The sequence below is a fragment of the Periophthalmus magnuspinnatus genome, chromosome 19 (assembly GCF_009829125.3).
Source record: "Periophthalmus magnuspinnatus isolate fPerMag1 chromosome 19, fPerMag1.2.pri, whole genome shotgun sequence".
Taxonomy (NCBI): Eukaryota; Metazoa; Chordata; class Actinopteri; order Gobiiformes; family Gobiidae; genus Periophthalmus; species Periophthalmus magnuspinnatus.
In genome coordinates, this window is record NC_047144.1 from 8,716,509 (window position 1) to 9,226,655 (window position 510,147).

The 510,147-nt window shown below is 38.2% G+C and overlaps 24 protein-coding genes across 34 annotated transcripts; 10 read left to right on the plus strand and 14 right to left on the minus strand.

Moving 5' to 3' along the window:
- Positions 1-81,525: 81,525 nt before the first annotated feature.
- gfra1b (gdnf family receptor alpha 1b) lies at positions 81,526-100,509 on the plus strand. Its single transcript, XM_033984890.2, has 10 exons — positions 81,526-81,990; positions 82,166-82,468; positions 82,947-83,030; positions 91,572-91,750; positions 91,896-92,068; positions 93,376-93,485; positions 95,456-95,590; positions 96,312-96,505; positions 98,974-99,021; positions 99,102-100,509. Exons 1-10 carry the CDS (start codon positions 81,951-81,953, stop codon positions 99,249-99,251), a joined length of 1,416 nt encoding a protein of 471 aa, XP_033840781.1. The 5' UTR covers positions 81,526-81,950; the 3' UTR covers positions 99,252-100,509.
- A 13,076-nt stretch (positions 100,510-113,585) lies between these two features.
- atrnl1b (attractin-like 1b) lies at positions 113,586-180,490 on the minus strand. Its single transcript, XM_033984203.2, has 29 exons — positions 179,399-180,490; positions 177,608-177,691; positions 176,008-176,121; positions 175,782-175,910; positions 174,170-174,378; positions 171,927-172,101; positions 171,333-171,420; positions 170,290-170,551; positions 169,001-169,184; positions 168,379-168,533; positions 167,915-167,999; positions 167,583-167,797; positions 166,868-166,986; positions 166,596-166,728; positions 165,445-165,632; positions 162,590-162,803; positions 162,193-162,384; positions 158,706-158,939; positions 157,449-157,586; positions 153,375-153,468; positions 145,400-145,452; positions 143,095-143,189; positions 142,932-143,010; positions 139,443-139,600; positions 136,194-136,255; positions 127,714-127,792; positions 121,175-121,282; positions 116,160-116,274; positions 113,586-115,458 (listed from the first exon to the last, which is right to left on the minus strand). Exons 1-29 carry the CDS (start codon positions 179,647-179,649, stop codon positions 115,334-115,336), a joined length of 4,137 nt encoding a protein of 1,378 aa, XP_033840094.1. The 5' UTR covers positions 179,650-180,490; the 3' UTR covers positions 113,586-115,333.
- A 4,361-nt stretch (positions 180,491-184,851) lies between these two features.
- Positions 184,852-227,054, plus strand: afap1l2 (actin filament associated protein 1-like 2). Its single transcript, XM_033984751.2, has 19 exons — positions 184,852-185,168; positions 195,569-195,697; positions 199,726-199,779; positions 201,207-201,298; positions 208,478-208,586; positions 211,882-212,093; positions 212,626-212,805; positions 212,890-212,976; positions 213,906-213,990; positions 214,063-214,155; positions 214,859-215,070; positions 216,669-216,814; positions 216,901-217,012; positions 217,279-217,515; positions 218,154-218,433; positions 224,629-224,802; positions 225,150-225,325; positions 226,142-226,327; positions 226,416-227,054. Exons 1-19 carry the CDS (start codon positions 185,153-185,155, stop codon positions 226,440-226,442), a joined length of 2,607 nt encoding a protein of 868 aa, XP_033840642.1. The 5' UTR covers positions 184,852-185,152; the 3' UTR covers positions 226,443-227,054.
- LOC117387283 (kelch repeat and BTB domain-containing protein 13) lies at positions 202,959-204,655 on the minus strand. Its single transcript, XM_033984752.2, has one exon. It carries the CDS (start codon positions 204,528-204,530, stop codon positions 203,013-203,015), a length of 1,518 nt encoding a protein of 505 aa, XP_033840643.1. The 5' UTR covers positions 204,531-204,655; the 3' UTR covers positions 202,959-203,012.
- A 449-nt stretch (positions 227,055-227,503) lies between the features above and the next one.
- vwa2 (von Willebrand factor A domain containing 2) lies at positions 227,504-235,744 on the minus strand. Its single transcript, XM_055229785.1, has 13 exons — positions 235,689-235,744; positions 233,447-233,521; positions 232,934-233,067; positions 232,752-232,861; positions 231,852-232,049; positions 231,355-231,488; positions 230,454-230,583; positions 230,215-230,270; positions 230,024-230,131; positions 229,286-229,867; positions 228,353-228,904; positions 227,770-227,895; positions 227,504-227,670 (listed from the first exon to the last, which is right to left on the minus strand). The coding sequence occupies exons 1-13, from the start codon at positions 235,735-235,737 to the stop codon at positions 227,534-227,536; spliced, it is 2,391 nt and encodes a 796-aa protein (XP_055085760.1). The 5' UTR covers positions 235,738-235,744; the 3' UTR covers positions 227,504-227,533.
- Positions 235,745-240,364: 4,620 nt separating this feature from the next.
- Positions 240,365-246,643, minus strand: tdrd1 (tudor domain containing 1). Its single transcript, XM_055229828.1, has 24 exons — positions 246,621-246,643; positions 246,172-246,363; positions 246,058-246,098; positions 245,929-245,986; positions 245,738-245,852; positions 245,607-245,667; positions 245,444-245,521; positions 245,196-245,375; positions 244,970-245,113; positions 244,714-244,879; positions 244,553-244,636; positions 244,293-244,469; positions 244,118-244,225; positions 243,872-244,042; positions 243,551-243,808; positions 243,352-243,483; positions 243,145-243,252; positions 242,895-243,062; positions 242,312-242,635; positions 242,125-242,241; positions 241,926-242,054; positions 241,010-241,177; positions 240,550-240,936; positions 240,365-240,474 (listed from the first exon to the last, which is right to left on the minus strand). The coding sequence occupies exons 2-24, from the start codon at positions 246,332-246,334 to the stop codon at positions 240,365-240,367; spliced, it is 3,447 nt and encodes a 1,148-aa protein (XP_055085803.1). The 5' UTR covers positions 246,335-246,363; positions 246,621-246,643.
- A 360-nt stretch (positions 246,644-247,003) lies between these two features.
- ccdc186 (coiled-coil domain-containing protein 186) lies at positions 247,004-272,924 on the plus strand. Its single transcript, XM_055229829.1, is given in 19 exon segments — positions 247,004-247,146; positions 248,027-248,970; positions 249,207-249,333; positions 250,515-250,643; positions 251,559-251,771; positions 252,854-252,973; positions 253,344-253,448; positions 254,218-254,316; positions 255,323-255,404; positions 255,478-255,624; positions 257,008-257,282; positions 258,725-258,766; positions 258,769-258,810; positions 258,812-258,895; positions 258,897-258,918; positions 261,007-261,105; positions 261,222-261,435; positions 266,358-266,577; positions 269,360-272,924. Coding segments are annotated over 18 exon segments (2,988 nt in total). The 5' UTR covers positions 247,004-247,146; positions 248,027-248,086; the 3' UTR covers positions 269,444-272,924.
- Positions 272,925-281,345: 8,421 nt separating this feature from the next.
- On the minus strand, positions 281,346-283,730 carry adrb1 (adrenoceptor beta 1). Its single transcript, XM_033985407.2, has one exon. It carries the CDS (start codon positions 283,640-283,642, stop codon positions 282,443-282,445), a length of 1,200 nt encoding a protein of 399 aa, XP_033841298.1. The 5' UTR covers positions 283,643-283,730; the 3' UTR covers positions 281,346-282,442.
- Positions 283,731-290,166: 6,436 nt separating this feature from the next.
- nhlrc2 (NHL repeat containing 2) lies at positions 290,167-305,894 on the minus strand. Its single transcript, XM_033985051.2, has 12 exons — positions 305,709-305,894; positions 304,751-304,903; positions 300,277-300,326; positions 299,416-299,818; positions 298,345-298,466; positions 297,965-298,094; positions 296,477-296,570; positions 296,149-296,380; positions 295,611-295,733; positions 294,998-295,207; positions 294,398-294,611; positions 290,167-292,135 (listed from the first exon to the last, which is right to left on the minus strand). Exons 1-12 carry the CDS (start codon positions 305,869-305,871, stop codon positions 291,867-291,869), a joined length of 2,163 nt encoding a protein of 720 aa, XP_033840942.1. The 5' UTR covers positions 305,872-305,894; the 3' UTR covers positions 290,167-291,866.
- Positions 305,895-306,109: 215 nt separating this feature from the next.
- dclre1a (DNA cross-link repair 1A (PSO2 homolog, S. cerevisiae)) lies at positions 306,110-313,161 on the plus strand. The gene is made up of 9 exons (XM_033985027.2): positions 306,110-306,830; positions 307,160-308,470; positions 309,158-309,291; positions 310,034-310,152; positions 310,277-310,420; positions 310,565-310,710; positions 311,341-311,495; positions 311,791-311,932; positions 312,565-313,161. Exons 1-9 carry the CDS (start codon positions 306,395-306,397, stop codon positions 312,732-312,734), a joined length of 2,757 nt encoding a protein of 918 aa, XP_033840918.1. The 5' UTR covers positions 306,110-306,394; the 3' UTR covers positions 312,735-313,161.
- On the minus strand, positions 310,546-319,963 carry LOC117387679 (pleckstrin homology domain-containing family S member 1-like). 5 transcript variants are annotated; one of them, XM_055229592.1, is made up of 18 exons: positions 319,881-319,960; positions 319,278-319,315; positions 319,043-319,140; positions 318,842-318,960; positions 318,634-318,768; positions 318,020-318,095; positions 317,915-317,944; positions 317,758-317,817; positions 317,488-317,559; positions 317,291-317,377; positions 317,138-317,169; positions 317,007-317,057; positions 316,813-316,932; positions 315,420-315,716; positions 314,617-314,712; positions 314,263-314,392; positions 314,078-314,178; positions 310,546-311,956 (listed from the first exon to the last, which is right to left on the minus strand). In XM_055229592.1, the coding sequence occupies exons 2-18, from the start codon at positions 319,300-319,302 to the stop codon at positions 311,938-311,940; spliced, it is 1,548 nt and encodes a 515-aa protein (XP_055085567.1). In that variant the 5' UTR covers positions 319,303-319,315; positions 319,881-319,960; the 3' UTR covers positions 310,546-311,937. The 5 variants fall into 5 exon arrangements, with proteins under 5 accessions (XP_055085567.1, XP_055085568.1, XP_055085569.1 ...); XM_055229593.1 differs by lacking the exon at positions 317,915-317,944 and having other exon boundaries at positions 311,878-311,956; positions 319,881-319,931; XM_055229594.1 differs by lacking the exon at positions 317,488-317,559 and having other exon boundaries at positions 311,878-311,956; positions 319,881-319,931.
- Positions 319,964-321,510: 1,547 nt separating this feature from the next.
- casp7 (caspase 7, apoptosis-related cysteine peptidase) lies at positions 321,511-328,245 on the minus strand. Its single transcript, XM_033984830.2, has 7 exons — positions 328,171-328,245; positions 327,128-327,231; positions 325,358-325,509; positions 325,146-325,274; positions 323,623-323,798; positions 323,243-323,381; positions 321,511-323,168 (listed from the first exon to the last, which is right to left on the minus strand). Exons 2-7 carry the CDS (start codon positions 327,229-327,231, stop codon positions 322,942-322,944), a joined length of 927 nt encoding a protein of 308 aa, XP_033840721.1. The 5' UTR covers positions 328,171-328,245; the 3' UTR covers positions 321,511-322,941.
- Positions 328,246-329,025: 780 nt separating this feature from the next.
- Positions 329,026-344,369, plus strand: nrap (nebulin-related anchoring protein). The gene is made up of 42 exons (XM_055229876.1): positions 329,026-329,272; positions 329,659-329,753; positions 329,851-329,938; positions 331,457-331,567; positions 331,654-331,761; positions 331,834-331,938; positions 332,033-332,140; positions 332,223-332,330; positions 332,416-332,523; positions 333,001-333,117; positions 333,604-333,708; positions 333,805-333,915; positions 333,993-334,088; positions 334,166-334,264; positions 334,344-334,448; positions 334,575-334,682; positions 334,790-334,897; positions 335,095-335,292; positions 335,368-335,472; positions 335,833-335,931; positions 336,017-336,121; positions 336,216-336,323; positions 336,396-336,553; positions 337,032-337,185; positions 337,276-337,380; positions 338,116-338,214; positions 338,304-338,408; positions 338,494-338,601; positions 338,708-338,821; positions 338,940-339,137; positions 339,365-339,469; positions 339,557-339,655; positions 339,712-339,816; positions 339,923-340,030; positions 340,353-340,664; positions 341,106-341,210; positions 341,679-341,777; positions 341,878-341,982; positions 342,072-342,179; positions 342,875-343,186; positions 343,483-343,638; positions 343,955-344,369. Exons 1-42 carry the CDS (start codon positions 329,207-329,209, stop codon positions 344,237-344,239), a joined length of 5,301 nt encoding a protein of 1,766 aa, XP_055085851.1. The 5' UTR covers positions 329,026-329,206; the 3' UTR covers positions 344,240-344,369.
- Positions 344,370-344,937: 568 nt separating this feature from the next.
- Positions 344,938-348,814, minus strand: LOC129457211 (hyaluronan-binding protein 2-like). The gene is made up of 12 exons (XM_055229878.1): positions 348,677-348,814; positions 348,385-348,471; positions 347,910-348,020; positions 347,716-347,835; positions 347,383-347,499; positions 346,889-347,060; positions 346,629-346,720; positions 346,225-346,462; positions 345,991-346,133; positions 345,552-345,689; positions 345,337-345,479; positions 344,938-345,262 (listed from the first exon to the last, which is right to left on the minus strand). The coding sequence occupies exons 1-12, from the start codon at positions 348,741-348,743 to the stop codon at positions 345,107-345,109; spliced, it is 1,584 nt and encodes a 527-aa protein (XP_055085853.1). The 5' UTR covers positions 348,744-348,814; the 3' UTR covers positions 344,938-345,106.
- Positions 348,815-349,198: 384 nt separating this feature from the next.
- Positions 349,199-353,224, minus strand: LOC117387680 (hyaluronan-binding protein 2-like). The gene is made up of 12 exons (XM_033985217.2): positions 353,159-353,224; positions 352,956-353,073; positions 352,770-352,880; positions 352,576-352,692; positions 352,342-352,458; positions 352,106-352,277; positions 351,910-352,001; positions 351,564-351,840; positions 351,024-351,166; positions 350,814-350,951; positions 349,790-349,935; positions 349,199-349,357 (listed from the first exon to the last, which is right to left on the minus strand). Exons 1-12 carry the CDS (start codon positions 353,222-353,224, stop codon positions 349,199-349,201), a joined length of 1,656 nt encoding a protein of 551 aa, XP_033841108.2.
- A 4,687-nt stretch (positions 353,225-357,911) lies between these two features.
- Positions 357,912-391,967, minus strand: dnmbp (dynamin binding protein). Of its 4 annotated transcripts, none has more exons than XM_033985340.2 (17): positions 391,600-391,905; positions 384,155-384,309; positions 383,505-383,627; positions 379,952-382,093; positions 364,747-364,961; positions 364,230-364,329; positions 363,970-364,117; positions 363,052-363,069; positions 362,090-362,289; positions 361,632-361,762; positions 361,453-361,557; positions 361,187-361,315; positions 360,753-361,085; positions 360,199-360,384; positions 359,928-360,126; positions 358,841-359,478; positions 357,921-358,564 (listed from the first exon to the last, which is right to left on the minus strand). In XM_033985340.2, the coding sequence occupies exons 2-17, from the start codon at positions 384,297-384,299 to the stop codon at positions 358,379-358,381; spliced, it is 4,998 nt and encodes a 1,665-aa protein (XP_033841231.1). In that variant the 5' UTR covers positions 384,300-384,309; positions 391,600-391,905; the 3' UTR covers positions 357,921-358,378. The 4 variants fall into 4 exon arrangements, with proteins under 4 accessions (XP_055085852.1, XP_033841231.1, XP_033841230.1 ...); XM_033985339.2 differs by having other exon boundaries at positions 359,928-360,129; XM_055229877.1 differs by lacking the exon at positions 363,052-363,069 and having other exon boundaries at positions 357,912-358,564; positions 359,928-360,129; positions 391,600-391,967.
- A 3,840-nt stretch (positions 391,968-395,807) lies between these two features.
- On the minus strand, positions 395,808-406,080 carry cpn1 (carboxypeptidase N, polypeptide 1). The gene is made up of 9 exons (XM_033985000.2): positions 405,701-406,080; positions 404,292-404,488; positions 403,194-403,349; positions 400,355-400,531; positions 400,152-400,263; positions 397,180-397,319; positions 396,592-396,691; positions 396,383-396,501; positions 395,808-396,211 (listed from the first exon to the last, which is right to left on the minus strand). The coding sequence occupies exons 1-9, from the start codon at positions 405,933-405,935 to the stop codon at positions 396,107-396,109; spliced, it is 1,341 nt and encodes a 446-aa protein (XP_033840891.1). The 5' UTR covers positions 405,936-406,080; the 3' UTR covers positions 395,808-396,106.
- Positions 406,081-409,838: 3,758 nt separating this feature from the next.
- LOC117387542 (integrin beta-3-like) lies at positions 409,839-424,466 on the plus strand. Its single transcript, XM_033985064.2, has 15 exons — positions 409,839-410,040; positions 410,264-410,349; positions 410,792-410,996; positions 411,428-411,680; positions 412,975-413,137; positions 413,994-414,155; positions 414,243-414,338; positions 415,027-415,116; positions 416,146-416,280; positions 417,397-417,841; positions 420,920-421,142; positions 421,270-421,370; positions 421,447-421,566; positions 423,601-423,767; positions 424,230-424,466. Exons 1-15 carry the CDS (start codon positions 409,968-409,970, stop codon positions 424,296-424,298), a joined length of 2,388 nt encoding a protein of 795 aa, XP_033840955.1. The 5' UTR covers positions 409,839-409,967; the 3' UTR covers positions 424,299-424,466.
- A 552-nt stretch (positions 424,467-425,018) lies between these two features.
- On the plus strand, positions 425,019-431,660 carry LOC117387076 (serine/threonine-protein kinase tousled-like 2). 2 transcript variants are annotated; one of them, XM_033984470.2, is made up of 21 exons: positions 425,019-425,527; positions 426,178-426,272; positions 426,852-426,923; positions 426,998-427,070; positions 427,174-427,211; positions 427,370-427,462; positions 427,585-427,692; positions 427,974-428,066; positions 428,147-428,257; positions 428,325-428,461; positions 428,541-428,693; positions 429,027-429,093; positions 429,177-429,274; positions 429,354-429,435; positions 429,516-429,607; positions 429,693-429,782; positions 429,869-430,038; positions 430,115-430,253; positions 430,338-430,449; positions 430,527-430,634; positions 430,806-431,660. In XM_033984470.2, the coding sequence occupies exons 2-21, from the start codon at positions 426,180-426,182 to the stop codon at positions 431,001-431,003; spliced, it is 2,127 nt and encodes a 708-aa protein (XP_033840361.1). In that variant the 5' UTR covers positions 425,019-425,527; positions 426,178-426,179; the 3' UTR covers positions 431,004-431,660. The 2 variants fall into 2 exon arrangements, with proteins under 2 accessions (XP_033840361.1, XP_033840362.1); XM_033984471.2 differs by lacking the exon at positions 427,370-427,462.
- becn1 (beclin 1, autophagy related) lies at positions 431,648-435,144 on the minus strand. 2 transcript variants are annotated; one of them, XM_033984628.2, is made up of 12 exons: positions 434,994-435,144; positions 434,710-434,843; positions 434,560-434,627; positions 434,383-434,441; positions 434,216-434,306; positions 434,003-434,139; positions 433,726-433,920; positions 433,513-433,659; positions 433,172-433,321; positions 433,006-433,066; positions 432,770-432,912; positions 431,648-432,227 (listed from the first exon to the last, which is right to left on the minus strand). In XM_033984628.2, exons 2-12 carry the CDS (start codon positions 434,834-434,836, stop codon positions 432,059-432,061), a joined length of 1,347 nt encoding a protein of 448 aa, XP_033840519.1. In that variant the 5' UTR covers positions 434,837-434,843; positions 434,994-435,144; the 3' UTR covers positions 431,648-432,058. The 2 variants fall into 2 exon arrangements, with proteins under 2 accessions (XP_033840519.1, XP_055085376.1); XM_055229401.1 differs by having other exon boundaries at positions 431,879-432,227; positions 434,383-434,438; positions 434,994-435,130.
- A 224-nt stretch (positions 435,145-435,368) lies between these two features.
- On the plus strand, positions 435,369-455,409 carry LOC117387681 (breast cancer type 1 susceptibility protein homolog). 2 transcript variants are annotated; one of them, XM_055229663.1, is made up of 21 exons: positions 435,369-435,470; positions 435,954-436,045; positions 436,130-436,183; positions 436,261-436,341; positions 436,419-436,507; positions 436,594-436,630; positions 436,696-436,811; positions 436,899-439,484; positions 439,569-439,645; positions 440,897-441,008; positions 441,376-441,433; positions 442,443-442,546; positions 442,664-442,830; positions 442,931-443,018; positions 444,815-444,892; positions 445,016-445,056; positions 445,627-445,710; positions 447,083-447,140; positions 448,815-448,888; positions 450,198-450,258; positions 455,189-455,409. In XM_055229663.1, the coding sequence occupies exons 2-21, from the start codon at positions 435,963-435,965 to the stop codon at positions 455,281-455,283; spliced, it is 4,143 nt and encodes a 1,380-aa protein (XP_055085638.1). In that variant the 5' UTR covers positions 435,369-435,470; positions 435,954-435,962; the 3' UTR covers positions 455,284-455,409. The 2 variants fall into 2 exon arrangements, with proteins under 2 accessions (XP_055085638.1, XP_055085639.1); XM_055229664.1 differs by having other exon boundaries at positions 439,572-439,645.
- A 6,683-nt stretch (positions 455,410-462,092) lies between these two features.
- On the minus strand, positions 462,093-488,101 carry LOC117387258 (rho-related GTP-binding protein RhoN-like). The gene is made up of 6 exons (XM_055229534.1): positions 488,037-488,101; positions 487,802-487,967; positions 486,906-486,993; positions 467,094-467,203; positions 464,762-464,896; positions 462,093-462,770 (listed from the first exon to the last, which is right to left on the minus strand). Exons 2-6 carry the CDS (start codon positions 487,904-487,906, stop codon positions 462,510-462,512), a joined length of 699 nt encoding a protein of 232 aa, XP_055085509.1. The 5' UTR covers positions 487,907-487,967; positions 488,037-488,101; the 3' UTR covers positions 462,093-462,509.
- Positions 488,102-489,956: 1,855 nt separating this feature from the next.
- On the plus strand, positions 489,957-502,289 carry LOC117387256 (synaptic vesicle membrane protein VAT-1 homolog). Its single transcript, XM_055229533.1, has 6 exons — positions 489,957-490,504; positions 496,199-496,406; positions 499,113-499,283; positions 499,364-499,453; positions 499,549-499,787; positions 500,891-502,289. Exons 1-6 carry the CDS (start codon positions 490,139-490,141, stop codon positions 501,074-501,076), a joined length of 1,260 nt encoding a protein of 419 aa, XP_055085508.1. The 5' UTR covers positions 489,957-490,138; the 3' UTR covers positions 501,077-502,289.
- Positions 502,290-504,198: 1,909 nt separating this feature from the next.
- On the plus strand, positions 504,199-506,518 carry LOC117387452 (probable phosphatase phospho1). Its single transcript, XM_033984964.2, has 2 exons — positions 504,199-504,305; positions 505,672-506,518. Exon 2 carries the CDS (start codon positions 505,699-505,701, stop codon positions 506,470-506,472), a length of 774 nt encoding a protein of 257 aa, XP_033840855.1. The 5' UTR covers positions 504,199-504,305; positions 505,672-505,698; the 3' UTR covers positions 506,473-506,518.
- Positions 506,519-510,147: the final 3,629 nt, after the last annotated feature.

Consider the following 510,147-nt stretch of genomic DNA (forward strand, 5'->3'; position numbering starts at 1 on the left):
TTTTATGTTGTTTCCTCATCACAAACAGACCTGGAGTTGTGTTTTGTTTCATTCACACATGTTTAATACTCAAATCCTGCATATTTAGCCTGAGTTCTTCTACCAAACAGAAAACCTTCACTAGAACAACTCGGACATCACAAAGAGGAAAAGAGCATTTTGAGCTTTGGAGATGTAGATGGACTAATAACTCAAACATGTGTGAATGAAAAAAACACATGTCAGGTATGTTTTTGACACAGTTTAAAGCTCACACGAGTCAATTTTGGATAATATAGGACCTTTAAATATAACGGAGGGTGTTCTCATTGGCTGCTGGTACCTCGGTATTGGATACATATTGGAACAAATTGAAGATAATTAATAAAACGTTTAGTTCTGATGTTCTAGTCTTGGTTTAGTCATTGTTCTAATCCAGGTTTAGTTCCAGGCTAAATTTAATCCCAAATTGATGGATGGATATTGATCGACTGACACTGACAAGATATCCAAAAGTGCATTTTAATTAGAAAACACAATCAAAATAAAAGCACTATTGCCCCTCACTATTAAACGTGACCAAATACACCTCTAAATAAAAGACAGCAATACCTCGGGTAATACTGTGATGCATTTTGTGGACCACAACAAACACGATATTTTCTAATTTGTATTTCTACTCCATTAAAATCAGCATACAAATAACTACAGCCCTGACAGCTAAAACTAATAAACTGTGCACAACATTGTACCAAAAGTCTTTTTCATTTTCATCTCAAATCCCTCCGTTTTCTCGAAGCAAAATGTAAAAAATCGAACAATTTTACACCTGAGAAATAATTGTAATTCTCTACTCGTTTGGTGTCAGTGGGGCTGTTTTGTCACCGCTCTTAATTGCAGCCTTTCAGTCCTCCTGTTATGTGTTAATAATAAAGCGGCATATCTGAGGACGGCTGCAGTTGCCTGGTGACACTAGTTCATTTAAATTTATGCAGCAATGAAAAGCCATCGCCGTTTGACATCCAAAAAGGTGTCATATCAACAGATTCCACTCCACGCTCTCTCCTCCTGCAAAATAAGCGTTTATACTGGATACTTACCGAATTACAAAGTGTTCTAGTCAGTAAACAAGTTTCCCAGACAGAAATGTAGCAGAGGTGGAGTACAGTCATAGAGTGAATTTGAGCTAAAATTGAAGCCTCCATCTTTGTAATATGGGTTTTCTGGTCAAACTATGCTGTTCTGATGTACCCTGTGTCTATGTCTTGGTAATGAGCTACTTCTGCAGGTTTAGAGTGATGGAAGTGAGGCTGCCAATCTGCCCCATTGGCCCCCCTGACAGACACCAACACTGATGCACACACCACTTTCATACCAGGCAATGGGGCTCAAGTGTCTTGCCTAAGGACACAATGACCTCAGTGGTCTCCCATCCAAGTACTAACCAGGCCAAGGCTTGCTTAGCTTCTGAGATTTATGAGACCAGGCATTGGCAATCAGCTATGTGTGTCCCTTGTGCCCATACTTTATTTTTGTCATGAAATTCGCTGATTGTTGGTTTGGACTAACCAGATGTGAACTGGCCGGTTCTCATTTCATTTAACTCAAATTGTACTCTTGAATAATTTAACTCATCTTACAGAGACTAGTGCTGTGAACAGAAGGCCAGTTTAAAACGTCCTCTTAAACCACTGGACAACTTTTAAGCTGGGAGTCAAATCAACTTTCACTCTAGTTGTTTCGTAGACACACTGCTGATTGCTGATGATTATAAACCAGTTAGGACACACAATTTGTGCTGCATTGAGGCCAAAACAATGGGCTGCTCTCAGTATCATGTCTGCAAGTGGCAAACAGCTGCGAAGCAATTATTCCCAACTAATGCAGCGCTGAGTCACGGCACTGACTCTGATCATAAGATCAATGTTTGGAGATGCAAAACAATAATTACTGCAAGTCACTCCTCCAAATGTGTCACATGTGGCATTATTTGGCAGAGAGAAAAGACTTTTTATTGGCTGAGCAAGAGACAGTTTGTACAGCTGTTGCATTGATCACATACCATCACACAATACAGACACATACAGAGGTTTTCTGTTACATAGTGTAGAAGGACACAGAAACAAAAACAATAAAAGGTTTTATCCAGTGTCTCTATTGAGAGGCTCATATTGAGTTCAGAATGAAAGGTTTCAGGGAGCACATTTTTTGCTCTTGTCTCCCATTAGGGATTGAACCCCCTCCTGCACAGATGAACCCATTTATGTTTTACCTCAGTAAAAAAGACACTATTTTGTTTCAGTTGCACAAAATATGTTAATTAGATTTGCAAATTTGCATTCGACTAAAAGCTGAATACAGATGGCTACTACAGTACTACATGTGCTTCCTGTGGTTATCCTCAGGTATGTCTTGTACTAATGCTGTGTTCCACTAGTCTTGGGAGATCAGAACTCACATCTCAAGCCTCTAAGAGTTTCTGTGCTCCAGTTGTCAAGTGAAGGAAAAAAAAGTGCGAAACATGAGCAGTGAAAACTCATACAAGTAATACAAACTAAAGGGCCTAAATCTGCCAGAATGTACAGGTAGATAAAGTTATGTTAATTATGTTTATTAACCTACACATTTTTGTTACATTTGAAGTTCATAACGATACTTTTGACAGTGAGTTTTACTTTTGTTGACATTAACTCCACAGAAACATTAGATTTGCATAACAGAGCATCGTATCGCCTTGATAACTGCAGTGTTGGATATCCTTACTGATGCTGAAATCCTTTTTGTGTTTCCAAACCGGAAGTCGGAGATGGAAGGGTGTTTGTAGTCTTATCTTAGGAAACCCATCCTCCAAGGACAACTGGAATGCACCATAATTCTCTCTTCTAGCGGTAATTCATAGTGACTTTAGGTGGTGCTCATGTGGGCTACTTGTATTTCTCAGTTAATTGTTAATTCTGTCATATTAATGTTTTCAGAGCTTGATCTAAATAATAATAATACATTGAGTAAACATTTAGCCACATAACTGTACTTTTACTTGAGTACAGACTTTCAGGACTCTTCACCACATTGTTACTGCATGAAATATCGCACAGGCCTATATTCAAGTGGAATCTAAAATAGAAACCATTTAGGGCTTACAGAAGCACTTTGATAACAACTGTTTAGGTCCCTCCCATTGTGATTGCCTCTTACTTACCCAGAATGCATCTAATACAACTCACGCTGAGGGGCACTGCTGGAGTCAAGCCTCGCCTCCAATTAGGTCACTTGAACCGTGAAGAGGCAGCATTTGATCCGGACCGCGTGAGCCTGACTTGATTTAGCCTGGATTTTTCAAGGTTTGCTCTGGAGGAAGCAGGAGCACAGTCTCACCATAAATCCTGCGTTTAATTAATAACTTTATCAGTGCAAGGAGAGCAAAGAGCCCGTGGGCGCCAACGGATGTCCCAGACAGCTCAGTGGAAGCACCTTTGATTAAAACGAAGGAGACACCATTATGGTCTCGCCACTGTAAAGCAAAAGATGATGGGAAATGTAACTGAAGTGCTTTGATTCATAGATTGTTCTTCATTATTAAAAAACAATAAGCCAACAAGACATAAATCATAACATGTACACATTATGGCATGTATTTTTAGCAACATCTGTACCTGTACATGTGACGGGAAGAAGGGAAGATAGATGTGTTGATGGGGAACGTTCACAACAAAGTAATTACATCTCCACGGACTCAAGAAGGTGGCAGATTTCCCACCGTTAATGAACTGGCTCTGTGCACAATAGCACCCGGCAACCTCACTGCTACTGTTGCTACTTCCTGTCAAATTGTATCTCTGTGAGTTTTTTGCAGAGTCACGTTAAAATGATTAAATATTTAAAGATCAGGCAGTGGACATGGAGCTGGAGGTGGATGTCACTGACAACATGATAAACCCTGCATAATAAAATGAATACTTCACTGGAAGACACTTCTGAGGTTAGAAAGAGACATGCTAATATCGAGGTATAATAAATATGAAAATAACTCCCCAAACTGAAGTATTCTACATGAAAAAACAATGGGGTAGTCTTTATTTTCATTCATTAGAGTTTTAATAGATTTAATAGACCTCTAACTCTGCCCTCAGTTCACTTTACATTGAAAAATAGTCGCCCCTCTCTCTGTAACTGCTGCAATGAGCCTCGTCATTTTGGTCTTAAAATGTTCGTATTAAAAGACTCTACATGATCCCAGTATTTTTATTTCGCTATTATGTCCATAAATCAAGATATGAACATTAATGAAAGACAAATCAGGCTCCTTCTTTCCTCCGAGGTCACTCCTTCTATTGTTAGCAACAGGTTTGATTGAGAGCGTTAAGCGTCTGCTCCCTGCTAAATCAGTGGTGCGGGCGGGAAGAGGTGTTACCTTCAACAGCCTCACTTCAGATTGGCTCTTTGGTTGCTATGATACTCTTGGTCAGAATTTAGCTCTAAATTGGCCCCTATAACCTCTAGCCTCGATGAGTTTCATTTGACATGAGTCTGTGTTTGTTTATCTAACATGCTTCTGTGAACAGAGTCTCTTGGTTTTGGCTATAAGAATCACCAGAATTTTGCAGATCAATTCAAAAAGCATTTACCCCTCACCTAAAGTTATTATTCAATTCTATAGTAATTGTGACTTGTAATTCTTAAAATCAGTCTAAACGCCAAATCAAGAATCTATTTATTGTTTATTCTGCGCTGTACTCCAAACCTTTTCCACTCCAGAGCAGACTGTGAGACGATTACATGCTTTTATTCCCTCCTCGCAGCCTCAAATGGGAATGAAATGATCCCTGGTGCTGATGGATGAGAGAATCATTACACTATGCCTGCTGGGTGGCTGCGTTCTCTTTTTATCTCTCCTCTCAAAAATGTGTCCCCGGTAACAGAGCAGGGTGCAACAAATAACATTCAATTTACCATGTGGTATTTATAGGCCAAAGGGTTACCTACTTACCTAAAAAGAGAAAATATTTATATTTCATACATACTTGCTACTCATGTGTATATACACTCACATACACATATACACACTGTCCTTAAGTAAGAGCGACATTACCTAAAAGTATTGCAATCACTATATTCAGGTCACACATATACTGATTTTGCAGACTTGGCATTTTCCATTTTAAGTCAGATGCCTATCCTGATATAACCTTCACTTTGTCCAGACAGACTCTCTTCACCCTCTTCATCATCATAATTAACATCATTATCTTCATCACCACCTTAAACAATCTTTTCTCCTCCTTTTGGTTAGTCCTTTGTCTGGCAAATCCAGAATGATATCCCTTTTTTATTTTTTATACAGATTGATATGAGTCTGGTCTCCACGTCCTCTGTTACGTCTCAGGTCTGGTGAAACGTGATCGTGCTATTTTTTTTTTTTTTTTTTTTTTTTTTCAGTGAAACATGTGAAACAAAGCAGCTGATTGGTCACCTATGATTTACAAATAAAATCTAATTTCTCTCACCTCAGATTAACACAGTTCAATGCTTCGCTCATTGATTCTGCAGAAATCCGCAATGTTTTTCAGCCCCCTGTGATTTTTTTTTTCCTTTATTTTTTCCAATGCAGACATGTCTCCAATTGGCACAGTACACTCACATTTTCATAAAGTATTGAAGTGTGTATTCTTGTATGTGGTGATGGTGTTTTCCTTTGCAGTTTAGCTCTAGTTTAGCCCTAGTATAAATCTGGTTGATCACTACGCAATTTTTACAAGCTTCAGATACTATGTTCACTATGTATTTCTGTTTTAGAAACTGGCCATAACTGTGTGCATTAAGTATTGTAAATGTATAAAAAAAAAAAATTAATAATGGCATTAAGCTAAAATACCTTTTATGTTATATATTTTCATTGACCCAAATTTTCTTTTAAACCAGGCACATCAGCCCTGGCCCAGTGTCATTATCCCAGGTCTGTGTAAAGTAGTGCATTAGCCCGTAACTGTCGAGAAGCTAATTCAAGTTTCAAGTGTGAAAGCGCTCCATAGAGTTAAAGTCCTTAGACAGCAGAATATGTAACAGGCACATTTAGAGCTTTAATATTCACAGCCGTATTCACCGTTACTGTGTGTTATTGAAGAAGTGAACGAAATGATGACTTAAGTAATGCTGTCTGCTTGTATAAAGAGTGATCGTTTGCTAATGTTTCACACTAATCATATCTGGTTTGTCATTTACGAGAAGACACAATATTCATCTAAAAACAATAGACTGTGTAAAGACGTGGACTGAGTGAGTGTGACGTCACCCGCAGCGTTCAACTCCAGACAAATGAAGCTCATCGAGACTAGAGCAGTTATAGTGGCCAATTTGGAGCCAAGATCCATATTTGGAATTCCGACCACGAGTATCATAGCAACCAAAGAGCCAATCTGGTTTTAGCAGGGGGGCGGGCGCTAAGCAAAGCTGTCTGTCAAATCTGTTGGTAATGGTCATGGGAAATATAGCTGATTTGTTTTTTATTTATGTTCACATCTTGATTTACGGACTCAACAGCAAACTCAAAATACCAGGATCATGAAGAGAGAATATGATCATTTTAAGACCAAAATAATGAGCGTGACAGCAGCAGTTTCAGAGAGAGGGGCGACAGTTTTCTAATGTAAAGTGAATTGGAGCAGAGTTGATGGACCCGGAAGTGCACCCATGATCACTTCCTATTTGAAACGTAGCAGCTAGCAGGTTAGCTATGTCCATTTATATATACAGTCTATGTCTAAAACAACCAGGACACATAGAAACATGTTTCAGTGACTTCTTCAAAACTACAGAAGTGATTCTCCCACTGACGTCTTTTGAATAGAAAAATGTTAATTACATTTTTTTATAAGTCTTTGCTTTGCCATAAAAACCTGGATATTAATCAAATAAATGATCTATAATGCTCTCCCACATTTAGAAACTGTTGATAACTGAATGCTGAGTGAAACAGGCAGCAGAAAATATCTGTCTGACTCATCTCAAGTACTTATGACAATAATTCTCCCGTGCATACAGGCTCAAGTGAAGTCAAATTAACTTTGTAATGGATTAAACAATGGCTGTTCTGTTTTATCTGTATCTGACCAACATTTCATAGTTTCAGTGTTTATTACATTTTCATTTTAGACCGGGCTAAACTATGAATTGTGTTGTTTTAAAGCTGGAATAACTGATCTTCATATTGTGAAAAAGTTGCTATATACCTCTGTCTAACTAGTTCCTAGCTCTCACCAGCCCTTTGCTAGTATTCGCATGCATTATTTTTAGCTTTAGCTTTAGAACAGCTTTTTCAGACAGAAAAGTGAAACAGGGTTGCACAGCCAATCAGCTCTCATCCCACAGCTTCATTAAGTGAATCACACGGCTCTTTCTTACAAATTTGCAATAGATAAGACGTTTTAAGACAGAGTACAGTGTTCTGATTGTCTCATAGTCTTACTTTTTTGTTTTGTGTTTCCATTGGATGTGGTGTTGACTACAGTGGAGTTTAAGAAAACGGCGATGGTGCTGTAAAAAGTCCGTCCCTGCATAAACCTGGCTGAATGAGACAGTGCACAGCAGAGCAGACAAATGTACTCAGAGCTGCAGAGCATTTGTCATTATGAGCTATGCCACAGCAAACAGCCAAAGCCCAGCCTGCACCGGAGAGCAGCGCTAATGCTAACTGTCACTGCATTACACTGACTGGAACAACCTTGGGATTTCAATGCTACGACTGCAACGTTTATCTCAGCATTTTCACTGGGGCCATACTGCTCCACTCTATCATCTTTAATTCTTTTCCGAGGCTGAAATATAGTTAACTCTTGCTGTAATGAGAGCAATTCTTGTGCATACAGATTGGGTATCATAAAAGCAAAATGTCGACTGCTGAAAACCAAATAGAAATACTAAATACATTATAGGGGTAACGCAGATGGATCACTTGTTTTTGTAACGGTGGCAAAAGGCCGGGCCAGTTGTTATGCAGGAGTTGTTGTGTTTTTTTTAGATATGAACAGCTCAGAAGAACATATTTATTGACTTATAATAGTGTGAGTAGCAATAAACAATTTTGTAAAGTGACTGTTTTTGGGTTCTACAAAAATACATTGAATTAAACGTTGAGCTTGTTTTGGTCAGGACCACCTAACTGGAGGATTTTATGTGTCTACATTTATTACTACACAATAAGCATAGGCATATAACATACATTTTATATTGTTCAGCCATAGAAGTGGACAATGGTGTAACTTTTCTGGTCAAGGGTCTGTCACCTGCTTATCCATAATGTATTATTTGTAATTAGAGGGATTCTTCTTGCCAAAAAACCCCCCAAAAAAACAGTTGCCTTGGCAGACTTAGACCTAATCTCTATTGCAAGTTGTGTGCCATTTTGTGGAACATTACCTGTAAAAGAAAACCATCTCTGTGGCGTATACAAGGTTTTGGACTCCTATAAACTGACTTAGTGCCCCTTTAAGTTTTTAAGTGGTAAATGGTTACATTTTTATATACCTTCGAGGAACTCCAAGCATTTTATCAAGGAACCACTCACACATTCGGGAGCAAGACAAAGTACGCAGGATTTGAACCGCCAGCCTGTGGATCAGTGGACAAACACTCTACCAACTGAGCCACCGTCTGGCGCCTGTCTTCTTTGAATTGAATTTAACCTGTCATGAATCCATTTGCCAAACCAACAGCCTTTCCCCTGCTGGAATACACAGACAGATTAGAATTTCATGCCCTTACGGAGGATCTACCCCCCCGAGTTCGGCCGTGTCTGGGGGGCTTTGAGCTGGGAGACTGCGGTGGCGGATCTCACCTTAGGGCGGCCGAACAGCGCTTCAAACCCGGGAGCGCGAGGGGAGGGCAGGCCTGATGCCACTGAAGCGGTGGGCATCAGAGTCCTGAAGGAATGAAATCTACAGAAAAGGCAACAAAAGGCAACGGAAGCGCCGCGAGGACAGATGTGCTCACGGCTGCGCTCTCTGTCTGGGGATTAGCTCTGTTTTCTTTACATAAGCATGTGTTTCTTATGTGGGAGGTGGTGGAAGACACATACAGTGATCTCTAGTTACGTTCTAAAAATAACCCGCAATGGGCGAAATCCGCGAAGTAGTCAGCTTTATTTTTTACAATTATTCTATATGTTTTACCCCTGTAAAACCCCTCACCACACACTTTATACACTTTTCTCACACAGGCATTAACATTTTCTCACATTTCTCTCTTGTTTAAACCTTCGTCGGTGCCTTTGTCGGTGCAGAAAGTTTCATCGACATTGTAGGTTTTGTCTGGAAGAAAACTTGCAAACATACAGCACTTCAGAGTCACACTGCAATACAACATTTATGTAAATTTGGCTGAACACATTCTGTACTGTACAGGAGACACGGCACGGGGGAGACTGATGGACAATGGTCTATGGTCCCTCAGCCAATCAGGACGCAGAACAGAATGCGCATTCTTACGTTGTAAAAAAAACCATGCAAAATTTCACAAGAAAAATCTCAGAAACAGCAAGACCGCAAAAGGTGAACAGCGTTATACTGAGGGACAACTGTACTGTAATGTTCATAATGTGACTTTTGAGTAACAGAAAAACTAAAATGCGGAAAGTGCTGTAGGGCGAAACTTAAACAGATAATATGTTGCGTGTCCAGAATTTCTCTGTATGTTTTATACAGAGGGATATCAGTCTGATCCCCACTCCCTCTAATGAACCTCGAGCCAGATTCAGACGATCGCATTTGTTTATTTCAGTGACTCATGTGAAACAGAGAAACTCAGTGGTCACCCATCAATTACAACTAAATCAAATTTCTGTCTTCTTTGCTCAATGGAGTTTCCAAAGTTTTCCAGTCCCCTGTTTTTTTTCTTCTTTTTTTCTCGTAAGCAGCCGTATTAGTCCTGATACAGACGTGCCATGCGTGTCCCTTATCAATCACACCCATCTGAACTAAACGATATAGTATCATAATTATATTTAAGTAAAAAAAATAGGGGCAGAACATATATAGCTACGTTTGAATTATTAATTTATTTGTGTATTTAATGCCATGGTTCTGAAAATCCCTCCCGTCTTATAACCATGTTCTAATATAAAACCATAATTGGACAGTCACATTTTATACCTACTCTACGATAAGATTTTCATACTTCTAATGCAAATAGTCTGAATCTTCAAGAACCTTTTATTTCCTGTCATTACTATAAAAAGGATAAGACATGAAGGTATGCGGCGTATATTCCTCCGTCTCCAGTTGCCATGGAAACGTAACATATTTTATGAGCTTTTAAATGAAAGATAAATGCACTTTCACAATGGAATGAATCCTAGAAACTGGAAAGTCAATTCCAGTTCAAGTCATATGGTATTTGGAAACTTTTAGGGGGAAAAATAAATACAGATTATTTTAATTCAAGGGTAAAGTCTTTCTATAATGATATGAAGGATGTTTAGGTTAGCTCTAAGCACAATGGCACAAAAAACAATTAAAAATAACCTAGAAATTGACATTGTATGTGTGTGTTTTGTTTTTTTAAATTTCACTTATAGTTGGTATACTTTGACTTAACCATAGAGTTTGGTTTACTCCATCCTCAAATATTTTCAAAGTTTTCAAAATCCCATGCATGGCAAATGCAGTGCTTTATTCGTCTTCAAACAGTGATAAACATATGGCTGTGAGATAGGAGCCTTGTGACGATTATTAATTCCTTTAATTTATTCAAGCTAAAGCTGTAATGAAAACAAATATATGCACTCGTCTTTGCCAAGAAGACACTAATAGCTGACTGCTTTGGCTGGCGGCCCGTTTTAGTCCAGGTGTGCAAAATGAAGTTTGGGTATGATTTGCTGAGTTTTGCACACCATTCATCAACATTTCATAACGCCCATAGGTTATCAGAGTTTGTCTGTATCTCCCGTTGCCATGGAGACGTAGATAGGTGGCTATAGATCCCTTAAAATGTTATGTCACCAAAATATTCAAAATTCCAGAGGCGGTCTCTGTAACAAAAAATAAGCATTATTTCAGTTTTTTAGGGTAGATAAATAACCTGTAAATCATGATTTTGCCTTCTTCCAAAACTTCTAGTAGTCTTTCATAATGTCTTGTAACGTAAAAACAGTGGGATTTAGAATTAGCATTCCCAAAGAAAGAGTCTATACAGCTAGTGGTTTTGTGTTTGCACCCACTCGTCTCTACATACACCTTCACAGCTTTCCCAAATAGATAAATATGTACACTCCAGTAAAACCAAAGTATATAGAATAGTATATCACCTCTTGTCTCTATTTCCAAAAGTAGAAGTGTTATCTGGTTAAAAAGTTCATTCGAGGTCCACAAGTTGCCGTAGCACTTTAGGGAGTGAGAAGGGTTTTAATATAAAGCATGTAATTTCAGAGCTATTCAGTTCCTCTTATCAGCAGTCTCCACCTTTTCTCCGCACTTGAACAAAGTGAAAAGCCACGGCACCCTTCTCCTTTAAACTGACTGAAATTATTAGCGGTTATGAAGTTACGCATTCTTCATATCCACATGGGGAGCTGGTTAAGTGGTCTGAAAGATAGTCAAACATTATTTTATTTAAGGGGGGATCAGCCGTATTTATCTCCTTAATATGAAATAACACCAGTCGTACATCGTCATCTATTGTACTGCATGATATACGACGCACGGGGAGGTATGTCTGTGGATTTCAATTACAACCAGAAAAACCTTTATTTGGACTAGACAATGGATCATCTGAAGCTAGTTCCCCCCCCCCCCCCCCCCCCCCCCCCCAAACCATAGACGGTACAAAAAGTGGACTAAGAGACTGTGACGTTACCCATAGTCCTAGGCATTAAGCTCTTTTCATTTGTGAGCGTCTGCCTGTTATGTTTAGTGTGTAACTGAATCTGTCCCCTGTCCCTCATGAAATCCTGTCTGTGGGTGTCCTCGCTGGTGATTGGAGGATTGTTTTCCCACCTGGTCAATCCTGTGGCTCACCAGCAGCCGCCTCCCCTCCTCAGGCCCAGCCCGGAGTAGGTGTTCTGACTGTGGGCTGTGTGTCTCATGTAGTTCGTTTTTCACTTGTTTGTACCAGTGTCTAAGTGTGAGACACTAGTATAGTTTTGTTTTTGTGTCCTTTTGTTTTGTCACTCGATTCTGTTTGTAGATTATGTGACTCCTGTGGTTCTTGTGGGTATCTGTGGGTTCCTGTGGTTTTTGTGGGTTCCTGTGGTTTTTGTGGGTTCCTGTGGTTCTTGTGGGTTCTTGTGGGTATCTGTGGGTTCCTGTGGTTCTTGTGGGTATCTGTGGGTTCCTGTGCTTCGTTTGGGTATCTGTGGGTTCCTGTGGTTCTTGTGGGTTCCTGTGGTTCTTGTGGGTATCTGTGGTTCTTGTGGGTATCTGTGGTTCTTGTGGGTATCTGTGGGTTCCTGTGGTTCCTGTGGGTATCTGTGTTTTTTGTGGGTTCCTGTGTTTTTTGTGGGTTCCTGTGTTTCTTGTGGGTTCCTGTGGTTCTTGTGGGTATCTGTGGGTTCATGTGTTTCTTGTGGGTTCCTGTGGTTCTTGTGGGTATCTGTGAGTTCCTGTGGGTATCTGTGGGTTCCTGTGGGTTCATGTGTTTCTTGTGGGTATCTGTGAGTTCCTGTGGGTATCTGTGGGTTCCTGTGGTTCTTGTGGGTATCTGTGAGTTCCTGTGGGTATCTGTGGGTTCATGTGTTTCTTGTGGGTGCCTGTGGTTCTTGTGGGTATCTGTGGGTTCTTTTGACTCTTTTGGGAGTTTGGGACACCTGTGGTTTTGTATTTTTTTGTGTTATGTTCCCTTAGTTTGTCACTCATTTTTAAAATTCCTACATGACCAGTTTTTCGAGACACATAAATTGTTTTTTGTTAGACGTGTTATTATTGTTTTCTTTATATTATTATATTATTATATATTATATTATTATATATTATTATTATATTATTGTTTGCTTTATATATTTACATAATTATTTTAGTCCACATTTGTTGCTTTACCATTTACAACTCTGTACATTCAATTACTTCTTTATTTCACCATTTTTCCATCTGTTTTTTGTTACTTCCCTGACCCTAGACCAGCTGGGACGTAACAGAGCCAGTCCAGAGTGAGGCTTTTGAACCACAAAACTGGTTTAGCAGGAAAAGGACAATTCGCAACACTGTCAGCGGGTTAATACAAACATTTTAAGACCGAAGTGATGAGCCTGACAGCAGCAGTTATGGAGAGAGGAGCAACAGATTGTCAATAGAAAGTGAATTGGAGCCAGAGTCAATGGAGTTCACTACTTATTTAGAGCACTTTAGGTTAGCTATATCCATTTATATATACAGTCTATGCCCCAAACCAGTTATTTTCCCATGTTTGAACACAATTGTTTCCTGTAATTATTTTAAAACTGTGCATCAAAAAATAACCCATGAAGGTGCCAACTGTCGTCCTCAACTGGAGCTTTGTCCCCTGAAGTTAAATAGACTGAGGTGTGCTGGTGAATCATCAAGAAATGAACAAGTCTGACAAAAAAAACAACCCTGAATTTAACCAAGATGGCTGTTCTTTTTTCTCCTTTACCTTTCAGTGGTCTGCTGATGTTAGCTATTCAAACTGTTTCAACTACAACCAATCACCATATAAATCCCCTCCTTCACGCAGCCATTTTAGCTTGATCTCCAACACAGCAGCAGAATATGAGCTGCTCTTTCACCTTCTTTTCACCGCAGTTTCTATTCATGGGTTTCACATTCCAGTTATTGGTGTTTTTCAGATACTACAAATGCAATGATGTCATACTCCCAGATGCGGGACAAGAGCCAGATTGTGTTTCCCTGTGAAATATTTGAATAATATTGTTATTAAATGTGAATTAATCCAATGTTTAGAGAACTTTTCCTCAAACATTCTGAAACTCGTGAATCTGCTGCCTCGTCCTTCCTTGTTACTGTAAATGCAGTTTGTCCAAGAGCTGTGACGTATCCCCACGTGATGGACCTCTACTGACGCTTGCTCAAATGTCCTCCATGCTCCTCTGCTCTTAGTTTAGTCTTAAACAAATGAGTTCTTGACTGATGACCAGAGGCAGTCGAAACATTGAACTGAAAACTCGCAGTTGTCCTTTTCACTGCACATCTGGCCAAGCCTCTGTCCAGATGCTGTGCTCCATAAATCACTGCTTAAAAGTCCAGACTTAGCATTTTGATCCTTAACAGTGGCCACTTCATTTTTTACACTCCAATGTATTCGGTGTCTAACTGTCAGTGGGAACCTCAGCTGAACTTCGCTTCATGGATTGCTTTTGCTAATGGTCCCTCAGCAAGATAAAGTTGGGTTACAGCTTTGCTATTACTGCCAAATGGATTGAACACAGTTTGAAAAAATAAATACTGGTAAATAATAAAGTAAAAATAAATACTAAAATAAAAAAAAAATAAAATAAATAAATTAAATTAAATATAAAATGAAATGAAAAATAAAATAAAAAATAAAACAAATAATAAAATAAATTCAAAATAAAATAAAAATAGTTATCTTGTGAAATCAATTGAAAAGAAGAGACCCAACACCCAGAGACATGAACACTCAAGACGTTATGATGTTCATGATGTGTTATGATGTTCATTCCAGTCTGTGTAGTCTGGTTATGCTTCCATTGTAGGGAGCATTATACCTCTAATGACGTAGGCCAAGGTAACGAGGACTGAGCTGGCAGTGAGGGGTGTGCACAGCACAGAAATGCAATGTCTCTACCATTTTCCAACCTAGTTCAGGAAAATAATAATAATAATAATAATGGCTTACACTTGTAATATGCTTTTCAAATCCTCTCAAAGCGCTACACTACAGTCATTATTCATTAATTTCCACACTTGGTGATGGTAAGATACTATTTTAGCTGGGGCAGACTGATGGAAGCGAGGCTGCCAATCTGCGCCATCGGCCCCTCCGACCACCACCTATCATTCACGCACACACCACTTTCATACTAGGCAATGTGGGTGAGACAACGACAGAACTTGTTTAGTTTGTAAGAAGAAAAAAATGTGGCAAATTTGAGAGAATTCAAATGTAAATTTTGGAGTTTGCAAATTAACGCTGTAGCCAAATAACCAAATCTGGGTCTCGGTTTGCAGCTGTTTCCATATTAAATACAATACAAGTTTTAGTAAGTTACAGTCTTCAGGATGTATTAATCATGAAATACAGTTTAATGTTACCATGTCGTTACCATAATTACACTGATAGCATCTACTGTACATGTCCATCTCCCCTGATGAGACCATTTTAAATCTCCATATACACAAACTCATCAGACACTTTCAGACGGCCAACAAATCAATAGCATTCACTCCAGCCCTGTCTAATTTCATAATGTAATTTGATACAACAAGACACACTTCTCAGCCCATATTCTGCTAATCTAATGTTTTGTGATGGTTGCATGCTGTCTATTTTATCACCGAGAAGCAGAACGAACTGAAATATAGTTGTAATTATAGGGGAAAGTAAAGTCTGTGTGAAGAATGTGGTGGCAGTAATTTGCAGGGCCAGGAGGACAGACTGATAGCCAAAAGGTTCTCAGCTTTAATTGTTATCAAGGGGCTTAATAAGGTTAGCCTCGGGCGGAGAAGATTAGCAAAAAGAACAGCAAAGTAATAAGTGAGTCCAAACCATCAGGCGGAAAAGTTACAAAGAAAGAAGTGTAATTGACTCTTGCAATGAGGAAATGGTTTCATTTGGGTTGACTGCTGAAGTCATAAAAGACTTCATTGTCCTACAGTAGAGATAATTCATAATTTTTTAAAACCAAACACATTTTAACCACATGTGTCATCCAGTGAGTGGTTATGGATTAAAGGTGGCCTATTTAACTTTTTACTTGTCTCCATGGAGATGTTACTCTGCGCTCAGACTGCATGCAGTGGCCGTGAGTATTTCACATAATTACAAGTAACCAGAGGAGCTCAGAACATGTGCCATAAGACGTGCTGGCGGAGGTGCCACGGCGCTCCTGATTCATTCTACTGGATTCTATTTTTGCCGGCCTCAGGAGCTGACCCTTTCCCTTTAATAAATAAATAGTTATCACGTGAACACGTGGTCTCGCTCATGCAGCTTGAAAGGCTGTGACCACAACAGCACAGCAGAGCCTCTGGTTCTCATGTGTCACACAACAACTAAACCACTCTGACACCAGAGTCACAGATGGACCAGGTGCAATCTGCACGAGGTATATTTGCCTGAAATGTTCCATAGTAGGGCATTAAACATATCCATGGAGACAAGCAGATGATGCTAAAGCCATACTGTGGAACCTTCAGACAACCAGGTGGCGAACTCCCCTTAGAACTTTGCTTTCTTGGCAAAGATGAAACTCCAGCTTTACTAATTATCATACTGATGACTGATAATCACACTAAGTAATGATGTATGTGGAATAATTCAAAAATACTATTAAAATAATATATTTGTATGTATTTTTATGTTCTGCAGACTGGATCTTCATGAACCATGCTTTGCACTGTGTTACAACCATTTTCTGAATGTGTTTGTAGGGCTATTTTCAGAGTGACTCATCCTCACTTGACTCCTGCTATTCCCAGACAAAGTGTGCATATGTTTAAAGGAATAATCTTACAGAATGCAGAAAGGCACTATCACTCAAGGTCGATGAGCAAACTGGTGAGAATAGGCCCGGCTATAATCTGCTCCACAATAATAAATACCCATTGTATTGTCAACTTGTCCTTGAAGAGGTAGTGCGTTTCAATTATGCTTTTGACGCTCCACTGTAAGAGGGGTTTTTGGACACAAGTGTTATTATGTGTTGGGAGTGAATAGTGTTTGGACGTTGGGGGCTGTGATCTTTAAAACGGTTCTGTGTTGTGCCTCATTAGCCACCTGTCACATCACGGATAGCATAATCCGTACAAAACCGTGGAAGTGTGAAGTGCTCACATCAGGTATCGCAGTATGACACCTGTGATATTGGTGATTATGACGTAATAACACAGATATAAAGGACAAAGAATGTGTGGGGTAGAAGTAAGAAAAAATGACATCAATGAGGATTTGAAAACTTTCTGTAGACACATTTCATAATGCCTACACTTTAATTAGCCTAATGAATCCTGAGCAAAGCCTTGAAAGATCCAGGCTCAGAAACTGCACTTAATTAATCCCATAACAGCTTAAGTAGTTATTACGTCTGAATTCTTAATAAACTATGTGTTCATTATGAATTAAGTCTTTGTTCATGCTTTATTAAGGCTATTAGTGGAATGTAACAAAGTAAAAATAGTAAAGTACACATTTTAGGTATCTGTATTCTACTTAAGCACATTTTTAAGTGGATTCTTTTTACTTTTACTTCACTACATTTGAGAGCAGGTATCTGTACTTTCTACTCCACCGTATTTTTGAACAGGACTCAAAAGTAAACACATTTTCATTATTGTTTGAGGTCTGCAGAAAAGGCCGAGAGTTTATTTTTAACACGTTCATAATTTGAGCAAACAGAAATATACTAATAAAAACATTTTGTACATCTCCAATATTAAAGTTTGCAATCCACTGTGGTCACTTTTAATCAAACGAAGAAGAAAGGAAGTGTTGATGGACTTTTGAAAACTCTGCAAAGTGGATTTCTTATAAAAGGGAGGCTGGCTGTTGTTGTGTTCAGTCAACCCGATGGTGAAAGGGTTGATTACCAGTGCATATGTTTATCGGTAGCATCAGAGGTTGGTGGCTTTATTTTTGCGTGTTTTTTTATAGTGCTAGCTGACAGGTGGTACGCATGACCTAAAACTTTAAAGTACGTATTATTACAGATGGTACGCTGCGTCTCTGAGACTTAAAGCTAAACTGAGGTTGCTTTACCTTTTAAGAGAAGGGAAGAACAGATTGTCTCAAAGAATCCATTCTGCTATAGTTAGCCACTTCAAAACTGTATTCGCATTCACAAATCCTCCTTTGAATGACGAGAACACATATTTACTCACACGGGAAAGCGCAAATCCCCAAGGTCACAGGAATCCAGCACTGAAAAGAGGAAAACGACCAGCGACTAAGTAAGCAACATGGCGGCGTGTCCTCCCAGCCTCATCAATGTCTGTGTATATTTGCACTCCCCATTTAGCCAATAACACAACCATGAGTGCCATCTATTAGTCCCTGCAATGTGTCGCTAATGCAGTCTTCAAAATGGCCGCCACTCATTAGCGTCCGCTGACCCTTGCAGATTGCCGTGATTGCAGCGGTATTCCATCTTTCACCTTTGCTCGGATCGGGCTCCTCGGACAAATTGGATGACATAATGTGCCGGTCGTTTGCAAGTTCATGCTCAGATGCACACTAGAGGGCGATGTTAAGTTTACAGTGCTGCCAACATTTACAAAAGCAGAAATAATGACAAGTGCTTCATTTTTAAGAGAACCTTTGAATTCAGATTACTTTAAAATAAATTCAAGACCAGCTCATGATTCCAAATAAACCTGAACTAAAGTTATTTTCTTGGCAAATGTGAAAGGACTTAATTGGACATTTTGAAAGCTTATGCGTGCTTTTCATCTGTGACTGCAGTTGTCTAAAATTAGACACAGCTGATATGATTTTTTCCTACGCTCCCTAGCCCATGTGTACGAACACGGAACACAGCTAAACACACCAGTGATAGGAGTTCTGATTAAAGAGCATTTTATATTATCAACAACTCTTTCATTCTTCAGTTTGTTCTTTGAATCTCTTCCACGAAAAATAGCAAAATCAAAAAGTTTTAAACCACTTGGCATCACTTTGTAATAACTACACCTTAATTAGCCTTAATAAAGCATGAACAAAGACTTAACTCGCAATAAACAAGCTGTTTATTAAGAATTGTTCAATCTTTATTAATTAGGAGATCAGGGTATAACTGTATAAAGACGTGGACTGTGGAACTGAGTGTGACGTCCACCGTAGCGTTCAGCTCCAGTCAAATGAAACTCATCGAGGCGAGCGGTTATAGAGGCGAATTTGGAGCCAAGTTGCATATTAGGAATTCCAACCACGAGTATCATAGCAACCAAAGAGCCAATCAGGAGCGAGGCTGTTGAAGGTAACGCCCCTTTCCACCGACACCTCTGGTTTAGCAATGCTGTCAATCAAAACTGTTGCTTACGCTAACGGGAGCAATCCCAGGAAAGAAGGCGCTCATATCTTATAGAGACACGATAGCGAAATAAAAAGGATCATGTAGAGCGGGTTAATACGAACAATACGAAGACCTAAATGACGAGACTAACCTTAAAGTAAAGTGAATTGGAGTCAGAGTCTTTGGAGCCGGAAGTGCGCACATGAGCACTTCCTGTTTGGTACGTGGAAGCTAGCAGGTTAGCTATGTCCATTTATATATACAGTCTATGGATTAGGATATGAATGAACTAAACCTGAATCGTTCCAAAACTACATCATTACGACGCCTTCATGATTTATTAAGACGACTGGAATTCTTTTTATTATTAGATCCATTACGGTTTCAAATTACTCTAAGCACTCCTGCAAGTCCAATGCTACTTTTGCGAATAAATCATGATGAAAAACCCATACTACACACATGACTAAATCAGAACATGCCTGAGGAGTTATCCCGTTGTAGTAATGAGCCATTCTCCAAAATGGCTCACAGTCAAAATCAAAGACCTCCTTCACAATCAGACTCTGGTACTTCTACCCCAGACGCTGAATGAGGATTTTGTGAAAGATATTTTGGACAGAATGACGGTAATTACAGGCTGGAGATGAATTATGCTCGAGAAGGCTCCTTGACAACAGGTAAAAACAGAACACATTTAGATTTCATTGAAAGCCGCTTCTTGTGTTTTCCAAAAATATCCCTTGTCTACTCTTATGTTAGTGTCGTAATGACTGAACCGAAAACCCTTAAGTAAACGCAGACAAGTAGTGCGAAAATGTTACAGCTTTTATTGTATCCAGGAGAAGGAAAAGTTGAAGGTCCAGGGAACAGGGCAGTGGAGGCGGCTGAGCTGGGATCTGCGTCTGGAGTGGAGATCTGTGGAGAGGAGAGGTAGGTAGTAGCAGGTAAATTACCGTGTTTTCCGGAGTATAAGTCGCACTTTTTTCATAATTTGACCAGGGGTGCGACTTATACTCAGATGCGACTTATATGTGATGTGTTGTTTCCTTCATTATTATGCATTTTTTGGCTGGAGCGACTTATACTCCAATGTGACTTATACTCCAGTGCGACTTATACTCCGGTGCGACTTATACTCCGGTGCGACTTATACTCCCGTGCGACTTATACTCCCGAAAATACGCTAATCATAAAAACTGGTTTAGCAAAAAGTGAGCTGTTTCAATGCACCAAAGGTTAATACCGTGTAAAGTTAACTAACAATCTGACAAAGAGTGGAGGAAGAGACCAGATTTTCATACTCATATCCATGACTGGATTGGCCCAATGAGCTCCAGGAAGTGCAGACTCCGCAGACTCCATTTCCACGCAGACTGACCTTCAAATGTAGCCCACGAAGGATGTAGCGGCTAAGGACAGACACGGACAAGAGGGAGGGCACAAAACACTGTATGCAGGGCTTTATACAAATGCGCTAAATATGTCTGGGCGTGCGTAGTAAATGATCACATGCAGAACATAGTATTTTAGTAATGAAAATTATATAGGGTGAGATTATCATGAATATTCTTACAGGAGTGATCTCTGAAACACACACAAAATCCAGGCTTGTAGTTTAACGGGGGGTTTTTCAATATCGATTATTGTGAGCGGAGAGATGACGATGAAACTATTGTTATTATAATGAACACCAGAGCCAAACAAAGACTGGATCATTCTTTTGTCTTTCATGGTCTAATAGATGCCCATTCCTCCAGCTTTGTGAACTCAAACCTTCTGAATAATAAAGTAAACTAAATCACATAAGCAGCTCAAAAGAAATACTTTGCCTATGTTTACAGTTTGTAGTATAAAATGAATTGAAATCATCATCATTATATCTTGAGTAACACATTTTATTACTCCAGATGTTAATTATATGCTGAATTAATGCAGAACAAAAAGCTATTTTGAGTGGCTGCTACAGATATGTTTAAAAAATGAGAAATTCCACTCTGATAAAGCATCTTCAACTGAGCCAGTGTGTAACATTTACATTTGTACTCCATTTTGTTTGTATTTCACAATAGGTTTTACCAAATTTAAGATGCCTAATGCCTTGGTCGAGTTCTTGGCTCTTTCTGGTGGGCTCCAGATATGATTTTCCTCATTTGATGCATTTAAGTACTCATTTAGATCTGACACCACGTTTTTGTTCGACGTGTTTATCGACACTTCATTGTATACCACTCTCTCATGACCATCGGTAATATTCTCAGAGATTACATTATCATGCATTACCCTACAGAGCGAGTTCATGAACGTCCTCTTCCTTGAGTAAGACGGAGATTGGATGTGAATTGTTGCCCATTAAGTGTGGAAATAGCCGACACATTTCTTGTGTGTGTAAATGCTACAGGCAGACACACGGCTGCAGTCAAGGTAAAGGTTACTTCCATCTGACGAAAAGCAATACAAACCACTCCGGTATTGGGCAAATGACATCTTTCCAATACTTTTATGTCAGTTTTTTTCAGTCTGCTCACTGCACTTCAGTCTGCACACTGCACCCAAGGTTGAGTTTAAAAATTTAATAAGACATAAAATAAAAAGAATTAAATGACTGAATATTTTAAAGAAGACCTATCGTGGTTGGGTCTGCTATATAGTTATAATCTATGACACGTGTGGATCATGATGTTATAATCTGCACATTTTAAATCGCAATATTCATCTAAAATGAAACAAGTCTGCCACGTTAGCTCCCACAGGGCTCCACTCCATTTTCTCACGTCCCCATAAATGGCATCACAACAAAGACTTGGCACCTCTGACGGATAGCTGCAGATTACGCGAACGATCAGCAGATTTTTTTTTTTTCATTTGTACCAAAATGACTGTGATGCTGCCGAATCCTGCGTGTATCATCAATTAAGATCATAAAATTGGACAGTGAAGCAAATACAGAGCAGTGGGCGACAGTGCAGGTGAAAACGGGGGTTGATCGGCAATAGTGTCTTGAAAATATAACAATATAACATGCAAGAATCACTCCAAATATAACTTTGAGAGGGTAAATGTGATGGAAAAACAACTGTAACATTTGTTGTATCGTGATTTTCTGTAAAGCACTTTGAATTACTTTGTGTATGAATTGTTGTATACATATAAACTTGCTTTGCCTTGCCATGGTTAAAAGTTTTGAAAAGGTGATTTTGCAGAATAGGTCTGTTTAAACTGTAATATATAAGTTTCTATATGTAGCACATCACCTGCATAATTCCATAGTAAAATAAAGTTAAAACCACACAGAACATTGCCCATGGAGATAAGACATAGATTATAGCCAAAGGAACAACATTACCATGGAAACAAGCAGGAGAAGGCCCTCCTCTAGAAAAAAAAAAAAAAGAGCCAGATTTGTGGACAAGCAAGCACGTACACGTTTTTACAAGTTTTTCTGTGCAATACACACAACCAAAATGTAAAAAAACGCGCTTTTATTTAAGTAATTTATTTGATTCCACCTTCATGACACTTGGCAGTCTCATAATAACAGCTAAATAATGAGGAGCGCAATCTTTTCATTCTTATTTAAGCTGTTTACGCCAAGCTGATGGGAAAACATGGAATTGGATCCGATTACAGGGAACACAAGGGTGATTCAAGGTAAAAGGACATTGTTGCATTTCTGGAACACACCCGGTTTGTACTGTTTTCAAATTTCTGTTTGCATTTTTCCAGGTAATGAGCGTTGTTTTTGAAGCAGAAAAAGGTTATGAAAAGAGTCGGAGGAGGTTACACTTAAAATGTGCTATTTACACCTCCGTAAATCCTGATTGGAGTTCTCACCTTACGGTTGAGTTTCAAAACGTCTCTCCGAAGCAGCACCATTCTCACATTCGTAGCTTTTGTTGATCTCATTTCATATTTTCAGGTTCATTGTAATCTCAGGTGTGATGTAGCCTGCCCCTGTAATACAGATTTACCTTTAGTTTTCTTAATCCCCATTTCGCACACATTTTATTGAACCGACAAGAGAGCCATCTTCTTATCGTAGTATCACCAGGTTATCTGCATGGCCTGGTCACTTGAGCGCGTGCGGATAATCTCAAATCTAAGAAGAATGCGTGTTTTCTGCTGTCAGACAGAGCTAATCCATCTGGGGCACTGGGGGGGGATTATATGTGCTGACTTTGAACATTTCAGCACAATAACGTGGCCGTGTTTTTATATCAAATAGATACCGAGTCAAGATGGAGACGTCGTTTGTAGATTGCTATGTAAAAGGTGTAATAGCGAGGACGTAGCCAAAGTGTTGCAATGATTTTGACCATTAGCTTAGCATCGTCCCGGTTCAATTTAAAAGCAATATACAGTGATGTTTACCCAATGGAGTACAATTTGTGTACAGCATTTAGCTAATAAACAGAAATGGACATGTAATAGGTGTTCCAGCAGTTAGCTCGTAACTCTTCAGCTTTGCATAATGACAAATACAGTGAGAAAAATGTGTCCTTTCATAGTAACGACACGCTTTTTAAAAAATAATTTAAGCGTCTGAATGCCTTTCGGACTTTAAAGGAGCGAAATCAAAATCTCTTATTGTTTTTAGCGCTCACAAACACTTTGGTACACTGTGAAAGTTGCGTATTGGAGCTTTACTCACACTGTAATATTTCTGTTAGGAGGTTCATAGAGACAAACGGGTTGATTTGACTTGAATGATCCACAGTCTGACATTAAACATACGCATCTCACATTGTCTCCATGGATACAGAAAAAAACAACAACTTTACCTTGTGGACTTTTACGCTTGAAGTTGAAGGTTTTTTTAAACTTCTGTTGACTACTGGCCCAAATTAGAGTGAGACATGAATACGTTATAATAAACTACACCTTAGTTAATGTAAAAAACAAACAAAAAAAAAGATTTAAGACTCAGGTTTAGTAGCAACTTAATTAATATCCTGACTCCCTACACCTTAAAGCAGATCTATTATGCAAAATCACCTTTTCAGAGCTTTTTACCGTGTTGTTTCCCCTCATCATTTCCCCTCCCGAAGTTGTTTCTTTAATCACTTATTTTCAAGACGCCATTTTGTCAATCAATCCTCGTTTTCACCGCTAACACCACACGCCCACTGCTGCGTACTTACTTCTATCTTCAGCTTTATTTTCTTAATCACTGGTCCGCGTAGGATTCGGCAGCGTCGCGTAGTCATTTCGGTACAAAATGAAAAAAATCCGCACCTCGTTAGTGTGATCTGCAGCTATCTATAGGGGGGCCGGCAGCTACACGGCTCTTTGTTGTGATGACATTTGCGGCGACGTCAGCTCCCATTGGGCATCGCGGTGTTCTAACAAGGGAGTCGGCAAACTTGTTTCTTTTATTAGGTCTTTTTGGATAAATATTGCAATTTAAAAAGTGCAGATAGATTGCAACTACATAGCAGACACAAGCACAATAGGACTTCTTTAATTAAGTAGTTATTAAGCCTTTCATGCATAATTAGGTCCATAAACAGTGTAGTTATTATGAAGTGTTAGCGTACCTTCCGTGCATTCTCCCATTGTGATTACCTTTAGCCGTGCTGTTGTTTCCCGTGTCTCACTACTGCGTCCAGCTCATTAGCATATGTGCATACAAACACCATGCTAATCTCCTCTAGTGTTTTACATTTATCATTTGTTCGTCACACCATATGTTCACATAGACTTGCATTTAACTCTCTCTTTTCTCTCGTAAGCGCCGGACCCGTTTCCCCTCCCTCGGCTCGTGCGTTACATTACATGACAGGACTTGATAATGCCTCTGATTCAGTGATAGCATCCACATCAAAGTGAAAATGGAATGAGCTGGGTGTTCATTAGCACCACTGTAAATGGCTTGATTGCACCCATGGGTGTCAGCGTGACGGCCCACTAATCCACAAATCTGCCTCCCCGAGTTGATGATGATTCACATGTTTTTTAGGCTTTGTCACATGTGAGACTGAGGAAGAGCAGTGAAGTATGAGTAATAACACAGAACATACAAAGGAATCGGTGCAAGAGATTTGTCATTATCACATGTTTAGGCTTTGTCATTGTTATATTTTTATACGACAGGACATTTTAATAAGCAAAAATGTATAATGGTCAGCTCAGTCACACGGCAGGAGCTCGGAGTAGAGTCACTGCTCCTCCATTTCGAGAAGAGCCAGCTGAGGTGGCTCCTGGACGCCTCCCTGGGGAGATGTTCTGGGCATGTCGAACCGGGAGAGGCCCCAGGGAAGACCCGGGACACGCTGGAGGGACTGTGTCTCTTGGCTGGCCTGGGAACACCTTAGGGACCCACCAAAGGAGCAGGAGAAAGTGTCTGGTGGTGGAGAAGTCTGGGAGTCTATGCTAAGAACGCTGCCCCTGCGGATCAGCCCCAAATAAGTGGAAGAAAAAAGATCAATGGAAAAATGTAATGGTGGTACTGGTGAGAAAACAGTATCTAATCAAACGTGAAACTTCATTGGAATAAAATATCTGATGAATGACACTGCCAGCCCAACACTCCCAGCTCAGCCGTACATTTATTTTCTGTATAGCAAAGGTAGAATAGATTTAATATATTAACAGGTAATATATTTATCTGATAACCCCTGATTTATACTACTATACTATTAGAACCAAAAAACAAACCTACATATATCATTCTGAAAACATGTTTATAGACACACCTCTATGGAACAGTTTTAATACTATTTGGTGTTGTGGTTATAGTAGCAGACTACCAGTAGTAGTATTTACCAGAATAGTCCCATTAAGATTTGAAAATTTCAAGAAATTCATGATCATCATTGGAAAATCCTCTCAGAAGAAACTTACACCTAAACACAGAGGAAACATGCAAACTCTAGAAAGGTCCCACCCTGGATATTTTGGAAAAGGCCTGGGACAAACTTGATGCTCTTTGCGTAACTATTCTAATTTGTCTACTGCCTTTGAGCCTAAATCTTTGACAGTCATATTCAAAGACATGAATCCCACTTGATTTTGTTGTTAAATTATGTAAAATCGAAACTCCAACAGATGTTTGAAGTAAGTTGAAACGGCTGAAATAGCATCTGAACATGGCTAATGTGAGTTTGGGACTACAAAAGCTTTTCACTGGGTTGATGTTTAATGACATTTGGGGATCTGATAAGTGAATTGATTAAATGCTGCACAAAGCCATCCCACTGAAACCAGACCTCAATATTTCTCTCTCAAACTGATTGGCTTTTTCATCTCACAAACTAGTTATTGTCAGCGTGATGCATCGCCGTGGCCGCGCGATGTTTACTTTCTTGTGCTAAAAATGACGTGATGTATTGCCCCTGTTTAAAAGTTCTACTAAAAGTCATGTGCGTAAGGCAAACAAGTTTTTCTTACCAGTAAATGCAGTGAAATGGAACAAAATGCAGCTCAAGGGTTAGACTTGATTAAGTTCATCTAAAGCACTTCATTAAGCATAACTTTGGAAGTTTTAGAATCGAGCAATGATAAAATATTTGACCTACTGTCATAGCCAGAAGTAGTAGTGCTGGTAGTGGTAGTAGTGCTGGTAGTGGTAGTAGTGCTGGTAGTGGTAGTGGTAAGTAGTAGTAGGCCTAATAGTTGATGTAGTGGTGAGTAGTAGTGCCAGATTTAACTTTTTTTTTTCAATCACTTTGGCTCATTTTCAATTATTTATTTATTTTTTTTAAATAGATCTGGCAACTCTTTTACCCATTTGGCAAAACTATTCACACAATACACAAAACCATGTGTGAAAAAGTCAAATTTGTGAACAAAACATACAACACTTTTAAAAATGACTCTTTAAAATATAAACACAATCATCAGATTTATAATCTAACCATCACCCAGACACTGAATGTTACTGCACTTAGACTGTAGTGTGAGAGGGTCAGACCTGGTGACCAGCGTCACACTGTTTCTGATTATTTGAGAGTGAGGCACACGCTGTAAATATCTAAACTGTGTCTGACTTGGACCTTAAACCTTTATATTGTGATTACTGTGTTCAGTTTTGACCTTTGTGTCTTTTATCTATGGACTTTGGTGAGATTGTGCAGTATTTAGGTACACAGACTATAGTATATGCAGAGAGACTGTTGCAGTTGCAATCTGTGTTTACGTGGCTGATCATTGTTTTTAAGGTTCTGCAAAAAGTGTTTTGTAGTTTTGATTTGAGGATTAAGGCTTGGAAATGAAGATTAGGTTGTGCCAACATGAAGTGAGTGTCAAGTTTTGGAATTTTGTGCCAAAATGTAGACTTCATAAATCTTTATCCTTTGTATTGTAGTAGCAGTAGAAGTAGTAGCAGTAACAGTAGAAGTAGTAGTAGCAGTAGCAGCAGCAGCAGCAGCAGCAGCAGCAGAAGCAGCAGCAGCAGAAGCAGCAGCAGTAGTAGAAGATTTGAACAACATTACTACTTTATCCATATTTAATAAAACACAGTTACATTTTCACATAAATACATTTGGCTACATCCCACCAAGAATATGCTGTGAATCTAACACAAACTAGACATCTATAGCGTAAACCTTATCAAAGTTTTAAATCCTCAACACAGGGAGACACATTTGCGATTTACCTGGGGAAAAGGCAAGAGACAGAAAACTCTACGGAAATAAAAACACAAAGTTACAAACCATGATGCAAACTCGCTCACAGCTGCCTGCAGAACTGAGTCTTGATAAAAAACACTTGTCTACAGCTGCCTCCCGCTACAGGCCGGCAGCTCCAACTGAGCCAACAACTCAACTCTCCCAACCCTGTCTGTCATTAAATCATTCTCACACGCTGCTGTTATTTCACTCATTACGGACTCCACACTGTCTTCAAAGAACTTTTATTTGATTTAATTATATATATTTTGACACATATCGCAGGTTAATCAAGGACAGAGAGGAGAGAGAACCTGTTCCAGCAGTAGCACATTAGTTTGTAACGCACACTGTTAATGATTTATGACATGTTTTTGGAAGTTTCAAACAAACCAAACCAATTTTTATCAGCTCCTTTTGCAGCACTTTTTATTATAAACGATAAAACGAGAAACTTGAGATTCAAATTTAACTTGTTTTTAGAAGTTCTGTGTTATGCAAAATTTACTCTTTTAAGCTTTAAGTTGTGTTACAATGCAAAGACAGACCTGGAGTTGTGTTTTATTTCATTCACACGTTTGAGTAACCCTTTATTATTAGTCCGTCTACATCTCAAAAGCTCAAAACGCTCTGTTCCACCTTGTGATGTCATGGAGTTTCAACACACAGTGGAGCATTTCCTGTATTACCACATGACATCACAAGGTGGAACAGAGCGTTTTAGTTTGAGAGAAGCTTAAATATGCAGGATTTGTGTGTTAAACATGTGTGAATGAAACAAAACACAACTGTAGGTGTGTTTGTGATGAGGAAACAACATTATAACATAGATCAGAAATGGTATAATATGGGCCCTTTAAACAATATTAACAGTATTGATATTTTGATAAACCTACTTCTTCATTTGACTCCACGCTGTCTTTATTTCATTATATATTTTTACACATGTCACAGGTTAATCAAGGACAGAGGAGAGACAGAGTTCACTTGTTCCAGTAGTGGCACATTAGCTTGTAGCGCACAGTGCTAAGGATTTATGGCAAATGTAACTAATTGCCAAACAGTTCCCTTGTCTCGCGGCGCATCTTTATGACTTCATGCTTTATTATTAATGCGACCACTTTATCACGTCGAGATGAACTACGGCTACAGATTTAGCATTATTAAATCAAGTAAACGACTCCGGACCCTTATTGATCAAGTGAATGCAAGTTTATGGCAACCTCCCAAAGCATCCCGCTGGATCCCAGAAATAGTCCACTCCCATTCCTGTAAATATGATTTGGGGTGATGGCTTCTACTAGTGCTGGTCAGTGTGTTTTCTTAAGTATAAAGTCAATACAGTAGTTAAGACAGGATTATCTTATTGGAGAGTCAGTGGTGGATTGTAAAGATGAAAACTAGAAATAATAGAGCAACTATCTTAAAGCAGACCTGTTATGCAAAATGGGCTTTTCAGAGCTTTTTACCGTGTTGTAGTTTTTCCTCTCGCAGTTGTTTTTGGAGTGATTCGTGCATGTTTAATCGCTTATTTTCAAGATGCCATGTTGCCGATCAATCCACATTTTCTGCTCTGTACTTACTTCGTCTTCAATTTTATTTTCTTAATCAATGATGAATCCGCTATGTGTGATCTACAGCTGTCCATAGGAGGGGCCGACAGCTCCACGGACGGCTCTTTGTTGTGATGACGTTTACGCCGGCGTCAGCTCCCATTGGGCACTGCAGTTTTCTAACGCAGAAGTTGGCAGATTTGATTCTTTTATTAAGTGGTTTTAGATGAATATTTCGATTTTAAATGTGCAAAATATGACATAATAAAGCTAGAACACAGACTTGATGCATAATGAACAAATAGTTTATTAAGAATGATTTAATAACTATTAGTAACTCTTAGGGAATGGATTAGGCGTTATGGTTATGGTGTTAGATAGTTGTAGTAATAATAATAATAATAATACATTTTATTTATAGGGCGCCTTGTAACCTGCATGTGGTTTGTGCGATTGGAGGTGATAAAACATTCTCATTTGTTCTTGAAACCATAGAATCATGTGAAAAATGTATTTAAGTAAAAGTATTAAAGTGCCTGTTTTAAAATAGGTAAAAAGAGTAAAAAGTAAAAGTATTTAACGCAGATTTTGAGGTCTAATAAAGCTTGAAATGTGTTGATTTTGATACAGATTTGTGCTGAATTTTGTTCAATAGAAACAACTGAATCAATGTTTTTTTTTTCAAGCTGTTTTTATCTCTGTATTTTTGTTCGCTCAAACTATGAACATGTTAAAAATAAACCCCTCAGCCTTTTCAGTCCTGTTGAAAATGTAGTGGAGTCGAAAGTACAGATGCCTTCTCTCAAAAGTAATCCAATAAATCAATGTATTCAGGCGCGAGAACCTGCTTCATTTTGTACATTATTTTCTAACAAGTCGGTGATGAGAAGCTGCCCTGGGGTAGACTTAAAGAAGCAGCTGTACAGAAACAAGCAGGGTGACGTGTGTTGCCCAAGGACACAATCAGGGTATCTATTCAGTTACCACATCACAGTATCACAGGTTTTGTTACGCCCTTTAGTCGCATGCACTTGTGTGTCCTCACAGTGAAAGAATAATAATTACCATGGCGACCGCTCCAAGTTGATATTTACCCAAGACTCATTTTGGAAGGTGTTTATTTTCACCTCCACATGCCCTGCCCCCTGTGCCCTTCCATCTGTCCTCCTACTTCCTGTCTGACTCGCTCCACACTCTGTAATGTGATTTTCATAATATTCATAACAGAGCTGGTCCGAAATTGATTTTTTGAGCCTAAACTTAGCTTACTGCTGTGGCCCGTAACTGATTATTGCCTATACAAATATTTAGCATTTAAAGGGCCCATATTACGCTATTTTCTGAGCTGTTATAATGTTGTTTCCTCCTCAAAGACACACCTGGAGTTGTGTTTTGTTTCATTCACACATGTTTAACACACAAATCCTGCATTTTAGGTTCTTCTCTCTGACAGAAAACAGTTCTGTTCCACCTTGTGATGTCATGTGGTAGTACAGGAAGTGCTCCACTGTGCTTTTAAACTCCACACAACTTTGCGAGAATCATTTGGATGAGTTCAGTCCTGGAATTGCCAATCTCTACTGAGCTAAAGATAAAAGGTAGATGTTAGCTTGAAAATTACCACTAATAGTGATGTGGCTCTTTTGAACGGTTCCTTAATGCAAACAATTGGAAACGGATCTCATATTTGAAAAGAACCAAGTGTTTTTCTTTCTATTTTCTTTATTTTTAGACTGATTAATGCTGAACCAACACAAGAACCAGCACAGAAGCAGAACAGGCAACACAAGCGAGAGATTTGTGCACAAAAAACACATTTGGCATCATAATAATAGTCCTGATCCCAAATATGTAGTGCAACGTCTTATTTAGATTATGCATAACTCCAGAGGGTAAACACTCTCCCACTCTCAGTTTGAACCATTTTAAATTCTTTGTTTAGTTTGTAGATAAAATTTGTTCTCACATTGGCTTCTGTCATATAAATAAATATAAAAAGAGCCAGTCTTTTGTACGGCTCTTTTATATGAACGGATCCAAAAGATTCCCATAAAAGAGCTGAAAATCCGATGACACTACATGACATCACAAGGTGGAACAAGGCACTAATAATAAAGTGTTACTCAAACATGTCTAAATGGAACAAAACACAACTCTAGGTCTGTTTTTGCAGAGATAAGAGCATTATAACTTAAAGCTCACAGGAGTCCATTGTACGTATATACGAAATCCATAGCAAGGTCCACAAATTGATGTTTCACTTTTGGAAAAATAACAACAAAATGCATTTTCTGAAATATAAAATAATTAGTTGCAGGATTGTGTAAACATACAGCCATTTTTGTTTAGCCTATTTACTCTTCTGTTTCCATTTTCACTCATTGGTCTGGTCAAAACGACACATCTGAGTGGGAAGGATACATGGGCACACAGAGACTGGGACAGCCAAATATCGGCACCAAAACTCCTCCGATATTGGCCGATGTGGATATTGGAACCGGTAAATTGCTTGCCCTCCTTTCAATATCACACTTAGTCAAATACAAAACTAAAACCTCACATAATGCACTCTCCACGCCACCACCGCCAGCACACCTTTACAGAATGACCTACATACACTCCATGAAAGCATGTTAGCCTCATCGCTTCTAGTCATTATTCTCCTGCGTGAATATTTTTGAATTGAAAATTACAGGAGGCTATTCTTAATGCATTGCAAACACGCACAACAAGCACATGGACTTAACCTTATACAGTGAGTGCTTTTGCGTCTACTTGAATGGGATGACAATTTCCGCTCCTGTTTTTCCCCCTGGTGCAGTCGCCCGGGGAAGAAAATCCAACTTAACAAGCATATTGTATTTTGTTTGTGTATAATTTTAATATCTTGAATATGCAAACCCAACATGCTAAGAATAAGCTATAAGGCTTTAATGAGTGGAGCGGGCAGAGCAAAAACAGTGGAGGGAAATCTGTCCGCACAGCCCTAGCCACTTGACATATGCAAGATTGATATTCATAATGTTTCAAATTCAACCAAATATTCCTCCAACACATGGTCAGGGCTCATTAGGGGACTAGTTTTTGCCAGATGAGAAGGAAAGAGGAAGGATAAACATATGCATAGATGTAAACTACGCTTACGACAAGAGATAGGGGAGATAGTTTGATCTGTCGGGGCAGTAAAGTGTACTTTTGAAAACTACATTTATCAGTCAGTCCTTAAATAGCACACATAGATCACTATTTTACATTTTGTTTATTGTAATCCCAAATATTGATCTAAAACAGCTCATTAGTAGAAGCAGTTCAAGTGGGCGGAGAGAGGGGGTAGGTGAAAATGCAAACCTCAGATGAAGGAGAATCCATGCATGAATCAATCAAAATGCAACTCTTTATAATGTGGCTAGTTCAAAGTTTAAAGTCTGTTTTACATAATATGTCACTTTTAATTAGTCAGTATCTTCAAGTAACATGTGTTGTCCTAGTTTTTTGTTAACTTAATATTTTTGTTGATGAAAGAGAATAAAAAGTCAGACTGTGATGACTAAAACTATGACTAAAAGCACAGACATTTAACTGAACAAAATGAGGGAGGCAAGTGGAAACTAGATCCAAGCTGTATCCTCGATTTATTTACATTTTATTTGTTCATTTACAAGCAGGTTATACAATGAACTTTTATAAATGTTTTGTACAAAGTGATGTCCTCTGACTAAACCACAGACTGTATAAAGAAGTGGACTAAGTGAGTGTGACGTCCCCCGTAGTGATCGGCTCCAGTCAAATGAAGCTCATCGAGGCTAATGGTTTTAGGGACAAATTTGGAGCTGAGTCCAGACCACGAGTAGTATTCCAGAGCCGGGCTGTTGAAGGTAACACCTCCCTGCACCTGGAAGCTTAGCAACGCTGTCAATGAAACCTGTTGCTAATGCTAGCAGGAGCAACATCAGACAAAGAAGTCGCCTGATTTGTCTGTTATTAATGGAAGTGAATAGTGGTAGTGTAATAGTGAAACACCAGGTTCATGTAGAGTGGGTTAATACGAATATTTTAAGACCAAAATGATGAAGCTCACTGCAGCAGTTATACAGAGACGGGTGACCATTTTTCAGTGCAAAGCGAATTAAAGCCAGAGTCGATAGAGCAGAAGTGCGCCCATGATCACTTTGTATTTGGACCGCGGGGGCTTGCAGGTTACCTACGTCCATTTGTATATACAGTCTATGGACTAAACTGAAACAAAAAAATTATAATTTCACAAAAACGTGAAACATAAAAATCCTAACTATACAACTACACAAACATGTTGTCAAATAACACAGTGAACCCTGTACACAGACTGACAAAAACACTAATACAATCAGCTTGATTTCAGTGTGGCTCATGGCAATGGTAATGAACATGAATTATAATGTGTTTACTAATTAGATATGATTTTCAACCAAGTAAAATGCCCACAGTGAATTGATTTCAAAATAGAGATAATAAGATTAAGAAGCTTGTTTATTTTATTACAAGAAAAACACAGAGACTGACTTGTCTCATTAGATTCATATAAAATAAGTAGTATTTCATTTAAACTTTGAATATAATGAGCATCTTCTGTTCTGGCCCCCTGTTATTGGTATTCCATGTCTCACTTTGTAGCACCTTATCTTGTGTGGATTTTCTGCGAATATGTATCTCCAGATTTGCTGTCAGCACCTGCAGCAAAGTCTGTTCCTTTTTTAAAATGACTTTTGGCAGCTGAGTTTGTTCCATAGAAAACACCAGGCCTGCATGAACAAACTGTGCCTTCTCTATCATTAGCCATCTGTCTTACAAGAACAACACACAGTTTGTACAAGGTCCGGTACTGTGCAGTATTGTGCTCAATCTACGCTGATTAATGTGGCTGTGGCGGCTTTTATTGGAGAAAAGTTCACAATTCACTCGTTCTCCCAAAATTACTGAGCAGTATCTCTACATGTTCAAAGCGAGACTAAACATGAAAATGAAATCCAAAACAAAAAAAACATAGGAAATGAAAAACAAAACTCAAACCTTTCAACTCTCTAGTAGTTTGATACTTCACACTAAGTCCTTACATGTGAAGTTGTAAATAGTTTGTGCAATTTTAATACCCATTTTCAACTGTAACAACCTTCAAAACACAAAATGTATCCTTGTAGCTCAGTGTCCTGCAGTAGTCTGCTCTTTGTTGCTTCCACCGCTACTGATGCAGAGAAAAGAGAGGTCACATCAAAGGAAATCATTGTCTCATCCGGGTCAAATTCGACGATCCTTGAGGGGAGGAAACTCAATCCACCTTCGAATAGGAATGGAGCGCTTAGACGTCATTTATCTCCTGTTTGTGTGTAATGTGCTTAAAGTGTATTGTCATAGAAATAAAACCCTAACGTTTTTAGGGTGAATGATGTGCAGTGTACGTGAACAAGCCCGATCCAAAAGTAAAGTAAACAGAAGTAAGTCTCAGATAGATATAGGGCAATGTATCTGACCAGAACTCTTCACGCTAGAAGAATAATTTTTTTCTTTTTCTATCGCACAGACAATATTAATGGAAGCACTTAGACACTCACTTAGACACACTATTTGGTGCATTCAGTCTGAAAACGTGATTCAAATTTGGGTACTCATCAAATCTAGACATATTTTGAAGCACGTGTCTCAAAATCTGTAGAATATAAATGTCTTCAAGCATTTTTATTTAATCATCCTACCTCTATAGATGCATAAAGGACACTGTATATTCAAAGGCCTTTTTTCTCAGAATGCATTTTTTCCATACACCAAACTTTCCAATCTTTTACTTAACAAGATTTGGATGATTTATACAGCCGGGTTTGTTGATGTCTTATTCAAGTTTTAACTCTGAATTTTTAGCACCAATTTTCAGTAATATCTACCCATTTTTCAAATTCGGCTGTAACAAATATGTGCATTTTCGGCCATGATGAAAAACTTTTAACACATTTTTATTCAATTTATTTTGGTAAATTACATATCTTTCAACTTCATGTCTCGAAAAGTGAGATTTTCTTCTGTTCACCTGCAGTGTCTTCTCTTTTCGCGTTACATTTTGCAGCAGAGAGACATTTATGGCAGGGAATGTTCAGCTTTTTAACTCTGATAGTAGAGTCAGAAAGTCTGATCATTATAAGTCCACAGGAGCATGATTTCTCCCACACAGAAATGGTCTGCTGACACTGGAGGTTAGCACATCTCCGGACACCATTAGACACTGGACCGAAGAACATGGGTGCTGCTGGCTGCGTCACCCATCTGACACCCACCATGTGCCCTTTACAGACAAAAAAAAGACCCCTGGACAAGTTTGTGTGTGTTTTTTGTGCTTTTTTTCGTCAACATGCTGTACTGGGGTATGGTCAAAAAGCATTGCCCAAACAAGAAGTCACTACATTAGGAAGTAGTACGTCTCTACCAAGGCACTCACCGTACATGTTGCAATGGAAAATGGTCAACCGCACTGCCAACCTGTGGGTCAGTGGATCTCACTACTCTACCGGTGATGTTTATGTCGAGAGCGGGATTCGAACCGCCAACCTTCCGATCAATGGATACTCAACCAACTGAGCTACTGCTACATTTTCTGGTTCAGGGGTTATTTAGTTGTCAAAATGGTACTAACTGATCCTAACTAGCATCTAAACTATACTCTGAAGTTTGAAGATAGAGAGAGATTTTTTTTCATTGTGCCTGTATAATCTTTTTAGTCGTTTATACTGATCATACTGCAGACAACAGACTGCAAGAGCTACTACAGCGAGAATGAATACAAGAAGCACTGATGCATTGAAATAAGTACAAGTAACTGATCAGTGAGTGAGTAGTGTCTGAGATGAATTGTCCGTCATCTATTGTCACTGCGTTTACAAATGCCGAATAGTACAAAGAGGCCGGCCGCGAGACAGCGAACGCAGACCTTGGCCTTTTAATTCTGCACAGAACAGCGCTGTTAGAAGAATAGGGCAGGGCATAGGCCATTATTTTATTCACCCGCACAGAACTGCCCATAATAAATGTAACGTCATGTTGATTCATAGCTGCTATTATGAAACAAATGACCAAAGCTTAAATGCAATTACACACAGATGAACATTTCAATTTGAGCTAACACAATCGAGGTGCTACTGTAGAGGCCTCTTTTGCTTTTTCCGAATACAGAACAGCATTGTGTTCACTTGTTACTTGTTGATAACATTGTTTTTGCAATAGTAAAAGAATTGAATTGTTTTTTGAGTAACTAAAATAGAGTTAATGGAGCTCAGCAGCCCCACACACACTGAAGCTGGCTGTGGTTCTGGAAGTCCCTTTCTCATTCATTTTCCCCCAAAACTCTAGTGCACAACACATTGTATTAATTCACTATTTTTTGTTATGTATTTATTTTATTTTATGTTATGATATATTATATTATGTTATTATTTTATTATTTTATGTATTTATTTATTTATGTATTTATTTATTTATTTTTATTTTATTTTAACGTTATTTTTATTTTTTTTATTTTTTTTTGGCCATTTTCAGAAATAAAATGCTGATAGCACCAACCCGTGTTTTGTTTTTTGTTTCTGTTTTTTTTTTTTGTTGTTGTTGAAAAGCCTTTGGGAAAAATAAAAAGGACTTCTGCAACTCACGAAGTGGGTTGAACTGTTACAAACCGGGTAAAAGCACAAGCTAATAAAAAGTATTTGTCCCCAGCATAGACTGTATAAAGAAGTGGACTAAGGGAGTGTGACGGCGTTCAGCTCCAGGCAAATGAAGCTCAACGAGGCTATCGGATACAGGGGCGAATTTAGAGCAGAGTTTCATATTTGTATTTCCGACTGCGGGTGTCATAGCAACCAAAGAGCCAATCTGGAGCCAGGCTGTTGAATGCAACGCAGGGAGCAACGCTGTCAATCAAACCTGTTGCTCACCACCACCAGTTTGCAGACATCACGGTGATATATTTTGCTGAATAAATCTTTCCTTCACTGCATTTCCGACACCCCCACCAGGACCAAAGTTTATCCATTCAGTACGCATCTAATCGCACCTCATTTGTCTGTGCCTGTTTACGAATTCGACTAATGTGTGGTTATAAATTGCTTTCATTTTGTACTATTTTCCCTCATATTTGTATCACTGGGACCCCACAACCTTGGTCACTTTGGCAGATGCTCCAGCAGATTTTAATAATACAGAACTGTGGAGCGCCGCCAGGATTCCTCTGCATAAAACTGTAACCTACTTAAGATCCTCTCCACTGTCATATAGGTCAGAATGCATGGATTTTCTTTTTCTTCAGTTCGTGTCCATCCCAAATGAGGGGGAAAATAACACTCTAACTAATGAGGGCTTGTTCAACGGTAGCTTGCCTTGAACAGTAAATGACAGTGGGACAAGTGCATCATAGTATAACCCAAAATCTCTATACGCAGTCTCTTTTGACAACTCACCAAAGCTAATTTACATGATTCATTCCTTTGGGGATGTGTCTACGCCCAGTAACCTATTTAAACTTGCGATGTTTGAGCCCTGCGTGTCTTGTATCTTGTCTTTTTGAGCACAGAATTCGTTTCAAATTCTCCTCGTAGTATCCCGGTGGAGGCTGCGGTTTCAGGGAAAAAAAAGTTGAACTCGTACAGCCACAGTGAGGGAGGGCCTGGCACTGCTACAGATGCCGTGCAGAGAGTACGCAAATGCTTATACAATATTAACTCATTGGCTCACATTGTTCCATACGCAAAGAAATGTAGCACATGTTCCAGTTGCATTTGATTTGCTAACCATTTATTTGTAATTTATAGTCAGCTATGTTTTGTTTGCTAATTTTATGAAGTAGATATATATAGGCCATTATAAAGCTTTGCACTTCACTGAAAGCCCTTCTCAAATCAATAACACTATTCAGTACAGGCAAGCCAAGTCAAGGCCGGTTTATTGTATAGCACAATACTACACATAGTCATTCAAAGTGCTTTACAGAATAAGAAAGACATTAAAATCACAATACAAACAAATCAAAACATAAATAATCACCATAAAATCAGCTTTAAAAGAGAAGAGTGCAGGGTAAAAACCTTTCAGTCATCTGCACAGCTAAACAGGGCCATTTTGAGCTTGGATTATCACAGTAGAGCCTTGTCTTCGGGAGGACTATTCCAGCTGGAGGCCTGTCCCTGAAGTCCTCAAAGTGTGAGATGGTTCATATGGCACTAACATGTGGGAGATGTACTTTGGCACCAGGCCATGCAGAGACTTGTTCACAAAAAGAGCTGCTTGAAAGTCTATTCTCTGAGCCACGAGGGCCACCGCAGAGACCTGAGCACAGGACTTATGTGCTCGTACTTCCTGGTTCTCATCAGGTCCTGAGCAGCAGTATTCTGGATGTACTGCAGCTGTTTTATGGCTCGTTTGGAGCGGCCAGTGAGCAGGATGTTACAGTAGTCTAACCTACTGGAGACAAAACCATGGATAAGCCTCTCTAAGTCTAAGTTTTGACAGTATACATTAGATTTTTGCAGTGTTTTTTATAGTAATACAAGCCTAAATTACACCTGGTTTAGATCCATTTATATTTTTAGCTTCCATATTAGCATTTTAAAGTTCAATGTAGAAGATGCATCAGTGCAGCGGTGCCTGTTGTTTTTGGGATGTAACTTATTTATAGTAAGGCATAAAAAAGGTGATACCAGCAGGCCAAATTGCAAGTCAGATCTCTGGACTGGCAAGCCCACGCACATAAGGCATTTTACTATTTTTACTGTAACGGAAAACACATCTGTAAAAATGCATTATCTAAGTAAATACTGCAGAACATTTGTAGCAGGAAAGCAGACACATTTAACATAAGGAATTTGAGCATCAATGGACACAACATTGCAGTTTGTGACCCAGTCAAGTCTAGGAACTACAACCAAAACAGGACTTTCATTTACTCGCCATTTTCTACAGCATTACCTCTACATAATATCACACATTGTTTTATAGTTATATTTAGAAACTGTCCTCTCAAGAATTATGATGTAACAAGCCTGTTATCATTTGTTTTGCTTTGGCCCCGTGAAAGTGTTTTGAGGCTCTCCCTTAGATTTGCAGCTTAAAAATTCATCTCAGGGAAACTTCTTTTAGTGGAGTGTTATCTCGTCCATATTTAGACTCAGTAAACAAAGCTCACAGAGTTATCAGAGAGTATCCACTGTAGCCCCCTGACAGCCTGTCACGTACTCATGCTAACTCCATTAGCACTTCACACTCATTATTCAAGGGCTGTTTTGTTCTGCGTCTTTATCTACATCTAAATCTAGCCATCTAAAGTGACGAGGGAATGCTCACTAAATATTTGAACAAATGCAAATTTCACACTGATTTTTGAGAATAAGATATTAGGTCTTTGAGCGTGTGTTTACATGTAGTTTATTTGTAAACGTCATTGCTTGATTATGTAAAACTCCTGTACCACCAAATACACCAGACGTGCATCGCTTCATTCAGTGAAATTCATTCCTTATTAAGAACACAGAACATGTACTAAAAAGTAACTTACTTCACCTTTCCACTGCATTTGACCCATTCATATGGTACTGACCAGGACCCCTTCTCCAGGGTCTTGGTCAGAAGGAGTTGTTTGTTTGGAGGATCAGTTTGGTGTGAGACAGCACTCACCATTACACCATTTCATTTGATTAAATGTGTGCTTTTACTGCTGTTACAATCATGTGTGTGCTAGTGTGACTTAGAGATTGCAGTCCTCATATATACCCCACAGACACGAGTTTAAGGCAGCAGTCATAAGCACATACGTGTGTCGGTCCCTCCTCTGTCGTGAAACAAAGTCCCTCTCAGCACATGCCTCACCTCTGTCCTCATTCACTCATATACATTAGTATTCCTTCATCATGATTGGCCTATTGTGCGCAATTGCTGAGCAAATTGCTCAATCAGTGGGCTGCAGATTGAATTTGCTGGTGGCAGAGTGTGGAGTAAATATCCCGCTGCTACATTTCCCTCACAGCAAACCTACACACAGCACACACAGGCTGTATACTTAGAGCACGGGAATCTGAGCGGCTTTGAAGCGGCTATAGCAGGGCACTAATTACCACTAAAATTCACATGAATTTATAATGGGATCAAATGATGAAGCGTGACATTTCGGATTCCAAAGGTCAACAGGATATCTGCCAAGAGACAATTTCTTTGGCACAATAACCAACACTTGATGTCCTCCATTCTATGAAAGCAGGGCAGCCGGACGTGTCCTGCAGCTCTGCCTTGAATGGTCAGCAGAATCTGTAAATACAGTCACCTCCCTCCACAGAGAAACCAGAGATTTAACAATACTACCGGATACAATTAGAGGAAAATAGCCAGCCAATAGACAGCCAGGAGACTGTTTGCACAGTACGTCTCTAATGCCTCCTGGAGGGACGTGAATTCAAGACCATTAGGTTATGTTACTTGTTACACAAGTTTTATCTGGAATGTCAGTGTTGTTGGCTTGTGTGTTTTTTGTCACAGTGATTTGTAATTATGATCTATAATGAAAATAATCAAGAGTAGTTAAAGCTCCACTGTGTAACTGTTAAGCCAAAAATAGACTACCGTAAATTTCGGATTATAAGCCGCTACTTTTTTTCCACGCTTTGAACCCTGCGGCTTTTACAGCAGTGCGGCTTATATATGGAATTTTACTGGATAACGGACCCTGGGGGGCGCTCTCTAGCTGTAAACGTAAAAGTGAGACAGACGTGGGGAAAGATTCTGCTCTGAAGAATTCACTAGTTTTGATTTTGAACGATCATTTTGCGCATCATGAAATGGATATGATGCAGTTTTTAAGATAAAGAAACAGAAAGGAAACAGAGCAGGGGTCGACCTTTAACACGCAAAGAGCCATTTGGACCCACTTTCCACATAAAATAAAACACTGGGAGCCGCAAATACTTTTTGACATCTAAAATGAAGATAACACTGTATAATAACAATAATGTAACGGAATAATGTAGGTTTTACTTTCACGGACAAGCCTTCTACACGTGGCAGATAAATATGGCAAAAACAACTTAAGTGCATAAAAAAATACAACTCACCAAACCGCTGCATCATGCATCGCGCTGATTATGTGATTATGTCTACTCTACTCCGCAGTTTCTTTAAAAAAACAACAACAAAAAAACTCGTAGCGTATCGTTTAATCCCAGGTGCTTATTCTCCATGTGCCAAAGCAGTTTTGAAGGTTTCATTGCCTTATTTGCTTTTCCCGTATGTTACGCAGAGCGGACTCTGTGCGCGTGAGTCACCTGTAGCGACAAACCCAGATTTTAAGTAGGCATTGTCTGTTAAATTTATCTTTCTTTTTCTTGGAGGTCGTAGTCTCCTCTTCTGGCTCCTCAGTTGTCCTTTTCCCCTTTGTTAAAAAGATCTCCAAAGACTTTTGTTTTGGCTCATTTTCACTCGCTTGTGGCTCTACTTTTGTGCGTCGTGTCTGATGTGTTATACGTGATACGTCACCGCGGAGACAAGAGCAGATAATATACTTGCTACTACATCAAATAGATTTCTGTGGCGATTTCCAGCAGGATTTTCATGATACATCTACGGACGAGCTTATTAGTGTGTCATTAGGGACGGGCCAAAGTTGCTCCTGACCCCTGTGCGCACAACGTCTGAAAATCAGGGCTCTTTACGCAGGACTGTGAGCTGTGTCTGTTAGTTCCCAAGCCACGCAGAGCCGCAGTATGAGGCTGAAAGAGGCGCATACGGCTCCGGAGCCGCGAGTTGCCGACCCCTGAAATAGAGCCACTGCACGTAAGCTCGACATCAATGAATCCAACTTGGTCAATGTAAAAAGACGACAAAAGTTTTCAGAGGAAATAATAGCAGATTTTCCGTGTTGGTGCAGCTTTATTTTCTAAACCTGCAGATGTGTTCATCCCGTGTTGTTGTCGTGTTGGTGCCAATTTTCAGGCACAGTTTAAAAAAAAGCGTGTCGGTGCACCGTCTTTCTGTGTAAATATCTCATGTTACAATATGAAAACCTGCGGCTTTTATTCAGGTGCGGCTTATATATGTACAAAATTGATTTTCTCTTCAAATTTAGCTGGTGCGGCTTATATCAAGGTGCGCTCTGTAGTCCGAAATTTACGGTAGTAAAAATGTTATTCTTTTGGCTACATTGCACAGTCGGTCATAAAACTCTTTTTTAAATCTCCAGGTTCTGTAGTTTAAACTGTATTGTATTTCTCTATTTTCATGGAGTCATGCAGGTGATGTCACACTTCCAGAAAGTTACACAGTGTCACTTTAAAGGTGCACTATGAAACTATTCTGATGGAGAGTTTACCACCTGCTAGTTTTAAACTCACAGATCTTGCAATTAATCAATAACAAGTGTTTTACTGGAGAAGAGAAAAAAAAAGTGAATACATGCATTTTTACTGTACATGGGCTCGCCTCTCTACAGATCTGACTTGTAACTTTGCCTGGTGAAGTTGGCTGCTTGTATTTCATGTTGATGTCATACAATGGAACATTTGAGGCTAAGCAATCAGGTCACCATGGAAACAAGCAGGTTGCAGATACTCCACTAGAAAAGTTACATAGGGCACCTTTAAATCTATTGACAGATCCAGACCCACCAGTAGCTTTCAGGTTATAAAAATGTTATAAGAGACTGTCCCTTGAGTTTTAAAATATACCATTAATGTTACTTCTCCTTATATACTATGGTAGCGCTGAGATTTATTTTATTAGTACAACCCAAGCACATGATTTAGTATTTGAAGTAACTCAGCCATCCATCACTATCCCAGGAGTACCACACATAGTTTTTTGCAGTGCACTTCCTTTTTTTTTCCGCTTCACTGAAGTACACTACAAGTACACACAGGAAACCCCAGCAGAGCCCTCTCATCCTCTCACGCCTCCTCCAACTACTACAAAAAATTCACCACCAAGAAGACCCCCTATGGCTCGCTGTTGTCTAACACAGTGGGTACAGATTCCTTTGCGCAGATAAAATGGCTTCTTATCGACTTCTTCAACGATTATTTCATATGAGTGTGAATTTAGACAGAGAAATAGTGTCAGTTGGTTATAGTCTGGGGTAGAGAGTGGAGAAAAGGGAGGAGAGGGAGTGAGCAGGCTGTCACAGTGCACTTTGGACAGGTACAAGGTGTTATTTGAACGGGTGGAGGTTGTCTGAGGGCAACAGAAAAGTGCCCTACAATGTGGGCTTTTGTACTCGCCAGTTTAGGGGACGTGAAAGATCAGCTGTAATTATTATGAAGTCAAAGCTACAGTATAATTTTCTACAGGTGGTGACTATAGACCAGACATGGGCAAACTACGGCCCGGGGGCCACACACAGCTCTTTGGCCTTATTAATCTGGCCCGCCGAAGAAGACCAAATTATATTAAAATAGGTAAGGGTTAACCGTATTTTAACTGCTGTGTTTATTTAACTGAAATTTCATAAATTAATTATTCATTTAATCAATGCATTTGGAAAACAGTTTGCACAATGAGCCTTGCATATTCATGCTTTGCTACAAGTTACTGGCCAAATTTCTAATGTAATATACATTGATCGCAAGTATCATAGCAACCAAAGAACGAATCCGGAGCGAGGTTGTTTGAGATAACGCCCCTTCCCACCTGCACTGCTGGTTTAGCAGGGAGTGGGCGCTTAGCAACACTGTCAATCGAACCTGTTGCTAATGCTAGAGGGAGTGTCCTCGGGGGAAAGAAGGCGCCTGATTTGTTTATTATGTTCATATCTTGAGTTACAGACACAATAGCTAAATAAAAATACCAGGATCATGTAGAGTGGGTTAATACAAACATTTTAAGACCCAAATAATGAGCCTGACAGCTGCAGTTACAGAGAGAGGAGCAACAGTTTTCTAATGTAAAGTGAATTGGAGCCAGTCAATGGAACTGGAGGTGCGCCCATGGTCACTTCATATTTGGACCGCGGCTATGTCCATTTATATATACAGTCTATGGCGGCACATCTCTTGCATGATTCCATGGAAATAGACAGTTAAAAACATACTTCAAAACATTCAGCATGGGGATAGATACATTATATTCAAACGAACAACATTTCCATGGAAACAAGCAGAAGGAGACTCTTCCAAGCCAAATAAGAGTCAGGTTTGGGGAGACGCAAGCCTGCTCAGAGGAAAGATGGAAGTTTTTCAATGCAATAAATACAACAAAATAATAATTTTAAAAAATGCTTTAAGTTAATGCTGAAAGTTACATACTGTAGCTTTAAGCAATGAAATTATAGTAGAAAAAGTGTAATTGGAACACTATAAATATTAAACCAATAATACAATGATGATGTAATCCCTCATTCATCAAGAGTGCAGCAAAGCAAAGGTTTAAAAATGAATCATTGGTTAGGACGTCTCACCTCTTAATCAACAGGTCAATTCGTGGAATGAATTGTAATTTTATGCAGTTGGAAGAGTGAGAATGGGAAGAAAAAAGGCTACATTTTAATGTTCTTTTTCATTTAAATTATCCCAGGTTAATCTCAGTAAAATGTGTTGAATTCTGCCTGGCCTGAACATTACATCCACAGTTCTTGTATTGTTTTATAATAGTTCTGGATGAGACTAGTAATGGCTGTTCTAATTCTTTAAACTGGTTTTTCACCATTGAAATCTTTGCGTTGTTTCTCCTTCCCCCACCACTGTTTATTTTATATATTTTATTTTATTCTACTTGTACAAATTTTGCCAACATTTGGAAACAATTTGTTTATGAAATGTGCTATATAAATAAAGTGGATTGGATTGGATTGAACATTTGTGTTTGCTCCTCTTGAAGTCTTTTTCACCATTTTTCTCCTTAATTTTGGGGAATTTTATTATATTCATGTTTTGCTTTTTGTCATTATGCACTCAACGCTCAAGCATGCAGTTTAATGACAGATTTAAATACAGCATCAGCGTAAAGGAAGTAAATGCACAGTTCGTTCTTGATAAAAAGCCGTATATTTCACGTTAATAGATCAGCTGGACTGGTGCATCCAAACACACAGCGTCACATTCAATATTAAGAAAGACTGAAAAACATTCATCAGAAGTTAAAGTTATTTAGAACGAAATATGGTTCCAACAAGCCACGCCCACATGTTTTGGAACAACCTCTCCCAGTTGACAGGCGCTAACATTAAAACCGTAACACTGGTTAGCGACTCATCCATTTTCTTCTTTTTTTTTCTTGTCCGGGGCCAGGTCTCGGGGGCAGCAGTCTAAGCACGGACTCTCAGACGTCCCACACCCCAGACGCTTCCTCTCCAGCTTCTCTGGTGAGACCCCAAGGCATTCCCAGGCCAGCTGAGAGACATAGCGTTTACATCACAAGCAAACCGAACTGGAGTCCGCACCAAATCAAACTGGGCTTCCACACCAACCCCAAACGAACTGAACTTGCAAGTATTCCAAACTCGAGTCCGCTTAAAACTGACCAAATATTCTAGGTGTGAAGACCTTCTTAGAATAAACAAGGTTATTCTGCACTAACCTTGTTTTGGTTCAGTATTGTACGAGCATGATGCAGTACGGGTACTTGGCAACTGTACTTGACCTACATTCAAGGAAAAACTCCATAGCGAGCCATTATAAAGGTATCACAGCGGTCTCCTCAGGCACAGACATATGTATTTCCTTTAGCTATGAACTTAATATTGCATTAAGCTGATAACATTTGCGCGTCTATATGTTGAGTGGTATCTGTGACATGCAGTAGTGCAGAGCTGAGTGGATACAGGATGAGAAAGTGCAGTAATCCACACAGACTAAACAGTTCAGCAGCCCTCCAGTGATAAGGCCTTTATCAATTCACAGGCTGAGAGATTTATGCCGGAGACGTTTCACCACCTTTGCCCATTACACTGAATTCTCAACCGTATTAACCACCATCTCCTGCCCGACGTGCTCCCCACTGCGCTCTCGTATAAGAGGGGCAATAAACCAGAAATCATTGTTATCGTATTGTCGTACACTGCCACTAATCTACTTCTTATACTCGTGATGCTGCCGTGAAAATGTTATTCGTTTTTTGCCATGAACTATCCAAATGCTTAGTTCAGTGCGAATGGCTAGACTAGAGTATTGCTCCCATTGGCATACATTCAAATTTCGTAAAGCTTTTTTTTTTTTCTTTTTTTTTTACTGCAAAGATTAGAAAAACTTGTAATTAAAATTCTGTATGATGAACCAAACCCAAGGACATTTTGAGATGGAAAGAACGAAACAAAAATCGTGGCATTTCTAACTAAATATTTTTTTTCTTCGTTTGTTTTGTTTGTATTGGCGAAACAGCGAGCCTTTTTTTTTGCAACCCAAGTAATTATTAAGAATGTTTTGTTTGCTGTAAGACCTTATGGGCTATGGGGATAAGTACGTATAAAGTCTATTAAAAAATGCAGAGGATATACAGTATCTATCACTGTTTGTTCTAAAGGCCGCTTTGCCTTCATAGATCATTATAAGACTGGCTCAGGAGAAGTCGGCTCCGCATCTCCTTCGTGACGCCCTCCCCGCCGGGCACCCATAGGTGAAGGGGCTCTAAACGACAAATTATTGTTACCATTTAACCGTAATACTCTGCCACTAATCTGAACCAGCTGCTTTATATAGCTCCTCTACTGCGGGCCCAATTCCCAGCGAGAACCTTATTAAGTGTTTTTGCCCACAAGACTGATGGCGTTAGATGCAATATTACTTCTATGCCTTCTTTCGTCTGTATACTCTAGATATTTCTCCAACCACTTTTGCACTGCTGTGTTTGCACTACTAAACAATGTGGATCATACAAGAGGCCCACGCTGTAACACGGAGGATATGCATATAAAGTGGAAGTAAACAGGAGGTCTCTTGGCAATACTATACAAACCGATCTTATTGTATATTTTGTTGTGTTTTTGATACATTTGTTTTTCCTAACTGAGAAAGAAAAGGGGAGGTGGCTCTGTCTTGGTTGACCAGGCTGTAGTTTCACACCGGGTCACTCGCTGTCTGCTTCGGTCTTGCGTGGGCTTCAAAGAGTCGGTAACTTCAGCTCTATCTGCCTACAAAAGTCAAAACAAATACTCAAAAGAAAAGATGAGTTTCTAGTGTGCAGGCGGCATGCAGTACTGATGATACCCAAGTGGAACTGTGAAGGAAGGAAACGGTACTTGTTGTGTCTCTGTTTGAATCTGCAAGTTATATGGATGGAGTGTTATAAGAGTGTCAGCAAGAATAACAAGGTAATGTGTGAGATGTGGCTATTTTTAATGTTTTTTTTCATATTGTATGCACCAATCCTCATCAGAATATTGTACTTAAGGTAGAGGATTCCAGTTGCATGTTATTAAGTTAGTCCAGTGAGGTTCATCTGGTCTTCCGTTCTATTTTTCCAACCAAGGTTTAGTTTGTTTCACACTTGACATTTTGGACTGCTCACTCACGGTCTTCCTCAGAGTGGTCACATGATGTTGTAATGTGACGTGTCCAGTCAGCGCCATCATCAGTCCGACTTCTTCAGGACCATATCCCAGGTGTGCAAGAGTGAAAAGGCTCCCTCGTCCCGGTTAAAGGTCCTATATTATACAAATATGACACTTGTGAGCTTTTAGTCATGTTATAATGCAGTTACTTCCTCAAAAACATACCTGGAGCTGTGGTTTGTACATCTCCAAAGCTCAAAATACTCTGTTTCACCTTGCGATATCATGAAGTGATAATTTTCAAGTTAACAGCTACCTTTTATCTTTTGCCTACCTTTATTATTTTATTTCTTCAGTACAGTTTTTACACATTACGCACAACATGGCAGTGAATTTGAGAGAAGAACTCAGCCTAAATATGCAGGGATTGTGCGTAAAACATGTGCGAATGAAACAAAACACAACTGCAGGTTTGTGATGAGGAAGCCACATTATAACATTGATCAGAAAATAGCGTAATATTTTGCCCTTTAAGTAATATTATGAAGTTATTATGCAGTGCGTAACATTCCACTTAAAGCTATATTCTGTAACTGTGTTTATTTATTTTATTTCTTTATATTTTTTTCTTTTCTTTATTTATTTTATTTATTTTTTTTTTTTTTAACAGTAGATGACAGATGTGAAAGCTCTAACATTTAGCGGTGTCATGTGAGAATATAGCAGGGGCAAGTCCGAGAATCTAATCATAAATGGTAGCTTTAATGTAGTAGGTATGTGGTAAATTTGTATCTAGATTAACACAAAAACTTCATTTAAGGTCTCAAAACAACGTCTTCCAGAAAGTAAAGAGTTTTAACATCCACAAATGGAGCTGCTTTGCAAAACTGAACAGTGAGATTTGGGGATTTGGAGAAATACACACTCACACAGTAGTAGGTGTAAATAAGTGAATGCAAGGTACAGAGGTAAATGGTGGCAGATGAGTTAGTTCGGTGTCCTCAGAAATCCAGAAGCTTAAGACAGGAAACATGTAATACAACTTCAAAGTCTATGTACTGTCTATGTACTGTAAAAAAGAGGGCATAGCTCTTTGCGTATACGAGGAGCCCCTCTCTCCAGAAGGATATGATTAGGATGCATGTATCCGATAGCACTACAAACAGTTTTTGAATCTTAAGCAGTGCTCATTGTGGAGAGGCGTGTTTGATGTGCGGAGGGCATAGCAGCGGGATCGGAGCAGTTGTCAAAAGCCCTGAACATCTTGACAAACAGACCGGAGTTACGGCATAGGGAGATCGTATCGTCAGCCTTTGAAATGCTAACCTTTAACTGAAAAGCCACATTTTTTTAGATTTCATTTGCAACGATTTGGATAAAAGTTTTTTTTTCTTCTTTTTCAGGTCCATATAAAGAGCAGGAACTTAAAGACTGCTGGTACATCAAATTAGCGTCAAAGGATCCGTGCTCATTTTGTATGTGCCAATAGTTCACTGAGTGGCAGATCATAAAGCAGGATTCAGATGTGCAAATGCAAATTACACCGTTTTACATAAAATCCTGATGCGTTTGAATGCTTTCTAGTAGGGTTTGCATTAGTCAAATAATCGTGACAAGGTGACCATTAAAATCATATATTTTTAATCATCATTATTTTTATCTGGACTGTACAGACTCTAGTCCAAACACACGTCAACCACATTTTATAACAAAGACTGCGGCATTATTAAATCAAAATGTCAAAATAGACGAAACAAATTCTCATTTTTATCCGTAGTGCACATTCTTTGTAAATATTCTCTATCTAGAAACCTCCAGTCAACACTTTTCAATCTTTATTTGTTTGAAAATACATTTAAAATAATTGTGAACTTATTGAAAAAACAAAACACTGAATCATCAATTATTAAAATAAAACAGACCTATTCTGCAAAAACGACTTTTCAGAGCATTTAATCATGTTATAGCTGTTCCCCCTTCTCATTTACCCTCTCAAAGTTGTATTTGGAGTGATTTGTGCATCTTTCAGCGATCTTTAATCACCTGGTTTTCACGCCAATCAATCTCCATTTTTACCACCACCGGTACGCACCAACTGCTCGCTACTTACTTTGTTCTTCAATTTTATTTTCTTAACCAATGATACGCGTAGGATTTTGGTACAAATGCAAAAAAAAAACCCAAAAAAAACAAAAACGTACTTGCTAGTGTGATCTGCAGCTATTCACACGAGGGTCTGACAGCTACATGGCGTTTTATTGTGGCGACGTTTATGGCGACGTCAGCTCTCATTGGACGTCGCAGTTTTCTAACACAAAAGTCAGCGGACGTATTTCTTTTATTAAGTCGTTTTAGATTAATATTGCGATTTAAAATGTGTAAATTCTAACATAATGATCCACGGATGTCATAGATTATAACTATAGAGCAGACACAAGCACAGTCGGTCTTCTTTAATAGATTCTTCTGCACAAAATCGTACTGTGTTGTTTGTATAATTACAGAATCATTCAAATATAGATATACTGTAGGTAAAATGAAGGGGTAGATATCAGCAGTGGCTCCATAGAGTGTTTGCCCATGAATGGAAAAATCAGAGGTTTGATCTCAGCTTGGGCCATGCAATACATAACGATCAGTGTGTCTTTGGTTCCATCAGTACTCGGAGTGAATGAATAATGCACACACTTGTATCACTACTTTCTATTATTGCATGAGGGTTAAGGCGCCTATTTCTCAACCCAAAAACCCTTTGTTGAATAGGATGAATGACAAGCTTGACATATTTGATCCTGTGTACACGAAGAAGTCAAATTTTCACATTGTAGCCAATCAAGGTACTACAGTGAACTTTTGCTTTTATGCTGGATGCCTCTCCTGTTGAGGTCAATCATATCCTTTGTAACAGAGTGGGCGCTGTGATTGAAATGCTCGCCCAGGGATACTACAAATCAGAACTGTAAGGCTAAAACAATTAAAGCAACATACACGTTCTCTTATAAACAACATAACTGGGGGCATGAGTAGCTCGTGTCTATATCAGCAGTCTGACACTATTGAGCCTGTCGCCGTAGCAGCAGCGTGTATCTGTATGGAAATGCCATGTTGTTCCTCAGGGCACGTGACATTTGTTCACATTTGACAAGACCATCACAGGAGACTTCTAAACTGCCTTTCCATGTCAGGCTTTGATCATGTGCTTTTGTGTTTTTGTGTTGTAACTGCTGTTGACTCACACAATCAGAAAGGCTTTCAGTGCCAGCCCACCCCGAACCATTGACTGTATAAAGAACTGGACTAAGTGAGTGCAGCGTCACCCATAGCGTTCCCTGCACCACTGGCGTGCGCTTAGCAACGCTGTCAATCAAAACTGTTACTAATGCAAGCCGGAGTGACCTCGGGGAAAGAAGGCAGCTGATTGGCCTAATATTAATGTTCATATTGTGAGTTACAGACACAATTGCAATTACCAGACCGTTCAGTTCTAGATGTTCACTCATTTCCAGTTTTCTATTAATTTAACTTGCGCAGTGACAACCCTCCCCGTTGAAGGATGGCATATGTGAGCCATTTCATGTGTGCATTCTCTTAGTGCTGTGTGAATCTAACTGGGAGAGTGTTAGACAGATCTGCTGAAGCCAACGTCCCCGGGGAGAGAGACTGCAGGCTGGGTACTGACAATGATCGGTGTAGGCATGTGGAGATACTGCAGTGCTCACGTTCAGTTAGATCATATAGTGTCAGCTGAGCATTTTTAAATATGTAGCTTATGTTGAAAATGCTAAAATTGCTTTTCTAAATTTGTCTATAGAAAAAATAAATTGGCCTGTAGCCTTGGAGAACACGACATTAGTCATATGTTCTGCTGGGAAAGTGAATTATATACATTTAAAGTTTTTACAGTTGTTTTTGACAACTACAAAGTTCTTGGCAAAAGTGTTGCTAGGGGAGACTACAGGGACAAAGAAAGGTGGAAACAGGAATGAAAACAAATCACAACCTGCACACCAATCTTCGCCTCAGTGTTTTCAAAAAAATAGCAGTATCTTACAGCATTGGATATTAAAATACATGCTGACCAAAAAAAATCTGTAACATTTTGTCCTTGGCTAACTGACAACTTCTTGTGTAAGAGGCAAATCTGGAAACATTAAAAGTCAGTATTTAATGAGCGCTCTTACTTAACATTTTTCGCACCTTAGAAACAACTTTGCATAGTGATATAGCAAGTGAATGCAAATGAGAGATTAGCCTTTTTAAGTTATCTGATATCCTGTGTTGGAACAGAACGAAGTAAAAGTAGTAGAGTAAAAATTTTAAGGTATCTGTACATTTTTCAGTAGATGCTTTTTACTTTTACTTCACTTAAATGCAAAGTAAGTGTATTTTTTAGTATTGTTTGAGACCTGCTGAAAAGGCTGAGGGTTTAGTTTTAACACATTCATAATTTGAGCAAACTAAGTAAAATATATCAATAAAAACAGCAAAACAAACCCACACACACAATTCAGAACAAATCTATTGAAATCACTACATGTAAAGCCTTATAAGACCTCAAAATCTGTGTGAAATACTTGTACTTTCTACTATTTATGTACATTTTTAAACAGGTACTTTTATTCAGCCTATTTTTATGTGATACTTTTATTTTTACTTTTTAAAATGTATTATTATTATTATTATTATTATTATTATTATTATTATTATTATTATTATTTTGTATTATTATTATTTTGTATTATTATTATTATTATTATTTTGTATTATTATTATTATTATTATTATTATTTTGATTTATTTTTTAATTTTTTTATAGTATATATATATTTTTTTTGCTCTGGTAACACAATTGAGTACTTCCATCATTATTATTATTTTGTATTATTATTATTATTATTATTATTATTATTATTATTTTGTATTATTATTATTATTATTATTATTTTGTATTATTATTATTATTTTGATTTATTTTTTTATTTTTTTTATAGTATATATATATATTTTTTGCTCTGGTAACACAATTGAGTACTTCCATCACTTCATATCCAAACTGACCAAATGTACCACCCGGATGCGCAGCTGTGTTCAAACCATTATGTTTTGTTGGCGAAGATTCATGTTTCAAAGTGATTAGTATAATTTAAAAGACTTACAAATATATAAACCCATTTTAAATGCTACATTTACCCACTGCCAAGATCTGTGCATTTTTACTGCTTGCAAATAGACTGGTCTTTTAATGACCATCAGCTCTCTTTCAACAACTGCCAATACAGGAAGAAGAGATTTTCCCACTAGATCAACACCGGCAGCTGGGTATTGGAATAAAACGAGTAAATTCTCAGTGTTTTGTGCCAAATTTCAGAGCAGTTGTTGAAGTGATCTTTGGGAGTGGTATATATGCATAGGATAGAAAGGAAATAGCTTTTGGAGATGTAGTTGAAGAGAGCAAATTGTAAGGGTCTGGATTTGTACATAGGAGAAATGGAGAAGATGGAAGATTTATAGATGGATGCTGAGATTCGTTTTGGGCAGAAAGGAGATTTTTGGATGAAGTTGGTTGTAGCGAGTGGAAAGGAGGCAGAGATTACAGGTGGGACATTTTCAAAATAAGGTGACAAGCAGCCATATAACAAAAATCTTTTCAAAATACCATACTCACTCACAGATTCATTTGAACCAGCATGCTTTTGAACAATGATGATTTCAGATCGTTTTTCTGTTTTTTTAAGTAACTGAGTTTAGTAAGTAAGCCCATACCAAAAACCCTATGTCACTGGTGTTATAGTCACTAGTGTTACAGCTCGATGTTAAATAAATAGAAGCTTCCTAATGTAGAGCCAGTGGTGTAACGCTGTTGTCATTGGTGTTACTAAACATGGGGAATCAGCATTTCAGTTTTATGCAGCTAAAACCTGGAACAGTCTTCCTGAAGATGTGAGACAGGCCTCTACTTTGACAATGTTTGAATCCAGGCAAGTAAAGGTTCTGTTTAGCTGTGCATACGACTGAAAGGGTTTTGCTCTGTATTCTTCTCTTGTAATGTGAATTTTATGATGATTGTTTTGGTTTTGATGTGTTTGTATTGTGATTTGAATGTCTTTGAATTACTTTGTGTACAAATTGTGTGGTACAAATTGATAAATGTCCTATTTACCATAATTCAGATATAATTATTACAAAATTCAATAAAAAAGTTATTTTGAACAATTATGTTTACATCTATCTTTCTGGAAAAACAAAACAAAAACAAAAACATTATGACATTTAATTACATTGTTGTCCATGTGTTTGTTTCCCAAAAAGCTGTAACACCAATGACATGAAACTCAGTTCACTAAAACAACAACAATAATAATATAATAATGAAATAAAGAAGAATATTAAGGTTGTCCCTTAATAATAGTAGTGTTGTGGATGTAGAACAGAATGCATCTGGAAAAAATGCACTTTGAGGGAAATCTTTACTTGCATTGTTTACCTAATTTTTTACTTTGTCATAGCGGTGTATGCGACGGATACTGGTATGCAGACCTCTAAGTCCCAGTTTCTTAGCTCTTAGTTAACTCTGTATGTCTCACTGCAGCAGGTGAATATGGACCAGTGGATTCACTCTGTCACTGCATCCAACAGAACAGAGTGTGGATGTGAAACAACTTTCTCCTGCTAAACCCAGACAAGACTGAAGTCACAGTCTTTTGGAAACAGAAAGTGTCAGCAGTCACCTCCAGTCTCTCCCTAAAATCAGGCTAGAAATCTAGTGGTAATAATGGACTGAGACTTGAGAATAGACTTTACAGCAGCTCTGCTTGTGAACAAGTCTCTCCATGGCCTGGCACTAAAGTACATTTCTGACATGTTAGTGCCACATGAACCATCTCACACTCTGAGGACTTCAGGGACTGGCCTCCTGCTGGTGCCCAGAGTCAGGACTAAACATGGAGAATCAGCGTTACAGTTTTTTGCAGCTAAAACCTGGAACAGTCTTCCTGAAGATGTGGGACAGGTCTCTACTTTGACAATACAGGCTCTACTTTTAACTCCAGGCTCAAAACAGTTCTTTTTAGCTGTGCATATGACTGAAAGGGTTTTATTCTGCACTTTTCTCCTGTAATGTTAATTTTAGGAGGATTATTTGTGATTATTTATGTTTTATTTTGTTGTATTGTCATTTTATTCTGTAAAGCACTTTGGATTACCTTGTGTATGAATTGTGCTATACAAACAAACTTGCCTTAGTTCAGTTTCATCTTATCCATTTGACCTCGAGGTCCAGTACACATGCTCTTTTGTCCATTTGTCTGATGCACATTAGACGCCACATTAGTCTAAGTGTTCATCCTATGTCCCAAGAAGTGTTTTGGCCTTGTGCTCCTTTACCCGGTCTAAACTGTTTTTCTGGTTCGTGTAATTCTTCTGTGTGTTGTGTAAATGTGCTGTATGTGCGACACTGACACAGCTTAGGGTGAGACGTCCCTCGAGCTGGCCCAGGTAGGCTATAACCAGGTTGCGTTCACGTGACAACAGATTGCTCTTTTCAGACTCATTTTGAATTGAGCTGACAGGCAAGTGAGAATATGGTAGAAACTGATGTTGAACTGTCAAAATGTGAAGGTTTTGACATGGTTTAGGGTTCATATTTTTTCACTGCCGAGGCAAAACATGGGGGCGTTATTCAACATGAGGTGAGATCACTGTCAGTTGAAATAACTTTTAGTCACACGAGTAATCCAGTGAGTTTGTGGAGAAATCTGTAACTAAGAATATTATGCTCACTTATTTGTTGGATGGTCTGTTTGGATATTTCACTCAAATACCTCACATCACCCATAGAGTTCCCTAAACCCCTGACGTCTTTGTGGTCAGATTTCAGATGTTTTGGCACAAATTTCCATGTATTCAGTCGAACCTGATCCCTAAAAGTAAATTATATTGAAACATATTTGGATTTTCATTTTGGTATTTCTTTAAAATCGAATCACTTGTAGATGAGGTTCCGCAGGTCCATCTTGCTGAACGTAGTTAGCCAGACCTGCACATGCTTTACCTCAAGGGCGTCAAACTCATTTTTACCGAGGACCACATCAACAAAATGGTTGCTCTCAAACGGCCAGATGTAACTATAAGACAGTATAAATGTAACTAAATGTGACCAAATGTAATGTAAAATAAATGCAACTACTTTTTAATCTTGTTAATTAACCGTTTATATATTTATTACTTATTCAAATTACAAATATTGCATATGTATGTGCATAGATATGAAAAAAATGGCTGTGAAACTGTATCTCCTGATAAACTGATATTTAATTTACCTTGTCGCGGGCCACATAAATTGACGTGGCGGGCCCCATTTGGCCCACGGGCCTTAAGTTTGACATACGTGCTCTACCTGCAGTGGTGGAACGTAAACAAGTAAAAGTAGTAAAGTATTGTACCTAACTAAAAAAATCTGTACTTTACTTCATTACATTTGAGAACAGGTATCTGTACTTTCTACTCCAATACATTTTTGAACAGGACGGAAAAGTAAAAGCATTTTTTATTATTACGTGAGACCTGCGAAAATGGCTGAGGGGTTTATTTTGAACACATTCATAATTTGAGCAAACAAATATAGATAAACTAAAACAGCCAGAAAAAATGTATTAATTTGTCTCTATTTGTCTCGAGCTGTGCGTTGCAACAATGGAATTTCCCCATTGTGGGACAAATAAAAGCTGTCTTATCTTATAGAGTTACACAGGCCTCTGCCCCCCATTTCAAATTATGACATGAAATATAATGCAGAACCTAGGCCTTGTGTAACAGTGGCGAACCTCTGATAACAACAATAACTAAAAATAGACATATTCAGTGATTAACGGTTCCAAGCTAAGACCAGAAACACATTTGCGCGGCTAAAATGCACAGCTATGATTCTGAAAAACAGCGCCCCGCCTTCCCAGGAGACTCATCAACCGAAACAATAATAGGCACTCAGAATTTAATTTAGATCAAAATACAGCAAACACCTCACAGGAAAGATAATTCTGACGCTCTAATTAAAGATTTCATCCCTGGACTTGTGTGTGTGTGTGTGTGCGTGTGTGTGTACGGCGGCCATGTTCTGATTTCAAATCTTATTAGTCCTGCCAAAGATAACTGGATGGAGAACAAGGCGAGAAGATAGCGTGTTTTTTCACCCGTAGGAAGCCTTGTCAGGGAGAGAGAGGAAATATGTTAGGACAGGGAATCCCTCCTGCAATAAGGTAGAGTCAACAACTGCCTCATTCTCAAACCAGGAGAGTGTGAGATACCATCAGAGGATCACAGCCAAAACAAAAGGGCACTTTAATCTGACCTGCTCTATCCTACTGAGGGGGGAGTACAGCGAGGAGGGATGTACAAATTCTGATGGTGATTGAGAATTCAGTTGAAGTCACTGGATTATGTCCCGTTAAAAGGGGTTGCACCTGATTTACTGTCTTAAAATGTGAAAAACAGCACATTTGCAGCAGCCCGAAAGTGTTCCTCACTGTGTTAACGTATTTATAGCATCCTAATTATTCACTGCGATGAGTTTACAAGCTCATTTTACGACTTTTAGAGAGAGGTTTTGCAGCTATGTTGAAGCTAAAAACAACTTGCATGGTAAAAGTGTACAAGCGTGGGTCACAGATGATAACAACTCTACAAAAAGCCGTCTCGTTTTGACCCTAAGAGCTGCATTTACAATTTACCTGTACCGGAGCATGAAAAAGTCAGGTACAACCCCTTTAATCTTTAAGTTTCATAAAACCCTCACAACAAGAATTCTCTATTAGCCTGGTGTGATGCATTCAATTAATTTTTTTATTTACATGCTAAGTACCACAAACCTAAAACGTAAATATTTCTTACAAACCCAATTTACATATAAAGAGCTGTACTAACTCCTTTGCGCACTTTAAATGAAGGTACAATTCACCCATTCGCAGACATATTCTCACACCATTGTACTCAGACCCAGGACACATCATCAGCCTGCCCTGGTGGAGCTGGGATTGAACCACCCACCTTATAGTCCACAGGCGAGTTCTCTACCAACCGAAGTCCTGCCGCTCCATTTAATCATGTATTTACGTTATGCATTTGCTGCTATCTGATTCGAGCTGGGTCATTGGTAAGAATAGAATAGACCGTCCTCTCGGGGAGTTGGTTTGCAGCAGTTTGATAACACTTTTTCCACATTTGCACATAAGCACAGCATTTAACAAGACACTGACGTACTTAACCATCATTAGTTTCATCGGATTCTGACAGCGAGATGCGCCGCTATTCAGGAGCGATATTGCTTGTGGGCAACTGCAAAAGCAAAACAGACTTCCAACTCCCCAGACATCTCACCCATCTTGTCCGAGGGAATCCCAAGGCAGTCCCAGGCCAACTGAGTGACACGGACATGTCCCAGTTTATCTCCTCCCAGTGGGACAGCCTGGGACACTTCCCCAGGGTCAGGCATCCAGAGGACAACAGATGTGTAGGCCACCTCAGCTGACTCATATCAGTGTGAGGAGGCAGCAGCTCTACTCTGAGCTTTTTGCACTTGCCTTTTGAATGCACATACATTTAACGCTTTAAGGACTGAGCACACTATAGACCAGTACAGCTCGCCTAGACTTTTATTCTTTCTTTAGCCATAAAAATCATGAATTTACTGCATTTTTTCATACAACTACCTCTATTTTACATATCCATCCATATTTTTTCTTTGATGCATTGAATAAGTGACTGGGAAAAACACAACTCCAGACATGTTTTTGATGGTAACTACATTATAACATGACTTAAAGCGATGACTTAAAGAGTCCATTCTGTGTAATGTAGGATCTTTAATATATGTTGCTGCATATGGCACACAACCCGCAATTTTGCATGTGTTTCAAAATTATACAATGTAATGACCGATGCCGTAGCAACTGACAATTCAAAACTAAATATTATATCTTTTAAATGGTCAACGGGTCCCAACAGGAAGCAGAAACTCACGCATATTTGGGTGATGGTTAAGGGATGCTTTGTTTCCACTACAGATTTTACAGATTTTGCTGATGCTACTATCATCAACACGAAGTAATATTACGCCACGCTACGTAAAACTAGCTTAAGTAGTAATAACGGTGCGCAAATGCTTTTACCACTCTCCCGCTGTAATACTCCCACAATCTCAGATGACAAAAACTAGAACCAAATCATCTCCTTTCCAAAGCACTGACCAAACATAAAACACGACCCAACAGCCAATGTATGTCTACTTATTCTTCCTTATCTGTAGGCTACTGGCTCCACTGGCTTTTTATTAGTCCGCCCTTTGCTGTATCAGCCAGATGTAAGACTGCTTTTAGCTCCGCTCATTAGAAATCCCTGCTTGGATGTTCAGCCACCGCAGAAAATGTGAATATTTCATATGTTAATGTTCTGCTTTGCCTTTTATTTTGGTCAGTCGCCACTTTGATATGCAAGGACGAGGCAGGCCCGCTGGTACAGTAGGGCTCCTTCACACGTAGGGCTACTTCACACGTAGCTTAGTCTGACCTTGAGACCGTTTTAATTCAGTTTCATTTTTATGTAACACTGGTTCACACGATGCAATTATTAACATCAAGTATAAAATGATCATATTGTATTTAATTCTATGTGGGCAAAAATGAAAGTCTTACCTTATCATCTGACATCTCAAAAAGAATATCATGAGAGCTCCCAAATTAAACAAACTAAATGGTTAGCTAAAAATAAATGGTGCTTTTAAATCACATATTGTGCCTGCAGCTCTGTCCCTGGCAGAGGACATCAACATGTTTTTGGCACAACTTCTGGTTAGAGTTGGCAAAATGACTTTACTTCATTTGGAAAGATTTTTTTTTCTCACACAGACCTGACTTTTAGAACAGTTTTCACGTTTTAAGTTAACTTTTATTGGTTCATCTAGAATAATTCAGATTGTGCTGGTATTTTTATTTTTTTCAAACTCAATTCAAACTCCTTATTACTGTTGATTAAATGGTGTTAGGTGATTTTTGTTTATGAATTATGATTCTAGTAGGCGTTTGGTAATAACAAATGTAGTGTTTACTTATTGAAGGGACTGTGCCTGATTTTTTCAATCTTAAAACGAGAGGAGCAACTAGCATGCTAACCATACACTTCCTGATACTCTGATAATACCACTTTATAATTAGATGCAGATAATGGGAAAAAAAATGGTGCAGGGCCTTTAAAGCATATATAAATATGCACTCTAATAAGAAGTAATAAAGAGTTTATCAATGGGGAAGTGTTAGTAAATGTTTAATTAGCAGCAGAATAAGGTTATGTAAAGCAGATGTCAGTGAGGGCCGTATAAACACTTAAACATTGAATTAGCTACTTCCACATGTGCAAATTAGCATCTAGTTAGATTTTACTTAATGTACACTAAAATAAAGTGTTACGACAATAATTTCACAGTTGCAACTTGCAGATTCAACTAACCCTGATTTATTTTACATATAGAATATATGTCAAGCCTGTATTAAGAACATGACTTCTTTCTGCACCCCAACCTTTAACTGTATAAAACACAAAGACAGATTGGGGCCAAAAACATCTTAGGTCCCAATATGGAAATCTTGAGGATATTCCACGCTCCATGAGATTAATGCACAGAGCCCTTTAAAGATACCAGATTAGCGGCACAAAGCTCATTATTTGAATCTTGAATGATGAAACTGTTAAGTCGCCTTGAGCGGCTGCACTGTGTAATCAGACATCACAGAATGCTTTATACTGCCTCCAATACAGCCATAATGGTTTGTATTATTGGTGCAATGATATTGTCTATAATGAGAAGCTATCTGACAGACACTAAGGCAGGCTCTGTATCTTGATGAGCATCTAGCCTCAAAATGCATCCACACAGCGTTATCGGTGTTGTGGAAATCTATATGTGTTATTATGATGAAACACTTGCAGTCTCCATGTTTTCAGTACAGAACGCCAGCCGAATAGAGATTTTTACTTTTAAGATAAGAGTCCTTTTAGATGTACCGTATGTGACCTTAAAGCCCTAATCACTATAACCACAGAAAAATGTTGTGTTCAGGGTAATGTGTAGTTTTCTAGTTATTTCAGACCTGTCCAGGAGTATCAACATTTTAGAGAATACTGAAAAATGATCAACTAATTCAAGAAATCAATGCAGTTTGTTGACACTAAATTAATTGCTAGTCTTGTTTTGTTTTTTATGGTACCTTATACATGACTGTACTTTACCTGAGTACACATTTTCAGTACTCTCTGCACCACTGGTAATAGATAGACACTAGTATAAAGCGATATCGTAGGAGTAAGCAACAAACCAACAAGGTAATCATGTTCTCTGTGGCGATAACAACAGATACAGTGTTGGAACCTGACAGATGCAGTATTTTGTCATGTATAATGTAAAGGTTTGTGCGAAAGGCTGCGTAATCATATGTGATAAGAGCTGAGAACAGGAGACGGCGTGTGTGGGCCTGTCCAAAATGCTGAGGTCTGTTCCACTTTGGCCTTCTCTGCACTGGACTTATCAGGGGCATCAACGTCTCAGAGAGTGGGGGGCACGGTCGTCTGTCTGTGTATACAGCATGAATGATTAAGTGACCGCAGCCCTGAGCAGTAAATTGGCCTGCGGTGCACAAGAACATGCACATAGATGTTTCACTGTGTAGACTGTACCAAAGGCTCACTGGAGGTGGCGTGGGAGTAGAGATGTAGCAACGTAAAAGAAAAAAACTACTTTCTGCCGTAACATAACGCATCTCGTATTGTTATAGATGTCTAATGTTCATTTTTGCGTAGTTTTCTTTTGCAAAACCTGTTAGTTTATTTATTTTTATTTAAATATTTAGTATTTTATGTGGTTCATGTTCTGTGGCACTTTTATCAGGTGAACATTTACAAAACTATCGGCCTTATTCATGAATTTATCACGGATTCAACCATAAAGATCAAATAAGTTATATACAAACTAGCTGATTTCAATCCACAGAGAAAATGGTACATTCATCCACTAAAATTGATTACATCTTCCAATCATTTATTCCAACAGATATATTTTTAGAACGATGTTTACTTTGTTTTCATACCTGACAGTTTTTTGACTATAAACCAGAACGAGAGGGGCTTTTTTACTCTTACACACCTGGGATACTGTCTTAAAGAAGGCTGACTGCAGATGGCGCTGTCATCCTGTCTCAACCTGTAGAAAGACAGCACCAAAACCTGCGTAAATCGGCCGACCAGACACATCACGGCGACATCACATGACCACTCTCTGCAAGACTGCGCGTGAGCACTCGAAACTGTCAGGGATAAAACAAACTAAACGTTGGTCTGAAAAAAGAATCTGTTGGAATAAAAGGGAGCGTTAGTTCTCAATTTGAAATCAGTGGGATTCCTTTTAAACCGGGAATCCCAATAGAAGGGCAGGTCAGTAACAAAAAGGGGCGGATAAGATGGAAACCAATCTTGTAAAGCCATTATCATCTTGGTCAGTATATTTTAGAGGTAAGTATTGCTTCTGTAGAAATCTGTTTAGGAAATAGCATTGACGGGACCAATCGCAATTCAAAACTATTGTAATAATAGAATCATTGATGAAGCCTCCGCCACTGTTATTAGTGCATTAGTGAATTTGGTCCGCTGGGGAGAGAGGCCGAAAGAGCAGTGGTTTAAGCTATTTCAGCCACTCAACTCTGCGTGGAATAATTGAAGGAGCCTGATCTTAAGAACTCTCTGAGGCTCCCTGCCATAACAAAACCTTTTCTGGTCAAAAGTTTCACAGTGAGGATTTTCTACAGCCCTGTGTAGATATAAAATAGTCTTCACCGACCACGGGCTACAAATCTGCAGTTATTTAATGATCTATGACGTTTGCCGACATATGAAAAATGTAACAAGTGTACCTTTACTCAGAAAATATCTGATGATGCAATCAATAATTCAGACTGACGGAGGCCAATTCATGCACAGAAATCACATTCATGGTCAACACAGACATAAATCAGACGAGGCGGAGAAGAGGTTTGGAATTGTATGAAATTATTTAGCTGCAATGTGTCATTGTCTTATACTATTTTCCCTTGAACCTGCAATTGAGCTGTATAAAAGAAGGATTTTAAAGAGTGCCTTGCCTCACAGCACAACGGTTCTGGGTTTGGTCAGGGTGGGCCTTTCTAAACTACGTAAAAATACTGCTAATCACAACATAGGAAAGAAAGTAGTAATCTGAATACTGTTTTTGAAATAGAGATGTTTTTGCTTCCATCTGGTCACGTCAATCTGAAGCTAGAATTACCTTTGAAATCTTTCGACTATGGACCGTTCCTGGAAAAAATGTTCCGTGACCAGCCAGTCCCTTCTACGTTCTGGAACCAGACCAATAGAGGGTGAAAATCCTCCGTCCCAACTTGAGACGGCCCAGCCACAGTCTCTAATTTACATCACGTGTTTCGCAAATGCAGAAGACGTCTCCTCTCAAACATTTTCGTAACTTTCTGCACTGTTTCTCCATCCTTTATATTGTTGTTTTGTTTTGTTTTTTTCCTTTTGTACATAGAAACAACGGACCATACGTCTCTCTGACTGGTTAATCCGCCTGTCAGCCATGCTTTCTGAAATCGACGAGCTCCAGATCTACTCATCTTTGTAAAGTTTTGTCACAGCACTGTAGCTCTGGCTGGACACGTAAGGAAAAACTGGGGATTTCTGGTTGAATGAAGGGTTAAAGTTAGCCGTTATTGTCCCTGTAGGGAAATGTGTCGTCTGTATTTGACCCATCCTTCAACCCTTAGTCTGTCAGGAGCAGTGCCGTGCCCAGGACCCATCTCCAGATCTTCAGCTCTGATCTCGGCTTGGTCAGGACTGCCTTATAGCTGGAGGATTTTCACCTACTCTGCATATTTTGTGAGTCCCCAGAGGAAACGACCATAAGCTTAAAGGTTCCTATCACCCAAAACTCAAATAATTAGGATAACAAGACTGTACTACACGGTTCATTATCGTAGTTTCAAGCCTATGAATTCACTGATATGGACAGTTCCTAAATTTCTCCACCAGCCACCATATTTCCTCCTTTGTAGACATAAATAATTCAAAGCGGTCTTCATGAGGGAGGGGAACAGAGCAGTGACAAACCCACACAGTGAAACCAGAACGGACAGGAACAAGTGGATGAAAGGCGCGCTTATGGAAGTTTTCTCCCCATGAATAAGTTGGAGAAGAGCTGAAGCAGCAACACAAGCCGTGCGTTTGAGAGCCCCGTCATGAGCGAGCCCCTGTCTGCCGCTGTCTAAAAGCACAGAAAGTGGAACCAAATAATGTTATTCATAGTCATGGTAGCACACTTCAGGACAGAGAGAGAGAGAGTTGACTTTCTGCTGAGTTGAGAGTTTTGCGCCAATATCAAGAGTGAAATAAATACAAGCTCTCATAATAAGCCGAAACATTGTAAATCCTGTTTTTTGTGGGGCTTTGTTCAATACAACAGCACAGAGCCAGGGACACTCAGAGTCAATGCAATCTGTCAAAATGAGGTGAAAGAACGCAGACACATTTTCAGTCTGGATCAAAAACTGCTCTGCTCTTTGGTCTGTAGTAACTGTAGTACACCTGTATACAAGGTGCTGCCGCTGAAGTTATGTTTACAATGAATGTGTTTTTATGACTTGCATTGTGTTGATTAGAAAATACATTATATGAACTGTAAGGACATGTGACATTAATTTAACTTTAAAAAAATACTGATGTCATATTTATCTTTAGTAGGGAGTGCAGGTGCGTTTTGCTGAAACTTGGCACACTATAGGCTCTATGTTTTTGCACAAAAAACACTTTTGTGCGTTGCAAGGACTGCAGATGGAAATTAGCCTGAATAAGCTAGAATCTGGTACTAGCAACTTTGCACTTAAGCGTTATTTGTACAACGTCCTGTTAAGTAATTAAATTAAATGATAAACACATTGAAATCAACGTTACAAACTAAGTCTTTAGTTGATGTACTGGTTGTGGAGTCTTCATCTACCAAAATTTGTATTACTCAACTGATTATTTTACGTACATTATAAGAATCTAAATGGATTTAAATGGAGAAAAAAGAGAAGATTTGATATATTCTTTGTATTTATATATAAAAGAGTAGATTAAATCATCTGTCTCTATATAAATACTTTGCTTCCTAGTACTTTTTACTGTAAAAATAGTAGTTTTTCCCCTGAACTCCCATGCAGGTGTTGTCTTATGAGTGCAGTTTGGGTCAGATACATAGAGACACGTAATAGTTTTGTAATAGAGACACTTTTGCCACGCCCCCTTTTTAAACACACCCATTTTTAGTCAACCAAGAATTTCTCTAGTTGACTATCAGCCCTACTGCAAAGAACTTTAATGTTTGCATTCATCAGCATTACAAGAATCAATAAATACAGTAAGTTAATGATATTTTTTTCTAATATTGCGCTGCTTTCTACAAACTAACTACACAAATTTGGCAGGATGTTATAGATTCCCCTTGCCCTTTTCTTCCCCCATTGATTAGTGGCATCTCTGTCCCTGGATATAAATACCAGTGAAGTATATAGGGTCCTATTTAAAGCATGCGGCACTCAGCCCTCACTGTGTTTTGTCCACTGCTGAAGTGGCACTGCTGAATGCACCATAAGCACATCGCAGCGAGACTCGGCTGCCATTATCTCTCCTCGAAGGTCAAAGGTCACAGCCCACAGCAAGTTAGTGAATTAAATACCCCATTTAAATCTATTATGTGTTTAAAAATATAATGAACAAGAGCAAGTCTCTAATGTTCACTAAAGGTTACTCAGCGATGCAAAACAATGAGCTCAGTGGTGAAGCGGTAATTAGGGTTATAATGCAAAACACAGCACAACATACTACAGATTCAACTACGTATAAGGGTAACAATATAAGGGATCGCACATAAACATATTTGGATTACTAATGCTAATGCTACTTTTAAAAATAGGGGGAAAAAAGTCAGTATGTACGACATGAATATGCTGCTTTCTTTGATTTGCTCCTCTTAAATTGAGAACTGGTCACTCTAGATGCAGGAATGAAATCAAAACCAAAGTATCAAGCCAAATATTAAAGCTGCACTACGTAACTTTTTCTAGTCCAGGGTCAGTCACTGCGAGGTGGCCCCAGAGAAGACCGAGGACACACACTGGAGAAGCTGAAGGAAGTGTCTGGGGTGAGGGAATTTTGGGAGTTTCTTCTTAGACGGCTGTCCCTATGACTCAGATAAGACGAAGAAAATGGATGGATGGATGGTCCGTCACCAGCTTGTCTCCATGGAGATGTTACTGCTTTACCCGAGATGTTCCACAGTGTAACGTTAAACCTATCGCTCTCCATGGAGACAAGCAGGTTACAGAGGTGACTTTCCTCACAGCTTATCTTTTTCAAGTTTGCTTTTGTAATAAAACGACTGCTAAACTACTGCGAAACTAATTAAATGATACGTTTAATGTCATAATACGGAACAACAGCAGTTCCTTGGCGAAAAGCAGGTAGCGGAGCCCCATCAGAAATGCTAAATTATTATACGTTTTAAATTCTTACTCAAGTCGTTCTCGAGGTAAGCTTCAAACTCTTACTTGGGCCTTGAAGCACGACTTTGACACAACCTCAGACGACACTCCAGACTGTCTGCTCATAGTTCAGTCCCTCACCTCGCTTGCATCTGCAGTGGGAGAGAGCATTGCCATGGCACCGGTTTGTTTGACTATATGAGTTATCAGTTAGAGATTTATATAGTTCATCAAATACTTGCTGAAGGTCACGAAGTTTGAACATGTCTCCTTAATCATGGGTTTTCTGGTGTTTTCGCTTTTCTCTTCTGGTCATTAAAGTCTGTGTGGCACTTTCTTTATGTCCAAACGAACCACTTGAGACCAGTGTTTGTGGACGCTGTGGCCATTTGCCCTTGTGAGTCACATTATGGTGTGTTATCATGTCAAGGATAATTGGAAGTGTGGAGCCGAATACCAAGTGTGGATACTCAGAAACAAGTGCTGAAGAAAAACAATAGAAATTCCAGCGGATTTCACAAAAGATGACATGTTTAGGGCCGCCATCTTTTTTGCTGGAATTTACTTCGCTGGCTTTATTTGTGAGAATGTCGGCCATGTTGTGACGAAGACAGTCAATTTCAGTCACGTCTTTCCCTTTGATAGAGGTAGAGTTGTCAAAAAATCTAATAATAATGAATATTTTAACTATCAAAACTGGACAAACATTTTCCTGAATAGTTTTAGAATTGTCTCTGTGCACAATCGTAGCCAGTTAGCTCCAATCAGAGGGATAGTCGGCCTGGCAGTTTAGTGAGTAATGTGATCCCTATGAGGTTTTTGCCAAGTCGCGCTAAAATCAATAAATCCAGACAGGTCAGGCGGTGGACAGGGAGCTGTGGGTGGATGCCACTGACAATGTGTTAAATACTTTACAAATGTGAGGAAAACTTCACCAACTTCTGCTTTTAGGAAGGTACGCCTTTATATGTATGGTTTATTGATATAGCGCGACTTAGCAAAACCGTCATAGACATTACGTTACGCCGGAAATGGTCAAGGCGACTGATTGGTACTAACGGGCTACTGTACTGAGACAATTATCTTAGTCTATATTAGAACTATAAGACCACATCATAATATAACATGTGTCAAACTCAAGGCCCACGGTCCAAATGTGGCCCCCCACGTCATTTTATGTGGCCCACAACAAGATAAATTAAAAGGTATGACTGTCTTATAATGTCATTTATCAGGAGTTACGCAGTTATACAGCAATATTTTTTTTACACCTATAGAAATGCATATGCAATATTTGTAAATGTAATAAGTAATAAATACAGAAACAGTTAATGAACAAGTTAAAAATGTAGTTAAGTTTATTTTACATTACATTTGGCCCTTTGCTGATGTGGCCCTCAATGAAAATGTGTTTGACACCCCTGATATAGATACTGCCACTATTTTGTTTGAACATTACATTCTATTGTCTGAAATACAAGTGTTTTTATTGTTATTGGTGTAGAAATCAGTATCAAGTCTTATCGAAATCGTGTTTTTCTATACACTATACAGAAAAACACAAAATCAGTGCCCTAATTGGTCAAAGAGCTCATCCACTTGTGACGCTTTATATAACCACCGCAGATGAACATGTGATTTACCTCTGCTACTACTTAATATGCAGCAAAATACTTCACTGTTTCTGCTCTCACTGTTAACCTGTCCAGTATCTTGGATAAGTTTTGGTTCTAACCCAAACCAGTTTTTACCACTTATCTCTCTGCACCACTTTAAATAGACACTGACCACAGCCAACTGAGAAACGCCCAAGGTCTGCAGTTTTGCCCTTGTTAAACTCGCCTGCTGCTCATCAATACCAACGAGAGACACAGTATAAAAGACTAAAGGTTAAAATGACAAACCAGACGCGTGTAACGAATGTTGAATATTTGAGGTAATATTATTTCACACCACTTACATTTGCCTAGAGTCTCTTAATAGCCATTATGGGGCGTCTCTGTGAAGTTTGCTCTGTTTTTACCTGTGTGATTTCACTACAGATTCAAACGTGTCAATATATGTGACCCCAAGGAGCCATAAGAAACCCGGATCCTATTTGCCTCTCCTTTAGTTTAAAACCCCCAGTCCCCACCAAGACAATTACAGCACTCGCTATCTATTCTCACGTGCAATTAGGATCAGTGTTTGCCTAATCATGCAGAGATTACCACCGAAATGATCTGCATTTTAGATATTGCACTTTGGAAATTATGGCCAATCTTCTTACATAACTACATTGGAAGCGATCCAAATCAGAGTAACCCGTGGCGCTGTGGTGTAATTGCTTGACAAAAATAGAGTTAGTTCATAACAAACCTCAATATGTCTTGCTGTCTTAAACCACTGCACGGAGAGACGGCACGAGCGGCATTGGGAACGTCTTCAATATTGTGCTGCGTTATGCCGAAATATAAAAAATAAAATATAGACAGAATATAGCTGGCAACTAGTAACTGTATTACTGGGTTTGAGATGGCATCACAACGTTCTATAGGCCAATAATATTTAATAGAGATGTGGGGCAGGTAAAATGAATATTGCTAAGATACAGATTTTTTGTGGTAATCCAGCGGGTTCTTGGGTCTAGTGAATAACAAAAATGATCAGGTTCAGCATTTGTGAATTTACTAGCTCTTGCCTTTTTTCCATCTGAGAGCATGACATCCAGTGCAGTAGTTGAAAAGTGCATGTGACTTCATAGTGTTGGGTTCATCATATGTTTGTATCCATGGAGAGGTTATTGCTTTGCCTGTATTTCATTAAACTTATCGATCTCCATGGAGACAAGCAGACGACGTCCCACTCACGGTAAGAATGCATGTTTTCAAGGGGATAAAAATGCCTGAATAAATGCAAGGTAGATGACTTTAATGCCAAGCTGTGGAACATTTCAGGCACTTAACTCACGCGCACACCAACACACGCATGCTGAGTTTCCCGGAGACCGATCCCAACCCTAACCCTGCCTAAGCTTAACCTAAACTCTAACCATAACATATTTTAACCCATGTAATAAGAATAGATTTGATTTTTAGAGCACCTTTCATACAAAAAAAATAAATACATTAAAAAAATAAAAATAAAATAATTAAAATAAAATAAAATAAAATAAAATAAAATAAAATAAAATAAAATAAAATAAAATAAAATAAAATAAAATAAAATAAAATAAAATAAAATAAAATAATAATAATAATAATACACTCAATATATAAACACCCAAAGACCCTTACAAACAATAAGAAAACAGTAGAAGATAATGGTGGAAGTCATGGGGTATGCCAGATAGAAACAGTTGAATTTTTCGTAGTGATGTGAAGTGCTCCAGTCAGTCCGAGTTCCTGATGGGTTGCATGAGTGTGTTCCAGAGGACAGAGACGGTGGCAGCAAAGGATCGGCACCCCCAAGATTCGGTTCTTTGCCCTGATGAGGGGAATGAGGAGGTTGGTGTCAGTTGATCTGAGGAGGCGGGTGGGACAGTGCTGATGGAGGAGGTCAGTGAGGTGTAGAGGGGCCAGGTTATGGAGAGGGACTTGTAGGTGATGAGGAGGACCTTTTATTGGATGCAGTATTGTATGGGGAGCCTGTGGTGTTAGAAGACTCTTACAAGAAAACAATACAGTCGAGATACAACCATGTACATGAAATTCCATAGCTTTGTTTTTGAGATTTGTAGACTATCCCAAGACTTTTCACAGTCGGTTTGACCCTTTCAGCCCAAACTCCCAGATTCGCAGTTACCCTATAATGACCCTATCCCTATTAGATTTTGGCCCGAACACAAGTATTTCTGTATTGTTTTCATTTAGTTGAAGGAAGTGCCTATGCATCCCCTGTATCTGCTTGAAGACAGTTTGTGAGGCCATGTCGTCCACATAGCAGTGTAAGGACACATTGTACTCTCTGATAATCTGGCCAAGTGGAAGCACGCACAGGGAAAAAAGAAAAGGAGCGAGACGGCTGCCCTGAGGAAGGCTGTGGTGAAAAGCACGTTCTGCAGAAACATGGCTCACACTGAAGTTTCTGCCCTCAATGTAGAATTTTAACCAGTGGTGGAAGAAGTACTCCATTTTGTTACTTAAGTAAAAGTACAGATACTGGAGCAAAAAAAAAAAAAAGTAAAAGCAACTCATGGAAAAATCTACTTAAGTAAATATCTACTGTAAGTAAAGGTATTTTGTGCAGATTTTAAGGTCAAATGTATTGAGTTTGATATAGATTTGTGCTGAATTTTGTTCAACAGAAACAAAAAAAAACAAATGCGTCTACATGTTTTTATTTGTATATTTTTTTTGGTCAAACTATGAACGTGTTAAAAATAAATGCCTCAGACTTTTCAGCAGGTCTTTGACAATAATAAAGAATACTTTTACTTTTCAGTTCAGAAAGTACAGATACTGCTCTCAAATACAGTGAAGTAAGAGTAAAAAGTATCCACTTTAAAACTAACGTAAGTAAAGTACAGATACCTCATATTTGTACAGTATTTTACTGCTTGTACTACATTACATTCCACCACAGTACCACACAGACCAGTTGTATTTTACAAGTGTCTGATGAGGATGTGATGATCAAAAGCCAGGCTCATGTCAAGAAGAATTAGGATGGATTCATTAGTATTTTTACTCTGAGATCACGTGTTATTTTGGTGCTCAGTGCTGTGCTACTTCCTGAAACCCTAATGATACAATTCTTGGAGATTTTAGAGGTTATTTGTTCCAGGACATTTTTTCTAAAACTTTGCTGCGAAAAGGTGAGTCAGATATAGAGCAATGCTTTCAGATAATGTGATCTAAATTATTTTTCTTTAGCAGTGGCTAAAAGCAGCTTCAAAAGCATCAGGAACAATTCCTGCTAGAAGTGAAGAATTAATAATAGTTAAGACATCGCCTGGGCAGCTTGTGCAAACTGGTTTAAGTAAGATTCCAGGTGTGGGGTGAACACGATGTATAGTGGTCTTGCAGGAATTTTGTCCAATTTGTCCAATTGATTTAAAGTTACATAATACGCATTTAATTATTGTTTTTTTGTGTTTTGACTTTTGCACATTTTTGGACAATGTACTAACAACATTTTACTTTGCCTCAGCCTTGGGATGAAAGATAAAAGTACAGCCGGTTGTATATCTTTTGTGTAATGTCTCCGTCAAACCAAATAAGTATATATTATTCTTTATTCAACTCCACTTTTTGTCAGATGTCACTACAGTGCACGGTGAAGGGAGATTTGTTCCACCTACCTCTGAAATGGGATGACATGTTTTTACCCAACAGCAAAACTTTAGCTGAGATTTGAAGCAGCAGATTACTGGTTGGAGGGTGAATGCTTACTGAATGTGCCACCAAAAATATACAATAGAAAAAGAAAATGTATATAATTCTTTCGGTAAACAGCTGACTTTTGAATATATAAAGTCAGCAATGTCATTTATAATGAGAATCCCACATAGGCTAAGTAATACAAGAGAAAAGAAAATTGAATTATGTGAGCTGGACAAAGGTTTTTAAAAGAGAGTATAGGGTGTGTTAGTTTCAGACAGATATAAGGCAGTCACTTAACAGCACGCTGTCCTGTCAGGGTTTAATTTAACTTTTGTGATGAATTCTACCATTACTTGTGAGAAAATGCATATAAATACATGTTAAGCAATGTATGATTATAATTCCTGAGGTGTAATCGCTGAAGTCGACTAAGCAGAACATTAAAGAAACAGCATTACAACATAAATCCTCCAGGTGGCCTCACTCCAACACTTACTCACTAATGTTTGTGTATCGATTTGTACAGTTAAGACAGCCACACAATAGCTAGCTTATAGGGGATATACATTGCTTTTTTTCTGGGTGGCTCCTCCTAAGCGGGTTCGGGCTGAAAATGTTTTGAGATCTGGGTTTGATGGCCGGATTCTTGCAGAGCATTCGAGGTGACAAGACAATGGCAACACTCAGCACTATTTTAAGACAATCTCCGCACAGAGCTGTTATGAAATGCCTTTCTGTCTTCTCATCAAGGGGCTGGTCTGTTCTTCACTGTGCATCAATACTGCCCCCTACTGGAGCTCATCATTTACAACACAGGGCATTATGGTTCTTGTGCTCAATAACATGTGTGAGTCTGAATGAGAGCGTATAGATTTCCCACCGAAAAAGGGAAGGAGCTGAGGTAAAGTAATTCAATCCATGTAATCAACCTAATGATATGTGAATACATGTGGGCGATGTATAGCTTATATTAAGATTGTGAAAAGCTTATAGCCCACAGTCAATTGTCAATATATGAAATAACCATGGCTGTTCTTTTGTTCATTTCTTGTTCTGGTTTAGTCAAAAGTTAGCCATTCCGTTTGTTTGCAACTTTGTATTGATAAATAAATAAATTAATTAATTAAAAATGTGGTTTCAAGTCAGTATTTCATGAAGACATACGTGCATAAATAAAAAAATATATATACTTTTTTTTTTATGTATCAGAGGTGAATTTTATTTTATTTTATTTTTTTTTTTGGGGGGGGGGGGGTGAGGAGAGGAATATTGATTTTCTGACCTTGATTTTGTTCTCAAATTCAAATAAATATTGATTGCAATAAAAAAAAAAAATGGATTGCAAATAAATAAATAAAAGAGGTGGTTTTCTGCTGGAGCATTCACCACCTGCTAGCCTCAGTCAATATCTGATCTGTGGAAAGGCGACTCCCATCACTCTGAGAGGTATTTTTGGTAATAAAATCCCCTGTAATTGAATAAATGCAAGCTAGATTAGTTTAATGTCATACCGTGGAACATTCCAGGCAAAGCCATTACATCTCTGTGAAGACAAGCAAGTGATGTACCATCCAACAAAAAAAAGTTATAGTGCACCTTGGGTAACAAAGCCAAAATATATAATAAAAACATCCTAAAAATGCAAACTCTTAAATTGTCTGAAAAAGTTTACGAACTCCAAAATAAACAGCACCGCAGTGAGAAATCTATAACACTTTACATTTGACTTTTGAGGCTAGGAATCGATGCAGTGTGGCTGTAAATCTGCTGAATATACAACAAAATATATTCTGTGTGGAAAGTGTTTCATACAGACACAACACATTGTGCTTTCAGATCAGAGCAGAGCCTCAGGATCAGGACCTGGTTCAGACCTCAGCAGAAAAATCTCTCGTCTCTCCTCCACCGTATCTGTCTGTTCTTCCAGATGCCTTCACTTTTTGTCTCTATACACTTTTGTTTTGTTTTTAAAGTATAGGGTTCAGAGTTCATGCTTAAAATAATGTAAACAATGTATAGGGAATAAAAATAAACTTTAAATCCCCAACGTATCTGCTATGTATTACTGTATTATACTTTTCATAACTTTCAGTAGTAGGTTGCATTCGCATTTTCGAATTTTGATTTCAGAATTTGGAAGATTTACTGATTTTAGGAACTGGATCTACAACTTTGTCACATTTACGTTTTAGAGGTTCAATAATTGCACCACTTTCTGAAGCTATTGTGATAAAATAATGTCATGTGTTTATTTATTCTGACCGAACACACTGAGCTTTGTGCCAGTTTTGTTTCATGTATAGAGCCAGTAAACAAATCTGCCATCCAGCACTTTCAAAAATGCTGTGATGCCATGTGAACACAACCTATTCAGCCTTCTGTCCATGTGATGAAAAATGTGCACCGTTACCATGGCAATTAACGATTTAAAACCAAGTGTTATATCTTTGAAATGGTAAAAAATCCTCAAGATGTCGCTGATAACCAGGAAACCATTGAATACTAGCAGTAACAATGGTTTATTTTCTCCAATGCTGCTGAAAGTCTAAACAATACGACTCACTGTAATCTCATTATTAAAAGTAGTCAGTGTTTTCACCTTTTCAACTACAGAAGATCACAGAAACAGTAGCCCACAGACTGTATAAAGAAGTGGACTAAGTGAGTGTGACGTCAACCATAGCGTTCAGCTCTAGCCAAAAGAAGCTCATTGTGGCTAGCAGTTACACGGTGAATTTGGAGCCATATTTGGAGTATCATAGCAACCAAAGAGCCAATCTGGAGTGAAGCTGTGGAAGGTAACGCCCCTTCCCGCCCACACCGCTGAACCTGGTGTGAATCTAGATGAGTTGTCCAAAGCAGATTTCATCGTTTTCGGGTTCATCATCTGGCATATCAAATTCAAAGCGGTCTCCGGCCTTGGTTGCACTTTTCTTGTTTTTTCTCTAGGAGGTCTCAGGATGGCTGCCTCTAGTTTGCAGGGGGCACTTAGCAACGCTGTCAATCAAACTTGTTGCTAAGGCTAGTCTCTTTGATTTGTCTCTTATTAATGTTTATATCTTGAATTACAGATACATTAGTGAAGTAAAAATACCAAGATCACGTAGATTGAACATTTTAAGACCAAAATCACGAGCTTTTGCAGAGAGAGGGGCCACAGTTTTCTAGCCGGAAGCGCAACCCATGCTCACTTTCGATTTGGAACGTGGCGGCTAGCGGGTTAGCCATGTCCATTTATATATACAGTCTATGCGGTAGCCCAATGTCAGATATTTTGTGTCTAAAAAGCAGTAGCTGATGCATTTTGTTAAATTACTTGCCTGCTTGCATCTACTCATATGCAAATTCCAGCGGCAAGGTGCTCCCAAAATCTAATCAGTTCTTCAGGGCTTGTCTCTTTATATTGTTGCCATGATTGTGCTGAGAACAATGTGTACCCACCGGAGGAATACAGAGCAATGGTGGTCCTGTATGCCAAAATGAAATCAATTTGCTTGTGTTCAAAGTTAGCGAAGGTGACCGGGGATAGTAGAGCTGGCACCCATGGGACCGCTGCACTGTAGGTGACCCAGAGACTGATGTGGTAGGTCAGTTGTAATCAGTGGGCAAGGTTATATGCACAACAAAAACCTGATTTATGGAAGCCTAGATTAATAGAGCTAATAAAAAGTGACAAATAAATATGTAAAATGGTTAAGATTTTGATTATAAATTACATCATTATTATTGTGGAGTAATGTGGCTAACTACTGTTTGATCAATGCTTCAGTCGGTTGGTGAAAAGCAATATTTTTATAAAACACAAAAAGATTCATTTTTGTGGGGGAACTTTTAATTTATTTTTTTGCTGGTATAGGCCGACTCTAATGGGAAATGAGTTTAGACAGGTTTGTGAAAGACCAGTGTAAGAAAACCCAACTGAACACACAACTGAACTATATTTCATTGCTGCATTGACAATTATATCGTTCAACTGAGTCAACAGTAGAGTTTAATTTAGCTTGAATTAGCTGGTGATGGGGTCCTGGGGTGTATCTAGATGAGCTGCCCAAAGTAGATTTCATCATCTTCGGGTTCATCAAAGCAGCTCAAAGCAACATTCCACTTCTGCCATGATGATGTTGCCATGACAACCATGCAGTTTTCTCTTGTTTAGTTTATTATCAATAAAAAGTGAAATGCAGTAATTCTGAGAAGGGTAACAATTGTAAACTCTGTGGATTTGTTTTCTTTTTCCTAATAAATATAGTTATAATAAAACATTGATTTATTTAAATGAAAACCTAAACAAAGTGTAATTGCTTTATTCTTGGTTACCTTGTATTGTTTTATGTGCTTTGTCCCTGATGAACAAACAAATAAAATAACATAGACTAACATAAAGGACAGAATTTGGTCACTAAAATGTGACTTTGATTTAATTATACACACCTTTATACTCTGAAACAAAGTATTCTGCAGTCACACCTGATGGAGAGTTATAAACTACAGTATTCTTGCAGGCCTACAACTGCCCACAACAGCATTTAATTACAAAGTTACATAAGGATAGACTTTGAGATGGAACAGGAAGAGTAATACATAGTAATACATAAAAAATAAAACTCCACACAATTTAGATTTTTTTTTTTTTTTTTTTTTTTTTTTTTTTTTTTTTTTTTTTTGGGGGGGGGGGGGGGGGGGGGTGGGGGGGGGGGGGGAGGGGAGAGGAGGGACTGGTTTGAGCCTGGGGTGAATCTAGATGAGATGCCCGAAGTCGAGTACATCGTCATCAGATTCATCATCTGGCATATCAAACCAAAAGCGGTCTGTGGACTTGCTTATACTTTTCTTTTTTTCTGTCAGCTTGTTTCCAATTTGCTGACCTCTTGCAGGTCTCGTGATGAATTCTGGTTCGTCTGGTATTACAGCATAGAACCGAACGCTTGGTTTAGCGTCTTCTGGCTCAGATGTTGAAGGTTTTGCTGGTTCCTCCTCTGTGACCAAACTGGAGCTTGTGTTGAGAGCCTGGTGACGAATTAGGCAAGCTTGTAACCGCAAAGTTTCTTTCATTCTCCTGTTACGTTTTTTCTTTTTAGGAGTTTGTGTCTCTGCAGTGACATTTGTCCAACCTCCATCTTTGGCTGTGTTGTAAGCACCTTGTTCATTCTCAATCAGGCAGCTGGAAGGAAGCTCAGGCTCATTCTTTGGAGTTGGGACCTGGGTTGCTTGAGGTGTCTGAACACTGGGCGCTTCTATTGAGGTCTTGTGGTACCCTTCCCTCCTTGGAAGACGCCTGGGTGGCCTCTGTTCTTTTGGTGGGTCAGAAGGATACACCTCAATAACCTCAGGCTTTGCTGCCGTTCTTGGAAGACGTCTTGGTGGTCTATGTTCTTTAGGTGGTTCCGAAGGATACACCTCAATTGGCTGAGGGGGTTTCCACCAGTCCTGAACATTTATAACCTCCTCTGGAGACCTCCTTGGTGCATTTTCCTCCCATGTTTTTTCAACCCTCCTAAACCAGGCATTTTCTTTGGGTGGAGGAGCCGGCACAAACTCAGGCTTTTCTTTCTCCTGTGAATCTTGTGCTGTTTTGTTCTGTGCCTTGTTGGGTTTTGGGTCCTCCCTATCTGATCTGGTTTGATCGCCTCTCTTATTATTTTTTCTCAATTTTTTCGGAGGTTGGGATGCCTGTCTGTTGGTTTTGTTATGACTAGGTCTGCCGGCGTTGTCACTGGTTGTCCTTTCTGTTCCCTGTCCAGTGTTGAAAGGCCTTCTTTCTTCTCTTGGGATCCAGTTTTTAGGAGCTGGAGATGTGTCTGCTCCTTTGTTCTGACAACAGGGTTTCTTGGCATACCTCCGATCAGCATTGGGGTTGTTGACACCAGCCTCGTATCTCGAGTTAGGCCGGGAATACGACTGTCTCCTCACGATGCTTTCCTGGTTCTGGCTTTTAGGATTGGGCCCAGGCCCGCCCCTTTTGCTGGGGAAAGGATGACGCGCATTCCTGGGTCTTTGGTTAGATGAGGGTCCCCTGGGAGCTGGAGATGCCTGGGCTGGTTCAGTGTTCTCCAGCCTTTTCTTGTTGTGTCTCTTTTTTTGGACAGTCTCCCATCCCTCATCTTCGGCACCATCGTCCACATTTGGACCCATGTCCACAGCTTGTGAAGACTGGGTCATTCTCTCCTGATGATTGTTGTTTATTTCAGGTTGAAGAACCTGCACAGAATCTAAACTTGTTTGTAGGCCTTCACCCGTTGTTTTAGGACAATGGCCTAAAGCAGCCTCAACGAGCTGTTTAGACGTATGGTCCTCACTGATCACCATAACTCTAGATCTTTTCTGGTTGTTTCTTCTTCCCATTGTGTTAAGTTTGTTATTATCAATAATGTTGATAGTAACTTTTAAGTATCGTAGTGTTCACCAAAAAGTATTAACAGTTGGAGACTTCTGCTTCTCTGTTTGCGTCTGTCCACAAGTGTGTCAGCTATTGAATGACCAAAACCTGCTGCTGTTCCACACTTACAGAAAAACTAACTCAAAGCAACATTCACACTTTGACTGTCATAAAGACGTTGTCATGACGACGTTGCCATGACGACATTGCCATGACAACGTTGCCATGACAACGTTGCCATGACAACCATAGAATTTTCTCTCATTTTGTTTCTTATCAATAAAAAGTGAAATGCAGTAATTCTGAGAAGGGTAACAATTATAAACTAATAAATAGTTCCCAGCTTTAATAAAATAATAAATACAATAAAATAATAAAATAATAATTAAAAAATGTTGAAGTGGATATGATGAAGTGGAGCACCACTCTGCAGCCACTGCGGTCCTTCCTCCACTCCACACAATGACTGCAGCTATTCTCTTTAGGTAATTCCATATTGACCATGAGATTATTTATTTTTTTATTTTTTCTGTAATCAGTTTGGATATTATAATATATTCCTTTCATTAAAAAAGTGTAATCTGTTTTTTACTTCATTAATTTAATCTACATTGCCCTGTGTAAACAAAAAATCAACACACTGTTATTTCTTTATTCTTAAAGTAACCTGCACTTACACCTGTAAGGGATTATACATGTTTTTCATAATATTCAAGCATAATGCCTTTCGTGTTTTTTCAATAAAATATATTTTCATAAAGCACGTGACATTAAATATGTTCTAGTTGACATTTGTGAGCCGTGTGCATAGAGCTGTTTCCCACTAGATGGCATTGTTGTCCCTGCAATTCACCAGGGGCACAACTTTGCTCCTGATATTTACTTGTGCTGGCCCATGGATCTATTAATGCAGGACATACTCTTCATGGTGAAAACAAGTGTCCGGCCCATATCACTGCTCCACTGTGACTAGACTGCACTGACACACATATTACATATCCATATGTATCCCACACACTGCAGCAGGGCTTTGGCAAAGGCTCACGGGAAAGAGATGGCTAAACACAGCTTACAGTGTTCCAGGCTCACACAGGGATTTGGACACAAGCCTTTACACACGACTTACAGTATTTTCAATAGTGGGAAAGTGGATTAGGCTGACAGTAGAATACTTTTCTCAGATTCAATTAAATTTGTCTAATATATACTGCAATCATCCAAAACATTATGACCACAGGCCTAATATGCAGCTCAAATAATACAGTAAAAGAAGCACCAGTAAGTTATTTAGTTTTAGTCTTTTAGTTTAAATGTACTCTCATCTACATTCACTTATTCAAAATGCTCAAATGATATTGCTTTTATGACCAAAGTGACGAGTTTATTTACCATGTGTACTTTTTAGTTTTACTTAAGTACAGTTTTGGCAGCAGTGCTTGGACTTGTAACTGAGTAAGCTCCATTTTTTTTAACTATACCGTTTTCTTTCGTTGTTTAATGTTGCACCATGCCACATAAGCAAGTTCCTAGTTTGTGAATAATGAGCAGCTTATTTAGCACGTGTATTTTTTACTTTTACTTAAGTACAATTTTGGCAGCAGTACTTGAATTTGTAATTGAGTGTCCTAAATATTTAATTACACTCTTTTCTTTCTTTGCTTTATGTTGCACCATACCGCCAAAGCAATTTCCAAGTTTACAATAACAATGAGTACACATTTGCAGTACTTTCCACTGCTGCCAGCTCGCACAATGTTATGCTTAATTACTGAGTTCATACCATAACTTTTCATTTTCAAATTTAGCTAAACGTTTAGGTTTTTTTTTTTAACTTTGGTGTTGCTGTCAAACCCTATTGCAGAAGACACCAGTCAAAGGGGCAGTAATTGGTTAGTGGGGGCTCGCAATGGCCACAGAACAATGCTATCGATTTTACCTAATAAATTTGCTGCACGGCGAGAGCTTGGGCGTTCTTAAGGGACACATCAAATGAATGATCGCTATAAGGAAACGGATAGGGCTACAGGAGAAAGCTTTAGGAGGGTAATATATGTAGGGTGGCTTGAATCAGGGGTTCTCCAAGCAGCAGCCCCATACGTCCTATTGATGATTTGATATAGATTTTCCATTTGTTTAAGTAGAACGTATCATATGCAGGAAATACTGTACATTAGAGCCACCAACTTAACAACTGGTTTCCGCACCTCCTATATGGCTAATGGACTTTCATCAATAACAACATAATGCACCATATATCAAGCTGTTGTTATTTTGATGATAAGAGCAACTGTTTTTTTATTCTCTGTGGTTTTACTTACATAATCTTAGTTGGCATTCAGTCTGGAGTATTACAAAGAAGCATGTAGCAAATACATATTTAATGACTATTTGGCTTCGAGGGCTATCCCAATGAAATATATTGACTTATTGGTCCCGGAGCGCAAGGCTTTTAAAAGAGCCCATCCAATAAACTTAAACGCTTCATTATGGAAGATATATCACCTGAGTCTGTGCAGCTGACGGGAGGGTGCATACAGTATGAACTATTCTAAACTGTAGTGTGGAGGTGGTCGCTTTACAAGATTACCTGCTGTGTGCTGCAGTCTCTGAAGTCATTTGCTGTGGGAGCTTTTAAAATTGAGAAGTGACAGAAAGTTATCACATATATTGATTTTTAAGATGTTAACAGTGTAAAACAGAGCAGCATTAAGGCGCCTGCTTGTACCTCTGACCATAGCCAGTGGAGGAGGAAGCACTCAATTGTGTTACTTGAGTAAAAGTACAGTAAAAAAAATACTCAAGCAAAAGTAGTGAAAGAAAAAAGTAAATAGTATCTGTGCATGTCCATAAGTACAGTACTTTTACTTTTATACTTTGTTACTTTCCACTGATTGTCGTATTTTCTTCCATGTCTGTGTTTTCCGTGGAGCATCTCAGAGGAACTTTCACTCTGAAATAAGTAAAACAAAAACATCACAAATACCAAGGTATCACATGTGCATTGGTTTGAGTTTCATGATGTAGTAAATCAAGTTTTTATTATTTTATTTAGGAAATCATATTCTTTTAGCTGTTTTAGGTGTGGCTATAAGAGTCTTCTTGTATCAGTCTTCCACATCTAAACAAATTATAATAATGAACAAACAGAAATTGCACATTGTATAGGCCCATGAATTAAATAAAACATATTTTTGTTGGAGTTGCCTGGTCACGTTCAGAACATCATCACATTTTATCCTGTGAAGAGGAAGAAGTGTGCGCGCGTAATGAAGTGGGTGACCGTAAATATCCCGTGCCATTACGCAGCCAAGTCCCGTTCTGACAGATGTAACCCGTTCGCCTCTAGCCATCAATTAGTCTGACTGTTTGAGGAGCTGTGGAGGAGAGTCTCTAAAACCCTCTCCACTCATTATGGAGATTGTGCGCGCGGCGGTCATATGACGTCACGGCGCGTTTCGTCTGGAGCTTTGCAATTGTTCATCTGAAGCAGAGCACACACAAAGAACAGTCCGGTCACGGATCAAGCAGCGCTCCATCACTAAGGGAATTTATGTATCGACTTTTTGGAATGTACCGCGCCAACGTGCTTTCAGTGCACCAAGGACGCTAAAGGACAAAGTTGAATGCACAACTTCTGCGTAAAAGTGTTTTGTGAAGGTTTTGGTATGACTTGACTCACCAAAGTTTGACAGCTGCGTGACCCCCTGTGGTCTCCATTTACTCAGCGCGTTTGCACTCTCACTTTGTTCGGTCTCTGGTCCGAAGTGGCGCTGCAGGACGCACGAGGAGAGCCGATACGCACAAAGATGGATGTAATGGATGCGTTACCTGTATTTGGATCAACGTGATGTGCCAAGTTGAGAAAAGGAGAACGCTTTAACTCTTCAGCATTTTGTTTCACCTCAACCGTAAAAATCACAAAGAAACATGCTTTTAACAACTTTAGTCGTTGTCCTGTCTTTGCAAGGTAAGTGCTAACGCGATCCATGAGTAGAGTACGTGCTTTAACCGTGCGTAAAGTTTAATCGCATGTCAAGTTTGCGCGTCATATTATCACATTGTAGATGGGGCGCTTTAGCGGTATAAATTCGTGTAATTCCCCGCTGTTTTGACTTTGTTTTGCTTCTTTTTTTTGTTGTCAGACGTTGGGTTAAGTTTGAAAGGCGACGGTGCGTCCCGATCAGTGCCAATGGACTGCGTAAAGGCCAGTGAGCAGTGTCTGAGGGAGTACAGCTGCAGCACCAAGTACCGGACCATGAGGCAGTGCGTGGCGGGTAGAGAGAGTAACTTCAGCGCGGTGACTGGCCCCGAGGCTCAGGGCGAGTGTCGCAGCGCCATCGAAGCCATGAAGCAGAGCCCGCTGTACAGATGCCGATGCAGGCGAGGCATGAAGAAGGAGAAGAACTGCCTCCGGATCTTTTGGAGCATATTCCAAAGTCTACAAGGTACCAACTGTCAAGTCAGTTTAGCATGAAGACAAGAGGAAAGGTCAAGAAAAGTATTGCGTAAAGTTTCAGTGTAAAATTAGGCGAGTAACAGACTAACCAACTACTCGCCTTATGTATGTATTAATTGTAATTCAATGTATATCTTATTTATGTGTTAGATTTAATCACCTTAAACTTCAAACAGTGGAAATAGTAATGTAATCTGAGCACATTTTAGGGGAGTCTACTAGCTCGACCTCCACCAAAGAAGACCTGACCTCCACTAAGGAATTGGTCTTGTCTTTGGATTGGTGCCCAGACCTGAAAACAAAATCCTTGAAAATATCCTCAACCAGGTCACCCTGATAGAAGTTAAAAGCAATTAAAAAGAAAAACTCTTTCCAAAAATGAAACAAAAAGGAGAGAGAGACAGAGCTGTGCACCTTAAATACATAAAAGTTTAAACCTTGATGAAATTGCATATGTTTTTGTGCAGGTAATGACTTGCTGGAGTACTCCCCGTATGAACCTGTGAACAGCCGCCTCTCTGATATCTTCCGCCTGGCTCCTATTATCGCCGGTAAGGTACAATCAGCATCAGTGGCACACCAGACACTTTGCATTGTGCACTCTAAAGCTACGCAATCATTATGTTTCAGTTTCACTTTAAACTGGGCTTAAGTCAACACATCTGTCAATATTTCCTCACCGCTCCTGTCTTTTGCCGTGTTATTCTGCTTTCAACACCAATTCTCTTAACAAAAGCTCAGACCTGTCCCACAATACACTGTCATTTAGGAGATTTGTTAGCTCTCACGTGAACGCTGTTATGTGCTACTTCAAGGTGAATTGTCCCTCTTAAGCTTCAGTAAGGCTTACTGGTCAAGTAGTTGGAAAATTTGACAGAGAGGAATGGGAGAACACAACTGGTTCACATCTTTGAACAGTATTTCTGAATAAGATGGGACATGTTGTATGCGTTATAAAATAGATCGGTTTGCACACACTATGACTCATTCCTGAATTTGAGCAACAAATCTAAAGCATGTTTTGACAGGACAACTACAAGCTTGGATCAAATCTAACTGATATAAAATGCCAACATAAGTAATATCACATTGAAAATATGGAAAAACTGGTATGTGTCTTGTAATACTCGGTGCTTTTGTGCCCTTGAGCAACACACTGCACTCATATGGTCTACTTCATATTTACAGTATGTGTCTGCATGAAACAAAGATGGTATTTAGCTTAAAATCTGCTACGTTCATTGTGGTGGTGTTTGGTTTGTGAGTGAAGCACACGGGTATATTTAGAAAGGCTAATATTACACGTAAAAACAGAGAGATAAAAAAACAACAGCAATTAACCATCTGCAGGCTTTTACCAGGGCCTAGAACAAAAGCATTTTTAATATGGTTGGATTGGGGAGGTGATCTGCCGCTCAGCCAGACACAATACACAAGCCAAAAAAAATGCCATTTGACTGTCTGTAATAGAAGCCACTTAGTGCTTCACAGTGGCAGCGTGCCATGTGTGACAACATAATGGTTAATAGTATTTTTGAAAAGGCTGCTGCAGTTGGACCTAGACAAAGGGGTTATTCCATCTGATTTCTCCTCCTGTAGTGACAACGCACTTAAAGATTTAGTAGTGCAACTTCTGTTAATGGCATCCTCACTGAAAAAAGTAGCTTTTTAAATCTCAAAATACAAAAATTAGTGAAGAAATTTGTGAAGCTAAGATGAATTATAATGTTTAATTGTGAATATGTGCGTGTTTGTCTTCTTGCTAATGGACTCCTCCATCAAAGTGATGCTTTTCTTTCATTTTTATTATATTTAAGATCTGTAAGTATCATCTTTTATCATCATTAGGCCTAGCAACTTGAAAGCATTAGGAGTTATGGCTTAATAGGGATTAAGCATCAACTTTGAATATACATTTTAGGGATTAATCGGTCAGATATCCGGAAATCATTTACTGCAAGTGACCTTAATCCTGTAAACCTAAGACAGGCCTGGGGCAATGGCTCTGACATAATGCTCTGTACAATGACTAGTTATAATGTAGGACACAGCATGTATGTATAGAGTCAAATCTGTAATATGATATGTGCTTTATGGTTTTGTCTGGACTGCCTTAAAGGAGCATTCTGTAACTTTTCTTGTAGTGATAATCTGTCACTTGCCTATTGCTATAGATGTTCACAGATGAATGCAGATATATTGCCTGGAATGTTCTACTATAGGACATTAAACTTGTCTCTATGGAGATAAATAAGTCTTATGCCTTATTGTGGAATATTCTAGACAAAGCAAACATCTCCATGGAGACAAGCAGATGGTTTAAAAAGAATGTGCATTACGATATAGTTTGTGTGTTTGTTTCTTTTTAATTTGTCGCACCTCTACTTTCAAACCTGCCCTCTGTAACTTTTCTGGTAGTGGATCTGTCACCTGCCTGTTGCTATAGATGTTCGCAGATGTATGCAGATATATTACCTGGAATGTTCCTCAATATAGCATTAAACTTGTCTCTCTCGCAATTCTTACATTTCTTTAGATTCATATGGTTTAAATTTTTTTTTGAAAGACTTGCGTTCTTCCTGTGTGCAGACTTGCCTCCCCACAGATCTGAGTCTCGTGCCATACTGTAGAACATTCAAGACAAAGCAAACATCTCCATGGAGACAAGCAGATGGTGGACCCTCCAGCAGAAAGTTACATAGTGCAATATTGAGCAATCCTTGTGGTTAAAAAGTGCTCTTTATAGATTCAGCCACAGCAGGTCCATGGCAAGATTAGGTTTCAATCATTTTCGGAGTCGGGTGACCATCAACTCCAATACCCACTTTTCTTTGTCAAGCTTCCAACAGCGCCTGACAATAACCAATAATTATCTACAAAACTGAGCTGAAAACACTGATTAGACAACCCAGGGTTCCGTATAATAAAATTCTTTTGTTATGTCTCGTGGAGCAGGAGTTGATTTGGTTGTGGACAATAGTGAGATGAGATCTGGGATGACTTGGGTCTATTCATTCATTGTGTCTAAGGCCCCAGGCGGAGATTATAGTCAGTCTGGGGGAACCATTCAGCTGTTCAGTGACCACGATGATGCTACTGTTTCATATTTGTTTGGCTTCAGTTCCGTTGGACTTTTAGCTGGAACGTTTTGCAGTGACGAGTGGAAACTGTATATTGATCATTTGTCAGTGGAGTTAAGGTATTGGTTGGGTCTACGTGCCTGGAACCAAGGCCCGCGACATGTCCACTGTTTCCGTTGCAATTTACAACGCAAAACAAAATACGATATCTTTTGAATGGTGAAAAGTAATCAAAATGGCGTCTATAAACAGGAAGCTAGATTAGACTGTAGTTTAGTTAATTACCGGGTTAGCGCTTAGCGACAGCAGCTCAGTTGGTGATGTTTGTCCAGTGATTCGAAGGTTGCCGGTTCAAATCCAGCTCTCGACGTAAACATCATTGGTTGAGAGGTCAGATCTGCTGGCCCACAGGTTGGCAGTGCGATTCCAGCTCCCACACATGAATGCTATTGTTGTGCTTCCTTGGACAAGATACTTAACCCCTGTGTACATTGGTGTATGAATGGGTGAGTGTTTCCTTAAAGGTGGAAAAGTGCTGTATATATCATTTATGTAGTACTTTTAAAAGACATCCAACCTCACAAGGAATACTAGGGTGAGTGGTTCGCTCCCTTTCCTTTCACACAGGGAAGTCACTATCCATTTGGCTTTTTTTTTTTTCCAATAATCAAAGATATACATGTTTTATACAGTATATAGTTATTTGCATATAACACTGATGACGTCTTTTTACACTGAATGTCCTTTCTGAACTTCACGGCTTGAAACTGGTGCAAGATGTTTGTTATTGCCTCATTAAATTCTCATTATTTCTGGCTATTTAAGTGAGATGCTAAGTCGTGATCTGTTTTTGTAATGTACATTTACCCTCGTGCTATATAAAGTTACACCCGTGTTCTTTAACAACAGCTGCAATAAACGGCAAAATCCATTTCCCATTAGCCGGGTTGCGATGATGATCTAACCTCATGACCTCGTGGAGTGATTCAGTCAGTGGACAGGTGCACCCAGCCATGTTTTCACAGCCTCCTGAACACAGCACTCAAACTACTACAAGCTGTCCATGCACCATTAGTCACATGCCACTGATGTTGATCTCCAAACATGTCAACATCAAGTCACAAAACTGTAAACTCTTATCTGTAGGGCATCTGAGTCAAGTTTCCAACAACTTTGAGTAACTTTTTGTTGTCAGAGCATTGTTTTTAAATTGTAAAAGTTGACTGATCTCCCTCTAGTAGTACAGGAGTTAGTTTTAGTATTAGTAATGAGCCAGTATTTGGACAGCAGCACTTCAGTCGGTAGAGCGTTCATCCAGTGATCTGAAGGTTGACGGTTCGAATCCCGCTCTCGACGTAAAACATTATGAGTTGAGCGGTCACATACGCAGATCCACAGGTCGGCGGTGCGATTTCAGCTCCCACAGATGAATGCAATTGTTGTGTCCTTGGGCAAGACACTTAACCCTCCTCGCGTGTGAATGAGTGAGCGGTTCCTTCACGTAAAGCGCTTTGAGTGACTTGAACGTTTTGGAAAAGCGCTAGAAAAAAAAGTGACCAATTACTAATATGTTTTTTTTTTTAGTAGTGGGTCTGCCATCTGATTTGTCTCCTGTCAGATGTTATTGCTTAACCTGGAATGTTCCACAGTATGGCATTAACTGATCTATTACGATGGGGGGAAAGCAGGTGATCCCACTTGGCCACGTTACAGGTCAGATCTGTGTGTGTGTGTGAGGTCTCCATCGGTTACACAATCAGTTATACAATTAATTCAAAAGATAGTTTCATGTATATTTAGTTTGGTTTTAGCAGTTACCAAACAACATTAATGCATTTATCTATTTAAAGCTCATGAAACATCATACTTTCTTCACCGAGACCCGTAGCAGATGGTAACTTACAATTAAACTAATTTCAAAACATCCAAATATAGCTCTATGTCCAGACCTGCTGACAATATGATGAGGTCATTGCACCACTTTTAATTAATACCCGATGAGAAAATGCCTGATTGTGCCAACTCTGATTTAGCTAATTACAAGAGTACACTTTATAAATTCATCTTGAGTCCTGGGTAGATTTAGTGATGTTGGCAGCACGTATTTCATTTTCTACATGGCTGGGTATGCATTCAGACCACACAAACATGCAGGAAAAGATGGTGCCATAGATTTGGTGTACATTTTTACAGTCCAGTCTTGGGTACACCGCGGTAAAGGACGGCCATGTGGTGATCTCGTATGGATCAATAAGTAGATACATAGTCATAGTTCTTGGGTTACAGAAGAAGGAGTCTGATCACTGCTGGAACAGGGAGGGGCTTATGAGAAAAGTGTGACCTCAGAGTTATACTGCACAGTGCTGGGAATGGCAGCGACTCCAGTGACTAAAGGCGTAGAATACTGATGTTTATTTTATTTTATTAAAGGTTCTATGTTACACAAAATTGACTCGTGTGAGCTTTAAGCCGTGTTATGTTGTTACCTCATCAAAAACATACCTGCACACATGTTTGAGAAATCCTTTACTATCAGTCTGTCTACATCTCCGAAGTTCGAAATGCTCTGTTCCACCTTGTGATGTCATGAAGTGGTAGTTTTCAAGTTAACGGCTAACCTGTACCTTTCAGTTTGTTCAGTAGAGATTGGCAATTCCAGGGTTGAAATGATCGAAATGGTTCTAGTGAAGGTGTATGGGGTTTATAAATACAGTGGAGCACTTCCTGTATCACCACATGACATCACAAGGTGGAACAGAGCGTTTTCTCAGCCTAAATATGCAGGTTTTGTGTGTTAAACATGTGTGAATGAAACAAAAAAGAGTCCAGGTGTGTTTTTGATGAGGAAACAACTTTATAACAGATCAGAAAATGGCACAATATGGGCCCTTTAATGAATGAATAAAATTTTTGTGCAATATAGACCTCTTCGAACTAGATGTAAACCAATGTATGTAAACCATATGCATCAATATTTAAAAAAAAAACTAAAAAAAACTAAAATTACACTAAAATGAATTAAAACAATGTATAGTGACTTTCTCCTGTGGGTCTCTATGCTATGGAAATGCCCCCGTTACCATGGCAATCAAGTAATATTATATCTTTTGAATGGACAAAGGCAGTTACAAAAACTTAAAAAACCTTAAAAGTACAAAGGAATAATTTGCCGTAAACCCATGAACAGTCTCGTATTGAAAAACTCCCCGAGGACGCCATAATTGGGCTCATTCTCTTGGTGTTATTGCATTGTATTGGCGAATGGGTCAAAGGTCAGATTCCACAGTTTGCCTCAGGTGTCGTCATGTGACATGTTCCGTGGTGGCCTCGCTTTAAGGTAGAACTTAAAACCAACTAAACCTGGAGACTCATTTGTAGTGCATCACAGTTTGTCATTCGTTTAGTTCGCAGGTGCTGAAAAATATATGAATATGGAAAAGTGAAATTATTTTGACAGCGCAGTTAAAGTTTTTTGGGTTTTGTTTGTCATCGTGTTATATTATGTTTTACCTATTCAAACAGGGCCAAGGTTAAACTAAAGGTTACAGCATTTAGACCTGTATTGTTAGCATTGGACCAAATTTATGCAGGATCACCCTCCTCCCTCAAAAAAAATAAAAATAAAAAAAGTAAAAAAATTGCAGATACAGAATTAAAAAGTAAAAGTATCATATGAAAAGATCTGCTTAAGTAAAAATATTTAAATACCTGTTTAAAAATGTACTTTAAGAATATAAAGTAGCGTTAAAGTGTTAAATGTAGTAATATTGTTTTAGAAATTATATATATTTTGTTCAACAGTAGCAATACGAATCAGTTTCTTCATTTTTCTTTTGAATCTACTTTTATTTGCTCAAAGCTGAACCTTGAACTCGAAAACTTAAGTCAGGAAAAAGGTAAAAAATAACCCCTGAAAACATCTGAGAAGTACTTTTTACTTTTCAGTCCAGTTAAAGATTGAAGTAAGTAAAGTACAGATACCGGTACAGGTGCAGTACTTTACTACTTGTACTTCGTTACCTTCCACCACTGGTAGTTTGCCTTGTATCAAATCTCTACAGTTCACCTATCAGAACAAAAAAACTACAAAAAAATCCTCAAATAGCACGAAAAAAGTATCCACGATAAACATTGCCCCTGATATATTAATACTCCATTTATATATAATTAAACGATAGGTCAGTATAGTCTGTTATTTAGGACATCCCAGCTGCAGATACATGCACATGGAAGCCTGTATTGGTTCAGTACTCCATACATTCATCTTATATCCGTAATGATAGTCTATTTGAAGAGCACGCTTATGTGTTACAACCTCACCCCTCGAGTCTGAAACAGCAGGAGATCTGACGGCACTTGTCACGTGTAAGTAATGGCTTTGGTAATGTGTGATTAACCCACGGTTCAAGACTCTATTCAGATGTAATCAGTCTACAGAGCGCGGAGGCTGTACCGAGCTCCCATTCCACCTCAGAAGTCAGAATTACCGAATGCACTCTTCCATGCTAACGGCTAAGGCTACACTTGTGTTCGCGTGCACAATCAGAGCAGCAATAACAGCTTTAGAGCCCCAAAAATGAGACCTTCTGTTCAGTCTGAGCTGTGTTGCTGCGGTGTAGTAGAAGCAGAGGAGTCACCTTGAGGAGAGCGGTGCAGGATTTACAATAGATTTCTGTGTCGTGTTGTTTGTGAAACGTCAATTAATTATGGGTTTAATTGTGCAATGATAAGTTATGAGTGTTCAGTTTGAAAATACTTTTAGTTAGATTGGGATTGGATTAACTGCACCAATTTGTTTGATTGAAAAGGGAATTTAAATTAACTTGATTGATACTTTTTTTGTTTACAGTGAGGAACGTAACCAAGTAAAAGTAGTAAAGTGCTGTATGTATAAGTAAAGTACAGATACATAAAATTTCTACTTTTTACTTTTACTTCATGACATTTGAGAGCAGGTATCTGTACTTTCGTCTCATTTTTGAGCAGGACTGAAAAGTAAAAGTATTTTTCATTACTGTTTGAGACCTGCTGAAAAGACTGAGGGGTTTATTCAGCTTTTCTTTTTTTTTTTTTTTAAATCAAAATCACTATATTTGAAGCTTTATTGTAGATCAAAAACTGTAAGAAATGCTTTTACTTTTTACTCTTTAAGCACATTTTTAAACATTTTTAAACAAGCATAATATTAATATTTTTACTTTTACTTTTTTTTTTTTTTTTTTTCAGGTGATACTTCTTCCACCACTGATTATTTACTTGCTCTTTTCAATCACAAACTCTTTGCTGGTCCCAAACATAAGAAAATGGAGCTTCAGTGTATTTGCTACATTAAAAGGGAATAGTAGTACTTAAAACAAACTTTCATAGTATTCCAGAAAATACATCTATTTCTAATCATTATCTGAGCCAAAATCATTTATATTAATTAACTGTGACGACTCCAGACCTGGAGAGAAAAGTCTATTTTTTATTGTTATTGGAAACCTCATTAGCTCAGTGTTTGTTGCTAATCTTCATAACGTCAACATAACAATAGTATAATTATAAATGTTATGAATAGTACAGTTTATACACTGTACATAAAGAAAATGCAGCAGCGACAGTAGCTCAGTAAGTGTTTGTCCACAGATCCAAAGGTTGCCGGTTCGAATCCCGCTCTCGACAGAAACATAAACATCATTGGTTGAGTGGTCAGCTCTTACAGATTAATAGTGTTGTTGTGTCCTTGGGCAAGACACTTAACACCCCCAGCCCCCGGTGTCTGTGTACACTGTTGTAAGAATGTGTGGGTGAGTGGTTCCTTGATGTAAACTGCTTTGAGTGCCTTGAAGGTGAAAGATGTGACCATTTACCAGTGTAACTCTGTCATGACTCTCTCACTGTTTCTCTCTCTCGTTGCACTGTCCCGTTTGCAGTCCCAGCCTCTGCGTGTGCCTCTTCCTAAACTGGAGCTAGATGGCTGTATAATCCTACAATACAAATAACATTACATTGTATCTTCTTCTGTGTTAGCCGAGCCTCCGTCCACAAAAGAGAACAACTGCCTGAGCGCGGCCAAAGCATGCAACCTGAACGACACGTGTAAGAAGTACCGCTCCGCTTACATCAACCCGTGCACCAGCCGCGTCTCCGCCTCCGAAGTCTGCAACAAACGCAAATGCCACAAGGCCCTGCGACACTTCTTTGACAAGGTAATTGGCCAATTTGTGATTCAAACACCTCTGAGAACTATCAAAGACTTTGTGAAATAGATGTATTTTTATTTAGACTAATTTGGGTGCATTTGATGTGACTAATGCATGGCTCTCTTGTCGGTCTCTTTTGTGCGACGAACAGGTGCCCACCAAATACAGCTACGGCATGTTGTTCTGCTCGTGTCCGGCAGGGGACCAGACAGCTTGTGCAGAGCGCCGCAGGCAGACCATTGTACCTGTGTGTTCTTATGAGGACAAGGACAAGCCAAACTGTCTGTCCCTCCAGAACACCTGCAAGGCCAACTACATCTGCAGGTCTGGGCTCAAGGCAGAATGACAAGATAGGGCTGGGATTAGAAATAATTCCCACAAGATGAGACATGACACACAAAAAGACAAGAATTTGACTACATTAATGATCAAATATTTGTGTGGTTTAGTTCACAATTTAGGCATTCGTGTGCTATCAACATTCTGTGGAGTGCACTATATGTCAGTATCCAATGTGTCCTCCTGGGCCCCAGTCTCTTATTAAATGATGGAGGTGCTCGCAGCCCTACTTTTTTGGTTTATATGAGGGTTAAGGTTATATGCAATGGTGGAAGGTGACAAATTACAGAAGTAAAGTAGTAAAGTACTGTTCTTAATTAGAATCTTTAGGTATCTATACTTGACTTAAGTTACTTTTTACTTCACTACATTTGAGAGCAGTATCTGTACTTTCTACTCCACTACATTTTTAAGTTGGATTGAAAAGGAAAGTGGTTATGTTTACCATGTTCTATCTTGACTAAAGTTTTCAAGTTCAAGCTTTGGCTTTGAGCAAAACAAAAATAAATCCACAAAATTCATAAGAAAAATTAAGAAATTGATTTGTTTTGGTGCTGTCAACTAAAATATGCATCATTTTTAATCAATATCACTACATTTAACACTTTAACAAATGAACAACACTTTCAAATATTTTTACTTTTTTACACTTGAAGTAAATATTTAAACAGGTACTTAAATACTTTTACTTTAACTCACGTGATACAGTGTTGCTTTAAAGTCTCCATGGAGTCCAATGCATTTGACATCACTATATCCAATAAATATGGTGTTTAATCTCACACTGTAGAACATTCCTGTCGAATCGATAACATCTCCATGGAGACAAGCAGGTCACCAGAAAAGTTCCACATTGCACTTTCAAAATTGAAGTGGAATTCTTTGTTAGTCAATCCAGATATTTTTACTTGTATTTATAGTTACTGGGCCTATACATGTGTAACGAAAACTGGCACTAAGTAAACTTTCTTACATTTCACTATAGTACGCAGAGACTGTATATATAAATGGACATAGCTAACCTGCTAGCCTCCGCGGCAGAATGGGGCTCCGAATTGGCCCCTATAACCGCTCGCCTCGATGAGTTTCATTTGACTGGAGCTGAGGGCTGTGGGTGACGTCACACTCACTTAGTCCACGTCTTTATAGTCTATGTTAGTACATAAAAGTGTATTTAAATGTGAATCTCCTGTGGCTGATATGTCTTTCAAATATCATCCATGGCCATTGAAGTTCCATTTGAAATCTGAAGCCCTAAACTCTAGGTGACTATCTCTAACTTGTGTTTATAGGTCGAGATTAGCAGATTTCTTGAGCAACTGCCAACCTGAGCCACGTTCCATCTCCGGCTGTTTGAGAGAAAACTACGCGGACTGCCTCCTGTCCTACTCCGGCCTCATTGGTAAGCATTTATTTATTACTTCCTTATTTTCATATACATCAATTCCTCTTGCGTTTTCAGCCTTTTCACAACCCTAGCCAGCTCAAACTGTTCACAAATTTCAATCCAAGGTGCAGAAATAGCTGTCTTTTTTCATCCAGTTGCTCCCGCGCAGTGTTTTTATGGAGACAAAATTATGTCCCATTGAATTGAAATAATAAGGATTGAATGGAGGGGAGCCGCGGTGGACGTTTTAATCAGCACGCGTCATACTTGGCTTCACACAGGATACACTTGGGTGAACCTACACCTCCACCTCTCACCTGTTCAGAACACCACATAAACCAGGCTCTAAAGGTAGAAACTAGCACACGGAATTTGGCAAACCATTATTACTATTTAAAGATACTGGTCTGTGTTTAAAGTGCACTGGACAGCATCGTTTTACAGAGGCAGTTTGTGAAGAAAAGTTGAAAAATAGATGTTGAAAATTACAGTTCGAAAAAGGTCTCACTGTATGTCATCAATGCACAAAATTGCATCCAAACGCACAAGGAGACCATTTAATATCTGTGTAAATTAGACATCTTTTGGCCTTTGTTAACAGCAGTGGTGGAAGGTAAGAAAGTAAAAGTAGTACTGTACTTAAGTAGAATTTTTAGGCATCCATACTTTACTTAAAACCTTACTGTAAAATTTACAGTGGATACTTTATACTTTATACTTTTACTTCACTTTTTTAACTGGCCTAAAAAGTAAAAAGTACTTTTCATATAAGGGTTATTTGCACCATGTTTGTGATGAAGCTTTCAAGTTTAAGCTTTGGCTTTGAGCAAACAAAAATAACACACAATTCATAAGAAAAATTAAGACATTGGTTTGTATTGTTACTGTTGAACAAAATATGTATTTTTGAATCAGTATCACTACACACAAACACTTGGGTGAAATACTTTTAATTTTTACTCTTAAAGTACATTTTTAAATGTGTACTTTTCATGTGATGATTTTACTTTTTCCTGAGTAACTTTTTACCATTGTATCTGTAATTTTACTTAAGTAACAGAGTTGTATTTCATCCCCCTCTGGTTAACAGTGTGGTTGTGAGTTATTTGCTTTTGAATTACCTCTACATATGTCTCATCTGCAGCCCATGTCCATTCAGGAAGTAAAATTATAAACTTCATCAAAACTAACAAACTAGCAAAAGCTAGGCAAGATTTTAGTGCCATGTATAACCCATAATAATGCATGCATTTGATAATGATCGAGTTGCATTGGTCACATATGGCATTTTTAAGGTCACAGTTGACTTGGGACAGATTGACAGAGGCTGCTGCTCTTTGCCTAGAGACACTCTCACCACCACATCAACTAACAGTCACTCACACATGCAGTGTGGGTCAAATGTCCTGCCTAAGGACACAATGGCAATGCCAAACTGCCAAATTTTGTAAACATGTTGTCATTGGCCCCAGGGAAGACCCAGGACACGCTGGAGGGACTATGTCTCTTGGCTGGCCTGGGAGCGCCTTGAGGTCCCACCGGAGGAGCTGGAGGACGTGTCTGGGGTGAACAAAGTCTGGGAGTCCCTGCTTAGACTCCTGCCCCCGTGACCCGGCCCCGGATAAGGGAAAGAAAATGGATGGATGGATGTTGTCATTAAATTTAAAATTGATAAGATAAGAAGTCTGACAGCAGATAAAGTGTAACGACTGGGGGCCTAGGGTCTATCAAAACTGGTATGAGGAAGGACTAGTAGTTAACAATAGAATACAATGCCACATGGTCATATTCAACATACTAGAGCTAGCTAGTACAGCTAGAAATGTGTCTGCACACAGCTAACATCATCCTCCAGAGGTCAGATAAGCACGTCTAATTACAGTACATGGCATATTCTGTTTCATTTAGTTAAGACACAATGTTATTTAAATCACCATGACACAGTGACAGTGAATGTAACTTGGATGTGTTTGTGCTGTGTGCAGGTACAGTGATGACACCCAATTACGTGCGCTCGCAGGGGATCAGCCTGTCACCCTGGTGCGACTGTAGCAGCAGCGGCAACAACAAACCCGACTGCGATAGATTCAACCAGTTCTTTTCAGACAACCGCTGCCTCCGTGAGTCTGTCTTCTCAGCCTACTCGCACTGCTTTGTACAGCTTTTAGACGGGAAATAAGCTGCCTACTCTTATTATTAATGTGATGTTAAATGAGTCTAATTCATCTTACGAAACTTCTCAAATTAATTATGAATAATAGTTTCATAAAGGCAGATTGCAAAGGTTAGATTAGTCATATAAGTCTGACATATGACTGTACAATTAAGTGCACCATTACTTCCATTTTCATAATTTGCTTTAGAAAGTTACTTATGTAAGCACAAATCACACTGTTACACTCGCCCATGCATTTAGACACTAACAGACCTAAGTTTTTCAACCTCTTACCTCCTTGTTATAGGGTTACAGGCCTATGAATAATGCAGTGTGTCTTTGATTATCTTGAAAGGTGCTATATACTGTAAATCCAATGCATACTTATTATTATTCAAGTTGTGTCCTGCTTTTTAGTCTACAACTACAACTATTCTGAAAACTGTCCTTTATTACACTTAACTTATCAACCATTTCAGTGTGTTTTTTGTATTGTTTTGTATTGTCCTGTATTTTCCAATTGCACAGTGTTGATGGCAGCATGAGTGTAGGACTAGCGAGATTTATAAAATGTATAAAGTAGTAGTAAACTAGTTTCAAGTCCCTAAAATGCATTATATTGAATCGCTGAACACCTCTGAGTTGACTGATTGCTCACATCACTGGGGGACTTTGTTGCCCTGCAGGTAATGCCATCCAGGCGTTTGGCAATGGCACAGACGTGGGAGTGTGGCAGCCTCAGCCCCCCATCGAGCCCACGGAGCCAGGCCTGACCCGGACCAGGACCAGAGACCAGAACAGTAACTCTCTGGACACGTTAACGGACATGAGCAGACTCGACCTCAACTCAGACTCCGCCTTCAACACCTGTGGGATGCAGGTAAGGCTTGAGTACATGTGACAGGTTAAACAGGTCACACAATTCACTAAAACGAATTAACATCATTATATTTAAAGGTCCTATATTATGCAAAATTGACCTTTGTGAGAGACTTTTACCTTTTGTTTAGTAAAGATTGGCAATTCCAGGGCTGAAATTATCTAAATGATTCTAGTGAAGGTGTATGGAGTTTAAAAACACTTCCTGTATTGGGGCACTTCCTGTATTACCACATGACATCACCAAATATGCAGCGTCTGTGTTTTTAACATGTGTCAATGAAACAAAACACAACTCCAGGTCTGTTTGTGATGAGGAAACAACATTATAGATCTGAAAATAGCAGAATATGGGCCCTTTAAGTTTAAAATAAAGATTCGACCGTGTTTGACCTTAATTTGAACATTTTGGTTAAGTTTATCATTGTACTTCATGGTTGGACATGGGCAGCAAATGTGAGGTAATTCCTGTGGCAACCAATTGTCTGAAAGTTGTGTTCCTTGTTCATAAATTGTTTCTGTATTTTGGATAGAATTTTGTGTATTAATGACATAGATGCGATTCCATTTTAGCACTGTACATCCTGTATTTTTCAACGTTTTGTTACTTCATGTGTAAAACTACAATGAATATTTACCACAATCTTCTCACCCAATGAAGTAAACGTTCGAAAAATATGAAAACCCGTCATCGGCACTTTACTGGGTCTCGAGTTTCCTGGTTTCTTTGTGTGAGGGGGTGGAGGATGTCGAGGGGAGAAGTGGATTTGAAAGACGTGTGGCTATGACACCTTGATAGATCCTCGCTCCTGGGCAGAAAGACAAGCCCGCAGTGAGGAGAGAGACTTTCCAAATCTGTCACGTCAAAGCTAATTGTCGCTATGGTAACCTCAGCAGTGTCCCACGGTGATAATGGGGGATTTATGTGTCTGTGTTTCAGCATATTTATAAAGTTCACTAACAGAGCTGGGATTAGTAGTCAAAACTGCGTGCAAGGTAGTATTTCATCCAAACAACTTCACTTAACTTAAAAGTATACTATGTAACTTTCCACTGAGGTGTTATGGCATTTAACCCATCTACAACCATGTACACAAGAAGGTGACACTTCTAGGCCGAGTTACAGGTCAGATCTAAGGAGGGGCAAGCCTGCTCACCTTAAGAATGTACGTCTTTGAAGAGATTTTTCAGCAATAGCTACTGATTACTACAATTACTACAATAACTACTACTTGCAAATGCAAAATGGATAAGTTGAATGTCTCACTGTGAACAGGAGGCAAGGCAGTAATATCTCCATGGCAACAAATGGATGGCCAACTTCTTCTCAGTAACTTAAATCAAACCATTTTACATTTAAATGAATACTGTAGTTTTCCCTTTGCGCATAATTTGCCCGTGGCCTTCTAGTGACTTTTCCACTTCTCCAACTTTGGCTCAGACCTCCGCTTAGTTCTGATAATCCTGCAGTACACGGAGCTATATATTTTTAAATGAGATCATATCACATGGCTTACTCCCACACTCGATCATATTGGCTTTTAATAGCGATAATATGATTTATCACTGAAAAAAAGTAAAGAAAAACAGACCAGAGGGAAAAAAAAAAATCCTATAGAGCATTTAATCATTCTTCTCTTTAAAATTCTCTCCACTTAAAACACAGTACGCTCGCTGTTTATTGTGTTCCCATAGCACTTTATCATTCCCTGGAGTCGATCTCTGCATCTGGAGAAGGGCCTGGTGGTTTGGGCTCTTGTAGATATGTGAATATAATAGTGAGGAAAAGTTTTTAAATGCATTGAACTGTCACAAGCTTAAACTGCAGCCAATAGCAGCAAACAACTAACAAAGTCCCATCTGCTGCATGGGGAGTGAGGGAAGGGGGAAGGAATATCAAAAAGTTCAAACCAAACTTGGGTTATAGTGCAACTGCTTCAACATTTCAGGGCTGAAATTATCCAAATGATTGTAGTGAAAGTGTGTGGAGTTTTAACACACAGTGGAGCACTTCCTGTATTACCTCATGACATCACAAGGTGGAACAGAGCGTTTTCAGTTTGAGAGAAGAATTCAGCCTCAGTGACGAGGAAATAACATCGACATAAATCAGAATATAGTATAATATGGGCCCGTTAAAGTTAGCCAAGCAGCAATTATGATTGAAGGTGCATGGATGTTTGATTAGAATGTTCCACAATATGAAATTACAGGTGTTTATTGCTCAAAAAACTTTGAAAAACATGCAGCTTTACAATGAGCAGGACTATTTTGATCTGGTGGTAACTTGGTCTGGTGGTAGTCTGCATGGAGAAACACAGGAAAGGAAAGCAAAGTTACATAGTGCAGCATTAAGGTTAGGATCAGTCTTCAGGAAATGAAAGTAACTCAATGTCCCCCAAAAGTATAACAACATGTGTGGACTATCAAATATGGCATTCATCTGACCAAATATTTCTGATGTTGCAGGCTCAGAAACTGGTGTCTAATGTTTCCATGGACACGACCCTTTGTGTGGTAAGTTTTGTTAAGAGTAAACAATTGCGTGGAATCATTTCTTTGCCATTTTTAACATGATTTTGTGTTTTGTCGTACAGAACCACCCTCTGGATGAGTCCAGCTCAAACGCTATAGCTCGCAGTGGCTCACATGGACCTCCGAGTTCACATCCACTTACTCTTCTCCTGGCGATTCTCTTTTCTTTACCATCATCGGTCAAGTTTTACGAAGGATTCAGACTTTGGTAGAATCCAAAGACGAGAATTCCTGTTTCTCAAGAACTAAAAGAAAATATTTTGTCTTGATCGCTGGCCCTGGTTTGAGTGTGGACATGATTTCCCAGACTATAAAAAAACATGTTGACAAAATGGCCGAACAGGCTATAAACTAGACTGTGGTTACATGTTGAAAAGACTGGGTGGACTTCAATACTGTGTCATGACATTCTGGATTTAAATACATTCAAATGGAGGGCATTGTGGACTACTCTCTGCTTCTTGTGCTGTGTGTGTCCAAGCACCACTTTGGATCAAAATTATAAGTAAAACAGAAATGCTGCTCAGTGGATCATGTTAAACAAAAGTAGGTTTATTTTATTGATGTAACAACTATCAAGTCCTGAGAACGTTTGGTTCAAAATATCTTCACAGAACAAAACACCAACATAAACAAATAGGAGTACAGTACTTGTTTCAACAGTTTAGGGCCAGTTTCTATATTGTAACTGTGGACTTGACCATGTGGGGCTGTGTAAAGTTTTCCCAAAAGCTTAAAGAAGACATATTATCTCATGTTTTGAATTATTCATGTATGTTGGAGTCATCTTTATTTTCCTGCATTTGAGACACATTTCGGTACAAATGAAAAAGAATAAAGAACAAATCACTTCAAGTCATTTATGAAGTCTTTTTTAATCAATATGTATGTCAAAATGTTCAAAATATAACATTACTATACAGCAGACAAACGCATAATATGTCTTCTTTAACTCTGTGTCAAAGTCCTGACTTCTGCTTCTCAGATCAAAAGAGAACTACGCCAAGGAAGCCCAGGGTTAGGCTGCGTTCACACCTGCACATTCACCGCATCCAGCTTGGGACTAAACCAGGACTAAACCCCGACACTAAAGCAGGACTAGACTAGACAAGGACCAAACCAAGTCCGCATCCCGGGCTCTAACTTAGGACCAAACGGTGTGTCTCATTCCAGATAGATTGTCACACACATTTTGTCTGTACATAGAAATCCCAGTGAGCATACAAACATGAGGTGTGCACTCTGTAACAGTACGCTGCTGCTGTGATGAGCTTGTATCATATTGTGTGTGCTGTTTCTAGCGTCTGGTAGTGTCTATGGAGATAAGGCCTCGGAGCTGTAGCTTAAACACTACCACTTTTAATAAGACCTGACTCTAGTCTGTTCTATTTTCATCACGAGTGAATAGTGTATATTTATGGAGGATTAACTGTAACATGAAGATCTAACAAATGTATTAAATGATAAAAATGGAAATATGTTGTTACCAGTGATTTACAGAATGGGTCAAATGTGATCTTTTATAACATGGACCACTACATGAATGAGGGGTTTATTTTTCTGATTCTTAGAAGGTTATGGCATCACATTAGTCCAGTCTTCCTATTTATCAAGTTTTTTTTTTCCATTTTGGTCAATATATATTTAGAATTTCCTTTGCAAAGACGCCACAGTAAAATAAATGGAGTGATGTAAAATATAACACACATTAGGGTAAAAAACCCCCCCAAAAAACCTGATGCATTTATTCACTGATACATACAGATAACGCAATATTTCTGTCCTTTCAAAATGGCATGACTAAACCCTTTATTAGAGCAGTTTAATGCCATACTGCTGTACCTTCTATTTCTCCATGGATACAAGCAGGTAGTGCACTCTAAACCATCATAGTTACTTTCTGATCTGTGCTGTAATGTTGTTTCCTCATCAAAAACATATCTGGAGTTGTGTTTTATTCCATTAACGCACAAATCCTGCATATTTAGGAGTACTTCTCTCTGACAGAAAACACGCTGTTCCACCTTGTGATGTCATACGGTGATACAGGAAGTGCTCCACTGTGTTTTTAAACTCCATACACCTTCACTACAATCATATGGATAATTTCAGCTTGGGAATTGCCAGTTTCTAGTGAGCAATGGGTAAAATGTAGCTGTTAGCTTGAAAAATACTGCTTCATGACATCACAAGGTGGAACAGGGCATTTTGAGCTTTGGAGATGTAGACAGACTGTAATGCAGGGTTACTCAAACATGTGTGAATGAAAGAAAACACAACTCCAGGTGTGTTTTTGAGGTGGTAACAACATTATAACATGGTTAATTTTGTGTAATATAGGACCTTTGACTTTAAAAGCTGCAAAGTCTCTTTTAAATAAATGATTGTACGATGATTGATGCATTCTCCCATCCCTCTTGAAGATAAAAATCAAAAAGCAAGCAACCCAACGGCACCTACTTGAGTTCAGAGTCCCGTATCCTTCCCCTGTCCCATTAAACTAATGCATTCATACGGATATTAGGTAAACAGCTCTTAGTTTAACAGGATCGTGGACAGCAGACAGACATACATTAGCAGTCCCATCACATCTGTCCCATGGTAGAATGACACCGCAGACAAGGACACAGCCCGCGGAGGACAGAGCGGCCGACAGCCTGGTGGACAGTCGGGGGGGACACGTCTCGCTCAGAATATGCCCCCCTGCTTTGGTTCATGATGGAGTGCCTGACCTAAAGAGAACGGAGCAGATTTATTACACGTGTCATAGGAGCGGAGAAGGAGCAAAGATCCCGCCGTGTAATGCATGGAATGAAAATGACAAGTGTCTGCTCGGAGTCCTGCTAAAGAGAGCTGACTTTTTTGTTCTCGGGTATTAGCTGGAAAACTCTCAGAAAATGGGAGATAAACGTTAAAGGGCTCGTATTACACTATTTTCACATCTGTGTTATAATGTTTCCTCGTTGCAAACAGACCTGGAGTTGTGTTTTGTTTCATTCGCACAAGTTAAACACGCAAAACCTGCACATTTAGGGTTCTTTTCTCAGACTGAAAACACTGTTCCAACTTGTGATGTCATGGGGTAATACAGGAAGTGCTCCATTGTGTTTATAAACCCCATACACCTTCACTAGAATCATTTGGTCGATGCGTACACTCTGCATAGACTTCTGTATGAATGTGTGCGAACTGTACTTACGCTGTGTACATTGTGGATAAATCCTACCAAGTACTTGTATGAAATGATCATCCACTGAAGTCATAAAACGTGCAATCTTGGCGGTTAGTACCAATTAATTACAAAGTAAGTTCAGCATAATTAGTCAGTGTACAAGTGTAACAATGGTGTATTTTACAACAGAAATTACAAAGTTGTTTTTTGTTGTTGTTTTTTTGTCCAACCTTGCGACGCAGTGATTCATTAAACAGTGAATCATGAAAAAAACAAGGGTGGAAGAAAATGGCATGCTGTCAGGCTCTCCAGAATAATCACAACTTTCACCACACACCAAAACTCGAGTATCACAAGGAAATGCAAACTTACTTTAAACCCTTGTATCTGTTTTTTCCCCCTATGCATTTGTGGACAGTTGTCTTGCCCCAGTATAAGCTGCTCTTGAGGTCAAAATATGCCCGCTGCGTGCTGTCTGGATCCAACAAAACACCGCTGTGGTCTCTGAAAGTTGTGAAAAGTGCTTATAAACTTGAGGTGAATAACTAGTATCGTACAAGGTATTAAGAATTTACTCTCATTAAACCTTGTTGTGTGTACATTGACTTTTTCTCTACTATGTGTGGTCTTGCTTTACGAACTGTCACTCTGGCCCTAAAAAAAACGAACCTTCCCACATTCTCGGAATTTAGAAATCAAAATCAAACCCGCTTCCCCTTATCCTTCAGCACCACGGAGAGCTCCAACTGACAGCAGCCAATCAAAATCCAGCTCCAGATGTTCTCCATCACTGTAATGACCGGGCCACGGGAGAGCACGGTTCCTTTAAATTACTGACGACCAATCATCTGACACGACACAAACTCTGCCGAGGCTCCCCCAGACCTGAGCCAGCTGCATATTCACTTAAACACTCCTGTCTCTGAAGCCCTGCCAAAACAACACATCAACTCACATTAGGTACCAATGGATCATTACCTGTATGTTTCCTGGCACTACATGTAAGTCTATGTACGAGACAGACCCCGGGCGAGTTCTGGGTTCATTCTATGTTAGTGATGAAACATATTTATGCCCACACGCTGTCAGCCTCGTGAGCCGGGGTCCTAACATTTACCTGAAATGTGGTTATGAGCTTGTTTTCTTTGAGCGATGAGGTTGTGAGTTTGATCCTAGAACCACTGAAATAAACAAATTCAGTTTCCCAATCAGTGTTAACAGTTTCATCATAGTTTTTGTTGATGTTATATAACAATTAAACTACTACTTGTGTTGAGTGATGAAAACTAAACATAAAAAATGAAGACCATGTTTAGATCCATGTTTTGCTTTCAATCCCTGTGCTATGACCAGCTCGTGTGGGCACAGGGAAGTAACAAAAGAAAAAAACAAGATGAAAAATGGTAAATTAAGAGGCAATTTAATCAACAGGGATGTTAAGGGTAAACTAAACAAAAGGGGACTAAACTTTGCAAGGCTTAAAAAAAACAAAGGTAAAAATGAACTAAATTTCACAATAAATAACAAAATCTTATGAACAAACAAACAGAGTCAGTACTAAAAATAAAGTGTCTCAGAAACACAGAGTCACTATCCCTGCAGTGACTTGACAAAATGAGACAAACACAATGACTGGCCACACTCAGGCCAGCAGCCCTGAACAGGTGTCCCTAATTCTCTTAAGTAGGATGGTAGGCAGCGGAAGGTGGGCCCCAGGATTGGCCCCAGGATTGGCCAGGCTGGGAAACTGCCCTCCAATCATGGCCAAGGGATCCAACAGCCATGATTATGATGAAAGAAGAAGACTCAGGGACACGCAGACAAAACATAATGGACAAATACAAACAACAAAAATAACTTAGGGCCATACACGAAGTCAACATGCAAAACAAAATAACAAATGTATTTTACAGTTGATTACAGTTTGTTTTTGTTTTTTTTATTATAGATTGAGTCGCCTAATTTAGCTTGACATTTTCGTTGACTAAAAAAAAAAAAATAGTTGATTTGATTCAGTCCATTCCCAGTCTTCATTTTGATGGTTGATTGGTTCCAGTTTGTGTGAAATTAAGATCATGGTCTTAGCGATAAACATCAAAAACATTTCTGTTCTATAAATACCTTAGTAACAGTGGCATGAAGTGGTGACTGTGGCACTAGAAGTACTTGGCGTAAAGAAGGATAAGTTCAATATTTATTTATTTTCAGTGGTGGAACATAACAAAGTAAAAACACTGTACTTAAATACAAATTTTGGGTATGTGTATTTTACTTAAGTTGATTTTAAAGTGGATAAATTTTAGAGCAGGCATCTGTACTTTCTACACCACATTTTTGAACAGGACTGAAAAGTAAAATTATGTTTTATTATTGTGTGCAACCTACTGAAAAGGGTGAGGGTTTATTTTCAACATGTTCGTAGTTTCAGCAAACAAACATACACAAATAAAAACTGCTAGAAAAAAAAATCTGTTCAATTGGTTCTGTTGAACAAAATGAATCTTTAACAAAATCACTACATTTGAAGCTTTAGAAATCTGAAAATCTGTGCAAAATAACTTTACTTTTTACTTTTTTTTATTTAAGCACAAGGTACTTTAATACTTTTACTTAAGTCGATGTTTTCAGGTGATACTTTTACATTTATTGAGTGTTATTTTGCTCCAGTATCTGTACTTTTACTTAAGTAACACAACTGACTTGTTCCACCATTTTTTATTTTTTTTTTATTTTATTTTTTTGCACAAGTGATTGTTTTTTTTTAAATATCTGTGCAAACAAATACCACATTATTATCTGATCATTGTCTCCAGGATGTACTTATGTGACACAGGCTACGACCAATCACAACCACATACATACAGTCAAGTAAAAAAAAGCATTTATTTACTGCAAACCCCAACTTCACAGAGCCACGCGCGCACAAAACCCTCCAAACACTCCATTTACATCCCGTTTCAATTACGCCCGGGAGCAAACTGACGGGAGCGAAACCAGCGTCCCGTAAACGCGCACATATCGTACACAGCAGATGTCCGTCATTACACGAGTCTTAATGTGACCAATGAGCGCAGCCACGTGCAGCAGCCGTGCCAGTGTAAAGAATGAGCGCCGCGGTTTAGATGCAATTATGATATGAGCAATGGCAAAGCAAGCGTGGTATTAATCCACCGATATGAAGTGGAGGAGCAGGAGAGGAGGGAGGGCACATACTCAAGGTAGCTACGCTTTTCATGTGTGACAATAAACAGCTTTTTCAACAGGGAGGTATAAAAGCAGGTGATTACATGTACTCAAGGAAGAGCGCAGGTAAGTACTGCCTGAGAGAGGAAAGGCAGTGGGATTTCACATACACAGCGTAGAATGTGGGTTTTCCTTATTTAGAGTTTATTTTATCCAGTTTTTCTACTCCTATTATACACAGGAAATGATGTAGTCCACTTTTAGACCTGGTTTAGTCCTAAATTAGACCTGGAATAGTCCTGTTATAGACCTGGTGGTACTCGGAAAGCCAAAACTTTTCTTTAGTGGTACTTGGAGTGAAAAGTTTGAGAGCCACTGTTCTAGTACGAAGTTTATCCATGTATTTTTTTCAGGGATGGATGAAGTACTCAGTTTTGTTGCTTAAATAAAAGTGCAGATACATGAAAAAATCTACTTAAGTAAAAGTATTTCAAGTATTTAAGTACCCGTTTAAAAATGTACTTAAGAGTAACATGTAAAAGTATATGACACAAACTTGTTAAAAAGTGTTAAATGTAGTTATTTTGATTTTAAAATGAGACGTATTTTGGTCAATAGTAACAATACGAATCAATTTATTTATTTTTCTCATGAATTTTGCGTATTTATTTTTATATTTTGTCAAAACTTTAGTCGGGATGTTATCACGGACATGGTAAAAATAACCGTATGAAAAGTACTTTTTACTTTTCAGTCCGGTTCAATAATGTAGTGGAGTTTAAAGTACAGATACTGCTCTCAAATGTAGTAAAAGTAAAACGTATCCACTGTATAATGTATTTAAGTAAAGTACAGATACCTAAAAATTCTACTTACGATGCAATACTTTACTACTTGTACATCGTCACCTTCCACCACTGCATTTATTCAGTTACATTCCAGGCAAAGCAAAAACACTGCCGACAACATGAAAAGTTACACCGTACATCTTTAAGAATGGCATAGTGTTAATATTAAAGTCTGCGTAACATTTTAAAAGTACTATAACCTGAAGCATCATTAGCAGTAATAACAAAGCATTGGATTTGCTTCGTACAAGGCGCTCAGAGTGTTGCATTATTCATTCACTCCACACTTGATGGTGGGACTTGTGTCGACACAGCTGCTCCATCAGCTCCTCCAATCACCACCATTCACTCATGCACCCACCATAATCACAGTGTCTTGCTCAAGTGCACAACAACACTATGGACTGGTAGGAGCTGAGATTAATCCTCTGAGTTGAGCAGTAGTTGTCGTAACAGCAGTACTTGTAATAGTGAGGTAATACGGACAGTTGTTGGAGATACAAAGTGGTAGTACTAGTAGTGGTGGAAGAAGTACTCGATTTTGTGACTTAAGATACCAGAGTGAAAATAAATACTCAAGTAAAAGTATAAAAGTAGCTGTACTTAATGAGTAAATAAAATGTTCAAATGTAGTGATTTTGATAGAGATTTGTGCTGAATGTAAATTTGAATATTTTTTTTTCCTAATTGGTTTTATTTGTATATTTTTGTTTGCTCAGATTATGAAGCTGATAAAAATAAACCCCTCAGCCTTTTCCGCAGGTCTCAGACAGTAATAAAAAATACTCTTAATTTTCAGTTCTGTTCAAAAATGCAGTGGAGTAGAAAGTACAGATACTGCTCTGAAATGAAGTGAAGTAAAAGTAAAAAGTGTCCAGTTTAGTATAAAGTACAGATACCTAAAGTAGAAGACTTTACTACTATTACTTCATTATGTTCTGCCACTGAGTACTAGCAATAGCAGGAGTAGTAATCCTTGTATCACAGAGTCAAATGCAGAAGAAAAAGTTCCCTACGAGGTCTATAAAGTGTGCCTTACTTTACTTTAACAGTAGTAGCAGTAGCAGTGTAGGATTTTTGTGAGTGCAGTAGCAGGATAAAATTATTGTATTCAACTAGTATTTATGGCTACGGTGTTAAACCAGCCATATTCTTTTATATGTTTTGGAGTTAACACATTGGAAAGATTCACTTCTTTATCTCCGTCTGTCGAACACAGTCCATGTATCTTTCAAATTGTCTCGTGGTATTGTAAGCAGTGACAGATTAACTACTATTTACTGCGTATACTCAAAAGCACACATCCAAAGACGATATACACTTTAAAATTATATACATACAAAATATTTAGCTTGTCCAAAAATGACAGATTGTTGTTGTGTCCCTTGTGCCCATAGTCGCGTTAGTGTAAAGGACAGTTGGCAGCGGAGTCACTTTGAATATTTTGAGCAGAGCCACTCCTGCACTTAGCACTGACCCCGGCTCACTGAACTGTCACACTGAAAAATAGCTGTCACTTACACCTTGAAGCGGGCGCCAGGTTGGTCAAAATCCCCTAGACTGGATGTTTTTCGCACTCGAGGTCAATCATCATATGCCCCAAACAAACAGACTCAAAATGTGCTGTGGGATGACATGAGTACGAGAAAGTGGTCCATTTATTAAAACTAGATCTAATCGAGGATGGTAAAAATAAAGAAAGGGCATCTGATTTACAATTTATTCTAAATAATTGCTCAAGAGGTTATATGGGTGGGGCATTTGGCTGGCAGTTAGTCTTATAAAAGATAAATATTACCTTATTAATGTGCCATGAGGGGGATGTCAATCTATCACCATGACAACGCCCTTGAAAGTGCAGCACGAGCGGCAAATAATAGTTAGTTTAAAAGTCAACTAGTGAGCCTTGATACAGAGAATTTAGTATTTAAAATCATCAAATAGATGTTCTTTTTGCCTTATTTTGATTTGATAAGGCTGTCTTTGTGATAAAAACCTGCTTTTCCAGCAAATGCAGTATGTGTTACAGTTATTAAAATAATCAACAGTTATTTCAGTAGTCAATAAGTCATCATTTTTCCAATTAATGTTGACAAGGCTGTTGAAGGTAATGGCCACGCCGCTGGTTCAGGCACTTAGCAACACTGTCAATCAAACCTGTTGCTAATGCTAGGAGTGACCTCGGGGAAAGAAGACGCCTGATTTGTCTATTATTAATGTTAATTTCTTGATCCATGAACAAAATAACGAAATAAAAACACCAGGATCATGCAGAGCGGGTTAATATGAACATTTTAAGACCAAAATGATGAGGCTCACTGCAGCAGTCACAGAGAGCAGGGCCGGCCCAGCCTATAAACAGACTAAGCAGCTGTTTAGGGCTCCGAGGCCACCAGGGGGCCCCCAAGAGCCCATACATTTATATTGAAAATGGTATAATATATCAAGTTTTATTGGACACAGGGCTTGTGTGTTTACAGCAGCCTAAATATCGCTCTAAAACAATCACATTTGTTTTATTTTTATAGTAGCAAAAATATTTACTGCTGCTACATTTGTTTTTGAGTCGGGCAGAGGTGAGGGCAGCTATGTGTTTATGTGCAAGGACCATTTATAATGTAAATGTAAGCCCACTGTGACCAACTGGAACACATTAAAATCCACCAAAAATGAAAAAAAAAATGTCTAGAATTTAAAAAATCTTGAGTGAATTATGTTTGTGTTCTGTTCTTGAGAATGTGGTAGTTGTGAGATTCTGGATGTTTTCAGTCTGATGTTGGTCAGATAAACATAAATACAACTGGTCAATGTGATGAGAGCAGAGTCATAATGTTGTGAAATGTGAATCACCAATAGCTGAGCCAGGAGCCATCTGCTGTCAGGGGCCCAGAGACAAATTCAACTTAGGCCCCTGAAAGCTAGAGAACCCTGACAGAGAGAGGGATGACAATTTTTCATTGTAAAGTGAATTGGAGCCAGAGTCGATGGAGCTGGAAGTGCGCCCGTGAGTACTTCCTATTTGGAACCTAGCAGCTAGCAGGTTAGCTACATCCATTTATATTTACAGTCTATGTGTTCAACTGATCCAACTAGAAAGCACTTATCTAATATTATGAAGAAATGTGAACTAAGAAAATGTACTGGCCTAATGTCCTGACACGGATATGACAAAAACAGCTGACTCTTGTCTTTGCTGTGACGACTAGGTAAACTTGTGCAGTCTGCTGATATTGTGTGCAGAGATTTGTAAAATAAATCAGATTTTAGCCTCCCTGTGCTCTGAAATAGAACAAAGACATTTCTGATCTGAATGAGGAGTGTCAGGTTTCTCTGTGGATGTGATTTGAGCAGCCAACACTGGACCAAAATCATGCATCAGCTGCGGTGGAAGAAGTCCTCAATTCTGTTACTTAAAAGCTTAAATTAAAAGTACAGATACTGGAGCAAAAAATACTTAATCAGAAGTACATGTTTAAAAAAGCACTTAAAGAGTAAAAACTATTTCACGCAGATTTTCATAAAGCTTCAGATGTAGTGATTTTGATAAAGATTTTTGTTCAACAGAAACAATTGAATAGATTTTTTTTGTTTGTTTCCCGCTGTTTTTATTTGTGTATTTTTGTTTGCTCAAATTATGACCGTTACCTTCCACAGCTGTGCATTAGTAATTACAGTCTGTTCATTGGCCCTGATTCTTCTATCCCACTGTTTTATTTGTTAGATACTGAATATGTCTGGACAAAAATATTTTCTAGATAAACTCGAGATTTTAAATAGTAATTAATCAGCCTGAAACATTCTTAATAAACTATTTGTTCATTATGAATTAAGTCTGTTGATGCTTTAAGGCTATAGTGGTACTTACTTCTCTCCTCTTAATCCTTACTCAAATTATTTTACTAAATAAAGTTAAGGCAAAAAATAAAGAGAGAAATAGTTGTATGTATGTAAAAATGTGTAGATAAAGTGCTTTAACCTACTTTATTAAGGGGTTAGGAATTAGAGTATTGTAGTAGTATAGTACTTGCAGTAGTGCCAGTAGCAGCAGGTCTATGAGAGTGTGTTCAGTAGTGCAGCTGTCACTCATAACTAGGAGCAAAAGTAGTAGCACAATGATCTGAAAAAGCAGTACTTTCATGTATATCAAAGTTATACACTGCATACATACTTTTTATGGAGTATAGATTTTAAGTCTTCACTTCACCTTTCCCTGTAGCACGCCTCACTAAAGTACACCCTCACTAAAGTACACCCAGCGCTCAGTGTGGCAGGTACAAGCCTGGGCACATTTGCATTGGCAGAGCTGTCACTTGTGAAGATGTGAACTCGTCTGTGTAATGGGCTGAGTGAGAAAGGCTACGATCAGGTCAAAAAGATCTCTATGTGCCAGCGCTGTGATTCACTATCAGAGAGAGTCATGAAAAAGACAGGAACATTGGGTCAAATCAAGAGAAATTGAATCAAATCACAGAGAAATTGAATCAAGTTTTACTTTCAAAAAGACCCAATGACTATGTGGCATCACATGCAATACTGGCAAAAGGAAAATGTGGAAGTCAAAAGTAAAGTTTTATATGGATATAGCCAGTGGTGGAAGTAGTCAACTTTGTTAGTGAAGTAAAATTACAGATACCGGAGGGAAAAAAAAAAATTCAAATAAAAGCATCACATGAAAAAATCTACTGAAGTAAAAGCGTTTGTTTGAAAATGTACTAAAGAGTAAAAAGTATAGGTTATGAAGCTTCAAATGTAGTGATTTTGATAAAGATTTGTACTGAATTTTATTCAACAGAAACAACTGAATATTTTTTTCCAAGCTGTTTTTATTTGTGTATTTGCTGAAACTATGGACTTTTCAGTCCAGTTCAACAATGTAGTGAAGTAGAAAGTACAAATACCTGCTCTCAAATGTAGTGAAGCAAATGTAAAAAGTATCCACTTAAACATTTCTAAAGTAAAGTACAGATACCCAAAATGTGTAATTAAGTACAGCACTTTACTACTTTTACTTCGTTACAATCCACCACTGTATATTGCAATGTCAATTGAAAATCTAAAATTGTTGCCTTATAATGAAATATACGTACTATTGTGAGTAGAGCAGCATAGGACAATAGCTATATCAGCCTGCCATTAATAGTACCATTTTTAACCATTTTAGTTAACATAAAATAGTTTCTGCCATACTCTTTCCTAAAACTGCATAACATGAATGAATTCCCATAGGTTAATGTTAAAATTTACTAAAATACCCTCTCTTCCTTGGCCATTTCGTTCGACCTAAAACTGTAGACCCATACTGTGTTATCACCTTGTTCTGTTGGATTCTGTACATTTAAACTAATTTGCAATCTTGAAACCACTTTAACTAGTAATTCTAGTTGCAAAATAGTCATATTTTAAGTCTGTGTGGTAATGATTTGTACACAACTCTATAAGCTTCCAACGCCATAGCATGTCACCTCACTCCTACCATCTTCAAAGTTTGTCAGTGAATATTTGACAACTTTTGAATACCCTTTTCAACACGAATTGGAGATCACTTCAGTACACTTCACTTTGCATGTGCTAAAGATCTATCAAAAGTATGTCAGACTCTTCCTATATGCACTCAAGTAGCTTTCCTGCATATTACTAAGTACACTTGGACTGCCTGGACTAGAACAACCTTGAATGGAACTTCAAAATACCACAGTAAAAAGTGAGTAAGTTAAAGATATAACGAAACAGTTTTTATCACACCAAAAGGGCTTCACCGCGCTCAGAGGTCGACCTGGAGATACGGTTAAAAATGAATTAGCAATGCACTTTAGGACATGCTTGCCCTTATTCATCAAACTGCGCATTGACTTTTGCTGCAAACGATGTGTAATATACTGAAGTCATTAACCCATCGCTTTTTATAGTCAACCTGTACAATTAGTTCTGATGTGCACCCACTTTAGGTACATTTAACAAAAGAACTTTACCTCATGTCAAAGAAGTGACAGCTTGTGTGCAGGGGAGAGAAATGAGTCAAGATGAGGTTACGTCCATGTTAGGCGTCTGTGGGATAGGTGTTTGTGAATGTTAGCTAGAGTTGGGCTATAAGTTTATTTAGACAGCTCCAACGTGTGACTCGATTTGGACTTTTCAAATGATGACTGAAGCATTAGCACTCGTGAGTCACACTTCGCAGGACTACTTCCCAGTCACAGAGCAAGATCACCAAATGGTATAAACTGATATTGTGTTTGTAGCACTGTTAGATAATTCAGTAAACAGTAATTAAAGCTGCACTATTTCACTTTTCAGGCGGGAGTACGCTACCTGCTCGTCCACACGGAGATTTTATTACTTCGCTTGGAATGATCCATCTTGCATTTAATTAATTACAGGTAGTTTTGTTGCTCAGAAATACCTAGAAAAACATGCTGTGAGATTACGCTCATGTTTATTAAAAGCGTAAAATATAAAATAAACACCCTATAAATTTTGTTTTATTAATTAACAATTGTTTTGAATGTAGAATACTTCAGTTTATGGAGTCATTTTCATATTTATTATAACTAAAACTTAGCATTGAAACACAAGCATCTCTCCAGTGTCCTCCGGTGAAGTGTTCAGTTTATTTGTGACATGTCCACTGGCCTATCTTTAAACATTTAATAGTCAGTGGAATAGTTTGTCAAATGAGATTATAACATGCACAAGTTTTCAAAAGTTTGCACATGTGACAAAGAAATGGCTAACATCAAAGCAAATTTGCAGTGAATGTGTGTGAAAGAAAGAGGATTTGTATATCTGAAACTCAGTGATTGTGTGTGTGAATAATTTGGTATGGATGCATTTGTGCGTGTCAACTAAATGTTTTTAGAAATGTCGTATTTGAAGGGCAGGATGTGTTGTATTCTATGTATGTACCATATGTTTACACGTCTTTCATCCATGTACATCAAACTTATTTTTACTAAACATCAGCCTGTCCCGGGACTACAGGTGGAAATTGTACTTTAGCTATAAACTGGCACCATACATCTTTCCTGTTTTTTTTTTTTAAAAGGTCAATGTAATGTCGTGCACTGTCCCTGTTCAAATAAAATCATACCGTACCAATATTTTTACCGCAACTCGGCAGAAACCTTAGAGATAAACTGTCATGTTGCCTGGTGTTAGTGTGAGCTAATAGCAGTGCACTTATAAGTCATTTTGTAAATTTAAAAATGGGTAAGCTCAATACGAAAATTCATATTGGTGCTATAATACTGAAAGTTTAGTCTCCATAGTAACAAAATCGAATTATTTGTGTGGATTTCATGGTTTTAATTCATGATGGGAATAACTTGAGACGTGGGTAGACAAGCGGTGGTCCATTCATTTCCAGGTCTGTTTTATTTTCTGGCACGTCGCCCATAAAATACATTGAAGATTACCGATATGCCTCTTTTTTCATGTTACAGTGAGCTCCTGATTCCTGTGTAATGACACTTCAAATAGGATTACTCCAGAGACAAAATAAAAAACACATTAGCTGGCATAATATCCTCCGAAACCACTTCTCAACAACAAATCATAGTAAGACAATGCCCGTAAAGATGCACAATTCAAAAATATGTAAAATGATCTGAAGTCAAGTGAATTACACAGGAACCATTAAATATCAAAAGAAAAATATCAACACAAAATGCTTTTTTCACAAGTGTAGCAAAAAGACTTACAATTTTTATAGATAATAGTAACAGGTGACAAGGCCTAAAATCAATCGTCCCCTCTCGCCAATCTGTCATAAAAACTTGACAAACACGTAATATTTCAAGAGATCCGAGTGACAAAAGACTCACATTTTGTTCAACAAGACACTGTACAGCATCAGGGCAGTCAGCTTACAAAAATGGCCCCGCCCCTTTCCTTCCATTAGAGTTCAAAGTTTATGAGAACAAGCCGAGGCATTATAAACAGGGCCTTTTAATTTGTCAAAGAACTAATAAAAAATGTACAAAACAAATTAGTAAACAGCAATTGGAGCATGATGTCATTAGTCTTCAAAATAAGGACTTTACAATAGGGTTTTACCAGGTTTTTAACTTCCTGGTGAATGTAACAACTTCCAGTTTTGACTTCTTGATGATGACTTTGTCATTTACACCACATTTTGCTGGTCTCATCCATGTCTTCCAAAGAAAATACAGACTTCTGCTGGCCGAATGGTACAAACACGAAAGGCTTTGTTGAGTTTGAGAACTACTATAAAGAATACTACTATAAACACTGGGTGTAAGCCTAATGCTGTGATTACCTCTTAAAAGGCAGAATATTCAAACAGCCATATCAATTTAATGCTTTAGCACCAGGGAAATCCACTTCATGGCAAGCAAGCATGGAGAATAGACCTACTAAAAATATCTACCAGCCATTTTGAATGACCAGGGACATTTAAAGCACTGCTGTGGGATATTTTTCGATCTGATTGATTGGCAGCATTTTCTGTTCCCTTCATGCTGCAATTAACAATGGCATGGCACAAAATGTGTATTCTTAAGGATATGCTATGTTCACAATAACTAAGTGTCATAGATATCTAAAAAAAACAACAACACATCTCCAGACATATTATTAAGCATCTGAAAGGGCTGAACTTCTTGATTAGCATTATTATTATCATTATTATTATTATTAATATTATACTACAAAAATTAAATGCCAACTTTTAATTTGTTCTTCAAAGTGCATTTTCTGTGATCTAAAACTTACTCCCAAAATGTGATGTTTTCAAAAATAGCCTCGTAGGTGTAGACAAGGCATAAATTGGTGATAAAAGTTCCTCCTCATGCATTTTGTGAAAATTTTTCCAGATGGCCGCCCCAAAAGAACGCAGGGTGGGATTGGTAGAGAAGTTGCAGATTTTGAAGACTTCTGTTGATGATCCGCAGTTTATGAAAGCATGAAATGGCTTATGAGACAGTGTGCCCGTGAAACTTAGGAAAGGTTTTGGTTGAGTGTTAGCAGCCAAAATGAAAGTACTGTACATGTCTGTAGAAAAGGCCTCCAGGCAGTCCATGACAGGATCGCACAGGGCTTAAAACAGCGCCCTCTAGATGTGTACTTTGGGCACTCAAACGCAGGTGCCTTGATGTGTAGGGGCGAGGGCTTTTCTGTTTTTCAGAGCCTGTGATTTGTCCTTAAAATCTGACGCTTTCTGCTGGGAGACGTCTATTAATGCACTTGCCACGATAAAGCCTAGAAAGGAGAAAAAAAACAGTTATACAAGGGACGGAGTATTTTGAGTTATATTTAGGTAAATCATTGAATAGGTAATACTGCATAACCAACCTGCAAGTATAACAGTAGATATTTAAATTAAAGGTGAACTATGCACCTTTATTGGTAGAGGTTCACCGCCTCCTTGTCTCCATGGAGATGTTACTGCTTAGTCTGGTATCTTCCATATTGTATACATTGCATCTTCGCAGACCTGACCTGTAACTATAGGCCTGGAACCATGGAACATCTCAAGTAAAGCAGTAACATGTCCGTGGAGGCTGGCAAGTGTTGTAACCTCCAATAGAAAAGTTACGCAGTGCACCTTTAACCAAATCACAATGACTTTTTCAACTATCAAGAAAGCTGACTGTTTAAAACTTACTTTTTATGTGATTTGTCCTCACTAAACCTAGCCTGGATTTTTTTTCAGTGCAAGTCTAGAGGTTTTTTAGTAGTAGTAGAGTAGTTTTGCTTTTGTTAAGTGCAATCAAACTAACTTTTTTGTGTCCCTCAGATATCCATGGTAGCCTTAACTAGTCGGCTTGTGGCTATGCTTTGTCGTACACAGCTTAATGTTTGGTATTGTCTGCCCCAGCAGGAAAGCCATATCCTGGGTAGTGGTGTAGTGCAACTGCATGGTCAGAGAATGTTCTTTTAAATTGGATGACAATGGTTACCTGATTGGCCTGGGGGAGGTAGTCCAGTGGGTCCAGAGGGCAGACGCATCAGGACGGTTAACACTGCAGCTTTGCCTCCTGAACATGGTTCTACGGCGACCGGCTTTGGCACGCCCTGATGAGACAAAACGACTGAAGTTAAGTGTCTGGCATCAAAACAAAATCCTCCACAAAAGTAAACTCTCTTAATTACTCAAAGTGATGTAATCTAGGCTGATGAGTCTTGATAGCTGTTTGGTGGCTGATACAGACGGAACCCCCTCCCTCTGAGACAAAAGCTTTGATTGGTCGCACAACAACACCACTTGTGTCTCTGTCAGACTGTCCACGGGCTGAGGCGATGACCTACCCCCCGAGTTAATGGCCAAAAAGCGTTTGTCTCAAGCGTGAAAAACATGTCATCCTGATAATGAACGTCAACGTCGCTTTCACAGCATGGTTTGGGGAGAAGAGGGGAGAGAAATTGGGGAATAATAACATGTCTGGTGTGAGTGGGTTCCACTTCGGCCAGTGCAGATGGTGGGATTTAAAATGGAAATGAGTAGCAACAAGTAAAAAAGAGAAGGATCATCACAAGGAGAAATTTGCGTAGCTATTCTTTTGCAGATTTTATTGGATTATTATTGGGTGGTTATTAGGGTTGTCAAAAAGGTTAGTATTAAAAAAACTACTTTTACATAGATTGACATTTTAGTATCGTGACAGCATTAGTGCTCATTAGGGAAACTGTCAAAGGTTAATTTTTAAAAATAATTTCTTGGCTCCAGTTTTCATCATCGGTTGAAAACAAGAGCCAAGTTGGCGTTTTCACACATTTTTGAGCAAGATGTCCTTCCTGTCTCTTGTGACTGGAGTGAAACGTTACCCTGGACACAACAAAACAAAAATGTGTGCTCAACAGTGACCTTCCAAATACCTAACAAATGCTTAAACCTTTGCAACTCTGCCACATCTCCAGAAGTTATCCCATTTTGGATTAAAAACAACTTGAAATTACTATATTTTACATTAGAACATAAATCCCAATCCCAACTACGGGCCTTAAGAGGGATACACACATATAGAGCACTGTACAAGGCTGGTGCATTGTAAGATAAAGGCAAGCCTGTAGAAAAACTTCAAAGGCCTCATGCTCAAGCCTATTGACTGAAACGTAACCACATTATAAGAACAGAGTACGATCAATACGCTTTTTATATCCAACAATGGCCTAAAAATCCAATGAGGCACTAGCCCATTCGCTCATCTTTTGAACGACTTTACATCAAGAAGATAGGCCAGCGCTACATTTCATCCATGTTTTATTAATGTCAGATAACTGTTCAGTCATTTACATTCTTCTAAGTGCGCACAAACATTTCCATATCCACTGCGTACAGTCATGCACACACACAAATACACACACATTCGCCCAGTGGCAGGTGTCATCTATCATTCTCGCTCCCCATATGTTGAGCGCCATTCAAAGTGAGGGGAGACATCTGTGACATCCAGGCCTTTAGCGTTTAGTTGCCAGATTGGCGCAGTTGTGAGGCAGCTGTTGACATTGTGGTCAGTAAAAAGCAGTGTCCATGCCTCGGGGGGCTAAAGCGGGCCAAAGATACAGGGGAAACAGACGCAGTGCTAGCGATGATGCTCCCCTCTCAGTCCAGCTGGAGGGTTGTGAAAACTTAGTGGCAGAGGGCTGTAACTGATGCGGTGTCATCCATGTTGACAGTACAGTACGATGCGGGGTAAATGAAGGTGTCTGCCAAAGGATGAGTGAAGACAGCCAAGAATAGAAGCTTCAGAGACATTTCAGCCCCTTCCGAGATAAAAGGTAAAACGATAACTATATTGACAGCATGCCGTCAAACGAGAAGGTTTTGGGTTTGATTGTAACATAGGTCCCCTTCGTGTCATCCCAAATGCGGTCCACACCACAAAGACATGCACGAGTGGCAGTTGTGATTCTAGAAATCCATATTGATTGATGAGTGTCTGGTTTTGTGTCCAAATCTGTTATTGAATATTGTAAGTAATGTAAAATTGTTAACCATGACAACTATTCACATACTATTGTAAATCAACCATGTAAAATTAAGGCAATTTAATTTTTTTCTTTTAATGTACTCAGTAAATGTAATAACTTCCTTGTAGCTCTCATTCAGTCATTTTATGTCTTAACTGAGTGGGAGATAAGAAGAAATGACAGTGTTCACTTTGACTTGAACATTAACATGGGGCAGATAAGTGGTAGCAATTGCTGCCAGTGAGACTTTTTATCCATTGACTCACCTAACTGCATTTTAGCAAAGTTATCTGCCATATTTTGCATAAGCCACAATTTGGTTTTAGGTCAGAAGTGCTTTATCATTGCAACACCGCTAAATATTCAAACGAGTATGAATAAAAATTAGGCTTTCATCTGTATTCAACAGAGTATTTGGGAAGGGGCAAATTATTTACAGACTGAAGACCTTATATACTTTATTCAAAACTAACGTTCAATCTACATCTTGAAAGGGTCACAAAACAGAAGAGACTCATCATTATATAAAATCGCTTAAGAATACATATTTACCACTGTCACCTGTCAGCAAGTGATGAGAACCTTTATGCACTTGGCTTGTATAGGAAGACAGTACCCAAAGTGGCACTTGAGAGCATATACACTTTACCATGCGCGTGACATTTATACAGCGCCAATTAACGTCCCACTTTAATCAAAGCTGTCGCAATAACATAGTGGTTATTGGCGTTACTCAGCCCCAGACTGTATTTAAATGCTTGGGGAAATGCAGCACAAATGGCCCCGCTGAGAGTGAAGAAAGCATTGTTTTTCTCCTCCTCCGCTCTTTACACTGCCCTTCACTACACCATAATGCATCGTGAGTAGCACTCGACGGCGCGCTAATAGCTAATGTAGAGCCTTTTCGCTGGTTGCCACAGTGATTTTATCCCTCTCAGCTGCAGGTGACACTACGCTGGTCCGTGGCTGAAGGAACGTTGCTGGTTCTCTGATGTCAATTTAAAGATGCAGTGCTCTTTATCGGCCTGTGCTTAACACAAGTGGCAGAAGGAGTTTGTGCGGTTTGTGGACAAGTTCAGAGACTCTTTTGCAGGGCTTAAAAGGGCATTTAGGAGAAAAAAAAAGCAAGCATTGAAAAGTAAGCATATTATAGTTTGTTAGGAGGGAAATGGTACTGAACTATAATGTATATAACTTATTATTTTACAAAATTGATCTGAAACTGATTAAGAAAAGAAACAGGTTCAATGTAGTGAGGTGTTTGTCCACTGATCCGAAGGTTGGCAGCTCAGATCCTGCTCTCAACATAAACATTGGCTGAGAGGTTAGTCTAGTGACCCACAGGTTAACCCACCTCACCCCAGTGTTCCTTGATGTAAAGTGCTTTAAGTGCACTGAAGGTGGAGTTTAAATGTGTTAAATAATCACAATTAAGTGAGCTAATGATGAGGGAACACAGTTATGGTTAAAGGCTCACTGAGTTCCTTATAATAGGCCCCTTTAAAGAGCGCAAGTAACGTCTTTTTAAAAACAATAATGCTGTGGGACTTTCAAACATTTAATATTTTATCATTTGTAGCACATTTTTCATTTCCATTTTATCTTGAGTACTGTCTGGCAGCTATGGATTCTTTTTTTAATCCTAAAGTTACATATGCCTTATTAGAGTGTCAGACCTCAAAACTTGCCAGACAAAAGAAAAGTAAAAACAAATTTGATGTCAGTGTCTTTAAACCTTCAATTCAGTCTTTTATGTTCGCCTTCATCCTCTCTTCTCAAATAATGCACTCTTAAGAAATCCATAAACATCTTACAGAAACTTCATTGCTCAGAAAAAGAGGTTTCTTGAACATCGATTGGTAAACAACAGCGGGACTACAGCCCTGATTGTACAGGACAATGTATCTAAAATCAGGAGGACAAGATGAGAAAGGCTGGGTAGATTTCTTATTGATGTGGGAGTGGACTTTTTGTGAGTAGAATGCTTGGGCTGGGTGCAGCACTAGCGCAGGTCAAAGCACAGACAAATCGTGCTTTATTTTTAGACTTATGTTACCTTTTACTTTACTTCAACTCTGTCTATAAAACAACAGATTGTGATGTGTTCTATGTAGTTTGGCATCTTCTCATCAGCAATTTGAGTCCAGTCTTGAGGCTCCACACACATTTGAGAATAATTGGTATCAGGTTGGCAAAGTAATTAACACTCTTGCCCTGCAGCAAGAAGGTTCCATGTTCCAATCCCCAACTGTGTGGTTTTTCTTCTTCTTCTTCATGTGTATGCTCTGGTTTTCCTTTATCAAAAAATAGCTCAGTAACCTAATCTACCTGCTAGGTACTCCTAATCAAGATCCTGTCTGGAGATCTGGAGAAGGGTCCTAAGAAGCAACATGGTGGTAGACCAGTGTTCACGTCTACATTTCCAACATAACATCCCTTAGCATATTTTCGTTGTACCACTTTGAGTTACAAGGGTATGTGCTCTGTCTTTTATTGAGTCATTTGGAGTCGTTTCTCAAAATATTTAAATAGAAAACAGAACAGGAGATTTTACTTACCTGTGACTGCCAATGTTATGTGTGATGAGTGAACGTAGAGTGACGATCTTATATAAAAAGAGGGTTGAGTGTGGTGAGATAGACTTGGGAAATTTAAGCACATAGATAATAACTGCAATAACCGTATGATTTTCAGTTGTTATCAATAGTAATGCACAGAGTTTGTCTTTTTTTTTGTTTTGTTTTTTGTACCAAAATGATAATGTGATGTTTCCAAATAAATGCATATCATCATTATCCAAGCAAGTACAGAGCGTGTGGACGTATGCTGGTGGCGGTGAAAATGGGGATTGACAATATGGCGTCTTGGAAATAAGCGATTAAAGATTGCTCAAAATCAGTCCAAATATAACTTCGGGTGAGTAAATAAGAAGGGGAAACAACTATAACATGGTTAAAAGCTTTGAAAAGTTTTGCATAATAGGTCTCCAATAAAATGGTCTTACATCAAGCACAGGCTGCAGTAGTTCTGTCTCTTCTCCCCGAGCATCCAGTGCAACCGCCACTGAGGCAAAAGGACGACTCGCCATCTGCTGCCGCTCCCTCATCAGTTGCTGTAACAAAACGAAAAAAGTAAAATAGTTGATATATATATATACATACATATATATAGGACACCAGAATAGGAACTCTAGATTTGCCTGTATTGGTGCTTTTCAGATTCTAGAGAGTGATGTCTTACTATCAGATGGAGCAAGAGCCAGATTTGCCAATTGACTGTTGCGTACTTTGCTATGAAATATATAAAAGACAAAGTCACAAATGTTGAACCTGTTGAACTTCTGTATTTTAACAGTATTCACTGTAGCTGCCCCCCATCTGTATTAAATACTATTGTCCTATAGAAGGTTCTAATTGCCATCTGGAACCAAGGATTATAAAATGTCCTCAGTGTTTCCAACTAAATCAACTCTCTGGTATTCTACAAAATGGTTATGATCCACCTCGCCATAATGCCCTCAGAAATACAATACTGTACATTTCTGTATGTCACTGTGTCATTATAGGACAGTGAAGATGGAAATCGATCATGAACAATTGTAAGATATTTGCGTCATTTTACACACAGAAAGGCTATAAGGGTATGTATTCTTTAGTTTGCTGATACTCACTCTACAGCATTGTTAACACGGATCAAAAATGTTATCTTCAGTTCTTGTACATTCAGATACACAAATTTCCCTTAACAAGGCTCATTTATCATGACAAATGTGGTTGTTCGATTGCCATGATAATTCACAAATATGTGTGTTTGTACAGGTACAGGTTTGTACATGTTTTTAGACATATGCAAGTTTCATCGAACCAATTTTGGCAACGTGAGACGTTTTGTAGATACAGAGTGTCAGAAATGTGTGTATACATAAACTCTTTTTTTTTTTTAACCCTATTCTTAAAAATCAAGGTGAAAATAATTATAATGGAATCATTACATTTGGCAGTAAGTGGTGGTGAGTGACAAAAACTGGCATCTAAGGGCTTCACAGATTATGGTTATTCATAATCCCAATATGTCATTTTAAAGAGAAACGATTTCACGATTTTAGAAAATATTAACATTTGATGATTTTATGGCAGTTTAAAAAATGAAATACACAATTTGTACAAAACGCTCCCAGTGTACGCATTTTTCCAACAAGGCACAAGGGTTAACTAATCAATATCGAAACAACTAGTACTACGCTTTCATCACTAGCACATTGTCGAATCAATATCTAAACAGGCGGCAATTTTAGCGCCAAGGACACCACTGACTAGTATTGGATTTGTGATGAGCCTAAGTGTCCAGCATAAAGATCTAATTGTACTTCAGATTCTGGAGCAGCACAGCACTCTTGTAAAGATCACAGACAATAACATGCCTTTTAACAGCACGTTTACTACACGTGCCCTGTGTGCACACACAATTTGCCAAGACCTTTTCAAGAGGGAATGGATAGAAACTTTTTTTTCATAGTAAGCCCAAAGTTATGCTAATAAAAAACAAGCACAAAATACTTTAAACTGTAACTTAAATCAAGCAAAAATGGCCATCTTTTATTTCTCAAGCATTTACAAAGACGCTACATTTCCTTCTGTAGCAATGTTAAAATAGTGAAAAATATTGAAAGTACAAACATGATGAAATTGCAAAGGGCCTCAAACATAATTTTAATTTTCCTCAAATAATAACCAAGCAATTTAGATAGCAAGGCTGAAGTATTCAACTTGCAGAACAAAAAATTTTATAATTACAAAATATTTCTGATAAATATTTCAATAATCATGACAAAACTTCTTATGGGATTACCGTATGTTGGCAAGTTGAAATCCAGGGAACATGTAACAACATATTTGCTTTGATTTAAAAAGCTTTTTATTTAATACATTTACGTGGACATTTGATGCATTTTTGTGGATTTTGAACATGCCTTAGGTCATGAATTAAATCTTTTAAGACTTAAAGACTAGTGATGTTATAATGGATTTTGGCATGGGGACAGATTTAACCCTCTTTCTTTTCAGTCTTAAGCCAACGGTGAAGTTTCTCGTAGCTACACTGGAACAATTCCCTCAGGCAGCAAAGTCGAAGAGAAGGGGAAAACAGCCAACTGAAATTGAGATTGATCACCAGATCGATTTTTCCTGGTCTTTATTTTTGCTGTTGTTTTCGGCGGCGACTGTTTCTTAAACTTTAAATCTGCTCCTGTGTTAGATTGGTGTTCATCTCTACTATTAAAACATCTAACAGCTACAGCACAAACCTATAGATTGGAAGCTGTGGGGCTGCCGGGGGTCAAAATGAGAAATATTTGCCCTTTTCCAAAAGATAAAAGCAGGATGGAGGGCCTGGCAGGGAGGTTGCAAAAGCAAGAAAACAGCTCGCGGCTTATTACGGTTCCCAACATAAGCGCTTCAAATCCAACAACATTTATCCTAAATGTCAGATAGCAGTAATGTTATTTATCACGTTGCTGGGTTCAGTTAAAGACACAAAGCACAAGGAGAGAGTCTGGTGTAGGCTCTCTCCTCGATACGGCGTCCAGCATTGGAGTGTGCCCAGAATACAATCATCAGAAAGGACACTACAATAGCACTCCACATCTAGAAATGAATACTAAGTTACAGACAAAAGGCAAAGGGGTGAACTCTGTAAAACCAATTAATGCGCGTGCAATAACGGACTGATTTGGCGGACAATATGAGCTGGATCCTTTCAATGTTTTGATAAGGGAGGGGACGCGGTGCAACGCTGTGGCACTTGATTAATTTGGCAAGTGACGACGTGAATTATCTCTCTGGAGAATAAAGCGTTCTGTTTCATTCATTGGGTTCTATAAAAGGCTAGGTGTCGGACCGCCTCTGAGCATATTTTACATCTAAGCAGGTCACAGTGTCCTTTGCAAAGATCACTCCTCGTACCCAAGGGCGACGTGGGGATGGAATGAAAAATAGAATGGGGAAAAATTACACATTTGCTTAAAGAACCCCGAGGATATTCAATGAAAATATGAAATATTGATAAGAGTATAATTTGCACATATGGACAAAGAATCGTATAGTACCATTGTTTCATTCACAGATGTTTAACACACAAATCCTGCATATTTAGGCTGAGTTCCTCTCTCAAACAGAAAACACTCTGTTCCACCTTGTGATGTCATCATGTGGTAATACAGGAAGTGCTCCACTGCGTTTTTAAACTTCATACACCTTAACTAGAATCGATTGGATGATTTCAGCCGCGGAATTTCCGAAATCTCTACTAAAGAAAAAGGTAAATTGTAGCTGTTAACTTGAAAACTACCGCTTCAAGACATCACAAGGTGGAACAGAGCATTTTAAGCTTTAGAGATGTAGACTGACTAATAATAAAGTGTTACTCAAACATGAAACACAAACCCGGGTAAGTTTTTGATGACGTAACAACATTCTAATATGACTTAAAGCTCACAAGAGTCAAGTTTGCGTAATATACAACCTTTAATTTTGAGTTTGTTTCTGTGTGATGAATTAAATAATATTCATTCTCAGACACCTCGTAATCTCCTTCGTCCCAACAAAGAGGACATTGTCAGAGTCACACTTTGAGACAATCAAGGTGACCAGGGGCTTAGAAGAAGGTAATCTTATTACTGCAATCAATATCACTGATTGAACCTGTCAAGATAAAAGCAGAGAGTAGTGCAATGACAATTCTTCCCCATGTCTGTACTAGTCTTACAGTGCTCAGTATATTAACTAACTATAGGAAAACATTGACCATAAGGTATGTGTAGGGAATCATGTAGTTGGTGAAATTCAGATTTATGTATAGTTTTGAAATTCCTTACAACATCAGAGAACTTCAATACTTCAAAACTAACAGTACCAAGTTTACCATCTTAAATTAAGTCTAACAATGGACAAGTAGTGATGTTAGTGAATCTGTTAGTATAGGGACATTGCTTTATTTTTGGAGTGAGAAAATAAAAATACTTAATTTCATCGACCCATTGCAATAAGTATGTCTGGCCTTATTCACAGCCGTAAGGAAAAATAGAGAAGTTCAACAAACAAAAACAAATCATTTCTACATTCAATGTTGCTGTACTTTCTCTCCATAATCCATTTTAGATTGTTCTTAATACATTGGTCCAAAGAGGAAAACAATGATTTGGGTAAATTAAGGTGTAAATGATTATAATTATGGGCTTCAATATACCTGTTTACTTAGCATATCATTACTATGCAGCACAGATCCCCCAGTGCAGAGACAAACAGACTGATGTACACTTTTCATGTCCAACACCAAAACATATATGCTCTGCTCCCATGCGCCGGTGTTGGACGTGTGGGTACTGTAGCCTTGTGAAATGTCACTGCCCCTCCTCCCTGAAATATCCCCCCGCCCCACCAAACCCAGGTGCCTTCAAAAGGGTTGACCCCGTCCTCCAGCCTGGCATTTACAGCTGTTGTCTTTTCAGATGCCGCAGCAGATCTTGTCGCTCGAATAAAAAATAAATAAATAAAAAAAATTCAAATGGGGTGTCAAGCCATCCCTATAGAAAAATATCTCCAATGCTATTTGCACGGGATAAAAATATTAACAGCATTTGGTGATCATCAACAAGGTTTTAATGAACCATGGTAAGATCTTTTTTTTTTCTCCAAATAGTGCCATTAGCCTCAATCAAAATGGTGAGATAGATTTTCCTTTTTATATTTCACTTTGTACAAAAGGTAATCATTCAGTACAGTGGTATAAAAACAGCTTTCAGACTATAAACCTCTTTTTTTTCTTGATATGATAATCCTTAAAAGAAGTAAACATATGGGAATAGACTTAACCACTTCTGAACAAACAAATGAGGCATAAAAGAACCTAAACACTTGTTAAAATCCTTTCGTTACATTTTAATTACATGTTGGTTTCTGTAACATTATAGGGAGGGTCTAGCCTTTAACTGATACAGACAGGAGACAGACAGAGGAAATAAGAGGAGACTCAAGTATGACATGGATGAATCCGGAAATTGAACCTGGGTCCTTCTGGTATGTGGTATGTGAGCCCCCCCCCCCCCCAATGAGATATTCAGAGACTGACCATCTCATAAAATAAGACACCCAATGTACAATGTCTTAATGAGGGATTGTGGAACCAGATGGCAATGGTATTCTATAGTGGCATTATGGGGCACTTGAGCAGATGACCTCTTGTCCACTTGTTTATTTCAGTAATAGTCAACTACGTACAGGCTGCTCAAGTGCCCCATATGACAAGTTTAAAGCAGTGAAGGGCCAATCAGTCCAAAGTTTCACACAAAAGAGCAATCATGATCTTCTGTGAAATAAATTATTGTAATGTCAGGAAGGAGAATTATCTTTATCTTCGCTAGAAACGCTCTCCATTTAACAGAGGCTTCTGGGGACAAACCATAAGCCTCACATGTTCAGAAGTGAGTAATACTTAGCTATAGCAGAACATGATGTGATGCCAAAGTTTCAAAGGCACAAGGAAAGTAGCACTTTTAAAGCTGACATTTTTTAATGTAAACAGGCTTAAGTGCTCTTGCCAGCTGAGAAACATTTACCGGTAGGTTACCCATGATGCAACAGGAAGCAAACAACTTTTCTGTACAGTTTTCTCTTCAAGGATATGACAGTTGTTTTTTTCTGTCAAATATTTGAAGGAAATGTCTCTAAAATTAATATCGCAATTCTTTAGAGCCAAGAGCCAAGTTATTTAAGAAGTATCCAAAAGTCATCTACTGCTTCTTCGACTTCACACTTCACACTTCACCGTGAATGGTTAAATCCACCTGTCACTCAATCTGACATTTACAGAGCCTAACCAATAGGAAAAGTGGGTGGGTGATGTCTGTGTTTGAGTATATAGAGCAGCATTAAACAGAACCAAACTGAATCACAATATGAAGATTTTAACCAAAATAGCATATCGTCACAGCTTCAGATCATAATCCGATTTTTATCTCCATATCGCGCAACCCTACATACATATTTTAAGTTTTAAACACTCACACTTTCACACACAGTCTCAAGGTAGCAAATACGTGGATGCAGTGGAGTAGACTACCTGCCAATGAAGCCTCATACACATCTATTGTAGTAGGAATATTACAATAGATGGAGAAGATGGCTCCTCCCTCAGCGCTGCAGCTCAGAGGCAAAGCATTAAATTAGCATACTATTCTCACTTCCTCTTCAGAGTGTCTTTGCCATTTTAAACCAGCCCGTTCAACGCTGACCCCATTTTATCCAAATCTTTTATTAACCCTCTCTTCAGTATCTACACTGAATATTAATGCTACAACTTTCCCTTTAGTCAGTCACCTTATCTCGAGTGGCCATTTTCAGTGCTTTTAAATCTACTTTCAGCCTTATAGGAATTACATGGCAAAACCAGGTCAAGAAAATGACACTATATTCTACATTTGAAATCAGATCGTTCTACTGCTTGGATGATGTTAGACTTGTAATCATAGGTTATATCATTTGAATTTACCTCTCTCCGTCGTGAAGCCCAGCAAGTCTGTTTGATTTTCCACACCACAGCAGCCACCAAGAGAAGGGACAGGAAGCAGCTACAATGAAAGAAAAAAAGATTTAAAAACGTGACACTACATCAAGTCAAATCCAAAATTAGAACAGAATTACGGTAATAAAACTTTTCCAAAACTCACAGCAATATATTTTACCTCTTGCACTTTTACCAGTCCAGCTCCAGTAACAATTTTGTTAGAGAATTCCTACGAAAATCTCGAAAATTTGCCAAATTTATGGGTGGCAATTGGAATTTTTTTATTTCTATATCTTGCGTATATATTCACCATCTTTTATCAATACATTTTAAGTGGATAATCTGGGAAAAAAAAGCATAAAAATACATAATATGATGCCTTTAAAAGTTTCCAGACTGAGTAAATGTTGAGAAGAATTATGTAGCACGCTCAGTTCTCAGTGGACTGAATATTTTGCTCTATTACTTCAATTAATAACCCAACAGTGAAAGCATTAGTCAAGGGAAATTCAGCAGGATCTTATCTGTGCAGGGACAGGAAAATGATGACTGATGAGAGCTGCTACTTCATTATCCAGGCGATGGCTCTGAATGTAAAGACTATTATAAACTTGGGCAGACGTTTATATCATGTTGGATATATATGTGACAGTGAAGATTGATTGCAATGGAAATACAGTACAACTCCTATAGGGTAACCCAGTTTTGATTGAATGAAACAAAATAAAAGGACTGATAGTAAAAACAAGGTATCAGGATTTGGGCTTATAAAACATTAATGGTTCTCGTGGTTTTTACGCCAAGGGCCACCTAAGAAAATCACATTTAAACTATTTTGAACTATCTTCTTGTTCTTTGTGATGACTGCAGACAAGTGCATGTTTTTTGAGGGATTTGAGCAGTAAAATGCCTGAAACTGAATAAATGCAAGATGGAACAGTTAAATCTCCATAAATGCAAGCAGCTCGTGGACATCCTTCCACAAAAGTTACACAGTACACCTTTAAATTAACTTCAAATTGAGCACATTTTAAAGGATTTCACCATTTTCTGATCTATGCTATAATGTTTACTCATCAAAAACATACCTGGAGTTGTTTTGTTTCATTCACACATGTTTAGAATATTTCGGCTGAGATCTAGTCTCACATTAAAAACACTCTGTTCCACCTTGTGATGTCATAGTAATACAGGAAGTGCTCCGTTATGTTTTTAAACTCCACAGATCGTCACTTTCAGCCCTGGAATGGCAAATCTTTACTGAACAAAAGGTAAAAGGTGCCTGTTAACATGAAAACTACTGCTTCATGACATCACAAGGTGGAAAAGAGCATTTTGAGATTTGGAGATGTAGACAGACTAATAATGAAGGGATAGTCAAACATGTGTGAATGAAACAAAGCAAAACACAACTCCAGGTATGTTTTTGATTCGTATATAGAAATAGCACTTCTGAGGAAATGGGAATGTGCTCACAACGACGGCAATTATTTGACTAAATCTGGTCTAAAACATGACTTTATAAATACAAAATGGTGTATATTTTTTTACCATTTAAAAAAAGCAAACACAAAATGCACATTAATTCATGTACCAGCCAACGCACCACAGTTTGAACTACACAAGATCTTAAAGCGTTTCTCAGGGGTCTATGTTTGGGCTGCAGGATCTATCAGAATCAAATCAAAACTGCAACTGAATGATCAGAAACAGCAAATTACAAAGACTCCATTTATTTAAGTAACAACAATACTTTATTCGATACTTGTCTCACTATGTATAAAATCTGCTAACCCTGTAGTTTAAACAGAAATTTTGAACAGAATCCTACCATTAAACCATACATTGCAAATCTTGTCACAATGCATGTCAAAAAAGACAAATGTTTGTATATTATTTGAGATAACCCTTCTAGAAAAATTGCCTCCATGTCTCCTTGTCTCCACTCTTTCACAACATTGATGAACAATTAAATTCCTGTTATTTCTACATCCTCTTTGATCATTCTAGCAAATGTCTAAAAAGCAGCTATTACATCTTTCTGACAAACCGACAAACGAACCAACCAGCACACCATCTCTGTCGCAGGTAACTGAATCCACTAAATTTCAAACACAAAGCTTGACATGACTATTGCCACCTGCCAAGTCCTTTTATAAGCAGACTTTTCACATTTCCAGCTCCAGTGTCTCTACAATTACACACATTTGTCTGATATTCAAACCTAAGAGGCAGTTGTGTCCCCTCTCCTATCACTCTACGAAGATTCCTCTTTTTTTCCCCCTTTTTTTTAAATGCAAGAAAGGAAAAGGAATGATTTTGTGGGAATTTCAGTTTTCTCTACATCAAGCCAAAAGCACAGAGAATTTACTTTTGGAGGTGTGCAAGTAGGGGACCTCTTTTACTCTTTCATAGGCATCATCTAGGACACCTTTGGAGATAAACATAACTCGGGAGGGGAGGAGGTTTTTTTTCCATGTGACAGAAGTGACAAAAATCCCTAGATAGATGTTTGGCTTTCAGAGCCAGCATTTTGGAGCGGCAAGAAGCTTAAATCGCCTCCCCCGTTCTTCCCATGGTTTAGAAATCTGCTATCGCTCATCTTTTTAAGTCTGAAAAGTGAAAGTGAGTGTTTTTTTTTCTAGCATCAATGCTAGGTGAGCTTAAATGATTTATTTCTATGTTAAGATTTATTTGTGTTCTGTTTATTTAAGCATACATTATTATTATTTGAAATGTCCTGCGTGTGAGGCTCTTTGAGCACCTAGTTTTATAAATGCGACCTTGACCATGACTTATAGTATACTGTACAACAATGTGCTGCTGCAATTTTATAAATACATTGACTTCCAAAGAAATGGACGCAGAATACATCCAGAATAATCAATATGTTGAGTATATTATCCTGTCCATTATTTAAAAACATCTTAGATTATTAAACAAGTAGAACATGGAACATGGACAAAGATATCTCATTGATTCACTAAGGCAATTTATCAAGTATCCTCAAAATCTGACTAACGTTTTACTCAGAAATAACATATTCAAATGAATATTTTAAATGCTTGCATTGGGATTTCTAACCAGAATACAGGATTAGAATGCAAAATTTCACCCCAAAAATAATTTAAAAACCTTGTGTAACCAAATAGTAAAAGTCTTTAGCGTCTTTAGCATGTTGAGCTAATCTTAGTCTCATCTGGCACTGATCTACTGGGTTTCCTTCTTTTAATTACAAGCGCTTTGTGTGCGACCTCAGCCCTCCTCGCCAGCTACAGTTACTCACAAGGGGAAACAATCAATAATACATACTCCACTGCCTCTTGGAGTTTGAAAGGGCCTGTATTTTGAAAATTAGCTGCCAAATGAATGGTTTCACCCCTGGTTTATGTGCTCGGTGATTCTGGTCTTACAGTAAGTTGAATGATTGCATGATCGAAGAAACAGACTAGTAGAATGTTGAGAACAAGCAGCCGTAACTGGTGCAAAGTTACTCATGTTAATTAGTGAAAATGAGACTCCGGGGTTTCTGTGCAAAGTGTGGCACAGCGTCATATTAAGAGTGCAGCTAATCAACGAGGGAGAAAAACAATCAAAGTCTAACAAGATTTCAAACTGACAAAGGAAAGGCGTACGTGAAAAAATGTGAGGTAAATCAGGGAAGAAAGACACCACATTATGCAGGCAAGTTCTTGAAGAAGACTTTGAAATAAAAACTACAAAAAAACAGGAATTACAAATACGGAAATGAGTACACGATCTATTTGTGTTGTATGGCAAAAAATGAGTTTATTAGAGCCTTGGTTATGATTTTGACTTAATAAAATACTGACAGAGTGCATACTTAGTTGATTTAGGCCATATACTGTATAAAGAAGTGAACTAAGGGATTGTGACATCACCCAAATCATTCAGCTCCAGTCAAATGAAGCTCATCGAGGCTGTAGCAGTTATATGGGCGATGCATATGGGCGGTTTGCATATTTGGAATTCTGACCATGAGTATTGTAGAAATCAAAGAGCCAATCAGGAACACCCCATCCCCCTCTTGCTTTGCAACGCTGTCAATCAAACCTGTTGCTAATGCTAGCAGGGGCAACCTCTGGGAAAGAAGTCACCTGATTTGTCTGTTATTAATGTTCATAACTTGATTTGTGGACACGATAGTGAAATAAACATACCAGGATGATGTAGAGCAGGTTATTAAGAACATTTTAAGACCAAAACGTTGAGCCTAATAGTAGCACTTACAGAGAGAGGGGAACAGTTTGTTTTTGAATTGGAGCCAGAGTCGATGGAGCCGGAAGCACGCCCATGCTCACTTTCTATTTGGAATGCAGTGAATAGCAGGTTAGCTATGTCCATTTATATATACAGTCTATGATAAAGATACACTACAATTGTTTCTGCTACAGGATCCAATGAGGTGTAATTCATTTGCCAGGTCATGCCACTAAGCCAGTTACAAATCAGATCTGTGGAGAAGAGAAGTCCATTAGGCTTGGGCCCAGAGGCTTGATGTGGCGGTGCTGATAGTTGAAAACCAAGTGACTGGAAATGTATTAATGTAATGTAGCCTAATTTATGCAATTTATGTGTTTACATTAAAATATTAAGCCTCCTTATAAAAAGGTACACATAACTGTTGTATTGCACTGTTTTAACATTAAACTTAAGACAGAAAAAGCTTCTATAGCTTATGTCGCTTCTGAAATTGATTAAATCCCTCCTCGCTCTGGTGCGTGGAGTTGTTGAGAGAAAGAAAAAGAGTGACTCAAATGACACACAATGACTTAAAAAAACACTACAACTGTTTTAATAAAGTTGCAGCATAACAGATGTTCCAAAGTGTGTTTAACACTATACACAAGCTTATTGCCAGCTTGCTGATGATATGAAACGCATGGCTGGTTCCACACACATACAGCCTTTGAGTGACTCACGTCGCACCTTGAGAGAAGTTTCTGAGGTATACCGTAAGTTTAAAAAAACTCCTGTGATTAACCTACCGAGGCCATATATACTGGAAAACTGGTTAATCTTAGCATCCCTAGTGTCCATGCATAGAGCTACGTGAATCAAGGCACTGAATGCAATATAACCATTTCTTCCGAAATCATAGACTGCTTATAGAAGCTGGAGAAGGAAGAAGTCATCGATAAACAACTGTATAACAGACTCTATCCTGGTGACTCCATTACTTGCATGTATTGCGTCCCAAAAATCCACAAAGGAGGAGTATCCCTCAGACCCATTGTATGTAAAACAGACTCCATCAGAAACAATGTGGCCAAACATATGAAGACTATCACGGCTGCTCTTGTGGGCAACACAGAGCACCATATTGAGAACACTGCAGAATTTGTGAGCAAAGTCAAGTATCTACAATTTGATTCAGAGAAGACCATGTTTTCATTTGATGTGACTTCTCTTTTCACTTGTATCCCCACATCAGTAGTGGTGGAGGCAGCAAAGAGGAGGCTACTGCAGGATACTAAGCTAAAAGAGAGAACTAAACTGTCACCTGACCAAATCTGCAAACTGCTGGAAATTTGTTTAAATATCACATATTTCCAGTTTAGACGAAACTTCTACATGCAAATCCACGGCTGTGCCATGGGCTCATCGGACTCTCCTAGTATGGCTAAATTATATATGGAACGATTTGAACAGAATGTATTGGCCTCATTTCAAGGCACTCCACCCATGCATTGGTATCGATGCATTAACGACACTGGACTAAAATTTTAATTCAAGATCTGGAGCCCTTTACTGGACATATTAATGCTGTGGATCCAAACATCAAATTCACACGGGAAGAAGCCAAGGAGAACATACTAGTCTTCTTAGATTGTGCAGTAGCTATAGGAGAGGACCAGGGACTCCAGATAGAAGTTTTCAGGAAACCCACACACACTGACCAATACCTGCTGTTTGATTCACACCATCCACTGCAGCACAAACTCAGAGTTATCCATACACTTCAACACAGAGCACAAGTGGTGCCTACAAACACAAAGTGAAAAGTGAAGGAGGAACAACACGTAGAGAAAGCCCTCTTGGCTTGTGGATATCCAAAATGGGCCTTCAATAGATCTAAGACAGGGAAAGAGCAAGACAAGAGGGAATCTGAACCTAGAAGGAAAGGCGTAACTATTCCTTACACAGCTGGTGTGTCTGAAAAACTTCAGAGAATTTTCAGACAGTATGAAATTCTAGTCTATTCCAAACCTACAAACATTTTAAGACAGAAACTGGTTCACCCAAAGGACAAAAAGCCCAAGCCATGAACAAAGTAATGTAGTCTACTCCATTCAGTGTAGTGAACAGTGTAGTGAGCGCTATATTGGAGAAACTAAACAGCCACTCCATAAGAGAATGAACCAACACTGGCGTGAGAAGATCGTGAGGTACAGATCTTAGCCAGAGAAAAGAAATGGTTTGAGAGGGGAGTTAAAGAAGCTATTTTTGCAAGGAAAGACAATTCTTCCTTGAACAGGAATGGGGGCCTTAGACATCACCTTTCACCCATATATAACTCCATCCTCTGACCCAAAGCAAACAAAGGAAACAAAGAGAACAATCGAGCTAGCCAGGTTGTCAATAGGTGTGAAAAACACCCATTAGTATCTCAATAGACCTAGCCTACATACAGAAACTGTAAACAAAAGCTGTTTCCAGTTTCAGTGTAGTTAGCCCCTCCCTAAGGCAGTGTCCAGCAGCAACCCCTCATCAAAAGCTTGGCAAAGTATATAATATATATGTATATATAATGCTGTATATATTGGAATAAAATGGCAACAGGAGACAGACAAGAGGTCTTATCCCCAGTTAGGGCAGCCTCCTCCTCTCTGCTCCTGTTATCTGGTCCAAACCCTGTGGGGTGATGTGACATTTGGGCTGATTATATTTCCTGCAGGTTCACTCCCTCTGAACCCTCCCACAGTCACACATCTGGCTCATGCTGACTTCACGGGTCACTGCCGACTGGACAACAAGCATGCACCCGGAGGACCAGTGGCGAAACAAAAAACAAGGCTATATTGACATTCTTGTCACGTCAAAATGTAAACACTAAAACAAGCCATTTGTAGCGGATTTTATAATATTTAGATTGTAGTTGCCATTTTCAATTGTACCACCAATATCTCCCAGTTGTTATAATGAGTAAAATTATATATTTCGTTCATACAGTATATTATAAAAAGGAGCATTTTGTGAGAAAATTTGTAGGCTACACACTTTCTGTAAGCATTACTATGATTGACTATGAGCTTACACACACCTGAAAACCCATGCATGTGAATACTAGAGATGGGATAGAGGCTTTAGTAAATCTATAGGAGCCACTTGTATAGATTCAAATATTTCTTCAAGTACCCAGCTTAATGGTAAACTGGAAAAAACGCTTCCGAGTTATAATAAATATAATAATAATAAAACTTACAAATGGAATAGCATCCCAGTTATTCTGAACCATCTTATTGTTCTTTGAAATGATTGCAGACAATTCAACACGTTTATAGAAGTTGCAATTCTGAGGAGATGGGGAAGAGCTCACAACAACGCCAATTATATGACTATGCCTTTTATTAGCAAACAATTCAATCTACTTTCAGACACAAACATACACTGTCTGTGGCATTTTCTAAAAATATCAAGATTTGCTCTATTTGGCAGTAATCTGATCAGATAAGACAGACAATAACAGCGTTTAGGGGGAAGTTATTGTAAAGCGGCCAATGACAGTTATGTCCCCCAGGCCAATGCGGTCTTCCATTTTCTACACAGATCTTACATATGTTGCCTATATGAAGCTTGCACTACACACAAATACAGTACTATGTTGTATTGAGGGATAGAACGCTGTAAATAACAAAATAAAAAAATAAAAAACATTGTATATTTGTCAGTGGTTTTGTTCAGGAAAGATCAAAAATGCCCTTCGCCCCCTAAAAAAATAATGATTGACTTGATTCTGTGGGTTGAAAATATCACTTAATGTTTCTGTAGCCTATACCATAATGAGAAGTCAGGCTTTGGCTACAACTACCATATTTAGTACCATTTTGTTTTGTCATTTCTTCTCATTAAAGTGTTATTTTGTACTTCACTATTTTTATTCCAACTATTCACATCTAAATAAACTTTAATTGTGCATAAATGTAATGGAAGGTTTTACAATATGATGCGTGTATAACAAACTGCATCAAGCTATTAAAAAGCTTGTACCTCTATCTGCTCTGTCCAACTATTTAAATATGGCATTCTAGTTCATTTAGCAGTAAAAAGGAAAGTCAGTGGTGTGCGAAGCTTTTCATGTTCTCAATGGTAAATGTACAGAGGGCTCAAGTAACTCAACACTCCCCAGAGAGACCAGAGTGGAGATGTGGAGGGACGGAGTGGGCTGGACGGGCATTGATTGAAAGCCAATATGGGATGTATACTATAGCGTCTTTACTTACCTAAAAAATGTCACAAAGAACTGCACCAAATCCATGATGCTGTTGTGTTGAGAAAAGGCAATCTGTAACAAAAACGACATGAATCACCATTAAATACAAGAAGGGTTTATTCATCATTTTAAAGATCAAGGCCTAAATCAACCAAAAAAATAATGTTTATGTTTATTACTATTAGATCTAGTATCTTTAAAAAACATATTTGGGACATTTTTGTTAATAGTGTTAAGTAATGAAAGGACTATACATACAATTCATTTTACTGGATATTATGCAATTTCTAAGTCTCATTATTGTAATAAGCCCTGAAGAACCACATCTCATGTTAATCAGGTCAGAAACATGTGTTCTTCTCATTAAAGGCATTTCTAGGAAGTTATAATGATGCAGCATTTACTAGAAAATGATGCCCGTGGCCCTGTGCCCTGCAAACATGTAAACATACAAGATCTATAGAAGTATCTTTAATGGTACAGTCAACACAATTGGCCCCAAAAAGTCCATTTCTAGAACATTTTTATTGAACATCATAAGCGCTTGATTTGATAAAGGTAAATTGATTTTTTTTTTAAAGCTAAAAAATGTCAGGGTAGCAACAGAAAGTGAACTTTTGGCCCTCTTAATTCTTTGACCCCCTTTTAAGTCAAAAATAGAGTCTCAGATCTTACACAAAATGCGCAGTGACCAGGCTAATGTGACTCCAAAGCACATATTATTGTTGGCGTTTTGCAATATGGTTCAGTACAGTTTGTAACCACTCTGACATAATGTGGGGGTCAAAGCAATTCTCATAGGGGTTAATTCAATTTTAATTCGACAATATTGGTCAGTCAATAGCAGAAAATAGAAGACATATGGGGCATATAGTTTCTCAGTATATAATAGGTCTATCTATGCACACAGCTTTTCGTCCATGTGTAAATGATTTGGATATTGTTTTCAAAAGCACTTAAAGACAGTTTCAAATTCTGGCTTATCTCAGCTGCATCTAAGCTCTACCTGATCCCGTTACAGCAGCTTTAACGGCCAGTCCATAATGAATAAGTGACTCTCGCCGAGGAAATCTAATAAAAAACTATTACTGGACCACCTCCACTGATGGACTGACCCCCAAGATATTGTTACCCCCTTCATGGTCCAGTCATCTATAAAGGCTGCGCAGGGGAGGCTAATCTAAAAATCTATAGCATACAGTGGAGTATTTGTAGATAAGGTTTTATGGTTTATCGTAATTGTTGCAACAACCATACCCACAATTATTGCCTTATACGTTTCATAGTATGTACCATGTTCATAACAAATGATCAATAAAGGAAGCAATAGTCGTAACACACATAGGCATACCATGACCTATTACATTATGGTTGTCAAAAAAGCTATACCCAGATACTAACTGATACTAAAACTCGCATCTGAACCAGATACTCATTTGGACAGGAAATATTAAAAAAGCAAGACAGATTTAACCTTTTTCTGAGATTTTTTAGAATGGTATTTATACAATATCTAGAATCAGAACAGATGGTAGTGTTAAAGAAACTAATATTTGTGTGTGTGTGTGTGTGTTAAAAATGAATTCCTATTGTATAAAAATCATTATCATTGTGGTATTGAAAATCAGTATCAAATGTCAAGACTTTTTCTTAATATCAAAATACAGTTTCAAATTGCAGTTTTGTGGCATGGGTTGCACCTTAATCAGTTTTTTGTTCTGTCCTTATCAAATAAACCTACAAATAAAATAAATATGTTGTCATCTGTCATGTCGTAAATACAGCCATATAAAAAAAACTCTTTAAGTCTTCATCTTTCAGTCTGAGAAACAGACGGATCGTTTCATTATATGGGCCAGTCTAAAATCCCCAAATGCAAGCAACCAAAAATTACTGACACAATCATCTGGAAAATTATGAAAATTATAATTGCTGCCAAAAATATCCAGCCCACTAGAAACAAGTGCAATGAGAAGAAATGTTTTCACTTAAATGCCGTGTAAAGATATGGATAGCCACATTAGTGATAGATAGAAAAAGATTTGTATTCGTTGAAGCAACCTCATAAGCCACAATATCGTAAATGTAATCATTAGTTTGTCAAAAATCCAAGCTTAAATCTTTACATCTAAATGACTAATGATGTTTTTTGCAAAATGTTTTTACCAGCTGTCATCCTGCCAACTTTGATTTGTCACTCCAATCAGTTAATGCAGAAGTGATAGGGATAAATTTGGGTTTGGCCCACCTTCCATATTTGTCAGGGCAAATTAATTGGCTATATATGTTGTAAATAACCTGAAACTCGCATTTGTTGTTGTCATCGCAGCCAAGCGCCTTCATCTTGGAGAAGGTTAAATGGTGCTTTGCCGTTTGCCCGCTAAAATAACAGCTGTGCACCTCTGCGCTCTAACCAGTGCTCATTAAATCTCTAATTAGAATAAAGTGCACTTGAAATCACCCTGAACAACAGCGGGACTCTGTATGTGCATAAGATGTCTACCTTTGTAATCATTATGTGCGTCAGTCAGGAAATTATTGGGCTTAAATACCATTTTCTTCATCTTACCCCTTCCCCTTTACTCTCCTCTGTTTCTTTCAAGTGGGTAAGGTAGGTCCCTAAAAGCCTGCATTGGGAGACATTTAACATTGATTTGCATAATCTCATGTACTGTTTGCTACAGTTTCTTTATCACAACATTATTTACTACAATTATGCAGGGATTTTGTTGAATGTTAATTTTATGTCAAATGCCCTTTCTGTTCAGGCTTCAGCATGTACTTTTTATCTACCCTTGTGTCAGGATTTGGCATTTCGGATTTTTTATTTTTTTATTTTTTTTAAGCAAATGTTTAATTTTGATTCATTTATATTATTTCATCAGGTTAAGGTTAGGATTAGGTTTAGGTTTAGGAGCAGTTCAAGGCTTTGGGACATGGAACTCTAGTCCTGCCCCGTAATGAAATGCCCGAAGGGAGTCCCTTAGATTTTAATGATAATAATGCTTCCACTTTACCAGGCACTTAAAGTTACAGTTTATGCAAAGTCCATTCAATACTCAGTGGTGGTAAGATACTTCTGTAGCCACAGCCAATATGCTCCATCAGCCCCTCTCACTCACACAGTGTATTCAGGTATTTTATGATATGGCAAAAACACAGACTAGGTACTACAGGAAAGTAGGTAGGTGGTAGTAGGTGACAGAATTCACAAGATGAGATAGGGCCATGTGGTACAAAGTGTTCAGAGCAGTTTTACCTGGATCTTGATGGGCCAGGAGAAGTTGCTGACGTACACATAGAAGGTAATGTTGGGATTGCTCCTGAATGTGAACTTCTCGCAGGAAAAACTGTCGCGATATTCCTTGATGTTGGTTTTGGACACGATGGGCACCTCCTCCCCAGAGATGGTGCCAGCTGTCAGGGCAAAGGTCACAATTAGCAGAGAGCCATGCAGAGCAGTGAGAGCTACCTACAGACTCAGATAAAGACCATCTAGTGACAACATATCATTACAAATCCATTAATGGTGTATCACAACATTGAAAACAACAGGGGGACGCTCATCAGCCATCATTATTATGTCTTGAGTGTGTTAACATTTGTGCATGACCTGAAACCGAACAGAGCTTTATTGCATAATTACACATGCAAAGCTATATTTTAATGGGGGAGGAACAAAGAGGTGGGAGAAAGGCACAGCTTGACAGAGAGGCTTGAGAGGCTGTTGCCCATAGGTCCTGACTGACTCATGCTAACACATATTCATCACTGACATCCACAGCAACCACCACTTACTGCATCAGGTTTCAGAGCCACACTTGGCGTCTGTACTTTTAATACTAGGACTACTGTTAATATACTGAGGGAGGAAATAACAAACTCAACATTACTGTCAAAACATGGATTCTCTGTTGTATTGTTTTGTATTAACATCTCAAAAGGGCTGTCAAAATGGGATTCCCCACTTAACTGATGCAAAAACTATTATCGCAACTAGATACTGGATTAAGCAGGTATTGATGCTGAAAAATAAATACATAAGTAGGTCTGTCCAAATCAGAACTAATAAATATGCATGGTATTAAAAATATATGTTTAAAAAGACTTTCTTTTGTTTAAAAATAGAATAGTATGAAGAATTTTTCATAGTACTGAAGGTAACTCTGAAAATCACGATGACACGATCTTAAAATAGTTCTTTGTCTTATTAGTGATATTGGTAGGATTTTTTGTTTATTTAATTTTTGCTAAAATTAATCTATTGGGTTAAAATGCATCTTTCAAGGAAAAAGAAAAACAGGAAGCTTCATGTTGATGCTTATTTCTGTATCACCCTTTTCCCATTTATGGACCACATCTAATAATTACATCTTGACTAAAATGATATAAAATATTTTCCATGAAATTTACCAAACTACGTTAGGTTCAAGCTCATACCACATTCTGATCCAGTCCACGCCATATTGACATCTGATTGATCGTCTGCCTTTATCGTTTGTTTATAGGCCGTAAAAGAAAATTATCACATTTTGAGCAGCTTTTAACAGACTCTTTATCCCATTTATCTCTATGTATATTTCTCATTTATCTTCTCATAATTTCATATTCGTCCTCGTGTCACAGAATCGGCCGCATTGACATTCCAGCCCACGAGTGTGAAACAAAAGAAGTGAAAATGACAGCTTTGAGTGTGGCGACGTGAGCGTGTTTATCTTAATTGAAATCACCCTCCCTGTCTCAGCCCCCAGTAGCACCACCTAAAGGCGCCTCGTGCTTGAGTCAATTGTACAGAGTCTCCTACTACTGAGAAACAATATCTTCTGTGCTGGGTGAAAAAGAGGGATCCAAATACATTACATACATGACTGTGGTCAAAACGGTGACTGGAAAACGTAAGGAATGGAGAAAGTAAAACACAAATAAGTCCAAATGAATGAATTCAAGATAATGGGTAAAACATGTGTTAGAGGGAAAACATGGGACTATGTATAAACAAAAGCGTTGCCAGTTTTTCAATAATGTGAAAATTTGACAACTTAAATGATAGGTAATTGGGTAAAATCACACACTGTAGCCTTGAAAGATTATTGGTTTTGATATTATATTAACTTTCCCCCCACAAAATGGCTATTTGGAAAAAAGTAGGTTCTTCTGAAATGGAACATGCAAGAGAGAAACCAGCATATAATATATTTTCAGGAAGAAATCTAATACGTTACCTCAAAACAAGAATTACATGTTTTTCAGAGCTCGAAACTATGGATGGGACAATAAACAATAATATAATTTATTGTGATTAAAAGTGTACACAATAATAATTCACAGGACAGAGATCATTGCCATTATATCATCAGAATCTGCAGAAAAAAAGCTACGTATCCCCGATCTCCTTTAGATCACTGTTGTTTTCACTTATAGTATTGTACTTTGTTTTAACAGGAGTTTAAATATGGAACCTGTTCATAATAAAACAATTATAATTATTCATATCCTTAACATTTTTAAACTGTCAGCAACTTTAATAAATATCGAGATACAATCGTTAATCGCAATTATTTTGGCCGTGATAATCGTGACACCAAATTTCAATATCGTCCCATGTGTACTCTAAACTACAATGCTGGCAGGTTTATAGCATGTTCACACTCCATAGAGAGCAAGCATTTTTAGTTGTTAGCAGAGGACATTATATTGCCTACGTAAACGGTATTTTGACATGTTCCTAATTGCGACCATACGAAATTGCAGTTAAGATTAAATTGTAATTATCATGGCTTCCCAATTAGCACCATCAGGTAACATTTGTGTTCTTGAAGGGTGGGAGACGGTACGTTTTAATTCATCCCACTCTTTTTCAAGCTACATTAAGTGCTTCTTCGGAAACTGTCTGTGTAATACTTCAGTCATCCAGGTATGATCGATGGTAAAAGAAAAATCCAATTCAAAATTCAAACTTAATTTGTTTTTTTATTTTTTTACTATGCTTCTTCAAAACTGATGAAAGTCTGACAATTGTTGATATTTTCTACAAGCACATCATTTTGTCTATGCTTAAAATAACCTAAACTAAGGCTAAATCCTCTTAAGCTCACATATTATGGGAACAACTGGGCACAAATCTCAAAAATGTCCAGCGCATTTCAAAATGTGTGTTTACCAGCAGCATCCGTGTCTGGCCTTAGGAGGGAGAGAAAGCAGGAGGTAAACAGAACTGCAGTGTCCTTGGGTGTCTGTCCTCAGGGGAGCCATAACATCCACTCAACAGTAACGCCATAAACACGGACACATGGTGGGAACAACATAGCCATAATTTTGATTGGTCTGAATAAACACACAAAGTTAAGTATCCCAATTTATATTCAGTGCCGAAAAACAACCACTTCAAACTGCATTTTTAAGGTGCTTCACAAATACAAATGAAAAGACGCACTTCTTTTTATACAACTGTGAAGCCTCGCGACCCAAATCTGTAATAAGTATTTTGTGACCTACTGTTGCTTATTTTTATGCTCTTTATGATGATAATGCAAGAAGACAGCGTTTGAACTTGGAAAATCGTATTTCCATTGTGTAATTGGGAATTGGACGACAGTGAGACAAGAAAGGAAAACTCATTATAAGGGAGTTTGTTGACCACTTTGGCTTTTCAGGGAAATAAATGTCTACTTTAGTTCAATTCAAACTTTCTATATTCAAATGAGCAGGTAAAGCGTGCTCATTTTGGCATTTCTATTAAAAATATTACCTGTTGATCCCACAGACCAGGTGATGTTGAGGTTAAAGTTATTAGATGCGTTGATGGACATGTCCAAATTCTTGTTGGCCTGAAATGAAAAAATACATCATCTTTGAATAATAGGAAATAAAATAAAAAAAATACTACTAATAAAAATACAATAATAAAATACCTGTTCTGGGGAAGCCATGAAGTTGATGGCAGTGTAGTGATTGTCATCTTCTTGGATGAGACTGAAGGTAAACTGGTAGTCGATAAGAAGATTATCTGTTTAAAAAGAAAACAGCAGCGAATTAATAAGCCGTGAATGCAGCTTATATATTTATAGAAAAACATGAGATGGAGTCAGGAGTTTCAGTATCAGAAGTTTGTAATCAAATCCACAACTGGAAAATTTCACATCATTTGGAAACCACAATTCAGGTCTGATTCTGCCCCGAGGACGACGGCACTGTTCATTTAAAGAGCTTTTTTAATCATAGGCTGGCGATGATAAAAGTTGCATTATGGTGGCAAAAAAGATGATTCTTCACCAGTATCATTAGATTATATTTGAATGCTTAATTATGATGATGACTGGCGAGCAACTAGAGAAATAAAGAGATAATAATGAATACAAAAATAGGTTATGAAATAAGAAATATATGAACAATTTTGCATTGCTTTATTCATTATAAAAATACAATATAGCGCTGTTTTTGTCTTGTCATTTTCAGGACTTTATGCTTCTCCATCTTAAGGGAAAAGTTCAAGTTATCTCACCTGTAATATTTAGTTTATCTTTGCATTTTTTGGAGAGATATTTTCATAATTATCAGACAGTTACATCAGAATCAGAGTAAATGGTTAGTAGGCATACACTACTTAAATCAGCAGGCACGGTAAATAAAGTGCACTCTATGTTCATTCATGTTCACTGGCCTTTGAATGTAATGAGCCGCATGTTCATAATGACGTAAAACATATCACTACGCGAAAGGTCTGTGAGCTGTGCAGAGGTTAAAACTAGCCCCCAGCTTTAAACTGCTCTCACAACACCCATTTATGTCACCCAGAGTGGTATTTTAGTAAAGCGGACAAAAACCTGGCTATTGTTGTCAGTCGCAGAATGTCAAAATGGAGACAACAAATTACCAAGTAGCGTAGCAGCGTGAAGGACACCGCGGTGGCTTCAAGTAAATAAACAGGCAAAGCACAAGCACCAATATGTACTCGCTGCACTCCAGGAACGCGAAAACAACTAACATCTATCCAACTTTTCTAGATGAATAAACGAGTGGGTGGGTGATTCTGAGAGCGCATGACAAGTGTAGACTCTTTTTTTGCTCCTCCTTGATTAGCTCACTCGCTAGCTACTTCTGATGCACTTGACATTTTACCACGACAAGTCATTCTGTCGCCGAACAAGCGAGAGCCCCTGGTTTTTTGCCAAAGTGTTAAAATGCTCCATCTGCCTGTAGCGGAAGTGGAAAAGAGAGGGAAAGAGAGAGAGGAAAAGAGAACGATGGGAGAGGGGGAGAGACAGAGAGAGGGACAGAGAGAGATGGAGACAGACAGAGATAGAGAGAGAGAGACAAAGAGAAGTAGACACAGAGAGAGAAAGAGAGCTAGTAAGAGGCAGAGAGAGAGAGAGAGAGAAAGAGAGCTAGTAAGAGGCAGAGAGAGAGAGACAGAGAGAAGTAGACAAAGAGAGAGAGAAATAGCGCTAGTAAGAGGCAGAGAGAGAGAGAGAGAGTTAATAAGAGAGACAGAGATGGTAAGAGAGAGAGCAATAGTAAGAAAGACAGAGAGAGAGAGAGGAGGAGAGATTGTGATAGAGAGAGAATAAAAGAGAACAAGAGTGCAAGAGAGAGAAAGAGAGAAGCAGAGACAGACAGAAAGAAAACGAAAGGCTGGAAGGGAGAAACAGAGAGAAACAGAGTAGTCCCCGGGTAAAAAGAGAGACAGACAGAGAGAATGAAAAGAGAAAAGAGTAATTGAGATAATTATTGAAAGAGTGATTGAGAGGGCAAGAAAGAGAGAGCAAGAAAGAGAGAGAGAGTGAGAGAAAGACAAAGACAGAGAGAGTTAATAAGAGAGAGCGAAAGAGACAGAGAGATGGTAAGAGAGAGAGCAATAGTAAGAGAGAGAGAGAGAGAGAGAGAGAGAAAGAGTGGGAGAGATTGTGATAGAGAGAGAATGAAAGAGACCAAGACAGTGCGAGAGAGATAAAGAGAGAGAAACAGAGAGAGAGAAAGAAAATGAAAGCCTGGAAGAGACAAACAGAGTAAAAAGAGAGACAGACAGAGAGAATGAAAAGAGAAAGAAATAGTAATTGAGAATTATTGAGAGAGTGATTGAGTAGGGCAAGAAAGAGAGAGCAAAAAAAAAAAAAGTTGATAGAATAGCCAAGAATAATCAAGACCGGGGGAGTGGGTTGGAGCGTGCGTTATGAGTTTCCCAAGTCTGAAGAAGTCATCCAGTTTGGAGTTACTCACAGTAGCAGGTCCCTCTGAGTGGATTGCCAAGGTAACGGTTTTCTGAGTCGCATCTGCAGTGGAAAAAACACAAGAAGAGAGAGGATGGGACGAGTGCTAACAGATTGAGAGAAAAAGGAAAAAAAATCTCTCCTTATCAGAAGTAGAAGGAAGGTGCTAAGTGCCAGCACATTAACTCCTGCTGTTGGCACCTCATCAGCCTCCACTTCTCACAAAAAGAATAATCTGATAGTTTGGAAAAGTTAATTAGTTTTTTTTCTATTTTTTCTATAAACTTCCTTCTATCAAAGCTGCACAGTGACATACATCAGAACTTTATGTACCTGATCAGGCAGAGTGGGAAAAGTATTGTGCTAATCCTCAAATACTCGAAGGAAACAACTTATGTAAATTCATCGATGATTATATGCGATCTCCAAGTCTAAACTGGCATCTGAAATAGCAAATTAAGCAAAAGTACATCATGTTGACTCAGGTAAACAATCATAAGGATTTTAAAGTGTAGACCCAAAACACTGGCATCCAGAGCAACACAATCCTTAGTTCACCTCATCCACTAACTCAAGGCTTTAGGCTTCAGACATGTTTATTTCAAAGTATAACTGACAAGTAATTTGTGTTTTTTTTTTTAAAAAAAGACAAAAATATATAGATGATCCTATGCTTGTTTTTGTTTCTTTCTCCATGAACTGACACACAGCTGCAAAAAAGTGTTATTCCATTTTGGATAAAAGGCTTTGACTGAGGCTTCACTGAGATTTACCAGACATTACTGTGAATAAGTCAAAGTCTAGACCACCTTCAATCACTGGACAATTTACACTTAGAATGGTCAATTACACACTTACATTTTATTTCGCAGTATGGTGGCAAAATGTCTAAGGGTGATTTATTGAGATTTTAAAATTATAACTGAACGCAAAGTTTCTTCTTTTGTCCAATGTGAAGCATTTTAAACAAATAACAGCCCGATCGCCTCAGGACCACTTCATACTAAAGTGTTTTTTTTTGTTTTTTTTTTATAAGCACCTTAAAAGGGTTCATTCTCATCCAGTTTATTATGGTCAGCTTTTACAGTTCACTTAGCCCCTTTACAGACAAAGCTAAAGTGAAGATATCACATTTAGTCTGAGATTATTAAACCATTTCAGGGTAAAAACATGAAGTCCTCTAAGGGCTCATTTTGAAGCCTGGACGTTTGTACCAAACCGCACACCACACATCATCAGAGCAACAAGTAATACTGTGGAATCAGCCAAAAGTGTCTCTGCTTTTATCACACAAGTGCTTAGAACAAAATCTGTTGACATCAACTGAGTGCGGCCAGTTTTAAAGGCAGCTAAGTATCAGGGGAGAAGTTTCTTCAAAGTGCATACAACTAGAGTGGTTTCACCTATTCTCTGACTCAACCATTTCAACACGTTTATATATATATATATATATATATATATATATATATATATATATATATATATATATATATTTTATAATTATAGCGTGGTGTATTTAGGGGCATCATGTTTTTGTCTGAGTGTGTTTGGGTACTGCACACTTATCATAAATCATATCGTATTTTAATTCCCGTCTTATTGTAATCTTTTTCACAGGTCACATTTGTATGTGCTTTGTTGTCATTGGGTTAAGACCTAATGACAACAAAAGGATAAGACCTTAACACATATATTTATGTCAGAGCTGAGGGAACATGGAGTGAGGGACAGAAGGGGACTAGACCGCCTGAATGCCATGAGGAGGTGGTGAGTGACTGCTGCTGATGTAGAATGACACAGCTCCTAAAAATACAAGCTTGTTTTGAGTTTGAAATTTCTAAAAAGCTAATGTTATCACCAGTGGAGGTTTATGTCAGATGTGCGTGGAGCACACAGTGTATGTGTGATAAACTGAGTCTGCAGTCACAGGGTCACACGTGTGAGCCAGTTCAGACAGATCATAGCCATTTTTAAACCTGACATTTTCAAATCCCTGTGTATCTACAGCCATAAGCTCTTATACGCAGATTTATCAGATGTAGTTTTTTGGCTTAGAGAAAAAAAAAAAAAAATTCACATTTTATGCAACACATTTTGTCCTATCATAGTTTGCATGATCTTTGACAAAACCTTTTTTGGTGCAGACCTCTGCCTTTATGTATGCTTGGGACTGACATGAGTACAGTAGTGTCTAGTGATTGCTTGTAGTGGGAAGGGCACAGTTCCTAGTTGCTGCAACCTTCTGTCTCCTTCTGTTTCAAGTATTATAACATCTGTTACAGCCATTAATCTCAAAATGAGCCAGTATGTTTGGTTGATTTGGTGCAATCCTTTGATTGATGTCAATGTTTTATAAAAGCACATTTCATAAACAATCAAATTAGCACATCATCATTTTTATTTTTGTTTCATACAATATGCCAACTTAAGACAGAGGGTGATACCACTTTCAACAACTCATTCCATTGCTACTTTCCTTCCCTGCCCCTTGCCATGAATATTATATTTTATCAAATTTTTAAGATAAATATATTGCTGCAAAATGGCTATTTAAAGTTAAACAAACAAAAGGGAGAAGGAGCAAGTTGAGAAGAAAAACAGGTGCTGTAATTCTTAAAGTGAGTCAACAAGAGCAGGGCAGAGTGCTCTTTTCTACAGAGTACAGAGGACAAGTGCAGCCAGGAGCTTTCAACCTCACAACAGCACCACTCACCACTGGGCGCTTTTCTGCTGCCTGACATTTACAGATGGCCACAGAAGAAAAAACACACCCACATACAAGCGCACGCACACACAAATCACATGCATACACACACATACACCCATACACACAAGCCCACATTTCATCATGGGGTGTATAAAGGCACTCTCCTCTGTATCTTAATTTCATCTTAACCTGGATGCATGCATGCTCGCATTTGAACTGCAGCCAAGCCCAGCACATTGTATCTTAATTTGATCTGCAGTCGGCTGCTTGAATCTCTGTCTCTGTTTGTGTGCATTTAACACATCACACAAATGGATTCTGGATAAAAAAATAAAAAATATAGCCTTGTTACCTCTGGCACACGCCTGGATAATATATGCATCTAACTGACTGCTATAATAAGAACTATTTCTCCCCTTTGACTCGCTGATGTACTTTCAAAAATAATTTCATTTCTGCGCAGATGCACTCCTCTTCATTACTGCTGCTATTATTCTGTAGTGCTAATGGCGCCGGCAGCTGTGTACATGTGTGTAGTGCAGTGCTGATAGACTGGTACAGTATGTGAGTTGGTCTTTGTTTAAAAAGGTGACTATGCCATTGCTACATTTGGGGAGCGCTGATTACATGTAATGGGATACCTGAAATGACATTATAATAGACAACAGCAAGCGCTCTGCTCTGAAATAATTAGGTTATACAAACATGTTTTGATATGACAATGTGTCTGCTGTTTTGGGCGCTTACATCACTTCACATAGAGGGAAGCTAATTGAATTAAATTAACAACATGGTCTCTATTAGAGGTCGATAACAGTAATAAACTAATACAAGTTAAATGGAAGTCTGTGTCTTGTTGTTTGTGATGGCAAAATGACCATTTGGCCACATATGTCCGCAGTCCATGCCTCTGCTTCTGTAGGTTATAGAGAAACTAATTTGCATCAGCCGTTATCCACCTGTTATCCGACTATTGCGTTGAATTGTACAAAACACAACTCCATCTGGCAGAGGAAATTAAAGCGCCCGTTTATCATCATCACAGAGTAATTCAGTTTACTCCAGGAGCCGGAAAGGAAAAGGGACTTGGTTCATGTCTCTTCCCGACACTGGCTTTTGTTTTGCCTTCACACCATTTTCCTTTTCATTTGTTCTTAAAGTAGTCAAGTGTTATTAGTCTCCTTGGAATTTCACCACCAGTGGTTTTATAAATGAGCTGTCAAGTTCAGTGTGAAGATTTTGTTTTGATTTGTTTAGGAAAACTATGGTGTGGCTTTGTAAAGGTTTTCATTTTATCATTTATCTTCCACTTATTCTCATTAAGGGTTGACGACAACTGTGGGGGGAGGCACGCTACCTGCTTATATCCATACAGATGTTGATGCTTTGCCAGGAATGCTCCACCATATGGCATTAAACTCCATAGAGAAAAGCAAGTGACAACACCTGACCAAGTTACAGGGCAGATGTGTGGAGAGGCAAGCCCACTCACAGTAAGAAAGCATGTTTTTGAAGGTATTTTTGAATAAAAACACCTATAGAGTATGGATCGACTGTTATGGATTTGTTTTTTTTTTCATGGCTGATGCACATAGCTGGTATTTTTGAGTGAATATGTAAATGTAGGGGCGAATTTGATTATTTTCCCCAAATTGTGTAACTACAACTACAAACTTATCCACAACCTTTTTTACCACGGACCTATAAAAGAGCTGTGTAGTCATGTTTTGTGCAGTTACCTCATCGCCCTAAAGTGTTCAAATAATGCATTATGTGTATTCTTTAGGCAGCTGGTTGGCTAAAACAAAATGTTGGCCTGTGCTAGAGATTGATGGCCGACAGCCGAAGCTCTAAAAAGTGCAAATATCAGTCCAATATATCAGCCAAACGACTGAATCTCCACCAGCAAAATTGTATAGTGCACCAACTCTAAAGCCTTTAAATTGGATATATATAGTTCAATTAAGCTTCATCCTTTTGGCAGAAGCAATAGAATTTAAATGTAAATCTAGCTGAATCATCATCAATAATGTGATTTGAGACAAAGGAGGAGACAGATCATGGCTGGGTGTGGGTGTTCTTCCTGCATGGGTCCTGTTTGCCAGTGACCCCTCCATAACTCTTGCTGCATTAGAGGTATTAAAACCAGCCGGCTGCATTGTGCTTACCAGTGGGAAAGCAGAGCACTAAGTGGAGATGGGCCTCCTACACTGAGGGGATCCTCCATAGTCAGCACAAACCAAGTAGGGGGTGGGGTTTGGGCCTGACAGTTGTGTTTATGCCGCCAATCATTAAGGCATTAAAATCTCCACATGAGGATAAACAGGCTGTCAGTGATATCCAAGTGTCGCTTTATAAATCTGTCAAAGCACAATTTCAACCCACCTTTTCATATGCAAATGATGCACTGTATTGATTATATTAGTGGACTTAAATTTAACTACGTCAATAAATGTCAATGGCTGGTCAGTTATTTTCATGGCCTTTCAGCTAAGTTCATATATAATACCCATATACAACTTTTGTTCTGATTCAAAGAGAATACATTTTGGCATCAATTATGCAGAAATAAAAATCAAATGGAAGTCAAGCTGAACAATATATATAAAAACATGTAAAAAATATGTATACAATTATGTGATTAAAGCACTATCAATAGATTAAGAAAGCAGACTGTAATAATGCCAAGGTTCTCTATCTGACACATTTAAATTATTTAATGAATTCTGACAAAATTAGTACAATTTGAATAAAGTCCATTTTAATTTATTTTATTTTTATATTATTATTTTTATGTTTCCATTTTAATTAAACTGAACTAAGATCTTTTTCTTATTAAGTACAAGTTCATGTAATATGATAACAAATCTACCATTTAACCCACAAAGCCTATATTCATCTTTCTGGTCAGAATAAAATAAGACATAAGTATATGTGTTTGACTTGTCACACTGGGTCTGCCTCAACATGCCCCCCAGCGTTTGAGAAGGACTAGATCCACAGAGATTACTTCACTGCGGTGACAGTGAGCTCACACTTTTGATTGACACATCATTCTGAGCTAAAGGAAGAATGTGGACAGGATGCAAGTTTGCCCTGGGTATAGCTGGTTTTAGAAGGCACCAGAAAAACATTCTATAGACCTGTAGAGTTTAACTTGCATTCTAAGAAAAGATATGTGAGATTTTGTGTTTTGGCATACAGATATTGTTATAATTGATTAGGTTTGCATAGAGCAGGGCACGTGGAATGTTCTGCCAAACTGGTGAAGGTTATATTGTAATTCATTACTTTTATGTTCACTGCAGCTGTATGCGCAAACACTGACACAGGCCAACTTTATGCTCTTAGTAAGCTTGCGGAAGAAGTACTAGTTACTCAGTATTTCTACTATACTGGCTCAATTTGACATGAGCACATTACAAGTTGACACTAGACGTTTACATACACTTTATAAAAAGACACATATGTTTTGTTTTTTTTTATCTCACTGACTGACATGAAATCAGACTAAACGTTTTCTGTTTTACGTCAGTTAGGATTACCAAAATTATTTCTATTTGCTAAATGGCAGAATAATGAGAGAAGGATTTTTTGGGGGACAAATTTTACTTTCTTCAAAGTCAGAAGTTTACATACAGTAAGATTACTAGGCATTTAAATAATTTGGCGATGTCATGTGTTTGGAAGATTCTGATATATTTATTGACAAGACTTGAGTTAATTAGAGACACACATGAGGATATATTTCAAGGAACACCTGAAATACACTGCTTCTTCGTGTAACATCATGGGAAAGTCAAAAGAAATCAGCCAAGAATATCAGGAAAAAAATTGTGGACTTGTACAAGTCTGGTTCCTCCTTGGGAGCAATTTCCAGATGCCTGAAGGTGCCACATTCATCTGTTCAAACAATTATACATAAGTATAAACACCAATAAAATATCCAGCCATCAACCCGCTCAAGAAGAAGACGGGTTCTGTGTTCCTGAGATGAACGTGCTTTGGTCCAAAATGTGCAAATCAACCCAAGAACAAAAGCAAAAGACCTTGTGAAGATGCTGCCTGAAGCTGCTAAGAGTGTGTCATTATCCACAGTGAAACGAGTACAGTACCGACATGGGTTGAAAGGCCACTCTGCAGGAAGAAGCCATTTCTCCAAAAGAAACATTAAAAACCAGATTACAGTTTGCAAATGCACACAGGAACAAAGACCTTCATTTTTGGAAACATGTTATGTGGTCTGACAAAACTAAAACTGAACTGTTTGGCCATAATGAGCATCGTTACATTTGGAGGAAAAAGGGGGAAGCTTGCAAGCCTGAAAACACCATCCCAACTGTGAAATATTGGTGTAGCAGCATCATGTTGTGGGGTTGTTTTGCAAGTTGTGCACTTCACAAAATAGATGGTATTATGTGGAATGAACATTATGTGGAAATAATGAAGCTACATCTCAAGACACAGACGGGTCTTCCAAATAGAGAATAACCTGAAGCATACTGCCAAACTGGCTACAAACTGGCTTAAGGATAACAAAGTCAATGTTTTGGAGTGGCCATAACAAAGCCCTCATCTCAATCCTATTGAAAATGTATGGGCAGACCTGAAAAGGCACATGCAAGAAAGGTAACCAACAAACTTGGCTCAGTTACACCAGTTCTGTTGGAAGGAAAGGGGCAAAATTCCTGCCAAATACTGTGAGAACCTTGTGGAAGGATATCTAAAATGTCTGACCCAAGTCATACAGTTTAAATGCAATGGCATCAAATACTAATCAAATCTATGTAAACTTCTGACTTTGAAGAAAGTCAAAAGACATCCTCTCTTTATTCTGGAATTTGGCAAATAGAAATAATTTTGGTAATCCTAATTGATCTAAAACAGGAAAAGTTTAGTCTGATTTCATGTCAGACAGTATAAAAAGACACTGCTGTTTTTCCTCATAGTGTATGTAAATTTCTGATTTCAACTGTATATACTCTGAAAATAACCCATATAGTTATATAGTAATGTAGTCACCTAAACATTGGGTTTTAGAATGATGGGAAAGGGAACATGGTCATAGCAATATAAGATGAAATATTATATGCAACAAAGACTTTTTCCCATTTAAAATATATATCAATGAAAACGATGAATAAGCGACAGAAAAAAAGCATACCATATTGAGTATAATCAACTCGTGGCAGTCAGTGCTGTTTTCCTAGCTTTTGAACAGAGCAAATATGTGTGTGTTTTTTGTGTGTTTTGTGCATGTGTGTGTTGCAATACTCACAGCTGGCACTGGTCTCCTTTGATCCCCTTGGTGGTACAGAAGCACTTGCCAGTTAACACCTGGCACACATTTGCATGGCCATTGCACTTGCACGCTGCGACAGAAAGACAAATGGAAAAGGAGGTTTTGAATAAAAGGATACAGATTAGAAGAACAGAAGAAGAAGAGTCTTCATTCATTTGGCTTTGATTTTGGCATTTGATTCATGTACATTGAAAATCCAGAACTGCTGCTGCAGCCTCCAAGACCATATTCAAGTAGGACACAAAATAAACTGTTTTGCTAATAAACTGTGTACGTGGAATTGTAATAGCATTGCCTACTGTTTTTAGACATTTATTTAGCAATTTTAGTGCAAACTAAGTAATTTGGAGCTTTCTGGTCAAAAACTGAGTGCATACTGCCCCCTGTGGACACTGCAATTTCACGTTCTACAGGACATTACACCATGCTGTCCTGCCCTAATTAAAGTCAGGTGTGTCTGATTTCAAACATCTGGCTGCAGGAGTGGAGTTTGAAGTGTGGATACCGGTTAAACCAGGGGTCGGCAACCTTTAACACCCAAAGAGCCATTTGAACCTACGGAAAAATACACTGGGAGCCACAAATACTTTTTGATATCTAAAATGAAGATAATTGTGTGTGTGTGTGTGTGTGTGTGGGGGGGGGGGGGGGGGGTGGACAGCTGCGTCCTGCAGAAGTTCTCTGATTACTCTGCCATCATTGGCCTCATCAAGGACAGAGGACTAACACAGGACTTTGTGGACTGGTGTCAGCAGAACCACCTCATCCTCAATGCAGGGAAGCCCAAGGAGATGGTGGTGGATTTCCGCAGACACCACTCTACTGCCCCCTCAGTGAACATCCAGGGAAGGGACACTGAGAGAGTGTGTTCATCTGAACAACAAACTGGACTGGACTCACAACACAGATGCACTGTACAGGAAGGGCCAGAGCAGGCTCTATCTCCTGAGGAGACGCAGGTCTTTTGGAGTGAGAGGGCCACTCCTGAAGACCTTCTATGACTCTGTGGTGGCATCAGCCATCCTGTAGGGTGTGGTCTGCTGGAACAGCAGCATCACAGAGAGGGAGAGGAAGAAGCTGGACAAGGTCATCAAGAAGTCCAGCTCTGTCCTGGGCTGTCCTCTGGACTGCAGGAGGTGGGGGACAGGAGGGTCCTGGCTAAGGTCATTTCTATGCTGGGCCATGAGTCTCACCCCCTGCAGGACGCTCTGTCTGTCCTGGAGAGCAGCTTCAGTGACAGACTGATTCACCCTCGCTGTGTGAAGGAGGTTTCGCAGGTCTTTCCTTCCTGCTGCTGTCAGACTGTACAATGAACACTGTTAACACTGAACATGTGTCATTCAACTATACCCATGTGCAATACTGAATACCATGTAAATATATGCTGCACTGTTACTCTTTTGTACATAATAAGGAACAGTGTGTTACATTAGAGTCTATTTTTTGGTTTATTTTTAAGTTTATTTTTAAACTATTTTAAGCTATTATCTCTTATCTTGTTTTATTGCATGTTACCATTTTCCTGCTGTTCTTGAACTGTGCAGTGCAATACTGGAATTTCCCTACTGTGGGACTAATAAAGGCATATCTTATCTTATGACATCCATGAAGTGCTACAGATACCTCCTGAACCTCTGTGCACAGCATCTGCACAGGGCTGTACCAAGTCACCTTCGTTACGCAGGACTATAAGGTGTTTGTTTTGTTTTGGCGAGTATACCAGCTTCTGCAAGTGTGGCACTTATTTTGAGCGAAGAAAATAAAATATTATTTTATTTTAATATTTCAAGATCACAATAATCTTCCAATTTAAACTGCAATTTAAAAAAGAACTAACACAAATAAAATACACTTCAATTAAATACTTAAAATTTATTTTCCCAAGCCACACAGTTGGATGAAAGAAATGCAGCTCTGGGTTGCTGACCCCTGAGTGAGACCAATCACACTGTTCCTTATACCTCCAGATTCTGCCCCTCCTTCCTCCTTACTTTCCCCTTCAGTCCCTCAGGCACTGCCCAGTTTACCAGTTCTATCGGAAATGTGGTTGTGGGCAGTTTAGGTTTAGTCCCACTTTAAAGACTTCACTTCTAAATATTTCGGGTTAAGATTTCTTCAGTGCACAATGAGAGCCATTTACAATAGCTCGCAGTCATAATGTTATGCTAAGGTTGTCAAACACCTCCAACACCGCTCTGAACATAGTGATGAAATTGATATTGATCTTTGCAGGACGGTAAACAAGTGTATTTCCCAAAAGACCGCTTCAACTTAAAACTATCTGATACATGAAAGAACAAAATATGCCACTATAGATAGAAAACTACGATACCCAGAAGGCATGTTTGCTGAATTTAAACAGTACTGCAACGGCTGTGAACCAGGAGTGAATTAGCTACGGGAAAGCTGGGGCACCCTTTTAGGCAGCAGAACAAAAAGTGACCCATTCCTTTCAGTTCAGCGAGTTTTAAATACTGAAGAGGTGTGTTACAATGGGGTCAGTGGGCACAGTTTCCCTCAAGTGCTAGACCTCTCCCTTGAGCACATTATCCAAGATATTTTTATGAATATTTCAGGCGACACTGGCTTTTAGCTGAGATTCCTGCTACTCTCTGACCTGCACATATTAAATGACTTTTAAGGGCTTGTACCTATTTCTTCCATGCATTTGAGCTTCTTCTTTTCTTGCCCCACTGCAGACAGATTGTATAAGCAGTTGTTGAGGTCAAAATAAGTGATCGGTGTACTGGATCTAATTATACAGCGTTTTCTTGTCTGAGAATGAAGAAGTGTGTGGTTGGCATGCTACTTGTTCTCACTCTGGAGTCTGAAAGTCATGAAAACTGCGTATAAACTGAGAAGTAAGTGAGGAATAACTCTGAACCACTGCAAACTATTTAAAATGAACCAATGAACCAATGTACCAGTTTTTATGACAGTAAAAGTCAGGTACAGTATCTTTAATATTGTTCAGTGCCTAATTTAAAACAACGCCAAACCAAATTAACAATAGCCTGCTCTAACAGAGAGATAATAGTGGTAAATCATTACCTGCAGCTAAAATAAATTTACACTCATGGGAGCTCACCTGTGTCGTTTCAGTTTACACTTTAGACTGTCTATTAGGCTACCTGAGCTGCTCCTACGTAAGACTGTGTGTGTGTGTATGTGTGTGTGGGGGTGTGTGTGTGTGTCCACTGTGAGCTGTTCATACAGTAACATGTAAGTACTTAGGAATGCTACTCATGTCTCCGAAGACGAGAGCCCCCATGGGTTAATCCGCTCTTGACAAGAAACCCTCTGACCGATCTCAAATTAATTCAATAAAGAGACACACTGAGACCTTTATCAGATGAACATGCAAACCTGTAATATTTGATTCAATTACTCACTGTGGACCAACCTTATCCAGTATATGCATTAAATTCTACTCACATACTAGATTTTCCTTCTACAAAAACAGAATGATGTATGAATAATGGCTTGCCGTCACTCAAGTAAATTTATTCAGAAGGCGGGCAGTAGGTGGGAGACACATAATAAATCAGCTTCACGTGTAATTCAATACCATTTAAATCATTATATACTTGCATTATAGCATCTATAGAAATAATTATAGCCATTACAACAGTAAAATTGTATTATTTTTTTTTTCAACAAAGCTTAGAGCCATTTTCTAACAAAACTATTTGACCTTCAGCATCACTTTGTAACAAATACTTCTTAGAAAAGTTAAGAACATGATATTTTACTTTTGTCTTTAACAACAAAATGTAAATTTACTTGCAAACTCCTGTTCTGCTTTTACTTTTTATTACACTAACATATGGAGCAATAGTGTCATCTTTCAAACATGTCACTCACAATCACATAATTCAAACTCATACACAATAGTGCCATCTGTTGGTGTTGGTGGTATAACGCTACACATTTCATCATAAAACACTAAATGGCTTGCTGCAGCAGAATTATGACAATGTGTGACGTTGCGCAATGACAGTACAAAGTAAAGGCTTGAGTCTGTTAAGGATGATAACAAAATAAATTCACCTTGGCACTTGCCGCCGTTGGTGGGGTCTCCATGGAAACCAGGCATGCAGGTCTGGCAGTGGGGACCCGTGGTGAGGTTCCGGCACTGTTCACACACGCTCCCGTTCACACAGGTGCTGTGGCCGTTACACTGGCATGCTGAGGAGATGAAAAAAGGCTGATATCAACAGGTGTATGCAGACTCTTATGCTTTATAAAATATATATATATATATATATATATATATATATATATATATATATATATATATATATATATATATATATATATATATATATATATATATATATATATATATATATATATATATATATATATAATTCACAAACCAACCTATGTGTTTTATGTCAAATCTGCATAATACCTACAATACTAAAAAGATCAATGACAATGTGTTTGGCCTATTTTTCCTTTTAGATATTTCTTATTGAAACACCATAGCACCTAATCAATACAGGAACACAGGGTCCTGACTCCGTGACAAAATCACATCCTAGAATCTGAAAACAACCCACACAAAACAATACGGTTTTACACAATACAACAATAACCCACTGAGCCCTCTTCACATTCTCACTTTACAGCTCGAGTGGGCGTGTTATCAGCTTACATGACGCCGCCGCACTAAGCATTAAATGGCATAGTAGCATACGATTGCAGCAAATCTATGGGGACGTATTAGTTGCATAGGGCGGCTGTAACACAACTCCACTATAAGGAAATCTTTGTGGAGTATAGAGGGCCAATAGGTAATATGGGTTTGCATTGATGTTCACTGGTGGGGTCGAACCATTTTGTCTACACTTACACAGAAATATCTTAGAAACACAGAAATAGATTTGCCATTTATGTTTTAATTGTAGAATTTTGTTCAATGTTCACATTTTAAAGACATCCAGAAGCATAAACATTTGAGAGAAGACTAAAACATGAACTGCAATACTAGCTTACTGGTTAGAGCAGTGACCCCCCAATTCGAAGGTCAAAGGAATGATTCCTTCTCAGACCAAGTTCTGTTGCTGTGTCCTTAGGCAAGACACTTCACCCACCTTGCCTATTATTAACACAAGATATGTATTTCATAATGTGTTTGTAGAGGTCTAAACTTAATCAGGGTCAGCAGCATTTATTACTGAGACAAGAAACAGGAAATTAGGAAATTATATTACATAAATAACTGCAGTCTTTGTGATTTGGAAATTGTCACCATTCAAACGGCAATTTCAAATGCAATATATATTTTGTAGCTTTACTCACCGGGGCAGTGGATGAAAGCCCACTCGAAGCCCTTGTCTTTGGGGCAGATGCCAGGCTCCAGGATCATGTCAGTGGTCTGTCCCTGCTGGCCCTGCTTGGACGGTCTCTTCATGGGACCCCTGTAGGAGCCCTCCATACAAAGACCTTTCCCCGTGCTGCTAGGGTCCCCACACCAGCCACACTCTGGCTGCTCCAAGCACTGGGAGCAAGTGCGGAAGCCAGAGCAGTTTTGGGCTGTAATGAGAATAAAATATATCATTAACATTATGGTGAGAGCCATTTTTTTGTTTGTGGTGTAAACTGCACAAATCTTGAATCATTACTGCTCAATAGATTACGAAACCTATAGTACGTGACCACGTTCATTAAATCTCAGCTTCAGCTTAAAGAGGCAATTATGTTTCCTGGTTGTTGTAGTTTGTAATGAGTTTCTTTCCTCCTCTGCTGAAGGGTAACAAATACCAGTACTTACCCTACTGTTACTGTTGCAAGTCAAAGATGAGTATTTTTAATGCATACTTTACATAATGTTTTACACATTTGGTAGTAGTATAGTAATTTTGAGTTGAGTAAATGTTTTGCCATGCAACGATACTTTTAGTTGACGATACGGTGTCAGTATATGATTATTTTTAGTGCATGAGCTAGATTTTTCTTTGAGTTACTAGATTATTACAAATGCATGACAGAATCAACTTGATTAACACAGAACATGGAAAGACATATGTGTAAAAAAGACACATAAAAGTACACAGTTACATTTTTTTTTATATACAGAGATTAGATTATCAGGATAAAGTGAGACATGCAAAGTGCAACTCAATGGACTAAGCCTATTTTGTCAGTTTGGGGGACAACTTGCGGGCCAGTAAAGTGCTTGACAAGTTTGAGCATGGCCACTTTGCTGCCAGACAGACACTCGGAGGGTGAAAATGCCACTACTATTTTACTGAAAAAACATTGGGTGCTTTTACCTCGGTTTTATGTCAAACAAATCTCTGGCTATTCCACTAATGGATTTGAAACCATGACAACGCCGCTGCAATCACCAAGAAAGTAAGACCACTTAAGTTTGTTTTGACAATAAGACGCAAGTGGCACATTTCACAAGAAAAGGCTCCACTGTTTTAACCCTTTTTGTTTCTGTGAGACAGCTAAACAGCAAAATTATTACCATTTTCACACATTTGGTAGCTGTAAATATTCAGATTTTTTTAGCTATTACCTGAAGTAATTATACATTGGGCTAGGATAATAAAAAAATGTCTTCGTAGAGTTTTTCCTTAAGCAAAGTACACAGAACTGACTTATTTATGGGTGCTTTCAAATGCATTTCAATTATAAATGAACCTCTTCTTCAAGCTGACATGGTATGACTTTATGACTCCAGGGTCAGATGTAGAGGATTAGATGATACAATGAAAGCACACATGTTTTGCCGCTCTGGTCTCCTGTGGTTACTCTATAAAAGCTGCTTGACTGATTTAACATTGTTCTGTCTAGACTCCGCTGAGGCCACACAACTATTGATTAAAATGACAGTTTTCCACATGAAGATTTACAGCATGTACTACATATCTGATATCAAATGGGAACAACATCAACTATCATGCATTCTGTTGAGGCATTTACTGGGAGTCTAAGCACTGGCATTCAAAGTTTCCAAGACAAAAAACAGAAAACCATTTATGGATCCAATGTGAAGTATGGTTCTTTGAAACCCATGAATATTCTATTTATTTTCGGAGTTTTTAAGGGCAGAAAGAGATATCCCCTCTTAAACCTACAAAAAAGGTTTGCATCTACAATAAGAGGGGGTTACACTTTATTTGACCCTACACTTGATAAACAGTTAAGTACTGTTCACTGTCTAACAACCAGTGTTAAAGTTATAGTGCAGTCTTACATTGGCTCTGAACAAACTGTTCTGACCATTTTTTACTAGCATTTAATAAGAAGACAAGCCACAATCTTGCTAGACTATCATTTCTAAATGTACAATTGATGAGGCCATGTGAGAACTAAAACATAAAAAATAAAAATTCATATAATGTAACTTTAAAATGATTCCACAAGATGATGGAATATGTAATTGACCTTGGGCTATTGAAATTCAGTCTAAATCAAACATAACTTCAGTGGATTCAAAGGACTATGATGAAACAGACAGACACACAGCATGTTTGACCAAGAGTTGGCGTGATCTAGGAATGCACTCCAAAGTGAAGGCAAATTATTACCTGCCTACCAGCATATTTTAAGTACTTAAACAGTACTGTAATAATCTACCAATGAAATTACATATATTAGGAAGCTTGGCTTTGTTAGTGTCGCCATGGGTGGTGTTCCTAGACTGCGGTGTGACTATGATTCTCAGAGCATTACTGCAATGTACTTAGCCTAAGGCAATAGTAAGAGGGTGGAGAGAAGTGATGTTGGTGAAATCATTCAAGCCAAAAGTGGAGGCTGAAATTCTGAAGGTGACTGAGGAGGAAAAGAGTCAAACTGAATAAATGTGAAGACTGGGGAAATATAAAGTGGTGATAGGATTTATAGGATAACCTTGTCTGTCCTCTGTTGCCAAAGGGGACAAATTTCTCAAGACAAATGTCCTCCGAGCACTGAAACGTCTGAGAAACCCAACGCCGGGCGACACAAATGAATTTGAGAGAGTTCCCATCGGGCCCTGAAACTGTTACTCACTGAAAGGATGTGAGATGTCTTTAGGTTCTGACTCAACTATGGCAATAATTCATGTATCACATAATTCAATGTCTAGTAAATGAGTTAAGAGACATGGGATCAGCTTACCCCAGCACAATGCAAACTGTTTTGACACCACTGAATGTAAAATCTATTTCAGAAGTGACTTTTCTAGACAGATAGTACCTGCAATAAAGAGAAATCAGAAGTTCCATTTTTGTTCTTGTTTTTAAAAAGTGTCATGTTCCATACTAAGACCACTGTGTAAGAGGCTTTTTTGAACGTACTATGTAATGTGTGTTTGGATTCACTAAGCATGCTTTCCTCACTTTCTCTTAAGTCAGCATAATTGGATTTTGGAAAAGCTAAAAGGGAAAAACACATTTACAGCTTATATACTGGTTTTCCCAAAACACTATCTTCTCATTTACAGAAAGTACAGGAGTACTGTTCCTTGATCTTTTGCTCAAAGCAGGTAATGGTAAAGAATCCATTTGTGTCTGGGTCAACGGGGAAATCAACAACTGAAGTGTATATGTGAGGCTAATTGGCCATTACGAACCCAAAACAGCTTCCAAAGCAAATCGCTGAAAACTAATACCCTTTTCCCTTGGACACAAAAACCTTCACTTAAAAGCTTTTTTCACTCCTTAAACCCTATCTCTTAGTGATGAATTATCGAGCGATTTACGGAGGCCAATCTGGGCAGAGCTTAATGCTGATCACCTAAATGCCAGACTTCAAAGCAGCCCCTTTTAGAGCAGCTTCTGTCAAAGACACTCACCCACACAGTCTCCAGTCTGCCACTCCAGACACTGGCCGTACGGGAAGGAGATGACGTAGGCCGTAGAGTCCACACAGCGCTGCGTACTGCTGCACCACATGCACTCCATGGCCTGGTTGGTGCAGTTGGCACAGCTGGTGTGGAGCGAGCAGGGCTTTTTACATGAAGGACGGGAGCTCTGATTGGGGTTACCTGGGAACAAAGAAATAGTTCTTCACAGACAAAAGGCAAATCAAAATGTCTTGGCTCACTTGTGTTATACAAGCCATTTTTAATGGGCAGAGGAACCTTTTGTGTGTGTGTGTATGTCCTTTTCAATAAACTGCATGAATAATTGACACTGTAATAGTAAACACAGTGCCATATACTTTACTATCCATTACCCTGTGTGACATACCTGCTGCCTTTTCGCAGATCAGCCCGTGTGCAGTGGCGGTGCATGGATTCGCCCTTAGTCCTGATACCTGGGGCTCTTCTAAATAGGCACAGAATCCAGAGTCACTTGGTTCCCCAGGCAACCAGCGCAGACTAGTGTTGGTGAAGGGAGACATGTCCTCCCAGCCCCAATATGACACATTGATTTTCCTCAGGCCAACCCACGGAGACAGTCGCTGCGGGAACATAAATAAACATGTTTGAACAAATATAGTAAATAACGTGTCCCTTCTGCCACATTTTGTTGTTGTAGAGTGCCTCCTCCATTGGCACTTTAGATCCAAGAATGCCATTAAAAGTTCACTGGAAATAATTTCACAGATATGATTAATTTTTCCCCCTCCGGCATTCAGCTTTTAATGTAATGGAAGAAATACGGAAATGGTATGTCAAGGTTCACTTTAGAACAAACCGCACAGACACAACAAATAAAAATGTCAAACAAAAAGCATGACAAAACAAAAATTACTTGTTTATATATAAATATGGGGGTACTAAAATGCAACACTTGGTCATCTAATAAGGTAATGAGGGAAGTTATGTTATGGTTGCTATGGTCTTCTTTCCACTATAACAAAAGCAAAAATCGCAGAGAAGGTTTGGCGATATTTGGAGTGTCTTATATTGCTAGAGACAAAATCACAATAAACAAAGACATTATCACTTTGTCCCAGTAATTAGGGATGGGACATGGACATGAAATTTCTATGTATGAATAATTGTGACCAAAATCATTAACTACTAACAGCATTTCATAGAGTTGCAGAATTTATAATGCTTAACAAAAAAGTGTGACAAAACATCTATTCTAGAGTCATTAGAGTGATATAGTACTAAAAGAGACTTCAAACTATTCCTTACTCGTTCTGTTTGCATCGTCTGTGGCATGATATGTGTATATAATGACCAAAAATAATATATTCATAACTCAAAATTGAAGAGCGACCCTTTTTTCCACCGACCAAATTAACTGTCAAAACTGTGGGTTCTGGTCTAAGGAAACACGGCGAGTTTCTTCTCGTTGTTTATTTTCTGAACACAAGGGATACTGTAACTCACGCCAAAACAAGAGCAAAACAACAACAGTCAAACTCACAAGAGCCTGTCTCCAAAACAGACCAGTAACTGACAAACAGAAACTTCCCCTCAACTTGTCGGCTTAGCAGCAAAGTGCCACATACAAAAGCAGTCACATTAATTACAACACAAACAGTTACAAGAACAAAAGGTGTCAACTCTGAACTAAACACAAAATCATATCATTACAATACTGTCTAAAGCCCATCCTCATGGTACTGACACTGTGGCATTTTAATTCAGTGGTATACATGTGTACCAGTTAATATTTGTTACAATAATTTTCATATCGACGCATCATTCAATATATGAAAGCTGGAACAATATATTTTTGGGCTCAGTATTTAACATGTGCATTAACATTTCTTTGCAATAATGGAGAGATTTTTGTTATTTTTGTTGTGATACGATAAAATCTAAGTTGTAAAGTGTTGAATATGTAACTTCTATGAATAAATATTGCTTAGTTCTGCTATTACCTTGTTGCGGTTTATTTCTTAAATGGTTTACTGGGATTACCTTGCTTTACTGTTATTGTGTCAGAGGTTTCAACATCATCTATCGTTACATTTCTCTGTAGCAATATATTGTGCTTCAAAATGTGTTATCATGGCAGGCCTAGTTTATGTCCCATCCCTAGTCATTATACAATAGCTCTGAAGCATGATACCTGTAAACTCATTTCTAAATGAACTAGATTGCTAAAAAGTGGGATTTAATGAATGGCAGCATAAAACCATTCAGCAGAAATGGTTAGGTGGTATTATTAATGAACCTTAGATGTTAATTACCGAACCCTCTATAATTGCAGTGTTAGCGTAGACCAAAAAAATAGGAAAATACCATACTAGGCTTGTCATGACAACAGATTTTGAAGTACATTATAATGATGAAGAACATTTAGATGATAAACGATAATATTGAATGCCATTATGCCATGGACACAATCGGTCTAAAGCAGGATTTCCCTCATAAAACAATTCTATATTTGCAGTATTTTTAATGAACATGAGCTACAGAGTCATAGAAGTTACTTATTCAACCCTTTACTGCTCAAATCTTCAGAAAAAATACAAAAAATAAGAATAAGTTCCCCACTAGTACAAAGAAAAAGTACCCACAGTAAATACTAAGCCACAAAAATAATTGTTACATCTATCATGTACTGAACCATAAGTTGATATAGTAATTATTGTGACAGGTCTATACTAGTGCAAAGAGGATAAATACTGAGCTCCAAAACCACCAGCCCCACAAAAAGTGATAAAATATGAAAAATCTCATTCCAGTGTATTCTGCCACCTCATAAATAAAACTATGCAATTGTGACAGTTGTGTAGTCAAAGGCTGTGATGCCGGTGGTGATGGAAAACAAAGTTGATGAAAATGGTTGGCGAAAAGAGGAGATTCATCCTGTCTAAAAATAAGGGCTGCAATCAGAGCGATAGAATGGTACACAGACAGACACAAAGGCTTGATCAGCAGCAGGGGGAAAAAAATCATCTCCCAACATAGACCTCATCAGAGTTATTGACAGGCTACAACTACAACATAACCACACCCTGCTCCGCTTTCCTCAGACATCAAATGGCAGAGTGCACATCCAACCACATGCTTTCCAGAGATATCGCAAAATATTTTCACCTGGGTGTGTACTGCCAGATTGCTACAACACATGAATAAAACAAAATACCAAGCACCACTACTGTTTTGTCAGATGTGTTACTTATTCATATTCACCTTCTCTTGCTGCTGGAGTTTCTTGAGCTCCTCCAGCACAAAGTCCACTTGCTTGGAGGTGGTGAGAGACGCGATGTTGCCGTTGAGATTTTTGCAGTAGTGCTGCGCGTTGTCATAACTTTCTCGGCTTGAATTGATCCTCAGGCAGGCCTCCCCCACCTGGTTCCAGCCCTCACTGCACTGCTGGGCTGCAAAGAGACACGAAACAGTGTGATGACATGATGATGACACTGTGTCAGATGTGAGGGTAATCTTCTTGATCTGTTCCTGTCAAAAGTGCAATAGGAAGTTATGAAGCTTTTAAGACACTGAAACTAGAAATAACAAAGATTGGAAAGGATAATTAAAGCTTATGTCGTCAAAAAAAAGTCTGCATTCAGCTTAGCAACAAAAAAGCTGGTCATTTTCATCTTACTTTACAATAACAAAATGGGTGCTGTCTAACTTTGTAGCAAGGCCATTTTAGACATCAAGAATACAAAACAAACATTATTTGCGGTTTGCACCACTGCAACAAGCCTTCAAGCGTCACCAACAAAGAATTATGGATCAAGTGACAAAACCATTTCAGTTTTGTCCAAATTCACTGAATGTCAACATTTAGGGAGAGGGGAGGGGGGATTGTGTCTGCCCAATACTCAGTGAGGCTTAATAAATGACGTCAGAATGACACCTATGAATTACAGTGTTTAAAATAGGACCTTGGTAAAAAAGAATAAACTGCTTGGTAAATTGTCCTCACCGTTTAAAGATTAAGTGCATACGCTTATACAGGTTGGTCAAAGAAGAGCGATGCTGACGGCAAAAAAATCAATGATAATCTTTTTATATATGTGCCTCAGGTTTGAATGTCAGCAAAGTCATTTTATTTTCATTACAGTGAGGGCCACAACAGATCTTAGCCTGTACTATATCTTACACGAGCGGTTATCTTTGACATTCGTTTGCAACTTTCACGTTAGGAATCGCACTGAGCTACAAAACGCATAACAACCATGACATTGTTGTATTTGACACTGACATGTTATCAAATGTATTACCTGGCACTGGCCTGGATACAATGCTACTGCGGAGATGGGGGCTGAATACAATTTTTTTGCTTTGTTTGTAATTACCGAAATGTGTTTTTTTTATTCAAGCATCCTTCTCACCTGGCATAGCGTGGCATTCAGACTGATTTTGGTCCCACTGACAGTTGAGATTAAGGGAGCAGCTCTTGCAGTTGGCCAGTTTACTGCAAACCTGTTCATTACGCACTGGACACTGGGTGAAGTTCTTCACACTCTGAAAAAAAACAACAAAAAAACATTTTAGTTAAAGCTAACTAGCTAAACTACCTTGTAACGTGATGTGCAAACTAGATTTTCACTCTTTCTGTCAAGTTAATCTGCAGTGCAATAGTGTCCTCTGGTGGCAGACTTACAGAAGTGCAGTTGCTGGAGGCAGAGATGCATTTTTTGTCATCACACCACTGGCACCCATTGGTATTCGCAGTGCAGCTTGCGCAGTCGGAGAACCGGTAGCATCGCTCGTCCACTGTTACTGCAGAACGAAAAGAAAACATTGCCAAGTGTTAAGGACATTTAATAGTGTATTACAATTTAAAATACCCCAAACGCTATGAATAAATAAAAAATATTACCATACTGTATCATTTTATATAACATTAGTAAAATATGAATTAAAGGTGAACTATGCAACAGCGATTCTGCCACCTGGTCTTCTCCATGGAAATGTTATTGGTTTACCTGGAATGTTTTACAGTAAATCATTAAAAGCTATCTATTTCCATGGAGGCAGGTGACCACTGGGTTACAGGTCAGATCTGAGAGAGAAGCGATGGCAATCATAGTAATACTGCATTTTTTCCAAGGAATTTTTGAGGTATGAAGCATCTGTAATTGAATAAATGCTAGATAGATAGTTTAATGTGAGACAAGCTGGTAGCACACCCTTGACCAGAAAGGTTACACAGTACACTTTGACCTGAATGATGTTAGAAGTGAAAGACTGCTACAAAATATGAAACAATTAGACCAGGCGTAATTCCTGGATGTAGAAAATAAATAAATAATAAATATGGGGAACTTAATGCTAACTGATGTTTTATGCAGTGTAATACATTAGAAGATTGATACCAGGTTTGGGTGGACAGAACGGCGCAGGTGTGAGGCTGCCATTGGACATGCTGGGTCTCCAGGGGAAACAGTGACCCTTGCTCCAGAGGCAGCGGACCCCGGGACCAGCCTTTACACAGCTCTGCTCTGAGGAGAAGGCCTGACAGCTGGGAGGTCTGTACACCAACACGTCATTCAACAGAACACTGGAGAAGCCCCCAAACACGTACATGGACCTGGACAAAACGGACACAAATGTTTTGCTGGTACAGTTGTTTAATATGTCCAGGCAGACTTCATGGTAAAACTGCTTTGACCTAGTTTGAATGACCTGTCCGATGTGTGTCACTCACCCGTTGCTGACCACTGCAGAATGGCCAAAGCGATTAACATCTCTGTGCAAGTCTGGCTTTGGCAGAAGCTTCCACTCATCACAGGCTGAAAAACAAGGTCACGTACGTTACATTCTCGCTAAAAGAAATATTTTAGCATTTATCTTTTTTTTGTGAATTTGCTGGTTGTGGTTGTGAATTAAATAAAAGAAATGCAGTGCTGCCGTTGCACTATGTAACTTCACAGGTTGGGTCACTTTTTTGTGTCTTTGGAGATGTTACTCCTTTTCCCTTAATTTATCAAGAGCGGCGTTTAATCATATTTATCAAGCATTTATTCAATTGTATATGTTTTATTGCTGAAAAATACCATCATAAACATGCATTGTTACAAAAAGGTTTTATAGTGTAGCTTTTAATATACAGTATATCATTTTGCTATTTAAATTTAAAACTGTGAAATATGATGTGTGTTCATGTGTTACCGATGTCATAGGCGAGAAAGTCAGCAGAGAAGCATTTGGCCCCGTTGCTAAGTGATGTGTCGTTGTGCGTGTTGCCCCCGAAGACGAGCAGGGTGCCACTGAGGAGCACGGCTGAATGCAGGTACCGCGGGAAGCCACTCTCCTTCAAAATGAACCTGAACACGTGTATAGAGTACAGACGTGATGAGACATGCACACACTGTCACTGTGCTGCCCTCAATACATAATGAAGGAGGCAGCAATCGCACTGTGACTATGCCATACCAGTTTTTCCACTTTAAGTAGTACCGAAACGAACTAAATCTACTACTAATACTTGAGTAGATCTTAATTCACCTTAATAAAGCATTAACAAAGTGGAGTTATTGTAAGTGTTACCTATGTGTCTGTCAAATTACAAATGTCTGACTACCGATACTAAACAAGTGCTTTTAGCGGGTTAGCATAACTGATCTATCGCTCAAAATCGTAGTAGGCAATGTTTTTTAATATGTATTCATGCATTTAAAACACTACTGTAACTGAATAGAGAAGTACAAACATTTTCCATTAATAATTTTATTCCTGATGCATTAACAACCTCTCTAAAAGACTTTGATTTACACTAGATTTGAGCACTTACCATGTCCTTCTGTTGACATCGTAGCGGTAGAGGTCATCCACAAGGCCGTATTTGTTGGCAGGTAAAGCTTTGTATCCTCCATGGACGTATACACTGCCGCTGGCGCTGTCGAGGGTGCTGCTGTGTCCATAACCTCCCTGTGGAATGGCACCTTTGGTCTCCGGTACGACCCACGTGTTGGATTCTGGCCACAAAATGACAGTGCATGATATGAATATGAAAAAAAAACATGCAATTGTGGCTATTAACTGAATAAATAACATGACAAGCATATAATGAGACTTTTTTTTTTCAACATAGACACTCTATGTGCTAATGTAATGTAGCTCGGGAGAGGAGAGGAGATTGACAGATTGGCAGCCATGTTTCCATCATCAACACAAGTGTAAAGCAAATTTGAATATCTAGAAAAGCGCTTTATAAAACTACAATGATACAAAGTACAAATTTGCAATATATTAAATAGTTTTCCTAAAGTATAAGTAGACCTGGAACCTGCATTTTCATGAAAACTGGGACACAAGAAAACAAGCAACAAAAAGAGGACTTGACTATTTTCAGCCTCCTCGTCCCCATTCTTTAGATCTCTGTCTATGACCCTCAAAGAGCGTACCATTTCCAACACGCCTCAATTGTTAAATTACAAAGAACGATGAGAAGAGGTCATAGAGGCTCTGAAGTGTCCTTTGCCGGCATTCGGCAGACATGGCATATAAAGCAAAGACTATATCATTTAGATGTACTGTGAATATGGGTAGGGAGTGCCTCAATATGATCTTTATGAAGGCAATGCTAACAGTGACACGACCACAGAAAATAATTGGTTTTCCAGTGTCATCTTTGGTTGACTCAACTGGTTTTAAATCAGAACTTAATTGGAACATAAACATGCTGATTTTAAGCATAAGCATAGCACTAAAATGTCAAAGTCTGACTAGAAGTGGATTGAAAATTAATTACACTTAAAAACAAGGCTTATAGTTAATACAATATAAGCACACCCTACATCAAAACTGTGTCTAAAACAGAAACAAACCAAGTCTTGGCAAGGTCTGACCTTGGACTACGCAATATGTGGTCTATATACACTAGCTTCACTCACACTTATGAACTAAACTTCTAAATGTAATTAAATTTGCATTCAAATACTAAAACCTTAGTAGCAAGGTAATTAAATAGTGGTCCTATAATGATAGTTTGTGAACAACTTTTTTCACACAGGTTTACACTATTTGTAAATACTAAGTGAGCATGAAACAATACAAGGACTGCAGAGGGTAGGGACTCACTCAGATGGTACTCCTGGACGTTGCTGATGTAGCTGTAAACGGGGGAGTAGCCAAAGATGATAACCATGACAAGCTCGCCCCCCTCCAGCAGGACGCAGTGCGCAGAATGCCCCTCCACAGCATACATCTGACTCTGCCCCGGGACGGCCAGCAGGGGGCTCTTCTTCTGCCACGTCCGGCTCACTGTATTGAACATCCACAGCTCGTCTGTCACGTTCCCCGAGCCCGCCTCCAGCTTACCCCCGTACATGTAGATCTCGTCCTGGAAAAGAGGTTTGAACATGTACTATGGCTAGCTGAATATGATGCATGTAAGAATAACAAAATAATATGCGTAACTCTAAAGATAGATGTTTGCCAATTGCCAGTACAAAAATTTCATAGCAAGGGCCACAAATTTAAAGTTATAAAAAGGGACATAAAATAATTAGTAAGAAAAAAATTGCAATGTGTTTTACTCTTACAGCAGTTTTTAATCCCTGTCTCTTCAAAATGACAGCTCTAATGCACTGAGGACAAACTGAGCATGACAAATGGGCACACAGAGACTAGTGTAGCTTCTAAAAAATATTTGTGCTGGCTTCCTTTTCAGTATCTAAACTAATACAGAATTTTAATTGAACAAAAATCCTTCTACATGTCCTTTTTCTCACAATGAATTTGGAATTATATTTTAACAGCATACCATAATAAAATGCTTCAGATTCTTCTATTTAGTTTACTTGATGATAGTACCTAAAACTGTAGCACTGATAAATACTTTTTGTTATTCTCCACATTGCTATGGGGAAAGAACTCAGCAGTCTAGTGTTTTTCTCTAAAGAACTGCATTACTGTTACTGTCACATCATTTTGCTTACATTCAGTAGAGTTTGATACGATCTGCTTTTGTGTTTGTTTTATAAAGCGCATACCTTCAGAATAAACCTAAAAGCGTTCAAACATTCCTTCAAGCACGATAGTTTTGTTCTTGACTTTCTTTGCCCTCCCTCCTACACCCTCTTGAGGTCATCTAATCTAAAATAAGTACTAGTTATCTTTACCTGGTAGGCAGCGAGTGAGTGGCCATATCTTGGCAGAGGGCCACTGTTGATGGGCACCGTGTTCCAGACACCGCTCTCCAGGTTGTAGCTGCAAAGAGGCACAACATTAAACTTTAATCGCAGATGTGTTTATTAGCTTCATTTACTTACAACTGTACATAATAAAGCACGGCTAATGGGTCGTTTAATGCTACACCTGGAGACCAAGTACTCCAAAAATGTTCTGTGTAATTACAAAGAAAACACTGCTTAAAAAATCGCCAGCTCTAATTGTAAACACGATCATTAGCTTAGTCTACTGTAAAATTGTTCAGTCTAAAGGTTATTCAAATGCAACATTTTGTTGTTTTTAATACTTTCATTTTCAGTTTTGTTATTCCGCAGTTAAAAACATTCACATCTAAAAAAGAAAAACAAGTTTGCCGCCAAGGTTCAAAAGGTTTACATTTCCATTTTTTAAACTGAAATAGCATGACTTGCGCCTACAAAAACTCCCACACTTGTGCTTTTTATACAACAATTATCCCTACACAAAGATTTTATGTAAACCTAAGGGCACAGAAAGGTTGAGGAGGTCAGTTTAAAGAGACATACTTGAGAATCATCTGAAAGGAGCTGTAGTTGAAGGTGTATCCGCCCACGACCCACATGACCTTCTCCTGCACCACGGCCTTATGGGAGGCTCGGGCTAAAGACGTGCCAGAAGGCTTGACACTGGGCAGGATCCAGAAGGACTCTGTGGACGGGACGGTCAGGGAGCAGTCTGGGCCTGAGGGATCAACAACACAATGTAAAGAAATTCATCTCCGTCATAATCACAGTACTTCCATGTATTTCCAGGTAAACCTTAAACTTATGAATGTCTCTAAAGCAAATCTCCACATATTGGTTTGTGGTTCACAACCTTTTTCAATTAGTGGTTTATTTCTTAGTAACCCCTATTTTACCAGCTGTGGATACATGGGTGAACCTAAAATGTTTTTTCTACCAGACAAGCTACTACTTTATGGTAAAGAACAGAAATGAAAATAACATTTTTATATAAGCAATTTAACAAGCCACCTCTTTGTTAAGTTTTTAAGCTTTTAAGTATTAATAAAAAAAACTGAGTGTCTTCATATATGCTTAAATCTTGCTACTGTTTCCAACAACAGACACTAATACAAATTTGTGCTGTTAAAATAACAGTACACGCCATATAAATGTAAACAGAAAAATGTTCAAAGCAGAAAATGCTAACTCTAACATCGAACAGAAAAAAATAATTATCTACAAAAAGAATTGTAATTGGCTGCTAAATATTAAATGAAACTGTAACACTCTATAACAACTACACCAATTACTTCACTTTAATTTTTCCTTATGCTTTATTATTGTAGTTATAATAAAGTGTCACCAATTCAACTCTACTAAAGTTATGGTGTTATTGGTAAAGAACAAGTAGACAAAAAAACAAAAACACATTGTTGTTACTCTAAGTGAACACAAGAGCCCAGGCGGTGTGATCATGTCTGGCTGTGTGAGCAAATGTGCTGTTGAAAAAGCACATGCCTCCTAATGATTCTGTCAAGTTTCATCACACAAAAAGCATTTGGCCCTGTGTAGCTCCAGGCACCGCACACTCCACTGTTACGGGGCTTATCGACCTGCTCCCAATCAACAAAATGCCACGCCACGACACAGCTGTTTGTACTTGTCTGTTATCACATTCTTCATTACATAGTACTCTGGAGGAGCCACGAGCGAGGGAGGGGCATTATTGTTTTACAATCAGCAGATACAGCAATCTGTTACATGAGCGCAGTTAAAGATACATTACCTGATTTCCCTCTTCCCTTCCTGCCCACTGTTTAATCTGTCTGCATTTCCCAATATAACAACTTTATAGCAATACCTTCTGAAGTGGTTATATAAATTTTACCGTCTTAACAAAGGGAAAAACTAGGGCTGCTCAATTATGGCAAAAATCATCACAATTATTTGACTCATAATTGAAATCACAATTATTTCAAACAAATATTTCTACACAACGGTGAGCGTAACTAACTGATAAGTTGTTGGCTAATGCTAGAGAGGGACTTGTTTAACAGCACAAATCAGCTCACCTGTTGTGGTTTCAGCTAAATCCTTTCTTTATGGTTAGATTGTGTTAAAATAAAGCTGAGATTAAAGTCTAACTTGAGTAACAGAGATTCAGACAGAGCAATGCCTATAGTTAGCATCAAACACCCACAGGGAAAGTTGATGCAAAGAGTACCTGTACATTTTATTGAAGTTTCACATTTGTCTGATACTTAAACCTCACCCACATTGTTATTGTTATTATTCCGCCTCGCCCACTTTTTCCGTAAATGTGACCATGCTTTCGTTTTGGTGGCACTTCTGGTTAAGTGGGAATCGCATTCCTTTCAATGGAGAATTTGGGAAAAGTTTTGGTGCCAAAATATTATATAAAGTAGGTTGATTTGTGTAAAATGTTTTCTGTTTATGTACAACAATGCATCGATTCTCTGGGAAGCTTCAAAACGGCTGTCGTCCGTATATAATTTATTTGCTGCCAAGATCAGCAGCCCCATACAAAATAATACAACTCAAATGACGATGGCGGCGTCTGCGGCAACTTCCGGAATATAGTGAATATGGCTAAACAAAAGGTATACATTGATTTTTATCCTTATTCATTTTTCATTTCATTTCAAATCACCTGTTTTCTCACTACAAGTTTTACATTGATACATTATGATTGTAGTGTAAAAACTATAGTTAATCTTTTAAAAGCAACACACTAATCTCACACTCATTTGCATCTACAGTGTATACAGTGAGAGTGGTGTTACCTTGCCAGCTGTCATTGCACACACAGAGCTTCTCTCCAGTGAGGTCACAGTAGCCGTGGTCAGGGCTGCCACAATTGTTCCTACAGTAGGGGATGTCGCAGGCCTCTCCTTTCCAGTACTTGTCACACTCACAGTACACTCTGCTGGCGATGAAGTTTCCCGTGGTGCACTTCCCATGACCCGAACAGTTGTTGGGACAAGAGTTGATACTGGACAGAAAAATATGTAAATGATCTTATAGTTTTGGGACGATCATGTTGTGTTTATATTCTTCATATACAGGAATCCATAATTGTCTATTAAAAAGAATAAAAAAAGAATACATAATAAAATATATACTTTTTTTTTTTTTTTAAATACAGTGGTCCCTCGCTAAGTCACTTTTCGCGGTCTCGCTGTTCCGTGGATTTTTTTTTTTTTTTTTTTTTACAACGAATGAACGTGCATTGTGTTCTGCGTCCTGATTGATTGACAATGGTCTACAGTCCATTAGCCAATCTCCTCCATGCCGTGTCTCCTGTACAGTACAGAATGCAAAATTTATATTAAATAAATTTAATCTATTTATTCAGCTAAATTTAAATGTATTTATTCAGCTAAATTTATGTAACCTTTGATTTATTTGAAGTATATTATTTTAAGTATTAACAGTTATTTGGGTCATTAGTATTGTGTTTATTTATTTATTTATTATATTATATTATGCTGGATACAATATTTACTTTCTTCATAGTAATATTGGTTCCTATTTATTGCTAGGGTACAGCGCACCAATAAAAATGTAACAAGAGTGAACGCACACAGGGTGCGCACGAGATGAGATGAATTAAGTTGTTGAATAAAAATGAGCAAGGACGACAGCAAGAAAATACATCACATTAAATCTAACTGTAACCCGCCAAACCCACAGCCTCATGTTTGCTGTGTGTTTGCAAGTTTTCCCCTCGACAAAACCCACAATGTCGATGAAACATTCTGCACTGACAAATTTCAGAAACGCTTTTGACTTAAAAGTGTTTCTCTGCACGAAGAGGCCGCCTCTGCGGATACCACTGGAGCAGAGGCACATGAACAACATATTTAAAGTGATCATCGAGGAAGGGGGATATATAATATACGAAGGTTTGAACTATGAGAGTGTTTAAACAAGAGAGAAATGTGAGAAAATGTTAATGCCTGTCTGAGAAAAGTGTATAAAGTGTGTGGTGAGGGTTTTTACAGCCTTAAAACATATATAATAATTGTAAAAAAAATAAAAATAAAGCTGACTACTTTGTGGATTTCGCCTATTATTTCGCCTACTATTTTTAGAACGTAACCTCCACAATAAACGAGGGACCACTGTAAACACTTTAGCATTTGTCATCAGTTTAACATTAGACTAAATGAAAATCCCAGTTAGTAGTTTAACCAAAAAATACATTAACACCACAGGGAGGAGAAACTTGATCTTACAAATTCTTGGCATGATATCCTCCCACCCATAAAAACAGAGCTTGAACTACTGATGACTACATATTGACCAATATAAGAATGTAACAAGGAAATTTAAGGTTCTGCAACATGCATTGTGAAATCCAAATCATTCGTCATTCTTTGCAACAATACTCACGAGTAAAATATTTCAAATCCTGTTAGGTTGTATGCAGCGTCGCTAAAAAAGTGTAGTAGTGCATAGCCTGAAGTTGTTTCAACCTCAGGAACTGTTTCATTTCCTCGGACCTCCGGCACAATAAGGCCACTGGGGAGAAAACGACAGGAAAAACATCATAGGATTTCAAAGACAATTCAAAGTTTACAACACTGTGACAATAAGTGAAAAAGTACAGATTGCTCACCTGAAGACAGCCACCAGAGGAGCATATATTGAGTCCCCATCATAGACATACATGTGGTCCCAACTACATTCTGTGGCAAAGTGGTTAAAACGTAACCGAAGGACTGCATTTGGACTGCAAAAGAAAAACAATAAAATAAGCATTAAAAACAAAGCATCAACACAGTGTTTACACAAAATCAACTGTTAATTTTAACCAACTGCCTTATATGAAAGCATATGTGCAACTGTGTGTTTGTGTATTAGGTGATATCTTTCCATCTTTCAGTCTCTACATTTCGCTGTAAATCAGATAAAGCACATGCAACGTTGCTGTTTATATGCTGTTTCAATAATCTGAGTTTCAAAAATCAGGCTATAATCTTATGAAACCATAGCCACAGTTTGAGCTGTCTCAAATAGGGGTTTGTCTGAGGCTGTCTATTAGACCTTACCATACAGCAATCTCACCAGATACCTTTTCACAACTTCAAACTCAGCAGTATCACATTCAAATTGCCTCTTCTTTTTTTTTTTTTTATAGGTGCCAACTCAACAACTTTGAGGTCAAAATATTCACTTCCTGGCTTGCAGGCACTTTACTAGATCATCTTAAACACATAAATTGTGAATTTATTCAATGACAGATTTTATTGCTAAATATACCTAGAAAAAACTGCATTATTTTTTTGCTCTACACATCTGACCAGTAACTTGACCTAGTGGCCTAATCCACTTGTCAAAATGGAAATAGAAACAAGCAATTCCATACTCTGGAACATCAGGGCTCAAGAGTGCAGCCAACTTGGGCGCATGTGCGACAGATCCTCATCACAACCTTTCTCATGTGTCCTCTCTCCTCATTATAAATGCGGATTAAACAATATACACTTAAATAATTGTTTTAATTGACAACAAAAAAAGTGTTAATGCACTCGCTCTCACCTCTGAACAGACTGCTAAAGCCAGAGCTGCTGAGGTCAATGCTCAGGTCGTGCTCAGGTCACGCTCTGGTGCACACAGCAATACGCACCACAGATATCAGAAGTTTAGCTTTTTTGTTATTTTTTTAAAATCAAAGACAAGGTAAATACTAAATGTTTTTGATCACATAAACAACTTTGTTTGAATAGTTTACATAGACTAGTCATTATTGAGATATTATTTTGTGTATTTGTGTAGTATAGACTATAAATTGTATATCCGGGTAAAAGTAATTATTTAGTCCTTATTGCTGAAGCAAAATAAGGACATGTATTATGATATCTTAAATAAGTGGCGGTTTTTGGTACACTAAATCATGTTCTGCTGCTCCCAAATGAAAATGTTGCACCCAACTCAAAATGTTAGGCTGAACATTCAAGGCAAAACATTAATATCTCAGACAATGATCATAATCATTTGTTAGTTCCGTCTCTTCTCATACGCAGATTTATAACGACAAATATAAACACAAGTGTGAGACTGGAAATAGCTACACTAAAAAAGCATCTTTATATTACAGCCTTCTACAATAAACAGAAATGCTGTCAGCCTGATTTAATTACATGAATTCATTTATCGTGCATGATTCAATTTGGCTACAGCTACAACAGAACAGAGTCATTTCAGAAATTACTTACTAGCCCTCGATAAGCCATGTGCACTTCGTTTTGTATTTGTAGTTGATTGGACCATCTGTGAGGTACCCTGAAGGCTCTGTCAACCTATAAAAAGCAGAAGTGAAAGGAATGCCTTGAGAATCACACATTTTAACACAGCACATTTTCTAAAACAATGATGTAATGCAACTAGCAATAGATTTTTTCCCCTCTTGGCTGTAAAGATGAAGCCACTGGACAAACAAACACCACAAAACCTTGCATTTAAATATATTCCCACTATATTGCTTTACACCAAAGAATGAGCTATAAAAGTGAAAATTTGCGGGTGTATCTGTGTTATTGGTAAAGGTGATATCAGAGATGTTTTCATTTTGATGTAAAATTTCCTGATATATTGGGTCAGTATTTTTCTACATATTATTTTTCTATTTCTTCTTGAAATAGAAGAGCAACAAACCCACGGTGGCTGCGTGTTTACGTGATTACTCTAGTAGAACAAACTATGTTACCTGCTTTTGTTATCGTTTATTTTTAAGGTGAAAAGTTAACTTCAATTTATAAGCCTTGCCAATTTTAAAGTATTATACTGTTTATAGGCCACCAGAGCAAAACAGTTATCAGATATCCTATTTTTTAATCAGAGTTTTGAATTGTAGTCTCTGAAACTCAACTACACAGCACATCAGATTGTGTACAGGGTAATGGCCTTTCTGGACATGTCATTGTGATAATTGTATCCTGCTGCACTTGAGCCAATTACTACTGAAACACAACACTGTAGCTAAACCGTGAGCTCATTCAACCTTTCCTTACAAAAGGTGTGCAAGGTGCAAAACTGTATTATTAGGGCTGTGTAATTATTCAAATTTTATCATGATTCAGTTATTTCTAATTGTCTATGATATGCTTGGGGTTTTAACTGAGATTTTACAGTCAAACCTTTGTCGGTAAAAGCAGGTGGTTTGGAGAAAAGTTCACAATCAGGAGCTTACCTCATTGTGATCAAGATCAATAAATGCAAATAATCTATGTGTCATATCGCGCAGCCCTATGCAAAATTTACTAGAACAAAAAACATATATTGGTCTCATATACACATATAACTTGAAGCAGGTTATGTGTGTATATGGGACCAAAAATGAAAACAACACAAAACAGACATTTGTAGCCATTTCTGTCAATTATTACTTCTTAAGAAATGTTTAATATGGGGTCTTTACTTGCATTAGTTAAAACCAAAGACTGAACTTTTAAGCTCCAAGCCTGGATGCCAAAGTAAAATCTCACAGAAGTTTCCTCAATGGCCCAGCAGGATCTTGTCAAGTCATTTGTTTTAAGTTAATGAATGAACTGAGGCAGTGTGTAGTGTCTGTTGAACTATGCTTACATGTGCATATTTGGAAAGACAGCAAAACACCTGGCATATGCAGAGGGGTAAAATAATAGATGGAGCATGCAATGCGATAATGAATAACAGATTGTAATACAGAAAAGGTTAGATAAGACCAACCCCTATCAAGAAAAACAAAATAACTCAACCAGCTGTCAAAACTGTTTACCATTACAAAATGTTCCATGGGGTTGGAATGATGAAAAACTTGAACTGTTGCCATAGTAATAAGCCATTTAAATCAGAATATTATATCTTCTGAATGGTGAAAAGTCCCTAAAATGTCGCAATAAAAGAAAGCTGAAACCACAGCTAAATCAAATGTAGTAATCTTTATTACTAGAACCATTAGGGTTTCAGATTTATTTATTTTTTTATCTTAACTAAGCTTTAGAGTCATTAAATGGTCAATTACTCACTTGAACCTTCCTTGGCAGTGCTGACACTGGTCTCCAACCCATCCTCGGTCACAGACGCACGATCCATTGATACACTTCCCAGAGAGACAGGTTTTGTCACAGGATTTCGCAGGAGACGCGTGTGTGAGGAGGACAAAGTAAAACAAAACATACACCACCAAGAATCTGTTGATGCTTCGACAGTCCATTCCGGTGGTTAGTTTGGGTCCAAGAAATAAGGGAGTTCTCTTGCATATTCCCCCGGGGTCCATGTTTGCCGAGGGAGAGTAAGCCCGAGGCCTTGCAGTCTGATTTGGGGAGAGCCTTGGCTACTCACACTGTTTTAAAAAGCAGTCCTGCATATTCCTGAAGTGACGTGCATTCTTCGATAGGAGCTCCACGAAGACAACTTTACGCATAAAGCTTTCCAGAAAATGGCTAAAATAAATCGTGATGAACCTTGTGCATAGATTTGTTGAGTGGGTGGAATCCCCCTTCACCCCTGCCTCTCACTGGAAGAACCATCAGAAAAAGCACAACATTGGTTAAAGCTGCTGTCTGCCTTGGCTCATTAGATACTGTAAAACTGTAATAAATGTATCGTTAGCATGCTTAGCTTTTTGCCCATTGGCGTTAGCTTGGTAATGTTACTGCATTGATTCAAGATCATTCTCCTCCAGAAAGCATTACAGCAGCCATTTTATTCCGAAAACAATACTTAGAAACGAGAGACAGATGAGCAGAAAAACATACGACGCTCTCGGGTCAAGCTGCCACAGTTTGGCCGGATATTGGAGGATGAAGAACAAAAGCCTGTCGGTGTTTGTAGCCCTAGATCCTGAGCGAAGCCTGGCGCAGTCAACATCGATGTGGTGAAATGTGGAGGCTATTCTTGCCGACTGGGGGTATTGGGCAAACACTTATAAGTTCGCTTGTTGTGGATAAAGTGCACCTACTGTGAATGTGATCGGTCAAACGCACACGTCTTTGACTTCAGATTATGGATGTGTTGTCTTTTATCCCACTGAATTCGGCGCTGTTGCTCTCGGATCATGACAAGAACTGGCAGCGATGGATTTGCTAGCGCAGCGACAGTTCAGCCGAGAGAAAACTAAACACGGGCTGCGCATGCGCAATAGTCTCTGTCTATTTAAAGCAACAGCGTCAAAACATCACGCAACTGTTTTCGTTTGCGGTATTTTAGTCAGATAATTGAAACCCATAAATATCACAAAATGATCATGTTTCATCTGATTGTGTAACATTTTAATGTAAACACCCACTCTATATGAGAAGAGAGATTTTACAAAATAGACCTGTAAAATATTTGTATCTGTCAGAATGTAGAGTTAAATCTGCATTTTAGTTTAGTGGGAATATACCTTTTCATGTCAGGGATTATTATAGGTTTAATCCATAACGGACTAGGTTTATGCAGTCTGCCAAGGATGATTAAGTTTACAAAATATAACAATTACACTACCTAGCCTAACCTTATAACTCCTGATGCACAGAATCTATGTAATAAATGCCCCTTGAACGACAGTATATTTATCACTTCATTTTTACTCTTCACTAAAACGTATGAGTTTGCATACTCACCTCAAGATGGCAGTGTTGTGCAGCAATTTACAATAGTGAAGCAATACAGGAGGAGCCAATGGTGGATATTGATTGTGGACCCATCCATCAGAAAACCTGTTTTATTTTTTCATATTTTGACCCTTTTATATTTTGCTTTTTGTCATAAATCTTGTCATGTTGTGCAGACTTTCTAAATACATTGGGCTATGTAGGCCACAGGAACATTTAGTATACTCACAAAAGGGTGGCTGCTATAGCACAAAGTAGTCAGAATTTTAGGACACTAGCCATGTCCTGTCTCCAGTTTAGCCTAAGCCTACCATAAAACCATAATCTGTGTTCAGTGAAAGGACCAAATGATGGGCCCATAGGTTCTTTTGTCTGATGCTCCACACTCTTTGAAGACTGTTTTATTCATTTGGAGACTTTTATCAGTCTACATTCACTCTTTAAATTCCAAGGAGCTGTTTAATTTCCAAACCCAATCTGATTTTGATGACATAAACTGCAAATGTTACTGCACCGTGACTTAACCTCCTCTGCTCAGGGCCACAAAGAACCACACAAGTGTTTGGTCAGGTGCATAAAAGTAGGAAAATAAGTCTGGTATTAACTGTCTGGAGCCGGTGCCCTCTGAATTCTCAGTCTCCTTAAAACAACAGAGAGGCACCTTTAAGACACTACTGTAGACTACGTGGACTCAACTTCCTTTGGATACTCCCAGATGTAACAGTGTAAGACAAATCATGAGGTCCTAAGTAGAGTACTCCAAACATACTAATACGATTGGGTTGTTCTGTTGGTGTTGGTGTTGGTGTATTTACAGTGCAAGCTTCTCAATGAAAGGTTCAGTGCTAATTAGAAGTGGAGTCAGTGACCTTTGACCTTGAATCATGGCTGAGGAATGCTCTTTTGGGACCAGCAAGAAGTGTCACTCACAAATGTTTATGCTTTATTTTCTTATTATTAGTATATATGTTTAGGTTATTAACAGAATTCTCACTATATGGCAACCCTAATGTTAATAAGTCTTTTTTTTTTTTTTTATTAAAAACTCTTGTAAGGTTATTTTGCGTTTCACATCAATAACAAAATAATCTTGTAATAGCATGCATTAAGGCAGACAGTAGTATCAGTAGCCTGTTGTTAGGTTTCAGATAACATTACAACATTCTATGGGCCAATAACATTTAATACAGATGGGGGCAGCCAAAATTAATGTTGTTGAAATGCTCATTTTTGTTGTAAAACAGTGAATTATTGGGTCTAGTCACTGATAACAATTGTCAGGTTCAACATTTGTGAATTTATCTTTTGGATATTTCATGGCCAGTGGTAGAATGTAACAAAGTATAAGTAGTAAAGTACTGTACAAATGATCAGAAGCAGAATCAGAAGAATTTTATTGCCATCGTCAGTGAACACAGCTCACAAACTAGCAACTTACTGCGGTGAAGTGCAACATAAAAACACACTGAATAAATACAAATAAGGGCATACACAAAGTTAAGAAAGATATGCTTAAAAATAAAATACTTAGAGGTAGAAAATATATACAACAGCAGCATGAGAACAGCAGTGCAAACATGACTTATTAAAGTGACCGGTATTATAAAGTGTCCAGTTTAGTGCAGATATTTTTAGGCATCTATTACTTTCACTTCATTACATATTTTTGTATTTTTGTGTCAGACTTGGTGAAAAGAGTGAGGGGTTTATTTTTAACCAAGTTCATAATTTGAGTAAAGAAAAATATACAAATAAAAACATCTACAAAAATGATAAAACGATACATTTTAAGCTTTATTAGATCTCAAAATCTTTATCAAAATCTTTAAGTGCTTTTTTTAAATGGGCACTTTATTACCATTACCTGTTTTTGTTTTGTTTTCTCCTGTATCTGTACTTTTACTTAAGTAACAAAATTGAGTACTTCTTCATCACTGTTCATGGCACAATCTTATCAGGAAAACTGGTTCTTGACTCATCTGGGAATAAGACATCATCACATTACACATTTGCAAAGTAACTGCATATTGGATTTTGGCGATAGTATATATGATGCACATGCTGTTTTCAACCACCTATAAAATCAGGAATAAGCAAAATAGTTGTAAAGTAATTGTGTGGGAACCATTTCTGCAGAGGGCTAAATCAAAATCTAAATCGTTCAAAGCATTACTAACCCAAATTCCAAGTTCTTGTAATATTGTGAAAACCTCCATACCTCCAGGGCTCCCACAGGTCTAGTGCACAAAAGGAATTTCCCCCAGACTAGATTAACAAAACTTCTGCTGCAGACAGAGAAAGCACAAGAAAAGAGAGGGTCCGGACCACCCTGGGTTACGCTTAATACTGAGTGCTCATGCCTGACTCACATTCACAATTTCACAATTCACTTAAGACTAAATGATGTTTACGAAGAGTGGACATGACATCACTCTTTGACCTCTCGACGACCTGGTTCAAAGACGGTTTAGGAACAGACAAAACCAGTAACATAAAAGGCATGAGCCACCTGCCAAGCACCACCTGCTGTTTCAAAGCACTAACAGATTCAGACTTCATAAACACTACACTAAAAGAAACAATGTACATAGTCTGAAGTTAGTTAAGTATTGCTAAGTCCTTGAGTAAAAGTACAGATTTATTTGACTTAGAACAAAGACCCACTACTACTACTGCTATTACTACTACTACTACTACTACTACTTTGCTGCTTGCCATAGTTCATGACCTTGGTGATGCTAATGTTCATAAAATTGTAAATAGAAGTACAAAAATTGCATATTTTTCAAAACTTTTTTAAACATATGCTACAGGTTAGTTGACTGCTTTTAGATAACCCTGTGGTTCCTCTACTTTTCCACAATTGCCAAGGATGAGTACATACCATAAAAATGCAAAAAAAAAATCCCCCTCCTTTCCTGTCTGCAGTACAGAGCTTATAGAAAGTATATCATTAACAGCATCATGACATCACTAGTGACTATAGAGTGGTCTCTGGGCTTTATTTGCTGTGGCTTGTACTGGGTGGGACTTCATTCTGCTGTTTTTGCAACTTAAACCACAAAGCACTTGCCCCTCGAATGTTTCAACACATTATCGCCTTTACTGCATTATTGTTGGGACTACAGAAAGCAGAGAAAGGAGAGCGTTGAAAAAGTCAGCTCGTCCTTGTGTGTTTTAATCATCTCGTGGAGTATGTTGTGTTACTCGGCATTCCTCTCATACCTCCACATGGTCGTGATTCTCCCACAGGAGGGGGGCAAGTGTTTATTTAGGCAGAGAAATTCACTTTTTGTTAAGGGGGGGCTTCACAAAAAATCACATCTGGTAAAATGCATTTGATCAGACATTTTGTTTTGTTGAGAGATATAGGAAAGAAGATGAGCAGCTATAAGAATAGGCTTTGTGTAAAATAATGGGCAGTAATCTGCAGCATCAACATCTAAAGATTTACTTTATAAACCAGATTATATTTTTCTTCTTTTTAACTTTGCATAGCAAATGTAGTTAAAGTAAAGTCATTCATTTGGTGGCAGCCTTGGTTGTATTGTTGAAAATACATTTAATTAATTACACTTACTTTGTTTGGTTAAAGACTATGAATAATTGTTGACATTTGCTTCTGGCACTGTTAGGTGTCTAGACATACAGTATAAGAAAACACAAAAGCTTTCACTGTTTTTTCCACTGTAGTAGTAGTAGTTATTGTAGTAATTGTAGTAGTAGCAGCAGTAGAAGTAGTAGTAGTAGTTGTACCAGTAGTTGTAGCAGTAGTAATAGTAGTAGTAGTAGTAGTAGTAGTAGTAGTAGTAGTAGTAGTAGCACCCTGTTGTTATGTTGATCCTCGTGGTAGCTGCGTGTGGCTAAATTATCAGTTTTTTGGATGCTGCAGCCCCAAATAGGAGGGACAGCAGACAGGACGAGAGTCACCAGAGCGCCGAGGAGAGCGCTGCTGTTGCGTCAAACCCGTCTCCCACTGTACGTCGCTGTCCTGTCCTGCCCATTCAGTCACACAGACAGAGACAGCCAGACAGTCAGTGAGTTGGTGTTGGAAATAAACGAGAGCGTCCGGGGACCACAGATAACACGGTCAGCATCTCTGCCTCGGAAACTTGTTGACTAACTTTTACGCACAGTTTTGAGTTTATGAGAAGCGAAACGCGGGAGTGAAACGGCCAGCGAATGGAGAAGCACAAAGGTAAGACACACATTTTTGAACAGTTTTACGATTTTATAAACATGTGCATCAGTTGTCATTGCTCAGTGATCACAATCAAAAGGAATCACACCATAACGCCCCGTGCGTAAAAGTGTACATTGTAAGCTCCTTTACTACTCTGTGGACTATCTCACATGCTCGCACCTGTTTCAAAACAATACAGCAAGAAAAGTAGACTAGTGCAATTGCTTTTGTATCTTTAAGAAGGTCTAAGCATACAAAAATACCACAATAATCCTTGAACAATGTCTCAAAGCATTTAATGAAAGAAATCGAAAAAAGATGAAAGAAGGTGGATGTTTTGGGGTTTGCCAGCCGGAAATTTCTGTTCATATTATTTGTTCTTGTTTGAGATTATGAGTTGCATAGTGGTTAGTGACGGTTTTCAATTGCTGCAACATTGTTCCCATGGGCATTCTTCAAATTCCTGTGGTTATTTGTCCATGTGGGATGCGCAAGGCCATTTAATACGTCCTGATTGAGACAAACACAGAGCGCAGGCCAAAGATCCAAAACGAAGTCAAACTATTTCAAAGTCAGCAGGTAGACTCATGCCACTTGTTACCTCGGCATCTCTGAGTAGGCCCATAATGAGGTCAGGTGGTGATGGGTCAGCTGTCCTTTGACCTGTGCAGCCAAGTGGACTCTCCCTGAGGGTTTAAGGGCAAAAGCAGGGACCGGAAATGTAGGTTATAAAGTTACTAGTTGAACAGGGTGGTGTTTGTGTGCATATAACAATAGTGAAATTACATTTGACCCTGTTTCACATTTGTAATCCCCTTATATTATAAAACTGATTCTTGAAAGCTTTTGTTATGATGTTGTTACCTCCTCAAAAACATATCTGAAGTTGCGTTTTGTTTCATTTGTCTGTCTCCAAAGCTCAAAATACTCTGTTCCACATTGTGATGTCATGAAGTGGTAGTTTTCAAGTTACCTGCTACCTCACCAGCTTTAACCTTTTTTTTTTTTAGTAGAGATTGGCAATTCCAGGGCTAAAATCATCCAAATGATTCTGGAGTAGGGTGTGTGTGTTAAACATGTGTGAATGTGACACACACAACTCCAGGTCTGTTTGTGATGAGGAAGCAACATTACGACATAGATCAGTAATAGCGTAATATGAGCTCTTGAAATTCTAAAAAATCTCTCTCAAAAAATCATACTGTAAATGCCAGATACCGTTCCCCTGTATAAAATCATTATTACAAATCCATCATTTAACTATGCAATAACTCAGACAAATGACAAATAAGCACATTGTTGTCATGCACACCTATTAGCACTGTTGCACAATGTTACCTTCATGTTAAGTGCTTCGGTCTGCATTCATGTGTTTCTTATCTACTGCCGTGTGGTTGTTAAACTGGGAGAAGACAGCAAACATTTGGCTTTAACTCAATGGGAGGAAATACACAAGCTGACAGTGATGCAAGGCAGTCGGTCCACCCTTTTACAGTGACGGCGCAGCTATTGGAGAAATGCTGGGAGAGTAGTTTGGCAGATGCATGTATGGGAACAGGTCGCACTAAATCACATAGTAATAGCTTCAGGCATGTATCTGGAAGGGGAACCTGGGAAGAGTCAGGGAAGCCAATGACAAAGCAATGCATTGTTTAATATTCCTCGTGTGCACGAGCTGGTTTCACTGCAGAGGGGATCCATGTCACATTCTCACCAGTGATGACGAGCTCTGGATAAGCGAAACCACCTGGAGCTGTGTTTTTATTGCATGACCTTTGCTGGTTGGTTGATGGCTCAAGTTTAGGAAATCACTGTTGAGATTTTTGTAGTATTAAAGGGTTAAATGTTTGGGCTTAAGTCAATTACACAGACTTGTGGTCACTTAATATGTGATGCATTTGTTTTGCAATTGGAAGTAAATGGGGTGGGAAATATTAACTAATATGATCATCTAAATGGTTTTTGTTTACAATTCTAATGACACAAGTTTGATTATATTAATGCAATGCAAATGCGGTGTTAGTTTTTAATAAAGAAGATACACTATTGTGCCTCAGCTTGTCTCTAGGGAATGTTGTGACTGCACTATACAAAAGCTTTGGGTAGGTGGGGGAAATCCTGTCTTACCCATGAAAAAGAAGCATGGCTGCAAAAGAGAACTTTTGTGCATTGTTCCAAACTGTTTTATAGTTATTCTTCAAATGTTCATGTTTATTTATATCCTTGTTACTCTTTTAAACATGAAACATGAAAACTTTTATTTATGTTTGTTACTAGCAGTGGCTATAGTGCATACTTTTGTTGTATCTTTAAGCAAAACGCTGTGCCCGCCAGAAAATGATGGTTCGTCGGAGGGGCTGGTGTTAGATTGGCAGCCTCACGTTCATCAGTCCAGGGCAGCCGTGGCTACAATGCTTTTTTAAGTTTCTGTAAAAGTGCTATAAGAACACAGAAAATATACTTGAATCCTCCTTGTTGAACCTATTCTTTTGGTTCACTTTGAATTGCCAAACTAATTATTCCAGCCTATCCTTTTGTTGTTTATTATTTCACCTCTCTCCCGGTCAGTGGATTATACTTCAGTCTTTGCTCTTGTTTTTCTCTGCGATCCTGGATTTCAGTGTGGGCCAAAATGTGCCTTGATCATCACATTGGCTTCAGGTTCAATGCAGCTGTGTTTTCACAAAGATGTTGTAATCCAGAGTGATGGGCTTAGCTACAGTTCTTCATTTGATACTCTGACACTTCAACCAGAATCAGCAGAAATACAGTGATACATTTGACTTCATTTTTTCCTACACAAAGGAAAGGCAGAAACAAAGCAGTTCAAAGTATGCAGTAGTAATTGTAGTTGTAGTATAGGTAGCAAGTAGTAGTGTAATCACGATACTAAAATTTCAAACTCATTTTCAATACTAAGGACTTAATATTAAATCATAGTACTTTCTTTTATATTATTATGTGGCCTTATATCTATATAATCCTTCAGTTGTTGTCCAAGTAGGTTCATAGTGGTCCATGGGTGTATACTAGTTTATGTGTCTTATACTTGTTCAGATACAGCTCAAGATCATTCTAAAGATGTTCAGGAAAGGCTAATTTCTGTCTTGTGACTATGACTTTTTTTTAGTATTGATACATGTTCAAATGAGTATCTAGTTTTGATACTAGTACTGATTTTAATAGTAGAAAAATAAAACTGTACCTTCACTTGTCAGCTGTTCAACTTGAAATATCCGTCATCTATAATTTAGTCACTAATCAAACAGTAATAATTATAACTGCAAATTGTGAGTTCTTCCACGCCTGAGAGAAATGAATCATAATGAATCCCATACCACACTGCCTGTATATAGAGCAGAGGTGATACTCAGTTTCAGTACAATTTGACAGTGTGGGTTTTGTGGCTTAGACCTCCCCACAGCTGTCCCGGGGCAGTCTGAGATGTAGGCCATAGCGACTGGCATGAGGTCTGCCGCTCCCAGCCTGTGTCATGGTATGTACTTATCCACAGGGAGCCGCCGCACAGAGGGTAATTCAGGAAGCTGGGCCCGGCTATAAAAATGATGAAAAGAAAGTCGGCCTTCCTGACAGGAGACTCCAAGTTTGCCCCTTTTGCCCCTCCAGGCTTTGGGGCAAGTTCAATTTCAACACATCAAAAGTGCTACTTCATTTTATGGGTTACAGGAGTTCTGGATCCGAGCCGGACTGTAACTTGTCTTAGCAGAAAAACACTAAGCCCATGCACTTGTAATGGATTTGTAGTATCTTTGCTTTTTATGTGGGGACTCCGAGGCACGTTTCCTACTGAGTTTTTATGTCAGCAGATGCTCGTAATATCTCCTCTGGTTTCTCTCATCAAGACACATACAGTGGTGTGGTACAATGATTACTAGATTCACTTTTAACCCTTAAATTGTATGAAATGACAGTGAAAGTTGACATCATTATCAGATACAGTTTTCGAAATAAAACTGACTTTAAAGATGTGTTATTCCTCAGAAATACAAACTTGTCGCCATAGAGATGTTATTGTTTTACCTGGAATGTTCCACAATACAGACATTAAACTTATGGCCATAGCAAGTGACACCACCAGATCAAGTTACAGGTCAGATCTGTTCAACGGCGACCTCACTCACTGTAAGAATGCATGTTTTTCAAGGGATTTTTGAGCAATAAAAACTGTAACTGAAAAAAGACTGATTGGTTGAATGCAATCCTGTGGAACTTACAAGGCAAAAGCACTGAAGCACTGAAGCATTGAATATCACCTCCAAAGTGGTAGACTCCCCCAAAGTTACATAGTGCACTTTTAACTGAAAAGACTAAAAAAAAAAAGTTATCTTGACTGGTTTTATTATAGCATACCATCCCATTTCTTTTTGTGCAAGTGAACATGAATCCTTTGGCTTTTGCATGCTGGCTCTTAACATGTTTGAACTACAGTAAGTAAGACTTGGACCACGTCTCGGTATAAGTGAGATCTGAAGGATGAGAGGAGCAGGGCAGAGCTGTGGGAGAGCTGTGCTTTGAATAAAAACAGGACTCAGAAATAGATGAAAGAGCAGTGTGAGCCTTTCTGCTGCTAAAGTGTCTGAACTAGAACATTTAGAAAAGGGGAAAAGTGGAAACTTATCAAGCTTTCATCACTGGTCATAAGATTGTACACAGAAGCAGCAGAATTTCCATGTCTTTATCTCATTCCAGTGAGGGCCTGGTTGATGCTAATGGTGCAGTTTGTTTGGGGATTGTAAACAAGGAAGTAAATCCAAATCTTTCTGAATGAATTTTTTCTATTGTTAACTTGATTCTTGTTTTAGGATTGAGATTATTTTGCCTGAAATGTACAACATTATGGCATTAAGCATATCTATTATCATGGAGATAAGGATGATGATGCTACCAGGCCAAGTTCCAGGTCTGATCTATGGAGAGGCAAGCCGATGCAGAGTAATAATGGATATTTTTCTAGGTATATTTGAGCAATAAAAACATTTGTAATTTAATAAATGCATTCACTGGCAGGAATATTATGATAATAAGCATTTTATTATCCCCTTTCCTGCTTTGGCTGGAGTTTACTTCCTGGGTATCGTCTAGTACAGGGATGGATTAATGCTCTACGTCCTTTAGTTTAGGGTGAGTCTGATAAAACTGATGAGTAGTTTCTTTGTCCTTTTGACTGACAAAACACTAAACATTGACTCAATGTATAGGCTATACTTGACCTTATTTTACCCACTTGTCCTCTTTTGTCCTTCCAGTGCTGTTATCAGACTTTAAATCTCCAAATTAGAAGTGAGTTTCTATGGCAACATGTCCCAAATACAGCTTGGACTAATCCATCCATGTCCGCACAATCCCCTCCCACAGCTGTGTTCATTTACGAGGAAAACCAAAACCTTCAAGTCATCATATTGTTTCATTGGCCATTCCTTTTGCATTTCAGACTTTCGGCTTATCTGCAGAATATTGGAATCTTAAATTTTTCAAAATTTCCCATCATTGTTTATGTTACAGCACAGTCTAATACTTCAATACTTATTTACTTATATCTCTCTTATCTTTTGAAAACTATATTCTCTAAAAGTAAAGTGTAATAAATATTATGACCAGAATTGCCTGAGATCCAGAATACACTCTTTTTCAAAACATGCATGGTCCGTTGGTATGGAAAGAGTAAAGGAAAAAAAAAAATCACGTAAAAAAAAACCCATTGTGGATTTATGCAGAATTAATGGATGAAGCACTAAATTCTGTTAATCTGAAATGAGATCAATGTGATTTTATTTGACCAATGAACTCATTTCACATGTGTCATTGAAAAAAATTGCACAATCATGTTTGACTGTGCTTGAGACACAACAGAGGGCAGAGACTCATATAAATCTGTATAAAAAATATAGAGAGATATCATTCTGGATTTGCCAGGCAATGACCAGAAGTCTCTGATGTATAAATTACAGTTTGTGTTGCAAAAGCAGTTTTATGAGTGGAAGAGCGAGCGGTGCAGTTAGCGTTATAGCTCATTTAAGGTTGTGTCATTACTTAATCATTACAAATGGGCAAATTCCATGCAGTAGTGATTTGTTAGCAAAAGTGCCGGCTCTGCATTGTTGTTGCGTCTCCATTTCCATATGGTGTAATTAACTCAGATGTGTTTATTATTTTCAAGATTTATGTAGCTAATCGTAGAGTTTATAGAACATTATGAGAAGCATAAAGTAATGGACTGTAACGTTTGTCCATATATGTGAGGCCAAGTGTCACAGGGTCAGTCGGTGCAAATACTGTACATAATATAGTGTGTTGTTGTAAAGCTGGCCCTGGTAGTAAACAGCCTGGAGCGATTGTGAGCCAGAAAAATACCAAGAGAAACTGCGGCTTCAGGCAGACAGATGCACGTCCGCATTGGTCACAGTTGAGGTTCTCCACTTTTCACTGTTATTGTAACTTTGGGATAAATAAAGTGCAATCAAACATTTATAAATATGTGTAAAATGAAGTATATTGCATACACTCAACTTACAGCTGCTTTAAAGAATGCTTTGTCACTTGCTTGTTGTGGTATTGAATATTGAATGAATCTTCGCCTTTTTTATTACTATACTAAATGAAGAACATGTATAAGAAACTCTTAAAGGTGAACTATGTAACTTTTCTGTGGGAGGGTTGATGATGTTGTCTCCATGCTCATTATGTTAGTGATATGGCTGGAATGTGTCACAGAATGGCATTAAATGTAACTTGAATGATGGATCTACCTGGAAGACTGGGGGATTACACAGACTTCCCCTGCACTAGAAAGACAACATTACCTTATGCATACTTTTTATAAAACTTCCAGACAGCAGACTTAAAACTGAAAAGGGATAACAGACACATTTGTTATATAGTGGGGTGGATGTGGCAGTGGCAGCTAAAGAAAGCATGAGAGCACATCTGTGGTGCATCCGAAAATATCACATGATTCAGAGAAGAGAGGAAGGACCTCAGACAGGCCTGAAGAGCAGCCATTGCATTGCACTGGCTATTATTACATCACTAAAATATAAATCATAATTCTGTAAACTTTTATCTGCTGTATTTGTGAAGTCTACATCAACTTTTTTCCAACATGGATCAAAATCATAGACTTAAATGAGTATAAACAAATATCATTGCATCATGGGAACGGCTGTATCCTGAAGCATAAACAGACATTTGGAGATGAAGGAGTACTTTGAATATATCAGCATACCAGGGGTCTGCTCCACATATGCAACATCCAGTATAAAAAGTACAGAAGAGGCCAATATCACACCATGTTATAACTACTTTGAAAGCTTCAGCTTTACTGAATTCCACAGTTTAACAGATTGAGTGAGTTAAAATGAAACTTTCAGACTTCCTTGCCCATACAGCAGCTCTAACAGTAAATCAATGGTGTACAGTGTGACTTATATGATAATATATGTAATCATGATAAAGTCATATATTTTTGGATATGTAATCTTTGTGTTAAACACTCACAGCTGAAAGTGAATTAAACACTATTCTTATCAGCATTAGCATACCCAGGCCTTCTATCGGCTCCCAAATATCCATGTGAGTCAGGTTCTTTATGTTACAGTTTCAGTTCAACAATTAAGTAAAATGTCTTTATTGACATTTTTAATTGGATAAGTGATCACAAACAGATAGAAAGCAAATATAAATATACAGGGGTAGACCAAGAGGAAACAGTACAAAATACAAATTCCCCTTCTTGTATTGTTATCTTTATCTTAACTTTTAAAACAAACACTTTTATCTCAGCTCAGCCTCAAGAGAAGTGGTTTTGCAGTCTCAAAAACTCACCTCTGTTAACTATATATACCACCATGTATCATGCATTAACTGCTGTACTATGCTACTAATTTGGACAAGCCTACAGTAAATTTTTTGCCATTTGACTCTTGCAAATAATTTTCTCACGTAAGCCAGTGCACCGCCCTTGTGTCATTGAGCGAAACACTTAACCTACCATGTTTGAATATGAATGTAATATGTGAACGGGGGTGGATTAGCATTTATCCCCAAAATGTCAAAAATTTGCATCCCAAAGTTTGTTGAAAGAATAATGCAATAAAAAAAAAATGTATTCATTCATTACTAAGAATTCAATCCTGCCACATTCTGCCACCGTTACTACTATTGTGACTCCCAAACCTGTGTAGTGGCCTAGCTCTGTTGAATGCAATGGTTCCTGTATGGGTTAAGCTGTGGTCAGTCTGGATGTGCAGTGGGCACTGGTCCAGGCCCGTCGCCATAGAGACTGTGGCCCTGCAGCAGACCGCAGTCAGCTGACTCCGTTTCCCATGGTCCTCTCCTCCAAAAGGCCATCTGAGTCAATCTTTGCAAACACAGGAGGAGGAAAAGCTGGAAAAATGTTTAGATTTGTACTGATGACCTAAACATGAGTAACAAAACAATATGGAGGTTTAATCTGCAGCTTTGGAGCAGTATTATTGAAGGTGTTTTTAATTACTCCACTGATGTTTCTTATGTAGTGGTGCTGCCCAGTAAAAGTTGACTTAGCTTGAGTAGGAGTTCTTTTGAAAAACAGCACAGCTTGATACAGCTTCGAGGGAAAACTTACGTCATTTAGTGAGAAGGGAGGCTCACCAGGATCTCACACTTACCGTGCTGCAGCAATCTCGTGCGGTCTTTGAAGTCAGAGAAAGAGCGGAGATAAATATACTGACCCAGAAATGTTATGAGATAAGACCTAAGTATGACAGAGGACTACAAAAGGTCAGGTTTCTGTAAAATCTATAAATGCAACATATATTCTCTCTGAATGAATCCAAGAAAACATGAGGTAATGATGACGCAAAACTGTATTTTAATCATTGTGAAATTCAGTTCCAATTTGTCATGCTTTTTAATAGAATAAGCTGGCATGTACGCTTTTGTTTGTAGAGGTCGGAGGGCCTTGAAATTATCTTTCGATGGTCAGAGATGACGCTGGTTTGGAGTCTTTTGGAGATTTGATTGCTTTGCTTAGAAGTATAGCTGTACAGTATAGCTTTACACATACCTTTCTCCATTAACAGAAGCAAGTGATATGACCAGGCCAAGTTAAAGGTCACATTTGGGGAGAGGTGACTCTTCTCAACCAAAGCAATATCATCTCCATGGTGACAATCAAGTAAAAGATCCTCCTCCAGAAAAGCCCTTTCACTTGGTACTTTTTTCTGAAAATTGGGTACGGTTCATTTCATCCTGTTTAGTTTTGATTACTGATCAAAAAACAAACCAACCATGTGGAAATGCCCTACGAAGAATGCTGTTATTGGAAAATGTCTAAAATTATCTCTACAGGATTCATAATAAACTCTTCATGTTGTCCCTCACTGCTTTTTTTCTCTGTTGACAAAGTCCCTCTTGTGCATCCCCTCCGTCTTGTCTGTCTGTTGCATTGCATTGAGGCCCACTTTAGCAGGGCCCATTCACAGCACTCAGACACAAAGACGTCCCATACACAGACAAGCTCAGCGCTGACCCCTAAAGGATGTGTGGGGGCTGTGATCTCAGACACCGTGACCTCCCTCTCCCCCGCCGACTCCCTCTCTGGCTCCTCCCACTCCACCTCCCAGGTCTTGACCTTTGGCTAAACCAGATCTATCCCCCAAAACAACCTCACACTAAACAGACAAGTGCCAAAGAGCTACAACTGCCTGTCATAAAGTTTGAATGGCTGTGAAACGCTGCCAATAGAAAGTGCTCTGAGGAGGCTGTCTCCCATGTAAAATATTGGCACACAGAACACAGCTCCAAGCACTAAAGCTGAAGAGTGAGAACGCTTAACACTCGCAGCGGAAGTCTTCAAAAGAGGATTGTCCTTGCGGTAAACTTAAGCTATAAATTTGAATATCAACAATTATGTCGTCGCCCTCAAAAAGTTGAAAACATTTTGCTTTCTTGTAAGAGCTCCCCTGGCTCCACATCCATCAGCAAAAAGAAGCCTTGACATGCCTTTGCCTGGGATCATTTTCATATCCCACTCTGCTATGTTAGGAGTTTGTTGTTTTTTGTTTCCTATATGTAGACCTATATGGTCCCATTTTGAGGATGATTGACCGTTTAAAAGATTCAATATTTTGTTATGTGGTGTTATGGCAACCTGGCCAACCAGTCCTAACTTTCCATCATTCTGCAACTGAGATTGGATTGGGCTGGCTATGGGGAAATAGATGAATAAACAAAAAGAATCATCCCATTACAGAAATATATTATAAAAGATTGCATAATACCATACATGTGCTCTATCAAATATGCTTCCTCATAAGAAAAAGTGTGTAAATGTGTCTTTAGATTATACAAAAAGTTTTAAGAAGTATATTTAGTCCATAAAGTCTATACTAAAAGTTGCCTTCTTTCCTTCTTAGTGCTGGACCGGCTCCTGGTGGAGCTGCATCGCTTCCTGTTGATCCTAGACAAAGAGAACCTGAGTGGGAACGCCACAGTGCACAAGAGCATGCTGTCCGACCTGCTGCAGACCTACAGGGGACCTGCGGGTATGGGCACTCACTCTGACATTTCCAAAACTAAATTACAATGGAAAAACAGAGAGTGTTTACATCAGTGTTTATCAAATACTGCTGCATCAGGTAAAGTTTTTTCTCCATTGTTAAGGTAGTGGTGGTATTCAAAACAAGCAGGGGAGTGGGTGGAGAGGGTTGTTCCACTTGAGGTAATGATGAGTTGGTGGTAGTGATGGGTTAGTGGTAGTGATGGGTGGGTGGTAGTGATAGGTGGGTGGTAGTGATGGGTTGGTGGTAGTGATGGGTGGGTGGTAGTGATGGGTGGGTGGTAGTGATGGGTGGGTGGTAGTGATGCGTGGGTGGTAGTCATAGGCGATACCAGTGATTTTTGTTTCAATCCGATACCAAGTAATACTTTGGCTAGAATTGCAATATTGATCCAATGCCAATGACATTTGTATTAAAATGCATTGAAATTCCTCTATAAAGAATTTGACCTTGATGTAGACAGGTAATTTCTAAACGCTCCACCATAGTTTGAAATAATCTACAAATTAAATATATCTGCAGGTCAAGTAAAATAGATACAATGTATTTCAAATACAAATACTTTTTTTTAGCTATTTTTTTTTAGAAATTATAAGAATGCATTGACATGCATACATCAATGCATATATATATATATATATATATATATATATATATATATATATATATATATATATATATATATATATATATATATATATATATATATATATATAATATAATAATATGTAAAATAATATGTTGTTTTTTAATTAAATCAAATTGATTTACAATTTTTTCTTCTTTTTCTTTTTTTAACATCAATGTTTTAATGCTCTAACTAAAATGTATTTATAGCCTCAAATCTGGAAGTGACACATGCCCTTTCACTTTAAAACTTTATTTGAGGAAGTTTTTTTCGTACTTCCGAGTTCTGATGTGAGTGTTTGTGTCTGAATAATACACTTGTTCTTTCAATGTAAGCTCTCCACCAGATAACATCAGCTGAGAAATCAACATAATCATCTTATCTGCAGTAAGACAGTGGCTCCTCACTGTCTACAAGTCTGTGTTAGTGCCTACCACCAATCATTTACATACAGAATATTACCAACCAGCCCAAAAATCCATGGGAATCGTAATCAAACAAGGCAGGCACATTGTAAAAGACAGTTGTATTCTGAGTTCAAACCGCACTTGCTTTGGTTCTCACAAACTTGTAGCAGTAGCTTAATGTTTCTCCATGCAAGCTAAGCAACTATGTGGTCACTGTGATTTCTTCAATTGGATGAACAGAAGAAGTTTGAGGGAAATAATCAAAAAGCCATTGTGGCTTTATAAATGGACTAAGATGGTAATGTAATAAACGACTACACAAAACACTGAAGCCAAAATAGAGTTGTATGTTGACTTTATTGCACAAATGATCCCTAATAATTCATATCAAATGCATGTTAGTTTTATGTTGCCAAGCCAAGTGGACCATGGGATAATGATATATGGGCTGTTTAAGTATCCTGTCAACCTATTTGCTTTTCTTACTCACTGACTCTGAAGTTCAACGTGAAATTGGTCAAACATGTGGGGGGCAAAAGTGATTTATGATGTGATCGTGGTCATGTCAGCCAGTGCAGATGTAAGTTTCAGAACTAAAATGTCCCATCAGATAATAATCAGAAATGACCAGTTTGCATTGCTAAATTAATGCAAAAATATAAAACAAGAAATATAGATTTGATTTAGGCTCATTAGCAAGTTTTTTTTTAGAAATCATTATTGTTTGAAAAAAGTGTATTTTTTCCAAGGCAAGAAGCACAGTTTATTTTATGTGTTTTTGTTGTTATAAAATGGTAATGTGAGATTTGCTGTGGGTGGGGATAAGAGATACGGGAGAACTTGAAATTTTCTGTGTTCTCAAGTGAATAGTGTAACTCTACATTGCCCACACTGAGATTCATGTAGTAAACTGCTACACTGTAAATCTCCAAAAACAGAATGTTTTATTTTGCCTGGTCTCTACCCAAATTTGTGTGACCCACTTCTCTAAACAACCACTCATAACTTGAAGAATTCAGTGCAGCTTTTATACTTCCTCTGTCTTTCTCCCAAACAGCAGTCTCTTACTCTTTTCCATGTTCAGGTCCTGGACTCTGCGAACTTCCTTCTCTGGCTCCAAACTGTATTATTTTTCCAAAGCAGCACTTATTCTCCAGGGACGCTGACTTCCTTTGAGCAGCAAATGTATAAATAGCATTTTCAACTATTCCCCCAAAAATCTGTTTCCACTGTACAGGCAAAACATCGTCTTATTCTGTTTGCTTACACCCCCTTTGTATCATTTTCAAAGGGGGAATAATCTCAAGAGGTAGTTTGATTTCCTCCCTGAGTACTGTGGATAGTCTAAAATGCACTTGATCCTATTACAATAAACACCATGCCCTACGTGTACACAGATTTATGGGAAATTTGGAAGATTCAGACCATTTTTGTGACTAAATTTGAATATGTTCATTAGAAGAAAGTATTTAGTATAGAAATTGGGACACAATATAAGAAGCTCTGGCAAGATCGCATCGCTAGCATAAAGAGATCTGTTAGTATATATTGAAACCTGGCAATGTCAATGTATTTTTTTTAAAGCTCATTTTAATGATAGTGCTCAATCCTAAGAAAGTTGGGCCATGGCTACACAATGCTGACTTGATACTGCACAAATAAACATCTTTTAGTCAAATATTTGGGCCATTAGTTAGTTTATTTGGGCAGTTTTACGTCATACATTACATACATAGCACAAGAGGGATAGGCTAAAGGAATTGCTTTTTTGGGTCTTTTTTCAGTTTGTCTTATTTACAGCTGCAAGACTTTCAGTGTGTCATAAACATAAGTAATAGGTGTGTTAGTTTCAGTGTAGGTAACTCCTCTCTTCTGACAGATATAAGACAGTGTCCAGCAGCAATCTGACCAGAACTGAAGAAGTGGCTTGGATGAGCAGCGAAACATCTTCACTCTAACAACCTTTTTGTCTAGACAGATTTGAATTTTTCTTTTACTATAAACACAAGCAACTCATTTATCATTTATAGATAAGATATGATGTATTCACTCCTTATCCTAATTTTTTGAAATCATATAAATGTTTATCTATATTTTACAGTAACAGATTACTTCATCTGGCTGCCCCTGTTCATTTTCACTTTTTTGTGCTGATATCAATGTTTACTTTGAGCATAATAATAGCTTCTTATAAATGAAATCGTCTCTCTGTAATGTATTCTTCCATAGTTAGTGCATATTTGGGGGCAGAGGCGGGCCCTAGCATTTGAATGATATACTCTTATGGTCTTCTATAAGTTCAAAGATGTTAGTGACACAGTGCAGTATCTGTGCAGGGGAGGGTTTCTCTGACTAATGTCTTGTGAATGTCCACCCCAGTCAGAGTGGGTGTCAATGGGCTTGTCTGTTTCTACAATAGCCCACTTGTTTGAGTAGGGTTCAGCTTTAATCCTGGCCCTGTACTAAACATGATAAAAGTTTGTTTGGCACTTATAGTAGGAGGACTAAGATTTTCTCATTAGAAATGCCTCAGAGCAAACATGCATGAATGTATATATAGTCTGTCATAGTAAATAATAGGAAGAGGAAACAAGCTTCCTTTGAACAAACTATTTGCACAACAATGTATATATAGCCATATAATTGACAACATTTTACTTAAAATTACCCCAGTAAACCCAACAACCCAAAAATAAGAGTATTAAGAGTATTTGTTTAGACAAATAAAGAAAAGAAAGAGAAACTAAGCCTGCATGTTCAAAGATGTTTTGTGACTTGGGTGAATAATTTTGGTTTGCCTAAACCCGAAACTAAAACTGGAGCAGACCAGGGCTGGACAGGAACAGGACCAAACCAAGTCTACATAGGGGTCATAGGGGATCAAGCTAGTGTGTGTAAACATACCTTTAGTGACAAGTTTTTGAAAAATATTAAAGCAAAAGAGATGAACCGTAACCTAATGTTATCTTGTGTCACAGGTGGAGATGAAGAGTACATCTACATGAATAAAGTTGTGGTCAGCAACAGCAAAGGTATGACTTCTGCTCACTCTTTAGTAGTTTTATCTGAGCCACTAAAACATGTGTGACATTTATTTGCCAAATAATACAATTTTAATTAGAGAATAAAATGTGATAGATATTGTGCTAACACAGGTGCACTTACTGCGACTTTTTACCTGCTATACTACAGTACATGAAACCATTGTACAAAGAATCATCAGTCATTTTTGATGTTGACATTTTTGAATACATATTGAGACATGAAAACCCAAGATAACAGAATAACTCTATACATATAATATATTGAGTTAATGTATGTTGTTCCTAGCCACCTCCGGCTAGGAACAACATAACACATTTAATTCAATTGAGAAATAATAATTCCCTTTAGAGGAGTTTCCTTTTTATTAAGATTAAGTTAAACTCCCCTAACATATTGGTATTTTGGGTCAGAAATACAGGTCAAACACATTGCCCCTGGTTATAGCACTGGCCCTCTCTATCAGATGGGACAGAGGATTTGAGTGAGTGTCTGTCATGAGAAGGGCCTCCAGCAGTGATCCGAGCTCCCTCCTCTCGCTCTCTGCTTCCTGTGTGCTGCTCTGGACTTCTGTTGTGTTTGGACACTCCTGAAGAATGTGGTTTTGGTCAGCCTTAAAGTTCTCCAAAAAAAAACAAAGCTTTTGTTATAAAGACAAGCAGCGAGTTACAGTAAACGTCTCCTCCTTTTAGCTAGTTCATCTTCAAATCATTTATGAGTTGTTTGTATTTTCTTGTATCTATTCTGTAGAAGTATCTGCAGAAGTAGTTGTAGTAGTGCTGAAGTGAATGCAGGGTAGAAGTTGTTGTAGTAATGGTAGCAGCAGCACTATGTAAGTAGTAGCGCACGTACACATATTATTGTACTACTATTACTTGTAGTAGATGTTGTAGAAGTGATTATAAGATAGAAATTAATTGGTCTCACAAATATCTCATATTTTTATATTATTTTACATGTTCTGTATTACTGACCACTATATTTATCTGAAATGACTTCTGTTACAATTTCAAAACAGAAATAAAACCACTGATTTCCTGTCAAAAATGCAGAACTAATTCTTTTCTCCTGATGCATCTCTTCAAAATAGCATTTCCTACAGCTAGCTACAGATTTAGTTTTTTCTGAAAAGTGGTTCTTTGACAACTATGAACCCTGTGTGTTTTATATTTGCAAATAGGTATATAGCTGTGGGCGGGGATAGGTGATAGGTGCCAATGCAACTTTTTTTGGAGTACTCAAGCCCGATTACTCAAATGTGCTTGAATCACTCAGAATAAAACCCTGAGTAATCTAATGAGGGGGAAATCCGTATAAAATGGTTTAAAGCCCATAAAAGTACATTTTGCCTACTATGCCTTTTTTCATATAAACTCTACATTGCATTAACCTCTGTGTCCCTTCTTGTCTGACCCAGATGACAGAGCCGATAGCCTTGTGAATGGAAAAGCTGGAAAGTTCAGTCCAGTCCCACAGAAAAACCTCCCAGAGCTGCCTCCTCCCAGAACAGTGAGTGCCCACGGTGTGATTTTGAATGAGCATGGTGAATCATTTAGGACAATATTACACATGTTTCTTTGGTCAGTGTGGCACGGATAGAAGCAAGACTGACTCCAATAATTATATCATTTAAATAAACAGAGCACATGTTAAAAGTTGGTTAAATCACTATATTCCTTTAAACTGCCCAAAGACAAATAGGATTGTAATTGTAGCTGACAAATTGTGGGTTACAGGTCAAAATAAGGACATGCTAGACGACATTTAATTACACTTATGTCGTCAGTGAGGTTTTTAATGCTAGAACAATGCAGTCTTTTCCCACAAAGCTCAACTTCATATTGCTCAAGGGTTTCTGAAATCTATATCCCCCATAGATAGACATATGTATATACAGTATAATCAAATTTGATACAGTGAACCTTGAAATAAGGAGTAAGAGGAGTGTTTCACAAACTGTGGTTCAAACACCAGATGTTTAGGTCCAGATTTGTTTTCTAGTGAGTAGTACTATATAGAGTTTGAGTAACTGGAGATTAATGCATTGTTCAGAATTGGTATAGTTTAATTTTGTTTTGTGTTTTTAGTCCTAACTACTTATGATTTAGAAACCAATTTTGACTCCTACTGGGTATTTTTTAGGGAAATTTTACTTTGTCTTGGTGGTAATATGGGCAAACAACAGCAGAGATAGGAACAGAGATGTTTTGGTATTGTATTGACCTTGTTGAACTTGGGGAAAATGGTTGACAGTGAGAGGGTAAGCACATCCGGTTGGCGCTTTTGAACTTTACGCCCAGGACCACGGCCCCCCCCCTCCCCCCATCCCCCCATTCCCAATATAAACCCCTGCCACAGCTGGTGCTCATCAGGACGAATCCTAGTGTCAGCACTGATGCAGATGTGTGCAATATGAAAGTGAAAAACATTTGACTCCTCATTCAGTGTAATGTTAACTTTAGGAGCTTTGTGAACATTATACGCAAAGCTGTTACAAAATGCTTTTCGTTTTTTATATAATTGTATTCATATTTTCAGAAAAGGCTTGTGATGGACTTAAGATAAAGTGATAGTAAATTATGGTAGAAACACAGATTTTCCTACATCAAACACGGGTCTTTAGGTTTACCCTCAGGTTCTGTCATTTTTAAAATTGCAACATTGAAGCAGAGCCTTTGTAGAGGTCAACTTACAATTGCACATCTTTCTTAAAGGTGCAATATTATAGAAAATGGACTCTTGTGAGCTTTAAGCAATGTTAGAATGCTGTTACCTCCTCAAAAACAGACTTGGAGTTGTGTTTTGTTTCATTCACACACTGGTCTGTCTACATGTCCAAAGCTCAAAATACTCTTTTCCACCTTATGATGTCATGAAGTGGTAGTTTTCAAGTTAACAGTTACTTTTTACCTATTGTTCAGCAGAAATTGGCAAATCCAGAGCTGAAATTATCCAAATAATTCGAGTGAAGGTGTGTGGAGTTAAAAAACAACTGGAGCACTTCCTGTATCACCTCATGACATCACATGGTGGAACAGTGTGTTTGAGAGAAGAACACAGCTTAAATATGTAGGGTTTGTGTGAATGAAGCCAAACACAACTCCAGGTATGTCTGTGATGAGGAAACAACATCATAACACAAATTAGAAAATAGCATAATATGAGCCCTTTAAAAACAATTCTAAAACGCACCATACACATATTTGCATTGGCTATACTCTTTTCACAGTTGTAACACAGTTTCCATAAATTCCTCGGATCTGTCTGGCAAGGGCATTTCTCCATTCTCTCCCTGTGTGTTCGTCTTTGGGATCACTGGTCCTGTCTTGGGAAGCCTCAATAAACACGTCCACAACGATCCGCTTTTTGAAAATCCTTTCATTTGTCTGTGCGGCTTCCAACCTTCCCCAGTTATTTTATATTCAAGAGTTAGCATATGTTTCACCGTGAACACTGAATCACCTCTTACCATTGAGGTGAACAGCGCCCCCTTGCTGTTAATGTAGTGCCCTGCCAATGCCGTCCACTGTCCTGTTGTGATGTTGTAGCAATCCATAAGACATCGCAAGAAATCATCGCATGGTCCGTTTCGCATCACATACAAGTTGTCCCTGTGCGCTACCATACAGTGACCATAACTTTGCGGCCTTATCATAGTTGTGGTCAAGTTCCATTCATCTTTAGCTGGTAGATACTCATAGATATCAGTCGTATCCGGCGGTTTCCAGAAGCAAACGAACATCCTACGTCTTGCGACAGCACAAGCAGCCGATCCTACAGGTCTGGGTGCGGGTTGCGTAAAAGTCCATTGTTCTTTGTTGACGTCATAGCTTTCTGCGGTTGCAATAGTACGACTTTGTAGCTCACCCCCTATCGCATATAGTCTTCCCTCGTGTCCCAGCAAAGTAAAATTATACCGAGGCTGTTGCGGACCTGGTAGATCGGTCCATAATCCTGTTTCGGGGTGATAGCAAAAACTGCGGTCTACTGTATCCTTCTTATAACCGTAAACTCCACCGACAATGTACAATCGGTTGTCTAGTACTGCCACACCTGCCATGGACGTGCTACAAAGCGTTGGTAGGTTGGTTAGATGTTTCCATTCTTGCTCATTTTCATCAAGGTAACAAATGACCCTGAAGGAGTCATTTAAAAGCTCCATTGATGGTGTATGGGTCCCTAATGCGATATAAGTAGCCGGGGATAGTATTTGGGCATATTGTAGCAAGTTTTCCGGAAGTTGCGTTTCAGCCGCATCCTTGAGGTCTTCAAAAGCATCTCTAAGAAACAACGCTGCACAATGGGACACTGAATGCAAACCAAAAACATTTGACGTATAATACAGTAATAGGCAGTTGTCTGAATCAATTATGTCGCAGAGATGTTGAGCTAGCATCGGTACTTGCAAGAAGGCGGCACATTCAATAGCATCTATTAGCTCGTCTGGATCACTTAGAGAAGGTAGTTCGCCCCTGCACACCGCAAGAGCAATGAGGAAACCCCGTGCCTTCACTCCACCTTTTAAGTGCAGTTCTTCCTGGTGGCTTTCTACCATTCCAGACTGAAAGAGAGCTTTGAAGTAGTCGCTATATTTTGCTAGCATTGTCCGTTCAACTTTAAAGTAACATTCCTCTACCCTTACTTTCACCAGGGTTGCGTGGTCCTCTCCAAGTGCCCGATTAAGTAACCCACTTCCGCCGTGAATATCTTGGTTTAGTTCCGGGGCCTCTAGTCCTTCCATGATGCCTTAAATTCCTTCTTCTCAAATGACAAAGTTGTGACAAGCATGTCATTCAGATAGCCCAGTTTTTCCCCTGAAAACAGTCAGTAAATACAGATTTGCGGGACTCCCATTGCACCCGGTCTGCATAGTGGTCCCTAAATAGAGCAGGGCTATTGATAGCAACTGTGCCACTTGCAAGTGTCAGGCAGAAAAAGAAGACTGTTGACATACAGTCAGTTGCATAAGATGATGAAATTAAAGGGGCATCATGTAACCTTGGAGGGTGGAGGGTCTGATGCCTACTTGTCTTCATGGAGATGTTATTGCTTTGCCTGAAATGCAGTATGGCTTTAAGCATCTTTATATATTAATTTACAGGTCTTTAATATGCTCAAAAATGCTTTAAAAAAAGAGCTGACACACATTCCTACTGTGAGTGGGTTCACCTCTCCACAGATTTGACATGTAATTTAGCCTAGTGGTTTCACGCACTTTTGTTCAGTTGGGTTAATGCCAGAAGATTCCAGATAAAGCAATATCTCCATGAAGACCAGAAGGCAGCAGACCCTCCACCAGAAAAATGACACAGTGCACCTTTACACGCCATGTGACATTATCTTGCAGTGAATGAAACTAGCACCGAGCACGAAGTCAATGATGTCTCCTGGCCTATTTTTATAATGAAATATGAAAATGATCTACTTGAAGTAACCCAATTTTAGGACATGACTGACCAGTTGTGAACGATTTTATATCCTACATGAGTCGGTTCCCAAGAATGTAAACAATGGAAATTAAAAAAGTGACTTCAGTTTAATTAATTTTGGCTTGTATTTTAGAGCTATAGATTAGTATTACACAAATCCCAGTTCTGGTGACCTTACAAATCCAAACCACACTGATTATTTTTATCTGTACCTTCTCCTTTTAGTTCCCATCAGACTTTGCTCTTTGTGTGCAGTTCACTGTGCTAGAAGAATCTTGGCATGGGAACCAGGGATTTTCCATGTTTCTGGGTTTTGCGTTTTTTGGTTTCTTTTCCCACTCTTTCTCCCCAGCCCCACTACAACCACACCCCTGGAATCCCCACTAACTCCTCTGTCTCTCTCACCCCACAACTTTCTTATTATTTTCTGATCCAATCCAGTTACTCTGTTTCAAAGGAGAACATGCTTAGTGACCTGAGAATGTATTTATCTTCAATGTATTTTCAAAGTATGACACATGTTTTGCTCATACTGTTCAGGCCAGATCTAAGCTTTGACTTGGAAACATGTAAAATGAATGGACACTATTGAGATAACAGTGGATAGACATTATGTGGTGGGGGCTGTTTCTCAGGAATGCAAGACTTTCTGTTTTAATTAACAGCACATGCTTAAGTTCTCTCTGAACTTACATGACTCTTTTCAGAAGGGACAGTGCTAAAAATATGTTTTAAAAGCAAAGATATATTTCAAGCTTTTATTTTTTATTTTTGTTTTATTGTATGGTTGATCACCATAATTGCCCACGTCATGATGAAAATAACTTGTAATGTAATATAATAACTATAGTGCACTATAATGGCAGTCGGCCATGAGAGAAAAATGTGTACATCTATAGATACATTTACTTTAACCATAATTTGACTTTGACTTGACGGTTCTACGCCAAACTATAAATTGTCTCCTAGTTCTAACTGTAGTAGCATAAGTAGTAATTGTAGTGTGGTGGTGGTGGTGATAAAGAAAAAGTACTAGTAGATACTAGTAGTAATAGTAGTAATTGTTGTAGTTGTTGTATAAGACAAACAGATGCATTCTTCTTCCACCTTTGACACATAAATGATCATAAATTATTTATTTGCCCAACATTACAGCTTCATCTGGCACATACTAATTCGTTAATATATAGTTTTGCAGACATTAGCAGTATAGTAAATGCACACCACATGTATCGTGTGATAACTGTGACAGCATCTCTCTCACTGCTGTGTGTCTGCTGTTCGCCTGTTCTCTTTTCAGTGTCACTCATGCGTTCTAATCACACAAACAGCAGCGTGTCACACAGTCTCAGTGTCTGACATGACGCCTGGGCTTATTATGACGGAGACTTCATCTGCTCCCAGTTACAGGAAAACTGACAACTCATTTAATGTGATGGGAATGACATCAGCTATGGAGACTCCCACAGATAGCAAAATGATATATGACATCGCTGAAATATATCATATAAACAACCTATAATGATGCTTAGTCAGTATTTGGCTGAGTTAGAAGATGGGCTAAAAACACAATTGATACGCAAAGTAATTCAAAGCCCTTTACACAATAAGAAAGACATTAAAATCACATTACCAACAATTTAAAACATAAACAATCACAAATAGTTAACATGTCACTTCAATTTGGAACATCTCCTGAAGAGGAGTCTTGATGCCACAATATTGAACAATTACCGGGCAATCTCAAATTTGATGTTTTTGGGCAAAGTCTTCGAAAAAATTGTTTACCAACAGCTTACTAACTTTCTTCAAATTAACAACTCCTTTGATGTTTTCCAGTCAGTTTTAGACCCCACCACAGCACTGAGACTGCTCTAATAAAGGTGACGAATGACATCTACTTGAACACTGATGCAGTCTTGATCCTGTTAGATCTGAGTGCTTTGACACTGTCAATCATGGTATCCTTTTGATTTGTGTGATTTGAATGTCTTTCTTATTCTGTAAAGCACTTTGAATTACTTTGTGTACGAATTGTGCTGTACAAATAAACTTGCCTTGTTCACGGGTGACCTGGGCCACCCTTGGGTCATGTATGAGCACAGATTTAAAATAGCACTTAATATTATTGTATTGTTGTTATTTTGTTATATATTGCTATTTCAGCTTTGTGCAAATCACAGTTGGGGCATTTTTAAAGGATTTTAAATATTTAAACTTTTTATCATGCTAGTTTGATCATATTCACACTCTTCTTCACTGCTCCAAATACAAGTGTGATCTTCACTCTTCAGTAACTATAGCAGTCTGTTTAGATTGAATGTGAAAATGGCTGTAAACTAGGATTTCAAAAGTTCACCAACTGTAAAAAATTGACATTTAATTCACTGCAATAGAAACATTTCAAAATATGTAATAGAGCATTATGACATAGGGGCAGCAGACAGGCTAATCTCCCTGCATCCGTGCTGTCTCCTGAAGATTCCTGATAAGTTTAGACTTGTTGTTGCTTGTTGAGAAGATTACACATTACATTATAGTGGAGAAACAGGATGGGACACTGTTTACTCGCTGATGTCACAGAAGGACCCATATGAATGCATTATGTCATCTCCTTATATAGAGATCTAGGTCCTGAACTCACTTACAAAGCAGACTGGTAGTAGACTCTGGTGGTTTTTCTGTACAAGGAAGTGGGAATGGGCAGAGACTCCTCACCACAAAGGAGACAGACTAACTTGATTTCAATTTTGATTTTGTTTCAAGTTTGTGGGGCCACACACAGTTTTGACTAGACTGCATTCTGTCCTGATCAGTGTGATTACAATGGGGTATTTTCTACACAGTAACCTTCAGAAGTGAGGGAGGAATTTTTGTTGAAAACTCCAATCACTGATGTTTTTATGTTTGTTATTTTAGTTTTAGTCCTCATTGCCATCAGGTTTTTGGCTCTCCGCCTTCCCAAAATGCCCTTTAGCAACTTTCCAAATCCAAATTTTTATATTATATTTATACAACCAATAGCAGCGCCAATCCTAAAATGGGCCATCAATATGTGTGGATGACATTTTTAGAGGGAAACAAACCTATTATGATGAAACATGGTGGTGTTTAGTTTATTATTGCTCAGTACAAATGAGTCTAACTCTTAGTGTCCAAGTTTAGCTACTGTCTCCATGGTGATGTTATTAATGTTGTAATGTCTTGCATATTATTTCTTGATGAACATGTTATGATTTATAAGTTTTGTCTTTTTCAGGGTGTAATAGGCCGAGAGCCGTTCCCCTTACCCCCACTTCCTACTTCAACCATGGACACGTCAGAGAGCTACTACGAGGAGGCCCAGCCGTATGAAGAAGCTCTCAATGGTAAGGAGACACTACATACAGATAGAATGTAATACTGAAATGCTTTGAAGGAACCTTTTGCTATTCATGGGACTTTTTTTGTATCGGATCAACAAAAAAGTTCCTTCAATTGCAAAAGGTCCATAGTTTGTGGGTTTATTTATTTACAGTAAGGTACATTATGTAATTTTTCCAGTGGGTGATCCACTACCATGGAAATATAATTGATTTGCCAGGAATGTTTCACAGAATGGCATTAAACCTAAACTTTAACATGCATTTATTCAATTAAGAGCTAAAAATACATTCATTCTTATACATTCTTATAGTGAGTGGAGTCACCTGTAGCTTGCTTGGTGCTGTCTCATGCTTGTGTCTATGAAGTAGATACATTTGAAGCCATACTGTGGAACATTTTAGACAAAGCAATAAAATCTACATGATGACCAAAAGGTGATGAGAAAAGTTACATAACGGTTCAGTGTGGTTACAAATCTACAATAAGCACATCTGATGTTCAGCAGGTTTTAGCCATGCATTTTGACCATACATACACAGAGTATTTATAAATCCCACTTTAACAAGCAAGTGTGTATATGTGATGTTTATATAAGGAAAATGTGGTAGGAGTTCACTAGAACCATGATGGCACTTCTCGACCATGTGGTGACAAAGCACGTCTTTAAAGACTAAACCACAGTCAATATGAAAGTGTGTCTGCTATTCTCATTTATTCTGTCGCCGGCTTCTTTAATTGTTGGCAAGGAAATATAGCAACTCAAGGTGACTGAGGTGATTTCCTGTTTACACTTATGATAACAGCTCTCAACTTTTGACCTAATGCCTTTAGTCAAGATGCAGCAAGTTCACACATGCTCGAGACCACAAAGTAGGAGGAAAGTTGAAGTTGAGAGTAAAAAAAAAAAAAAAAAAACAAGAAAAAAAATTGTTCTGTGCTCAGACAGAGGACTCAAAACAAACACATTATGGAATTTGGAGTTGCAGCATCTCCATATCCGTACAATCAACAAAATGAACAGGATATTGGCTATGTGAATTGTTCCACGTCAAATGGACCTTATTGGTAATGGCTTGACAGTTTAGAAGTCATTGGAGGACCTTGAAGTTAATTTTAGATTAAATTTTAGTATTTATTTTATTCAATTTCAGACATTTTATTATTACCAATTTATATAGATGTGTTACCGCCATGACAACTGTCAGTGCATTTTGTGTTTGTGTGTGTGTTTATGTGTGATATAGACTCCATCTGTCAAAATGAATGCCATTATTTTGCACATTTAACTGAAAAATTTAAAATTTTATTTGGCAGCTTTTGTTTGAACAATTGGTACTGTGTGTTTATTCTATTTTGGATATTTATTGTAGCTGCTGAATCATTTCTCTTGAGGACCAATACTGTTCTGACTCTGAAATTATTATAGGTAAACCTTCTGATTAATAAATTTTTAATTTTATTTACTATATCAACTTATCGTTCAATGTATAAAAGCTGGAGCAATATTTTTTGTGGGGTCAATATTTATAGTGTGTACTTTTTCTTTGCAGTACTGGAAAATTTCTGGTTATTTTTTGGCAATATGATAACTATGACACATTACAGATGCAAACTAAATATTAAAGTGTTTAATTTTGCTGTTTATTGTAGCTCATGTTTTTGTTTTGTTTTTTATAATACTGCAGATTTTGAATAGATTTTGTGGTTTAAATACTGTATGCACTTGTTGGGTTGTTGTGTCAGTGATATAAATTAGTTTCCGTATTATCCATAGACTCTCTATATAAATGGACACATCTAACCTGCTAGTCGCCACATTTCAAATAGGAAGTGATCATGGGCGCGCTTCCGACTCCATCAACTCCAGTTCACAAAAATTGTCACTCCTCTCTCTGTAACTGCCGCAGTGAGCCTCGTCATTTTGATTTTAAAATGTTCATATTAACCCTGTCTACATGAGGTATTTTTATTTCACTATTGTGTCTGTAAATCAACATATGAACATTAATAACAGAGGAATCAGGCGCCTTCTTTCACTGAGGTCACTTCTGCTAGCTTTAGTAACAGGTTTCATTGACAGCATTGCTAAGCACCTGCTCTGTGCCAAACCAGCGGGCGCACAGGAAAAGACCATCAGCCTGAATTTGAAATATGGAACTCAGCTCTAAATTCGCCCCATAACTGCTCGCCTGGATGAGCTTGAACGCTATGGGTGACGGCACACTGACTTAGTCGACTTCTTTATACAGTCTATACAGTCTTTTTATAGTCAGTATTATCATTTATCACCTATATTTACTCTGCAATTTTACTGCAATCATGACAGGCCTAGTTTTGCCTCATTTCTTCTGTTCACTTTGATCTTGCCTGATGTGACTTCTTTTTTCATTGTATATGTCATGCTTTATTGCTGCATTTGTCTTTTCTCCTCTTTGCGCTCGGACTGGTCTTTGACAGATGTGGACCTTCTCTCTTCCTCCTGGTTGAGAGGCCTGAGCTCGGACAGCATGGTGTATGCAGTGATCTCCCGGGGTACCCTCCTCTCCTCTTGGGCATGTGTGAATGGGTGTAAACTGTGGCATGCTTTGGCCTTGCGGTTGCCAAGGACACAGGTCCAGAATGTGGATGGTCAAATCAGCACGTTTCCCTGTGTGTGTGTTATAGTGCATTTAATGAAACAAACAACTCAAGAGGCCCCTTGTTTCTCACTCTCACAGGTGGAGAACAACTTGTCTTTACTTAAGTATGATGTATGAAGTAGGTAGGCCTGTATGATTACTTTTATTTCAGCTTTTGAATAGGCTATTCATGAGTTTCAGCTTCATGTTTTAGGTGACATTTTCATCTGTCAAAGTTTATTATAGAGCACTTTACACTAACACAGAGAAGGCCAAAGTGCTTAACAAGAACACTGAAAAAAGATTTTTTGAACTTTTCACAATTTGAAAGATATAATCTTTTGTTTTTAAATAGTTAATTGCTATGGTAACTATGGAAATACAGAATATTGTTTTTCATAGTATTAGAAGTGTCCTTTCAAATCACTTTAAATGATCTTTTACTTCATTGGTGGAAATTATATATTATATATAATTGCATTTTTTTTTTTTTTTTCCTGGCATCCGTCAAGTTTTTATCTGAGCATCTGCTAAAACCATAAAGAAAAAATAGTAACATTATCATCATATAGGGACTCAGTTCACATGTACCTCTTCCACTGCTGTTTTTTCTGCTTGCTGTTTTATCTTTGCTGGTCTTTTGTTCAGGCTTTAATTGCTTCCTTATCTCATTTCCCAGATGATGGAGAGGCGGTGAGTAGCTCATACGAGTCTTACGACGAGGAGGAAGTGACCAAAGGCAAATGTCCGTCCGCTCAGCACCAGTGGCCCTCTGCAGAGGCCCCTTTTGAGCTGATGAGGGACTCTCGGATCTGTGCTTTTCTGTGGAGGAAGAAGTGGCTGGGACAGTGGGCCAAACAGCTCTGTGTGATCAGAGACGACCGCCTCATGGTGAGACAAAGAAACATGTGTGCCACTTCCTTATTGTGCTCCATCAATGGAGCACTGAAACTCCTATATTTAGAATGGATTTGAATGGGATTTTATTAGGGTGGCAAGATTAATGCCAGTTGAATCAAAATCTCTCTTTGAATGGACACAATCACATCACAAAGACTGCGATATTTCAACTACCATATTTTCACCCACAAATAACATAATATCCTCTTATTCTGCATAAAAACTGCTAACCCTCTAGTTTTTATTTGTACAAACATGGTCTATGTGTGATTCTTGTATTAGTTTGTCAGTTCATATTTCAGTGTGTGAAGTTTGAACATAATCCTTTCATTAAAATATAAAGCATAAATCTCATCGCAATTTAAATGCTTGACAGAAAAATCACAATTCAATATTTTTCCCAAATTATTCCCCCCTAGATTTTGTAGAACAGGTCATTTTTATTCAGTGATTATATTTTATATTTAGTTAGTTCGTTATTAAATATGTTATTATATTTAAATGGGTTTGGTGACTTTTCCAGTGCTATAAGAGCTCGAAGGAGCAGACCCCGTTGCTGGACGTGAGCCTGCTGGGCTGTTCTGTGGTCTACAAAGAGAAGCAGTTAAAGAGGAAGGAGCACAGACTGAAGATCGTTCCAATGGGAGGAGAGGCCATCGTCCTGGGCCTACAGAGCAGAGAGCAGACGGAGCAGTGGCTCAAGGTAAAGTTCCCACAACAAGAGCTGATGTTGAAACAGACTTTTGTTTCTTGTAAAAATTATACCGTCAGTGTGTACATCCCTCAGGTGATTCAGGAGATTAGCCCCAAACCAGCTGAGAATGGTGATTCACCGCACTGCGCCTCTGACTCACCCAGACTTATCTGCACTAAGGTACGATGACTCAAGTACACAGTTGTTTTATATCCACAATGCTATGCAAAATGTCTCAGTTATGAATAGTGTGAGTGTTTTCAGAAATAACAAATACAATTTATATTTACACATTTCATAAATAGGTCAGCATAAAGATTAATTGTACTCGGGATTTAGATCGATGCTTCTGAAGCTGCTACGCCATAAGACAAAGGCTTAGTTTTAGAAGACTCTTTACTCTCTCAATAGACAAAGCTATTGAGAGAGTATATATATATGTGTGTGTGTGTGTGTGTGTGTGTGTGTGTGTGTGTATATATATATAGTAATCTTTAAATCCTCTCTCATGCATGCTAGCCGCCGCCTTCCAGATATGAAGTGAGCATAGTTGTGCTTCTAGCTCCATCAACTCCAGTTCACGTTCTATTGAAAAACTCGCCCCTCTCTCTGTTACTGCTGTTGTCAGATTAATTATTTTTCTCTTAAAATGTTCGTATTAACCCGCTCTACATGATTCTGGTACTTTTATTTCACTATTATGTCCATAAATCAAGTTATGAACATAAATAACAGACAAATCAGGCTCCTTCTTTCTGTGAGGTCGCTGCCATTAGCTTTAGCAGCAGGTTTGATAGACAGCGTTGCTAAGCGCTTACTTCCACTTACTAAACCAGCAGTGTACGTGGGAAGGGGCGTTACCTTCAACAGCCTTGCTCTGGACTGGCTCTTTGGTTGCTATGATACTTGCAGTCGGAATTCCAAATATGTATCTCAGTTCCAAATTCGCTGATATAACTGCTAGTCTCAATAAGCTTCATTTGACTGGAGCCGAACACTATGGGTGACGTCACACTCCCTCAATCCACATTTTTATACAGTTGATAAAATTTCAGTGCACAGTGTTTTTCACAGTATCTTTCAACACACATAATTGTGTCTACTTTTAGGGCGAGCTGGGAGATAGATACTCGGTAGCATCAGAAAGTGGCAGTAGCACCGACAGTCACACCGAAACATGTGAAAACAAAGATGGTGAGTTAGACTTTACAGGTAATGTTTTGTTTTTATCTGAAATTTAATGACTTCATGTTTTTATCTTTACAGTGAAGAAGAAATTTCAGTTCAGTAATCTCATGAACATCGGCAAGAAAAAGCCCTTGTCCTTAGAAAGTCCAGAAAAATGCATTGATACATCAGGTGAGAACACTTTTGTGTGTGTGTTCTTAATATATTTATAATTATATTAACCATATATAGATTATAAACATAGTATATATTACATATACATTGGTTAAGTACATTTGACTTTAGTAGTAACATGAGTCGTGGTAGTAGTACTATTCGAAGCAGCAGTAGTCAACAGTGGAAGTGGATTTTGTTACTTAAGTAAATGTACAGATACAGCAAAAAATATATATATCTGGTACAGATATCAAACATTTTGATATTTTGAAGTATGGTAGTTTACTACTCTTAGTTATGTTCCTTCACTGGCAGTAGTAATAGTAGTAGTAGTAGTAGTAGTAGTAGTAGTAGTAGTAGTAGTAGTAGTAGTAGTAGTAGTAGTAGTAGTAGTAGTATCTGAAGTACGGTAGTTGTTGAAGTAATAGCGGTCAGTTCTAGTTGTAGAAGTAAAAAAAATAGCAGTCATAAAATATAATGCAGTAATAAAGTGCAGTGTGACTTTGGTGGCAATGTAAGAATTTTTGGATGTAGTAGGATAATAACACAGTATCAATATCAGTAGCAGTGTTGTGTTATCATTGGTTAGAGAGAGTATAAGTAGTCGCAATACAAACTGCTGAGTACTAGTGGCAGTTATTGGTGATTTATCACTTATCTTAAATTCAATTGAATCACTGACCTTTTTTTTATCCTTCATTAACATTGTATCCCTCAGGTTACCTCAATGTGCTGGTGAACAGTCAGTGGAGGACGTGCTGGTGCCTTATCAAGAACGGGCAGCTGTGGTTTTATCAGGACAAGAACAAGTCCAAGATCAGCCAGCCCGCCGTCAGTCTGGAGGGGTGCAGCGTGTGCCCAGATCCAAGCCCCGAGCACCTGTACTCCTTCAGGATCCACTCAGACGGGACTCAGCTGACAACATTAGAGGTATTACATTAGAGTGATCCTCAGGTAGAAAACCATAAACATCGGTGAAATGTGTCAGTGGTAAGATAGGTGTTAAGACATGGTTGTTTCTTGTTCTGTTCTAGTTAAGAATCACTAGAACCAGTTATAATTTCATATGACATATCCAGAAAAAAATGCACAAATGTTAAAGCCGATCATTTATATTTGTGATGTGACCCATGATCTACTCCACACAGTTGCACTATGTAACTTTTCTGTCAGGGGGTCTGCTAACTGCTTGACACCAGGAGATGTTATTGCTAAAAATGCCTAGATAAACATATGTTCTTACTAGCCAAGTTACCACGTGTAACCATGGAAATATATACATTTAATAGCATACTGTGGAACATTCCAGGCAAACTACTTACATCTCCCAGAAGACAAGGTAACTGACCATAAAGTTATATAGTGCTGCTTTAACAATAACATTTTAAGCGCTATAATATATGTTTATAGTATGTTGTGGTGCCATCTAAACCCCAGCAATAAAAAGACTTGAAAACCTTTGCCACAACCCGGCGATGGTGGTCCCTTAGACTTAAATGTTATGACTATGCTCGTTTGTACATCACTTAATTGGAAAAAGCTACATTTTCCATCTTGAACTTACAGTCTATGTGTCTTGACTAATAACCCGAATTTGAGCCTAGCGTCTGCATTGAAATGTGAAAGTCAGCATTTCTTCAAGTCTGCTGCTGTAAGATTTCTATACACAAACATATTCCCATTTGGGACAGAGTGAGGGAGAGACAGACAGTGTATGTTGTGTATGCAGCACACAGGGGTGGTCCCAGTGTCTGACAGCCTGGAGGGTGGAGGTGGATTTGGGGGACTAATGTAACGCCCGTTTTCATTAGGATCTCTGCTCCACCCTGCTGTTGTTGCTGTAGTGCACATTTGTTCAGGTTCACTGGAATCTTTAGTCTTGTGGCCGCTGTTTAAGTTTGTTTTCATTCTTGTTTTCTTAATTGTTGCACTTACTGATGTGGGGAAAGAATTGTAAAACAGAATTTGACTAAATTTGACTGTGATGTAACTGTAAACATATTTTTGTGCCACTGTGTTGAATCAAGTGCAAGTCGAGCGAAAATGCACAATCCGATCATGCAAAAAATTTGCTTTTTCAACTACAGTTTTAACTAGTTCAGTAAGAAAAAAAAAAGCTTTCTTGTCTATTTGAGACTTAAAAAAATCTACCCCTGTGTTTTTCTCCTTCTCTTTCCAGGGAACCCAATGAGAGCACTTGGACTCTCTTTTTCATGGGTGCCCTGTTTAAAATACAATGCAAACAGAAAAACAAACAAAACAAAGAAGGGTATGAGTCCATATAAAACATTAAAAACAGGTGCAGGTCTGTGTATAAAAGTTTGTTACCAGATTATTAAATTGTGATTGTGTCACCAACGTATCCAGTTTTGCTTTTCCTTGGAGTGTATTCCATTTGTGTGAAGCAAAACAGCTAAGCCCTCTTTGCCGTTTCAGTCTTGGCTTAATGTTTTGTGTTTCAAATTGATCACAGTGCATTTGCCTGGTATGTAATAAATGTACCATGTTCTCTCTGCCCTCTCATTCAGGCCAAAACATCGGCAGATATGGGTCATTGGCTGGGCCTCTTGTTGTCCCAGATGGGATCCAAGACCAACCCTGAAGACCTGACGTACGACTATGTCAATGCAGAGAGGATCTCGAGTATCGTCAATGCAGCCAAGACTTCACTATAGTAAGACACTCCCTGTTTGTTATGATAAAAGCAGTGGGCCAAGCATTAAATAAACCACATGTCTGTGTGTGTATTTGTATGTGCAGCTTGATGCAAAGGAGGTACTCAGAGCCCAACACTTACATCGACACCCCGCCCTCCTTTTCCCAAAACTCTGATGAACTGTATGATGACGTAGCATCGCTCCCAGATCCTGAGGTACTGTATGATTCATGGTTCATGTGTTTCATGTGATCGACCTGCTGCATAGTAGTGGCTGTAAATGTGGGTTATTGGTGCTGGAAAAGTAGGACTGTTGTTAGGATTTAACAATTCAAACCATTGTTGTTGTCAAGATTGCACCATAATAAGCAATGTGATTCAAACCCATGAATAGGACCTTTTGGACCATAAAAGTTGTATATTGAATGTGGACAAAAGAGGAATAGGTATTCCAGTCACATGTTTGTCCTATTTTCTTTCAGGATGTTGAGGAGACTGAAGCCCTGAACAATGAGGATAAACCCACAGAAAAAGACACAGGTGAAAACAGTCAGATAGATGGAAGTATTGAAGACTCAAATGGTACAAAGGAAGATGCTGACAGCAAAATTTACCTGGACCTTATACCGGTGCGCTCCTTCTTACACACGAGCGTCAAGGACTCACCCGGCAAAAACACTGTCCCAGAATTTACAGAACAACACATAGAGCCCAAAGAGGTAAGCAGTAAACAATATCTGATATCACTGTTAAACTGAATATAATATACTGTAGAAAGTCATAAATCATAAATCTTAAATCTCTAAAAAAATTATAACAGGGCATGAGCAGTCTGGTTTTGAGATCAAGCACATCAAATACTAAAATCAATGGTACCCTACATTACTCCTCGGGTGGAGGATCTACTACCTGGTTGTTTCCGTGGAGATATTATAGCTATGTCTGGAATTATCCACAGTATGGCATTAAACCTGTCTATCTCAATAGGAGATTCTACCAGGTAAAGTTACAGGCCAGATCTGTAAAGAATCGACCCCGCTCACAGCATTGAAAATACTTGTGGTTGAACATACGCAAGATAGAAAAGTTTAATGCCATACAGTGGACTATAGTTGTTTTTTTTATCTGGAAATGCTGCATAATTGACCTTTAATATTCAGTTTATCTCACTTTACCTGCTTGGCCATTTTAAAATCTGTTGCTGCCATCAGATATAGCCTATAGCTGCCTTAACAGTTTAGAATGAATAAAATAAAGATGTTTATGAGATTTGCGAACCATATTATTCTTTTAAAAATGTATTCTACCGACATTGTTTGGAGTGACATTTGCACATTACATATTTGAATGATTACAGGTTAGCGCACCCACCCCATCTGAACCAGTGCCAGTATTAAATGAACCAAACGATCCAGAGGAGTCCTCCCAAACACATGTCCCATCACAGCCACAGGAAAAAACACTGAAGTCATCGCCCCAAAGCCAGGAGAGCCAGAGGAGGGGCACCGTGGGACAGATCAGTAAAAGCTTCTTGAGTCCAGCTGGGCCAGGCCAGAGCAGCATGGGACATCAAAGCCCTCAGATGCCCCGAGCCAAAAACACAAACGGGGCAGAGAGGCCAAAGGCGTATAGTCTAGGTGAGCAAATACAACAGAGTGATGCACGAGGGTGAGCAGGGTCCAACTCTGCTCAATGCTTAATGTTTGTCATGATGTCGGTTTCCCTGTCCTCCCGTGCTCTCTCCCCCTCCCCTACCTGTGTGTCTGGAGCTGGGTGGAGTGCCTGACTCCTCCCGTGCACACCTGGGGTGCATCAGCCTAATCACCACCACCTGCTGCTGAGTACAAGAAGGCTTGGCAGTCTACACTCGGTGCCAGACCGTCCGCGTGTAAAACGTGAATGTTTCTTGCTAAGCTTTGTTATATGGTACTTTCCGGCAAATGCTCATTTGGATTTATGCACCCTCCAGATTCCTGCCTCTACTCGCCCAGCTCCTGCCGCCACGTTCCAGTCCCGGTATCGCTTCCAGCTCGTCTTGTCTCCTGCTCGTCTCGTCTCCTGCTCGTCTCGTCTCCTGCTCGTCTCGTCTCCTGCTCGTCTCGTCTCCTGTCCGGTCCTGGTCTCTGGTTTGTCACCCGCTCCCCGCTCTGGTCTTCGTCTGATCCGCCTGCCCTGGTACCGCACCTGCTTCTATCCCCGTCCTGGTCCTGTCCTGCCCGCCTCTACCTGCACCGCACCCGCCTGACCCGTCTCCCGCTCCCCGGTTCCTGTACCTGCTCTTGTGACCTGTTTTAAGACTGCATTTTCACCGCTGTAAATAAACACTGTTAAAACTGCTCTGGTCTGCATCCTTTGGTCCTATCCGCACCGTTACGACAGAACGGTCTGGCCACTATGGACCAAGCAGGCTCAGATCCGGACCAGACGCGCCGCCTCACGCACTCTCACCCCGAGGCGGTGCTGGGTCAGCATGAACAATCCATTCGGACTCTATTGGAGCTAAATCAGACATTGTCCCAGCAGGTGGCACAGCTTAACCACCAGGTGGCCGCGCTCCTCGTCACCCCGCCTGCTGCAGCCGGAGCGCCGCCACGCCTCCCGGAGCCGAGAGGCACGGATCCGGAGCCGTATGCTGGACAACCTCACCTCTGTCGCGGATTCCTGTTCCAGTGCGAGTTCATGTTCCAGCAATGCCCTTCTCGTTTCAGCTCGGGGGCCACCAAGATCCGATATATATGTGGATTACTCCGGGGCAGAGCTCTCCAGTGGGCAGAGGCGCGCCTAATGAAGACGTCTGTGGATAGCCTGGATTTTAATGAATTTGTGTCCACGTTTAAGCTGGTGTTTGACCACCCGCACTACCAGGACAATGCTGCCTCCCGGTTATTGACTCTCAGCCAGGGCTCCAGGACGGTAGCGGATTATTCCATTGAATTCTGGACACATGCGGCGGAGCTGGACTGGACGGACAGCGCGCTGCGGGCTGTGTTTGTGCGGGGCCTGAACGAGACTTTGAAAGATGAATTGGTTTCCCGGGACGAACCCCCCGACCTGCGGACCCTCATCTCCCTCACTCACCGTATAGACAACCGCCTACGGGCTCGTCGCCGAGAGAGACGCCGGTCACCGGTCCCGCCGGAGCCACGCGCTGCCCCGCCCCCGCCGGATGAGCCCATGCAACTCGACAGGACCCTTGTGTCGGCCGAGGAGCGTCAACGGAGGCGTCGTCTGGCCGGGGCTTGCCTCTACTGCGGTGAGCGCGGACATTATGTGGTCACTTGCCCAGTTCGGCCAAAAGGGGGGGCCCACCAGTAGCACTGGGAGTACTGGTGGGCGAGCAACACATCCTGGACTCTTCTAATAGACTGCGGCTCAGCGCCACCCTGTGCGTTCGCACAGAGACCTTATGCGTTTCCGCCCTTATCGACTCCGGGGCTGAGAGGGACTTTATTGATGCCCAAGTCGCGGAGCAGCTCGGGGTCTACCTGGAGCCCCTCGAACGCCCCTTAAATGCCCAGGGGCTCAATGGACGTTTTCTGGGGCACATCACTCACATCACAGAACCTGTCACCGTGATTCTGTCCGGCAACCACCAAGAGAACCGTCAGTTTCATGTCCTGTCCTCCTCCGCTTCTCCTCTGGTCCTTGGTTACCCCTGGCTACGCGCCCACAACCCTGTTTTCGATTGGGCCAGGGGCGGAGTTTCGGGCTGGAGTCCCGATTGCCACGCCAAGTGCCTTCGGTCCGCCCTCCCTCCGGCCGGGAGGTCCGTTCCTGTCGCTGATCCGTCCCCAGACACCCCCAATCTGTCCTCGGTGCCTGCTGAATATCACGACCTGGGGGAGGTTTTTAGCAAGAGCAAGGCCCTCTCTTTACCGCCCCACCGTCCATATGACTGCGCCATTGACCTCCTGCCGGGTGCCCCACTACCATCTAGCAGGCTATATAACCTGTCTAAACCTGAACGCGAGTCAATGGAGGACTATATCCGTGGGTCCCTGGCTGCCGGAATCATCCGCCCGTCCACTTCACCCGTGGGAGCGGGGTTCTTCTTTGTGGCTAAGAAGGACAAATCCCTGCGGCCTTGCATTGATTACCGGGGTCTGAACAATATAACTGTAAAGAATAAATACCCGCTTCCCTTACTGGACTCGGCATTTACGCCCCTCCACGGTGCGACCATCTTCTCAAAGTTGGATTTGCGGAATGCGTACCACCTGGTGCGCATCAGGGAGGGAGACGAATGGAAGACGGCCTTCAAGACACCCCTGGGACATTTCGAATACTTGGTTATGCCCTTCGGTCTCACCAACGCCCCTGCCGTATTCCAAGCCCTCATCAACGATGTGCTCCGTGATTTCCTTAACCGATTCGTCTTTGTTTACTTGGATGACATCTTGATTTTCTCGCGGTCCCCCCAGGAGCATCATCAGCACGTTCGCCAGGTTCTCCAGCGCCTCCTCGAGAATAAACTGTTCGTGAAAGCTGAGAAATGCGAGTTTCACGCAGAGGAGGTCAGCTTTTTGGGCTTCATTGTGGGGCGGGGCCAAGTAAGAGCTGACCCTGAAAAGATCCAGGCTGTCACTGAGTGGCCCGTTCCTACCAGCCGGAGACAGCTCCAGAGATTTATCGGCTTTGCCAATTTTTATAGACGTTTCATCCGGGATTTTAGTAGGGTTATCTCGCCCTTAACTAAACTCACCTCTCCTGCTTTGCCGTTTGCCTGGTCTCCTGAGGCGCAGACAGCCTTCGAGAAGCTTAAGAGACTATTTACCTCCGCTCCCATCCTGCACCAGCCCGACCCTTCACGGCAATTCATCGTGGAGGTCGACGCCTCCGACTCGGGAGTGGGGGCCGTGCTTTCGCAGAGGTTCGACCCCCACAACCGCCTCTGTCCCTGCGCCTTCTTTTCCCGGCGATTGTCCTCGGCCGAGGTCAATTATGACGTGGGGGATCGGGAGCTCCTTGCCGTAAAGCTGGCCTTGGAGGAGTGGCGCCACTGGCTCGAAGGGGCGGAGCAACCATTCATCGTCTGGACCGACCATAAAAACTTGGAGTACATCCAGTCCGCCAGGCGCCTCAATCCCCGTCAAGCTCGTTGGTCCCTCTTCTTCAGCCGCTTCAACTTTCTCCTCACCTACCGCCCCGGATCTCGGAACGTCAAACCCGATGCCCTCTCCCGCCAGTTCGCCCTGGAGGATAGCCCGGTCACCGCAGAAACAATTATTCCCTCCTCGTGTGTGGTGGCCGCGGTCCATTGGGATATCGAGGACACCGTCCGAGAGGCCCAGACCAACGACCCCGACCCAGGTAACGGCCCTCCAGGTAAACTGTTTGTTCCCGATTCTGTCCGGTCTCAGGTGCTCCAGTGGGTCCATGCCTCCCGTTTCGCCTGCCATCCTGGTGCCGGTCGCTCTCTCTCCCTCCTCAGGAGACGCTTCTGGTGGCCCACGATGGACACAGACACCCGGGCTTATGTCGCCGCCTGCCAGGTATGTGCTCGGGCCAAGGCCTCCCACTCACCCCCTTCTGGTCTCTTGCATCCTCTCCCAGTTCCTCGTCGCCCTTGGTCCCACATCGCCTTGGACTTCGTGACGGGCCTTCCCCCTTCCCAGGGGAACACGGTGGTTCTCACCATTGTGGACCGCTTCTCCAAGGCCGCCCATTTCGTTGCCCTGCCTAAGCTCCCCACAGCCAAAGAAACTGCCGACCAGCTGACCAGTCATGTCTTCCGACTCCACGGCATCCCGGTGGACATCGTGTCCGACAGAGGGACCCAATTCACCTCTCAGGTATGGCGGTCTTTCTGCGACGGTTTGGGGGCCACGGTTAGCCTCACGTCCGGGTTCCATCCACAATCTAATGGGCAGACGGAGCGGGCCAACCAAGACCTGGAGTCGGCCCTACGGTGCACAGCCTCCGCCAACCCCGCGACCTGGAGTACTCACCTGCCCTGGATAGAGTATGCTCACAACTCCCTCGTGAGTTCCGCCACTGGTATGTCCCCCTTCGAGGCATCGCTGGGATATCAACCCCCTCTCTTTCCCACGGAGGAGAGGGACCTCGCCGTCCCGTCTGTTCAGCGCCATCTCCAGCGCTGTCGCCGGATCTGGAAGAAGGCCAGGGCGGCCCTTCTTCGGGCTGGAGCGCGCACTAAGGCGACGGCCGATCGCCACCGTGTCCCGGCGCCCGTATACCAACCTGGCCAGATGGTTTGGCTCTCCGCCAAGACGGTCCCGCTGAAGACGGACTCCCGTAAGCTGTCCCCCCGATTCCTGGGACCGTTTAAGATCATGAGGATCATAAATCCATCGGCGGTGCGCCTCCAGTTACCCCCGTCTCTCCGGATTCATCCGACCTTTCACGTCTCCCAGGTTAAACCAGTCCGGACCAGCGACCTGTGCCCTCCGGCCGATCCCCCACCGCCCGCCCGAGTCATTGACGGCCACCCGGCGTTCACCGTCCGCCGCCTGATTGACGTTCGTCGCCGTGGTAGGGGCCTCCAGTACCTCGTCGATTGGGAGGGTTACGGTCCGGAGGAGCGATCCTGGGTGCCCAGGGCACGCATTCTGGACCCCGACATGGTGAGAGACTTCCACCGCGCTCATCCTGACAAGCCTGGGGGTCCACCAGGAGGTGGACCTTAGGGGGGGGGTACTGTCATGATGTCAGTTTCCCTGTCCTCCCGTGCTCTCTCCCCCTCCCCTACCTGTGTGTCTGGAGCTGGGTGGAGTGCCTGACTCCTCCCGTGCACACCTGGGGTGCATCAGCCTAATCACCACCACCTGCTGCTGAGTACAAGAAGGCTTGGCAGTCTACACTCGGTGCCAGACCGTCCGCGTGTAAAACGTGAATGTTTCTTGCTAAGCTTTGTTATATGGTACTTTCCGGCAAATGCTCATTTGGATTTATGCACCCTCCAGATTCCTGCCTCTACTCGCCCAGCTCCTGCCGCCACGTTCCAGTCCCGGTATCGCTTCCAGCTCGTCTTGTCTCCTGCTCGTCTCGTCTCCTGCTCGTCTCGTCTCCTGCTCGTCTCGTCTCCTGCTCGTCTCGTCTCCTGTCCGGTCCTGGTCTCTGGTTTGTCACCCGCTCCCCGCTCTGGTCTTCGTCTGATCCGCCTGCCCTGGTACCGCACCTGCTTCTATCCCCGTCCTGGTCCTGTCCTGCCCGCCTCTACCTGCACCGCACCCGCCTGACCCGTCTCCCGCTCCCCGGTTCCTGTACCTGCTCTTGTGACCTGTTTTAAGACTGCATTTTCACCGCTGTAAATAAACACTGTTAAAACTGCTCTGGTCTGCATCCTTTGGTCCTATCCGCACCGTTACGACAATGTTATATTGTTTGTTTTTATAGTCTCCATGTAAACCTAATTAACAAAGTATTTACAGCAATTTCAAAGCACTATTATGAAGATAGACATAATACCCCTCAACCAAAAAGAAAAACATATATTGGTACAACTACTAATAGTGATAAAAACCACTGATACTACTACTACTACTGTTAAAGAGTGGTACTACTGATTGTACGACTACAACTACTTCTACTACTGCTTCTTTGCATATTACCTGTGCATATTCTGGTAAAACTTGATTGCAATTGATAATAGTACATAAAAGTATCCAGCCAATCTGTTATTTTCAGCTTTTTAATGCAGGATATCTGTACTGATAGTGACTTCTTTTGTGTCGTGTCTTTTCGTGTCACAATACCACCATCTAGTGGCAGTATACTATGCTTATATTCAAAGACTGGCCAGTAGTCTCTAAATGGAAAAAATAAATCATAAGAAATATAAGTTAGTGACTTATGTATATATGTTTTTCTAGCTTCCCATGGCGCAGTTGAGGTTAAACTCGGGAAGAACCGTACTGAAGCCGACCTGAGGAGATACCGGGACGAGCGAGAGCACTTGGAGAGAGAAAGGGAGGAGGTGAGGAGCAGCCTGGCCAATCTGAAGAAAGAGAGGAGCGAAGTCAAAGAGGAGCTCACTGCCTGCCAAGGTACAACTGAAATATATACCTCAACTACGTAATACTGTGAGGTTGATAATGTTCTTAAATTTTATCTTAAACATATAGTATTTAATTATTTTCTCACATGGTTTAAATATTACAATATAAACATTTTGATTATGATTATGTCCTAAATGTGTTTATCATCATGTAAGTGAAGCTGTTAATTGAGTAAACCCAAATGTATGAAATCTACAAATAAATACTGGTACTCTACATAAAAGCAGATTTGAGAGGAACATGTTTGTATCAATCAAATAAAGCAAACATTTAGGTTGTTAGTAATAAATAATTTACATATATAACTTTGCATGTGTCAATCATGTTTTGGTCAGACCCCAAAGAGCAGGCTGCACTAGAGGCCCGTCTGAAGGAGAAGGATGAGGCATGTCGGGAGGCGGAGAGGCGGAGGGTGGAAGTGGAGCTGCAGCTGGTGGAGGTGAAGGAGAATCTGAAGAAGGCCGAGTCGGGCCCCTTCACCCTGGGGACCACACTGGATCTCCAGGACACGGTCAGGACCACAGCCCATATGAGCTCATTGTATTTTGCTCAACAGTGCCCACCCAAATCCGGTTACATAAAAAAAGCCTTATGGCATAACTGTCCTAGTCACTTTTTGGCCAAATTGAGATTTCTGTCTCATTCTACTCTCCAGACCCTGCTGTCTCTGTATGTGTCACTGGCTCTATCCTCGGCCAATCGGAAACATTTTTACAGCCAAGAAAACACAAACTACTCTAGTCATCTAATCAACATATAGCAGTTTATTTTTATATTTTCCTGAAAGTCTTTCCTTGTTTCAGGCTAATAAGCAATGGTGTATTTATTGATACACTATCAGAGTTCCCCTATACTATCACACTCCACAAACATCTACCTCTATTGAGCTATTAAACTCAGTTAGGAAAAGTACTCCAAATACATCACCAAATACTCTTACTTTGAGTAGTTTACAATAATATAATACAGTATAGTTAAAACTCAAAACACACAACATTTTACTGAAGTAGTTATTTAAGCGTATGTTTTGCATTTAAACTGTGCCATGGCCTTTTACTAACACCTCTGTGATGTTACCAGCCCTTTACAACCTTCCTTTCTGGATGAGAGGGAGGTGACCCTAGAATTTTAATTTAGCATTTAGTTAAGTGTTGTCTTAATTCTACTTTCTGTATACTTAATAAAGGGAAAAAGAAGAAAAAAGTGGTCATAAGTTCTGATGCTCTGAACATCCGCAACAGCTACAATTGTCTATATACAAGCTCAACTACAGGATTTTCTTGCACGGCCACATGTATTGAGCCCAAATCGTCTTTTTTGTCTGTAGTCTAAAGCTGCAGCCCTGCCACCATCTGTCCACTTAGCCACATCTCCATCCCCGTGCCAAACACCCAAAGCCCCTACCAGTACTGTGAGTGGAGATCCAGCCTCTCCTGTCAACTCGGCATCAGCGCTGAAAAACCGACCAGTCTCAATAATGGCAACAAAAGGCAAAGTTCTACAGAAAGCTAAGGTTCTTCTAATTAACTATTCAGAATTATGTATATGTCAAGACATTAATGTGATCTACAGTAACCAAAATTGTGTTTCTACCTTAACAGGAATGGGAGAAAATGTCAACCACTTGAGAAGCTTTGAAATTCCTATGAACTGCGACTGATAACAATGTCAAAACTCCTGACACAACTCCACAGATCAGACAAGTTATGACCACCAGCCTAATATAAACACAATACAAACAGACTGTAGGTTTATACTGAGACATTTTCATTAGAACTACAGCTGCTCATCTGTTGGATTCAACCACTCAAAGTCCACTCAACATTCGCCTGAACTCGGAAACCTCTCCTAGAAGTGCGGTTTCCTGGAAAATGTAACACCAACAGCAAGGATGCAATGTTTGACAGATTTCTTGTACAGTATTCCCCAGAACTCCAAACAGCTGTTGTGGTCAAAACGTTATGTTTAATACAGAGCCATCGGACAACACCGGTGTGCGTAAATGTAGCCAGTAACTATTGTGTCATTCATTTCGACATTGGGATTTCAATAAGGGTTTATGGCCACTAAAGACACAGAAACCAGCCTTGCTCTTGAAATGTTCCTTTGTACACTTTAGATTGTAGCTTGGTTCATATATGCTGGTAGCCAAGATGTAAATATATTTAGACCATTAGCCATTGGCTTGTATTGCTAGCTAAAAATGCACTTTTTATTCAAATAAAATATACTGACAACAACTCTGGTCTATTTTTTTATAGTTGTATACAGTTTTGGACATCACTGACAAATTATAAACTCTAACTTCTAAATTATACAAATGTCACATGGGCCAGTAATAGTGTACTCTTCTTGCAAGTCCAAAGCTCTTATAAAAAGGCACTCAGGAGCGGTCGCCTGTTTATGTGAAATAAGTTTCTATAATAACCCAGAAGAAAGAGAAAAATAGAGCATGTGTTTTATTGGCACCATATATTTCAGTCTTAGTTAGTTATTTGCATACAAAATACATATATTACCAGCAGCTCATATACAGTGAGTTTTGACTTATTCAGTAGTTTTATATAAAATTAAGGCACTTGAATGCAAGCTTAAATAACACAATAACAGTTGCCCTTTGTCTCCCTTATATAAAATAGTGTCCATGTGTGCTGTGTTCTCATTGGCATGTTTCCCTTTGTCTCCCTTATATAAAACAGTGTCCATGTGTGCTGTGTTCTCATTGGCGTGTGTGTCTCTGTCTGCGGTGCTGTTTGTAGTGATAAAGCAGCTCCTTATGGCTCTTCTTCTGTCGACTCTTCTTCTTCAGACCTGCAGGTTTGGGCTGATCTCCTCTGGTGGATGACCGGCTGCTTTCTAAAAATGTAATAGGTAAAAAAAATAAAAAAAATTTAAGTTATAAATTAAACACATCAAGACCAAATAAACAAATATATATAGTATAATTGCACGGACTTATTTCGCAGTGTGGTCCCTCGTAGCCTTCGCACTGGCAGCGGAAGCTCCCTCCAGTCAATGTGATGCAAAGGCCATCGTTCATACATGGGTTGGGCTTGCACAGGTTCACTGGCTTTTTCACCTCTGAAATTTACAATGTTTTGCTTTTAGTATTCAGAAATTACGATTGGTGCATATACAGATTTGTCTCACTATGGTAGAATATTGTGATTATTGAGTGAGAATCAGAAATGCATTTTGGTATAATTTGCAATTTAGTGAAAGCATTTATTTTTATGCTGCTGATAATAAGGAGCGGGAATCTACCGTAATTTATAGGTGCGTAGGAACAGGAAATATTAAACTATTTTCAAACAACTCCAAATCACTAGAGGAGAATTGCTGGAGATAAACACTAATTATGTTTACATGCACACCAAAAACAGATTATTATCTGCTTTCTAGAGTTAAGTTATATCTGATACAAGTAATCTGATTTCTTTCTGATTGTTCACACCTGTGCAGGTTTTTTTCTCCAAAAAATGGCGGACTTATGTGGGAAAGACAAAAACAAAATCTGTATTTGAAAGAACAGCTTTACCTGTGCACACCATCTGCACCAGCACGTCCTCAAAGTACTTCAGATCCTCATAGGACGACACAGAGATCATGCGCTCCTCTGACCCCGCGATGGTCAGTAGCCTCTCCCTTTGGACGTCCCCTACTCCGATCACAAACACAGAAACTCCATTGTCTCTTAGCTTCTGCGCAGGGACCACCGCATCCTCCCCACTGGACCCATCTGTCAGGACCACCACGGCTTTGTTGACCCCTGGCCGCGCCCCTTTGGCCACGGTCAGAACTTTGGAGTGCACATGGAGGAGAGCGGCGCCAGTAGAAGCCACACCTCCTATGTAGTTTGCCTCCTGCACAGCTTTGAGGATAGAGGAGCCGGTCTCGTGGGCGTCCAGGTTAAAGAGGGTCTCAGCGCGACGGCCGTAGGTGACCACTGCCATCTGTGCCACGTCGCGGTTGATGTCGAACTGAACGGTGATGCTGCTCACAAAGTCCCGCAGAAAGGAGAAGTTATCTTTGCCCACTCCTGCAGAGGCATCCACGGCGAATACAAGGTCCACGGCTTGGCCCAAACATCCTGAAAAACACACAGATATCATTACTCACAAATAACAGTGGATTATACAGAGATATGGCAAAAAATATATAAATAATCAAAACTAGTATTATAAAAAATGTGTTTATATCATATTTTAAGGTTTAGTTTCGTGAGAAGATGCTTGTTGCTATTGTTTAAACTATTACCATTTCATTTTTGCTCTTAGTTATTATGATGTAATGAGTGAGCAGGGGAAAATGTGTTTATTCTTGTTGTTGTTTCTGTACACGTCAATATAATTATAATATGAACAAAAAAACTTGAATTCTGTATGAATATATACACAAAAAGGATCAAATTACAGATTACAAATTGTGTATAATCTAGCAAATGAAACAAAATTACATATTTACAGATTACCTTGGGTGTCCACACTGCAGATCTTGGCTTTCAGCTCTGGTATCTTTGCGCTGAACCAGTCCGGTGTGGAGTATGTGAGCGTCCTCTGTGGATTCCCTGTAATATTGTTCAGTTGTCCTTTGAGACTTTCTGGACCCACACCAACAAGAAATATCTCCCTGTCCCGTGCATATTTGGATGGTTCCACTACCTCATCCGCGGAGGGGGTAGCAGTTATCAGAACAACCACTCGGGGCAAATCATCTGAAACATCTGCAAAAACTTGCGGGCTCAGAAAACCGTTGCGTGTGACGTAGCGGAGAGCTTTTCCAGTCATGGCATCCCCTCCTACAGGTTGAAGAGCATCCACAGCCCGCAGAAGACCTTTAACGTCCCCCTTAAATACTCCGACTTGGGCTTCAACTTTGGTCTCTCCACCATATACAGCCAAGCCGATTTTACTGGGAGTGTCGTTGGCCATTACAGTTTGGAGAAATCGTTTTAGAAAAGACTTAAGGCGGTGAAAGCCTTCTAGTCTTAATGTGGATGATCCCTCCAATAGGAAGAGCAGGTCAACTGAACAGTCCAGAGAGATGGCAGGAGCTACAGAGAAAGAAGAAGATTAGTGATTTCAATTTGTTCAGTTAGTTACTATATTTACAAAATGTGGTTTCCTGTATTCAAACTGAAATGACTCTAGTTTGTACAATAGGACATCGCTAGGTAAATGTCTAGGTAAATGTCCACAGTGCCACTAACCACAGTGCGGGTGCCCTCCATACCCAGGTGGGCACACGCAGTGGTACCCCTCTGGACCCTCAGACACACAAGTCCCTCCGTTCAGACAGGGCTGGGAGTCACATGGATCTGCAAGAAATAAATGAAAAAAATGTATATATTATATTATTAATGCAAGGGTGAAAATATATTAAAAGATACATAGAAATTACCGGGGCAAATAGTTCGATGGCAGACTGTCGGATGTCTTTTGTAAGCCTTGCTATAGCTAAAAAACATGCAAGTTTCAGTTTAGCTTTATGTAAATACATAATCAGAATATATTCTGTTCTTTAAAACTTAATAAACTTGTATTCTGTAAATTTGTTTTGCAGAATTGTTTTTAAATTGCTGTTTCTTGGCTCGGTGAACTTAGATAAACATTACAATATAATAATTCACAAAAATTCACCTGTAGAAAGGGCAAAGCGATGTGTACGGAGAGGAGCCTTTAGAGCCTTTCCAGCACATGAAGTTTCCCTGCAGCGTTTTGACAGTCTCCAATGTTTTTCTCTCACAGGGGAATGACTCCACCTGACAGCCTGAAGGACAAGTAAAGGACAAAACCATGAACTAGATACAAATATAAATTAGGTATAACAGAAGGACAATTCCCCTGTTATCCAGTCTCATATATTTCCCTCCATTTCTAGTTAACTAAATGTAAGCTGAGTGACTCCTGCTTTGGGTTTAACTGAAGGGCCAGGTGGGTCCATACTGTGAGGAGTTTGCAGGTTCTCCCCTTGTCTGGGTGGGATATGATCTGATCTGGGGAGGGGCCTTAAACTTCCTAAAACATTTCACTGGTGTAATAGTGACGTGGTTCAAAATATACAGCTAAATTGGTATTGAATGCGCCAACAATTTTTCAATAAATATTCTAGCTTTTTTTTTTTTTTATAGATATTGGTAACAACTTAAGTAATGCACACATGATCTGATATTTTGTGTTTAGCGCAGGGTTGACAGCTTTTGTATGTGACACTTGGTTGCTATGCCGACAAGTTGATGTGAAGGTTTTTTTCGACAGTTGTGATCTGTTTTGGAGATTGGCTTGAGTGAGTTGAGACTGCTGTTGTTTTGTTCTTGTTTTGCCGTGGGTTACAGCCTATAGTAGCCCTTGTGTTCATAAGTTTGGTGTCTTTCCTTATACCAGATCGCTACAATATTTACAGAGACAATTGCAAAAGTGTCAGATACCAATTCCAGCTATTGTTCCGGATGTGCTACGATGAATCAGTGGTCATACTGTGAAAAGATGGCACACGCATGTATAGAATAGCAATGATAAATGGTAAAAATTTGTTGCATACCAATGGGTGTTGCATTGCAGACAGAAAAAGTGGTTAGAGTGGTGTAAAGTCCGTTGATGGCATCATAGAAATGCTCTGCAAAAAAAACATGACTCTCAATGGGCTCACTGGCCATGTCATGTAGCTCCTCCCATCTGAAAAGCAAACACCCACATTGATACTGAAAAGTCACAGTGAAATAGGAAAAATCTGGACATTTTCAGAAGTACATGGTAAAACATAAAAACTACCTATTTTTAAGTAGAACCCATGTTGTAGAATTGTGTAAAAAATATATAATAATATGAAGTAGGGGTAGATAGAGCTAATTAGAAATAAACTTAGCTGAAACATCAAGTGTAATCTCCCAAACAATTCATATTTGGTGCTAGATTTGAACCTCAGCCTTGACATCCTTTTCTGATGTATTGTTAAAATATTGTCCTTCTTTAGCATTGAAATTGTGTTTACATTTTTTGTGATAGTACGTATATAACCTTGTCAAATTGATATTGTACCTGGGATAGCGCAGTCCTACAGCAAACAGCACCACTCCGGCCTCCTTCAGTTGAGCAGCTGCTTGGATCACGTTGCCCTGGGACCGGCCGTCAGTCAGGAGGATGGTGATTCGCGCCACGTCCGATGAATTATGACCCCCCTGGAAACCTTTTCTCAGGATGTACTTCAGAGCCAGGCCGGTCTGTGTGCTGCCACCTCTGTAGAAAAAGTGAATTAATTTTCACTTGGATACAATTATGTATTTATTTATTTATTTATTTGTTTTTTTTATCTGTAATGGGTGTTTTACAGACTACATATCAATAGGTGGATCTGAGTTCAAATTGATCTAATTAGAGGAAAAATGCTTGTCAGAGTGAAACCTAAGATCTGCTTACCAAAGGCGCACTTAAGTCACCTTGTATGTAACATGGCTTTCGATATTATATTGTTAAACTGTTGCATTCATTATTGTCATTAATTCTAAAGTATGGCAAGGAGCTGGTACAATCGTTTGGATAAAGAGTGGACAATGGACAATGATCAAAGGGACATCAAAATTGTCTTGCATTCATAATTTTGTGTTTTGTAACTAATAAAACTATGTCTGCGTAATGTGTATACGACTATACATACTATCGGGATTTATTGTAGCAAAAAGAAAATATGAAGAAAATCTGTAAATCTTATAAGCTATAAAAGTGAAGTAACTTAATGCACCAACTCATGCGTACATTCCAACTGACCTGTTTTCTCAAATTCCTCTCTACTTGAATGACCACTGACCACCAGGAGTGTAGCCTGCTGCTCTAATCTGAAAATAATTTGTTTTCCTTTCCTCACAATATCAGATAGATTTTCAGTTGTGATGAAGGAAGTAAGTTTAACTGATCAAAAAAACTTCTTGTTCTGTTGTATACCTGTAAGTTATCTTTTTCATGTGCTTCTTAAGTTCTTGTTTGGTGGTGTATTTGTCAAGAGAAAACTCCAGACGAGGGGTGGACCCAAATTGAATCAAACCAACTCGAACCTGCAGAAAATGATATTGATGAGCATTTAACATAAGAAACAGAAATGAAATATATGTTAACAGGATACCAACCTTTTGTGGCCCAATGTCTAATGCCTGACTCAGTTTTATGGCGTAGTGCTTGGATCTCTCAAAACTGCCTTTGCCCACACTGTAGGACCCGTCCAGGAGGAACAGAATGTCCATGGCAGCTGAACATTTCATCACTTCACACACAAAATGAACAGCCAACGTGAGGCAAACCTCAGTTCAATCAGTGCATTCTCCAAATCCTATTATAATATAATGGGTGCATATGGGATTACCATGGTTAGTTAGCCAATGAACCGTAGCAAAGGGAAAACAATATATTTCTACAGAAAGAAGAACTGTGGAGCGTGAAGAGGCTGCAGTCTCTTTTTCTAGCAGCAAATTCACAAAACTATTATGGAGGGGAAAATGTGTGGTATTTGAAATCCTTCAAAACAACACTGTCAAGATGAAGGAATGAACAGATGATTACAAAAATGAAAGAAATCTATGCACATTTCTGATTTCAATTTAGACATACTAAAACAGTACATATGTTAAATATAATATGCTCACTCTCTCCTGCTGCATTGATCTTGTTAATGTTGTCATGACTGGTTTGGATCTCCTGGACCAAAGCCACACGTTCAACTATAAGACAGAGAAAAGACGTGATTATTCAGACATTACATAATAATAATCACATTTTTAAAATGATTAAGATCAGCATAAGGTCAGCATAATTACTGCAAAAAGCATTGCACCACAATCATAAAATGTAGTCCAAATTCAATTTACCCCCTTAAATCAAAGTCAAAATAGTCATCTTTTGCCCCTTACTAAAATATATATTCTTGTCTGTTTAATGGTGTTCTCTTTACCCTTGTTATTGAAGTTAATTAGGCACACACTCTCTGTCCACTTTATTAAGCACAAGAGGTGGATGTAATGTCACTTGGTTAGATAGGTACATGTACTTTCTGAAACTGTTGGACTTGTAGACACGCCCCTGTTTCCCACGGCAGCAAAAGCAGCCAGGTCACGGAGACGTTGCCCAGGACAAAGATTGGAGCGCTTGAGTAATTTCATAAACTCTGCACTTGGGAGCCTTCTGTCTTAACTCATAATGGACTTACACCATACACTTAGAAGTTAAGTTTATCATATGGTAACTGGTTGAATATGAATGATATATATCGTCAGGTGTGCAGGAAGAAAAAGGAAATACAAAATCGGGGAATGTAAAACATCAAACAAATCTTCCAAGAGCTTACAATTTAGTGCTAACCCTGACTTGACCCTGCCAACATCTCTATAATTCTTGGACAGCTCTTGTGCAGTAGGATGTTAAAAACGACAATGAAAATGGTTTATTAGCTATCTTCATAATAAAAATGACACAAGAATCACTGGGCAGAATCATAAGCAGATAGTACTGGTGCAGGGAAAAAAGAGACACCTGTCTGGGGTCACCCCAGGCCTCTTTGGGTCAAAACAATGAATCTATTGAGAGGATTTTTACAGATGAACCACTGTATAATATAGAAATGAATTTAAAGGAATAATTTTTCTAGAGGACGGTATGCAATCTGCTTGTCTCCGTGGATATATTATTTCTTTACTGCTCCATGTGGGCGATGCTACAGGCCAACATAGATATCATTGGTCAATCAAGGGGATATAATTAGTATAGCTACATCCTAACTGGCACAGATACATGTATTTCTTTAAAGGCTAAATGTTCCAATATAGTTATTACATTTTAAGATCTAAAACAGATTAATTCAAAGATATGAAGAAATACAGTTGTCAAAAGTTAAATAAATCACACATTTCATGAGAAAGCACCACCTGCTAAGTCCCACCTCTGCACTCAGCTCTTTGCCTCTTTCATCTGCCCTTAATTCAGATGTCAATCCAGACTCTGCACTCCCCTGGCCTCTCAGTGAAAGTTTCACCTTTTTATGGCAATGACAGGGGCCCTGAAGTAAGAAACTTTCTCCTACAGCCTCCAGCAAAATGATTGACAATGTAACTTGTAAACTATGTTTCAGACTAAATAGCCTTAAATGATGGAATTAAACCCATTGTTTTACAGATTGTAAAATTAGAATTGAGTGCATTGTCTATTTTTTAAAATAATTAATAATTACCTAAAAAGTAAATGGAAATATCCCACACCTCCCATCTAAAAATGATAAAAAATAATAATAATTAAATGGCAACACAATCCATAGTTGTATGTGAGGAAAAGATCAATGTAAATCACAGTGAAATTGGCAAACCTTCCTTCTGTCTAAAAGTGAAATTTGATTTCTTGTGTCTTTTACAAGATGTAGTCAGAAGCTCCAACATGTCATCCACCCTGTCAGCACAGGATCAGCAGGAGGTGGATGTCCATGGTGATGGGACAGTCTGGTTTTCAAGTTCAAAGTCTTAAAACACTCACTAATAAATACTTGAGATGGTGCTAAAGCTGTCATTTTTAAAAACACCAGAGATTATATGACCTCAGGTCTCCTGCCTCTGCCGCAGGGTAAATACCAGGTCTCTAGTCCAATATGCTACACCATAAAACGCAACTGTTCTGGAAATGCGCAAAAATGGGAGGAAATCATTCTAGACAAAATAAGAATTCTTTGTGAACCTGGACTGACACGTTTAGGCCATAATGTGCATTGCAGAAGAAACACAGTCCATTAAAGAAAGTAACTAGGTGAAAATAGAACGTCAAAATAAAACCTTGTCCTACTTATTTCTTGTAGTTAAAATGAATTGAGTTCTAAGAGTGATAATAAACAAACAGATATTAGCTGACCTTGGGAGAGCAGCAGCAATGAGAATAGCGAGAGATGAACACAGCGCATGACGACACACACCTAGAAGAAAGGGGAAAAAAGCATTTATTTGTTGTATTCTCTACTTTTCATTTTCTCTAGTGTTGCTGTATACAAATCTGAATTATATATGACCCATATGCTGTAATGCATTAGTATCAGTACAACTTAAAGGTCCTGTACATGACTTTAATTTATTTTGCATTTTGATGGATAGGGACACAGTAGAAGAAGTGCATGAAGCCACTGCCGGACACCATTTTCTATCAAAGTAGAGGCTGCCTGAGTCTATCCCAGACAGGACTAAGGGGGCAGGGCTAACCGTTCAAACTAAAACAAGTTTGTGACTCATGGTTCACAATCAGGCTCTTTAAAATACAGGTGTCTATTATGTTTTCAGCTTTCTTATAGGATACAGAAGCCGCAGTATTTCCTACAATGAAAGTATTATTTTTCCATGACTATCTTAAAGAATAATCTGTGTTTTGACTACCACTCTACTGTCAGCTGTCCCCACAAGATTACATGAAAAATATGTTCTGTGTTGTGGTATGCTGGATAGAAAGGTAACAAAGATAATGGCTGAGGGTCTTAACACTATTGTTCCCAGCCGGTGAGCCAAATGTGGGATGAGGGCATGTTCTTAGCGTGTAACAGGTGGAAGGAAGCTACAAGAAATCAGTGAAAATAATCTTGGCCAAAGTTACGTTTAAGGATACGCGGTAGACTAGTAAAACTTTACTGTACAAAGTAATGCGGAGCACTATTTGCCAATGGATAGCCAACTCCCAAACAATCCAATCAAATGTTAGGGTTATCAAAAGTATCAAAACTAGATACTCATTTGAACAAGTATACTAAAATCGATACTTGCTCACTGGATAGAAATGAACCTTCGTGCGTCCATGGAATATTATGGAACCTAGACAACTCAGGGATTACACAGATATAAGGCCACACGGTAATATAAAAAGGTAATGTGGTTTAATGTTGAAAATCACATTCTGTTGTCTAAAGAAAGAGTGTTTTTTTGATTATCATTGTGTTAGTATTTTAGTATCAGGACAATACGTTCTAATGTTCAATACTGTGATGTTGTTGGCAGTAAATAAGTTAATTAGATCAAGTAGACTTGTTTGAATTTATTAGGCCTGTTTTATGCTAGATGCCCGTCCTAGTGGAACCCTTAGCCAGCATGGAGTGACTATGAGTAAAACCATACTTTTCTGCATTTCTCATACCTTAATAATCATGCATATAAAGTGCAATTAAAGGCATATCCTTCTCTCTTATTGTATTATCTGTGTTGAAGAAGCTCATTGTGTAAGAGTAATAAGAAGTTAAGGGGGTGTGGACAAGGTTTGATTAAGTCTGGGTTACTGATAAGCCAGGCCTAATATCCTGCCTCCGTCTGTCTGCTGGGGCTGGACATGTCCCCCACACATTGGCTGGTGTGTATTTCCGACACACAGGCTCTGGATTGTGTGCTGCATGGATGTGGTACTTAAAGGAGTCAGTGTGAGATATGGATCTGAGGAGCTGACAGGAGGTGGCGCTATGAAGACACACAGATAAACAAATGTGACTGATGGAGCAAAGGTCCATCAGTCACATTTGGTTTGAGCCTGGTTTGTACTTGGATGAGAGACCACTGGGAGCTAACTGGGAGCGGCAGTGACTCTAGCACATGCTGTTGTTGTGTCCTTAAGCAAGACACTTCAGCCACCTTGCCTTGGATGAATGTGATGTGTGAGTCGGATGGTCAGGCAAGGAAGCACCACCTCTCCCACAACCATTCTATAGGCGTTTAATTAAAGGCAGTACTGCAGTGCCATATTACTTTTCTGTTTACAGAGAAAAATACTTATGAAATACTTAAAATACCATTGAAAAAAGTAGCACCTGCACACTGGGATTAGGCCTCCAGTTGGCACCACACACCTGTACTGGAATTGGCAGCTTCTTTACAAGAATTCTCCCCCCTCCTCACCTGTCCTGCCCCACTACTGTCATTCTGTCTGCACCAGAGCCAGTACAACAAATACCCTGTGTCCCTCAAAGATGACAATAGGCAGAGAACTCAAACAGAAAAAATAGTGGAGCTACATGTTTAACCAAATAATATTATCTCCTGTGTGGATGTGGTTAAAATGTAATCAGCTTTAATGAGAAGTGAAGTGAGACCAAAGACTTTTACACTCATCCCATCATTAGAGAGGAGTGCCAAGTGTTAGGCCAACTTCATACAACATCCTGACATCTCTTCAAGTCTTATTTTACCATTTATTACTCACGAAATGTCTCAAGACCGATCAGGCGACACGTCCTAGGTAGGTCTGCTTTTCAGTCTGTAATTACTTATTCAAACGTTTGACTAATAGCCTACAGGAGGTCTGAGAGGTGGTCAGAGGTGAGGACCAGAACATGCAACACTGACAAGTTCACTCTGGTAAAACTACGCAAATTAGCGCCGTTCAGGCAGCATCTGTTTGCGCTGGACGCTTTGTTTGATGAAGTGCATTCTGCCATTTTGCGTTGGTTCAACATTTAGGCTGATCACAGTGATCCACTGTGACCCTGGCCTCACAGCTTATCCCATGGTTTAAGATCCATATTAAAAGCCTGCTGTGCAAACTGTTTTGAAACTATACTATGCACAACAGAATCGCTTAACTTGATCAAAAAATGTTCTTACCATGCAGACTCGAATATCCTTTGAAAGCGGTAACTCCCTCTATAGAGAAGCAGGACACCACTTTGATCGGTGTCTCAGTGCTGCTCGGATCCGAGGAACAGTGGAAGTTTGCGGGAAAGAAGAGGCGAGTGGCGACCCCACCCCCCGGTGAGCCCACCTCAGCACAGACCTGCCGCCTGCCTGCCCTGGAACAACCTGCTCCCTTTAATCAACACTCTGCTTCAGGACATACTGCAGAATACACGCAGAGGAAGATCAAGACGTGATAGAACTTCTAACAATCATGAAAAATGAAGAATCACACATTTCATTTCAAATGTGTTTTTTTAATTAAATGTAAACATAGGTCAAACAAATGAGGCAGGACTAGGACTAAACAGAACTGCTGCGAGCGTCAAAGAGGAACCCAGCTCAATAATGTAACTAACATGTTTACAAATAAAACAATAAAATAAAATCTTATATATTCAAATTAAAAGCACATGCTTGAAGCATTTAGGCTACTGTAAACAGAAACATAATAAATTCAAATAAGCAACACTATTTTGTTTGTGCAAGCAGTTTCTTGATGAGGGGAAGGAGCACTTGCATGATCTGTTCCAGTTGATCCATCTGTAAAGAAATTAGACAAGACTGTTTTAAACTATGCCACTAAGTTATGTTAATAGACATTGTGGGCAATGGAGCGCGTCAGTGATGCCTGCTCCAGGTCCAGAATTCCATTTCCAATCATTTTTCCCAGACTTTTCAAAAATTTAAATATTAAGAGTTCAAAGGCATCACACAGGCAGCTATGTGGTGACTGCTGTATATAACTCTGTTGTGTTATGTCTAAAAACCATTTAAAAAACAAGATTCTGCGAAGTGCTACTACTTCATTCATTCCAATGACACCATTTCTGATATTGTGTGTACCAAATTTAAATAGTCTATGGCCATTTTTTTTTTTTTACATTCAAGTTAACCAAAACCCATGTATTTCTATGACTAACATTGGACGATGCCATGGCAACACGGTTGCAAATAGATGTCCTCATTGGGACGTTCAAGTGGGCGCTGTGGAGCAATTTAATGTCTTAGCTATGTAAAAAAAAAAAATAGCATAACATTGTGTTCAGCTTGCAAAACGCTGCATAAACGCTCTATTGGCTTTTTCCAAACAAAACAAAAAATTATTACATTTAATAATATTATTAAATATAATATTATTTTCAATTTTTTATTTTTATTTTGCTGAAATTTCAGCACAACCGCACACAAAGTTATATTCAAAATGTAATTGATAATCTTTAATTGCATATGGGTTTAGTGTGTTTTGTCCAAATTTGAAGTGTTTGCGATGAAAACTGTGTGAGGAGATATCCTAAGTAAGACAGCATGCGCTGTCATTCTCTGGTTTATTCCCATATGGCCGAATTCCCATACGGTTTAGGGCCGGGTCATAATATAATTTTTTGCATGTCCTGACATGTTCTATTTTGTCGTTTCAGATTTTTGCTTTAATTTTTTTCCAGGTCAGGCTCTCGAAAAAACTTTTGATTTTCATTGGCCTTATGAAAATCAAAGTCTGAGATGGCACTACTGAGATGTCTTCAATACTTTTTTCTCGGGGTCTTCGCTAAAATTAGAGCTCATTGATTTTTAATTTTTGAGTCAGTCACTAGCATGTCTGGCCTACTTTACTTTTTACAATTTTTGCCAATTTTCTTTCAAACTTTTTTTTCTAGAATGTCAATGGGAAAAATTTATGAGAAATTTACTTCTGGTACTGGAGGGTGGGCGGTCACTGTTGAGCTTCATAAAATATTATCAAATTATCATTTCATTTCAATATTATCAAATTGTCATTTTCAATAATTTTATACATTTACTTAACACAAAACTGACCTTATTCTTGAGACTGTCACAGCAACAACTGGAAGCTAATGCATGTAAATGACATTTTTAATTAGACATTCAGTACTACTTCAGTAGTGAAGGAAGTAAAAAATGTATTAAATACTTGCCTCTAGTCTTTGGGTCAGTCAAGCATGGTGGGTCCATGTGTTTGAGAATTCTCTGAACCGGATTCTCTGTAAAGATTCAGATTATAAGGAAAATTGAGTCAAAAGCATGGAATATGAGAAATCACAGACTATCAAACTGACCATGTACTGTCTCTGTGCTTTTGCCCAGAGGTGCTGTTGACAGGGGGAGTTGAACCTCCTGGGAGGTAGTTCTAATTTCAGATTTATTTGGCATGTCGTGGAGCACACTTGGCTCTGGACTTTTCTCAATTCTAGTATCAGTGCTGGACATAGTGCTGGCAGGTGTAATGTCGGGGATTGGAGCAGTTGTGCTCTTTGAATGTGCCTGTAGAGCATCTAAAATCATAGCCTCCACGAGCCCACCTCCGCACTCAGTGGGCAGGGACAGAGTGAGCACGTTAGAATAGCCATCAAATGACTCGACTGTGGCAAGGACACCCTGCTGTAAAACGCTCAGGAACATCCGTAGCACATCCTCTGACCACTCCACCGGGAAGTACTCTTTACCTGCAATATACAAGACAGCAATTTGATTATTCAGAAAATAGTGTTCAAGTCTTGTATAATCAGGTCAATTTACCAATGAGAGTGCATCGGATGAGTTGAAAAGGCAGCTGGAGAAAACTGGCAGGGATGGGCAAGATATCTGACAGTGACACCTTCTCAGAGTTCCCATAGTCCGCATAGATGACACTCGCCACTTGATCACATACCTCCAGAATCACTGCACGGTACCAGTTATTATCAGCTGAAAAATATGTTTAGATTAATATAGAGCGACATATTACCGAATCTGAAACACATAAGCATTTGCATTTCATTTGTTAATTTTGTTTTTCTTTAAATGTCCATTAAAAAGACCATGTTGTTAACTGAGCCATGGAATGTATGCCGGGCCGTTCTCCTACTCAAATGCTGTGTTTAAGAAGAGCCGCTCCTTCGCCCCACTTCTCACACACTGTGTAATTACATCCACGAGCAGACACCAAATTACCAGCTTAGATGTGCACGGGCAGCAGCCAACAAGACAAGTCATGGAAGAAAACATAAAACTAGTTTGAAGAATGGGAAATAAGACTGTGTGTGTCATACAAAAGCAGCTCAGTGCAGAGCTGGCCTGTAATTTTAAAACAAAAAGCAGGAATGACAGGTCCTATGTGTGAGGGATTCCCCTGCCACGAAGGCCAAATAAAAACTACTGCATTAAATGTGAGATAATTATAGAATTTTGTACAAAAGGTCCAGTTCTGTCACACTTATGATGTAGACAAATTATGTTTTACAGCGTTTGATGGATTTTCATTTGGTTTAAGTTTTACCAGTCTACTGTCACACATTTGAATCATATTTTAATGTACATACACAAACATCACATTTTAGTTTCACATCTAGTTTAGTTGGACATCTTAATTGACAGCTACCTTACCCCATACTAGAGCCTTATGAGATTCTCATAGCAGTTACATGACATGGCCTGTGTGAGTGTGTGTACTGACCAGTGAAGCGGGCACAGCATGCAGCACCAGCAGTAGGTTTGTCTGTGACATGTGCAGAGGGCTGAAAACCCTGACTTTTGCAGTATTCCGCCAACTGAAGCATCATTTCCTGAAGCTGCTGCTCACCAACTACCAACATAAACAGTTGATTGTTTACATTTATAATGACAAAGAAAAATGGTCAAAACAAGTTATGAACCTTGTCTGGGGCCAAACAGATAGAAAAGAGATGGGCTTGATACAGCAGCAATACTGGGCTGAAAGGTCTCATTGACTGGAAGCACCACCGTTTTCCAGTCTACAGGAAAAGATGTCTCTGCAAGACAATACATTATTCTTTCCATGTCTTACCATCATCTAACAAATGGTTGTAAATTGCAACCCACCTCCAATCTGAGATAGTGTAGTATCTGGTGTTAGCTCTGATGCTGCTTTGTTATTAGACACTTGTTCTTGCCTGTTCGCCAAAGCGCTTTCATTCAGTATGTTTGGGGTCATAGCAGCCTCTTGCTTTCCCTTTTCCCCCAGAAATATAGCCAAATTCTCTGAGACAAGGGCAGAAGCCACACTTTGGCTTTTGCTCTGGAGCTCGACACCATAACCATCTTCAGTGACAGAGAGCACACGTGCTGACAGAGCCTCACCCTCAACCAAAGTCTGGAACTGCAGGAGAGCTTTACTGGTCCATTTTGAGCCCCGGGGTTCCACACCTGAATACATACACACATAATTACTTCATGAAGAAATCACAAAGGCCAATGCAAAAGGAAGAGGTCAAATTAAATGATTTCCCATTTTTAGTTAGGAATAAAGTTATTCATCAAGTCGTCATGCTGTCGTCATTGCAATAAAATGTTGGACATTTCACATAGTAAAAATTCATTAAAATGATTTCTAATGATGATTTGTAATAGACATGTAGTATTTAACTGACACAGTTTACACCATTAATAGCACAAGACACGGTACCTGCAAGCCAGCAGGGTACTGCCAAGAAGGGTAGTGTCAGAAATTTGTTTGTAATAGGTCTTAGGTGGTTCTTCTTCAAACTCATACAATAACCGTAGTCCACAATTGCAACCATAATGTCATCCTTGCACAACTGCTTCACCAGAGCCCGAAAGCACTTGCCATTTTCTAAAAACACAGAACAATTTCAAATGAAAGTACAGTGTAATTCAAATCAGACAAATTCATCAGTGAAAATTTCATAACTTACCAGGGATAATGGCACAGCAAGGCTCTCCCAATTTTGGATCGAAGGCTGAAGACACTACCTCACAATAAGGCTTCAGCTCTGCTTCTAGTGCCATTAAAAGTTCAACATCTGGGGAAAAAAGCAAAAAATTATTCTACATCATGTATGTAAAGAAGTAAAATACACAAACTATGAAAATAAAAGAGACAAGTATAAGAGCATGGTCACCTTTAGGATTATCAATATGGCAAAAGAACTTGCCAGGGCTCTCCACACTACAGAGTCGCAGTGTTACCGTTTGACCGTCAGAGGGAAGCACAGCACAAGTCCACACCAGAGGTTCTGGAGCAGGGCTGCACACTTATGAACACAGTATTTTTGCGTCAAATTGAGGATCCAAACACACATGCATTTTATTTGGTTTTACCGGGCACTTCTGGAGCCGGAAGTGACACTTCTGTTGGTTGGTCAGTGCTGATGTTAACTACAGCAGGTACTGCAAAACCCGCAGCAATCAGCAGCTCTGATATGTTAGTCTGTGGATCGCTGACCTCGTCAATAATTGTCACTAAAGCTTTGCCTTCATGAGGACCCTGGATTTCAATGCGCAGAATACGGTTTGAGACTCTTCTCTGCAGAGCCAGCAAACACTCCTCTGACCAGTTCTCTCCAATTGGCTGTACACCTTTTGAAGACAGAAAACATTTGACAAAACTGAAAAACTTCTAATATTCATAATACTACATACCTACTAAACCACAGGTCATAGCCTGCATTGGTACATCCAGCAGAGACGGAGTAATGGGACGCAAATTGCTTAAATCTACATCTTCAGAGTTGCCAAAATCCAGGTAACCAACACAGACACGTTTTTCTGAAGAATACGCCAGTATTTTAGCCCGGTACCACTGCTTATCCTCTAAAAAGGCAGATATGGCTTTTCAATTATAGGGATTTATTATATTAATATATAATTAAAGAATAACTATACTACCGGAGAATAAGGCACAGCAAACTGTTCCAGGTGCTGGTCTGAAATAACTGGATGCAGGCACTTTGTTACAGTGGTCTCTTAGCATCATTTGTAAATTATGTATAGTTCCTTTGAATAAAACACAATTATTTCAAAATTACATGACCACATCACATAGTATGTATAAACAACTTACCAGCATTCTCTACTTTCTGAACAACAATTTTTTCAGGTGACTGAAAATGGGTGACAACGGCAGAGAAGGAGTCGCCCACTGCCTGTGTAAGGGACTCTGGGACATGAGCCCACAAGTTGTCGTTTTTGCCATTTGAGTGACAGTTAAAGTTTTCCATAGATGCATTTTTCATGTCATCTTAAGAGCCAAGAATATTCAACACTGTAACTATTTACTGACAAAGTAACACTGTTTTATTAGTAAAGTATGATTTTCAGTACTTATGTCTTGTTCTGTTGGTGTTTTGTTGACTGTTTTCTTTACTGCATATTCATGCTCCAGAAGAAAGGAGCTCAAAGTATTTCCTGAAAAAGCCAGATTTATTACTTTCAGTAAAAACCAATAGCAGCTGTCACAAAATCAATATTGTGCAAAAGCATACCCCTGGAAAGCATGATATCTACTGCATGGACAAGGCCATTTTGCATTATGTCCAACACCTTCACAGTGAGCGTCTTTCCTTCCAACAGCATTCTTACAGCTATACAACATTTACCTGACCAAGCATCAGCAACTGGCACCACTTCAGCAATACAGCATTCAATTGCCTGAACAATCAAAAAAACAGAATGTCAACTATTGTACAATATACCATATTTGTGGTATAAAAAAAATGCTACAAAACATTGCAGACTCACACAAGGACCAAATTGCTGCAGTTTAGCAGTCAGAGGCTTGATTCGTTCAAAAGGAACTTTCTCCTTATTGCCAAAGTCAATATAAAGGACCTGAGCACTGTTCTGGTCAGCAGCCAAGTTTTGGACAAGTCCACGGTACCAGTTCTGAACAGATGCAGACGTATGTGATGTAGGACATTACAAAAAAAATAATAATCTAGGGTTATACATATACTCAATAACTCACCATATCACAAGAGAACTGCACTGCACACACCTCATCTACAACAGGTGTGTGTGCAGTCGCTGATGGAATGCTGTAGGTTTTCTGGAGCTCTACGGTTATCATTTGTAGAGCTTCAAGAGTCTCATTGCTTTGGGCAACAATGAAGAAGTGCCCAGGGCTATGAAACTCAACAACCGCTGCCTACAACACAACCATAGTGACAAAGATAATGTAGTTCCAATTGTGAAAATGAAATACAAATCTTCTACCTGGATTTCTGCTCCTTTGGTAACTTTTGAATGCAAATCTTTCATATAGACTCTATGGATGCTGTTTGTGTCAGAATGCTATAGCATGTAATAGAAATTTGGAAGATAATAGATTAGACACATAATAACATTAACTCCAGCACTAATGCAGCATTAAACGTACAACTGGATCACCAGGTTCGTCTCCTGAAGCTGGTGAGACACTATCGTCAAGGATTTTGTCACTGTAAATCAAGTGTCGTGTTAAATATTAATTTAATATTAAGATCTGTGAACATGATAAATAATAATCACTTTGTCGGTTCTGCTTCAATGGCCTTGCACATGTGTCTGTGTGCTTTCCAGTCCTCTGTCTGACACACCACTGAGCAATAGGCAGTTTTCTTACATCGTTTACAGTGAAAATTTCCTGTTAGTGAATACACAAAAATTTCATTTAAAACTTTACCTACAAAGTGTATCTGTAAAAAGTAAGCCATATACACCTTGTTGTGCACAGAAGTTGCAGAAATTCAGAGCCAATGATGGTGCTGTGTGAGCCACCTATGGAAGCAAAAATCTAAACTATTATATTTTACTTAAACTATCAAAATAAATATTCAAAGAACACTTACAGTTATCTTATCGCTGTTGGCAGTTGAATTCATAAGGCTCCCTGGTGACGGGAAACAACCTGTAAAGACTATAAATAATCATTTTTAACTAAATGTACTCTTTGATTGTCTTACCTGCTCCATAACTGAATGAGGCCGGGCGCACAGGTGTAGGGAGCAGCGCGCTCCGTCCTGAAGATGGCGACGCATCACATAAAACCACGGGGTTGGTGGAGGGCCTCCTCAGAGGCAGGTTTGGCCGAACCGAGTTTGGTGAGAAAGTGAGTGAGTTCTTCATCACAAAAGCGTCAGTTACACAGTTTGCTGCTAAAAATGTAATAACATATAAGTGTGGCAAAATAAAAATGTTACAAATAAATCTAAGGATGTCTACGTTTAAAACGTTGGCTAACACAGCTAACGATCGTGACACTTGTGCTAATTAATGAAAAATAAATAAATCACACTAAAACTTACTTTTTTGATGATGCATATATATTATCAGGGCATCCTTATTATCAATAACTATAGCAGTTACTGATAATCTAGTGCTATAATTTCGACAAGACGATTTTTCTTTTTACCTTGAAGCACGTGTTGTCGATGCAGTTTCATGTGTAGCGCATGCGCAGCAAGGTTTACAGGGTAGAGGCGTCAAAACAAAATTGTACTATCTCGGATTGTCCTTTTTATTACAGATTTTATTTTATGCACTCCTTTACACTTTCTTGTAATGGAGGCTCTTGTTTTATTTTAGGCTCTTGTTTTATTTGTTTAGTACTTAATTTGCGCTATATATCAATTATTTGCCATATTTGATTAGAAGATTCACTGATGCAATAAGTGTACAAAATTAAAAAAATACACAAATATTGATCTCTCATCGGGGCAGTCTCTCACTTGTTTTGATGACGCTCAACACATGACCTCTTGCTAGTCTGTGATTGGTTAGTATTAACATGTCCCCGTCTCGCAGTGGCCATATTTGTTGATGTGTCATATCCTTATATCAAAGTGACTTGTTGGGACTATCATCTGTCTTTCAGGATCAAAGTTCACTATTACCTCTGTTGACTCTGCATTGAACCATTCATGAATTGTATAAATTTGGTGAGTACAATTTCAACCGTCAGAGAAATATATTCCATCGATAACAGATGCTACTGCTAGGCTAAAGCGTAGCATACTCGCTAGCTTCACTCGCTAATAAAACAGCATTTCAAGAAAAATACAAGGGATTAAACTGCAAAAATGCTTGATGTGACGTTGTTGTGCGTATCCCATGTATTGCACATTCGATCATTGTATTTTTATTGTTGTAAGTCTTGGCATACTTTGTCAAAGGCAGCATTTTCCTTAAAGATTAGTTAACGATGAAATGAGTCCTTGTGTTAATGAATTGCTCGTCCGCACACCCTTCCTGATCTACATTTGAGCACAGCAATTCAGTCGTATTTTACTCTTTATTAGAATTACTAGGTGCCTATACAAGCTACTATATGGCTATACACCTGTCACCCTCCATGATATTTGTATCGGGAAGGCAACAGACATGTTGCTTCTCGGATGGTACATAATGTTAAAAGACAGAATGTGTCAGTATTCTTGCCACGCTGATATTTGTTAACATAGAGAGGAGATTTAGACAAAACCATACAACATCAACGTCAGTCACAAATACATGTCTTAATAAATTATAATGGCACAAATAAGTCCCATCAACCTTGAGCAAATACAGCATCTGCATAATAACCTGATTTTTCAGAGAGTTTTGATATGAGCGAAAACAGAAGTAGGCCTAAAATTATTTCAAATGATTTGTTGTAATTGTATTATTAACCCCCACACACGCAATATGTACTATTCATGGCATTTGTGAAACCTTATCCTCAACATGGTTTTCTATTATTATTACCTTTACTAAAATGTCACCTTCCACTTTCAAATTAACTTAATGCTGAAGGATAAACAATTTTTCTTCTCTTCACAGATTTGAGGAGTGGGTGGTCCCAGGGTGGAGCCTGGACAGCCTCCATTCTATCTACACAAAATGGATGTATCAGAGGCTGAAGCAGTTTGTGATGAGGTCCCACACAACAGCACAGCTAATGCTAATGAGGAGCATCTTAATCGGACAATTGAAGTTGAACAGTGCAATCAAGTGAAAGATGAAGGAGATGCTGGAATAAATAACACAGTCACTGACACATTAATTCAGAATACAAAGGAGTCACTCTCGGTATCTTTAGACCAGAAGATTGATTTGGTTGATGATGCAGTTAACCATACAAGTACATCTCCTACGGATGGTGATGGATCTTTCAAAGAAAATAATGCTGCTTTGATTACCCCTGTTAGTACAATAGCAAATGTTGAAGAATCTCCCCCCTCTGGTTTTGAAGGCACTAATGAAACCTCATTGACTGATAAAATCTGTGATTCCCCCATCGTTACACCAGACAGCCCAGAAAAGCTAGTAGTCATGGTTGATGCGTCTGCTGTTGAGAAACAAGAATCAGGTGACTGTTCATCTTCTCAACAAAGCTCTTCTAACAACTCACTCAATGACTTGACAACATCTACAATCTCTAATGGCTCATCTACCCCCAAAACGGATACTATTGGTTCCTCTCCTGCAACAAGTCCTCAAATCAATGCCACAACTCCAGCTCCTAACATTTTGTCAAGCCCTTATGACACAGATTGCACCCGAAACCTGATTTCACAGATTGAGAATTCACTATCACAAGAATCACTGTTGGAAGAGCTAGAGTCTGAGCTTTTATCTTGTCAAAAATCTGAAAATGAACGTTCCAATGGAATAAAGGAAAGCCCTCTCATCAATGGACTATCCCCAGACCAAGAGGACTGCATGGCTGTTTTTGAGAAGTGTGTACAATACAAGTATGCACAACAAGAAAAGGCTATTCAGAGGTAAACCAACATTATTTGCAAAACCAAATATATTGAGATTCGTAAGTTTCCTAAATCTTGGTGCGTTTTTTGATTGCCTTTCTGCCAACTTTATTTTAAGTTGGTCTGCTTAAGCTGCCAAAAAACAATGAGCTTATTCATTAAAAAAAAAAAAATCTGTAACTGCCAACCTGTTGGCAATCCCTGGACATGTGAAATGAATTGAACACTGCGTTGTGTGTCTCGTGTATTCTTAGGTTGTTAGAGGAGAACAAGAGGCACCAGGAGCTCATCTTGGGCATCTGTGCGGAGAAGGACACCATGAGGGATGAGCTGAAAAAACGGTCTGAGACAGAGAAACTACACTTAACTACAATTAGCAAGGTAAACATGTTCCTTTTCAAGAATAAAAAAAAATATCTAGTTGTAATACTGTGAAAAAACAGAATAGCCTATATTATAAGCTTTGGTTTAGATTTTTGGATCCCCAATGGAAAATACTTGGACACAGTAGCCTACACATTACAATATATAACAAAGATTAAAAAAGTGGTAATTAATGAAAGTAACAAAAATATTAAAAGATGTGCCATATGTAGTACAAGTGAAATAACTAAAATTTAAATAGCAATTTTAGAGACCTTGTGCTTCCTTTTCTGTGCTGACTAGACATAAAGTTGAGGGCTAAAGATATGTTATCTCTAAATCTTTGTGAGATGGAGAGTAGTTTCAGTCATTTTTGCATAATTTATATTGACTGAGAGCATATAGTGTGAGGAGAAACACCAGGCATAGTGAAACCTAATTAAATCTGGAGACTGCACTTGTTTGTTCAGTGCCTTTACAAAAGATAAAACGTGACATGATGAAAAGGACAATAAGAATTGATAAGTGACATTTCACTGTATACACACATATCAAAGAGCTTACGCAAATGTTAAAATCTTATCTGATGACTTCTTATTCCCTGCCCTTTTAGCTTGAAAAGACAGTTCTTGCTCTGTTCATTTGCATTGGTGTGTCATCCTTGTTGCTATGGGCTACAGAGTAATTAGTTTAGGCTAATACCACCCATGTCCACAAAGCCTGAGTGGCAGATTTATTTTAGAGAATGCAATAAGATACAGAAGCAATAATGTTCACATCTACTACATTGTTTTACTACATGATTCTTCCAAGTGCCATGCGATATGACTTTTTTGCCATATTGATTGATCTTAATTTTCAATTCGATTTTATTTTGTCTTTATTGAAACAAGTGAAAATTTCTTTTCAATATTTAAATAATATGCCTCATGCTTGCCCTTACTGACAGAGGATCAGCTGTAAACATGTCGATTTAAAAGGGCCCAAGCTGATAATTGAATTGAATTGATTGAAGAAGAATGACTGAAGCTCAATGATTAATGATTAATTGTACAGGCCTAGTTCTTCCCATTTCTGCCACCTTTAATTTCCCTCTATGAAGTTTCAAGTTTCAGTTGTTACATAAAAATCAGGCGTGGTCAAAGCTGAAATGTTACCCGACAAGTTGCTCATCCTGTCTTCTTTGTGTGTGTCTGCAGTTGGAGGGTAGGGTGGAGGAGCTGCTGAGAGAGCTGAAGCACTCAAAAGACAAACTCACACACCAGGACAATGCGTCCAAAGCCTCAATTCTGCAAATGCAGAAGGAGATGGCCTACAGAGTGGAACAGGTACAAGTCGGACCTCACTGCTCACCACAGCCCCTTATAAGAGGCTTATATAATGTATAACATGGTCTGGTTTGTTTCATCCACCATTTTCTCTAGGTTTGAATTCATTTTTTCCATTTTGAGTTGATAAGCTTTGCTTAAAAAATATTTAGTCTGAAGTTTATACCGTTCTGCATGACCAACCCTTATGCTTAATTCCTGTAAATATAACTGTGCACTCAAGGTCTCTGTGCATCAAACTGTTGTTATTGCAGATGTAATCACACAGCAAATTAATATTGCAGACAAACACATTTTTCCACCCATAGTTTCCTCACAGGCTAAAGCATATTGTCTACTTTTGCTCTTGACACTTTTGTTACACCTCACAATTTTTTAATTTCACCGTTCAGTGAACAAAAGTGTGTGGACTTTGTGTCACTGTAAGCCCTTCTTTGCACTCTTTGGTACAAAGCTGTTGTGCCTCATTGAAAATTTTTTAGTGGTTGTATGTTATGAATTACATGCTTTGATCAGTTGCTCTGATACAGATTTACAGTGCATGCATACAAGTCAAAAATTGGAGGCATTTAACAAAAAGTGCTTTGATGCCCTTGAAAAAATAATTAAAGAATGCAACAAAATTGGTTTGTTTTCTTTGACATTGAAGTTGAGTCCTGGTTTGGAGGCAACATCTAAGACACAGAACACTTCTTACAAGAATTACAAGAATTCACTAGCCAATATTCCGTAATATGTTATAAAATGGCAATTCAATTTGTTGTAGCATTCCTTACAACATGACTGGATCCAAGAAGTTACAAAGATTATACAAAAAATATTTATCAACATCATCTGCCTTAATCTTGTCAACTCTGTATGTTGGTAGTAGCTTCTTGAAATGGAAAAACACATAAAATTTTGTATTGTTTTCAGATGAACAAGAAGTGTGATGAAGCTCGACAGGAAAAGGAAGCGATGGTGATGAAGTATGTTCGAGGGGAGAAGGAGGCTCTGGACCTGAGACGGGACAAAGAGAGTCTGGAGAAGAGGCTGAGAGAGGCCACTAAAGAGGTGGACCGGCAAGCTCTCAGAGGGAACCAGCTCGCCCAGGACAAGGGACGTCTGCAGCAGATGTACGATGCCAAGGTATATGTTGTAGGAATGGGCAATCTATTGGTCCCACTATTAGTATCTGTGAATATCTATATTTTTTTTTTCTCTGCGTGTTCATGTGTCATTCCCAGATCAGATTTGTCTTTTTGTAGTAAAAATGGAAATATATGAACGTTATATGGATGTATGTTTATGCAAACATGTAAGACTTTCTATCCCAAATGATACAGTCTGTTACTATTTTATGAGTGAAAAGTTAATTTATGATCTTTACTTCAAATTAAGATCAATTTGTGGTCCTTATATTAGATTTTAAAAGGTAAATATCAGAAGGAGGAAATATTGGTCATCAGCCACAGTAGCAGGCCAAATATTGGATATTTGAATCGGCCCATTCCTAATATGTGTAGCAATGCCAAGTAGAGCTACGTCAGCTGCACAATGCTATTATTGTTATACATCATATCACATGATGTTTCTTTGTAGGATGTAACTTTGTGCCAACAATGGTAATTTGCATACAAACACTTCCTCTGCTTAAGTGTAAAGGTGAGCGCTGAACAAGTTCAGAGAATATGGACCGGACACAGTGGAGCATTTGCTTTATTGTCAGTGAATGGTGAAGACCGATTTTCAGCTCTGGAGAGGGAGAGCCTTAACATTCATTCTAAACATTCTCAAATGTGAATGATTAAAAACACAACACTCATAGTTTTGATGAGAGAACATTTTAACATTGAAAAGCTCAGTCAGTTTAGCCAATGAGTGTAAATTGTATCTTTCAGTTGCATTTTAATTTATGGCATTATAACACCATAGTATTACTATTTTACCATTTTATTCTCACGGTTAGAGAACCAGCTGCCATTTTTATGAAATAATTTTGACATTAAAATACAACTTTACTCTCTAATCTTCACATTTGCCACTCACATGATCTCAAATTACATCAAATAATAGATGAAAACAATTTGTTAGTTTCAAAACTAGGATATCAAAATATTAAATTGTAATTTCTAGAATTGTGTCTTCATTGTGATTTGGTTTTTGTTACTTGACAAATGCATTGGGAATTTTCTGGTCCACTGAATGTCACAGATGTTTTTTGTGTCAAGGAAGGGGAGGCCACTAGACTCTCTCGGGAGGCAGAAAAATTAAAAGAAGAGATCAACTCCCATCTCATCAAAGTCAAATGGGCGCAGAATAAACTGAAAAGTGAAGCTGATGCACACAAGGTAATTGACAATACACTCCCTCAATTATTTACTAATGGTACCTTTGTAAACAAGCCTTTGAGACATGGCTGTAAAATGCATGTTGTTTCTGTGTAGAGATGGTCTGTTTAACTGCTACTCAGTTTGAATTATGATTACATGTCTTATAATTTAGCTCTAAAGAAACCGTAGGCACAAATGGTTACAATAATTTAGCTGCAAGGTAATAATCATTAAGGATGCTTCTATTTCTGTGCATAACAAATCATGCTTTTATTTTTAACTGCCTTCTCGCAAATGCAGGTTGCTGAAGGACACTTGTTCTATGCCATTTTGATTTATGTGAGCTGCTTTTGAAAGGACATAATAATGTTTGTGCATCTTTGTGCAGGAAACAAAAGACAAACTGAGAGAGACCACGTCTAAACTGGCTCAGGCAAAAGAAGAGACAGAGCAGATTCGTAAAAATTGCCAGGACATGATCCGAACATACCAGGTCTGTGGCATTTATCACACTTACACATCACTGCTCTATGTGTGCTTAACCGTCTCAATGCCAAATATACTATTATATATGCACTGTTTGACCTTTCCATCTTATTTTTGTATCATGTTTTTACTAATGTGGAAAAAAGAAAAACACTCTTCATTAGGGATGAGATAAGATCACATGCCATAAGATTTTGTGATTCAAAATTGCCACAGAATTATGCACACAGACAAAAATTATCTTGAAAGTTACACCCGGTGTTACACCTGAGTTATGCCGTAGTTCCAAAATGCAGTGCTCCATTTGACTGCAAAAACTCTGTAATAAATAAATAGATCAATCCAGTTCAATGTATGCCAAAATTTCATTCTCCTTGACCCAATCCCATTCCTCGTCTCATATTGAGGAAATTATGTCTTGTCCCGCCCCTATTTGTCACTATTGGAGCAATGGGGAGCAGTTTTCCTTTGCACCTTTTGATGGTGGTAAAGAGCTATCTTTAATCTCACTCAGTACTAGGCAAGTAGGTTGGTAGAGTGTCTTCTAAAACTCAATTGTTGGCCTGGTTCTCCAATTGATTATTGTTGCAGCCATTTTTTGCACTGAACAATTTTGATAATACTTATTGTACTTATTGTAAGTTGCAATATTATTTTTTTTTAACGTTTTTACACCTATATTGTACTACCTACATAATGACAGTTTTTGTCATTTGCTAATTGCGTATTATGATTTCAATGTTCAGCTATCTTACAATGTTTTGTTTCTTTTGCAGGAGTCTGAGGAGATTAGGTCCAATGAACTGGATGCCAAACTGAAGGAGACCAAAGGAGAGCTAGAAAAACACAAGCAAGAACAAACGGATCAATTAGAGGTAACAACAAACCATACATATTACATTATAAACACTTGTATGTGATTATTTAGCACAATTTTTCTTTCATCATACATTTTTATGATTTGAAAAATAATTTTGCGGACATGTAGGCACAGACTTGAACTTTGACATAATGACCCCTTTTTCTCACTCTGCCTCATTTAGACGGGAATCAACGTGTCAAAAATAAACACCCTATAAGTAATCAATATGAAAACGTGCTTTTCCACAACCCAGAAACCCATTTCCCTCCGAGTCTGCCCAATTTGCTGTTTACAACCACCTTTTCCTGTGCACACCGTTTATACAAGATTGACATTATTAACTGTAGACAATTGTGAATCGTCATGTTGTGATTCAAACAAAATGAATGACAGTGCTTATGACGTTTGTGCTCCAATTGCTAAAGCTGGAGCAAAAAGTCCTGCTGAAATGGTCGCAAAATGAGTTCATGTTTGTGTTGATTTTAGCCAGTGTGACGAGCCTACTATAAATACTGGTACTTCATAATTAATTATAATTCTCTGCTGGATTCAGTTCTATTCTATCTCTAAGTATTAAGTATTGAAACATACATAACCATTTAATACCAGGTTTTGCCTGCAGTGTCTGGTTCAATCACTCATCTGTTATTTTGTTGTGTTATTAAAAAAATTTTAAAAAATTTTAATCATCTACAACTGTTTTCAGACTACATTTTAGCAATGCATCAGGAAAATTATTCCTGTAAATATCTTGGTTTGCAGTTCAAGCATCGAAATGTGAATGGACCATAAAATGAACCCCAAAAAGTACAGAAATACCCCACTATACATTTGTTAGGGGCACTACACTAAATGTTTCTGTTTAATTTATCATAAAAATGACTTTTTGCAGTCCTTATAAATAACTGTAATTATAGGTGATAAATCCATATTTAAATTTTGCATATCTCCAAATAACAATGTGAATTATTCATTTTTTGTTCTACTGTATCTTTCACCACTATTTTACAGCTCATTAGGGTAAAGCAAAGGAGCTAGAAGATCTGAAGAAAAGTTACCAAAGAATCCATGGATGTAATAGTAGAGACACTACGCACCAAGGTAAACCCCTCGTCAAATTTCGTTAAGACTGCTTCGATTTAAATGTAATTATGTTTATTATATGTTCCTCTAGTTAAAATGCTAGAGGATGAGAGACCACGCTGGGAGGACGAGCTAAGCAAATACAGAGAAATTATCAACCGTCAAAAGGCAGAGATCGCGGGACGTCAGAGAGACAAACTGGAGGAGATCACCAAACTGCGAGGGCGCAGCAGCAACGGTATGCACTCTGTGATTAGACTGTGATTAAAGAGAGAGAACGCACAGGAGAATAAGGAAAAAGCAACTAAGGAGTAAGAGTAACCAGGACAAGCTTTTGTTGGTGATGAAGTAGGCCACATGTACATTTGCCACAATCTAATTCAGGTTTTTTATTCCAATATATTGCTGTTATTGATTCAGAAGCCTCCATGAAAATAAACCTTCACTACAAGGTATTATTAGGCAACTGTAAGACATGTTCTCATCACGTATGAATCCAAATTGTAATTGTTTTTTTAATCCAGTTAAAAAAAAACAAAAAAAACATCACAGTTGCCAGCAGTAAAATGAGCAATATTTGATGTTAACATAATTACTTACCATGTATGAACGAGGTGTAGCTAAATGTTTCCAAAATGTTCACCCCTACATCCACTACCTATTTATTACTTCTCTGTGATGTATTCATGCTTTTAGTGCCCAGGATTTAATGCAGAAACTTTTCTTGGATTTCAAAGATAGGCCAGTGACAGATTATAGCGCAGGGGGCAGCGAGGGAGGAGAGTCCCTTTGTGAGTGTGGGACAGGGCCAGCCTTTTGCACAAGGCTCCATACTGAAAGCTTTTTTTCCACTAACTGAAATGCTTTCTATTTTCACCAGTGAAAAGAGAGTGGCGTTGACCTAAATTAATATATGCAAGAGATCCTGGCGAGCAATTTATTACGTTTTCCACTGAGCGCCACCAGGTTTTTTAGCTAGTTATTTCAAAGCTACATTTTAACCCAGATAAGACTTGACTGTACAAGACGAGTACATAAAGGAACTGTGTGTTACCATTTTAAAAAAGGTACTACAGTCACAACTGAACATGGGTGGTCTGTGCCTTAACTTGGATATAGGTTACACATACAAGTTATTCTCAAAATCAGTATATGGACTCATGTGAAAGCTCAGAACCTCCAGATTTTACTCACTGAGCTGCGGAGGCTGCATTAGCACTGATTAATGAGTGGCAGCAGGCACTGTAGTTTTGGTAGTGAGGATTCAGATCAGAGTGTGTCCTTTTAGGTTTTAACCCAGTGGAATTTAGCAACAAAATGACAGATTTGTGTGAAGCTCAGTCTGCTTTCTGATTGGATGATCATCATGCGAACTAAAACAACATATTATAACATGAACATGGCCATCATGTCCAATGTTTTTGGAATTAATAGATTAATTAAAAAAAATAATTAAAAGCTATTCTTGATTTTAACATGTTTATCTTTTATCTGGGACTCCTGATAGGTCATGTCTCATCATTGACTGGTCAGCTACTGAAAATATTGCAGCCCATGAATTGAGTTATTGATTGAAATATCTCATATTAAGCTCAATGAATTTTGCATCCATTCCTACAAGGAACTTTTTTTGCTTACAGTGACCAGGAGGAAATCTCAGCGCTCCGGGAGGAAGTGGACAGTTTGACAAACCAGCTGTCGGACTTGCAGCATGATGTGGCGGGAAGCAGGGAGCGCGAGGCTGAGCTTCTGGGCTTCACGGAAAAACTGAGCAGCAAAAATGCTCAGCTCCAGTCAGAAAGCAACACTCTACAAGCCCAACTGGACACGCTCACCAACACGCACATGCAGCTCCAGGGTCTACAAGAGGAGACCAGCCGCAAACTGGAGGAGAAGGCAAGGGATATAACAGACACATGCAGAGTCCAACATGATCTGTGAAATTAGACCACTGCTTTATGAGGTCATAATGCACTAAAAAAAAAGACTTCCAAACGGTGTCCAGTGTTGTGAATCAGTGACCAAAAGCAATGTAGTTTAGCTCCACTGAGACAGTCCAGTTTGGTAGGGCTGCATGATTGTTTTGTTAACAAGCAATTGATTTAGCAATTATCCTTTCAATTAATCAATTAGTTTAGATGGCAAAAGTTTGAGTAAGCTAACGTCAAGCTGTTGAGGACATCCTGATGAAGTATATTTTCATAGGTAGGCCTGTGACGATAACAAATTTTGAAGTGCGATATATTGCTCAAGTAAATATAGACGCTATATGATGATATTGAAACAATTTTATGCCACTGACAGAATAACCCTAAAGCAGATTTATCCCTAAATTCTATGGTTAAAAATGAGGTGCAACACTTAAGTAATTAATTTGTATCTATAATGACTTATACAAGTTCTCCAATCTTATCATCTTATCATGCCAAAAAAAACATTTAATACTAGTGTAAAGAATGGTACACACGATAAATGTTCAATATATTACAGATGGAACAATAAGTCAGTATTATTGTGGCAGGCCTATTCATAGGTCGGTAGGGTTTTCATCAAAAAGGCTGAACATTTCCTGCGTCAATTTGATGTCATTTTTGCTTTGAGTCATAAAGCCTCTTCTCTCCTTACATGGCATGTTTTGGAGTTTTGTATATAGTCCAGATAACAATTAGCTGACTCCTAAATAAGTTGTTGCTTATTTTGGTAATCAATTTGTTGGTATTAATCAGTTGATTTGGTTCAGCTCCACACCTTTTCCCCTCGCACCAGCAGCCAATGCCTTTGTTGTGTTTAAGATTTTTAATGTACACTTTGATGCAACAGTTTTCAGTGCAGAAGGCTGCCAGTTTGTTTTATGTAACTTAAAGTGTGTTCACTTCCAATCAAATGAAAAAGCCACTTGTTGCTTTTCAAGAAATGGTGTTATTTGATACTCTCAGGCTAAATGTGAGGCGCAAGCAGTGATAAACAGGTCTGACAGAAAAAGGGCCACATGCTGTTGCTATGAGAGCCTCAATTTACTGGCAAATGCGTAATAATTGGTAACATGGCAACCAGGAAAATGATTAACATTTGTGTTTCTTAGCAAATTTCTCATTAACTAGTATTGTCACAATTCTAACATTTTTTAACTCAATTTCAATAATAAGGAATAGACTCCATATTGATTTTGACAGGTTTTTTTTTGTTTTTTTTTTAAGATGATAGACTGTTATTTTCAACACAGACTGATGGTGCTTTCTTTAAGTTACCAAGTTACGTAATCTGATAGTTCCGATAAAGCCTAAGATGTAAAATATCTATGTAAAAATGGCTTTGTTTTCCTCTCCTCTCATTTTTAGTCTCGGGATTTGAAGCAGGAGGAGGCTTTGAGACGACAGGATGGGTACAGGGTCTGGAGCAGGAGAGGGCCACTCTGCAGACAGAATTTGTCCCAGCTCAAAACCAGAGTGGACGAGCTAAGAGACGAGCTCACAACTCAGAAAAGGAAACAAGCCGCCAACATCAAGGATCCTGACAAAACAACTCACTCAAGGTTAGCAGTTCGCACAGCACTTTTACAGTTTTCTCTCGATGCAGCAGACAGCTGTGTCATTAGAGGCTTAATGCTGCCACATATGGAGATTCTGTGATTATGCAGCAGTGAGAGCCATTTGGCATTTTCTCATTCAACCGAGTACTTACTGTATTCAAGTCAGTGAGTTCAATATTTTTGCCTCAATTCTGCACGTGACTTTAAAATGTTAAAAACCGGCAATCCAGACACAGTAACGCAGAAGATATAAATGGTAATGGCATTGTAGATTCTAGCCTTGTGTCATAAGTTTTCATTAAAGGGCCCATATTACTCTGTTGTCTGATCTAAGTTATAATGTTGTTTTTCGCATCACAAACATACCTGGAGTTGTGTTTTGTTTCATTCACACATATCTAACACAAACTGCATATTTAGGCTGAGTGTTTTTTAACCTTCACTAGAATCATTTGAATGATTTCATCCCTGAAATTGCCAATCCTTTACTGAACTAAAGGTAAACGGTTCATGACATCACAAAGTAGAACAGAGTCTTTTTGATGTAAAAAGGTACTGAAACATGCATGAATGAAACAAACACAAAACTGGTATATTTTTGAGGGACGGTAACAGCATTATAACATGGTTTGAGTAAATTTTGTGTAATATAGGACCTTTAATTGACTGTGATGGTCATAATATTGAATGTAAAAACAGTCTCAGGTAGGAGAGCTAGACGCCAGCACTGCTACAATGTTTTCATAAAATGTCTAAAAGGAAAATCTGAGATCATTTATATTACAGTTTTAGGTCCATGCAATACCACTGGGGATGGTAATAATAGCTTATCAATAGATGGATGTCACAGTATAATTTTAAGAGAAATGAAGAGAATTTTAAAAGAAAAACATAATTTCAGTGTAATCGAAAAGTCAACATCAGTGTAAAGTGCATTTTATCTGGCCATTTGTCACTTGATCTTGATTCAGAATGCTTGTTTGAATAGAATAAAAATAATAAGTCAAACATCTGTAGTGCTTGTATAAGGGTTTGTGTTTTCAGTGATAAAGCTGCTCATGTACTAGAATAATGGTTACACATTGGACAGTAAAATGTTAATGTTTTACAACTATAGTAACAGTATATTATATTTTTACAGCCCTGAATACCGCACCAAGAACTTACAAATTACCTATCAAGTTTACATGCCAATTTGCCATTAAAATGTCTGTAATCTGAATTCCCGCAGTAATTGGAAGACTTGTCCAATAGATGCAGATCCTCCTCGTACAGTAGAAGATATGTTGGACTGACAGGACAATTTCCTTGGGGTTGCCTGGTCATTTATCAAGTCGATGCTCTGATAATGTGACAATGCGAATATTCATTTGGAGGTTTTGCTCATGCAGCGCAGGTTTGCTGAGGCTGCACTCCTCGGAAAATTATTCAAATTGACGTTCACTGAGTTCAGGACAAATCTTCATTTATGCATACCTCTGACTGTCTCCGTCGTCTTTTGTGGAATCACTAACTACTTCAGGGATTCCTAGTCTCTGCTTCCTATTTGATGTTAATAATGAGCTTTTTAAGTTGCTATAATTTATACTGACAGATATTATTGTCAGACTGTTAGTGTTGTTTTTTAGGATGTCCGCAGTTAATGGTCCTGTTTGACTTTGCAGAATGTATACAAAATAAAGCTTATACTAAAAGTTGGACTAATCACAATTTGCAGAGAACAATCATTAGCCAGCTAACTGCAGCCTTTAATGTGATAAATATACCAACTCAAAGAACAAAATATCCTGTATTTTTATAGAAAACTCTTGTTGTACAGTTTAGACCTCTACAATCATGTTCTGAAATGCATAGGATCCTTGTATTAGTTTAGCCGTTTATATTTCAGTCTTCTCTCGAATGTTAAAGCTCCTGGAGTGCAGCGTGAACTTTGAACATTATCCAAAATCATTCAGCCTTGTAATAATATGTCTATTATTTTAAAAGAAGGGTATTTCTGTAGTTGACCTTGTGGATATTTTATAGTAGCTGATAATAATCAACCAAAAAAGCATTCACATCTCAATCATTTTCTACCTTGTTTTGTTTCAGCTCGTAAAAGATTAGAGCAGGTTGAAAATGGAGGCTGCGAACGAGATGCGAGCAGCATGGGCAGTCGTTCCAGTTCTTCAGGTATCAATCATCATAACGGTAACATTCATTTTATGTTTTATTTTCTCCTTTTCACTATGATTTCCAACATTTTAATTACTAGACTTTATTTTTCAGGTTATAGTTTAATTATGTGCTATGTTGTATCTACTAAGGCTCCTTGAATGCACGGCACAGTGGTAGCGTTGAGGATCGCTCGCCTGAGAGCCATTCTGTGGTGGTCACGGACAGTTTTCCAGAGGTGGACAAGGCTGTGCTGGTGGAGCGGATTGTCCGGCTGCAAAAGGCCCTGGCCCGGAAACAGGAGAAGATTGAATTCATGGAAGACCACATCAAGCAGCTGGTGGAGGAGATCCGTAAGAAAACAAAGTGAGTGGCATGAATTTTTTTAAATGTGCAGACCTTCTACCTGAAAAGTTCCACAGTGTACCTTAAACAACTGGAATACTTAGTTGAGAAATGACAAGAAGTTTCTGGCTACAATTAACTTGAAGCATGTAATACAGCCACCCAAGACTGTGGTAGAGGAGCATAAAAAGATCATCATCATTAACCTGTAGCAATTTCTTTCTTTTTTAATTACTTAGAAAGTCACAAACAAGACTTGGTTGTAACCCGCAAACAATTATTGCTCTCAGGAAGATATTTGACTTTATCTAATAGCACTTTGAGGTTCTTCTTGTTGCATATAAAGAAGCTACTAGGAATTAAAAGGTGCTTACCATACGACCTTGACTGAACAAATTTGCTTTGACAGTTTAGCCTGGGTACCTCTCTCTATCTCCACCTCTCATCCCCAGACTTCTAATGATACAGTAATTTGTGATAAACTTCTGTCAGACCTATTTATAGTTGAGTGGATTGGGGGCACTAGAGATTCACTATGGATTGTTAATTATGTTTTGTCAATCCGAGCCGACGTGAGACTGAATGAAGGACGTTAGGGCTAGCATAATCGGTATATGGGTTCACCTCTTACTCAAATAGAGATTTAAGCATCCATGTTTACGCTGCTCAGTGAGTGGAATTGAGTAGAATAAATTACTTTATCAAAGTCGCAGCAAAAAGTTCTTAATGAGACATGAATCATTACAAAACTTGGACAGCTATTCCTTCCAGAAAAATAAAATGTCTAGTGTTGACACTATTAGCCTCAACCTACATTCAAGAGTTAAAATTTAGGACGAATCCCACGGTTGTGCAGCTAAATTTAGCTGTATAAAATTCTGAGCGAGGCAGGGGGTGTTGCTTGCTGGATGTGGATGTGAATCGTGTCCTTTTTGCCTTTCTCTCCCCATACCTCTAGGACGCCCTGGTGAACACAGACGTGATAACTGAGCCTCAAGCAGGAGGGGGGGAAATGGAGTTAGATATGTGGAAGCACAAGTTTAGAGCGACTGATAAAGGATCACATGAGGCGGAATGTTTTTGTTTTTATTTAATGAAATCATATGCCATTATGCAGCTGAAATGGTCTCTAAATTCAAAATACTGTTCTGTGCAGATGTTGTTGGCAATTCTAAAATGGCTATGAACAATGAACGTGACGGGGGAAAAAATCAGTTTTAAAAAGTTTCAATTCAAAAACGTTGATTTCCTAACCTGGGGTAAAATGCTCTTTCCATTGATAAACACTCATCTCTAAAATGTTTTGTTCCTAAATACCAAATAGAGTTTTCAGCAATATACTAGCAATTGGCAGTTTCAAGACTGCTATGAACAATTAAAGATGTAAGGAAATACAAAAAAAATGTTTTAAAGGTATTTGAGACTACCAAGATACTGGTCTTCTTTGTCTAAAATGTTTAAACTTGAGTCCAGGTTAGAGCACTAGGTTATACGTTCAGTCTTTACATAGAGAAGAAAAAGCAAATTTTAAAAAAGTAATAAATCCCCCTGATAATGTTTACACAAAAAAGTTATACATTTTTGTAAATTGTCTCCCTAAAAAACATTTTTATGTCCAATACATTTGCATAGTCCTGTACATTCTGAATTTACATTGTACATTTTCATCACATTTCACATGGGCTTAAGAAGGACCTCTTCTTTCTCCAAGGACAATATCTGTCCTTCAACCCTTACACCTGCTTAATATCAGCATCACACCTAAATGGCCTTTTTATGTGCGCTGAATTCGAATGAAAGCCAAGAACCGTTGGAACAAAGCAGGAGGTGGGCTGAGGGCGTTTTTATGCAGGGAGCAGCCTTTCAGTGCGTTAGGGATGCAATCAGCGATAACTGCGCACTGGGACCAAGTAGGTTTTGTTGTTAGCCGGTGAGCATGTGCACCTATTGAATGCGTGGAGAATAATGGGATGGACGCATTCAAGGTTATCAAGCGATCTCCAGTCTCAAACTGTCAAACCTAATCTTTCCTTTTGGTAGATCAACTGTAGTACTGTTTTTGACTCACGTGGTCAATGGATAACTCATGCCAATAAGAATGCATGTATTTTCAATAGTTATCTGATAATTTATTGAGGAAAAATATACTTGTTGTTAGCCATGTTTAATGGTTTGTTACTATTTGATTGGAGCAGTATTCCTAATCATTGTTTAGACTTTTTTTTTTTTTAATTGCCCAGCTCTTCATGCTTTAGTGCTAATGGGAAATGGCACCATAACATTAAATTGTACTTCTTAACTCACCCCGTGATAAGGTTCAGTCTTAAATTTACTTTTGAACTAGATGACTCCAAATACAGTACAAATCGTAGATAAATCCACATTTTAACATCGACAAAAGGCACTCGATGTTTGCTCAAAATGTTAGCAAGTTATACATAACAAAATGAAGTGTACTATATAGTGCTCAAAAGGGGCTTCCATTGGTATTTATCTTGAGTCTCTCGTCTCTTACTTTATTCATCGTGGTGCTGGTGCATGCCTTTCACCACATCCTCATCTCTCTACGTCTTTAATTTCTGTCACTTTTTGTTCATTTCAAACACTGTCGCAAATGGAAATGGGCTCCAAATATGGGCTCAATGTAAAGTCTAGTTAGAGGTAAGTCTCATCTTTCTGCCTGTGCTAGCTGTATGACTGCTACTGCTACTGGTGGTGGGCTGTGTTATCTAGTGCCTGTTAGCTTTTATTTTTCTGTCATTGTCGTTGTGTTTATTTAGTTGTACTTATTTATTGTAGTTGTAGAATTAGGAGTTAATAGTGTGTAATGCTGTTTGACTTTTGATAAATGATTCAAATGTAATATATAATGTTTTAAGTTATGTTAATTTGATCTTTTTAATGTATTTTCCCCTTATAGTTTTGTTTCATATAGTGCATGGTATTTTATTGTCCTTGGTTAGAGGAATTCAACATTATTTTATCAGAAGTCACTGGCATGTTTTGCCTACCTCTTTACATCTGAATACTGTAATTAGTTGCTTATTTATGTTCATCTTGATTCACTTGCCTGTTATGCCATTCGTGATTCCGTCATCAATGCATTCATGCTATAGAAAAAGCTTCAACCATTTTTGTCATAGTAAGATGGTCCCCATTTTTTCTCTTGAGCAACAGCAGCAGAAACATTTGCTTTCTGTTTCGTCATTCTTTGCATAACTTTCTTGTTATTTGACCTTAGAACAGCATTGTCATGAGACAAAAAATTCAAACTTTATTTTGATGCCTGAGAAAAGTGTAGATACTGTTTTTAATACTACAATGATCAATAAAGATCACATTTTTTTGACCATATACCGTAATGTAATTTTTAACACAAAATAGTTTCGTCAAACTTTGTGTGATTCTGTAGTTAATGAAGACCATTGTAAAACTATTATCAATACTTCTAGTTTCAATACTGGTTTTAGTCTCAATTTGGTATCTGGTAGTGATTTGACTAGTTTTACGTTATGAAATTATAAGTTATAAGTTATATGTAACTAAGCCTGTCAAAATAACACATTTTGAAGTTTGATATATTGAACTAAATATAGACTATAAACGATGATATTGAAACCAAATCATAAAACAATATTCTTAAAAATATGACCTGAAATAAATAAGTAAAAGAAGGCAGCACTTAAGCAGTTAGTTTGTATCTATACGGTAATTAATCATACAAGTTATTTATTCAACCTTATACAGCTCAAATCTTATCATAATACAGGAAAATTGCCAAAAAGTTCCCACTAGTACAAAGGAAAAAGTACAGCTGATAAATATTTCACCCCAAAAATTATTGTCCCATCAAACATGTATTGAACGATATAGTCGATATAGTCGATATAGCGATTATCGTGACAGGCCTGTATGTAACCTCCAACTGGCTAAGGACCTTGTCTGCAGCGAGAGTTCAAAAACAAGCAAAAATCATAGCCGCTCCATTCATTTATCATCCCATTTACAACTTCACAATGGACAGACTAAGACACTAATTTCCCCTAACAGCACTTGTAGCTCAGACTGTTTATCTCTTTCTGTTGGTGCAAGTGAAAGAAAGCCAATAATGTGGGCAGTAATGATGAATTTGAATTGTGGTGACAGATATTTGGAGTTTTTCTCTAAATTGAGATAAAGCTCTCTTTTGAGTTCACTTCCGCAACATGGCTAGTATAAATGTGACTTATTGCCTCTATTGATCAAAAAAGCACTGATTACAGAATAAATATTGTTACTTTGTTTATGAGAATACCACATTTGTATTACCATTTTTGTTTAGCTGCTTTTTAAACTGTTGGGATAAATATTAGACTCTTGGGGTCCACCATATTCTCTGCTTTTAATGGAATGCTACAGCACTATATCCTTGATCTGATGGAAAAATATTGGGATTCAGATGACATCATGACATTCTATTAGCCAATATTATTTAGTAAAGATGGAGGGAGGTCAAATTTATATTGTTAAAATGCAAATTGTAGTTTTAATATAGTGAGTTCTTGGATCTGATCTTTTCTATTATTGTCTAGACCCAACATTTGTGCGTATAGTTCTTGGGAAAGTACAAGGTAAAAACGAGATCTGGGATTATGTCGTCATCACATTTTAGAACCTGAAGTTACCAATTGTCATATTTTAAGCCAATTAATTATGCAAAGTTTCATCCTAGGCTTGTCTTATAAAAATGTCAGCGATGATTTGTTTCATTTCTAATGGGTTCAAAATGGCCTCTAATCCATGTTTATACCTACAGCCTTCAAACTCAGAAAACATTTATTTCTCAGTAGAAGCTCCCTCCTGTGAATTAGTTTTTTGTTTTTTTTATTCCCTCTGATGACTTGAGCGACACCATATTCTTTCCTAAAGGTGTTTCTGACTCACTTGCACGTCTGTCCCCACAGAATTATCCAGAGCTATGTACTGAGAGAGGAGACTGGCGCGCTGTCGTCAGAGGCGTCGGACATTAACAAAGCCCACCTGAGTCGCAGAGGGGGCATCATGGCATCCCTGTACACCTCGCACCCGGCGGACCATGGCCTGACCCTTGACCTTTCGCTGGAGATCAACAGGAAGCTGCAGGCAGTGTTGGAGGACACTCTGCTCAAAAATATTACTCTGAAGGTGAGCGAGGCAACTGCACCTGATATGGTCTAAATTAATGTTAGGTAATATGTCAATAAATATGTAGAAAGAGTTCATTTAGGTTTAAACCAACTGGATTTTGACATTGGAACTGGCAACCCAAACAAAGACAAATTTATTATAACATCAACAACTCAGCCATCATATCCAACATTTTTGTCATTAAGAACTAATCGACATTACAGTTGTCATCAGTAAGAGCTCTGTTTGATCTGAACATGTCTACCTCATATCTGGGGGCACAGAGATGTCATGTTACTGGAATTTTAAAAGGAACTGGATTTAAGATTTTGATTTCAATTGTTCCAGATCCAAGAATCAATAATTTTACTAAAGTCAGTGTCTTGCCCTTCCTAACCCTAAACATTTGATACACTTTATTGGAAGAATTGACAGATGATGCAAAAATCAATGGTAATTGCTGCCTGCCCTCCTTCAAGGTAAAGTACCGGTATAAGGTTGGCCTGTGTGTAATATGTGCTGATAACCCACCTGATCACCTTGGAGATATAGAGAGGGTTTGGGATATATACACACCAGATACGTGCGCTGTCTGTGCACTTTAGAGTGACAATGATGGCAGCTATGTCCTACGGTCAATAAGAAATCATTTTAGCCACCAAGAACCCAGTCCAGTCACTAACAGACAATTTCCCCAATTATATGAAACCAAAGGCATTTTGTAGAATAAATATGCCTCAGTTTGTCATTTCTTTCATTCATCACATGCTGCATCAGATTAAATAGATTTGCCAATAGAGCAAACAGTAAACAAATGTGTAGACAGTGTAAGGTTCTAGGTTGTTGTCGTAAGTTGATTTTGCCACAAACATAATTAACAAGAATAGATACTCTAACTTTAATGAGTCACCTTTTTTTTGTCCACCATAGAGCGTATTTTAAATTCAGCACTTTGTGACAAAAGGAGACCGCTGCACTCGGTCTGCATATAATAAAGAAGTATTTCATTTCTGTTCAGTTCCTGAAAATTTGTGCTTGTGAATATAAACGATGTGACAAAGGGTGTGTGAGAGCTATGAACTAGGAATGAGTTGTTTATACACTTCTTTCTTGTGCAGTTTATCAGTTATGCACTTATTTCCATAAAAGATGTCCAATATTCTAATTATGTGATGTTTTGAATTTCACAGCATAACGGGAACAAAATTCCCCATACTGGTTTGTTGTTTACCACCATAACTCATAATCCCTATGCAAATATGTCTTATCTTACGAGCTGGGTGATGTAATCTGAAACTCATCCATCTTGGATGTAATTTTTGCAGTAGTGTGCACTGTATGCCAGTGACCACTGAGCCAATGGACAGCTGTGGACCATTACATGTAATTACTGATCCATAAAAAGTGCAGTCTATTAACATTTTGGCTAACATTTGCACATTTCAATTATGCGAGTTCCTGTACACCACGCAAAGCCAAAAATACACACAAAATGAATTCATTAAAGAAAAGGGACAAAGAAATCTCCTCCCAGGTGTGCCTTTAGGCTCCCACATACTTTCATTTAAATTCTTTTTACACTATTCCTTGTTCCTCTCCTCCCACATCTCTGGCATTCCCTCGACAGCTCTAATGAGTCTGAATGCCTGTCCAAAACTCACCAATATAATGGCAGTATGTTGGATATGAAAGGAAATTACAAATATGTGGCGAATTCTAAGGATTTGGAGCACTTGGGTTGTCTTATAAAATATTTCAGCATCAGTACATTGAGTGAACTTGATCTGGCTGTGTCTTTGGTTTGACAGCTGTCACGACACTGGGCTTGTCAGGTTGTCACTTTTAAGATGGATGACGTTTTTTGAAAAACAATTCAAATGTTGGACTGTTGATGCAAACAGTTTAAGGGAAGAGATTCAACGCCTATAGAATCTTGTTTTCTTCCTCCAGGTCAGTTAACATAATGATTTAAAAATAATGCTGGGATCATGAACGTCCCAAAGACTAAAATTATCTATATAGGACCTGTGTCTTTCTGATTATCTACAGAGGGGAAAGTATCTTGTCCATGGTATTTGTTTGTTTTGCAGTTTAAAATAATCTAATTTGAAACACCATATTTATTAAATACATTGCTGGTTAATGGTGTAATCTTTCTAGTGGAGGGTGGGTCAACTGTTTCCATTGAAATGTTATTGCTTTGCCTTGAATGGAGCACAGTATGACATTAAACTTGTCCATCTCCACGGAGTTAAGCAGGTGGCTTTACCTGGCCACGTTACAGGTCAGATCTGCAGAGAGGCACACCCCCTCACTATATGATTACATGTTTTTTGGGGAAATTTTTGCCATAAAACCACCTTTTGATAAATTTCAGGGAAAGTAAAAATATCTCCAAGGCAGTGGACCAGAAAAGTTACATAGCGCACCTTTTAAAGTACGAATGTTCATTTGGTCCATTAGCTACAACTGTGATTAATGGTAGTTGTAATTTCTTTTAATAATCTTTCTATTTTTTATTAGATGTAATTAGTGTTTTTTTCGCCTTCCAAACTTGATGCATCCTACGACCTCTTCGTAAAATGTGGTGTGGGAGTGTTTTCTGCCTGAGTCGTCTTTCTGTAGTTGAAAGTGATTGACAGTAAACAGGAAGTACTAATTAATGACAGTAAATCAACAGGCCTAAATTAAGACTTGGCTGCTTTCATAACGACTCTGATTTATTGACAACTAATTGGCAAATGAGATGCAAGTGCAACTTCACCAAAATGTTTTGAATACATTTCTTTTTGTTTTTTAGGAGAATCTGCAGACGCTGGGGGCAGAGATCGAGAGGCTCATCAAACAACAACGTGATCCCGGCGACAATGCAAGACGGAAGTAAAATACAAAATAACTTGATATTTAAGGGAATTCAGTTTCATTCAGTTTCGTAAACCATGTGAAATTTAAAACATTATCCTGCACTCGATATTTGGAGACATCAGTTTAAGTTTTGAAAGTGCCAGTAGCTCGTCAATTTGAATCTGGACATACTTGAACTGCCATCTGTGAGAACCAAATATTCTTCCAGTGGCTCAAGTCTGTCTGTGAAGAGAGCCTTGCAAAAATCTGCTTAACAAATCACCTCCTTCCATCTTGAATGTACAGCAGAATAATCTACTTGGGAATGGTCACTACAAGATAATTTAACCATTACAAATGAGTTCAGAGTTCCTTCATCGCAGCTCCGCTAAGTGGGATGTGGTTTCCTGGCGTTTCCTCTACCTCTTTTCCCAAGTCCATCTGCCACAAACCAAATGTATTCTTGCTTTTGAACTCGCCACACTCCATATGTGAAAAGAAGAAATGCATTTGTGGCTTTTACGCACCACCTGCATCAATATTCCCATTTTCTTTGTGCAGCACTTAAAAACGACCAAGCAAGAAAACAACTTCTGCAATGTTGAGTGAAGCCAGCTCCAGAAGTGTAGTCAGGCGCCATGTTTGTGAATGTGTGCAAAGCTGAAGGAAAGCTGACCATGTAATGTTAAAGTGTGTAAATAGTGATAATAGTGTTAATTTATTATTCTTTTGTAGCTAAGAGAAATTTTATTTTTAAATATGAATGATTATGCTTTTATTTTAATCATATCTTGTTGATTTAAATATTTTTGCCTCTTTTCTTTTTTACTTCTATTGGTCACAATACAGGTGCATCTCAATTACAGAACATTGTGAAAATGTTATTTATTTCAGTGCTTTAATTCCATGTGAATCTCATGTGAAATAAACTGAATGTGCACGGTCATAAAATTAAGAGTTTATATATTTTTTATCAATTTTTGTTCATTTATTGCTTTATAGCATTTAATAATGCTTAAAATGTTATGCAGAATAGGGATGCATGCACTGGACCGTTACTGGCGTCTGATGTCAGCGCAGATGTAGAAAAATTTGGTGATTCAGATATCAGCTTTCAAATATTGTTTCAAACAATTGCATCTATAAATAAATGTAATAAAAACATGTTTACTGATCATAGTTGGCCCAGAAAGTATTTCTGTTTAACGCAACTAAAATGCTGTTTTACGTCTCTGCGCTGGTATTGTAACTATATAATTCTGAGTATCAGCAAATCAGTATAACTGAAAACGCTGAATCAGTGCATCTTTAATACAGAACAAAAACTGATCCTTGTTGCAAAAGCATGTTGTGTAAAAATCGTATAAAAGACCATACAACTTGTTTGGCTGAAATGTAAAAGGAGAAAAAAAAAATAACTTAAACTGAAATCGTTTATTTTTCCTTGATTTATAAAACATTGACATGCACTTGTTGGCACTAGTCATTTGCATCTATGACATTTCACCATTATGAAGAAAATGAAGTTGAGACTTTGTCTTGACTACACCTGCACTGTGTGTGATAATCTCTTCAAGGGAAAGGGGCAAAAATGTTTTTATTCCTTTTGATGATTTTTTTTTTCTCTATTTGTTTTTCAGTGGAGCCCATCAAAAACAAGTCAAAGGGTTTGTAGCTATAGCTCAGGAGAGCCAATAGAGAGAAAGAAATATATCCTGGGACAAAGTGCAATTCTGTTCCTACTTTTATTAAATTACCATTTTATTTTTATGTTTTGTGTGGCAGAAAATTGTCTTTTCATGATTGTGAGTTTTGTGTTATGTTGCCTCTGTGTGCATGGCTACAATTTATGTGCCTTTTTAACATTGCACAATTGTGTTTCGGCTGCCTGGGCTTGTGGACATTCTCCAAATTGACCCTAAAGTTTTGTAAAAGATTTCTGAACTATAAGCACGTACTAGCACCTGCAGAGCTATACTTCCTCATTGACACAGCATGACAAGCAACCTGGTTTAGAATGTGTAAGCCATAAGTATTTGATGTGATGGAAATAGCTGTCACAGGAGATAAGTCTCTTGCCTCTTTGTAGCTCAATCGGATGCTGGCTCTATGGGTCACGAATGGTTACTGGTCCATCTCCGTAGCTACGCCTAAGGGCAGTGTAGAAATTAAGAGAGAAAATTTTCGAGGATCGAGGTCTTACAGCTCTTACAGCCTAACTATACAGTGCATCTGGTGTGGAATGTTTAATGTAGCAGGAACTGTGTCAGTGTGTTTAACGTCCACATGACAAGAGGGTACAGTTCCTGTTTTTTTCATGTCTAGATAGTTTTTCATGTACTTTGGTTCCTATCAACCCAAAACCTACACTGTACTAATCCTCCAGCATAGTAGTTTTCTTTTGCCAAACAAAGAACTGGTCAAACACACAGGATAAACTGACTACTTTACTAACCAGGCATAATGTAATGACTGATGATGGTGATGGTGAAATTAACACAAATTATCTCTACTTAATTAGTGGCATCTATTATATATTATTATATTGTTGCTTAAAGGTTTGTCTGCTGAGTCTGTGTTAAGAAGCTCAACATTTGGCCAAAAAAAAATTATTTTAAAGGAGACATACAATGCAAAATCAACTTAAATGGGTTTTTAAGCTCAACAGTGTACGCTCATCATTGGCTTATTAAAAATGTATATTGATAGATTCCTGCATGTTTGGGTAACACAGAAATTTTCATCGACCCTGCTGTCCAAAATCTAAAATGATTATATATTCATGTTGTAGTTCAGTACTAAGTCATTGAAAAAGCGCATAACATGTCTTCTCTAAAACAAGATTCCTGCCCTTGTGCCATGTTGCTATAGAAATCTACCAAAAGTGCCAGGTGCAGAGTGTGGGTTGTGATTGATAACATGAAGAAGCTGAAGAAGTTAATGCCACACAGATCATTGGGTAATACTGTCCCAACTATCTCATCATAAATATTAATTAATCGGGCAAATGATCAGAAAGCCGTTTATTTGGCATCAACTCTCAGAGCAAATGAAACCAGGCTGTAGCTTTTGTCGGTGAATGTGATTTGTGAGTTTCGTATGTGTAATGTTGCTTCTCAGTAAAAGATCATGAAAAAAATATTTGTATTTCAGTAGCTCTACTTACTACAACTATACCAATCAACTGGGTTATTGTTGGTTTATCCACTCTTTATCCCGGCTTCGGACCACGCAAATCAGGTTTCATGTGACGTGAACTACTGAAATTCTGCTTCTTCATAGTGTTTTACTGAGAAGCATCTGTTCCTATGTGTAATAAGTACGGCAAAAATGATTTTATGATCTCTCTTCTGTGCAATGATTCTCCCCCATCTGTTATGTGGATTAAAAAAACTGTGATTATGTATACATTGTAGATATCGTTCTGTAAAAATATGATGATGAAAAGTTTTTAAAAACACTGATTCCGGGTTATGTTGTATATACACAGTGTCTCCAGGGAATAAAAGGCGCCAACTCTTAACTTTTTTTGTTGTTGATGAGTGGTGGTTTTCTGCTGTCCTCTGTACCGCAATGTCTTTAGTTACACGTCCATGTGGAAAAGAGGTTGGACTTGGGGATGTGGAGATAACCTCACGCACGTCTTGTAGCCCACTTCAGAAGCAGCAGTGTCAGCAGAGCCGGAGGTCAGTGCTCAACGCTGCACCACTGTCAATCAAACCAGGGACACACTTGGACATGAACACCACTTAGACTGGGGCAAAGAGAGTAGAAAATTAGATCATTTCTTTTTTCTTTTTTTTTGTCCTGAAGGCTTTATTGGACAGGACTTGCATAAAATAGGGAAAGAGAAGGATATAGTTGTAGTAATGGGAAGGGAGCAGGTAGAGACAATCGGTCAACGCCTTAAACCATTACACTACAGTGAACACAGGAGTACATGAAACTAATTTTTGTCTCAATTTGTGTACAATTTTCTGTCTGCCAGTAGTTCAGTAGTTTATTTTTTTTACTTTGGCCAGAGAGCAACATGACATAACAAGCTATTTCATTCAATTTGCAGTATTTTGTAAGTACAAGTACACACTTAAACAAGGCAAGGTCAGTTTATTTGTATAACTCAACTCATCCACAGTAAGAAACACATTAAAATCACAATACAAACAAATCAAAAGATAAATAATCAAAGTAAAATTAACATTAAAAGGGAATAAAAGCGCAGAATAAAAAACATCCAGTCATATGCACAGCTAAACAGAATCGTTTTTGAGCCTGGATTTAAATGTAGATTTAAACACACTTAGGTCTAATACTAATAACAATAGTCGGCAATAAAATGTTTTGATGCATATTAAAAGTGAAAATGTATTATAATATCGATGATTAGTGAATAAAATTACATCACATCCAGCCATCCAAATCTGTGTATTGTCAAATATTAGCTACAGTTTGTCATAATAAAAGTAGATGTGGGTTCTAGCTACGTACGATACAGAATTTTAATCACCATTCTGTCAGCTTATGCACACTATATCATTAAGGCAGCATGTAAAGGAGCCTCAAACCATTAGCCTCAAACCAATCTATAGCATAACATCAAAAGCCTAACACAAGCCTCGTTGTCTCTGCTGATATTAAAATGTGAGTGTTGCTGCTTTGGTTGAACACTCAGGTACACCAATCTCATGAATGTGCACACAGCCCGTTTGTACTGCTCTTGGCTCTGATTCCAGATAACAGGGAACTGTACCAGAAAATTTGTTTTCAGAACAAACGCGCAACTGCTGTAACTGGGCTTGTTTTTCCTCAAATTAATCTTAAAAATCTATCTGTTAATAAAATGCTAATTAAATTCTTACTTTATGGTCAAACAGTTCATTTAATTATCTGCTGCAGAATGTATATTGGTAATTTACATACTTTGTAATATTGATGATGATAGGATTACCTAATACACAACCCTTTTTTCTTGTTCCAGGTCTCCATATACATATACTGTTTGTCATTTTAGATGCATGCAAATAAAAACAATAATAGTGATTTAGTTTTTTTGACAATCAGAGCACATTTTGGACCTCTGTCAAACTGGAGAGTCTAGGGTCTCAAGGTATAAACAAAAAATACAGTACAATTATCTGTGATTGAGACTGTAATTAATGTAATATGTTGCTGGCCTCAAAACCAACCACTCTTTTTTGTCACATTATTTGCATACCTTTTAATATTTGGTCATATCCTGTGTGCTAAACTGTTAAAATGTCACCTGTGACTGTAACATCACTCTCTGGCATTCTCTATTATCTTTCCCACGCGCGCACATTTGGAGATTAATACAAAACTCCTCCAAACCAGCTGATAGCACCTGTCGTCAAAATAACATCATTTAACTTGAAACCAAATCCATCTTTCCTCTTCAAAAGTCCCAGCGCGCAGACGGACATATTTCCTAGTTACCTGCGGCTGCACTGACAGGTTCAAATATCCAATTCAGGCCAGTGTAAGGGACAGTCTATTTTTAGCTCAGTGATAAGGAATCCGCGTCAGATGGCCACCCTTCACTTTACAGGGCACCGCTCTGCCCTTTAGACATGGGATTGTAATAGTAGTTCACCAAAATGAGTCCATGTGAGTTTTATACCTCCTCATAGAATCATGTGTAATATTAAGATAAATGTAACGTGGAAAAAACGCCTACTCCACAGCTGAAGAACTATTACTTAAAATGTAATGTCTCTGTTCTACTACTGTACTAATGTAAAGTTTACTTAATTGGAAAGCCAGAAGTACAAATGATACTTCAAATCATTCTATATATTTATGTTTTTGCAGCTTCTAGTATAATCATAGTACATTATTACCACTATAAACTACTAGTGTTACTACTATTACCACTACCACTACTACTACTGATACAGTTTCTATATTTCACTATTCCCAATATTAGCCCACGACAGGCCCCACTGTAATTTGCCACCCACTGAGACTTATGTCCAAATGTATTTTACTTCTGGATGAAAACTGTACTACTTCATTAAAAAATTCAAACACTCAATTTACATTTTGCGGGGCTTTTTCTTGCCATGTGTAATTTTAATCTTCTCTCGCTCATGCAATTTTTCCCATTTAAAAAATTAGTCAGCTTCTTTTCACGTCTCCCTCTGAGATGAAATTGGGAAGTTATTTCCTCCAGTAGTGCTCTGATACATTGGACTGTAGCACCTAATTTATTTTTACCTCACAGGTCACGCTTTGGGTTGCAACTTGGATGATTAAAAATTATTTCATCCCCCTCCTCAGCTCCTTAACGTGGAAACACACACCATGTTTTATCTGACAGTTTCAGATTCTCTTTCTAAATGGTATAGGAAGCATGCAAGTGTGAAAAAGGTTGTAGGATTCGTTCACAGTCATTGCTTTTTGTCCACCATTTTGATTTCCTGGTGGCTTCGGGGGCACTGAGGTAGAAACATGTAGTGGTCAGCACTCAGGGAGGAGATGTATAGCTGATAAGGTGGACTGCAGAGGTCACCTGCCGTGTTGGACAGTGACCAATTGGGTTGTTTTTACTGGCCTTTCGCTTAACACTGTAAGACCTTCCCACAGTTTTCCAAATCATCTGATCCTTCTAATGCTAAAGTTGTTGCAGTTGACTTCATGCATTAGAAATTAATTGGATCCATTTGAATAGGGAACAAACAAGGCGACATTTGGCAAAAGGTTGGTGTCATAAATGTTTGCACGTGCGGTGTGGGGAGTACGTGTCTAGATTCAGGCTGATAACAGGATATTACTGGACTAGATGTGATGTCATTGTGTTGGCAACTTATTTCCAAAAGATCTGAGGTTAAAATGAGCTCAGTGTCATTAGTCAGAGTTTCAGAAATAGGCCCCTTTCCTGCATGTGTGATCTGTATTTGACACTGTTTTGGTTTTCAGAAGTGGACCCAAACCCCAACTGAAACAGAGGATTCATAAGGTTTGATTAGGTTTAGTTATTTGAACTTAATGTTAGGAATAATTTAGTTGTGGTTGATTCAACACCAAAATTTCTGCTGCATGTTTTTAAAAAGAAGCCATTTCTTCTACTTCCCTTGGGGCAGGTTGCCAGAGACAAAATGAATAGAGATCAACCAATACAGGCTTTTTTCAAGGCTGATGCTGTTAACGATTGTTTAAGATCCAGAGCAACCGAACGTATCGGCCGCAAAACGGCCGATATTTTTGTGCCGATTTTGATTATTTTCCCCAAATTATGTCATTTATATTTATGACAAACTCGCCCACAGCCCTTTTTACCACAGACCTATAAAAGAACATTATAGTCATGTTTTGTGCGTTATCTCTTCACACTAAAACACAAACACTGTTCCAATAATGCTTTAGGTGTATTCTTATTCTGGAGATTGAAGGCCAATAGCCGTTATGCTATAAAGTGCAAATATCAGCCAAGTATATGAGCCTGTTTAAACGTGACTGCTCATTGTCACTCGTCACACAGTCACACATACCTCATATAAGCCAGAGGGAAGCACAGTGGTACTGCAAACTTACTGCAGCCAATAAAAAGCCAATAAGCTTTTGCTTAATAGTTAAATCGCTATTAATGTGAGTTTAATTAGTAACAAATTATGTACTTATAAAAAAGCAATACTTTTTACATAAGCATTGCTATTAATGTGTTTGAAAACCAGGTACAGCATTCTTATGAGGAAGAGGTCACATCACATTATTCAGTGCTGCATGGTTAAAGTAGCACAAATGAAAAGCCCAGCTGTCATTTTCAAAACAAATGCACAGGACGCTTTTAAGCAATAACAGCAGAATGGTGCCGGTGTATGTTATATAATATTGTGCTTATGCTTTACATCAAGGACAATGTCTATTCATAAGCTCTTTGTATAAGTGTCTAGGTGGATTTGACTCTCTGTAATAGAAACAAGCCATAGTCTGACAGATGGAGGGTACAAGGCGCCATATTCACACGGGAAATAAAGCAGATGGACCTACGAAGGGGAGCACCTGTTTTTGGCAACGTACCTCCAACGATCTCAATGGGATTTAGACTGAAACACCCTGGGACTTTTTTCTTAGAGCATGCAAATAGGGTTGTGCAATTAATTGAATTTTAATAAAATCGATATTTCATGTCCTCAATGATCAGCTTCGGGCTTTTTAATTGGGTCAACAGACAATAGTGTGACAGTAAAAGCATGTTGTTTGGAGCAGAGTTAAAATTAAAAGTACTTTTTATGTGTTAAGTATCACTCAACTTGAAAACATTAGGTGGCGTTTTTTTTTTTTTTTTGAGTAAGTCTATATGTCTAAGCTATGTTCAAGAAAAAACTCACGAGCAAAAGGGAACAGGAAAAACATAAAACATTTTGTTTGTTTTGAGATTATTTGTTTAGTCAAATGTGATGTTTTTTTCTGTAACTGCACATATTGTACTTTGAAAACAGGTTCATGTATAAGAAGATCTATATTTTGAAAAAGGAATCTGCAAACCAAGATGACGTCAAAATGTCTTTGTACTGTTGTTGCGTCCTTCTTCTTCTTTGTGTATTATTGGTTGGAGTGGAGGGGCCATAGGTGTGGATTGACTAAAGGTGGGTTTAGAATTAGCAGCAACTTTGTTGGTTTGTCCCAGGCCAACTGTGGCCCGATGTTGTAATCACCAGTGAGTCTGAGAGTGTAGAAAAGCTCTACTTATATTATATAGTCACTGGTACAGCACCATGCAATGCACATTGGGATGAATGATAAAAGAATTGAATTAAAGTGTACCTCTGTTGTTATAAGCACACTCGGTGGCGCTGCCAAATCCGCTTTGCATATCATATCAGTTGGCGTCTGATTGGGTTGTGATTGTTCACTGTAATCAGTTGTAATTATCTCCAGGTGTTGACATTTTAGGAGCTTCCAAAATAACTTATAACAACTTTCTCAAACTCTTCCTGCAAGTGCTCTTTTATATTTAATTAGCTCCTTTCAAATGGCATACTCTTTCTGATTTAGTATCTTTGGAGAATTTGTTTTGGGAATAAATTGTGTTTAAATGAAAAAAAATAATATTTTTCACATTTGCAAAGCTTACAGCACTAGTAGACAAGTTAATTATTTTATTTTTAAATTAGCAGTAGATGTGTTAGAAGCTGGACAATGATAAGGTTAGGTCATGAGTATTCAGGGCAGGGCTGTCCAAACTTTGGTCATGAAGTGCTGCATTTTGAAACATACAGAGCCACAGACTGGTGGAAATGTATTTTGTCTTATTGTAACAGAACATTTCACTCTCTTTGTTTCAAACACCACATCTTTATTTAAGATTGTTCTCACCAAACCATCCAAACCAGTCAAAAGTTTGGACACGCCCTCTCATTCAGTGTTTGTTTCCTTTATTTTTACTACTTTCTACTTTTAATATAAATACAGAAGATGTCAAATATATGATGCCAGATATATTTAACTCCTTAACAAAGAAAAAAGTTAAATAACTCAATTAAATATATTTAATATTTTATATTCAAATCCTTTTTTTGACAGCATTGCAAACCTTTGGCCTCTCAATGATCTTCTGAAAGACGTCCCCTGAAATGGTTTTCACAGCTGTGCCTCATCAGGGTCCAGAAATGTCAAAACTGCAAAGCAGGCTTCACAACAAAGGGGGGCTATTTTAATTTTTTGAGTTTACTACATTCCATGTATGATCATTCATAGTTTCGATGCCTTCTGTGACAATCTACAGTGCAAATAATCATGGAAATAATGAACTATTAAATGAAAAGGTGTGGTCCTGTATCTACAGCAGGTTTGGCCAATTCAACAAGAAGCAGACCATAGCTTGAACGCTCATGGTCCAGAGCCTCTGAAACCTGCAGTTGTTCGGTGTTGATAATGTTCAGTATCTTGATCAATGATCAGCTCAGGAGACAACCTGTGACTGATCATGACTGATTGGCCCAATCAATAATAAACTGTCAGCGGCACAAATGACTGAAAAAATTCATGTTGGTTCAAATGAACAGACCTGTGTCAAAGAGCGTCTGATTTCACAATGGTTTTATCGTTATTATTTGAGCATTATTGCATAGCTGGCAGCATGTTTTATAATGAAGCAAATAAGACTGTATTGCAAACAATTCAATATTGTGTACAATTGTGTACACTGTTGTGTACACTGCTCTCAGCTAAAAGTCCTCTTCATAAACACATTACCAGCCATAATCCCAGTCTTTAAACCTCTGTGTTGTTGTAAGATATACTTTGGCCAACAGAACACGGGACTGAAAGAAGTCGCTTGGGTGTTGTTTCATCTACTTAATTTGGTGCAGCCAAAATGTCTGCCGATACACAATTTAGGGCAATTATGTTTGGAGAGGCTGATTAGCTTCTCCATCTGTGAGCACACTGCTAATCTGCCCAAAACACCAGCGTCCCGCCAAACACACCGGGCCTAATAATGAGTCAGAGCTGTGCCAGCCGACCATCATCATCTCATCTCTCCTGGTGCTGTTTTTATTTAAAAGCTGTCATTTGTACACACACCTCCACTGTGTGAAAACACCAGCAATTCAGAAAATGTTTTTGTAATCCAAACAAAATATATGGTTAGCTATGGACATCATGGCATTATTAAACAAATAGTAGTAGTAATAGTACAACATATTTGGCAACAAATTAGGTTTTGAAGCATAGGCTTTTTTTTTTTTTTTTTACCATTCTGTGGATTATTCATGAATGATGAATCATTCAACTCATCGTCAACAAGTTGATCAAGGACAAGGAAGCATAAAATAATTAATTTATTATTATAAATTTGTATCAGTTAAAACATGAACATAAATCTCCTAAAAGTGCAAAATCCAGTTGAATTGACAATGAAGCAATTTACTGAGCAATAAAAGCACTTGCAACTTTTTTTTTCAAGTTGGATTACTGCATTGGGTGAAAGCATATTGCATATTACCACAAAGTTAAAATGTCCATTGCAACAATTCAAAATAACACATTGGAACCAATGTTTTTACTTTTTGTGCGTCAGGTGTTTACTCTGAAGCTTTGTTACTTTGGTTCATAGCTGAAATTATGAAGTTTAGTAGAGTTTGAGATTTTTGACTTTTCATCATCAAATCCAATTATTACAACCCCTGGTATGTAGTTTGTTTTCAATTGGTGCTAAAAATACATGTCATACATTAGTTCATTACATGTAACCAGTGTTTTCACTTTTGAGAGTTTTCGACAGAAACAGCTGAGCTCAAACCCCAGTCACTTTGCAGTTCTCTAATTGAAATGTACAGCTCAGTCTGGTGCGAGAGTGTCATTAGTGGAGCACATCATGCTAATGCATTTTAAAAGGGGTTTCAGCTTAAGGGCTAATTAATATTCCCCTCAAAAAATAGCTGAATATCTGCTTCATAACACCAGCTGTCATCTGGTTTACTCTCGATATTTCTGTTGGGCTTTTTGTAAACAAAACCATGAAAAACAGTGTCACTCAGAGGGAGGGCCAAGCATTTAAGATTAATTGGATTGAAGTGGATGGACTTAACACGTTTGAGCTCACCGTGTTTGGATAGTAAAATGGATCAATAGGGTCCATTGTGAGCTGTGTTAGAATAGACGCCCAGGAAGAAGTCCCATTAGAATTATACGAGCTAAAAAAGCTGTATAAATGGACTATCTTACAATTATTGCCCAGACCAAACTCAAATACAGGGTTAAAATAATTACCCAATGAGCAATTAAACCCTTATATTTTACATCCTAAAATAAATAAATAAATAAATAAATAAATAAATAAATAAATAAATAAATAAATAAATAAATAAATAAATAAATAAATAATAATAATATAACAAATCTATTCTTTTGTTATGTCAAACTGATACATAATCCATAATCTATTATCAATAATCATGATCTATCTTATTACTGTCCCTACCTTTAAAAGAAACAATGGCATTTTCCCCAACCACCAAAGATGTTTACATTAGTTTTATCATACACAAATAACATTCTGGTTAAAACATGAATAAAGTAGTTTAATTTAACATTTCAAAAGATGGCATTATTCAGTTGTCACAGAAATGACCATGATACAATTCAGTCATCATATTACGTAAGCTATCTACAGATCAAAACACTATTATTCAGTATGAATAAACCCTGATATTCCATGGAGCAGCTGAGAGACACATGTACCTGTAAACATTGAACACGTTGAACCATATATCAAGTCCATCATCTCTCCACAAGGGCTAATCAGAATACAGGGGCTCATGGCAGTTCAATCCAGCAACATCACAAATATTAAATAATAACACAAATAGCCTATAGAGCTGGTTTGTACCACATTGTAGCCATTTTCAATAGAAATGTAACTCGTAAAAAATCTGTTTCCCCTATCCAACATTATAGTGTATTATAACAGTCAATATTTCTTTCACAGTAGCTGACATCTCACAGACAAAAAAGATCTTTAAAAGTACTTTACATTATGTACAAATGGTGTTTACATTACAGTACATCATTAGCCTCGCACTCTTGGATTTACTATTCACTGTTTTTCATATAAAAAGAATAAATACAGTTTTATACATACCTTTAATATAAACAAGTAAATTGCACTTGCCAGACTTTGAGGTAAACGCTTTCAGTCAGTGCGTAAAATGGACACCTCTCCCACTGTTGGCTGTTTGTGGGATGATGGGTGAACCTCGCGGATTGTTTTGATTGGAGAGAAGTGATTGATTTTCTTGAATGGGAGCAGACACACCCGGTCACAAAAGACTTTTCACGGAGGAATGTACGATTTTGATTCTTACGCAAAGTCTTTACATTCACGTCATTTCAACTTGTTTGTGTTGGCAAAATTACGCATTTGGAAAAAAAAAAAATAGCATTATGATGACATCTTCAGCCAAATATATTTAGATTCTGTTTCGTGTAAAAGTGAACTAGTTATGCAGTGTTTAAGGTAAAACATTTGGAATCCGGTGTGACAGTGTTTTGCATGTTTACGTTTTGAACTTTGTCTTCAGAGATTGGATTCAGAGTGCGCCAGTTTAGCTGCCCCGACCAGGCTGCTGTCACTGTTGTCCAGTCCTGTGCAGTCAGTCCACATCCCCAGTGTCCCGGGCTCCAAAGGGGACAACACGAACCCTCCACATTTGGATAAGTCACACGAGCTGATGTGCAACCTGCGGTCCGCTTGCCTGGGACAGCACAGGAGTCGCTTGAACGCCTTCCTAAAGTCTGGGCTCCTGCAGTAGATAATTGGGTTAAACGCTGAGTTCACGTACCCAAGCCAGTTTAGGAAAACGAACAGGTTCTTGTCCACCACCTCTGCGCAAAAGACACGCACCACGTTCACAATAAAAAAAGGTAACCAGCATAATGTAAATGTTCCCATTATTATTCCAAGAGTCTTGAGCGCCTTTTGTTCCCTCATTGCTAGAATTTTTGTTGGCCTCTTCTTGTACTTAGATGTTAGTCCGGTTAAGCTGTTGTGAAACCTGCCCTCGCACTGATCGATCTTCCTCACTTGATTTTTGGCTTCTCTATAGACTCGTGCGTAAACAAAGATCATCACCAAGAGGGGGATATAAAAAGATATAATAGACGAGGAGATGGCGTAGGCTCTGTTGGTGACAAAATCGCAACATTCGGGGTCCTCGTAGCAGGCTGTGTCCACGCTGTCCCGGGACCAGTGCATGAGAATGGGCAGGAACGAGACGAGCGCAGAGATGCCCCATACCACACACACCACCGCTTTGGCTCTCGCTTTGGTTAACAAGCTTTGATAGCGGAAAGGCGAGGTGATGGCCACGTACCTGTCTATGGCAATTACGCACAGGGTTTCTATGCTGGCCGTGACGCACAGGACGTCCACAGATATCCAAAACTCACAAAAGAACGAGCCGTACATCCAGGCACCGCGCACCTCCAAAGCAGCGCCAAAGGGGACCACGAGAAGCCCCATGATAAGATCCGCGCCCGCCAGAGACACGATGAAGACATTGGTGATGGTTTGTAGCCTCTGAGTCCTCGCTATCGCCACAATGACAAGAATGTTCCCAAATACGATACAAAACACGATCATGCCCATAATCAAACTCATCCCTGCCATCCACTCCTCGGACGCAACGGTGTCTGGCGCGTCTGTGTCCAATGCGTCCTCGGTGCCAGTGCTGTTGTGCGCTAGTGTCACCGTGAAACTCGCACCGGTGTCCCCCATGGCTGACCGCTGCTGCGCTGTGGGACAAGCCAAAAGGTGACCATCAATGCGGAGGGGGAGAGAAGAGACGTTTCAACCATACCACTCGTGCGTCAACTTTCATCTGGAGCTGCTCGGGCTCTCTCACCGCGGACAGGACATCAAAGCAGGAGGAGTGACATCACTGCGTGTCGCGTCCAATGGAAACAAGCGAAATGGACAAACTGTTCCAACAATGACAGCATCTTTCACACGCCGAGCCATTGAAGAAAATTCAGAGAGACTACTACGCATGTTTACGCAGCCAAATGACTTCAGATTTGTGAATGGCAAGGTGGCATTTTCAATTGACTTTTTAAAAAAACATTACAAACATTTAATTTTGAAAGAAACAAGAAACCCTGCATGCTTTTTCTTATATCCACAAGCTATTACAGTGGGAAAAAACACAAAAATGATCAGGAAAATATTGTCAGTTTGTCTATAAAATGTACATCACTGAAAACACATGACAGTAGCTGGACTTAGGAAAACATCCCACTAAAACCAAGGATTGCTTTGCTGTTCGTGTATCTTGATGTCTGTTTTACATCTTTCAGCTCTGATGGGGAGGAATAACATTTTGGTGATTGGAGCACTGTACTGGTAAGTGTCAGTGTCAGCAAATCCACAATGCACAGACATGGAGGCTAAAGTAGTAGAGGAGGGGCTGAAATACAGGAAAACAAACAAGTTTCCTAGACTTGAAGAACCTGACAAAAACCAACAGGTGATTTAGTCCTTTAAATTGAAAAATGGTGGTTAGTTTCTTATTTTTAATGTTTGTATTCATGTATTTGTTATTGATTGTATGGCCTTCTTTTGCATGTTACAGTTTTGCTTCTTTTACAAACTTTGTTAATCTAGTTCAGAGGCGTCAAACTCAATTTCACCGAGGGCCACATCAGCAAAATGGTTGCCCTCAAATTTGGATGGAAAAAAATATGACTGTAACTGCGTATCTCCTAATAAACTGAGATTTTAAGACAATCATACATTTTAATTGACCTCATCACGGGCCAGATAAGATGATGTGGTGGGCTACATTTGGACCGTGGGCCTTGCGTTTGACACATGTGATCTAGTGGCTCTGATGTGCATGGGATTGGGTCCAAACTGGGTAAATGACAGTGATAATTATTTATATAAAAAAAAACAACTGTTATTTTATCTTATTACAATGTCACATAATATAACATAACCTCAATATTTCTCCAAATCTGATGGGGATCCAGATAAATAAACAATAAACGTATGTGAATCTCTTAATCAAAACGCACCAGTCTTCTTTCGGGCATTTTACAGATGTCCAAGTACATGTTGCAAGGCCTTAAAGTCACCCAAGGAGCTAATACATCATACAAACTGTGAACGAACCTGTGACCCATGGCAACGGGCACAGATGATGACGCTCTGACAATTGGCTTATTTTCGTACCTGTTCTTTGCTTTGCCTTTGTACGCACGATTTACACGTTTGTCCATGAACCTGGCGACTCCCTGAGGCTGTTACATTACCTGACCCCAAATACCACATGCCCTGGTCCCTGCAGTAGATCAATACTTCTAACAATACTTACATATGCTTTGATGACAGAAAATGTGTCACTGGTTTCTATTGTTAAAAAAAAAAGGATGATATAAGGTCATGTGAAAGGGTTGTATTGTTTTGAACCTAGAGATCATTGAGGCTGTGTGTTTGTTAAGCAGAACAAATAGTACACTTTGGATAGCTAAACTCTGTGTAAATACTAAGGAGGTTTTGAAGCTCTTTTGGTTTGTTAATATTTCACATACCCAGGTCTGCTTCAAATAAATAAAAAATAAATAGAGTTCACATTTGGGCTGTGAGTTGTCCTACTTCCTACTTCAAAATAAAAACTTCCCGTATTTATTTTTATTTCTCTATTTTTATCCAGGAAGTTGTTCACGCCAAAATAATGTTTATATTTACAATAAAAATCTAAATATTGTTAACAAAATTAATTAACTGACAAACGGTGATATTAAACTGTTGATTCCGCTGATGGATCTATAAGGCATATTTTTAAAATGCAGAATTAGCCTGGTTTTGAAATAAATAATCCACGCTGACATTGTACTCTACATGCAGCTAATTAAATCCAACTATAAACTGTATCACTTAAGTTACAAAAAGCTCTATATCACAGCGGTATACATAATAATACTGTGATGTCCAGTCATTATCTGATTTGGTATCAAACATTGCCACTTACTCAACAGGAATTTCAAAATCTGACCACATCTTATTGCCAAAAACAACCCTGGGAAAAAGATTATCATTGATAGTGCAGCTATAATTTATCTGGAAGTAGATTTTAGGGACTAATTTGGTGATTTAGAAGGAACATTTTGTCCCAGATTCTGAGTGTGCTATGTCTCCAAATTGCAACCATGTGACAAGATTAGCTTTTTTGTTCTGATTTGGCACCATATCATAACAGAGGGGAAGTCCAGAGGTCTCTCAGCCCATAGTCCTCACAAAAGCATAACAAAAAGTCGACCAATGAGAGTCGCCTTGTACTAAAGTGAAATAAAAAGAGACATTTATACCAGATTTTCAGCCATTATAATTGAATGTGTTTCTATTTTTGGCTTGATTATGGATCATCAAATAGCTGCAGTAGCTCCCACTGCATCATTCTTGCCTGTGTAAAGAACCAATGCCGGAAATTGAACAGGAAAATTATGTATTGATCCACGACAATAAAGACTCCTAGACTGTTTTAGTTCAGAGATAGATACATTTTACAATGACGCAAACTTGCAAAAACTAATTCAAATAAACTTTCATACCACCAACAAACTATCTTTTGTGCATATCAAGACCCATGGTGTATTTTATGTGTAGTCCTTTGTTGGTATCGCCATGAAAAGCTTTTCTTGTTTGCGCCAAATATAAGACAAATGAAAGTTAGACTGGCTATGTTTTAAAAGATTGATGTAGTCATTTAAATGATCCGATCAGGATGAGTAAGTGAATTGGAAAGGAAGTTAATAAGTTGATTAATATTTAAAAGCATTATCCAGGCAGATTAGCTGGAGAAATATAGCTGCTTCTAACGTATAAAATTGCTGCTATGGCTCTATTTGACTGATAGTACCACTGCAGATCTGTCCTCTTGCAATGTCCTTGAACAGTGCAAATCTACTATTAGAAAAAAGGATACTCATAAAAATCAAACCAAACAAATAAGTACATGACCCAGATAATCAATACTGAAGTCTGTATCAAAGCTATACTCAACAAGTATCAATACTGAAGAAGTCACATAAATAGGACAAACTTGGACCTTTACTGAGTCATAAGACCACATGGTTTATTAAAGGGCAGCTGCATTGACGGATGAGAACCGTATGGAAACAACTTTCAGTGACTGGACATCAGAAGAGCTCGATGGGCGGGGGCAGTTTATTCTGAAACAAGTTCTTCAAAAATCTGTACAGGCTCTATACAAAATAATGTTGTTATATGTAGAAAATGACATTATTTTGTATAAAAAATATTGTAGTATTGAAGTCTATTCCTTCATATGGAAATGAAGTCTGAAATTTAAGTACTGTGACAACACTGTAATACTTCTCCTTTAATGTTCACTGTTGCAGGAAATAGAACAGACGTAGGCTGTCATCATCAGTTTGGGCTCACATTACAACCTGCAGGGGTCAAAGTTGAATTTGTTACTTTACTGTTGTTCAAAATGGAGGTCAAAGTGATGTCAGTCAGGATGAACAAACTGGCTCAGAGCCTCTCTCAGCCACAATGGAAGCTTGGCTCAGCCCCTGAAGCGCAGTAAGGAGAATCCATTCTAAAGACCGGAGCAACGAAATACCAAAATTGAAAGCATATTTAACACAGTACCTTCATTAGTAATTTAATTGTATTCAGCTATTCCAGGTTCAGAGCCCATTCCCCACTGAAACTGAACCTTGAATTTCATTGTAATAGAATTTGGTGCATGTTGACACAAAATGTACAAACAAAATTTCAAATAGCTGCAACATACCAGCCAAAAATTAGATACACCTCATAATTTAAAAAAAGTACCCTCTCGGAGACATGCCCTGCAAGGTCAGCAGTCATGTGATCCAGCCACACCTTGTCAAAAGCAGCCGCCGGCCTGCAGAGTGGATTAATAAGAGTAACCTTGAACACTTCTCCGAACAACCATGTAATGTGTTTTCATGGAGATCATTGTAGCCTCAGATACTGTATAAAGCTCAGTGTTCATTTGTAAAGATGGTCCTACTGACTATTATCTTCCATTAATTAAGAAAATCAGACATTTGTGACTTAAAGATGCACTATGTAACTTTTATGGTTGTGGTCATGGAGATATTATAGCTTTGCCAAGAATGTTTCACAGTAAGGCATTAAACATTTCTTGCAGTTATTCAATTATACATGTTTTATTGATACATATACTGTGATATGGCCTGTAACTTGGCCTGTTTGTCTCCATGGAGATAGTTTTGTTTAATGCGTTAGTGTGAAACATTTCAAGCAAAGCAATGATATGAAGACAAGCAGGTACCGGAGAGGTTACGTAGTAGACCTTTAATATGAATGGCCTCATTAACATTTATTTATATTCAAAGGGTATCATGCAGTAGGGAAAAACAGAAGGAATAGCTCATCTTTGGAAGAAAAACAGATGGTAGAAGGACGGGTTGTGAATAGAGGATTGAGACATTTATGACAAATACATGTATTTTTGGATTCAAATTAAACACTATTTTAAAAACATCCTTCACGCTATAATTTCTCCTTCTGGAAGAACAAACATTTTATTTTAAGAGTAAACCCTGACTTCACATGACCATCATAAGAGGAACAACAGAAAAACACTCCTGTTCATCCAGTTTTCCTTATCTCATCTCAACTCTTCTTCTTTGGCCACAGAAGTAGATAGGTTTGTGTTATATAATCAAAAACCTCCTTGCAGGGCTGGAGTAAGTGTTTGCTATTTGTGTGATGTTGTTGGATGCAGTTAATTTGTGCAACTGGCAGGGGAACAAAAGCAAAGGGTTAATGATGCTGTCACTATGTTGGCACCAGGGTCATAGCGGAGGAGGAGGAGGAGCTAGTGCTAACAATAGACTCTTCATCTTCTCTGTTACTGTTTTTTTTTCAATTACACTTCTCTTTCTAATTGTGTAATCTGAATCTAAATTAATCGGATCAAAGTTTTTATGTAAATCCTCATTAAATTGTGTATTCTTTCACATGTGTGCAGTCGTAGGCGTATGTGTGTGTTTGTATGCTGCTCTTTGATTTAATAAAGATGGCTGAAGAAGGGTCCTAAAAAACATCACGTAAGGGTTGAACAATTTGGTGTTTTTACTTTTCTAAACATATTGGTAAAATATAAAAAGTCTATTATAAGTAGTATATGGGTAACAGCATCTTTGGACAGGATACGACTGCTTCTGCACTTTATTAAATCATGCTCATTAAAGGCACACTATGTAACTTTGCTGGTGTTTTTTTAAAAAAATTTTTAAACTGCTTTAAACTGCCTTTAAAAACATTAATTCTAACTGAGAGCGAAATTGCCTTTCCACAGATCTGACCTGTAACTTAATGGTGTCATTTGCTTGTCTACGTGGAGATACTGTAGAAGCCATACTGCGGAACATTCCAGGCAAAACACTAACGTCTTGATGCAGACAAGCAGGTGTTAGACGACCGGAAAAGTTCTATAGTGCATCTTTAACCAAGCAATTTAATCCAACAATAATATTATGTTTTGACAACTCTTATTCCTTTGAGTTTTGTTATAATTTTGTTCACAAGCTTGAACCAGATGCTGCAGTAAAATTCTCACTAAAGTTTACTCAGTCAGTCATCATTTTATGCCCACATGCTGTGCACATCACTGTCACTGGCTCTAAATCAGTCAGCACAGCCAGCCAACACATGCATTTATTTATTTTTTTCCTATATGGCATGATACATAGTTTAGAAGGAATATTTAATGTTATGTTGGCTGTAAGTGTGTTTTGTCAGTTATTGAGAGTGAGGCACAAGGTTGCATAAAAACCCCAAGAACAGGACAATACAGATTTCATTAAGATAATTTGTAATAAGTGGGCATAATAAGTGTTGTATTTAGCCTATATCTCACTAACTGGACTGCCCCACTAAATCTTATGTTACGACATCGTCAACATTCAAACAAGCGTACAGAGAAAACACACATCGCTACTCGATTAGTGGAGGCTAATTTTCTTAAGATGCATAGGACACTAAACAAAACATCCCTTTTTAATACAAATGGTGATGTGAGGCATTTGAGGTCAGCTCTTATACAATCTGACTCCATGATAGATCTCTAAAGTAACGCTCTCATTAGCAATGCCTTTGATGACAGTTATACATCCACCACTGCATCCAACTCTATACAGTGTTACTATTGCACAACAGTCCAATTGTGCATGTAATGGGATGTCACAGGAGAAACTTACAATAATACAAACAAATTTGAAATAGTCAGATAATTTATTTGTATACAGTCATTTTAAAGGTTGCAGTTCAACACCCTTATAGGTAAATAACATCAAGAAAATATATAGTATTACAAGCTCAAGCCGATAAATGAGAATTATTTTCAGGCCATAGCATGAGTGTAATGTGGATGAGTTTTGGCCAATATATTCTGTTTGCTGTCAAAAAATAAAAATGACTAAAAACTATAACCAAATTCTTGTTTTTTTGGTCAACAAAAGCAAAACTAAAAAAATCATTTTCATGGCATTGTAATACATATACATCCACCTGTTGAATTGCAAAAATAAAACACCTTTTTTATTGCAGAAATACATCATCTTTAACCACTCTAAGGCACTTTCAAGGTCAAAGCTGTGTCATGTAAAACTTTCATAGAAAAAAATGAAACAAAGTATCTCTTGTGCAAGTGTGAAGCTGAGATGCCAGTATATTCATTCAGAACATTTGTGGTTAGTCTTTAATTACAGTTCAAAAGATGCTCAAAAACTTTAGGCACTTTTCATGGAGAACCACAGTGGGGCCTTTCTGTTAATAAATTAAACCGCACACATAATCGATAATCTATATCAACCGATACCAGCAAAATAACACCCGTATGTAGCAAATAAATATGAATAAAAACTAAGTGTGCCTATAGGCTGTAAACTATAAAAAAAGATAGGAAATCCTAGTAGCTTAGGTAGTCAACTATAGGCTATAGAGATCAGTCATAACTTTTAACTTGTTTTTAACTTGTAAAATTAACATAAAACATCCTAATTTGATCCTTATCCTTATTTGATCCTTGTTGAACTTGTCCAAATATTTTAGTTTCTGGCAAAAAGGAAGCTCAAAATGGTCATGTCATGCTTGATCACTATATACTTTGTACTTAATTCTTAATGCATAGTCATGCCCACAACTAATTCTTCCAAATTATTATTATTTATTTTTTATTTAACAAGTTAATTTTGAGTGACAGTCCTGATTAAACTGAACACTAGATTCTAATCGGCAGGTTTTCCAAGCCATTATTAGACATGAAAAAATATTTCAAAAATTATTTTTGAATACCATTATGAGCAACATTTGGCCCATCCATTCATTCAAAGAGTTTTTGCAGTTTCATGCACCTTAAAATAAAATACTGTTCATGTGATCTCAAGTTGCAATAGGGTATACATTGTTTTTACAAAATAATTAGTCTGAATACAGTTCAATAAATAAACATAAAAATGTGGTGATCAGTAACCTATATGTTTAAAAAGTCACTCCCATTTACAAACCCAAACATAAAAAAGTTGGGACAGTGTAAAATGAAAATTAAGGCTGGATGTAATCTAATCTAATCTAATCTAATCTAATCTAATCTAATCTAATCTAATCTTTCAATTCAATTTCAGGAAATGGTTTTCTTTCTCTCTCAAAGTGAATGAATCCTAATGCCACACCTGATCTGTTTTAAATTATATTCTACAGTGAATAATAAATAATGCATGGTTAGAATTAAGCAAATAGTTACATTTGGAACGATATCCCATTTATTTCTGTTGTTGGGGTTGCATCTGTATAAATGCAACAGAATATTTACCTCACAACACACCGCAATCCAACACTAGTTTGCATATATTCAGTTTTCCCTCACAACTCTGTCAAACCATGTCCTGCCACTGCAATGGACAAATACTATGTGAATCTATAAGGCATGTGCAAATGCCACGGTGACCTCCTCCTCTCCGGGGATAGTGCTGATGTGGAGCGGCTGTGTGAAGGAGACAGCTTTCATCATACAGGTGCTCCCGGAGTCTAGGCAGTAGTACACAAACACGCTGAGGTTGAGGCTTGGCCCTTCGCTGGACTCCTTGGTCGTCATGGTGACAGGGAGTTTAACGGAGACACGCAGAGATCGGGATAGATCAGAGATGTCGCCCATTACAGTTTGTCCCATCAGAAGCCACTCGTTCCCTACAGAAAAAAACAAGCAGAATATCTTCAATAAATACTTAAAGAAGACACATTTGAAGTAAACTACAGCATACATTAGGGCTGGGCAATCGATCTAATTCAGTCATGTTTAATCATCAATTATATGCTTGGGTCTTTTGAGAAGTCAGTAAAAGCATGTACTTTGGGGCAGAGTTCAGACTTTGGTTTTTTGAGATTAATGGCAATGATTCAAAGTCTTTAAAAAAATAAATAAATAAAAATCATAACAATAGCAACAAAAAAACAAAACAAACCCAACCCCCCCCCCCAAAAAAAAATCATAATTCCCTTTTGCTATATCACCCCGTATCCTAACATATGTAAATCAATAATTAAAAGTTTGCTTACTGTAAATTGTAATATTGATTTAAAACAGGTCTATGTTGCATTTTCATGTACATTTTTTTAACCCCAATGTGTATGACCTGAAGTCTAAATCTTTTGAAACAAATCACAAAAAGTACAGAGCTGTGGGTACAGGTGCAAACCACAACAATAAAGAGTTTTGTCATGCCCGGTATGATATGGATTTATGGCACAGTTAAGAAAGTATGTTTACTTTCAAAATCAATGAATTATTGATTCAAAGGTATGCATTTACCATCCACCGCCACTTGATAATCTATAAACAAAGCACAAAATGAAAAAGCGATCTGGCATGTACAAAGACAGTGTCCATGCTGACATAAATGTACGACAAGAGTCTTTGGGTTTTGTTGGTCAAACATTTTTTTAGCACAATGAATGGCCGTCTCAAAACATTACCCATAACCCAACAACCACCTGTGAGTTAGACAAGGACACACATTTTTTGAAAGGAGAGGAGTATTTTTAGACACAAGTTCACATCAATAAAAATATGGATGTTGAAAGGTGAATTAAGACATGGCCCAGGCGAAGCTTTCACTGTGAGAAAAAAATATCCCTCCAATCTGTGCCAGTTGTGATTAATGAACCCTATTCTTAACAAGATGTCCCAGGACAGCAATTACCCAAAACCCATGACAAAGAAAACAAAAAATACAGTTACGATCAGCTCTTTACTTCTGACTGTTCCATTAAAATTCCTGCCCCTTGCTTCGATCTGAGTCTAGACGGGGGCATAATCGGAGTGCAGAGGATCACATAACATGGGCTGGTGGCTAATTATGTGAACCAAGCCTTGCCTTATCAAAAATCCAAAAATAACTTGCTGATAGGAGCAGCAGCACATAGCGTCACTTCAATGATAAACCCGCTTTTGTTCCCGAACTCAATGCAGATATTCATTTACTCCCATCTCTTTTGGAGGTCAGAGCGATACTTAAAAATCACATTTGAGCAATAAATACAGTGAGAACAGGGAGATGACCCAAGTACCCTTGTAGCCCACAGCTAACGTGGGCCGCAGTTGGGAAGCTGCTTAGCTGTGCCATGATACTGCAGTGAGCATCATTCATATCCATTATGGTTTGACAGACCAAATATAGCTTAAAATACAGCAAAGTAGGTGCGGTTGAGAGCCCTTGAACAATATACATAGGGCTTCAAAGTACAGATCGGGAAAACCAGGACAAAACATAAACAAATGTATCAAGATACAATGTTAATGCCTTCACTAAGCACCATAGACCTGCAAACTCAGACATAGTGAAAAAGGTGACAGTCTAACCGCGTTTCGTGTTAAGCAGACCACTTTTCATAATCAAGCCTATGATCCACTTGTCTACGCTACAAATTTATATGACTATCAGTTGAGTTTTTGCTACAAACAAGTTTTAAGACATCAACAAAATGTTCACTTGCCATCTAAAATATCCCACCTACCTATGATCAATCAAACCCATAGTGAATGGACCTATAAGTGATTTGAATGTAATGTAAATAGTATATTATATAGTACATTTGCTATAATCTGACATATTTAGTCTGTCACAGAAGTCATATCAAATAATAAATGAGTTATATAGTTAACTAAAAAACAAATGTGAGTTTGATTAATGTTGCTCAAGAAACTATTAGAAGTATTGTTGTTTCATAGCATCAATAACAGTGTAAATGGGATTTAGCCATTTTCAACCTTTGTGTATCCACTTTTATTTCTGCTCCCCTTTCCCCCTACAGCTAGAACATGGCATTTGGTCAATATTAAATGTCATGAGCATGCCCTGTGTTTAATACCTTTCTAACAGCACTTCCACCTTCAGGCTGCCTTTGTTTACATTGAAGACATTAATAAACTGAAGCCAATCTTGGCCTCACCTTCAGCAGACAGCGTCCAGCAGCTGGGGGCTCCATCGGTGAGGTGGGCCCCCTCTGGCAGGGACAATGTGAGGGACAGGGTGAGGGTCTGGCCCGCGCTCACTGCTACCGCAGACATGTGCTTCCTGGCAGCAGATTTGGGCAGAGAAGGGGCTTTGGCAGGACCGGACGACCTGGTGGGTATGGCATCAGTGCAGTCGGTGGAGATGGGAAACTGCAAAAGCAATTACAGTTAAGAGTGTTTTAAATAAAGGAAGAAAAGACTGCTTTTGAACAGTGATACATTGCATTTAGGTTTGACCATGGAGCCTTGTTTCACCTGTAATGACCAAAGACAAACCCAAATGTTTGTTAATCAGGTAATGAAGGTATAAGACTTAGGCCCAATTCGACAGCCTGAGGACCAAAACATTATCACACTTTATTATTATTATTTTTTATTAAAATTAAATTCATAGGGTTTTCATTTGGCTTAATTTCATGAATGAGATCTTTACTCAGCAAAAAAAACCCACAAAATATTGTCCTTTTTAGCCCTCTATGACCTCTGTATGATGGGAAAATATATAATATATATAATTGCTGATATTTACTACTAACCAGAGAGATAGTCTTTGAGTCCAGGTCCAAGACTTTGATTTGGTGGTTGTTGGTATCGGCCACATACAGAGCCTTTCCTCCGTCCGCCACACAGAGACCTCCTGGTTCATTAAAGCTGGACTGGTTAAACTCTGGGCCCACTTTGTCCCCGGCCTCTCCTGTGCCTGCTAATGTAATGCACTGCTTTGTCTTTGGGTCTACCACCTTAATCTGTAAGCACATAAACACAAGTTTACTGTTACATAGTGCACCTTTCTGATTTTCAAAAATGTGCACTATGTAACTTTTCTAATGGTGAGTCCACTTCCTTGTTGTCGCCATGAAGATGATATTGCTTTGCCTGGAATGTTCCACAATACGGCATTTCACTTGACTATATCTTTAGACATAAGTAGTTAATGCCACCAGGTCAAGTTACAGGCCAGATCTGTGGAGAGGCGAGTTTACCCTGCTCAAAGTAACAATGCATGTATTTCAAGGTCAATCGAAACAATTGTAATTGAATGAAGGCAGCTGGATGCCTCAAGAAGTTACATAGTGCACCTTTAATGTGTTAAAATATGGGAGACAGTTGTGCTCACGTAATAGTCTTGTGACACAGAGTTGTTGTTACCTTGTGGTTGTAGGAGTCAGCCACATAAAGCAGGTTTTGTTCTGAGGACCATGAAACGCCGAGAGGGTGCTGCAGTTTGGCGTCAACCCCTTTACCATCTACATCGCCAAAAGCAAACAAGTTCTGCACCAAAACAGATAAAAGAGATAAAACATGAGCCAGATTAAAATTTGAACCAATGTTTGGTGCCACAGTGGCTGACTATTAATTATTAACTATTAAATAGATACTAACTATTAAATAGAACACATTCATAATGACAAATCAATATCTTTAGTAGAATGGGTGATGACTATTTAGCTGGATATTTGTGCCACATACACGTAGAGGTGGAAGAACTACACTTAAGAAGTTGCAGAAATTTGCAGTCACATTTTTATAATGCATTACTTCAAATACAACAGTCACTGGTGCCAATATTGTTTTAAATATATGAAAAATTCAAGTATCTAGTAGATATTTATCACTGCCTAACATATAACACAATATAAATATAATTTTATATATAAATGTACAAATAGTAAAGAAGACATAGTACCAGCGGGTCTCTCTCTGCCCCGACCAGTGACTTGACCGCTCCGTCCTTCAAGGCTACGGTTCGGATGGAGCTGCTCTCACTGTCTGCCACATACAGACAATTCCAGGGGTCGTGAGGGGCAGAGCTGAGGCCAGACGGCTGAGCAAAGCCTGCCTTATGAGGATATGCATTGTTCCGATTCTCCTCACTGCCACTGCCAGCCCATCGCACACACGTCCCAGCTTTTGAGTCACTATTTGGTTTAAAAAAACAACATACCAATACATACTATAAACAATACAACCATTAGTTGCAAATGATTAAAATACGGTGTTCAAATTGGTACTACCTTCCTTTGGGGAGTTTGCCGTCAGACAGAAACAAAGCCCAAATCTGATGTGTGCCTGCCATAGCAATCCACAGAACATTGTCTTCTTCACCACCTAAATAGGCAAACACAACAAGTTAAAAGCGCACTGCATAACTTGTATCCATGGAGGTGATGAACCCTCCAACAGACGTTATTGGTTTGCCCGGAAAGTCCCACAGTATGACATTAAACTTATCTTCTACTAATTACAGGTGCGCATTTTATGGCTCATAAATACATTCAAAATCATGCATTCTTACTGCTATACTGCAAGAGCAATAATATCTCCATGGAGACAAGCGTGGCGAAAACTCCAGCAGAAATGTTACATAGTACGCCTTTAAGTTGGGGCAGTTTTGATAGAAAGCCAGAAAGAACCCAGAGTATCAAATCTGCAGGCACTCCAGTCACTCTGCCTCCTTCTAAAAATAAACATCTACATTTAAATATTTTTCATTACATCTGTGCGTGGTAACAAATTTGGCAATGGCAATATACCAGTATAAAGCTCTCATCCTTCAAGCAGGTCTCATTCTGACAGACACACAACCTTCACACAGAGTTCAACCGTATTTTTAATGCAGTGCTGAGCTCAGCATCTCTCCGTGTTTGATAATAGCAGCACCTGACGAGCAGAATCAGTGTCACAGTAGCTTTATTCAAAGGTGTAGGGGGCTCTCAATTAATTATGCATCATCCATACTGAACACTACATGAATATGCAAAGAATGTTTGCATTTCAAGATTTTTAAAGCCCTTTAATATCATAATTCCAATCATGGGCCCCGTTATTGGGGTCTAACAACAAGTTGTTAAACTATAAAGAAAAATATATTGTATTCAGTATGTCTGTTGTAGTACATTTTATAATTTTAAAATACATTATAAGCAATAAGAAATTGTCATTCTTTTCAGATTCCAATCCGTGCTATTACTGTGCTGGAAATAAAATATATTTACATTATGAAAAATACATCTAAACTGGGGAAAATGCTGTTGGTTAGTACATAACAAATTAGTGCTTTCATTTTTGTTCACATATAATTTTCAAAAAAATAACATTTAAACAGTTCTTCTTGACATGAATTCAGTGTCTTTTTGCAAACTAAATGACTAAACCATCTTCAAAAATGTATACAATAAAACCCTACAAAAGCATAAAATTAAAATTATTTCACTGCCTTGAGTACAGCTTTATAATAAATGTGATATCAAATATGAATTATTGCCATATGACCAATGCTCAGAGGGAAGTAATAAAGGCAGTGGAGATCCAAGATTATCATGCAGCATGTACTTTCACTTCTCAGAGACAGCAAAAATAATTTAATGAGACCCCCTTAGCTTCTTAATGTAAATACAGAAACATTTTCTGACCTATGTAGCCCGATTATACAAATATTTTGCCCACCTCAGAGGGACCAAAACATCCATAACCTATATTTGAACATTGCGTTTAAAACTTACCAGCTGTACCTACAGCCACATCCCAGGGAGAGCTGATTGGCTGCTCTGGTCCCATGGCTCCGCCCTCTTTGTCTGTACCCTGGACTCCAACTCCAGCCAGACTAGAGACATTCTTGTGCAACAGGTCAATCTATGTAAAACATTTAAACAAGGCTAAGTTATGTTCACAATTGCACATACACCACACCAAAGCCGGGACTAAAAGGAAGCCAACCCCGTAAGTGAAACAGGTCTAGGCCAGGACTCAACTAGGACTAGGAAAGAGGGCCAAATCACGTCTACATCACAGTTAACCAAACCTAGACACGTGTGAACACCCAGGCTAAGAGCTAGCAATATGTGACACAACATATGAGAATGACATTCATGTTATTGCATACCTTTCTGATGAGGTGGTTTTCTGTATCTGCTACATAAATAGTGTCCCCTTTAATTGCTACACCTTGAGGAGAGTTAAATGATGCTTCTAAAAAGGAACCATCTTGTCTGCCACTTTTAGGTCCTGAAAAATATAAACAATATGTCACTATAGATAATTTACATTTGATTGAGGTTTGCTGTTTAAAAGTATGTTTTTTAAGAAAAGTGCAGTATTTGAGGCAGCACAGTGGAGTTGGTGCTGCTTAAGATGTGTAGAGCCTTGTGCTGTGGCCAGCCTCCATGTCGGCTTGAGACAGTGCTGTGACTGACTACCACATGCTTCCTCTTAGGGTTATACAAACAATATCAGTTATGTGTGTTTTTTATTTGAAAATTATTTCTTTTATTAGGATAGTGCCTGTGGAGACACCCATTATCTGACTCCTGATCAAATAAAATGGTGAAGTGTGGGTTTAGGAGGGATAGAGAGGATTTAGAGCTCTTATTTTGCAGCAGCCTGTTTGTGGACAAAGGTGCAAGTCTCACGAATAATGAAAAATAACAAACAAGTCATGGACTATTGGGTTTCAGTGCCGCACGCTCCTCTCAAAGCCCCAGTCTCAAATATAAAGGTCATGAAAAACATTCAACAACATGCCCACTCCCACTGGTCCTCCAAAGAGTCTGGACGTCACATACATGATGTGCATGCCAAGGTTATACCAGGACACCTGCACAATAACAAAATGGATTGGATTGGGTTCAATATCTCCAACATAATGTCTGATAATAGTGTACTAAAAGTAGCTCCATTACTTTATTTAGATGTTTTCCCCCCAAATTTACCATAACCCAAATTACTGCTTACCAGTTTTAATTCTATTCTTCTCAATTCAATTCTTTGTCTTTTAGATCATCATTTAGACATTAATATAAAGGGCATATTTTTACTCACAGCTTAAATGAACAGCTTAATTGGTGCCATGTTGAAAGACAATCTACATATACCTATTCAAGTCAAGTGTTATTTGTTTAATTCTGAATGGGGTTGTCAATTATATAATATCAAATTTAAACAATTTTCTCGTTACCTCCAATAGCATGTAATAGCTGCCCTGTTGAAGAGACCACAAGAATTCGGTGATGTCCAGTGTCTGCTATGACCAGCCTCTTGCTGTTGTCCACTGCCACTTTTCCAGGGAAAGAGAGAATAGTGGGCGGCAGAGAGTCTTTTAACAGCTTCAATCCGACTGCATGTGACTTCAGCAGACCCTGTTCTCCATAGAAACGCATGGACATCTCCGTGAAGAGCGTTAGCCTGTTTCTGTGGCCCTCGCCCACCAAAGAGAAGAGCAGGTTTCCCTTTGGACCCAGTAGGACGAGAGTAGGCCAGCAGGACACCTCTAACTCATGCCAGAGCTGTGCATCGCCATCGTTCACTACTGGATGGCAGATGTCATAGCGGAGGACAGCACTGCGAATATTGTCCAAAACCTATAAGAACAGACAAAAGGAAACAGGTAGAAAATGCACATCTAGTTAGATAAAAATATAACCGCTGATGTTAGATACAATACTGTAGATGGATGAGCCCAAACATTATGATTACAAGACCTGTCACAATATATCCTAAATATAGCGATTTGGATCATGCCGTCACACATTATAAAGGTTTCAGTTAACCTAATGCTAAACCAATAAAAATTTTAAGATGCAATACATGGGTTTGAACTTCCTGTTTGTAGGTGCTATAACTTTTGTTGTTGTAACGTCACTAGTATAAGCTCAATCCAGTCCAGAAAAGCTATATTTATCATTTACCATTTATTAAATTTTGTGTCAATATAGCAATTATTCTGACACACCCAATTAACACTTCACATCAGTTATAATGTTATGCATGTCAGTATAGGTAAATTAACAATGGTCTTTGCTAAAATTCAATTAATTACCTTCTCATTTGGGAATTTAGCAGAGTGCACGCCAACAATGACCAATCCATCTAAACAAGAAAAACAGAATACAAGTCGTCAATGCTTAGTCTATTATACAAATTAGTCATTAACAAAACATTACCATATCTTACAAAACCCTGTCGTAGTTCAATGTGATAAATGATTTAAATGTGCTTATCTTAAAAATAGTTTTTTCTTAATACGACATCTGTCGTCAGGTTATATAAGCTTGGTTTGGGTACAAGTAAACATTTGAGTATGCGTGTCTGCTCCAAAACCATGAGAAAGTAAAGCGGATGTGATATTAGGCTAAACCATCAGGGGCACAGTTCACACAGTCATTGACTCTTCAGCAAACGCAAAAAAATAAATACGTTTTTTAAGGAAATGTTGAACACTCTGACGCAACAATGTGTAATTATTTTGCCACTGTTAAAAGAAAAAAACAGAGCACAGACTTCATTGTTTATGATGATTTTTTGTAATTAAAGTTTGTTTTAATACATTTTTATTTTAAGAATAAAAATAAAACAAAAATTATGACAAACAACCACATTAATAAAGCAGTCTTTGCAATGTCACAGTCTATTAAAATACAGCCAAATCAGTAGAACTGTTACTCCTTATAAATGACAAAAGTGAGCCCATATCCTGTTTGTTTTTTCCTAGTTGTTGTGCCACTTTAAAGATCAGCCTCTCAAATGCAGCAGTCTCTGTCATCAGTCCAAACAAATCCTGGGACAGAGCCCAGAAAACATGAAAATATGTAGTGTACCACTATCAGTTTTACATTTCCAGCAGTTATTGTTGTGTAATAAGCCCATTTTGAAAAGCTTTGATGGAGTAAAATAAAATCGATGAATAATGTTACAATCAATAAGTTTACTTCTAGCATCTCTTGTAGCCAAGCCTATATTTGAAATAACCTTACCCCACATATCTTCATTTATCTTAGTATTTAAATATTTTTGCCAACTCAATCTCAAACCTTCACATATTGCACCTTGGTTATTTAGAAGCTTATAGTACAATGATGCAGTTTGCATATTCATTGGCAGATTCAGCCACACCTCTAGAGCATTATCATTCTGTAGATGGTTTAAGCTAAAGACAAAAGTCACACTGCTTTTGATTTGTAGATATTTCCAGAAATCCCCTTTGTCCATCAAGTTAAATGCATCTTTTATATGAAATTACATAAAATTGGCATCCCTGTATAGATGCTCTTATTTAAACCTTGCATCAACCATTTTCGCCACAAAAAGGGAGATTTGCCGATGCATACTGCTGAGTTGTTCCAAACTGAGGAGTAGTTCAATTTATATGGAGAAATTCCTAATATCTTATGTGCCCTGGATTTTGCAGTAATACAGTTTTTAAATTCTGTGAGAGCAGTTGGATGAGATTAAATGGAGCCGTCAATACCCTTTGAACTTTAACCCACCCTTTATCTGCTTCATATTTTATCCAATGTTTAGATAATGTATTTATTTCAAATGCAATATTATATAATTCCAAATCTGGGAGTGCCAGCGCTCTTGCTCTTGTCCCTCAATGCTGAAAGTTTTCTGAGACCAATTCTCGGTTTCTTGCCATTCTAAAGAAACCATTTAATTAATGTATTATATTGTTTATAAAAAGGCATTATTAATCATTATTAATAGTTATGGGTATCATGGTTGAAATATAATTGAACTGTGGAGCCACCAGTATCTTAATAGGATTGACTTTATAGGGTAAGATTCCCCCAGAGTAAAATTCAGTAGTTTCCACTTATCTATATAATTTTATTTTATTTTTTTTTTAATTTTGAAACTGGTTCTCTATTAAATGAAATTATATTAGTCTATTACTCTGGGCAAAGTTTAACGTCCAGGTATTTCATACCAACAGGGATCCACCTAAAATGGAATGGAGAAAGGTGAGTTTGGAAATAACCAGCATAACTTCTGACTTTTGCCAGTTGATTGTACAGCCTGATAATTTTGAAAAAGTCTCAATTGTAAACAGAACTATTGGAATTGAAGAAGGGGGATGCCAAATAAAAAGCAATATGTCATCAGCATACATTTTGTGTTCTTCCGATCAAGGCACCACTCCTCTAATGGCTGAATGCATCCCTGTTTAGTTCCACATTTCAATTTTTTTTAAAAGTGAGATCAGTCCTGTTGTTGACACTGCAGTCCTAGGATCTGAATAAATCATTCTAATCCACCTAATCAAGCCCTCCTCAAATCCAAATACCTTAACACAGACTTTCTTCTGCAAAAAAACAAGTTAAATTGATTATTTTCTAATGAATGAACACAGTTTGGACCAAAGTTATAAAGTTACATAATCTCAAAATGCCTTAAAAGAGCCAGCCAGATGTAAATCTATCCATCTGCTTTCATAGAGACACTCAAGATGTGGATCCATTCTTGTATTTTCTTAACATAGGTTCGGAAATGATTCTGGGTATTTACCAAGAGCTAGTAATAGTTATGCAAAATATAATACAAAAAGACAGATTACAGTCACTATTTTGAATGATAATACTACTATTTACTACTACGACAACTAATAATAATAATAATAATGTAATTATACATATAATTTATAGTCTTTTAGTGTAATTTAATTTTTTTTTTTGTCTGTGTGTTCTTCAAATAGCATAGCTTTCAGATGATTTAAAACCTGTGTTGGAATGCTTTGGGTTATTATTACATAAAGAGTTGAAACCAGAAGTTTACATACACTATATAAACACATGCATTTTTTTCCTTTTTTAAACAATTTGGGAAAACCTAGATGATAACATCATGCCTTTGGAAGCTTCTGGTAGGTCTACTGATAACATCTGAGTTAATTAGAGACACATCTGTGGATGTATTTGAAGGCGCACCTGAAGCACACTGCTTCTTTGTGTAACATCATGAGTCAAAAGAAATCAGCCAAGACATCAGGAGGAGAACTGTGGACTTGCACAAGTCTGGTTCATCCATGGGTGAAACTTCCAGATGCCTGAAGGTGCGACATTCATCTGTTCAAACAATTATATACAAGTATAAACCATGGGAATGTCCAGCCATCATACCACTCAGAAATGAGACGGGTTCTGTGTCCCAATCAATTATATTGAAAAATTATGGGCAGACCTGAAAAGGCATGCATGATGCTGCCTACAAACTTGGCTCAGTTACACCAGTTCTGTCAGGAGGAATGGTCCAAAATTCCTGCAAACTATTGTGAAAAACCTGTGAAGGATTTCCAAAAAAATTGACCCAAGTCATACAGTTTAAAGGCAATAGTGCTAAATACTAATGAAATGTATGTAAACGTCTGACTTTAAAGACAAAGTAATGAAAAATGAAAAATAGTCTAAAAAGTCCTTCTCTCATAATTCTGGCATTTAGCAAATAGAAATAGTTTTGGTAATCCTAACTGACCTAAAACAGGAAAAGTTTAGTCTGATTTCCTGTCAGACAGTGAGAAAAAAACTATATGTGTCTTTTTATACAGTGTATATAAACTTCTGATTTCAACTGTACAACAAAGGAAGAACCCGACCAGAACACAGCAAATGCAGAATGGAGAAATAAATTAGTTTTGCCTTCAGAGTAAACATGTTCTGTATTAGATTTCATCACTTGCTGCCAATGCCAGGCGCAGGGTAGATTGTAGTGCCGAGGGGTGGACTGTGGGAGTGACTGGACAAGGCAGCTCCCACACCTCACTAACCAGAGCAGCAACAGAATGTACCCACTGCACTGCCAAAGATAAGACCAGTGTTGTGATAAACTGTGAATATATACTGTCTGTCTATGGCCCGTTAAAATCATACATTAAGCCGAAATGCATTATGGTCAAGCAGATATTAATAATAATAATGGCTTACACTTGTAATGCACTTTTCAAAGCCTCTCTACACTATAGTCACACTTCCACACTTGGTGATGGTAAGCTACTATTGTAGCCACAGTTGCCCTGGGGCAGACTGACGGAAGCTGAAGGTGAAGTGTCTTGCCTAAGGACACAACGACAGAACTTGGTCTGAGCGTTCGGGTTGTGGGACCAACACTCTAACCAGTGAGCCACTGTCGCCCCCAATAGAGCTGTATATCACAAGTGGTCATGTGCGAGGGGTCCTACACTTGGCTATAGCAGGAATAGACTGTAAGCAACATCACCTGTGACACTGCAGTTAGCAATTATTTTGAGTGGCCATCTCTCACAACTAAGATATGAACAATGAACAGTAGCCAATTTCCTATGATGCAAGATGCCTACAAGCTAGAGGTCAACTTTAAGCTCAGTTAACATTATACAATTTGAAAGTTTGAATTTCTACTTTTTTAATTTAAACAAAAATGATGGTCAATAATTTATTTTTAAAATACTTGCACATCAATTATATTCATACTAAAAACTCAAATAAAACCCCAAATGTTTTATTATTGAGACATTTACATGTAACCTAGTGTGTGCATACCTTCCACAGAGTGTCTCTTCTCTAGCTGGTGCAGGTCTGGCAAGATGTGCATACAGTTTATGCAACAATAAGTGAAGAAGTCCAACACCACCACTTTACCAGAAAGCTCCTTGCTCACAGACAGAGGGCCCTCAGTGTTCAGCCACTCCAAGCCTGACAAATGAAAGTGTAAAATTACTTTTCTTGATTATACAACAAAACAGTGATAATATCTGTTAGAAAATATTTTGCTTATTATTCTTGTCTTGTGAGAAAAAAAATCATCTGATTTGAGATTAAAAGAATCAATGAAGGTTGTTTAAAACTGAAAACTATAATAATTTAATACTTTTAGTGGACTTCATCTGCTACTGATCCCCATCTGCTGGCGAAATGGTATATTGCCAATATATTGCAAAAGATTCATATTTCTGTTTCAATAAAATGCAGTGTAAACTAAAGACTCAAATGTATAAAACAATCTGACTACAGAAAATAACACACACTTTGCAATAAAAAAATACAATTTGATAAAATTAACCATGGCAATAATAATAATAATAATAATAATAATAATAATAATAATACTTGTGACACAAGTACTTGTGATACAATACATTGTAATACAATACAAGAAAATCGCCTTATGTTTTATTTACTTTAGTAAAAAAAAAAAAATAGCGCCTTCAAGCACCCAGGAGGTAAACATACATTGTGACAATACTTTGTGGTCTGTTTTAACAAAACACACAACGCAGAATAACCTGTCAACTTTTGGTAGGGCCCCTGGAAAAAACAGGTGAGATATTTGCCATACGTTACGTTTGTTAAAATAAAAACAATTCTTCTAGTTGCATGTGCTGAAGTGTGTGAGGAGCCCAGAGATTTCTCTTTACATGACAGTGGACTGGGCGTGGAACTCCACAGTACAGCTATGTTAAGAGCTAAACTCAAGTCGAGACCTGTAAAGTAGCCTTACCTTGCTGGAAATCGGGAATTTTTAGGTCCTGTCGTTCGTCTACTTTTTTCAAATACTCGTAAACAAGATTTTCTTTTTCTTGTTCTTTCGTAGCGTCATCTAAAGCATAATCCAACTGACTTTGGATAGGAAATAAAGTAGAGAGGCTGCATTGAGAAGCCATGATTACAACTAGCAGGGAGTAACGTTAAGTGCAAGACTATTTCCAACAGCACTTTCGTCACAAAATCCACCAAAGAATAAAATACAGTTTAAATGTGGTACTTAAATTGAAATCATGTTTTATGTATTATTCATATTTCTATTGAATTAATACACATGTAGCCTGATACAGTGTAGAAATATACGTAATAACAATATACGATTTGTTGAAAGTGTTCGTTTATATCGGTAGCTGTGTTTACGTCATTCATATCTCAGTGGCGGCAAATGCTAATGCTACCAACAATGCTAACGTGTGGAAGGAGGTTAATTTCGATTTTATTATTTTTAACTGAATGCTTATTATGATCGCGTTGATATTGGAGGCTCTCACTTGGAAAATGAATTTGCCCATCAACTTAACTGTAAGGATTGTTTAGGATATCTACAACAGGAATGTTATTGGTGGTGAAGTCCTGTGTTGTAACAAGGGTTTGGGGAAAATTGTTGAGTAACTCGGGACATTGCGATTTAAGCGGCCCCAAATGTCACTGAACGACGACTCTGAAAATAACATTTGGGATTACAAACCTCTTAAGAAAAAGAAGAAACAAGAATCTCCTCTTGTCCCCAAAACAGTATCCAAGAGAAGATGCACAACCAGAGGAGCAAATCAGGGACACACTTCTTCCTCTGCTCTATCGCCTTTAAACACGATAAACGTTACTACAAGATCAACAGTACAATCTGAACCAGTGCCTGTTTTAATAAAAGAAGAAAACAAGACTCGAGACACGTCGAAGGCACAGGTCAACATTTCAAATCATGAAACTACCCTTAATTGTAACATCAATGGCGAGGAGGGGGAATCAGCTGGAGACTACTGTCCTGTGTGTCAGATGCCATTTTCCATTCTGGTGGTGCAGTCTCAGAGATGGCATGTTGTTGAGTGTCTTGACTTCTGCAGAAAATCATGTAAAGGTAAATACATTTTACAGACAATATGTTTATAGATTGTTGTAATGTAGACATACTGAAACCGGTCTGCAAATCAGCTGACAACTATGTGGTCTATAAATGTATGGACTGCATTTGTAACTTATCAGTCTCCCATTTCTTGTCTTAAATAGTACAGCACATTTATGTGAAGTGAGCTATCAATATGGAAAAATCAAATAAAAATAATAAAAATGCAATATAATCTAATGTGCTTAGTTGGTTTTGTCATATTGTAAGGATCTTTGGCCATTATAAAAAAGTTTACTAAGTTTACTATTACACATTTTTTTTTCCCCAAAATGTATTTGCAGAGTGCCCGGATGGCCTCCTGTGCTCCTCTTCCTTTCCAAACCACTACAGAAACTTTAACCACACTCTGCTGGCACAAAGTCGAGCCAGTGGAGATCTCGTTCTGCCTCAGACAACAGCAAGAGACACAGGAATTGGACCCACAATTACAGAACACAGTGGACCAGTAAATAATCATGTGGACGAAGTGGATAATTCAGCTTTAAAGACTTCACAAGACAATTTCTCTACACACTCTTTGGCTTCTTCCGCTATTATTAATAACCATACAAATTCACCCAGAATTCCCAATAGCCTTCTTCTACTGCGCTCACCTGCCCCGCAAGATTTAAAGAAAAAGAAAGGCTGGTCCTCCCCTAAAGTCCCAAAATCCCCTAAAGTCAGCTCTGGCCAAGATACTAAAGCAGAGACTCCTGTCAAAAAAGTATGTCATATTCAAGCTTGTAGTAGCATTCTTAAAAGTGTGCCTTCACCGTTGGAAGTTGACGATGCAATATCCTACTCCCCTCTTTCCGAACTCCCAGTAGAGATTGAAACTAATCATGCTGGTCCTAGAAAAACACTTTTTGATATTGACCCAGGTGGTAGAGAGAATAAAGATTCTGTTGTACCATTTAGTGATAGTGAAGATGATAATTTATTTGCCGAATTACTGGACAATTTGGATAATGAGGAGACAACCGTGTCTTGTTCACCTAACACCCAGGTGGTTTCATTTACCTCATTACAGCAAAGCAATCAGGAGACTCTAAACAATGCAACTTACAAACGTGAAAAGGAAAAGCCCAGACCATTCACCAATGTCGGCTCTAGTGAAAACAGTATTCAGTCACCCCAGAGTATTGTCCTGGAGCGTTTGAGGGACACAATTTTAAAAACAGAAAAAACATTTTGTGAAAGCGTTAGAACTCAGTCAGATAAGACAAATTCAGAAATGCCTTTATATGAAAAAATGACACCCCAGAAGACCCAAAGTAAAGGAGCTCAACCTGGCAGCCTAAAACAGACTGATATTGGAGTGTTTTTTGGACTTAAACCACTCAAGGACAAAGATTCAAAAAACCCAGCTCAAGAATCACAACCTGTCTTAACTGAAGAGAAGAAGAAAGGAGTAAAACCACAAAAGAAAAGCAGGCAAAGGGTGGGTGAAGCCACAACATCAGCAGGGAGTTCACAGAGTACAGTGGCTACAGTAGGAAATGGCACTGAAGGAGAAACCAGAAGAGCTAGTGGCAAAGGATGGAGGAAGAGGACCAATGCAGCTACAGGGGATGGAAAATACCCATGCTGTCCATTTTATAAGAAAATTCCCGGTAAGAAAGACACCATTTTAAAGATGATGAAAATGATAAATGGCAAAGCAAGTCAAGTTATGCAAAATCGACTTTTTGGAGCCTTCTACCATGTAATAATGTTCGATCATTAAATACATGGCAGAAGTGATTTTAATATCATTTATTCGTGTTTGAGTATTTTAGAGATCTCTCCCGGGCCCTATTTGAGCCCTCCTTAGGGTTAGCTGTAATATTTGTCCATTTTTTTTGTGGGCTCCACCCACAGGCCTGCGCCATCCATGCTTCCACATGACAATTCTCCATAAATATACAAAAGCATGATACAAAACAATACACTACAGCTTTACAAACCTGATGTGATGTGCAGTAATTTCATTAGCAGAACACATGCCGATTGTAATGTGATAGCGCTGTGAATGTGTAGTGACTTTTGACTCAAATGAAACAAATGTGAAACTTTTATAAAAACACACATAACACATTGTTTTCAACAAGTTTAGAGATTTTCAGAATGACAAAAGGTAAACTAAATGTGTTATGTTTTAGCAGTTAATGCCTCATAGAAGAAAAATACTCCCTCTTTAAGGCCTTTTTATAGAAGAAAATACACAGAAACTTGTGGTAGTAAAAAAAATTGTGTATGTATGTATGTATGATATATATATATATATATATAAAATGTGTGTGTGTGTTTCTTTTACATAGGAACAAAGTTTGTTGTAGATGCCTTCCGGTATGGGCCCGTAGAGGGGATCAGCACCTACTTCCTAACACATTTCCACTCGGACCATTATGACGGACTGCATAAAAACTCGACTTTTCCCATCTACTGTAATAAAGTAAGTCACCACTTTCTTGACCTAAAGTACATGTTTTTTGTTGTTTGTTTTTACAGTTTGCCTTTTCTTTTGTTTTTTCCTGAAATGCATCCACATGCTACTCAAAAGCAAGCGTGGCCTTTAGAGAATCATTTAATAAGTAGTTTGCATGCCACAATGGAAATATATGTTCAGTGGGCTATTGTGCTGTGACCCAGTTTGTTTTCAACCGGAGCCTTAGGGTACTGTTGATGATAATAGCCATTTTGATAATGTAGCTTGACTTTTCCTTGAAGAAATGCATTTTCAACTGTCATTCAAAATACCAGCTGTTTGGCTCATTTATTTCTCCTCACTGCTGTGGCTCTAAGTAATGTAAATGCATGGCAGCAATAATTAACCTTGTTTATATATGAGATATGATACACCATGAGCAATCTTTGTATTCAGTAATATTGAGTGTATGTTTGTTGCATACATAGATGGTCAGATCTAGAATTTGTAAGTTTGTCAACAAAGTTCCCATGAAGAGAGAAAGGGTTAACTTCAGTCAGAGACTTTAAATGGACATTTGGGTCACTGTTTGGTAGGTTACTGAAAATTAACTTTGGTGCTAGGTAGGCCATAGCCCAGATAAAGTTTGGTTAGACACATCAAGCAATATGTGTCACATACAATGCTAAACTTTCTGCTCTAATAGACAACTATGGTCAAGATTGCTATGACACAGTTAGATTTAAAGCGTTAATTTATTTCATTCCAGATAACAGGGAACCTGGTGAAAAGCAAACTGAGGGTCCCGGAGCAGTATGTGCACATCCTACCAATGAACACAGAGGTCACTGTGGAGGGTGTCAAGGTCACTCTGTTGGACGCAAACCAGTAAGCTGTCCTCATACTCACGCAGCCATCAATATATTTTCAGTGTATCCTACCTGTAATCACATTCTTATTTTCCCCTATCACTAATTTGTGAAATGAGATCTTATCAGTGCCTCTCGTGTAGTTGTCCAGGGGCTGCGATGTTGCTGTTCTTTCTACCTGACGGGCAGACAGTGCTTCACACTGGAGATTTCAGAGCTGATCCCTCAATGGAGACCTACCCTGAATTACGGAGCTGCAGGGTCCAAACTCTCTACCTGGATACAACGTTAGTAATGTCTTAACTGCACAATAAAGTACTTAAGGTGTATTTATGTATAAGAGCAAATTCATTTATCAAATGCATCATATTGGTAAAAGTAGTATCTCAACACAGTAATCAGTGTGTGTTTTCTCATATTTATTTCAACAGATATTGCAGTCCAGAGTACACTTTCCCAAAACAACAAGAGGTCATTAACTATGCAGCCAACACGGCCTTTGAATTGGTGACACTCAACCCGCGCACCCTGGTGGTGTGTGGCTCATACTCTGTGGGGAAGGAGAAGGTCTTTCTGGGTAAGTTTTTAGATTCACAACATCTGTGCATAATATTTCTAAACTAATAATTACTGCGCAAGTTTCTCCTATTACCTGGGTAAAATTAGATCAGCCAGCGATGGTCCTTAGAGGTTTCTATTGCCCTGATGACAGTGACTAATTTTAGCCTAAATAAATTAAATGTAGCAGTCTTTTGATAATTAGGCAGTTGATGAGAAGTGGCATGTTTGGATAGCTAATTGTTTTTGTGAAAATAGCATGGTAATTTATGCATTTAATCTGGTGGGAACAGGAACAGAAATCTGTCAATAATTCAGGGGTATGTTGCAGAATAGAAATCTGTTAAAGAAAGGTTCTAACTTCTAAGTCCAGTCTAATCCAATTATAAATTATTCAACACATTTTTTTTCAATAAGTCTGTATAGTTTTTGAGGCAGTCCTTTTTAATTGTGCAAAAATACCGAAACGAATCAAATCTAAATAAACTTGGACATTTCTGCCAAGCCTCTGGCCCTATCCCCCAATGATAATAAAAACATTTATTCAGACCTGGAATTAAACATGAGATCTTCTAGTTTAAAGAGAAATGCTTTTCAATTTCTTCATAATATGCACTGTATCTCACACTATGGTGTTTGTTGCTCTTAGCCCTTGCAGATGTCCTGGGATCTAAAGTGTGCCTATCCAGGGACAAGTTCAACACCATGTGCTGTCTGGAGTCAGAGGAAATCAAACAGAGAATAACTACAGACTGGAAATCAGCCCAGGTCCATGTATTACCCATGATGCAACTGTCATTCAAGGTAGGTAAACATTGGATGAAACAAAGCTCATATCAAGTGTTTTACTGAAGAAAATTCCAGGCAAAGCAATTATACCTCTATGTAACATTTTTGTCACCTGCTTGGTTCCAAAGTGTCACATTTTAATGGTGCTTGTATACAAAAAATAAGGGAAAGAAAATTGCTTTAAAGGAGCCTGCAAAAGGATATTAGAAGTATATTTGAAAATGTGATGTGGTTAAAGTTTATTTCATGTATTCTGAATTTGAAAGTTGTGTATATAAGATGCTAATTTAGTTGTTATTCATGTTTACAGAAATTGCAAGATCATTTGGCCCGCTTCTCAACCAAGTACGACAAGTTGGTGGCTTTCAAACCAACTGGATGGACGTTCAGCCAGCAGGTGGAGTCAGTGGAGGACATAGAGCCCCATGTTAGCGGCAACATCTCTATATATGGTGAGTCAAGGTTCTTCTTTTGCTCTGGAAAATCCAAAAAAGAAAACAGTTTGAAAACAGATCACCTCTAAAACTGCACCAATGGGTGTTTAGAATGGATGCAAGTGGGAAGTAAATCCAATGCCAAAATACACTGTTCATATGGGCTATTGCTGCCAATTGGGTGGGTGGACATAATTTTGTATTGAAATGATGGGAAAATAACTGACCTCATAGCTGCTCCTTTAGGACACACAATGCATTTAACTTTAAAGTGATATGTGACTGTCATTAGTATCCTTCTGTTAAATTTGCAGAATAATAGCTTTCTATCAGCAGCCATCTGGCCCTAAACATCTGTGTTGGCCATGCATGTACAAGCATATCATTTTCTACTGTTTACATGCCATCGGGTATTTACTCCTTTTTATTTTACTATTGTAAGTTCAAGCCATATGTTGCGGTTATGTTTCTTTGTATGTAATTTTGCAGCAGTTGCTAAATGTAAAGGGTGCACACTATGGCAAGGAGTGACATTAAGATGAGGTGTTTTTTTGACTAAATGTCTTTAATACATGCTATAATTTAAATAATCATGCCACTATAAAACATCTGATTGTTTTAATCTACTCAATGTGTATTTGTCTGAACAGGGATCCCATATAGTGAGCACAGCAGTTTTCTGGAGCTGAAACACTTTGTGCAGTGGCTGAGGCCGCTAAAGATCATTCCCACAGTGAACAATGGCCGCTGGGAGACCAGGAAGGCCATGGAGAGATGTTTCAGTGAATGGATGAATGAAATGTGCATGGCAAAACTCTGATATCTTTTATGCTGCCTAATAAACAGTACTCAGGGCTTTCAGGCAAATGATTCCTTCTTAATTTGAAGGATTTTGTGAAGCCCTTTCCCCATTCAAATGGCATAATATTTTGATTTGAAGTGTATGATTAATCTAACGATGGAGGACTGTTGGAAGGAGTCCTTATGTCTGAAACCCATGAATACCCGTAACTGGCACAAGTTGAAATATCATAGCACGAGTGATAATAGTAGTATTATGTGTATTACTATTCACTTTTAGGGTTTTATGGTACTTGAATCATATATTCACCAGCATCCATTCCAAATTTTATTCTTAAAGTTAAATGTATATCACATTACTGTGTTCAACTGTAAAATTGTCTGTTTTTATAATCAGCTTTTAATGCAGAAGAAAATAAATATTCTAATATTCAACATTAAAGAGTAATGTAAGAGGCATTTTTTATGTACCAGGCCAAGAGAAAAGGTTAGAATTCTGATTACACACTTTGCTTCCTGGAGGTAGGCAGCACTCCGGTCCCATTACCATTCCAGCCAGAACCACACACTTCTGGATTCTATCAGAATGTACAAGGCACTGGTTCCATGTCCCCTGTCTGTCCCAAAACTCTAAATTAAAGCCCTGAATGAACAGACATTCCACAACTGAACATGAACAGTGATATAATTGGTGAAATATTTTAATATTATTAAAAGACATATTTAAAAATAATTAGCTCTCACTGTACATGAAAAATATGTACTTATTATAGTTTCAGTTGATAGTAGACACTACAGTAAGAGTAACTTTGTTTAAGTCTTATTAGACTACATCTGTGTTAATTATTTAATAAATCCACATATTTCATGAATTAGTCACAGATGGTCCCATAAAGTAACACAAATAACTGCTACCACACTATTCTGCTTAATAAATAAGTCAGTAATATATATTGATGCAAATGTTAACAAACACAGTGTAAAGAAAATACAGGCCCTCTAATTACAGTAATTCTGAGTTTCCTCAAAGCCACATGAAGGCGTCACTAGTCTGTCATAACAAATTTCATCACAGGTGTAACAACTGAACAAACTGGATTCTAATCAGCTCCTGCTGACGTCTTTGGCAGTGCTGCTGTAACTGCTCTTTATTATAATTCTCTGATCAGATGTGGACCTGAGTAATGGGACTATACTGTGACAACCACCATTGTTACCGCGATTGGTGTTTTCCCATTTGATTCATTGTGTAAGAAAGCTGAAATGGCTTTAACAGGAACTACACAAGAGATCAGGCTGACACTAGTACTAGTGCCTTTATGACTGTGGTTGCCTTTTTGAGGCGAAAGCGCGTTTTATTACCCAATAATGTAGAGACTGCTTGGTGCCAGTTCATTGCTGCAGAGGCAATTGGCAGAATGGACCACCTGGCCCCCAGGCAGACGCAGGACGGTGAGTTTCACCTGTGATAACATGTGAACATGATCTCATATAAGACATACATTTACATATATAATTTATGGTATGGGTATGAACTGAGATGGTACCTCATTCTTGAGTGCCTTATTGATCAACATGGTGTAGTCTTGGATGTTGCTAATGTGTAAGTCATTTAAAGCCAAAATCTGGTCCCCTTTAAAGAACAGGCACGCTGGCTGCCCCGTCCAGCTGGACACACTGACAGACACATCTTTCAGTTATTTTTATTGACAGCCAAGTCAATAAATCAGCTGTGACCATAATGGCGTGATGATCACTGTTAATCATTCTTAACCTGTTGTCACACCACATCTCTTAACTTTTGGCAGAAGTAATTCTATGTATTTGATTATGTCAACTTTGACTGACGTCTTTAATCAGCTGTACAATCATGTATTTTAATGAAAGCCAAAGATACACACCTGGGCTTGTCATCCACCTCTGTTAGTTTCAGGTGCTTTTTTAGATCAGACTGTTTGATCTCTATATCCCTCTCGTTTGGGTTGAAGGGGTCAAGGCTTTAAGGAGGAAACGGGTTGAAATACAGAAAGTTAGTTCAATCTTTAGGGAATCTTGAGACTATAAAAATTACAATGAATGAGCTGCAACATTGTACAACAAACAAAGCAAAACTAAGCAGATTGTTTGGTCAAGACAAACCTGAAAGTATTAAATGCTGAATAGAAAGTTTTTTGTTTTTTTTCCTTTCTTACTAATATTACACAAGAGGTCTGTGTTTCATAAACCAGTCTGTCCAGCTCAGCATGGTTACCACATTCCTCGTTGATTGATATTACTGACTCCATTAACCATAACCATTACAAAGCAGATTTTAACCTTTTGATAAGGAAGGACACAGAAGGTCTTTGTAGTTTATGTGTTTGATTTGTAGTAGTAGGGCTGAACAATTTTGGGAAAAATATCAAATTGCTATTACGATCAGATTTGCGATTTATGTTTTAAGAATTTTGTTCAAAGTTCACATTTTAAGCAAATTGACTCAATCACATTTCAGAACATGTTGGTACAAGTCTAAACTACAGGGTTTACAGTTGTTACGCATAATAATATTTTATTGATTGTGGAGGGAATGATCGTGCTTTAAAAATATGCTGCCTTTACAATTTGCTAATTGCATCCATTTAAATTGTGATTTTGAATTGACTAATATTGCAGCCCTTATTTGTAGCTAATAATTACTATAAATCAAAGGTACAGATCTTACCATTCTGAGGAGCTTTGTTTTTCTAGTGTTCTTGGTCTTTCCAACATTGTACCTGGAGACATTGCACCAGGCGACATTACATCTGTCCACTCTCCACCTGTAAACATTGCATCTGGCAACATTGCATCTGGTGACACTGGACCTGGCGACACTGGACCTGGTGACACTGGACCTGGTGACACCGGACCTGGCGACACTGGACCTGGCGACACTGGACCTGGCGACACTGGATCTGGTGACATGGCTCCATTGTCACTTGAACTAGTGCTACAGTCCGATAATGGCCGTCTGCACTCACTGAAACAATCAAAGTCAGGAGGTATTGTGTACTAGTACCAAATCAAGCATAATGTTTTTGCATGCAATGTTTTGCATTTTGCAACTAATTATCTACTCCTCTAATCTATCTAATCCTGGTATCTAGTAGTGGCAAACCCATTAACCTGGCCAGTATATATTGTTGTTGTGACCTTGGGCAAGACACTTCATCAATATTGCTTATTTTCTGTATGAATGTGCAGTAAGCATGATTTTATCACTGTCATTGGTAATAGTTTTGATAGAATTGTGATACACTGTCCATCCCAGATCATGCAAATGGGCACAGTACAACATGTAGATGTCTCTAACTCAGTTCTGGCAACCAGTGATAGTCAGGATGGTTGTCATAATGTAATGCCCAGTTGGTGTGTAATTGTCAATAATAGAGCTATTTATAAAGACTTTACCCACTCCAGTCATGAAATAAGATAAAAGCACCATCTGGACCTGTAGCCTGCTTCCAAGAGTGCCAAAAGCAGATAACACAACAGCTTTGACACAGTATGAGAGGCCTTTGATAGAGCAACATCATGTCATCAACGACCTCAAACACAAGACAAAAGAAACAACACAGACACCCAAGTTTTACACAAAGCCTGTCCAGGGACTTTCCTAAATATCTCACTAATGGGACACGAAAGACGGAAATAAGTCCCAGATCACTGCAGATGGTTTGGATTTAAGAGGCACTTAAGAGAATAACTAAAGAAAAGCAGCTTTTGGGAGCCGAAACACAGTCACTTAATGAGGAGACACTGCAAGTAAAAGGAGCACTTTTACAGACAAATATTAGCTTTCCTTTAAGATACAAGCCACCAGACATTATCAGCTGTGTAGCTTTTTGAGTGTGCACAGTGAATAACTTGTTGAACTGGCTGTGGTTGCCTCGCTGCCTTTAGCTGGTCCTTAAATGTCAACAATGAAATCTGTAGGAGTCAAACCATTGTTGTGATGAACTCTGTCACATTCAAACTAACAAGCCTGTGATGATGAGTGAGGTTTACCGGTATCCATGTCACAAAAAATACACATTGTACAAACAGCAGGAATACCCACAAGATGTATGACGTACCTGTCCTTATTTGTCTCCTCATCGAACGAAGGCAGTGGTGAAAACTGAGTCTTGAACCGATCAAAAGCCAGGCTCATGGACCTCGTCATGGTGCCAGTAGCTGCTTCTACTTCTTTATCCCTACGAACAGGGAACAGCAGAAACAGATATGATTTACAGTGCACTAAATCTTATAGTGATTTCATTAAACTTACAGTGCCTGGGAGCCTTCTTCGCCTTTCTTTATCTCCACCATATCCTCATAACTAAGTCAAACACGTGTAAAGGGCATTGCTGTTCACAATAAATGTTACAAGGAACATACAAAAACTACAGTAATACTCACAGTCCTTCTCCGTTCCCATCATTAGAATGTACCTTAGGGAAAGCAGAATTGCAATCAAATTTAAGGTTTGATTTGATTTCGTCGCAAATTAGAAATACTAAAAATGAATTTCATGATCTTCTATGTTATTTTGAAGAATTGTTATTTACTTACTTGGAACTGTTTAATGTAGTTCTTTGGATAGTCATATAGCGGATGCACAGGCTCTGATAATCGTCTCCCTCTGGGGTAATCTTCCATCTGTCATCAAATGATAAAAGCAGGTTATCTGCGATGTTCAATTAATTTGAACAGTATATTTCTGTTGCTAAAAGGCATTATAAATTTATTATACTGCGTGACTGTTGCACCTTTGGTTTTTCAATCTCAAAGTCTTTTGTGAGAGACAGAGGGTCAGACATGGAACGATATTTCATAGCTGGCTAAAAAAAGAAATGATGCGTTAATCCAACTTGGCATAATTTATCTGTGTGAATATTTGTTGAAAGAGAACAATTTGGTTCAGTGTCCTTGGACTGTGTAAAACACATATCAGGAAAAGAGTCAGGGAAAGCTTTTATATTTTTTGTGATTTAATGTACAGAGAAATAATATTTGACACTGATGCATCACAAACTAACCTGTTCATTCACATTCACAGGGGTTGTATTCTTTTTCCTCAATATGGGATTTGTAATTACCTGTTAAAATATGGACAGCATTCAAAATATGTGAAGGCTACTTGTGTTCACCAGGGACACTGACAACATAAAACTTAGGTGATTTGTTTCCTCATACCTCTATAAACTGCTGTCCATTTGATATTTCCTGAATATATAATTTAAGGTCATAGTGGTTAAATGGTGCTCATTAATGAGTATTGGCTGTAAAAATATAACCTACGTCTGAATTGAGAAACTTGTGGGGTTTGTTCTTGAGGGCTTCGTACAGGTCATTGAACCAGCCATCCACCTCATCACTGACAACCCAAAAAAAAAAAAAAAAAAAACAGGTGAGAGGATATCATTTTCAGACTTTTACATTATCTCTCCTGTGTTTTATTTAAAATCCAATCCTCAGAACTGGAAATAGTGACAATTGAGAGCACAGCAATACATTTTAATCACAACTAAACTGAGGGAAAAGAAGGTGGCACAAAGGGCAGCAGGATGTGATCGTATTGTGTTATTTGAATCAATGCCACAATATTTTGGTTTACACACAAAGCTTAGCTGAGTCAGTAATAAGATTTCCAATTTCCGAGATGGTGCTGTTAATGTTGTCTCTAATTCCTGGGAAGTGTTAGTGGCCCCACAGTATAGCAGGTATAGTGGGCACCTTGTCTTGTAGACTTGGCTTTAGTGCCAGCTGTAGCTGTACTTTCCTATATGCACAAATGATCGGTGAATTTTATAAAAGAAGAGATATACAGCTTTATATTATGTCTTTTTCATGACAGATGTAAGTTATTTTTTTAATTATTCATCCATAAACATATTACAAATTAGACATTTTACCTGGTCTTCCCGATTAAAAAGTAATCCCGATCTGCTGCTCGAAGGTAAAGTACACAGTCTGGGGAGCACTTGAAACTCTTCTGGACCCACGGCCATTTTGTATGTGTTTGTGGACTCACATTAAGAAGCGAAATGCTTGCATGGAAAAATAATAAAATAAATACAAATTATTTATAACTGAATGTATGCAAGTAAGAAGTTGCTGTACTGTGATAGGTCAATTCCTCCAAGTGGCCGGTCTTTCTCTTCTGGACCCCTGAAGTACTTGAGCTGGTAGTCGTTTTTATTAATTTCAAATAAAATAAAATAGCGTTTCTTCCATGATTTCTACACAAGACAGAACAGCTGTAATGTAAAAAATGCAAGCTACACATGTGAAATGTCTGAAGCTTTCTAGGCAGTATTTCACCTCAGTCTTTAGGCCTTTGGAAGGGGGAGACTTGTATAGATATCCGGATCTGATTTCCTTCGCCTCTCCTACTGGTTTGTAAAACATGGCACTTTTGCCTGAGATTAAAAAAAAAAAAAAAAAAAAATGTATGATGAAATATTCCTTGTTCCTTATCAGTTATAAGGAAGTAAAAATATCTCTCATATAAACAGTAGAGGGATTGTTAGAAAATGAATCGATCAGAAAATATTACCTATGTTTTTTTGGCTCTTACTCATTGTGCCTCCACACCTACAACAAAAATATGGCTTAAGATGGGCATCATGAAGTCCACAGTAAGTACAGTGAGCACACACCTCAAACAAGCTGCAATTTAACAATTAGATTAAGTACAACAAATTAGATCTGGCCAATCTGGCCAATACACAGACTAATGTCCCTGAAAGGTTATATGCTTCAGACAATGCAGTAATGACATCAAAATGACTTCAAAAGAAACATCTAACTTGTAGATTTGGTGTTTTTAATAAAAAAAATTTAAAAAAAGAACACTCGCCTGATTAATTGATAACAAAATAAACTTTAGTTGCAGCCAGAAGCGTAGCCTCAACATAACTCTTTGTTTTGTATTGTAGCTTAAAGTAGGCATGGTAATATTGTAAACTGTCACAAAAATTCTACAAAAAATTAAAAAAAGGAATGTGCAATGTGCTAATTAACAGAAATGTTTAAATGACTAACACTGCTCTACACCTGTAATACAGCACCAATCAGACTTAGAAGAAAAGTCAGCGTTTCTGATCTATACATGGTTCAAATTCATCATATAATCATCATAATAATCACGTTTTCTCACCTGTAAAGCTCCTCTTTAGACTCCACTTCTCACCATATGAAAATAACTGCAGGTGCGAGGAGAACTCTTCCTGAATCTGTAACAAGTAAATTCTTGGTGAGAACTGGAGTTACTGGTTCCTGCCTTCAATTGTTTTGATGCTGTGATTGGTCCATTCTCCTGCTCAATGCCACATGGGTCGGTTCAACACAAACACTTTAGTTTAAGAAATATTCTCTGTGACTTGTGACCATGTTAGAAGTTTCTTTTACAAGAGCCTAGATAAATGATAGATCTATTCATCATATGGTTGCAGAGCTTCTTGATGCCTGAGTGGAGTCCAGTTATGTAGAGCTCCTGATGTGGAATAACATGTTTGTAGTTTGTTAGAGTTTCTAAATGAGCTTCTAAATTGACATGTCAGTCTAAGTGCTCATACTGTAGATGCAGAAGTGTGTGTCTCCTTCTGTCTAAATCCATGTTTTAGACTGAAGGAGACACAGAGTCTGGGGGGAACGTTTTGAAGGATGATTTTTCTGTTTGAGCTTCATCTCTTCACTGACTACTGCTGGAGGTTGTGGATTTTTTCAGATGATTTTGGAGGGACATTTACTAAAAGCAAGCTTTCATTTGTGCACAATGAGGTCCAGCACCACTGTATGGTTATTGCATGTTTAAAACCTATAAAATAAAATGTAGCAGAAAGACCAATTACATTATAGGTTAAATGACTATAGCATGTTGTTTATTATCATCAGTAGTTTTCCTTATTTGTGGAAGGACACAAACAGATTCACAGAACACAGTGAATCTCAATCCAAATTAAATCTGTAAACACAGAATTAAATCAAACGTACTGTTAGGATAAATAACCATGCTTAGCTATTCTGCATAACCACTGCGTCAACTACTGCTATAGCTATAATTCCATGTATAAGAGTCACATGTCAGATATTGCTATGGTTGTTGTAGAGAAACTCGGTGCATCAGAATGTTCTCTTCTCGTTTCCTCCAGCTAGGTACTCCTTACAGACGGATAATACTTGACTACTGTAGTGTGATTGCCCATTGGTCCGGACGTTTTGCCGTAGACTAGATTACTCCAAAGGAGAGATTACTCTAAAGGAAAGAATATATTTCTCACTTTGGCATGTTCCTGAAAATGGAAAAAAAAAGCACACTCGTATTCCATATGTCCAGAAGTCATGTGACCTGGTCCATGACTCTTATTCAGTGAGATATGAACATGGCCCTCCTGAGGTGAGGAGAGTGAGGGACATCATAACACAGCATCCACTTTACATGAAGAACAGAGTAGAATAGATCATTACTGACTGTGCAGGCCCATGCTGTGACTGCCCTCTACAGTCTGGAAGTCTCCTGTTCAGCTACAACCGGAATAGACAGACAGGCACATTAAACTGTCAAAAATATGATTCAATATAGAACCCAGATATAGGCCTGGATGCATTTTAGAACGTCACATGTAGTATATTAGTGGATATATTATTATTATTATTATTATTGTTATATAGTAGATATTAGTAGTAACATTTGTAGTTAGAAAAAGATGCATCTTCCTTAAAAGTACTGAAACCTTGTTTAAATTACAAGTCCAAATGACCTCTTACTTTACGAAAAAAGGGACATCTTTTGTCTTAGGTTTTATTTCTTGCATATGAACCATTTTGTGTGTGACACAATACAAACAGATTAATTACAGTATAAATCAATTTCATTACAACAATGTTAACATGCCCTAGGAAAAAATGGGCTAATTTATTATAAGTATTTCATACATCACTTTTCAAGTCATTAAAATATATTCCTGAGGACAAAAGCATCCAACACCAAAAAGCATTCAAAAGCTACTTCCCCAAGTCAAATTTACCCTCTTTCAAACCATTCCAAAACAAGTGATTAAAAACCTTTTTTTTTGCCCAGCACAGGGTGTGCGCCACATTACTTAGAGTTAATGTGTCGAGAGGATGCAGAAATGCATGAGTAAAATATATATATATATAAAATAACTTTAAAATAAAAAAGAGTGAATGACTAAACATTAAACAGCTGTTGATAAAACATGCAATAACTGAATATAGGAACAGCTTGAACAGTGAGAGTGTATTATGGTTTTGGTTTGACTTCACCACAGAATAGCTGCCTGAGTCGGACAGACAAGACAGTGACAAGAGAAGAAGACTTTGTAGATGAAGTATCGGCATCAGTAGAGAAGGAACACCATTTTCTTGATATTGCGTGATAAAGTTTCTAGTTCAGACTTTTTATGTTAACACAAAGTACAACACTAATATACAACTTGTGCTTTAAAGCCTCTTCAGCTCTATGCTGGATAGATATGACACACTTAGAACAATCTCAAGTTCTCTTTAAGGGTAAAAATCTACAAAAAATATTTTTTGGCAAAAGTTATCACATGCATATTTGTGTTAACACAAATATCCAATTACTTCCACTAGTAATGCATACAAAGTATCCACATATGGACCCTGAGGATGCCAACACAGTGAATACATGAGTGAATGTTATCCAGAATGGCAAAGGATTTGATCCATTTTCCAAATACATTTCTTTCTACAGTGCATGAATACATTTTATTACTACAATAATCATTGCACAACCTCTTAGTGGGGTGGTATTTTTTTCTTTGTTAAAAATGGGATTGTGTACAAATACACATGTCTGTGTAGTTCTGGTTGAATGTCTACTGCAGACATACAAGGAAAATGGAGGGATACATTTTCATGTATATTATTCCAAACCCAGAAGATCTGGCAATGATATTTCTGGGTTAGGACAGCAACACTGATATTTGACAATGCTGTCAACAAGATCAGAGTGTGTGGCACATTAGAAGATCGTCTGAAGCAGATGTTAATGTCACCACATGAAGTGCCACTGGAGAAAATTTTCTTTTTTTATCAAGTGCTTTTTCGGGCCCGAGATTCACACAAAAATGGCCAAATGTGCAACATTCTACTCAACCTGAAACATCCCTGAATGCTTTGACTGCTTAGTCAGTCCATGTTTTGTCTATTTTATAGTCTGTTGTGCCCAAAGATCAGTTAAAATACAGTTCTTTGGTCAGCATGGAGACCATACAGGGGATCTGCTTTTTCTCACTGAAGCGTGGGTCTTCAGACCAGGACTCAAAGCTGGTGGCCACCATGTAGTTGACTCGTGTGAGGATCTGGATGATCTCCAGCTGTTTCCCAAACTCATTCAGGACATTACAAAGAGCCTGAACAAACCAGGAGCCACGCCCAGGGTTCCTCCATGAATAGTATCCTGAAAAACATTACAATAAAATTTATATTAAAGATCCATGAACATACAGAGTACAGTGATATAAGGTATTGTACCTGGCACAGTGGAGTATGCGAAGAGGAAGTCAGCTTCAACTGGGATCTTATGTCTGGGATTGGCATCAGTCTCCAGGGTGTCATTGGGCGGACCTGAATCTGTTTGAATGCCATCATCAAACTCGGATCCCCGACAAGCCTGGTGAAGTAAATGAAATGACATTTCATTGTGATCCTGAGTAGCTTTCTCAACGATGACCTGGTGAAGCAATTAGAACTACTTTTAAAAGCTGAGATGATAAACAATAGCTATTGCTATGTGTTTTGCGCTTGACTAGTTGTAAGTCCATGAACTGCATAACCTCAATGCTACATGTGTGGGAAAAAGTCTGCCTTTTACAGAGAACTGTTTAGAGAGAAAGCTTCTAAAATCCTCTCACCTGAATGAAGAAGAGTTTGGGCTTCCCGACTAAGCTTTTGCACATGTCGCCCCTGAACAGTGAGGTCATGGTCTTAATGGGCATGGCTCCGTCTGTCCCATAGATCATGCCCTCTTCGCCATGGCTGAGCAGGATACAGGCGAAACAAGAGCTGTCGCTATGGTCTTCTTCTGAGGCTGACCCACACACAAGACAGAACTGTAGTCTTAGCTTGGCCTTCACAATTCGTATAAACCTTTACATCTGATAGCAATGCAACGTAATCTAACATGAACCTAAACTGAACAGGGTTACCCATCACAAAATAAATGTCATGAATATAGAACTTTTTTTTGTTGTTCAGAAGCGACACCGAGGATGAAGAATTCAACGGATTTAGTGATATGGAGTGAACTTGTTAGCTTGTTTTTTATGCTTTAGTTATCCGATTAACTGTTAATATCTTACATTAACATACCAGACACGTATTCAGTTCATTGTCTATGCTGCATGTTGAATATGTGTTATGTAACGGTTGATTACACATTTTACAGTTCACTTGTTTGATCAATAGATGGCGGTGGTGTGTTTGTAATACCTGTAAGAAAATGTACTTTACTTGTTTCTTTTATATATTATATATTATATATTTAATTTCCCCTTATTTATTTCACCTTTATTTATAATATATACATATATAATATTGTAAATGTTTAGTTTCATAAGTCTACTTTAAGGTCGCGAAAACTTTTCCGGCTTATCTTTTTTTTTTTACATTTATGTGAAGTCTTACCCGACAGAGCACTATTTCAGAAACAATTGAGAAGCAAAATTCACCGGTTTGTTTACTAGCAGGCCAAAGTGGTATGTATATTTACCATGTGTTCATATGCAGTTTTGTGTGTTTATGTAATATGAGCCAGAGCTTATGTTATATTTTATATGTTTGCTAGTTCTACGGTGTGAACTGTGATGAAGAAGTAAGACCACAGTAAACATCAATGAAAAGAACTCTCGTGTCTCTCGTGTTTGTGGACAAGCCGGCATATATTACATTAGCATAACATATCTGAGCCTGTGGTTCTCTATTATATCTATTATATTGTTATTATTATAACTTGCCTCTTGTTATTATTATAACTCCCCCCCCCCCCCCCCCAAAAAAAAAAAAAAAAAAATATATATATATATATATATTGTCCAGTGTGACTTATATGTTTTTTTAATTCATTATTATGCATTGTTTTGCTGGTGCGACTTAAACTCCGGAGCAACTTATAGTCTAGAAAATACAGTATGCAAATTATGCATGTACTCATGAACAAGTATTACCACTGGCCCAAGGTTACACAGGCAAGCACAGTTTGCCTGTATAGCTCACATGAGGAAGGATTTTGTTAAACTATGATAAGAGCAGAAACTGTCTCTAAGTGTTAGAAGCAAATCAGTCATCTGATTTATACAAACACTGACTGAAGGTTTTAGATCTTGTAACATCTGTTTCTTAGATTGAATATTGAATAATAAAATTATATCTCACTTACCTTCTCTAAGGAGACGCTCCATCTTCTCACACGTCTGATCGTTGTAGATAAAGACTTCGAAGCCCAGGTTCTTGAAGCATTTGAACAGCTCACCTGCATCACGATCCGTGCCATTGCGTACATTCATCCCTATGGAGAAGATTAGACACTATGTTTTCAAAATTGTAAAATGTAATATACTTAGTAGTACATTTGAACAAAGAGTACCGTACCTGTCTTTTCATCAAAGTTTTTGTTGTTGATGATGATGCACTTGCCCACTCGCTGGTGGCTCATCTTATACTGGAATGTAGGTGAAACAATTCTGTAATGGCTTTCAGAATTATGGTCCTGCTCCCGCGTCTGGCCATCCTTATTTTTCTTACTTGAAAAAGCCAAGAACAGAAATGTACATAGTGAAAAAGAGGCCAAATAAAATGATAAGGTAAAATTGTCAAATCATTCCCCTGGAGAAAAATGACTATTTTAGAAAAGACAAAAATAATTCCTAATATATCCATATATACTCAAAGTTACACATTCAAATAAACAGGAGACTAGAGATTAGGAGTAGTAAAACAAAGCTAGCACATCTTTAGCAATTTAAGAAAGAATCTCAATAATCTAGGTTCTAATTCCCACACACCTGTCATATTTCCATTCTTGAAAAGATCTATCCACATACACAAGCCAACAGTGGCCCATAGGAGGCTCAAAAGACCCAGGCTTGTTCCAGAAGAGCCTGGTCATCTGGACGCTCCAGTCAGAATAAACAATACAGAGTGGCCAACACAAGCAGGTGGTCAAAATGTATTGAAACAAACATGTGGTCCAGAACTTTTTCACCCCCTCCCATCTGGAAACTATTGACAGCATGAGGGAGGGCTACAAGCTGCAACTCTGTTTTGCTGTGGACTGGACATGACAGAAGACAGGAACAGGAGGAAGAGTGAAATCAAATCTTACCTGGGTTCGTCATTAAGCGCTACGCCACTCTGCATCTGAAATAGGTTGTTTGTTCTTGCCGATATAGTGTTACTCCACACTTTTTGGGCTGTGTGCTAGGATACTGACATGCTCTCTGTACTGGAGGGTGACTGGACTGAGGCACTGGATGCTGTGCTGGGGGCGGCGCACTGTGAGCCCCCTGAGTCAGCAGCCTTACCCTCACACTAGTGCTTTCTAAAGGCCTATTGAACTTAGGCCCTGTACCTCACTCCATGCTGAGGTCAGACAGGGCATAAAGTTTTCCCTCTGCTGACAAATACAGAATCTCCCTGTGCCACCAGTTTGCCCATCCTAAAGGCCATAACCACAATAACCTTGAAGGAGAAAGTGCAACAAAAACTTGACTATTAAAAAAAATCCAAATGAGACAAAAGATGAAAAATTAAATAATTCAGGAACAGTCGAGGTTCACCAAAAGGCATACCAGGGTATACTATAGGTATAATTGAGTTAGCTTTTAACGACATAGCTACAAAAGTGTTACAGTGCCATCTTGTGTAAAACCAGTGAACTCTGTTTACATAGAGTTAACCTAATGTTAAAGGTCTCACAGGGTAATTCAAGGTAATTTTTCCTTTTTAGCTTATTTTTTGGCCTGGCTTTAGCTTAGTTGATCTTTGCAGTGACATAGTTTTAGAGTTTAGGATCGAATGTTAAAAGTTATATTGGCATGACAACACATGCAAAAAGTCTATATAGATGCATTAAAAAGTATATATAAGTAAACAAAAAAACTGTAGAACAGCTGCTGGATCACTGCCACTGATGAGTACACCATCCATCCATCCATTTTCTTCCGCTTATCCGGGGCAAAGTTTGCCCATCGCTGCTCTAAGATGATTGGATTTCTGCACTTTACCCTCAACAAATGTCATGCTTTTCAAATAATAACAAATAAATATATACATTCAATAATAAAATGATCAGTTACAACATGCATTCATTTAGGGATGCCTTTATAGGGCTTCTTCAGTGTTCTCATCTTGTCTACTCACCTTGCGAACAATCGAAACCTCCCTGAGCGGTCAGGCTTGGCATCTGTCTGGTCTTCCTCAACTTCATCTCCAAGTGCGCCGAGCTTAGCAGGCTTCCCAGCCATCTGTATTTACAACCAGGCAGGGGTTAGAAAGTCAGAAATAGCAGGGATAGCTGTAGTGAACTGGTACAGTAATGAATGATTACGTGTAACTAACATAGCTTTAACCTCCTGAGACCCGAGCTCTTGCCTGAGGTACTTTATTAATTTCTCTTTGTTATTTGGGCTGACTGGAACCAGATGAGTGTAAATACAAAGAATTATCTTTTTACATTATGTAGTTTCTGAGAAAAAATTATGTAAATCAAATGTCCTCATATGTGGACATTTTACTCATTTGATAAAACATTTGAATAATGATTTGCAAAACCTATTTATTAAGACCCTGAAAACAGCAACATTTGTCCTGAATGTAAAAACAAAATGTGAAACGACAATTGTGCCTCTTGGAACAATGTATCTCGTGTGAAGAACTGCTGACAGGAACAGGAAGAAAAATAAAACAAATTTAAATAAAATATTCTAAACATTCTAAACTGTTAAAAAAATGAATATATATATAATATATTTGCATTGTTGTTGTTCTTGTATGCTGTTATTCTTCTTCTAAAAATTTGCATTGTGGCCTAGACAAGCCAAAATGTGTTGTCCACATATGAGGACGCCAGGTCTCAGGAGGTTAACTGAGATGTGTCCATTCACTATACTATGTTGAATAGACGTCAACTTTATAGTTAGTATAGTTCTACGGCAACAAAAAGTCACCCAAACTGTTTAAGTTAACTTGGTTTTAGATTAGCACCACTGATTGTATCATCCAGGCTACACACCCACTGATTAGCACAAACTCATAGTGCTTGTTTGGTTAGCTAACAAAATGATTTTCCTTCTTCATTAAAGTTACGCCATTAAACACAATACTTCCTGGTAATGTCGATTTGCGTGGTCAAATTTGTATTGTTGAGCAAATGTAACGCGGTCATTTATTTCTCCAAACCATACCTGTCATCAGAGTTTCTGTTCCTCTCCAGAGTTATAAAAACGAAAGTCTGGAGTGAGAAGATTTCTGAGACGCGTGGCTACGTCATCACCGTACGTCTGTCGTCTGTGCGCGCGAGTCTGGGGTAAAGAAACACAGGTGGCCACATTTTAGAGAGTAAACTGCTTAAAACTGTGTTCAAAAACTGTGGGCTAAAAAAATAAGGGTTTGTAAGTAACATTATTAACCTTGGTCTTAAGAAGTTTAAAATGTTGATACAAATAGACCTTAAGTTAACAGTCAACATGATATAGTTTATTGCTTCTTTATAGTTATACTTGGTCTATGGTTTCAAATGACATGGGGCACAGCTAAAATGAATATTGTTTATTTTTAATGCAGTGAGTTCTAGGATCTAGTCATTAATAAAAATGATCTGGTTCAACGTTGGGTTTTGGATATTTCATGGCTAAGTACAATGCTTTCAATAGAGAAAACTGGCTCTTGCCCCTCATCTGTGATCATGACAAATAGAATCTGAAAACAACCAATGTAGTGCTCTCCAGCTATTAGTATATTTGCACCAATGTTAGAAAAGTGTTTATTTGCATTTATTTATTGAAGTTATCAAAGAGAGGCATACAAAATTACAGAAAACGTGTAAGTAAACTCTTCCACCATTACTAATATAGTGCCTTAGCTATGAAATAAAATGAGTAAGAGTTCAGACAAGTCTCTCTGTGTCACCCTCTTTTCTCTCCTCTGACCTGTCCCCTCGCAGACAGACAGCTGCTGGTCCTCTAAGCACGCTAACCTACTTGGAGGGGGTTGGTCCATCATGGGACATATGTCAAAATAAGAGACACTTCCAATGCTTCACAGTCACACAGCTAAGTTTACCACTACCAGGGACACACTATCCAGCCACACTGTCTGAGAGTCACTGCCAGTACCTCCAGCTTGAATAACCTCACTTTTGTTTGGGCATTCCTCTGAGAGTTTTGGATAATTCTGTCAGCTTTTTAATACAGTTTTAGGGGAAATACAAAAAGGACCGCCATGCAGTCGTGTGCAAGGTGTGGGTTTGTGGTATACCCAGCAGAGAAGATCAACTGCATCGACCAGGTAATAGAACTATACATAATTCTACTTTAATCAATAACAACTATCATATGACAACATTACTTAGAAATACAGTTATTAAAATATGTGTGAATGTACTTAAGTTTTGTTTGTTTTTTCTTATGCTTATGTTTATATTTTACAACTAAATATATAGTTATTTCATATAATATACATATCTGAATTGGGCAGTGATTTCTCATCATAAGCTTCCTAAAATACCAGTGCCCTTTTACTCAGTATTAAATAAATCTAGCCCTGTAACCCTGGTGAGTACACTTTTAACAACCCCATAAAATGTTTTAGAGGTTAAAATTAGATTCTCATGAAGTCCCATGAACCAGCATGTAATTAAAGTATTATTAATGTGTCTTTGTCTGCTTTGACAGAACTGGCATAAAGCATGTTTCCACTGTGATGTTTGTAAAATGGTGCTGACCGCTAACAACTTTGTCAGTCATAAGAAGAGGCCATACTGCTCTGTGTAAGTTTGAATTGTAAAGTGAATGTCTTTTTAAAATTTCTACTATTTTCAAATAGCATTTTTATTCATTGTTTATTTTGTGATTGTTTTCCTTTAGTCATAATCCAAGAAACAACACATTCACCAGTGTCTATGAAACCCCAGTTAACATCAATGCCAAGAAGCAAACCATGGCAAGCAGCGAGGTGAGAGAGACATGACGTCAAATACAAAAAAAAATACTGACGCCAACTTGACTCTAGGTATTTTAGCCTTGATGTGATTCAGGTTGGACTATCAACAGGATGACATAAGTGACCAGCCCTGTCATACATTGCATATTGTAAAGCCACTGCTATTGAGCATGTTATTATTAAAAAATATTGTGCTGAAGTTGAAGGTCACAACTTTCACATTTTTCTTTAGTAAAAATGCTTAAAAATATCAACCTGCATGAGACTTCCATAACAAATCATATAGCGCGTAACAGCGAAAAGATGTTTTACAAGGGGGAGTTGTGGACCAGCCGCTTATGGACCCTGTGAGTCTATGGTGACAGCAGTGGTGAGGAATGGAGAGCGTAGCTTAGGTTATTTCTGGATTAGTGACAGAGCTCCAGAAAGACCCTCACTCCCCTCCCTTCCCTCACTTAGTCCGCATTATGCCGCTGGGCGTCTAAAATTATACATGAAGAAAAACAGCTCCACATCTCTTCCTCTCCCCTGCCCGTCACACCTGTCCATGTCTGTCTGAGTATGTCTGTGTTTATGGGTTCATGCTAAGCTCTCGTGCTTATATTAGGAGTAGGTTAGCGGGCGCATCAGCTTCTGCCATACGCCACCAGGGAGATAAAAGGCTTCACGTATTGATACTTGATCTCGGGTTGACTTTGGTGGGTTGAGTGATTTTTAAGCCAGGGACAGTCAAGTATTTTTTGCATTTTTAATGGGCACTTACACTTACTACAAAAAATGATGTATTTTTCTATTGCTGCTTTTGACTTTTTTGCTCACACACTAAATCATCTTCCATTTATCATTCAATTCACATATTGTAATGGCTTAGGCTTAACACTGCATTATTCTAGAAAGAACTACTGTTTTCTGGCAAACCCTGCTTTATGCTAACCAGAACACAAGTTATTAATAACATGACGCTATTATTATCTCCGAAATATTAAACAGTAATGGTCAGCAAGTTCAAAGCAGACAAAATAAAGAGTCTGGCTAAGTGGGGGTTACTCAAGTATCAAACTACAAGTATAATGTCGCTCTTTATCACATACTGACTGTCGCAGCTTTGCTAATTCAAAAGTAGTGAGTGTGCGCATGTGCTGTGTGCTGGCCTTGGCTTAATGCTTTCATCTATGTGCACTTGTAGCTGAAGTATCGCGAAGATGGTGAGCGCTTTATGTCCACCTTCCACTATGACATGAGGTCCATGGAGCTGGAGAGGGCTCGACTAGCCAATCAAATGGCGAGCCAGGTGAGCTCCCAGTAGAGCAACTGGCCTCAAAGAGTCACACCTTTCTTTCTAATCCTTTTAGATAAACAAGTGTGTTTCTTTATGGTGCATCTGAAGTGGTTATAAAATCAGCACTTTCTACTAGTGTCATAAATTCACCAAACCCAAGTCAGTCAAAAAAAGACTGGGGAAAAGCATCTAAAATGTAATGTACTAAACAAACACAATGACTCAAACGCCTGTACCCTGTGTCTAAACAGGCCTTTCAGTCCAGATCTGAGTTCTCCCAGCAGCAGCAGCAGTGGTACTCTGGAATGGTGACCAATCAGGAGATCATTACTATGTCACAGGCCCAGAAGAACATCAGTGATGTAAGCACCTGATCATGTGTGATATTTACTACTGTGAAGTTATCACATGCAGCTGTATTCTGTTCTTTGTGTCATGTTGCTAAAAGGTCAAATACACAGAAGAATATGAGCAGTCAAAAGGAAAGGGAAGCTTCCCTGCATTGATCACACCTGGTTACCAAGCTGCTAAGAAAGCCAACACATTAGCAAGTAGTGTAAGTGTTTGTCCTTTGCTTGAATGCATATTATGCATGTTCATTATTATAATACGGGTATGTTCTCTGCAGTTGGAATACAAGAAGGGTCATGAGGAACGAGTTTCAAAGTATACAACATTTGTGGATCCTCCAGAAGTGCTTCTGGCTAAAAAACAAGGACAAATAGTTAGTGATGTAAGTTACTTCTTTAAAAAATGAAAATAGATGTAACAAAATAGTTATAATATTGTGAACAAGCATTTTTTTAAATTATTTTTGCATTTTCTAGTATGCTTACACAGAGGAATATGAACAGCAAAGGGGAAAAGGCAGCTTCCCAGCACATCTCACACCTGGATACCAGATATCAAAGAAGGCAACTGCACAGGCCAGCAATGTAAATATGAAACACTGTAAACCACACGTATACTGTATGTGCCTAATTATAGCGTTCTCTCACTGGTGTTTTTGTTTTGTAGATAAAATATCGCCAGGTATATGACCAGCAGATAAAAGGTAAAGCCAGTACTGAAGTCGGGGTGGCTGAGGCAGCATTAGCCAGAGAAAATGGAGAGCGCCACAGTCAGGTAATTACATTTGTGATGATAACATCTGATTTACCCCCATAATCTATCCATCATTATGAACACTAGGGTTTAATGTGTCTTGCAGATTGCATATACTGAAGAATATGAACAGCAGCGAGGCAAAGGCAGTTTTCCTGCCATGATCACTCCTGGGTACCATCTGGCAAAAAAGGCTCAAGACAATGCAAGTGATGTGAGTATGAATATTTTCTTTCTTAATGGCCAAATTGTTTAGATAGTAGGTTTGATTCTTGAACTGTCTAGTTTTAGACTTTAACACTAGTTTCACACATGGCCTCCTTCATTTCTCTTTGTTTCCCATGATCAGCGCACTTCCAAAACATAAGTTAGTTCAACTGGTAGAAAGGCTGATATAACTGAAGGGTAGAACTGGCTTTGCCCCATTCATAACATTAGTCTTTATACACTGACTGACTCTGAACCTGAAAAATGCAGTTTGGTGTCAAATGCTCCACCTCTATACATCACCTAGACTTGTCAACACTGGCCAGAATAAATGGTTCTCAACAATGCAGTGCCATTCTTCAGCACAGCCACCTAGGCTAAATTAGACCATTTGTATGTATATGTGTACGCCTCTAATCTCATGATCCTTAAGCTAGGGATGCACGGATTTCTATTTACATAAATCACGTCTTATCCCTCACAGTTGAAGTATAGGAAAGACATAAACAAGATGAAGGGCACGTCACACTTCCACAGTCTGACCTCCGAGGACAACCTTGCCCTGAAGAACGCACGGAAAATCAGGAAGATCGTCAGCGAGGTGCGGCTGTCAACATCATGTGTGCCTAGTATAGTGTACACATGCGGTTTGCACATAGGACTTCTTACACAAACAGACTCCTGCAACCCCATGGTGGAAATCTGACATAACTTGCCACTGTCCAGAAATGCATTTTTTAAATCCTTGAGATTCCTATCCCATGAAGTGGAGGCTTATATTCAAGGCCACTGTATATCCCTTTAGTGTAATCTTAGGCTTTCTATTTTTGCAGCATTAAATGGTATTAAAATAACATTGGATTTGAGGCACACTACCTAGTAATGAGAAAAGTAATAAGCTTTATTGCATGGCAGATGCACTCCTGCTTTCAGATACTATCATGTAAATCTTATATGTGACTTTGTGTGTATGACGGTTGTATATTATTTTAACTATTGCCAGTGAATCTTCAGTGGAATTTATTGTCTCTTAGCTGGACATGGGATGCAATAAAAATGTCATTTAATCAAATTTGTTTATTTTTAGGTGGAGTATAAAAAGGACTTAGAGAACACAAAAGGTCACAGTATTAACTTCTGTGAGACGCCGCAATTCCAAAACGCTGCCAAAGTTGCTAAGTTCACCAGTGATGTAAGTACACCCATATGTTATATTTTATTACTATGGTTAATCACACATATTTTTCACATTGCACATCTTAAGTCACATGTGATTTGTGTTTGACAGAACAAGTACAAAGAGAAGTACACAACAGATTTGAAGGGTCACTCATTACAGGGCGCTGTAATTGACACAAAAACCATGCATGCCCTCAAGGCAGGGAAGCTGGCGAGTGACGTAAGTGCTTTTAAAATGATTTAATTTCACATATGTTTTCACCAATTATATCCATTCTGTGGTGATTTCTGTTTCAGATTGTTTACAAGCAAGGATCTGAGCAAGAATACAACTACCAAGCTACTTTAACACCAGGCTATCAATGCACCAAGAAACTGGAGCCTCTCAAAGATGTGAGTGTTGTTGTAGTTAACCTATTTGCAATGTCTTTACCATATATATAAGTCATGCATTTATTTTTTGTCTGCAGAAAAACTACAGACAACATATTGACCAAGTGAAGTTCAAACCTGTTATAGAGACTCCTGAGATTATCCTTGCAAAGAAAAATGCCCAACTCGCTAGCAATGTGAGTCTGAACTTCCTTTACTTTAATTTAAGCACAATATAGTGAGCCCTGTTAACATCACTGTGTTTGTGACTTTTAGCTGAATTACAAAGCGGATTATGAAAAGACCAAGCATCAGTACACACTGTCCCAGGACCTGCCTCAGATCAAAAAGGCTAAAGCTAACGCTGAACTGTGCAGTGATGTAAGTCAGTAATTAAATATCACATGCATGCACCAATGTCCTCTAATTCTGCATGTACACTGCCAATAAAATAGTGAAATTGATGGAAATGTGCTTTTGTAATCTGTAAAATCGATATAAATTTAGATTAAATATAAAGAACAATGGGAGAAGACCAAGTCAAAAGCCTGTGAAACTGGTTTGGATGACCTGTCTGTCAGAGCAGCCAAAGCTTCCAGAGATCTTGCCAGTGATGTAAGTAAATAAACTAACTCAGCATTACAGACTAAGTAGAAACTGGAGGAAGTTAATGAAATACGATAAGAAACAAATGTAATTAACTCCTGAGGCATGCGTTTTAGATCAAATACAAGGAATCCTATATGAAAAACAAGGAAAAAGCTGTGGGAGTGAACGTAAGCGACTCAAAAACTCTACACTCTCTTCAAGTTGCAAAGATGGCCAGTGACGTAAGTTATCACACACTGTGCTTAATGGATTTTGAACTTTGTGTTATAGGCAACATTTTGAGAACTTTTTTACCATTCAAAGGATGTTGTATTTTGTTTTAAATTATTAATTAAGTCCTAGTTTTTCATCATTCTGAAATCCATGAATACATTATAATATGTCTAATAGGTTAACCAGTCATGTTTTTATATGTCAGATTGAGTATAAGAAAGGATCCAAAGAAAGCCAGTCTCAGTATACTTGCTCTAAAGACATGATCAACTTGAGCCACGCCAAAAAAGCTCAGGCCCTCGCAAGTGACCTGGAGTACAGGAAGAAACTGCATGACTACACAGTAATGCCTGATGATATCAAAGTCCAACAAGCCAAGAAAGCCTATGCTCTACAAAGTGACGTAAGGAAAACTATATAAATACGTTTTTATTATAGAGCTATACTTTTTATTATTAACTTGTTTTTTGACATGTAGAATCAGTATCGCTCAGATCTAAACTGGATGAAAGGAGTTGGATGGGAAGCTGAAGGTTGTCTCAACATTGAACAGGCCAAAAAGGCTGGGGAGCTGTTGAGTGATGTAAGTATAATTTTTGTATTATTTGACATAAAAATAAGACTGCAACTAATCAGTATCAGTAATAATAATAATAATAATAATAATAATAATAATAATAATAATAATAATAATAATAATAATTATTATTATTATTATTATTATTATTATCAATTAAAATTAATATGTAGACGGAAGGCTTCTTAAAAGTCCATTTTTGTGTTAGAGGCTTTTAGAAATCCAGATCTAGATGATAATAATTGATTATTCAAATATTGATTCATTACTTAGTTAAGATGAATCCTATTTGTCATTGCAGCTCTACAGAAATTCAGATAATTATATTGCATTATATAGTATTCTATTGCACTTCTTGTTTACCAGACAAAGTACCGTCAAAAGGCAGACAGCATCAGGTTCACTCAGGTGGCAGACGATCTCAACATTAAACATGCTAAGAAGAGCCAGGAGCTGCAAAGTGATGTAAGTCCATACTGTTTTGGAGCTGTGAAATACATTTACATACTGGTGTTCTAATGTTAATGCTAATCATTTTGTCTGGTTACAGCTGGCATACAAAGCAGACACAGAGCAGATCATTCATCAGTACACCATGACCAAAGATGAACCACTTTTCAGACAAGCAAAGGCCAATGCAGAACTCCTGAGCAATGTAAATCTGAACAATACATTTACATCTTTTGTTTTAGCTGCTTACAAGGCAATAAAAATGTGTTGCTTTAACTTGTATTATTGTCATGTTGTAGAAAGTGTACAAGAGTAACTGGGAGAAGCAGAGGGATAAAGGTTTTGAGATGCGTCTGGACTCATTGTCTATCCTCACTGCGAAAGCCAAGCGAGACCTGGCCAGTGATGTGAGTTGTTAAACCTAAGGTGTAGTCAAAATAACATTAATGTTATTAATGCTTTAATTTTATTTCTCATAGATTAAATATAAGGAACAGTATGAGAAAGACAAAGGCAAAGTAATTGGTATTAAGTCAATTAGCGATGACTCTCAGTTGGCTCATTCAACACAAGCCACTAAACTCCAGAGTGACCGCTTCTACAAACAGAAATACGAGGACACCAAAGCCAAGTACAGGTGGGGAACCACTATTTCACTAACATACACTTAGATGTAGTATTTAATTTGAACAGTATAGTTAAACAGTGTTATGTAAATAAGATCAGCATTAAATTAATGAATACAGATAGACGTGACTCTATAATATAATACAATATACATCAATCCAATTTATAGAGACACTTTGTAATGTTACTGTGTTCATCTATTTTAAAATTATACATATATAACTGAGCAGAATTATTATCTACTGTAAAAATTCTGCTATTACCTACTGTTTCATGAACATGAAATAGTAGGTAATAATGAAATGTAGTCATTCTGAAACAGCCAAAATGACTAAATTTCTGGCCTTTCTGTTCCTTCAACAAGAATCACTAGAATTGCTTGTCATGAGGACCTAAAAAGTATTGATGGATCTTGGAAATTTTTGTTCATCTGTACAGCTAATTACATTTTTTATAATTTATTTTATTACATTTATTGCTGTCTCCAGTGTGTCTTTGGACATGTTGAACATCAGTCATGCTCAGAAAGCACAAGACCTCGCCAAAGACACCAACTACAGGACGATCCTCCATGAGTACACAACTTTGCCAACTGATATGAATGTCACATGGGCAAAGAAAGCCTACGGTCTTCAAAGCGATGTACGTAACTACAATTCATTTAAAAAAAAAATCATATTTAACATGTTTTGAGACTGAAAAGTGATGCCATATGTGTGCTTCTGTCTTTAGAAACAGTACAGGTCTGATCTAAACTGGATGAAGGGGGTTGGATGGGAGGCCTCCAAGTCTCTGGACGTCCAACAGGCAAAGAAAGCTGGAGAGCTTGTTAGTGAGGTATGCTCTAACAAGATGACCTAAAATGCATGAACATAAAAGCAGCAAAACTAGTATAGCTTTTAAAACATTATTTATTTAAATCTGTAAGAATATTTTTTGATAAAAGAGCTTGAAGAAAGGGATACGCAAAATTGCATAACATGTGAAAGGAAAGCACGTATCTAGGTTTACAACGTGGGTCAGAGGTATTTAAAGACTCACTGGGCGTGTGTGGCTAAAAACTAGGTCAACTATGAATCCTATACTGAGCTACATTTTAACAGGAACAAAATTATTTCGGAAAACACAACTGGCACATACCTAACATATTCACTTTGCTAATTAGAGCATTTTAGTCCCTCTATTTCTTGAGTCATGAAATATTGGTCACAGTTTCATTCTATGCCCATAAACCTGTGTTAAGCAACGGTTACCTATTATGGATATTTACAATATTTTAGCAAAGTGTGATTACACTATAACAATCCATAACAGTTTGTCATTAAATGTTCCGTGTGTTGTAGCATATGATGTTATCAGAAGTATGTGCACTTTTAAAACAGAACCTCTATTAATAACTGGTATATAGGCTGTCGCTTATTTTAAGCGTCTCTTATCATCGTTGCTCATTATAAATACATTATCTTACTGATATAAAAATGGCATTGATGTTGCTATGCCCTCTGGTGGCTATCCAAAGAATGGCACTATTGTTGTTACTAAATCAAATTCTTTGTATTCTTTCTTCAACAGAAGAAGTATCGTCAGAATGTCAGCAACCTGAAGTTCACCAGCGTTGAAGATACTCCAGAGATGGTCCAGGCTAAACTCAGCAACAAACTGGCTGTAGATGTAGGTTTCAGTTTTTTATGTGAATTTATGAAGAATAGCTTAACACAATTAAATTATGGTTTAAAAAATACACTGCTTTGTCCATGTAGAGGTTATACAGAGAAAAGGCTGAAGACGTGAAACATAACTACACTCTGAGCGGAGAGCTGCCTGAAATGGTACAGGCCAAAATCAACGCTAAGAACATCAGCGAGGTAAAATGCTGGCTCACCAGATGTACAAAGATGTGATGAATTTGATTTTTATTAACTTTGTGAACATACATTTACTTCTATTCAGAGCCGGTATAAGGAGTCTTGGACTAAGTTACGTGATGGTGGCTACAAACTGAGTCTGGATGCCATTCCTTTCCAGTCTGCTAAGACATCCGGCGAGATCCTAAGTGATGTAGGCTCTCTCGCTTATTTACTTTCTTATAGGGGTTTTATATTGCTAGACATACAAGCTATAGTATCTTTACTTGTAGCTAATGGCTTTTTCATTGTCATTTTAGCAAAAGTACAAAGGAGAATTTGAGAAAACCAAAGGAAAGATGATTGGACTGAAAGGACTTCAGGATGACATCAACATTGCTCACTCAGTTAATGCCACGAAGCTTCAGAGTGACGTGAGTAAATAAATATTTTCACAAAACTGTGAAAATTGTGTGTAATTTAATTATTAAAATAAAAATTGGGAGAAGAAGAAAAACTTGAGCAAAACTAGGATGTATTTTTTGCACCTAGATCAAATACAAGCAGGACTCTGCCAAGGCGATGTCCAAGTTCCACTTGCACATGGACATGCTGGAAGTGGCCCATGCCAAAAAGGCCCAGTCTTTAGTGAGTGACCAGGACTACAGACTCACTCTGCACCAGTACACTGCTCTGCCTGACGACATGAAAGTGCAGGCTGCAAAGAAGGCCTATGCTCTGCAGAGCGATGTAAGAAGTCTCAGCTTATATATATATATATATATATATATATATATATATATATATATATATATATATATATATATATATATATATATATATATATATATATATATATATATATATATATATATATATATATATATATATATATGAATACTATAAATACTATAAAAAATATATTACTATGGAATATACATGTTATCTGACAAGTTTTTGGTAATGTCTTTTTGCAGAAAGTCTACCGCTCAGATCTGAACTACTTGCGAGGTGCAGCATGGATTGCAACTGGTGCTCTGCAGATTGAAGGAGTTAAGAGAGCAACTGAACTCATCAGTGATGTAAGATATGAAATATCTATTATTATTTTACTACAATCACATTGATATTACATTTATGTTAACTGTAACATTTCTGTTTTACAACAGAAAAAGTACCGCCAACAACCTTACAACTTCAGACACACATCTGTCACTGACTCCCCAGATATTGTTCATGCCAAAATGAGTGGACAAGTCACAAATGAGGTTAGTTAATGTGGTTAATGTAAAATAGTAGCCCATTTAACTGTTTTTTTCCCCAGCGTCTGTATAAAGAGAAAGGCGTCAGCGACCGGCACAGCTACACCATCACCAGTGAGAGACCGGAGATTACACAAGCCAAGATCAACGCAGCCAATCTTAGTGATGTAATGCAACTGCAATTTTATCAGTGATCCATATAATATTCACTTTTGTGTTCAATGCTATTATATTGTGCATTATATTATGTAACATGTACCTGTCTACTTTCAGATTAAGTACAAAGATTCTTGGCACACTTTAAGAGCTCAGGGTTACAAGCTGACCATGCAGGACATCCCATTCCAGGCTGCAAAGAGCTCCACCGGCATCGCTAGTGATGTGTGTACTGTATAATTCACTTATTGGGCATACTATTATTATTACAGGTGACATAAATAAGTTGAATATTGAGTAGGAGTAGGAAATGCATTTATTCAGTTATTCATTATTTTTATTGCTCAAAAATACATTGAAAAACATGCATTCCTACTGTGAGTGGGGTCACTTTATCCTAGACTTGTCTTCAGGTAGATACATCAGTTTCTGAAAAATTCTAGGTAAAGCCATCACTTGATAATAACTTAATAGTGCAAATTTAAGAGAGCAATGTTAAATACATACAACTTTATAGTAATTTACATAATAAATATCTTTTCTGCAGTATCAGTACAAGCACAACCACCTGCTGGAGAAAGGAAAGCACATCGGTGTGAAGAGTGTGTTGGATGACCAGAATGTCCTGCACTGCCTTCAAGTGGGTCGACTGGCGAGTGACCAGGAGTACAGAAAAGATGCCCTTACCGCCAGCGGACAGTACCATCTCACCCCAGACATGATCAACATCGTGACCGCCAAGAACGCTCAAGCTCTGGCCAGTGACCAGGACTACAGGAAGAAACTGCATGAATACACTGTCCTCCCTGATGATATGAAGGTCAAATGGGCCAAAAAGGCATATGAACTCCAGAGTGAGGTATGTACAGCAGCTTTGAACTGTATAGTAATTTGTGATAGGCAGTGGCAGTGAAAGAGTACTACAGTGTTGTACTATAGTAAAAGCATAAAAAATACTACTCAGACTACAGCTTATTTTTTTAGTTTTTTACACAAAACTTGATTAATTAAGCTGAAGCTGAGTTGTTAAACCACAATCTGCATAGACAGTGCTGAGACAGCTGTGCACTGGGATAATTAGGCCTGTACTCAGTAACTGCTATCAATTTAAATGTGACTAATTACAATTACATGGCTAGATTTATGCTCAATTATAAGTACAAGCACTTGTTTAAAAATCTACTAAAGTGCAATTACCCAGAATGCTTAATTACAGTAACATAAGTGTTTGCAGTTAATTATTTTTCACCCCTGTTGATGGATGAGTCTATCTTGAATTAATTTGGTTTTATTCTTGTAGAAACTGTACAAGTCTGATCTGAATTATATGAAAGGAGTGGCCTGGGATGGCGTTGGTGCACCTCAGTTGGAGTCTGCCAAAAAGGCGGGAGAGCTCGTCAGTGAAGTAAGTACGGCACATTAATTGGGGTTGTGCAAGTAATCAAATTTGAATCAATCGAGATTCACTCATCTGTAATTGTGAATGATATGCTTGGGTCTATTTAATCAAGTGGCCTACAGCCAATGCTCTGTCAGTAAAAGCATGCGGTTTGGAGCAGAGATAAGACTTTGGGGGGAGAAATTTTATTTGATTTTTTGTTTAAATGGTAACTATCCCAAAAGTCATAAATAAAACAAAATTGAAAAAAACAGTCAATCCATGTGAGGAAAAAAAAAACCATTACATTTTGTCCTATCACCCAGCCTTAATATAAAAAAGTAACTCAAAACACACACTATCACATAGAATTAAATTGGGTTAGGTTTTAATTAGATTACAAGTATCCATAATGTTTTAAATGCATGACCTTATTCACATTGATTCTGTAATAATTATACAAACTTTTAATGTATTTGATTTTCATATTTGCAGAAGAAATATCGACAGCTTCCTGACCGCCTCAAGTTCACTCAAGTTGCAGACTCTCCAGATATCATCCATGCAAAGACCAGCTACCAGCAGTGTAGTGAGGTGCATATATATCACAGTTACAACTTCTACAATGTAGTTAATATAAATGTTTATAATGTAATGTTCATTATTAAAATGATTTAAATGTTTCTGTGCACAGAGGCTGTACAAATCTGGAAAGAATGATGACATGCACAAGTACACCTTACATTCAGATGATCCAGATTTTGTTAGGGCCAAACTGAATGCCCAGCAGATCAGTGATGTAAGATTTATGCTAGAATTTTTAATAATAATAATATGTTGTTTTTTTAATAGTACATTAATTTGTAATATTCTGTTCTTTACTTGTAGAAAGTCTATAAGGCACAAGGAGAGCAGGTGAAGACATCGGGCTACGACTTGAGGCTAGATGCTATTCCATTCCAGACTGCAAAGGCCTCACGGAAAATAGCCAGTGATGTAAGCTCATATTGTGGTGATATACAAACCTTTTTTCTTTCTCTTTTTTACTTACAAAATATATTTTTAAAATTCAACTGTAAAAAAGAAAACAGCTATTAAGTGCCAGTAAGTTATTATTATTTATGAGGCATTTTCCACACAAAAAAAACAAAAAAACAAGACCAGTGCGATTTGAATTGTTATTATTGCTCTAGGAAGGACATCTGACATAAAATCTGATTATATACACAGATACTAGATGAGGCAAAGTAAAGCAAGTTTATTTGTATAGCACAATTTGTAGAAAAAGTAATTTTAAGTTCTTTACAGACTAAGAATAAATGAATGAAGAATAGAATGAAACACTAATTCCCCATATTTAGTCCTGACTCTGGGCACTACCAGGAGGCCGGTCTCTGAAGTCCTCAGAGTGTGAGATGGGTTATATGGCAGTAACATGTGGGAGACCATGGAGAGACTTGTACACAAGCAGAGCTGCTTTAAAGTCTATTCTTTGTACCACAGGAAGCCAGTGCAGAGACCTGAGCACAGGACGTATGTGCTCATACTTCCTGGTTCTCGTCATGACCCAAGCAGTATTGTTCTGGATGTACTGCAGAAACAATAGAGAAATGCTTTGTTGCATCTACTCCAAGAGAAAAAAGTAAATGTTTTCTTTCTAATTTTCTATTTCTATTTAAACTTTGTTGCAGTTAAGTTACAAAGAGTCCCATCTGAAGGAGAAGGGTCAGCAGATTGGCCTGCGCTGCGTGGAGGACGACCCCAAACTCGTGCACTCTCTGGCGGCCAGTAAACTGCAGAGCAACCTAGAGTACACGCGACAGTCCAAGGAGGGGCATTCTCAGTACAAGATCCACGCAGACCAGCCCGAGTTCCTCTTGGCCAAGAAGAGCCAGGCCCAGGCCAGTGACGTGGTATACCGCCAGAAACTGCACGACTACACCTGCGACCCTGAACAACTCAACGTCAAACACGCCAAGGAGGCCTACAAACTGCAGAGTGATGTAAGTAAGCAAGACGATGTAATAAATACAATCAAAGTGTTTTTATTATCATTTTCAGACATTATTATTCATGGGGTGGCACTGGGTGAGGTGGTAAAGCAATGGCCTGGCAAGTAGAGCTGTGTACTGTTTAAAGGTACCAGTACAGTACAAAATTAACACAAAACAACCTAATACTGTTAAAAAAGTTTACTTCGATAAAATATTTTGATTTCTGGTGGGTCCTGAAAGAGCATGAAATGTAGTGTAAACAATTAGTTTGGCTGTTTAACTTCAGATTTGTGCTATTTTCACAGAGGAACTACAAGGCAGATCTAAACTGGATCAGGGGAGTGGGCTGGACCCCTCCTGGATCACACAAGGCCGAACTTGCCAGGAGGGCTGCTGAACTGGGGCTCACAGAGGGGGTTAGCACCGATGAGGCTATAGCCAAATACCAACACATGATGATGGTGAGTTCACACAAAAACACATTAAAACAATGCTCTGAACTAGCTTGAACTTGATGAAACATCTTATCCACTTAATTTTAGCATAATTTTGTTTTAGTAATGCTATAGCCATAGATTGTAAATTTTACAATAATAAGGTTGTAGGTAGTAGTAGTTACAGAGGAAATGCAAGTAGATGTTAGCAACAAGTACCTAATACTTAACTTCCAAAAGTTGCATAGTACACCAATGACTTTTAACAATTATTGAGGAATGATCACTTTAACCGTGATTACCATGCTCCCACCCACCTGCTCAAACAACTTTTTGCCTTCAGCTGCAGTACCAGGAGCAGATGGAGCAGCAGCAGAACCAGCAGCAGTCATCAGAGCAGGTGGAGACCAGTGAGGAGATCCAACAGGGAGTCAACATGGATGCCATGGAAGTGCTACACGTCAAACGCAAGAAGATCCAGACTGTCCAGAAAAAAACCACAACCGCCACCACTTCCTCATTCAAGTCCATGGAGAAGAAATCCTCAAGCACTTCATCATCCTCAACAGCTGCCATGCACAACACTGTCAAATCTATGTCTATTAAAGGTGCCATTGAGGAAGCATAAGGAATACACACATTTGGCATTATAACCTTCAATGAAATCACAAGTTAAATTGTATTAAGCAAGGCCAAAGTTTGATGGGCTAGAAAAGTTGTTTAGTTAGAAAAGAACACTATTTTGCTTGATCACTGTTCATTGAAAAGTTTCACAGATAAATGTTGAGCCGTCTTGGAACTTTGACTATACTTTTTTTTACATATTTTTGCGTAAACTACTGACTTCAAAAACACACATTTTGTCATATGCAGCAATAGAGTGCAGATGGTTATTGATGTTGAGGTCTAAGAGAGATTCTGGCATGTTGATTAAAGTAGACAGAAAAAGTCAACATATTTTTATGTTGTATTTTTATGTTATGTTGTGCGCATGAAAAAGGAGGAAAGAAGAGAATGTAGGTTGTGGGATATGTTAACAAATATGTTGACCTGGTTATGTGCAACCTGGTTCAATAAACTGAATTTAAGTTGTTTAAAGGGCAAAGGTCGCATGTTGCATTTGTTTAAAAATCAGGCAGCTGGTTCGGTGTGTGTCGCTGCAAAAAGTACATTTTTGCCAAATTTTTAGTTTTATCGTTTTATAATTGATAATGATGACGACAATGGCAGACAAAATGGTTGTGGAATTTATGCACTTTGAGGTCTTGTTTTGTCTGGCAGGTTCAGTATTTATGTATCCCTTGTAACTCAAAGCTGAGCTGGGAGTAAATGCTTGGTTTAATTGCTAATAAAATATTTTTTCCAAAGCAAATTCTTCTTTTGTTCAAATTGTTCTTTTTTCAGGGTTCAATCAGTTAAATGATGGTCTGTCCCTACTATCTAAAATCAAAAAGTAACACAATGCAAATGTAAATATATTAAGTCTAGTTTAAGTTTAATTAATCTTGTTTAAAATCCAGTCTCTAAACTTCAGCACATTTGCATAGACTCCAGGCTTGTTCTGCTGTCCGCAGCCATCGCCCCAGCTCACCACTCCTGTGATATAATAAGTGCCATTTGTCTCACACACCAATGGACCACCGGAGTCACCCTGTACATGAAATAACAATACACAATCAAGTGGCTATTCACACTAAAGTTAAGCTGTATGTCTTATTTACAAACCTGGCAGGCGTCTATGCCTCCCTCTAAGACCCCAGCACAAAGCATACTGTCATCCAGTGCACTTGCATAGATGTGAGGAGCTTTGCATTTCTTATCAGAGATCAGAAATACATTTGTGTTCATCAGATGACTACTGTAGCTCTCTAGAAAAAGTAACATTTAGGTTTGATATAATGTCATTGTATTATTTGAATCAATAGCTGACAGTATTATACGTGTTTCAGTTGCTCCCCATCCAGAGATGACACACTCCTTTCCAGCAGGGAAGGGCTCATCTGGAAGACATGCAGCTTTGACAAAAGGAGTTTCCTTTGCACAGTAAGGGCTTTCTGTGATGTTGAGCTTAAGAAGAGCTGTAAAAAAATGTTTTAAATGGAATTAGTTATTATTTCTAATGGTGAATTGGCTTGCTACTGGTGGCAACTTAGCAACCTTGGAAGCAAGCTGGATGAAGTGTTTCCCCCAAGGACACAACACTAAGCCTTGTGGGGTGTCAAGTGTGTGACTAACTCTACTCCCTCAGCAAATGCTTGAGGGGATGATATATTCCCCTTGACTTTTCTTTTCCAGATTTAACAACACTCACACCTCAGAGTGAAATACATATTAGCAAAAGGATACTTGCATGTGGCCTGCTTGTGAATATTTACTTACCAATGTCATTGTGCACTGACACAGGTGTTTCGCTGTAGTTCTCGTGAATATATGTGTTGGTCACCGGGAGGGTCTGATCCATGTCCTCCTCTTTCAGGATGTTGATTCCACCCAAAACAACTTGATACTCTTTTCCTTGTATTCTGTCAAATACAAGCCTCTGTTAATAGATTTTATCATTTCTAATGTGTATTAGATTTGTTGAATGAACTGTTGACGTTCAGTATAACTTACATACAGTGTCCAGCCGTGAGAACCCAGCAGGAGGAGAGCAGTATACCTCCACATATGTGTTCAAAGGGTAGACTGGAGCCGCTGCTCCTGCTCTGCACTGAGGCCTGCCACGGGTTAGATCCAGGGAACGCCTTGGTGCCTCCATAGATCCTGGAGGCCCTCTTAGGTCGGCCCACCCCGCACTGAGAGAACTGAGAGGTGGGACTGGGGGTCACTGTTGGGACCGGGGTGGTCGGAGCTGAAAATGTAAAAGTAACATAGTGTAACTTTTTGTACTAGTTTCAAAATCAGATTGTTTAATTGCAAATAATGTTTGGATTAATTTTTATGAACTCTGCATAAACCAATATGGAATGAACTACAGAAAAAAATGGTATAGTATAAAGCCACACACTGTTCATTACCTTCAGGGCACTTCTCGATTTTGCAGTAGTCATAGACCAGCCTTCTTCTTCTTCTAACGTAGCACCATGGTCTGAGGTCTCCGTCTGGATTTCTAAAAGACACTGTCTAATATTAATCATAATGGTTATGAAAAACTCTCTTTGAGTAAGACATTTTATTCACCTCGCCTCCAGTGTCTATATACACTCTAGTAAGGATGAGTCTTCAGTTCAAAAACAAATAAGAATAAATAATAAAAAATATATTTATTGGAAAAAACCTGCAGTGGTTGTTTTTTTCAAGTCCATCAAACTCTGGGAATCGACGGAAAACATTTCCAACACGAGCCAGAACAAAGTAGGAATGCCAGTCCAAACATTCCTCTCCGTGTTGTGTGATACTGACCATGCCTCTGTACGTCTCTCCATTTTGGACATAACAGTCACCAGGAACTGTCACACAACAGGAAAAGCTTATCTTGTGTATTTGATTTAATATTTGAAAGGATCTTGAGGTCATATGTTGAAAATGTGCTAAATAAGTTACACAATCAGAGGTGGGTAGAGTAGCAAACATATTGTACTCAAATAAAAGTACTGTAACTTTCATAATATTACTCAAGAGGAAGTACAATGTAGTGAGAGAAATTATTTGGGGGATTATTTGGAGGTGATTGTAATTATTTGGATGTAACATTGGATTTATAATTTGGAGTTAATGTGACTGGAAGGACAAAGCAATAAATAATGCACAAAATCTGGTATTTCCACATACCACTTTCACAGAACTTCCCTGTGTGTCCTATTGGGCAGGCACAGTAGAAACGTTTGGACCCACGGATACAGACGCCATCATGTTGACAAGGATTTGGATCACAGGGATCACTTGGCACTAAACAAAGACAAATACAGGATGTAAGAATGCAATTTAGAAATGCGCCGCTTAATATTTTATTATAACTACCATTACAAATAGACTGCCTGATCCTTAACCAGAATAGCACATGGGTAACACTTCTAGGCACTCAGCATTCCTGAAACCTGACTTTCAACAGCAATAGACTGCAGCAACAGTATTCATAACTAGTATGAAGTAGAAAGGACTCACAGGACATGCAGTCAGGCCCGGTGTACGGTGATATGCATTTGCACTGATAAAACGGAGGTTTACCAAGGTCAACAACACACATGCCATGGCCACATTTCACATTTTCACAGATATTTTTCACTGAAATTCAAAATAGAAATGTTGTACAACATGAAAAGATAAATGACACAATTCTTCAGTATTCAGAAAAGCACCTTTCTGGCATCCTTTGCCTACATAGGGCTCTAGACACAAGCACTCAAACTCAGTGTCCGACTTTCTATGACATGAGCCCCCATTGAAACAAGGGTTCGGCTCACACACATCTGTGGAGAGGAAAATTACATTACCACTGGCCAGTACATTCTAATGCAATCCTTTACACTGCAGGTCAAACTTTATTACCGGTTTAGTCCTGAAAAAAATCAAACCCCATCATAATGGCATATTCAGTCTCTCTGCCTATACTTGTTTTTGTACTTTAAGTAAAATAAACATTTGCCTATTGTCTAGACATGGGTTTCAGACAAACAATTCCTTCCTGATTTGGAAAAACTTTGTGAGGACCTTTCTCCATTCAAAAGATATATTTTGATTTGAATTGTTTAATTGCCATGACCACAGAGAACAGTTGCCAGAGCTTGAAACACAGCACACTTTTTTTTTTTGAAAGATTCAATTTTGCCTTACTGTTATCATCCAGGAGATCAATCAACCAATCGCCTAGGTCAAAAATGGACGATGGCTCTGTAGGGTGGTCCACATCATAGTCTATATCTACCAAAAGCAAAGACATTAATACATAATTAATATATTTCAACCTGTATGACCACTTATTGACTCTAATGAAAAAGAGAAAAGGGTGCTTACATATGGTGTGCTACAAGTTCAAAAGCAGAAAAAGGAAATCAAATGTTACAATTTGCATCATTATTGTTTTTGGGGGACAAATTCATTAATATTATTCATAATAATATTATACTTACATTGGTTTCTCCCTTGCCAAATAAGACACAGAAGACTATGAGCAGAACTCTGACAGCCAACATGGTGAACCCCAACTCAGTGACAAATACAGTGGGTAGGCCTTATACCTACGTCCATACACCCACATCTGTTCAATATTTAGACAGCAGCATTGATTTGAGTTTTCATGTAATTTAGACTTTGACACTGCCTTTTATGCATTCTACAACTCAAGTTAACCCTTAATAGTTTATTAGTCAAATGTTGTTGTTTTTTTGTTTACACGGGAATAAAAGATCAAATAAATTCAAGAAGTACAATTTTTTGAAAACATAGTTGAATTTGTCCTTACAGCATAGACATTGTGTTATTTGTACTTTGTGTGGATTTGTAGTCTTGTGTTTATAAAAGAGTACAAATACAGTGACAAGTCCAAAGCCACATGTATCAATCAATATATTTTATTTATCTAAAGGACAGGAAGTTTTCTCATTATCATTATCATTTAGGATGAAGCACAGTTGCCTCGGTAACACATTTAGGAGTTTAATTGATTGGAGATCCAGTTGGTGAATTTCCCAACATTGGCGTAGACTCCAGGCTTGTACTTCTTGCCACAGCCATCTCCCCAGCTCACCACTCCCACCACATAATGAATCCCATTACGCGCACACACCAGGGGACCACCCGAATCTCCCTGCACAAAATACAGCAGAATATATTCACTCATCAAGAACCAAATTGAATTCTTTTATTGTTCTGGTCATTTCCTGATTTATGACGGTTTTTATACCTATGAATAGTGTCTAGATCCATTATCAGGCAAACAATGTCAAGAAATTCCCTGAAATTTAAAAATTAAAAAAGTAATTTCTAACCATTAATTGGTGCTGGGAATGTCATAACTTTCATATAGTGCCACCTCAGGACCCACCAAGCAGCCATAAAAGCTTGAAATCCAAAGATTTTTTTTTTTTGCAACTCAATATTTTAAATACCAATTATTTTCAGTTTCAGTAGTTTCTTTTTTATACCACAGAGGCACCTCTTAACAATACCAATCCAGGGGACTCTCTGTAATGTATACTTTAATTTTATCATTAGAAAGATGATTAAAACTTGTCATGACCTGGCACGTGTCGACACCTCCATTCATGTTGCCAGCACAGAACATGCTGTCGTCCAGAGAGTCTCCGTAGACGTGAGGGGCTTTACATTTGTCCTGCGAGATCAGGAGTACACGAGCATCCAGCAGATAGTTGGTGCCATGTCTCTCTGGGAACAAGACAACTCCACATTACTGTATTGTATTGTTAGGAAAAATAACTGTGTTTAGCTATTCTACATAACCATTGCCATAGTTTATTATTGTATTACTGTAGTTCATTATTGTACCAGTGTCATGTGAAGACGAGGACTTGATTACAGCTGTGTATGTTCAGGACATGTACAACATATTCTACATCTATCTATAAATCTACTCAAATAACTAAGCAGGGAAATGACTTATCAATAGGCATGTACTGACTCATGACTTGTCACCCTGGTTAAACCAACAAAATATGTGTCAGCAATCGGAGCAAGAGACAACAAGGATGCTCATCACAGCCTGATAAGACTGTGCAACGTGCCAAGAGGCCAGTGCACCAAGGAAGAGGTCTAAACCATGGTTGTGTATAAAAACTCATTGTATAGGTTGCACAGTTGCACAGACCCCGCGCACAAGTATTGCCCTTTACTGGCTGATTGAGTAAAATACTTTTCTGAACTATATCTCTGTTTCAAGGTTATTCTTTGTCTTAGCAGAAACTAACGAACATGAGAGGAAAAGGCTAAATTCCTCAACAGTATCAAGCAGAAGTAGATCTATGAGTTTTTAAAGAAGAAAAACTATTAATGTATAGTGTTTTTATGGGTGTTTAGATTAGAGGACAATTTTAACTCTCTATGCATAGAGAGTTAAAATAGACCTACATTACCTTGTTTTCCAATGTAAATCCGTGACATGGGTTTTGGTTGGCTGGTGGATATTTCATATGCTGCCAAAACATGTCCAACTTCACTGTCCTGAAGTCATGCTTTTGTATAGACTTTCTTTTTATTTTATTCTATTTGTATGTTAAGTTTATGATTCTGAGTATTGTTTAACGTACGTGTCTCAGTCACTCCCCATCCGGAGATGACACATTCTGTCCCGCTCGGAAACCCCTCTGCTGGCAGACACGCCGCCTTCACAAAACGTGTTTCTTTGGCACAAAGTGACTTGTCCGTGGCCTTCAGCTTGAGCATAGCTACAGAAACGGAACAAGGTGATGCATATGTAACACGCTTTTAAAGAGTGGGACAAATGGGACAAATATTACCAATGTCATTATATAGAGCAAATGGTGACTGTCTGTAGTTCTCATGCACCACAGCCCTCTCCACAGGAATAGTCTGGTCATATACTTCATGCCTTTCAATGTCCACTCCTCCAAGAACAACTTGCATTTCAACATCATTTTTTCTGCAAATAAATAAATACTCACAATGATAGTAAAATGTATAATTGATTAATTAATTAATAATTTGTTAATTATTACATTATTATTACATTAAAACATTATTGGCTGATTTAAAACATACTTTTGAATAAAGCAGTAGTTATTTGAATTGGGAAACAACTGAGGTTTTATTTCTTACATCTTCAGAACTTGCTTTTTCGAATAACCAAAAATAAAATTTATTTTCTGTTTTCAAGGATTCTTTTTTTTTTTTTTTTTTTAATAGTATTAAAGACTTGTTCTCTATTGGATTGTATTATTATTGCCTGGCACTGCCATCCTAATTGTGATTTGATATTCCTGTATATGTAATATACAAAGAAGGGGAGGGTTAGCACTGCTAGACTGCTTTGTGCTTACATGCAGTGTGCTGCTGTGAGAACCCAACAGGAGCTGAGCAGGATGCCCCCACAGATGTGACTGAAGGGGTTTGAGGAGTATCTGGGGCGGATTTGAAGAGAGACCTGCCAGGGGTGAGCTCCGGGGAGGGACTTCTTTCCCCCATAAATCCTGGAGGTGCGTCCTGGCTGAGGCTGTCCACACTGGGAGAAGGAGCCAGAAGGAGCAGATATGTCAGGTTTATTTGGAGCTGGGGTGGGCACATCACTCTCATAAATGGTGGGAGGGGTCACAGGAGCTGTAAGAATCAAAAAGCTAAAATTAAGAGAAAAAAATGAGCTGGTATGTATAACTATAGCATACATACTTGTGGAGCATTGCCTAACATTGCAGAGCTTCCATTTAAGTTGACCATTTTGGTTGATAAAGCACCAAGGCTGAGTTTCTCCATCTGGATTCCTGAGTGATTCAAACGAGAATCAAAGAGCAAGTTTGCATTGATTTCCATGATTGATAACGTTAAAAGTCTATTCTGCAGAACTGGTATACTGGGATTTACTTACCTGCAGAAATTATGCGGCCCCAGTCCATCAAACCCTGCATACTCTGTGAATGGATCGCCTCCTTTTTGCAGGATGAAATACGAATTCCAGTCCAGACACTCGTCCCCATCCAATGTCACACTCACCATCCCTCTGTAAGTCTCCCCATCCTCCTGATAACAGTCATTAGGCCCTGAAAATGTACCCATATAAACAACTATAATCATGTGTAACGTATCACTAGTACTAGTACTTACCAACTTCACAAAACTTCCCAGTGTAGCCACTAGGACAGGAACATTTGAAGGACGTGCGTTTGGAACCTTTGAGACAAGAACCTCCATTTTGGCAAGGATTGGGTCTACATGCAGCCGCTAGAGGAAAAAAAAGATCAATAAAAATCAAATCAATAAGACTGACAAGTTGTTGCAGAATTTCAATAGTACTTTTACACAAAAATATTTATACATTCATTTAAAAAATCAGCTAACCTTTCTTGCAGTCGGGAGGTCTGTAAGGATGCTTGCACTTGCATTCATAATATGGGTAAGAAGATTTAAAAACACAGGTGCCACGACCACATTTTGCACCTTTACAATAGTCTTTCACTGAAAAACAAGACACCAATTCCAAGGGTGTCAAAATCATATTTCCCATTCCTAAAGCAATTGTGTAAATAACTTACCTGTCTGGCATGTCTTTCCTGTAAAGGGCTCAGAACAATGGCACCGAAATCCACCCTCAGCCGTATTTTCACAACTTGCTCCATTTGCGCAGGGTTCTGATGAGCAGTGATCTACATATAGATAAAATAAAGGGACCAAAGTTCAATTGATTTTAATGATAGCAACAGGTTACAAAGAAAATGTACCTATAGTGTCCAGTAGTTCAAAAATCCAGTCATCTAAGGTAGTCTCAATAACATCTCCAGGGCTGTCAGTGCTGTCATCATAGTAATATTCGTAATTTCCATCAGTACCTGTATATTCCTGGAAACAATTTTATATTTCAATTTACCCATGTGTACTGTTGAATGTGTTTATTAAATGAAATGCATGTCATCTTGATACTTACATAGTACTCCTGTCCAACGGCACTGAGGACACACAATGACACTAAAAGAGGTATTGAGCAGCCCATGATGTCTTCAATAGTTCTGGGACACTGTGAATATGAGGGTATAGGTAAAGACCCTCAGAAATATTGACCCCTCCTCCCTTTGGTTAACAATTACTAACTTGCATTGATTTTTGTTCAGAGTATATATTCAAAAGATTTAGTTCAAATAAACAATAAAAATAACATTTGGTAATTACTGTATCTTACTTTTTAGACATAAATATTTGTAATATTTTAGGATAAAAAAGGACTGAAGGTATACATTTTAAACATTAATCTGTTTGTCATTGTTATGCAAGAGGTCAGAGGTCATGTTTACTGTTTGTATAAAGTATGCACTAAAATGCTTACAAAATCCAATACTGGTATGCTAATAAACTGTTACCACAATTTTCTAGAGATTCATGTACACCAAGTAGTTATATACTGTCCAATCACACTTCACTTCAGATCATGATTAAATGTATTCACAGTGCCTTGTCCTATGTCCAGTGGTATATATTTAATAATAAACTCAGCATGTAAATGAGTCTAGCAACCAATATCAGTTCTTTACCTTGACCTTCTTACCTTTTCTCCAAAAAGCATCTGCAATTATTTTACTTGAGTGCATTTATTCTATTGACATTTTGCATTATTTTGGTGTTTTACAATTTGCTGACAATTTCCTCAGAGAAAAAAATTATTATTATGATCTAAAATTAATAACAACCACCAAACAAATCAAGTTAATGCTATTTATTTGTTTGTTTTAGGGCAGAGGGGGTGAAGAATATGTTGATAGAAAAGGGACGAGCAGTAGAGTCCTGGGCAGTCTTCACTTCGTTCCTTCTTTTCTCCACCATCAGCTGTCTTTGCTTCTTTCTACTCATGCTCTCTCTCTTCTCCACGATCAGATTTCATCTACTCGTTTTTACATATTTAAACTGACATTTTGATTCAGATTGCTGCAGTATGCTGTTTGTAGGAGGAATAGTGTTAGTCGCTGACAGAAACAACTTCTCTTTGCCATGTAAAAAAAAAAAAAAGCCATTTTGAGTTCCTCACACCACTTTCATACTTTTGTGCTCTCTGCTCCACCATCAGCTGTCTTTGGTTCTTTCTACTCATGGTCTCTCTTCATGTCGGCTGTCTTTGCTTTTTTCTAATCAGATGTCTTTGCTTCGTTCTGCTTGCTCTCTTTTCTCCACCACCAACTGTGTTTGCTGTCCACTCACTTTCTCACTTCTCCACCATCAGCTGTCTTTGCTTTTGTCTACTCATCTTTACATGTGTAAAGATAAACACATGTAAACTGACATTTTGATTCAGATTGATGCAGTGTGGGGTTTGTAGGAGGAAGACTCTTGCAGACAGCAAAGAGAAGTTCTTCTGCCAGTGACTCTTGTGTAAAAAAAAATTATATTTGTGTTCATCACATCACTTTCATACAAAACTGCATTATTGAAAAAAAAAAAAAAAAACTTACAGTAGGGTATTTAAAGAAAAAAGAACCATACTGGAGCTTGATTGGAGCATTGGGAGAACTCCTCCTGGTTTACTGAAATATGGGGAGCATATGGGATTGTCTTCAGTCCCCATAACCTTTAATGGCAGAAAAGAATCAATACAAATGATCCCACGTTAACTCAATAATAAATTAGGACAATACGCACCTTTGAATGATTCTTTTGTGTTGCTCCTATTCCGCATTTTGTTGACATCCTGTGGACCTCCTAAAAAACATCATGACACCAAGTTGCCAAACAGCTCACTTACACCACGCCCACTTCTCTCTTCTAGTCTTTCTCTTCGTCCCCAGCTCCAGAAGACTCACAGGAGTTTTTATTCAGTCCAATATCTCGTGCCCCTTCCTCCTTGCTCCCTCTGCTTCCTCTCCGGTTCACCCCGGTCCTGTTTACCCCACTTCAACCTTCTCTAATCTCACAAACCAAACCCTGCTAAGAGAAGAGGAGGCAGGAGAAGAGGGGATGGATAGAGGAGGGGAGAGTTAGAGATAAGAGTAGAGGAGAGAGGAGCGAATGCAGATGACTAAGACAGCCTTTTCAAACCTTAGTCATCATTGCCAACCATGGGGTGTTTTTGGGATGTGGATGGAATAAGAGGAAGAGATGCTATAACAGAGGAGGGAAATACTCAATGCTCTTGAGCTAACGTGATTCAGAGCAGTGTAACAATGACCCCTGAAAGTCGAATGCAATTTATTGTCACTTTGTTATTATTTTGGTGCAGATTATTAGACCTAAAAGCCATAGTGTATTTGTAATGCACTTTTAAAGTATTTTGTGGTCTTTTAAAAGTGTATTGACTATGCACTCTGAAAAAAATGATCTAGTAATTATTAATTAAGTGGATGTAAACACGAGCAAAAGAGTAGTATAGTGATATATTGCATTATTTTAAGTTATTTTATTCTGGCCTTGTCTTTAAGTCAGGTTTCTTGGATCAGAATTGAGACCTGCAGACATCCAGAGGAGAAAGGATCATTTTCCAGCACTGGATGGCGTGCCCCAGCCCAAAGAGTTGAATAAAGTGGTAGCTTGTAACCCTGGTTTAGAAACAGTCAACATTGAAAGAACAATGCTTGAATCCGCTCATAATTCTACTTCTAACACAAATTATTTTTCACTTTATCTCAAAGCGTTGTCAGTGTCCTCTGTTGTTATTCTCTTGGGCTCCTTTGTATCTAGAGTCTGTCTGATCTGGCCCATCCACTCTTTCACTCTGGTATTAAGGGTAAAGGTAACTACATTGCTATATCCAAATACTACAAAAATGGTACAGAAAGCACCTTAAGTTCTACATGTACGTTCATAAATTATTACTAAGTACATAATAATCACACATTGATCACTGAAGAAAGTTAAAACACCACAGTTTCTTGTTGCACCTAATCAACTTTTTGTGGAAATATGTAGGTTTTAATGTAAGAAACAACCACGCACTTCTCGAAAAGTACAATTAACACAATATGGAAGTAAATTTGATATGAAAATCAATGCTAGTTGAGATCCAGAGTGGAAAGTAACTCAGAAAGTACTTTTTTCAGCAATAGTAGTAGAGGGAATACAAATTTTTCACACAATACAGATGAAATATATTACTGTAGACCTCACCTCTGCTGAACCTAGACCTAACCAATAATAATAATACCTATTTGCTTAGTTAAATCCAGGTGGTGCCTTGTGGCCAGTATTATTTTTTGTATTTAATATTATGCTATTTGACTTCACAGTTTTAAAGGTTTAGGTATCCATGCTGGAGATCTGTGTCATTGACCCCGTCCACACTAACATAGTGCACTTTGTGGGGCAGTTCGAGTTCATAGGTCAGCATTATCTGGCCTTTGAAATGCTCAAAATAGACCTGTTTTCTTTCATGTTAAACAGGGACTATGTACTGCTCCCACTGAATAAGATCTGGCCTATTGCCCACCAGGTATTAAATGGCAGTAGACAGTCAAAGAAATGCATTTAACCAACAGGGTCACTGCATGGAGGTATAACGAACATTCCTATTTGGAACAGGCGCCATTTTGTGTCTCCAAAATGAAGCCGCTAAGTTGTGAACTTTGATGCCCAGTAAAAAAAAAATCCAAGATTTCCCAGATATTCATTAATAAATTGTTATCTTGCACCCTAACCTCTACATGCACGTAATTTTAACCAGGTTTTCACAATAGCAGTTTAAAAAAATCAACTGAAATGCCTACCACCAGTTTGATTATGTAGTACAAAAAAACCCCCACAAAAAACATTGAATATGGACTTGATGAAGTGAATATAACTTTTCACAATATAAAATTGCCATCACTTTCATCTAACACTTTCATTGTTAAAGTTATATAACTTATCTCCAGCCATGGCCTCCAGGAAATCCATGGAATCCATTGTCATTAGCTTAGTTCAGTTTGCAAAATTTCATGTTGACTTGAACCTGTTGGATAATAGTCTACATTTAATTTTAATTTTTAGCCTGGTACATGTCCAACATTAGGCTATAATCGTGATTTTAAGCCTACTGTGCAATTTTACAAACACAAATTTCTAAAGGTCTAAAAGTTTCAAACTAAACTAAATGCAGTGTTCATCAAAGCCTACCTTTTCAGTGTGGGTGTGCGCAGTGCTGCCATGATGCCATCAGCAGCCTCAAAGTGTGCTCAGACCTACAGGTACCTACTGTGTGTTATTATGCAAGAGGTCAGGGGTCTAATGTTAGCATAGGATATGGTTGCACATATATTTTGTTTTAAATATGGTATAAGGACTTTTCTGTGTTTGGCACTTTGCATCAAAAAAACACCCCTACTGAAAACAAATACATCCATATACCAGTGCATGCACAAACTGGAGGTAAGCTGGGTTAGGTGTCTTGCTCAAAGACACAGCTGGTGGAAGCAGAAATAAAACTGTTGACCTCAGAGGACGTACGATCAAGTCCTCTTTAATTTCCCCATGCGGATAAATTGAATTAAATCTACTGCATTTGAGCAATGTTTTTAGTACCAACTTGATTTTTTTCTTTCAGGCAATGAATTTGAAACATCTGATCATTTAACCATGTATAACTGATAGTGAACTACTAGCTGAAGTAATACAGATGTTGCCTATAATGATTGTAATAGGCATCTAGCCTAAATACTACATTCAACATTTCTGGAAATCATTAACATTTTTAGTATTTAAACTCAAATGCAATGATACAGTGTTGTGTACAATACTTGGCTTTTATTCAGATGATTCATAACACATTTCAAAGCACTCCAAATGTTGTCTATGGCCTGACCGGCATGTCAAACTTTTATCCAATGAAACAATTTAAGTGCCTTCAAATTTGTTCACACATTTGTAAATGTAATGATCTACACCTCCTGCAGAAATTCCTTTAGTACATTATTCATAGGTCATTCTGCATACAAGTCAGATCATCAGAAACATTCACATTTCATTGCAATGTCCCATGTGCCAATACTATTAAGATCCAGAGATTATGGCAACCGTCTGGTGAGATTCACAAGTTTTTCAATTGGTTGGAGTAATGTGTCAGTTATGTAAAAAATAATATTTAAAAACTCTATAAATATAAGTATACCATTTCAGCAGCACTTAAGGTCCAAACTTCATGACAAAAATAAGTGTCTTTTTGTGTCTTGCTCATAGTATTAAGTCACATAGATCATGTATATTCTGATTTGCGGATGTAGTTCGAAGGCACATAGCCACGTTTGCCATCCGCTTCGCCAAGCCACCATTCGCTGTTGCCGTTCATGTCCTGAAACTCGAGAATCCGCAGTCTCTGATTGGCTGAAATGCTCAGTTCATTGGCACAGCGGGCATTAAAGGAGTAGAGTGCATAGTATATCTGGGAAAAGATAAAAAAGAAGGGTGGTATTATGTTTAAGCATGGCCTTTCACATTTTCAAAATATCAAATAAAATGTATAAGACATAGCACTTGACTTGCAGAGATACATTTTTTTAATGTGTTAAAATATGAAGATTATTAGCTAGATGTGGTTAGTGTACTGTCCTAACAAAAATGCAATGTGCTTTCATTTAAGAGCTATTAAACAGTACATCATATTACAGAACAACTATATATAGGAATTGGCTACAACACTTTTTTGGGTTTATGTTACCTGGTGACCATCCAAATCGTCAGCTTTTGGTTCAGGCTCTGGCTCGATATATTCATCTCTAGAGTAGGCAGCAGGCTTCCTCTTTTCACCATTTTCATTTCTCCACTGAGGGGAATTATACCCTTTATCAGCATGTCCATAGCGCAACCGTCCATTCCTATTGGACGATGAACTAGAGTCCGTCTCCGATTGATCAGACACTTCCTTATATTTACTTGGACTTGCACGATTTCCATCATAAGAGTGTCTATGATTGCCGGAATGCCAATAGGGAAGATCTGCATCACGATGACTTGAGTACTCCTTCTGACTTGAATTTCTGGGAGTGGAAGGTAAGGTCATAGAGTTGCTTTGACTGACTAAATCTTGTGCATCTCTATTGTGGCTCCTTCTAGAGGATTCTGAGTCTAGAGAGGGGTGTGGTGAAGACTGATTTGGGGGTTGTGATGTGGTAAAGCTCACAGTGGCGGTGTCCTGGTTGAATGTTAAGGTGCTGCTGCTGTTTTGACGTGAGAAGACTGGGGAGGAACCTCCATATCCAGATTCATTGGACGACTGGCTCTCAATGGAGACATCAGATTGGCTCCTGCGTGCGTTGTAGGGCTTGAGGAAGGAGCTGTACACAAATCCCCTGGTCACTGTAATAAGAAAAAAGGCATAATTTTTTGTACCATTTACAGTTAGAGTATAAGCTTATTTGGAGAATATGTAACAATTAGAAAGTAAATTAAATTAATATTTCAACTATAAGCTGACTTATCCAAGAGTCGGATAAGATCTCGTCAGTGCTCAAATGATCAGCAGGTGTGTGTGAATGTGGTGTGTGCGCGAGAGTAAATCAGAAGGGCCGATGGCAGTCTCACTTCTGTCAGTCTGCCGCAGGGCAATTGCAGCTACAGAAGTATCTCAACACCACCAAGAATGAAGTGAATGATTGAATGCACAAAGTTGTAAAGAAACTAAGTGTCTGGAAAAGTGCTATATAAGACAAATGCATGGGGTGAGGTTTAAGCTACCATTAGCAGTAGGGAGTGTAACTGAACTTTGACAACAATGCATTATCATGACATCCAGAAAAGGGACCTACCTCCATTATCAATGAGCCAGCGATTATTGCTTCCCATTGGGTCTTGCTGCTTGATGACCCCCACGAGATCTCCTTCCTGTATGGAGACATCCAGATCCTGAGCTGCATTAAAGTTCCTATCTGCCTGGAACAGTTTCTCAGGACCATAGCGCACAAGCAGCTCTGCGCGGTGCTCATCTGTCTGCAGGACTTTGGGAGGCTGCTGAAAAAGAAACAATTAGTTACTACTTCTTTCAACAGTAAGGTTGAACTTGTGACATATTAGACTCACAGTTTGTAGCTGTTTTTTTGATGTCTGTTTTTCAAGTGTTTTCTTCTCAAAAGGTTTTTTGTTGGTGGTTACAGCAGGGGGAAGGTTTTCCGGGCAGAAACTAAAACTTTGTAGGAGCTGGAGAACGAGACTGTGCTCATCTTGGAATTTGGCAATCAGGTTTCCTTTGCCAAGTTTACTAGAAAACTAAAATGTAAAATGCAAAAAAGTTAAATGTGTTAATAACTGAACAGTATTACAGTTAATAGTTAATAGTCCTAAGTATTATGTATATAAAGGAATGAGAATCTTAAGGGTGCCATATTTGGAGGGAAATATACAATGTACATAATTTGAATTGTCAGCTAAAACAGATCACAGAGGTATGTGGGTAAAAGCAGAAAAAAAACAAAAAAAAAAACTTTGTAGAAGTTGTGTCTCTGGATATTTTTTAATTTTTTTGCCACAAATGTGCATTTTATTTATTCTTCTAAAATAGGGGCAATGTTATCCATGCAACCTTTTGATTCTCAAAGCTTGGTGTAAAATTTTGCACTGTAATTCACTCTCCTCACCTGGAGGAGAGGCTGTAGCTCTCCCAATGTCATCTTCATAAAGTCTTTTTGGGCCTGAGCGAATGCCCGGACACAGCCGATGAACAAGTCATCAGCTGCGGTGTAAAACTTGGGCAGCTCGTCCAGCAGTTGTGCATTAAGTGCTTCGTAGGTGTTGCGTGCCACTTGTAGTTCGTCCTGCACACGGCGGTCTTTGAGCCGATCGGCACGCTCTTTGCAGTTGTCATAATCCAGGAGTTTATCGAACCTCTTCTGGATGAGTTTGTGGGGTCCAGCGAACATGAGCAGAAGCTGATTCAGAGGGTTGATAACTAGTGCTTCTGTGCGTTCCTTCTGCTCAGAGTAAAAAACATTTCAGAATTCAGAAATAGAAAATCAAAAAGAGCCATTTTTAATATCGAACGGATTTAATAATAGTAATAACCAATACTCACAAACTCAGTGAACTGTTTGTCACTGATGGAGCGGTGAGCCCTCTGGAAGTGCTCAGGAGCCAGCACGCTGCGGTCGGAGTAGATGTCACTGAAGCTCATGGCTGCCAGGACCTTCACAGAGGCTGACTCCTAAAAGAAAATTGCACACAGAAAACAGGATTAACAATTTCCAATAGTTCATAAATAATAATAGGAAGCTTTTTTTTCCATCTTATTTATATTTATTAATTGATATTAGATATAAAAAATGTCTGATGTCCATTTACCCGTATGTGCTGGAGGTACAAGGAAATGTCTCTGATGAAAGACTTGATCAATCTTTCTTGCAATCGGAATCTCTTATCAGCTTCATCAAACGCTTCATCTTTTATCTATACAAATGTAAATACATCATTCAATTAATTCTAGAAATGAACTACAAGGATAACAAAGGTCGCCGTCTTACCTGTGGTGAGATTCCTGTAAGGTGTTTGAGATGGCTGCTGACGCGGTTAGACTTCTTGATGATGGAGTGCATGCTCAGCTTTGAGATCTTGTCAATAAATGTGTTCTCGTCTGTTTTTCTGTACTTCAGCACTGAGAAGTATGCACAACATGGAACAATTTTATAACAATGTCAGGGTGGAATTGATCAGACATAACATTTTAATAACTCGTAAAAGACCACAAAGCCTCCTATGCACCCTCCTAATACATTAGCATTCAACACATAATCATTTAATTATTCAAAATGTTATTTATTTAGTTCACACCACACTTACAAGTGTTGTACTAATCCAATTTAGTACAATGTAACTCATCCTTCTGACCCAATGCTATTACCAGGCTACCACATTATTATTTATAGGTTGATGCACATTAATATAAAGAGTGTAACTGTTTGATTATTTGAATTCATCTCACCAAGATCTTTCCTTCGCTTGTATTCGTTAATATTGACGTTGATTTCTTTGACAGCTTGCAGAGCCTGCGTGAGCTCGGTGCGGTCGTGATGGCTGTCTGGGGTGGCTCCCAGCAACTCCATCAGCAGCAGAGGGTAACGCATTACCCGCTGCACCGGCTTGATCAAGAAGGAGCCCAAGTTTATGTAGTTGGTCTTACCCCTGAAAAACAAGCAAAGACATAGTTGAAGTATAGGTTAAAAGTGTGTTTAACAAAAGAATATTAGATGACACAGCAACAACAACGCAATTGTGATTTTCACAAAGTAGGTAAAATAACAAGAGGTAATGATGAGGATACACACTTGAGGGAAAAAAAATCCAATCAGTTTGAATGCATTCTAGTGGGCAAATCAGCCTTCTGTTTTAAGATAATTATTAGTACAAATAATAATTAGATAATTATTAGTACAAATAATGGGACTTAATAATTATAATCATAATCCTTACAATATAATCTTGTCAAAAATGAGGAATTGGACCAGTAGCTCCCAAATGTGAGCCAATGTGTAAGTGTTATAAAACAAATTAATGACATATTAAATAACACTGTACAGTATGAAAATATGGTTAAATTCAGCTTTACTCACTGTATACAATAAAAATTAGTTTTCAAAATCACATGAATTTGCAGTTGCTGTTTTAGCCCAGAAGATGGCATTGCATACCCAAAAGACAAGGATCACAAGGAGAAAGGATGAATGAGTTTTTCAGCACAAATGCAAGCCTTATGCTCATGCAAAACAAAGCATCATTTGAACCCACGTCTGTCCAAGCAAATCAATGACCTTATGCATCACAATTAAGGCACAGATAGAATAACAATCACACAATAAAAGATGCATATAATTTGCTGGGGTTAGTGAGCAGTAGGCATGCGGTCAAAATTATTCTCATGCTGCAAACCACTATTTAGTCACTTACCAGGCTCGATAAATGGCCCTGCGCATTGAATGGGAATAAAAAGAGGACAAACAAGTTTAAACATTTGCAGCAAGACACTAATAGGTTTAAAATTGCAATGCACTAGATTTTAAACAGAAACTGATATAAAAGGGTCAACTAGGTAACACCCTGTTGACGATTTATGACTGTATCTTTTAAAACTTGGACAAAGGCCAGGTTTAACTAATAAAACCTAACAACCCTTCCAAGCAGTTTATGGAGCAGGAAATACAAAAAAAAAAAGATTTATAGGTGACAATTTAAGAAATGCCCAAAACTAAAAGGCTAATAGTTATACAGACATATATATATATATATATATATATATATATATATATATATATATATATATGCGCTTCAGTGTTGCTTCCTGAGTCATGCTGGTGAAATGTGCCCAGGTCTAACAAGGCTGGGCACATTCTTCAGCTCCTTCACATTACTGAGGCCCACTGATACTCTGAGAAAACCACACACACAACAACTGCCTATGGTTTGCTATTGTTTAAATATTTACCAAGCGCAGACTGTTTTTCTCATATCCTACAATGCATTAAAAAGTTCAAAGTCCAGTGGAAGCTGATACTAAATTTAATCAGACAGAAAAAATGGGTTAGCAGAAACCAAGCCTGCATGAACTGTCATTTACTTTCTGTACTGCGGTAAATGATAATATTGAAACTACCATACTTTATGCCAAGGACACAAAGCAGGATCATCTCAGGGAACCAACTTTTAAATAGGCAGTAACATTAAAAGGCATGAGCTGAAACCAGTAAACAGCAGAATGAAGGGATAATAGCAGCTATTCTACCCTCTACAGCTCAAATGTTGTGTTATTACATATTGTAATTATTGTGAGAGACCATTAGTTTGGTCTGAGCAACCACATAGACTCACCTCAATCTCTCAAGACACTCCAGAACATGCTGCTGGATTGTCTCATCTTTTTCATATGTCTCCAGTAAAGATATGGCATCATCATGGTTTTGGCAATAGATTTTGTAGACCTCCTCCAATTCTACTTTGAAGGTGAGAAATACCTTCCCTGTAATAAAAGAAGTTATTAAAAATGTTACAATGCTTGAAATAATTTCTCCTGAATACCATTATGTATCATTTTCAACAATTTTTCAGTTTTTACTCTTGTTAATGCTCACCTATAGAGTCTGAGTCTTGCAACTCTTCAAACAAACGCTGGGATAGGTCTATTACAGAACTGATGTTCCCAAAGAGACCCTCAAAGTCCACATTCTTCATCTTTGGAGAAAATAAAATATTATGTTACACAACTCATTTGCTCAAATTATATCTTCTTCCAATATCCAAAACACAAAATTATGATATGTAAATTATGTCCAATTAGTCAACATCTTGTCCCCATCAACTAGTATGAACAAGTATGAACCAACTTTCTCTAGAATCTTTTAAGAACATTTTAATAAGAGCACAAGAAAATTCAATTCTGTGACCTGGACAAAGGTTTTAGAGTGAAGACGTTTGCTACTCATCCAAGTGGGCATCTTCACTTTAAAACATTTGTCCAGTTGACAACTGAATTTTCTTTTGCTATAGAACCTGCCTGGACAACTGAGGGGTTTCATAGATGTTTTAATAAGAGAGCAATTTACATCCATAACAAAAAATATCTTAATTGATTTGCATTGATGTGTTCACCTGTTTCAGTTGCAGTGGCTCTATGATCTCCTCCACACACATCTGCAGGTCCTTGATATAGTCTTTCTCAGTTTGAAGCAGCTCCTCGATGACCTTTGACCTCTTCTCCAGCATCCTCACATCTGGATCCTCAGCCTCTGCGCTCGGAGCTGGGGCTTCATCAGCGACCAGAGGAGAGTCTAGCGGTTTAGGTTGTGATGACAGTAGTGTCATTTCTGAAAAAAATGACAAGAGGAATACAGTTTTAGAAGAAAAAAATAATACAAATGCAACTGCTACTATAATAGACCCCTTTACGCAGACTAAACAGCTGGCAACCAATCAATATATATGCGGTCCTGTCAATTCCAATGCAGGTGTAAAACTTTTTACAGTTTTATTTTATGAATCATTCTCTACTGTGGATAAGCAAAAGGGATTGTATTAATGCTATTATTAGGTAAATAAAACAAAGATTGACAAGATTTAGGCTCTCTTAATAATTAATCATCATTAATCGTGTATTAATTTATGTTAATTTGGCATATTGTTTGAGTAAATAAGTAAATTACGGGCACACAATCAAGCTTTAAAATTGATTGGCTCAGGCATGTAAAGTAGATGTAAATGTAACAATAAAAAGGGCATTGCGGCCTTTCCCAGCCAGTGCCCCCCTTTCATCGTGTCCTGGGACCACCCCTTCACTACTCTGTGTCCAACCCGCTTTTGATCAATGTCTCTATCACTCGCAAAGGCTGGACTCTGGGGGCGCCTGGGTTTGGAGGAAGAGCCCGGTTTTATGCATCAATGGTTTTTATGAATGGAAGCAGGAGTGGGGTGGACTTGGAGCTTTGTGTGTGGTACAATGGTCTACAGACGTATCCAGGGACCAGTGGACATTAAGGAGGAGGCGGAGAAGGGAGATAACAAGGCTACATGTTTATGGGCAGATTGTTTGGGGTTTAGCTATGATTAGGATGCAGTTTATTTGCCAAGGGATAATAAAGAACCAACTGTGCATACATAAATGGAGACAAGTGCCTATAACTGCAGGTTGGAATGAGCACATTATTTAACATATATATTTCTCTAATGCTGTATAGAACAAACACTATGCAAGGAGGGAGAGCCTTGACATGGACTACCTGTGTTGACAGATAAGGATGATGTCACCTCACTCTCTGAGCAGATGCCCAGAGCTTAATAAAGTAAACTCTAAATATCACATTAGCTGTCTAACCATTCCCCTCAAAGGTTTTAAAGAATCAATGCCATTGGCTTTGGGCCTGAGGTGGGTCTTGCATATTGTAGTTGCAGAGTCATCTACACTTGCCTTGATATATTTTAATTAACTCTAGGTGCAATTTAAATTCTGGTAAGTTGATCAGCAACATACCAGTATTTTCATGAGCAGTATTTTTGAAGTGGAAATAATTTGGCTAGTGGGAGAATACCTAATTCACTGTGCCATTTTCTCCATTGATGAACTCTAAAATGGGGCTTAAAAACATGGGAACCTAGGGCAAGGTAAGAAGACAAAAAATGTAAGCACAATATTTTTCCTCATAATGATCCATCAAAATTTTGGATTCATAATTGAATCTAAAAAATGGCTTTGAAATCTCCTGAACATCTGTTTTGTTTTTTACAGATTTTTAATAATTGTATTTATCGCTGAAAGTAGTCTCCTTCCAAAGTTTGAACTCTGCTCCAACTACAAGCTTTTACCGACAGAAAATTGGCTATGGACCTGATGTTGATTATTGATGATTAGAAATGACTGAATCGCCGTCTTGATTAAAATTCAATTAATTGCACAGCCCTACTTGGAAGTACAACTTGGAGTTTTGTGTTGTGTCTGATCCCCTGGCCACCTGCCCTCTGTCGCCCTCCCTCTCTCTCTCCCTCTGACCTCATCCTTCTCTTCCTGCTCGACTTCACGTGACCAGGCTAAAGCTCAAACTCAAAGGAGCTTTTCTCGTGGCTTGCACCAAGCCTCCCATGCAGCGCTGGTCACCATGTCTCTTGCCAACTTCGTCACACACCAGCCACATCTCCCTTACCCTCAATAATGAATAAGTAGTTCACTAATGGGATTTCCAAAAGTCACACAACAAAATGTGGGTCCACAAAACAAAGGATGCAAAGCTTAATTGGAGTAAATTGACTCATTCCCATGTTTGATCTTCCACAGAGACAAAGCCACATCATATGCTCCACTTAACACGCCCCAATGCTCGGTCAAATCCAACACAGCAAACCTGCCAAAATGCCCATATGACCACAGCGTGACCTATTTTACACACATACTTTGAAGCACAAGCTATGAGCAATGTGAAAACTTGCTGAATTTGTATAGACAACATCTCAGACAAGCCAGAGCACAGCTATGACTGAGTTGATACTGACAGGGATGCAACAAAAACAAAGACGCTCCTATCAACACTAATATCTGAATACATAATGTCAAAACATAGACTGCTGCGACAGATATGCCCATATAGATATTTGACATTTCTTAAGTGTAAATTAAAAATATGTCATTAATACTATCAGTTATCTGAAATAATTTTCTTTACTGCACTTGCTACTGTTAGTGGCACATTATTGTCTAAAAAAATTTAAACATGACCCGGATTATAGCTCCACACGGGGTTGGGAGTGTCTGCATAGATAAAACACAACTACGGGGTCCATTCAACTCTGACCCATATAACAGCACCACAGGAGCCAAATGCAACAATACAGAAATATGCTTCCTATGGAGATTGGCCCATTATTGTAAGAATAGGAAAATTACTACAACCTTTTTTTGTAAATATCTGAAATTACTGCACTGTATGCCATTTATAGTCTTCTCATTTTCTGTGATTCCGTTGAAACCTACAAAATCAAGGCTAGTCAAAGTTACTGTTGCTATTCATCTTTGTCAAACATGTTGCATCATTATGAATCATCAGGTGTGCACTGTATGATGTTCTTAAGAAAAGTAGGCGTCTTTCACCTCCTTTAACTTTAGTCATGTGTACAAATCACCAAATATAATAAGACAGACAGCAACACAGACTTCAATAAAAGGAATTAGTCAAGCAAAAATTACATCTCATTAAAACCAAATGCATTGCACTCAAAGTCATAGTGGCATGACATTTCTTTAGCTGGAGCTTAAATTTATGCTAAGACGACATTTGAAATCCTGATTAATTCTTTTCTGTCTGAAAATCTCATTACTTCAACCTGTTGACGAGGCGTAACCCACCTGCAGCTTGAAACTCTTCAAATTTCTCCACATTTGAGCACTCCCCCCTCGCACACGCTGACATAGGACTTTAAAATGGGCTTTCTGAGGTAGTCCATTCTCAGTGAAAAGTCTCAAAACCTGCCTGGACCGCACCATTGCAGAAACTCCATTCCTCTGCTCCAATTACCATGTGAATGAATGAGCCCACCATGATTACGCGCACAATGCTGCCTCCACTGCACACTGACAAGGGAGGATGGCCACTGAGGTAGTTGTTAAAATGTGGAGTAGGATTTCTGCAGGGCTAAATGGCAAAAATACTGTGTTTTTTAAATAAGCTTTTCATTAGTCCAAATTGTTTGCAAGTTCATATTATTGGAGTCATTATGCATATACTAAGCTATTACTTTGTAAATTTCCAGTAAGTAATATCCTTCGTATTTGCATATACAGGGTGTCCATTAAGTCTTTTTACAATTTTTAAATTGAATTACAAAGGCAATTGATAAGATATATTAGATTTGTTCTTTTGTACTCAGTGATTATAAAAGTTTTTAATCACATTATATTTTTGTATTTCAGGCATCCTGTGGATTAAAGAGGCATCTGTTTAAATGAAACCCCAAGTAATGGCTACTCCTCGAGAGAATGCACAGTGTATCATGGGATCTAAAGGGCTACGTTAAAGCTACTGTGTGTCAAACAAAGATACAGGACATTACTGAACTAAAGCAAAAGATAACCGATACCACTGCAACCACTGATGAGGCCATGCTACAGCAAACATGGCAAGAAATTGAGTATCATCTTGATGTGCTTTGTGCGACTAATGGTGCCCAAATAGAGGTGTATTAAATGAGGTAAATCATTTTGGAAACCACTGAGTACAATAGAACAAGTCTGATTAAGATATAAATTGCCTTTGTAATATATATTTTTATTGTAAACTTTATGGACAACCTGAAAAGACGGTTCTTAATACTTACAAATGTAGTTGGTATATAATTATATTTTTAGTTTTTGTGGATTCTGGTTCATGTTTCATGTCCAACCTGGAACTGACAAGGCTCCTCCTCCATCAAGCTGATTCCAATCACAATGATTATGGACTCAAACTTTTTTTTTTATTTGTCAAGCATAATATTGACTAAATAGTGATTCAATTCAACATTTTCCACACTACAGACATGTAAAACTGGCACACAGATAAACAGGGCTATACAATAAAAAATGTATGATTTAACTGAAGACAAGTTAGCTCCTTGTCTCAAAATAAGGAGCCCTGGCTTTCACATGTAAAATACAAAAGTACAGCCATAAAAAGTTGTTGGAATTTTATGCAGCTTTCTAATGATTTTGATTTTTTTTTTCTCCCAACTTTGAAAGTGACTTTCAATACTAATTCAATTTCCCTTCATTATGTTAAACTACAAACACACAAAGTCAAAAGTTTGGCCTGGAGCAGACACGGCTGTGTTTGCATGGCTCCAAAGTTCACAGCGAAGTGCTCTGTTCCCATGACGACAGGAGTAGAGGGGCCCTCTTTGGATCAGGCCAAAATTTGGGAGTTTAAAGGGAGCGGCTTAATACAAATAATCACACCAGTGCAGCTCGCCTGGGACAAGAAACAGCTTGACATTTATAGCTCAAGAATGTCAACACTTCTCCCTACAAAACTGCAAGACTTGACAAGTAGCGCACAACCAGTTTTCTGCACAGGTGGAAGAGTATGTCCTATATCTGAGTATTCTTGATTCTAGTATGAGTATTCTAGTATGATCGAATTAGTGGCACTAATAATAGTACGTATTAGTTGTACTGGTAGTAATGTTGATGGGAAAAGATTTGTGGTAGGATTGTTCCAAATAAAACCATTATGCACTTTTTTTTTTTTACTTTAATTCAAATAAAGTACTTAGATCTTCATTCATAAATACTTATTTATAAATACACTAAATCACATTCAATGTTTACCTTTTAATTTGTATTTAGCAGGTGTAGACCTATATTACTCGACTCGAGGTTCATGGTAACATCTGCTGGCATGAGTACGGTCATATAGGATGCACACAGAGGCTTATTCATTGTTTATCTCTGGGGTCAAAGGTCAGGAGGTTACATTCCAGCCACTGGCACAATCTCACGACAAAATCACAGCAGGTATATTAGTGAAATTAGACATTATTGTGGAATTTGTCATTTCCTATTTGAAACAAAAAAGAATTGCACATCATGACTATACTGAATATCTCATTAAGTTAAATGAATGCAATGAATCATATCAGATTACTACAAGAGACCATCAAGTTTGCATGGGAGCGCTTGGTGCCAAAAAAGCTAACAAGAGGTGGGCCACTCCATTTAAGAAGTACTGTCTTCTAGTAAATGGGGAGAACAATATGCCTATTTGATGCCCATACACACAACAGTGTAAGACGCTTAGACACTTTCAAATAGACGTGATCCAAGCACCAGTCATTTACATTTCCCATTCAGCCATTGTGAGCCATGACTTCGCTGCGGAGCTATCCTGCCTGGGAAAATAGTGTGGGAAACTGTTAGCCGATTTAATGTTGTCTGATCATGTCTTGACACCTGTTAATTGCAAAACATGAAAAGACAGGTGCCTGCCTCAGGGTGGAGAATGGTTTTCACAATAAGTCAACTATTGCGTTTATATACTGTAATACAATATTGAAATACATGTATTGCTTTGTGCAAAAGTCTAGGAGTAGACTGGCCAGAAATAAAGTTTTAGTAACAATTCTAGCAGAAAGGAGGTCCAAGAAGGTTCAAGACACAATTTTCACACAAAGTGAAAACTAGAAAAACTTCTGCATTGGTCTCTTGCAATAATTGAGTGGTGAGGGATCTACTTGGACTCAAAGATATACATTATGCAGATCAGATGTTTTCTGTTAAGCGCTCTTTAACTAAATATAATGTTACATTTAGTTAACAGCTATCAAAACTGAACATACATACAATGTATACTAACAATGTGTATTAATACATTTTGCTTGTTAATAAATATGGGAGATACGCTAGATTGATAATAACAATTCCTAAAATTTTTACCACTATTATTTAAGTGTTTCATAACTGCATTTGGCTGACTGAAGGCAGGGGAATAATTTCTTAGTTAATGTTTTCATAAGCAACACCAGCTCATACAAAGAAATGTGTCACTCCAATGCAATACGAGACACATGAACATAGTAAGTCAGAGTGGTCAGTAATAACAACAACAACAACAACAACAACAACAACAACAACAACAACAACAACAACGCAACAATAATAATGATAGGAATTTGTTATCTTTAATTAATAAGTATAGCAGTAAGTATTCACTCTGTGTACTAGTTCACCTTTTCCCACACTACTATCTGAGAAAATGTTGAGTAGCAGGTTTTTTCATAGGGGTAGCATATTACTGACCCACTACTGCACACAATATTACCAACACCGGTGCACTCTAGTTACTGTGAGAACAACATACACCCTGAGAAATGTGTTAATAGACTTATAGCAAATAAACTGAACTACAATGTTCAAACAAATGATCACAAATTAATACTAACTCTGCAAAACAGCCTACTCCATGCAGTGGTTGTAACAGGAAAGAAGCCAAACTAAGATGAAGAAGAGCAGTATAACTGCAACATGTAACACTGAATATAACAAGTCAATGCTTAAAAGTAAAGTCAAAAGTAAAGAGACATCATCAATCAAACTAAAATATTGTGGAGCTCTAGCAATGTGCTCATATATTGCAAATATAAGACTCATATAGTAGGCTTATCTGTTTAGACCTATACACAATGATAATTTGATATTCCTGCGTCACCTCAATGTCACTGAACCACTGTCCACCCTATAACCACTCTGCCATGATGCTGTAATGTTTTTAGCCTGTACAATCAAGTGCTCTCCAAAGTCCTGACCGCGCTGAAACAATTTAACAAGATTAAAGGATGACGAGAAGATGGTGCCAGAGTAAAGAGAGTAAATGTCCATGTGGCCTTTTCAAACATGGCAACATTAATAGCCTGTAAGCCTCCAAACTGCACGCGCACGCACACACATGGACACACGCACACACATGAATATCAGACAAATAGTGAAGGAGGAGGAGGTACTAGTCACAAACTGGCACCAGACAGACCCCCACTATCTACTCACAATGCTGACGCTAGAGATTAAACACGGACTCCTGAATTGGATCTATGGTAGTTCGAGGGTGTTGTAGGTGACTGGGGGAGGGGTGGTCCGAAGGGGCGCCACCTGCTACTACTCAGACAGACACAAGAGCGTGACAAGTGTGATCAATCTAGTATCAAAAGCACATAAGGGACACTTTCAAATATTTCAGCAAATTTATTTTCAGAAATGAGCACTTTATAATCAGTGTTTATGTTGTAAATTAGTAGTTACTTTTGGACTAGTGTAACAGAGTAAACACTAACTGGACCATACACATTATAATGGTCTCAGATATTGTCCATAAAATATTTTGTTACCCCCAGAAATCAAGAGGAAACCAAATGTATTCTGGTAAATTAAGTCCTATATCAACTACTCATTGTCAAGGTTGTTTTAAGTGAGCAAATAAAGAAATCTAAACAGCAGATATGTACAGACTTTGAAGTCAAGTGCCAATGTTAACAAGTTGGGGTATGTAGACATAAATTTAGCATACAATCTTGATATAATTCATCTTGACTATTGCTTGTTGCCAAGCCCTATTCCAGTATTACCATCTACACACTCCCTTAATCTTAGGTCTGACTATGTACGTCATCTGTTATATCTGTATTGACTCAACTTTGACTGTGAAGAACTGTAAACACTTACCCAAATTGTGTAAAAATGATGCATTTGGGCCTAAGCAGTTAAGATAACTAAGATAAGTTCAAAATGGGTATCAACAGAAAACAATCTGTAAATCTGTGTTTAGCCAATGAACTATTTCTTCAACTTAATACAACAGGTTCACCCAATAAGTATATGTAACTTGTTGGCTAAGATTTCTGAAAACACGGGTGAAAAATTACAAATCTTAACAGCGGGTGATCATGTGATTACACCTCAGGGCAGAAACAACACTGTCAATGGAAATATTGTTTATGTTTCAAAATGTGTGTGTTAAAATCTTCACGATCTTTAAGGATATGGGCTCCATACAACAAACATTAAGATTAAGTTACATGATACAGCTTTAGCCTGAGGACACATGCTTTCAGTTAAGAGAGATAAGGCTGAGTGTGTTTTTCAGTCAGACACTCCACTGGACTCATTTGTTTCAACTCTAGGTGTCTCTGTCATAAAGGTAATAAAAAGCTAACCTTTGGCATTAGAACAACTCCTCAAACTAGTTTCATCCAACATTAGCTATGCAAAATATGGCACTCAAAAACTGAAAAACAACCTGAGTGAATGACGGACAACAAAACCTCTACCCTTGTGAGACTAGTTTTTCAAGTCCATTCACATACACATACCAGCTCCCTCTGAGGAGATGGGTGATACTGACTTACTCACAGAATGGGAGGGTGCTTACTTCATCAGCATTTTTGCCAAATTGATTAGACAAGGATCTCTAAAGGTCACGAATGAGACACTAACCACCACTAGCTTCCTGTTTATGGACGCAGCAACACACCTTGTTCTCTTACATTTTGATCTAATAGAAGTTAGTGAGTGTGCAGTACAAACGTTTTAGATGTGGGAAACATGATTTAAACTAAGGGTAAGCTTAAATGAAGGCTTTTACTATGATTATTTAAGAGATTAGGGAAGTTAATAACATTGGTCACTTTGATGTGGTTTGCTATCAAAATCAGTAGCCTAGCTTTAAAACTTTAAAAAGATTAACTATACTCTTTAAAAGAAGTAGTTAGTGGATTGAATGCCATTATGACATATATAAGGGTTTTATGAGTTAAAAGATTTTTCCCTGTAGTAGAAAATGCTTTAAATAGGCTGATGTTTCTTCTCTTACATTCTTAGAGACAATACCAAACTAAAAAGTCAACTACAAGTATTGAACAATAGATTCAATACTACACCCTTTCTCATCCATTTTGACAACATACACATATATTACCTCTTAACATGTGAACACTCTTATCTCACCATTGCTTGAGTTGTGTTTACCTTTCTTTTGTTTCCTGGTGGTGGCGAACTGAGAGTTTCGCAAGGAACTCGGGGCAGTCTTCCTGTAGAAGCTGTTTCTATCCAGAGATCCCACATAGACTGGTTTTCGACCCCTTTTGGTACTCCCGGTGCTAGACTCATATCCCTTCTCTATGTCCTCGAAGCCCCGGTACACTCCTGGATCCTCAAAAGAGTCACCCAACTCCAGCTTCTTGTTCTGCTGTTCCACCCATTCTTCACAGTGGGTTTTTTTGCCGTCCTTTTGGGGGTACTCCTCATATCGTGAATCGTCAGAAAGGGAGCGTAAATCGCGGTACCGATCTCTTGGTTTGTTGTCGTAGAGTCGCTCTTCTCTATCATAGTTGTATCGGTCTCTTCTTTCATAGTGGTCCTTTTCTCTATAAGGGTCTCTTCTCCTGCTGCTACTGTAGTGGTCCTCTCTCCTATCATCACTTATATCTTTGTACCTATTAGACCTGTCCATCTCTCTATATCTGTCATGGTCATCTTGTTTAGTCTCATAATGTCCACGTCTTTTACTGTAAGATTCCTCACCTCTTTGATTGTAACTATATCTGTCCCTAGAGTCATAACGTTCGTCTTCTCTTTTATCATAGTAGTCATCTTTCTTATCATAGTATCTGTCTCGTTCCCTGTAGTGATCCCTGTACTTTTCTTTCGATTCATAATAGTCCTCATCATAATCTTTTTGGTTGTAGTACTTGTCTCTTCTTGCGTACCTGTCTCTCCTTTCATAGTAATCATCACGTTCCTTATAATTCCGATTGTCGTGATAGTCCTGATCAGGGTCACCATAGCGGTCGCCATAGCAATCGTCATATCTCCGGCTGTATTCCCTGTCCAAGCATTCCTCTGAGTGTCTCCTGTGTCTATAACGGTCTTTATGATGGTTCTTCTCCTGATCCCAATCTTCTCTCCTCCTCCTGTTCTCCTCATGTTTGGTATCTTCATAACTGAAGTCGGTATTGTCATGCTCTGCTTGTACCCTTGTATTGTATTCCTGATTTTGGGAATCCTCTGGACCTTGGTAAAAACAATGCTTTCCTTTCCATTCAGATATCCTCACGTCAAGGTGCCCATTTTCTGAACCCGGATGATAGTAAACATTCGGCTTTTCAACTTGAGCTTGGTTAACTGGCCATTGCGGTGGCATGTGCATTTGAGGAGGAGGTACCGAACCAACTGGCACCATTTGCTGGACATGGACCATACCACCATGGACTGGCATCGGAAAACCCGGAGCCTGAATTGGGCTAACTGGACTCGGAACCATCGCAGGTGAAGGAGGATGCACCATTCCATAACCAGGATATCCCACCTGTTGCTGCTGGAGTTGATGAAGATGGTGTAGATGTTGTAGATGTGCTAATCTTTCTTGTTCTTTAGCCCAGCCAGCGTCTCCCAACTCCTCCACGCTCTTGCCCCTCCTCATGGGGGGGGCAGCGGCATGATGATACCACTCCATTTGACCAAACATGACCGGATTCCCGTACGCCACAGGGCTCTTCATCACAGCCGTCTGTCTGTAGCCACTTTTCCTGTTCAGTTATTTCCTCTTTCCAAACTCCGGAATTCCACAACGTTCCATAACAAAGGCCTTGGGTTTAGACTCCACCTGTCAGGCATATTGTCCCAAACTCCTCCACTTGTTTTCTTGTCTGGCTCTCCGTGGGACTGCCTGGCTCCTACACCTCCCTGCTCCAAGCACAGCACCCTGGCCCCCACCCTAACACTGCCTGAGCCAATCACAGCAACGGCAGGGGGGCAGGGTTAGAGTGGGAGGGGCCTGATAAGGTTAATGATTCGTTGAAGTCACATGAGTGGAGGATTAGCCTGACTAGCCCCTCCCTGTGTTTCAATTGGCCAGAGTTTCTGTTTGCAGCAAAACAGTCTGCCTGCAGATTTTATGTGATGGAAGACTAGCTTTATAATCTGGATTTGGGGCCCATGGACTGCCACCAAATGTTGTTTCTTTTTGTTGATATCTTTCTAACAAAAGTCAATGCTTTGTGTGGGCCAGCTTAGTTAATTAATCAAATGTGCTTTGAGTCCTGTAAACTTATTGCAGCATAATAATTGTATAAAAGGTTTTGATTTAGCACTTTAAAAATACAAAAGAAAACACACAAATGTAACCTTTGGCAAAACCAATCTTAAAATTAACTTTCAGATGATAAGGGTTATCGAAATGATGAGCCAGGAGATTCAAAATTCGTACTTAAGTTGTAAATAGTACAAGTGAAAAAAGTTGTTGCAAGGTACCAACAAAATCATCAGAGCTAAAACTAGGTCCAAGATTCACACTAGATAAATGTAAAAGAGAATTATTACTGTGAGGACACTGCCTAGTTGGGGCAGTGCACTAGAAAAGTAGCTGCACACTTTACAATGAGCCTTTGTTGAGGACTGTCCTACTCTCAGAAGTGACACAATCTTTCAGTGTGAGAAAAAACTCAGCTCTATTCATAAAGAAAGAGTATAATATATCCCTCCCCCACCCCGAGAGGCTGGACCAGCAAGCACAGGTTTAAAGTACTCCACACGTGATACTGGGAAAAACAAGTAGAGTTTCCAGAAGCAGAAGAAAATCAAATAAAACAAAAAATATTACAGAAGGGCAAATGTGGTTTGGAAATTTAAAAGGGATTTTAATTTGACAATATGACCCACCAAAACAAACTACTACCAGAACTACTACGTACTACTATTACAACTAGCAGAGGGCAATAAGAGCTGGGTTTTGTTTATGTTGTTATTTTATTCTCTTCCAAAATGATATAGAGTGATAGTGATAGTTCAGCACATACAGGTAAGGTTACAATTCTTTTATATTTGTCTGATACTTACACCTAAATAAAGATTTTTTTTAACATATATGTTTTGCTAAAATATATTTTGATTATTCTTAATTATTTATACTCCAGCTACTACAACTACTGTACTACTACAGTTACTGGAAAATGCAAATACTTCCCAAAGGTAGCGTAAACACTGTCTTTATGCATTTGCATTTGTATTGCACCTATATAGTGCCAAGTACTCACTCCCACATAAAAGCAGTGACAGTGTCCTCTAATGCATGAATGTTAGTGTTTAGTGATATTAGTAGATAAGCAGGTCCCTTTCACCTCTACTAGTTTCTGTAGTTTCTGTCTAACTCATTTATATTGTGTTACTTAGAAAACATGCAGCAGTCAGTCTTGCATGTAAGCTAATGCAGCTGTTCTTCACATTGTTCAGTCTAATTATCAGGACTGAGACTCTTGACTCTCAGTGGCGGCATAAGACCGAAACTCTCTGTGTGCGTGTGTCAACTACAGGAATGTCAAATACTGTCTCCTTTACTCCTGCTGTTGTTTGCGCTTTAAAACATGAATAAAACTGTGGAAAACATCATCAACATCTAATGCATCTAGACACTCCAGGACTTCCACGAATAGAGCAGTATTTCAACAAGGGATTTTAGCGTCCTCACGGGTAACTTGAAACTGGCAGAAATTGAAACAGCTAATGGCTTGGTGGCAAGGAAACCAAGAGGGGCATTTTAATGGAGGGTTTAAGGTATTATAAAAGGTGGAAAGGTCAAAGTAATAAAGTGTCCTAATGAGCACTCAGAACAAGTATACAGACCTACAATAAATATGTTATTTGATTGTTGTTTGGTCAGAGATACTTTTGGATATAAATTAACAAAATGTTAGGATTTATAATAAGAAGACAACATAAAAACACATTGTGGCCTTTATAGATAAAAAATAACCGTTGTCGGGACCAGTGAGCATCTAAATCAAGTAATGGAACATAGTTTAAAAGGAAAAAAAATATATAAGTGTGGAAAAAATATGACTATAAAATGTCTAAGTTCACAACAGGAATGAACTAAAGGAAAAGTAAACCTTAAAGACTAAAAGTAATCACATAAAAATGACAAAAATCACAGCTGCTAAATAAATAAATTCACAAATGCAAATTAATTACTTTTAAATATCAAGTAGTATGTAAGTCCAGAAATACAGTACTTGAACCACTACAAGACTATAAGCCAAAATTCTCCCTGACACTATTACCTGTCCTGTAACAATACGCCATGCGCAACACACCCTACAAAAGCACGGAAACCCTCACCGCTGGGTGAGACTTTATGAGTAATATAATAGCAATAGGTTTAGACCCATCCACAACAAAGATATATGCTTTCCCATAACATACCAACTTTCACTTGCAAAAGGAATTTGCAGTGTACACACCATGATATACCACTAACATATCATTGTATAAGGTTTTGTGTTTGGCTAATGTGTTAATAATCTTAGTGTTAGAATCAAATGTCATGCTAAATAAGTGTGACTGAATTTGTGACTTTGCTGTTGAGACAATACAAATGTAAATACCTGTGATGTGCAAATGGGAACTACAAAATTAGCTGTAGAGTCACTTGGAGCCAATGAAACTTGTTCGTGCCTTCAAGTTTAAGTCCTGTTATTGTAAGGATTTGCATGAATTATTGCTAAATTGAAATATTGATAAAAGCACCAAAATTTAACAAACTCTAGACTTCCTTTCATTTACGCTTGTTGCACAAACCAGACACAGATTGGAGCAGAATTAATCTATATAAAATTAGTATGAAATAAAATCTTTTAAAAAAAAGAAAAATTACATTGTGCAATTTCAAACAGGACACTGCTCCACAGAACAAAAAGAGGAAGTTTGGCTTTCCATAAAAATAAAGAATGGTGAATATTTAGTCTACTCTAAACTGTCTCAACAGGGGGCCTAAACCTAAAATCTAAAGTCTAAAATGTCAAGAGTATATCTTCCCTAATGTTTACTTACATGTATGACATTATGCCATAAAAACTTCAACAACATTAAAAGTTGTCACCGTCCTGATGGCGCAAGTATAATAAAATGTTTATTATTATTAAATATACCACACAACACACAAAATAAGGCAGATTCAAACTTATGAGAACTGATTCCAATCTCAAACCTTAATATGATCATTATCTCTCACACTCACCATTTCTACTGCTGTGACAACCAAAATGGGCAACATCTAAAGAGCCAAGTCCTACCTTCAGCTGTGCCCCTCTGTTTCCTCGAGTGATTCCAAACAAAGTAGTGAAACGCACCATAAGCCATGCCTCAAAACACCACAACCACTTTCTTGATCCTTTGTTGATGTGGGTCATGGTTTTGTTGGACTAAAGCTAAACTGAACTGTCCCAACCACACCTAGTGCCCTGACTCTTAACTCCCATAAAATGAACAGATGATGGAGAAGGAGATTCAGGTTGGAAATTCAGCTGCCACTAACGGAGCAACCCTGGAAAATTAAAGAGACCCGAGGCCCATGTGCAATGCCTGCTTTCTCACTATAAGCTGGAATGCACCTCGAACCTAAGTGAAAAAGTGCAGAGATGCCAAAGTATGAACCGAGCAGAGGACTACAAATGAACATAATTGAAAACCAACATGCAACAAACAAGTGTTCAAGTTTTCAGGAAAATATGTTTTTCGAGTTTGGTCAAAAATACATTAATAAAAAGTTCAATATATTAACCTCACAGGTGCAATACAGATTTTTACATTATTTTGTCATTGGTTGTATTCATATTAATGATGCTTCCAACAAAGAAATTAACATAAATGTGAGTAAAAGTTTTGGCAATATAAATATAAAGAACATTTGGAAGAAAACTAACAATATTTCCAAAATTATCAAAGTCTCACTGCATTGTCCCTGCCCAGTAAATTAAAAAGTAACACACACATACAGAACACGCATCCCCTCTTACACACCTTGTAGCTGCTGCTGCTCCAATGCCAGCGTCTCCAGTGTGTAGTTACAGAACTCTAAATTCTCAAGCGCTTGCATCCGGGCCGTATCATCTTCCTCCTCCTCCAGCATCATCCTTAGCTCCTCTGCAGTGTGTGCGTAGGCCTCTATGTCGTTTTCGATCTCCTGCAGCCTTAACAGCAACTGGTACCTCTCCTCTTCTTCCCTCTGCATCTCAAACTCTCTCTCTAACTCTTTCTCAACATCCAGTTGTTTTTGGATTTCCTCTTCTTGTGCCAAAGCAAGATCACCATATTCTTCAGTTGCTATTGGCTGGTCTAAGATGTCCATGGCTGGCTCTTCAGGATTGTAGAAAATAGGGTTATTTCCATAATCCAGTCTTTCTGGGGTTGTATTTTGTCTTAAGATACGAGCTGGGGGGCTTGGAGGAGGGCGGGCTGGTTTGCGGGGAGCGGGCACAAGGGGGCGATGCGCTCTTGGGCGGGGTGGGGGTGGTCGGAGTGTCCTGCGTCTCTCCAGTGAAGAAGATGCAGAGTTGGATTGTAATAAATGGGAAACGGGTGAATTTGAAGTGCCACGGATTATATCGCTTTCACTATTGTAGTCCAGTATAGAAAAATGCCTTGAAAAATGGTTGCTTGGGTCCCCTTGGTTCATATTATTGTCACTCAAAGATGACACCAAACTTTTTTCAAATTCAAATAGCTGCTGGGAGAGCTTGGTTTCTAAATCACTTGCAGTGTTTGCAAGAGCTTCCAAAGTAATAGATGAACGTTTTCCATTTGAATTATTTTGTTGCGATCTAGGCAGTGTCTCTGCTTTGCCCAACCTATCTGCATCATTGTAACTTCCATGACGAGTTGGCCTTGCTTGCTTTTCACTATCAAGAAGGTTAACCAATGCCTGACTCAAACTTGCATTTTTCCTACCATCCACTGGAGGTCTATGCTGAGATCTGCTGTCTTTTGACCAACTTGAGGAAGAGTTAGGGAGAGTTAAACTGTGCGACAATTTTGGTCTCAGATGTCTATTATTACTTGTATGATTAGATCTAGTTGTGTTACTTTGATTGAAGTGCCTATTATTATGTGCAGGTAGGTTGAGTCTTGGGGGGAGTTTTGGTCTAGGGGGAGGGGCAGATTTTGGCCTCTCTGGTGGTCGTCGTCCAGGTCTAGAAGTTTGTTGATCCAACTTATTACCCCTATCTCTCTCCCTACTATTATAAGATTGATTACCTGTACTTGTCTGTTCACTTTGCCATCTCTGCTCCTCAAAATAGTCCAAATCCCAAACTGTATTGTCCTCATAGCTTCTCCACTCATGAGAAGTCACATGACATGAGCTATCATCTGAAGGATAGCTGTTCTCCTTCTCCTCCTCCTCCTCCTCCATTTGGATTTCATCAGTTTCTTCTTGCGTTTTTGGCTGGTCTGCGCCTTCTATTTTGACAAAACGATGTGGAAAAATACCATGCTGTCCTTTTAGCTTACCATCCAGCCAACCATCTTCCAAAGTACTTAAAATCCGTATACGGTCACCTACGTCAAAGTCCAGTTCGCCCGGCTCCATAGCTCGAAATTCATACAATGCTATGCCGTACACAGCACCCTCTTCATCCTCTTCCTCAATTTCTTCAATGACACTGTCTTTTTGCTGTTCTTGTTCAAAAGCCTTTGCTTCTTGTACCACCTCCTCATCAGTCCCTTCTCCCATATCATCTCCATAATTAGTATCACAATCATTGTTTAAGTAGGGGCAGTCCATAGGTACATGTGGGGAGCAAAGTGGACTCAACAATTCGACAAATCCCTCTGGAAATATCCCTCTGCACCCGTTTAGCTCGCCTTCAAACCAGCCCGGTTCAGGAACACCAGTAATAATAATCAAGTCCCCCTCTCGAAAGTCTAGTTCTTCGTTGAGTTGAGCATGGAGGTTCATAAGGGCCCTGGCCTGTCCCAGGGCGTACGGGGGAAGTTCTGAAGACTGAATAGAGCGCTCAGAGAGTAACCGTGAGCGACAGGACAGGTTAAGCTCTTTCACACATGACGAGGGAAAGAGCCCACGTACCCCCCAGGCGTTTCGTCCACGCTGCCATGATTCACTCAAGTTCATGGAGCCTCCAGTCTCCTTGACCACCATATCACCTGAGGAGAGAAAAGACAATTCAGACATAACCAGAGTAAAAAACAGTACATGATCATCAATTATACTGTGTTCACACTTGTCCTGGTTTGATTTAGTTTTAATTTTGATGTGGTGATTTTGCAATGTGAATGCATTCCAAGTCTACAATTATAATAATTTAGAGGTTAACTTGACTACTGGAAAGGTTAAAATGTTTTGTCCAAGAATACAACAGTATGCAAAGTAAGGGAAAGATAAGATAGGGCAAACAGCTCTACCAATCTAGCAATCTCGCTGTTAGAGAACTCATAGTATTAATAAATATGTTTGGAAAATAAAAAAAAAACAGACAATACCTTACAAGTAAAATAATATAGTGAAAACAGTTAATACAACTTTTTAACATAGGAATGCTTTCTATATGGATAAAGGTGAGAGGCTGTTTATTTTGAAAAGGCTACTGAATTACCTATGTCATCATTTTCAGTGCACAAGCACAAACAAACATTATTTCTGAGTCCAGCACAGCCCTCCCTCAGCCCTTAATGCCCTGAGTGGGGTTTGTATACATATATCCTCAGATTGAAGGATTACAAGAATGCGTACTGCTGTCTAAAGTCAGGGGGGTCACATTCCTCGGACCTGTGGCTCCACCTCCCATTGTGCCCTGTACCAACACAATCCTCCTGGAAATGAACATCAAACTGAGACAGCCAATGAAAACCTTTTCCTATGATCCAGGAAATGGTGGTGAGTTATGACATTACTATTTGGCAATAACAGTCACAACTAGGATTCAGACATATTGTATTTGTTTTTGAATAAAGTGTTGATGTTTCTGAAATATGCAGACATTCCTTGACTTGTCTGGAATTTTCTAACACCATTATAATGGCATTCACCGTATTTACTACAATGAAGGACCTCAACAGTGCAGACTATGGGGCATTGGGATCACTGGACAAAGACCTGTCTGCATTTGTTTACGCTGTAGTGACATCTACTGGTCAGTTGAGAAAGTAAATCAATCAGATTGTTTATGGTATACATTTACATCAACAGCATTTTATTATATCATTATTATTTTTTAAATACAACTACTAATTAAGAACATTTAATAGATAAAATATTACTCTGGTATTTTTCTCATCTTGATCGTATACATTTTATTGAACATTTTAAGCCAATTTAGCTTAAAGAGACAGTTTATAGTTATGGATAAGAGGCAGGGCAAAGGTCACAGCACAACTTCACTACAACACAGAGGATCCAGTTACCTGAATACATCCTGCAACAAGCAGCGTTAAGCTAAGTGAGAGAACAGCATTTAAAACAATATCTCACACACAGGAAATCAAATCACATATGTAACTGACATACAGTAAATAATAACTAATTTAATACCATTATTAACATTCTTTAAATGCATACCTTTTTTCAGGGACAGGTTTCCAGGTTCTGCTGAGCTAAAGTCACTGATACACACATACAGTCTATCTTCAGGCTTAGCGCTGGGTATGGTGACCTCCTCCACAAAAGTGACAGGAAACTGACCTGAAACAAAGTAAAAACAAAACGCTGAAAAGATGAAGACACGCACAAAACCATCTAGTAAATAATATTATTTGTCTCAGAGAGCTTTAACTGCACCCTTCAGTTATAAATACATTCATTTTTCTGTATGACATTTTGTCAGACTTCCCCTCTACACTTCCTCCAGGAGAAAAACAAATCATTTTATTTTGGCTTCATTTTTCCTCAGGGTCGTTGGATAGACTGAAACAAATTTTATTTACTTTAACTACTGCTGACACAGTATCTTTACACATTCACACCCCAATATGAATGTGATTACATTTGAAAGTAAAAAAGAAATAATTTTTTTTCAAGAAATATTTAAGAACAATATAATCTGACAGTTGTGTGTGCTAACCTTAAACTATCTATATATTGGGCCAATAATGAAGAGTCCATATTTTTTTATTTCCAAAATGTTCTCAATTACTGTTTTAGTTACATTTCAGGGAAACAAATAATCAACAAACAAACCACTATCAGAGTTATTGATGCTTGAAGGTTACCTGTGACGCCATCTTTGTTTCCAAGCAACCAGAACTCGTCAACAACACCAAGCACCTCGATAACATCTCCACTGAAGAGAGGCAGCTCCTCTGAGACACTGGGCAGGAAGTCAAACACAGCTCGCACCACTGATCCGGCCTCCATACCTCATGACCTGCAATCACAAAAACACTTTATATCAGCAACACAATAACAGAAATATGAAGAACTGATTGAAAAACATATTTTTAAAGTTCAGTTTCAAGAAAAGGATACTGGTATTATTCAATTTCTCACTATGCAAAATGTACAAAAGGCTTATTCTAGAAAAATGAGTGTGAGCGTGAGAAACCTGTAATCACCAGAGAAAAAGGAGAGGATAACAAGTGGTTCTCAAGGGTTTCGAAGGACATTCCTCTGTCTGTAGAATTTTTTTTTTTCACAATGTTAAGTGATACATACTGGCACTTTGGGCTTGGCAGGACACTTTTTTAATGAAAGGGTGTACAATTTCATTCAGTAAAAAGGTATGACATTGCAATAAACATCAATCCTACAAAACAGTGGTGATTTTCTGTGTTATTATGTAGAGGCCGGTGAGGCTATAAGGCCAAGGAGTCTGAAAATGGGAGACAAGGACTGGTGTAGTTAGTTATTGTGAATAGGGCCTTTGTTTGAAGGACTGATGAAGAGTAGGGGGCAGAGGAAGAACTTGAGACCTGATTCAAGGTACAGTCTCTGAGGAGCCAAGGAATGCACCAGCCAGGTAACCAAAGACATTTTTGTTGCGTTTTTTTAGCTGTCTAAGGGAAAAAAAACAAAACACAACAAATGTAATTTTTTTTAATTCCCCGTTGTCGATCATTAGTATGAAAGACTGAAACAAAACCTTATTATACTAACTACAGTGAATGGGTAGATCAAGTGTCTAGTGAAAGAATCTCAAGTCAAAGTAGTAACTCATGCAGTAGAAGAGGGTGTGCAGTGAGTGAAAAACAGAACTGTGGCCATAAACAGGAAGTCCATTCATTTTGACTGAGACAAGATACTGTTCAACTGCTGAACTTTTTAATTCAGGAATGAGACATGACTCCTGGACTGAGATCAATATTTCCATCTATTTCATCAATATTTGAACTGCAGCTGAACGTGTCTCAACATGTAGAGGACAGGAAATGAGAGAGCAATAAGTGAATGAGTGAAAAGACATGCTAGACATGCAGACTATGTTACAAGATCTGCTACTGCAACAAACCAATACCTGATCCTTATTTATAATGTTATTAGACTGTATATCAGGTCACTATATGGATTGAAGCTGACACAGAGAAAGTACAAGTTCTGAAAAGTTAAATGATGTTGTCACTTTTAACATGTACTGTTTCTTGGTTCTTATATTCATGTCCATGTGTGCTATGGTCTTCCAATATAAAACAAATAAATAAAACATTTTAGTTCATAGTGTCAGTAATGAGTGCTGATAGTGATTTTTCACACAGTTGGAAAAGGTGAGGACATTCATAGTCACTGGACTCCGGCAGCTTTCTCTGTAGTTAATCTTGAGAGCAGCAGCAACGAAGCTCCTTATGTTATTTATGGTGCCATCAGTGTGTCAGCCACCCCTGGGTCTTTGCAACACACACTCCAACAATTTGGCTTTTTACTCAAATCAATCACATGGATTTATATAGACTTCGTAATCCTAATTTTAGGATTATAAAGTATAGGCCATCTAAACTTGCACAAGGGGTGCAGACGGAAAGTAGCTTGTAGCTAAATCTGGAGCAGAGCATCTTTTCTCTTTGACATGAATGTAATCCATTTTAAATAAATAAATAATGCCACATAATTTTATGGGAAACTTCCTTTTTTTTGTAAATTAACATGTGATATTGCATCAATTTGCAATTCATTTCAGTTCAGTACAAAATAAATTCACATATGAGAGTTCTGATCATGCACATGAGCGTCAGAACATTTAATGACTGCCAATTCAGAAAAATAAAGGTGAGCTTATGTCAACAGTGCCTAATAGAGTATAAAAGACAATAAAAGAGATTACCAAGACTGTGTTTCTTCAACAAATACCCCAGTGCAACATTTTGCCATTTTGCTTTTTTACCAACAAAAATATTACTTTATTTTGAAACCCTGAGGTCATGCCCCCAGGAGGCGACTAGTTGATTGTTTAGGTCAAGAGGCTGAATGAGACTTTGTGAGCGAGACGTGGCGTGTGGCACTTGGCACTGATCTGGAGAAAGTAACAGGATTACGACGACAGACGCCTAAATCAACAGCTGACACAGTGAAGCACATAGAGAAGCACAGAGATGTATGCTGTTGATAAAGGCACAGAGCACACACTGTCTGAAAGTACACTTAACATTGAACTGCATGGAACACATTGTGCATCAAAATATGGCCACTACTAACAAGCCAGCAAAGATTGATTTTGAACCTGAATCACACCGAAGAACAGTTCATTTTTGTACTTTACTGTATAAGCCGTTTAAAATGTGACATTGCTATCAATGTACCATCAAGTTTAAAATGAGCCAAACATTTTAACAAAAGAAGAAAATATGTTTTGTTTTCATTTAGTTGTTTGGATTCTGTGCAAGAGTAATCCTTGTACAACCCAACTATGCTAAAATGCATTAAAATACGGTGTAGTCATTTACAGATATAATGGTAAAAGGAAGTGCAATGTGCTGACTTTTTGCTTTGTATTCATCACTGACCAGAACAATCTAATGTTCACAACAAACCCCTTTTTTGTGCCTGCTGCCAACATCATGGGGCATTCAAGTACATAGCACTAACAGGCCGGCGCGTGGCTACACTACACTGGCAGAAACCTCTGGAGCGGACTGGGCATCTTTTAATTGTTTACATTTGCAATAGACAAACTCGTCTGTGTAAAATGATTAGTCTGCCAAAACACATTCAGTCAATTCAAAACAGGTGGACAAGCTCTGGAGCCCTCTAGATATTAAAACTGCAAGGGGACATCTGCAGCTTTTTTCAATCAGGGTCTAGTCTTTTGCACATGTGACACGCAAAAGAGAAATCAGCCAATCAGAGAACTAGATTTCACCAACAGTTGTCAACATAAATCATGTGGTTTGGGAGCATGTGTTTACTCAGCTGCCCCTGACCACCTCTCATTGTGGTCTAATGACAGAAAGATAATAACAGGCTAGTGAATTAATTATACCAGCAATATGTAAATGTGTGTTATGCTAAGCCATAAAAATGTATATAATGAAACTAAGGAAACAGATTGCTACTAGCCACACAAAAGACTCAAATAGGTGGTCGGACCCACAAAGTAATTAAGTGAACAACAATACAACTATACTTACTTCAATACAGTGTACTATACTGTTGTAAAGAGATGAACTACTAGTAAATATTGTGTGGGCCATTTGAAAAAATGACTAATTTAATTGAGTCTGATAATAATTGATGACGGAAAAATGTTTGCTTGTAATTGTTTAATAATTTCTTTGTTAATGGATTGTTTAATAGTTTTTTCTTTAGTATACTTGGGTACTCAGTTCTAATAATTACATTTTGTTATTACTATCATAATGTATTAATTTACTGTGTTTGAGTTTCGCTGATTGTCAATGTAAAGGCATTCGTACAATCCACCATATTGACTTCAGCACACAACCCACAGAATCAGCCTGTTTGTTTTAATGAGAGCTTTAAAAGAGGAGCAGTCTGGGTTATTTGTGCATTTCATCTTGATGAGGCAGCAACACGAGGCTGCAGCCAGCTGGAAGAGTTGCACATCTGGCGAAATGACTGAGGACAACGTTAAGATGCCAAACTGCTTGAAATATTTCTTTAACACAAGAACAGACAAAGACCATCCGCTAAACAGCAGCAATGACGAAAATCTGTATTGAATCGACTGTAGAATGCAAAGTATTCAACAAATAAAATTACCCCTTTAAAACTGACCAATTTGATAACAACATACTAATTGTTTCATGGACAATAATTAAATCATGGAATTTTTGAATGGCACATTTACATAAATAAATAGCTAAATGATAAATAGCTTCAGCATTCAAAGGAAAGGGGGTTTGATAATGTACTGTTCCCTCTGTTAATATAGATATAATAACAATCCAAGGCAATATAAAAGGCTTTGAGCAGAACAGGTCTAGCCAAAAATTCCTGATATATTCCACTTCTTTGCACTTGGAAAACTAAAAGCACTGTAAGAGACCATATGCCTCCACCAGCATTACAGTTCCACCCTAAATCAAGACCATGAATTTCATGAGCTGTTCTTTCCCTCATCATAACCATCATGGAAACAGCAATGCCATAAATAATCAAATATGACATTACATAACCATAACATTATCACCAAATTAAATCAGTCATATCTTATAATAACATTAACAACTTCCTTAAACAAAACATTAGGATATTAATGATACAGTAAAGTTAATGTAACTTAACCAGCCAGATAAAAAAAAAGAAAAAAAACACTTTACATTGAGGTTTTCTTTTTACAGTACTGATTCATTTGTAATTACTTAATTTTGTCTCTAAATTATCGCAACTCATATTTTGCAGTTCATAAGATTTAATTTTGATATGAATGATTCTGATTATCAATTGATCATATAATATTGGCATCCCTACAAAAGAACCCCAAAACAAAGTAAGTTCCCTCTCCAGGTGTGGTCTTTTCTTAACAAAAAGTATAATTCTTAAATATTTTAACTTCCATTATAACAAATAAAAGTGACCCTCATCTACAAAACTAATTGGTCCAAACCCAATGTGTTGCCATCAACTAACAGAAAAGCAACATTCTGAATAGATTTAGTATGGTAAATATTCCATTGCATGTTTTGTTATGGGAAAGTCCAGGGTGGATACATGGAAAAGGCTGGAAATGTTGGCTCATCAATCAACCAAAGAGCACTGTTTTACTTTTGTTTTAGGCATCATTACTATTCAAAAACACTTATTCAAACAAATCACATCTTGAGTCTATTCACTCTCTTTTGAATCCAACTCTTTCTCAAGCCTTGCATATTAATGACCCACCCTCTACACTCACAAACTGGGTGTTTCGTCTTTTTTGCATAAACATTTCCACAGCGTACATGCCGAAGCTCACTCTGGACAGGCCTTCGTCGTCCTGGCAACGGAGAATCTGTTTGGGAAGGTAGAAAGACTGTTCCCTTGTCAGGACCCCAGAAGAGCTGCCCAGAGATCTGCCGCACCCTAAAACAAGACTAATAGTTTGCATATGAGCGATTACATAACGGATAACTCCCTTGGATTCAGATCATGACATGCTCAGGGGAAAATCGATCTTAAATGGGAGGAATGTGCCACAAACTTTGCTCTATTACGTGTTTCTACAAGTATGAAATGGAAGAAAGACTTTACCACAAGCAAACGGAAGGAACTATGATGATATACACTCTCTTTGTACACATTTTAACAACATTCTGCTCATTGATCAAAATCTGGAAGTAAACATGTCTGCAGTCCATCTGTCTGTATCAGTAATGTTATTCTTTGGACAAGCTGCAACTCATATTTTTTTTACTTTGAATCATAAGACGCACAACCACAATGTGATATACATCTGGTATAAATCATTAGTAGACATTTAGAGACATTAGTAAAGGACTTCTTCATTTTATTTTGCACAAATGTGACTTTATTTTTTATGAGCAAAGGGTACCTTTTAATGAAACAGTGACAAACAGTGTAGTAAGCAGGAATGTCTAGAGTTTTTGGTTAATCATTAATTGTGATAATTACAAGATCTATAAATGTGTAATCATGACCCTTTTGGGAGCATAGCAAAAGAAAAATTCAATCAGTCAACTGTACAAAAAGTTCTTCACTCAAAAAAGTTTTTGTCCAGTTGACAGATTTGAATTTTTCTTTCGCTATGAATCATACCTGGACAACCGAGGATGTCAAGTATTTAGTATTAGTAATTGCAGCTGTAGCTACAGGGCAGGTATAGTTGCAAAACAGCAATTGCCAAACAAATAAAAAAAAACATCTTTACTCAAGCTGCCAGCAAGGAGTCTTACAGAACTACTACACATATTTTAGTTTTTGTTTCTAACCATTGTGGTGATGTGTTGCTTATATCTATGAACTTTACAACTTCACATTTGTCCTACTGTCAAATGGTTTAACCCAGTTGGCTCTGTTTACCAGGGCAACCACAGCAGAGTGTCATTCATACATGAAACACTTGTAAACCGATACAATTGCCTCAAGTTTCAATTGCTTCAAGTGTAGATATGAGACACCAAGCCCACTGTTGCATTATTCAGTGATAAGGGCATGTGTGTGGTCATAGATGGGAAATTTAGACCAGGCAATGACTGCGAAATGTTTAACAATATAACAACATTAGCCCCAAACAGGAGCACGTGACTGACTGTAAAGATAATAGCTATAAAGGAAACTATGTAATCTAAGAAACAGCAGAGTCACAGTGCAGTAACAAGCAATATTTAAGAGGCAGTTGTCAACTGAATAAAAAATACAACAAAGTCCTTGACCCGCTCAATCATGCAACAATCAAAAAGATAATCAAAGATGTCTTGCTTGGGAGTGGGGTAGGTGAAAGCCTCTGTACCTCTCAACATGGAGGTTGTGGGTTGAATACTCTGGTCTTAATTGTACAGAAACAGACATAGCCTACTCATGGATGTCTGTGTAAACCCTCAGTCGTCCAGGTTTGATGCACAGCAAAAGATGAGGTTTAAATCTGTCAACTGGGCAAATTGTTTTAAAAGTTCACTCCTACAACAATTTGTCCAGCTGACAGATTTAAATTCCCTGTGCCTCAATAAGAAGCTATACCCCCCACTAAGGCTCCTAGTTGTTAGAAAGGTGAATAAATAGGGCTGTTGTCCTAGCAATAAACTATTTACAACTAACTAGCACATCTTGTGAATAGAGAAAAGACCACAAAATATTGCATATAACAGGAAGCTGATACCCATGAATATGTTTCCACCAATGCCCAAGCTGTTTAAGTTTAAGAAAATTGATGAATTATAATGATGAGAGGGAATTTATAAGTTTGTAATTAGTAATACCATTTCTGATTTGATAAATTAATGGAAAACTTTGAACTTTGGCTGTATATTTTAAAAAAGTGCAATGTTTTGGTTTCATTTGACCACAGGTGACAGACAGTGGGGGATTATTTGGTCTACAATTCAAGTGCTCAATGCCATCAGTCATGCCACTCACGTCATTAGTCTGTTAGTTGAACGCTGCGTGTCCTGGATCCATCATGAAGCTTTTTTTTTTCCTGTCCTCCAAATCACTGTCACCACTTGGTAATAACAGCACAACAAATTTCAAACAAACAAGATCTACGTGATGATGAACACGTGATCATAAGCATAGCAAAAGTAGAGTTTTTTGTAGTTTTGTGCGCTCTTACCTTCAGATCATGTCCAAACGGGGGGGAAAAAAACGTTAACTCCAGCTAAACAAGAAATCCAACGTTTTGAGCTTGGTGTTTGGTGGTGATGCGGTCGCGGAGGAGTAGCGGTTTTTTGGACTCTAGGAGCAACTTTAGAGAGATTTCCCCACGGCTTTAGTGCGCTGACATGATGCGTAGATTTATCCTGGTGGTCAAGAAGTCATGGTGTCGGTAGAAAGTGTCGCAGTGTCGCAGTGTGGCAGGCTTTGTGTCGGTACAGGGTCAGCTGTCAACACGTTAGTAACTGGTGAAGTTGTCTGCGCTCAGCCCGCTCACCATGCACCGACACGACACCACCCACTTTTTCCACACAACCAGGGCTGCCCCGAGTCATGCCTGTCTAAAATATATTTAAAAAAATAAAAAAATCTAAATAAATAATTTTTTTAAAATCTTAAAATGCAACAACAATGCATAAATAACTGTTTTGTTTTCAGTTCATGTAATTATTATTAAATTATTATATAAATTAAACTAAAAACTTGAGATGGCTAAGTATTCCAATGAGTAAGGTAGATTTGGCTTTGGGTGATGGTGGGAAATTTGTCACAACTTCCTTTAATTCTAGCTTTTCTCCTCTTGCAAATTAACTTAAAAAAGATTCAGCTGTGATTTTGGTAGTTTTGCTATCTTTCTATATGATCTATTTTATTTGGAATGTATTCACTCTGATATCAATCCCTGTAGTCCTATAGGCTGTTGTACTGTAATAGGCTGGGGTGCAGAATGCAGAACCCATGTTGCCTACACCCATTCAGCTTGAGTAAAATGCTACACTTTAACTGTATTTTTGAGGATATTAATATTATGAAAGCGTGTATTTATCAAAGTGGATACTGGAAACTTCCCTAGCTATCAAAAGAACTTGACTAGTGTGCAACAGGTCAGCACTTGTCTGCAATGTCCACTCCACCCTGACAAAAATGTTCACAACCCTTCTGCGAGTAACACCTCTGCATATTCTGCTAAAATACTGAAATCACATTCTTTTAATCCTTTCAAACTATACAGTGCCTACAAGTCTAGTAGAGGTTCAGGAAGTTGAATATACAGCTGTGGCTTTCTCCTCATTCTGCACATGTATCTGCCTTGTCATTTAGAATAATTAAGTCAAAGAACTCCTTTTTAAAGAGAGAAAATCACAGTTATTGCGTGAGTGATTACACGTTTGCTAGACCATATCCTCTGTCTGTGTGTGTTTGTGCTTGTGCGTGTGTCTCTGTGTGTCCGTGTATGTGCAGAGAAGCATTTGCAGCGTTGGCAGTAATGTCAGTTTCCTCATATGTGAACTCTCATGAGGAGAACAATGGCAGGAAATCTTTGAATACCTGCGGAATAGAGTCTGGCATGGAAAAGAAAAAAGATATAGTGGAGTTTACAGGATCATCTTCAAAAACAACTTCAGAATGGTATTCATAAAGTGCTGAAAACAGCTGTTTGATACAAGTACTTAAAAAATATATGATAGAAAAATCAGTGTATGAGCTCATGTACATCTATAGCCCTATGTTAAATGGAATCTCTAAAGCTCAGACAAACAAAAAGGTAATTTACCCAAACAATATTCGAACAAAAATACAGTTAGGCTACTTTTAGGTTTTTTTCTTTCTATGATTAATTTGTCTGCCACCTGCCTGTCTCCATAGAGGTTTTGTTATTTTGTCTGGAACATTCCACAGTTTAGCTTGTCTGGCAAATACGGAATGATATCTCTGTATGTTTATACAGAGATATCATTGATATCTGATATTTGTATATTGATATCAGTCTGGTCTCCATGTCCTCTGTTGCATCTCAAGCCCAGTCAAACATGATCGTGCAATCAGATCCGTTTTTTCAGTGACACATGTGAAACTAAGGAGCTCATTGGTCACCTATCATTAACAATTAAAATGTAATTGATCTCACCTCAGATTAACAGAATTTAGTGCTTCGCTCATTGAAATCCTCACTGTTTTTCAGTCCCCTGTGATATTTCTTTCCCCTTTATTGTTTCCACTATGGACCGTCCATACCTGTCCACAATTACCTACCTGTCTGTCATGCCCTTTTGAAAATGGGGAGATTCACTGCTGACCTGACTCAAATCTTTGTAAAGTATTATGTGGAGATAAGAAAGTGACCACTCACCATAACAAAAATAAATAACAGTTGAATACATGCAAAAGAGGTATGTTTAATGCCATATTGTGGAATATTCCAGGCACAGTAATGACATCTTCATGGAGACAAGCTGGTGGTCAGACTTCCCAATAGAAAAGTTACAGTGCACCTTTAAATAGACCTTTCTTAAAATATTACCAGTAATAAATAATGCTCACTCAAATTTCTAAATTTGAACCAGATGTGAGTCAAATCCTGACCTGAACCAGCAAAAAATTCTTCCCAGTTCCTATGCTATGGCATTCATAGACTTCAGTTGTTCAAACCAAAGCAGTCATTTCCCAATACGGCTTAGTCAATGAGTGAGACAGTGTGGTGGGCTTTAGGTGGGCTTCATTGACGCCACATCTAAAGTCTACTGCAGCCACTCATGTCAATAACTCAGAAAAGTCCAGATCAGAGCTACTATAAACGCAGGCTTTGTCTCTACACACTGGTCACTCTCATTCAGGAGTACTATGTGGGTCTATTGTTGTCTTTCTGTATTTTGTGCCAAACCATCGTCACTATAGGCGCTGTAGGCCGTAAGCAGAGGGTGTACTGCCGAAGAGTACAATCAGTGCCATTGTATCAGCCATGAGGACGCTTGCGCTATGACAGTGTTTGAGTAGGCAGAAAATTGGAGTGATTGTAAAAATGTCTTGTAGTCACTTGTATCTCAAAGGCTGATGATCTTTTGAGTCACTTGTAATTATTGCATGAAAAGAAATGTATTTGTACTTGACAATGCTTTGCTGCATGTGTTTGTATAATGCTTAAAGGTCCTATATTACTCAAAATGGACTATTGTGAGCTTCAAGCCATGTTATAATGCTGTTACCTCTTGAAAAATATACCTGGAGTTGTATTTTGTTTCATTCACACATGTTTGAGTAACCCTTTATGATTAGTCTGTCTACATCTCCAAAGTTCAAAATGCTCTGTTCCACCTTGTGATGTCGTATAGTGGCAGTTTCAAGTTAGCAGTTACCTGTTAACTTAAGTCCGGTAGAGATTGACAATTCCAGAGCTGAAATCATACAAACTATTCTAGCGAAGGTGTATGGAGTTTAAAAACAGTGAAGCACTTCCTGCATTACCACATGACATCACAAGGTGGAGTGTTTTCGGTTTGAGAGAAAAACTCAACCTGCAGTGTGTGATAAACATGTGTCAATGAAACAAAACACAGTGCAAGGTCTGTTTGTGATGAGGAAACAACATTATAACAGATCAGATAATAGTGTAATATGGGCCCTTTAATAAAAAATAAGTTTAATAGCATAGATTATTTGATGTGCTATGTCCACTTTTACTTGTAAATCAGTAAAAGTAGACCCATTCTAGAGTTGGTCTATCAGTGATCTGAACACACTTCTAAACTGCCCCGTTACTTCCTTTTCCTCTTGTGTGGTCCCTTGTTGTCGAAGGAGTCCTAAATAACTGTCATTATTCACTATGTAGTGAAGTGCGTCTTTCCTCTTTCCTGTTCATGAAGAGCTGGCACCAGGAGACTCACGCTTACAAAGGGCCATAGTCTACAAAGACAACACAATGCTTGAAATATTTGCTGTGATTATTAACAGACTAAATCTTGATCTTGAATGCCGTTTAGGTCTAATACATAGACCGCAGAGCTCATAGCATTGACAGCAATTCTATTTTCTTTGACCACAGTGTTCTGGGTTGTACTGTGTTGTACTGTTTCATTATGCCTTCTGACTTTTGCCCTGTAGAAATGGCCTGGCCCAAATGATCCTCTGCTGCCCTCTACTGTCATAATGTGAGCACTTCAGCAAATTCAGTTATGTTAAACCTACCTATACATAGCACGTTCTTAAAATATGCACTTATGAACTTACAAAGCGAACAGAAAAATAACTTATTTAGGTTTGAAAGCATTTTGTTACACTGCAGTAGCCAATTAAAAACTATAGCCTACTCAATACTATCTCATGATTTACAGCAGCACAGTTGAGCGGGTGTTACATAACATGTGCAAAAAGAACATCTAGAGACTGGTCTAAAAGAGTAAAAACATAATTTTATTTCTATTCCTCCTACATTTTATCATCATTATAAAGTAATCAACAGTAATCATGTTTTACAAATACAGGATACAAATCAACAACTCTGTTACATAAATACAAAAGACGTTCAGTTATTCACTAGAACCATGAAAACACAGAGCAACAAATTATTACATTGATTATAAAGATTTAAACAATACATGTTTTGTTGCAAATGCTATTGTTTCTGCATCCAAGCTTATGTGGGTATGCAATGTGTGTTGAGGACTTCAGTGTCTCTTATTGGGTGGGTCTCATCTCGGGCCCAGTTTGAGCGGTGCCTTCTGGGACGACAGGTTCCTCTTGTGAGGCTTTCCTTTCAGGTTCTGTTTTGGTGCAGGTTTCAAGTAAAAGTTCAGCTGGGAAAAGTGAAGAATAAAAAAGTACAGATGAACATAAATGCAGCGTCAACAAGTTTCATTCAGCTTAAATATGAACAGATATGAGCAGACTTAGATTTATAGTTTTAATAAGTGAGAAATAAAAAATGTAATTAAATGATGTATATTGTATAGTTATAGTATTTATACCACAGTGGCTTCAGCTGGGCCAACTGTAACTGTGGTGGTCGAGGGGAGGTATCCAGGAGCAGAGGCAGTCACTGTGTAGGTGCCAGACAACAAGAGCCTGAAGTAGTCTCCATCCACTCCTGAGAAAATAAATATGGATGTTGTGAATGCAGTTCAATGCAGTTCAATATTTGACCACTAGATGTCAGTGCCACACTACTGCTCCTCACCGCTGGTCACATCGTGATTGATGCCTGCCACAGAGATCTCAGCTTTTCCCACTGGGTTGTTGTTCTCATCATAGACAATGCCTTTTATCCCATGATGCACCTGGACAGGACATGTTCATGTTAAATTAGCAAGACAATCCCACCAAATGTAATGAATGTTTTTGTTTCCTCCAGAATACTTTAAAAGCATGCTATTTGGTAGGTAATAACTACAGTCTACGGTAATAACACATTCTACATCAAATTACTACTCATTCACCCTCAATTATGTTGTTGCTCATAATGTAATACCCAAATACACGAGACTTAATATGTAGGCTGGTAATATTTTCATAAAATACAGTCACCACTCTGTGAATTTTATAGTTCATGAAGACACCTAGAAGACTACAACAACAAAGGGCTAAAATAGGGCTACAAATTTTCAAAAAAATCACTAAATCATAATTAAAACTGAACCAAAAGCTCATAACAAGGATTATTGCGAGTACCTCCTAACAAGCCTGTATCCAACCATGATACTTGCAGGACATATTGAGACCCCTCCTCTAGGACTGCGGGAGCCCAGTCTAGGACAGAGTATCTAACCTGCTCGAGATAGGAGATCAGGGCCTCCCGGTTGGCGAGCCACTCTCTGTGCAGTGCTGAGGCCGGAGGGAACTTATCACAGCTCAGCTCCAGTGTGATCTCAAAGCAGTTGGTGTACAGGTAGTTGAAGTCCTGCATCCCTGAAAAATAGACAACAACAAAAATATTAGTAAAACAATACAAGGGTGCAGACACGTCTTTCTTGGGTTCTGGTTTGAGCCCAGTTTAGTCCAGACTTGGTTTGTTCTTGTTATAGTCCTGGTTTTGTCATGGTCTAGACCAGGATTCTGATGTGGTTTATGTGCAAGTGTAAACACACCCTGATTAATTGTAGTGGTGGATGTATTAATGCGTCAGTGGCTATACACATATGCGCACCAAAATCAGATTTTTGGACATTTAGAATTATTTAAATGACATGCAAACCTCAAAAATCTGATATGAGTAATCTGAGGGGTCATGGTGAGAAAGAAATAAAATAATTTTGCTGCTTACATGTCATATTTATAGTCTCATGACTCAATCTGATAATAATCAGATTTATAATGTAGTTAAAATGTAAAAATATAATGTAGTTATAATGTAAAAACAAATCTCTAGGAAGTGTAGTAAAACAAAAATGTGTCAACTTTATCAACTTTTTGTCCATTTGACAAATTTGAATTTTTCTTTTGACTGAGCAATTACAGGTTTCTAGGACGTGCTTAAAGTTTACTGAAGCTCTGCTTTAGGTGCTTTTGGTATGATTATATAATAGGTTATAATACAAAATTCATTGTTTCCCTCCATAGGAAGGTGTTCTGGGCCGAGAGGAGGCCCCCGGGGACGACCCAGTTCATGCTGGAGGGACTATGTCTCTTGGCTGGACTGGGAACGCCTTGGGGTCCCACCGGAGGAGCTGGAGGACATGTCTGGGGTGAGGAAAGTCTGGGAGTCCTTGCTTAGACTGGCCCCGGATAAATGGAAAAAAATGGATGGATGGATGGACAAAATTCATTGTAACACAGCTAACATGGATACTGTTACCACTGCTGCTGCTACTACAACTATTGTTATCACTGCTGATACCACATCCAATTTGATTCATTCCAATTGATCATAGCACCTTTTAAAATACCTTTTCTTGATTGAGAAAATACACTGCAAGTATCCATCCAGTAGATTTGACTAGTTTTCATTTTGAATTTAGCACTTGCAACATAGAAGATGTTTCCTCAGAAAAACATGACTTTTCATAATGCCTTAATAGACATGAGGACATCGTGGGGAGTGAAAGTTAAAACCTCCCAGACCATGACATAAGACTTGGACAAATGTAGTTGTCAAAATAAACTTTAACATGCTCCCACTAAATGTGACTGTGGCTCTTTTCATCTCTGGTAAAAACTCACAAAGACTTCATGAGATTCAAATACCAACGTAGTGTGTCAGCCAGCCATATCCAGAGCACATAAACATCAGAGAAATACATTTGTTATAGTTATGGATTAACTGAACTGAAATGCTTTGCACGTCTAGACAATGTGGAAGGCTTTAAACATTCTCTGACATATTTAACTGTAAAAAGTAAATCAAAGACTACCCCCAACCTCAACCAAAATGGGTGGACTTTGCGATGTCTGTCTGGCAAAACCAAAATTCTCGTAACTTTTTGACTTAAGGTGTCCAACTCAATAAATTGAACCAAACTCAAATAAAAGCTCAAAAGAGTCATGAGAGTCATGCCAAATGAACATCAACATATTTGCTAATGATGGTATTGTTGAGCTTTTAATGTGGTCACAGTGAGAAGAATTACATAGCAGATGAGGACTTTTTTGATAGATGAAACTAAAAATTTACTGAATTTACAAGCAAATTCTGACAAAGGAAGGCAATTAAAACAACAAAATGCTTGAGTAAACTGGGAACAATTGGGTGATTGTGGTATTTTTCAGTTTTGGTATGAATTTAACAGGGTTGATTGTTTTGCAAGTCGTTAAACAACACTTGTGCTGTGAATTTCATCTGAGCCAAGATCAAAAATTGAAATATTTTATTGCATTATAAATCGAATGAACTGATGTTAATGGACACTGTAGAATTACAAGTAGTTTTTTATTCAGTGGTGCACTATATAACCTTTTCTGGTGAAGGGTCCACCACCTGCTTGTTGGCATGAGGACTATGGACAGAACAGAGCTTGCTAGAGGCTTAGTATATGTTGTATTAAATAAGTCAGCCATTATAAGAGAGTCCCTCAAGTAAATAGGTTTTTGTTGACCTATAGAGTCATATGAGTCTCCTATCCATGTGTTGTAAATGGTGGTGTTTGTACTGTTCGACCAGAGGTTAAGTGAAGGGTCATCCTTAAGGCGACATTGAGAAAGCATGCCATTTGAGACGCTCAGAGAATCTCAGGGATGTTAAGCATAAGCCCAGGACTCATGCAGGTGGCCTTGGCTATATTTGTTAGAAACTCTACAACAAAAAATGTTTGAATGTAAAATAAAAATGTATGTAAAATATGTACAACTGTTCCTTTACCTGTTATTGTATTCTTGTTGATTCAAATGTTGTTTGTCTTTATTATTATTAATGGCATTAATATTTGGTAGACACCTTTTATTTTCCTTAACTTGGAGGAATTGCATTTTAGGGTTTGTTTAGATATTTATAATTGATATTTTCAGTTATCAAGATATAAATATTCTGTTGCATAACATTGTAGTCACTTACCACCATACTAAATTATCTTCAGTGAGTAGAAGTCAGTAAGCACCATTTGGAACACAGTATATGCTATGGTCTTCAGATGAAATAAAAGACTCCTAAACTACGTTATAAGGTCAGTGTATAGCTATCAAAATTTGTTATCTTGGTTGTTCAATACTATTCTATTTAGTTAACATTTATTAAAAGATGGCTTTACTGATGCTGTACCTATGCATTATCAAGCATCAATAATATTTTTTAAGCTGTTGTGTGCTCACCTTTAGACAGTGAATACCAGCTGGCGCCATTGGTGATCCCCTCATCAAAGTAGTCTCCACAGTTCCAGCCTTTGTGCATCCAGCTATGTGCATACGAGTAGGTTCTGGCCAACTATGATCACACATACACAGACACACGAGTCATCCATCCACATGTTTTCAGACAAAATACAACATCTGGAATCATTATGTGTCTATTTCACCTTTCTGAACAGTTTGTCATCAGCAGTGGCAGCGTATGTGGTCCTTCCTCGAATACGGGGGTCTCGGGACTTGTCAAACGGGTAGTTGGCCACTACCGCTCCACCGTGTAAGTTTGCTGACAGGACAAAGTTGTAGTTTTGCATCCATTTTATGACCGATAACGTCTCTGGTTCAACCTACAGAGGGTATTTCAAGAGATACAACAGTTATGCAGTAGCAGATACCCTCTCATTCATGTATGGCCCTTTGACCTAAACACGAAAGCCCCATGGTATTTCAAACTACTGCGTCTTACACAAAGCTACACTTGGAGCCAAACATCAGAAGATTGAGGACATCTGGTTTTATGTGCAACCAGCAACCACAATCCCCCCTGCCTAGCTCGATTTTTGGATAAATCTTATTTTTCTCTGCCATCTGAAAGCAAATCCATTTTCAACTATACTTTTGTTCTTACACTTGTTTTTCTTCCCTTTTTAGGCAATCAATTGTAATACTGTAATGCATTTTGTCTTGAAATACTTAATTTTGCAATAGAACATTTATGAAAACAACCCAAGGAATCAATCTTTTTTTTCATTACCTATTTTTATATTTTTTGTCATCTAGTTCATACTTTAGGATAACACACTTAGGAGCATTCCCATAACAAATTATATAATTAGTTTAGGCAAAATATTATAGGCATTTTTTATCTTTACTGATAGAACTTTTGCTATCAGGCTTGGAGCACTGCAACACAGACACCAGAAACAAACAGTCGCAATAAAATTCCGTAACTAAATAAAAAAAAATAAATAAAATAAAGCAACAGTTCAAGGCTCAAATGCAAACTCAATCCGTTTTTTCATTGTACATCATATCAAAAATGTGCAGCTTGTCAGTCCTTCAATGCGGTAGACCTCTCCATCTCCATCCTTGACAAATGGCATGAACTTAAGATTGTTTAAGGGGATTCAATCGATGCAATTATCTGTTATTTCAAGCATTTTAAATTCTAGTCTACACAGTCTTGTCAGTGCTTATTAGCTTAGTGCCATATGTCATAAACACAGACAGAGACTAATGCTTGTCCATGTTTAAGTTATGTAGGACAATAAACAGTCTAGCCTACTGCTTGTTTAAGAATAACCCAGTCCATTGGCCTTGAACACAACAGCTGCCACCTTGGTGTGTGAACTCAAGCCAGGTATTTAACATGGGCATGTTTATATAATGTTTACATCTTTCACAGTATATCACGATAATAGTTGGGTGGCCTATCAAAACTGGAATTTGCAATTGTATGTGGAAGGTATGGGAGAACATATCAAGGTGAAAAGCTTAGGCACTGCATAAATTATGGAATTTTATCTCACCATTACTACACTGTCAGCACATAATTTTCCCTCTACAATCTGTGTGGCTCATATAGAGTATGGTAGAGCTTCAGTCATTTCTAACTTTTCTTTACCATACCATACTAATACTTGTGAAGTATCAGTACGGTATTGTCTATCAGTATTCAGAGTACATGATGTGTTAACAATGAGTCAATGTTTTAGTTTTTATATACAAATGAACAGTATTTAACCAGAAAGTTCATCTAACAACCCCGGATGTCCATTGTTTTGAACTAAAACAGTGAAAAACAATTAAATATTTCTCAGTATCACTGTGTATCAGTGTGTTGCGTTCACTTGCCAGATTTCACAGTTTCAACAATAATTGCCCAAATCAAAAGGACCGGGTCTATGGGATTGCCAATTTAAACACATATTCTAAGAGTAAAAGCAAATGTTTATTATAAATTCCACAGTAGCATTAAGTACACAGACCTACCTTGATTATTGAAACACACAACACTGAACAACATTTTAGAGGAACACCTTAACCCTGACTAAATCTAATCCAGACTGGTCCAAAAACAGATGACTTGTTTTAGTTTTGCATAACTCTGAGTAAAGCCTGTTTTATGACTATGTGCCCCTAGATTAACCTGTAACATTGGGTTCATTTAAATGATTTAAATGTTGCAGGGGCTTGTGGCCTTGGGACACAGGAAAATGTAGTTGGTGAATGTGATCCTAAGGCCATGAATGCAGGATCTGTAACAGTGGCACAGTTACCCTTTTGTGTGTTGGGAAGGCAGCCGCTCTGGAGGACAGCCAGCCAGCAAATGGGAAGAGCAGGGCATTCATTTTCACAGAGATGTAGGTGTTTATTAGATATTTTAGCAGCTAATTAGGGCTCAGTGGCAGTTTTTATTGCTAATAGATTTTTTTGGTGGGTAAAACTGCATAGACTTTCTTGCAAATATGTAGAGAATTTGGATCGAATGCATAAAGAACTGTAGTAGAATTTCAACTATCACTGTGAGATTTTGTTGCTTGGACAAGTGCAGTGGTGTGACCATAAAAGTATGAAAATTACAACAGCAGCAACGTGTATCAACAGAATCACACAGTCAAAGCTGACTTCAAGCCAGATCCAAAGTTTTAGTCTTGGCCCAAACATCTAAATGCGATTATGTATGCCAAAGTGTCAGACAAATGTGTTTTAGAATATTTTCCATGCATGTTTTAGTAGCAGTGACAAAACAACTATTGTATTTAAAAACTATAATGTATTTTTAAACAAAGGAACCCTAACCGTGCCGTCTATATGAGCTAATACAGTCTTGACAGGAAGAGAAGCAAACACAGCGAGTGTTTAGGTTCGAAGGAAGCCAAGTAAACAGTCACAAGTAGAGGCCATCTTACGTCATCTGTCATCATCTCCCTTTAACTCAACTCAAACTATAACCTTGATTATTTAAACATCTAAAGTTTGTAGAGCAGATACTATAGTGGCACTGACCTGTTGCTCCCAGTTATCTGGCAGAGGCAGGTGGTGGTTGCGTCCGTTGGTTTTCTCATAGTAGTACATGAGAGCATTCAGATCGGGGAAGTTGCGGTTCAGGTCAATTTCCCTGGCATTCCCACGGCCCACCAGGTAGCCATTCAGCTCTGGACCCTGGTAAAAAATTAATAATATAACTAACTGAATATTGATCATGAGGACAGATAAATAAGAACACCATATTTTAAAAGCACTAACTCTACAAAATCCTTTAGTAGCATGACCACAACTGCAAAAGATTTATGTTGAAACGCTCATTTTAATATGGAAAAAAAGGGATTTGTTCCCCCAATAACTTTTATTTAGTTTCAAATACCACATTCTTGGCCTTCTGCATCAATATTTCCTTGAAATGATTCAATACTGACTTGAACACAATTGGATTTTTCAGTTTTTTCCACATAGGGTCACCAGAGCAAATCATTTTTAGATACTATTTTGGCAGTTTTCTGCTTTGAACTGGAACAAACAGGACACCGGTTTCACCGTTTAGGCTGAACTGTACAGTTAAGTGTCCTCTGTCCTATTGTTTTGCTTTTATGGCTGCACTTCTGTTGATGTGACAAATTACAGTGTGGTGTCCATGCGTGCCTATGAGTGACATATAATTTGACTGAAAGATATTGTGCACACATGTATGCATTTTAAAGGGGCTGTGTCCAATGAGATGTTTCTTGCCAAATATAATTCTAACTGAAGAACTGATACATGTTATTATTGCAGTAAAATCACATTAGGTCCTTTGTACACCTATAATGGAAACATCTTGGTTTAATCGCATGGAAGGTTTCTTAAGTTTACAATTATATTTTCCATTCCTCCATAATTGGAGGAAACTACTAGTCCGGGAGTAAAAAAAAAAAACATACAAAAAACTCTATGGAAATCTAACTATGAAGCATCACAATCCAGTCAGTGTAGTCTTTGTGCTGCCTCCAAACCTGATTAAAACCAATGCCATATGACTATGGGTATCACTGCTTGGAGAAAGACCAGCCAAAATGGAATATATGTTGAACCTTATGCATTTACATATTGAATTGGGGTCTCTGTTACCTGTCTGGCTGCCACCTCGTATCCGTCTGGGTTCATGGAGGGCATGATGTGAATGCGTGTGTCGTAGATCAGTTGGGTGATCCTCTGGTTTCCTGCTCGATACTCCTCACACAGGAACTGGGCGAGCTTAATGAGCAGTTCGCGGCCCAGCACCTCGTTGCCATGCATATTGCCGACGTACTTGAACTCTGGCTCCACTGGGGAAACAGGAAGAAGAGAGGGGCTACAAGTGAAAAAGCCAGGAGGGTCACATATAATGTTTAAATTGTATGAGAGCACACACACAGTGAATACCACTCTAGTTTGGATTGTAATTGCTATAAGAAACTCCCTTGATACTGAACTTCAGGAGCTGCCATAGTTTAGAACCTTTTTGAGTGAGGTGAGTCTGTCTGAATTATTTGGATTGGTTCTTCTAACCTTCCTGTGGTTATCATGCACTGATTGGTTAAGCTGCTTATCCAAACAGCCTCCTGTTCTGTATTGGGTTACTCCTCTCCGGGGTTCCTTCATCAATCATGGCTGGAGTGCTGAGTGAACCCTCAAACACCACAGTGAGACGAAACAAGACTAACTCTTGATATGTGCGGTGCATAAGGCTAATTATATATTATTTAATAGAAAAGGATTTTGTAGGGGTTAGCTGATACTTTTATTAACATCCTTCTCTAATTGCTTAAGGCCCCAAATGGAGCATAGTGCAATTCACCTCCATTTCTTTAACTAGAGGCCAACTGGCTGTGGGTTCAGAGAACAGTGTTGGCTGCAGCATGGCATGCCCCTGCTCTGAGCAGCATGTGAAATACATGTAGTTCCTAATGGCACGGAGTGACAGACCGGAGATCAGCCCCTCATGAAGTGCACAGTTCCTGTTTTTCACTTGGTCACCTTGCAACAGAAACGCTCACATCCTTCTATTCTCCTGAAGGAAGCTTTTACGTGTGCAGACCAAACCTCAGCCAAAACAGCATTCCCTGAAAAGCCCTCTGCAAGTAGTGGCACATGAATTATGTTCAGAGCTGATAGACAAGTGTGACCCTGTGGTATGTTTTCTGTATAAACAGTCACATTATTGAGGTTATGGTTTCCACTTTGTGAGTGATAGGTAAAATAAACACGAGTGGGCTCAGTAGTTATAAGCTGTGTGAAGGAAGAAAAAACTTGAAAACTTTATGTCATGCACTTAATTTTTCAGAACAAACCTAAATTATCTCATTATCTCATATTCAGATAACAATCAAAACCATGTAGACTACTGTAATACTAAATTATTTGTGATAAGGAATAGATATTTCCCACAGTCTTAGGAGATCACAACACTGATCAAACTTCAAACGATGTCAACCAAAACATAAACAAAAGCATCACTTGCCCAGAGTGTAACAGCAGTGTCTGACAGAGTTACCCACATGCTTCGTGAATGCCTGGGTTGTCACTGAACTCCAGCACGTAGAGATGCCGCCCCTCCACGCTGCGTCCGATGCTGTAGATGCGCGTAATAAAGGGGCACTCGTTCTGCACGGCAAACAGGGCACGCACCATGTCCTCATAGCGGTGATGCCTGAAGTCTGACCCCCACGCCACCCCCATCAGCCCGGGCACAAGGGCACACAGCCAGGCCAGCAGGCTCCAAGTGTGCTGCATGGTCCCAAACTTCTCACAACAGAAGCTTAATCAATCCACGTCAAAGCCAGATGTAACTCCTTACAAAGTCATACTGCCTGCTTTCTGTTAGGTTGTTTCTAGTCTGATTCCTCTCTCCTCCTCTCCACAGATACGGGCTTTACTCCAGAGCACGTAAGGACAGCCCCCGTTTGCTCTGCTTTGTCTCTCTCTCCTCCTCCTCAACAGCTGCCCCTCTCTCCCTCTCTCCCCTCTGCTCTTTGGGTCCTTGTCAAGTACATGCTACTTGCTTTATTGCCACTTAGAATACTTCTGCCTCAAGTGGTTCACCCAGCCGCCCCTCGCTCGGTCTTTTATGCCTTATTCTTGCTCTCTACTCTTCCCCTGGGAAACCGGGTTGTTACCAGGGCTCTGCTCTGCACAAGCCTTACAACCCCCAATCACCCATTCATTAACTCTTAAGTCAACACACAACCTTTAAGTACAACCCTGATCCTGGAACAGTTGGGTCCGTCTACAAAAAGGAAATTAATGATCTCTGAATGTCATAAAAACAGTCATTTATCTGACAAGAAGTGTAGTGGCTAGGGCATCTTAAAGTGTTCTTTTATAAAGGTGCCTTAATTGATATCTTTTTGAACAAAATTATTTCTTCTTCTTTGTTGGATTTCATTCCACGCATGCCTTTATTTTATCTTAGTTTATTCATGGTTATTATTTATTGTTTAATATTGCACCATATGCACATAGCAAATTCCTAGTTTGTGAATTTATGCTAGCTGATAATGGCAATAAAAGTAATTCTGGTTCATTGAGGGCTATATAACACAAAATAGTATCCGTACTTTCAACATTGTTATTTTCTCATATAAATACTACTTTTCGATGACATTTCCAACTATGCTCTCCTACAATAGCGTTTGGACTTTCTGTACCAAAGTAAAAGTAACAAATGTTGCCGTTAATGGCCCCAGGTCCGAGCCAAAGACACTTTCGCCCCCCACCAGCCCACACAAACACGTTACTGCAAAGTGTGCAAGGGGTGCTGTCAGTCAAACCCACGGGGGCAGAGAGGAGAGGTTTTTCAGTGTTGCTGCTTGTGCAAAGTGTCCAAAAAAGAGGGAAGGAAGGAAAAATGCAAACAAGAAGCAACATAAAGAGCTGCAGATGGAAAATTGTGCAACATGAAAAGAAGAAGAGCAAATTGCAGTCTGTGGACACAAAAATTTCCCCTCTAAGCTGAACCGGTTGAAATACAATTAGTAATAAAAAAAAAAAAAAGACAGCAACTCTAAAGCCATGATACAGCTAACCCTAGTAGCACGTGAGGCGTTTTTGCACCATAGGAACCGTTTAGTGTCCCAAGGAACTACAAAAGGTTCCTATACTGGGAAAATGCCTGAGTGGAGATAACTACTTTGTTGTGGCCATTGTTTTCTGAGTTGAAGCTCAAAAGATTTGATTATTTCCTACAGTTTAGATGTTATAGTTTGAATTTATAGTCTCTAATTTGTCAAAAGAGTTCAAGAAATTAAATAAAGCAAATATAAATGAATTTCATTATGTTAGTATGTGACTACTTTGACTTACATTGTACATTGTTTGTGCTGGTGATTACATTTCCCGTTACCATTGTTTACATCAGGACCACTTCAGAGTCACACGGTCCACATCTCAGCGCCATGGCAACAGTTGTAACCCAAAATAAATGAAACTGTCTCTGGAAAAGAGTAACTACAATTCAGAACAAAACATGCATGTGCTATGACCCTGAATCCCAAGAGGTATTTCAAAATATTTAATCTGAGTGAGTTTCTCAGAATCTCAAATCTTTACAGTAACACTTTTAGCTAATATAATGGGTAAAAAGTAGACCTGTCAAGATAATAAAAGTACAATATATTGCTGAACAAAATATTAACGCTATACAATAATACTGAAACAAATTTATGCCACTGACACAAAAACCTTAAATAGGATTATGAACAAAAAATATTCTAAATGTACAATATTGTTAAAAAACTTGAACTGCAACAAATAAATAGCAGAATGAAACTCTTAGTAATAAGTTTGTATCTAGAATTAGTTATTTATTCAACCTTCTACAGCTCAAATCTTATTGTAGAACAGAAAAATAACAAAATGTTCTTCACTAGTTCAAAGAAAAAGGCCTAGCAAAAACACAATGCCAATGTGTCTGAAATGTAGGGCTTAATCTATAACCAATATACCTATAGGATGTAAGGAGTCATTAATCGACTAAAACAGAAAAATACGTACATTGATTCGCTGTTTTTTAGGGATTTTTTATAAGATTCAGATTGTGATTCTACTGTAATTATAAGATTAAAAAAAAAACATTCAGCCCCAAACCAGACTTTTTGATTAGTCTGACATCTAGTGGCAGCGAAATGTATTACAAATATGGTGATAAAGTTTAATAGGCCTAGTTGTCTTGTAAAGCATTATTTTGTGACCAAACCCCTTCAGTTCTACTTGCAAGACAGTAAAGCATCTATAACTTTGTTTTTGAATGAACTAATTCAACACAGACCACTCTGGGTCTGATTTATCAAGCGTTTGCTCATATGCTAAACATTAAACATGCTAAAAGTGGAGCAAAATCCAACAGTTCCTCAGAGGAGCTAAAAAGACGGTGCAGTGTTGCTCATATGAGAGAATGAATGCGCAAAACGGGGCATTTTTTGCCAACATGCATACATCTGATAGATTTATTACAACTAAGAGTGCAAAAACGATATAATATAATACCTTAAAGGGACAGGTGTAAACTCTTTGCACAGGATAGCTGCTGCAATTTGCTGCATTTGATAGTGAATTTAAATTCTGTAAAATTAAACCCAAAGATGTTGAAATAATAACATGTTGTTTTCAAAGCAGTAGTGATAAAATATGAAATCTTTACCTGCGACATTTTGGCCCTGACTCCCTCAAGTTTTCCACTGATGCGGCCTTCCACAGCAGATGTCCATCACACTGGGCTTTCACGTGTTTATCCCGTGTCATGGGGGGAGACTGCGGCTCCAGTCAGCGCGTGCAGGGGTCCCACGTGCAAGGGTCCATGTGCACCCCTGTCCCTGCACCGCTCCGATGCCACAGGCGCGCGTTTTCACCTACTCCCGCGCTCCGTCATCCTGCGCGTAAATCCAAAGCGATATAGATTTACACTTGTCTTAACTTGCTTTTCAAAGTTTCCATGACTCATCTTCCAAACGCTATGCGAAAATATCCTGAAGTAGAAGCACACAACGCTTCAACAATTTAGTATCCCACAGGAGCAGAGAGTTTTGCACTTTCTGAATGCTCCCATATCAGTTTTGCGGCAGAAATAATGCGCGCACGTCCCAATAGTAAATCACGCGCAACACGCCCAAAAAATTGCACAAGCTGTTTTTCAGTTTATACTGGCGCACGGATTGATAACTGAGGCCCTATGTGTGAGATGTTGGGGTGTAATTTCATCTTAAATCCACAAGTGAGCAGTATAAACTAGAATAACATTTATGGGAGTCTGGAGCTGGACAAACGGATGGGGAAGAACGGGTCAACAAAATCAAGTACAAATGACTAAGATTGATAAAAGGAAAGAAAAAAACATAAAGATTTCGGTTCCTGCCAGCCAACTTTATTCTTATATTAGTGCATGTGGCATATGTAATTAGCCTATATCCCTCTAGTCATGTTTGAGTCTAATTGGAAAAAAGAAAGGATAGGCAACTGAAAGTTAGTTGCATTTTAAGATCTTCGTCAAATTAAATGAACAGTTAAAAGTCAGTCCATTTTACTCCAGCTCACCGGGCCCAGGTGTAGAGCACATGTCAGCGCTTCTCTCAGTGAAGGCTCTCGTGGCTCGGGATGCTCTTGGCCTTTCTCCGCCCATCAGCTTCTTTAACTGTGTAATCGTGAGAAAATGGGGGTGGCTTCACATTTGACTGTATTTGGAGCGGTTCTGGGGTAGCTTTGGTCTTCTTTTACGCGGCTTACGTGCAGTTCTCTGGCAGCTCTGTCCCATCAGAGCCAGAGCGCACCAGGATGGGCGCTTTTCACAGGCTCCGGATATTATCTTACTATGTTTTTATTGTTACAGCGGGGACAGCAGTTTGGGGTGAGTTATTGCATTTATTAATTCATTTGTGTAATTACTTGTTGATTTAAATGATACTTATTTGCATATGATGGTGAATTTAAAAAGAAGATAAAATGCTATTGGTCTTATGAGTTACCTAGCTATAACATAAACAAATGTGTGTAATTAGCAGTTTAAAATGTTTAAAGTTTTTAATAAAGGAGTGCTGAATGTAGAGAATGACTAAAAACCTAATTTCTAGGCTCTAACGTCTGCACTTCCAGAGGAGCCAGCACATGCAAGCAGTGTCTGGCTGTGCACCCCAGCTGTGCATGGTGTGTTCAGGAGGTGGGTTTTCTTTGGCACGTTTTTCCATACTTTTAAATTCCAACTTTCCTTCTTTAGGTGAGAGAACATATAGACAAGACAAAATGCCACTGCATATTTCACTATTTTAAATCTAAATAATCTATAAATAAGTATGCTGGTGTTTGCTTTGTTTTGTTCAAGGCATATTCTCACCACGTTGTAAATCACTCTTGTTACATTATGTGGTTTTGGTCTGCTAACATATTTCTAGTATTGAATATGCCAAAAACAATCTTCCTTCATGTCCATGCAATAGGCCGTATATTATGCTCAACCAACTTTTTCCTCATCAGAAAAATACCAGGACTTTTGTTGTTTCACCAGTGCATGTTTAAAGCATAATAGTCTGTCTCCTGTTTGAGATTTTAAACACTCCTTTATTACGTGCTTTTGCCATCCTTTTACTGTCTTCCCGTGTCAGGACTTTGGCCATGGAATTGTCACTTCGTCCCGCTGTGATCTGAAGAATAACCTGGTAGCATCAGGCTGTGCCCCTTCTTTGATCGAATCGCCCAACAGTAAACTGCAGGTGATGGAGGACAGGCCACTGAGCAACAAGGCGGCAGGGGCCACACAAGACGTCACTCAAATCAAACCCCAGAGACTCCATATCACACTCAGACCAGGTAGGATGCATTTTAAATACTGCATCACTGTAGATGGTCCCTCAGTATTAAGTACTCAATAATATTGGATAATTTTCTCTATTTTGAATAATTCTCAATTTTCCTCAATAAAATGTGATATGTAAAGTGTATTTTAACACATTCTGTGTTTGTAGGTTGGACCATGAAATATTTGGGATTCATTATTAGCTTAGCAGCCAATGTAATCAAATATAAATGCTTTTGGTTCTGGTTGTATTTAAAATGTGCTCTGTAAAATAAATCCTGATTTGAAAACATAGATCACAGATTTGATTGCTACTGCTATAATTTTCAGATCCCTCATGAGGGATCAATGAGCCTTTAGGGCTGTAGTTGACCTGCTTCATTGTTGTTCATTGTTTGTTCATTGTAAAATTATACATATTATGGCAAATCTTTTTGTGTTATAGATGATGCCAAACGTTTCACAGTAAAGGTCCGTCAGGTGGAGGACTACCCTGTGGACCTGTACTATCTGATGGACCTGTCCTACTCTATGAACGATGATCTGTTTCGGCTTAGGACACTGGGCCGTGGTCTGGCTGAGGCAATGAACCGGACCACCAGTAACCTCCGAATGGGCTTTGGGGCGTTTGTGGACAAGCCGCTGTCTCCCTACATGTACATCTCACCCAAGGAGGCTGTGAAAAATCCATGCTACAGGTACAAAATGTAGATTAAAAAATGTCCTAACTTTTCTGGTGGAGGGCCTGCTGTCTGCTTGTCTCCTGGAGTTGTTATTGCTTTGTCTAAAATGTTCCAAAGTATGGCATTAAACATGTATTTGTTAATTATTACCGGTAATTATGGATGTTTTATGGCCATATTGTGGAACATTCAAGGCAAAGCATTAACAGAAGCCAGTGTTCTCTCTTCTGCCCCGTGTTGTATATGAAAGGGCATCTGTCTTAAAACCTATGCCAAATCCCAGCATGTTCGGAGGAGGATTATTTTGGAGGAACAAACACAAAGAAGAATCAAGTCAAGTCAGTGGCATAATAAAGTAAAAAAAATGCTTTTTCTAGTGGAACCTAAAATGCTTGTTTATGGAAACAAGCAGCATTTAGTTTAATTTTAACAATGTTTTCTTAGCACTATGATCGCCCTAGTGAAGTTGTTTTGGTGCAGAACAGTGATGTCATTCTTGTGGCTCTACCTTTAAACCGTTATTTAAATCTGACACAATGAGCGAGGCGGTGTTTACGTCTTACAGTGTTGCCAGGTCAGCTGTTCTGAGTTAATCACAGGTGATGTATGTGGAGTTGGACTGTCATTCTGACAGGAGACACTTCATTTGATTTAGTGGTTCAAAGTCCTCTTGGCTTATTTACTTTCTTCATTACACACACTCAGCCATGTTATACATTACTTGTATGAAAAACTAGGGCTCAGTGAAAGTGAAGAATTTCATATGCCCATTTCACAAAGGTAGACTGCATAACTTGTCTGGTATATAGTTATGCGACACCTGCTTGTCTTCATGGTGATGTTTTTGCTTTGACTGAAATATTCCACAGTATGGCATTAAATACATCTTTTTAGCATTTATTTCATTTTGTGAAAATATTTATTCTTAGTGTCAGTGTCTCAGGGTTGCCTCTCCACAGATCTGGCTTGTGACTTTGCTTAGTGGTGTCATTTGTCACTTGGGTCCATGGAGATAGATAAGTTTGATACTCTGTATGTCATACATATCTATGGCCTCCACCAGAAACGTTAACTTTAAAGTTTAAAGTTACCGTTAAACAGTGTATCATTTTATTCATTGTCCAATTACTAAACTATTCTCCACATACTATTAAAATGTGACCTTTGAGTTTGCTTTGCTTTTAAGCAAACAAAAACATTACCAAATAACAAAAACACACTCCCCCACTGAAGAGAATAGCTCTTTCATCCAACCACAAACCCTAATACAAAACATCTTAATATGAAACACAATCTCTTTGATTGACAGCATCAACACCACCTGTCTGCCCCAGTTTGGCTACAAGCACGTGCTGTCGCTGACCGAGGAAGTGGGACGCTTCACTGAGGAGGTGAAGAAGCAGATGGTGTCCAGAAACCGAGATGCCCCCGAGGGAGGCTTTGATGCCATCATCCAGGCCGCTGTGTGCAAGGTGAACCACACGCACCCACTAATAACCTCACATTGATCGCATTCTTCAGTCTCTCTGTAATACAAACATACGCAAATAATTTAGACACAGAGACAGACATAAGAACGTATTTCTTATTCCTGGATTTTGCTTACACAGAATAAAAATCTTAAGCTTTATAACCAATAGGCTAATTCTTGTAGTTATTATAGGAGTTATTATACTATGTATTTTTTGTTACCACACCATTTGTATGCACACATTAATGCAACTTGTTCTTACCAAAATCTAGTCTATAGATTCTGCTCTGGGGTTTGTGCTTGCTGTTCCACTTACAAGAGTAAATGAAATGAGGTTGTGGAAGGGTGTCTGTTATCAAATATATATACAAATGTAACTTTAGGCTATTTAAAAGCGCACTATGCATGTTTTCTGGTGGAGGGTCTGTCACCTGATTTTGACATAAAATGTTAATACTTTGGCTGGAAGGTTCGACAGATTGAAACTCATATATCTTTAATTTCCTCAATTAAATCTTTTTTTATTTTCGTTTTTATTGCCCAAATACTTAGTGTGGTGAAATTACATGTTTGTTTCCACTGAGATTGCTTGGTTTTTATGTCATTTTGTGAAACATTCCAGGCAAAGCTACAGCATCTCCATGGACAAAAGAAGGTTTCAGCTCCTCCACTAGAAAAGTACATAGTGCCCCTTTATATTTGAACTTTTAAGTCAACACTAATCTGAGTTTAAAATGAAACCTTGTTGAAATCCACCCACATGTAATGTGTCCTGATGTCTATGGGCCATCTGTTATTTTTATATCTTAATTACAATCAAGCACAATACAATAAAATAATGGTATGTTGTGGATCAGGAAAAGATTGGCTGGCGTCCCGGGGCCTCCCACCTCCTCATCTTCACGTCAGATGCAAAGACTCATGTGGCTTTGGATGGTCGGTTGGCAGGGATTGTTCAGCCTAATGATGGGAAATGCCACCTCAACTCTGAAAACATGTACAGCATGTCCACAACTATGGTTGGCGCATTATTATTCTTATCTGTGTTGCGTTGTACTGGTGTTGTTATGTGGTTTATAATGGCTTTTGTCCCTTTGGTCCAAAAGGATTACCCATCGCTGGCCTTAATTACAGAAAAGATGTCAGAAAACAATATAAACCTCATCTTTGCTGTCACCAACCCTGTGGTCCGTCTTTACCAGGTCAGAAACACCACATTTATTTTGTTGCCAAATGTCCAGTAACCACAAGTGTGTCGTGATAACACACATACCTCTCTTTGAACAAGATAACAAACCATGTTTTCAAACCTACACAAGAAACCAACTGCAGCCTGTAATCATCACATTTTACACATACTGTACATGCTCCAGACCTCTTTGGGTTACCCAAAAATCTTGGACCTTGTATTGGAAGAATGGGAAAAAGGAAACAGTATTATGCAATACTACATTCACTAGACTGTGAATGTAGTTTTTCCAAAAGGGAAGTAAGACGCCACTTACCCAAATTTGTGGTCCTCACTGAAAATACTAAACAAACAAAACAAAAACAACTAAAAAGTTCATTTAAGCAACTGTGTCTTACATCCATACCTCAAACTGTGGTATGAATATTAATGGCACACATATATTTTATAGGGGGAGTCTTCTTATTATGCTTCATAGTCGTGGTTTGCTTTTTTATGGTTTTGTCTAGAGACATAACTTTATCTCGACTATACTATATTTACTCAGTAATCTTCACATGTTGTTGTGTCCTTTTTTAGAAATGCATTTATTCCATAATAATAAAATCGAAATGAGCATAACTCAGAGAAATATCTGAGAATCACAGGTCAACAAAAACACTTCATGTTACTTGAAGTGCATTTCTTTGTTTGTCTTACAGAACTACAGTGAGCTGATTCCTGGCACCACAGTAGGAACACTGTCCAATGACTCGGGCAATGTGATCCAGCTCATATTAAAAGCCTATGCTGTAAGTGCTACACATAACCATGCACAGACCTTTGACTAGACGGTGTTTCAGTGGGTGACGCGTGCTTGTTGACACACACCCATCATGTCTGAGCCAGTCGACTATTTGGGACAATTTTGTTCACGAAAATTCCCCTGTGGCAAAAGCGTGATGCTGACCATTTGTGGAGAGCTACTGTCTGGACCAGCATGCTTAGTTTGGCAATTTAAGAGCTGAATAACTGTTATATTGTACAATGCATTTTTTTGAAGTACGAGTGATTGCAGTGGGTAATATAAGGCAAGGCCAAGCAAGGCAAGTTTGTGTAGCACAATTCATAAATAATTCAAAGTGCTTTACAGAATAAGAAATAAGAAATTAAATAAGACATGAAAATCACAATACAAACAAATAAAGCATAAATAATCATAAATAATAATAATAAAATTTACTTAAAAAGAATAGTGATAGTGCAGAATAAAAACCTTTTTGAGCCTGGATTTAAACATTGCCAATGTGTATGTATATATATATATATATATATATATATATATATATATATATATATATATATATATATATATATATATATATATATATATATATATATATATATATATATATATATATATATCATAAAACTGATATATAAAACTGAAATTGAATTAGGGAATCAATGCCAAACTGGGTAGTAGTTGTCTTTAGAATCAAATCAAAAGTGCGTACCATAGATGAACCTAATGTATTTATGATTATAACGATTAAGTACCTGGATTACTGGTTACAGAATAATTCAGAGAAATAATGCATATGAAATGTAAAACACTACAAAAGGTGCACTATGAAATTTCTCTGTCATTGCAACATCATTGAATTTAATGCCATACTGTGGAACATTTCAGGCAAAACCATAACATTTCCATGGAAACAAGTGGCAGGAAACGAGTGGCAGACTGCCCAAGAGAGAAGTGCTAAGAGGACTGTTAAAAAGTGTAACATGAATTGCATACTACAGTGTAATGTGTCTGTATATCAATGTGTTTTATTCAGAAAATCCGTTCCAAAGTGGAGTTGGAGCTCCTCGGTGTCCCAGAGGAGCTGTCTCTTTCGTTCAATGCTACCTGTTTGAATGGAGAGGTCATTCCAGGTCTCAAGTCCTGCTCTGGCCTCAAGATTGGCGATACGGTCAGTTGCTTTTAATAGGTGCTTAGAAAAATGTAATTATGTTGAAGTCATAACATTATTGAAACTGGCTCTGGTATTGTCTATTAGAAGTGGTCCAAGGAGAGAAAAGAGTGGTAAAAATAGACTAGTTGTCCACCAGATAGATAACTATAATGTAGGAGTAAAAATAGTTCATAGTGGATTGTATATTGGGCAGTTAGTAATAATGATATGCCTGATCTGTGTTCATTCAGTGCATAGTGAAACAGCAAAGCAAGTGTACTATAAATAGGGCATTAAATCTCTGTCTCTCATTGGAGGGGATAAATCAGCCTTTATGTTTCAATTGTTGGATAAGGTACAAAATTGCTAAGAGTTCATGTATTTGTCTTCACATTTTTGTTAAACAGTTTCTGTTATTAACGTCCTCCTGTTGCATATTTCTTTTATCACAACTTATTTGGTGCTGTGCCTTATTTTCTCCTCACTCCAGGTGACATTTTTTGGCCTTGCTATTTTCTTTTTACTTGGCCTCAGCTCCCTCTTGCGTTTTTCCCATATATGGATCTCTCCCCAGATGGAGTAACTGCCCTCTTTTGGACATTCACCAGATTTGGATCCAGTTTGCTGAAAGAACAATTACTGTGTTGTTGAGTACATATGGAGGACATCCCAGTGTAGTAACTTTGAACTTATTGTTGTTTCATAGTTTAATAGTTATACGAGGTAACTTTTTTTTTTTTTTTTTTTTTTTTTTTACAAAAGATTACTTAATTACCAAAAAGTGAATAACAAAGACAATGTGCAGACTGAAACAGGCTTGGGAAAATATTTGATCTCATGGGAATTTGTTATGATAAAAATGCTATGTGTATTTCATCAACATTTTTCTTCCCAACCAGAGGTTTATGCTTTTTCGGCATTTGTGGAATCATGTCAGATTATTTAAAACAAGATTGGGTTGTTCTATTGCAAAGGGTAGATGTCATGGAGACATTTTCAGCATCAGTAAAGGAACAAAAATATAGAAGAAGTTTCCTCTTTTTCTACATTACTCTGAATCCTGGGATGAACTATAGTGCCTTGGGAGGACTCTCTGGCTCACATCTTGTGTTTTACATTTGCCATGTCTTGCAGGTCTCTTTCAGTGTGGAGGCCCGAGCTCGTGGGTGCCCCAAACAGAAGAAGAAGACCTTTATTATAAAACCTGTGGGCTTCAAAGACTCACTGTCCATCACTGTCTCCTTTGAGTGTGACTGCAAGTGTCAGGCCAAAGCCCAACCAAACAGCCCCAAGTGTCACTACGGCAATGGCACATTTGAGTGTGGCATCTGCCAGTGCCACCCGGGCCGCCTGGGACCCCACTGCGAGTGCGCCGAGGGGGACTATAACCCCTCAGACCAGGACCGCTGCAGTGGACCCTCGAGTGCCTCTGGGCCTCAAACGGCCATCTGCAGTGGGCGGGGAGACTGCGTCTGTGGGCAGTGTGTGTGCCATAGCAGCGACTTCGGCAAAGTGTGGGGCAAGCTCTGCGAGTGTGATGACTTTAACTGTCTGCGGTACAAAGGAGAACTCTGCTCAGGTGAGATTCTTTTAACTAGAACATAGGAGCAAAAGACAAAGTTTAAATCTGTCAAATGGACAAATCCTGTTCCTTAGGAGGAACAACACGTGGAGAAAGCCCTGTCGGCTTGTGGATATCCACAAATGGGCCTTCAATAGATTTAAGAAAGCTAAAAAACAGGACAACAGGGAATCTGAACCTAGAAGGAAAGGTGTAACTATTCCTTACACAGCTGGTGTGTCTGAAAAAATTCAGAGAATTTTCATATTAACACAGAAACTGGTTCACCCAAAAGACAAGAGCCATAAACAAAGTAATGTGGTCTACTCCATTCAGTGTAGTGAAGAGTGCAGTGAGCGCTACATTAGAGAAACTAAACAGCCACTCCATAAGAGAATGTATCAAGATCGCTTCAAGAGCTCCTCTGGACCCTAGTCCCCCGTACATCTCCATCTCAAAGCCACTAACCACTCCTTTGAAGATAGTGAGGTTCAGATCTTAGCCAGAAAAAAGAAATGGTTTGAGAGGGGAGTTAAAGAAGCAATTTTTGTTAGGAAAGACAAACAGGAATGGGAGCCTGAGACATAATCTCTCACAGATCTATGATTTCATCATCAGACCCAAAGCAAACAAAAAGAACAATAGGAGGGCCATTAACGGTTGGATAGGGTTGTTAAGGCTGAAACTGGAGACAATAGCTGTTTCCAGTTTCAGTGTAGTTAGCCCCTCCCTTCAGATAGATATAAGGCAGTGTCCAACAGCAATCTGACCAGAACTGAAAAAGCTGCTTGGATGAGCAGCAAAACGTCTTCACAACACAACGATTTGTCCATCTGACAGATTTAAACTTTGTCTTTTACTATGGATTACAACTTGACGACTGAGGGATTACACAGATAGAACATAGGAGATGTACCTGAAGGCATATGAGAATGCTATGGCAATAAAAATATGAGCGCTGATAGCTTTGTCATGGCAGGACATTTCTACAGTAACAAGTGGGAGAAAAGAGGCAAACAAGCATATTCACCATAGTCAATCAAACACTGCTTTATAGCAGCTTGCTGCCCAGATGTAGTCCAGGTATTTCTGCACAGTCCCTATGTTTAAACACACATCATTACAAGAGTCAGGGTAAACAGATATGACAGTGACGTGTTAAGATGTGGTGACTGTTGTTTGTGTGTCTTTGTGAGATGTTAAAATGTGTGTTGGCAGTCCCCTGCTCCACACGGACTGTGCCACCCATCTGGGAAGAATCATAACGTCTCCTCCTCCTGCAGGACACGGCCACTCTCATAATAAACACATGCTGGAGGTGCGTGTGTGCGACTCAGTGCCTTTACAGCCCAGGTTCAAATGTTTGTGTCAGACCAACCGCGCTTGTGGATTATTTTAGATTTCACTAAGAGAACAATGGTTTTACAATATTTGACAAAAATAGGACAGTAGGCCATGTATTCATTGTGGTGAACAGCTAGTGAAGCAAAAAAAAAAAAAAGTACTTGAATTACAAATTTAAGAATACCATGTTTTCATCATATATTTATTTGTTAATTTTATTCTTTAGTTTGCTTGTAAAAATTCCACAATACTTATTAATCCCCCCTCAAAAAATGACCAAGACAAAAAGCTAAAGTAGGCCTCTGCTTCATTAAGCTAATTTATCTTGCAATTAAAAGAGCTAATTGCACATGCGTAATTGCTAGCAGACTGCTCCTCTGGCTGGGTAACGTATCAGTTGAGCCTGTGTTTCCTTCAGACAGAAATGTCTTGTATTCCCCATAGAACATAGATTAACATGAAAATACCTATGTGCTTACTCATTGATTCGTGCGCTGTAAAAGCCCCAAAAATAACCTCATGTTTGGCCAAAAAGGCTCAAAGTGGGGGACTGGTAATGTTCAGTCCAAGTATGTGTTCACAACTGTTTGCTATACATTGTTACGATCACAAATCATCTCCCATTATAGCTTAGATTAAAAGCCAGTGGTCTTGTGGTTAAGCGGTAATGACAATGTGTTATGCATCATGCTCTAAGCTTCCTGTGTCATTGTTTATCTGGGAATTGTTTGGCACTCATACAGTAGGCCACAATAAAGTTTCAGAACCATTTCTTGCTAACTCACTAGAACAGTCAGTTGTTATAACTGTATATTAGTGGGAACAAATTTACTTAAAGGAGTGGAGAATCACATTAACAAAAATAACTCTTGCCCAGACACCACAGACACAATGGGATATGATTTTAGTCTCCCACAAGCATGACTACACTTCTGCTTCCTTTTCTTTGGAAATTTAGACTGGTTGCTTAACTATTTTTAGAACCAAATATTAAATTGAACTGTACAGTCACTCTAAAATGTTTTTAAAAGAATATTTATTGTGTTCATTCTATAATTGCAGATTGTGCTGGCAAAGTATGACATCCAATTGCGGCTAATGACTGTAATTCAAACTTGTAATTTCCAGGACACAAAAGGTCACGCAGTTACATGTTGATGTTCTGTTTGCTGCAAATGGAAATGTCTATGTTCTTTAAAGGATTAGCAGGCGTAAAATTATAAAAAAAAATTTAAAAAACTATAAATGCCGAAGGTTATTCTCTCTTACAGTGGTGGAACATAAAGTAAAAGTAGTAAAGTACTGTACTTAAACACAATTTTTAGCTGTCTGTACTTTACTTGAGTAAATTTCAAAGAAGATTACTTTTACTTTACTACTTCTGGGAGCAGGTATCTGTACTTTCTACTTCACTACATATTTGAACAGGACTAAAAAGTAAAAGTTTTTATTATAGTATTTATTATTGTTTGAAACTTGCAGAAAAGACTGAGGGTTTATTTTTAACACATTCATAATCTGCACGAAATACTTTTATTTTTTACACTTTAAGTACATTTTTAAACAAAAACTTTAATACTTTAACAAAAGTTTTTTATACCTTGGTGAGAAATGATCATTGCATTGTTACTTTTTAACTTTTCAAACACATGTGATATGATGACTATTCTTTCTAAAATACTTTGACCCTTTCTCCTCTAATTTATGTACGGAGCATTTACTGTGTCTTCATTCATCTTTTCTGTTCAATAGGACATGGAGTATGTAACTGTGGCTTCTGCCAGTGTGACCCGGACTGGCAGGGTGAAAACTGTAACTGCTCGAGACGCACTGACACCTGTATGTCCAGCGTGGGCCTCCTCTGCAGTGGGAGGGGCCAGTGCGTGTGTGGGGCGTGTGAGTGCACCCAGCCTGGAGCATATGGGGCAACATGTGACAAGTGTCCCACCTGCCCTGATGCCTGCACTATGAAAAAGTGAGTCCACCTACGATTACATATATTGGGAATTTCCACAGTCTTTAAACATTTCTAAATTATTACAATTTTTCTGTACTCTCTCCACCACTGGTATTGTGTTTACTGTATATTGGTCTTTTTGCAGGGAATGTGTGGAGTGTAAGCACTTTAAAAGGGGCAGGCTGTTTGAGGATAACTCATGCTCACGAATCTGCAAAGATGACATTCAACTTGTGGATGAGATAGGTAAAAAAAAATACAATTTTTTATTGGTTTCATCCATCTATTACTTAGTAACCCTGTTAAAATGTTCTATCCTCAGTGCTTCATGATACAAATGCTGTGAACTGTTCCTACAAAGATGAGAATGACTGCGTGCAGCGATTTCAGTACTATGAGGATGCCAGTGGAAAATCTATATTGTTTGTTGTTAAAGAGCCAGGTAAGTAACTAGCATGATCTTAATAAGTTCCAGGGTAAATAGTTCTATTTAGAGAAGACATATTATGCTTTTGTTTTCTACATAGTTAGAATCTGGCACTCGTGGCACATAATTTTATATTTTGGATGCGATATTTATATAAAATGATGTAATAAAGAAATTAAAGGGATTTTTTGAACAATGGCATCTTGATTGCAAGTGAACAAAGATGACCTAAATGTGCATGAATGTCAAGAACAATAATAATGCACCAAATCAAATCTTTTGCTCTGAGATATTTACTTTGGTTGTATCTAAAATTGTACAGCTTAACTCGCCACTTCCATCCAACACGCCCTTCATCTTCTTGTTTCTTTTCCGAAAAGAAATCATAGAAGGTGGTAAAAGAGCTTTTAATGAACACAATTCCCCGCAGCAAAAGTCTGTCCAGGGCTCTGTCTTTAATGAATGTGTGTGTTCAATTTAGACACAACTGGATAACACAGAAGTGCACCAAAATTTGCCTTGAACATGTTGCGCCCCGTTGTGTCAAAGAGGGTTGTAAATAGCTGCTCAGCTTCTTTAGGAACATGCTGACTCTACATATCCCCTATACAAAAGTGGTAGAGAAAGTTATTTATGTTAGGGAAAGCAAAATTTAAGTGTAATATTAAAAAAAAACAAAATTTTTTGGAACTTTTGGACCGCATCTTGTTAGTGGACATAAAATTTGCCGTAAAACTAACTGATGTCAAGGTGAGAGGAAGTAGCGCAGCAGAAATGGGGGAAACTACGAGGAGTCTGGCTTTGATGTTAGTTGTAAAAGCTCACCCTAGTTACCCTATACAGTTACCTAAAGCTCCCTTATATGTGTGGTTTCTTCTGGAAATTAGAAGTAAGAAAGTAGTTCAACAATGGAACAAGTTACCCTGGTCATATATAGGCTGTTTGGGTCTTTTATGATTAGATTTAAATGGGCTAAACTTAAATATGATAACTCAACTTGAAAAATCAGAATGTTAAAATGTCCCTTCATCCCTGTCATCACGTCTGCTCGTACTGCTATTTTGAAAACATGTAATTTCTATGTCGTTCCACTTTCATAAAATCCTCACACCAATTTTGTAATAATATGGCATCATAGAAAAGTCTAAAAAAGTAAACTTTTTTAACTACAGAATTCTAAATACCACAACAAACCTGCTCTCTGTTGCCCTCTGCTGGTCTCTTTACGCTTTTCTCAGTGACAATAATGGATTCTACTGTATATTAGAAAGTCTTTCTTTTAGTCAGATGTTTTATTGATTCCAAAACTGTTCTAGTCTAGAGGTGGTAGATTAAAAAAAATGTTTTAAAAAATCACACGATTTACTTTTATTTTGCCTTAATTTCCAAATTGGAGTTGTAGACATAGCAGTAAAATTGAAACGTGAACTCATCCCTGTGACGATGTGCTATTTTGGTGATATCGTTATATTGTGAGTCACTGCTCTTTTGTTTAATGCAGCTCTATGCTCAAAAACAGTGAAGAGTTAACAAATAGCTTTAGTTAAGATTTTTTTTTTTTTTTGGCATATTGCCCAGCTCACCCCAAAGATTGAGTATTTTTGCATAATTTGATACACAAACAAACAAACAAACTCGTTTTCAGTTTATTCATAGTATTCTTTGTGACAAATGTAGCAGCATCTGTTGAGGCAAGACGTTTACGATGGTCTACTACAAGAGCTGTCAATCATCTCATGCACCGCCTCCCTGAAACATATTACATTCCTGATTGGCCAGACCACAAGAGAAAAGAGGGATTTGTGGCCTGGATGCATCAGGCTGCATTTTTCCACCCATTGTATCATTGGTATTGAACAGTGTGTTCACAAAGAAGTATTAGTAATGTACTTTATTGCAGTAAATGTTAAACTCAGATACACCACTCATGTGAGCAAAAGGAAGGACACAGAGTAAACAGCTCTATAAATCATACTTCCTGTGGTGTGAATGTATGCTTATCTGTGGCCCACTGTACTCACTCCTTAATCTTTCACTCCCTCTCTCCAGACTGTCCCAAGGGCCCAGATATTTTGGTGGTCCTATTGTCGGTGGCAGGGGCCATCTTATTCCTGGGTCTAGCTGCTCTGCTAATCTGGAAACTACTGGTTACTATTCACGACAGAAGGGAGTTTGCCAAATTTGAAGAAGAGCGAGCACGGGCCAAATGGGACACAGTAAGTAATTGATACAGTGTGAAAGAAACAAGTTAAGTCCTAATCATAACCTTAATCCTGATTATATCAAACCCATCATTGCCTTTATTGCCCTCATAAGGCCACACACAGCAGGTCTCCTGTTTTAATTTCCTGAAGAGTATTTTATTATTGTTGCAGCATGCTGCTACTGTCAGCAGAATAAAGGTAGTCAACGGAAGGGCTGGGTTTAAATTAGCTGACGCTAATTAGCTTTTACTGGTAATAAGGCACTTAGTGGCCACACACCCAAATCCCATCAGGCTGAAACCACAAGAAACCCACTGTTTAATACACTAATGGAAGGTGCACACGATGCACATTAACACCATAGTTGCATTTTAACTTCATAAAGTTGTGATTATATTTATTTGTGATGTTTATCTAGCTCCACCTCATCTCATTAATGTGAAATCTAATGATGTTGTTCTTGGCCATTTACAGGGACACAATCCTCTCTACAAAGGAGCCACCTCTACCTTCACTAATATCACATACAGAGGGAAAGACTGATGCTACTGAAGAATGGACTGAAACGTGCAGGCCTCTACTGTCACAAGATCATTAATTATAACAATGCTGTGTGTAAATATGTAGAAATTAAAGAGGACATATTTTGTGAACTGTCAACAGCCAGCCATTTGAGGTTGACGATGTAAAAACTATATAAAACCATTTTAACTAACAATTTTAGTCAGTTGTTCATGCAAATACTAAGGTTTGGCACCTCTTGCAAAACTTGGCCTATAGAACTATTCTGTGCTCAGTTAAATAGAGGTTTGCAACTGTGCAGGTTTTCATTTTGACGAATGCAGAAATCACAGCAATCCATTCACCAACTTATGGCAAGAGCTGTGGGTGTACTTAATTGATGGTTGTCTAGCAGCCCATTGCCTCCATCTCCTGGACAAACACTGGAAGTTTGATTAACACATAATATTTAAATGTACCTACCAACGTCCAGCACATTTGTCATTGACAGTCTTTTATTATTTTTTATGACATAAGGGTAGTATCGGGCATTATGCTCAATTCTTTATTTATTTTTCTCTCAAGACAAGAGACTCATCCAATTAGTTTTATCTGACTTAAAAAAAAAAAAAAAAAAAAGTTTAGAGAAAAAAAAGCATAAGTAGCAAACTTTTTAGCTGCAAAGGGGAAACAGGATAATGAAGGGATTCGCCATCACTTGGTAGCGCACAGGTAGAGTTCAGGGTGTCTCCACTTGGCTGTGCCCTTGTGGTCTTATTATGTATTAAACAGCGCCAGGAGGCATCAGTCAAAGCTCTCCCCGAAGTCCTGCGGCCTCGCACCGGGTTAAGATCTCTTAAAACCAGCTGGAGAATGGACTGCGTGAGGAAGATGGCATCCCTCCTGTGTGCGTAAAGCCTCGGCGGTGCAAAAGAGTGTTTTAGCAGCATGTAACAGTTGTGTCCAGGCTTCAGAGGGTGACAGCTGAGGACTGCCCGTGCAGCGGCTCCAGGACGGACGAGGAAACCCCGAGGACCAGGGCCTCTGTCCGGATGACACCAGCACGCACCAGGCGCACCGCTCGTCTGAGCTAGCATTGGCTAAGCTAACTCATGTCTTCCATCAATTAAAAATAGTCTTAAATGGGTCTTTGAAGTTGAACGGGATTTCTATAAGGTGTGTAGAACTGTTGATAGCTAGTGGCTCAGATGTCGCCGGATGGACGGAGCCGAGTCTGAGAAACGGCGAAAAAAACAGCGGAGGATCTTCAGGTGAGACCACCTCTAATGCACATAATGTTAGCTAACGTTACTTGACAATTTAGCATTAGTTCGAATATTACGTGTGATGCTAATCCAGTTTTCAGTTTTCAGTGCTACGCACTCTGTGAAACTTTTTGTGTTTATATTTGCAGAGTATCCTCACAGTGCATGCCACTTTTAATTAAATAGATTCGCAAGATGTCTGTGGGCACAGTAGCCTTTGTGTGTTTTCTTGCTAACCTACTGTATTTAGCCTGACTTTGGTATCGACCGCACCTTGCTGTCTAGAGTAAACAATGACCTCCTGATCACAGATATGGAGGAATCGTATAGAAATGCACTCTGTGAGGGGATATGAGATAAGAGCTGTTGTGATTGAAATCAATGTTAGATTGCATCAAATCTTTCAAAATGATACATCCAGAATACAAGTGTTACAACTATTTAATTGATTTGTAACTGTCTGATATCACAATATTTCTTTATCTTTTGAAATAGTGCATAGGATGCTCTATGTCTACATGTTTAAATTTCCATATCCAAAATACATTAGGCTAATTGTTCCCAGGCTGTCACTACCTAAAGTCTTCAATGTAGGCATGGCAGTAATGGTCACATAACTCTTTATTTATTTTTTTACTCTACAATTGATCTTTTAGGCATGATGGAAGGAGTACATGCCGGGGCTATTGGCCTGGACCCTCGTCGTCAAGAACTGCTTGAGGCTCGATTTTCTGGAGCTGGTGTTGGAAAGGTTTGTACACTGAAATACTCTTTATATAGGATCAAATCAATCCAAAAGGTTATGCCAACCAGCTTTATTACTGCTTTTTTGTGGAAGTGTTCACTGATTCACTGATGGCTGTTGGTATTTTCGTTGAACAAAATCTAAATCCAGCTCTGTCTTGGCTGTCAGAAGAGCTTGCCAGCAGTTCTTTGTTTCAATGTCAACTAGTGACACTAAAATGCCACTGCAGCCGAGTTTACAGCACAGACTAACCCTCTGCTGTTGAACTCCATATGACTGTGAGTGGGTTCGCAGAGAGAAAATGGCAACCTCTGACAAAGCAATCAGTCTTCCGGCAGCCTGCTCTTCTGTAATGTATTGTTATATTGGTCACTTCACATTGAGTAAAAAAAACACATCTGGGATCTATTCTATTTATGGTATTCTGTGTGGCTCACAAGATGAAATATGACTTGATTTAAAAATGTCCCGGAACAGCCAAAATCTGACAGGCCTTTTTACTTACAGATTGAATTTGTCATTGTCCTTCATACTTATTTCAGGGTCAAAAGATTCAAATGTGTTGCTTTTCTCATGTTTTCTTAGAATTCAGTTAACAGTGAATCATCCAACCAGTCATTGTGCAGTGCAGGATCACTCAGTGACAAGGAGCTGGAGGTAAGTAATGATGAAAAATATACAGGAAAATTGAATTTTTGATGTGAAAATTTCATGATATTTTTCTGTGTCAGACACCAGAGAAAAAGACCAGTGGGCAAAGAGGCAGAAAGAGAAAGGGGGACATATACGACACCACCAACTATGGTGAGTTTTCAACAACATTAAAAGGCTGAATTAGAATTAAGATTCCAGTTATCAGCTCTTCTAATAATTTATATTCAAAATTATGTTCAATCTCTTCTTTTAGGAAATGGAAAGGGGCAGAAAGTCGGTGACTATTTTGATGTAAGTTCAAAGTTAAAAACAATTACTGTTTCCAATCATTTTCAGACTATGTCTTTCTAATTCACCCCATAACTGATTGGTGTCCTATTTACATTTTTTTTTCAATAATATTTCTCCTTTGGCTCCACCTTGTTTCCATGCTTTTTTCCTGTGGCCAGTTTGCCGGCAGCAGTGGCTCTGGCACTAGTCCTGCCCGGGGCGTCCCACCTCTGGTGCGCTCTTCTTCACAACACTCTCTGTCTAATCTTCTGGTGAGCACCACCATCCATTTGTGTCACTGCTTTAAGTTTTTGCTCTCTCAAAATGATTTAATGTGTATGTAAAATTATGTGCAGTTTTAGATTGTAAGTGTAACTATGTTTTTATATTACAGTTTCAACATGGCAGCCCCTCATCGACAGGCTCTGTCTTCACCGACTCCTCTTCCTGCAGCTCTGTAAAAACTCTGCGGCCAAGCTCCTGCTCTCATAAAGCCATACAGGTGAGTCATCATTCCAGGGTAATGCCTTTACTGTGATGAATTATCCTTCAAAGATTTGCGAAGTTTTGGGTCATATTTTTGCTATTTTGTTCTAGGTTTACATTTTAAATTTGGCGTTGGATTGTTTTTAGAATTCAAACTAATATACTACTACATTGTGGAGAATAACATGCATTTGCATTGTTGGTTATGCTATTAATGATACAGTGTAGATATAAATCATAGTCATCAAAACTCAATAGTTTATTATTATTATTTATTAGTGTGTTCTTGTTTTGTAGTCTGAACTGACCCTGCTGAAGCTAACGGCTTTGGAGAATGACAAAAACTCTGACCTGGAGAAGAAGGAGGGGAGAATAGATGACCTGCTGAGAGTTAGATCTGGATGATTGTCCTACTTACTACTTTTCGTATTCATTTCAAAAGTATAACTATTGTTTGATTTGTTTCTTAGGCAAACTGTGATTTGAGACGGCAGATTGATGAGCAGCAGAAAATCTTGGAACGCTACAAGGAACGTCTCAACAAGTGTGTGACTATGAGCAAGAAACTTCTGATTGAGAAGGTAAGTGTTTTTAATATTCACTTGCTGATTTCTAGTTGTTTATAAATCTATGTTTTTTGTTTCTTAGTCAAAACAGGAGAAGAAAGCATGCAGGGACAAGAGCATGCAGGATCGTCTCCGATTGGGTCATTTCACCACAGTGCGCCATGGGGCCTCCTTTACTGAGCAGTGGACAGATGGATATGCCTTTCAGAATCTCATAAAGTCTGTTTGCAAATAGAATAGCATGTTGTATTACACAGGGTAGGTAGTTGTTTCTAACTCAAGTGTATGTTTGATTTAGGCAGCAAGAGCGGATCACTTCACAACGGGAGGATATTGAAAGGCAAAGGAAGTTACTTGGGAAGAGAAAACCACCCTCCGTTTCTCAGTCACCGTCACCTAACATTGAACAAAGCAAACGAAAGAGCAGGAGCAACGGCCAGGAGAGTGAAGTGTAAGACTTTCATAATAACAAAGGTTCACTATGTAACTTGGAGGGTTCACCACCTGCTTATCTCTATGGAGATGCTATTGCTTTGCCTGGGATCTCCATAGAGATGTATGTTTTGCAATAAAAACACCTATAATTAAATACATGTAAGATGGATAAGTTAAATGCAGTACTGTGGAATGTTCTAGGCAAAGCTCTAACATCTCCATGGACATAAGCAGGTGCCAAATCTTCCCTCAGAAAAGCTGCATAGTACTAAACCTTAAGTATTTTTCAGTTGAATTATTTCATTCTTACATACAGTAACCTTGGGTGTATGCTGTTTTACCCACACAGGTTGTCAGTTGCAGAATATCATGAGCAAGAAGAAATATTTAAGCTTCGAATCGGTCATCTAAAAAAGGTACAAGTTTAACCTTTATTAGAAACTTGTAATTCGAATGTTATGATTATAATTATTGATGGGGTTTTGTGTTTTTTTTATAGGAAGAGGCTGAGGTCCAGTCAGAACTGGAGCAGTTGGAACGAGTGAGGAACCTGCACATCCGAGAGCTGAAGAGGATCCATAATGAGGACAACTCGCAGTATGTCGCTTAACTATTACTGACAGCTTAAAGGTCTATATTTATGTAATACAATGACATCCTTGAATCCGTGTTGTAGATTCAAAGACCATCCAACATTGAATGACCGGTATCTATTGCTGCATTTACTTGGAAGAGGTGGTTTTAGTGAAGTTTATAAGGTAAGTGGACATTCTATTTATTAATTTTAATTCTAATTAATGCATGTATTACAAAGTTGATCATTTGGTTTTCATTTCAGGCATTTGATTTAACGGAACAAAGATATGTAGCTATTAAAATTCACCAGCTCAACAAGAACTGGAGAGAGGAGAAGAAGGAAAACTATCACAGGTCTGAATGTTGATCTTGTACTGTTTTACTCCTGTAATTTTTGAATCATGAGAGATAAAACAAGTTTCATGGCATTTCATTTCAGGCATGCTTACAGGGAATATAGAATTCACAAAGACCTTGACCATCCAAGAATAGTCAAACTCTACGACTACTTTTCACTTGACACAGACTCGTAAGTGCATTGCAAGTTCTGGTCATATTTAAGCCAGTAATGCGCAGTTAATTTTAATTTATTTACTGTTTTATTATCTTCTTTAGATTTTGCACAGTGTTGGAGTACTGCGAAGGCAACGATCTGGATTTTTACTTGAAGCAGAATAAGCTGATGACTGAGAAGGAGGGCCGTTCGATCGTAATGCAGATTGTAAATGCCCTCAAGTACCTCAACCAGATTCGGCCCCCTATCATTCATTATGACCTCAAACCTGGTACTGGCAGAGTCCAATATGTAGTGTTTCATATAGAAGAGTTAGATACTTATTGTTGTCTTTGATGTTACGCTAGGAAACATCCTGTTGGTAAATGGCACAGCTTGTGGAGAGATTAAAATCACTGACTTTGGCCTGTCCAAGATCATGGATGATGATAGCTATAGCTCTGCAGATGGCATGGACCTGACATCACAGGGAGCAGGAACCTACTGGTACAAAGCTCACTGCATTTATAATAGGGCATAAAATGACTTGTTTTATTGGGAAGAACATGTTTGACCATTGTTTGCTTCCAGGTACCTGCCACCTGAGTGTTTTGTGATGGGGAAGGAGCCCCCCAAAATTTCCAACAAAGTAGATGTTTGGTCAGTAGGAGTAATCTTTTACCAGACTTTATATGGACGCAAGGTAATTACTGCTTATTGCTTTAACCTCAAAGTTAGAAAAGCTTTAAACCAGCAAATTCACAAAATTTTCCCTTTCAGCCATTTGGTCATAACCTGTCACAACAAGATATTCTTCAAGAAAACACTATTCTAAAAGCTACTGAGGTTCACTTTCCGCCAAAGCCTGCTGTCACCACAGAAGCAAAGGTGAACTCTGACAGTGTTGCCTAAATGTTATGTTTGCAAGTTATCTTTCTATAATAAAATATTTATGAAAATATTTTATATTTTTAGCGTTATATTGATAATCAATCTCATAGCAATATTGCCTATCCTACTCTGTTGCTGCTTCTTAACTGTTTCTTTCCTTTGTTCTAGGCTTTTATTCGTCGTTGCCTGGCCTATCACAAAGAGGATAGAGTAGATGTTCTACAGTTAGCGAGTGACCCCTTTCTAATGCCTCATATCAGACGGACATTGGGCAACAATACACCCCCAGCAGCACCCCTCCCCTCCACCTCCAGCTGTTACAGCAGCAGTGCCTCTGATAGAAAAAGTATGTTTGAAACCGAATAAGATGCTTTGTGCAGAATCTCCTTAAATCTTGAAATTAATGGTTGGAGACAGTTGTGTGTAACTTATGAATGATGTGGATCACACGTTAAAAGAAAAGGTTGCTTTAGCGGTTAATTTAAGGGACAGTCTTTGGCTGTGGGCTCAGTATAACCCAGTTATGCCCACATGCATGCACTGACATAATGTGGTCCCTTTAAGGGCCTTTTCCTTCACAATAAATAGAAAAAGCACCCTAAATATTGCACAGCTGAAAGATTTTCTGCCTCCATGAAGGTTCAAGCATTACTGACACTTTGTCCCATCCCGCTTCATACATGTATTCTGTATTGGTTGACCTTGGGGGCTGTAAAGAAGGGGTCCTGCAGTGATAATGACTGATGACCAAAGTTCAAGGCTCGGCCTGCCTTGTTTACATGGCACCACATGAAGATCATAAATGAACTGGAGAAGAGGAGGACTGACTGTGAAAGATTTACAGGTTTTGAACTATTTTTAATATTTTCCTGAATAACTGGAAGTTATTCCAATTTCAATTAAGCCCATATTTTTTCATGAGATTTTCCCCCTGGAATGTTTTGGGGCTAGAGAATGAGTGTTGTAATGAGAGCTAAGATTATAATAATGAAATCATTAAAATAAATATTGTGTCATTTTGTATTCAGCGTCATACAATCTTTGAATAACAAACCTTTTATTAAATATGTTTGATATTGGCATATTTACATTGGATAATTATAGCCAAATAAATGATAAAAATTCCCAATAACATTTAAATACTGACAAATACTCAGATTTTTAGGTCAATGTGTCACCCTCCAACAATTCTGTCAGTTGTTAACTAAATGTTAAGAGATTACATTTTCAGATGTAAGAATTATTAGTATAAACATTTTTAATATTGCTCCCAGTGCTTGGCCTCCTTAATAGGAGACAGCCTTTCATGCAGAGTCTTCTAGACTTGATAGATTGTTTAAATGTGCTGCACACTTCACTCCATTTAAATTTAAAGCAAATTATAAAATGTTTATACAGAGATGTGAAAATTAAACCATAATTTATCTATTGTAAAACTGTGAGGTGACCCAAGCCAAGCCCCACTTCAGATTTGTGAGCATAAACTTGAGCGCCTTCGTCCACTGTTCTTCTGAGTTAAACTGAGTCTTGATCGAGTAAGAGCCTCCACTGCCTCCTGTGTCCTCAATCTTTCCTTTGTCCACATCCATTCTACAACAAGAAAAAAAAATCATGACTCATACATCAAGATACAGTAATTCAGTTTTTGTTCAAATCAAGGGTGTCCCCTATAGTTTAACACAGTAAATGATGAGATGAAAGAGATGGGGATTTTTATCCTGTGGTTAATAACATTGCAAACTATTATCACACTGGGATTGAAGGATGTGATCCTCATGTGAATCTTAATTATATTCATTAAATTTAATAGCATTTGAGTATTAGAATAGGGTATAGCACTTAGTACTACCAAGAGGTCGTTAAGCCCTGGAAGTGTTGTAAACTGAAGGTTATTGATTTATAATAATTTTCTCAAGCAATTCAATTTCTTTTACAGTATAATAACAGGTCATTATGAAAGAATAGACATGAAGTTTGCTCCAACTGGAAATGGTTGTCACACTGTAAAAGTGGGATATGTAAATATGAAATACCATTGTTATATATAATAATAAATAACTTTTTTTTTTATTTCATACAAATACTATTGATTATAAACAAATATGGTTGTAACATCATCTGTGAAAACTAACCTGTATGGGAGGCAGAAACCTGTGTCTCCTTTCTCAACCTCCTCTTTAAACTGCTGTACACAGTCCAAAAAGGCCACCATGGCATGGTCAAATTTATTGTCCCAGAAAAACCTTAGACCACCCGAACAATACAATGGAAGTTCCTGTAACACCAGAAGTATGTAATAATTGTAGAAATACCAATTGGTACTATGATTAATATGTGACCGATGACTAAATATTTCATTCAGTATTACCTTTGACTTATCTGTTAGTGACTCTAGATATGAATGGTTTCCATAGGGCACAAGGCGATATCTAGTATAAATATTTTTGTTTAGTAAGTATAAATATCACATAGAAACAGTAAAATATATATAGTTCTATATCTGAAAACATGAAATTGTGCATAGAATTGTGTACCTTTGAAAGCGTAACCCCATTTTGTTGGCTAAAGCGTGAAGCAGCAACACTGTCTGCCCCCAGGCTGCGTTGATCTCATTCCACTCCACAGGGACACTGGGAAGTCTACCCAGGCGAAAATTATTGATTGTACCAAACTGACCACTGTGCCTATATACCAAAAGAAAACATTTATATCTTTTGACAATCACTGGCTATAGGCCCTACGTTTACAATAATTATATATATATATATATATATACATATATATACACACACATTATATACACACATACACACATTATATATACATTATAGTTTACATATCTGTAGAATATAATCAATTATCTGTAGATATTTACCATATGTGAAATGTGGCATTGAAGACATTGGTCTTTTTCAGACGATCTAGCTGTATCTGGCAATATCGCATCTGATTGTCGACACTTTTTAATTCATCATCCAGCTCTAGTTGTTGTCGTTTAAACTCGCTGTACTCTTTTTGGTACCTTTGACATAGATGAAAAGAGTTACAAGTTGTGTGTGTTTATATGCACCCTCTGGTGTGTACTCACTGCAGCTCCTCTGTGTCTAACTGCTGAGACTGGACCCTGCTCTGAGCCAGATCTTGTGCCACTGCAGCTCTTTGCTCCTCCACTGCCTCTAGCTCCTGTATCAGAGAATCCTCTTCCTCCTTCAGTTGCTGTAACTCTGCCAACAGTGTTTCCTCCTGTTCTACCTCCAGCTGTGACAGCAGCTCCAGACACTGCCTGTTTTCACAGTCAGTGTAATTAATTCTTATTTATATATGTTATTTATATATGTTATGATTGTTTCAGGGTAACTACTTACTTATAATTTTGACATTCATTCTCTGTGATATTAAGCTGTGTGTCAAGGTGGTCCAACAAGGTGTCTGTACATTCTTCACACAATGGATGGTCTACGTCTGTCTGACCAGACATGATGTCAAACAGATCACCTGTCACCTGTCAGCACAAGATCAGCATCATGTTACAATTTAACACAGGAAGAAATGCTATATTGAAAATTATATAAATGTACTTTAAGTCGACGACTTAGATTTTCCATGGTTCCCCCATCAGAAGCATCTCCAATCAGAGTGAAGCTGTTGGCACTCTCTGTGGACATCATGCTATAACACATTAAAACAAAAGGTGTTAAATTCAAAATTACAACACCAAAGGGTTACAAAGGAGTTAATGGCTCACCGTGCAGGGGGGATGTACTTTCTGGAGACACCATCTTGTTTGTTCTCTACAAATGTCTCCTGAACAAAGAGTGCACTTTATGTTTAACAAAAATGTAATTACACTTGTATGATCACGTAAGTAATATACAGGGGAAAGCTACCAAGCTATTAAATGACCATTTTATGATTAGCAAACCTCTGGCGCTGTCTCTCCCCCTTCACTGCTCTCTGGCTGTTTGCTCGGGGTCACTGTAACTAAAGGAGCTGTAAAGGACAGATGCATGCAAAGCATTGTTAAACATTGTTAACCGTGCACACATTTAAACGCTAAACTTTAAATGCATACCAATTAATTCTTGAATAGTGACCCGATCCAAGACATTGAAGGACGTGTCCAGTTTTAGTGGCTGGCAGCAGCGCTGACAAACGAAGCTAACCTGCATTGTCGTGCTCGAAGACTTTGAGCCCTCCATCGCACACCTTGAATAGGATATGTTGGAAAAATGATGACTTGAGACTGTAGTTAATTCAATGACTCTATGCGTTGCTTGATAAAACTGAATGCTAATCGGCTAAAAGGCTAACTGTCTATAATTGTTTGTATAATAATACTTATGTGATGCTACTCACCGATTCCTTTTAGGTCTCCAAGGCTAATCAATATTACACGCAATTATTTTGATATTTATAAACAAAAACATCTAAACTTCGATGTTTTAGCGTGACTCGATTGGATCTTGAGTTTCCGTTTTACTTCCGTATTTTTGTTTACGTTCTCTCTGACGTAAGGTTGATATAAAAGGCACGTGGCTTGTCATTCACTTTTGTCGGCTTAAACTTTTAAACCCTTTTACTTATTTGAAATTTAAATTATAGCGACGATGACATTAAAACGAGATATATATTCATAAAGAGGTATATGTGTGCATATTAGAACAGTATTTTCCTGCTTTGTTTTTTTTTTGTTTTTTTTTTTTGCATTCCCCTCCGCTACGTGGCGTCTGACTGGTTGCAACACCTCCTCCTTGCGAGAAGAAGACTGCAGTTGCGGGAAAACTGAAGCGGGTGGACACAACAGGACAGACTATAAAAAGACAAAAATACAAGGTAAACACTGATATATGCGTTTACAGACTGCGAGACCATGATGTTTTCATATAAAAGAAATATGTCGTGTATTGTATACATTTGTCGCGTTGTATTTTCGTCGATTTTATTGTTAAAGGTGCAAAACTAAGCAACGTTACCCAACATGAGGGTCCATGAGGGGTTGACTGTCAACAATAAAACGTAATTATAAAATACTAAGCTGTGAAATGTTAACATTAACATGATGGTGGTTAGAAATGTACGTTTTAAATTCCGTTTCTAAATTTTTCTGATCGATCTAGCTAGTCAGAAAGCGCACCACCATTTTCTTCCAAGCCATTTCCCCCTCAGCTTAGGGGGCGGTGCCATCTCTTATAAACACTTGTCCACGTTTTGTTGAAATGTTTGTTACATTTGCATTGTGGTCATTGTGTATGACAATTTTATCACGCTTCGAATTTTATTGTATGTTCTATGTTAATTTCATATCATGTATTTTAGTGTTTTAAAATGAAAAGACACGACAGCCCGAAGGCAGCAGATGTCAAGAAAGGAATTTCTGTTCTTTGGGAAACTTTGCAGTGTCCTATATGGTGAGACTGACATCATTCTACATTTCTACTAAATTATACAGCCTTGTAAAAGGTGTCTGTCTTCTTTTTCTTGATTTAAAATAGTCTGGAATTAATGACAGCTCCTGTATCTACAAAATGCGACCATCAGTTCTGCAAGTAAGAATAAATATATTTAGAGTAGTCATTTATATTTTTATATTTCAACTGACCACCATTCTACTTTTGTTTTTTAGATTTTGTATGATGAAACTTTTGGACAATTCCAAGCAAAACAGGGCAAATTGCCCTGTGTGCAAAGCCAGAGTAACCAGAAGGTAAAAACAATGACTGTTACTACATGAATAATGTAATCCATGATTTAGTATAAAATTGTGACAACTTTATTCCTTAGGAGCTTGCAAGAGAGCCCGGGTTTCCAAAAACTTGTTGCAGGTTTGCAGGACATGATACAGGCATATGAATATGATACTGGGACTAACTGTAAGTGTATATATATTTATGTAGTTTATATGGTTAATATTTAAATCCCATGTGCTTTCCAGGCCTAATTTAGTTTTGCTCTTTAGATTTTACTGGACAATTACTACCCAAACATCGAGCAGTGTAAGAAATGTAATATTATCTTATTCTGACCAGTTCCTCTCATTGAAATTGTTCAATCTTTTTAGTGTCACAGATGGGGTACTACAGACATATATTAGGACAAATGAGGATCCAGTGGAACTTAAAAATCTGGATACTAGTAGCGAAGATGTCCCAAAATCTCAGTCTTCAACCATAAAAGGTACAATTTTACCTTGTTTTAAGGGAAAGCACAATATTCTGTACAAGTAACCCTGTGCAGTATGATGTGTTGTTTTATTTCCTTTAGCTCAAAATGGATTTGCCAGACTTATGGGACTTGAAGACTCAAGCCTATTGACAACTGAAAATGAGGGACTGGACAGTGGACTTGGGGGGCCTCCTGCAGCATCAGAGAAAAAACTAAGTGTTACCACAGACATCCTCGAGCTAATATCAACAGAAAACCAAGCTAGCGAAAATGCACAACCCACAAACAAAACTAGAGTCCTTATAAAGTCCTCCGATCTGCCCCCATTGATACTGGAGGAAGAGAATGCGGAAAACAACGAAGAACATGATGATGGAGAGCAGCCTTTGAAAAAGTCTAGAAAAAAAGGTAAAACATGTTCTGGGCCAGATAAGATACTCAAGCAGAGGCAAAAGAAAGGAGTGGAAAAGGTGAGAGAGTGGCTTATGAATGTCCCGAATAAGGAAGATATTGAGTTGGGCAAGCTAGACAAGGAGACACAGTATTTAGACGACTCCGATAGTCTTTCTTCTTCTTCAACCATAGATCTCAAGGAACACAACTATGAGAGCTTTTTGAATGAAAAGGGTGGAGTGACAAAAGCCCTTGAAGATCAGGTGTTTGGTGCAATCTACAAAAGAGGGAAGAAAAGAAATGGGAAAGAAATCTCTCCACCTCCTGATATTTTAACTCACCTCCACTCAAACAGTGCAATACAGCAACAAGAGATCAGAGCAATAAACAAAAGTGACACCAAAAAGGAGCCTGAGCTTGTAGACCTTGCAGATGACAACAGTGAAATTTTCAAAGAGGCGGTACCGATGGATACAGAAGTCCATAATGAATTACTTGGCGACAAACAACTGCAGCAAGAGTTTAATGAGTTACATGATGTCAACAATGAATGTAAAGAAAAAAAAGCTTCTCCTTTACATAAAACTGGAAGTCATAAAAGGAGAGGAAATTCAAGGAAAAAAATGTGTAATGAATTGGAGCAAGTTGATATTGATCTACAAGAACAGGCAAAAACTCAAACAGAAAATGGCAGGCAGACGAAAACGAATAAGAAAAAAGGAAGGCAGTCAAAGTCAACTAAAGTCCAGTCTGGTCGAGTCACAAAACCTCTTGATTTAGTTGAAGTTCAAAATGGTGAGACTGCTCTGATGGAAGAACCGAAACCTAAGCTGGAATCAGATCAAGTTCAGGTCCATATTGAGAATTATTCAAGCAGTGAGGAACAAGAGGCCTCCTTGGTAAAGACCACTAGGAGAAGTAGGAGACTTCAAAGCTTTATGGAGGAGATTAGAGTAAGTAAAAAGAAAAGTCACTTAAACGTCACCAAATCTCACCAAGGAAAAACTTCTGAGAAGGTTGAGGTTGTATTGGCAAAGAATAATGTGTCTCCAAAACGTGGTAAGACAAATGGTTGTATTTATGCTGAAGATTTGGGAGGAATAGAAAAAATGGGCTCTTATGAGAGTCCAATCATTTTGAAACAAACGCAACCTCTTCAAGAAGTCTCAAATGAGGAAATACTGTCTCAGGGTGTCTGTTGTGAACCGGTTGTACAAATTTCTCCAAAAACTCCAGGGGAAGATGTCAATACTGTTCAGGAAAGCAACATTCAAACTGATCCAAACAATATTCAGTTGGAGTCGATGGAATGTAATGATACAATGATACAAATGGAGGAGGACAAGAGCGACAGTGATGTAGACACTGAACAACTTCTCAAGAGTTTCAAATCCACTAAAAGGAAATCATTTCATCTGGAAGCACCAAATATTAAAAGAAATTGTAGCTTAGATGAGAGAGATGCACAGAATTCTGAAGATGCTGATTTTAATTTGAAAAAACAGGCTGTAGAAATTGAAAAGATCCAAGATGCATTTTACAACCATTCCACTTCGCTGTTTAGTGATGTGATACCACCATCTCCCACAGTTGCACAAAACGAAGCACAAGAAGGATTTGACATGTCCGATAAGCCTATTTCGGATAACTGTCCCAATAGTTCTACCAGTGGCGCTCTTACTCCAAATACAGTTTCAAAATTGGAAATGCCAAGTTCTCATCTGTCGGTCATCCCTCAAATAGTCGACTCTGGGCTTCAGTTTACAGCTGGAAATTTGTCTGACAGTGTAGTCTCGAAGAAGCAATCAACAAATAAACCTTTAAAATGCTCTCTTATCTCAGAGAGTCAATGTTCCAAAGCTGAAGAGAACAGCATTTCCTTGTTGGATCCATCAACTGCTAAAAATCCATCTCCCAGCACCATGTCACAATGTTTATTTAATGCAAATTATTCCTTAAGCCCTGATGGCCTCTTAACACACAACCAGGGCAGCAGCAGCACCCAGTCTTCTGTCCCTAACAACCCGAGGAGAAGAAGAAGCCGGAGATTGGAGTCTTCACCTGAGCTTGATAGCAGTGGATCAAAAGAAGAATTGCAGAGTTTAGCCCAAATCCTAAAATCCAATTCAAGTTGTCGGAAAAAGAGTCAGCAGGAAAAAGTACCCTCCAAAGAAATAAATAAAGGTTTAACAGTTGAGGGCGACCAAGGTAACCACCCACCACCATGTCCCAGCCCAGACTATGTGAACTCGAGTCAGGCGTCAGTTGACTTATTTGGCACACCAGAAGAATGTAAGTATCTGAAAAGTTTGGATATGTTCCATTGATCAAATGTATTTGTTTTTATTTAATTAATTTATTTATTTGCCCTTTTAGCAGGTGATGCTCTGGTGAATAACGCAGTTACCTCAGTAGAGATGTCACAGCTGTCAAGTGAGGTTTTGGTAACACAGGTAAATACAAATATTTCAAATATTGAAATGTCAGTTGTTTTCTGATACTCTTGTTATGTAAAGTTGGGGAGAGTTGAAGTAAAAAAAATATATCAAGTAGGCAGCCTCTTTAGACACAGTTTCTTATTTGCAAGAGAGATGTCATCAAATTAAATCAAATGAAAAATACTACTGCTATAACCAAAACTACGAGATAAATTCAATAGTTTCTCCCTACTCACTAAGGAAAACTCAATATTTATATTTGAAAAAAAACATTTAAATAAAAGTCTTTAAAACTTTCATTCCATTTATCAGGGTATTTAATGTTTTCTTTTTCTTTATTCTTTATTTCACAGGGACCATGTACAAATTCATTTGAAAATGTAAACCTGTTATTTTTGGCCTTCTGCAGTTTATTTCCTGTAGCTTTTGTTGCTTAATGCACTTCTCCCGCTCACCTGTAGAGGGCAGCTGCCACATTCCCTTGGACTGAGCTGTCAACAGCTGGATGACAGACTGCCCCTCTCAGTGAAAAATGTGGCTCTCAGCAGCTTTTCTAAATTGCATTTCATTTACGTTCGAGGAGGCGCGGTCGAGGAGATGATTCCTGTTTGCTCCCTCGTTCATCTTGGAGCCCGCCTGCTTTTTATCTTTCCTTATTTGACTAGGAAATTCGTTTCATGCCCCATGGTTCAGACAGAGCCCCAAATTACACTCATTTGTACAGGGAAATACAAAAAATAGAACTGTATATGTATTTTAAATGTATGCAACCACCCAAAACTATTCCTCTAGTTCATTCATATTAAAATTGTTATACAAATAAAGCACAAAAAGAAAAAAGAAAGCTAAGAACAATTTTAAAGCTTTTTTTTTTTATATATATAATATTAGAAATGTGTTTAGAAAAAAAAAGGTTGCATTTACAAAAAGATTTTTCTATCTTAAAATGTTAAAATGATTGCCATAAAGCTTTCTAAGATTATTTTGAAAAATAATGATTAGGTATGAAATTGGTTCCTAGTAGAAGAACATCTTATAACCCTATTTGAACAAGGGTGTATTTATGTGGATTTTTCACAAGGCTATTTCTTCAGTTTCTCTATACAGTTTCAGTCTCATTTCAGCCATTTTCCTTGACTTGATCATTATTACTTGATATAATGTCAGTAAAGACCAGCCACCTGTGTCTCTTATATATTTCCCTTCTGCTAATGAAATGGCTCAGCAACATTTGTAATTATGGTTTTGTCTTTCTTCTCCTTTCAGCAAAAGGTGGAAATGCAGAAGGAGCTGGTAAGGCTGGAGAAGTTGATGGCGCTGGTGTCTGAGGTGCTCCATGAGAAAGAGAATGGTCCAGAAATCGGCACAGAGCAAAATGGTAAGACGCAAGGTTAGAAACATGAGAATAGTCTTGTGTATAAATATATTATACACATGCTGAAATTAATAGATTTCATTTCTCTGTACACTCTGTACACACATTTGCTTGTAAGGTTAATAAGGATAATTTTACCTCTACCAACTTTGTCCAACAATTGTAAATTAAGATCAATAATGAGCCAAAAATTTTTTGTTGTGTGTATATACGGGATGGGAATAATAGAATATTGTCCCTTTTGTGATCTAATGACTGACTGACTGAAAAAAGGTGAATTGACTCGAAAAAATGGTAGTTGCAGCCGTAATTGCCTTGGTGGAGGACTTGTTTATTCTACTTGATAAATGTATTCCTATTGTTTCGGCAGCCCCAGAGCCTGAAAAACCACAACCATCTAATGAAGATATAGGACAAGACTCTGAAAAGTGAGATTAAGTCTTTTCCTTTTGATTTTGGACGCCCTTTATCTATCCAAGAATTTAGTATTTCTCATTTTGGTATATACATATACCTTTCCATCGCTTCCAACCTCTGGGAAGTGCAAACTGTTCCATATTTTTTATACATTGTTATGTTTTGGCTCTTTATCTACAAACTTGAGCTATATTTCTATACATTAAAAATTAAGTCAAACAATAGGATATGCAAGTGGCATGTAATTACTTTTTCTTCAGTGTTTAAGTGAAGGAGAAAGTTGTTCACATTGGAGGCAGCTTCTTGAGAGGACAGGCGGATAATCACACTAATGAACCCAGAATGTGCTTATGCCGTAGCAAATAAAAAAGTCATTACAGGCCGCAACTTGTATGTCATTTAGAGCACTTAGAGGGAAACTTGGGTTGCCACGGTAATTTATCTCCCCAACCTCCTGCCTCGCTAAGTGCAGAGATGAAAACAAAGCCAGCATTGTATTATGGGATATGAGTCCGCACTGTAAATATGACAGTGATTATTTCATGAATGTGGTGGTGAAATCGAGAAGAAAGAATTGCAAATGAATTGTGAGACAAGTTCTCATAGAACTCTTATCGCTCACAGTGCAGGTAATTTAAATATAGACACAATGGGACTCATCTGTGTAAGAGGAGACAGAGGAATTTAGAAAGCCCTGAATAATGTACAAGAAATATGATGGTTCTATTGAAAATGATACAGTCCGAGGCAGAATGGTTGAGAGGAGTCCAAAATTACCTTTTGGCTCTGGTTTCAACTCTGGCACACAGTGACCTGTCTGAGAGTAGCATTAGGCCAATAAGATACATGTATATGTAGTATATAATTATGATGATAATAATAGGAATAATAATATAATTTTAAAATATCAAGTACATTGATTTGGTTGCTAACAAGCTATCACTTACGTTTTGTTTTCAAGTGGCTCCATGTCTTGCAATTTTGGCTCTACAATATTAATATAATTGCCTTATTTTCCAGTAATGGTCCTCCAAGTTCAGGTCGAAGCACCCGGAAGCGACCATCTGGGGTCAAAGTTGCCACTAAGTCCAGTGTAGCAAAACATGACCCCTCAATAGATACTGGTAAAGTGGTCTTATTATATCGGCTTGATAACATTAACTTTACTAATTAGTTGTGTCTATGTAGTTCTCAATAATAATAATCTGATCAAACTATTTGTATTTTTTCTCAAATTTCAGCAAACAAAGATCTGGGTGTTGCTGCTGCAAAGTCAGTTGCCACATCCAGTTCAACCAAAAGTCATAAAACACACGAGTCTCCATCTGAAGACAAAGAAAACACTCCGAATGACACAAGGAAACCCAAAATGGTGCTGGTGTCATCTGGACTGGAGCCCAGTGAACAGGTCAGTACTTTTACTACAATATTTTAATTTGCCTTATAATGTTGTTGTAGGGCACTCTCTATATATATATATATATATTTATTTATTTATTTTTTGGTAGATAATGGTGAAAAAGTTTGCAAAGAGAATAGGTTCCTGTGTGGTTTCCCAGGTGACCCCAGATGTTACTCACATCATAATGCACACAGGTGAGTAGCAGCGAGTGTTTGTGCCATTATAAATTTAAACCACATATATAAAACTATAAATATTGTAATCAAAATCTAGGGCTGGAGGATTATGGTGGTAAACATTTAATTGAGATCTGATTCCTGTGACAATCTGCTATTTTGGTAATAACTTTATGTTGTAATTCGGTACTCTGTATAATGCAGCTCTATGGGCAGACATCTGTCCTCACACACTCCTAATGATCAGCCTTCATTTGGCTCTGATTGGCAGTTGGATTTAACAAATTTGAGAAGTGTGAACTTTTAGAAGCACTTTATTCAGCATCAGTCTCATAAGGCTGGAATATTTATATTAAAAATACAGAAGTAAAAAAAAAGATTAATACGATAACCTTTTTAAAATATTTGGTATTTGAAATAAATACCTCAAAACATACCTAATTTTACACTTGACATGTACATGGTTCTAGCTTGTTCTGAGTGACGTCTTAAGCGCTTTTGTCAGATCTGCCTGTGTTTCTCTCACCCACACACTGTGCCCTCATTCATTTGCTTGTTGCTAATTACCGTCTGATAGATTATTTTTAATTTCAAAGCTTGTCAAGGCGCCACATTAACGACTGAAGAAGACGTCTGTTTTTAATGTCAGCCACTACCTTGGTAACCAGAAGTTGGAAACACAGCTCCTGATCTCTGTATCATACGACACGTTTCACTCTTTTTTTTTTTTGTTTAGGATTTATATATTGTAAAAGTTGTATTTGAAATGTAGATTTTAAATGCCCTTTATTTTATTAATATAGCCATTGTACCTGCATAATATCATACTGTATTGCCTATAGTTAGACTGTAGAATTTTCTGGTTGATGCACAATGCACTAAAACTACCTCTTATTAATCTCTATTAAAAGTCTACGTGGCCAACAACTGGGATGAGGAGCTTGTTGTTGGGCAACAACAAATGCCAAATGTTTAATTATACAGTGATGATGAATGTAAACGGCTGCCTCATTTGTGAGATAAGTAGCTCCAGTAATGAAACTGAGTCGTATATTCAGTGTGCTTAAGCAGAAAGTGTTAACTTTGATGGTTAAATCATGTTCCTTATCAATATTTATATTGTGATACTTGAGTTACTGTGATGTTATTTTGCTATAAAAATGTTTTTTACATAATTTGCTTGACAAAGTTTTGGCAGTATTAACCTTTTGTTTCTTTGGAAAGGGAAATGACTATATAATTAGACTTTGCTTTAGTACTGATATTATAAAAATAAATGTATCTTAAAAAATAGTTTATAGTACCAGTATATTGATTATGGAAGTATCACCATATGTGTATTGCAAAAAGAAGAAACTACGGTTTAACCACCCTTCCAACCAAACCTAAGTGTAAGAGCCATTTTGAGACCCTTGTGTATGTTTGCACTGCCAGTCACTGTGTGGCACTGTGCTTCCTAGTTGGTCTTGGTGGGTGTGACCAGGTGCCTGTTTAAGGGCCAAACAGTTTTCACTGGTACAGAGATGAGGCATACAGTTTTTAACGTGGTTGTGCTGGTGTTGAAAATGGCAATAAAAGAATTCTTCACTAAACACATGAGCATTAGGGTCTTTAACCACACATTCTAACACCTTTAATCTCTGTTAGTGTAGTAGCTGGTGGCACAGGGCTGCTGTGCTAAGGGTCACAGATGTTTTCAATAAACATTGATGCTAGTTTCAAGTCATATTTATTTGGTTTATAAACTGAAAAAACATTTAACCCCATTTTTTATATTGTCTCTTTAAAAACTATGAAAATGTTTTCTCGTGCAGATGAGCTGCTGGTTTGTGAGCGCACACTAAAATACTTCCTCGGCATCGCTGGACGAAAGTGGGTCGTAAGCTTTCAGTGTAAGTCGCTTTTGCTCTCAACTCTTTGTTACTGAACAATCAACATAATGGATTATAAGTGTGTCATAATTGTGTAACATCTCTTTGCTTTACATAATAATCTTGAATTTTCTCTTTCCGCAGGGATTTCTGAGTGCTTCAAACAAAAGAAGCTGTTGGATGAGGTTTGTAAGCTTCTGCTGTACGTTTAAATGTATTTTATTACTATAGTCTGAATATATTTCTCAGTGTTTTGACTTGAACTAAGGGACTGTGATGAATCCTCTTGTATGGGTTGTTGTGATACCTCATACATTATTTGTAATCCTTTTGTTTTAACTACCCCAGCATCTGCCACTGAGCACATATCAACGTTTGCCAAGTCTTGTTTAGGATTGTCATTAATTTAAAACGTCAACCTGCACCCATCTGCTATTTATGATATAATAGATCTCAGGATCGAACATCAAAAACTTTCTGGCCAAATGTGCAAAACATCCAGTCGATACTTTTTTTTTTACATTGTTTTTGCTAATGTAACTCACTACTGGTAAATACATGTATCAAACTATAGAGTCAAATTACTTGTAAATGAACACATTTAGCATCATAAAATCTCCATCGGTTTAACATTAGACTAATGGAAATTCCTTTGCGGTGTGAGGACACAATCCCGAGCTCTATAGCAATTTAACCCTATTTGTCATGGTTAAAAAATACAAATGTCTATGAATGTCTGTTCTTTTTTTTAACAGAGCATTTTTGAAGTCAAGGGTGATGTAGTGAACGGTCACAACCACCAGGGGCCCATGCGAGCACGCACCACAGATGATGACAATGTAGGTTTTGGTTTTGGCAGTCTATTCCTTCGGTCACAATATGAGGCACTAAACTAAACAGTTAATTCTGAAATGATCCAAGTATCCATGTTTTTATGTGATGGAAAAACACACAAAATGTCAGACAATATTATCAACATATTTATTAGTAATTAGTGTATAGAGAACCAAAGCCTAAATCAATCATAGAGTAACAGAGTACATACCTAAACCAGGGATCTGGAGATAAATGTTTCTTTTTCATGGCATTTATCAGTTATAAAATATGCTGTGAAGAAAAACACTTATTCATGATGATGTATAAATATTTTTGTAAATCTTTGCACTTGTCTCTAAAATGACTCTCCTAGCCGACCATGTTCAGGGAGGTTGTCTGGTCAGTCTGGACTGTTAAGTTATTCTTTATTTTCAAGTTTCAAAATATTTGTATATGAAGTAACATTCATCATCAAACCCAAACCAAATTGATGTATTGTTGAAAACTTGGCTAGGCATTAAACCGTAATGTGACAGTTGGTGAAACAAAACGCAGGCGTCTCTATCCCTGCTGTTCTCAGACAACCACATGTCGCTGAAAGATACAAAAAATATCCAATGGTGAAAACATTACAAGGGATCACTGCAAATTAAATGCTAAAAGTAAAAAAAAATCTTTAAAATTCAACAATATCTCTAAGATTATAAAACTGTATAGATATAATAGGGCCCCAAATAGCACTTGAACCTGCAGTTTCTGGGTATTGCACCAGCCTGTTAGGCCCAGGACCCTTTGTCAAAATGTGATGGTGATTTAGCTCATGGGGTACAGCAGGCAGCACTGAGGGGGAAAATTGGAAGTGTCTGGGTGTCATGACTGCCGCACCGCAGCCTTTGAAGAACCTCTGCTAATTGAATTTACTGCTAATTTCAGGCTCATTTAAAGGGCTTGAAAACAGCTTGGTATTTCACATTTGCTTTCCGACTCCTGCCATATATAAAAACAAAGAAAAGACAAATGAATAAAACGGCAATGGCCAGTCAATAAGGATTTATTTGCATGTTATCAACCAGTCACATCTAATACCTTCTGAAGGACAGTTTGTGTTGTCTAAATTAAAATCTGCAACAGAAACATTTGATTTTGCAAAGGACCACCGGCTAATGTACTTTATGAGCAAGTGGGAGATATGAGAAATTCGTTTTATTTTCTCATCACTAGCTTGGGTGTCTTTCTTCAGATCTAGTAAACAAGACGTCCTTGTCAGTTGTTTAGACATCAACAATTTCAAAGATGTTCTATATTAGCCAGTATATTTTTATGGGATCACTTGTATTTAGTGGGTTCAACTGTGTACAGTCTTTTCGAAATATGTTATTTTTGTCTTTCTTTTAGCTGTTGATGAAAGGATACAAGATCTGCTTTCAAGGGCCTTTTACGGACATGACCACAGGTAACTCTGTTCATGTAAAGGGGACTATTTTCTCATAGTCTCTAAATGTAGCGTACACTTTTCAGACACTTGTAATTGCCTTGATCTCCACTCGTACCGGTCCCTCTGCTTTTCACATACTAATTATGCTGTACTATGCTGAAGGAGTCTTTTTGAGAGATACAACCACTGAATGGCTCAAAATAAAATATGTAATTAAACTAGCAATTGCATGTTTTAGTTAGTTTGCAAGTGAGTAGAACAACGTACTTCTTGCTTGATGAAAAAAAAAAGTAACCGTTTTGTTATGCTAGTGTAGTTTACAAGTTGTGGGTCAGCATACAAGCAAAATTGGTAGCCATAGTCAAAAAGTGGCATTAAACGTGTTTATCTCCGTGGTGACAAGCAAGTGACTCCACCAGGCCAAGTTACATATCAGATCTGTGGAGAGACAAGCCTGCTCACAACACACATGCATGATTTCATTCAAGATGTTTTTGAGCAATTAAAACATCTTGAATTGTATAAACGCAAGATGGATGAGTTTAATGGCAATTTGTGGAGCATTCCAGGCAAAGCATTAGCATCTCTATGGAGACAAACAGGCGGCTGACCCTCCAGTGGAAAGGTGGCATAGTGCACCTACAGAATAATTAGCAGCAATGTAAATAAAGTTAAATAGAAATATACATTGCCACTCCACTGTAGCATCAAAAGAGTCACTATCTTGAACCTCATGGAACTACTTAAAGTTGACCGCTAATGTTCCAAAATCAAGTATACTCACGTTTGTAGAAGTAATCATAATTACGAGAGAGATATTTTGGCTTCCCCTGTACTGTAGCTGAGTGGACAGTCAGCTCATGGTGAAGGTCTCCTGGGTCACATTACTCAAAGAGCTCCAAGCTGCAGTTCTTTCGTTTCCGTCTGTCTGTAAAGTGCTCCTGCTGCACTCCACCCCACCCCCTCACGCTGCTGTACGGATCGATGACGGTTTGCTAATGGCTCAACATCTGCTTGCGTGCTTTAAAGACTTTTCTTTTTTATATGACACAAACATGCGGCCCAAAAGAGACCTGTCAAGTAGTATTAAATTGGAGAGGTATGCATCTTCTTTCAGTCTGTACACAAATTTGACTTCCCAGATTTTTGATTGATCTTTGATATGTCTAGATATTTTGTTCCTAATTCGACTGAGAGGCACACGTAGATTTAAGTGCAGACTGAAGTATTGACATGTTTTCCATATGATCAAAGCAAGACTGACTTTGAAAGGGTCTATTCCATGCCTATCAGGAAAGTCTTGGGGATATGATTTTTTTTCCATCAAACTGATTGTTCACGATATTCAATTTGGTTTTATTGAGTTATATTAATAACAAGTAAAAAGTCCTTTCAGTATTAGTTTCATGAAGATGAACAGTACAGAAATTTCTAAATGACTGAATGTCTTACCTGATCTTATTTCATTTCTAATTTTGATGTTTGAAATCTTAAAATCTAAAATCTTTTTTTTTTGCCTGAACATCAACACTGCAAAACAAATCTACCTACGGTTAGCAATGGAGTCACCTGAAACTGAATCTGAACCCTTAATTAAAAATTTAATTCAAAACCATTTCATTTCAGCTTATTCATATTTGTCCTTTTTTACATTTTTGTCTTTTTATATTTTGTCTTCTGTGGCATGTGCAGATGAAATGGAGTGGATGGTGGAGCTGTGTGGAGCCACTGTAGTGAACGATCCATCTGTCCTGGATGGGAAACAGGTAACTATGCCAAAAATCGTGGGCCGTATCTTGCCCCTGGGTTTTAATGGAACACTAGTGTTAACGAATGGGCGTGTCCAGGTTGGACTCCCGCTACCTACACGATGTTAACACTAGTGTGAAGAGGCTGTACTTGGTGGGACGGTGTGTGTGTGTGTGTATGTGTGTGTGTGTGTGTGTGTGTGTGTATATATATATATATATATATATATATATATGTGTGTGTGTGATGGCATCTGAACCAATCTGACCACTGTGGCATTTAAAATCACATGACAGAACTGGCTGGGCCTGTGACTTGAACACTCCACATGCATGTGCAGCCTTCTCATGCACACTCATCCCTGTAGGCCCTTAAACACGCATACATGGCGACCACGTTATGAATGTGCAGAGCAGAATGTGTAGGTGTCTTTAACAGAGCAGTGCTGATATGCACTATGTCTCTTGAGCCATTGTACAAAGCTCTGCTTGTGTTTTTCAGTGGACTAGTTTGACATTTATTTTTACGTTTCTGTCAATTCACTAAATGCGCCACACCATGCCCTCAGTTTACTCCACTCCACCTGATATTTTGGCACCCACCTCTTGTTTAGAGCTCCACGCCCCATGCTCTCAGCAATTGCACTGATGCTGTCTGCCAGTAGATTATCTCGCTATTGCTGCTTTAAGACCGGGGGCAAGATATGGCCCCTTATATCTAAATTACTAACAATACTGCTGTGTTGACGCATCTTGTCATCATCTTAAGTGTAGTAGCAAACAGGAGTTGAGATATTCTAGCACCCATAATGTATGTTTTGCTATGTTTATTTGACTTGACAAAATCTGTTTTTGCCAAGTTGGTAAGATGGATAGTAGGATAGATAGTGAGATATTAAACGTAGGATAAATAGATAAACAACTTCTAGGATAGATGGATAGAATTAGAATAGCTGGGTAGATGGACAGACCAATTTGAAACTAATATTTTATCTGTCAAATGTAATTTTTGTCATTAGCTTAGGTAGATTTTTATGAGTATTAACATTAACTAAATGACCCCCTCTGATGCTGACTCACAAACACCAGCTCACTTACTGGTTAAGAGTTGTCTCCAGGGTCAGACTCCTCAAAGAGGGCCATGAATATGTGCCACTGCAAATGCAACATTAATTATTTGTAAGTAAAATTTAAAAACAAATAAGTCCCTCTTCACCACCTGCAGAGGCTGAATAAAATGGTCTAGACTGCATTCTTCATTTATGGTCTTATAATATTGTGGTCTGTTTTTATAATGAGCCATTGTTTATTCCCTTTTGTTAATCAGAAATCTCATCAGCTGGTCGTTGTGCAGAGCGGATCAGATGTTTCTGCATCTAAATACAACAGTGAGTCTTATTTTATTTTTTACTTATCGTCACATAACTTAAAGACTTGCATCTTTTTGAACAAAAGGCTAATGAACACCAAAAAATTTACATTTGAGGTTGAATTTGTTGGAAAAAGTAATAAAAATGGATAGCATTTTGACAAACCAAGACTTAATTCTTAATGAACAAATAGTTTATTTAGGAGGAGGCAGTATTTGTTTATTTATTTTTTATCAAGATATCTTTATTGTTTTCAAATGATCAAATATATACACATATACAACTGTCAGGTAGCAAACTCACAGATGTTGCATTTTTGCAGAGTTGAAAAAAAGAAAAAATATGAGTTCCCCACCAGAACGGGTCCACAAGCAAAATGGCAACCGAGAACTAATAGAACTAAGAACTAACAATAGAAAAATAATACAAAAATAAAGAAAAATAACTAAGTGTAAAACAAGACCTACAAAAAAAAATAATAATAATAATGAGAAACTCACACACCCTGTAGAATATTTACAGGTGCTGTATTTATTCTGCAAATACGCTGCAGCCTATTCTTTTTAAAGAGTCAGGTACAACTGTAGGAAACTGCCCTATGTTTTTTTCAAATGCATTCATATTTTGGTTCAATGCAAATCATTTTTTTCTAGCTTTAGACAGGACATGATATTCTATAACCACTGTGAATGTGAAGGAGGGTTAGCGTCCTACCACCTGAATAAAATGGCTCCATGTGCCATAAGGAATGCAAAAGCCAAAGATTATTTTTTTGTGGCACTAAAATGTACATGATCCTCCAAAACACCAAAAAAGGGACAATACAGTGTTTGATCCCACCCTAAGATTGACTATCTGGGACAGGGTCTTAAAAATGTTCCTCCAATAGGTTTGAATGTGTGAGCATGACCAAAACATGTGGCCAAGAGAGGCAGTGAGGCCTCATCGAATGCACATTGGGCTAACTTCAGGGCACATAGACCGCCTGGCCCTGGAGATATGCGCTCTATGTACAACTTTGAATCGAATTAATCGGTGATAAGCAGAAAAAGGAAGATGAACAAGTTGGATAGCAGAGGACCAGGCATTGCCAGATACAACAAGACCCAAGTCTTCCTCCCGGGCATTTTTTAATGTATCCACAGGTGGGCTCTTAAGGTCTAGCATGATACTGTACAACTTAGGGATAAGACCTTTATATGGCTTAAATGACAATACTTCATCCACGGTACCTGCTTGTGTAGCGGTTTGAATATTGGGCAGTTGTGCAATAAGAAAGTGTCGTATCTGAAGACGATGAAAAAAGTTTGAATTTAAAAGGTGAAACTTCTCTTTCAACTGTGTAAATAATGCTATGGTGCCATCTATCAAAGGATCTTTAAAACGTTTGGCTCCCTCTCTATGCCATTTCCGAAAACTTGCATCCATGATTGATGGCTTAAATAAATGATTAAGAATAGGGCTCCAGAATGAACAACTGGCCTGGCCAAAGTGCTTTCTAAATTGCCCCCAAACCTTCAAAAAGTGTTTGACAACTGGATTATCAAATAATTTAATGAAGAGGGTAAAGGTAGGGCAGAGCCCCCTAAAACCAAGCGGGAAAGATTCTGTGAAAAAAGTCAGGACAATCAGGCTGATAATAATACTACGACCAATCAGGTGGGCCGCCCAGTAATAAAAACAGAAATTAGGCAAAGCAAGGCCCTAATGGAGTTTAGACTTTTGGAGATGGATCTTGCTTAACCATGGACGCTTGCCCTGCCAAACATAGAAAGTTATGAGTGAGTCCAAATGTTGGAAAAAAGCATGAGGAATAAAAATGGGCAATGTTTGGAAAAGATATAAGAATTTCGTTGAGATTACCATTTTAACAGAGTTTACACAGCCCACTAGGGACATTGACAAGGGTGACCATTGAGACATCAGCTTCCTGGCTTGATTCAGCAGAACAGCAACATTTTCTTTAAACAGTTCCCTGCGCTTTTTGTTGACAATAACCCCAAGATACAAAAACTTGTCATATTCGACCTTAAAGTTTAAATTGGAAAGGGCTTTGTTATTGATCGGAAATAGCTCACTCTTGTTGATATTTAATTTGTAACCTGAAAGAGTGCCAAAATGATTGAGCAGCGCTAGAGCGGTAGAAATAGATTCATTTGGGTTGGACACATAGAGCAGAAGGTCGTCAGCGTAAAGAGAGAGACAGTGCACCACGCCCCCCCTCCAAATACCAGATAAGGCTTTGCAGGTACGAAGCGCAGTAGGAAGTGGTTCTATAGCCAGGTCAAAAAGCATGGGGCTTAAAGGACACCCTTGACAGGTGCCACGATACAATCTGAAGGGCCTGGACAGTTGGGAATTAGAACGAATAATGGCAGTGGGGTGGGAATAGAGCAATCGGATCCATGAGGTAAAGGTGGGTCTAAATCCGAATTTGTTCAGCACAGCGAAAACCTATGGCCATTCACAAAAATTGGCTCATCCAGTCTTCTTGTAAAATCTATTGAGAGTGTGGGAATGTTAAGTTTGTCAAGAAAAGTATGAATTGTATTCAGTTTGTATCCAAACTGAATTTCGAAGTACACAGTTGAGTATAGAACTCTTTCAAGACCGTGTTGAAGGGATCTGTGGTGATCTGCCCAGTGCCCATTTGGATTTTTGAAATGGCCTGTTTGGATCTGAAACCCCTAAGCTAACACTTTGTCTGACTTATCTCCGACCATATAAAACCTGGTTTTATTTTTCAGGAGCAGTTGTTCAACCTGGTAGGTACTGAGCAGGTCAACTCTAGCTTTTAATTCAACTTGTTGTTTATATAGGTCAGGACTTTTATTTTGAGAGTAATGTTTGTCTATTTTACCGATTCGGTGCGAAAGGCCACTTTGTTCCCTATATGAATTGTGTTTCATCCTGGCTGTGTAAGCAATGATCTGACCACGCAGGTAAGCTTCAAAGTATCCCATAGAGCAGACATGTCAGACTCAGGCCCGTGGGCCAAATTTTCCCTCAATATAAATATATTTGGCCCGCAAAATCATATCAAATATGTTTTAGAGCTGGTCCGCCGGCCGGTATAGCGCATGCACCTCTAATACTACGAATCCCAGAATGCTTTGCAAATGTGTTGGCACTGGCCCCCACCACTTCTCTTGACACTCAGTAACATCTTCTACCCGTCACTCACTCACTCAAATTTAATCCACCCCTCCTGAAAAACATGCAGATATTATTGAAATTTTTCAATAAATATTTACTTTGGCCCTCGACTTAGTCACAGTTTTTAATTTTGGCTCTATGTGAATTTGAGTTTGATACCCCTGCCATAGAGTAAGGTAGGAAATGGAGGAGGAGGGGGTTAGGGCATTAAGAAGTTACTGAGCCTGAATAATTTTGATAAACTATTTGTTCATTGTTAATTAACACTTTGTTCATGCATTATTAAGGTTATTTTAAATGTAGTCTCATATAAAGTGTTACCAAAATAAAATATGTGCTGCACAATAGTCTAGTGGTCTAGGCTGCAGCACAGTACCAGGCTATGACAATTTGCTGAGGTCTCTTTCCCCTCTTCACTCCCATTTTACACTGTCTTGCCAATAGAAAAAAACTATAGCAAATGCTGATTTTCCTTTTAAACAGTCTCTCAAAATACACTCGTTCACTTAATAATGTACACAATTAACCAATAATTTCCTCTCATGTCTAGTTAATTTTTAGATTTCTTGAGTAGCTTTCAATTAAAGCCAATACATCTGCCAGTAAAGTCCTTTGCTCTGATAAATGATGACTTACCCAACACAGGCTAAAGAATGAGTCAGAATCCTTGGCAGTTAGTTTCTGGTCACTAAGCTTATGTCCCCCGCCTGTGCACCTGTGGGCCCATTAGTGCAGTGACTCAATGCCACACCACCATTTGCCAAAAGGGAGAAGAGAGAGCAAGAGCGCAGAAATGGCTGGCAACCGCTGGCAGCTTCAATAAGACAACCTTCCCCGATGTCAGCGCTGCCAGGAAAAGCAAGTGTGAAACAAGTTGGGGAGCGAGAAATGGAGAGACATGCCCACAAGATATGTCAGATTGGCGTCAGGGGTGACATGTCTGCATAAGTGGGCCAAAGATTTCAACCAATGCCACATGTGGGTGCTAACAGTTTACATAAGTGGTCTCAGTGCGGCCTAATTTGTACTTCTGAATATTTAATATATCTTTTATCTGTTCTTTTGTTGCTCATAGCTTAGGTAATGCAAACATGCTTTCCAAATGCATTATCTTCCATAGTGTGCCCTCCCCCCTTATATCCCTTATGTCTTCTGCTCCATTGAGTGTAGTAGTACTTCCTCTGTCTTGTCACGTATTGCAGGTCACATAAAGTGCAAATCAAAAGTTAACATGCAACAATATAGGAGTTTATCTGAAGATTATTGAGGTCAATTACTGCTACAAGACTTGACTAAGGTGGTATAGTTCCATTCATTTTCAAGTTGGTCTGTAACCCACAGCCAATCCAGGCCCATTGTAAAAATCTTTAATACTGTATAAATTTGTTAACTTCATGTATACTTTTATTTGTCAAATTTTGCTTTACATTTATTTCTTGGCTTTCTTGCATTCTCCTCCCCATTTAAAAATACTCAAAATAATCTCTTAAACAGTTAGGTTTGCTGGCTATGTTGCCTTTTCAGATTTCAAGTTTAATTGTTAATGTCTAAATTTGTGTTAACTAGTTGGAATTTTTTTCATTGGGATCAATCCAATCCAATAAACGGTAAAATCCCTTAGAACAATTGAGTTTGCTGTATAACACTAATTGTAACAAAAAGGTACAAGTCACACTAGCTTTATATTTATCTATATTGATTGTACAACCACAATTTTGATGGCACAATAATACAGTGTTTACAAGTCATTTTTTCTATTGTAAACTATGAAATCTGTTCTTTATTCATGTAGGTCTCTCCAGAGTGGCTACAGTGGTGACTCGCGGTTGGCTCTTGGATTCAATATCAACGTACACAATACAAAACTGTAAAAACTACACAATTTAACCCATAACACTATCTTCACTATACTGTCTACTGTCGTGTCCCATAAGTGCTGTTTTTAATCTCTCATAAGCCTGATTTCACAAACTTGTATCTGATGTACTTGTAAATTGTGATGTACATAAAATTTAATTAAGATAAACAGCTGGTGTAGTTTTGTTTAAGTACTATAGAACACGTTTCAGTAAAGGACAGTTTTGAGGTCACGGTGGAGATGCATTAATATGTTGTATATGCTCATCAATACTGCTTATTGATCATAATGTGTTATTCTGGGGTCATTGCCCGCTGCATTAGCCATAACACACTGCACATACATGTTCACTGTATTGACTTATAGTATATTAGTATATTTTGCCATTTGAAGTTTATAAACCTACCATATTCATTTACCTCCTTTAAAATTACTATTCCAAAGTGTGAATTTTAGTTGAGTCTCGTTGCTTTCTTGTTTCCAAAATGCCAGCTTCAGTCACAATTGAATAGCTAGCTTACTAAACCTGCTGCAGCAATGTTCTTAAATTATTGAACGTTTACTGTGACTATAATGACTGCGACAGATTAAGAGGAAATACCCATGGAAACGTTAAAGTACCCAATTATGCTCAGTGCAGTGACAATGAGGTAAACAGAAAGGAAATTAAATTTATGTTCATTACAAAGTGAGCCATGGTCTAAATGGACTCATCTGTAAACTACATTCCTTCCTTCCTACCGTCAGACCTAAATGTTATTAAGGGGTTAGTTTATTAGCTAATTATAGTAGTCTAAAAATGTCCTAAAACTAAGGAAGTCACATTTAATTTAACAGTAAGTCATCCTTTATGCTGTTAGTGTAGAATTTGAAAAACACATGTCACGCAGTTTCTTTTTAGCCAGACCATCCTCAAACCAGGGATTTTAGTTTTTCTACTGCACCAAAAAGTTCTTTACTCTCAGGTTTGTAAATGAATTAATATAAATTTAAATAATTTTTTAATGTTTAACTGACCATATTATTCTGTTCAGGTTTATTCAAATTACAACCACCAATGCTAGTATTGCTTTTAGGGTCCATTGCATTAAATTTTTCTATCTCCATAAAGACACGTTACAAGTCAGATTTGTCAAAAAGCAACACCACTCACACTAACAATGTTTTTTTAAAGTATTCAAAATGTTAATACATGCACGTTTAATGATGTTTAATACAGTACTGCAAAACATTTCGGGCAAAGTAATAACATCTCTATGGCGAAGTGACAGAACCTCTATCAGAAAAGTTGCATAGTGCACCTATAACTTCCACAAATTTATATTTGAACAAAAACTGCAAGGATTAACAAAGATCAAAGCTCCTAAAGGTTTTCAGTATGTTCTGTTACTGTCATCATACTTCCATTCATAATTTTGTGTCCCACTTTTTTAATGAACACAAACAACATTTAGGCCATGTTTATACCATCGTGCCCCCTTCATACATGTACAGTAAACATGTATGCTTAATAATGCATGTTTCTATTCTTAGCCTGGACCCCTCCGGATGCAGGGGTGGCCTGAGCAGCTGTGATTGTAATGTATGCAATGACTAGAAATAATGTGGAGGAAATCTAAGCATCATGCGACGTTGCCATGGTATATTGGAAAAACCAAACTGAACATTCAATGGTACAAGGTCAGTGCAGACGACATGACATGACATTGGACTGTGGTGACTGGATTGATGGAGGCGACTACAAATACATTTTTATTATAGTAAAACATTATTGAAAAGACACTTCCAAAAATGTAACAAATGAGTGTATATTTGTATCTACACATTTTAGCAGACCAAGTGATCATTTAAGCTTAACTTCTCTGTGAAATGCAAACATGACCTTGGCAAAGCTGCAGTCACGCATTTTAGTTATGGATGCTTACAACAGCATTTAAGATAATGGATATTTTCATTATTGCAGATTGTCGTTATTTGATTTATTTATTTGTTTAATTTACTACAACAGATTTCTTGAAGCAGGTGTCTGAAATAGCGAGTCCATGAAACGGTGGTGTCAGCAGTTTGTGTTGGGGCCTTTTTAAATGCCAGATGTGCAGAGCCAGGCGCCAGGGCACTGCGTTCCCCCAGTCAGCTGATTCAGTGAGGCGGATAGTGTTAGCTCAGTTATAAGAGAAACACACTCATTCAATACAATACTTGCTTTCTGAACATTGAATGCCTTTACTGTTTGCCGTAGTGTAGCAGTGTCATAAGGCTGTGTGATGTATTTATTTTTGTGCATTGAAATTAAACAATGACTCATTTTTTAAAACTTAATTGACACAACCTACTGAACAAACATTGGCTGGACATTGTAGCTTTGTTTCAAAGTTTATATCAGCTAACTGAAAAGTATAAAGTAAACTTATATGTGAAAATATAGATCCTAGATCAGATACATATGCATACTAGATATTCTATATGTTCGGTTTGTTAAAAAAGTAGGTCAGAGTTGTATGATATATATTGTTGCAACTAACGTCTTAATTCTGTACTGGGGAAAGGAGGTTTTTTGTCTTCACATGGGAAATGAGTGGAAACTGCTGCTCTTCCATCTGTGTTTGTGTGACACTGATTGGTTGTTAGTCTAACATGAAGAGGTAACTCTGTATGACTTAAACTCTTGAGGGCTCAGCCTCCAGCAAAACTAAACTACACACACCACTGTGTTTTTCAACTACTGCTGTTTTGGAGCTTACACAATACTCCACATTTTGGATGATAGAGAGGCACATTGTTTAATATGTTTTCAAATAACTGTTTAGAAGTTAACTTTAGCTGGACTGTACTGCGTATTAAGAACAATTATTTAATCTGATCATTAACATACTGTTGATAATAAACTATTTGCTTTGGTATGCAATGATATTTCACCATAAAAGGTACCACCAGACGGCTGGTCTATAACAGTTTGAGAACCCCTGCTCTAGCATCCATGAATCTTTATGACAATGACCTGGCATTGCTGACTCCTGCTTCTTGATTGTTCAGGCCCTGGTGAATGCAGGGGTTTGGTTTTTGTTTTTCTCAGTGAACTCAATGGCCCTCATGCGCCGCTACTGTGATTTTTAGTTTGCGGCCCCCAGCTGTAGTTAAAGTATTTAAAATATTTTTGAAGGATTTTGTCACACCCTTTGACTGCACACCCAAACACTGTCTCTAAAACGTCTACTCAGCTATTAGCTTGAAGACAGGTCGTCAACCTATAATTACATATTTGCATCACCTACTCACTACTCTGGGAAAAACTGAGTTTTTACTGTTGCATATAATAAAACAATAGAAGTAAAGTTTTCAATATTATGCTCACAGTTAGTTTGCACTGTCGTTTTGATATATTGCTCCTACTTTACACTGCCACTAAAGCAACTGTTTTCTGCTTCATCTATTATATCATCATCTATTAATACTGTATTGGTATTGGTGCTCTTGACTATTACTCCAGTTTAAAAGTTATCTACTACTATCTCTACTGTTTCTACTTCTGGTACTTTCTTGTGGGGGTCCATCATCTACTTGTTGCCATGGAGATGGTTATGCCTTGCCTGGGTTGTTTCATGGTATGGCATTAAATTCCTCTATTTTGCATTTACTAAATACTGAAAAACAAACATTCTTACATTGAGCTGGGTTGCCTCTCCATAGATCTGATCTGTAACTTGGTCTGGTGGTTTCAACTGCTTGCCTCAATGGAGATAGATAAGTTTAATACCATACTGCGGAACATTGACCGAACTAATAACATCTCCGTGGAGACAAGCAAGCAGATCCTCCATGAGAAAAGTGACATAGTGCACCTTTAATTCAGAGTCATTTTGAGTTTACAAATCTGCCTCTCTTTGTACCGTAGAGAGTAGCATCAAAAGCTCTGTAGCCCTTTGTTGACACATAGCCCATATATTTTTAATCTACTAAATTTTACATACTGCTTAAATGGACCCTGCATATTTTATGAACTGCTCTCTATCATGACACGGCAACCATTATCTCTGCAAAGTTAGTGTGTAACTTCCGAGCAATTACTTCTTGTTATGGTCCTTTTTCCTTGAATTCCCTTCGGTGGGCCAAGATTTCAGTAAAAGAATAATAGATCTGCATTGCCATCTTGGAGCATTAGGGCGTAGTTTTGTGGCGAGTAAGCAAAGTGGGCATTAAAGATGCAACAGCCTGGGGTCTCAATGGTCACTGATCAGAAGCGCTTTATAGTCAAATTAAAATGAGTAAATATTCTCTGTTCAGTTTCTTTATGTCAAGGTAATTGGAGCTCTAGTAATCATAAAGAGTTTGAGATGGTTAGGCAAAGCTCACAAGATAATATTTTCTTTTTGGAGCTTACACACAGTGAGTTGAATCTTGCTAAAGTATTAGCCTCTGCATAAGAGGCTGTGGATGCTGATGATGTGCATGTCTCCATCAAGAAAAACTGAACCAGCAATGAATGACATAAATAGAAAGCGACAATTATTCAATTTTGAGCTTTTATAGCCCAGACAATACATTTTTACAAGATTGATTTAGAGATAGTGCCTCTAGCCGCAAGGGTCAGTAAAGAAACCAAAGTTATAGAAAGCAGTTACCCCTGTACCAGAGGCTCATAGGTTTAAGTCCCTGTCTGTGTAATATACAGAGCGACATGGTGCATCCATTGTACTTACAGTAACAGTAACAATATGCAATAAATCTTGTCTTTGAGTTTGATAGAGTGGCCTGTCTAAAAGACACATACCTCTATTTAAAAGTGCACTATAACTTCTGTGTTTATTGCATTAGAAATACGTTGGGAAAAATGCATTCTTACTATAATCAGGTATCAGATCTGATCTGATAACTTGGTTGCATCACCTGCTTTGCTTCATGGAGTCAGATGAGGTTAATGCTGTACTGTGAAACATTCCAGGCAAAGAAATTACACATTCCTGTGGAGACAACCAGGTGGCGAACCCATCACTGCAAAATTTAACTGAAGATTTGAGCTCAAAGATAAGATGTACTTTTTTGTGTTTTTGGTGTCCTTACCTCTAATGACTCTGCAGTGGTACATCTTGTCCTCAGCCTCAGTCACTGAGGTTGTGAGGACAAGACTGATGACTGTTTGCTAAATATGTTTGCTCTCTTCGGCTCAGGGCTAAACAGCCTCCAAAGCATCTCTGTAGCATCACAAACGTCCCAGCTCCTCAGGTCAAATTTAAGTTTTTCACTTTGCTTGACTTTCCATTCAACTATTGTTATCAAATTAAGGGAACAGTGAACATCAATTTGCTCCTAATTTGATAACATTAGAACAGCAGACTTAATCTTAATGGGAAATGTGACTTTGTATATGGATCATAAATGGTACAATTTCATCACTCCATTTAAAATCATTACCCAGTCTGAAAGCCATTGGTTAGATTACATTCTAATTACACATTGTCATATACTGTGGACTCGAAGAGCAGTTAAGTTACCCTGCCATCTGGATGCCTGTACCAGACTGAAGCTGTGGTGGTGTTGCCCCAGGCCAGTAGGGGGCGTATAGGCGCAGGGCAGTGATGCTGTGAAGTGTCACTTTGCAGCAGCTCACATAGGCAGAGAGGAGCCGCGAGGGGCGGCCCGGAAAAGGTCAGGCCATACAGCTGTATGTGCTTAATATGCTTTGAGTAGATGCACTCGGCTGGTGCAGAGGAGGGTCATCTTTGCCAATCTAATATGTATTCACATAGAAAACATGAATGTAGTATCCTCACAGTATCACCTACTAGACCTCCAAGGACACTGGGGACTTGTTTTCAGGGGTTTTAAACCCAGGCCAAACTGTGCCTTTCCATGCAGTTTCTCCCCTTGTTTGGGTTTCCACCTTCAACCTAACATCCTACATCCTCACTGGTGATTAATAAAGTATACTGTGACCATAATAACTGGTTGATCTATTATAGCTTTAACATTGTGCAAATTCATTTGCAAAGCATTTTATAAAATGGTCACCTATTTTGTTGTATCCACTGGCCCTGCATCTTTTTCTGTTTGTTGCTGATAAGCTGGACAAGAAATCATCTGTCCAATGATCTGATCCCATCATACTATCCATTCTCATTTACACTGTGAGGTAATACAGGCTTTTTATTTAACTTTTTATTTTATGTCTGATGACCTTTTGCCATGCTACCTTTCCATTTTATCCAGAATCATGATGAAGTTGGGATCTGTCTTAGGGTCAAAGATAACAGGTAAAGTCATGGCTGTTATTACACAGCAGTTATTTGTTTTATTTAATTTGCACATGTACATTAAGTAACACTCTTAGTCCTCTGCAGTATAGGTCATATGAATATTTTCACAACACTTGTATGTGGCAGGTTAGCTGTCCAGGTCTGCAATATCAAAAGCACTTGTGACTTAAGAAAATAGTGCCATCTCTGCCCATGTAGTTATGATCTGTACAGTTTTTATTTTATTGTAATGTCAAATAATTTTGAGTCTTTCCCGTGCATCTGTTTGTGCTTTGAACAGATAGTTTATCTTTTCAAAATGAAATACAACATGAGAGGTCAGCAGCCCCAGTAATCTCAACATATAATATATTTAATCTCCATCGTGAGTAGTGGATCTCAACTGGGGTTTTAGGTCCTAATGGGTCATGTGTAGTGGGGGTTGTAGCTTCAAACTTCAGAGAATTTTAAGACTAAATAATTGCACTTCTGCCTCACAGCAAAAAGGTCCCTGGCAGGGGTGGAAAGTAACTAATTACAAATACTTAGTTACTTAATTTTTTTTTTTTTTTTTTTTTTTTTTTTGGGGGGGGGGGGGGGGGGGGGGGGTAAATTTACTTTTTTGAGTAGACTTTTAAACCTGTACTTGTACTCCTAATTGACTATAATTGTCAGTAACCAAGTTGTGGCATGATGAGGATAAACTGTGACATTTACCTGTCTGTGGTCATAATGTTACGGCTAATCTGTGTGGGCCAGTTGAGAACCACCACCACCACCACCAGTTTTGTTTCAATATATTCTTCAAGTAAAGCATTTAACAGTGTTCTACTACAACCATATTCATCCTCCATTAATAAAGCCACTGAGTAATTAAACAAATCGCTGTATGGACAAACACTCCCTCCATAGTAGTCCACTGAAAAGCATTCATTCCCATTGCATTGTTCTTTATACAGTGCAAACCGCTGACAAGAATCCAAGTCCATATTTTGTGCATATCTTGCTCTGGTTTGCCATGCTTCCTACATGATCACGCAGCTCTTGGCCCGGTCCTTCCTCATAGGCGGGGGGTGCTCGTGTACTATCTCAGTCCGGGTGGGTTGCTGGGACACCCGTTTGACCCCCCCTTTGCGGGAACCTGTGCGTTTGATAGGGGTGCGGTGAATCCGGTGCACAGACGCTAAAGTGGTGACATGGAACACATCCCGTACGCTGTTCTCCGAGTACTTAGACGTGCACTCTGCGTAGGCCACAGCTCCAATCTGCCGCGCCAGGCTAGTGCCCTTAGAAAAACATAAACAAGGACAAAATTAGACTTGTTTGTTTGGTCCGGAAGCTGATGATTCATGTGGAGAGGTGGTAAGAGCTACTACACTCTGTTAACTATTGTTGAGGTGTGAAAAGGTCGTTTATGGACAGGCCGCTTTTAGCATCTTTTAATAAACCTCTTCATTAGTTTTGTGTTCAGTGTGTTATTTGAAAGAACACAGTTTTTATTTCACATGTTAGGACCAGTTTGTGCAGTGCTCTACTTTTTCTTTTTTGCATCTTGCTTTTGCTGTCACCAACCTAGATTGTAAGGAATATGTGATTAGTAAGTAGTAGTAGGCTTTACAAATGAATAACGTAACTTTACTTATTCAGGGTTGAAACTGGCACAAAGAATTGGTTACATTCATGTTACCTCTTTTGTGTTCATGTGGAGAGTTGTGAAAAGACAGTGACTATGGTTCTAGTTTATATACTAGTTTCAGTATAAATTAGTATCTAGGCTTTGTTGTTTTTTTTTTTTTTAAACAACCCTAACCCAGACACCCCTTAGAGATCAGGGCCAAAACAACCTTCACGCAAGGAAGGCAGGGGTGTTATCTCAAATGATCAAGATTTTGCAAAGTTTTCAACATTAAATGAGGCTTATCAACAGTGGCTGTGACTAGCTAATGACACAGTAGCCTCATATTGATCATTAGACCCCACATAAAGCAGTCGTATTACACAGTGTTAATTGAAATCTACATTGTATCTGAAGTAATGCCACTACCCCAGTCTCTAATGGCTATTTTAGCATCCACAGATGACTGGCCAGAGCCATAGGGAGCAGCAGTGGTCCATCAGCTACACTCCGGTGACCTCACTCCCCTCCGGATCTCCTCAGTCACTCAAGTAGCTGTAATGTAATACTCTCGCTTTGTGGCCTTTTAAATAACATTCATTACAAGCGACTTCAGATTGCCTAACTAAGAATAACTACTTTAAAGCCTATATAACCAGTATTTTCCACTGCAGTAGAGTGGATTATATTGTTTTGCACTGTTGGATGTGTCTGTAATGTTGTGTGTCGCCCTTTATGACCCTTGTGTTAATGGTACTATTAAGTATACCCTTAAATGGCAATAGTGTGGTAATACTTTTTATAGATTGGAAGGTGGGTGGTTTATAACAAACACAAATTATATATATTATATATTTTCAAAGGATGCAGCAAATCATCTGTATCATCATCTGTAACTTAATTTCTTCTATAAGTATCCTCTTTGGTCTTCTTCACCCACTTACCTCAACATTTTCTTGTAATTTCATTCCATCTAATATAATTTTCATCATGCCACAGTTATATTTTGATTGACTTATTTTAACATTATGTCTTTTTTATATAATCAGTATTTTCAACTCAGAATGGTCTAACTTACAAACATTCATAACAGAACAATTGGCTTCTTATTACAGACAGGCCAATCAAGACAATTGCTTAGTCTTCGCCCTGGTTATACAGAACTAATCATTTGTTGACAATAGGCTGCCAAGATGAAATAGAAAATTTGAATTAACATGGATATGCCGTATTAAAATGCATGCATCCCTTGTTTAGCGCTCCAAGACACACAACAGTTGTGTTATCTGGCCTCCCGCTGTTTGTCTTTTCCTCTCTCTGTGCTACTCATGTCTCCATATTTGAACTGTCATGTGTTTGCTTAGTGCTAACAATAGCTGCCACTTTAGCCATAATACAGTATAATTTGCACTGTTAGGCTAAAGGTAAATAGAAATAAGTGTTGCAGAGAATTACAATGAAGGTACAGTGTATGTCAACCATGTTCAGGATGTAATTATGTATAGTAAATTAAGCAGCCCTTGCGGAGTCGTTTTCATATGCTAATGTATGGATGCATAAAAAGAGAGTCATTTCAAGCCAGGTTTAACACAGTGCATGAAAGGACAAGCTAACTTAACCTCTGATTGCGTGATGGTAGGTGGGGGAGGGTGGTGGTCTCACCTGCTCGTGGGTGACGGGGATGAGCCGGTGCTTGGCTAACTCCCTCATAACGCTCAAGTCCGTCCGCATGTCCAGTTTACAGCCCACCAGCACAATTTTGGCATTGGGGCAGAACTCCTGGGTCTCGCCTTGCCACTGTCGGAAAATGGACAAGCACATTTTAAATAATTACAGTAAGCAGAATAATGAAGTGTGTTGAATGGCTGGTTGTTGTGCATTTCGATCTAATAATCACTGTTTGCTTTGAGATTCCAAATTACAGTTAAGTAAATAACTAGAATTGTTGTAGGCTGTGTGATTCTGCATGGTACGGCTTTTAGTCACTGCTGTATTGGTGACATCCCCAAGCAGCACCATCTTATTATTAGACTCTTTCGTTTCTTTTGTCAAAACAAACATCTCCATTTATTTAAATACAAAGACGTCTGGCTGTTACTGCTATTGTCGCCAATGCAGTTCTGTTTTTCAATAGGCTTTATTTGACAAACACTGGAGCATTGTTGGTTTGCTAAAATTTACACACACACACACACACACACACACACACACACACACACACACACTATTTGAACTTCATTTAGTATCTAAGAAAATACTTTGTCCACAATTAACATTTTGCTGTAACATTAATATTTCAGTACTTGTCCTTTTGTGAAAGTTTCAAAAGGGACCTCAGAAAATGTTATTTGCAAAGATTTGTCTTTAATTGGCCCTGAGAAAACCTATATCACTTTTTCTCAATAGCTCCAAAATGATATGGTGCAGTAAGGCATTTTAACAAAGCTATCCTGAAACATGAGGGCACTGGAGGTCTGTGCTTTGAAGGTTGTAGTACTGGCCTCTTCAATCTTCCATTCAGAAAACACTTGATAGTTTATTTCCAAAGGGTTTAGAAAGAAGAATGATATTGGTCAGATAATGCCAGATGAGAGAGACATAGACCGCGTTAGGAGCTGGGGATTGGAAAGAGCATTTGAAGAGAGATTGAACCAAACAACAAAGGAGAAGAACAAAGGAGAGAGAAAGGAAGGAGGTGTTCTGTAGTCATATAGAACTAGTTTTAGCAAGAGAAATGAGAGAGAGATAGAGAAAAAAAATAATGATATTGATAATTTTGTGGGCATGAGTTTGTATTGTCGATTTGTATTGTGAATCTGACTCTTAAAATAGTAGTCCATTAAGGATATGTTCAAATAATCCAAAAAATCTATTGGTAAAACTATGTTAATTAGTGTTCAAATCTCATTTAGATGAATCCTGATAGTGTTAAGACTTAGTTTACAGCGTTTTAAAGAAAAGACAGATGATAAAATGCCAGAAAATGTAAATTGAGGTAAAAGAACGTACATCTTTAACCATACCATACAAATAAACATACCACTGGCCAATTTCAAACAGAGGGAAGCTTGAGAAAATAAAGATATCAATACACTGAATAGAGAGTGACCCTCAACATGTCACTGTGGCATCCTGGGCATGCCATTGTGGATCAATACATATTCACTGCTAATGATAAGGGTATGTAGCAGGGCAGGGGTCAAGGTGGCCTCTGGAGTGGACCCCTGGAGCTGTGAGAATGACCACATAATGGACAAGTGGGTTTTGTCTGTGGATAATGCAGTGGTGAGTGGTGACTGAAGGAATGTAAGCGGTGCTGAGATGAATGCCCGTCGTCTTAAGAAAACCTATGAGAAAATCTGAGTCTAAGGCTGCGTTCACACTGGTTTGGTCCAAATTTGAGCCTAGTCTGAGTCTAATCTAGAATATGTTTGATCATGTTCTAGTCTTGGGTTCGGCCTGGTCTTAGTTCCAGTTGAGTCATTGTGCTGTGGTGCTTGAGTGTGAAAGTGTTAGTTTTACTTGCTGCTGCTGCATCTACTGTTTCTCTTATTACTTTTACTATAACTATCACTACTACTACTACTATTATCAGGGCTTGACATTAACACTAGCCAACTACCCGAGTGCAGCAATTTGAATGAAACCTAAGAACGTAATTTTTTTTATTTATTTTTCAATTTAAAACTCAAATTGGCTCTCAACTTTTCAGAAAGACCATGGTTGCCAGTGAGCAAAGTCAAGCCTAAAATAATAATTAAAACATTTTTAAAAATCCCATCTTGAGCTATTTTGCCTATTGTCCAAGCAATTTATCAGGTAGACTTTTAAAACTTAGGACTAAAAGTTGTGAAATACATCATACAATAGCTGAATAATATGACCTATAGGAAGTGAAAGGCCGACTGTGTTAACAAGTCCAAAATCCACACAGGAATAAAACAGTCTAGATATTAAAAGGTTACGTTCTCGCTTTTGGTAATGTGTTACTGACCTTTTTGAGCACGCTGTCCATAGTCTCTGGACGGCTGATGTCGAAGCAGATGAGGACCGCGTCAGAGTCGGGGTAAGCCAGTGGTCTCACGTTATCGTAGTAGGCTGAACCTGCACGGAGGAGAGAAAGACTGTAAGTGTGTAGTTTTCTATTTGGGTTTTTTTTTTTGGTTTTTTTTGTTTTGGTTTTTTTTCATTTTTAACATTGTGTACCTTAATTTGTAGGCTAAAATTATCAGTATTCAATCAGGACCAACGAGACAATGAACCAGAATTAGTACTTTCTGTTACTGGTGAACTCAAAAATGGAAATGTTGACTTTACATAAATATATTGTGTCCTTTCCATTGAATTATTTCAGCTGGATCCAAAGGAAATTTTTGATGTTAAAATGTCTTGGTTCAATAAACATAAACATTTTATTGGGAAAAAATATGACATAGCATAAGTGATTATTGTTTTTGGGATGCCTTGGTAAGAGCACTGCTTACAAAATTACTGGTTTTAATATACTTATTTATTAGTTCGTTTTGTCATAGCTCGCCAATTAAATATTCTCCCTTAAGCAAAAATTTTGAGTGTCACGTTTATCTCATTGGTTTTACAAATGACAAAAATTACATACAAACACGAACACAAGTGCTTATTACATTACGCAAAGAATTTAATTCAAATTTTCCCTTAGGCCCTGTATAGATTTGCACCACGCAGACAAAACACTATAAAGGCAATACGCTTAATGCAATTTGTGTGTGTGTTCATGTGGAAATAATTGCTGAAATGTATTTTCCATAAACAACAGGGAAACCTATAAGAGTCGGAGACAGATAATGGCACAGAAGGGAGTAGAGCGGATTTGACTAGAGCTATCCAGGGTGCTGATGAGGCAGGGCATCACACAGAGTAATACATCTGCATCTCTGTTGTGATCACACCACACACTCCCCAAAGCAAATTCAACATAAGATCAGCCAGTTAGAAGATAAAGATCGGACATTTATCTGCCGTCTGTTACCCGCAGTGTTTCCAGATTGGCCACATGTGAGCTTTTTAGTTTTTGATTCTAGATATGCATTTCCCTCTAAATAATGGATTACATTAGGAGATACCACTAATAGCTTCTGCTACTACTACTACTACTACTACTACTATTACTATCATTGATCAGGTAATCCAACCATTGTTTAATATGACAATATGACATCAGTTGTGTGAACACTTGTCTTTTCTGGAAACTGATTCATATCACTACTGTTTTAAAAATCAGTATGACTATATTTAACATTTTAACAAATTAACAATACTTAAAATAGTAGTTTTCACTCTGAAAGTGCATTTTTAAACAGGCACTTTAATACTTTTACATGTGATACTTTTACAAAATAAAGACATTAAAATCACAATACAACGAATCAAAACATCAATAATCATAAATAATCATCATAAAATTAACATTAAAAGAGAAGAGTATACAATAAAAACCTTTCACTCATATGCACAGCTAAACAGAACAGTTTTGAGCTTGGATTTAAACATTGTCAAAGTAAAGGCCTGTCTCACATCTTTAGGAAGACTGTTCCAGGTTTTAGCTGCATAAAACTGAAACGCTGACTCCCCATGTTTAGTCCTGACTCTGGGCACCAGCTGGAGGCCGGTCCCTGAAGTCCTCAGAGTGTGAGATGGTTCATATGGCACTAACATGTGGGAGATGTATAATATACCTATCGCAGAATGCTTTGCAGTTATACTTTGCAGTTATACTACTATAAAATATTAAATGTATATTGTATTTATTTATTTTATTTTTTTTAAGTGTATCTCTTAAACAGGTAAAGTGGTGAACCTTCTATGTCTGACAAAACTGCCAACCCTGGGTGCTACTGACATTTTCTACCATGATGCTGGAAAAATCCAAGTGTACACAAGACTATATCCTCTCCATAGGCACTATATGGTCCTGTTTTCTATGGTTGAACACACGATTGTTTAGTTGCCCGCACTCCTATAGTGACAAAAGCTGATGCTGTTGGTGACAATGTAGAGATGAGAGGCGAGTGCTGTTGCTCTTTGGTCAGGAATGTGTCCCCTGTCCCGAGTCACAATGCCCCATTCATCCACGGGACCCCACGGAAGAATAAAAACATGCCATTCTCAAATCCCAGGTGCCATTTTGTATCTAACATTCCTTTACATTGTCACATTCATCGGTTTAGCTTCCACACCCACACCTAGTCCACAGCCGAGGAGCGAAGTTCATTTTAATTATATGAAATCATAGTTATTACTGCCTGAGTGCTCTGTAATGACTGACCATGAGATGAGAAAGTTATAGCCTGAAGTGAGCCTTGCAAATTGTTGTAGATAGCAACTTTTCTCTGTCTGTAGTACATGGATTTGTTTATTTATACTTGTTTTATGTTGAATTTATTTATTCTAGTGAGATAAATTCATTTTGTGGCATATATTATTGGTTATGTTTACATGTATAACTGAAATCTGATTGTTATCTGATTTCTGGTGTTATCAGATTATTGAAATGTCATGTAAACAAATTTCATTGTTCACAGGCCAAAAATCTGATCTTATTATTGGGTTATTTACAGTGGTGGATGAAGTACTCTGAGGTAAAAGTATCACATGAAAAAATCCACTTAAGTAAAAGTATTTAAGTAAAATAGTATTTCACACAAATTTAGATAAACTGTTGTCAGTTTATTAAAATGTAAATGCAGTGTTATTGATTTAAAATGATACAGGTTTTGGTCAATAGTTGCAATACGAAATCAATTTCTTAATTTTTCTTATGACTTTAGTGTATTTATTTTTGTTTGAAACTTAAACTCAAAAGCTTTAGTCAGGATGTTACCACGAACATGGTAAACATATCCCTTCAAATTATGTGAAAAGTGCTTTTAACTTTTCAGTCCAGTTAAAAAATGTAGTTTAGTAGAAAGTGCAGATACCTACTCTCAAATGCAGTGAAGTAAAACTAAAAAGTATCCACTGTAAAATGTACTTTAGCAAAATACAGATACCTAAAAATTCTACTTAAGTACAACACTTTACTACTTGAACTTCGTTACCTTCCACAACTGGTTATCTAATCATTCAAGTGATTTTTATTCTTGCCATGTAAATGTAATGTAAATGCATTAGATTTTACATCCGTTTACTATTTCAGATTTTAAATATTATCATTAATGGTCAAGAATCAGTCACCATAAGTCCACATCTAACATCTTTTTATTCAAACTGCTCATAACGCTCATCTCTTGCCGTCACCTGTACAAGCAATAAGGTCCATTCATAGAGAAATCCATCACTCGTTATTTCACAGCTACACTCTCGCCGCTTCTTTAGATAGGGGCTAACCAAAACACATTACTCTGCATATAGCCGTAGCCTACATAGACCAGAGAAAGTGCTTACAATGCAACTCTGCAAATGAAATCTTGTACAACGTCTCATCCTTTTGCCTAATACTATTTTATATTGCAAGTTCTCTACCCTAGTGAGTTTGAGGTTAAGACTGGATACTACATGTACAGCGCTGTGTAACAGTCTGAGACATTTTTTGTGAAAAATTGACTATACATGGTGTACTTTACAGAAAAATAACAATCTTGTAGTTCGGCGCTTTTTATTTAGTAACAATAAGCCATAGATTTTAATGCAACAGCAACTCATAAACTTATAATTGGAATAATATCTATTGATTGGGTCCCTTTATATCTTGCATTGTTATACCAATTTAACAGGTACCTTAACCAATATTCTACACTGAAAACAAAAGCATGTGTTATAATTGGTGAAAGCTTTTTACATGTACAAATATTTCACTGCCAGTTTGTGTATTCGATGGTAGATTCTTTGAACAATTCCTCAAAATTGGTTTTTCGGTTAACCTATAAAAATAGTTTGCTTGATGTCTGAATTTTAAGAGCAAACCCCAAACGCAGCTGCTGGTTGGGGATACAAAATAGTGTTGGCATTTGCGTTGACATTTTTGACCATTTGGCTTTAGGGCTGGACTGTGACAGCGTGTAACACAAATGATAGTTAATATGGCCATAGTTATTTTAGCCCAGTGACACACACATCTGTAACATGTGCTCTGGCTGCAGGTGCACACACTACGGCCATTACTCATCATGATGGACCAGTAGTGAGGCCTATATATTCACTATGGTACAGGCTGTGTGGTATGAAAAGTGATGCGAGGCTACAAATGAATGAAGTAATGGAGTTAAAATGGCAGAGGTTGCATATATTAGCGCGATGATTTAGTTTGAAATAGCTCACTCTGGCCTGTAGCTTGTGTTTGGAAAAGGAGGGAATGGAATTATACAGCAACTATATGCAACATGCAACAACTATAATATTTGTCTGTGTTTGTGAAAAAAGTATCATCAAAAACTAATGGAATCTCACAACTAAATAAGATTAAGACAGTATATAAGATTCTGAAGGTGGCACAACACCTGCATGATGGAAACTTAAAACCATATTTCGGAACATTCTCCATGGAGATAGAGGTTTTATGCTATACTGTGGAAAATTATCATGTCATGTTTGTGGAGATGCAAACTCATAGAGTAAGTTTGTTGTTATTTTACTTTTAATTTTTTGATTAAAAGTTGCATACTGTGGCTTTAAATTGCAGAAAATATAGTTTCCACAGTTCACAGTTCATGATTCATTTCATAAAAAAAGACTTATTTTATGCTGCTTATAGACATCAAGTAACCTGGCTCACACCAGACTGATATGTGTAGCACTATCAGTCTGGGCTGGCTCTCACTGAAAGAAATCGGAAAACACCGAATGTCATGATGATTATTTGACTCTGATTGGTCAAAGAGTCACAACAGAACAAGTCAAAAAATCAAATTTTTGTTGCATCCAGTTGAGAGAAAAGCAGCAGACATCTTTCCTGTCCACAAATGTGCTCACGTTCTCCATGTTTTACCAAAGAAAGTAGTCTGCATTGAAGCTAAAATAGTCTGAAGTACGTCTGTCAGCGTCGCCATGTTTGCTCTGGTTTGCTTGGGTGCTCCGCCTTTAACACAAACCTCAATGCTGCTGTGTGATTGGTCTGCCCGATTAACCTTACAGCAGGGGCACGCCAAGATGGATTCTCATGAGTTTGTGAACTCACAAATATCGCGAGAATCCATCTTGCTGTTCTGTGTAGACAATAAGGGCATTTTGCAAAGTCGCTCTTTGTTTACTTACACAGACAAGTACATGTCAAGAAAATATCTCAGAATGAGAAAGTAAAGAAAGTGACTTATTCCGCTGGCCATATAGGGTTATGTAGTCAATTTCATAGCAAAATGAATACAATATTTGAAAAGAAATGTTAGTGATTTTTAGCTCTATAGCTAATAACATTTTCAACAATGCTCCCTAAAGGAATGTACAAAATGGCACCAATTTTCTCTGATTAATTGTCCATCGCTCAACACAAAATCCCATCAAAAAGGTTCAACAAAGAAAGGCTTACATCTATACATCTCCCTCCTTTTTTGTTCACAAAGAAACTTTGACATATTTCTTGTATCATCGATTTTAACACTCGAGTAATCCTGAAACGTTAATCTAAAGTCAATCCTTATAGTTTTTCCCTGTATTTTCAAAATCAATACATGTCAAAGCACAGCCTCCAGCCTGTCATGTCAGTGTAGAAATTTCACCACATTATCCTAGACATAATCATTAATAAGTCCTTGGGAATCAGCCGTGCTCACTCAACCTTTTCTAAATGTCCACAATGCTACTTCCACTGTGTCGGCTAATCCACTGGAGCACAGCCTAATGTGTATTGATCTGAGGGCTTTTTTGACCCTCCTGGGGACCTGTAGTATGATCCCCACATGGGAAAATTGTTGTTGCTGACTATAGGTCATCTGTCTCTGTCGGAAACCTCAACAATTTGATAAAGTACAGTATTTATTAGGCTATTTGTAATGACATAAGCAGTGGCATTTGGAAAACATTGATCCAATTGTTTCTGAGTAAAAAGTAATTATTGGTTGACATTTTGCAGTGAATATTTAATAAGAAAAACATTATGGAGAATTATATATTATGGATTTGACATAAAATCTTATTATAATGAATGTTCTCCTTATTTTCAAATAAACTGTATGGACTTTAAAAACTCAGAGGAGCTTCTTGGATTACAACCATCTGAAATAAATGGATGTGCAGCTCTAGAGAGGGAGACTGGGTTATAGAAACAAGAATGAAACAAAACACTACACCAGGTTTTTCAGGATAAAACGTTAAAACATTAAACATTAAATTTGCTATCATCCATCTAACAGTTGAGGATTTCTCAGAGATAACTTCAGCGGGCTTCTTGGCATTGATCCAAGTGTCTCCAAAGAATACATGAACTCTTTGACTTCAATATATCTACCAGCCTATAGAGTCCATATACCATCCTACACGAGTTACACTAGTGCGGTTCACTGATGTCCTAATACAGCTCGGGATTAAACGACAAAAACTTTAGATTACTGGGGTGATGTGTCAAATGGCATCTCTATAAACATCAGCAAAAACAATATAAAACAAAAATAAACAAAAGAGCTATGGAAAAACCTGATAAGGTGCTGGGTCACTGATTACATTCCCCTAACATTAGACTAAATGAAAACTGTTTGAAGTGTGACATTAGCATCAATTCCAAGGTCTTTATCGACATTATTAAACCATAATGGCTGTGATTTATCAAAATATATTCAGTGGATCCTCAGTTTGCATATTTGTACTATTGTATTACTAATTCCATATTCACTGGAGACTTCACTGGTACTATCGTGAGACTTGAATCAATAAATACGATTTCCATTGCAGTCATTTCATTCCCATTACTCCATCCAGTGACCACATCTGCCCCATGGATACTGCCATTGTCTGGCCGTAGAATCTCCCATCATGCATTACTTCTGCACCTTTTATCAATTCAGTCCGTCTGTCCGAAGGGTTGATATAGTCTTATTAAGAAGTATCTTGATAAGAGCTGTTTAAATGAGCCCCTTAAGCACGTCTCTTAATTATGAAACCATCTATTATCTACTGTACACTTCATTAGTTTATATAATTGTAATTCAAATGCACAGTCCATAGATAAGAGCCTTTCTTGCTTGTAAAACTCATTATAATAGAGCCACAGTGTATTTTTGGAGAGGCCTGACTCAAAGCTGTAAAGTGACTGATAAGGCCTAATAAGCCTCTGTCCTTGTATCCATGGATTTGTATATAGACCAACCTTCAAGGAAATTAATACAAATATGACAGTTTAGTCTTGGTCTAATATTATGTCAACTACACAATGAATTGTGTCTCAGGTAGCAGACAAGTGGAGATGTTATCAATTTGTGAAGAGGAAGACGGAGACAATTAGGAAACTTATTGTTCTGCTGCTGTGGTAGATGCGGTTCATGTTATACCACATATACAAAAAGTAACCTCTAATTTAAAATATGGTCTATATATACAATAAGCTTGTACTTTTATTACTGTTTATAACTCATTTCAAAAGTATATACCCACGTACTGAATGAAATTAGAACTGAAAGAAAAGTTTTATAACCAATTATTGAAACTATTTAAGAAACTAATATGAACACATGGTTAAATTAATAAAACTATTATTGTGTTAAAAACTGCATAATGAAGATGGTAGAAGAGACTTTATTATGTCCCTTATTCTTAAAAAAAAAAATGCATTTTTTTTTTTTTTCAAAATCTGTATTAATAATGTAAAGAAGTTATATATATTGTGGCAACTACAACCCATATTAGTAATGCTGCTTTTCATACATGATTTATATCAGACTTTTGTCAAGTACTGCCAGTATCTCTATAACTTTCTTGCTACTGCTGTATTTTCTATAAGCAGTTCTTTTCATGCCACTGATGCAGATAGCAGTACTTTTCAGTTTATCACCTCCACATAAGCCTTGGGTCCTGCAGAGTGTGGAGGAGAGGGTCATGCTGAGAGGGACGTGGCTCTGTCTGACTGTGAGCTGAACAAGTGTTTCAGAGGAGGATCACGCTGTCATTCAGACTCCGTCCACTGACGCAGGGGCCCAGCATGTGCAAACGTCACCTACAGGGAGGATATAGGCCCCAGAATAACAAATAACAAATGACCTAGTTTGACTGTTCAAGTATGAATAAACATTGTATGATGAGTAGTGCTGTATTCATGTTTCTTTAAGTGAAGTGATGCATAACTACTATGTATTCAGTTGTTACTTTTCCTGGTATTGTTGTGGCTACTACCCAAAATTTGCACCATATCCTTCAGCTAAGGTAGTCCTGACCAAGCCTAGCTCAAGAACTGGAGATGGGTTGAGCGCTGTACAGCAGTAGCTCACTGTTCCTGACCCAGTGGCACCGGTTGAATATGGGTCAAATGCAGACAATGAATTTCCTTCACAAGGGATCATTGAAGTATAACATATCTTTCCTTCCAGTATTAACACAATACTTTTACTGCTACTGTAGCTATTAGTGCTGCAACTATGAATTCATTTCAGTTTTATTTATATACCACATTTAAAAACAACTTTAGCTGCCCAAAATGCTTCACAAATACACAGATAACACAATACATAGGAAAGAAACGATAAACGATTTTTTCAGTCTAGTCGTAAACTGCGTTAAAGAATGTGAAGATCTGACAGGCAGAGGGAGGCTGTCACTAACACTATTAATAACACTCTACTACTATCAATACTAATCACCAACAAAAATACAAAACACTATTAACATGTCTTTTGTTATGATGCTAATTCCAATGTATTTGTTTTAATTATGAATAGAGAGTATAGGCTAGTAAGCATTTTTGATAAATCTATACTATATCCTCTACTATACTAATCCCTCAGTCATCCAGGTCTGATCCATAGTAAAAGCAATATTTAAATCTGCCAACTGGACTCGTTAAAATGTTCTTACCTCACCAAAAACATACCTGGAGTTGTGTTTTGTTTCATTCACACCTGTTTGAGTAATCTTTACATGTTTGAGTTATCCTTTATTGTTAGTCTAGATGAAAATGCTCTTTTCAACTTTGTGATGTCATGAAGCAACAGTTTTCAAGTTAACGCCCACCTTTTACCTTTAGTTCAGTAGAGATGGACAATTCCAGGGCTAAAATCATCTAAATGATTCTAGTGAAGGTGCATTGAGTTTCAACACACAGTGGAGCACTTCCTGTATTACCACATGACGCGACAAGGTGGAACAGAGTGTTTTCAGTTTGAGGACAGAACAGCCTAAATATGCAGGGTTTGTGTGTTAAACATGTGTGAAACCAAACACAACACCAGGTATGAGGAAACAACATTATATCATAGATCAGAAAATTGCGTAACATGGCCCTTTTGAGGTACACTTTATTGTCCTTGTAGGGAAATGTGTTCTCTACATCTGACCTATCCTTTAATGCCACCAGCTAGGGCAACCTGTCAGGAGCAATAAATACAGAACTGCACTAAACAGAAAATGTCTACTATCTACTCTTTTTTTATACTGCACTTGTCCGTGATTGTCCATGTTCTCAGTGACGTGAGGCAGGAGCAGCTCGTTGTTATGCAGATTTGTGAATGACACACAATATCCTGCAGCAGAGACTGAGCCGGTGCCACTGAACACAATACTCTGATCAGCGCTGTGACAAGAGAGACTGATTTCCTCCACTCGCTCTCCTCTGTATAGACTGCAGCTCGCTTGCCCATATTCAAAAGAGCTACAGAAAAACATGTGGTTCCAACATTACCAGCTGTAGAATAAGGAGAATAAGCCATGAAATATTGCTACTCCTCCTATAGAAGAAAAGGTAGAGGCATCTTTTGATTGGTGGTTCAGATTGTAGACTGTGATGATGACATAACTCCCAGATGGGGGGCAAGAGCCAGGTTTCCACACTGACTTTCTGGTTTTCTCATATCCAAAAGGTAAAGATTCGATTGGATTTATTAAAGATTGACTTGGCAGGAGACAACATTACAAGCTAATCCTCACAACATCAGAAAAAGATTTTTAAAAAATCACAAATATTGAACCAGATCATTTCTATTAATGATTAAACCCCAGAACTCTCTATGTTACAACAGAATTCCTATAGAATCTTTTCATGTGAAACCCAGCTGTACTCCTGTGACTATTGCCTCACCACTTATTATTGATATACGTTTTTTTACTACACAAGCTCAAGATCTCCTGAAAGACACATACGATTTAAAAGGTCAGAAATAAGGGGTTCTCAAAATAATTAACCAATAAACTATGTAATCGATAAATACAATAATTTCAAATAATTTCATCTTTTTTTCTTTTTTTTTAAAAATCCTCTCCCTACTCTCAGCTCAGTGTTTAGGAAACCTCGAATTAGAGACACTAACACACTAGTAGAAATATGAAAACGTTCCTAGAAAGTAGATAAAGTACAAGACAACCCGAGTGTTTTTTTGCCTGTTGTGGTGCATATTTGAGACTCAGAGGAGAGCGGCGTTTTGAGAGGAATCAGCAGTGCTCCAGATTAATGACACACAGACATATGGGCCCCTCTCTCCTCCACACTGAGCGCTCCCGCAGAGAGTTTATGTGCCATCAACTTCAGCATGGGCCACATCACTTTAACCACAGGAAACATTGCATCGCACAACAACACAAACAAATGCTGAAAAGAAAGTAGGAAGGAACATAAGTAAAAGTGCCCTCGATGGAATAGTACGTGGGAGTAACTTTAAAGGTGCACTATTTTTGGTTACCTGCTCCATTGAGGTTTTACTGCTATGCCTGGAATGTTCCACAGTAGGGCATTAAGCTTATCCCACACCCCGGACAGTCACATAGTGCAACTTTAATATAACGTACTGTGATAAGGTAAGCAACTTTTACTAAGCACTTTGGTAGTGTCTCAAGTTAGGAAACACAGTCTTGGTAAATGCAATAAAATAAGAACTTACTTAACTTAATGTTTCTTTTTTCATGATATTATTTGTAAAAGTGATAGTAGTAAGGATAGAGGATGCAGTCCCCTTAGAGGTTTTGCGTTACTATGTACTATATATATATAACTACTTAGGTCTACTAACACAATGTTCTATATTATGTGTCCAGCATAAGGTTAAATTCGACTACTGTGTCATTCTTATTGTGATGAAAGTCTAATAATCTCACTCAGATGTCCTACTTAAAATGTTTAAGTGTTATTTCTGGGAGTGAGTTTTCAGCAGCTGAGGGCCAGAGACAGTCCCTTGTGACTGGACACACTTATACACAATTGATTTTCTATAGACGCTAATAACAGACAGTGAGAATAGAGAATAGTGGTCTCAAAGGACATCTACAAATTACCATCTGATTTCCATTTTTCCAACAGATGCCCTACCTGATGAAACTCTCTAATTTTGGGTTGAGACCAAAGAAAACTACAGTGCAACACTTTATTATTGAAAGGTACACCACCTGTTCTTCGTCATGGAGATGTTATTGCTTTGCCTGGAATGTTCCACAGTACAGCATAGTAAGAACGTATGTTTACATGGCAATAAAAACACCTGTAATTTGGACGAATGCAAAAAGGATGCCATGCTGTGGAACACTGCCGGGCAAAATAATAAGATCTCCATGGACACACACAAAAGGTTACATAGTGCACCTTTAATAAGCCAACAAACAAGAGTCACAAGTCACAGAATGTTTGTGACTGGTCCCAAGTCTGTATAAATAGATAATGCCATCTTGCATAATGACTATTCAAAAAGTTTAAATAAAAGAATCTGCTGAAATGCACTTATAAAACAATTTCACATTTCCACAGTATTTGCTCCTTTGCACCTGTATATGATCTATTACCAGACTTAGTTCATCACCTACTCTCCATTGCACACGCCACACCATATCATTACTTATACCACAACATGCTATTTATAAGCTGTCCCAAACAGGTGCTGCCCGACTCATAGTAACCTGCAACAGCTCCAAAACCCTACTTATTCCTCCTTTGATCCAAAATGTAACCATATGATCTTATAGACACAGTAGCCAGAAGATTTTTTTACACATCTGGACAGTGCTTTGAAAGACCCAAAGTGCTGCAGGTCATAAAAGTGCTCATGAATGAATAATGTGTTTTTGAGTAATGGAAAGTGCTGATTTGGAGCGGATGTTATTATCTGTTCATAGAGATTTTTTTTTTGGAACTTGTCAGGACATGGCTAAAGAAGTGTCTCGATTTATGTGTTCAAGGAAGTATCTCAAGGCATTGAAATGACTCACTGATCATGATGAAAATAAAATACTTAACTCAATACTCAGTAGCTTATTTACTTAAATTGACAGTATTTAGGGGAAAGCTGAATACTGACTGAACTGATCTTGTATATAACACCAATTTTGCACATTACATAAATATACTATACAAATCTCCACATATGCTTACAATTTTACAATAATAAATGGCAAAAATGAATGCAGATATTCTAATTTAACAGGATTTGGTCTCATTTACCCTTGTGCTTTTGTGCTCTAATTTTGCCTTAGAAATGATATGTTTTATAGTTCGCCACATAATGCTTAACCTTTTTATATGACTCACAGTGTTATAATAGTGGTATTATAATACAAAGTACAGCCTGTATGAATGGAAGGGATTACACACTTGTTATCCCTCTGCCAATGAAATTATTCACTGTTAAACTTAATCCTCTGTTTCTTTCAACATTTGACTCCAAAATGGCAGTGCTTCTCAAATTTTGGATCCGGAACGACCATAGATTTCAGCATAGGATTATTATTACAAAACCACTGTGCTGTTTGTAGATTCACAACAGATCAGTAAATCAGGTTAAAAAGTGAAAAATCTAATAACTGTGACATAAATCTCTCAGTCAATGAAACTTTAATAAAAACCCACAGAACACCTGGTCCATTGAAAGAAATAAAAAATAAATTATTCATATTCTCACAAATCTTTCAGCTAATGTGTTATCGTTTTAAAACCTGTTGGCAGATATGTTTTAAAAGTTATTAGGATGAGCCTTGAGGCCTGTTCCTGTCTGGTACATTCCTCCAGTTTGAGGTGTGACTCCACAGGTCGGTCCTGCTGTTTCTCACTTTTGTTTTTGTGATGTTAGCCAAGCCAGTACCTAGCTGCAGGCAAAGATAATGCTTTTTTATCTTTAGTGTGTAGAAAACTCTTAAACTCAGAGTCATCGATAACAAACAGCATTTTAAATATTGTTTTGAAGGGAGTACTATGACGTCAAGTTGTAAGCAGCCACAGACAGCACGGTCTTTCTAAAACTGCACAAAGGTGGCACTTACAAACTGGAAAAATGTGAAATACTTACTGACATTATCAATTAATTAAGGTGATGATGGAGCAGAAAAGGAAAGAAAAATCCTTTTAGAATTGTTATTAACATGATTCACAATAAAATGGCATCCTCGTTCACAACAAACACTGTGGTTAATATCCTTTTCTCAGCAATATACAGGATTTGACTCCTCTAATCATCAAATTTGTTGAAATATATTCTATCTCTCAGAAGATGCACATGAAACAGAAGATGCACATCAAAGGTTTCACACAAATCTTTGGTAGAATTTACTGTATCAGTCCAATCTAATCTAAGTGTCATGGGTCTACGCTGCATGGAAAAACATTTAGCTATGACATTTGACTTTTTTTTTTACATTTGACTCCATTTGCTGGACACAGATCAGTCAACAGGCAAATTGACTCTTGTTACTGTCACAGTTGTGTACGTTTGGATTAAAGGACGCCATATGTGCTTTCAGGGGCTAGATTTCGGATGCACTGGGCATTATGGGATTACTGCTGGGAATGGGAAATAGATTGAGAGAGAAGTGAGAGGTGGGGAACATTAAGACAGATAGAGATGGTGGTTGGAAAACGCTAGGCTAAGCTAATCACGAGGAGGAGTGCTGAGAGGGCTCTGACCCAATCCAGCGGGGCTCCTGACCTCCGGCAAAATGATATGAACCAGTGATGAGGTTATCGGTGCATATAAGAGAAAGGGTATGGTGGAAAAGGGTACAATGAGAGGTCACACATTTGTAGCTTTATGACCTGCACAATTGAAATGTCTTTTTGTTTTATTTGAGGGTGAAATGTTGAACCAGTGCTGAATCCAACTTGTCTGTATCTGCAGATCTAGCTCACAATATAACTTTGAACCCAAAATAATTCCATTTGAGATGTGCAAAAAAATATGACATATTATAGATTATAGTATACAGGTCATAGTTATAGATTAAGAGTGTATAAAGTAATAGGTGGGAATACACTAAAAAGTTTCACTTTCTCATTTGAACTCCTTGCCCTTGAAGTGGATTAGGCAAGGAAGGGCATCTGACATAAAAGCCTCTACTATATCATTGCCTTTTAATCTTGCACAGTCCATGGACTTTAGTGAAGGCAATTTATGTTGATATTGAACCTAAGGTATTAGTGTTTCTGTTAACATTGAATGCATTCCAGTCTTATATTTTTTTTGGCAGAATAAGACAACATCCTCAGAAAATCCTGACAGCTAAGCCTTGATAAAAAAAGACATTTTATAATACAATTGCCAGGGTCCCCAAAAAAGTTACTTTATCAGTTGTTTTAAACTGAAAGAGATTTATGTTTGAACTTAAATGGCGCTTTGTTCCTATAATCCTCAACAGAAAAAAACATAACATCAATAAAAGCATCCACCTCTTTTGTGTCAGACCAAATGGAATTTTAAATGTCATTATATTTCGTTCATTGTTGACATAGGAGCTATAAATCAACTTTGCAGCAATAACGACACAGCGTATTTCTGTGGTGACGTGCACATAGTTTACAAACTGCCTTTTCCAGTCACTGCCAAAGCGTCTGTGTCAGCTGAAACGGGACAAAGAGTGGCAGCCATCCCTTCGATGTCAACAATACCTGCCCCAAACAGGAAGTGACTCACGTTTGAACATGTCCGCACTTGTCCAAGCTGTTCACATAGAATATTAATGAAGTCAAATGTGATCAGAATGTGAATATCTGTGTAGGGTTCTCAAAGCCTATTGTTTACTAAAGTTTTATTATTATTCTGTTATCAAAATTGGTATTGAGTTTGTGAGTGAGATTTTATTGTATTGACAATATTATACTGGTAGATCTTGCACATTTTCTAACAGTTGTTGGTCCCAAGCCCAAGGAGGTCTGGATCCGTAAGGTCATCTGGCTTAAAATGCCCAGCTGCAAATTTACCACCAAAAACACCATATAATGACAGCTGGAAAAGTTGCATTACAGAACATTAACGAAGCAAAAATTATGTACTGGACACCTAAAGATACTATATTGCCAACTGGTGATAATAAGTTGTAACCATAGCTGCCGTGGGGCTGACTGAAAGAGATGTGTCTGCTGCAGCGATTCTATGCCAAACATTACTCATATGCCACATTTATACTGTAGTAGTAGGTTGTATATTTGACAAACTTCTAGTAATAATAAAGACCTCTACATAATTACATTTCACCTGTATGGACCAACTATAATGCTAACTGTGAATAATGAAAATCCTATGGTTGTAGTAGTTCACCATATAAAAGCAAATAGGTTAATGAGAAGGACAAAAACTGACATTATTTCAAAATCATTGTGTAAGATAACATGCGGGGAGCTAGTTCATGGGCATGTAAGGACGAGAAGCGCAGAGACAGGCGGTTAGAGGGCGATGGGTGGCCCAGTGAGATGGAGACTGGAATAGACAGGGGGCAAGTGGTTGGTCACACAGCCAGCGTCCTGTTAATTAAATCTGCTGTTTCTCTACAACGAATGGGCAGCTCCAAGACCTGCCCTGGCACAACGCCCCCAACTGTCTCTTTAACTGGACCATAACAACACTATCACTTTGTATCAAGTTGGTTTTTGTAAGCTTTTTATATACATTTCAACTTCTGTGTTTAGCTTTGGAAAGACTGCACAAAATGTATGTGAACAATCAAATCAAACTTGGGAATTTATAATATTTTACCTAAGTGGCTTCTTAAAACATAACTTACCTGTGTTTTAACCCTTGTTTTTGTTCTTGTTTTTTGTCCGAGCCAAATGTAAACACACTCACACACAGAAAACTGGAAAATAAATGCTGCATTGGTCCAAATATAAATAGTTACAGTTAGAGCTCTCAAACTGTCATAGAAATATTACCCATTGGTTTCTACAGTCATGTTTTCCATGTGCACAATCTTGACAGTCTTATCTTGCGAGATCTTATTGCACAAGATCTTATCCCATGTTTGAATCTTTAGTGTTTGAAATGTAATACCTTGATGGACATTTCATCAAGTTTAAATTCCATACTGTCAAGATAAAATGGCTGACATCTATATTTCCAGTGAAAAAGCATTATATATTTTTCTCAACACTTGTGCTACAGTCAGCCACAGCTTGATTCCACTGCCCGAGTTCACCTGCTGTCACGTAGGCGCTCACATGCTAGGGTACATCATCGACACGCTAACAACAAATGGTCTCCCTCACGCATGCCTGCACTCGCCTCCACTCCAAACCAAACCCAGATTATGTAAAAGTAGAAAACGTACTGACATTAAGAACATACAACTTCAGGGTGAATTGCCACTACATGCAACAGTGACGGTAATCCACAGCTCTGGTTATTAACTCAAGGAGAGAGAAGAAGAAGATGATGAAGAAGAAGAAACAGAGGGGATTGTGGGTAGGCTCATGTGCACCTGTCCCAGGAGAGGACAGGAATAGCTCCAGGGATGCTCCCAGGCACGACTCTTGTTTCCAGCTCACAGCAAATAAAGCAAGATCAGGTCACAACATGGATAATCAGGCATGAAGTTTTCAAAAGCAATTACATTTTACAAAACTTTGGGTTCATTTTGTGTGTGTGTGTGTGTTTTTTTTGTTTTTTTTTATTTCATTCAAATAAAGGGAATCGAAAGGAGAATGCTACATCAAGCTGAAAAATGTCTAACCAGCACAAACAAAAAGAATGATTGTACTGTTATGGTCATCTTTATGCAAAATGAATTTTATTGCAGTACTAATATATAGTTTGTAAAAAAGTACCTATTTTTTGTGTTTTCAGAGTTGTTGAGTTATGAGTTTCAAATTCCATGTACTGTATTTATAACTGTGATTGTCTCTTATGGCCAAAATCACTGTAGTCAAAAATACAGTGAAGTACCTTTTGTCCTGCCACTCAAAACCTGGAGCAAAGCCACTTTTCTAACCTTCACAGGCTTTTAAACATGCTTCACAAAACTTCACTGGTAAAATATACAGGTCCATACTTTCTCTACAGGTTCATTTTGACAGTACAATCATTTAAAAAATAATCATGATTTCAATTCTGCGTCAAATAATTGTGATTGCCATAAATGAACAGCCCTACTTAAAAATGATTTATATATAAGTGACCAACATTAACGACCAAGCCCTTTTATCCACCCACATCAAATCTTGTAATAACCTACTACCCAAAAATTCAAATGAAATTCCTTTCTTGGAATGTTTTGTGATTCAACCGAGCATCTAATTCACATGCCACATCACTTAATCCTTCAGTAATTACAAAAGTATTGCAACATTTTCATTCACAAAACTGGCCATGGCTTCGATGAAATTCCCAATGACACATCCCCACCTGCTCTGCCCAGAATGAGCCTCCACTGTCTCCTTCGTAAGAATTAAGTAAATGATACTTTCTACATAACGAATCAGGCCCTATCATGCAGTGGGCAGAAATTACTGTTTGGATTTTGCCCTGATGTAATCGTTACCCACTGTGAGAAAAGCATGCACCCAACAATTTGAATGGGTGTTGTTTGAGGCCTCGCCCAGACCCGCACCAAAAGCTCCCTCCGAGGCTTAAGCAGCTAATCTCGGGCTAGTCTAGCTGGTCCTGTCTGCACATCACTATAGGGCGTGCAATAAAGGCATACTTGTTTGAAATAGGCTTTTAGGTGGTTATGTAACAGGAAATAAAAGGTGAAAAATGCCCATAGGCTTAGAAAAATGGGAAAGTTCTTTCACGTTGAAGTGTGAGAACTAAAGAAAGAGAAATGTCACTCCCGGGTGATTCAATTATTGGGTACAGGAAGCACCACTATAAGCTGTATATTCAAGGTGTGTGGAGAATGGATTCATATCTAGTAATAAATATTGGTGGAACGTGAAAAAGTAAAAGTAGTAAAGTGCTGTACTTGTCTACTGAGTATAGATCTCAAAATCTGTGCAAAATACTTTTACCTTTACTCTTTAAGCACATTTTTAAACAGGTACTTTAATACTTCTAGTTAAGTCAGTTTTTTTCATGTGATACTTTTACTTAAGTATTTTTTTGCTCCGGTATCTGTATTTTTACTTAACAAAATTAAGTACTTCTTACACCACTGGCAATAACACGTTAATTTTAATCTTCACTAAATCAGATTGCACTAAATGAATAAAGTGCTGCTATTAAGAAAGGACACAAAGAACAATGACAATGTACTTTACAGCAACTTTTGAAGGAGATGTATTGCTTTTGTCAAGTAGGATCTTCTATCAACTGTAGAAGGTCAACATTTTTGTGTACTTATCCAGCATGTCTATGTTTGTACTCCCTGTTGACTCTCAACTGTGCAAAAATTAAAAGGATCTGGCTGGACATGTTTGCCCACTGCCGTTGGGATTCTTCCAAATAAATTGCTGATGTGGCTTTCACTTTAGAGAACATAATTTAATATGTCTACTGGTGTATAGTATCAGACTTGCAAAGAGTACTATGGGCTCCAGATAAATGAATGAACTTCTTAACTGGCTGCTCAGTTATTAAATAAATCACTATTATTTTACTGATAATTAAATCATGATTATTTTCAAATAGTATTTAAGTACAGTCAAAAACTTGTTTCCCTGCCCCAGAAAGTGTATTGTAAAAGCAGAACTTTGTGATCAAAAGACACTGTCTTCATCTAACTAGAAAACATTTTATTTATTGCAAACTCAGCCATGAGCCGTGTGAGTCATGATGTTTTAAGATGAGGGCTGTCCAAGGGTGGACCACCGTTTCACTTTTCTGTCTGAAAAAGCTGTTCTAAATCTGTGCTAGTGGCCAAACATTTCTTGCATGTGAATACTAATGATGTGCCAAAGGGTTTGTGAGAGCTAGGGACAAGTTAGACAGATTTAAATACATCTTTAATTGAAAATCAGATACTCCAGCTTTAACCTAAAGAGAATGTATAGACTTATGATCAGTGATAATTTGATTTAAAAGCCACTGATTGGGCAAGTGCCTTTGAGAGGGAGAAAAAGTGGCCATTTTCTTTCACTTACATCCTTTTTGTGATTGATTGGAGCCATAATGGTAATCAGAATTAAAACTGGATTATATGCACAGCTCTTCCAGACTGACACTTATCAACACAAACAACCTTTAGACTATATAAAAGCAACAAAAATCTGCTTCACAATCAAAATTAAAGGACATGCATGTTTCACCTCCAGAAAATTTCAAAAACATATCTAAAAGAGCATAAGTTGAAAAATACTTGGACACAGTGTGAATGTAACATATTTAAATGAATTGAAAACACACACATTGTCCAAGCAGATCATTCACACTCTTGCTACTTGCTAATGTTGTTGGCTCAACGCCTGGACATGATTGTGTTGAGTGTGGGAGCCAGCTCATTTGAATGCGTTATAACCTCTCAACCTCTGGCATGATAATCCTAACCACATCAAACAAACACCAAATGTTCCTTCTCTTACCTGAAGTGTCCCACATGTTGAGCTCGATCCTCTGCTTGTCAATCTCAAAACTGGCTGTGTAGTTTTCAAACACAGTGGGCACATAATTCTGAAAGAAAGATGAAAAATGTCATTTGGAGCAGTCTTAAAGGTCCTAATCAGCGCAGAGGGTTAATCACGGGGGAGAGAAAGGTGTGATGGGAAAGTAGATGAAGCCATTTCACAGCTTTGACCCTTTCCCAAATTTTAATATTTAGGCCAAGCTAAGCATTTTTGAACTGTTCAAGAAATTCAAACTCCGTTGGTTCCTCTGGTTTTACAGTAAACCAGCCATTCTTGTACACAATTTTGTTGAACTAGCATGATGCGGTATACACTTGTTTTTTTGTTTTGTTTTTTTCTTTTTTACTAAGAAGACAAATATGTTATTCCAGCCACTTATAACAAACATATAGCCACGTAGTTGTGCGTCTGTTCAGCTGTGTCCTGCTGTAGTTGGGTCAATGGGCTCCTTAATGTGTTTATTCTTCTGTCATAAAAGTTACTGATGGTTGTTGAGGGACAAATATAACCTGAAATGCTCCAGTGATCTTAGAAATGTACACCCTTGTAACCTCCCATGACATATGCGAGACGTAAATAACGCGCAATATTTGCGCGTTTTGTGGCACATCTGGATTTTGCGCACAAAACCTATGAACATCAAATTACCCCCAAGAACATTAACAGAAACTTTGTTTGTATTTGTGAGACATTTGATACAAAAAGCTATAAATACACAGTCTGGTGAGTAAAGGAACAGGTTTAAGTTTCAGCAGAAGTGACAATTACATTCTGAGTCATGTTAATTTGTCTCACACTCTCAGCATTTCGAAATATGGCTTGATTTGGCTAACATTGATTAAAAACTGTCCTACCTCTGGGTAAGAGTCTTTGGCAAAAACGTGAAGCAGTGCCGTCTTGCCACACTGTGTGTCCCCGACCACCACGATCTTACAGCGGAGTAGTCCCTTGCTCTCCATCGTGGTCCGCGTATCACTGGATGCTCCTGTGTCTCTGTCTTCTTGTCATTTAGCACCAAAACTGTTTCAAAGTCAAAAGCTGCTCAGACGAACCTTCCTAAAAATAATAATAACAATAAACTGTTCTGACCAAAACTTTAGCAGCTCTCATGAGATGTGGTTTCGGCTTCATGCTCTGCGTAATGCTGCGCTCCTTTGCTCCACCGGTCCAGTGAGACGCGCTGACGCCTGTCAAGGCAGATACTTTGTAAACACCCGGATTTTTTGAATTACACAATAAAAGCGCGTAAAATGATAAGACTATTCTAATGGCGTGTTTATATTTACACTATGTGGTTATTGTAGGGAGTAAATGTGCATAAATAGTGCTTTTACGCATGAATAGGTCTGTTTTTTTTTAAGTCGTTCTTATTTTTCTAAAATATTTTCTTACAGAATAATTTAATTTGTAGTGGAAATGATTGGCCTAGATTTGTTAGACTGACATTCGCTCACACCATCAGCACATAAAACCGTCATCATGTATTTTAGATGTCACTATTACTTTGAAACTGAAATCACTGCGCATCCGGTACATTCCCATCTGTGCATTTCCAATATTTTAGATTCATTCAGTTCAATTTATGTAAACCCATCGTGAGATGATTTAAGAACTATACACCAAAAGGCCTTAATTTTGTCTCTGAGTTACAATCAAGAAATGGTGTAGGTACCTCATGCAATAAATGAAGACTGAAAAGCTTTTATTTTGTCAGATGACAACGGAGAATTGCTATTATGCCTGTGTTACAATATGCATTATGAACAAAGCACTGGCACTGGCACTGATAGCCTCTGTCTAGCTGTCTAATAACTAATTGTGAATGAATTTGTAGGCTATAGGTAGGGTAAGCCTTTACTAAAGCTGTGTTTTGGTGCCACCTTGTGGTCAAAGATGCGATCCACTAGACTGTGCCGTGAATTTGCCAGTTGAATTAATCCATTAAGATTTATCATCACAATTATCGTTCCTGGTACTAAATTTATAATCTATTATTTTACTTGACATGACGAGATACAATTCTATTGCATTTTTGCACACGAGTCGTAGTTAATGTGTCTGTAAATATAAGTGGGTTAAGATGAACTACAAACACCAAAAACAACGTGACCTTTTATGCACTTTCCATCAAGAGCATTTCCTGTCACTTTTAAATAACACCGTTATCTCATGGCCTCACATCCTGTCAGAGGCAAACTCAGTTCCCACAAAAGCTGCACTTGCAAATTGAAAGGCGGCAGAATGAATGGTGCACACTGCGTAATGAAAGAGATAGGCTAGGGCTTTCCAGATAACTTTTTTATTTTATTTTATTTTAATTACGTTTCATTAACAAGGTATTCATGTGAAATAATCCTCTCCACAATGACTCCAATGTCCGGGCTTTGCAGCTGTCTTCCTCACATCTGCTCACCAAGCGCAGTGGTCATGGTCAGCACTTTGGTGTTTTGTCAAGTTTCCATGTGCATCTTCATGAGTGCCGGAAACTATACGGATATTCACACGAAATAAAAGATATTACGTCTCTCATCAACACTAGATGGCAGCAGTCTGTATGACTGTATGAGCATGGCATTCTTGAAATTGCAAGACGAAGAGGTGTTTACAGACGGAGAACAATCACAGTCCTCTGATAACCACACTTTTGAGGGCATCTGGGGACAGGTTTTCAAAAATGGTCCTCACATTTCCACGATTTGGTTGAATTATAGATTTATTTCTATTATAATTTATATCTCAGTGGTCTGAAAAAAACTAACAATTCACTTTTGCTTGCTATTTTTATTTATTTATTTTACTTAACTTTTGTTTTATTATTGTTGCCTGGGGGACCAAATCATGCGAGATTATAGTACAATAAATGAATAAATAAACAAAATTAAAATCAATACCACAGTTCCCCAAATTTTAGAGTATTTTAGCTTTTTTATTTTACTACTATCCTTGATTTATTTATTTATTTTATTTTGAAAACCCAAACCGGAATCAGTATATGGCATTACCCCTAACTGTGCAGTAGCCACTTGTTGAGCAGAGCGCACACAGGAAACCCCAGTGAAAATAATCTCATTTTGGAAAAGGGAGGCTTGTCTTCAGGTAGGAACAACTTTTGTCACCATCTTGCTTTGCAACATTAGAATTTTAGAGGCCAAAAGTAGCTTTATTTTACTGTTTACTTAGTAGTAGAAATCATGTCTGGAAAGGATGCGCCCTCTGAGCAGCCACAGCCCGGGCAAGAGGCGAAGACACCCGAGGAGCCCCCTGCTTCACCGGGAAACACCCCAATTAACGAGGAAAAGACCACCATCTCGTGTCGTGCGCTGGTTCTGACGGGCTACGGGGGATATGACAAGATCAAGCTGCAGGTGAAGACGATGCCCAAACCCGAGCTCAAATCTGGAGAGGTGCTGGTGCGCGTGAAGGCGTGTGGACTCAACTTCGCCGAGCTGATGGGCCGACAGGGGCTGTACGACCCTCTGCCCTCGCCCCCGGTTACCATGGGTATGGAGGGGGCCGGGGTGGTGGAGGCGGTGGGCCCGGAGGTGGAAGACAAAAAAGTGAGTAGGCATTACAGAAGGGAAAGTTGGTATTTTTGATTTACAGCCTGATGGTGTCTCCTGTTGCGTTTATCTATCTAATTAACCTAAATTAAAGTGACAGTGCGCACATTTTAGCGCCCCCTTAAGGTTTCCAACAACAACTGCATGCGCATCGTTCACAAGATTATAGCATGATGGCTTTTTGCATTTAGGCTTTATTAGCAGCAGGTGCCCTTTCTGGTACCAACAAGCGACTATCTTACTATGCATTGCAGATTACAGTGTAGGCCTACTCTTTTCCTTTTGCAAGACTCAGTTAGCGCTGGGAGATATGGCAAAGCAATAAATCAGTGTTTTCCCTCAAATTATTGATCATCAACCTCAGTATATGATCATCATTTTTCTTTCCAGAACAAAATCAAAATAGCTTTTTATTATTGTTTTCATTCATCAGCATTAACTATACAAACCTTTACTCCATTTAACACTAAAAACAGAAATTACATCTTCAAAGTATGAGCTCATATGAGTCCCATGAGCTCCAAACCACATGCTTTTACTAACAGAAGATTGACTGTAGACCTTTTGATATAAAAAGAACCAAGCATATCATTGAGAATTAGACCTGACTGAATCTCGATCTTGATTAAAATTTGATTCATTGCCCAGCTCTAGTCCCAATGTCTTAAGGACATACAAAAATGTCCTAAAAATAACCTAAAATTTACGATTAACTAATGGCTGTGAGATATTTGGGCGTGTCAGACATAGATGAAGACATTTTAATCACAGACCCAGTTTCATCACTACTCAGGGAAACACACAACCTATTATTTCAGATATAGGCTTTTGTTGATGTCTGGAGGTTTGTGCTAAAGGTTATCATCAATGCATCTTCCCTTTTTGTTGTTTGGTATTTACCATGCTTTGTCCTGTCTCTGCCCATCCCTCCCTCTCCTCTCATTTCTATTTTCATACTCCCTAATAGCTCATGAACTTACTGATTTATCAAGCGTGCAGTTCAGCAAAGATATGACCAACCAATGATTTCTTATATTGGATTTTGGAGTGAAATGGTTAAGCCGAGGTAAAGGATTTCTCTGGTGTTGTCACAATGAGATCACCAGAGACACAGAGGAGCAGAGCAGTACAGAGAGGGAAAGGGGGAGTCTGGGGTAGATCCTGTTTTAATTAATGTTGGTCCTCTTGAAATGGGGAGAAAGGGCGTGGCTCTTGTATAAGATGTTGTAAAAGAAGCCCAGATGTGTTGTGCAAGAATCTAATAAATACAAATGCCCCACATCCAGCTTTCATCTCAATGTGGACCATTCTCTGTAAAAATGTTTGCTGCAAGCCATATGTTTTTGAGCTAAATGATGTTTTGGAGGTTAAAGGTAGCATTTTTTTTGGGACTGTTACATCTCCCATTGAAATTGCTTGAGGAGGTTTTCTCATAAGCATTTCAGTTTGTTGCTATAGGTCCTGGACAGCAACACATGGAATTGGCCTGTCGCAATAATGACTATATCGACTTATCGTTCAGTATACCAAAGCTGGAACTATATTTTTTGGGGTCATGTGTACTTTTTCTTTGCAGTACTGGGACATTTTTGGTTATTTTTTGGCAATATGATAAGATTTAAGCTGTAAAAGGTTGAATTATTCACTTCTATGACTCATTACAGATGCTAGCTAAGTACTAAAGTGTTTCATTCTGCTGTTTATTTATTGCAGCTCATGTTTTTTGGGTTTTTTTTTTTACAATATTGTACATATAGAATAGCTTTTGTGGTATATATCTGCTCTTGGGTTATTGTGTCAGTGCTTTAAGTTAGTTTCAATATTATTGTTTATCATCTATATTTACATCAGCAATATATCACACTTCAAAATTTGTTATCCTGACAGGCCTACATGGAATAATTTATTAGTGTTTACAATGTGTGAAATACAGGCTTTCACTCCACCCTCCAAATAGATAAAATAAGAGAACAGATCTGGATACAATATGACTGTTTAGCATTTGAGGCCTATATAATCTACTGAAATATTTGTTCCAGAATAACTCAATTTAAGCGTAGAGCCCCTGGTGCATGAATGTAACTTGATGGGGCATTGTGAAAAATTCTTGGTCAAATGAATGCAATATAATATAATATGTAAAATGTAGTAATATAAATACTCAGAATATGATATTGTCTCCATGGGCATATGTGTCCTGTTTTTAACTATTTTAATCTGGGACCTTCTTGCCGTGAGGTGAGGATGTTTACCTCATGATTCATTCGATCTACGTCTCTTGAAATTTCTGCTTTGTGTTTTAAAGGTACACTTTGTCACTTTTCTGGTGGGGTCTGCCATATGTTTGTCTCCATGGAGATCTCATTGCTTTGCTTGAAATGAGCCACCCTACATTTATTCAAAGACAGATGTTTTATTGCTAACAAAATAAGTTTATAGCTGTACTGTGGAATAATCAAGGCAAGCGATTACACATCAGTAGAGATGAGCATGTGGGGCAACGAATCCTCCACCAGAAAAGTTACATAGTACATATTTAAAAAAATGTTTTCTATCTTCAAAATGCTCCTTATATATTTGACATCGGGTAACATTCACATAGCCTTGTCACGATAATAACTGTATCGACTTATAGTTTAATATACCATAGCTGGAACAATATATTATTTTGAGGCTCAATATTTATCATGTGCACAGTTTATTTATAAAAGTAAGGTGGTTTGAGGTATTTTAACCTTTGAGCTGTGAAAGGTTGACTTGGTGTGGCTAATTATTGCTTCATTCTGCTATTTATTTGCTGCAGCTCATGCTTCATGCTTATGCTATTTAAAATGGTTGACTGGAATTATCTTGCATTATTGTTATTGTGTCAGTGGCATAAAGTAGCTTCAGTATTATCATTTATCACATTGCAGTATGTCTGTGAAGCAATAGACTGTGCTTCAAAATGTGATATTGTGACATTCACTCGCATATCTTTACTGTTATAGAGCCTAATTCAAACTGTCGCGTAGCATCATTTGTCGGCACAGTGTATCCTGATGATTTTTGACTTCACAGTTCAGCTACTGCTTTGCTTCAAACATTAACTCGGTTACCTCAGTCATGTTTTCCACTAACAGACTTCAGCCTCGTACGGTAGGGTTATTTAGGGTAAGCCATAAAGCCTATCTGACACTGTAACATGCCCTAAGTGATGGCTTTTGGTGCTGGTTTAGAGGTAAATATTTGAGTTTGTGTGTCATCTGTGTATTGTCATGGCCTGGTGTGCAGCCGGAAGTGTGCACGGTGCCCATAGCTCTTTAACAGGAAACTGTGTAGTGCTCACAACCAGATCAGATGCTTTCCTGTGGCCTTCAGCTTTTTGTTCTTAAATTCACAACTCCACTGAGACCTGTAGAGAAACATCTTTTATAAATAAAGCTAAATTTGTGACACAATTTAAACTTTTAAAATAGAAAACAGCAAGAAGTTGTTTTGGGTTTTTTTATTGCATCACTATATGGGCCATTATATTGACACATTTCAGTAATTCAAATTGATCATTCAATCTAGAGATGTCACAATATCAATCATTTTAGTGTTAGGATTATTGTGAGAAGAAAGATTTTAAAATTTTTCATAATCATTGACACCATAACCAAATAACAGTGACATCCCTAATTCAATTTAATTCACATTGTCTAATCGATTACCACTCTTCCAGTAGAAGAATGGTGATTAAACTTTCCGAAGGATAATGTGACATAAATCCCAGTTTCCTGTTATGAGTTCATAAACCCATTAATATTGTCATTTCTGTATTATACCATTTAAATGGTCTGTGAATAAATATAAAGAGCTGTTTTATTAAATTCAGTTTCCTGCCCTTAACTCCAGTATTTAAGAGTTGGGGTTTTTCATAAGGCATCAATAACTTAAGTTGCTCAAGTTGTGTGCTGTTGCGGAATGTTGGGAATCTAATAAATCTGCTTAATTTCCAGGCCCTTTCTGAGTTAAGTGCACCAATCGTAACATTTATTTTTATGAAATATGCATAATTTTGTGCTCAACCTGGATTAGAAGGGTCTATGGGAGTTTACAGGAAGCTGTACTGAGCAATAGATACAGTTGAAACCACAAGTTTACATACACTATATAAAAAGACATATGCTTTTTTCTAGACTAAACTTTTCCTGTTTTAATTCAGTTAGAATTATCAAAAAATATTTTTATTTGCTAAATGTCAGAACAATGAGAGAAGGATTTTTGGACAATTTAAAAAGTTTAATCTGATTTGTGAGTGAGAAAAAAGAAGTGTATTTTATATAATGTATGTAAGCTTCTGGTTTCGACTGTATGTGGCTTTTATTTCATAAACACCACATTTTTAGTGTTTTTATTCATGCCTACCCTCACTAAATATATATTGTCAATATGTTGTCTACAAAATATTGCCTGGGGTCCATAATACACACTTCTTCAATAATTTACAAAGATGTGAGTCTGGTCACTGGTGAATCTCTATGACCAAATGGGAATGATTGACAGTTGGATTGACCAATCAGGGACACGCATTGGTCTGTCTATATCAAAACAAATACGACAACTTATGAGAAAAAAAGAAAAGGACTACAAACATGGCAGATTTCTGCAGCATCAATGAGCAAAGCACTAAGCTCTATTAAACTGAGGTTCACGTGTGACTGAAAAAAAAACAAATCTGATTGCACGATCATGTTGGGTCGGATTCAAGACCCATCAGAGGGTGTGGGGACCACACTGATATCCATTTGTATAAAAATAAAAAAATACAGAGATCGTTCTTGATTTACAAAATAAGGATTTTTGTTTTTTAAGATACGTAAAATACAGGGACGTTTTATAATATGATGGATTGCAAAAAATATAATCTAATTTTCAATATGGAAAATATCGACATCTTAATTATGACTTATAACAATCAAGCTTATCTTTATGACTGAAGAGGTGTAAAAGCACCTCCTTTTCATTGTGACACGTGGACAAAAGCAAAGCGATACTAGCAGATTTAATAGTGGCCAAACTGTGATGGCTTGACATCTGGTTCGATGGAGTATCCCAAACACTAGACCTACAGCTTTTCCTGATCTGCAGTTGTCAGTTTCTATTAAAAGAGTTCAAGGAAGGAACAGTTGTGATGCATATGTAAAGAGAATGCTGATGTGATCTAGGGCTGGGCCATATGGGGAAGAAATGAATCATCTCTCATAGTGATTAGTCATTATTTGATTGGATTGGATTTGATTCTTTCTTGTTAAAACAAATAAATATGGCTTTAATTCTTGACTGCAAAAACATAAACAATACAGACCTTTAATCAGTGCCATTTAACACAAAAATAGTCAATTTCTCTGAACTTTGCTCCGAACCACATGCTTTTAAAGACAGAGGATTGGCTGTTGATCCCTCTTAAAAAGACACTCTCTTATCTTTGAATCTCAAACATTTTACATCAAGTGATTCAATGAAAATTTGTTTTACTGTGCAATGCCTGTGTGATCAACAGTCCCCTCAGCTCAAATGTTCAAAAGGTAATCGTTTGTTCTGCATGCATACATTTCAATTTGTCTCACATTGTGATGCATATTGCATATGATATTATGTTTGATTGGTTTGCTTTGCCCCATTTAGTCATTTTAACATAATTTTCCACTGTTCTCATCTTTTCAGGTGGGAGATAGAGTAATAGTCCTTGGCCGCAGTGGTATCTGGCAGGAAGTGGTTGTGGTATCGTCCAGCCGTGCTTTCGTCATGCCTGATCAGATGAGCTTTGAGGAGGGAGCTGCCCTACCCATTAACTACATCACAGCTTATCTGATGCTGTTTGAGATGGCTAATATAAAGCCGGGCAAGAGTGTCCTCATCCATATAGCAGCAGGTAACGGTGCTAATACTACAGGTGTCTTAATGTCAAAGTTTAGTGTTACGCTTAATTCAAAATGAGACTACTATTACTATTACTGTCACAGTAAAAAAAGTTAAATCTAGAGCTGCAATAACATGTTGAACTATTCTTGCCCATTCTTACAGATTCCCAAAAAATCTGCTAGTAATTTATTATTCAATATTCATTATCTGGACTATGAGACTAACCCTTGCCATGTGCTAGGAAAAGCACTTTTATAACAAAGACAGTACCGTTATTCTATCCAAATGGCTCAATGGGAATTTGAAAAATATTCTTTAAGGTTAAGGTAACCTTTATTGTACCCATAGGGAAATTTGTTAGGACTAACCTAGATAGAGGATTTTATTGTGTTTATTTGTAAACAAAAGGGTTTGTCACCTTAACCTGGTTCAAATCTGAACAAAATATCAAAGTCCAAAAAACCAATAAAACAATCACTAACTAGCTAACTAGTTGACCACTGAAACCATCATTAGCCCCAGCCTTTGTGAAATCCTTAAAAAGATTATCATACTTATTATATGTTACGGGGGTACCGTCTTCATAATGTCTTGACTCTTTTAATGAGCATAATTGGTGATTTACATATGTATTCATCTTTATGCTGTGCTGTGTAAGCTTCTATTACATTTAAATCAGATATGGTTGCTTCAAAATATCATGTAATTATCACCCCAGATGCTTAGACATAAAGTCAATTGTACATTTCCCAGCTGTGAATAAAGCACAGCAGATCCAGCATGGGCTCTGGTCTCTTGGGAACATGTTCACCGAAACTCTGCTATGGAGAGGACCTAATGAGTGTTATGAATGCAGACACAAAACTACATTAAAATCTCCTCCTGCCCACAGCCCACTGAGTCCAGGGGTCAAAGGTGAGCACTGTGGGTGAATCACTCACATATTGATGAAATGGCAAATAGGTACAGCAGCGGTTGCTTTGGAAACAGATTCCACCATAGTGACAGACAAATATGAAATCTGAACAAAGTAATAACAAAGCACTTGAGACAAGGATATCCTGTAATGGGGCGGCTTTAGCAGATCAGAAAATACTAGGATGAAGTATTGTGCAAATTGTTATACAAAAAGAACTAAATTGGACGAAATGGACGTAACTATAGTGATTCAATGTTTAATGCCCCTGGCTCAAACAACAAAAAAATAAAACTTGAAAAAATGCAAAATAGGCATGTTTAATACTATACTGTGGAACATTCCAGGTAAAACAGCATCTCCATGGAGACAAGGAGGTAGCAAATCCCCATCAAGGCAATATTAAGTAATTAGGTGGGCAAGCATTGTGAAAAAATTGAAAAAAATTAAATAAAAATTGTAATGTCATTAATCAAAAATAAATCATACGAAAAAGCCATTAATCTTATCCTAGAATAATCACTTGATAACCAATAGAAGAGTTCATAATTCATCATTATATACTGTAGTACTATCTGGGTATGCTTGCACACAATTACACAATTACAATTTTCCACCAGCCAAAGTGCTCATTGTGTTCGTGTTGTGTGTAGGAGGTAGTCAGCTGACCTTTATGTGAGTCATGTGACCTGGTTGAATCAGATTCAAGATCCAGGCATGACAAATGACTGCTACAGCTAATCACTTGGGCGGCCATATTAGTTACAGCTGAGCACAGACTTTACAAAGCAATAAACAGCACGAGGAACGGTTGGTTAGGAGGTTATGACCTTTTATATTCGCTTTACCTCAGTGTGATTGATGCAGAGAGCAGTTCATTATTCATCTAGACAGTGAGGCTGTATTTTATGACCTTAGCAGAAGTTAGAACCTTAGCTGAAAATTTGATCCCTGTACCTCACTGTATAATGCATAAAAATATTGGAATTTGGTTTAGAAAGTGACTTGAATAAAGTTTATTAATCCACAAGGACAAAGTAGCTCAAAAACATATAATCAACTATTTTTGGTAACAAAAAGCAAATAGAATTCTAAAATCTTTCTAGGGAATATGTTCAAAAATGCATAGGATTTGTATATATTTACTCATATATACAGATCATACATACAGATCATACATAGGGTATGGGCTAAGGAAGAGGAAGTATTGACATGGATATTACATTATTTAAATAATTTCATTCTTGGTTTGACTTTATTGTGTCAAAAATTGACTAGCTAAATAATAAAAAGATAAATTATCTTCTACCTAAATAATAATTTAAAGGTGCACTACGTAACTTTTCAGGTGGGGGATTCACCACCTGCTTGTCTCCAAATAGATGTTATTTCTTGTCTGAAATATTCTACAGCATGGCATTAAACAAATCTATCTCAGTTAGAGACACGCATGTGACACCATTAGATCAGATCTGTGGAGAGGTTGACCTCACTCACTTACATTACTTGATCAGTAAAAGCAATTAAATGAAAACAATAAATTAAATATATATATTTGTTTAATACCACACTGTGGAACATTCCAGGCAAAGTAATAATATTTCCACTGACACAAGTGGATAGTATATCGTCCACCATGAACGTTTTGCAGTGCACCTTTAAAAAAGAGCCCTATACCATTTACACCATCTGCTATAACATTGATTGAGGGATTTAAAAGTCTCTCCATAGCAGGCTTGTAGGAGCTTGTAAACAGATTGTTGTTAACATGTTTGTGCTGCTTTTTGTGCACATCTGCAGGGGGTGTGGGTATTGCTGCCACCCAGCTGTGCCGGTCTGTGCAAGACGTGACCATATTTGGAACAGCATCGGCCTCAAAACACGAGACCATCGTTCAGGGAGGAGTCACTCACCCCATCGACTACCGCACCAAAGACTATGTAGAGGAGGTCCGCAAAATCAGCCCCAAGGGTAAAATAAAAATAGTCTGTATTTTGTTTGCTATAAAAAATATGCATTTTCTTGAATAATTTGTGTTTTGGTGTTTATAGGTGTTGATGTGGTTCTTGACCCTCTTGGTGGCTCAGACACCCAAAAAGGATTTAATTTATTGAAGCCCATGGGTTCAATTGTAGTGTTTGGTAAAAGATTATTTGACAATATTGTATTTATTATATCACATACAAAGATAATAGGCCACTATTTCAAACCCAGACTGGTCTGTGTGCCTTTTCAGGTGCAGCCAACTGTGTAACAGGCCAAAAGAGGAACCTGCTGGCCCTGGCTAAACTCTGGTACCACCAGCTCTCCCTCTCTGCACTCAAACTGATGCAGTCCAACAAGGCAGTGTGTGGCTTCCACCTGGGCTACCTCAAAGAGGAGGACCTCATCAGTGAAACCATGGCCAAGCTGATGGAGCTCTACGATCAGGGGAAAATCAGGCCAAAGATTGACTCAAGCTTCCACTTTGAAGAGGTTAGTTTATTCTCTAAAATACCATCACCCGCATAAAGCTTTCAAATGGATGCCTTTTAAGCCCTATTCCTCCATCAAATAAATATCATGGAGAGAAGAATATCTTTCCACTTTGGCTAATAGATTTAAACCTGTATTTACCTCTAATTCTCCAGTCTATATCAATTGAACCAAAGTTCTTATACCTTTTTATTATTTCTGTTTCTTTACTGACCCCTTGTGGTAGACATGTCTGTATCAGTGGCTCCATTTTTCAGAATTACAGTATCATAAAGTAGCATTATGTCTGTCTATTGTAGCCTCGAGTTTGCCTTGCCCCCAAGTTGTAAACATCAGTGGTTTTCCCCATTATTATTGCGGTAGATGGTCTGTCCTCTGATAGTACTTATTGGCTGTTGCTTGGTGACGCTCTCAGTTGTTGCTGTTGGCGAGGTTCACTGTTTCAAGCTCATCTGGTTTGCTTCAAGGATAGATAGAAGTGTGTGGGGATCATACAAAGGAAAAGTCAAATGTAACTCTTCAACACAGAAATATAATCTGTCTATGATCCTTTTATCTGTGTGGAGTAAGAGAGAACAAAGAAGCATTTAATTTAATCAAAGTCCACCACTTATCACCAGCTGGTCATAAATTAAACAATGAAAGTACAGGTCTAATACATATTACTCAAAGCTTGACCTACTTCTTGATAGTCAACACAGGTATTCAGGTTAAAGTATTTAGTGAAAATAAAATTCCACCAAATTTTATTAGCAATTGTTTCCTCCAGCTTTATTTAATATGTACCAAATATTTCCCTTACATTATCAACAAAGTTTGTGTGTGCCATTTTAGTACTGTAGTAATGTATGTGAATGCATTTCATAATAATGACCATTAACTGAACCCTTATGGTTGAAGGTCTCTTTTTGGCCCAGTTGTTCTGAGTTACTACATCACTGAATCCGTGTCACCAGGAAATTATATAGTGAAATAGATTTAAAAATTATGACCTTGTCTGTGGAGCGTCATATCATGTAAACAACCAGCTACACATACCCAATACCAAATTTTTGTCAACTTTCTTTTGCTTGTAAAATAAAGTTATTTTTGTCTTCTTGCAGGTTGCGGATGCCATGAGACGCATGCATGAGAGGCAGAATATCGGGAAAGTCATCCTTCTTCCTGAAACAAAAAAGGAGGAGGAGAAACCGAAAACTCCGACAGAAACTGTGGAAAAAGAGGAGACAACTGAAGCTGCTGCTAAAAAGATGAAAGAGGAGGCGACAGAGGAAGCTAAGGATGAATAGGACTAAGTATGAAGGGTTTAAGTACAAACTAAAGGTGATACATTGGTCAGTATTGTTTAAGTATTTATGTAACGCTTAAAATGGGAATGATTTGATGTAACCTTACGTCCAACATTTTTTGTGCCAAACTAAGAGCATGGTGCTATACAATCCTTATGATGAAAACAAAATAAGTATTTGGGTGATATCTAAACAAAACCACTATTGTAATGAAATTTATTTGTGACATCTTGGTGACAGTTGTTATGTTTTGTAATTCATTGTTTATCGCACTGTTATGATGTGAAGTGGCCGTCCCATAAATAGTAATTATAGTAATTTTGTGCAAAAAAATAAAGTGTATATATTTATAAACACAAACTGAATGTCAACCAATTGCTTTAACTAATAGTTGATTAAATGCACTATTAACATCTCATAAAATCTATTACACATGCTTGAAAAATGTATTAGGTATTCGGTATATGTAAGTTCAACCAGTTGGGCAAGTCGTGTAATTATTTGTAAAAGCACTTTCATTCACTACTTTATTCTTGATTATAGAAAAGAAATATTTTATCACTATCAGTAATTGTAATTGTAGTCATAGTTTGTGACGGAGCTGCCTTTGCCTTGAAAAACTAAACCCAGTTTTGCCTTGTGCCATTTTATATTGATTTTCCTTTTGGTAACATTTTCCACAATATTCCACTGTTCTTTTAATATGTATGTTTTTCTCAAACCTCAAATAGTAGAGTTGATCTGGTCTGGAGATAGTTTGTCCAGCTGTGGGTGTAATTCAATGCTATGATGTGGAAAAACGCTACCAAAGCATTGAAGAATTTGCCTCTCGTCTGTTCACATTCCTCCCTCCTCCCTCTCACTTCTGCTTTATGTCTAACTCGGATACATATAAACTCTCCTCCCATTTGCCTCATAACATTTGTGTAACCCTCAGATTGATATGTTGTGTTATTTACATTGGTGGCATTCCTCCATTCTAGGACAAGTGTAAGTTTAGCCAGGACTTTCCAGTATCCTTGAAAGCCTGACGTGGATTGTTTTAGACTCTGAGTTGGAGTCTCCATGTGCTTATGTGAAGTTAGTATTGTAGCGTAATCATGTCTGTTGTTACTTTTTTTTTTTTTTTTTTTAAACATGAAGTGATCAGTTACGTGTATGACAAATTTAAATGTAGATATAATAATAATAATAAAAACATGTTTGCAATTGTATATTGTTGAATGAATTTAATTTTAAAGAATTTATATCCACTGCCATACTTGTGTCATTGCATTTCAAACAAAATTATTATTGCTATAACAATAATAGAATATAGTTATAGTATAGTAGAAATGCTACTTTAAAAATTACCACTTTTTGGAGTACTGAGTGTTAATAGTTACGCGAGTATGAATGAAGAATGTGAATTAATGTGATCTACTGCCATTGAATCTCTTCTCCAACAGTGACATCTAGCGGTTAGATTAAACATTAGGTTTATTTTTTTAATTCTATTTTTTCACATTTCAACTGTTGCAATCTCATGATTAATGGAGAATGGACAGCAGTCGAACTACAGCATGACACACGTGATCTATAGCATCTTTGTATCCCAATTAGATAGCAGTATGTTTATAAATATGGACCTGAATCAAATACACTATTTTCATTGTTGTATGATCTCAATATGTACTGACAATATTTGGTCGTACCACTAGGGGGCCCGGTGTGCTTGCAGCGAAGCCTTGGATTAGTAGGCCCCATGTAATACCAAAAGGATAATCCCTGCATGATCTTGATTTAGTAATAGTGATGTTTGGTGGGAAACGTGGGAGGTAGTGTGGGGTTTTCAAAGTAATAGTGGGTATCATAAAGATATACTGACACAACTATCACTACATTATACTAAAGCTTTGGTAAAAGAGTAGTTATCAAAACAGGTGAAAGTTACTGTGCCTTCAAAGTAAATGCATGTATCTTTCCATAATCTATAATTAGTGGTTTAAAATGTGATGATGCCATACTTAGAGATGGGGGACAAGAGCCAGATTTCTCTGTTGATTACAATGTACTTTGCTATGAAATATCTTAAATGTAAAATCACAAATGTTGAACCTGATCATTCCTATAGTTGACTAGACCCAAGATTCCTCTATTTTACAAAATTCTGCATTATAACAGTATTAAATGTGATTTCTTATAGAAAGCTGTGACGTCATCTGAGTGAGTTAAGTGATGATGTCATTCAGTTGGGGACACTTCAAAGGTAAGTCTGTGCTATCCAACACATTTCGTCTAATGAGGGCAAATTTCTAGTATAGAAAAAAAGTGCAGAGCAAAGTGCAAATTCCACAAAGTGTAGAAATCAAGGAGTGAGTCAGAAGTTGATTACTAAAGATTAAGTGAAGATATAACATAAAAGAAGCAGGTTTAGTTACTATATTAGGTACAAGTCAGATGTGCTGATGTGATCAAGCTTATCCCATTCAATCAGACAGAATGTGACTGTGGTATTATTATCTTGCCCTTTGCACAGAGTAGACACTATAGATGACCTCTGTGTGAACTCCACTGAGTACTGTAGTATCTGCTGCTTACTCAGCCCCTGAAACATGCCACTTATTTTTAGATGTATGCATTTTGACAACTTAACCATTTTAAATTAAATAAACTGTTCATGTTTGTTCAACGTGACTAAACTGACATCAATAAAGATTAAATAAAGATTAAATTTAGGCCTATTTGATGTAGCCCAGAAGAAAAATTATAGACTTGGCCTAAAACAATCAGGTTATGAATTTTATTGTCTCGAATGTTTTGAGAAGAAATAAGTATTAGTAATTTGGGCCTTGCAATAGTAGCAGTAAGCCTTATGTGCCTGGTATAGGGTCTAATGTTATTCTTTAAGACCATCAGTGGCAATAACCTGGAGGATGTCACTGAATTCTGTGCAGCATATTTTCTCTAGATTTGTTGTTATGGCAACTAACCTGGATGGCAGTAATCTACATTTCTCGTTTGTGTGTACTTATAATAACATGTTACTCTTGTACTATCCTTGTCTTTAATTTGAAAGGGCTTGGCGGAAGTGCATTGTTATCTGTGTTTACATTGACAGCGCGGCTTTAAATGGGAATACCCTCTGTGCCGTCGGGGGAGTCTCCTTTAAATCCTGCCGCGTCACTGGGATGCGGTTGAAGCCGGCTCCGAGGCACTGCACATCCCGCTCCCGTGCCCACCAGCAGCGGTGAGTACAGGCCCGCGTTGTCCCACTGTCCCACCAATGAGCCCACCGTTTCGACCACCCTTTATCTGTGCACTGGAGCATGATGTGTGTGCGTGTGTGTGTGTTTAATCTTTGCATGGCAGTACTGCTCCACAGCCGCGCTCATGACATTCAGTCCTAACCTCGTCTCCTGCAGAAATAGCGCGGCACGAGTTAAATTTAGATAGCTTAGTACTGTAAATATATGCCGTCAATATTCTTCGCCACAGTGGGGGAAGGAATTAAGCCATTAAGTTATTTTCAACAGTGTTTATCAGACAGTCCAAAATTCAGCTCATATTTGTGCTTGGTTGTCATTAAACCTATAGGCTTTATCAGACCCATAATGCTTCATTCTGGCTGGACTTATAACGGGCTAAAGATGCACATATTTTTGCTTAATGAACAGTTGACATACCAGACTCATGTATTTTGTCAGCTCTTTATTAAATACACTACTCTTACAAGCCTGTCAAACTGAATGTCCCTTTCTTGCTATGAGCCAATCACAATAATAGAGACCATTAGAATCTGTCCAGTCACAAGTTCATTCAGTTCAGATGTTTTCAAACTTCAAACTGTCTGGACCACAGCCTCGAGGTTTTTGACATTGGCCTTTTCCAGTTATAGTGAAGGTATGCAGTGACATAGTTACGCTCATGTTACAGCATACCTTTAGGGAAGTTCAAGAACTTTTGCTTTTTATTTAAAGGTACACTATGTTACTTTTCTAGTGGAGCGGGGTCTGCAACCTGCTTGTCCTTGAAGATGACATTGGTTTGAATGGAATATTCCACACTAGTTACATAAAGGTCTGAGCATATCACAGTACAAATTATTACTATCCTGTTCTGAGTACATTGTGTTTTAATTGAATGGTTCCCCCCCCCTTCCTCCCTTTTCGTAAACATTTGTTTCCCCTGCTGCCTATGGCCTAATTAAGAGTGCTATATACATACTGGCTAGGTAATCACATTTAACAGTTTAGTGTTACAGTTTGTTGAATTGGGATCTTTAATTACAAACAAAGTTAAAATGTTAAGAATATGCAATAAAGGTGTAGGCATTTCAAGCATTAGGCTACTTTCCAGGGCTCCCAGTCAAATTGAATTATTACCTCAGTAGTGTGGTCTGTTTGTCAATAAATTGATTATAAATCAGATGATTTTCAGCAAATGTATGTTTTTGTCTTTCAAGTCCATCTATTACCCCTCTTATCTAATTGGACATGAGCACTAACAGCTGCAACACTGATAACAAATTTTGACTCTGCAATACTGTTCTCTTTTAAAATTGTATAATGATGAAAATATTTATAATCTTAATGTTTCCACTTTTTTTTCAATAGCACCATCTCTTCAACTTGAGACCAAAGATGACAACAAATTTAACCCACGAAATGCCACAAGATCAGCGCTTCCTGGTACTTTTCGATTTCGACGAAACCATCATCAGTGAGAGCAGTGACGATGCTGTGGTGCGGGCCCTCCCAGACCAGCAGCTCCCTGATTGGTTAATAAACAGCTATAGGGAGGGGCATTACAATGAGCACATGCAGAAGGTATTGGCCTACATGGCAGAAAGGGGTGTGACCAAGGACTCCATCCAATCAGCTGTGGAGACAATAACCCCCACTCCTGGTCTACTTGTGCTACTACAATTTCTCCAAAACCACAAACAAGACTTCGAGCTAGCCGTGGTATCGGATGCTAATATGTATTTCATCAAAACATGGTTAGAAAGAGCAGGGGTTAGCCATCTTTTTAGGAAAATCTTCACAAATCCAGCTAGTTTTGATGCATCAGGCCGGCTTGTGCTACTACCTTTTCATTCACACTCATGTAAGGATTGTCCTGATAACATGTGCAAACAGGTGATCTTACGGGACTATCTGGCAGGAAGGCAGAAGGAGCGAGGGGGGATGGCCTTTCAGAGGGTCTTTTATATCGGAGATGGAGCCAACGATATTTGCCCCACGCAAGCTTTAGGTCCACGGGATACAGCTTTTCCAAGGAGAGACTTCCCCATGCACAGGCTGCTGATGGAGATCCAGAAGTCCCAGCCGGCCCAGTTCAAGGCCAACATGGTGCCCTGGGCCAGTGGAGAGGATATAATGGACTGCCTGAAGAAAGTCCTGGAGGAGAGATGAAATACACACATTTTCAATACAATCCCTTGAAATAATTCTAGGCATTAATACTATATGACATTCTTTAGTAATTCTTTGACATTCTTTAATAATCCTAGAGAAATCACGTGACAATTTTAATGATTTAGTAATGAACTGGCTTTAGAAGTATTACAGGCATGCAGTGTATTTTAAAGCAAACTAATATTTTACTTGAAAATAATTCCCTAATAATTCCCTAAATTACTAAAATATTTGTAATATTAACCAAAAACATGTTTTTTTTGCATGTTATAAACAATATTACACGATGAGAAGAGTTTTGATACACTTTGGGTTAGACACACTAACGTAAACTTACACATTTGCAAATGTCTGTATTAACTTTACTAACCTAACACCAATATTTAATTATTTATTAAATGCACTTAGGCAAAGGAATTTTGGATTTGGAATGTTAAATATATATATATATATATATATATATATATATATATATATATATATATATATATATATATATATATATATATATATATATGATCCACTTCCCAAACAACCACGTTTATCCTGTACATTGACTCTATTAAGCTATGTAAATGAATATATAATATATATATATATATAGAGAGAGAGAGATAATAATTAATATGATCAAAGTATTGTTTATCTAAGCACCAGGAGTTTTGATGTGTTTTTGCCTTTTCTGAGTGGCCCCTTGCGTACGAGCATCTCCCTGTATCACGTTTGACATTTGAGAAGCCCCCTCTGAACTGTCTCTACACGCACCATAGATGTATTTTTTTCAACAGTAACCAGCCTGGGGGTCCCCTCACACAGCAGCACACAGTGACTAGTGTTCCAGGGCTTCCCAGGACAAAAGTACAACCATGTCTTATCAGTGTGGAACAGGAGCACCTCCGAGCAGAGATAAGGTGACAGGCTCAAACACAGGACTTATAAATAATCTAGAGCTTGACTATTCAAGTGAAATGGACACCAGCAACAAAAGACTAGCTTCAATTCAGGATGGCCCATGACTCTGCAATACTAATAATGCAACTTATGGGTTATAGATGCTAGTAGTGAAAATATATTCTTGGAATAGATTGTGTATAGTAGATTTCAGCAATATAGTATACCAAATAGTATTTTTTCTTCATGTAACATGTGCTTGGTATGTCCATTTACTACAGTGATTTAAGGCATTTGTATGGGCATACATCAAAGGTGAAATATTTTCAACTGTTTATGCAATTTCTATTTCCAAAATGCTATAAGCCCTAAAAGCTCAAATGTAAGCACTAGAACACTAAGACTAAGTTTCTTACACTGTGTGTACTCAGAATCTTCAGTAATTTCCATCATATTCAAATTGAATGATATACCCCTAAGCTTGATATTTGACTGACTTAATAACCAATTTATCAAAAAATATTACTTAGTTATACGTGTCATTTATACCAGTCTAATTTATTTAATATGTGTCTCAGACAGTATTATGCTGAATGGTTGAATTTAGTAGAGGTATTATTAGTATACTTAAGTTTCTCGAAGAGGGGTGGGTGGTATCAAACAGATCAAACAGGTCTGTTTGTTGATAAGTAACAAGTACATGAATATCTCAAATCCCTGTCATCTTGTAGACTCAGGCACCAGGCAACTAATTTGAATGTAAACCAAGTGATATGAGTGTACTGAAGTAAATTTAAAATGAGATGTGTGCAGACTGAACAACTTTCAAACTACTTCACTTTACTTTTGTGCAATAATCTATGTAAACTTTGCAATGGAATAAAAGGGACTAATTCAGGGATGTAAAATCAAGGTAATGTGGCATTACATGCATTGTGTGTATCATGTTTTTGTTTCAAACCATGTAATATTCTGTCACAGTAACAGGAATATAAAGCCATCATCTGATCAATTTATTTGCCTTGTGAATTTTTGATAGAGCAAAAAAGACGAGTTATATGTGCAATCTTGATTAACGTGCACAGTGATGTAGCACATATTTACAATTCTCTTCCAGGTGTAACTAGTTTGATTTGTGTGGAGGGAAGGTGGGTGATTTACTCAAAGACAACAGCAGTATGTGACAGGGTTGTTCGGTCATACATACAGTTGAAACCAGAAGTTTACAGACACTATATAATGCGTTTTTCCCCTCACTGTGACATGAAATCAGACTAAACTTTTCCTGTTTTAGGTCAATTAGAATTACCAAAATTATTTCTATTTGCTGAATGCCAGAATAATGACAGAAGGATTTTTTAAAACTAATTTTCATTACTTTCTTCAAAGTCAGAGGTTTACATACATTTAATTTGTATTTGGTACCATTGCCTTTAAACTGTATGACTTGGGTCAAATGTTTTGGATTTCCTTCCACAAGCTTCTCACAATAGTTAGCAGGAATTTTGGCCCATGACAACTGGTGTAACTGAGCCAGTGTGTAGGCCTCCATACTCGCATGTGCCTTTTCAGGTCTGCCAATACAATTTCAATAGGATTTAGGTCAAATCTTTGTGATGGCCACTCCAAAACATTGTTATCCTTAAGCCACTTTGTTACCACTTTGGCATTATGCTTTTGGTCATTGTCCATTTGGAAGACCCATTTGCACCAAAGCTTTTAACTTCCTGGCTGATGTCTTGAGATGTTGCTTCAGTATTTCCACATACTGTTCTTTCCACATGATGTCATCTATTTTGTGAAGTGCACAAGTTCCTTCTACACCAAAACAATCCCACAACATGATGCTGACACCCCTGTATTTCACAGTTGGGATGGTGTTGTCAGGCTTGCAAGTTTATCCCTTTTTCCTCCAAAAAAAAAAAAAAAAAAAAAAAGATGCTCATTATGGCCAAACAGTTCAATTATAGTTTCATCAGACCACAGGACATGTCTCCAAAAATTCAGGTCTTTGTTCCTGTGTGCATTTGCAAACCAATCTGTCTTTTAATGTTTCTTTTGGAGAAATGGCTTCTTCCTGCAGAGTGGCCTTTCAACCCATGTCGGTACAGTACTCGTTTCACTGTGGATAATGACACACTCTTAGCAGCTTCAGGCAGCATCTTCACAAGGTCTTTTGCTTTTGTTCTTGGGTTGATTTGCACATTTTGGACCAAAGCACGTTCATCTCAGGAACACAGAACCTGTCTCCTTCCTGAGCAGTATGATGGTTGAACATTCCCATGGTGTTTATACTTATGTGTAATTATTTGAACAGATGAATGTGGCACCTTCAGCCATCTGAAAATTGCACCCAAGGATGAACCAGACTTGTGCACGTCCACAATTTTCTTCTGCTGATTTCTTTTAACTTTCTCATGATGTTACACAAAGAAGCAGTGTATTTCAGGTGTGACTTCAAATACATCCACATGTGTGTATCTAATTAAGTCAAATGTCAATAAACCCATCAGAAGCTTCCAAAGACATGACATCATCATCTGGGTTTTCCCAAATTGTTTAAAGTCATAATTAATCTTAATATTCTTACTGCATGTAAAGTTCTGACTTCTGAAGAAAGAAATGAAAAAATGTAAAAAAAAAAAAAAAAAAATCCTTCTCTCATTGTTCTGGCATTTAGCAAATAGAAATAATTTTGGTAATTCTAAGTGATCTAAAACAAGAAAGGTTTAGTCTGATTTCATGCCAGAAAGTGAGAAAAAGCATATGTGTGTTTTTATA

Coding starts and splice junctions, on each gene's coding strand:
- gfra1b (XM_033984890.2), top strand. CDS start 81,951: ATGCTTTTAACAACTTTAGTCGTTGTCCTGTCTTTGCAAG. Junction 81,991..82,165: donor CGTTGTCCTGTCTTTGCAAG/GTAAGTGCTAAC, acceptor TTTTGTTGTCAG/ACGTTGGGTTAAGTTTGAAA. Junction 92,069..93,375: donor AAGGCCAACTACATCTGCAG/GTCTGGGCTCAA, acceptor TTGTGTTTATAG/GTCGAGATTAGCAGATTTCT.
- atrnl1b (XM_033984203.2), bottom strand. CDS start 179,649: ATGGACCCCGGGGGAATATGCAAGAGAACTCCCTTATTTCTTGGACCC. Junction 174,379..175,781: donor GGATTTGAAATATTTTACTC/GTGAGTATTGTT, acceptor TTTTCTGTCCAG/TATCAACTCTTGTCCCAACA. Junction 168,534..169,000: donor GATGTCAACAGAAGGACATG/GTAAGTGCTCAA, acceptor ACACGTGTTCAG/GTTCATTTTGAAGGAGAGTG.
- afap1l2 (XM_033984751.2), top strand. Junction 195,698..199,725: donor GACCTACAGGGGACCTGCGG/GTATGGGCACTC, acceptor CTTGTGTCACAG/GTGGAGATGAAGAGTACATC. Junction 212,094..212,625: donor TCAGAGACGACCGCCTCATG/GTGAGACAAAGA, acceptor TGACTTTTCCAG/TGCTATAAGAGCTCGAAGGA.
- LOC117387283 (XM_033984752.2), bottom strand. CDS start 204,530: ATGGAAGGACTAGAGGCCCCGGAACTAAACCAAGATATTCACGGCGGA.
- vwa2 (XM_055229785.1), bottom strand. CDS start 235,737: ATGCGCTGTGTTCATCTCTCGCTATTCTCATTGCTGCTGCTCTCCCAA. Junction 233,068..233,446: donor GATCAATGCAGCAGGAGAGA/GTGAGCATATTA, acceptor TTGTGTGTGAAG/TGATGAAATGTTCAGCTGCC. Junction 230,132..230,214: donor CCATCGAACTATTTGCCCCG/GTAATTTCTATG, acceptor TATTTCTTGCAG/ATCCATGTGACTCCCAGCCC.
- tdrd1 (XM_055229828.1), bottom strand. CDS start 246,334: ATGAAGAACTCACTCACTTTCTCACCAAACTCGGTTCGGCCAAACCTG. Junction 246,099..246,171: donor CTCATTCAGTTATGGAGCAG/GTAAGACAATCA, acceptor TCCCGTCACCAG/GGAGCCTTATGAATTCAACT. Junction 245,376..245,443: donor CCAAAGGAGCAGAAATCCAG/GTAGAAGATTTG, acceptor GTTGTGTTGTAG/GCAGCGGTTGTTGAGTTTCA.
- adrb1 (XM_033985407.2), bottom strand. CDS start 283,642: ATGGGGGACACCGGTGCGAGTTTCACGGTGACACTAGCGCACAACAGC.
- nhlrc2 (XM_033985051.2), bottom strand. CDS start 305,871: ATGGCTTCTCAATGCAGCCTCTCTACTTTATTTCCTATCCAAAGTCAG. Junction 295,734..296,148: donor GGGCAGAGAGAGACCCGCTG/GTACTATGTCTT, acceptor GTTTTGGTGCAG/AACTTGTTTGCTTTTGGCGA. Junction 292,136..294,397: donor CTGGACGCTGTCTGCTGAAG/GTGAGGCCAAGA, acceptor TTTTTTCTGTAG/GGAACGAGTGGCTTCTGATG.
- dclre1a (XM_033985027.2), top strand. CDS start 306,395: ATGTCACTGAACGACGACTCTGAAAATAACATTTGGGATTACAAACCT. Junction 310,421..310,564: donor ACTCTCTACCTGGATACAAC/GTTAGTAATGTC, acceptor TTATTTCAACAG/ATATTGCAGTCCAGAGTACA. Junction 311,496..311,790: donor TGATGCAACTGTCATTCAAG/GTAGGTAAACAT, acceptor TCATGTTTACAG/AAATTGCAAGATCATTTGGC.
- LOC117387679 (XM_055229592.1), bottom strand. CDS start 319,302: ATGAGTAAGAGCCAAAAAAACATAG. Junction 318,769..318,841: donor GGAGGAATTGACCTATCACA/GTACAGCAACTT, acceptor TTTCCATGCAAG/CATTTCGCTTCTTAATGTGA. Junction 315,717..316,812: donor GAGGAGACAAATAAGGACAG/GTACGTCATACA, acceptor TGATTGTTTCAG/TGAGTGCAGACGGCCATTAT.
- casp7 (XM_033984830.2), bottom strand. CDS start 327,231: ATGGCTGGGAAGCCTGCTAAGCTCGGCGCACTTGGAGATGAAGTTGAG. Junction 323,799..325,145: donor GGAGCGTCTCCTTAGAGAAG/GTAAGTGAGATA, acceptor TGTGTGGGTCAG/CCTCAGAAGAAGACCATAGC. Junction 323,382..323,622: donor CCAAACTCTTCTTCATTCAG/GTGAGAGGATTT, acceptor TTACTTCACCAG/GCTTGTCGGGGATCCGAGTT.
- nrap (XM_055229876.1), top strand. CDS start 329,207: ATGCAGTCGTGTGCAAGGTGTGGGTTTGTGGTATACCCAGCAGAGAAG. Junction 334,449..334,574: donor ACGCTGAACTGTGCAGTGAT/GTAAGTCAGTAA, acceptor ATATAAATTTAG/ATTAAATATAAAGAACAATG. Junction 335,473..335,832: donor CTGGGGAGCTGTTGAGTGAT/GTAAGTATAATT, acceptor CTTGTTTACCAG/ACAAAGTACCGTCAAAAGGC.
- LOC129457211 (XM_055229878.1), bottom strand. CDS start 348,743: ATGTTGGCTGTCAGAGTTCTGCTCATAGTCTTCTGTGTCTTATTTGGC. Junction 345,690..345,990: donor GTCAGTGCACAATGACATTG/GTAAGTAAATAT, acceptor ATTTTTTTACAG/CTCTTCTTAAGCTCAACATC. Junction 345,480..345,551: donor ATGGGGAGCAACTGAAACAC/GTATAATACTGT, acceptor TACTTTTTCTAG/AGAGCTACAGTAGTCATCTG.
- LOC117387680 (XM_033985217.2), bottom strand. CDS start 353,224: ATGGGCTGCTCAATACCTCTTTTAGTGTCATTGTGTGTCCTCAGTGCC. Junction 353,074..353,158: donor CCGTTGGACAGGAGTACTAT/GTAAGTATCAAG, acceptor AATTGTTTCCAG/GAATATACAGGTACTGATGG. Junction 350,952..351,023: donor TGCTCTATATAATGACATTG/GTAATATTTGTC, acceptor CCGTTTCTGTAG/CTATGCTCAAGCTGAAGGCC.
- dnmbp (XM_033985339.2), bottom strand. CDS start 384,299: ATGGAGGCCGGATCAGTGGTGCGAGCTGTGTTTGACTTCCTGCCCAGT. Junction 361,558..361,631: donor TTACAGGAATCTCACCACAG/GTAAGACGGCGA, acceptor ACATTTGTATAG/ATAAAAGATGAAGCGTTTGA. Junction 359,479..359,927: donor CTGGCTCATTGATAATGGAG/GTAGGTCCCTTT, acceptor TTCTTATTACAG/TGACCAGGGGATTTGTGTAC.
- cpn1 (XM_033985000.2), bottom strand. CDS start 405,935: ATGCAGCACACTTGGAGCCTGCTGGCCTGGCTGTGTGCCCTTGTGCCC. Junction 400,264..400,354: donor ATGACAAACTGTTCAGAAAG/GTGAAATAGACA, acceptor GTGTGATCATAG/TTGGCCAGAACCTACTCGTA. Junction 396,502..396,591: donor CAATCACGATGTGACCAGCG/GTGAGGAGCAGT, acceptor TTATTTTCTCAG/GAGTGGATGGAGACTACTTC.
- LOC117387542 (XM_033985064.2), top strand. CDS start 409,968: ATGGGCGCTTTTCACAGGCTCCGGATATTATCTTACTATGTTTTTATT. Junction 416,281..417,396: donor GCCTCAAGATTGGCGATACG/GTCAGTTGCTTT, acceptor CATGTCTTGCAG/GTCTCTTTCAGTGTGGAGGC. Junction 423,768..424,229: donor CACGGGCCAAATGGGACACA/GTAAGTAATTGA, acceptor GGCCATTTACAG/GGACACAATCCTCTCTACAA.
- LOC117387076 (XM_033984470.2), top strand. CDS start 426,180: ATGATGGAAGGAGTACATGCCGGGGCTATTGGCCTGGACCCTCGTCGT. Junction 429,094..429,176: donor GAATCGGTCATCTAAAAAAG/GTACAAGTTTAA, acceptor TTTTTTTTATAG/GAAGAGGCTGAGGTCCAGTC. Junction 429,436..429,515: donor GTTTTAGTGAAGTTTATAAG/GTAAGTGGACAT, acceptor TTTTCATTTCAG/GCATTTGATTTAACGGAACA.
- becn1 (XM_033984628.2), bottom strand. CDS start 434,836: ATGGAGGGCTCAAAGTCTTCGAGCACGACAATGCAGGTTAGCTTCGTT. Junction 432,913..433,005: donor CACTAACAGATAAGTCAAAG/GTAATACTGAAT, acceptor CTGGTGTTACAG/GAACTTCCATTGTATTGTTC. Junction 432,228..432,769: donor GGTTTCTGCCTCCCATACAG/GTTAGTTTTCAC, acceptor TTCTTGTTGTAG/AATGGATGTGGACAAAGGAA.
- LOC117387681 (XM_055229663.1), top strand. CDS start 435,963: ATGAAAAGACACGACAGCCCGAAGGCAGCAGATGTCAAGAAAGGAATT. Junction 441,434..442,442: donor ATAGGACAAGACTCTGAAAA/GTGAGATTAAGT, acceptor CTTATTTTCCAG/TAATGGTCCTCCAAGTTCAG. Junction 448,889..450,197: donor CTGTCCTGGATGGGAAACAG/GTAACTATGCCA, acceptor TTTGTTAATCAG/AAATCTCATCAGCTGGTCGT.
- LOC117387258 (XM_055229534.1), bottom strand. CDS start 487,906: ATGGAGAGCAAGGGACTACTCCGCTGTAAGATCGTGGTGGTCGGGGAC. Junction 467,204..486,905: donor CAACATGTGGGACACTTCAG/GTAAGAGAAGGA, acceptor TCCTCCGTGCAG/GTTCAGCCTACTACGATAAC. Junction 462,771..464,761: donor TCCCCGTCACCCACGAGCAG/GTGAGACCACCA, acceptor TGTTTTTCTAAG/GGCACTAGCCTGGCGCGGCA.
- LOC117387256 (XM_055229533.1), top strand. CDS start 490,139: ATGTCTGGAAAGGATGCGCCCTCTGAGCAGCCACAGCCCGGGCAAGAG. Junction 499,454..499,548: donor GGGTTCAATTGTAGTGTTTG/GTAAAAGATTAT, acceptor GTGCCTTTTCAG/GTGCAGCCAACTGTGTAACA. Junction 499,788..500,890: donor CAAGCTTCCACTTTGAAGAG/GTTAGTTTATTC, acceptor GTCTTCTTGCAG/GTTGCGGATGCCATGAGACG.
- LOC117387452 (XM_033984964.2), top strand. CDS start 505,699: ATGACAACAAATTTAACCCACGAAATGCCACAAGATCAGCGCTTCCTG.